We start from the raw sequence: 576,716 nt of genomic DNA on the forward strand, positions 1-576,716 counted from the left end.
TCTCTCACAGTTGAAGTGTACCTATGATAAAAATTACAGACCTCTACATGCTTTGTAAGTAGGAAAACCTGCAAAATCGGCAGTGTATCAAATACTTGTTCTCCCCACTGTATAATATAATTGTTTGGGTGGATTCAATGGCAATGTTATTCTGTGGTGGCTAGCTAAGTAATGAATTACAAATTTGAAACAAACTTTGTAAAACGTTTTGGGAGTCTCCTAAAGTTGAATTGTGTCCATGTCCCACTGCACTTATTCTATGTTTTCCCCCGAAACCTCTGTAAAAAACAACTTCAAATTTGCAACAACTCCTAGGGAGGCTGTACATGTTTTGTTTTCCATCTTGAATTCATATATCCATTTCACTTTATCTACTTAGGAATTTGCTACTGTCGAATGTTGAACCAGATTAAATGTGCTTTCTGTTTTTGGCCAAAGTCCCGCGAGGTCGGTCCCAATTACCACGAGAACCCACAGGATCACATTTAAAACATGAAGTAAAGACATGCCAAACAGGAAATAAGAGTGCAAACGTGTTATGGAAATATGGAATAAATGCAGTGGAACATGGATACAACTCCATAGGACAATCCCAAGCTATGAAAACGTTTGACAAAGTGTTTTTTAATAGTGAAATATCCTGTCGAATATGCTTCAATTCGGTTAAAAGTAGGACCGCTAAACATTTGCATTTGTAAAGACTGAGCAGACATTGACTCAAGTTGTTCTAAATAGGTTGTATCTTATGTGGCAGTATACTATATATAACACTGCATTTATCTATTGTATGATGTTTTCCACACTTGGCATTCACCAGCAAAGTATCCTGTATGTGGCCCTCCATACTTGGAACTCAAATCAATTCAGATGGAAACAAATGCATCCTGTCTCTGCCGAGTACCACAGTCTGCCAACAGCAATGGGGTGCAATCGCTCCAAACCCCCAAGTAATTTAATGGAAAAGGTTAAAGTCCTACTACAGTCTCCTTTTCAACTAATGCATCACCTGATTTACTTAACAAAAGGCACGTCTCAATAGCTGGTCCAGGTATCCTCATGACATGGCACAAGTGTGTGTGTGTGTGGGGAGGCTTTCCTCTTTGAATCTCTATTGCTCCTATATTTTTCCTCAAGCAAGGTGGGAGGCAAATGACATCACAAATCCCCATTAGAATTCCTTAAAGTTTGCAGTTGTGTCTATAAAACACTATTTTGCTCAAAACATATTTTTCGACCCTTTAGTATGTGTACTTTATTATATTTATTTTTGGGATATTGCTTTTCAACAGTAAAATTCAACAACCGCTGGATGACGTCTTGAAGTCTGCATTTTGTGGAATGTTCTCCTATAGCCTGGAGTCTCTCTAATATAAGTACATGCAGCTAATGTTGAATGACTGTGTATTATCATTGAAATATTAGAGGGATGGGTTTCTCCAGCCTGCTGACAAGTACTATAAGTAAATTAACAATTAAAGTGTTAGCCATAAATACACACTCAGTTGATTTAAATTAATTACAATTCCACGTTTCCTTTTACTGTCAGTGCCTTGGCTCAGTTGACTGTGGCTTCCGCCTAACCTTAAAACGTTATTTGTTTGATCTCTGCGCTCGTCATTGTGCCATCTGATGCAATGCATTGTGTTGACCTAACTGTGATCTCCTTCAAGTCCACCAATAGCAGTTATTTGCTCTAGCTCGTTACACAACACATAACCTGGCACTTCAAATGTACTGTTGTTTTGCGTTTTTTTTGGTTTTAATATACCAATTACACTCCCTCAGAGCCAGGAGTTACCTGACAATTTGTGAAAAAATCTCCCTTCAAAATATTAACTTTTGGCGGCAACAGTCATAACTTCTCAAAAGATGAAAGCACCGCAGGTGGGGAAGTTGTATTTATTAAAAAAGTGCAACAAAGTCATCAAAGTCAGAGGTCCCAAATTAATATGCTGCGATTAGACAGGGGAGAAGAGACCATTAAAAAACGGCAAGAGCAAATAGAAAATGTGCCTCATAAGCAGGACCTTGATACAAATTATGTTGCGGAGCTTAGCAATTTATAGAGTGCTCAGCCTCCATTCTAGCTCTCCCGCACCAGTGGAGGTGGTCAGTAAATCTGTCCCTGCACTCATTCAGAAATAAAGAAAGAAAGGAGGAGTGAAAAGAGCCTTTAATGCACACTGTTTAATTAAGGGCTTCTGGGAATTATAATCAACGCTAAAATAGACGCCACAGTGATGAAGCATAAATCCATGACCAACGCCGTAGACGGGCCCCAATCTAATGCAATATTGCTGCTCACAGAGGTAAACAACTTCTCCCTGCTATGGAAAGGAGGATCTGTGTGTGTGTGTGTGTGTGTGCGTGTGTGTGTGTGTGTGTGCGTGTGTGTTTGGGATGGGTAAAACCCGTTTCGCACAGCAAATGACTCCAAAACACTTTTTAGTTACCCAAAACATGTTGACAGGATTGGTTGGACAACTCTTCCAGTACGGGAGACAGCTAAGGATAGCTAAGGGAATTTGCTTATTCATTAAATAGAGATGCAGTAGCAGGAGATGGGTAAGAAATACAAAGTGACAGGTATCAGAATTAGTTGGCATTCACACTGAGTCCTTAGGAGACTTACAGTAGATTAGCCTGCTTGACTGTGTGGCTGCTGTCAGATGTACTGGGGGTTAGAGAGAGGGAAAGGGAACTGACACGGGAATCTGAGAAGCTGAAAGCATCAGGATTTTGCTGATCGAGCGGCAACTTCTATAAAAATGAATGTGCAACAGGATGGGCTTGAGTAAGCGTTCCATTCCTTTGCCAGTAAAACCCTTCTATATGGACGAAATAAAGCCAATTAGTACATTTGACCCAGCAAGCCATTCACATACGGGATTCCGTGTTTCCACTAAACAGAGTACTTAATGATATTGAGTGGAATCGAAATCAAACATCAGAGCTGGAAAAGCCTTTGCATTAATGGAGTTTGTTGAGTTGCATTATAAAGTGGTTGTACTTCCTGTTTCTGTTTGAGTTGTTTTGCCAATCTTCAGCCATTTTTATTCAAATAGTACACTGCGTGTATGTTAGATTTGCACCAAAGCACTCTCACATGATAAAATGCATCAAACTCCCCCTGTGCAATCTCATTATAGATTCACACAGAATATTTACAATTCAGATGTCAGCCTTGATAAGTGATGATGAATTTGACTCTCAGAATGGTATCCATAACAACTTCATCATACAGTCCCCACCTGAGATGTTTAATCTCTTCTCTCATCAAATTGCTGTACTCACACAACATATTAATAGGTTCACCCGCATAAATACGGACCAAAATAATTTGAATGAGGAAGTAGATATTAATACATATGAGCAGTCATACCTGCTTTTACTTTTCATTTACTGTCCAAAACAACACCCATGCTTAACACTAGAGTACCCACAGCTGTGTCACGATTGTTGAGAGACGGGTCAGACCAAGGTGCAGCGTGAAAAGCGTACATGTTTATTAACTAAATAAACATACAACGAAGCAACGTAACGTGAAGTCCTCCGGCTATACACATAAAATCCTAAACGGAACAAGATCCCACAACTAAGGAAGGCAACATGGCTACCTAAGTATGATCCCCAATCAGAGACAACGAGCGACAGCTGTCTCTGATTGGGAATAACACTCGGCCAAACATAGAAATACAACCCATATCTGCAACATAGAAATAGACTAACATAGATCTCAAATAGACATTCACACCCTGACTCAACAAACAAGAGTTCCATAGGTCAGGGCGTGACAGTACCCCCCCCCCCCCCCCCCCCCGACCTAACAGGGGAGGGTCCGGGTGGGCTTTCAGCCTCGGAGGCGGATCCTGCTCCGGGCGTACCAACCTCTCCCTCTTTGCCTCCCCGTTGCGCCCTTGGTCTGGTCTGGACCTCGGCGTGATGCTACCGCTCTCCTTCCTCCCACGATGCACCAAGCCCTGTATGGACCCTGGTGTGGGAGGCCCCGACCCTGGAGAGGGGCTGACTTCTGGGTCTGAAGTGGAGCCGCTGACCGGAGCTGAACTGGACCCCGGTGGAGCGGACTGCTCTGGCTCCGGAGTGGAACCGCTGACCGGAGCTGGACTAGAAACCGGTGGAGCGGACTACTCTGGCTCCGGAATGGAGCCGCTGACCGGAGATGGACTGTGCACCGGTGGAGCGGACTGCTCTGGCTCCGGAGTGGAGCCGCTGACCGGAGATGGACTGGGCACCGGTGGAGCGGACTGCTCTGACTCCGGAGTGGATCCGCTGACCGGAGCTGGACTAGGCACCGGTGGAGCGGACTGCTCTCGCTCCGGAGTGGATCCGCTGACCGGAGCTGGACTGGGCATCGGTGGAGCGGACTGCTCTGACTCCGGAGTGGAGCAGCTGACCGGTGCTGGACTAGGCACCGGTGAAACGCGCACGGGCCGTGCCGGACTGGGAACACGCACCACTAGCTTGGTGCGAGGAGCAGGCACGGGCCCGGACCGGACTGGGACACGCACCACTGGTCTGGTGCGGGGAACAGGTACGGGTCGTACTGGACTAGATACACGCACCACTGGCGACACAGTGCGTATCTCCGCATACCTAGGTTCCTCAATGAACACATGCTCCCTTTGTTGCCTGACCAGCTCCTCTCTCCGTGCCTCCACTACTTCCTTCTCCCTTTGAGCCTCCTGTAGCGCCTCCCTCTGAATGGATAACTCCTGCTCCCTCTGAACTAACAGCCGCCGTAACGTGGTGGCCTCCTCTCTCAGACTCTCGATCCGCAGGTCTTGGAGGACCTCTAAAATAGCGGCCTCCTCCTCTATAGTCAGCCCTTTCACGGCCTCCTGCTGCCTCGTCGTCCACCCCGTGTGCCCCCCCCAAAAAAAAATGTATTGGGGCTGCTTCTCGGGCTTCCTCTTCGGCCGGCACCGTTGATGTCGCCGTTGATCCTCTCCTACCCGGGCTTCCTCCTTCATTGCCTTACCATAACGGACGGCCTCCTCCTCTATGATTTTCCCCCAACCGAGGAGGACAACTACCAACGTAGCCTCCCGCTGTGTCCAGGGTGTTTGCTCCTCCTGGGCACGCTGCTTGGTCCGTGTATGGTGGGATCTTCTGTCACAATTGTTGAGAGACGGGTCAGACCAAGGTGCAGCGTGAAAAGTGTACATGTTTATTAACTAAATAAACATACAAGAAACAACATAACGTGAAGTCCTCCGGCTATACACATACAAGCCTAAACGGAACAAGATCCCACAACTAAGGTAGGCAACATGGCTACCTAAGTATGATCCCCAATCAGAGACAACGAGCGACAGCTGTCTCTGATTGGGAATCACACCCGGCCAAACATAGAAATACAACCCAGATCTGCAACATAGAAATAGACTAACATAGATCTCAAATAGACATTCACACTCTGACTCAACAAACAAGAGTTCCATAGGTCAGGGCGTGACAAGCTGTTAGCCTTAAGCCTGGTATGAGATAACATAAATATGAATGACATTTGTGTGTTTATCTCAACAATAAAGAATCACATATCCACTGCAATCAAAGTTCTACCCATTATTCCCTCTTGTTCAATTATGAAGGATGCGTGTGATTGAATGCAATAGCATTGGTGATATGTGCAGGTACAGTATGTCTTGTCCAAACAACATTATATCAAGCAGAACAATCGGTATCATTACATTTACATTTACGTCATTTAGCAGACGCTCTTATCCAGAGCCAATAGCCAGTGGGATAACCACTTTACAATATGTTTTATTTTGTATTTAATTTTTTTTGGGGGGTGGGGTGGGGTAAGGGGGGTAGAATGATTACTTTATCCTATCCCAGGTATTCCTTAAAGATGTGGGGTTTCAAATGTCTCCGGAAGGTGGTGAGTGACTCCGCTGTCCTGGCGTCATGAGGGAGCTTGTTCCACCATTGGGGTGCCAGAGCAGCGAAGATTCAAACGTAATGTAATGACAAAGCTTCACATTATTAGCATGATGTCAGAGCATTATTTGTGTGGTACATAGTGTTACTGCATGTAATCCCTGTAGGAACAATGTAGGAAAGATCAATGAAATAATAAACATTGAATTGAGATAATCATCATAGCAGGCTATTGGTAAATATAAACAGATTTATTATTTTATATTAATAATGAGACAACTGACAAAATGATTAAAATCAAATGATATTTCACAGTCAATGTAGGAAAGATCAATGAAATAATAAACATTGAATTGAGATAATCGTCATAGCAGGCTATTGGTAAATATATATACTGATTTATTATTTTATATTAATAATGAGACAACTGACAAAATGATTAAAATCAAATGATATTTCACAGTCAATCTCAGGTAATCAGGAAGATCATTTGTTCATATAAATCATATAGCTCAACCCTATCAAAATAAAGCCTTTAAGCAATTAAATCTTTGAACCCATTTCAAAGTGAGTCGATATAATCTTGTTCTGGAGTATGCTCATCAAATTTGGTGTTGTTATTTGATTCTATTGATTCTGTATTCAAATCAATCAATTGTGATGTTTTTCTATTACTTTGCCTCTGTGTACAATTTGTTTCCCCTCCATAAGTAATTATGGTTATTTATGAAACATTTATTGAATGTTGCATGCAGTTATGCAATCAAATATGTATATCAACCCACATATGAATGTGTAATGTATGTTTATGAACTGACTAATTTGTCGAGGGATACTGTACGTATTCACACCCCGAGTCAATACATATTAGAATCACCTTTGGCAGCGATTACAGCTGTGAGTCTATCTGAGGAAGTCTCTAAGAGCGTTACACACATGTAATGTACAATATCTGTGAATTATTATTTTTAAAATTCTTCAAGCTCTGTCAAGTTGGTTGTTGATCATTGCTAGACAGCCATTTTCAATTCTTGCCATAGATTTCCAAGTCGACTTAAGTCAAAACTGTAACTACGCCACTCAGGAACATTCAAGGTCATCAACTCCAGTGCATATTTGGCCTTGTGTTTTAGGTTATTGTCCTGCTGAAAGGTGAATTTGTCTCCCACTGTCTGTTAGAAAGCAGACTGAACCAAGATTTCCTCTAGGATTTCGACCGTGCTTAGCTATATTCCATTTATTTGTATCCTAATAAACTCCATAGTCCTTGCCAATGTCAAGCATACACATAACATGATGCAGTCACCACCATGCTTGAAAATATGAAGAGCGATACTCAGTGATATATTGTGTTGGATTTGCCCCAAACATAAAGCTTTCTATTCAGGACATAAAGTTAATTTCTTTGCCACATTTTTTTGCAGTTTTACTTTAGTGCCTTACAGGTGTCACGCTCTGGTTCCGGGACTTGGTATTTTAGCCAGAGTGTGTTAAGTATTGTTGTGTTTGGGTTGGTTGGGTGGTTATTGGTTGTTTCTGTGTTTGGTTGAGTGACTCCCAATCAGTGGTAACGAGTGTCAGCTGTCGGCTTGTTATCTCTGATTGGGAGCCATATTTAAACTGTCATTGTTCACCTTGGGGTTGTGGGTTTTTGTTCATTGTTCAGTAGTTGTCACTGAGGACTTCACGATCGTGGTTTGTTTTGTATTCTCGTGTTGAATTATTAAAGTCAAGATGTTCACTCCCAACGCTGCGCTTTGGTCATACTTCTTAGGCGATCGTGACAGAAAAACCCACCACAACGAGACCAAGCAGCGTGTCCAGGAGCCAACGCCAGAAGCAACTCTAGCGGATATCCACTTCGACTGGGTCAAGCCGCGTGAGGAGGAGAGAGGTTGGACTTGGGAGCAGAGGATGGAGAGTCTGGAGAGTCTGGCGAGGAAGATAGATGCCTGGTCCACGGGGAGGAGAGACCCCCAGAAAATGTTTAGTGGGGGGCTCACGACGTCGGGGCAGAAGGTGTACGGCCCGGAGGAGTGCAAGAGGTTGGCAGATATGGCCGCCAGTTTAAGGGGGCCACTGGTTACGAAGGGGAAGGAAAGTGTGGAGGCATGGCGAGAGGTACTGGGGTGTGTTACCAGTCCGGTCCGGCCCGTTCCTGATCCCCGTGTAGGGCCAGGGGTGTGTGTCCCCAGTGCGGTTCTGTCTGTTCCTGTTCCTCGCATTGAACCTACGGTGCGCGTCGCCAGCCCAGCCCGGCCTGTCCCTGCTCAACGCACCAAGCCTACGGGGTGCGTCGCCAGCCCAGCCCGGCCTGTTCCTGCGCCCCGCACCAAGTCTGTGGTGCATTTCGCCAGCCCAGCCCAGCCTGTCCCTGCTCTACGCACCAAGCCTACGGGGTGCGTCGCCAGCCCAGCCCGGCCTGTTCCTGCGCCCCGCACCAAGTCTGTGGTGCGTTTCGCCAGCCCAGCCCGGCCTGTCCCTGCTCTACGCACCAAGCCTAGGGGGTGCGTCGCCAGCCCAGCCCGGCCTGTCTCTGCTCTACGCACCAAGACTACGGTGTGCGTCGCCGGCCCAACCCGGACTGTTCCTGCCACTCGCACCAGGCTAAGGGGGCGAGTCGTCAACCTGGTTCAGCCTATTCCTGCTACTCGCACCAAGCCAGGGAGGCGAGTCGTCAACCTGAGGAGGTCCGTTCCGGCTCCACGCACCAAGCCGAGGGTGCGTATCGTCGGCCAGGTCCGGTCCGTTCCTGTCTCACGCGCCAAGCTAGGGGTGCGCGTCATCAGTTTGGATCCAGCCAGCTGGGTTGGATTGGACCGGGGCCATTACGGGGGGAGTTATGTAGGGTGGTGGTCAAGCCCGGAGCCGGAGCCGCCTCCGAGGAGCAACACCCACCCAGCCCTCCCCTATTTGGGTTTTTGAGGCGCGGTCGCAGTCCGCGCCTTTAGGGGGGGGTACTGTCACGCTCTGGTTCCGGGACTTGGTATTTTAGCCAGAGTGTGTTAAGTATTGTTGTGTTTGGGTTGGTTGGGTGGTTATTGGTTGTTTCTGTGTTTGGTTGAGTGACTCCCAATCAGTGGTAACGAGTGTCAGCTGTCGGCTCGTTATCTCTGATTGGGAGCCATATTTAAACTGTCATTGTTCACCTTGGGGTTGTGGGTTTTTGTTCATTGTTCAGTAGTTGTCACTGAGGACTTCACGATCGTGGTTTGTTTTGTATTCTCGTGTTGAATTATTAAAGTCAAGATGTTCACTCCCAACGCTGCGCTTTGGTCATACTTCTTAGGCGATCGTGACAACAGGATGCATATTTTGGAATATATTTATTCTGTACTTGCTTCCTTCTTTTCACTCGGTCATTTAGGTTAGTATTGTGGAGTAACTATAATGTTGTTCATCCATCCTCAGTTTCCACTATGACAGCCATTAAACTCTAACTGTTTTGACCTCATGGTGAATCCCTGAGCAGTTTCCTTCCCCTCCGGTAACTGAGTTAGGAAGGACGCCTGTTTCTTTGTAGTGACTGGGTGTATTGATACACCATCCAAAGTGTAATTAATAACATCACCATGTTCAAAATAATATTAAATGTTTTTTTTTTTACCCATCTACGAATAGGTGTCAGGCATTGGAAAACCTCCCAGGTCTTTGTGGTTGAATCTTTGTTTGAAATCCACTGCTCGACTGAGGCACTTTACAGATAATTGTATGTGTGGGGTACAGAGATGAAGTAGTCATTCAAAAATCATGTTAAAACTATTATTGCACACAGAGTCCATGAAACTTATTATGTGACTTGTTAAGCACAATTTTAATCCTGAACTTATTTAGGCTTGCCATAACAAATGGGTTGAATGCTTATTTACTCAAGACATTTCAGCTTTCATTTTGAAGTAATTTCTGAACATTTCTAAAAACATATTTCCACTTGTACATTACGGGGTATTGTGTATAGGCCAGTGACACAAAATCTCAATTGAGTAAATTTTAAATGTAGGGTGCAACACATCAGAATGTGGAAAAAGTAAACAGGGTGAATGCTTATCAAGATGACATTGAATGATCCTGAGTGGCCTAGTCACAGTTTTGACTTAAATTGACTTGGCTGTCTAACAATGATCAACAACCAACTTTAACAGAGCTTGAAGAATATTGAAAATAATAATGTAAAATGTTGTACAATTCAGGTGTGCAAAGGTCTTAGAGATATATCCAGAAAGACTCACGGCTGTAATCACTGCCAAAGGTGATACTATCATTTATTGACTCAGGAGTATGAATACCACGTTTTCACTTTGTCATTATGGGGCATTGTGTGTAGATTTGTGTAAAATATATTTAATGCAGTTTTCATTCAGGCTGTAACATTCAGAATATTTCAAGGGGTATGAATACTTTCTGATGATATACACTGAGTGTACAAAACATTAAGAACACCTGCTCTTTCCATGACATAGACTGAATACAGGTGAAAACCAGGATCCCTTATTGTTGTCACTTGTTAAAATCACTTCAATCAGTGTAGATGAAGTGGAAGAGCTAGGTTAAAGAAGGATTTTAAGCCTTGAGAGAATTGAGACTTGGATTTGTGTGTGCCATTCAGAGGGTGAATGGGCAAGACAAATTATTTAACTGCCTTTGAACTGCGTATAGTAGTAGGTGCCTGGCATCCCACTTTGTGTAAAGAACTGCAAGCGCAGCTGGGGTTTTCAGGCTCAAAAGTTTCCAGAGTGTATCAAGAATGGTCCACACAGTACATATACAGGTAAAAGTCAGTAAATTAGAATATTTTGAAAAACTTGATTTATTTCAGTAATTGCATTCAAAAGGTGTAACTTGTACATTATATTTATTCATTGCACACAGACTGATGCATTCAAATGTTTATTTCATTTAATTTTGATGATTTGAAGTGGCAACAAATGAAAATCCAAAATTCCGTGTGTCACAAAATTAGAATATTACTTAAGGCTAATACAAAAAAGGGATTTTTTAGAAATGTTGGCCAACTGAAAAGTATGAAAATGAAAAATATGAGCATGTACAATACTCAATACTTGGTTGGAGCTCCTTTTGCCTCAATTACTGCATTAATGCGGCGTGGCATGGAGTCGATGAGTTTCTGGCACTGCTCAGGTGTTATGAGAGCCCAGGTTGCTCTGATAGTGGCCTTCAACTCTTCTGCGTTGTTGGGTCTGGCATTCTGCATCTTCCTTTTCACAATACCCCACAGATTTTCTATGGGGCTAAGGTCAGGGGAGTTGGCTGGCCAATTTAGAACAGAAATACCATGGTCCGTAAACCAGGCACGGGTAGATTTTGCGCTGTGTGCAGGCGCCAAGTCCTGTTGGAACCTGAAATCTCCATCTCCATAGAGCAGGTCAGCAGCAGGAAGCATGAAGTGCTCTAAAACTTGCTGGTAGACGGCTGCGTTGACCCTTGATCTCAGGAAACAGAGTGGACCGACACCAGCAGATGACATGGCACCCCAAACCATCACTGATGGTGGAAACTTTACACTAGACTTCAGGCAACGTGGATCCTGTGCCTCTCCTGTCTTCCTCCAGACTCTGGGACCTCGATTTCCAAAGGAAATGCAAAATTTGCTTTCGTCAGAAAACATGACTTTAGACCACTCAGCAGCAGTCCAGCTCTTTTTTTCCTTAGCCCAGGTGAGACGCTTTTCGCGCTGTTTCTTGGTCAACAGTGGCTTGACACGAGGTATGCGGCAGTTGAAACCCATGTCTTTCAAGCGTCTCTTGGTGGTGGATCTTGAAGCCCTGACTCCAGCAGCTGTCCACTCCTTGTGAATCTCCCCCACATTTTTGAATGGGTTTTTTTTCACAATCTTGACTAGGGCGCGGTGATCCCTATGGCTTGTACACTTTTTCTGACCACAGTTTTTCCTTCCCTTTGCCTCTCTATTAATGTGTTTGGACACAGAGCTCTGAGAACAGCCAGCCTCTTCTGCAATAACCTTTTGTGTCTTTCCCTCCTTGTGCAATGTGTCGATGGTCGCCTTTTGGACAGCTGTCAAATCTGAAGTCTTCCCCATGTTTGTGTAGGCTTCAGAACTGGACTGAGAGACCATTTAAAGCCCTTTGCAGGTGTTTTGAGTTAATCAGCTGATTATTTTGTGGCACCAGGTGTCTTCAAAATGTAACCCTTACACAATATTCTAATTTTGTGACACACGGAATTTTGGATTTTCATTTGTTGCCACTTCAAATCATCAAAATTAAATGAAATAAACATTTGAATGCATCAGTCTGTGTGCAATGAATAAATATAATGTACAAGTTACACCTTTTGAATGCAATTACTGAAATAAATCAAGTTTTTCAAAATATTCTAATTTACTGACTTTTACCTGTATATATATATTTACATTTTAGTAGACGCTCTTATCCAGAGCGACTTACATTTAGTGCATACATATTTATTTTTTTTCATACTGGCCCCCTGTGGGAATCGAACCCACAACCCTGGCATTGCAAATGCCATGCTCTACCAACTGAGCTACATCCCTGCCGGCCATTCCCTCCCTTACCTGGATGACACTGGGCCAATTGTGCGCCGCCCCATGGGTCTCCCAGTCGCGGCCGGCTACGACAGAGCCTGGATTCGAACCAGGATCTCTAGTGTCACAGATAGCACTGCGATGCAGTGCCTTAGACCACTGCGCCACTCGGGAGACTTATTTATATATATAGTGCATTCAGAACGAATTCAGACCCCTTGACATTTTTGACATTTTGTTACGTTACAGCCTTATTCTAAAATGGATTAAATAAAAAAATGTCCTCATCAATCTACACACAATAACCCATAATGCGAAAACAGGTTTTTATAATAAAAAAAAATAAAAAAAAACGAAAATAGCTTAATTACATAAGTATTCAGACTCTTTGCAATGAGATTCGGAATTGAGCTCAGGTGCATCCTGCTTCCATTGATCATCCTTGAGATGTTTCTACAACTTGATTGGAGTCCACCTGTGGAAAATTAAATTGATTGGACCTGATTTGGAAAGGTACACACCTGTCTATATAAGGTCCCACAGTTGACAGTGCATGTCAGAGCAAAAACCAAGCCATGAGGTCGAAGAAATTGTCCGGAGAGCTCCGAGACAGGATTATGGCGAGGCACAGATCTGGGGAAGGCTACCAAAAAATATCTGCAGCATTGAAGGTCCCCAAGAACACAGTGGCCTCCATCATTCTTAAATGGAAGAAGTTTGGAAACACCAAGACCCTTCCTAGAGCTGGCTGCCCGGCAAAACTGAGCAATTGGGGGAACCCAATGGTCACTCTGACAAAGCTCCAGAGTTCCTCTGTGGAGATGGGAGAAACTTCCAGAAGGACAACCATCTCTGCAGCACTCCACCAATCAGGCCTTTATTGTAGTGGCCAGACGGAAGCCACTCTTTAGTAAAAGGCATCTAAAGGACTCTCAGGCCATGAGAAACAAGATTCTCTGGTCTGATGAAACCAAGATTGAACTCTTTGGCCTGAATGCCAAGTGTCACGTCTGGAGGGAACCTGGCACAATCCCTCTGGTGAAGCATGGTGGTGGTAGCATCATGCTGTGGGGATGTTTTTCAACGGCATGGACTGGGAGACTAGTTAGGATCAAAGGAAAGATGAACGGAGCAAAGTACAGGGAGATCCTTGATGAAAACCTAATCAGATCGCTCAGGACCTCAGACTGGGGCAAAGGTTCACCTTCCAACAGGACAACAACCCTAAGCACACAGCCAAGACAACGCAGGAGTGGCTTCGGGACAAGTCTCTGAATGTCCTTGAGTGTCCCAGCAAGAGCCTGGAATTGAACCCGATCGAGATGGAGAGACCTGAAAATAGCTGTGCAGCGATACTCCACATCCAACCTGACAGAGCTTGAGCGGATCTGCAGAGAAGATTGGCAGAAACTCCCCAAATACAGGAATGCCAAGCTTGTAGCGTCATACCCAAGAAGACTCGAGGCTGTAATCCTTGCTAAAGGTGCTTCAACAAAGTAGTGAGTAAAGGGTCTGAATACTTTTTTATTTTAAATAAATTAGCAAAAAATGTCTAAAAACCTGTTGTTGCTTTGCCATTATGGGGTATTGTGTGTAGATTGATGAGGGGGTAAAACAATTTAATCCATCTTAGAATAAGGCCGTAACATAACAAAATCTGGAAAAAGTCAAGGGGTCTGAATACTTTCAGAATGAACTGTATTTATATATTTAGTACAAGTCAAAAGTTTGGACACACCTACTCATTCAAGGGTTTTTATTTATTTTTACTATTTTCTACATTGTACAATAATGGTGAAGACATCAAAACTATGATATAACACAAATGGAATCATGTAGTAACCAACAAAGGGTTAAACAATTCCACATATATTTTATATTTAAGATTATTCAAATAGCCACCCTTTGCCTTGATGACAGCTTTGCAAACTCTTGGCATTCTCTCAACCAGCTTCATGAGGTAGTCACCTGGAATGCATTTCAATTTACATTGACATTTACATTTCGTCATTTAGCAGACGCTCTTATCCATAGCGACTTACAAATTGGTGCAATCACCTTATGATAGCCATTGGGACAACCACTTTACAATTATTATTATTATTATTATTATTATTATTATTATTATAATTTTATTATTTTATTTTATTTTTTATTTTTTGGGGGTGGGGTAAGGGGGGGTAGAAGGGTTACTTTATTCTATCCCAGGTATTCCTTAAAGAGGTGGGGTTTCAAGTGTCTCCGGAAGGTGATGAGTGACTCCGCTGTCCTGGCGTCATGAGGGAGCTTGTTCCACCATTGGGGTGCCAGAGCAGCGAACAGTTTTGACTGGGCTGAGCGGGAACTGTGCTTCCGCAGAGGTAGGGGGGCCAGCAGGCCAGAGGTGGATGAACGCAATGCCCTCGTTTGGGTGTAGGGACTGATCAGAGCCTGAAGGTACGGAGGTGCCGTTCCCCTCACAGCTCCGTAGGCAAGCACCATGGTCTTGTAGCAGATGCAAGCTTCAACTGGAAGCCAGTGGAGTGTGCGGAGGAGCGGGGTGACGTGAGAGAACTTGGGAAGGTTGAACACCAGATGGGCTGCAGCGTTCTGGATGAGTTGTAGGGGTTTAATGGCACAGGCAGGGAGCCCAGCCAACAGCGATTTGCAGTAATCCAGACGGGAGATGACAAGTGCCTGGATTAGGACCTGTGCCGCTTCCTGTGTATGGCAGGGTCGTACTCTGCGAATGCTGTAGAGCATGAACCTACAGGATTGGGTCACCGCCTTGATGTTAGCGGAGAACGACAGTGTCACGCCCTGGCTCTGGGGACTCTTATATGTTGAGCCAGGGTGTGTAGGGTCTATGTTTTGTGTTCTATGTTCAGTTTCTAGTTCATGTGTTTTCTAGGTTGGCCGGGGTGATTCTCAATCAGAGGCAATGAGAATCAGCTGTTGCTTGTTGTCTCTGATTGGGAACCATACTTAGGCAGCCTGTTGTGCACTTGTGTTTTGTGGGATCTTGTTCCGTGTTGTTCCGTGTTGTTAACCGAGGACTTCACGTTTCGTTTTATTGTTTTGTATTTTGTATCGTGTTGCCAGTACACTATTAAAAAGTTGTACGCATATCACGCTGCGCCTTGGTCCACTCATTTTGACGATCGTGACAGACAGGGTGTTGTCCAGGGTCACGCCAAGGCTCTTTGCACTCTGGGAGGAGGACACAACAGAGTTGTCAACCGTGATGGCGAGATCATGGAACGGGCAGTCCTTCCCCGGGAGGAAGAGCAGCTCCATCTTGCCGAGGTTCAGCTTGAGGTGTTGATCCGTCATCCACACTGATATGTCTGCCAGACATGCAGAGATGCGTTTCACCACCTGGTTATCAGAAGGGGGAAAGGAGAAGATTAATTGTGTGTCGTCTGCGTAGCAATGATAGGAGACGCCATGTGAGGATATGACAGAGCCAAGTGACTTGGTGTATAGCGAGAATAGGAGAGGGCCCTGAACTGAGCCCTGGGGGACACCAGTGGTGAGAGCATGTGGTGCGGAGACAGATTCTCGCCACGCCACTTGGTAGAAGCGACCTGTCAGGTAGGACACAATCCAAGAGTGAGCCGCGCCGGAGATTCCCAACTCGGAGAGGGTGGAGAGGAGGATCTGATGGTTCACAGTATCAAAGGCAGCAGATAGGTCTAGAAGGACGAGAGCAGAGGAGAGAGAGTTAGCTTTAGCAGTGCGGAGAGCCTCCATGACACAGAGAAGAGCAGTCTCAGTTGAATGACCAGTCTTGAAACCTGACTGGTTTGGATAAAGAAGGTCATTCTGAGAGAGATAGCAAGAGAGTTGGCTAATGATGGCACGCTCAAGAGTTTTGGAGAGAAAAGAAAGAAGGGATACTGGTCTGTAGTTGTTGACATTGGAGGGATCGAGTGTAGGTTTTTTGAGAAGGGGTGCAACTCTCGCTCTCTTGAAGACGGAAGGGACATAGTCAGCGGTCAAGGATGAGTTGATGAGCGAGGTGAAGTAAGGGAGAAGGTCTCCGGAAATGGTCTGGAGAAGAGAGGAGGGGATAGGGTCAAGCGGGCAGGTTGTTGGGCGGCCGGCCGTCACAAGTCGCAAGATTTCATCTGGAGATAGAGGGGAGAAAGAAGTCAAAGCATAGGGTAGGGCAGTGTGAGCAGGACCAGTGGTGTCATTTGACATAACAAATGAGGATCGGATGTCATCAACCTTCTTTTCAAAATGGTTGACGAAGTCATCCACTGAGAGGGAGTAGGGGGGAGGTGGAGAAGGATTCAGCAGGGAGGAGAAGGTGGCAAAGAGCTTCCTAGGGTTAGAGGCAGATGCTTGGTATTTAGAGTGGTAGAAAGTGGCTTTAGCAGCAGAAACAGAGGAAGAAAATGTAGAGAGGAGGGAGTGAAAAGATGCCAGGTCCGCAGGGAGTCTAGTTTTCCTCCATTTACGCTCGGCTGCCCGGAGCCCTGTTCTGTGAGCTCGCAATGAGTCGTCAAGCCACGGAGCAGGAGGGGAGGACCGAGCCGGCCTGGAGGATAAGGAACATAGAGAGTAAAAGGATGCAGAAAGGGAGGAGAGGAGGGTTGAGGGGGCAGAATCAGGAGATTGGAGGGAGAAGATTTGAGCAGAGGGAAGAGATGATAGGATGGAAGAGGAGAGTGTAGCGGGAGAGAGAGAGTGAAGGTTGCAACGGCGCATTACCATCTGAGTAGGGGCATAGTGAGTAGTGTTGGAGGAGAGAGAGAGAGAAAAGGATACAAAGTAGTGGTCGGAGACTTGGAGGGGAGTTGCAGTGAGATTAGTAGATGAACAGCATCGAGGAGGATTAACAGTTGTGCCTTTCTAAAAGTTAATTTGTGGAATTTCTTTCCTTCTTAATGCGTTTGAGCCAATCAGTTGTGTTGTGACAAGGTAGGTGGGGTATAAAGAAGATAGACCTATTTGGTAAAAGACCAAGTCCATATTATGGCAAGAACAGCTCAAATAAGCAAATATAAATGACAGTCCATCATTACTTTAAGACATGAAGGTCAGTCAATACGGAACACGTTTCTTCAAGTGCAGTTTCAAAAACCATCAAGCGTTATGATGAAACTGGCTCTCATGAGGACTGCCACTGGAATGTAAGACCCAGTTTTACCTCTGCTGCAAAGGATAGGTTCATTTGAGTTACCAGCCTCCGAAATTGCAGCCCAAATAAATGCTTCACAGAGTTCAAGTAACAGACACTTCTCAACATCAACTGTACAGAGGGGACTGTATGAATCAGGCCTTCATGGTCGAATTGCTGCAAAGAAACTACTACTAAAGAACACCAATAAGAAGAAGAAACCTGCTTGGGCCAAGAAACACGAGCAATGGACATTAGACCGGTGGACATTTGTCCTTTGGTCTGTATTGCAAATTGGAGATGTTTGGTTCCAACCGCCGTGGCTTTGTGAGACGTGGTGTGGGTGAACAGATGATATCCACATGTGTATTTCCCACTGTAAAGCATGGAGGAGGAGGTGTTGAAAATTTATGCACTCACTAACTGTAAGTCGCTCTGGATAAGAGCGTCTGCTAAATAACTAAAATGTAATGTAAAATGTGTTATGGTGTGGGTGTGCTTTGCTGGTGACACTGTACAGTGGGGAAAACAAGTATTTAGTCAGCCACAAATTATGCAAGTTCTCCCACTTAAAAAGATGAGAGAGGCCTGTCATTTTCATCATAGGTACACGTCAACTATGACAGACAAATTGAGAAAAAAAAATCCAGAAAATCACATTGTTGGATTTTTAATGAATTTATGTGCAAATTATGGTGGAAAATAAGTATTTGGTCAATAACAAAAGTTACTTAATACTTTGTTATATACCCTTTGTTGGCAATGACACAGGTCAAACGTTTTCTGTAAGTCTTCACAAGGTTTTCACACACTGTTGCTGGTATTTTGGCCCATTCCTCCATGCAGATCTCCTCTAGAGCAGTGATGTTTTGGGGCTGTCGCTGGGTAACACGGACTTTCAACTCCCTCCAAAGATTTTCTATGGGGTTGAGATCTGGAGACTGGCTAGGCCACTCCAGGACCTTGAAATGCTTCTTACGAAGCCACTCCTTTGTTGCCCGGGCGGTGTGTTTGGGATCATTGTCATGCTGAAAGACCCAGCCACATTTCATCTTCAATGCCCTTGCTGATGGAAGGAGGTTTTCACTCAAAATCTCACGATACATGGCCCCATTCATTCTTTCCTTTACACGGATCAGTCGTCCTGGTCCCTTTGCAGAGAAACAGCCCCAAAGCATGAAGTTTCCACCCCCATGCTTCACAGTAGGTATGGTGTTCTTTGGATGCAACTCAGCATTCTTTGTCCTCCAAACACGACAAGTTGAGTTTTTACCAAAAAGTTATATTTTGGTTTCATCTGACCATATGACATTCTCCCAATCCTCTTCTGGATCATCCAAATGCACTCTAGCAAACTTCAGATGGGCCTGGACATGTACTGGCTTAAGCAGGGGGACACGTCTGGCACTGCAGGATTTAAGTCCCCGGCGGCGTAGTGTGTTACTGATGGTAGGCTTTGTTACTTTGGTCCCAGCTCTCTGCAGGTCATTCACTAGGTCCCCCCGTGTGGTTCTGGGATTTTTGCTCACCGTTCTTGTGATCAGTTTGACCCCACGGGGTGTGATCTTGCATGGAGCCCCAGATCGAGGGAGATTATCAGTGGTCTTGTATGTCTTCCATTTCATAATAATTGCTCCCACAGTTGATTTATTCAAACCAAGCTGCTTACCTGTTGCAGATTCAGTCTTCCCAGCCTGGTGCAGGTCTACAATTTTGTTTCTGGTTCCTTTGACAGCTCTTTGGTCTTGGCCATAGTGGAGTTTGGAGTGTGACTGTTTGAGGTTGTGGACAGGTGTCTTTTATACTGATAACAAGTTCAAACAGGTGCCATTAATACAGGTAACGAGTGGAGGACAGGGGAGCCTCTTAAAGAAGAAGTTACAGGTCTGTGAGAGCCAGAAATCTTGCTTGTTTGTAGGTGACCAAATACTTATTTTCCACCATAATTTGCAAATAAATTCATAAAAAATCCTACAATGTGATTTTCTGGATTCTTTTTTCTCAATTTGTCTGTCATAGTTGACGTGTACCTATGATGAAAATTACAGGCCTCTCTCATCTTTTTAAGTGGGAGAACTTGCACAATTGGTGGCTGACTAAATACTTTTTTTCCCCACTGTATGTGATTCATTTAGAATTCAAGGCACACTTAACCAGCAAGGCTACAAAGCATTCTACTGCGATACGCCATCCCATCTAGTTTGGGCTTAGTGGGACTATCATTTGTTTTTCAACAGGACAATGACCCAACACACCTCCAGGCTGTGTAAGGGCTATTTGACCAAGAAGGAGAGTGATGGAGTGCTGCATCAGATGACATGGCATCCACAATCCCCCTACCTCAACCCAATTGAGATGGTTTGGGATGAGTCGGGCCGCAGAGTGAAGGAAAAGCAGCCAATAAGTGCTCAGCATATGTGGGAACTCCTTGTTGGAAAAGCATTCCAGGTGAAGCTGGTTGAGAGAATGCCAAGAGTGTGCAAAGCTGTCGTCACGGCAAAGGGTGGCTATTTGAAGAATCTCAAATATAACATATATTTTCATTTGTTTAACACTTTTTTGTTTACTACATGATTCCATATGTGTTATTTCATCGGTTTGATGTCTTCACTTTTGTTCTACAATATAGAAAATAGTAAAATTAAAGAAAAACCCTTGAATGAGTAGGTGTGTCCAAACTTTTGACTGCGATGTATATATATGCTGTATATTTGCAATGTCCCATAGAGACAATTTACCTCAAAGACACACTGGCTAAGTCTGTGCATTTAATCTTCAAAATGCTCAAATTGGCATTTATGAAGATTTTCTTTACAGCTTCAATCAGAATATTAAAGATATTCTCATTGCAACACGAGCCTGTCTCTAGAGAATTGTAGCCCACTTGTTTTATATAGGCTCATATATTATGTTTAATCATATTTCCTACCATCCAGTTAAGCCAATATCACCACAGATTGACTATGCACAGACATGTGTGAATGTAAATTGTAATTGACACTTCTATAAAAAAGGATAATGGTTGACGTACACTACTGAAAGAAAAGGTAATTGCATGACAGCCCAATTCCAAAAGCAGCCATTCTCCATCTGCCTAAGAATTGTGTACATGTTCAGACCAATTATTGTCTACCCTATTTTGATTGCACACCATTAGCATTGACTCTAGCTTCCTCAGCCAATTCCATTGGATACTGATCCTATAACTTTCCAGCACTCCCCTTCACCATAGTCACACTTATACAGTAAATAGCATGACAGAAAATAGCAACCTTCATTCACAGCAATCTTAAACATACCTGTCTTATTTGCTCTAAAGAACAACTCAAGCCCAAGTCTGTCCTCCGTTCCTCTTTTCAAATGTAGCCTTCCAGTAATACTCGTCCTTCCAGCTCACCATGTGGTGTTGTTTATCTATTACCACTGACATTGGAGGACCATTTTCATGACTTCTTCTCCACCTGACAGGAAGCAGCATCATGCTGCCAACTGAATCTGATTTACATGATTAGAAATATTCTGATGGGTCTCAGATGCTCTATTTTTTGATAAATCAGGTAACTCTTTTCAAATCTGTGTTCAAGTCAGCAAAATCAATCCCCCATCACCAGGGGTTTTTGTGTTCTGGAGTCAGGAGGGATAATTTACTGTACGTAATGTAATGGAGCAGACGCTTTTATCCAAAGTGACTTACAACAGTGTGTACATCCATTTTTATATTGGTGACACCAGTGGGAATTGAACCAACTGAACCACACAGGGCTAAGCAGTGTGCCAGACACCCACAATGTACTTTCACATACGTATAAATCATCATTAATAATTGCTTGAATGGCATCTGTATGGTACACATGCACATGATATGTAAAGAACAGACATTGCCAACACACTGAGCACCTGGGTTGCCTTCAGGAGCAGATAGACATGTCTAGTATAGAGCTGACATGATTCCCTTTTCTCCATGACCAAAAAATCATATCTGTTTTACATTGTATATTTCTATCTGAGTGTTTTGTTACGTGATCCAGGGCAGCTTGCCAGGAAGTGCCTCCAGCCTCTACTCAACAACTTCATAGCCAATTGTGCCTCCCTTGTCCGGCCAACTTCCAAAAGCCATGATCTTGCTTCATCGCAGGGCATTCCCCAGAAGACAGCAGCCTGCTCTCATATCTATCTACAGATGCGGTCAAATATATTGGCACCCTTACAATGGAGTTCAATGGAGCAGAATGTTCAGTTTTTTCTTTTCAAAACTGGTTGAATGGCTATTTTTACCATGTAGGCAACATACCAAGGTGAGATAAATGACACAGTAAACGAAAATCATTGCCTCCAACTAAATTAATTAGAATTTTGAATAATTTAGTCCAGGCCATGTTTGACTTTCAAGTGGTCCTGGGCAGTTGGAAATCAAATAACACCAAAAGTTTGTTAAATGTCAAGTTAGTTTAGAATAAATAGTGAATCATGCAAGGGTGCCAATATATTTGACTGCATCTTTACATACCTTTAGCTGTGACATATGTAAGTAGTTGAACCCCTTAGGAAACCAGGCATGGAAACCTTCAACCAAGGAACTGATAGTAAATAAGTATTGCATAATGCATTCAAGAGTTATCACCTGGGCCAATACTGAATGTACCCTAGCAAATGTGTCTTGTTTGTCAGCTCTCAATTTAAAATCAATCAATTAATGAATCGCTCAAATTGCAAGATGAACTCTATCACACCTGCAACAAAAGCTGTGAATGGTTCATGGCAGCTAAATGCTGGAATGTCAGTAAACCAAGCGAACAGTCCCCCTATCTGTCCTTCAGTCCCCCTCTCTGTCCTTTCCCTGTACATGTAACACTGAAAAGTGTTAATTACATTTTTCTTTTAATTATTGTGTTCAGTGGCGACCCACCTGTTTTGAGCCCCACCTGTTTAGCTAAAAAAAAACATAATTTCTGTTTTGCATGTTATTTTGGCATTACTGCGTGTCACAAACAACGTCAATGTTTGGGGGGGGGGGGGGGGGGGGGGTTAATAAAACATGGTCTCTTTTTTGCTTTCTTGAGTAAGGCATCTCCAATATGCAGGTGTTTCATCCTAGCTCAGTGCTTTCTGTGGTGGAGGGGCAGCCAGCGGAAAATACGGAGCGTAGGGGTTGGTAATGTTCTCTAGTTGACTCAGTGTTCTGTCACTCATGGGGACACTACGTCACCGCAAAATCTACAGGGAGAGCTAGAAAGTTCAAGCCCCCTTTGGTGCTGCCATAGATTTACATTAAAAGTGCCCATCCAAGAAGGCTCAAGGTCATTGGCCACAGATAAAATGACATAAAATCACGTAATATCTACCGTAGTCGGGAACTCAGGTCTCTTTCTAGAGTTCCGACCTGAAGATAACTGACGTCATAATTCGACCTTGATTTTTTCAGAGTTCCCAGTTGTCTTGAAAGCACCATAAATCCAGAAAATGTCAGACTTTGATGACAAAGTTTCATGTGAAAATTTGCCCACAAGAATGACCGCCACGCCACCTTCCTGTTCAAGTGAGCACAGCACAACGGTGAGTCCAAAAATGTCTTCTATGCTTCTGCATAAATTATGTAATATGCCAGGGAGATATGTATACTGTAGCTATGAAAGTAATACTAATTGCATGTTGTGTAGTAAGCTATTAGTAGCCCATGTGCCTCACCCTAATAATTTGGTCCATTTTCCCTGACTTGGTGGTGCACATGTAGCCTATAGACTGTTTTAAAGAAATGCCATCATCAAATATTGTAAGAGCTTTCATTGTCTGCTTATATGCCCCTTTTATTTATCCTACGGTTATGACTTGGTGTACAGGGAGAATACTGTCAGAATGGCCCATGTTCTGAATTCTGTCTCTGTACATTTCAAAAGTGCTGAACAAATAGTTATATTGACTATGTCCGTCTTAGCTCGCTCATTAATGTCTTAATCGAAATTACGGATTGCCTCTTATCCGCTCATCGTTTCCTTATGCCATAGTTTGTACATATCAATTGTCAGTAGAAACCACATTTGTTGAAACAAGTCAGCCATATCAGCTATGTTTTAAAAAAAGGCAGTAAATGAGGCTGAATGAACTGTTTCGCTGCCAGACAACGCTCTGCTGATAGCCAGGTGTAGCGGTGGTAAGGATTCACTCCATGGAGCTGAAAAGAAAGCTCTGCTGTTGGGACATCTTTCTGTACGTCCTAACAGTTGTGGAATTGAAAGAAGTGCATTTTTCACCCTGCAATGATTTTTTTTTTACTTTTATTTCCTGACTGTGTCCCAGGACCTTGCCTCATGCCATCTTACCGTCATGTCACGTCAATAAACTGGTTAGTCTGCTTCTGATTGTGGCTCACAACGTGCAGTGAGAGGTGTTTCTGTAAGGGGCAAGGGTCTAGTCTAGGATCAGCTTGGATTGTGTAGCTGTACTATAATACATTATTTAAATCGACATATATAGATTATTTGTCTGAGGAATGAGGAAAAGCAATAAGGATGAGGTTAAATCAGTAATTGATGAACACAACAGACCCTTACATGGAACATTCAGTTATATTTCCCATGTAAGGATGTGTTGTGTTTATCAAAGATGACTGCTTTAACCTCATCCTCAGTACTAGGATTTTCCTCATTCCTCATACAAACAATCAGTTATAAAAACCGGTGTGGGTGAGTGCCAGAACATGTTAAAAAATAAATGGTTATACTTGTTATGCTAAAATGTTTGCCTAATGAACATAACCCCAACCACGTTCTCAGTCTCAATTGCTACCGCATATAGAAAGAACCGGCTGGTAGACGAGATTATCCTGGTGGTGGACCATGGTTTGTCTGCCATCTCCCAGTTCTGTCAGTAAACCAAGCAGACAGACACCCTTCTGTCCTTCAGTCCCCCTCTTGGTCTGAGGCTTAAAACCAGTGTTGCCCACGGCCCAATAAATATTTTTCTCTTGGTGTAATGGTTAAGACGAGAGAGCATAATCACTGGAAACAAATCCAACAAGGTACACAATGGTGAGGAATCCAAATACAGGCAGGATTGGCCTACACGTACCTGTATATAATTTTATGTTGGCCAGAAGTCATGGTCATTATCAGGTGATGACGTGTCACTTATTGACAATGTTGGGACCAACACACTGACCGTTAGCCCACAGTAAGGTTGTTGTGAGTTACTCTCCCATTGTCTGCTACTGTCTGCTTCTCGGCATGGGTCTCAGTGGGGCCATACTTGCAAACATTAGAAAAAGTTTAAGTTTAAGCATCAGTCAATTGTCGACGTAGTTGCACGTGATCAAAGGCTATATGTTAGCTGTCCCATCGTACAACATGGTACATTCAGCCCTATGCTAACATCAACAGGTGGCCATGATGGTTTCCTGTAACAAATTCTGCATCAGCCTATCAAAGGTCTTAAACTTTTTCTCCACAAACCAAATAGGTCAACTTGGCCACCAGAGGGATATATTTAAACCACAAAATTCAAGGTTTACTTTTGTTCCCCATCACTTGGTCTGTCTCAAATGTAGAGTGCCAATATTGCATGGTCATCACATACATGACTAGGCTAATTACTAACGTTACTAATTCACAAGGCTTGTTTTTGCATATGTGACTAAATCTCACGTTTTTGCTTATCTGTTTCACATACAGTGCTTTGCAAAAGTATTCAGATCCCTTGGAATTCTTCATATCATACTGTGTTGAAAAGTGGGATTAAAATGTATTTAATTGTAATTTTTTGTCAACAATCTAGACAAAATACTCTGTAATGTGAAAGTGGAAGAAAATGTTGAAATATTTGTATAACTTAATATATATACAGTTGAAGTCGGAGGTTTATATACACCTTAGCCAAATACATTTAAACTCAGTTTTTCACAATTCCTGACATTTAATCATAGTAAAATGTCCTGTCTTAGGTCAGTTAGGATCACCACTTTATTTTAAGAATGTGAAATGTCAGAATAATAGTAGAGAGAATGATTTATTTCAGCTTTTATTTCTTTCATCACATTCCCAGTGGGTCAGAAGTTTACATACACTCAATTAGTATTTGGTAGCATTGCCTTTAAATTGTTTAACTTGGATCAAACGTTTTGGGTAGCCTTCCACAAGCTTCCCACAATATGTTGGGTGAATATTGGCCCATTCCTCCTGACAGAGCTGGTGTAACTGAGTCAGACTTTTAGGCCTCCTTGCTCGCACACGCATTTTCAGTTCTGCCCACACATTTTCTATAGGATTGAGGTCAGGGCTTTGGGATGGCCACTCCAATACCTTGACTTTGTTGTCCTTAAGCCATTTTGCCACAACTTTGGAAGTATGCTTGGGGTCATTGTCCATTTGGAAGACTCATTTGCGACCAAGCTTTAACTTCCTGACTGATGTCTTGAGATGTTGCTTCAATATATACACATCGTTTTCCTTCCTCATGATGCCATGTATTTTGTGAAGTGCACCAGTCCCTCCTGCAGCAAAGCACCCCCACAGCATGATGCTGCCAACCCCTTGATTCACGGTTGGGATGATGTTCTTCGGCTTGCAAGCCTTCCCCTTTTTCCTCCAAACATAACAATGGTCATTATGGCCAAACAGTTCTATTTTTGTTTCATCGGACCAGAGCACATTTCTCCAAAAAGTACGATCTTTGTCTCCATGTGCAGTTGCAAACCGTAGTCTGGCTTTTTTATGCCGGTTTTGGAGCAGTGGCTTCTTCCTTGCTGAGCGGCCTTTCAGGTTATGTCGTTATCGGACTCGTTTTATTGTGAATATAAATACTTTTGAACCTGTTTCCTCCAGCATCTTCACAAGGTCCTTTGCTATTGTTCTGGGATTGATTTGCACTTTTCGCACCAAAGTACGTTAATCTCTAGGAGACAGAACACATCTCCTTCAAGAGCGGTTTGACAGGCACATGGTCCATTGGTGTTTATATTTGCGTACTATTATTTGTACAGATGAACGTGGTACCTTCAGGCATTTGGAAATTGTTCCCAAGGATGAACCAGACTTGTGGAGGTCTACAACTTTTTTTCTGAGGTCTTGGCTAATTTCTTTAGATTTTACCATGATGTCAAGCAAAGAGGCACTGAGTTTGAAGGTAGGCCTTGAAATAAATCCACAGGTACACCTCCAATTGACTCAAATGATGTCAATTAGCCTATCAGAAGCTTCTGAAGCCATGACATCATTTTCTGGAACTTTCCAAGCTGTTTAAAGGCACAGTCAATTTAGTGTATGCAAACTTCTGACCCACTGGAATTGTGATACAGTGAATTATAAGTGAAATAATCTGTCTGTAAACAATTGTTGGAAAAAGTACTTGTGTCATGCACAAAGTAGATGTCCTAACCGACTTGCCAAACTATTGTGCGTTAACAAGACATTTGTGGAGTGGTTGAAAAACGAGTTTTAATGACTCCAACCTAAGTGTATGTAAACTTCCGACTTCAACTGTAACTAAAATATAGTCGTTTCATAAGTATTCAGATCCCTGAGTCAATACATGTTAAAAACACCTTTTGCATCGATTACAAATGGTGTTCTTCTTTGGTAAGTCTATAAGAGCTTTGTGCACTTGAATTGTGCAATATTTGCTAATTATTCTTTTAAACATTCTTTATTACTCTGTCCAGATGTTGGGGATCATGGCTAGATATCAATTTTTAAGTCTTACCATAGATTTTCAAGCAGATTTAAGTCATAATTGTTACTTGTCCACTCAGGAACATTCACAGTGTTATTGTTAATCAAATACAGTGTAGATTTGGCCTTTTGGTGTAGGTCATTGTCCTGCTAAAAGGTGAATTCCTCTCCCAGTCTCTGGTGTAAAGCAGACTGAAGCAGGTTTTCCTCTAGGATTTTGCCTGTGCTTAGCTAGATCCCGTTTCATTTTACCCTGAAAAACTCCCCATTATTTCCTGATGTCAAGCATACCCATACCACGATGCAGCCACCACCATGGTTGAAAATAAAGAGGCAGTTACTCAGTGATGTGTTGTGTTGGATTTGCCCCGAACATAAGGCTTTGCATTCAGGCCAAAAAGTGCATAACTTCGCTGTTATATATATTTCTTTCAGTATTACTTTAGTGCCTTGTTGCATACAGGATGCATGTTTTGGAATATGTTTATTCTGTTTTTTTTGTATTCTTAATTTTCACTCTGTCATTTAGGTCATTATTGTGGAGTCACTACAATGTTGTTGATCCATCCTCAACCACTGAACTCTGTAGCTGTTTTAAAATCACCAATGGCCTCATGGTATCTGTACTCTTCCTGGGGTCCAAACACATTAAGGCACTTACATCACACATAAAACAAAATATAAAACAGTGCATCATATACAATTATTACACCACTACATATCTACATTACAAAATGTATAATACCACCATACAACAATATTACAATGTACGCGTGTGTATGCTTGTGCTAGCATGTGTCTTTACCTGTGTGATAACATCCCTGAGAAGTTTCATTCCTGTCCTGCAGCTCAGTTCAGAAGGACAACTGTATATTTGATGTGTCTAGCTGGTTTAATACATAATCCACAGCATAATAATTAACTTGACCATGCTTAAAGGGATATTCAATGTATGATTTGTTATTGTTAACAATCTACCAATCAATGCCCTTCTTTATGAGGTTTTCAAAAAGATCCCTGGTCTTTGAGGTTGAATCTGTGACTGGAATTCAATACTTGATCGAGGGACCTTACGTATGTTGTATGTATGGTGGACATAACATTTTACATTTTTTTTTTTTGTCATTTAGCAGACGCTCTTATCCAGAGCGACTTACAGTTAGTGAATACATTTTTTTTTTATACTGGCCCCCCGTGGGAATCGAACCCACAACCCTGGCGTTGCAAACGCCATGCTCGATCAACTGAGCTACATCCCTGCCGGCCATTCCCTCCCCTACCCTGGACGAATTGTGCGCCGCCCATGAGTCTCCCGGTCGCGGCCGGCTGCGACAGAGCCTGGATTCGAACCAGGATCTCTAGTGGCACAGTTAGCACTGCGATGCAGTGCCTTAGACCACTGCGCCACTCAGGAGTACATAAGAAGAGTTAGTCATTCAAAATTCATGTCAACCCCTATTATTTCGTCCATGTAACTTATTATGTGATTTATTAAGCCAAATTATACTCCTGAACTAATTTAGGCTTGTCAAAACAATGGGGCTGACTACTTATGCAACATATTTTAATTATACATGTTTTATTTATCTTAAAAAGATATATAGCTTTTCTAACACTTTGACATTACAGAGTATTTTGTGTAGGTTGTTCACAAAAAAATTACAATTAAATCCATTTTAATCTCACTTTGTAACACAATAAAATGTGAAGAAATCCAAGAAGGTCTAAATACTTTTGCAAAGCATGTGCTCTTATGGAGAAAATATAAAGTCTATACTGCATTTCTTTTTAAAAGTTGAAGAGCCTTAAGGACTGTCATGTACCATAATCATCATTGCTTTCCTGGTGGCACACACTGCTAAAGCAGTTGACTCGAAAATTACAGTGCCCGTTAACTGTGGGATCGCGTCCCCTTCGCTTCAAGCATTTCTGTTAAAGAAAACACTGTTCACTGCTGGTCCACGCATATGTGACGAAGTGGATTCTTATAGTAATGCATATTAAGCGTTGTGTAGGCCTACACGTCTATGTAATATAGCCTATACTATAGCAGTGATTATTATTTATGGACAGTGCCAGTAGCACTAGCGTACCCCCCGCAGCCCCCGCAAGGTGAGGATGGTCCACAGGCTTTGGGAGCCCCCAACCCCCCCAAAAATACAACTTTATCATTATAATTTTTTGGTTTGGGGCCCAAATAAAACTAGGAATTGGAATATTAGAATGGACATGAACCTTGCTATGATGGGATGAAAGTCAGCTATTTTGGTCAGGGAGTTGGTCAACCATGGTTTGCCAGTGCTGTAATATGATATTGTGTAAAATAATGAATTTGAAGAATTTATCTGTACTCCATGTTTGTTAGCTAGCTAGCCAGCCAGTTTTCGAGGAATTATTCCATTAATTGTTCAAATGAAATGCCAATATGCCAACACCCCATTCAAACAATGCAGTCAATTTATGATTACATGACAATATTTTAGGTTGACAATAAATCTATTACACAATTTATGATATATCAAATGCTTTTGTTTTAATTTCCAGAATACATCAAATCAGGATTATGTCTCTACTGCCATTCATTCAAATTAGACTGGTTTGGATTTCTCCTTGACCAATATGGCTGCCATTTTCACCCCATTCTGGAACTTTGAGGATTTTGACACTCCCTAGTCTTTGCCGATGACAAGCATACCCATAACAGATGCAGCTACCACCATGCTTGAAAATATGAAGAGTGGTACTCAGTGATGTGTTTTGTTGGATTTTGCCCCAAATATAACGCTTTGTATTCAGGACATAAAGTTTATTTCTTTGCCAAATTTTTTGCAGTTTTACTTTAGTGCCTTATTGCAAACAGGATGCATGTTTTGGAATAATTGTTTTCCTTACAGGCTTCCTTCTTTTAACTCTGTCATTTAGGTTAGTATTGTGGAGTAAGTACAATGTTGTTGATCCATCCTCAGTTTTCTCCTATCACAGCCAATAAACTCTGTTATTGTTTTAAAGTCTCCATTGGCCTCATGGTAAAATCCTGAAGCGGTTTCCTTCCTCTCTGGCAATTGAGTTAGGAAGGACGCCTGTATCTTTGTAGTGTCTGTGTGTATTGATACACCATCCAAAGTGTAATTCATATCATCACCATGCTCAAAGGGATATTCAATGTCTGCCTTTTGTATTTACCCATCTACCAATAGGTGCCCTTCTTTGCGAGACATTGGAAAACCTCCCTGTTCTTTGTGGTTGAATCTGTGTTTGAAATTCACTGCTCGACTGAGGGACCTTACAGATGACTGTATGTGTGGGGTACAGAGACGAGGGAGTCATTCCAAAATTATGTTAAACAGTATTAGTGCACACAGAGGGAGTCCATGCAACTTATTCTGTGACTTGTTAAGCACATTTTTACTCCTGAATTTATTTAGGCTTACAAAGGGATTCAATACTTATTGACTCAAGACATTTCAGCTTTTAATTATTTATTTATTTATTAAAAATGTCAAAAAATACGATTCTACTTTGACATTATGGGTATTTGTGTGTCAGGCTGTAACACAACAAAATATGGAAAAAGTAAAGGGGTGTGAATAATTTCTGAAGGCACTGTATGTAGCCTTTGATCACATTCAACTATTTCAACGATTTGAATTGACTGAACCTTAAACTGTTTGTGTTCTAAATTGGCTGACGCTTAATCCTTTTCTAACGTTCGCAAGTATGGCCCCTGTATGTGTATGTAGGTGAAGGGTCTATTTATGGTTATGTTTGGTTCTGATGATAAGTGATGATTGTCAACAACTTTCCATGTAAATGTAACATTGAAAATTATTATTTATGTTTTTTATTATTGTAATTATCTATTTCATGTTGCATTTGTGGTAATGGAAACCCAAAAGTACATTTTTCAAATTTTTGGGAATTTCAATGGCTGGACCTTGCCACCTGCCAGGATGCCATGCCTTCGAGTTTGCTTTGGAATCCTGACAATTTGTCTCATCATCTTCTGTAGAAGTGGAAAACATCAATCATTCACCACACAGGCTTCTTAAATAAATATTTCCATTAAGTCATGTCATTAAAACTTGGTAGTCTGCTTCTGAGTGTGGCTCATAACGCGTTGTGAGAGAAGCTTCTGTAGGGAGCTGTCACGTGTACTCCCTCTCCGGCCTCTAGGTCACCAGGCTGTTCTTTATTACGCACACCTGTCACCATCGTTACGTGGACCAGCGCCTCATCAGACTCACCTGGACTCCATCACCTCCCTGATTACCCACCCTATATCTGTCACTCCCCTTGGTTCTTTCATCAGGTGGTATTGACGCTGTTTCGGTTTCATGTCCGTGCATTGTTCGTGTTTCTTGTTTTGTGTTCCGTTTATTTTTAAATATTCACTCCCTGTACATGCTTCCCAACTCCCAGCGTACACGTTACAGGAGCAAGGGTCTGGTCTAGGATCAGCTTGGATGGTGTAGCTTTCTGACACTGTACTTTTTTTTGTAAAAGGTGTCAAATGTCATTGTTAGACTAGATAAGGTCTTGCCAACATTTTTGAGCAATTATCCTTCTTTCCTGTCCATTTCCATGACTCGACATCATCATGACAGGAGGGTTAATTAGTTAAGTAAGCCACTCCAACATGGCGGTTCAAACTTAGCCTCCAAACCTCGCTCCTTTCTTCTGATCGCTTTAGGGGTTAATAGGCCTTTAAATTGTCTCATCATTTTAAAGACTTAACTCATCACCCTTCACAACACTAATGCCTGCAACCAAATAATAGATGACCTCGCTTATCCTCGGAATAATGAGCAGACATCTGCCGCCACCACCGCGTGTCTTATTCCATTCCTATCTCCATCAAAGTTTTTAACTTTTTGTGCACTGACTTGACTTAGTGCGTTCGTCTTATCCAGGATTCCAATTTGAAAACTTTTGGCCTCTTTTTTTCATATACATACAGAAGGAGGAAATTATTTGTCCAAGTGAATGTCATCTAATTTAGTTCTGCCTAAACCTGCGCTCTGATATGATCTCATTAGCTGGTCAAATATTGTTTGCCGGCTACCCTTTTTAAGATCTCATCTACAGAGCGCAAACGTTTTCTTTTTTCCCCGCCTGGCATTTTATTACATTGATGGCGTCTGACTAATGCAACGCACCATTGGCCCTACGCCAAATGCCAATTTATAACACGAAAGCTTGCCCAGCCCATGCATACCAAGTAATGTAAATGTGTTGTGTTGGCCTTTGTGCATGTTGACCCCCCCCCCCTTCTCTCTCTCTCTCTCTCTCTCTCTCTCTCTCTCTCTCTCTCTCTCTCTCTCTCTCTCTCTCTCTCTCTCTCTCTCTCTCTCTCTCTCTCTCTCTCTCTCTCTCTCTCTCTCTCTCTCTCTTTCATTCATTCCCCTTCTCTCTCCATACAGACATCGTTATAAGAGCTGTAAACATAGAGCTCAAAGAATTGATCAAGAGGAGGGGAATATAGAAGTGACTGATTCACACAAACACAAAACATTAGCTGGATATATAAGGAGTGATCAAGATATTGTACAGGGAACGGGGGGGGGGGGGGGTAGAAGGATTACTTTATCCTATCCCAGGTATTCGTTAAGGAGGTGGGGTTTCAAGTGTCTCCGGAAGGTGGTGAGTGACTCCGCTGTCCTGGCGTCGTGAGGGAGCTTGTTCCACCATTGGGGTGCCAGAGAAGCGAACAGTTTTGACTGGGCTGAGCGGGAACTGTGCTTCCGCAGAGGTAGCGGCGCTAGCAGGCCAGAGGTGGATGAACATAGTGCCCTCGTTTGGGTGTAGGGACTGATCAGAGCCTGAAGGTACGGAGGTGCCGTTCCCCTCACAGCTTCGTAGGCAAGCACCATGGTCTTGTAGCAGATGCAAGCTTCAACTGGAGCCAGTGGAGTGTGCAGAGGAGCGGGGTGACGTGAGAGAACTTGGGAAGGTTGAACACCAGACGGGCTGCGGCGTTCTGGATGAGTTGTAGGGGTTTAATGGCACAGGCAGGGAGCCCAGCCAACAGCGAGTTGCAGTAATCCAGACGGGAGATGACAAGTGCCTGGATTAGGACCTGTGCCGCTTCCTGTGTAAGGCAGGGTCATACTCTGCAAATGTTGTAGAGCATGAACCCAAAGGATCGGGTCACCGCCTTGATGTTAGTGGAGAACGACAGGGTGTTGTCCAGGGTCAACGCAGTTGTCAACCGTGATGGCGAGATAATCTTCGTAAATGACATCATAGGTAGGACTGGTGGAGTTATGTTGCACATGCAGCTAACAAAAACATATGGAAATGTCTGCTCTACGCAAAATTGCAACCAAATAATTGCAGCATTACCGCAAAAATGGAAGAGGAAAGTGGAAGGTGGAAAAAGTAAGGAACTTTTCTGTCGGCCCTGCATTAAAGAACATAATTGGTTAAAGAAAATGGTGATAAATAAAAAAGTATGCCAGTTTCATTTAAGGACCAAATGATTGACAGCTGTCCCATATAGATTGCAAAATAGTTGGGAAGAGATTTTTGACGTACTGATTCCATGGCATAGTGTTTATGATCTCATACGCAAAATGACGCCCGATTCAAAACGTATACAAAATTCTTGCTACCAACATAATGTTATTTATATTGGGGACACAATCTTCCCAGCTCTGCATATTTTGCTGCGAAGACACAGAATCATTAGATCATTTGTTTTGGTACTGTCCATTTGTAGCTTGTTTTTGGTAACAGGTCCAGGAATGGCTGAAGGATTGCAATATTTACCTGGAGATATATATTTATAAATAAATAACAGAAAAGTGGTGGGGTCATATGTATTCACCCCCTTTGCTATGAAGCCCCTAAATAAGATCTGGTGCAACCAATTACCTTCAGAAGTCACATAATTAGTTAAATAAAGTCCACCTGTGTGCAATCTAAGTGTCACATGATCTGTCAAACCCAACACCTCTCATCACCCCGAGAACACCATTCCCACAGTGAAGCATGGTGGTGGCAGCATCATGCTGTGGGGATGTTTTTCATCGGCAGGGACTGGGAAACTGGTCAGAATTGAAGGAATGATGGATGGAGCTAAATACAGGGATATTCTTGAGGGAAACCTTTCAGTCTTCCAGAGATTTGAGACTGGGATGGAGGTTCACCTTCCAGCAGGACAATGACCCTAAACATACTGCTAAAGCAATACTCGAGTGGTTTAAGGGGAAACATTTAAATGTCTTGGAAAGGACTAGTTAAAGCCCAGACCTAAATCCAATTGATAATCTGTGGTATGACTTAAAGATTGCTGTACACCAGCGGAACAAATCCAACTTGAAGGAGCTGAATTAGTTTTGCCTTGAAGAATGGGCAAAAATCCCAGTGGCTAGATGTGCCAAGCTTATAGAGACATGCCCCAAGAGACTTGCAGCTGTAATTGGTAGCTCTACAAAGTATTGACTTTGGGGGGGTTTGCACGCTCAAGTTTACAGTTTTTTTGTCTTATTTCTTGTTGTTTCAAAATAAAAAATATTTGGCATCTTCAAAGTTATAGGCATGTTGTGTAAATCAAATGATACAAACCCCCCCCAAAAAAATGTTTAATGCCAGGTTGTATGGTAACAAAATAGAAAAATGCAAAGGTAGTGAAGCAAGCCACTGTAGGTTATAGGTTGAGAGCTTTTGTGAAAGATCACAGTTAGAAAGATATGGCATGTAGAAGCAAACCGGATGGAGGAAGGTAGAGGAAGTTCAGGAGTAAAAACAAACAAAATATTTTTTTTTTTTCAAAATAGAAGTTTTGCACGCTCAAGTTTACAGTTTTTTTTTGTCTTATTTCTTGTTGTTTCAAAATAAAAAATATTTGGCATCTTCAAAGTTATATGAAAAAACATATAGGTGATTGGAAGTGATGCAGACAATTACATTTACATTTTAGTCATTTAGCAGACGCTCTTATCCAGAGCAACTTACAGTTAGTGCATGCATACATTTTTCTAATTATTATTTTTTCCATACTGGCCCCCTGTGGGAATCAAACCCACAACCCTGGCGTTGCAAACGCCATGCTCTACCAACTGAGCTACATCCCTGCCGGCCATTCCCTCCCCTACCCTGGGCCAATTGTGCGCCGCCCCATGGGTCTCCCGGTCGCGGCCGGCTACGACAGAGCCTGGATTTGAACCAGGATCTCTAGTGGCACAGCTAGTACTGCGATGCAGTGCCTTAGACCACTGCGCCACTCGGGAGCAGTGATGGAAGTTATAATCTATCTGCAATATTGAAGCTGATCTACCCCCCTCCCCCCAAAAAAGAGTGTTATTATTATTATTATTTTACAAAAATACACGTTTCTTAATGAGAGACATTGATTGAAGACAAAATCATGTATTTATTATCTTACTAATGCCCCTTCATGTTAGTCTGTTTACTTGGTAATGTATGTTGAACTCAAGGGAAAACAACTCAAACTAATGCCAGTACTAGTCTTTTCATTTCTAGATATCATATAAAATCCTTCTTTGATATATATAACCATAATAATGTTTCATGCTTCAAATCCCTTCTTTGAGCATCAGTGACTTTAGAAAGACCATGACCTTCCATTCAAAGCCATATCTAATGAGGTATCCAATCACCATCATTACACCCAATGAACCAAGTTTTTCTTTTGCCCGTGAGAAAAAAGTTATCACAAGTTCTTGAAATGTCACCCATGAGAATATGCCTCTTTAATGGTAATGCGGCTTAATGAACGCCAAGCACCTATTTTTACATTGTCTATTTTCACTCCCTGTGAAAATGTCAATGCTCTCCACTCACAATGTGCCCGCTTGGCGTTCAAACTGCCTCATTCAAACAGATGCATTTAAATATCAGTCTATTAGTTAAATGGATCATCCACAAATGCAGCTGTCACTAAATAACAGGCATCTGGACTCAATGCTTCAGTGGGTGCCAGCGATATCTCGGAGTCATCCAAAATAGTGGTAATGAAACCACGTTTATTCTTCAGCTCAAAACTTAAAAATTGCTTTTGGCATGAAGCCACCTACCATAGAATATGGCTTTTATGATGGGAGAAATGTGCAGGCTAGCAGATATGCTCTAATTTACATCCATAATTGTAATGACATTCAATAGCTTCTTATGGTAGGAGTCATATAGCAGTGGTTTACTCCATACTAAGGCACTGTACTGTATACAGTTGTCATTGATATACCCTATATGTAGTATACATAATATAATCAGTAGTGTATCCTAAAATGTTATCAAGCATTAGTAAGTACTAGAATATTAGCTAAACCTCATTCTCCCTGCCAACATCCGTAGCAGATGTAAAGGTCTTCCATGCCTGCCTGATCAACATTTTTAAAAATACCCAATGATAATGAAAGGTAAATTCCCTCCGCGAGCCTATAGCATTAGCAGGCATATTCACGGTCGTCCAAAAATAACGAAGGACCCCGGAGGTCAACAACAGGGTCCTTAATCAAGAGTCTGCGTAATTATTGGCCGCCGTTTCCCACACGCTGGGCGGAGTGGATGAGCTATCCCCCGCCGGTCACTCCACCGACAGAGCCAGAGAGGGGGAGAGAGGGCCCAGCTAGCTAAAGGTTAGCCAGTTAAAAATAGCCACAATAGAGGGAGTGGTGTTGGTTGAGAGGCCTGGCCTGGTAGGTAATGTTATTAAGTCAAGGAGCGCGCTGCGGCGGAATGCTATGTCCTCAGTGTCGTCGAGAGTTGAGAGCTCTCCTGCTATCGCTGTCACCTTTGGCTCCCCGTCCGCCGCAGAGTTACCTCTCGACGCTCCCGAGTAGGCATAATTGGCTGTTTCAATGCCAGGGAAATGTATCTAAGTAGGCAAGGAGGAAATACATGAATAAAGCTGCATGTTATTCCATCTGTAGGTTTGAGGGGTTGGTTTACTGGTTTACTATATGCTGTCCTGGCTTTCTTAAAGGGAGACATTTGTTAAAGGTAAATAAATGCAGGCTTTGGCTTTTTGAGAAATGGCCAGAACAACATCACCCAAATCCATAGGGACTAAAATTCAAAATTAACACCTGGTGTAGTCTGCATAGGCCATTTTAAGATTACATTGTTGCCAGTTATGAACTTTTCTACATATTAACCAACTGTTAGTGAGGATAGCATCCATCCCAAGAGTGATCTACTCCCACATTACCAATTAAGTAATCACAACTGTCTTTTATGTTCCATACTACATTTTAGTCATTTAGCAGATGCTCTTATCCAGAGAGACTTACAGTTAGTGAGTGCGTACATTTTACTTTTCATACTGGCCCCCCGTGGGAATCGAACCCACAACCCTGGCGTTGCAAACACCATGCTCTACCAACTGAGCTACACGGGACTATACAGTACTATACAGTAATGTGGAGGTATTGTATTACAGGGATACAGGGATATCAAACCCTATCCCCTATAGTTACTAGGATGCATCAGATCGAACTCTCACTTACTGATCTCCCATCATCCTAAAAGTGCAATCATATATGGGCTTGTTACGTTAGAACATAAATAATCTAATTAGAGTCAGAGGGGTTCACCGGGGCGTGTGACCCCTGATTACGCAGCCTCTACCCGTCAGGAATGTTTACAACGTCACTTCGTCAATGTGTCCCTCGCCATCCAACCGCCATGAATGCAGGAAGTCAAGGTAACCCCACAGTGTAATGAGACCCCTATTAAGAAGCTAGGGGAGGGTAATTCAATCCCCATTCACAACGGCTCCACTAGCTCCACTAGCTCCACTCCACTCCATAACACACAATTCATAATTTCATCTCCATTTGGCCCGCATCAGGTCCGTTTCAATGTCAGTGAACATCAGTGAACGTCAAACGAACGGACAGGCTCTGGGATGCTGCATGTATTGCAGTCACACTTGTGGTTGTGATGGGTGTCGGGCTTAACTGCATGAATAACATTTAGACCGTGCTGTAATTGTTCGACAGTTAGGTGGGCGGTGTATTGTAGCATTAATGGTGGAGCCACTGCAGCAGGCCCCTGTCTTTTAGCATGCATCCCTCAATTTGGTCATCGCTAGCATTATGAATGGGACGATGCCATACCCGAAGTGCCGTTTGAAAATGGAGCCATCCATGTTCACTGGCATGGATATTCCATCTCATTTTGTCCCACTACTGTCTCGGTGGTGGTTTGTGCACATTCACTGCATGGGTGTATGCACCTGGCCATTGTGGCTGAATGGGACGGCGGAGGATCGGGTGGTTGGGCTGAAAATCGGCTACTCACAACAACCATCACCCTGTGTGGAGAATAGAGAACTGCGAATAGACAGAGTACATGCTTATACAGTACCAGGTAGAGCGAGAGGATTTAGACCTAAAAGAAAAAGGGAATCAGAGCTATGGTGTGGTGACAAATGATTTGTGACAGTTGACACGGTTCTGGGATAGTCTATTAGCATGTAATTACAGTGTAATTAAGTGTACCCACGTTGGTGGGGAACCTACTGTCAGTGGCTAGCCAGCGGTCTTCACGAGACACAATAGGCTCTTTAGATCAGCATTGGGTTTAACATCACAGTCTACACAGCAGCAGATAATTGGAATTATGCTAGCTAGGCTAGCTGTCCCTGTTTTTCTGCTTTCCTTGCAACCCCTTGATTGTGCACATAAACTAACCCGAAACCATCAAGGCACATAAAAAGGCACACACTCATGCATGTAAGCACACACACATTTAGTCACGCACATTTGCATGCACGGAAGCACACATGCATGCACACACACACACACGGACACACACACATACACACACATACACACACATACGAACACAGTCATCAGGTTTGGTATAATAGCAGATCATGCGGTTAATTAACTTTTAAATCACTTCAGCAACCCCCTCAGATACTCAATTTAGTTGTCAATATGATTTCTAAATATCCTTTACAACAATGGAAAGAATAGATTTTTTCTCATTTAAATCATAAAACAAGAGACATTTGATTAAAATGTTAAGTGAGATGTTTTTTTCCTTCCAAGATTGTATAGTGGACTAACCCACTCACATCCAAACATACATTATACAGGTCCTAATGAGTTGTTAATATAAAGTGTAATGTAATTTTTGGTTATGGATGGTAAAGATATCTTCCGTTCTGCATCGTTTTTGTTCCTGTCTCATTAAATCTAACCAGCAGCCTATTCAATCAATGCTACTGGGTAATTAGCCAGTAACAAGTCATTGATGGCACAATCATGGAACCCACACCAATGCAGAAAGATAGATTCACTTCAAGTCTACCACCACAGTCAAAGATAGACATAGTATGCACACAAAGACACTCAGGGACACATACATCCTTTTACCTAGTCCTAGATCAGCAAAGAAACAGATTTCCACCCATTTTGACATAGAGACAAACACATGAACTGAAACACTGCCTCATACCATCTTCAGCCAATAGACTCTCATCTCACACACTCATCTCAAAGAAATTCTTGAGAAATGGAGTGGGTGGGTCCTCAATTACCATTGGAGGACATGGGTAGTGGAGAAGCCTATAGGGCCCCTCTTAGAAGATAGAATGAATGCCCTTGGAGAGGTCTGGGTAACTGGGCCCTCTTCCCACAGAGTAACTCCCATCACTGTTATAGCTCTCTCCCACCTCTATACCCTATCACTCAATTGACCTTCGGCTCGCTGTACCGTACCTTGCCTACTCCTATGTATTTATTCACTACACGGTACTGTGAGAGCAAGCTGTCGCACCAGTCACTAGTTCACTAGATCTTGTGTGTACTGTATGTGCAATACCAGCGTTACATTGCTAAATTGTGTCAAATTAAGGGAAATGCATCATCTGCTAGCATCTTTTCCCTTAACATACTAGACCAGAACTTCCTCCATGTGTGTTACGGCATCATTGTGATATGTACTATATGTTCTACACATAATTTAACAGAGGATGCTACATGTAACATTGCCCACTTACAATGTTCCAATTTAATCAATTTTGTTTACGAATGCATTTACAGTGTTGTAATGTGGATGTAAAAAATATTTCACTAATTGGTCTTTTAACCAATCACATAAGCTCTGAAAAACATCTGATGTGATTGGTCAAAAGACCAATTAGATAAAATCAGATCAGAATTGAACTGTCTGTGTAAACGCATCCTTTCTCAAACATACATTTATTTACCCGATGTTAATAGCAATGGGGGGCCATTACATTGCATCCTACTATTCCTAATGGACTTTCCATTTGCACAGACATGATGACGCAGGAGAACTAAAACACAGTGTCCTTCTTCTATATACTGTATATATATTTTTTTTTCTTTATTTCTTTCCCTTCTCTCTCTCCTCTCTCTCTCTCTCTCTCTCTCTCTCTCTCTCTCTCTCTCTCTCTCTCTCTCTCTCTCTCTCTCTCTCTCTCTCTCTATTTCCTTCTAGAATGTTCTCATCTTTCTTTACACTGTGAGTGATCACACCCCATGGCATTGTGGGTGAAAAATGCATCCAACAGGAAGAAGGAAAGGGGTCTTAAAGGGGAGGCGGGCTGCGTGGAGTCAGTTGGTGGAGGGATCGATGCATCTTTTAATTATCAGCCTTGGATAAAGCAGACTATTGGTTTGATGTCCATCGCTGCTGCTGGGCTGAGGCTAGATCTGTTACATTCTTCCTGCCATGTTAAACAGTGCACAGCATACAGTGCCTTCGGAAAGTATTCAGACCCATTTAGTTTTTCCACATTTTGTTACGTTACAATCTTATTCTAAAATTGATTAAAAATAAAAAATAAAATCCTCAGCAATCTACACACAATACCCCATAATGACAAAGCGAAAACAGGTTTTTAGAAATGTTTGCACATCTACTAAAACGTAAAAAACTGAAATATTCAGACCCTTTGCTATGAGACTCGAAATTGAGCTCAGGTGCATCCTGTTTCCATTGATCATCCTTGAGATGTTTCGACAACTTGATTGGAGTCCACCAGTGGTAAATTCAATTGATTGGACATGATTTGGAAAGCTACACACCTGTCTATATAAGGTCCCACAGTTGACAGTGCATGTCAGAGCAAAAACCAAGCCATGAGGTCGACAGGATTGTGTCGAGGCACAGATCTGGGGAAGGGTTCCAAAAAATGTCTGCAGCATTGAAGGTCCCCAAGAACACAGTGGCCTCCATCATTCTTAAATGGAAGAAGTTTGGAACCACCAAGGTCTCTTCCTAGAGCTGGCGTGTCTGGAAATCCTTTTGAGCTATGGGGGAGAAGGGCCTTGGTCAGGGAGGTGACCAAGAACCCGATGGTCACTCTGACAGAGCTCCAGAGTTCCTCTATAGAGATGGAAGAACATTCCAGAAAGACAACCATCTCTGCAGCACTCCACCAATCAGGCCTTTATGGTAGAGTGGCCAGACAGAAGCCACTACTCAGTAAAAGGTAAACGACAGCCCGTTTTAAGTTTGCCAAAAGGCACCTAAAGACTCTCAGACCATGAGAAACAAGATTATCTGGTCTGATGAAACCAAGATGTAACTCTTTGGCCTGAATGCCAAGCGTCACATCTGGAGGAAACCTGGCACCATCCCTACAGTGAAGCAGGGTGATGGCAGCATCATGCTGTGGGGATGTTTTTCAGTGGCATGGACCGGGAGACTAGCCAGGATCGAGGCAAAGATTAACAGAGCAAAGTACAGAGAGATCCTTGATGAAAACCTGCTCCAGAGCGCTCAGGACCTCAGACTGGGACGAAGGTTTACCTTCCAACAGGACAACAACCCTAAGCACAAAGCCAAGACAACTCAGGAGTGGCTTTGGGGCAAGTCTCTGAATATCCTTGTGTGGCCCAGCCAGAGTCCGGACTTGAACCCAATCGAACATCTCTGGAAGGACCTGAAAATAGCTGTGCAGCAACACTCCCAATCCAACCTGACAGAGCTTGAGAGGATCTGCAGAGAAGAATGGGAGAAACTCCCCAAATACACGTGTGCCAAGCTTATAGTGTCATACCCAATTAAACTCGAGGCTGTAATCGCTGCCAAATGTGCTTCAACAAAGTACTGAGTAAAGGGTCTCAATACATAAGTAAATGTGATATTTCCAGTTTTCATTTTTAATAAATTAGCAAACATTCTGAAAACCTGCTTTTTGCTTTGTCATTATGGGATATTGTTTGTAAATTGATGAGGAAAAAAATTAATTCAATCAATTTCAGAATAAGGCTGTAACCTAGCAAAATGTGGAAAAAGTCAAGGGATCTGCATACTTTCCGAAGTTACTGTATTAGGGCATTAAAGTTTCTACGGATTTAGTTATTATTCACATGTACTGCATAAAGATCTTATCAGTTTTATTCAAAATGGTGCCATTACATTTTTTATTTATTTATCCTCAATATAAATAATGTATAGTCTTAATGGAATTCAAAACACCTGGTAATCATATTATATCCTAATGAAATAAACAGAAATAGAGGCCATTTTGAGGCCTATCGGGACAAAATCAAAAAATCTAATCAAATCACATTTTATTTGTCATGTGCGCCGAACACAACAGGTGTAGACGTTACCGTGAAGTGCTTACTTACAAGCTGTTAACCAACAATGTAGTTTTAGGAAAATAGAGTTAAGAAAATATTTACTATATAAACTAAAGTAAAAAAAATAATAAAATAACAATGTTTCACAATAAAATAATAATGATGAGGCTATAATAATAATAATAATAATATGCCATTTAGCAGACGCTTTTATCCAAAGCGACTTACAGTCATGCGTGCATACATTTATTTGTGTATGGGTGGTCCCGGGGATCGAACCCACAACCTTGGCGTTACAAGCGCTGTGCTCTACCAGCTGAGCTACAGAGGACCCCTGCTATATACAGGGGGTACCGGTACTGAGTCAATGTGTGAGGGTACAGGTTAGTCGAGGTAATTTGTACATGTAGGTAGGGATAAAGTGACTATCCATAGATAATAAGCAGCAGGTAGCAGCAGTGTAAAAACAAGGGGGGGGGGGGGGGGGTCAATGCAAATAGTCCGGGTGACCATTTGATTAATTGTTCAGCAGTCTTATTGCTTGGGGGTAGAAGCAGTTAAGGGGCCTTTTGGACCTAGACTTGGCACTCCGGTACCGCTTGCCATGCGGTAGCAGAGAGGACTGTCAGTGACTTGGGTGACTGGAGTCTTTGAAAACATTTTTGACCTTCCTCAGTGTTGTTTTTGGGCCTTCCTCTGTGTTGTTCAATATTTGGGACATGACATTACTTCTGAGGGTTGCGCCCTCTCTAAAGATAGGCTTGAGGCGATAAAGTCCCTGCCTAAACCTGTTACTAAGCAGCACATGATGTCGCTGTTGGGAGTGGCTGGCTACTCTCGCTCATGGTTGAAAGACTATGAGGAGACAGTACAGCCTCTGTAGGATTGTATTTATGGCAGAAAGATGGAAATGTCTGAAGTGGTGGAATGGATACCTAAGGCTGAATTAGCCTTGATTAAGTTAAAGCAGGCTCTAATGTCGACCACCTGTTTGGGTTTGCCTGACCACTCCGAACCATTCCATCTTGTTGTCTCTGAGAATCATGGGTTTATGTCTGCTGTGTTGACACAGTACCACAGAGTTGGCTATAGTCCTGTGGGGACTACTCTAAGCGTTTAGACACTGTTATCCGAGGCATGGTTTCCTGCCTTTGCTCTGTTGCTGCGGCAACTGAGGCGGTTTTGGCATGTTCTGATATTGTAGCAATGACTGAGCTGACCATGTGGTTCATGCCATTATTACACAGGTATAAACTGCCCATTTTACACCTGCCAAATTGCTGGATTATCAGAACATTCTGTTGATAATGTTTCACATTACCCTGAAAAGATGAACTGTGCTTAACCCATCTACTCTTCTCCCTACAACTGATGCCAGTGAAGAACATGACTGTGAATTGACTGTTGAGATTGACTGTGGCCCTAGGCTTGAGCTAAAAGTCGTTCCTCTTTTGAATTCAGACTTTGAGATTTTTGTTGAAGGCTCTGCCCAGCGAAACGACAATGGTGAACCTATGCTGTTGTCACCGCTTTTCAAACTGTGGAAAGTAATAGACTGCCCCCTCACTTGTCTACTCAGGCTGCAGAGTTATTTGGTTTAACCAGAGCATGTATTTTGGCTAAAGATTGCTCTGTTAATATCTACACTGATGGTAAATATGCATTTGGTGTTGTGCATGATTTTGGCACGTTGTGGAAGAATAGAGGATTTTTAACTTCGTTTGGAAACACTATTGCTCACAGTGATCTTGTCTCCACTTTGCTGACGGCCGTTCAGCTCCCCTCATCTATTGCAGTGGTTAAGTGCCAAGCACACACTTCTGCAAAGGACAGTGTTTCTCAAGAGAACTCTAAAGCTGATTGTGTGGCCAAGCTGGCTGCTTCCGCTTCTGTTTCCCCCCTTCTACAGATGGCAGCAGTTCCTGTTCCCACTAACCCCTTCTCTCCTAATGATGTTGTTGTTTTGCAGGCAGCAGCTGATGCGACTGAGAAAAGGCAGTGGGCTGAACACTGTCACAAGGACACCTCAGGTGTATGGCTTGATTTTTTATTATTATTTTTTTATTGTCATTTTTAGCAGACGCTCTTATCCAGAGCGACTTACAGTTAGTGAGTGCATACATTATTTTTTATTTAATTTTTCATACTGGCCCCCCGTGGGAATCGACCCCACAACCCTGGCGTTGCAAACGCCATGCTCTACCAACTGAGCTACATCCCTGCTGGCCACGTCCCATCCCAGGCCAGAGGGCCCCTTTGAGCACTTAATGATGGAATTAATTGAGTTGACCGTTGTGAGGAGAACAAGTATTGTTTGGGGATTATTTACATATTTTCTAAATGGATTGAAGCTTTTCCTTGCAGGAGAGCTACAGTAGCAGCTGTGGCAAAGGCTCTTCTGAGAGAGATCATACCAACGTGGGGTCTGCCGTCAAAAGTCTCCTCCGACAATGGTGGACATTTTGTGAATGAGATTGTTCAGTCCCTGTCTGAGGCTTTACAGATTCATTTGAGAACCCATTGTGCCTGTCATCCTCATTCTGGGGGTGCGGTAGAACGGGAAAACCAAACCCTAAAAACGAAATTGATTAAGCTGATTGGTGAAACAAGCCTGACATGGGTGAAGGTGCTTCCATTGGCACTGATGAGCATGAGAGGCAGATCCCACACAGTGACTGGTCTCTCTCCCCATGAGGTGCTGACAGGGTGACCCATGAGAATGAGTAACATGCAATTTCCTCTACAGACTACAGAAGGAAGAGCTGAAAGGATCCTCGTTGGAGAGGCCAAGATCAGGTTTTGCTGACCACCCCGGCTGCGGTAAAGGCAGCTGAGAGGGACACCTGGATTCATGTCTTGCACTGCAGATGAGTTCCTGCCCCTGAGGAGGATGGCGGGAGTCCCATCCCTTAGGCTGTGTGGCCTGCCTGTCTGGATCTGCACAACTGTGTTGATTGGAACAGTTGGTTGCCCTCCAGTGGGTGACTGTTCATGTGAAGATGAATGTCTCGAGCCAAAGGGACCACCGCAGACCCGGACTAGTGATCCAGAAGGAGAAGTCAGTCAAAGAAAAAGAGAAGTAAAAGGTCAAGATGAGGGAGGGAATCTGTTCCTATCTCGGGCTGAAATGGTGGCATCTCCCGAGTGGCGCAGTGGTCTAAGGCACTGTATCGCAGTGCTAGCTGTGCCACTAGAGATCCTGGTTCAAATCCAGGCTCTGTCGTAGCCGGCTGCGACCGGGAGACCCATGGGGCGGCACACAATTGGCCCAGCGTCGTCCAGGGTAGGGGAGGGAATGGCCGGCAGGGATGTAGCTCAGTTGGTAGAGCATGGCGTTTGCAACGCCAGGGTTGTGGGTTTGATTCCCACGGGGGGCCAGTATGAAAAATAAATCAATTATGTATGCACTCACTAACTGTAAGTCGCTCTGGATAAGAGCGTCTGCTAAAAGACTAAAATGTAAATGTGGCAAATGTTACTGCAAATAAGACTTCTTGTTGGGTATGTGGGTTGGGTCCTGTGGGAGTAGGTAAGGGTCTCCCATATGTAGGTTTTCCCTTGGGGTGAACTTAACAATTTCACTGTCCCCAATACTGTCATTGGCTACTTCCCACCAAGGAATCCCAACCCTATGACTTATTTTGCAATGTACAATGTGTCACTGGTGTAGAGAGGAGTAGGCAGGAGGCAGTCGCAGGTTTAGAACTACTGAATTTATTTAAGCACCATAGATCAAAGCGGGATGAAACCCAAACGCTGTTGTGCTCAAAATATATCTTCATGAACAACAAGTACTCATGAAATAGTAGGAGAGATTCCACTCAGGAAAACAAGTAACATTTACAATGACCCTCAAAGACAAATGGCAGAGGGAGTATAGAGATAGAGTGGGCATTGGAACCAGGTGTGTGTAAGGTGGGCCACCAGTACTTGGCGGAGAGACAGTCGATTGTACAGGCTCTACCCGGGTGCCCCGACACAGGTGCTGTGTTTGCCCAGGCGAGGAGACGGTCCCGCACATCAGAGGGCACGTAGATATGACCCTCGGGACAGTGGGCAGGTGAGGGCTCCTGTCGCAGGGCTCAACGGATGTCCGTGTCCACATTCCACACAACAGGAGCCACAAAGCGGGACAGGGGAATAATGGGTGTCACCAAGGCCACCTTTAGGTCCCGGTATTCCTCTAGGATAGGGATGTGGGTGGCCTGGTCCGGACTTTCTATGGAGGTGGCACAGATTGACACAGAGAGACACCTCCCCTGACACTCCTGCGACCAACCAAACAACCTCCTCTCTGTCCACGATATACTGGGGTTATGCAACAGTAGCTAGGGGAAACCTAAAACTACGGGGTGTGCAGGAGAGTCTAAGATGAGGAAAGTGATGCGTTCATGGTGGTTGTGATTAACTGTGAGGGAAATGGGAATCATGGTCTGACGCACCAGTCCTGTTCCTAGGGGATGGTTGTCTAGGGCATGGACTGGGGTATGGGATTGTAAAGGGACTAGAGGAATGCGTAATGATAAGGCCACTGACCGGTCTAGGAAATTGCCTGCAGCTCCTGAGTCCACTAGGGCAGGACTCAGTGGAGGACCAGGATAGTCAGGGAAGGTGACAGGGAGGAGGATGAGCTGGGTGGACTGAGCGGAGCAAGGCACATCCACACCTACCTGGGAAGGTGCAGGACTGCTCCTCGACCTCCTGTCGCTTCCACGTCTGGTTTTCCTTCTGGGACAGGTGTTCCGGGGTGGTCCGACTCCCCGCTGTAGGAGCAGGGACCAATTTGATGACAGTGTTAACATTCCGCAGGGGGAAGGTGCGCCGTGACCACCTTCGTGGGCTCAGTCTCGCTGGAGGTTCCTGGGAGAGACCCGAACCCCTTGAATGGGCGACGACGGGCATGCAGGAGATTATCCAGGCGAGTGGCCATGGTGATGAGCTGGTCCAGCGTGAGGTCCTCATCGCGACAGACCAGCTCGGTCTGGACGTCCGCCTGTAGCCCGCTGCGGAAAACCGTCAACAGGGCCTGGTCATTCCAGCCAGTGGACGCAGCCACCGTCCGGAAATCCAGAGCGTACTCAGACGCTGTCCTGGACCCCTGGCGCAGACACAGGAGACTCTCAACTCCCTCTCAGCCCTCTGTTGGGTGGTCGAAAAAAGGAACGGAAGAGTTGGGTGAAGCGCTCATAGGACTGTACTTCTAGACCGTCCTCTCCCAGACGGCATGCGCCTCCTCCAGAGGCTGTCCTGTCAGCACTGAAATCACCAAGGCCACCTTGTCCCTCTCGGAGGCCATCCCGGCATGACGTGCAAGGGGGAGGTCAGACTGTAGGACAAAGCCCCTACAGTGAGCTGGGGTGCCGTCAATCCACTCTGGGAGGGGCAGGTGTACGTTGTTGATTGGACCGGGTGATGTAGAAGGTGGTGGGGTGGCTGGAACGACCTAGGAAGGTGGAGGTGTAGCCTGCAGTTGGCGTATGGTCCGGATCATCTCGTCCATGGCACTCCCGAGCTTCTCTCCTACAGCGGATAGGTCGGGATGTCCTGCTGCCTCCTGTTTTCTTGGGTCGGTCTTTCTGTCACTGGTGTAGAGAGGAGTAGGCAGTCACAGGTTTAGAACTACTGAATTTCTTTAAGCACCATAGATCAAAGCAGGACGAAACCCAAACGCTGTTGTGCTCAAAATATATCTTCATAACATAACATTCACAATGACCGACAAAGACAAACGGCAGAGGGAGTAAATATACAGTGATAGATTGAGGATTGGAACCAGGTGTGTGTAATGATGACGAGTCAAGTCCGGGGTTGATGAGTGAAGGGCGTTTGCCAGCAGCAGGTTCGGCAGCAGCTAGAGGGCTGGCGACGCCAAACGCCTGAGCTGGACAGGAGAGGGAGCAAAAGCGAAGGCTGGTGTGACACAATGCTTCTGTTAGCCTTGCATATCCTAGGCCAGACAATGGCAGTGTCCCACCCATCCCTATAGTAGGATCCCTGGTAGCTCCCTGGTATATTAGAGGAAATGGGAGTAATTATTTGGGTGAAAATGATTGTAACTGTACTTTGTTGGTTAATGGCAGCAATAACTGCTCTCTTATAGTATATGATTATGTTACAGGAGCACCAGGAAATGTGACTTATACAATTTCTGTCTACAATAAGTCTATCGCACTGAAAGGAGTCCCAAATGGTACCTATTGGTTGAGTGGCAGATTTGCTTATTATAGTTTACCACCTAATTGGGGAGGGATGTGTACTGTTGGGTTTGTGGTGCCAGCCATGAGAGTCCTTGGAAACACTGAAACGGAATTGAAGGTTCTGTTCAGGGACTATCATCAGCCGACCCCTTGTTTTAATAAGCAATCCCTTGCAGATGTCACTCAGGTGCAGATCTTCTTCTCCCGATTCGCTGGGGTTTTGCTGCCCCAATATGGAGTTGCATGTGCCTTAGATCCAACTCGAGATTTGGCTATTAAAGTTGAGAAAATGGGAAATGCTACTAGAGATGCCTTGGTTTCTCTGAATGAGGGAGAGAAAGCACTCCGCAAGGTGGCCCTGCAAAACAGGGAGGCAATTTACCACTTATTGGCTGGTCAAGGGGGTACTTGTGCACTCATTGGCGACTAATGCTGCACTTTTGTCCCAGATGTGTCATCAAATGTGACTGATCTTGCTAACTACATTGCCACTGTTGCAAAGTCTCATTCCAGGGAATCAGAGTGGGTGTTTACTGGTTGGCTGAAAGGCCTCTTTGGAGCTTGGGGCTCCCAGATAGCTCAGTGGGTGATAGCTGGAATCTTTTGTTTAATGTATTTGATAATAATAATAATAATAATAATAATAATAATAATAATAATAATAATAATAATAATAATAATAATATGCCATTTAGCAGACGCTTTTATCCAAAGCAACTTACAGTCATGCGTGCATACATTTTTTGTGTATGGGTGGTCCCGGGGATCGAACTATCATGTTCAATGCTACTAAAGAAGGTGATACTGATAACTTGCTGTCTCTCCAGGAACTCCCCTTTCCCCCTATAATGGATGATAATATGCAATAATTCTTTTTTAAGTTAGGATCAAATACGAAGATGGATTTTTGTCTATTCTTATCCCTATTGTATGTAAGAATCAAGATCGCTCTAGATAACATGTAAACATGCCTAACCAGATCTGCTACAGCGAGTAAAATGGTCAGAGTAAGTTGTTCTCTCATTTGTGTCTGGAAGTTGCTAGCTAGCAAGCTAGCCAACTTTAGCCAGTTAGCTTGGCTGCTTGGTTGGGACAAGCATGCATTGGCAGGCAAGCTGCAGAAGGACGAGGATGCTACAATTCCCCATAGTTTATTAGTGCAATTTTGACGGCCAACTAGCTGAAAATGTTTGAGAGGGTTTATCTGATGTTCTTTTGTTAGGTTTTAGCTCATCTTGCTCTGGCTATCATTAGTTGTTGATCTTGTTGTTGTTGATGTGCATAACTGAGGGAGAGAGAGCCTACCTTTTCATGGTTGTTTGATCAATAGGACTGTAAAGTTCCCAAATGTAACAGGACTCTCTTTGTGTTTACATATTTGCAGAAATCCATTCAGGTGTATTTTGTGGCTTTTGGCGAATGCATTCTAGCGATCTAAAGTTGCACTGTTGCAACTGCCTGTAAAAACACAGTCCAGTTCAAAGTGAATGATGGCAGGCCCGTGTGGCAAATGGCTTGTTTTGTACTGTAGCTCTGATTGACTATAGCGCACCGGTCTGTGTAGACTCCCATCCTGAACAAGACGTATGTTTTTATTTGGTTTTATTTACTGCAGTGTCTATTAGTTGCCCGAAAGCATGGCCACTTTCCCACTCTATGTTGCTATAGAATTTTTAAAAATGCCTTAGTGCACATAATGCCGGGGCGGCAGGTAGCTTAGTGGTTAAGAGCGTTGTGCCAGTAAGGAAAGTTTGCTGGTTCTAATCCCAGAGCCGACTAGGTGAAAAATCTGTCGATGTGCCCTTGAGCAAGGCATTTAACCCTAATTGCTCCTGTAAGTCGCTCTGGATAAGAGCATCTGCTAAATGACTTATTTATTTATTCCCAAACATTCTAAGAATTTATGACAATGTGAAAATGACCATATCTAAGTGGTCGCTTGTCAGAAAATGCTTTAAAAAAGTGTAATTCTTACTGGGGGTGTATATGAACAGATTTGTATAAGATGTCATGTTGCTAAAATGCGGTCAGTTCCACTTTAAATGCAACAATGTTTCACACACATACACTACCAGTCAAAAGTTTGGACACACCTACTCATTCAAGCGTTTTTCTTTATTTTTACTATTTTCTACACTGTAGAATAATAGTGAACACATTAAAACTATGAAATAACACATATGGAATCATGTAGTAACCCAAAAAGTATTAAACATATCAAAATATATTTTTTTATGTGAGTTTCTTCAAATAGCTTTGCACACTCTTGGCATTCTCTCAACAAGCTTCACCTGGAATGCTTTTCTAACAGTCTTGAAGAAGTTCCCACATATGCTTAGCACTTGTTGGCTGCTTTTCCTTCACTCTGCCATCCGACTCGTCCCAAACCATCTCAATTGGGTTGAGTTCGGGGAATTGTGGAGACCAGGTCATCTGATGCAGCACTCCATTCATAATAAATATAATATAATATGCCATTTAGCAGACGCTTTTATCCAAAGTGACTTACAGTCATGCGTGCATACATTTGTGTATGGGTGGTCCCGGGGATCAAACCCACTACCTTGGCGTTACAAGTGCCGTGCTCTACCAGCTGAGCTACAGAGGACCACACATTCCTCTCCTTCTTGGTAAAATAGCCCTTACACAGCCTGGATGTGTGTTGGGTCATTGTCCTGTTGAAAAACAAATGATAGTCCCTCTAAGCCCGAACCAGATGGGATGGCATATCGCTGCAGAATGCTGTGTTAGCCATGCTGGTCAAGTGTACCTTGAATTTTAAGTAAATCACAGACAGTGTCACCAGTAAAACACCCCCACACCATAACACCTCCTCCTTCATGCTTTACGGTTGGAATTAAACATGCAGAGATAACCTGTTCATCCACACCACTTCTCACAAAGACACGGCAGTTGGAAACAAAAATCTCAAATTTGGAATCCAGACCAAAGGACACATTTCCACCAGTCTAATGTCCATTGTTCGTGGTTATTGGACCAAGCAGGTCTCTTCTTATTATTGGTATCCGTTAGTATTGGTTTCTTTGCACCAATTCGACCATGAAGGCCTGATTCACACAGTCCCCTCTGAACAGTTGATGTTGAGATGTGTCTGTTACTTGAACTCTGTGAAGCATTTATTTGGCCTGCAATTTCTGAGGCTGGTAACTCTAATGAACTTATCCTCTGCAGCAGAGGTAACTGTGGGTCTTACATTCCTGTGGTGGTCCTCATGAGAGCCAGTTTCATCAAAGAGCTTGATGGTTTTTGCGACTGCACTTGAAGAAACTTTCAAAGTTCTTGAAATGTTCCATATTGACTGACCTTCATGTGTTAAAATAATGATGGACTGTCGTTTCTCTTTGCTTATTTGAGCTGTTCTTGCCATAATATGGACTTGGTCTTTTACCAAATACGTCTATCTTCTGTATACCCCCCTACCTTGTCACAACACAACTGATTGGCTCAAACGCACTAAGAAGGAAAGAAATTCCACAAATTAACATTTTAAAAAGGCACACCTGTTAATTGAAATGCATTCCAGGTGACTACCTCATGAAGCTGGTTGAGAGAATGCCAAGAGTGTGCAAAGCTGTCATCAAGGCAAAGGGTGGCTATTTGTAGAATCCCAAATTTAAAATATATTTTGATTTATTAAACATTTATTTGGTTACTACCTGATTCCATATGTGTTATTTCATAGTTTTGATGTCTTCACTATTATTCTACAATGTAGAAAATAGTAAAAAGAAAGAAAAAACATTGAATGAGTATGTGTGTCCAAACTTTTGACTGGTATTGTAAGTTATTTTCAAAGAGATTGCTAACAACAGCAATTGCGCTGTAAAAAACACAGTTCCACTCACCAGATAATGATCATTTGAAACTTAACTTCTTGATGAAAGTTATTCTTGAAAAGCGAGAAGCTAACAAATTAGCAAAAACATCTTCTTTGATAAAACCTGCTGCAGCCGCTGCAAACTAGCCAACAACAAAAGCTAGCTAGCTGGACCGTGGGAAAACCACAGCTCGCTATTGCGCAGTGACCTGTTGTCCTTCAAGAAGTAAGAAGTTTCCATATACGTTTTTGTAAAAACGGTCCCACTCATTAAGTCAAAATGTGATTGGTTGATTCCACTGTCACTCAAAAATTTTGCCCTAATACAGTTGAATGGCAGATGCCTTTATCTAGCTTCTGATGACCTAGTCAATGGCTGATTTAGCTATATAGATTTACTGTATCTCCCCAGAGATCTGCAAAGAAAAATCCTGATTGGATATTCTTTTTCCTATTCAGTGTTTACCCTTTCCTTTCCAACAAAAACTGACAAGATTAAATCAGAACATCATTGAAAATAAGAATATAAGTATCATTATTATAATATTATTATAATCACTATTTTATAACTCCTTAGCAATTCTCTTAAGGTGTAGATGGCCCATTGTTACCCACTGTGTTTGGGTTAGTAATAATTTGTATAGTAGCTCGATTTTCCCTCAACATTCATTTTCTCACTATTTTGAATGTCTAAAGAATCTATACAATGCATTTTTGCAAATGTATTAAAAGTAAAAAACATACCCGTTGCTAGGAGACTCGAAATTGAGCTCAGGAGCTCAACTTGAGCAATCGGTGGAGAAGGGCCTTGGTGAGGGAGATGACCAAGAACCCGACGGTCACTCTGACAGAGCTCCAGAGTTCCTCTGTTGTGATGGGAGAACCTTCCAGAAGGACAACCATCTCTGCAGCACTCCACCAATCAGGCCTTTATGGTAGAGTGACCAGACAGAAGCCACTCCTCAGTAAAAGGCACATGACAGCCTGCTTGGAGTATGCCAAAAGACACCCAAAGGACAAGATTATCTGTTCTGATGAAACCAAGATTGATCTCTTTGGCCTGAATGCCTTGCGTCACGTCTCGAGGAAACCTGGCACCATCCCTACGATGAAGCATGGTGGTGGCAGCATCAGGCTGTAGGGATGTTTTTCAGTGGCATGGACTGGAAGACTTGTCAGGATCGAGGCAAAGATAAACGGAGCAAAGTACAGAGAAATCCTTGATGAAAACCTGATCCAGAGCGCTCAGGACCTCAGACTGGGGTGAAGTTCACCTTCCAACAGGACAACACAGCCAATACAACACAGGAGTGGCTTCGGGACAAGTGTCTGAATATCCTTGAGTGGCCCAGCCAGAGCCCCGACTTGAACCCAATCGAACATCTCTGGAGAGACCTGAAAATAGCTGTGCAGCGACGCTCCACATCCAACCTGACAAAGCTTGAGAGGATCTGCAGAGAAGAATGGGAAAATCTCCCCAAATACAGGTTTGCCAAGCTTGTAGCGTCATTCTCAAGAAGACTCGAGGGTGTAATCGCTGAGTAAAGGAGCTGAATGCTTATATAAATGTGATATTGTTTTTTTTTTACATATACATTTGCTAAGTGTTCTAAAATATACGGTGCAGTTTTTGCTATGTTGTTATTGGGTATTGTGTGTAGATTGATGAGTATTATTATTATTTTTAATCAATTTTTGAATAAAGCCGTAACGTTACAAAATGTGGAATAAGTCAAGGGGTCTGAATACTCCAAATGCACTGTATGTTGTTCTGATATATGAACACGTAAATACTGAATATTTTGAACTCATAATATGGTGGTCATTTGACAGAATTACAATCATGGTCTTGAATTGAACTCGTATTTGTCTGATGTCTGTTTTATATTTATTTTTTAATTTTATATTTTAGGGGGTGGATCAGCTTTAATATTACAGATAGATTGTAACTTCCATCAGTGTAATTGTCTGCATCACTTCCAATCCCCCATGTTATAATTCCTTTTTTTTCTCTCATATATATATATATATATATACAGTGGGAGAACAAGTATTTGATACACTGCCGATTTTGCAGGTTGTCCTACTTACAAAGCATGTAGAGGTCTGTAATTTTGATCATAGGTACACTTCGACTGTGAGAGACAGAATCTAAAACAAAAAAAATAAAAAATCACATTGTATGATTTTTAAGTAATTAATTTGCATTTTATTGCATGACATAAGTATTTGATACATCAGAAAAGCAGAACTTAATGTTTGGTACAGAAACCTTTGTTTGCAATTACAGAGATCATACGTTTCCTGTAGGTCTTGACCAGGTTTGCACACACTGCAGCAGGGATTTTGGCCCACTCCTCCATGCAGACCTTCTCCAGATCCTTCAGGTTTCGGGGCTGTCGCTGGGCAATACGGACTTTCAGCTCCCTCCATAGATTTTCTATTGGGTTCAGGTCTGGAGACTGGCTAGGCCACTCCAGGACCTTGAGATGCTTCTTACGGAGCCACTCCTTAGTTGCCCTGGCTGTGTGTTTCAGGTCGTTGTCATGCTGGAAGACCCAGCCACGACCCATCTTCAATGCTCTTACTGAGGGAAGGAGGTTGTTGGCCAATATCTTGCGATACATGGCCCCATCCATCCTCCCTTCAATACGGTGCAGTCATCCTGTCCCCTTTGCAGAAACGCATCCCCAAAGAATGATGTTTCCACCTCCATGCTTCACGGTTGGGATGGTGTTCTTGGGGTTGTACTCATCCTTCTTCTTCCTCCAAACACGGCGAGTGGAGTTTAGACCAAAAAGCTCTATTTTTGTCTCATCAGACCACATAACCTTCTCCCATTCCTCCTCTGGGTCATCCAGATGGTCATTGGCAAACTTCAGACAGGCCTGGACATGCGCTGGCTTGAGCAGGGGGACCTTGCGTGCGCTGCAAGATTTTAATCCATGACGGCGTAGTGTGTTACTAATGGTTTTCTTTGAGACTGTGTTCCCAGTTCTCTTCAGGTCATTGACCAGGTCCTGCCGTGTAGTTCTGGGCTGATCCCTCACCTTCCTCATGATCATTGATGCCCCACGAGGTGAGATCATGCATGGAGCCCCAGACCGAAGGTGATTGACCGTCATCTTGAACTTCTTCCATTTTCTAATAATTGCGCCAACAGTTGTTGCCTTCTCACCAAGCTGCTTGCCTATTGTCCTGTAGCCCATCCCAGCCTTGTGCAGGTCTACAATTTTATCCCTGATGTCCTTACACAGCTCTCTGATCTTGGCCATTGTGGAGAGGTTGGAGTCTGTTTGATTGAGTGTGTGGACAGGTGTCTTTTATACAAGTAACAAGTTCAAACAGGTGCAGTTAATACAGGTAATGAGTGGAGAACAGGAGGGCTTCTTAAAGAAAAACTAACAGGTCTGTGAGAGCCGGAATTCTTACTGGTTGGTAGGTGATCAAATAATTATGTCATGCAATAAAATGCTAATTAATTACTTAAAAATCATACAATGTGATTTTCTGGATTTTTGTTTTAGATTCCGTCTCCCACAGTTGAAGTGTACCTATAATAAAAATTACAGACCTCTACATGCTTTGTAAGTAGGAAAACCTGCAAAATCGGCAGTGTATCAAATACTTGTTCTCCCCACTGTATATATATATATATATATATATATATACATATACACATACAGTGGGGAAAAAAAGTATTTAGTCAGCCATCAATTGTGCAAGTTCTTCCAATTAAAAAGATGAGAGAGGCCTGTAATTTTCATCATAGGTACACGTCAACTCTGACAGACAAATTGAGAATTTTTTTCTCCAGAAAATCACATTGTATGATTTTTAATGAATTTTTTTGCAAATTATGGTGGAAAATAAGTATTTGGTCACCTACAAACAAGCAAGATATCTGGCTCTCACAGACCTGTAACTTCTTCTTTAAGAGGGTCCTCTGTCCTCCACTCGTTACCTGTATTAATGGCACCTGTTTGAAGTTGTTATCAGTATAAAAGACACCTGTCCACAACCTCAAACAGTCACACTCCAAACTCCACTATTTCCAAGACAAAAGAGCTGTCAAAGGACACCAGAAACAAAATTGTAGACCTGCACCAGGCTGGGAAGACTGAATCTGCAATAGGTAAGCAGCTTGGTTTGAAGAAATCAACTGTGGGAGCAATTATTAGGAAATGGAAGACATACAAGACCACTGATAATCTCCCTCGATCTGGGGCTCCACGCAAGATCTCACCCTGTGGGGTCAAAAATACCAGAACAACACGGGGGGACCTAGTGAATGACCTGCAGAGAGCTGGGACCAAAGTAACAAAGCCTACCATCAGTAACACACTACGCCGCCAGGGACTCAAATCCTGCAGTGCAGATGTGTCCCCCTGCTTAAGCCAGTATATGTCCAGGTCCGTCTGAAGTTTACTAGAGTGCATTTGGATGATCCAGAAGAGGATTGGGAGAATGTCATATGGTCAGATGAAACCAAAATATTACTTTTTGGTAAAAACTCAACTCGGCGTGTTTGGAGGACAAATAATGCTGAGTTGCATCCAAAGAACACCATACCTACTGTGAAGCATGGGGGTGGAAACATCATGCTTTGGGGCTGTTTTTCTGCAAAGGGACCAGGACGACTGATCTGTGTAAAGGAAAGAATGAATTGGAACATGTATCGTGAGATTTTGAGTGAAAACCTCCTTCCATCGGCAAGGGTATTGAAGATGAAACGTGGCTGGGTCTTTCAGCATGACAATGATCCCAAACACACCGCCCGGGCAACGAAGGAGTGGCTTCGTAAGAAGCATTTCAAGGTCCTGGAGTGGCCTAGCCAGTCTCCAGATCTCAACCCCATAGAAAATCTTTGGAGGGAGTTGAAAGTCCGTGTTGCCCAGCGACAGCCCCAACACATCACTGCTCTAGAGGAGATCTGCATGGAGGAATGGGCCAAAATACCAGCAACAGTGTGTGAAAACCTTGTGAAGACTTACAGAAAACGTTTGACCTGTGTCATTGCCAACAAAGGGTATATAACAAAGTATTGAGAAACTTTTGTTATTGACCAAATACTTAATTTCCACCATAATTTGCAAATAAATTCATAAAAACTCCTACTATGTGATTTTCTGGATTTTTTCCCCTCATTTTGTCTGTCATAGTTGACATGTACCTATGATGAAAATTACAGGCCTCTCTCATCTTTTTAAGTGGGAGAACTTGCACAATCGGTGGCTGACTAAATACCTTTTTTCCCCCACTGTATCTAGATCCTCTATGAGGCTGCGGAGGGATTCAAGTTGTGGATTTAAAAGAAAACATGAATCATCAGCGTACAATGACACCTTTGTTTTTAAGCCCTGGATTTCTAATCCCTTGGATCTGGTTTTAATAGCTAACACCTTGATGGCAATAATAAATAGATATGCCGATAGTGGACAACGTTGTTTCACTCCTCTTGACAGTTTAAAACTTTCTGAGAAATAGCCATTATTTACTATTTTACACCTAGGGTTACTATACATGATTTATACCCAATTTATAAGAGATTATCCAAAATTGAAATACTCCAGGCATTTATATATAAACCCCAGTCGTACTTTATCAAATGACTTTTCAAGTCTGCTATGAATTTTAGGCCTGGCTTCGCAGATTTTTCATAGTGTTCTATTGTTTCCAGTACTTGCCTTATTTTATCTACAATGTATCGCTCATGTAAAAAACGTGTCTAATTAGAATGAATAATGTCCGACAATACTTTTTTAATTCTATGCGCTATGCATTTTGCTAGAATTTTTGCATCACAACACTGAAGTGTAAGAGGCCGCCAATTTTTTTAATGGATTGGATCTTTATATTTTCCACTTGTATCCTGTTTCAGTAATAATGAAATCAGGCCTTCTTCTTGAGTGTCTGATAATCTACTATTTACATAGTAGTGGTAAAAACATGCTAATAACGGTCCTCTGAGTATATGAAAAATGGTTTGGTATACCTCAACTGGTATGCCATCCAACCTGGAGTTTTCCCGGACTTAAAGTCTTTAATTGCATCCAGAAGTTCCTCCTCTGTAATTTTACCTTCATATGAGTCTTTCTGTATGGCTGTTAATTTTACATTATCAATAGAAAAAAATCTCTACAATTTGCTCAGTTAGAGGAGATGGAGGCGACTGAAACGAAAATATATGCTTAAAGTACTTTGTTTTCTTCCTTCAAAATATAATTTGGTGAATCATGGGTGACTCCATCATTCGTAACCAGTTTCAATAAATTATTTTTGGTAGCATTCCTATGTTGAAGATTAAAAAAGAATTAATGCAGTTTTCCCCATATTCCATCTAGTTTGCTTTATTTTTATAATATATTACACTTGATCTTTCTTGAATATATTTCTCAATTTCTATTTGTTTTTCCTCTAATTTATTCTGAGCCTCTATGTTACAGTTTTTATTGCTATCTATCTGTTCTGTTAGACCTTCTATTTCCTTTGTTAGTGTGGACTCGTTTGAAGTAAATTGCTTTTGTTTTCGACATGAGTACTGAATTGCATGGCCTCTAAAGGCACATTTAACGGTGTCCCATGCAATAAGGGGATTTGCTGTACCTATGTTATGTCGGAAAAAATCAGTTATAAATTCCTCTGTCCTAGTTAAAAACAAGTTATCATCCAATAAGCTTTGATTAAATTTCCAATATCCTCGTCCTCGTGGAAATTCAGTAAGAGTAATGTATATGCTAATTATATGATGGTCCGAGCGCATTCTGTCCCCTATCAATACTTTTTAAACTTTTGGTGCCAACGAGAATTACATAAGAAAGTAGTCAAGACGACTAGCTTGATTGAGTCTCCGCCATGTATATCTCACTAGATCAGGATATTTAAGCCTCCATATATCTACTAGTTCTAATGTATCTATGACATTCACGATTTCCTTAACAGCATGAGGGTGATTGTTTGTAGTGTGATTTCCTTTACGGTCCATTGAGCTATTTAAAACGGTATTATAAACTCCCACCATAATAATAGTCTTGAATTGCTTGCAAGGTCGATAATTTATTATATATATATCTTCAAAGAAGTGTGGATCATCATTATTTGGTCCGTAAAGGTTAATGAGACATATTTGTTTATGGTACAATAACATATTTAAAATAATCCATCTACCTTGCGTATTTGTTTGGACAATTTGCACATTCAGATTGAAATGACTGTTAATTAATATCATCACCCCTTATGAGTTTCTTAGCCCATGAGAGAAGTATATTTCACCCCCCCCCCCCCCCCCCCCCCCCCCCCACCCCCCATTCCTTTTTCCACGCAACTTCATCTAGAATTGTTGAATGGGTTTCCTGTAAACAATAGATATTATATTCCTTCTCTTTGAGCCATGTAAATATTGTTCTTCTCTGATTTCGGTCTTGACTCAGTCTCAGACCCTTTGTCCCCCTCCCGGTCTCGGCCTTGACTCGAGCTGGCACCCCTCCAGTCTTGGTCTTGACTCGGACTCGATTTGCTCCGGTCTTGGTCTTGAATCGGTTTCACTTTAGGTGGTCTCGAACACAACACTGCGAATCAGGCCCCTGAGGACTGGAGTTGCCCATCCCTGAATTGATGGTAACTCTAATACATACACATGTGCACATATGTACACACACCCTCACAGAGGCACATGTTAGAGAGAGTTGTATCATCTTAATTAAGCAGTGGCTGAGGGTTGAAAGAATGGATCTGACGATTAGCAGCCATTGGTTCAGAATTTGATGAGTCTCACCCCCAAATTAATCCCCCATGTAATTGAGAGAACCAGATGGCACCCACATAATCAGTCTGTGTGTGTATGTTTATGTGTGTGCGCGTGTGTGTGTTGTAATCAAGCTAATGATGATCCTAGTCTAATAGTCCTCAAGGGGAAACAATACAATTCAGTGAGAAATATCCTGTATAATCTGGTATTTTCGGTTGGTTCTTAGTGTTTGGTATAGATCATGGGCTGCCATTTTAGATTCAGATCAGTATAAGGGCATTTAACAACATCCAGGGCTCTAAAGTGGAATTTAGTTTTGGGAGCACCAGTGTGCTCTAAAAAATAACAAAAATCACCCAGATAATAATTGTTGTAATAACTACGCTTCGTTCTACCATTGTTTACGAGTGACATAGAGAAAACATAAAAAACAACTATTTTTTTTGTTTTTATCCCAAACTTTTCAAACACATAGCCTATTACCGGCACAAAGTTTTCTTTCTTCCTACGGCAGATTGGAGGGGCCGCATTTTACATTCATAAACCATGTCGTGGGGCGTTCTAAAACTACTCGCTGGCCATTTGTTCAGTCATGTTACCTCATCAGCTAGCTATCTACACTGAACAAAAATATAAACGTAACGTAAAGTTTTGGTCCAATGTTTCATGAGCTGAAATAAAAGATCCCAACATTTTCCATATGCACAAAAAGCTTATTTCTCTCAAATTTTGAGCACAAATGTATTTACATCCCTGTTAATGAGCATTTCTCCTTTCCAAGATATTCCATCCACCTGACAGGTGTGGCATATCAATAAGCTGATTAAACAGATTTATCATTACACAGGTACACCTTGTGCTGGGGACTATAAAAGGCCACTCTAAAATGTGCAGTTTTGTCACACAACACAATGCCACAGATTTCTCAGGTTTTGAGGGAGCATGCAAATTGGCATGCTGACTGCAGATATGTCCACCAGAGCTGCTGCCAATTAATGTAATGTTAATTTCTCTACCCTAAGCCGCCTCCAACATCATTTTAGAGAATTTGGCAGTACGTCCAACCGGCCTCACAACCGCAGAACATGTGTAACCACGCCAGCCCAGGACCTGAGACCAGCCTCCCCGACAGCTGATGAAACTGTGGGTTTGCACAATGGAAGAAGTTCTGCACAAACTGTCAGAAAACATCTCAGGGAAGCTCATCTGCGTGCTCGTCATCCTCGCCAGGGTCTTAGCCTGACTGCAGTTTGGCGTCATAACCAAATTAAATGGGCAAATGCTCACCTTCGATTGCCACTGGCACACTGGAGAAGTGTGCTCTTCATGGATTCATCCCGGTTTCAACTATACCGAGCAGATGGAAGACAGCATGTGTGTACGGCGTTGTATGGGCGAGCGGTTTGCTGATGTCAATGTTGTGAAAAGAGTACCCCGTGGTGGCAGTGGGGTTATGGTATGGGCAGGCATAAGCTTTGGACAACGAACACATTTGCATTTTATCGATGGCAATTTGAATGCACAGCGATACCGTGACGAGATCCTGAGGCCCATTGTCGTGCCATTAATCCGCCGCCATCACCTCATGTTAAATAAATTACAATGATATATTTTACTTTATAAGGACTGAATGCTAAGTAAAGGCTACCAAGCTTGCTAGGACAGAACAGATCCAGTTGCAACTTCAATTAGCACTGAGTTGTGAAGTGAGAGGTTTCTAAGCCCTTGAGCCCAACAATGGCAGGAGAGTTTCACAGCCTCCCCCACCAAAATGCAGAGGCCTTTGAAGCCCCCTCCCTCTGTGCAGAGGTCATTATAATACAGTACCCCCTGGATTAATCTCTATTTTGAACTGATATGCAGCCAAGACACTTCAATTGTAAATTACCTCATTAAGCAACAATATTGTTGCTTTGATCACATCAGAAGATATCCTCCTCGCAATCTCCAAAATACAACAGCCACAGGACAACTTTGTTTGGACGTCGTAAAGGACCATTCGCTGAAACTGAAGAGATATAGGTAGCTAACAACCTCCTTTTCCTTGTGGAAAAAAAACGGTGGACAGAGACTTGCTAGCTACGCTAGCTAGCTAGCTGGGATTTTCTACAAGGAATCTGCCTCACGAAAAAAGCTTCACCCAAGTGGGTGTGACACCTACTCTTGTTGCCTGCTGCACTGCTGCTTGGATTCCACCTGGCGATCTGTTCACCATCTGCCCTGGCCTGTCTCTCCCTGTCTGGTACAGGTACTCCCGTCACACTCCACCCTCTCTCCCGAGCTTTCGCTCGCCTCCAGCACACAGGCACGGGCGAGTGACTCTTTGAACTTACAATGGCTAGCTGTTATATATTTTTTTGTGCTTTATGCTATTTGCCTCATGACTCCTGCATGCTTTGTTGACTATGAACTTGCTTGTTCACCTGACTTTGGGACAGACTATGTTTGTTCCCATACTTGGGACTCTCTATTGGTTACACGGACTCTTGGCCTCCCATCCTATTCTAACCACCTCTCGCCGACTTTGTATTCATGTTACCTGATGAAATTGCTGTACAATATAATCTTGTTGACATCTGATGCACATTCAAATGTCATAAAAAATCAACACTGCAGAGCTCTCCCTGTCCTCTGCCGTGCCCTGATTGTATTACTGCTGATGATATCTGGAAATGTGCATGTACACCCTGGCCCATCTACTGTTGCTAGCCCCAATTCTGACTTGTGCTCTGATATCTGCTTTACTGATTTCTGCTCTCGTAAAAGCCTGGGTTTTCTGCACATTAACACTAGAAGCTTATTACCTAAAATGTATCAATTGAAAGTGTGGGTTCACAGTTCCAATCCAGATGTGTTGGTCATTACTGAGAAGTGGTAAAGAAAGAGTGTTTTGAACACTGATGTTAACATTTCTGGCTATAACCTTTTTCGGCAAGACAGATCTTCCAAAGGTGGTGGAGTGGCAATCTTTACCAAGGAACACCTTCAGTGCTCGGTTGTCTCCTCCTAGTCTGTCCCCAAACAATTTGATTTGCTGGTTTTACGCATTAAGCTTTCAAATAGCTTTGTTGACTGTTGCTGGGTGTTATCGTCCACCATCAGCACCGGCCTGTACCCTACCTGCCCTAAGCTTTCTCTTGGCCCCTTACACAAAGTCTGAATTTGTCCTGCTAGGTGACCTAAACTGGGACATGCTTAAACCACTTGACCAAGTCCTAAAGCAATGGGACTCCCTATATCATTCTCAGATTATTACCAATCCCACAAGGTATGACTCCAAGCACACAGAAAAGGCTACTCTCCTTGATGTTATCCTCACAAATAATCCTGATAGGTATCAGTCTTTTCTGTTAATTACCTTAATGATCACTGTTTTACAGCCTGTGTTCGTTTATGGCTGCTCAGTGAAACGACCTGTCCTGATTTGTCATAAACGCTTGCTAAAAAACTTGAATGAGCAAGCATTGCTTCATGACCTGGCCTCTGTAAATTTTTATTTTACAGAGGCCCCTCTGACGAAGACGGTTGGACCTTCTTTTTTGACATTTTCAGTGGTATTGTTAACAGACACACCCACATAAAGAAAATGAGAATTATAAACAGGTTCAGCCCCTGGTTCGACCGTGATTGTCATGCCCTGACTCAGGGGACTCTTATATGTTGAGTCAGGGTGTGTGTATTCTTTGTTTGTGCATATTCTATGTGGGTTTTCTAGGATGTGTAGCTCTATGTTGGCCGGTGTGGTTCCCAATCAGAGGCAGCTGTCGCTCGTTGTCTCTGATTGGGGATCATACTTAGGCAGCCTATTGCCACTAGTGGGTTGTGGGATCTTGTTCCGTATAAGGTATGTTGTTTGTGTCTACTGTGGACTTCACGTTTCGTTTCGTTTATTGTTTTGTCGAGTGTTTATTACATTTAAATAAACATGTATGCATATCACGCTGCGCCTTGGTCCGTCCTGTCTATGAACGAACGTGACAGAAGATCCCACCAGACCTGGACCAAGCAGTGTGCCGAGGAGGAGCAGAGAGGATGGACTTGGCAGGAGATAAGAGAGGATCTGGCAAGAAAGATGGAGGCCCTGAAGGGGATCAGGGTGGAGAGGCAACCCCAATAACATTTTTTGTGGGGGCACACGGTGTGTACGACGAGGCAGCAGGAGGCCGCGATAGGGCGGATCTGCTGGTTAGGAGAGGAGGTCACCAGATTACGGGGGCTATTGGTTCAGAGGGAGCAGAAGGAAGGTGTAGAGGCACGGCGAGAGGAGCTGGTTAGGCAGCAGAAGGAGCGGGGGTTAATCAAGGAACCCAGTCCTGCTCCTCGCACCAAGCAAGTGGTGCGTGTCGCCAGTCCGGTCCGGCCCGTTCCTGCTCCCCGCACCAAGCCAGTTGTGCGCGTCGCCAGCCCGGCCTGTTCCTGCTCCTTGCACCAAGCCAGTGGTGCGCGTCGCCAGCCCGGCCCGGCCTGTTACTGCTTCTCGTACCAAGCCAGTGGTGCGCGTCGCCAGCCCGGTCCGGCCTGTTCCTGCTCCTCGCACCAAGCCAGTGGTGCGCGTCGCCAGCCCGGCCCGGCCTGTGCCTGCTCCTCGCACCAGACGAGTGGTGCGTTTGTCCAGTCCGGCATGGCCCGTGCCCGTTCCACCGGTGCCTGTCAGCTGCTCCACTCCGGAGCCAGAGCAGTCCGCTCCACCGGTGCCTGATCCAGCTCCGGTCAGCTGCGCCACTACGGAGCCAGAGCAGTCCGCTCCACCGGGGTCCAGTCCAGCTCCGGTCAGCGGCTCCACTCCGGAGCCAGAGCAGTCCGCTCCAACGGTGCCTGATCCAGCTCCGGTCAGCGGCTCCAGTCCAGACCATGACGTCAGCCCCTCTCCAGGTTCGGGGTCTCCCACACCAGGGTCCAGACAGGGCCTGGCGTATCGTGGGAGGAAGGAGAGGGGAAGTAGCGCGCCGAGGTCCAGACCAGACAAGGGGCGCAACAGGGAGGCGAAGAGTGTGAGGTCGTCACGACCCGAGCCGGATCCGCCTCCGAGGTGGAATGCCCACCCGGCCCCTACCCTGTTATGTTTATGTTGTGTGGTCAGAGTCCACACCTTTGGGGAGGGGGGGGGGGGGGGGGGGGGTACTGTCACGCCCTGACTCAGGGGACTCTTATATGTTGAGTCAGGGTGTGTGTATTCTTTGTTTGTGCATATTCTATGTGGGTTTTCTAGGATGTGTAGTTCTATGTTGGCTGGTATGGTTCCCAATCAGAGGCAGCTGTCGCTCGTTGTCTCTGATTGGGAATCATACTTAGGCAGCCTATTGCACTAGTGGGTTGTGGGATCTTGTTCCGTATAAGGTATGTTGTTTATGTCTACCGTGGACTTCACGTTTTGTTTCGTTTTGTCGAGTGTTTATTAAGTTTAAATAAAGATGTATGCATATCACGCTGCGCCTTGGTCCGTCCCGTCTATGAACGAACGTGACAGTGATCTGGCAGAGTTACTCCACCTCAAGAATTCTGTTTGGCGAAAGGCTCGGCACACGTATACTCAGGCTGACTGGCTCTCGTTCAGCAACTGAGAAATAAGTGCACTCACGCTATCAAGAAGGCCAAAGTTAGTTACTTTAAGGAGCAGTTCTCTCTCTGTGGGTCTAACCCCAAGAAGTTCTGGAAAACGGTTAAAGACCTGGAGAATAAACCCTCCTCCTCACTGCTGCCCATGTCCCTTAATGTTGATGATGTGGGTTGTTAATGACAAGGAGCACATGGCTGAGCTCTTTAATCACCACTTCATTAAGTCAGGATTCCTATTTGCCTCTTTGCCCATCCAACATTTCCTCATCTCCCCCCTTCTAATGCGACTAGCCCTGATGCTCCTCCCTCTTTTTCCCCTGCCCTGCAACAAAGTTTCTCTCTGCAGGCAGTCACCGAGTCTGAGGTGCTAAAGGAGCTCCTTAAACTTCACCCCCAAAAAACATCTGGGTCAGATGGTTTAGACCCTTTCTTCTTTAAGGTTGCAGCCCCTTTCATCGCCAAGCCTATCTCTGAACTTTTTAACCTGTCTCTCCTCTCTGGGGATGTTCTCATTGATTGGAAGGCAGCCTCGGTGCGTCCTTTATTTAACCTCTTAAGGCCCAAGCTGTTTTTTTACATGCATTTTTTATTTCTCTTTGCTATTTGGGCTTATTGGAACCTAATTAGAATAAAAACTAAGTATCATCTTTTGATATGATGTACTTTTAGAGAAAAATGATGTCCACATATGTGGATTCATGGTCCGAATTGCATTAGGCTAACATTTTCAACACAACTAATTTAAGTATGTATGTATGTATTTAGTGATTTAATTGTTATTTATTTCATTGGGACCATGTACAGCTTTTTAGCTGCATCAGAGCTAGATTTTTTCCCATTTTACGTGTGTGCATGTTTACAAGCATATTAGCTGTTTCGAGGAGCCTCAGTCCATAAGTACACTTACGTGTACTTCATGTTTAGCGACCTACAAAGTTGCTAGTTTTACACTTTTTTTTTCAAATTTGCATGTCATGACAAATATACAAGGCTTTTATAAATATCTAAATCAGAATAAGCCATGAAATATGACAGAACTTCTACACAATTGTGGACATAAGAGCTAAAAAGTGCTGTCCACGTATGTGACCACTAAGCCCTAGGAGGTTAAAGGGGGAGATCAAGCTGTTTCTAACTGTTGTAGGCAAAATTATGTTTTGCCCTGTTTATCAAAAGTGTTGGAAAAACTTGTCAATAATCAACTGACTGGCTTTCTTGATGTCTATAGTATTCTCTCTGGTATGCAATCTGATTTCCACTCAGGTTATGGATGTGTCATTGCAACCTTAAAGGTCCTAAATGATGTCACCATTGCCCTTGATTCTATGCAATGTTGTGCTGCTAATTTTATTGACTTGGCTGAAGCTTTTGATACAGTAGACCATTCCATTCTTGTGGGCCGGCTAAGGAGTATTGGTGTCTCTGAGGGGTCTTTGGCCTGGTTTGCTAACTACCTCTCTCAAAGAGTAAAGTGTATAAAGTCAAAACATCTGCTGTCTCAGCTACAGCCTGTCACCAAGGGAGTACCCTAAAGCTCGATCCTAGGCTCCATGCTCTTCTCAATTTACAACATAGCTCAGGCAGTAGGAAGCTCTCTCTCCATTTATATGCAGATGATACAGTCTTATACTCAGCTGGCCCCTCCCCGGATTTTGTGTTAAACGCTCTACAACAAAGCTTTCTTAGTGTCCAACAAGCTTTCTCTGCCCTTAACCTTGTTCTGATCACCTCCAAAACAAAGGTCATGTAGTTTGGTAAGAACACCTCTCCCCACCGGTGTGATTACTACCTCTGAGGGTTTAGAGCTTGGGGTAGTCACCTCATACAAGTATTTGGGAGTATGGCTAGATGGTACACTGTCCTTTTCTCAGCATACAGTGGGGAAAAAAGTATTTAGTCAGCCACCAATTGTGCAAGTTCTCCCACTTAAAAAGATGAGAGAGGCCTGTAATTTTCATCATAGGTACACGTCAACTATGACAGACAAAATGAGAAAAAAAATTCCAGAAAATCACATTGTAGGATTTTTTATGAATTTATTTGCAAATTATGGTGGAAAATAAGTATTTGGTCAATAACAAAAGTTTCTCAATACTTTGTTATATACCCTTTGTTGGCAATGACACAGGTCAAACGTTTTCTGTAAGTCTTCACAAGGTTTTCACACACTGTTGCTGGTATTTTGGCCCATTCCTCCATGCAGATCTCCTCTAGAGCAGTGATGTTTTGGGGCTGTCGCTGGGCAACACAGACTTTCAACTCCCTCCAAAGATTTTCTATGGGGTTGAGATCTGGAGACTGGCTAGGCCACTCCAGGACCTTGAAATGCTTCTTACGAAGCCACTCCTTCGTTGCCCGGGCGGTGTGTTTGGGATCATTGTCATGCTAAAAGACCCAGCCACGTTTCATCTTCAATGACCTTGCTGATGGAAGGAGGTTTTCACTCAAAACTTCAGACGGGCCTGGACGGGCTGATTGAAGGAGGTTTTCACTCCAAACTTCAGACGGGCTTGGACATGTACTGGCTTAAGCAGGGGGACACGTCTGCCACTGCAGGATTTGAGTCCCTGGCGGTGTAGTGTGTTACTGATGGTAGGCTTTGTTACTTTGGTCCCAGCTCTCTGCAGGTCATTCACTAGATCCCCCTGTGTGGTTCTGGGATTTTTGCTCACCGTTCTTGTGATCATTTTGACCCCACGGGGTGAGATCTTGCGTGGAGCCCCAGATCGTGGGAGATTATCAGTGGTCTTGTATGTCTTCCATTTCCTAATAATTGCTCCCACAGTTGATTTCGTCAAACCAAGCTGCTTACCTATTGCATATTCAGTCTTCCCAGCCTGGTGCAGGTCTACAATTTTGTTTCTGGCGTCCTTTGACAGCTCTTTGGTCTTGGCCATAGTGGAGTTTGGAGTGTGACTGTTTGAGGATGTCGACAGGTGTCTTTTATACTGATAACAAGTTCAAACAGGTGCCATTAATACAGGTAACGAGTGGAGGACAGAGGAGCCTCTTAAAGAAGAAGTTACAGGTCTGTGAGAGCCAGAAATCTTGCTTGTTTGTAGGTGACCAAATACTTATTTTCCACCATAATTTGCAAATAAATTCATTAAAAATCCTACAATGTGATTTTCTGGATTTTTTTTCTCTCAATTTTTCTGTCATAGTTGACAAGTACCTATGATGGAAATGACATGCCTCTCTCATCTTTTTAAGTGGGAGAACTTGCACAATTGGTGGCTGACTAAATACTTTTTTTCCCCACTGTACAACATCTGTTCTGCCAGTCACATTCTGTTAAAGGTCCCCAAAGCACACACATCCCTGGGTCTCTCCTCTATTCAGATCGCTGCAGCTAGCGACTGGAACGAGCTGCAAAAAACACTCAAACTGGAAAGTTTTATCTCCATCTCTTCATTCAAAGACTCAATCATGGACACTCTTATTGACAGTGGTGGCTACTTTGCATGATGTATTGTTGTCTCTACCTTCTTGCCCTTTGTGCCGTTGTCTGTGCCCAATAATGTTTGTACCATTTTTTGTGATGCTACCATGTTGTGCTGTTGTCATGTGGTGTTGCTACCATGCTGTGTTATCATGTGTTGCTGCCATGCTATGTTGTTGTCTTAGGTCTCTCTTTATGTAGTGTTGTGGTGTCTCTCTTTTCATTATGGGTGTTTTGTCCTATATTTTTTATCCCCCGTACCCGCAGGAGGCCTTTTGCCTTTTGGTAGGCCGTCATTGTAAATAAGAATTTGTTCTCAACTGACTTGCCTAGTTAAATAAAGGTTAAATAAATAAATAAGATGTTTCAGCATGATAATGCATGGCCCCATGTCGCAAGGATCTGTACACATCTGTTCCTGGAAGCTGAACATTTCCCAGTTCTTCCATGGCCTGCATACTCACCAGACATGTCACCCATTGAGCATGTTTGGGATGTTCTGGATCGACGTGTACAACAGCGTGTTCCGGTTCCCGCCAATATCCAGCAACTTCACACAGCCATTAAAGAGGAGTGGGACAACATTCCAGAAGCCACAATCAGCAGCCTGATCTAGAAGGAGATGCGTTGAGCTGCATGTGGCAAATGGTGGTCACACCAGATACTGACTGGTTTTCTTATCCACGCCCTTAGCTTTTTTTTAAGGTATCTGTGACCAGACAAACAGATGCTTATCTACATTCCCAGTCATGTGAAATCCATAGATTAGGGCCTAATGAATGTATTTCCATTAACTGATTTCCTTATATAAACTGAAACTCACAAAAATCTTTGAAATTGTTGCATGCTGCATTTCTATTTTTGTTCAGTGTAATGACCTGCTAACTTTACTAGTATCTGAACATTTGGGGGCAAAGAAAGAAAGGAAAAGGTCTTCTTCTTCAGGAGATCAATGATCATAGCAATTCAAGGGCTTGTAAGTAAGCATTTCACGGTAAGGTAAACCTGTTGTATTCGGCGCATGTGACAAATAACATTTAAATTGATTTGATTTGATTTGCATATTGCCACTCACAAACTTGATGTTCTTAAAGAGACCGTTTACAATTTTCAATGTAATGTAGTTCATTCAGTAAGCATAACATAACTTTGTTTCCTATTCTACGGGCATAGTGGGAATGAATACAAATGTATCATCATCAATAGTGTCTTGTTTCTTCTCTGCTTTCGTACACTACTTTTTTTTTTCCTTTGCCCTAAAGTTTTGCTTTATCATAATTTGTTAACATTACACAATCAATTAATGTTTTATCGCGGAATGGAAAATATAATGGTTTCTTGTAGGATTGACTTATCTCGGCGGAACTTGATATGCACCAGATTCAATCTTGTAGTGTACAACTGACAAAATATAGTTTTAACAACGTTTGGTGGGAAAGGGTGCGGCGCAGTTTTACCAGTTCCGGCCGCCCCCAAACCGGAAAGGCGTCACAAACCGAGAGTCAATCTAATGATAAATTACACCATCTTTGTTGGAGGCATCCATGGTAGACTTTGGTAAGCAAATGTAATTATATTGTCATCCATTCAAATGCAGGGGAGTAATGTGTGTAAATGTTCAAATACTTTTATTTTAGAAAAAATGTTATGCAGACATTGATTATCGATGTGTAACTACTTGTCTTTCGTTGCGTTGTAATGTGTAGCTAGCTAGCTAATCTGCTAGCGCTAGTCCTGTGAGACTTGCTAGATTTTGCCATTCGTTAAAACTCAATAGAAACGTCCTTTTACAGTTGTTTTAGTACACTATTGAAGACCACATGTATCATTGTGTACACTCATTGAACTGTCTGTAATGTGTATCTAGTTCATTTAATTAATGTTGGTCTGTGTATTGATACAAGTGTATGTAGCCTGCATTTGCGAACGTGCATATCAACGCATGTGGCTCATTTTAGAGAGGGGAGGGCATGAGAAACACGAGGTTAGCTAGGTAGCAAAGAGCAGCTGGTTATACAGTATACTACCTAGTAGGAATGTTGTGCACATGTCAAAGTGTAATTGTTACTGCTGTAGCATATCTTGTGTTCGGTAGCAAGCTAACGTCATTTCTGAATATGATAGCTAATAATACCAAGCCCAGCCAGTCAGCATGCTCTGTTTTCCAGATACATGTAGCTAGCTAGGCACAAGATAAAGCTGTTTTATGCATTGTGACGATTTTGACAAGAAATAATTTCACATAGCAGTTGCCTGTTACCTAGGGATAGTGTGCAATTGAAATCAAATCAGAACAATTGGAGTTGGCTGAACTGACCCTTTATAGCAGGGTTCTTCAATTCCGGTCCTGGAGGGCCGAAACACTCACCTGGTGTCCCAGGTCTGAATTAGCCCCTGATTAGAAGGAGAGGATGAAAAACAGAGGTGTTTCGGCCCTCCAGGACCAGAATTGAAGAACCCTGCTTTATAGCCTGTTAACATTTTTATTTTTTTATCTCAAACGTACAAGATGGGAAACGTCGGCTCCAGTTCAGCTCAGAATCTTGGAGAATCCGTATCATGCTGTGACGAATACTGAGGATACAAAGAGGCAGGACGAAGACGCAGGAATCAACAATGTAAAGGTTTACTTAATATTGAGCAAGAGAACAACAAAGAGCGAGTACACGCCAAGACACTAACACTTTCACTCAACACAACCCTGAACAGTCCAGGGCTATATAGGGGTGGTGATAAGATGATGAGGTGCAGGTGTGCTGGAGGTGATTAGGGTGCGTTGGTTTTCCATTCCGGTGTTGCCGAGGTGGTGCGCTCAGACCAGTAGCTCAGTAGACCGGCAAATCGGAGCGCCGGAGGGGAGCAACGGGAGGAGACGTGACACATGCACATAAACTCCTGCTTATAAGAGTAGTGAACGAGGGAGTTCTGGGCATATTCTGCCCAGGGAAGAAACCTTGCCCACTCACCCTGCCGGTCCTGACAGTGGCAACGAAGAAACCTCCCCAGCTCCTGGTTCATGCACTCCACCTGCCCATTCGACTGAGGCCTATACCCGGAAGTGAGGCTAGCCGTGGCCCAGGCTTGACGAGAGTTCATCCATTTCGCTGCCCGTATGTGCTCAAAATTCCGGTGGTCAGAGAGAATCCAGAAAGGATGAACTGCGCCCTCCAGCCAGTGTCTCCATTTCTCCAGAGCGAGGACCACCGCCAACAGCTCCCTGTCTCCAACTCCATAGTTCCTCTCTGCGGGGGTAAGCTTTTTCGATAAAAAGGCACAGGGATACATTTTCTCTGGCTTAACTTGCCGCTGGGAGAGGACCCCACCCACGCCCTCCTCAGATAAGTCCACCTCCAGGATGAAAGGACGAGCTGAATCTTGGTGTTTTAGAAGGGCCGCTGCGGTGAACCTCTCCTTCAGCCTCTTGAAGACAGCGTCAGCCTCAGGGTTCCAGGCCAGCTTCTGAGGCCCCCCCTTAAGGAGAGAGGTGAGCAGGGCGGCTATTGAGCCGAAGGACATGATGAAACGTCGGTAGAAATGTGCGAAGCCCAGGATGCTCTTTAGGCCCTTTATGGTGGTGGGGACTGGCATTGACCTGACGGCGTCCATCTTCGCTCTTTCCATGAACACCCCCTGAGGACTGATCCTGTATCCCAGGAAGGAGATGGCCTGTTGGTGGAATTCGCATTTCTCCCCCTTTACCAACAGGCTGTGTTCCCGGAGGCGGAGTAGGACCGCTCTGACGTCCCTGACATGCTCCTCAAACGTAGCCGAGTAGATCAGGATATCGTCGATGTTCACCACCTTTCTTCTCAGCATGTCTCGGAACACGTCATTGACGAAGGACTGGAACATGGAAGGTGTGTTGGCGAGGCCATAGGCACGCAGTATTCATAGTGGCCTGAGGTAGTGCTGAATGCCGTCTTCCACTCGTCTCCTTCCCGGATTCAGATCAGGTTGTAGGCACTCCTCAGGTCCAACTTGGTAAAGTACCGGGCCCCTCGCAGCTGCTCCATGGCCGACGGAACCAGAGGGAGGGGGTACTGGTACTTGGTGGTGACTGTGTTCAGCTCCCAGTAGTCAATGCACGGCCTCAGTCCTCCATCTTTTTTGGCCACGAAGAAGAAGCTAGTGGAGGCAGGAGAGGTAGAGCGTCTGATGAACCCCTGTTTCAGGATCTCCACCACATACTTCTCCATGGCCTGAGTCTCTGCTATGGAGAGGAAGGAATTGCGACTCTTCGGGGGGTGTTGTCCCTCCAGCAGGTCAATGGTGCAGTCCCAGGGCCTGTGAGGAGGGAGACACTTAGCCTTGGCGGCAGAGAAGACGTCGGAGAGATGGTTTAAGGTCCAGTGAGGTGACGTATAGCGGAGAAGGCAGTGGCACGGTGGACAACCCTTATTCAGAGACCAGCTCCCTATCTATAAGATTCCCCGCTGATCCGGAATCTATAATTGCTGTGGAAAGTGAAGAGAAAGAAGAACCATTCACCGTTAGGGAACTAAAAACAATGGTTTGTTGACATGTGATGACGGAACACTCACGGAGCGGCGACGGGAGTCATACCACCTAGATAGGGAGATGCCAGGAGATCTGTGGTCCGTGATGGTGTAGGGGGTGCTGCCCATCTCAATGGGTGATGACTCGGAGGCAGGGCAGCTTCCATAGCTCCGATGGGGTGTGCGTCGAGGCTCCGGGAGGTGTTGGGAACGACGTCGGTCTCTCAACATGTGGTCAAGACGAATGGACGTGGCGATGAGGGTATCAAGGTCCATCTCGTCCATGACGGAACTCGTACATGCGAGTTCCGTCATGATGTCCTCCCGTAAGCCTCTCCTGAAGGCTGTGCGCAGAGCACGCTCATCCCAGCCGGAAGACGCCTCCACCGTGCGAAAGCTCAGGGCGTACTCGAATGCGGCCCCCTCTCCCTGTTGTAGCCGGAGGAGATGCTCACCCCCGTCCTTTCCCTCCGTGGGATGATCGAACACCGCCCTGAACCGAGCGAGGAAGTTGGAGAAGGGAAGTGCCGCGGCCTCAACTCCTTCCCAGACTGCCGTGGCCCAATCCAGCGCCTTTCCATTCAGTAGCGAAATCACCAGCGCTATCCTGGCTTGGTCCAATGGAAATGCCCCACGCTGACGCGCCAGATACAGTAAAACCTGTAGCAGGAAGCCTTTACATTTATTTGTTTTCCCGTCATAGTGCTCCGGCAGGGCAAGGGGTCCCTCAGATGTTGGTGATAGCACTGGAGGAGGTGGACTGAGTGCACTCGCCGCACCCTGAGGTGGAACCGGATCGATGGTCAGTTTATGCAGCGTTTGGAGCACTTCCTGCATGGCGGCGTTCAGCTAGGCAATCTGCTGCTGGTGCTGGTTGAGGCGCTGGGAAACTCCAGGACAACAAAGAGCGAGTACACGACAAGAAGCTGACAATCACACACAACACAACACTGAACAGTCCAGGACTATATAGGGGTGGTGATGAGATGATGAGGTGCAGGTGCGCTGGAAGCGATTAGGGTGCATTGGGTTTCCATTCCGGTGTTGCCGAGGTGGTGCACTCAGGCCGGTGGCTCAGTAGACCGGCGAATCAGAGCGCCGGAGGGGAGCAACGGGAGGAGAAATGACACATGCACATAAACGCCTGCTTATAAGAGGTTAGTGTGACATTTACATGACACAAATGTGGTCACACATATACGCACATATACACACACACACACGGTAGTAAGTGGTACTTGGTGTTGGGTTGTTTGCAGCACTTTTGGTTCAGGATTTGAAAAGATGAATGCTTGAATGATTTTGCCACTAAAATGACGGCTCCAGTTAAGCTTAGAATCCACTTTGGAGAAAATTACTGGCAGCTATTGACTCTTCAATCTGGAATACCTGTATCTGTGAATGAACTCTCAAATTAGATAAAGAAGCAGTTGATACTGAAAGGCAACTTTAGGCTTCAATTCATAGACAGTGAGTTTGGAAATTAGTTGATGAACTTGACCTCAACAGCAGATATCCAGGACAAAGGTACTATCAAAGTGATCTCTTTGCCTGATTCGCCCGCCCCTTGTAATACCAGTATACCCTGCTGTCTGCTGGATGACTCCTCATCCCTTTCATCTGGTGACACTGATGATACGACTGTACTGTCTTCCTCCGAGTCCACGTCATCAATATCTTCTGCATGGCCAGATGTCTTTCGTTTACCCTGTTTCTCCTATGATGCAGAGATACAGGTTGACCGGGGCTAATGAGACACTTCCTTGTGGGCGGAATATTTTACTTTTTTAAGGAATTACATTTTCAGTTATCAATTTTCAGCCAATGCAGCGGAGCATTGACTGACTGTTTATTTTGGACAGAAGTTTTGGACACGGTTTGTATCATGTATTTATCAAAGCACTGTTATGTTCAGAACAGATTTTTTATAATTAAGAGAGCTTGGCTTCTCCACCCTTAACTCAGAAGTGTGCACTTGTTCACTCCCCCTGTATCTAGACACCTTTGTTGTACCATTGTTGTACCATTTAATTCATTTTCAATCCATGCGTGTATGTATGCCTGTGTGTGAGAGATTGTGAAATGAATTTGCTTTCAAAATACAAACCTCATTTTGCTAAAGAAATGTATATATTCCTAAGTTCCCAGACACCATACTTACAGAAACCGGCCAAAAGCATTAGGCTAATGGAAACAAAAGCAATTTAATAATTATTTACGTAAACAGATTGAGTTGGATGAACATAAGTCAAATAGCTAGAACTTACATAATTTATTCATTTTGGAGGTATTTGAGTCAGTTGTGTTTGATAAATATGAATACATTTAGTCAATCTGACATAATAATTTTGAATTCTTATACTGCTTGAATAACACAAGTAAATTAAGTAAATCTGTAATAATCATTTCATGTTTAAAAAATTACCTGTTTCAATTAGGTGTAACTTCTTTCCAAATTTGAATTAAGTTAAACTAAATACAACATTTGTTGAGTGTATTAACCATGTGCGGAATGTCATTCACCTATTTACCTTATAGCCGATAAGCACGGCACAATAATACACATTCCTCACGCTTGCTGTTTAACCTATGGGCTCAGTCTTGCAATTATCACAATATTTTGCGTCCAATGGGCTTAAATCTTGGGATGTAGTTATATGTCAACGTATTCTCATTCTCTCACTTACTGATTTTCAGCAACCATTTTCGACAACCATCCACCTCCCCACCACCACCAGTTATAATAACCTTAAGGATTGTCATTGGAACTCCGTTCCCCCAGCAGGGGGGTTTCGATGCCAGCAGCCCCGCATAGGGCTACCTGCCATCACAAATTCTGGCTCCGAGGATCTTCCTTCGGAGACGAGGCCATTCCCCATACTATTTAATAAAATATCATATTGCATTCCGTCATTGTTGTTCATTCAGTTAAGCCTGTACTCAATTGAAATTCATCTCAGTAGGAAAACCAATGTATATAGAAACCTAATATTCCAGGGCACAACATGTGATTCAAAAGTACCTAGAATACATATAGGCCTAATATAGATTATATATCAATTGATTTAAAAATGGTGGTGCTCCTACATGTACATTTTATGTTGTGCTCCTAACTTTTATAACTTGGAAGCACCAGCGCTACCAATTTTAGAGCCCTGAGAACATCAGCGATAGAAAATCATTCCTGGATGGGGTAAAGTTGCTATATTCTGACACACACACACAAACACACACACACACACACACACACCCTGTCTCTACTGTCTCTACTCTCTGGAAAGTACAAGCGGTTATTTCAGTGGAGAGGAATAAGCTCATGCTAAGACCTCTTGGTTGTGTGGCGAACTGGCGAAGAGGGTAATCATGCTGTCACCTTCCTGGTATGTAGCTAAAAGACAGGTTTTAACCGTGGAGAGATGCAGCTGAAAGCGCTATGGGTCAGGTCAGACTGTGTGCTTCTAAGGAGAGAGAGAGAGAGAGAGAGAGAGAGAGAGAGAGAGAGAGAGAGAGAGAGAGAGAGAAAGAAAGGGGGAGGGGAAAGACATTTTAGTGATCCAATTGACATTTTAGTCATTTAGCAGACGCTCTTATCCAGAGCGACTTACAATTAGTGAGTGCATACATTTTTCATACTGGCCCCCCGTGGGAAAAAGACAGAGAGCGGGATCAGCACAAAAACAAACATTAATCTCCTCTCCTATGCACCAACCAATCCTTAAGTGCAATCTTTTAATGGAAAACCATTTTCAGGATTATACCCCCTATTGACGGCTTAAGGGGAAAACATACTGTTATTCCCCCATTAAAATGGCTCTCATATCCAACTGTGGTGTTGTTGATGAGACAGTGACCTCCATAGACAATGTACGCACACACGCACACACGCACACACAGACATGCACACGCACTCACACACACACACACACGCACGCACACACACAGAGAAATACTTCTGCTGAGCCCAGCTCAGTCTCCGGGTGACAGAGCAAAAGGACAGATCGATCCCCTGCATCCGGGGAGAGTGGTAGACAAACAGGGACTACAAAACGCTAGCGGTCCCTGTACCGTACTCTGAAGGCATTACGTGCGGCTGGGTAGACGGTGTGGAGGACAGGGACACCGGGGACCTCGCTTCCACCGGTGTGAAACTATGTGTGTGTGTGTGTGTGTGTGTGTGCGTGTGTGTGTGTGTGTTTGTTTGCGAATCGGTTTGTGTGCACTCTGACACCACATTGCTCCAGCATCTGCTCTTTCCTGCTGCTGTTTTTGCTGTTGCTACTGTTCTGTACTGAATAGGCACTAGACAATCTCCCTCGATCTCTCTCTGACTCTACCTGCACATAGGACTAGGCATGACCTAGAAACCTAGACTTAGTACCATGTTAAAAACCTATATTCTTTGGCATGATCTTTATTGAAAGCACTATAATTTGTTGATTAATGTAACCCCACATCATAGGGTCATAGAGTATATGCACCAGCATAAGTTATCCAAGACAGACTATAGTAAATAAATGTAGTGACAACATGAAGTTCAGTAGGTTTATTGTTGCTCTCCCTCTCTCTCTTCTTTTTATTCTGTTGTTATTCGCTGAGGGGTAAAGACAATAACGCAAATGAAGATGAAATATACATACAGTATATTTACATCACACAAGTAGTGAATTTAATTCAGCGAGATGAGATTTGCATGTCAAAGCTCTGATTACAATGTGTGCTATTCCCTATATGATATACTGCAATTATTTGTTTGTATGGATAAGGGTAACACTTTAGTTTACAGTATAGAAATAAGAGGGTAAGGTTCGGAAAGTACCAGGAAACAACAGTGAAATAAGACGGCAACAACCAGGTAAGAACATGGTTATTCCCCATAAATAGTTTGTTTGTAGCTGCTAAGTCCTGATATAAAGAGTAATGAATTGTCCTGGTTATGTAGGAACAACTATTCGTTTTTGAAGAACTGTCAATAATAGAGGTTATACTTATTAAGAATGTATTTGGACCTTTCACTTATGCTGTATGTGGGCCATCCTAAAAAACGACCTTTTGGCTGGTAGCTGGGTAATTGCCTCTCGTTTCCGTTTTGTTTCCGATTACTTTCCTGTCGTTACCCAGTTTTTCAACACTATAGTCCTCTGTAGCTCAATTGGTAGAGCATGGCGCTTGTAACGCCAGGGTAGTGGGTTCGATCCCCGGGACCACCCATACGTAAAAATGTATGTACACATGACTGTAAGTTGCTTTGGATAAAAGCGTCTGCTAAATGGCATATTATTATTATTATTATTATTATTATTATTATTATTATTATTATTATTAAATATGATGTACCTTTTACTTCATGTGTAGTTTCGCCATATTTTTGGTGTACCTAGACACTGTATTCTAAAGCAATGCTCTGTTCCACCCTTAACATTCCTTACTACTCACTGGGCAAAAAGGGTCTATATCAGGGGATATCTTTACATGACACGTATTCTAGAGCAGTGGTTACCAAACTTTTCTGAGTCAAGATCACTTCTCAGTCAAAATGCAAGCCGAGATCTACCGCTCAGATTTGTTTTTAACAGGATTTAAAAAACGTAAGCCTATGCAACATTAACCAATTAAAAACAGTACTGTAGCAATGAGGTTTGTGCAGTAGGCTATAGGCCCAATACATTATCCCTGCATTGGCTATGCTTTAATTGCCCTGCCAATGTTGTTCTTCTCAGACCATTTTGAAATTATATTTCAAAATTGTAGGTATATGATCACACTGGTAATAGATAATTTGTTGTTTTTATATTTGTATTTATCATGGATCCCAATTAGTTGCTGCCAAGGCAAAATTAAGGCAGTTATACAATTTACAATACATTTATTACAGAATTCACAACACACTAAGTGTGTGCCCTCAGGCCCATACTCCACTACCCCATATCTACAACACAAAATCTATATGTACGTGTGTGTATAGTGCGTATGTTATCATGTGTGTGTATGCATGTGTCTGTGCCTATGTTTGTGTTGCTTCATAGTCCCTGCTGTTCCATAAGGTGTATTTTTATCTGTTTTTTAAATCTGATTCTACTGCTTGCATCAGTTACCTGATGGGGAATAGAGTTCCATAAAGTCATGGCTCTATGTAGTACTGTGCGCCTCCCATGATCTGTTATGGACATCGGGACTGTGAAGAGACCTCTGGTGGCATGTCTTGTGGGGTGTGCATGGGTGTCTGGGCTGTGTGCTAGTCATTTAAACAGACAGCTCGGTGCTTTCAACATGTCAATACCGCTCACAAATACAAGTAGTGATTGTTTTATTACTTGTGAGGGTGAGTGAGTATAATAATTAGCTATTTTTTCTACTGGACTGATAGACTGCATCTGATGGTCAGTCTGAGTGGAGGGAGGGAGCAGCAGTGATGTTGCCTCTCACACCCGACTCACCGTCCCTCCTCTCTCCCTCCTTCCACTGAGAAAAGGGGACACAGTCTTCCAGCTGATATTACTCAATATAAAATAAAAAAACACGAGCCGCAAATAATAACAACTCTAGCTTATCGAAACACTTTCATTCAAACGCATTCATTGCAGCTGCAGTGCTGGTTGGTTGTAGCGTGAGTGGAAGTAGTAAACGCGCATTTTATGGCTTATAAAACTGTTGAACAAAGTGTTGACAGTGCTGAATAACAACTTAAACATGAACTTACTCATAAAAAAGCAGCTCTTTGCTGTATTTGTTGAGTATCTAGTCATGGTTTTAAAAGTTGTGAAATCTCACATTATCAACTTTGCTGTGTGTTCAAGGCTTCTTTTTACTGTCTATGGCATGAGGAAACTGTGCAGACACAGTGATCTGAGCCATCTGATTGGCCAGCGGTAGGCCTATAGGTGCACTTTAATTGCTCTCTGTGCCTGCTGGGTATGTGGAGTTCTACCTTCAGACACATGAAATGGATCAAAATGGGAACACTTTGCCTGCCCGGCGCTAGGGCTGCTGAATCAAGTGCACCTACAGCCAACAGCGCAAAATGAATAAATAAAATAGGAATGCAAGGCTTTATTGTTGTTGTTTTTCTACAAAAATGTTTGGTGATCGACTAGGAATGGCTTGGAAATCGGTTGGTGAACACTGTTCTAGAGAATACAGACCATTTCAAATGCATATTTAGAGTTTTGTGGATATGCACCATATCCTGACAACTTCTGAATCCAGATGTGTCTTTTAGACATATATGATATTGGGATTACTCAGAATATCACACATGGACATTTCCTATGGCCGGCTATGGACTCATTTGATATTCTGAGATATGTGACATCCTATTTTCTCTCTTCATGTTGACAAATACTGACTGTATACATAGCATATCTAGGGGGTTTTCAGCACATTCAAGATTAAATCTACACTACATGACCAAAAGTATGTGGAGACCTGCTCGTCGAACATCTCATTCCAAAATCATGGACATTAATATGGAATTGGTCCCCCCTTTGCTGCTATAACTGTTCCAATTCATCCCAAAGGTGTTCGATGGGATTGAGGTCAGGGCTCTGTGCAGGCCAGTCAAGTTTTTCCACACCGATCTTGACAAACCATTTCTGTATGGACCTCGCTTTGTGCAAGGGTGCATTGTCATGCTAAAACAGGAAAGGGCCTTCCCAAAACTGTTTCCATAAAGTTGGAAGCACAGAATCATCTAGAATGTCAATGTACGCTCTAGTGTTAAGATTTCCCTTCATTGGAACTAAGGGGCCTAGCCCGAACCATGAAAAACAACCCCAGATCATTATTCTTCCTCCACCAAACATTACAGTTGGCACTACGCATTCGGGCAGGTAGCGTTCTCCTGGCATCCGCCAAACCCAGATTCGTCCATCGGACTGCCAGATGGTGAAGCGTGATTCATCAATCCAGTGAACGCATTTCCACTGCTCCAGAGTCCAATGGTGGCAAGCTTTACACCACTCCAGCCTCACGCTTGCGCATGGTGATTTTAGGCTTGTGTGTGGCTGCTCGGCCATGGAAACCCATTCCATGAAGCTCCTAACGAACAGTTATTGTGCTGACGTTGCTTCCAGGGGCAGTTTAGAAATCGGTAGTGAGTGTTGCAACCGAGGACAGACGATTTTACGCGCTACGCGCTTCAGCACTCGCCGGCCCCGTTCTCTGAGCTTGTGTGGCCTACCACTTCATGGCTGAGCCTTTGTTGCTCATAGACATTTCCACTTCACAATAACAGGACTTACAGTTGACCGGGGCAGCTCTAGCAGACATCTAAGTGAGCGAGAACAGCTCACTGAACATTACTCGCCCTAGCAGAGCTGGTTAGGTTGTTATGTTATCCAGAGCGTTGGTGACTGCAACTGTGCTGTCAGATTGTCCGTTCGTAAATTCAGAGCGTTTCGCGTTCAGAGCGCACACTGGACGTACGCCAATGAGTAGGGTTGATCCGAACGTTCTGACCTCACAACGACAGTCAATAACCCAAGATAACTGGCTAACATTGGCTAGCTACCTCCAGACACATAATGAGAGAACACCCCACTCTGACCATTTTACTCACCCTAGCAGAGTTGGTTAGGCCGTTTTCATGTTATCCAGAGCTTTGGTGTCTGTAACTGTGCTGCTGGAAAAAAATTAATTATGCTTTTTTGCCGAACATTACTGACACCGGCCATATTCAACGGGTGTTCAGTGTTCATAAATTCATCAGTTATTCTGCGCTCTGGCATACTAAGACGAGAGTCTTTTGTTACAACATGTAGCTAAATAGCTAGCTAGGTAAACAATTAATCCCACCGCATGATGTAACATTAGTTAGTGAGCCAGCCAGCTAACGTTAGCTAGCTAGCTCACAGTACACTTTAACTTGAAATGAAACCACTTTCTGTCAAAATTAGAAATGTGTAATACAGTGAGGGAAAAAAGTATTTGATCCCCTGCTGATTTTGTACGTTTGCCCACTGACAAAGACATGATCAGTCTATAATTTTAATGGTAGGTTTATTTGAACAGTGAGAGACAGAACAACAACAACAAAATGTAGAAAAATGCATGTCAAAATTGTTATATAATGATTTGCATTTTAATGAGGGAAATAAGTAATTGACCCCTCTGCAAACCATGACTTAGTACTTGGTGGCAAAACCCTTGTTGGCAATCACAGAGGTCAGATGTTTCTTGTAGTTGGCCACCAGGTTTGCACACATCTCAGGAGGGATTTTGTCCCACTTCTCATTGCAGATCTTCTCCAAGTCATAAAGGTTTTGAGGCTGACGTTTGGCAACTCAAACCTTCAGCTCCCTCCACAAATGTTCTATGGCTAGGCCACTCCAGGACCTTAATGTGCTTCTTTTTGTGCCACTCCTTTGTTGCCTTGGCCGTATGTTTTGGGTCATTGTCATGCTGGAATACCCATCCACGACCAATTTTCAATGCCCTGGATGAGGGAAGGAGGTTCTCACCCAAGATTTGACGGTGCCTGGCCCCGTCCATCGTCCCTTTGATGCGGTGAAGTTGTCCTGTCCCCTTAACAGAAAAACACCCCCAAAGCATACTGTTTCCACCTCCATGTTTGACGGTGGGGATGGGGTTCTTGGGGTCATAGGCAGCATTCCTCCTCGACAGGATTACCTAGGCATACTGACCAGCTCAAATAGACAGAAGCGTGCTATATAGCAGACCAATGAAAACTCATCTTTCGGCATGTACAGCCCACTCATTACCTTAGCCAATCATTGCTAGAGGGAAGGTTGCTGTCTTTTTCTCTGACTAAACCAAATAGGCTCGTAATTTAACAAATGTATTTGAATTTACAGATGGAATACAAGTTTATTATTAACGCACATAAAAGTTCACATGTTCGATAAGGAATTTCTGCCAAAAAACACATTTTGATTTAAAAAAAAAGTTTATGTTCAAACGGCTCTCCTGTTAAGTAGTGACCCGCGACATACACCTAGTTCCCTGAAACTGGTCACATATGTTGACAAATACTAACAGTAGGCCTACATAGTATATTTTCTCAGTACATACAATGTATATGCTTCTGGCTGAGGTCCATATCAGGAACTTGATTTATGATGCTTATTTGAGTTTTGAGGACATTCTCAATAATTTGACAAATATGAAATCAATATCATTTGTGCGCACTAACCGCAAGCTATAAGCACTGTAACTGGTAGCCTAGCAACAAGAATCACATCTTTTGAGCTGCGGAGTTCCAACTGTCATTTTTGAATTTGGGCGCCACAAATTAGTTTGGAAACGGTGTGGTTGAACTGACAACTGGAGAAACAAAGACGTGAGAAGCTGTTCAGAAAATATCTCAAAGAAAATAACACTAATGTGAGTAGCTAATTTGATATGTTTTATTTATCTTAGTAACTAGAATCAAGAATGTTAGCTAGCTAATTTGGCCAGTAGCTAGTAGGGCTAGCTATCGAGGCTTGATAGGGGGTAAAAGCTAACTGGTAGCCTAGCAAACAAATCAGGGGAAAACATTTTTACACCATATCAAACCTCAAGGTGACAGCTAACGTTTTAAAACATTTAGGCGTATTTTATATTACTGGATAATATAAGCTAACTAGCTAGCTTACTAACTAGCAACTTGGATAGCTAGCTAGTTCCAGTAAGTTTTCTCGTCATGAATGAAGCAGGTAGGGTAGCTACCTTGTGTTATGGTTATGTGAAATGACAATATTTTCTTGCAATAATGACACAATCTTGATTCATGATTTATGCTTTGACAGTTAGGAGTGAATCACAGACCAACACTCTAATGCTACCACCACGTTGTGTCTGGACTGCAAGGGACTGCCGCTGATCCAATCTGCACCCATCGCAACGTCTATAATAACAAACAGGGCAGGCGGGGTATTGCGGGTGTGTATATTTAATTTTCTGTTAAATAAATAAAATGAATGTTTCGCAAAGATCGGCCTACGTTTACATTTTTCCAGAAAACATGTGTTGTGATTGGAGCGATGGATTTGCTATGCTGCATTTTTCAACCTCTTCAGGATCGGGCTCTTTTTTTCAATTTTCGCCTAAAATGACATACCCAAATCTAACTGCCTGTAGCTCAGGACCTGAAGCAAGGATATGCATATTCTTGATACCATTTGATACCACACATTAGATATGGTAAAAGATAATACAAACAAAAAACATGCATATTATTTGTTTTAATCATCTTTGAAATGCAAGAGAAAGGCCACAATATAATATTGCAGTTTATGCGCAATTTAGATTTTGGCCACTAGATAGAAGCAGTGTCTGTGCAAAGTTTCAGATTGATCCAGTGAAGCATTGCAATACTGGACTATTTTCTTTCAAGTCTGCCCAAATGTGCTGAATTGGTCAATTGATACATTTTCAAGTACATAACTATAGAGAACATACACAAATGATATGGTTATACAAAATGTAAGTTTACACACTCCCAGGAATGTCATATGATGGATCAATAGCTTATACACTAACTTTCACACATCTAGATGGCCGTGCGGGGTGGGTGTGGAGCCAGAGACAGCAGGGGTTCAAACTGTAGAATCCAGTTCCTACTTTTGAATATAAAAATGGATTTTATCAAATAAAATTATTCTACATTTTATTTATGGGACCCTTAGGATGACAAATCAGAGCAATGTAAGTACATTATTTACCTTCAGAGGTGAACGTTTCAAACCAGTTGCCGTGATACGTTTTTTGATGTTGTGCACTCTCCTCAAACAATAGCATGGTATTTTTTCACTGTAATAGCTCTGTAAATTGGACAGTGCAGTTAGATTAACAAGAATTTAAGCTTTCTGCTCATATAAGACATGTCTATGTCCTGGAAAGTTTGCTGTCACTTACAACAGTCATGCTAATTACATTAGCGTAAGTTAGCTCAACCGTCCCGTATACGGGACACCAAACCAGGTTAAACAGAAATAGCAACGATGTGCTTTGGAAATAGCAACTTGGATTAAATATGACGATGATCGCCTTTCCGTGCCTTGTATAGCCTACTACTGAATATGGTATGCTCAGATATATCACCTTCATGTGAAGAAGCACAATGATTTTCGACGCCAGAATTTTGATTTGGATTTCATGTAACTTTTTTCAAAAACTTTACAAAAATAAAAACGGAAAAGTTGTGCGTGCATATGTATTCACCCCCTTTGCAATGAAGCCCCTGAATAAGATCTGGTGCAACCAATCAGAAGTCACATAATTAGCTAAATAAAGTCCACCTGTGTGCAATCTAAGTGTCACATGATCTGTCACATGATCTCAGTATACAGTGGGGAGAACAAGTATTTGATACACTGCCGATTTTGCAGGTTTTCCTACTTACAAAGCATGTAGAGGTCTGTAATTTTTATCATAGGTACACTTCAACTGTGACAGGAGGGCTTCTTAAAGAAAAACTAACAGGTCTGTGAGAGCCAGAATTCTTACTGGTTGGTAGGTGATCAAATACTTATGTCATGCAATAAAATGCAAATGAATTACTTAAAAATCATACAATGTGGACAACCCTTATTCAGAGACCAGCTCCCTATCTATAAGGTCCTCTGTAGCTCAGCTGGTAGAGCACGGCGCTTGTAACGCCAAGGTAGTGGGTTCAATCCCCGGGACCACCCATACACAAAAATGTATGCACGCATGACTGTAAGTCGCTTTGGATAAAAGCGTCTGCTAAATGGCATATTATTATTTATTATTATTATTATTTTCTGGATTTTTGTTTTAGATTATGTCTCTCACAGTTGAAGTGTACCTATGATAGAAATTACAGACCTCTACATGCTTTGTAAGTAGGAAAACCTGCAAAATCGGCAGTGTATCAAATACTTGTTCTCCCCACTGTATATTCACCTGTTCTGAAAGGCCCCAGAGTCTGCAACACCAATAAGCAAGGGGCTCCACCAAGAAAGCGGCACCCTGAAGACCAAGGAGCTCTCCAAATAGGTCAGAGACAAAGTTGTGGAGAAGTACAAATAAGGGTTGGGTTGAATAAAAATATCTGAAACTTTGAACATCCCACGGAGCACCATTAAATCCATTAATTAAAAATGGAAAGAATATGGCACCACAACAAACCTGCCAAAAGAGGGCTGCCCACCAAAACCCACGTACCAGGCAAGGAGGGCATTAATCAGAGAGGCAACAAAGAGACCAAAGATAACCCTGAAGGAGCTGCAAAGCTCCACAGCGGAGATTGGAGTATATGTCCATAGGAACACTTTAAGCCATACACTCCACAGAGCTGGGCTTTACGGAAGAGTGGCCAGAAAAAGCCATTGCTTCAAGAATAAAATAAGCAAACGCATTTGGTTTTCGCAAAAAGGTATGTGGGAGACTCCCTAAACATATGGAAGAAGGTACTCTGGTCAGATGAGACTAAAATTGAGCTTTTTGGCCATCAAAGATAACGCTATGTCTGGCGCAAACCCAACACCTCTCATCACCCCGAGAACACCATCCCCTTATTGAAGCATGGTGGTGGCAGCATCATGGTGTGGGGATGTTTCTCATCGGCAGGGACTGGGAAACTTGTCAGAATTGAAGGAATGATGGATGGTGCTAAATACAGGGAAATTCTTGAGGGAAACCTCAGTCTTCCAGAGATTTGAGACTGGGACGGAGGTTCACCTTCCAGCAGGACAATGACCCTAAGCATACTGCTAAAGCAACACTCGAGTGGATTAAGGGGAAACATTTAAATGTATTGGAATGGCCTAGTCAAAATCCAGACCTCAATCCAATTGAAAATCTGTGTTATGACTTAAAGATTGCTGTACACTAACGGAACCCATCCTACTTGAAGGAGTTGGAGCAGTTTTGCCTTGAAGAATGGGCAAAAATCCCAGTGGCTAGATGTGCCAAGCTTATAGCGACATTGCTGCAAAAGGTGGCTCTACCAAGTATTGACTTTGGGGGGGGTGAATAGTTATGCACGCTCAAGTTTTCTGTTTTTTTGTCTTATTTCTTGTTTGTTTCACCCCCAAAAATTATTTAGCATCTTCAAAGTGGTAGGCATGTTGTGTAAATCAAATGATACAAACCCCCAAAAAATCAATTTTAATTCCAGGTTGTAAGGCAACAAAATAAGAAAAATTCCAAGGGGGTGAATACTTTCGCAAGCCACTGTAAATGATCAGCTAATGACTACAGATATGACACTTTTCAGAAAGATTGTGGAGTCGTTCATGCGTGAGTATCAAGGCTTAGATATGTCAGCATGTTGACAAACACTTTCCGGAATAAGAATATTCTACAAATACAGTATGTACAGTTGAAGTCGGAAGTTTACATACACTTAGGTTGGAGTCATTAAAACTTGTTTTTCAACCACTCCACAAATTTCTTGTTAACAAACTATAATTTTGGTTAGTCAGTTAGAACATCTACTTTGTGCATGACACAATTAATTTTTCCAACAATTGTTTACAGACAATTATTTCACTTATAATTCACTGTATCACAATTCCAATCGGTCAGAAGTTTACATACACTAAGTTGACTGTGCATTTAAACAGCTTGGACAATTCCAGAAAATGATGTCATGGCTTTAGAAACTTCTGATAGGCTAATTGACATAATTTGAGTCAATTGGAGGTGTATGCTGTGGATGTATTTCAAGGCCTACCTTAAAACTCAGTGCCTCTTTGCTTGACATCATGAGAAAATCAAACGAAATCAGCCAAGACCTCAGAAAAAACTTGTAGACCTCCACAAGTCTGGTTCATCCTTGGGAGCAATTTCCAAATCAAATCAAATCAAATCAAATCAAATTTTATTGGTCACATGCGCCGAATACAACAGGTGCAGACATTACAGTGAAATGCTTACTTACAGCCCTTAACCAACAGTGCATTTATTTTAAACAAAAAAGTAAGAATAAAACAACAACAAAAAAGTGTTGAGAAAAAAAGAGCAGAAGTAAAATAAAGTGACAGTAGGGAGGCTATATATACAATAAAATAAAGTGACAGTAGGGAGGCTATATATACAGGGGGGTACCGTTGCAGAGTCAATGTGCGGGGGCACCGGCTAGTTGAGGTAGTTGAGGTAATATGTACATGTGGGTAGAGTTAAAGTGACTATGCATAAATACTTAACAGAGTAGCAGCAGCGTAAAAAGGATGGGGTGGGGGGGCAGTGCAAATAGTCCGGGTAGCCATGATTAGCTGTTCAGGAGTCTTATGGCTTGGGGGTAGAAGCTGTTGAGAAGTCTTTTGGACCTAGACTTGGCACTCCGGTACCGCTTGCCGTGCGGTAGCAGAGAGAACAGTCTATGACTAGGGTGACTGGAGTCTTTGACAATTTTGAGGGCCTTCCTCTGACACCGCCTGGTATAGAGGTCCTGGATGGCAGGGAGCTTTGCCCCAGTGATGTACTGGGCCGTACGCACTACCCTCTGTAGTGCCTTGCGGTCAGAGGCCAAGCAGTTGCCATACCAGGCGGTGATGCAACCAGTCAGGATGCTCTCGATGGTGCAGCTGTAGAACTTTTTGAGGATCTGAGGACCCATGCCAAATCTTTTTAGTCTCCTGAGGGGGAATAGGCTTTGTCGTGCCCTCTTCACGACTGTCTTGGTGTGTTTGGACCATGATAGTTCGTTGGTGATGTGGACACCAAGGAACTTGAAGCTCTCAACCTGTTCCACTACAGCCCCGTCGATGAGAATGGGGGCGTGCTCAGTCCTCTTTTTTTTCCTGTAGTCCACAATCATCTCCTTTGTCTTGGTCACGTTGAGGGAGAGGTTGTTGTCCTGGCACCACACGGCCAGATCTCTGACCTCCTCCCTATAGGCTGTCTCATCGTTGTCGGTGATCAGGCCTACCACTGTTGTGTCGTCGGCAAACTTAATGATGGTGTTGGAGTCGTGCCTGGCCATGCAGTCATGGGTGAACAGAGAGTACAGGAGGGGACTGAGCACGCACCCCTGAGGGGCCCCCGTGTTGAGGATCAGTGTGGCAGATGTGTTGTTACCTACCCTTACCACCTGGGGGAGGCCCGTCAGGAAGTCCAGGATCCAGTTGCAGAGGGAGGTGTTTAGTCCCAGGATCCTTAGCTTAGTGATGAGCTTTGAGGGCACTATGGTGTTGAATGCTGAGCTGTAGTCAATGAATAGCATTCTCACGTAGGTGTTCCTCTTGTCCAGGTGGGAAAGGGCAGTGTGGAGTGCGATAGAGATTGCATCATCTGTGGATCTGTTGGGGCGGTATGCAAATTGGAGTGGGTCTAGGGTTTCTGGGATTATGCTGTTGATGTGAGCCATGACCAGTCTTTCAATCAAAGACCTGAAGGTACCACGTTCATCTGAACAAACAATAGTACGCAAGTATAAACACCATGGGACCACGCAGCCGTCATACCACTCAGGAAGGAGACGCGTTCTGTCTCCTAGAGATTAACATACGTTGGTGCGAAAAGTGCAAATCAATCCCAGAACAATAGCAAAGGACCTTGTGAAGATGCTGGAGGAAACGGGTACAAAAGTATCTATATCCACAGTAAAACGAGTCCTATATCGACATAACCTGAAAGGCCACTCAGCAAGGAAGAAGCCACTGCTCCAAAACCACCACAAAAAGTCAGACTACGGTTCACAACACTTGAATGAAAGGATTGTATATATTTATTTTGCTTCTTGTAGCATGAAATCAATCATCAGTCGTCATAGCCAGAAAATAACATAGCTAACGTTAGCTAGATTGAAGATAGGTAACTATTTACAGACTGCATTTCAACATCGTCATAGAAGGATGGTATCTAGCTAGCTGATGATGGCTTCAGTTGACAGCTACTGTACTGGATGGTCCCATTCCAGCCGAAGCAATCCACACAATGATATCCACATTGGTTTGCATCAATACTATGAGGCCTAGACATGAGGCCTGTGCATTATCCGTCAATTTTTAAAGTACCGTCAAGTACAAAAGTATTATTTTTTTAACGTGAGTATGAATTATCTGCGGTGGCAGGTGCAGTGAATACCGCAGAGTTCGAGCCTCACCCCAATGATTACAAAGATTATTCTGGCCCAGTGGGAGTGAGATTTTTGGAGGGAATTGATCCTTGCAATTCTGTCGGATCCATATGTGGTTTCAGGTTGGGTGGAGAAGAGGTTGGGGACTGTTGAATTGGTTTAAGTAACTCAAAATGGACTTGTGATGATTTTTTGTGTCATTTATGGTCATGTTGCAACAGTTTGTAGGTGGAGATTCCTAGATGTGAGACGTGTGCAGGAGGGCATGAGACAAAGGAATGTGTAGTATCGGTGGAAAAAGCTGTGTGTGTTAACTGTAGGGATGACCATATTGCTGGAGATCAGAAGTGTCCGGTGAGAGAAAGGCAGGTCGAGGGAGTACAGAAGGTGTAAAATGTTGAGGCAGTAATACCATAGAAGAAGAAGTGATTACATCATGACAAGGCGCCTTGATGCACAGGATGTCAATACTGCCAGATCTTGGAAGAGACATTTCTAGAATAATAAATAATAACTTTGTGAAATGTGAGTATTATGTTTATTTATTCAACAAGTTATGTTAAAGGGGCAGTGCAGTTAAAAACATAAGGACCTGGTGGAGACTCAATGTACTGTAAGGCCCCTGGTGGCATTCAACTCTGGTCCTGGAGAGCCACAGCTCTACTTCTGTCTGTTGTCTCTGAGTAATTACTGTTTGTTGTAATGTGACATACATTCAGATGAAGATGAAGACTTGATGACATTAAATGAGTGATGGTGTTGTGCTCTGAATCTGCAGTGGGCTCTGCCTGGCTCCCTCTGCTCAGAGATGGAAGAGTCATCATGAACAAACAGTTGATGCCCGTTGCTGCCAACCTGCCACCCGGATACCTCAACATCTAGGAGGGCATCATCAAGGTAATGGTAGGAGTGGGAAGGGACGAGAAGGGAAGGGAATATAATATAATTCAGAGTGATTAACATTTAAATGTAATCCATGTAACCCACTGCCTCTGGCCAGTAATGGGTCTCTACTCAGTCTCAATAAAGAATTAGATTATTTTTCTCAGCATTCTGGTCCAGACATTAAATGGGTGGATGGGAGGAAGGAGTTGTTCAAATTGTCAACTCACCTGGTCTCTACTGTCTACACACAGGTCTGTACTACTAATCAAGTCACCAAGGCCATGTCTAGACTTGACAGTTAATGCAGTTTTTGTATTCTGATCATTGAGTTCTGAACAAGGAATTTTGAACACATCATGCGTCTTCACCTACATTTAAATATGTCTACTGTGTCCACATTGTGTCCGGATTCCTTCTTCCCACGCTATATTCAAATGCCAGTAATCATTCTGCAAACGGTAGCATAGGCAACATATTATAAAAACACAACAACAATATTTTAAAGAGGTCGTTAGCTAGGAGTAATACTGGCTGTTCCTCCTGTTCCTCTGTTTCCAGAGTGATGGTTCAAATTGTAGCTCAGTGTCATGAGGAGGGACTGGAACATCACCTCAGGTCCTATGTGAAGGTACAGTACAATCTTTAAAATAAACTAACCTTACACCTTTAGACATATACTAGAGCTGGGTGATATGGACCAAAATCCATATTATTGCCTGAATTGATGCCATAACGATAAATTGAACAATACATTTATACAATTAATGTGCAACACAGTTTTTGTAATGATCCATTAAACTACTCCTACTAGTTTGATGGTTGTAGCCATCAATTGTTCCATTAAAATATATGTTTTTTACAACCAAATCTCTATTTTTGATGTAACCGGCATGGTATAGAAGGGTCCAGCACCTTTTGTGGGATTTCAAATGTTTTTGAAAATGTACCATAAACAGTAAATCACTTCCTCAACCTCGTTGTGTAGTATCAGGGCCCAAGAAAAAAACAGGAACAAAGGCTTCAAAAACACCCAAATACGTCCTTTTAATATAGTGATGCAGGTCTATTACCTGGTTGTTGCCGTCTTATTTCACTGTTGTTTCCTTGTACTTTCCGGACGTTACCCTCTTACTTCAGCACTGTAAACTAAGGTGCTGCCAGGATAAATCAAAAACTTCAAAAATGAAATCTGGCTAATGAAGAAAAATTGGAAGAAATATGAAATGCATATTCATAACCATGGTAGCAATTGAAAGTGAACAATTGACAATTATTAGACCAAAGTTGAGGACACAGTTCACCTGACACAAGACTGAATCCAAATAATACACAGTTGATTTTTTGCTTTTTACATTTACTGTAATTTTTGCCACAATAGTTGATAAAGATACATTCAGTAACATGATAAGAATATTCCTGGAAAATGTGGGGTAGGTGCAACATAAGACACAAATGACAAGGGTTTGACTTCAGAGAAACATTACTTAATTTTGGTGCGCATAGAAAGGATTTATGAGTGCATTTAGATGTGTGTTCTGCTGCAAATGTAATTCACGATAGACAAACATAGGCTCATTCTGTTCAGAACAACCCAGGGTATGACGCCATTTCGTCTTGTAATTTTACATCAAACATAGTGATTGATCATAAACATTGACACCGTGACATGAGTTTTATGATATGGAAATGTGAAGTGAAGGTATATATTACAGTGCCTTCGGAAAGTATTCTGACCCCTTGACTTTTTCCACATTTAGAGACGTTACAGCCTTATTCTAAAATGGAATAAATAAAACAAATTCCTCAGGTTTTTAGACATTTTTGCAAATTTATTAAAATAAAAAAACAGAAATACCTTATTTATATAAGTATTCAGACCCTTTGCTATGAGTCTCGAAATTGAGCTCAGGTGCATCCTGTTTCCATTGATCATCCTTGAGATGTTTCTACAACCTGATTGGAGTTCACCTTTGTCCAATTTAATTGTTTGGACATGATTTGGAAAGGCACACACCTGTCTATATTAGGTCCCACAGTTGACAGTGCATGTCAGAGCAAAAACCAAGCCATGAGGGCAAAGGAATTGTCCGTAGAGTTCCGAGACATGATTGTGTTGAGGCAGAGATCTGCGGAAGGGTACCAAAAAATGTCTGCAGCATTGAAAGTCCCCCAGAACACAGTGGCCTCCATCATACTTAAATTGAAGAAGTTTATAACCCCCAAGACTCTTCCTAGAGCTGGCCGCAAACTGAGCAATCGGGGGAGAAGGGCCTTGGTCAGGGAGGTGACCAAGAACCTGATGGTCACTCTGACAGAGCTCTAGAGTTCCTCTGTGGAGATGGGAGAAACTTCCAGAAGGACAACCATCTCTGCAGCACTCCACCAATCAGGCCTTTATGGTAGAGTGGACAGACGGAAGCCACTCCTCAGTAAAAGGCACATGACAGCCCGCTTGGAGTTTGCCAAAAGTCACCTAAAGACTCTCAGACCATGAGAAACAAGATTCTCTGAGATTGAACTCTTTGGCCTGAATGCCAATCGCCACGTCTGGAGGAAACCTGGCACCATCCCTACGGTGAAGCATTGTGGTGGCAGCATCACGCTATGGGGATGTTTTTCAGTGGGAGACTAGTCAGGATCGAGGCAAAGATGAACTGAGCAAAGTACAGAGAGATCCTTGATGGAAACCTGCTCCAGAGCACTCAGGACCTCAGACTGGGGCGAAGTTTACCTTCCAACAGGACAACGACACTAAGCAGACAGACAAGACAGTGCAGGAGTGGCTTCGGGACAAGTCTCTGAATGTCCTTGAGTTGCCCAGCCAGAGCACGGACTTGAACCCGATCGAACATCACAGGAGAGACCTGAAAATAGCTGTACAGCAACTGTCCCCATCCAACCTGACAGAGCTTGAGAGGATCTGCGGAGAAGAATGGGAGAAAGTACCCAAATACAGTTTTGCCAAGCTTGTAGCATCATAGCCACGAAGACTTGATGCTGTAATCGCTGCCAAAGGTGCTTCAACAAAGTACTGCGTAAAGGGTCTGATTACTGTTTTTGCTTTCTCATTATGGGGTATTGTGTGTAGATTGATGAGAGGAAAAAAACAATTTAATCAATTTTAGAATAAGGCTGTAACATAACAAAATGTGGAAAAAGAAATGGTGTCTGAATACTTTCCGAAGGCACTATATAATCCTCAATGTCTCATCTTTCAAAATATATTGATTGCTTTTAATTTACAGCATTTTCTTCACCAAGACAACTAACATTTAGCAAAAGATGCCCAATTAGCGTAGGGATGGGGGCTACTTCTTGTTGCGTGCGGTGCTCAAGTTACTTTTACATTACATTTGAGTCATTTAGCAGACACTCTTATCCAGAGCGACATACAGTTAGTGAGGGCATACATTATTTTTTTATTTTTCATACTGGCCCCCCCGTGGGAAGTTCAGAACAGCTGTCAGTCAAAATCCATAAAGCATTGTGAAGCGCAGAGCCTGAGATCTGACGAAAAAGTATGAACATACAGTGGGGAAAAAAAGTATTTAGTCAGCCACCAATTGTGCAAGTTCTCCCACTTAAAAAGATAAGAGAGGCCTGTAATTTTCATCATAGGTACACGTCAACTATGACAGACAAAATGAGAAAAAAAATCCTGAAAATCACATTGTAGGATTTTTAATGAATTTATTTGCAAATTATGGTGGAAAATAAGTATTTGGTCAATAACAAAAGTTTCTCAATACTTTGTTATATACCCTTTGTTGGCAATGACACAGGTCAAACATTTTCTGTAAGTCTTCACAAGGTTTTCACACACTGTTGCTGGTATTTTGGCCCATTCCTCCATGCAGATCTCCTCTAGAGCAGTGATGTTTTGGGGCTGTCGCTGGGCAACATGGACTTTCAACTCCCTCCAAAGATTTTCTATGGGGTTGAGATCTGGAGACTGGCTAGGCCACTCCAGGACCTTGAAATGCTTCTTATGAAGCCACTCCTTCGTTGCCCGGGCGGTGTGTTTGGGATCATTGTCATGCTGAAAGACCCAGCCACGTTTCATCTTCAATGCCCTTGCTGATGGAAGGAGGTTTTCACTCAAAATCTCACGATACATGGCCCCATTCATTCTTTCCTTTACACGGATCAGTCGTCCTGGTCCCTTTGCAGAAAAACAGCCCCGAAGCATGATGTTTCCACCCCCATGCTTCACAGTAGGTATGGTGTTCTTTGGATGCAACTCAGCATTCTTTGTCCTCCAAACACGACGAGTTGAGTTTTTACCAAAAAGTTATATTTTGGTTTCATCTGACCATATAACATTCTCCCAATCCTCTTCTGGATCATCCAAATGCACTCTAGCAAACTTCAGACGGGCCTGGACATGTACTGGCTTAAGCAGGGGGACACGTCTGGCACTGCAGGATTTGAGTCCCTGGCGGCGTAGTGTGTTACTGATGGTAGGCTTTGTTACTTTGGTCCCAGCTCTCTGCAGGTCATTCACTAGGTCCCCCCGTGTGGTTCTGGGATTTTTGCTCACCGTTCTTGTGATCATTTTAACCCCACGGGGTGAGATCTTGCGTGGAGCCCCAGATCGAGGGAGATTATCAGTGTCTTCCATTTCCTAATAATTGCTCCCACAGTTGATTTCTTCAAACCAAGCTGCTTACCTATTGCAGATTCAGTCTTCCCAGCCTGGTGCAGGTCTACAATTTTGTTTCTGGTGTCCTTTGACAGCTCTTTGGTCTTGGCCATAGTGGAGTTTGGAGTGTGACTGTTTGAGGTTGTGGACAGTTGTCTTTTATACTGATAACAAGTTCAAACAGGTGCCATTAATACAGGTAACAGTGGAGGACAGAGGAGCCTCTTAAAGAAGAAGTTACAGGTCTGTGAGAGCCAGAAATCTTGCTTGTTTGTAGGTGACCAAATACTTATTTTTCACCATAATTTGCAAATAAATTCATTAAAAATCCTACAATGTGATTTTCTGGAATTTTTTTCTCTCAATTTGTCTGTCATATTTGACGTGTACCTATGATGAAAATTACAGGCCTCTCTCATCTTTTTAAGTGGGAGAACTTGCACAATTGGTGGCTGACTAAATACTTTTTTTCCCCACTGTATATGCACTCAATACTGTAAATCGCTCAGGATTTTTATTTGTTATTTATTTTTATTTAACCTTTATTTAACTCTGGATAAGAGCGTCTGCTAAATGACTAAAATATCAATGTAAAATAAGATGTAATTCATAGCATGTTACTGTACAGACACTGTGTTCCAATTTATGTGCTAATCAGTGCCCGAAACTGCCATTTTCAACCCGTATGCGAGTTTAAAGGGTTAATTGCCCGATTATTTTAATAACAAATGGGTTATATGCATTTGAGAAATGATGTTCAGCCGCTTTTTCTTTTAAATAAAAGTACAATTCTAAAGCACAGTTCTTTAGGTGTTCTGTTCGTTCTTCATTTACAGCGACGAACATTACGCTTGATGCAGACACTTAAATCAAGTGTGATGCAGTGAACTCTCCCAAAAACGCAGGGCACATCCAAAAACATCAAGTTTTGGATGAGTTTTTCTGCTTACCAGCACAAAACACAATCCAAATCTAAGACTCTGCAATATGCAATAGCTTCTAAATTACATCCAGTAATACCAAAAAACATCTACCTAGTCCCCGAAAGTGTGTGCACAGCACTAAATATTTGGATTTTCTGTCTTTTTTTCTTAATCTTTCTTTTTTTTTTGCACAGATGTGTTTTTTGGCAGCGGTCCCCTCATTGCATCTACTTTTACCTCACTGCTGAAGGATTAACCAGGACTACTGAGAATAATTAACAGCCCAGAAACTCAATCTGACATTACCCCATCTGCCTAAATAGATAGATACATAAATCTATGACCTACATTTCATTAATAACTCACCATCTCAATGAGGAAACTTTCTCTCCTCCTGTACGGAGTTTGCTGCTTTCCTGTCTCGTATCATCTCTCCGTCGATACACTCTGAGTGTGTAGGTGGAAACTTCAATGGGGTGCATCGAGTACGTGTGTTATTTCCCCTCCTCAAATGTGGGCCGAGATCCGAGATGAAATGCTAAAGTACTGACAGAAGGCCTCATTTGACTAAGAATCTGCTTCTTCTTTTCCCTTCTCCATCGATCAGCGTCGTATGGTGCTGCGCGAAAATTCAACCGCCGCATCGCAAATTATTCGATACAGCCTGCCAAAGATGGTGGATCCAGTGGAGTCAGAGAGAAGGGGATGAACCACAAAGGATTCTATTAATCCTTAGTTGTTTTTAAGTTTATTTTCAAACATCTCATGTGGAATCCATGGAAGAAGAAAAAACTACTCAGAGTGTACTTCAAAGCAACAGTTTTAACTGTTTAAACTGTTTTATACGAGGTTGGGGGATTGGGTATTGCAAGTATGCTAGGCTCGCTGTAGGTCACAGGTGGCCAGTGGCACCTTAATTGGGGAGGACAGGCTCATAGTAATGGCTGGAACGGAATTAATGGAATGGTATCGAACACAGAGCATAAATGCATAAAGAATAAACATGCATAATGATGATACACACACACACTGAGTAAATGTAAGGTTGGCACCATTCTGGGGTCTAATCTGTTACTAGATGTCTATATCAAGTGGTCTGGTAAACATTGATATTCATCATCACAAACTGTTTCTCCACAGATGCATGCTACACTCCACAGCTGACTGGCAGACTTTACATCAATAAATAATGATCACAATTAGATAATATTCATTAGATTCAGTGTCCACACTAGGCACACATTTTGAAATGCATCATTTATACCACATCGTTATGTGAGTGTGTCTGTGTATAAATTGAAGGTGTTGAGGGCATGGGAACTTGCATGTAGAAGAGGAAAAACAGACAAAATATAGAGGGTGAGAGAGCGAGGGAAAGTTGTAGGAAAGGAAGAGGAGAAATTGCCATTAGTAATACAGTCAATGATTAATATCAGCGGAGAGAGAACGCTGGTTCAGTCTGCCATGAATGGCACCCTGGCTGGCACTCACTAGTCGTCTGGGAGCGGAGAGAGGGGAGCAGGGAGAGTGAAGTTGCCCCACAGGCCCGATTACTCATCACAGCACTACATTAGAACTGTGTCTGTTAGCGCTGATAAATAATGAACACGCTTGGCACCACTCACCATAGCTAGCCTAGCACATAAATGGATTCATATAAGCTTTCTACTACCCTACCCCTCCTTTTTTACTCCCTCCCTTTCTTTGTGTCAATTTACCTATTTCTATTTCCTCACTGGCATTCGATCAAGAGTAAAGTAAATACATGAAGCACTTTGAAGTAATGGATGATTAGGTAATGACTGACGTTAACGAAAAATATATACATGCTGTCACGAACGTTGAAGAACGGGTCAGACCAAGGTGTAGCGTGGTATGCGAACATGTTTATTTAAACTGGATAAACACTCGACCAAAACAACAAAAGGCAACGTAACGTGACACAAACTATGGCTAAGACACATACAAGCCAAACAAGAGTACGAACAAGATCCCACAACCCAGACAGGAAAACTGGCTGCCTAAGTATGATCCCCAATCAGAGACAACGAGCGACAGCTGCCTCTGATTGGGAATCATACCCGGCCAAACATAGACGTATAACAACTAGACTCTAAACATAGATATACAACAACATAGAACTAAACATGCACACCCTGACCAAACTAACTAGAGTTCTATAGGTCAGGGCGTGACACATGCGGGCAGATTGGAGATGATATAGCATGTCTGTTCTGCGAAATATATTCCCAAATAAATGTATTCTCAAATATTTTATTTTCTCTGTTATGCTGTGTGCATTGAACTGACATGAATGATTGTTGTTGACACTCCGATGTTCAGATGAAGGGAATTAAATAGTATATAATGTGCTCCACCTCAGCGCTCAACTCAAGCAGGGGTGTGTATCCTACTGTAGCTGCTGGCAAAGTAATTCAAAACCTATACTTTATCTTTCAGGATGTAACTATCAAGTGGTACTTTTTTTGCCATGAAATGTTGTTATTAAAACAAAATTATAAAACCCCATAGTAGAACAATTGTAGACCTCCACAAGTCTGGTTCATCCTTGGGAGCAATTTCCAAACGCCTGAAGGTACCACGTTCATCTGTACAAACAATAGTTCGCAAGTTTAAACGCCATGGGACCACGCAGCCGTCATACCGCTCAGGAAGGAGACGCGTTCTGTCTCCTAGAGATGAACGTACGTTGGTGCGAAAAGTGCAAATAAATCCCAAAACATCAGCAAAGGACCTTGTGAAGATGCTGGAGGAAACAGGTACAAAAGTATTTATATCCACAGTAAAACGAGTCCTATATCGACATAACCTGAAAGGTAGCTCAGCAAGGAAGAAGCCACTGCTCCAAAACCGCCATAAAAAAGCCAGACTACGGTTTGCAACTGCACATGGGGACAAAGATCGTACTTTTTGAAGAAATGTCCTATGGTCTGATGAAAGAAAAATATAACTGTTTGGCCATAATGACCATCGTTATGTTTGGAGGAAAAAGGGGAATACTTGCAAGCCGAAGAACACCATCCCAACCGTGAAGCACGGGGGTGGCAGTATTATGCTGTGGGGGTGCTTTGCTGCAGGAGGGACTGGTGCACTTCACAAAATAGATGGCATCATGAGGAAGGAGAATTATGTGGATATATTGAAGTAACATCTCAAGACATCAGTCAGGAAGTTAAAGCTTGGTCGCAAATGGGTCTTCCAAATGGACAATGACCCCAAGCACACTTCCAAAGTTGTGGCAAAATGGCTTAAGGGCAACAAAGTCAAGTTATTGGAGTGGCCATCACAAAGCCCTGACCTCAATCCTATAGAAAATGTGTGGACAGAACTGAAAAAGCGTGTGCGAGCAAGGAGGCCTACAAACCTGACTCAGTTACACCAGCTCTGTCAGGAGGAATGGGCCAAAATTCACCCAATTTATTGTGGGAAGCTTGTGGAACGCCTCCCGAAACGTTTGACCCAAGTTAAACAATTTAAAGGCAATGCTACCAAATACTAATTGAGTGTATGTAAACGTCTGACCCACTGGGAATGTGATGAAAGAAATAAAAGCTGAAATAAATCATTCTCTCTACTAGTATTCTGACATTTCACATTCTTAAAATAAAGTGGTGATCCTAACTGACCTAAGACAGGGAATTTTTACTAGGATTAACTGTCAGGAAACTGAGTTTAAATGCATTTGGCTAAGGTGTATGTAAACTTCCGACTTCAACTGTCTTTACCTAGTAGACTTGTTGTTGTGTGGTTTTTGCAAGATAAATATCTGGAGGCGCATTCAAGTTGCGAGAGCTATACCCGTTGGGCACAGATGTCAATTCAAAGTCTATTCCACGTTGGTTCAACGTAATTTAATTTACATTATGTGGTAACAACGTTGATTCAACCAGTGTGTGCCCAGTGGGTAGTGAGGGAAACATTTATTCTTAATGCAATCACAGGAAAACACTTTTGAAAGCAGTTTTGTCCTTGTTAAGAAAGAGGGGGATCCCAGTTTTCCAAATATGGTTAAGGTGCAGCTGCACAACAGAGCTCTTAAAGGGGCAATGATGTCTTAAAAGGGCAATGACATACTTTGTAATGGAAAACAAAAAAACTAAATTTATAGTGAATGACAGTTGATAGCTATTTATATATTGATAATAAATAATAATAATTAATAATAATAACAATCATGATGTTGTGTCCTATGGGGTGAATGCAGATGGACAAACCCCATGCTTCAGCCTATGTATTTATAGCCACTATGATGCATCAGTTCGGCTACAGGTGAAATGTATATTGATAATGTCAATCTGATAATACAGACCATGCATAGGATGTATGCATGGTCCAATATGTTAAAGTAACTGCCCAGTGTTTACAGATTTCTATGAAATATGACCTATACTTACTTACAACATGAGTGAAATATTTTTTTTAATTAAGTACAGTATGTTAAAAAGCAGAGAGGAAATTCACAAATTGTACAGCACAACGGCAGAGTCATGTCTGAAGTGTAAAACTAATAATGACTCAATAATCCATGCTTTCTGGGAATGCTATAAAGTCCGGAAGTTGTGGGCGCAGCAAGAAAGTTGTCTGTCAAAAGTATTACAATGTAAACGTACTTTTAATCCGTCTGTCTGCATATTTCAAGACATGGCATATGTGTGTGTAGTCAGGTACCTAATGGGCTGGACGATTATCTTCTCATCACTCATCTTGAAAAAACTAAAAACTTGGAAATCAATCAATCCGCCATTACTAACACAATGGAAAAATCAGATTATTTATTATTGACATTTTGAAATAGCATGTTATTGTGCTCATTTCTGGAGGTGGAAATTATATTTTAGATGGTGTCAGCGTAATTTTATTTTCAATCCTTTTGGAGTACAATAACCTTTTAAAAAGTCACCAGAACTGAGCTTCTCAGTACTACTACATAAAAAGTATCCCGGAGACCCAGTAAGCAACAGGACAGGAATTGGTCAAATTCGCAATTTAATAAATGTACAAAAATGATAATCTTTCCCTAAAAGCAGGATGTTCATGGCATTCTTACATGAAAGGGGAGGTAAACCTGGCCCCATACAATCGATTTGAGATTGACTGAAGTTTAATTAATCAGATTTTTTGTTGCTTTAAACCATGAACCAAAGAGGCAACATATTTATATAGGAAAGCTTCAGTCAGCCATTCCTCACTCATTATGGTGTGACAGTTGGTAGTGCGCACAGGATCCTTTCCAAACTAAAAAGACAGAGATATTTTTCACATGGACTGTTTACATGCAAATGGATGGTGAGTGATTGTTGCTCACAGACAACAGGGGCAGCTCAGTTGAGCGATGCCATGGTAACTACTGTTTGTAAATTCTTTGTAACACACTGTAATATGGATTTTGCTGAAGCTAAATATTGGACTTTAATGCCAATTGACCCAATACAATTTTTTTTTCCAAGCCTTAGGAAGCAGATTTTCATTCTTATTATGTAACCATATGAGTAGACAAGGCTAGGGTTACTTTCAGAGACTTTGTGAACTTTTCAGCACTCTTTGAGACATTGCTGACAGCACCCTTTTCAGCAAAAGTACCACAAGTGACACCATTTTGAGATGAGAGAAGGGGAGTGAGAGAGAGGGAGAGCGGGGAAAAAAGGAAAGAGGATAATGTTTCATGAAACCTTTTTTTTTTGTTTCATCTTGTGAAAACGCTGACTTCAGCATGGATTAGGAGGTGTGATGGTTCTTTATTATTTTGTTTTTCCACTCTGAAGAGGATAAGAGAAGAGGAGCGTGGCATATTCTGTCAAGGTCAGAGGGACGTCTTGGTATAATGATATTCCCTTGTAATTGTACCTGTGTGTTTAATCCTGCAGTCAGCAGGAATAGAACATGGCTGCTGTATGCCTAGGTGTGTGTGTGTGTGTGTGTGTGGCTGCTGTATGCCTAGGTGTGTGTGTTTTCTGTCTCTGTGCCTGTGGGTGTGCGCACGTCTGTGTGTCTGTCTATCTGTCTGTGTGTGTGTTTTTGTCCAGTATCAGTTTAAGAAAGTACAGGCCTACTCATCTCCATCCCTCAACTGAAACCTTCCTCCCCTCAAACGAGAGGCCGCTAAACTTCCTTGAAAAACTCCCCTGTCAATGTGAACATAAAGTGAGACTAAGGAGCTCCAAGCGAACAGAAATCCCTTTAAGTGAAAGATACCGACAGTTGTATCATAGCCGTGATAACTTTCACCGGGTTCACTGTGTGCCTGGCTGCAGGAGCTGCTTGCCTCTGTAATTAATCTCTGGAGGATTGGCTGGAGACATTTTTTAAGCTGAATGAGTTTTGTGTGGTATTCCTTTCCCATAGCGTCTGGCAACCTAGTGCTAATGATGCTAGTGCGGATCAAAGTGGGCCAATACACACACACACACACACACACACACTGCCATGAATGCATTTGAGGAGTGTGTGTGTGTGTGTGTTTGAGTGTGTATTGGAATGTGCACATGCCAGAGAAAGAGACAGAAAGAGTGATAGGGAAAGAGCTGACAATGATCTATCTAGATATTATATTTACATGCTTGTGTAAGCAAGATGCCAAATACGGCATAAAAATCGTTTGACACTCTATAGTAGATAAAACCATACAGGTAGCTTGATACAGGTTTCCGGTAGTGCAAAAATATTGCTCGGGGAATAAGTTGCTTTTACAGTACTTCTACTAAAGTGTACTCTTAGCTCTTCTGCTGACGCACACTTTGGTTAAAGGTCTCTGCACCGCCTGAACGAAGCCTGCCTCTTTTGCCAGCAGTTTCTGCTTTCCTTAATGTCAACTCACTTTTGTGCACTCAGCAGCAGACTGTTCATCGGTGGAAAAGGTTAAGATGTTGTGTTGAGTGTGTTGGGCAGGATGCCTTGTTCCTCCATGCTTCCTCTATGCAAGGCCCAAGGGACGGGCCCCCCAGCCTGAAACTAGCTGACAAGGCCACTTTGCCAGTAGTTCATTACAAATGTGAAACAATTAATTTGATATTTAAGCACATACTACACTACACATGGCCGTGACCACTTGTCTCCTCCTTCGGTCTGCAGTGGGCTAGCGGAATGACTTTGTGTGTCTTTGTATATGTAACGTGTTGGTTTTAAATGTTGGGGAGCTTTCAGCCCTCATGTCAGTTTATTCCCTAAGGTAGTGCTCTGAAGTAGCTCATTCAGTCTAACAACGTATGCATCTGGTGAAGCTTAGCCAGTTTTCTTGGTACCTTTGGTACCCTGTGCACTGCAGTGCTTCAATTTAATCACACTGCTTACAGGTGGTAAATGTGCACTGGGATGTACTGTAATGTATTACTTATTGCAAATAAATAGGCTGCAATATGGCCTAATATGGCTTTTGTAGCTCAATTATGCAGCTATGCATTTGACATTACAACGTTATGGAGCAACTGATAGATTTGTACTGTAATGTATTGACATGGAATCATTTTACTTGGAGAATCTTGACTTTAAATTCTAGAGGACATTTTACAATATGTCTCTCATGAGTCAACTCCCAGTGGGTATGCTGAAATAATAGCCCTGTCTGTCTTTTCCTTTCATTTCTGCACTTCTCGGGGAAGATCTTAAAGACAAAGCATAAATACTTAATGCTAACAACACAAAAGAGAGCAGGATTTTCTAATATGGAAGCACAAGAGGAGATTTATAAAAGAGGGGAAGCACAATGGCCCTGTGTGCAACAAACAAACAAATATATAACAGCAAATTTGTTCAAATTTACCAAAGGGAAAGAGATATGAATCATTTATATTGCCTTCAATTAGATTTTAACAGAAGACAATCCCCCAAGCTCCTCACATCTCTCGGTGTAGATGCACTTTGCAGCTCAAAGTAGAGGCAAAACATTAACACTTTCATCAGTGTTACAACCTTCAAAAGGAACAGTGGAAGTAGAGATCTCTCCGAATCACAAATGATTCAATTCAAACATGTGTAGGGCTGAAAAAACAAAGAAAGAACCAAAGGTTTTAGGACATACACATACTCTACTTATAGGTATTCTAAGACCAGGGTATCTATGTGTTATGATAACAATATCAGACAATAGGAGACAATTGCAATATATATACTGTGTATATATACACTACCAGCCAAAAGGTTTAGAACACCTACTCATTCAAGGGTTTGTCTTTATTTTTACTATTTTCTACATTGTAGAATAATAGTGAAGACTTCAAACGTATGAAATAAAACATGTGGAATCATGTAGTAACCAAAAAAGTGTTAAACAAATCAAAATATATTTCATATTTGAGATTTTTCAAATAGCCACCCTTTGCCTTGATGACAGCTTTGCACATTCTTGGCATTCTCTCAACCATCTTCATGAGGTAGTCACCTGGAATGCATTTCAATTAACAGGTGTGCCTTCATAAAAGTTAATTTGTGGGATTTCTTTCCTTCTTAATGTGTTTGAGACAATCAGTTGTGTTGTGACAAGGTGAGGGGGGGTATACAGATATATAGCCCTATTTGGTGAAAGACCAAGTCCAAATTATGGCAAGAACAGTTTCTTCAAGTGCAGTCGCAAAAACCATCAAGGGCTATGAGTTAGAGTTACCAGCCTCAGAAATTGCAGCCCAAATAAATGCTTCACAGAGTTCAAGTAACAGACACATCTCAACATCAACTGTTCAGAGGAGACTGTGTGAATCAGGCCTTCACGGTCGAATTGCTGCAAAGAAACCACAACTAAAGGACACCAACAAGAAGAAGAGACTTGCATGGGCCAAGAAACACAAGCAATGGACAATAGACCGGTGGAAATGTGTCCTTTGGTCTGGAGTCCAAATTGGAGATTTTTGGTTCCAGACGCCGTTTCTTTGTGAGACGCGGTGTGGGTGAACGAATGATCTCCGCATGTGTATTTCCCACCATAAACCATGGAGGAGGAGGTGTTATGGTGTGGGGGTGCTTTGCTTGTGACACTATCTGTGATTTATTTAGAATTTTAGAAACGCTTAACCATTATGGCTACCACAACATTCTGTAGCAATATGCCATCCCATCTGGTTTGGGCTTAGTGGAACTAACATTTGTTTTTCAACAGGACAATGACCCAACACACCTCCAGGCTGTGTAAGGGCTATTTGACCAAGAAGGAGAGTGATGGAGTGCTGCATCAGATGACCTGGCCTCCACAATCCCCTAACCTCAAACAAATTGAGATGGTTTGGGATGAGTTGGATGGCAGAGTGAAGGAAAAGCAGCCAACAAGTGCTTAGCATATGTGGGAACTCCTACAAGACTGTTGGAAAAGCATTCCAGGTGAAGCTGATTGAGATAATGCCAAGAGTGTGCAAAACTGTAATCAAGGCAAAGGGTGGCTATTTGACAAATCTTAAATATAAAATATATTTTGATTTGTTTAACACTTTTTTGGTTACTACATGATTCCATATGTGTCATTTCATAGTTTTGATGTCTTCACTATTATTCTATTATGTAAAAAATTGCCCTTGAATGAGTAGGTGTGTCCAAACTTATGACTGGTAGTGTATCTAAATAAGGTATTTCAGTTTTTTTTTTTTTTTATAAATGTGACTTGTTTCAGGAAACTTGCTGTATGTCACAAGTCACTACTTCACATGAGTGCCATTTGAACGTAAACTGTTTTTAAAAAACTAAATGTGTTTTTTGGCAGAAATGCCTTCTGGAACATGTGAACTTTCATATGCCTTAATAACAAACTTGTGTGCCGTCTGTAAGTATGAATAAAATGGTTAAATTACGAGCCTAGTTGCTTTAGCCACGGAAAAATACAGCAACGTTCCCGCTAGCCACAATTGGCTGAGATAATCAGTGGGCTGGACATGCCGAGAGATGAGTTCAGATTGGTCTGCCATGTAGCACGCTTCTGTCTATAATATGAGCTTGTCAGTACAGTGAGGGAAAAAAGTATTTGATCCCCTACTGATTTTGTACGTTTGCCCACTGACAAAGACATGATCAGTCTATAATTTTAATTGTAGGTTTATTTGAACAGTGAGAGACAGAATAACAAAAAAAAAATCCAGAAAAACGCACATCAAAAATGTTATGAATTGATTTGCATTTAGCAGGTAGCTTACTGGGTAAGAGCGTTGTGCCAGTAACCGAAAGGTTGCTGGTTCTAATCCCCGAGCCGACTAGGTGAAAAATCTGACGATGTGCCCTTAAGCAAGGCACTTAACCCTAATTGCTCATGTAAGTCGCTCTGGATAAGAGCGTCTGCTAAATGACAAAAAAATATATGTATTTGACCCCTCTGCAAAACATGACTTAGCACTTGGTGGCAAAACCCTTGTTGGCAATCACAGAGGTCCGACGTTTCTTGTAGTTGGCCACCAAGTTTGCACACATCTCAGGAGAGATTTTGTTCCACTCCTCTTTGCAGATCTTCTCCAAGTCATTAAGGTTTTGAGGCTGACATTTGGCAACTCGAACCTTCAGCTCCCTCCACAGATTTTCTATGGGATTAAGGTCAGGAGACTGGCTAGGCCACTCCAGGACCTTAATGTGCTTCTTCTTGAGCCACTTCTTTGTTGCCTTTGCCGTGTGTTTTGGGTCATTGTTATGCTGGAATACCCGTCCACGACCCATTTTCAATGCCCTGGCTGAGGGAAGGAGGTTCTCACCCAAGATTTGACGGTACATGGCCCCGTCCATCGTCTCTTTGTTTGCGGTGAAGTTGTCCTGTCCCCTTAGCAGAAAAACACCCCCAAAGCATAATGTTTCCACCTCCATGTTTGATGGTGGGGATGGTGTTCTTGGGGTCATAGGCAGCATTCCTCCTCCTCCAAACAAGGCGAGTTGAGTTGATGCCAAAGAGCTCGATTTTGGTCTCATCTGACCACCACACTTTCACCCAGTTCTCCTCTGAATCATTCAGATGTTCATTGGCAAACTTCAGACGGGCCTGTATATGTGCTTTCTTGAGCAGGGGGACCTTGCGGGCACTGCAGGATTTCAGTCCTTCACAGCGTAGTGTGTTACCAATTGTTTTCTTGGTGACTATGGTCCCAGCTGCCTTGAGATCATTGACAAGATCCTCCCGTGTAGTTCTGGGCTGATTCCTCACCGTTCTCATGATCTTTGAAACTCCACGAGGTGAGATCTTGCATGGAGCCCCAGGCCGAGGGACATTGACAGTTATTTTGTGTTTCTTCCATTTGCGAATAATCGCACCAACTGTTGTCACCTTCTCACCAAGCTGCTTGGCGATGGTCTTGTAGCCCATTCCAGCCTTGTGTATGTCTACAATCCTGTCCCTGACATCCTTGGAGAGCTCTTTGGTCTTGGCCATGGTGGAGAGTTTGGAATCTGATTGATTGATTGCATCTGTGGACAGGTGTCTTTTATATAGGTAACAAGCTGAGATTAGGAGCACTCCCTTTAAGAGTGTGCCCCTAATGTCAGCTCGTTACCTGCATAAAAGACACCTGGGAGCCAGATATCTTTCTGATTGAGAGGGGGTCAAATACGTATTTCCCTCATTAAAATGCAAATCAATTCATACATTTTTTTTACATGCATTTTTCTGGAATTTTGTTGTTGTTATTATGTCTCTCACTGTTCAAATAAACCTACCATTAAAATTATAGACTGATCATTTCTTTGTCAGTGGGCAAACGTTCAAAATCAGCAGGGGATCAAATACTTTTTTCCCTCACTGAATGTGTAGGTAATCCTTTCTAACGCAGCTTTTTTGAACGATATCATGTAGTAGAACTACATACTTGTTGCTCTCCACTTTCTGGAAGACTGAGTTTTGAAATCAGTGGAATTAGAGTATGATAGCTAAGGATATAGAGAAAATTCTGGCATTTGATTGCAAATATGCAGACGGAGTCGAAAAGAGAACACACTGAAAGAAGGCTGTTGTATAAAACACATGTTTCCAGATTACATCTTCAAACTAAGGGCAACCATGGCATCCGTGTCAGAGAGTGAGAAGCATCCTTCCATGTATAACGGTAAGAGAGTCTAGCTAGCTAAATTTTCAGATATTACACGTTTCTAATTTTGTCAGAAAGTTGTTTTCATTTCAACTCTCTCTCCTCTGCTCTTGTCCTTTTAGACCTGTCTGCTGTCTTTGATAGTGTGAACCATCAGATCCTCCTCTCCACCCTCTCCGAGCTGGGCATCTCCGGCGCGGCTCACTCTTAGATTGCGTCCTACCTGACCGGTCGCTCCTACCAAGTGGCGTGGCGAGAAGTTGTCTCCGCACCACGTGCTCTCACCACTGGTGTCCCCCAGGGCTCAGTTCTAGGCCCTCTCCTATTCTCGCTATACACCAAGTCACTTGGCTCTGTCATATCCTCACATGGCCTCTCCTATCATTGCTACGCAGACGACACACAACTGATCTTCTCCTTTCCCCCTTCTGATAACCACGTGGCGAATCGCATCTCTGCATGTCTGGCAGACATATCAGTATGGATGACGGATCACCACCTCAAGCTGAACCTTGGCAAGACGGAGCTGCTCTTCCTCCCGGGGAAGGACTGCCCGTTCCATGATCTCGCCATCACGGTTGACAACTCCGTTGTGTCCTCCTCCCAGAGTGCGAAGAGCCTTGGGGTGACCTTGGACAACACCCTGTCGTTCTCCGCTAACATCAAGGTGGTGACCCGATCCTGTAGGTTCATGCTCTACAACATTCGGAGAGTACGACCCTGCCTTACACAGGAAGCGGCACAGGTCCTAATCCAGGCACTTGTCATCTCCCGTCTGGATTACTGCAACTCGCTATTGGCTGGGCTCCCTGCCTGTGCCATTAAACCCCTACAACTCATCCAGAATGCCGCAGCCCGTCTGGTGTTCAACCTTTCTAAGTTCTCTCACGTCACCCCGCTCCTCCGCACACTCCACTGGCTTCCAGTTGAAGCTCGCATCTGCTACAAGACCAAGGTGCTTGCCTACGGAGCTGTGAGGGGAACGGCACCTCCGTACCTTCAGGCTCGGATCAGTCCCTACACCCAAACGAGGGCATTGCATTCATCCACCTTTGGCCTGCTGCCTCCCGTACCTCTGCGGAAGCACAGTTCATGCTCAGCCCAGTCAAAACTGTTCGCTGCTCTGGCACCCCAATGGTGGAACAAGCTCCCTCACGACGCCAGGACAGCGGAGTCACTCACCACCTTCCGGAGACATTTGAAACCCCACCTCTTTAAGGAATACCTGGGATAGGATAAAGTAATCCTTCTACCCCCCCCCCCCCCCAAAAAAAAAAACAAACAAAAAAAACATTGTAAAGTGGTTATCCCACTGGCTATAAGGTGAATGCACCAATTTGTAAGTCGCTCTGGATAAGAGCATCTGCTAAATGACATAAATGTAAATGTAAATGTAATATACCATTTTCTAGCTCTGAGTCTCTACTTTTATCCAATGTAAAAAACACAATTTAAAATGTTGCTACATAAGTCCGAATTGAGCCGGTCGGTCACAAATATTTAATACATTTTAGAATAAGGCTGTAACGTAACAAAATGTCGAAAAAGTCAAGTGGTCTGAATACTTACCCGAATGCACTGTATATATACATATATAAATACTAACAATATAATAGTAGGATCTTTAGGTCAATGGTTTTGAACTGGTGTGCTGCGGTAAAGGAAGTCATTACCAGTAAATAAATTAGCAGGGACATTTTAGGTGTGCCACAGAATTGTGTGTCCCATAAAGGTGTGCCACAGTTTAAAAAAGTTTGGGAACCACTGCTCTAGATGCTTGAAAGAGCAATTTATAACCCTACAATTACCGTATATCTTCTAGTGACAAGCTCCTCTCTGCTAGAAAATAGTATATAGTATAGTGAAGGAGATGCCAAAGGATCCTCCTCATTTCAAGTGTTGATATCTTACCATGCATGTCACAAAGCACTAAGGAATTCAACCTTGGACATTGTGAATATGAGCTCCAGATATGCCCTTGGAGATATGGCCTTGTATAGCCCACATCCTCCATAGCAAAAATAGTCTGCGTCGACACAACAATATCTAGCAGGAAAACAGACAAGGCTACCCTGAGGTGTCCTGCAAGGTGAGTGTTGACTACCTCAGGCAATGGACACAGGAAAAAGACTAGACAATCATCCTGCAACTTTAAATCAATTGTATGTTTTCTCTCCATTTACGAGAGGGATTTTTGCACAGCTACACCTTGAGTTACATTTAATCCCTTCTTTAACAAGATCGGCTTATCCGCTGTGCCGTGGAAATGTGCAAACCTGTATTCCCCAGTCATTTAATAGCCCTAGGAATGCTCAGAACCCCAGACTCCCGCAAAAGGCAGGAAGAGGAGGATCAAAATGAGTGGGCTGCTGGGGGTATAGCAGGGTGGTCGGTGAGAAAACTCTGTTCATATGTCTCTTTTATCTCCTGGCCCCTGAGAGCAATTTGCCTGGCTGTATGGGCTGATGCATCATGTGGGGTGGTAGTGATCAGAAAATCCCCCAGAAGCCCCCTGGAGTAAGGGACGCGAGCTGTCTAAGGACGAAGCGCCTCGCAGCAGGACAACCAGCAGCGGCCATTTTCTTCTCCCGCTTGTGCCGACAAGGTGGGCTCCCCCATTGCCTCCCTATCGCCTACACCCCTGCTTTAGATCCATAGATTCATCCGACTGCAAGGTTAAAACCACAGCAGGGGTATCTGGTTTCTTAAGTTAAGCAAGCTCCATAAAGCAAAGATGTGGGTGGCGGACTTATTTGTGTTGTTTTTCCTAGTTGTCTTTATAATGGATTGCGAATTGGCTGAGTCAATTGCAATTTAACAGACACCGTTGGGCTGTGGCCTCTGTTTATTATTAATGATTGGTATGCTAGCCCTAAGACATGCTAGCTTGTTTATTATTAATGATTGGTATGCTAGCCCTATGACATGCTAGCTCTATGGGATCAGTATCTATTACAGGCCCAGCATGGAAGGGGATGGCATACTGTGAGAACAAAGTCAGGAAATCAAATACCTAACAGACAGGCCTAGGGGTGTGGAGTTACATCACTGTAGAGACAACTCAACTGAGTGCTGTCAAATAAACACAATGCAATTTAACTTGAGTTCCATTGTAAAATATGTTTTTAAAGAATAGATGTAACCCAGCTAGCACATTGGTTCCTTGGAAGTTGTTGGAACGTATGTTCTTGGTTTCACATTGGTTGTGGGAACGAAGCCATTTCCTGACTGGTAAGCTGAACATTTTTTAAACGTTCTAAGAACAGAAGTGAAAATGTTGCCTCTTCTGCGAACGTAAAATGTTTAGGTTACAGGGAGGTTCTGAAAACGTTTTACTCTGGTTCCTTTAAAGTTTTCCTGGGAGGTTTTATTAATGCTCTGAGAACGGAAATAGGTTATTTTGAGGTTTTTGAATAACTTCCTTAAAACTTTCACTGAATGTTTCAATAAAACGTTTAATAACAATGCTAGTTTATTGTGGATTAACATTTGTGAACTGCAAGCAAAGATAGGACACATGGACATTTATTTCCTTAGGCATTAATCATGCAAACACATGGGGTATGCTGAAGTACTGACATTCCCACAGAAGAAGTTCCTTAAATGTGCTGAGAATGTTCCAAAGCCAAGAAACTATCCTGCACCATTCCCAGAAAGTTGTGGGATGGTTTTGTGAAAAATAACCATAGGAAAACCATGCTCTCACCAACCTCTAAGAAACATATGGTTCACAGAACGTTATGTGCTAGCTTGGAACAGTTATAACTACAACTGTCACAATAATGTTTTTAGTGAGAGTCAAGTCGAGGGTATTGTCTATGCACATTATGTGGCAGCCGGTTGGCGGATGGCAGACATGGAGACCGAGGAGGGATCTTGAACTTGACAGAACCGAAACCCACAGTCTCTGCCCAACAGAATGTGTTTGTGCAAAGTTGTAGAAAACGTCATTTGTTTTCCCAAACTGTGACAACGTCAACATTTATGAAGGGGGGAGGTGGGTGGGTGGGTGGTCCATCTGGCTCTATGGCATGTCCTTGTCGAGGAGGGGGGTCGGGGGACGCAGCTTGGACATGCTCAAGTAGCGAGGCGACAGATGCCAAAAAAGAAAAAGAAAAAAAGAAAGACGAAACAAAAGAAGGAGTATGTGCGTCGGCAGGCAGGGGCTACAGCTGGCACCCAAGGGTGGCATATCCTTGACACCCGCATGCCTTCCCCTGATGAGAGAGAGAATGAAAGAAGTTGTGTGTTTGTGAAGTCTATGTGTGTATGTGTTCACATGTTTGTGTGTGTGTTAGTGTGTGTGTGCATATTAATGTATGGATGTATGAGTGTGTGCACGCACGTCCGTTTTTGAGGTTGGTAGAAGTTTCTGCTGCCTCAGCTCCTCGAGTGTGTGCGTGTGTGTGTGTGTGTCGCTTAGGGGCCCCAGCCCTGGCCCCAGATAGACCAGCCAAGCTGTGTCCACTCAGCACTTCCCCTGCCCACCGGTAAATTAGCCCGACAGAGCAATATGCCACACCGCTCACCCCTCTCTTTTGCACGCTATTGTTCATGCCCTTGAGAGAAGTGTGTATGTGTGTGTCTTTGTGTCTGTGTACTGCTATTGTTAGTTGGGAAGATTTCATTAGCCTTGCTGCAAGAGACAGAAAAAAAATATTTTATTTCATTGTGTACAGTATGTCTTACCTTAGCCATGAACGTACAGTGAGCTCCAAAAGTATTGGGACAGTGACACATATTTTGTTGTTTTGCATGTGGATGCTACCATGATTTCGGATAATCCTGAATGAATCGTGAATAATGATGAGTGAGAAAGTTACAGATGCATAAATATCATACCTCCCAAAATTAGTAACCTCCCCTATTATTGTAATGGTGCATCTGTAACTTTCTCACTAATCATTATTCATGATTCATTCAGGACAATCCGTAATCATGGTAGCATCCACATCACAAGCAGCCAGTGATACCTTCATTGGGGAGGACGGGCTCATAGTAATGGCTGGACCGGAATTTGTGGAATGGTATCGAACACATCAAACACATGGTTTCCATGTGTTTAATACCATTCCATTCACTCCATTCCAGACATTGTTATGAGCTGTCGTCCCTTCAGCAGCCTCCTATGATCCACATTAATGTAGAAGTGTTTAGAAACATATTATATTCTTATTTAAAATATAAGTGACTCTAAAATGACACAATACAATGCAGTGCCTTGCAAAAGTATCCAGCCCCCTTGGCGTTTTTCCTATTTTGTTGCATTACAACCTGTAATTTAAATTTATTTTTATTTGGATTTCATGTAATGGACATACACAAAATAGTCCAAATTGGTGAAGTGGAATGAAAAAAAGAACTTGTTAAATTTTTTTTCTAAAGAATAAATGATGGAAAAATGGTTCGTGCATATGTATTCACCCCCTTTGCCATGAAGCACCTAAATAAGATCTGGTGCAACCAATTACCTCCAGAAGTCACAAAATTAGTTAAATAAAGTCCACCTGTGTGCAATCTAAGTGTCACATGATCTGTCACATGATCTCAGTATATAAACACCTGTTCTGAAAGGCCCCAGAGTCTGCAACACCAATAAGCAAGGGGCACCACCAAGCAAGCGTCACCACGAAGACCAAGGAGCTCTCCAAACAGGTCAGGGACAAAGTTGTGGAGAAGTACAGATCAGGGTTGGGTTATAAAAAAATATCAGAAACTTTGAACATCCCACGGAGCACCATTAAATCCATTATTAAAAAATTGAAAGAATATGGCACCACAACAAACCTGCAAATAGACGGCCTCCCACCAAAACTCACGGACCAGGCAAGGAGGGCATTAATCAGAGAGGCAACAAAGAGACCAAAGATAACCCTGAAGGAGCTGCAAAGCTCCACAGTGGACATTGGAGTATCTGTCCATAGGACGACTTTAAACTGTACACGCCACAGAGCAGGGCTTTACAGAAGAGTGGCCAGAAAAAAGCCATTGTTTAAAGAAAAAAATAAGCAAACACGTTTGGTGTTCCCCAAAAGGCATGTGGGAGACTCCCTAAACATATGGAAGAAGGTACTCTGGTCAGATGAGACTAAAATTGAGCTTTTTGGCCATCAAGGAAAACACTATGTCTGGTGCAAACCCAACACCTTTCATCACCCCCAGAACACATTTAAAATTCTTGCAATGGCCTAGTCAAAGCCCAGACCTCATTGCAATTGAGAATCTGTGGTATGACTTAAAGATTGCTGTACACCAGCGGAACCCATCCAACTTGAAGGAGCTGGAGCAGTTTTGCCTTGAAGAATGGGCAAAAATCCCAGTGGCTAGATGTGCCAAGCTTATAGAGACATACCCCAAGAGACTTGCAGCTGTAAATGCTGCAAATGTTGGCTCTACCAAGTATTGACTTTGGGGGGGTGAATAGTTATGCACGCTCATATTTTCTGTTTTTTGTCTTATTTCTTGTTTGTTTACCCCAAAAAATATTTTGCATCTTCAAAGTGGTAGGCATGTTGTGTAAATCAAATCATACAAAAAAACAAAAAAATATATATTTTAATTCCAGGTTGTAAGGCAACAAAATAGGAAAAATGCAAGGGGTGTGAATACTTTCGCAAGCCACTGTGTATGCCATTAATTTCTATTGGGCACAAAATAATCTGAAACACAACCAAAACAAACAGGAAATGCATCTGACAAGTTTATGGAGTCACAAGGTTGATGTAATCATTGCGTGCTAGGAATATGGGAAAAATACTAAACTTTTGACTACTTGAATACATATTTAAGTGAATTGTTCCAAATATTTTTGGTCCCCTAAAATGGGGGGACTATGTAAAAAAGTGCTGTCCCAATTATCACTTTATGTACGTATCAATGCTTTGTTGCTGATCTATTCTATAGGGAGTTAAAATGTGAGTATCTAATACGGTGAGTGTGAATCATAAACCGATATGTAGACCTTGTAGGGAGGTTACAATGTTGACATATCAACTGCAGATGTTCACAGGGTCCTAGAGTGAGAATACATTACTGTATGCAAAGTGTAGGTCATGCAAAGTGTTATTTGTGGAAAAATTTTGAAATAATGTGGATATTTGGGCTGACCTTCCCAGTGGGCTGTGGTGGGCTCCAGTACGGTGGCCCCCTGGGCCCAGTGGATGGTGGGTTAAATGAGGCCACAAAAGAGCTCCAGTGTGAAGCCTCTATGCCCACAACCACACCTCCGGTCTAGGCCACGGATGATGGGCCAGGTGGAGTTGAGTAGAACATGGATGTTGTGATCTATGATGGACCCCCGTTGTGCATCAGATCAGTGGAGCGGTTGTAGACAGTTGGAGCCCCAGCCCCAAGCTCAGGCAGACAGGAACACAGGTGACAATCTCCCCCTGTTCTGATCAACCCTGTCTGGGTTCCGTCAACCACAGCTGGGCCTGTTTGTCCAAATATCCAGAGCCGATGACGCAGTGTTAGCACAACAGGATATGCATGTTTTTATTAACAGTTTTCCGTAGATGTAGCATGGCACCTCCATTGGTTTGCCAATAATCAATATCGCTTGAACATTGATAGAGTTAAAGTGCACTTACAGTAATATATCCCTATCTGTATGTATTGCATATGATAAAGAGCATATAGTAAGGGCATCCTGGTGCATTGTCCTCTTACCAACTCCAATCCTATAAAGGAAGGATATACAAGCCAGTGTCTCTCAGAGTTATGGATGTTCAACTGATACATGCTTTCATGCATGACCAAACAGCCTCCAACAGGATCTGTATGCAGTCTCACCCTGCGGTGGAGTCCACGTGCCTGCTTCTCAGCTTACGACCCCACACATCAAAAGGAAACACATCCACCTTCTGAAAACTGCTGAGCACCTGTAGGTTGTGCTATTGATACTTACCTCCAGATCAATCGCTCCAGCCGTCCATTTACATTTACGTCATTTAGCAGACGCTCTTATCCAGAGCGACTTATAAATTGGTGCATTCACCTTATAGCCAGTGGGATAACCACTTTACAATGTTTTTATTTTTTTATTTTTTTGGTGGGGTAAGGGGGGGGGGGGTAGAAGGATTACTTTATCCTATCCCAGGTATTCCTTAAAGAGGTGGGGTTTCAAATGTCTCCGGAAGGTGGTGAGTGACTCCGCTGTCCTGGCATCGTGAGGGAGCTTGTTCCACCATTTTGGTGCCAGAGCAGCGAACAGTTTTCACTGGGCTGAGCGGGAACTGTGCTTCCGCAGAGGTAGGGGAGCCAGCAGGCCAGACAGAAGGTACGGAGGTGCCGTTCCCCTCACAGCTCCGTAGGCAAGCACCATGGTCTTGTAGCAGATGCGAGCTTCAACTGGAAGCCAGTGGAGTGTGCGGAGGAGCGTGGTGACGTGAGAGAACTTGGGAAGGTTGAACACCAGAAGGGCTGCGGCATTCTGGATGAGTTGTAGGGGCTTAATGGCACAGGCAGGGAGCCCAGCCAACAGCGAGTTGCAGTAATCCAGACGGGAGATGACAAGTGCCTGGATTAGGACCTGTGCCGCTTCCTGTGTAAGGCAGGGTCGTACTCTCCGAATGTTGTAGAGCATGAACCTACAGGATCGGGTCACTGCCTTGATGTTAGCGGAGAACGACAGGGTGTTGTCCAGGGTCACGCCAAGGCTCTTCGCACTCTGGGAGGAGGACACTCTCTAGGTTTCTTCCTAGGTTTTGGCCTTTCTAGGGAGTTTTTCCTAGCCACCGTGCTTCTACACCTGCATTACTAGCTGTTTGGGGTTTTAGGCTGGGTTTCTGTACAGCACTTCGAGATATTAGCTGATGTACGAAGGGCTATATAAAATAAAATTGATTGATTGATTGATTGACACAACGGAGTTGTCAACCGTGATGGCGAGATCATGGAATGGGCAGTCCTTCCCCGGGAGGAAGAGCAGCTCCATCTTGCCAAGGTTAAGCTTGAGGTGGTGATCCGTCATCCATACTGATATGTCTGCCAGACATGCAGAGATGTGATTCGCCACCTGGTTATCAGAAGGGGGAAAGGAGAAGATTAGTTGTGTGTCGTCTGCGTAGCAATGATAGGAGAGGCCATGTGAGGATATGACAGAGCCAAGTGACTTGGTCCAACCTCTACCTTGAATCGGACTAAAAAGCCACAAGTGTTACATGGTAATTTCCAATTGAGCTCTGTGTGGTTCAGATTTGCGGGGATAATATTTTCTGCATGTTGAGATCGGAAAGGGCACCCAATATTTATTGCAAGCGCAAGAGAAGACTACTGCTGCCCTGGGTTTGGGCCGAGATATAATTTAACTTTCGCCGCAACCTTCACGTTAGCCCAGCCTTGGTGGCGGAGCGGAGGCCAGGCCGCCTTCCTAAGCTCAAATCGTAATTTCATTAACTCTAGGAACACATGGTTAAGGAATAAATATATGAGAATATTGGAATCCAAAGGGCATTCATAGGAACTTGTAAGCAGCGTGGGAGAACATGTACTGTAGGCTGCCGGCTGATTTGTTCTGGGGGAAATGTAATTTTACATTTTTATGCAGAGGGAAGTACTGTACGGCACTCTCTCACTGCGGCATTTAGACTCGATATGATAAAGAAGCGATGCGAGGCAGGTATACAAGATGGCGTATTGAATACACAGCGGTACAAATCACCTCAAGATAAAAACATAATATTCAATATCAGTAAGTTAGACTAAATATTAACATTTCATATATTTGAGGGTAATAACATTCAATCTGGATAATAACACAAAACAAATTATAAGGCTAGAGAAATGTATTGACAAATATTACAACAACACGCAAAACCCAAACATGACGGAAGATAAACGAGGAGAATTAATCTCCAAGAGAAAACATGACTCCTCGACTGATACAGATGATTTATGCTTTTCACCACTGGGACTGGTAAGTGTGGAAAGCGACCTGTTGAAGTCAATAAATGACAAACTGGGCATACTAGAGTTGTTCAGTAATGATGTAAAAGAGTTGAAGGCGAGTCTTGAAATGAGTGACGGAAAAGCTGCGATAATGGAGAGCGATACAAAAAACTAAAAGGGGCAGTCACTAGGATGGAAACGGACGTTAAGGAACTTAAAAAGGAGAACAACTTTTTGAGAGAAGCCTTACTAGACATACAAACTAGATCTATGAGAGAAAATCTAGTACTTACGGGTATTCAGGAAAAAGAGGGAGAGTTTACAGAAAAAAATGTGAAGGACTTCTTCTTACAGCGCTTCAAATTCCACTCGAGGCTGTCAACAAAATCCAACTCGAACGTGTACACCGTTTCGGACAAAGAGGACAGAGATATGAGCGTCCAATCGTTCCCAAATTTGCTTTTTTTAAGGATAAAGTAATGGTTAAAAGCCTAGGTAAAATACTTTCTGGCACGAAAATAGGCATGAATGATCAGTTCTCAAGGGAGATTGCAGAACGGCGCAAAATTCTGTACCCAATCTTCAAGGAAAATAGATTAAAAGGGAAGCGTGTTGCTCTTGTTGTCGATAAACTGTATATTGACAACCAAATGTTCCGCGACACAAAGACTACTCCATGGCTATTCTGAAAGTTTTAATAGAGGAGTCGAATAATGGAACATCCAATACTAGCCATGGTAGGGATTGTAATAATAAAACACATCTATAGTATTCATAGTATTTTATAAAGGGATAAGACGGTATTACAAGAAAAGATAACAAGCAAAATAATACATCTTCAAATACAACGAAATTAGAACACAAGTACTCAATCAACATAGTGGAGATAAAAACATAGCAAACAGAAGACATAGAAGGCACAGTATGTGGGTATGTGTGGATGAATTGTGATGGAAGGTGTGGTGTGAGTTTTTGTGTTTGAATAAGTGTGGCGTTTAGTGAGTGAGAAAGGAAATGGTTGCATATCCCAGAACCAACGTGTGTCTGTGAGCAGGGGTTGTGAGAGAGAGCTTTCAAATTTGTGCAGATGAGGGATATACATTTTAAAATATAGTATACATCTAATATATTTTTTTTATTGTCCTATCATGATGGAACGATCCCCAACCCTATATCCTACAGACCCACCTGAGCGACCCATACACCAAAGAGAAGTCCCCATCTGTTTTATGGACCTGCTGTGAGTTGCCTATGTGCAGCCAAAACAGAAAAATAAATGCGGTCAGAGACCTACTTGAGCAGCACCACCCCCTCAAGATTCTGAGCCTGCCTGGCAGGGTTGGTCCTACAAAGCCAGAGCCCCCTGATGGGAGAGCATAATATACAAGGAAATTCTCAAAGCTTCTAATGAGAACCTTGACGACCTTGTACCTAGCCGGTGGGGGATTTCGGTGGAGGACCCCCACCCAGGTAGTGGCAGTGCTGGCAACACTGGCTGCAGTAACTCATGGGGAGGGGGTCACACTCGGATAATCAGAGAGGGGGCTAATCATTGTGGCCCAGGTGGCACAAAATAATCAAAGGTCTGACTGCACGGAGATGCTTGGGAAAAATGGTTATAACGGGGGACCAGAGTGTTTGTGTCTCCATCACCTAGGACTTGACATAGATTAAATAGATTAATCAAATCTCACATCTTGCATGCTTTCTCAAACAGCTGTAACTGTATATGCATTCGTATATGCATTCGTAAATCAGGTCCTTTCTTGAGTTGGGCTCTGGAATGTAACAACCGTTGAGCATCTGATTTTATGGTTGATTGTGGAGGAAAGAGGTTGAGTGTGTTAGAGTATGTACGTGTGTGTTTATAATTGCTGCAAGGGAGTAAGGATGTTAGGGAGAATATAGGATGAACCACAATAATTGTTTGCTAAAATAATAATTGCTTGTCAAAAATGTAATACAATGCCAATCCGGGTTATAGGTTAAAATCATACGCATGAACTGCCGAGATTATTATGCATTTTAATTGATAATGACGGAAAATAAGATATTTGTATAGATATTTATTTTTAAATAGCTATATACAGTGCGGGAAAAAAGTATTTGATCCCCTGCTGATTTTGTACGTTTGCCCACTGACAAAGAAATGATCAGTCTATAATTTTAATGGTATGTTTGAACAGTGAGAGACAGAATAACAACAACAAAATCCAGATAAACGCATGTCAAAAATGTTATAAATTGATTTGTATTTTAATGAGGAAAATAAGTATTTGACCCCCTCTCAATCAGAAAGATTTCTGGCTCCCAGGTTTCTTTTATACAGGTAACGAGATGAGATTAGGAGCACACTCTTAAAGGGAGTGCTCCTAATCTCAGCTTGTTACCTCTATAAAATACACTTGTCCACAGAAGCAATCAATCAATCACATTCCAAACTCTCCACCATGGCCAAGACCAAAGAGCTCTCCAAAGATGTCAGGGACAAGATTGTAGACCTACACAAGGCAGGAATGGGCTACAAGACCATCGCCAAGCAGCTTGGTGAGAAGGTGACAACAGTTGGTGCGATTATTCGCAAATGGAAGAAACATAAAATAACTGTCAATCTCCCTTGGCCTGGGGCTCCATGCAAGATCTCACCTCGTGGAGTTGCAATGATCATGAGAACGGTGAGGAATCAGCCCAGAACTACACGGGAGCATCTTGGCAATGATCGCAAGGCAGCTGGGACCATAGTCACCAAGAAAACAATTGGTAACACACTACGCCGTGAAGGACTGAAATCCTGCAGCGCCCACAAGGTCCCCCTGCTCAAGAAAGCACATATACAGGCCCATCTGAAGTTTGCCAATGAACATCTGAATGATTCAGAGGAGAATTGGGTGAAAGTGTTGTGGTCAGATGAGACCGAAATCGAGCTCTTTGGCATCAACTCAACTCGCCGTGTTTGGAGGAGGAGGAATGCTGCCTATGATCCCAAGAACACCATCCCCACCGTCAAACATGGAGGTGGAAACATTATGCTTTGGGGGTGTTTTTCTGCTGAGGGGACAGGACAACTTCACCGCATCAAAGGGACGATGGACGGCGCCATGTACCGTCAAATCTTGGGTGAGAACCTCCTTCCCTCAGCCAGGGCATTGAAAATGGGTCGTGGATAGGTATTCCAGCATGACAATGACCCAAAACACACGGCCAAGGCAACAAAGGAGCTCAAGAAGAAGCACATTAAGGTCCTGGAGTGGCCTAGCCAGTCTCCAGACCTTAATCCCATAGAAAATCAGTGGAGGGAGCTGAAGGTTCAAGTTGCCAAACGTCAGCCTCGAAACCTTAATGACTTGGAGAAGATCTGCAAAGAGGAGTGGGACAAAATCCCTCTGAGATGTGTGCAAATCTGGTGGCCAACTACAAGAAACGTCTGACCTCTGTGATTGCCAACAAGTGTTTTGCCACCATGTAGTAAGTCATGTTTTGCAGAGGGGTCAAATACTTATTTACCTCAACAAAATGCAAATCAATTTATAACATTTTTGACATGTGTTTGTCTGGATTTTGTTGTTGTTATTCTTTCTCTCACTGTTCAAATAAACCTACCATTAAAATTATAGACTGATTATGTCTTTGTCAGTGGGCAAAAGTACAAAATCAGCAGGGGATTATATACTTTTTTCCCTCACTGTATATACTGTATATTGAGGTGAGAGCATTGGAAATGAATTTGGCGGTTGACCTGCTTCTGTTTTGTGGGTCTCACTGTGTGCTGTTTTGGATGGATGGGTCCTGGCCTCTCGGGTCTCTAGGGAGCCGGAGGGACAGGGGTGGTATGCCAATCACTGGGATGACGGCCCAACTTGGGATAGGGAGGGGCTTTAGCGGGGGAATTAGTGGAGAACAATTGGACGGTTTGAAATGCAAATATCATGGTACAGCTATTTGGACTCTCAATCACTGGTATTTTTTATTGGTACATTTACAAACATATATAATTATAAATAGATTTGAAACGTGTAGTTCATTATGGTACAGTGGGGGAAAAAAGTATTTAGTCAGCCACCAATTGTGCAAGTTCTCTCACTTAAAAAGATGAGAGAGGCCTGTAATTTTCATCATAGGTACACGTCAACTATGACAGACAAAATGAGATTTTTTTTTCTCCAGAAAATCACATTGTAGGATTTTTTATGAATTTATTTGCTAATTATGGTGGAAAATAAGTATTTGGTCAATAACAAAAGTTTCTCAATACTTTGTTATATACCCTTTGTTGGCAATGATACAGGTCAAACGTTTTCTGTAAGTCTTCACAAGGTTTTCACACACTGTTGCTGGTATTTTGGCCCATTCCTCCATGCAGATCTCTTCTAGAGCAGTGATATTTTGGGGCTGTCGCTGGGCAACACGGACTTTCAACTCCCTCCAAAGATTTTCTATGGGGTTGAGATCTGGAGACTGGCTAGGCCACTCCAGGACCTTGAAATGCTTCTTACGAAGCCACTCCTTTGTTGCCCGGGTGGTGTGTTTGGGATCATTGTCATGCTGAAAGACCCAGCCAAGTTTCATCTTCAATGCCCTTGCTGATGGAAGGAGGTTTTCACTCAAAATCTCACGATACATGGCCCCATTCATTCTTTCCTTTACACGGATCAGTCGTCCTGGTCCCTTTGCAGAAAAACAGCCCCAAAGCATGATGTTTCCACCCCCATGCTTCACAGTAGGTATGGTGTTCTTTGGATGCAACTCAGCATTCTTTGTCCTCCAAACACGACGAGTTTAGTTTTTACCCAAAAGTACTATTTTGGTTTCATCTGACCATATGACATTCTCCCAATCCTCTTCTGGATCATCCAAATGCACTCTAGCAAACTTCAGACGGGCCTGGACATGTACTGGCTTAAGCAGGGGGACACGTCTGGCACTGCAGGATTTGAGTCCCTGGGGGCGTAGTGTGTTACTGATGGTAGGCATTGTTACTTTAGTTCCAGCTCTCTGCAGGTCATTCACTAGGTCCCCCCGTGTGATTCTGGGATTTTTGCTCACCGTTCTTGTGATCATTTTGACCCCACGGGGTGAGAACTTGCGTGGAGCCCCAGATCGAGGAAGATTATCAGTGGTCTTGTATGTCTTCCATTTCCTAATTATTGCTCCCACAGTTGATTTATTCAAACCAAGCTGCTTACCTATTGCAGATTCAGTCTTCCCAGCCTGGTACAGGTCTACAATTTTGTTTCTGGTGTCCTTTGACAGCTCTTTGGTCTTGGCCATGGTGGAGTTTGGAGTGTGACTGTTTGAGGTTGTGGACAGGTGTCTTTTATACTGATAACAAGTTCAAACAGGTGCCATTAATACAGGTAATGAGTGGAGGACAGAGGAGCCTCTTAAAGAAGAAGTTACAGGTCTGTGAGAGCCAGAAATCTTGCTTGTTTGTAGGTGACCAAATATTTATTTTCCACCATATTTTGCAAATAAATTCATAAAAAATCCTACAATGTGATTTTCTGGATTTTTTTTCCTCAATTCATCTGTCATAGTTGACGTGTACCTATGATGAAAATTACAGGCCTTTCTCATCTTTTTAATTGGGAGAACATGCACAATTGGTGGCTGACTAAATACTTTTTCCCCCACTTTTCATGGTGAAATAAGTATAGCCAGTTATTATTGTAATGGCTTAGCAGATAATAACAAAAGAAGAACAATATTTACATGGCTCAAAGAGAAGGAATATAATATCTATTGTTTACAGGAAACTCATTCAACAATTCTAGATGAAGTTGCGTGGAAAAAGGAATGGAGGGGTGAAATATACTTCTCCCATAGGCAAAGAAACTCAAAAGGGGTGATGATATTAATTAACAGTAATTTCGATCCGAATGTGCAAATTGTCCAAACAGATACGCAAGGTATATTAATTGTTTTAAATATGTTATTGGACCATAAACAGATATGGCTCATTAACCTTTACGGACCAAATAATGATGATCCACACTTCTTTGACAATATATATAATAAATTATCAACCATGCAAGCAATTCAAGACTCTATTATTATGATGGGAGATTATAATATCGTTTTAAATAGCTCAATGGACCGTAAAGGAAATCACACTACCAACAATCACCCTCATGCTCTTAAAGAAATCATGAATGTCATGGATACATTAGAACTAGTAAATATATGGAGGCTTAAATATCCTGATCTAGTGAGATATACATGGCGGAGACTCAATCAAGCTAGTCATCTTGACTTTTTTCTTATGTCATTCTCGTTGGCGCCAACATTTTAAAAAGTGTTGATAGGGGATATAATGTGGTCGGACCATCATATAATTGGCATATACATTACCTTTACTGAATTTCCACGTGGGCGAGGATATTGGAAATGTAATCAAAGCCTATTGGATGATAACTTGTTTTTAACTAGGACAGAGGATTTAGAACATATTTTTTCTGACATCACATAGGTACAGCAAATCCCCTTATTGTATGGGACACCTATAAATGTGCCTTTAGAGGCCATGCAATTCAGTACTCATCTCGAAAACTGTCACGGATTCAGCCGAGGCTGCTCCTCCTCCTTGCTCGGGCAGACTTCGGCGTTTATTTAACCAGGTAAGCCAGTTGAGAACAGGTTCTCATTTACAACTGCGACCTGGCCAAGATAAAGCAAAGCAGTGCAATAAAAACAACACAGAGTTACATATGGGGTAAAAAAGATAAAGTCAAAAATACAACAGAAAATATATATACAGTGTGTGCAAATGTAGCAAGTTATGGAGGTAAGGCAATAAATAGGCTATAGTGCAGAATAATTACAATAGTATTAACACTGGAATGCTAGATGTGCAAGAGATTATGTGCAAATAGAGATACTGGGGTGCAAAAGAGCAAAATAAATAACAATATAGGGATGAGGTAGTTGGGTGGGCTAATTTCAGATGGGCTGTGTACAGGTGCAGTGATCGGTAAGGTGCTCTGACAACTGATGCTTAAAGTTATTGAGGGAGATAAGAGTCTCCAGCTTCAGAGATTTTTGCAATTCGTTCCAGTCATTGGCAGCAGAGAACTGGAAGGAATGGCGGCCAAAGGAGGTGTTGGCTTTGGGAATGACCAGTGAGATATACCTTCTGGAGCGCAGACTACGGGTGGGTGCTGCTATGGTGACCAATGAGCTAAGATAAGGCGGGGATTTGCCTAGCAGTGATTTATAGATGGCCTGGAGCCAGTGGGTTTGACGACGAACATGTAGTGAGGACCAGCCAACAAGAGCGTACAGGTCACAGTGGTGGGTAGTGTATGGGGCTTTGGAGACAAAACGGATGGCACTGTGATAGACTACATCCAATTTGCTGAGTAGAGTGTTGGAGGCTATTTTGTAAATGACATCACCGAAGTCAAGGATCGGTAGGATAGTCAGTTTTACGAGGGCATGTTTGGCAGCATGAGTGAAGGAGGCTTTGTTGCGAAATAGGAAGCCAATTCTAGATTTAACTTTGGATTGGAGATTCTTTATGTGAGTCTGGAAGTTGAGTTTACAGTCTAACCAGACACCTAGGTATTTGTAGTTGTCCACATACTCTAGGTCAGACCCGTCGAGAGTGGTGATTCTAGTCGGGTGGGCGGGTGCCAGCAGCGTTCGATTGAAAAGCATGCATTTAGTTTTACTAGTGTTTAAGAGCAGTTGGAGGCTACTGAAGGATTGTTGTATGGCATTGAAGCTCGTTTGGAGGTTTGTTAACACAGTGTCCAATGAAGGGCCAGATGTATACAAAATGGTGTCGTCTGCGTAGAGGTGGATCTGAGAGTCACCAGCAGCAAGAGCGACATCATTGATATACACGCTGCTACCGATCTATGTTCCTCCAACTACACAACCACCCACACTGCTGTCCACCCCTTCGTCACCTGGGTCCAGTGGGATTCGGCTCTCGCTCCTGAGGGCATACGATGGTACAGCTGCCAGGTGCCAGGGTTTTCTGCTCCAGGTAGAGCTCTACCTGGCTACCATCCACCCGGCTCCCTCGGGATACGAGAGCGTGTCCGCCCTCATCTCCTGTCTGTCGGGGAGAGCGCTCGAGTGAGCCAACGCCGAGTGGGGAGGAATAGACGTAGCGTCAGTACGCTATGAGGATTTGACCCGCCGCATTCGAGCAGTATTCGATCATCCACCAGAGGGGAGAGCGGCGGGGGAATGTTGATTCCAACTCAGACAGGGGATGAGGAGCGCAGAGGACTTTGCACTGGACTTCAGGACTCTGGCTGCCAGTGCAGGATGGAATGAGAGGGCCCTGATCGACCACTACCGATGCAGCCTACGGGAGGATGTTCGTCGGGAACTGGCCTGCAGGGACACCACCCTTACCCTGGACCAACTGGTGGATATGTCGATAAGGCTGGATAACCTGTTGGCAACCCGCGGACGTCCGGATCAGGGGCTGTCCATTCCATCCCCCAGCACCTCCGACCCTACCCCTATGGAGCTCGGAGGTGCTGCGCTTAGGGAGACCGGAAGAAGGGCCATCTCCTGCACCAACTGTGGCCGCAGAGGACACACTGCTGGTCGGTGCTGGGGAGGGTCTTTCGGGAGTCGAAGCAGTAGGCAGAGCACTGGTGGCCGTCTCAGGTGAGTAGGCACCCGACTCACCCAGAGCTCCCTGTTACGCATATGTGTATTGATATTTCCAGAGTTTTCCCCTCATTCCCAGCATAAGGCGCTCGTAGATTCAGGCGCAGCTGGGAACTTTATTGATCGTCAGTTTTCCTGTAGTTTAGGGATTCCTATTGTTCCTGTTGATGTGCCCTTCCCTGTACATGCCTTAGATAGTCGCCTTTTAGGGTCAGGCCTGATTAGGTCACAGCTCCACTCTGGATAAAGACGCAGGAGGGTCATGAGGAGAAAATTAGTCTCTATCTGATTGATTCTCCTGCGTTTCCAGTGGTGTTGGGGCTTCCCTGGTTAACTTCTCATGACCCCATGATTTCATGGCAACAGAGGGCTCTCAAGGGATAGTCTAGTCAGTGCTTGGGGAGGTGTGTAGGTGTTTCCATAGGGGCAACTACGGTGGAAAGTCCAAACCAGATCTCCACCATGCACATTCCCCCCGAATATGCCGATTTAGCTCTCGCCTTCTGTAAATAGAAGGCAACTCAATTACCACCCCATCGATAGGGGGATTGTGCGATAAATCTCCAGGTAGGCGCTGCACTTCCCCGGAGTCACGTGTATCCCCTGTCACAGGAAGAGACGGCGGCTATGGAAACATATGTCTCCGGATCTCTGGGGCAGGGATACATTCGGCCATCCACTTCACCTGTCTCCTCAAGTTTCTTTTTTGTGAAGAAGAAGGATGGAGGTTTACGCCCGTGCATTGACTACCGGGGTCTCAATCAGATCACTGTCAAGTACAGTTATCCACAACCGCTCATTGCTAGTATGACGGAGTCATTGCACGGGGCGCGCATCTTCACAAAATTGGATCTCAGGAGTGCGTACAACCTGGTGCGTATCTGGGAGGGAGATTAGTGGAAGACTGCATTTAGTACCACATCTGGGCACTATGAGTACCTCCTCATGCCGTACGGGTTGATGAACGCTCCATCAGTCTTCCAATCCTTTGTAGATTAGATTTTCAGGGACCTGCACGGACAGGGTGTAGTGGTGTATATAGATGATATTCTCATATACTCCGCTACACGAGCCGAGCATGTGTCCCTGGTGCGCAAGGTGCTTGGTCGACTGTTGGAACATGACCTGTACGTTAAGGCGGAGAAATGTCTGTTCTTTCAAAAGTCTGTCTCCTTCCTAGGGCACCGCCTGTCCGCGTCAGGGGTGTAGATGGAGATTGACCGCATTTCGGCCGTGCGTAATTGGCAGACTCCAACTACGGTTAAGGAGGTGCAGCGATTCTTAGGGTTTGCCAACTTTTACCGGAGGTTTAGCCGGGGCTTTGGTCAGGTAGCGGCTCCCATTACCTCCTTGCTGAAGGGGGGACCGGTGCGACTGCAGTGGTCAGCCGAGGGGGACAGGGCGTTTGGTCACCTGAAGGACCTGTTTACCTCGGCTCCAGTGCTGGCTCATCCGGATCCCTCCTTAGCATTCACAGTAGAGGTGGACACATCCGAGGCTGGGATAGGAGCTGTACTGTCTCAGAGCTCGGATACACCACCAAAACTCTGCCGCTGTGCTTTCTTTTCGAAGAAGCTCATCCCGGCAGAGCGCAACTATGATGTGGGGGTCCGGGAGCTGTTAGCTGTGGTTAAAGCTCTGAAAGTGTGGAGGCATTGTCTTGAGGGGGCTAAACACCCTTTTCTCATTTTGACTGACCACCGCAATCTGGAGTACATCCGGGCGGCGAGGAGATTGAACCCTCGTACTCCTGAGTGGCGCAGTGGTCTAAGGCACTGCATCGCAGTGCTAACTGTGCCACTAGAGATCCTGGTTTGAATCCAGGCTCTGTCGCAGCCGGCCGCGACCGGGAGACTCATGGGCGGCGCACAATTGGCCCAGCGTCGTCCAGGGTAGGGGAGGGAATGGCCGGCAGGGATGTAGCTCAGTTGATAGAGTATGGCGTTTGCAACGCCAGGGTTGTGGGTTCGATTCCCACGGGGGGCCAGTATAAAAAAAAATATGTATGCACTAACTGTAAGTCGCTCTGGATAAGAGCGTCTGCTAAATGACTTAAATGTAAATGTAACTTGCCAGGCAAGGTGGGCCATGTTTTTCACTCGTTTTTGTGTTCACCCTTTCTTACAGACCAGGTTCCCAGAACGCTAAGACAGACGCCATGTCCCGACTGTATGACACAGAGGAGATGTCCATTAAGCTCACTTCCATACTTCTGGCGTCGTGTCTTGTGGCACGGTGGTGTGGGAGGTTGACGCGGACATCGAGCGGGCGTTACGTACAGAGCCCACTCCCCACCAATGTCCAGAGAGTCGTATGTACGTGCCGTTAGAGGTCCGCGATCGATTGATCTATTGGCCTCATACGTCACCCTCCTCTGGTCATCCTGGCATCAGTTGGACAGTGCACTGTCTTAGTGGGAAATACTGGTGGCCCACTTTAGCCAAGGACGTGAGGGTTTATGTTTCCTCCTGCTCGGTGTGCGCTCAGTGTAAGGCACTTAGACACCTGCCCAGAGGGAAATTACAACCCCTACCCGTTCCACAACAGCTGTGGTCCCACCTATCGGTGGATTTTGTTACGGAACTTCCCCCGTCACAAGGGAACACCACGTTCCTGGTCGTTGTGGATCGGTTTTCAAAGTCCTGCCGTCTCATTCCTATGCCCAATCTCCCTACGGCCCTACAGACTGTGGAGGCCCTATTTACACACGTCTTCCGGCACTACGGGGTACCTGAGGATATTGTATCTGATCGGCGTCCCCAGTTCACCTCAAGGGTCTGGAAGGCATTCATGGAATGTCTGGGGATCTCGGTCAGCCTGACCTCAGGTTTTCACCCCTAGAGTAATGGGCAGGTGGAGAGAGTGAACCAGGATGTGGGTAGGTTTCTGCGGTCCTATTGCCAGGACCGGCCAGGGGAGTGGTCGGGTTTTATCCCCTGGGCAGAGATGGCCAAAAACTCCCTCCGCCACTCCTCCACTAACCTTTCTCTATTTCAGTGTGTGTTAGGTTATCAGCCATGTCCTGGCACCTAGGCATCAGAGACAGATCGAGGCACCTGCGGTGGAGGAGTGGTTTCGGCGCTCGGATGAGATCAGGAACGCTGCCCATGTACGCCTGCAACGGGCCATCAGGCAACAGAAGGCGAGTGCCGACCGCCTCCGCAGTGAGGCTCCAGTGTATGCACCGGGGGATTGGGCCTGGCTCTCGACCCGAAACCTGCCCCTTTGCCTGCCCTGCCGGAAGCTGGGTCGGTGGTTTGTGGGGCCATTTAAAGTCCTGAGGAGATTGAACGAGGTTTGTTATAGGTTACAGCTTCCTCCTGAGTATCGTATTAACCCCTCGTTCAATGTGTCTCTCCTCAGGCCGGTGGTAGCTGGTCCACTCCAGGAGTCTGAGGTACGGGAGGTTCCTCCGCCCCTACTGGACATCGTGGGGGCACCGGCGTACTCGGTCCATTCCATCCTGGATTCGAGGCGTCGGGTGGGGGGCCTGTAGTATCTCGTGGAGTGGGAGGGGTACGGTCCGGAGGAACGGTGCTGGGTCCCTAGGAGGGACATCCTCGATCCCTCCATGTTGAGGGATTTCCACCGTCGTCATCCGACTCCCCCTGCGCCGCGTCCTCCTGGCCGTCCCCGAGTCCGTTGTCGGCGTCAAGGGGTGGGGGTACTGTCACGGATTCAGCCGAGGCTGCTCCTCCTCCTTTCTCGGGCAGGCTTCGGCGTTCGTCGTTGCCGGAGTACTAGCTGCTACCGATCTATGTTTCTGTGTTCTACTTGTTTTGTCTTTATTATTCACACCTGGTTCCCATTATGTATTGATTTCTTCCCTATGTAACCCTCTGGCTCCCACTGTGTTTTGTGCGTGTTTGTTCATGTTTGGTTGTCGTCTGGTGAGCGGGTTTGTTCCTCCCTGCGTGGAGGTTATGTTATTTACGTTACCTACGAGTAAAGTACGTTTTTCGATTAGCTCTGTGTCCTGCGCCTGACTTCGTCCTACCGCATCACACTGACCACCTGACAAAAAACAAAGTAATTTAGGTCAAAAGAGTCCATACTAACAAAGGAAATAGATGGACTAACATAACAAATAGATAGCAATAAAAACTTTAACATAGAGGCTCAGAATAAATTAGAGGAAAAACAAATAGAAATGGAGAAACTTATTCATGAAAGATCAAGTGTAATATATTATAAAAATAAAGCAAACTGGATGGAATATGGGGAACAATGCACCAAATTATTTTTTTTATCTTCAACATAGGAATTCTACCAAAAATAATTTACTGAAACTGGTTACAAATGACGGAGTCACCCATGATTCCTCAAATTATATTTTGAAGGAGGAAACAAAGTACTTTAAGCATATGTTTTCGTTTGTCGCCTCCATTGTAGAGATTTTTTTTTTCTATTTATAATGTAAAATTAACAGCCATACAGAAAGACTCACGTAAAGGTGAAATTACAGAGGAGGAACTTCTGGATGCAATTAAATACTTTAAGTCCGGGAAAACTCCAGGGTTGGATGGCATACCAGTCGAGGTATACCAAACCTTTTTTGATACACTCAGAGGACCGTTATTAGCATGTTTTAACCACTCCTATGTAAATGGTAGATTATCAGACACTCAAGAAGAAGGTCTGATTTCATTATTACTGAAACAGGATACAAGTGGAAAATATAAATGGATCCAGTCCATTAAAAAAATTGGAGGCCCCTTACACTTCAGTGTTGTGATGCAAAAATTCTAGCAAAATGTATAGCGCATAGAATTAAAAATGTATTGTCGGACATTATTCATTCTAATCAAACAGGTTTTTTACATGGAAAATATATTGGAGATAATATAAGGAAATACTGGAAACAATAGAACACTATGAAAAATCTGGGAAAGCAGGCCTGCTATTCATAGCAGACTTCGAAAAGGCATTTGATGAAGTACGACTGGGGTTTATATATAAATGCCTGGAGCATTTCAATTTTGGAGAATCTCTTATAAAATGGGTTAAAATCATGTATAGTAACCCTAGATGTAAAATAGTTAATAATGGCTATTTCTCAGAAAGTTTTAAACTGTCAAGAGGAGTGAAACAAGGTTGTCCATATCGGCATATCTATTTATTATGGCCATCGAGATGTTACATTTACATTTACGTCATTTACCAGACGCTCTTATCCAGAGCGACTTACAAATAGGTGCATTCCAGTGGTATAACCACTTTACAATGTTTTTTTGTTGTTGTTTTTTTTGGGGGTGGGGGGGTGGGGTAAGGGGTGGTTAGAAGGATTACTTTATCCTATCCCAGGTATTCCTTAAAGAGGTGGGGTTTCAAATGTCTCCGGAAGGTGGTGAGTGAATCCGCTGTCCTGGCATCGTGAGGGAGCTTGTTCCACCATTGGGGTGCCAGAGCAGCGAACAGTTTTGACTGGGCTGAGCGGGAACTGTGCTTCCGCAGAGGTAGGGGAGCCAGCAGGTCAGAGGTGGATGAACGCAATGCCCTCGTTTGGGTGTAGGGACTGATCAGATCCTGAAGGTACGGAGGTGCCGTTCCCCTCACAGCTCCGTAGGCAAGCACCATGGTCTTGTAGCAGATGCGAGCTTCAACTGGAAGCCAGTGGAGTGTGCGGAGGAGCGGGGTGACGTGAGAGAACTTGGGAAGGTTGAACACCAGACGGGCTGCGGCATTCTGGATGAGTTGTAGGGGTTTAATGGCGCAGGCAGGGAGCCCAGTCAACAGCGAGTTGCAGTAATCCAGACGGGAGATGACAAGTGCCTGGATTAGGTCCTGTGCCGCTTCCTGTGTAAGGCAGGGTCGTACTCTCCGAATGTTGTAGAGCATGAACCGTGGTCCTCTGTAGCTCAGCTGGTAGAGCACGGCGCTTGTAACGCCAAGGTAGTGGGTTCGATCCCCGGGACCACCCATACACAAAAAAAAATGTATGCACGCATGATTGTAAGTCGCTTTGGATAAAAGCGTCTGCTAAATGGCATATTATTATTATTTATGAACCTACAGGATCGGGTCACCGCCTTGATGTTAGCGGAGAACGACAGGGTGTTGTCCAGGGTCACGCCAAGGCTCTTCGCACTCTGGGAGGAGGACACAACGGAGTTGTCAACCGTGATGGCGAGATCATTGAACGGGCAGTCCTTCCCCGGGAGGAAGAGCAGCTCCGTCTTGCCAAGGTTAAGCTTGAGGTGGTGATCCATCATCCATACTGATATGTCTACCAGACATGCAGAGATGCGATTCGCCACCTGGTTATCAGAAGGGGGAAAGGAGAAGATTAGTTGTGTGTCGTCTGCGTAGCAATGATAGGAGAGGCCATGTGAGGATATGACAGAGCCAAGTGACTTGGTGTATAGCGAGAATAGGAGAGGGCCTAGAACTGAGCCCTGGGGGACACCAGTGGTGAGAGCATGTGGTGCAGAGACAGCTTCTCGCCACGCCACTTGGTAGGAGCGACCGGTCAGGGAGGACGCAATCCAAGAGTGAGCCACGCCGGAGATGCCCAGCTCGGAGAGGGTGGAGAGGAGGATCTGATGGTTCACAGTATCAAAGGCAGCAGACAGGTCTAGAAGGACAAGAGCAGAGGAGAGAGAGTTAGCTTTAGCAGTGCGGAGAGCCTCCGTGACACAGAGAAGAGCAGTCTCAGTTGAATGACCAGTCTTGAAACCTGACATATTTGGATCAAGAAGGTCATTCTGAGAGAGATAGCAAGAGAGTTGGCTAAAGACGGCACGCTCAATAGTTTTGGAGAGAAAAGAAAGAAGAGATACTGGTCTGTAGCTGTTGACATCAGAGGGATCGAGTGTTGGTTTTTTGAGAAGGGGTGCAACTCTCGCTCTCTTGAAGACGGAAGGGACATAGCCAGCGGTCAAGGATGAGTTGATCAGCGAGGTGAGGTAAGGGAGAAGGTCACCAAAGATGGTCTGGAGAAGAGAGGATGGGATAGGGTGAAGCGGGCAGGATGTTGGATGGCCGGCCGTCACAAGTCGCAAGATTTTATCTGGAGAGAGAGGGGAGAAAGAAGTCAAAGCATAGGGTAGTGCAGTGTGAGCAGGACCAGCAGTGTCATTTGACTTAACAAACGAGGATCGGATGTCATCAACCTTCTTTTCAAAATGGTTGACGAAGTCATCCACAGAGAGGGAGGAGGGGGGAAGGGGGAGGAGGATTCAGCAGGGAGGAGAAGGTGGCAAAGAGCTTCCTAGGGTTAGAGGCAGATGCTTGGAATTGAGAGTGGTAGAAAGTGGCCTTAGCAGCAGAAACAGATGAAGAAAATGTACAGAGGAGGGAGTGAAAAGATGCCAGGTCCGCAGGGAGTCTAGTTTTCCTCCATTTTCGCTCGGCTGCCCGGAGCCCTGTTCTGTGAGCTCGCAATGAGTCATCAAGCCACGGAGCTGGAGGGGAGGACCGAGCCGGCCGGGAGGATAGGGGACATAGAGAGTCAAAGGATGCAGAAAGAGAGGAGAGGAGGGTTGAGGAGGAAGAATCAGGGTCAAGATGAGGTCAAGCGTATTGCCTGCCTTGTGAGTAGGGGGGGACGGTGAGAGGGTGAGGTCAAAAGAGGAGAGGAGTGGAAAGAAGGAGGCAGAGAGAAATGAGTCAAAGGTAGACGTAGGGAGGTTGAAGTCCCCCAGAACTGTGAGGGGTGAGCCATCCTCAGGAAAGGAACTTATCAAGGCTTCAAGCTCATTGATGAACTCTCCAATGGAACCTGGAGGGCGATAAATGACAAGGATATTAAGCTTAAATGGGCTAGTGACTGTGACAGCATGGAATTCAAATGAGGACAGACAGATGGGTCAGGGAAAAAATAGAGAATGTCCACTTGGGAGAGGATTCCTGTGCCACCACACCGCTGACCAGATGCTCTCGGGGTATGCGAGAACACATGGTCAGACGAGGAGAGAGCAGTAGGCGTAGCAGTTTTTTCAGTGGTAATCCATGTTTCCGTCAGCGCCAAGAAGTCGAGGGACTGGAGGGTAGCATAGGCTGAGATGAACTCTGCCTTGTTGTCAGCAGAACGGCAGTTCCAGAGGCTGCCTGAGACCTGGAACTCCACGTGGGTGGTGCGTGCAGGGACCACCACGTTAGAGAGGCAGCAGCCACGCGGTGTGAGGCGTTTGCATAGCCTGTGCGGAGAGGAGAGAACAGGGATAGACAGAGGCATAGTTGACCCGGCTGCAGAAAATGGCTACAATAATGCAAAGGAGATCGGAATGAAATGAACTAAACATCTGGGAAAGGAGAGAGCGGGGCCTCCCTCACCACAACACCCAAGTATAACTCTCCCAACTTCCACCTCAGAAACTATAATTGTTGTAAACTACAGCGGTTCAATGTTTTCTATGAATAGACTAACTTAGCTAGCTAACTTGGTACAGTATTCTTCCGTGAAAATCGTCCAGGGCACCTAGTCATAAGACGCCACAGCCAGCTAGCATGCCGGACTCCAACAACACGGTTTAGCACCAATACTCGGCCACAACAAACCACCAGTGTGTCAACACGCCAAGCAGATCATTCGTGTCCGTGTCTAACGTTGTGGGTTATTCCCGACAGCTTGAGCGAGTCCGTCGTCAACTCATTCAGCCAGTTAGTTAGCTAGAATAGTTAGCATACTAGCTAGCCATTACTTTCAGACAAAGAAGAAACCCATCCTTTCACGGCACGAACACACAGAGAGAGCCAAGCTAACGTTAACTAATCACCCATGTCCCGAATTCTTGAACGACTCTGGCTACCAATATGTAAAAACAGAACACAAATGTAGGTTATGACTTACCCCTAGCAGCTACTGTTAGCTAGCCAAGTGCAAATCTAGCCACTGAATTGACTCAGCCAGTTCGCGTCTGTTCGCTAGGTCGTTCCAGCTATTGTTTACTAGTAGCTATCCAGGTAGCAACAAGCTAGCTAAATTTCAAGCACAGTAGCCACTTACTACCTAATGTTAACGGTTCAGACAATGAGGTTAGAAAACAGCTGAATGGTAGGCATTATTGTATGTAATTATTGTAGGCAGCCAGATGGCGTAATTACAGGCACTCTCAGGCGTGAAACAACTATACCGTTGCTAATAGTTGCCAGTAGCTACCCGCCAGCTAGTCCAGGTAGTGGGTTAGCTAGCTAGCTTCGTGCTTCACCGGGCTCAGCCGAATACAATATTAACCTACAATAATTACATACAACAACCCACGATAACTACCTACAATACCTAACTACAATCTAAATACATAGTTTAAGCTTTACTCGACAAAGCCCAAACTATGCATAACTAAGTATAAAGCCAAGCTTACCCGACAACCTCCTCCTGCAACCTCTGGGAAAGGAGAGAGCGGGGCCTCCCTCACCACAACACCCAAATATAGAGTGTTAGCTATTAAAATCAGATCCAACAATAATATCAAGGGATTAGAAATGCAGGGCTTAAAAACAAAGGTGTCATTGTACACTGATGATTCATGTTTTCTTTTAAATCCACAACTTGAATCCCTCCACAGCCTCATAGAGGATCTAGACACATTTTCTACTTTATCTAGATTACAACCAAATTATGAAAAATGTACTATATTACGTATTGGATCACTAAAAAATACAATTTTTACATGACCATGTAGTTAACCAATAAAATGGTCTGATGGTGATGTGGATATACTCGGAATACATATCCCAAATGAAATAAATGATCTCACTCCAATACATTTTTATAGAAAGGTAAATACCTGTCAATTTGTGGAAATATCACCCTGATTAACTCTTTAGTATTATCCTAGTTTACCTACGCCTAGCAAACAGTTTTTTAAATTATATGAGAAAAAAATATTCCATTTTATTTGGAACGGCAAATCACACAAAATTATAAGGGCCTATTTATATAATGAATATGAATTCGGAGGACAGAAATTATTAAATATTAAAGCATTAGACATATCATTAAAAACTTCAGTCATACAAAAGTTATACTAAAATCCAAACTGGTTCTCTAGCGAATTAGTAAGATTGTCTCACCCAATGTTCAAGAATGGCCTTTTTCCCTTTATTCAGATTACAACCTCTCACTTTCAGTTATTTGAAAAGGAAATAATCTCCCAAATATCACTATTTCTAAAACAAGCCATAGAAAGTTGGTTGCAATTTCAATTTAATCCTCCAGAAATGACAGAACAAATAATGCAACAAATATTGTGGTTAAACTCAAATGTAAAAACTGATAAAAAACCTTTTTTTTTGACAAAATATTTATAAAAGGTATAATCTTCATAAATGATATCATAGGTAGGACTGGTGGAGTTATGTCGCATATGCAGCTAACAAAAACACATGGAAATGTCTGCTCTACCCAAAATTACAACCAAATAATTGCAGCATTACCGCAAAAATGGAAGAGGAAAGTGGAGTGGGGAAAAAGTAAGAAACCTGTCTGTCGGCCTTTCATTAAAGAACATAATTTGTTAAAGAAACTGTGATAAATAAAAAAGTATACTAGTTTCATTTAAGGACCAAATGATTGACAGCCGTCCCATATAGATTGCAAAATAGTTGGGAAGAGATTTTTGACGTTCCGATCCCATGGCATAGTGTTTATGAACTGATACGCAAAACAACTCCGGATTCAAAGCTTAGAATTTTTCAATTAAAATTATTATATAAAATTCTTGCTACCAATAGAATGTTATTTATATGGGGGATACAATCTTCCCAGCTCTGCAGATTTTGCTGCGAAGAGACAGAATCATTAGATAATTTGTTTTGGTATTGTCCATTTGTAGCTTGTTTTTGGACACAGGTCCAGGAATGGCTAAAGGATTGCAATATTTACCTGGAGCTAACCCTGCACATAGCATTACTGGGTGATCTGAAAAGTCATAGTCAATCAATCAATAATATAATACTACTTTTAGCAAAAATGTTTCTTTTCAATTTACAACCTGTAGAAACAATGAGAATAGAAAAGTTCAGATCTTTTGTAAAACATCACAGTACAGTTGAAAAATATGTGGCAAATAGAAATCCAAGATGGATGATGTTAAGATATAGATGGGTGGTGTTGAATGGAGTTGAAGCATGGGACTAATAACAACTAACAACAACTAATAACAACAAGATAACTAATAATGTAAGCATACTGTGTCCATAATATGTATATAGGTTATAGATTGAGAGCTTTTGTGAAAGAGCACAGTTAGAAAGATATGGCATATAGAAGCAAACCGGATGGACATCATGAAAATGATCGGAGAGGTTGAGGGTAGAGGAAGTTCAGGAGTAAAAACAAACAAAATATAATTACTGTAAAATTGACTGTGTCCATATAGTATGTAAAAGCTGGAAGTAGAGGCCTAAGCATTGTTGTTCACTAGTTTACTCCAATTAGGGATGGGGTGGTGGGGTTGGAAAGTAAGAAAGGGAAATATATATAAAAAAAGGATATGTATATGTATGTGTATATATGTATGTATGCAGTGGCGGCTCCTGAAAAAATTCTCAGGAGGGGCAATTTTTCTGATGATTTAGGTGACCTACACACATTTTTTAAAAGATATGTCCAGCAACAACATGAAGACAGGGGCAGCATATAAGTCAATACCAGAAGCATTTATTGACTGATCTCAAAAGTGTTGGCTTACAAAAGCAAAATAAGTTATCACAGTAAAAATAATCAAGGGTGTTCTTTCACATTCCTCAACACTGCATAAACAATATGTATGGCTTTGTAAAAATGAACAACCATATTCTGGCCAATTGTATAGATTTGTAAATATGAACAACCATATTCTGGCCAATTGTATAGATTTGTAAAAATGAACATGAACAGATTTTTTTATTTTTTTATTCCTCTTTTTAGTCAGCTTTAGAATGTGTTCATACACTTATGAGCACCACTGTACAGTACACATAGTATATAAAATAAGATAGATTACACCACTGGCCATATATAATGACAATAATGTAATTTCAAACACAAATGCAGTCTCCTTTCATGCATACATTTTCAAATAAAGCTCTGCTTTGAGAAAGATCGAATGATATTGTTTAATCTTTATCTTACCTTATGGCCTGCACACTGCTTGCGAAGCTGTCGAGGGCACGTTTGATAAAGACAGCATCGATGTCCTTATTCTGTAGCTTCTGGTACGGTGGGCTGGTCAAATGAACCCAATGAACCCGTCCGGATGGCTTCAAAACATTCTATGAGGTCGTCTCGATTCTCGTAGACAGTGTTCACGACTCTGCTGTTGCTAACCTCATCGTTGTGGCGGCGGACAGCTAGCCTGTATCCCTCATCCAGTTGAGTGGCAATATTCACTCTCACCAAAGCAGACAATCTCAAACAGCTATCAATGTGGGTCTTTGACAGCTCATTTTTCTTAATCTTTTCTGAAAGATGGTGCATGTCGGTTACACCAGTCGCTGTCCAAGCGTTGCTGTCTGCCGTTCATGGTTACGTTACGTTACGTATGACGAAAGCGCGTAAGTGCAAGCCCTCAGACACCCATAGAGAATGTATTGAAAGCTCAGAAATTTGAAAAAAAAATATTTTACATTAGAGGCTATGAGAGACTTCTGGGCGATTTTCAACCTGACTGAAATCGCCCCAAAACGGGCGGGGACATTTGAAGCACGACTTTAGCCTGATTGGACATTTAGTGGCTGGCAGATCAGACGTGAACACTGAACTACTGTTGCCATGATATAATTGATTAGAAAAAAAATCCCTTCCTTTTCCCGTTTGGCAGTGCGTCGCCCATATCGCCCTATTGAACACACCGCCCATGTATGTATGTATGTACGTGTATGTGTATATATATGTATATGTATATGTATGTGTATATATGTTTATATATATGTATGTGTATATATATATTTGCGAAAAATAAAAATAAACATATGGGCGATTGGAAGTGATGCAGACAATTACATTGATGGAAGTTACAATCTATTTGCAGTATTAAAGCTGATCTACCCCCCCCAACAAAAAAGGTGGGGGAAAAAAACAATTTTTATTTAAAAAAATAAGCGATGCGATGTGTTTGGGCTAGAGCCCTTAGCCCTGTTTGCCCTAGATATTATTTCCTGGTTCTCCTTATTCCCTTCACATGTGCCTGTCTGTCTTCTGCTCAGTCTTCACCTTCCCTTTTAGTTAGGTTGGATACTGTTGTTCAATTCCTTATGCATGCTGGAAAGCACCTGGCCAATTTAATACCATTTATCTGGGCCTTTAGAATATCAAATGCCTTCTGTCAGAGGTCGTTTGCATATTCTCTTGTCTTGCCTAGGGTGTGTTCTCCATTGATATATGGATGAATACCGAAGGTGCGCGTTGAATGCTAAAGAAAAGAAGGCCAAGGAAGAGCGACTTGAGAATTATGAACTTGGCTCAATGGTGGGTTTTGTCTCCTGGAAGAAACCACTTTTGAAGTTTTATATTTCAGTCATTTAGCCAGTTAATAAAGAATGAGAGGGCTACACATGCAGAGGTGTGGTCGCTATGCTGTTATGACTTGGATTATTTCCGCTGTCGCTTTCTAAATTGACAGGGATAAGGCACTAACTGGATGAGGCACAATTGGCCCAGCGTCGTCCGGGTTTGGCTGGTATAGGCCATCATTGTAAATAAATATTTGTTCTTAACTGACTTGCCTAGTTAAATAAAGGTTAAATTAAGATACAAATAAAATAAAAAAAATCAAAATTAAAATCTCATTTGTTAAGGCTTGTGAGTTAATCTAAGTGCCTTTTATGATTACCATTAAATGTAAAAACTCTCAACGGTGTAGGGGGACAATTAGTTTGCCTCTAACAGAGCCAAATTAGCTAACAATTCTTATCATATTATGATTAGAGCCTGATTTCTGTTTGAATGGGGCCATGTTGAGAAATAAACCATGGATTTCCGCTAGATTGATTGCTGGGAGATGTGTTTTGAGAGGGGGAAACATTTCTGGCATTCTGCCAATCGGATGGGCCTCCATTCTCTACTTTCACAGCCCCTGTTTTTTTATTGCTCCTTTCCTTCTTTCCGAGAGTGGCCATTTTGCACCGTAATCCTGTCACTGCACCGGCACTGTTTGAGTTTGATATTTAAAATTATGCTTGGCATGGGACTTTATGAGGTTTGAAGCGTCCCCGCAAAGCACCCCTTCAGATTAATTGGAGGGGGAATGTGGATGAAGGGAAGGGGGATTTCCTATGGTGAATGCTGAAGAAAATACACAACAAACAAAGCAGAGTGGAGTGGAGGTGAAGCATGGCGGTGGAACGGCTCTCAGGCGGCCCGTCGGGTCCACAGCTGTTCCTGGTGAGATAGCGGCCCCCGATCTCCCGCAATGACATCAGCCCATCACTATTAACTCCTATATAATGGACTAGACTGACACGTATCACTGGGCACTCACTCACACAGTGTTGTTTTGAACCCAATAACATTTTGTCTCTGGTTTATCTCAAGTGGTTTGGGGAGTTGTAGAAATATTCAAGATCTTATGAGGAGGACCAGGAGTTACTGTTTGTCTGGCTATGTGACCTGATCAAGAAAAACATGAGCGCTACAGAATAGTCGGTCAAACTTGGCCTTCATTAGTTAGGGTTAGGTTTCAAATCAAATTTTAAGATAAATTGTGGAAATGGGCAGGGTTTAGTAACAATTATGACTTTTTGACTGTGTTAAGTAGTGACGATGACAAATACTTTACTCAGTAAGGTCACTCCTATAGAATTTCATGGTCACTCCCACTAAGGCCAACTTTGAATGGTTGATATCCCGGACTTATACAGTGGGGAGAACAAGTATTTGATGCACTGCCGATATTGCAGGTTTTCCTACTTACAAAGCATGTAGAGGTCTGTAATATGTATCATAGGTACACTTCAACTGTGAGAGACGGAATCTAAAACAAAAATCCAGAAAATCACATTGTATGATTTTAAAGTAATTAATTTGCATTGTATTGCATGACATAAGTATTTGATACATCAGAAAAGCAGAACTTAATATTTGGTACAAAAACCTTTGTTTGCAATTACAGAGATCATACGTTTCCTGTAGGTCTTGACCAGGTTTGCACACACTGCAGCAGGGATTTTGGCCCACTCCTCCATACAGACCTTCTCCAGATCCTTCAGGTTTCAGGGCTGTCGCTGGGCAATATGGACTTTCAGCTCACTCCAAAGATGTTCTATTGGGTTCAGGTCTGGAGACTGGCTAGGCCACTCCAGGACCTTGAGATGCTTCTTACGGAGCCACTCCTTAGTTGCCCTGGCTGTGTGTTTCGGGTCGTTGTCATGCTGGAAGACCCAGCCACGACCCATCTTCAATGCTCTTACTGAGGGAAGGAGGTTGTTGGCCAAGATCTCGCGATACATGGCCCCATCCATCCTCCCCTCAATACGGTGCAGTCGTCCTGTCCCCTTTGCAGAAAAGCATCCCCAAAGAATGATGTTTCCACCTCCATGCTTCACGGTTGGGATGGTGTTCTTGGGGTTGTACTCATCCTTCTTCTTCCTCCAAACACAGCAAGTGGAGTTTAGACCAAAAAGCTCTATTTTTGTCTCATCAGACCACATGACCTTCTCCCATTCCTCCTCTGGATCATCCAGATGGTCATTAGCAAACTTCAGACGGGCCTTGACATGCGCTGGCTTGAGCAGGGGGACCTTGCGTGCGCTGCAGGATTTTAATCCATGACGGCGTAGTGTGTTACTAATGGTTTTCTTTGAGACTGTGGTCCCAGCTCTCTTCAGGTCATTGACCAGGTCCTGCCGTGTAGTTCTGGGCTGATCCCTCACCTTCCTCATGATCATTGATGCCCCAGGAGGTGAGATCGTGCATGGAGCCCCAGACCGAGGGTGATTGACCGTCATCTTGAACTTCTTCCATTTTCTAATAATTGCGCCGACAGTTGTTGCCTTCTCACCAAGCTGCTTGCCTATTGTCCTGTAGCCCATCCCAGCCTTGTGCAGGTCTACAATTTTATCCCTGGTGTCCTTTCACAGCTCTCTGGTCTTGGCCATTGTGGAGAGGTTGGAGTCTGTTTGATTGAGTGTGTGGACAGGTGTCTTTTATACAGGTAACGAGTTCAAACAGGTGCAGTTAATACAGGTAATGAGTGGAGAACAGGAGGGCTTCTTAAAGAAAAACTAACAGGTCTGTGTGAGCCGGAATTCTTACTGGTTGGTAGGTGATCAAATACTTATGTCATGCAATAAAATGCAAATTAATTACTTAAAAATCATACAATGTGATTTTCTGGATTTTTATTTTAGATTATGTCTCTCACAGTTGAAGTGTAGCTATGATAGAAATTACAGACCTCTACATGCTTTGTAAGTAGGAAAACCTGCTAAATCGGCAGTGTATCAAATACTTGTACTCCCCACTGTATATGTGCTGTGTGTGCAATAGCCTGGGGACGACATTACACCAAGAAACATTTACCTTGATGAAAGCCCCCAACCTAAAGAAATTGTCTTTCTTCTGGAACCAAGTTACATGTTCCTCAGTACACAAACACGCACACATCAAAAAACGAGCCATACCGTGCGGTGCTGGGCCCAATCAGGTCTTTGACACATTCACCCACTCCCCCGCTGAAAGATCCGCCACAAAATGTTGGCACCATTGTAACAGGTTGTAATGAAGCCCTGGTCTCCAGCATGGGAACAGAAGAGGAGTACCTGCTGCGGTGGCCTCAGGTTGGACTACTCCAAATCATCTTGGTTCTGACACACACACACACACAACACAAATACACACTTTGCAGGTCCATCAACCCATTTAAATACCTCTCACACCCTACAGTAACCTGTTGATCATGAGAGAACCTTCATAAATCAGCAGAACGTTAATAACCTATTTATTGACACTTTCTGTAGTGTCCTGTAATACTTAGTTTGAAGTGAGACACGTTCAGTCATTCATAACACATCCATAAAGACTCTGTATCGCATGACGCTGTACTTACCATAAAGTCAGACCCATTTGGTCATTTATAACACATACATAAAGGCTTCGTCTAGCCCACATCTGGCCTGATTCCGGCACGGCAGATCTAAAACTGCTGGCCTGGGTCTGGCAGCCGGATCCGGCCCGAGTCCGAAATGAATGACGGTACAGACTAGGCCCGAGTCATTCGTTCCAGATCTGGCAACCTGAACTGAGACAAAGCTGCCATTTTAGGGCCAGATTCGGCCCAGCAATGGCCCAAATCCACTAAATGTTTTTTTAAAATATTAAATGTAGGTAGTAATATTACATTAAATGTACGTAGTACTATTAAAGCTATCAACCGAACTATGAACAACATAAACATTTAAAAAAATACATGACGTTTTCTCATTTTAAAACTATTTACATAGATTCATTTGACTTTGTGTGGGTGTCATCCCTCAAGAGTAGCATGGATGTATCCAAATAAATGTCACTAGAAAACGGCTTAAACAAACGTGACTGTTTTAGCCATAACAACCAGTGGAAGGATGAAATATCAAAATTAAAATCTCATGGAAAACATGTAATTTGTACCAGCAAATGTGTTCTTGTTTTCTTTGGCAACCATGCGGGATAAACGCCTCCGCTCTGTACAGTATCTGGAACTAATAAACTCGGGCAGTACCAAGTCGTCCATTATTTCCAGATAACGTACAAAGTGTCCGTGTTTATCCCTTACATGTATGCATGTGTGTATGTAAATGTATCTATGTCTCTCTGGGTCTATCCGCCCTTTCCTTGCTGTCTTCGGTCCTCTCCTTTCTGCCTCCGCCTCTGTCTGGTGCAAACTGCAGCCACCTTATGACGAACTTCTCCGTCTCTTTATCTGTAGTCTTGAATGTGAAAGTGTTTCTCCTGACAGCACCTTTGAATAACAGAACAAAATAGCTAAATAAGTAGTTACAACTATTAGTCAGATTTTAAAACCACACAAAAATCCTAGGAATCACAATCCAGACCTCAAATGGGAAGCACATCAACACAACACAATAACCACAGAGGTTTTCAATTTCAACAATAAGTCAAACAGATCTAATGATATAAATGTGTGCCTGTTGTAGCGCCACCGTATGGTCAATCTGAATATGCTTGCATATGTTGTGTCTTGACAGGGTTTGGAACATGGGTACCAAGTTTGGTTACAATACAAATATCTGTGTCTGATTTATATGCATTTATGTGCCAGACCATGCTCACATGAATGTTTATTGATCAGTTTTTTGCCATACTTGTCTGGAAAATATTGCGTTGAAAGACCTTGGTCCATAGATGTCATACATCAAGTTTCATCCAGATCGGCCCTGTGGTTCCGGAGGAGATGTAATTTAAGTGTTTTTCAAAAATTATAAATGGCGGAAAGTCCATCATGGCAGAACTTGTGGGTCCTTGAGCCAAATGTGTTCCTTGTGAGAAGAGGGAACTATGCAAAGAATTTCAGGACTCTAGGTCAGGGATGGGGAACTGGTGGCCCGCGGGCCGCAAAGGCCTCGGATCAATTTCACTCTGAAAATAGATTGTTTCTGTGATCTATTGTCAGGCTATGTCATAATAGTATTCTAATTCCTAATTCTATGGTCAGGCCACTGTCTGTCTCTTACACCATTCTTGTGTTCCCTTCCCAGTATTCATGGGTACAGCTCTCAGATGATAAACATATGTTCTGTGCTATTCAGGATCCTTGGACGTCCCTACCCCATTGAAGTTTACATTTAAAATGGTTAAGGTTAGGTAAGGGATTTGGTTATGTGTAAGGGTAAAGGTTAAGGTTAGGGTTATGGTTTAGGGACGTCCCAGATATCCCAGATATCACTGACCATAAACATATAGGAGCTTTGGATGCAAGGACAGGCCATTTATTACATAAAAAGTATAGTTTTAACCATGTTTTGAGGCTATACAATGTGTGTTTTCAGTTAAACAGGCCTATGTTTGGTTCTGATGGGGAACTACAGTTAAACTAAGCTCAACAAGCATTTTCTTCAAGAATCAATGAAAGTCTACACACCCTTGAACAGCTTTCACATTTGAGAGTGACTCCTTTACTGTCCAGCCACACCAGCTCAGGCTCAGGGTGCCTACCTTCAGATTCACATTTTGAGTATTTGGCGCACGGTGGTGGAAGGTGGAGATAGTCCATCAGAGAGGCTGAGGGTGGAGAGACAGAGTCTGCTGGTAGGGAGACAACCAAGAAGACGTATTGTCGAGCACGTCGCTTTACATGGGGTAGAGGAATGGGATCAGCTGGAAACACTAATCATTCAACCTATAGAATGTTGTTTTACATTATACTTATAGTTATTATTTGTGGAAAGTTAAAATGTATTGTAAACCAGAATGGATGGACTGTAATTGTTGTTCAACAAATAATACGTTGTTATGAGTGATAACTGTTGTGTCACACATACATTTTTGGCTGTGAACAGTCTGAGTTATTGGCTCATGGTGGTGGAAGGTGGAGACAGTCTGTCAGAGAGGCATAGGGTGGGAAGACAGAGTCTGCTGGCAGGAAGACAAAACAAGAAGACGTATTGTCGAGCACGTCGCTTTACATGGGGTTCAAGTGAGGAATGGGATCAGCTGGAAACACTAATCATTCAACCTATAGAATGTTTTCTTTTTACATTATACTGTACATAGTTTATTTTCTTTTTTTTATAGATTTGCTCTTCAATTAAAGAAGACAGCCACAAATAGTTTCACAAAACAATTTATTGTTTTGTCGTCGACCACTAGCTAGATCCACATCATTCAGGTAGCTAACGTTACACAGAACCACCTCGACCATATAAAAAAAAATATATATATATATATATATATATATATATATATATATATATATATATATATATTGTATGTGTTACTGTAATTCAGCGTTTAGCTGCCATAGAACAGATTAAACAAAATAAACCATTATCATCATTGAATCTTGGAGCGCTCTTTGCCATCTCCGCTTGAGACCAGTTGGTGTCGCGCAAGTCCTTTGTGACTCACTGGACATAGCTAGTGAGCTAGCTAGCGTAACTGCTGTGACTGTTAGCTAGCTAGCTATGTTAACCGGGTGCTTTCTTGCCTAATCTTAGCTAGACTACTGATGTTTTACGAACAGAAACACTAGCTAGCTCAATTAGCTACCAGACAGCTCGAGCAGCAGAGGCCACCGCTGCTGGATCATGTGTATTTGGTTCCTTTAGAGGTAATGCTAGCTCCCTATTAAGGATACTTCAGCAAGCATTGATGTTGGCAATTGACGATAAATGTATGCTGCTATTTGCTATGTTGAAAAACAGACAGGAAATAGTAGCCGATTATTGACTTGGTGATGTGAGATCTCAATGTTGAAATAAACATTGTCGATGTTCAGGTAAAGCAAAAATGTGGCACGCAACCTTGGGTTATGACAAAGAAACACTAATATGACAAAGTTACACAGTTGGTGATACAATTCATAACTAACCCGGGTATAGATACGCTGTTTTGTTTTCTTCTGTCTTCTCAGAATGCGCAGGCAGCCCAGCTACTGTAAAAAGTTCCATGCAGGAAAATGTTCGATGTCTCACAAATATGAGGCGTGCAAAAATAATAAATGTGACACTAAGCAGACAGTATGCACGCATCCGTTTTCCGTTCATGGCCCCAGGAATCGAACCCCCAATCGTGACGTTTCGAGCACCATTTCCTTTGACTGTGATGGTCGTTATTTATTTTGCTATTTTAATCAAATCAAATCAAATGTTATTTGTCAAATACGCCGAACCCAACACCTTGAAATGCTTACTTACAAACCCTTAACCAACAATTCTTAGGAAAGAATACCAAAAAAATATATATATAATAATTTGAAAAAACATAAAAAATTTAATAAAAATAAAGTAACAAATAATTATAGAGCAGTAGTACAATAACAATAGCGAGGCTATATACAGGGGGTACCGGTACCGAGTCAATGTGCGGGGGCATCGGTTAGTCGAGGTAATTGAGGTAATAGGTACATGTAGGTAGATAATAAACAGAGAGTAGCAGCAGCGTGAAAGAGGTGGAGGGGGGGGGGGGGGGGGGGTATCCATTTGATTAGCTGTTCAGGAGTCTTATGGCTTGGGGGTAGAAGCGGTTTAGAAGCCTCTTGGACCTAGACTTAGCTCTCCGGTACCGCTTGCCGTGCGGTAGCAGAGAGAACAGTCTATGACTAGGGTGGCTGGAGTCTTTCACAATTTTTAGGGCCCTCTTCTGACAGCGCCTGGTATAGAGGTCCTGGATGGCAGGAAGCTTGGCCCCAGTGATGTACTGGGCCATACGCACTACCCTCTGTAGTGCCTTGCGGTCGGAGGCCGATAAATTGCCATACCAGGCAGTGATGCAACCAGTCAGGATGCTCTCGGTGGTGCAGCTGTAGAACCTTTTGAGGATCTGAGGACCCATGCAATATATTTTCAGTCTCCTTAGGCTTTGTCGTGCCCTCTTCACGACAGTCTTGGTGTGCTTGGACCCTGTTAGTTTGTTGGTGATGTGGACACCAAGGAATTTGAAGCTCTCAACCTGCTCCACTCCAGCCCAGTCGATGAGAATGAGGGCGTGCTCGTTCCTCTTCTTTTTCCTGTAGTCCACAATCATCTCCTTTGTCTTGATCACGTTGAGGGAAAGGTTGTTGTCCTGGCACCACATGTTGGTGATCAGGCCTACCACTGTTGTGTCATCGGCAAACTTAAGGATGGTGTTGGAGTCGTGTCTGGCCATGCAGTCATAAGTGAACAGGGAGTACAGGAGGGGACTGAGCACACACCCCTGAGGGGCCCCCATGTTGAGGATCAGCGTGGCGGATGTGTTGTTACCTACCCTTACCACCTGGGGGCAGCCCGTCAGGAAGTCCAGGATCCATTTGTAGAGGGAGGTGTTTAGTCCCAGGGTCCTTAGCTTAGTGATGAGCTTTGATTGCACTATGGTGTTGAACGCTGACCTGAAGTCAATTAATAGCATTCTCACATAGGTGTTCCTTTTTTTCCAGGTGTGAAAGGGCAGTGTGGAGCGCAATAGAGATTGCATCATCTGTGGATCTGTTGGGAAGGTATGCACATTGGAGTGGGTCTAGGGTTTCTTGGATAATGGTGTTGATGTGAGCCATGACCAGCCTTTCAAAACACTTCATGGCTACAGACGTGAGTGCTACGGGTCGGTAGTCATTTAGGCAGGTTATCTTAGTGTTCTTGGTCACAGGGACTATGGTTGTCTGCTTGAAACATGTTGGTATTACAGACTCAGACAGGGAGAGGTTGAAAATGTTAGTGAAGACACTTGCCAGTTGGTCAGCGCATGCTCGGAGTACACGTCCTGGTAATCCGTCTGGCCCTTAGGCCTTGTGAATGTTGACCTGTTTAAAGGTCTTACTCACATCGGCTACGGAGAGTGTGATCACAAAGTCGTCCGGAACAGATGATGCTCTCATGCATGTTTCAGTGTTACTTGCATAGTAGTAATTTAGCTCGTCTGGTAGGCTCGTGTCACTGGGCAGCTCGCGGCTGTGCTTCCGTTTGTAGTCTATAATAGTTTGCAAGCCCTGCCACATCCGACGAGACTCAAAGCCGGTGTAGTACGATTCGATCTTAGTCCTGTATTGACATTTTGCCTGTTTGATGGTTCGTCAGAGGGCATAGCGGGATTTCTTATAAGCTTCCGGGTTAGAGTCCTGCTCCTTGAAAGCGGCAGCTCTACCCTTTAGCTCAGTGAGGATGTTGCCTGTAATCCATGGCTTCTGGTTGGGGTATGTACGTGCAGTCACTGTGGGGATGACGTCATCGATGCACTTATTGATGAAGCCAGTGACTGATGTGGTGTACTCCTCAATTCCATCGGATGAATCCCGGAACATATCCAGTCTGTGCTATCAAAACAGTCCTGTAGCTTAGCATCTGCTTCATCTGACCACTTTTTTATTGACCGAGTCACTGGTGCTTCCTGCTTTTTCCTGTAAGCAGGAATCAGGAGGATATAATTATGGTTAGATTTGCTAAATGGAGGGCGAGGGAGTGATTCGTATGCATCTCTGTGTGTGGAGTAAAGGTGGTCTAGAGTTGTTTTCCCTCTGGCTGTACATTTATCATGCTGGTAGAAATGAGGTAAAACGGATTTAAGTTTCCCTGCATTAAAGTCCCCGGCCACTAGGAGTGCCGCCTCTGGATGAGCGTTTTCCTGTTTGCTTATTATGAGATACTCTACCTCAGGCGAGCAAAACCTTTAGACTTCCTTAGATATCGTGCACCAGCTGTTGTTTACGAATATACATAGACCGCCACCCCTTGTTTTACCGGAGGCTGCTGTTCTATCCTGCCAATACAGTGTATAACCCGCCAGCTGTATGTTATTCATTTCGTCGTTCAGCCACGACCTGGTGAAACATAAGATACAGTATTACAGTTTTTAATGTCCCGTTGGTAGGATATACATGCTTCTAGTTCGTCCACTTTATTATCAAGCGATTGTACGTTGGCCAATAGTATCGAAGGCAGGTTAGCCACTCGTCGCCGACTCCTTTCCAGGCACCCCGATCTCCTTCCGCGATATCTCCTTTTCTTTCTACTGTGAATGATGGGGATGAGAGCCCTGTCGGGTGTCTGGAGCAAATCCCTCTTCTCCGACTCGTTAAAGAAAAATTATTTGTCCAGTTCAAGGTGAGTAATCGCTGTTCTGATGCCCAGAAGCTATTTTCGGTCATAATAGACAGTAGTAGCAACAAAATAGCACGGTTGGTTAAGAGTCCATAAAACGGCAGCCATCCCCGCTGGCGCCATTCCAATCTACCCCTCCGGTGCCATTCCAAAAGGGTATAGACTACATTTGTAACAGTTTAATAGGCTATTACAATAATTCAACATACATGGTTGTAGGCTGCATTACTCCTTCAGCGTAGGTAGCAGATGATCAAATTGAAGATTTAGGCCTATGCGTTCTGCCAGGCTGCGCTCTGCGGTGGCCGGGCACGCTCCACTATTGATATCATTAGGCCTACGTTTTTAGAAAATAAAATGATTCTGTGTTACAGGAGGGGGTCGCACTTCCGGAGCGACCCACTAGGTGTCATCCTCCGACAACCTTAGGCACCTCCTCACTCACAGTCGGGACTAATCATCATCCTATTGGTGTCACCTGTGTCTATCGGTTCACCTGTGTATTTATGCCCTCACTTCCCTGTGTTCCCTTGCTCAGTTTTCTCTGCTAGTTTCTCTATGTCCAACAGTACTACTCAGTGTCTGATAAGATATCTATGTACAGGTACCTGAGAAGTGTTCTCCCTGTTTTGTTATTTATTTCAGTCTTAGGTAGTATTTCATATTTTGGCTGTCAGACGGTTTTTGGAGACTTATTTGCTCCGCCTTTCTTTTATCGTGATAAGTCCATTATTTTGTATTTTGGCTTCGAGACCACCAGTAAATATCCTTGTTTCACCATCTCTGCCTACTGCCTACTGTTATCCTGCACCGCACCTGGGTCACACCTCACCCCAACCCTTACGTCTCCTATCTCGCCTGCGACATCGCGGGTACCCCGCCTACCACCTCCGGAGAAGTGTGATGGACGTCCAGAGGGCTGCAGGGAATTCCTCACCCAGTGTTCCCTGATATTCAGCCTACAATCCTCCTCCTTCCCGACGGAGCAGGGCCATGTGGCCTACATCATTGTGGACTCTCTGGAGTGTCCCCTCATCCTCGGGCACCCCTGGCTGGTCGCCCACAAACCCCGGATAGACTGGTCCATGGGGCGGCTCATCCTGGAGGGAGGCTCCGCCCCCGTCCTGTTCCGGTCCCCACCGACCACCCATCAGCCCAAACCACCATCCCAGACCACCTACCAGTCCTCACCCCCAGGTCCCGCACTCCGAACCGCCTACCGCCCTAGCGGCGGTTGCCACTGGGAGGATGGCGGCTATAGACTCCGTCACCGGCCCAGACCTGGCAGGCGTTCCCTGGGAGTATTGGGATCTGGGGAACATGTTTTAGTAAGAGGCATGCCTAGGGCCTACCTCCTCACAGGCCTTACGACTGTGCTATCGATCTCCTGCCGGGTGCCATGCCCACATGAGGGCGATTGTTTTCCTTGTCCCGGCCAGAGACACTGGCCATGAGGGAGTATATCGACGAGGGTCACATCCATCCCTCTACCTCACCTGCGGGCGAAGGCTTCTTCTTCGTGGGGAAAAAGGATGGTGGGCAGCATTGATTACCGGGCGCTCAACGATATCACGGTTAAGAACCGCTACCCACTCCCCCTGATGACGACGGCATTCGAGTCGTTGCAGGGAGCCCGGGTCTTCACCAAGCGTGACTTCCGTAATGCCTACAACCTGGTGAGGATTCGGGAGGGGGACGAGTGGAAGACGGCTTTTAACACACCTTTGTGGGCATTACGAGTACCAAGTCATGCCGTTCGTTCAAGCCAACACGCCTGTGGTGTTCCAGGCGTTGGTCAATGACGTGCTCCAGGACCTCCTCAACTACAGCTCAAATGTTTTTTTGTGTTTCATGCTGATATAAAGCCAATTTTATACAACCATTTGGATCTCTACAGTTTACAAGATCCAGAAAATTGCATTTGGACACTGATATGGTGTATTTTGTCAGGATGTATCAGAGTTTACAGATATGCCTAACATAGAAAAATAGGCTATATATAACCTATCACACTGAGATGTGCTGTCTGTCGTGGATCTTGTATCCCAAGTCGTCCTATAAGTAACGTGGCCACCAGCATGTGCCTAAAAATTGCTAATGACATTATATTAAGCCAGGATTGTCCGAAGGACTGAAATTAATAGAATTAGTGAGAGTGGGCTACCAGATTTTTATTTTTATTTACAGCATAGATTCTCTAGGGTCCTTCTCCATCTACAGTGAGGGAAAAAAGTATTTGATCCCCTGCTGATTTTGTACGTTTGCCCACTGACAAAGAAATTATCAGTCTATCATTTTAATGGTAGGTTTATTTGAACAGTGAGAGACAGAATAACAACAACAAAATCCAGAAAAATGCAAGTAAAACAATTTATAAATTGATTTGCATTTTAATCAGAAAGATTTCTGGCTCCCAGGTGTCTTTTATACAGGTAAAGAGCTGAGATTAGGAGCACAATCTTAAAGAGAGTGCTCCTAATCTAAGTTTGTTACCTGTATAAAAGACACCTGTCCACAGAAGCAATCAATCAATTTGATTCCTAACTCTCCACCATGGCCAAGACCAAAGAGCTCTCCAAGGATGTCAGGGACACGATTGTAGACCTACAACAGGCTGGAATGGGCTACAAGACCATAGCCAAGCAGCTTGATGAGAAGGTGACAACAGTTGGTGTGATTATTCGCAAATGGAAGAAACACAAAATAACTGTCAATCTCCCTCGGCCTGGGGCTCCATGCAAGATCTCACCTCATGGAGTTGCAATGATCATGAGAACGGTGAGGAATCAGCCCAGAACTACACGGGAGGATCTTGTCAATGATCTCAAGGCAGCTGGGACCATAGTCACCAAGAAAACAATTGGTAACACACAACGCCGTGAAGCACTGAAATCCTGCAGCGCCCGCAAGGTCCCCCTGCTCAAGAAAGCACATATACAGGCCCGTCTGAAATTTGCCAATGAACATCTGAATGATTGAGAGTAGAACTGGGTGAAAGTGTTGTGGTCAGATGAGACCAAAATCGAGCTCTTTGGCATCAACTCAACTCGCCGTGTTTGGAGGAGGAGGAATGCTGCCTATGACCCCAAAAACACCATCCCCACCGTCAAACATGGAGGTGGAAATATTATGCTTTGGGGGTGTTTTTCTGCTAAAGGGACAGGACAACTTCACCGCATCAAAGGGACGATGGACCGTCAATGGAACGCCATGTACCGTCAAATCTTGTGTGAGAACCTCTTTCCCTCAGCCAGGGCATTGAAAATGGGTCGTGGATGGGTATTCCAGCATGACAATGACCCAAAACACACGGCCAAGGCAACAAAGGAGTGGCTCAAGAAGAAGCACATTAAGGTCCTGGAGTGGCCTAGCCAGTCTCCAGACCTTAATCCCGTAGATAATCTGTGGAGTGAGCTGAAAGTTCGAGTTGCCAAATGTCAGCCTCGAAACCTTATGACATGGAGAAGATCTGCAAAGAGGAGTGGGACAAAATCCCTCCTGAGATGTGTGCTAACCTGGTGGCCAAATACAAGAAACGTCTGACCTCTGTGATTGCCAACAAGGGTTTTGCCACCAAGTACTAAGTCATGTTTTTCAGAGGGGTCAAATACTTATTTCCCTATTTAAAATGCAAATCAATTTACAACATTTTCGACATCCGTTTTTCTGGATTTTCTTGTTGTTATTCTGTCTCTCACTGTTCAAATAAACCTACCATTAAAATTATAGACTGATCATGTCTTTGTCAGTGGGCAAACGTACAAAATCAGCAGGGGAGCAAATACTTTTTTCCCTCACTGTATTGGCTTAGAGCAAAAACTATTCTGGGTGCTGCAGTAAAGGTATTGTCGGGAATACTCACTAGGTTCTGTTCTGATAGCTGTACAAAGTAGGATATTGCCCTATGTTGTCATCTAGTGGTGAATTTGGGTACTGTAACTTTTAATTTGCTAACTTTCGGTTCAGAGGTATTTCCTGTCAGAACAATCCGAGCAACAACAACAGACAGACAAGCCCTACTTTTCCATCTTACTAGGCCTTGGTTAAAGATAAGCCTGTAAGTACTTTCGAGTTATTAGAACATGCTCATGTTAATTCAAATTGTGTTTGTAGAATATTTTCGTTGTTTACATGTTTATTCTAGTTTTCTATGTTCCGATGATGCTAAGCTAATTGCACTAACTATCGCCCATTCACTTAACATTGTGTGTTAGCATGCTAGCTATCGTTTCCTGACGGAATTTAGCTTCTTTGGTTTTTGGATGTATCTAGCTATTTTAAGTGTTCAGATATCTCTTGTGACAGAGCTAAAGTATAGTTATTAAGCTATATGGACACTTACATTTTGTGAATGTATATAATTACTTTTTCTCATACATTTTCTCCTTTCTGTATCTATTACAGTTTTACAAACAACATATATTCTACTAAAGACTGTTAACGGTACCAATGCCTCATGATTCTTTATTGGAAGAGTGTAAGCTGCCTGCCAAGCTTTGTAGCTTACACATTGTGAGGGCATAACAGTGTCTGTATAATGTATATATGGTGTCATTTCATGGAGTAGACCAATGCGCAGCGTTAGTTGCAAACATATTTATTTATTTAATGAATGCACGAACAAAACAACAAAACAAAAACGTGACGTCCTCGGTATAACACAACCGACACGGCAACAAACCAAAACGGAACAAGATCCCACAAACACGAATGGAAAACAGACTGTTTAAATATGGTTCCCAATCAGAGACAACCAGCCACAGCTGACACTCGTTGCCTCTGATTGAGAACCACACTGGCCAACATAGAAATAGAACACATAGACCTACAACACAGAACTAGAATACATAGAATCTACACACCCTGGCTCAACATATAGAGTCCCCAGAGCCAGGGTGTGACAGTACCCCCCCCCCCCAAAGGCGCGGACTGCGACCGCGCCTGAACAAAACCCAAACAGTACACTTGGTGCGAGAAGCAGGAAAAGGCCGGGCCGGGCTGGCGACGCGCACCGTACACTTGGTGCGAGGGGCAGGAACAGGCCGGACCGTACTGGGAACACACACCACTGGCCTTAAACGGGGATCAGGAACGGGCCGGACCGGACTGGCAATACACCTCAGTACCTCTCGCCGCGCCTCTACATCTTCCTTCCCTCTTCTCACCAATGGCTCCCGTAACCTGGTGGGGGAAAAAAATGTAAAGTAGGCAAGGGCGAAGTTGATGTCATGTCCAATATTGACAATGCACCCAAGACAGAAAGAGGTTGGGCCATCCTAGAAATGTTTTTGTGAAATATAATATATCAAATTTAGCGGACACTTTTATCCAAAGCGACTTACAGTCATGCGTGAATACATTTTTACGTATGGGTGGTCCCGGGAATCGAACCCAATATCCTGGCGTTGCAATGCTCTACCAAGATGCATGACAAGATTATTAATGCTTTGTGAAGCCTCAATTTATTATGATTTATAAGGCTTTTATTAAGCGGTGCTTTTGCCACCCTTTATAAAGCACAGGTTTATGCCATATTTCACATAGTGGGTTATGTCACATTTGACATTGGTGGTTATGTCACACGGTCATGCCACATTTATGAACACTTTATAAAGCATGCCATGTGCTTATAGATGACTTGGGCTTTTGAAATATCAGAAATATTTAAATGTGGCTTAATCACTTAATAAACTGCTTCAGCAGTTTCTCAACTGCTTGGTGACTACTGTTTGTTGTTGTTATGATGGCATGATAATATTTGAGAAATATATTTGAGGGGTTTGATGGTAGCAATTATAATGTGAGCGGCGAGCGGTTGTTCTGGTCGGGAAGCGGCAACAGACGCTCCAGTCTGCACCGTGGCATATATTTTATTTTTAATCATGTAAAGCCAGAGTCTAACGACCAAAATAAAATGCTGCATCACCCGTGATGATAATGGTGCTCATGATTAAGAGAGCAAAGCACCACTAAACCGTGAAAGATTCTTGCTGACGGAAACCCCATTTTACACCCATATGGCAGTCTGTTGAACCCAATAACTCAGAGTCCTAAGCATGGCAGAGGGAAGCTGTAGCTGTAGAGGAAATCCAAGATCAGTAAACAGAGCTTTAAAAATTACTTACGCTGTACACAGGGAACTAAGAGGATATTATACACACACAAAACATCACTCATAGGAGTACCATGTGAGTATGTAGTCAGAATCAAACCAGTAAACCTTTTCACGCTAATTCAATAATGTTACCTAAGTCATTTCTCTAATGGTCTCAAAACTATGGAAACAAAAGCACAGAAACAGTCTTAAAATCTAGCCTAATGGTGATAATGATTTGTTCATTTTCATTCTGTAGCAATGTGTTGCTAAAAGTGCAGGCAAACAGTGGCAGATGGCCACGGCCTCCACGTTGGCCTGTTGAGGGACTGACAGAGTGACCTTGCCAGAGCAAATATCAGTCAGCCCCCTTCCCACATCCCACATGACCAATTAAGATGGTTTCACCTGTTGGGGACCATGACGACGGGTGTACCTGTTACCAAACTAAACTGTAGTATTTTTACTGTATTATCTGAATTACAATGAGGGAATTCAACCAATAATGTGTTGTGTGTATATATACAGTAGGACAAATATATTAGGTGCATAAGAGGATTAGTTAACTTTACCGACTTTACCGGTATGCTAGCATTGATGTTTAGTGGTAACTTGTACAAGGCGTGATCATCACCAAGCACAGGCCTTTGATTCCTTGCTTTGCAGCCCACCTCTAAATTTGTCAATTACACCTCCGTTATCCCCATATTTGTCGGTGTCTTTGCTTCCCCATGCTATGCCAATTTCTTCCGCTGCTCTATTGGGAATCCCATCTTCAAAAGTAGGAGTGTGACGGCATGTTTATTGGGTTTAGAACCTGGCCAGAGATAACAACATATTACCCCTTGCTGCCATGTTGCCCAGATGCTGAATAGGGAATCGGAGTCATTTAATTGGCTGGAGAGGGGGTTAGGAAGGAGGAGATTGCACATTATGGTGTGAAATCACACAGTGCAAGTGTAATGTTATTGACCACGTGGTCTCCATGTGATAATTGTATCCTCACACCGCCTCCCCCGTTTTCAAGTATTCATTATTACGATTTGGGGGAACATATTTGTTTTGGAGGAAGCATTAGATGGGGCTCTCTTCTAATACAGTTTCCTTTGACATTCGTCCTTGTGTCCAAAAAGCATCCACTTCTCTGTAATACAGTATGTGATGGTCATTGAGAGCTTGTCACTGGTCCCTCACCTTGTGTTTGAGTGGGATATCTGCCACCACTGTCACAGCTCCACCTGGCCTGTGCATCTGCTGTCAACTGTCTGTCACCCCCTTTTTAGGCCAGACAGCAGTTACTCTGCCCTATAGGAAACTGACAACAATATTATAGTGAGTGAGTGAATACATTATTATTATTATTAATTTTTTTCATACTGGCCCCCCATGGGAATCTAACCCACAACCCTGGCGTTGCAAACATCATGCTCTACCAACTGAGCTACATCCCTGCCGGCCATTCCCTCCCCTACCCTGGACGACGCTGTGCACCGCCCCATGGGTCTCCCGGTCGCGGCCGGCTACGACAGCGCCTGGATTCGAAACAGGATCTCTAGTGACACAGCTAGCACTGCGATGCAGTGCCTTAGACCACTGCGCCACTCGGCGCCCATGTACTAATTGTTGTTTTTGTTGTTGTTCTTCTTCTTCAGCAGACTTCTCCTCTAATTAACTCTATCCCTCCTGGGTGGGTTGACGGTGGATGGATGGGGTCAGTGTTAGGTTTGTCACTCTACCAGCCTAACCCAGGGATGGGTCTGTGATGGTAGTGCCATACCGGAGCCTCCGAGAATTCCCTGGACGGGGTCGGCCCGGACTGACCCCACCCACCACACGTTTTCATTTGCGGAGGCTTTCCAGACAGACAAACCATGGGCAGAATGGGGTTCATATTTACATTTTAGTCATTTAGCAGACGCTCTTATCCAGCAGACCCTTTGCTATGAGACTCGAAATTGAGCTCAGGTTTCCATTGATCATCCTTGATATGTTTCTACAACTTGATTGGAGTCCACCTGTGGTAAATTCAATTGATTGTATATGATTTGGAAAGGCACACACCTGTCTATATAAGGTCCCACAGTTCACAGTGCATGTCAGAGCAATAATCAAGTCATGAGGACGAAGGAAGTGTCCGTAGAGCTCAGAGACAGGATTGAGTCAGGGCACAGATCTGGGGAAGGGTACAAGAAACATTCTGCAGCATTGAAGGTCCCCAAGAACACAGTGGCCTCCATTATTGTTAATTGGAAGAAGTTTGAAACCACCTTCCTAGAGCTGGCCGCCAGACCAAACTGAGCAATCTGGGGAAAAGGGCCTTGGTCAGGGAACCCGATGGTCACTCTGACAGAGCTCCAGAGTTCCTCTGTGGAGTTGTGAGAACCTTCCAGAAGGACAACCATCTCTGCAGCATTCCGCCATTCAGGCCTTTATGGTAGAGTGGCCAGACAGAAGCCACTCCACAGTAAAAGGCACATGACAGCCCGCTTGGAGTTTGCCAAAAGGCACCTAAAGACTCTCAGACCGTGAGAAACATGATTCTCTGGTCTGATGAAACCAAGATTGAACTCTTTGGCCTTTATGCCAAACGTCACATCTGGAGGAAACCTGGCATCATCCCTACGGTGAAGCATGGTGGTGGCAGCATCATGCTGTGGGGATGTTTTTCAGCGGCAGGGACTGGGATACTAGTCAGGATCGAGGAAAAGATAAACAGAGCAAAGTACAGAGAGATCCTTGATGAAAACCTGCTCAAGAGTGCTCAGGACCTCAGACTGGGGCGAAGATTCACCTTCTGACCGTATAATGACCCTAAGCACACAGCCAAGACAACGCAGGAGTGGCTTCGGGACAAGTCTCTGAATGTCCTTGAGTGGCCCAGTCGAACATCTCTGGAGAGACCTGACAGAGCTTGAGAGGATCTGCAGAGAGGAATGGGAGAAACTCCCCAAGTATTTTATATTTTTTTACATTTGAGTCATTTAGCAGACGCTCTTATCCAGAGCGACTTACAGTTAGTGAGTGCATACATTATTTTTTCATACTGGCCCCCCGTGGGAATCGAACCCACAACCCTGGCGTTGCAAACGCCATGCCCTACCAGCTGAGCTACATCCCTGCCGGCCATTCCCTCCCCTAACCTGGACGACGCTGGGCCAATTGTGCGCCACCCCATGGGTCTCCCGGTCGCGGCCAGCTACGACAGAGCCAAATACAGGTATGCCAAGCTTGTAGCATCATACCCAAGAAGACTCGAGGCTGTAATCGCCACCAAATGTGCTTCAACAAAGTACTGAGTAAAGGGTCTGAATACTTTTGTAAATGTGATATTTCAGTCATTTTAAAAACCTGTTTTTGCTCTGTCATTATGGGGTATTGTGTATATTGATGAGGAGAAAAACAATTTAATCAATTTTAGAATAAGGCTGTAAGGTAAGAAAATCTGGAAAAAGTAAAGGGGTCTGAATACTTTCCAAATGCGCTGTAGTTCTGTCTCCAAGAACACATGGATCAAATCCCAAAAACAATTATGATTGCAATATAACATCATTATATAGCATGCATTTGGTTTATTTTTATCCCAGTTTGATTTTTCATCAGTCTTGATTCTCACTTAAGCCGCCTATAGTGAAATAAAAAGCAATTGATTAATTGTCTTTCTTTTAATAATCAAGTTCAATTTCATATCTGTCCCCGGGGAGAGGTATTATAGCCAAGTGTGTTTTTGTTTCATTAAATTTTTTCTCTCTATTCCCCTCTCTCTATTCACTCGGTTCATATTTATTTAACTTGAAGACCTTTTAATGGATTTGATATGAAGATGAGAATTTATGCTTGAATGGAAGGGTTGAAAAGTCGTACTGCCAATTCTAATTAGGGAAAATTCTACTACAGAGAAGGACAGAGAGATAGGGTAAACACACAAGTGTTTGGACAATGAAGCTAAAAGCTTTAATTTAGCTCTATACTCCATCATTTTTGGATTTGAGATCAAATATTTTATTTGAGGCGACAGTACAGAATGCCACCTTTTATTTGAGGGTATTTTCATCACAGGAGGCTGCTGAGGGGAGGACTGCTCATAATAATGTCCGGAACAGAGCGAATGGAATGGCATCAAACACATGCAAACCATGTGTTTGATGCATTTGAAAAAAATTATTGCCAACTAAAAAAAAAAAAAAAAAACGTTTAAACTTATTTTAGAAGAAATTGGGAATTTTCTTAAGATGCACTATGCAGAAATTGCTCCACCATTTCCTGTTTGCAAAAATTCTATAAGTGTCAGTTCATCTGACCAAACAAGCAAGTATAAAAACAAAACTTAAGAACTGGAAGCATAGAAATAGCGCATATAGAACAGATCTACCACTTCTTAGACTTGCTTTCAATGAGAATGACAAATTTTTTACAAAGATTTCTATTTCGGGTCGCTCCAAAAGTTACATATTGCAGCTTTAAGAGAAGTGCAAGGGTGCCAATATATTTGGCCACAACTATATTGCTACATGTAAACAGACACATTATGCACAGGCATAAATACCGTCAAATGAGATGCATCTTAGTCAGTGTGTGTGTGTCTGTGTGTCTTCAGCATGTCTTCATAAAAAAAAAAGGATTCCACTTTGATAGTGCATAATGCTGACAAGAGCGGAGCTGTGGTGTTGTTAAACCGTGATGACTATGTGTATGAGATCCGGGGACAATTGAACAACACCAATTTCTATCAGAAATTGTCATGTGACCCCACACCACTGTTCAAAGATGAGATTCACTGCAAGCTAAAGTCTCTTGTGGAAAGTGGAGACATCATGCAAAAAGAATATGAGGTCATGAAAGTAGACTATCCAATCAGGAGCGTCATTCATGCCTTACCAAAAATCCACAAACGACTGGATAAGCCACCAGGGAGACCTATTGTGGCCTCCATTGGCTCATTGACTGAAAATATTTCTGCTTTTGTAGATTTATTTATAAAACCCAGTGTGGTGTCACGCCCTGCATATGTACGCGATTCTATGGACATGATTAACACCCTTAAGACAATGCACAATATCAATGGGGAGACGTTTGTGGCTTGCTTTGATGTTGAATCCCCCATCAGGGAGGCCTAGAAGCCATGGCACACAACCTCAGTCAACAACCCATTAACACACTCCCTAGCACTAACTGTATTGTTGAACTTTTTGAAATTGTTCTGACTAAGAACTTTTTCATGTTTGAAAATGACATGTTCATTCAACAGAAGGGAACTGCTATGGCTAGTAAAATGGCACTGAATTATGCCAATCTGTATGTGTTAATTTTTTTTAAGAATGTGATTTTCAGCCCTAATAATCCATTCTTGCGCCATATTAGACTCTGGAAATGGTTCAGGGCACAGTAGAGGAAGTTAATCGATTTCACTCCTTCATCAATACAAGCAGTGAACATTTGAAACTCACCCTCACCTTTGATGACCATGAAATATGTTTTCTTGACATTTTGATTAAGAGGGATGGGGGTGGTTTTAGTACAGATCTATACAGGAAGCCGACGGACAGGAAATCCCTGTTACGCGGAAACAGCTTCCACCCTACACCCCTAAAAAAGAGCCTCCCCATTAGCCAATACAGTCGCATACGCAGGATTTGTAGTACACAGAGTGACTATGACAAACAAGCCGACCATCTGGATGAGTGTTTCCGACAGCGGGGTTACCCAGAGGAATGGCTGCATGACGCAAGGGAACGTTTTAAAAATATGACCCAGGATGACAGCATCACGCCCAAACCTCCCCGCCCTCCAGACCAGTGCTTCCTTCAGTACTCCCCACTTGGTAAACAGTTCGACCACATCATTAAAAACACTGGTACATCTTGAGCACTGATCCACAACTAGGTAGTCTTCAGACGCGCCCCCAACATCAGTCAAATGGTGGTGAGGTCTGATCTTCCACTAGTGCCACGCAGTACCTTTCTAGACAATGTTCCGGACGGTAACTATAGATGTGGCAGATGTACAGTTGAAGTCGGAAGTTTACATACACTTAGGTTGGAGTCATTAAAACTCGTTTTTCAACCACTCCACAAATTTCTTGTTAACAAACTATCGTTTTGGCAAGTCGGTTAGGACATCTACTTTGTGCATGACACAAGTAATTTTTCCAACAATTGTTTACAGACAGATTATTTCACTTATAATTCACTGTATCACAATTCCAGTGGGTCAGAAGTTTAGATACATTAAGTTGACTGTGCCTTTAAACAGCTTGGAAAATTCCATAAAATTATGTCATGGCTTTAGAAGCTTCTGATAGGCTAATTGACATAATTTTAGTCAATAGGAGGTGTACTTGTGGATGTATTTCAAGGCCTACCTTCAAACTCAGTGCCTCTTTGCTTGACATCATGGGAAAATCTAAACAAATCAGCCAAGACCTCAGAAAAAAAATTGTAGACCTCCACAAGTCTGGTTCATCCTTGGGAGCAATTTCCACACGCCTGAAGATACCACGTTCATCTGTAAAAACAATAGTACGCAAGTATAAACACCATGGGACCACACAGCCGTCATACCGCTCAGTAAGGAGACGCGTTCTGTCTCCTAGAGATGAACGTACTTTGGTGCTACAAGTGCAAATCAATCCCAGAACAACAGCAAAGGACCTTGTGAAGATGCTGGAGGAAACAGGTACAAAAATATCTATATCCACAGTAAAACGAGTCCTATATCGACATAACCTGAAAGGCCGCTCAGCAAGGAAGAAGCCACTACTCCAAAACCACCATAAAAAAGCCAGACTACGGTTTGCAAATGCACATGGGGACAAAGATCATACTTTTTGGAGAAATGTCCTCTGGTCTGATGAAACAAAAATAGAACTGTTTGGCCATAATGACCATCGTTATGTTTGGTAAAAAAAAGGGGGTTGCTTGCAAGCCAAAGAACACCATCCCAACCGTGAAGCACGGGGGTGGCAGCATCATGCTGTGGGGGTGCTTTGCTGCAGGAGGAACTGGTGCACTTCACAAAATAGATGGCATCATGAGAAAGGAAAATTATGTGGATATATTGAAGCAACATCTCAAGACATCAGTCAGGAAGTTAAAGCTAGGTCGCAAATGGGTCTTCCAAATGGACAATGACCCCAAGCATACTTCCAAAGTTGTGGCAAAATGGCTTAAGGACAACAAAGTCAAGGTATTGGAGTGGCCATCACAAAGCCCTGACCTTAATCCTATAGAAAATGTGTGGGCAGAACAGAAAAAGCGTGTGCGAGCAAGGACGCCTACCAACCTGACTCCGTTACACCAGCTCTGTCAGGAGGAATGGGCCAAAATTCACCCAACTTATTGTGGGAAGCTTCTGGAAGGCTACCCGAAACGTTTGACCGAAGTTAAACGGTTTAAAGCAATGCTACCCAATACTAATTGAGTGTATGTAAACTTCTGACCCACTAGGAATGTGATGAAAGAAATAAAAGCTGACATTTCTGTCATGTTCGTTTAAAGAAGGGTCGGACCAAGGCGCAGCATGATATGCGTACATGTTTATTTAACGAAAAACACTCGACAAAACAACAAAGGAAACGAAACGTGAAGTCCAAAGGTACAACACAACAAACCTTACACGGAACAAGAACCCACAACTAGACAGTGCCAAAAGGCTGCCTAAGTATGATTCCCAATCAGAGACAACGAGCGACAGCTGCCTCTGATTGGGAACCACACCGGCCAACATAGAAATACAAATCTAGAACAAAGGTGCGGACTCCGGCCGCACAAACCTAACTGAATAGGGGAGGGTACGGGTGGGCTTCCAATCTCGGTGGCGGCTCCGGCGTGGAGCAACCGACCGGATCTGGATCAGGCACCGGTGGAGCGGACTGCTCTGGCTCCAGAGTGGAGCCGCTGACCGGAGCTGGATCAGGCACCGGTGGAGCGGACTGCTCTGGCTCCAGAGTGGAGCCGCTGACCAGTGCCGGACCAGGCACCGGTGGAACGTGCACGGGCCGTGCCGGACTGGCGACGCGCACCACCGGCTTGGTGCGAGGAGCAGGAACAGGCCGGGCTGGACTGGGAACACGCACCACTGGCTTTGTGCGAGGAGCAGGACCGGGCCGGACTGGCGACGCGCACCACAGGCTTGTTGCGTGGAGCAGGAACAGGCCGGGCCGGACTGGGACCACGCACCACTGGCTTGGTGCGAGGAGCAGGAACAGGCCAGGCCGGACTGGGAACACGCACCACTGGCTTTGTGTGGGGAGCAGGTATGGGGCGTACCGGACTGGGAACCGGCGCTGGAGGTCTATGACTGTCTCCGTCCTTTACACTCCGCGCCCCGTCCTCCTCCAGTGACGACTCCTCCTTGAGCCCCCACGAGTGCAGTGGTCGGGGCTCCTCTCTGTCGCTCCCCGACCACCCTTTTAGCCCCCCCAAAATATTTTCTTGGGGCTGTCTCTCCTTCTCCACCCTGATCCCTTTCATGGCCTCCATCTGCCTTGCCAGATCCTCTCTTATCTCCCGCCAAGTCCATACTCTCTGCTTCTCCACCTGTGTCCAGGGTGTCTGCTGCTCCTGGGCACGCTGCTTGGTCCTCGTTTGTTGGGTTCTTCTGTCACATTCATTTAAAGAAGGGTCGGACCAAGGCGCAGCGTGATATGCGTACATGTTTATTTAACGAAAAACACTCGACAAAACAACAAAGGAAACGAAACGTGAAGTCCAAAGGTACAACACAACAAACCTTACACGGAACAAGAACCCACAACTAGACAGTGCCAAAAGGCTGCCTAAGTATGATTCCCAATCAGAGACAACGAGCGACAGCTGCCTCTGATTTGGAACCACACAGGCCAACATAGAAATACAAATCTAGAATATTCACACCCTGACCAAATTAGCTAGTTATGTAGGCCAGGGCATGACAATTTCACATTCTTAAAATAAAGTGGTGATCCTAACTGACCTAAGACAGGGAATCTTTACCAGGATTAAAGGTCAGGAATTGTGAAAAACTGAGTTTAAATGTATTTGGCTAACGTGTATGTAAACTTCCGACTTCAACTGTACCCAGTGTAAATACACAATCAAATGTACAATGTTCAATCACCCTATTACGGGAAATGCCATTAAGATTAAGGGCATCATTACATGTTCCACAAATAATGTGATATACCTGATCAAGTGTATTTGGGGTCTATGCTATGTAGGAAAAACTAAATGAGCTCTGAAAACATGGATAGCAGAACACAGGAGTAATATCAGGACCCTTGACCAGAGAAACCCTGTGGATGCGCATTTCATGGAGGCTCGTCACAACATTAGCTCTTTGAGGTACATTGGCATTGAACATGTTAAGACTCACAGGAGGGGCGGAGATACTGATCATCTATTATTGAGAAGAGAATTGGATTGGATTCACTGTTTGTGTACCATGTCTCCTAGAGGTAAAATCAAATCAAATCAAATTGTATTTGCTACATGCCCAGAATACAACAGGTGTAGACCTTACAGTGAAATACTTACTTACAAGCCCTTAACCAAAAATGCAGTTTTAAGAAAAAAAAGTGTTAAGTAAAAAATGTATATGTAAAAAATATATACAGGGGGTACCGGTACAGAGTCAATGTGTGGGGGCACCGGTTAGTCTGAACCAAGAGTTTGATATCAGACCAATTCTTACATGAATATGTCACTTTACTTTGATTTGTCTTGTCTTCCAGGTTACCCACTTGGTCATTTTGTAAATATATATTATTTTCTGGAACCAATACATGTACCCATGCCATTGTTATTAAATTATTAGAGATACACAAATGTTTTTTGCACCCACCATGTGTCATGTCCGCAATGGTCATGTGAGGTGATATTTGTATATTTTGGGATGTGAGCACTCAGTTTGTCTTCGGATCGAAACGTTGTCAATAAAGCGGTGAATTAGGAGCTTATACTAGTATTCTTTATTAGCCCAGCACCTAAGTCTTTTAAGGATGTGCGTATGACCACAAATTTCCTTCAGCCTAAATCCTCCCACAGTTAGTTTGAATATTAGAAAACCTTATTAGTGTGAGAAACTAAGGTACTGAGGTTTAAGGACACAAACGTATCTTCATGCCTCTCTTGAATTGCAAACACATTTAATTGTAACCACTAGGGAATACTGATCGTCACAATAAAGTCCATTGTTTCCCCTAACCAAATTTGCCAGCAATACGATCTCCTATCGCTGTATAAAACACGTTTAATTAAGTCGTATTCGCTTTTTCCAGACAGACCCCAGAACCAAATTACCTTTACAACCACATTTCTCCAGCTTATTGTGTCTCTCTGTCTTGTGTAGTGTCTTTCTTTAGAGCAGAATTTAGCTTTACTGAACAACAACAGTGTTGTGTGTTTGTGTGTGTGCACGCGCGTATGCATCTGTGTGTGTTTGCCTATATGTGTGTGAGAGAGAGAGTAAGCAAGAGAGAGCACACACCTCTTCTCAATACATTTTAACGATGAGCGTATCACTTCGGTTCTGTGTCGCTGCGATTGTGTCTTCCTCTTCTTCCTCCACGCCTCCCCCAAACCACTCTCCAGTGTTATTAAATTATATTTTAGTGAGATTTACTCTTCCCATAATGAGCGCCTGCCTTCCGGCAGCTCGGGAGAGATGGGGGAAGCACGCTTGACACAACACCCCTGCCTCCACTGCTCATTACTGGCAGACAAAAAAAAAGCATTCCCTCAGGCCATACTATTGTGTCCAGTGCCTGTAGATTGACATTGTAGGGGACCTGCCTCTACAGCATGGCTCTACTGCCACATTACAGCCGCCTGCCCAGCGCTCATTACATATCTCTCCACAGAGGACTTCTCATACTAACTATGTGGAGAGAGGGGAAGCGACCAAGAAGATTAAATAGATAGATCGAAACACATTTCATTATATTGACATTAGAGAGCAGCCTCAGTGATGAGCACTATAAAACTGGTCATGAACTGTATATACAGTGCATTCGGAAAGTATTCAGACACCTTGACTTTTTCCACATTTTGCTACGTTACAGCCTTATTCTAAAATGAATTAAACAGTTTTTTCCCCTTCATCAATCTACACACAATACCCCATAATGACAAAGCAAAAACCATTTCAGAAATGTCACATTATTCAGGCCCTTTACTCAGTCCTGTGTTGAAGCACCTTTGGCAAAGATTACAGCATCAAGTCTTCTTGGGTATGACGCTACAAACTTGGCACACCTGTATTTTGGGAGTTTCTCCCATTCTTCTCTGCAAATCCACTCAAGCTCTGTCAGGTTGGATTGGGAGCGTTGTGGCATAGCTATATCCAGGTCTCTCCAGTGATGTTCGATCGGGTTCAAGTCCGGGCTCTGGCTGGGCCACTCAAGGAGATTCAGAGACTTGTCCCGAAGCCACAGCGTTTTCTTGGCTGTGTGCTTATGGTTGTTGTCCTGTTGAAAGGTGAACCTTCGTGCCAGTCTGAAGTCCTGAGCGTTCTGGAGCAAGTTTTCATCAAGGATCTCTCTGTGTTTGCTCTGTTCATCTTTCCCTCGATCCTGACTAGTCTCCCAGTCCCTGCTGCTGAAAAACATCCCCACAGCATGATGCTGCCACCACCATGCTTCACCGTATGGATGATGCCATGTTTCCTCCAGATGTGACACTTGGCATTCAGGCCAAAGAGTTCAATCTTGGTTTCATCAAACCAGATAATCTTGTTTCTCATGGTCTGAGAGTCTTTTGGTGCCTTTTGGCAAACTCCAAGCGGGCTGTCATGTGCCTTTTACTGAGGAGTGGCTTCCGTCTGGCCACTTTACCATAAAGGCCTGATTGGTGGAGTGCTGCAGAGATGGTTGTCCTTCTGGAAGGTTCTTCCATCTCCACAGAGGAACTCTGGAGCTCTGTCAGAGTGACCATCAGGTTCTTTATCACCTCCCTGACCAAGGCCCTTCTCCTCCAATTGCTCAGTTTGGCCGGGCGGCCAGCTCTAGGAAGAGTCTTAGTGGTTCCAAACTTCTTCCATTTAAGAATATTTGAGGCCATTGTGTTCTTTGTGACCTTCAATGCTGCAGAAATGTTTTGGTACCCTTCCCCAGATTTGTGCCTCGACACAATCCTGTCTCGGAGCTCTACGGACAATTCCTTCAACCTCATGGCTTGGTTTTTGCTCTGACATGCACTGTCAACTGTGGGACCTTATATAGACAGGTGTGTGCCTTTCCAAATCATGTATAATCAATTGAATTTACCACAGGTGGACTCCAATCATGTTGTAGAAACATCTCAAGGATGATCAATGGAAACAGGATGTACCTGAGCTCAATTTCGAGTCTCATAGCAGAGGGTCTGAATACTTTTGTAAATAATATATTTAAATTTTTTATTTTCATACATTTGCAAAGATTTCTAAAAACCTGTTTTCGCTTTGTAATTATGGGGTATGTAGATTGGTAAGGAATTTTTTTTATCTATTCCATTTTAGAATAAGACTGTAACGTAACAAAATGTGGAAAAAGTCAAGGGGTCTGCACACTTTCTGAATGCACTGTATGCAGTAAGTTCCCTTTTGGTTGGAAATATGTATGGCTAAGGTGTCGTTAGGGGTGCTGCTGTTAGATTACCAATCTACAGGTGTCAGCGTGTCATTTGACAGGTATTATTGCACTATGCTACTAGACGTGTTGCAGGTTATGTGTAGCCTCACAGAGTGCAGCTGCAGTGAGGGAACACTTAACAGCGTGATTTAACTTTGGTATAGGATGTTTTTGTTTCTCATTGTCTTAGATTTATTTTGCCATTGTTTACTACTACAACTACCTTTTGAGCAGCTTTACGGGGAGGAAACGAGGGATTGTCCTGTCTCTCTCCATCACTGTACTCATTCTCCTCCTCTAACTCTTCCATCTCTCGTGTAACATCGGGCGGCGCACAATTGGCCCAGCGTCGTCCAGGGTAGGGGAGGGAATGGCCGGCAGGGATGTCGCTCAGTTGGTAGAGCATGGCGTTTGCAACGCCAGGGTTGTGGGTTCGATTCCCACGGTGGGGCAGTATGAAAAAATAAATACAAAATGTTGTATGCACTCACTAACTGTAAGTCGCTCTGGATAAGAGCGTCTGCTAAATGACTTAAATGTAAATGTAACACTAACACAGTCCAATCCATCCACTGACTGATCCATCCACAAAAGACATGCTGGGAATTACTATGACGTCCAAGGAACTGCCAATTCCACAGACATTCTTATTTTCCAGATAGATAGTTGTGTATTTCCCCAAAAACATTCATTTCCAGTGGGCTGGGAGAAAACATCTGTCATAGTAGCCCCAGGGCTTATTCTCTGCCTGAGTGTTTGGTGTCAAAGATCTAAACAGACACAAATCTCAAAGCACAGCCGCTGCAATTGTTGAAGGGGAAGACTGAAGCACTCTATGTCACTCTTTCTTTTTACTCTGACATGCACAGACACACACACACACATACACACACACACACACACACACACACACACACACACACAAACACACACACACACACACATTTACAATATATACAAAGTCCATCTCTCTTTTTCTTCCTCTCCCTCCTTCATTCCCTTCTCAGACAAAGAAGCCCTCTAATAAAAATACCCCTCAATGCCTGATCCATTAAAACACTTTATTCTACCTCTAATCTCCCCCCAAAAAGAGAGAGAGACAGAGAAAGAGAGGGAAAAACAAAGAGAGCGATAGTGACAAATTTGAGTGTCAAAAAAGAGAGAGGGGTAGGGCTTTGTGCCACAGAATCACCCATCAATATCCTCTTATAGGGATTGGAATAGGGGCTGCAGGGATTCCCCTCTCCATTGGGTAGATCCATATAAATCAGCTACCAGCTCTGTGAGCCGTAGAGCATAATCTCAAGAGTCCTATGAACACCAAATGTCTCCTCTGAAGATTTAAAGAGATCAAGGGCAAAAAATATCTAATTGGTCAACAGACTCAGCACTCAATTAAGTTGTTTTGTACAACTGAACGGAGTCGGTAGGTTGTTGTGATGGAATAGAGGAGTTAACTAGGTCTCCATTAGATTTGGGCTCAATTAGTCCCTCTCTTACTTTTCTGGAATCAGCTCTGGAAGACGACAGTGCTAAAACCAATAAAGCATACAACAAATATTAGTATGGACATGCTGTACTTCCTGGCTAGTGCAGGGCTAAAGATTGCACATCATTGTGACATTTAGCCACTGGTTGGTGGGAGGTATGTGAAAACAACTGGTGCCTTCTTTGTTCCACACTATGTACATACAGTGCCTTTGGAAAGTATTTAGACCCCTTGACTTTTTCCACATTTGGTTACGTTACAGCCTTATTCTAAAATGGATTAAACAAATGTTTTTCCTCAGCGAACTACACACATAATGAAAAAGCAAAAACAGGTTTTTAGATTTTTTTGACCCTTTGCATTGAGACTCAAGGGTCGAGCTCAGGTGCATCCTGTTTCGATTGATCATCCTTGAGATGTTTCTACAACTTGACAATGCATGTCAGAGCAAAAACTGAGCAATTGGGGGAGAAGGGCCTTGGTCAGGGAGGTGACAAAGAACCCGATGGTCACTCTAGATTTCCTCTGTGGAGATGGGAGAACCTTCCAGAAAGACAACTATCTCTGCAGCACTCCACCAATCAGGCCTTAATGGTAGAGTGGCCAGACGGAAGCCACACCTCTGTAAAAGGCACCAAAAGACTAGTTTGATGAAACCAAGATTGAACTTTGGCCTGAATGCCAAGTGTCACGTCTGGAGGAAACCTAGCACCATCCCTACGGTGAAGCATGGTGGTGGCAGCATCATGCTGTGGGGATGTTATCAGCGGCAGGGACTGGGAGACTAGTCAGGATAGAGGCAAAGATGAACGGAGCAAAATACAGAGAGATCCTTGATGAAAACCTGCTCCAGAGCGCTCAGGACCTCAGACTGGGGCAAAGGTTCACCTTCCCATAGGACAATGACCCTAAGCACACAGCCAAGACAATGCAGGAGTGGCTTCGGGACAAGCCAGAGCACGGACTTTAACTCGATCAAACATCTCTGGAGAGACCTAAAAATAGCTGTGCAGCAATGCTCCCCATCCAACCTGACACAGCTTAAGAGGATCTGCAGAGAAGAATGGGAGAAACTCCCCAAATACAGGTGTGCCAAGCTTGTAGCGTCATACCCAAGAAGAATCGATGCTGTAATCACTGCCAAAGCTGCTGCAACAAAGTACTGAGTAAAGGGTCTGAATACTTATGTAAATGTAATATTTCCGTTTTTTATTTTTTATAAATTAGCAAACATAAAAAAATAAATAAAAAAATTGCTCGTCATTATGGGGTATTGTGTGTAGATTAATGAGGGGGGAAAAAATTATTTAATCAATTTTAGAATAAGGCTGTAACGTAATAAAATGTGGAAAAAGTCAAAGGGGTCTGAATACTTCCGAAGGCACTGTATTTCCTATAATAGACACCAACAACCCATGTCTGTAGACAGGACATTCATTAAAATATAAAGCAAACAAGTCGTTAGGATAGAGTTGGAAGATACATTTTGAACATGCACACACGCGCACAAATTAATTTACATCTTTCACGAGTATCATGGAGAATTGGGACATCATTCAAAGCCTTTATAAAACAATACAGTTCTCATTAATTACTAGTCTTGATAGTTCCTTCCATTTTCCTTTCTAAGAAACAGAACACCTTGAGGCATGTCATTCGTCAGAAGCTTGGCAGAAACTAATTTATATTCCTACTACCCCATAAGCTGGAAATGGCCTCACTAAACATAATTATCAATGTACCTTGTGATCAGAATTAACCTACTGTTGTAGTATAACACATGACAAACCATACGACCTGATGTCATCAATGCGCCAACATAGTTTATCCTCCCATGAAGACGCTAAATGAAAGCCACAATCATGAGTCTGTGTTTCAGCTCAATGGAAGCCCCATCTCTTAGTATAAAGCTGAGGGATGAGGCTGGGGAAATGTAACCACTCACAAATTAAAGATTGTCTCTTTGAAGTCAGACGTGAGGCTTCTGAGAGGTATACGGAGGGTGTTTGAAGGGAAACACGTCTTTCAGGCGTCTCATAGTGCAACTTTACCTACTCTCCTGTGGACCGTAGCGGTCTCTAATTATCAGAGGTTAATTATGACTTAATAGACTCCTGTGGTGGAGTAGAGGGCATCCTGAGAAACACTATATATACAAAAGTATGTGGACACCCCTTCAAATTAGTGGATTCGGCTATTTCAGCCACACCGTTGCTGACAGGTGTATAAAACCGAGCACACAGCCATGCAATTTCCATAGACAAACATTGGCAGTAGAATGACCTTACTGAAGAGCTCTGTGACTTTCAACGTGGCACCGTGATAGGATGCCACCTTTCCAACAAGTCAGTTCGTCAAATTGCTGCCTGCTAGAGCTGCCCCGGTCAACTGTAAGTGCTGTTATTGTGAAGTGGAAACGTCTAGGAGCAACAACTGCTCAGCCGTGAAGTGGTAGGTCACACAAGCTCACAGAACGGGACCATGTAGTGCGAAAGCGCGTAACGCGGTAAAGATCGTCTGTCTTTGGTTGCAACACTCACTACCGAGTTCCAAACTGCCTCTGGAAGCAATGTCAGCACAATAACTAATCGTTGGGAGCATCATGAAATGGGTTTTCATGGTCGAGCAGCTGCACCCAAGCCTAAGATCACCATGCGCAATGCCAAGCGTTGGCTGGAGTGGTGCAAAGCTCGCCGCCATTGGACTCTGGAGCAGTGGAAACGCGTTCTTTGGAGTGATGAATCACGCTTCACCTTCTGGCATTCCGACGGACGAATCTAGGTTTGGCGGATGCCAGGAGAACGCTACCTGCTCCAATGCATTGTGCCAACTGTGAAGTTTGGTAAAGGAATAATGGTCTGGGACAGTTTTTCATGATTCGGGCTAGGACCCTTAGTTCCAGTGAAGTGAAATCTTAACGCTACAGCATACAATGACATTCGAGATTATTCTGTGCTTCCAACTTTGTGGCAAAAGTTTGGGGAAGGCCCTTTCCTGTTTCAGCATGACAATGCCCCCGTGCACAAAGAGAGGTCCATACAGAAATGGTTTGTTGAGATCGGTGTGGAAGAACTTGACTGGCTGCACAGTGCCCTGACCTCAGCCCCATTGAACACCTTTGGAATGAAATGGAACGCTGACTGCGAGCCTGGCCTAATCGCCCAACATCAGTGCCCGACCTCACTCTTGTGGCTGAATGGAAGCAAGTCCCCGCAGCAATGTTCCAACATCTAGTGGAAAGCCTTCCCAGAAGAGTGGAGGCTGTTATAGCACCAAAGAGGGGACCACCTCCATATTAATGCCCATAATTTTGGAATGAGATGGTCGACGAGCAGGTGTCCACATACCTTTGTTCATATAGTGTATCTTGTTGTGATGGCTGCCGCGCCTCGCCTGTCCCTATGTCTTTTGTTTTCACCAGAGCTTCTCTTCTTTATGACCTACCTTTAAATCACAGCATCCCATAAATAATATATTTATGAGAGTTATTATACCTTGTCTTTTTCATTGGGGGATGCCTTGATCTTAGGCAGGTTAAATGTATATCATATAAAGTATGTACAGTATCTCACAAAAGTGAGTACACCCCTCACATTGTTGTTCACATTTGAGTATATCTTTTCATGTGACAACACAGAAGAAATGACACTTTGCTACAATGTAAAGCAGTGAGTGTACAGCTTGTATAACAGTGTATATTTGCTGTCCCCTCAAAATAACTCAACACACAGCCATTAATGTCTAAACCGCTGGCAACAAAAGTGAGTACACCCCTAAGTGAAAATGTCCAAATTGGGCCCAATTAGCCATTTTACCTCCCCGGTGTCATGTGACTCATTAGTGTTACAAGGTCTCAGGTGTGAATGGGGAGCAGGTGTGTTAAATTAGGTGTCATCGCTCTCACACTCCCTCATACTGGTCACTGGAAGTTCAACATGGCACCTCATGGCAAAGAACTCTGAGGATCTGAAAAAAAGAATTGTTGCTCTACATAAAGATGCCCTGGGTTATAAGAAGATTGCCAAGACCCTGAAACTGAGCTGCAGCACAGTGGCCAAGACCATACAGTGGTTTAACAGGACAGGTTCCACTCAGAACAGGCCTCGCCATGGTCGACCAAAGAAGTTGAGTGCACGTGCTCAGCGTCATATCCAGAGGTTGTCTTTGGGAAATAGACGTATGAGTGCTGCCAGCATTGCTGCAGAGGTTGAAGGGGTGGGGGGTCAGCCTGTCAGTGCTCAGACCATAAGCCGCACACTGCATCAAATTGGTCTGCATGGCTGTCGTCCCAGAAGGAAGCCTCTTCTAAAGATGCCCGCAAAAGGTTTGCTGAAGACAAGCAGACTAAGAACATGGATTACTGGAACAATGTCCTGTGGTTTGATGAGACCAAGATAAACGTATTTGGTTCAGATGGTGTCAACCAGGTGAGGAGTACAAAGACAAGTGTGTCTTGCCTACAGTCAAGCATGGTGGTGGGAGTGTCATGGTCTGGGGCTGCATGAGTGCTGCCGGCACTGGGGAGCTACATTTCATTGAGGGAACCATGAATGCCAACATGTACTGTGACATACTGAAGCAGAGCATGATCCCCTCCCTTCGGAGACTGGGCCGCAGGGCAGTATTCCAACATGATAACGACCCCAAACACACCTCCAAGACGACCACTGCCTTGCTAAAGAAGCTGAGGGTAAAGGTGATGGACTGGCCAAGCATGTCTCCAGACCTAAACCCTATTGAGCATCTGTGGGGCATCCTCAAACGGAAGGTGGAGGAGTGCAAGGTCTCTAACATCCACCAGCTCCGTGATGTCGTCATGGAGGAGTGGAAGAGGACTCCAGTGGCAACCTGTGAAGCTCTGGTGAACTCCATGCCCAAGAGTGTTAAGGCAGTGCTGGAAAATGATGGTGGCCACACAAAATATTGACACTTTGGGCCCAATTTGGACATTTTCATTTAGGGGTGTACTTACTTTTGTTGCCAGTGGTTTAGACATTAATGGCTGTGTGTTGAGATATTTTGAGGGGACAGCAAATTTACACTGTTATACAAGTTGTACACTCACAACTTTACATTGTAGCATGTGTCAAAGTGTCATTTCTTCAGTGTTGTCACATGAAAAGATATACTCAAATATTTACAAAAATGTGAGGGGTGTACTCACTTTTGTGAGATACTGTATAAAGCTTGTTATTTAATCATAGATAAGGCCATCTGAAGGTGCACTGCTCCAATTACCTTCATATAGGCCAAATGTCTGTAAAAACAACAGTTACAGGGGAATGTTCATCAAGCAATGATTGTCAATATACTGTATTTATAAGTGCATTATTCCATCCCTTTGTGACCAAGAGAAAGTGGTCTTGTTTAGATTCTATGAAATTATTTTGTATTTTTCATGTTTAGAGCTCTAAATCGGTCTGAGAACATCACAGCGAGATCAGACACACATCAACAGGCACGCACTTCTCTGTCCTTGGAGGAAACATAAACCACCTGGAGCTGTGACTCTGCAGCCAAAGAAAATTTTTCCTTTGCCTGGATACGTCAGAAAACGTGACGTGGCACTCCCTTTACAAATTAGGTGTCCGATTTCACAGGCTGCATCAACGGAGAATCAGCGGGACAACCAGCGCTTTCACGGAGTGTACAGCAATTGATGTTGCGATGTTCACAGAGCGCTCTGTACACAACAATGTTGATCAGAACCGGTCTAGAACTGCTCAAATTTACATATTAGTTTTTTAATGGATCACGTTCAAATGGCGACATAGATCTGCTGTATGAAGGTCACTGCCTGTTAATATCAAGCAAAATTCTTAGTATTGCAAACAAAAAGAATGACATTGAAAACAAAACAGGAAGCCCTGAAGCCCATAAGAAAAAAGAAAAGTAGACTCTTGGAATGATCTCCTTTGAATGACTTAGTAGCCATTCATTCAATGATTATATCCATTGATATGATTATCCATTGACAGTTACTTGATAGCCTAAAGCAGGGCAACTTTTGAATGCAAGAGCATGTAAGTGGGCGAGTGTGGAGAGAGGAGCAGAGCGTAATTCAAGCAGATTTTAAAATTGATCAAGCTTCAATTTCGCACAGGTACTGCTCAGCCACAACCTCTGGGCATGCTCTGCCTAGCATTTTTGTTTCCTTTTTCACTATTATTTTAATTAGGCCTATTTGGTTGTAATTATTATTTAACTATTATTTTCATAAATGAAAGGGAATAAATAATCTCAAATTGCAGCAGTCAAATGATTTGTGCAAGAAGCAAGCACCAACAAGCTTCATATGTGTATTGAGCGTGGGAAATGCCCTCTACAAATAAAATATTACACATTTTTACTAAGTGGTTCAAACAAGAAACAAAGTAATTCAAACACGATGCTAAGTCGTTCAAACAAGATCATTACAAGAGTCAACGTTATTTTATTTGCCTTGGCCTTCAGGGCTTCCGAAGATAGCAAAACAAAATATTGCTAATAAATAATTTTGAAATGCGAGAACAAATTAATTGTAATTGGTGACAAAAAAATTGTTTTCAGTGAAATGTTTTGTTGTTGTGATAACGCAATTAAATAAAATGCCTCCCTCTTTCCTGAAATGTTCCATGTCTTTGGTTATGTTATGTTATGTTACCCTGGCCTTTGCTTTCGCTGCCTTTTTCCAGTTGTAAGTTTTGGCACATTCATTCAAAATAACTAAAAATAAAATATGTATGCACTCATTTAGCGGCTGCTAAATGACTAAAATGTAATAACTCTCAAACTTTGCACAGTGACCTGACTGTACAAATGTACCAAAGTAGGTAGGCAGACAGTAACTAGCTACAGCCATGTCTATCAAATATGCTTAGGAAAATGTTACAAAACGAGGTGTGGCGCATAACATGTTAGCAGGTGCCAGGCTAACTAGCTAGCCAACTCCAGTCATGTGCTAACTTTTACAGGTAAACCTAGCTTTAGGTGGCTGGTTGTAATGTTGTAGTTTGCTGTTTAGTAGCCATGTCTACGACTAAAAAGAGAAGATGTTTTACAATCTAGATACAATAGATCTCCGATTGTAAAACCTCTTCTACTTTTAGTCAAAAATATGGCTAGCTGTAGTTTCTAGCTACCTACCTACCTAGCTACCTAAGTTAGCAAACAGAAGAAACAAAATATTTCATCCCACTGTAACACAGTAGTATGTTAGCCAGCAATACAAAATCTGGGTTTCAGTAGATTAACTAAAGTTAGCTAGGTATCATCCGTCCTCTTGGTGCTGGCATCAGCTGTAGTTGAGCATCTAGCTAAATCAAACTCTTTGTTTCAAAACCTCCTCCTATACTCCGGTTGAAACATGTATGGTTGAATCTCACCATGTAGTAATAATACAAAGAAAAAAAATAGATCCATTGTTGAATTCATGTTGATGAGAGGAATAACTTGAAGCGATTGCAGTCTGGTCAGTTCTTTCAGTTGTTAGTGTCCACCTCCCTTTCAAAAAAGCCTGCATTTGGGGAGGGAAGGGGCCAGAGCACTAAGCACCGCCCCATACAAGTTGTAGTCTTTCAGAGACTGGAAACAATGTGCCAGCTTGTGTATTTAGCAATGAATCCGCCGATAGGAACATCGCTGAAAGACCTCCAATGGCTCTATTGAACAAGGATAATATCTACACGCACAAAAACATATAGTGCGATCAGTATAACATAGAGCCTTTGTGAAATGCCATTACAAGCATACCCAAAACATGATGCAGCCACATGATGCAGAAAATATGGAGAGTGGTAACCAAAAGTTAAATGCTTTGCAGAATTACTTTAGTGCCTTATTGCAAACGTAAGTAAGCATTTCAATGTTAGTCTACACCTGTTATCTACGAAGCATGTGACAAATAAAATGTGATTTGATAAGTTATCTCCATATCGCCTGTAGGCTACACCACTGCTGTTGTCCTTACCTCCAAGCGTTTATGCAGCATTCGCGCAATTGGAAGACATAGCTTGGACTGTAGCCTAGAAAAGCCTATTCCTGCTCTTTTCCCATTATCCCCCAAATGGATTTGGAGTGTCATCATAGTGGTCTCTGACTTCAAATCAATGCTGATTTGAATGTCATGAAGAAAAGAAAGGTGTCAAATAAATTTTTCGCGAACATCTTTCAAAAGTATCTGTAATCTGATTACTATATTTTTGCTGGTAACGGATTATAGTTACAGTTTTTTTGTAATCTGTTACTCCTCAACCCTGCTTGTTGAACCCATTTTGTTCATTTAAAAGTTCCTTCACCTGTGATAGAGAAACACTGTCCTCTCCATTACTCCCACCTTTGGCTTTGGATGCCATGGTAGCAACATAGGCTAACTCTGGTACTCCACGCAGTTCCAGACAGGGTAGGTTGCAGGGCAGATTTAAACAGCAACAAACATCAGGGATTTAGACAGCCACAAGCCCGGGACAATCCACGGTCCCAGCCACTTGCGCTAAGCGCGTCACGGGCTGTGTTCAAGCTGTCAAGGAAACCTTGCTAGCTTGATAGCTAGTTAGCAGCTAGGCTAGCTGCTACACCAAGCAGCTCTTTACACTTTTGGTTGGCAGGATCCCTGGACAGATATAGTGGTCCCAGTAGCTGAGGCTAAACGCGTCGCGGGATCCAAATTCAAAAGGTAGCAAGTAACCAAATGTTTTCAATTGAACACTTTTTCAGAGACTTTCAAAACAATAAACCGAACTCTCCCTCAGTGATATGTTTTACCGATGAAGGCCTATATTTACATTTTAGTCATTTAGCAGACACTCTTATCCAGAGCGACTTACAGTTAGTGCATACATTATTTTATATTTGTCATACTGGCCCCCCATAGGAATTGAACCCACAACCCTGGCGTTGCAAACACCATGCTCTACCAACTGAGCTACATCCCTGCCGGCCATTCCCTTCCCTACCCTGGACCAATTGTGCGCCGCCCCATGGGTCTCCTAGTCGCGGCCGGCTATGACAGAGCCTGGATTCGAACCAGGATCTCTAGTGGCACAGCTAGCACCGCGATGCAGTGCCTTAGACCACTGCGCCACTCGGGAGTCCGTGTGTAATAGTGTATAGCCTATATGCTATACATTATTACCATACAGTCTTAGGAGCGACCAGCACAATCACAAGATCAGCAGTAATAATGTGATCTCATGAAATCACACACCCACACATCACACACAAACACTCTCACACACACACACACACACACACACACACACACACACACACACACACACACACACACACACACCCTTGGTCATTGCAATAAGATGGCCAGACAATTGGATAAACTGCAGTGGTGTGTGATGCGTGAGCTGGTGGATCCGAGCAGACTGCTGGGCGTTGTGCTGGGCATGAATTCAAAACGTTGTGATCTGTGATGAGAGGCGGCATGGGGGAGGATGTGTGCCAGAGGTTTGTGAATGTACTGTATGTGTGTGTGATTGTGTTAGTGTTTGAGTGTGCAAACTAGTACATGTGTGTTTGGAGAAGTGTTTGTTTAAAGATGTGGGTGGGAGGATGAGTGTGAGTGTGTGTGTGTGTGTGTGTGTGTGTGTGTGTGTGTCTATGTGTGTGTACAGTACACTCTTAGAAAAAACGGTTCCAAAAAGGGTTCTTCGGCAGTCCCCATATGATAACCCTTTTTGGTTACAGGTAGAACCCTTTTGCGTTCCATGTAGAACTCTCTGTAGAAAGGGTTCTACATGTAACCGAAAAGGGTTCTACCTGCAACCAAAAAGGGTTCTTCAATGGGTTCTCCTATGGGGACAGCCAAAATACCCTTTAAGGTTCTAGATACCTTTTTTGTAAGACTGTGTGTGTATGTGGTCGCTGTGAGTTTCACTTACTTGGGTGGGGCCTCTTTATCACGCTAACTAGCCACTCTTGGCAGCCAGACGGGGTGAAAATGACCACTGTGCCCGGTCCTGTAGAGTTCTGCGGATCCTTGCCTGGGAAGCAAATGGCTGGACCGTGGGCACATGGCTGCTACATCCAGGGCCATATTGAGCGGGGGCTGCCTGCCACATGGAGGGGAGTGGGGGGTGTTAGGAAGTACTGGAGGTCATGGATCCGGTCATCCCTGTCACAAAACAGTCTCCCTGGACATTAGGATGGATACACACACGGTCAAACATTTACACACAAACACACGTTGGACACACACATGGTCGGATACATTTCTGATACACACACAGTCAGACACACACATAGTCGGACACACACACATACACTTGGTTTGACATAATACGCTTATGATCCCTCTCTGAGGGTCGGTTGTACTTGACTGTGTGCCACGTTACACAAAGTATGGCCCGGCCTGGTAAACAAACATTAAATGAGCCCAGAGGGCAGAATATTCTAAGGTAAATAACCTTAAGTGCTTCTATTAAATACCCAACCGTTAAAATGTATGATATGTAAACAATACAGGTCACTTTTCATACAGCATCTGGTAAGAAATAATGTTAACGATACTACGAGAGAAAAGCCTGATTCTGTTGAGGGGCTAGATGACCAGATGAGGGGCTTGATCTAAAGTAAAGTTAGATCTTTCATCATTTTGGGGCAAGACACATATGATTAAAAACGCTTAGAATCACATTTCTGCAGGTTGATGTTGGAGACTTCATTAAACAGTTTAATTATAATAGAATGATCACTGTTGGAATGGCTGCCTTGCGAGATTGATCCACTCTGAATGATGACAGCCTGTTCATTTTCTGAAAATTGATTTAGCTGTGGATGCAGTACTAATTAAGCTATCCATCATGCCTCGGCCAATACCTCATACCAGTCCCTGGAAAAATTATATTTATAGAAAAATCTAATATCTCCATATACTTGCCTTCATATCTGAGTATGGGAGTGTGAGAGAAACTTAGAATATGAGGAATTATGAACTCTTGGAACATAAGGGTATGTTTTACAATAAAACAGTAATGGTTGTGTTTTGGTTATCTGTTAGTTCTGCACATGTTAGAGTGTGTATGCATGTTTACAGAACCATACTTTACGTGTGTTCATGTGTGTGAGCGCTTACTTGCTTACAAGTGGCGTGCATGTGCCACGTGTGTGCTACATATTTACAATTTAAACCCCTGTTTCCTTAAACCGCAGTTGGCAACAAGCTACTACCCTCATTATAACTGTGGGAAGATAAGTGGTAATGACTGGATGGACCAAAAGTATTAGAAGGAGGGAAGGGGCATGGGGGTAAGTGGTGTGTCATGGAAATTCACCACTAAGGACTCAAACCCAAAGTAAATGAAGCAATATTTATTATCACGGCCTGAGAGTTTCACAAACTCCTGAAAAGCCTGATGAAACTCTGAAAAGGGGCGTTCCCTTTTCAGTCCCTTTATACTGCTACACAAACAACTCATATAAGCATGGTTGGTTTCTGCATGAGACTGATACCACACCAGGCTTCTTACCTTGAAACTGAGATATTCCTTATAGTTCCCAGAGCAATGTTCTGGGCATATTGCCAAATTGCTTGTCAGTGATAGTGTGGATTCCTCCTTCGTACAATCAATCAGTCACTCGCATGAACCGAACCAAGTTGGTTATTAGTAAAGCAGCATTGTGCTAAACATACGTTCACACACACAAGAACATTTCCATCACAAGTGTATGGAGAATAGGTTTATTAAAGCCATTAATTTAATTTATCTCAGAGAATGGCCCCTCTGATAGTTGTCCTGCACAGTACAGACACTTAACGGCAGGCACCACACCCTCATAGGATATGTTTCCCTTTAAAAATATCATAATTAACTTGTTGAATGTAAACACACATGAATACTTTTTTTTATAAAAAAATTTCTGCAATATTTTATTCAAATATACCAATGACAAAAATGAGTTGGCGTGTTGGACGAATCTGACTTTCGGGAAATGGAAATTAAAGACAAGTACACTGAATTTAGACTACCAAATGCCAAAGGCCTACTTAGACCCAATCACCATATGTTCAAAGTAAGATTCTAAATATAGTACACTTTTTTACACTCTCTATGAAATAGGTCTTTAAATTATGTGTAATTGAAATAGGTCTTTAAATTAGGTGTAATTGAATGTAGTGAGCTTTGAAATTATTGATGTATGTCCATTTTAAAGTGGTTAAAATGCATTAATATTTTAAATTAGTATGAAAATATAGTATGATAAACTAAAACATATATCCATTTTCATCAAGTTATCATTTTTATGTTTACTTTTTGAAAATTCTAATATTAATAGACCAATAAACCAACAAATCTCACAATAGAATAATCGAATGTGTCAGCCAGACAGCCACTCACAAAGTAGACTACAGATTGCTGTCCATGGTGCTGAAATTGCAGCATACCTATGCCGCTGCACGCCTATCGAATCGATCATAGGCTCTCTGTGGTGCCAGGGCATAGCTTTGCTTTAGCTATGGATACATGTTTATTAGTAGGCCTATTTGGTTGTCATTTTCTAAGGTTAAGCCTAACATTTCATGAAGCTATACACGGTGTCGCAATGCTGCCATTTTTAGACTGCTGGCTGGTGGCAATAATGTAATAACTTTTTCAGTAATTAAAGTTGGAAATGCAAACATTGCATATTGTCAAATTAATTTTCAGCATTGTTCACACTGTCTTAAGCCTTAGCCCCCACCCATCTCTTTAAGGATTCACATGTGAGGCCATGTACTAAACAGAGTGAGTAAGGTAGTCAGTGGAGGCTGCTGAGGGGAGGACGGCTCATAATTTTACATTTTAGTCATTTAGCAGACGCTCTTATCCAGAGCGACTTACAGTTAGTGAATACATATTTTTCATACTTGCCCCCCGTGGGAATCGAACCCACAACCCTGGCGTTGCAAACGCCATGCTCTATCAACTGAGCTACATCCCTGCCGGCCATTCCCTCCCCTACCCTGGACGACGCTGGGCCAATTGTGCGCCGCCCATGAGTCTCCCGGTCGCGGCCGGCTGCGACAGAGCCTGGATTCGAACCAGGATCTCTAGTGGCACAGTTAGCACTGCGATGCAGTGCCTTAGACCACTGCGCCAATCAGGAGTAGTTATAGATGTATAATAATGGAAAACATGCGTTTGGTATATTTGATACCATTCCACTGATTCCGCTACAGCCATTTCCACGAGCCCGACCTCCCCAATTAAGGTGCCACCAACCTCCTGTGAAGGTTGTATAGTAAACAACCAAAGATTTCAAGACTAAAAGTGGTGAAAGTAGTAGCCTACAATAAGGGAAAACTCCAGGTAAAAATACACTTTGTCTAGTCCTTGGCCTATATCCTAATTTGACTTTGGTGCAGGTCATGTTGTTCTTCACATTACCGTCTCTGGTAAACAAACACTATATCAAATAAAATCACAGTTTATTTGTCACATGCACAGGATACAGAAGGTGTAAATGGTGCAGTGAAATGGTTGCTTGCGTAGTAGGAATATCAAAAATAGAAAGTATCCAGACAAAAATATTTTATAAATATTTTATAATTATTAGATGCTTACCCAGACACTAGGGGTGTGCCGAGTTGTCGGACAAAACGAGTATGGTAATGAATATGAGCAATTTTCTGGATACGATAATGATCCAAGTATTTTTTCATGTCGGCATACCCCTACCAGACAAACTTGTTTAAATTAATGGGACATGTGAAGGAAATGCTACAACTACCCCCCAGCCACATCTAGCTAAGTGAATGGGTCACTATTGTCTAGACATGGACACGTTCATGAAATACAATAGATGGCCATAATCACCCCCAGATACATCTGGCTAACCTGATGGGTCATGTAATCATCTGGCAAAGTGGAGTCTTTTGTTTAGACATGTAGCTAGCTAGCTAAACAATTAACCATAATCCCAACCCATACTACTAGCAATACGAGCTGATTGTCATAGCTAGCCACCATGCATGAAATGTTAGATTCAATGTTAGGTAGCTAGCTAACATTAGGCTATAACTAGCAATGCAAATGGTTTTCTGAGATACGATTAATATTACAACACAGATCATACACATGATGTTAGCTAGTGAGCCAGCAAGCTAACATTCACTAGCTAGCTAACAGTACGCTTTAACTTGCAATAAAAACGACTTTCTGACAAAATTAGGAATGTATAATATCTGAACATGTAGCTAGACTCTTACCCATAGATATGGATGAACGCTTCACAGCAGACAGGAACCCCTTTGCTTTAACTCTGTTTTGTTTGTACAGCTTGTTTGGCCCGCGTTGTGTTAAGTCACTCCAGTTCACACTGACAGTGTTCAGAAAGTAGTCCATCACAACTTTTTCCCACTGATCTTTTGTCGATAGCGCCCCCTAAATTCAGGGCAGAAATTATGTTGAGAGCAGTTGCAACACTTTTGCAGTTCTCCATGACTAATGTTATATCTTTCAAAAAAGCTGTGGTAGCAGGGATTATCTATACATATTGAGCAGCTCACGTTATAGACAGAAGCGTGCCACATGGCATATCCAGCCCATCCATTATCTCAGCCAATCATGGCTAGATGGAAGGTTCCTGTCTTTTTCCATGGCTAAACCAACTAGGCTTGTAATTTAACTATTTATTCGTATTTACAGATGGCATACTAGTTTGTTATTAAGGCTCATGAAATGTCACATGTTCCAGAAGGCATTTCTGTCCAAAAACGCATTTTGATTAAAAAAGTTTAAAATGTTAAAATGCCTCTCCTGTGAAGTAGTGACGTGCGACATATGCCTAGCTTCCTGAAATGGGTTACAAATATACACTGGAGTTGCTTACCAACATGACACTGAATTTCTGAGTGGCCTAGTTACAGTTTTGACTTAAATCGTCTTGAAAATCTATGGCAAGACTTGCAAATGGCTGTCTAGCAATGATCAACAACCAACTTGACAGAGCTTGAAGAATTTTAAAAATAATAATGGGTATGTATAATCCAGGTATGCAATGCTCTTAGACTTAACCAAAAACACTCACAGTTGTAATCACTACCAAAGGTGATTCTAACATGTATTGATGCATGGGGTTTGAATACCTATATAATCAAGCTGTATTAGTGTTTCATTTTTCATAAATTGTGTAAATATCGTAGAATATTTTCTTCCACTTTGATGTTACAGAGTATTGTGTGTGAATCATTGACAAAACATTACAATAAAATTCATTTTAATCCCACTGTAACATAACAAAATGTGTAAAAAGTCAAGGGGTGTGACTACTTTCTGAAGGTACTGTATATTTTACAGTAGTTGGCACACCTGTATGATTTCTTATATATATGAATAAAAAGGTATTCACCGTGGACTTGCATTGATTTCAGACCTTTGAGCCATAAGCACCAAGTGTTGTCCTGATGGAGAAATGTTGCATGTTGTTTGTTTAAATTACCATAGTTGTTAGTAAAAATGTGAATAACCTGGGGATAGGGGTATGGACACATGTTGTTTGTCTGGGAGACTCTTAGAGGGAAGAGATGGCATAAGTTTTGGAGTGAAAACAGTAAATCCAATCCAACCAGAGGCCCTGGATAATATGCTATCTCATCACACAGACAGACAGCAATACTGAAGTAGGTTTACATAGCGCTTGAAGTATATTTTTTCAAAAAAAGTTATATAAAATAAAAATATTAAAACCAGCGGAGCTTACTTCTCTGCTCTGGAGAGACTGCAGGTAGTTGGTCAGAAGGCTTTGGAGGTCCTTGGAATATAATTTTTGTAGCACCTGTAGAGAGATGGATAGAGGTACTGCATGCAATTGCAAGTGAGTAAACATTTACATTCTTATTCATAAAGGACTATAAGGGTGCCTTTCTATCAGACAAATGGATGCATAAAAGACACAAGACCTCAATGGCTTTCAAAAGGAGGAGTGTGTTGGGGGAGTGGCTTGTGTTATGCTGTCGGTCAGAAAAGTTGCAAAGACTATCCTTCAACCAATTAAAACGTAGAATGACGTTTTTCCCAACCAAACAGTTGTTGGAAATGCGTTTCATGCATTTGGTTGGTCAACTCGCGTACAGTACCATAGTCATGCTCATTTGTCCATTTTCATGTGTTTTACCTGCTGGTTGCGCAAACTAGTATATTCAGTGCATTCGGAAAGTATTCAGACCCCTTGACTTTTTCCACATTTTGTTACGTTACAGCCTTATTCTAAAATTAATTAAATTGCTTTTTTTTCCCCCTCATCAATCTAAACACAATACCCCATAATGACAAAGCAAAAACAGGTTTTTAGGAAGAATTGCAAATGTCTAAAAAATAAAAAATTGAAATATCTAATTTACATAAGTATTCAGACCCTTTACTCAGTACTTTGTTGAAGCACCTTTGGCAGCGATTACAGCCTCAAGTCTTCTTGGGTACGACGCTACAAGCATGGCACACCTATTTTTGGGGAGTTTCTCCCAATCTTCTCTGCAGATCCTCTCAAGCTCTGTCAGGTTTGATGGGGAGCATCGCTGCACAGCTATTTTCAGGTCTCTCCAGAGATGTTCGATTGGGTTCAAGTCCGGGCTCTGGCTGGAACACTCAAGGACATTCAAAGACTTGTCCGAAGCCACTCCTGCATTGTCTTGGCTGTGTGCTTAGGGTCGTTATCCTGTTGGAAGGTGAACCTTCACCCCAGTCTGAGGGCCTGAGCGCTCTGGAGCAGGTTTTCATCAAGGATCTCTCTGTACTTTGCTCTGTTCATCTTTCCCTAGATCCTGACTAGTCTCCCAGTCCCTGCCGTTGAAAAACGTCCCCACAGCATGATGCCGCCCTCACCATGCTTCACCGATGGTGCCAGGTGTCCTCCAGACGTGAATCTTGGTATTCAGGCCAAATAGTTCAATCTTGGTTTCATCAGACCAGAGAATCTTGTTTCTCATGATCTGAGAGTCTTTAGGTGCCTTTTGACAAACTCCAAGCAGGCTGTCATTTGCCTTTTATTGAGGAGTGGCTTCCGTCTGGCAACTCTACCATAAAGGCCTGATTGGTGGAGTGCTGCAGAGATGGTTGTCCTTCTGGAAGGTTCTCCCATCTCCACAGAGGAACTCTGGAGCTCTGTCAGAGTGACCATCTGGTTCTTGGTTACCTCCCTGACCAATGCGCTTCTCCACCGATTGCTCATTTTGGCCGGGCGGCCAGCTCTAGTAAGAGTCTTGGTGGTTCCAAACTTCTTCCATTTAAGAATGATGGAAGCCACTGTGTTCTTGGGGACCTTCAATGCTGTAGAATTTTTTTGGTACCCTTCCCCAGATCTGTGCCTCGACACAATCCTGTCTCGGAGGTCTATGGACAATTCCTTTGACCTCATGGCTTGGTTGTTGGTCTAACATGCACTGTCAACTGTGGGACCTTATATAGACAGGTGTGTGCTTTCCAAATCATGTCCAATCAACTGAATTTACCACAGGTGGACTCCAGTCAAGTTGTAGAAACATCTCAAGGATGATCAATGGAAACAGGATGCACCTGTGCTCAATTTCGAGTCTCATAGCAAAGGGTCTGAATACTTATGTAAATATGGTATTTATGTTTTTATTTTTAATACATTTGCAAAAATTTATAAAAACTTGTTTTCGCATTGTCATTATAGGGTATTGTGTGTAGATTGATGAGGATTTTGTATTTATGTAAGCTCTACGGGATCGGTGTCCCGGATACGGGACGGTTGAGCTAACGTGCGCTAATGTGATTAGCATGACTGTTGTAAGTAACAGCAAACTTTCCAGCACATAGACATGTCTTATATTGGCAGAAAGCTTAAATTCTTGTTAATCTAACTGCACTGTCCAATTTACAGTAGCTGTTTCAATGAACAAATACCATGCTATTGTTTGAGAAGAGTGCACAACAACAAAAAACTTATCACGTCAACTGGTTTGATACATTCACCTCTGAAGGTAAATAATGTACTTACATTCAGTAATCTTCAAATCAAATCAAATCAAATTCAAACAGTTGTAGACCTTACAGTGAAATGCTTACTTACAAGCCCTTAAACAAAAATGCAGTTTTAAGAAAGAATACCAAAGAAAATCACAACAAAAATACTATGTAAATAATATGAAATAAAAGTTACAAATAATAAAAGAGCAGCAGTAAAAATAACAATAGCGAGGCTAAATACTTGGGTGGCAATGCAAATAGTCTTGGCATTTGATTAGATGTTCAGGAGTCTTATGGCTTGGGGGTAGAGGCTGTTTAGAATCCTCTTGGACCTAGACTTGCTGCTCCAGTACCGCTTGCCGTTGCATCTCATGCATGTTTCAGTGTTACTTGCCTCGAAGCGAGCATAGAAGTAATTTAGCTCGTCTGGTAGGCTCGTGTCACTGGGCAGCTCGCGGCTGTGCTTCCCTTTGTAGTCTGTAATAGTTTGCAAGCCCTGCCACATCAACGAATGTCGGAGCCAGTGTAGTACGATTCAATCTTAGTCCTGCATTGCTGCTTTGCCTGTTTGATGGTTCGTCGGAGGGCATAGCGGGATTTCTTATAAGCTTCCGTGTTAGAGTCCCGCTCCTTGAAAGCGGCAGCTCTATCCTTTAGCTCAGTGCAGATGTTGCCTGTAATCCATGGCTTCTGGTTGCGGTATGTACCTACAGCCACAGTGGGGACGACGTCATTGATGCACTTATTGATGAAGCCAGTGACTGATGTGGTGTACTCCTCAATGCCATCGGAAGAATCCCGGAACATATTCCAGTCTGTGCTAGCAAAACAGTCCTGTAGCTTAGCATCTGCTTCATCTGACCTCTTATAAATTGACCGAGTCACTGGTGCTTCCTGCTTTAGTTTTAGCTTGTAAGCAGGAATCAGGAGGATAGAATTATGGTTAGATTTGCCAAATGGAGGGCGAGGGAGAGCTTTGTACGGGTCTCTGTTTGTGGTGTAAAGGTGGTCTAGAGTTTTTTTCTCTCTGGTTGCAAATGTAACATGCTGGTAGAAATGAGGTAAAACAGATTTAAGTTTCCCTGCATTAAAGTCCCCGGCCAATAGGAGCGCCGCCTCTGGATGAGTGTTTTCCTGTTTGCTTATGGCCGTATACAGTTAATTGAGGGCGGTCTTAGGGCCAGCATCGGTTTGTGGTGGTAAATAGACAGCTACGAAGAATATAGATGAAAACTCTCTTGGTAGATAGTGTGGTCTACAGCTTATCATGGGATACACTACCTCAGGTGAACAAAACCTCGAGACTTACTTAGATATTATGCACCAGCTGTTGTTTACAAATATACATAGACCGCCACCCCTTGTCTTACCAGAGTCTGCTGTTCTATCCTGCTGATAAAGTGTATAACCCGCCAGCTGTATGTTATTCATGTCTTCGTTCAGCCACGACTCGGTGAAACATAAGATATTACAGTTTTGAATGTCCCGTTGGATATTCGTGCCTGTAGTTTTTCCACTTCATTATCTTGCTCTGATTTGCCATCCCAAGGGTCCCAGAGATGAAATGTAGAAAAGTTTTGTTTGATAAAATCCTTTTTTATATTCAAATGTAGGAACTAGGTTCTACAGTTTGAAACCCTGCTGTCTCTGGCTCCACACCCACCCTGCCCGGCCATCTAGATGTGTGAAAGTTAGTGTATAATCTAATAATCCATCATGTATGACATTCCTGGGAGTGTGTAAACTCACATTTTGTTTTACCATATCATTTTTGTATCTTCTCTATAGTTATGTACTTGAAAATGAATCAATTGACCAATTCGGAACATTTGGGCATACTTTGATACAAAATATTTTAATGCTTCAAAGGATCAATCTGAAACGTTGCACACATACTGCTTCCATCTAGTGGCCAAAATCTAAATTGCGCCTAAACTGCAATATTATATATTGTGGCCTTTCTCTTGCATTTCAAAGATGATGAAAAAATATAATAATTGAAAACACATGTTTTTTTTGTTTGGATGATCTTTTACCAGATCTAATGTGTAATATTCTCCTACATTAATTTCACATTTCCACAAACTTCCAAGTGTTTCCTTTCAAATGATATCAAGAATATGCATATCCTTGCTTCAGGTCCTGAGCTACAGGCAGTTTGATTTTGGTATGTCATTTTAAGCGAAAATTGAAAAAAGGGTCCGGTACTTAAGATGTTAATCAATTTTAGACTAAGGCTGTAACTAAACAAAATGTCAAAAAAGTAAAGGGGTCTGAATACTTTCCGAAGGCACTGAATATATATTTTTTTATGAAGTTGGATACTATTGGAACAGTACTAGAAAACAATTAAACTTTCAAGTTGTTTTGACTGTTGAGTTTATTGAATTCCCATCCTTCACATTGTGTTTGTACTCTGGTCTAATGAGATCCCGATGCCCAAGGGCAGTGAAGGGGACATTGCCCTGCATTGGGTGCAGTCTTTTGGATGGGAAGTTAAACAGGTGTCCTGACTTTCTTTGGTCATTAAAATTCCCATAGCACTTAGCGGAAGAGTAGGGGTGTTAACCCTGGTGTCATGGCTATTCCCAACCTGGCCCCATTCCCTCATGACCACCTATTCATCCCCCTCGTTCCTAATTGGAATATATCACTCATCACCTCTCTAGCTCATGTGTGGTGAGCGTTCTGGCACAAAATGGTTGCCGTGCATCACCCAGGTGCGTGCTACACATTGGTGGTGGATGAGGTGAGTTTCCCCCTACTATGTGAAGCACTTTGAGTGCATCAGTTCGTATAAAAATTGGTAATTGATCTAAACCAGACACGCCTGCAATTACTGGGAGAAAATAGGATGGCTCATTGGATGTATTCTGAAATGTATTTTTCTAATCAGATGAAGCTTCAAAATGGAAGAACAATGTGTTATTTTCCTCAGGAAAGTACAGTGAGGGAAAAAAGTATTTGATCCCCTGCTGATTTTGTATGTTTGCCCACTGACAAAGAAATGATCAGTCTATAATTTTAATGGTAGTTTTATTTGAACTGTGAGAGACAGAATAACAACAAAAGAATCCAGAAAAACGCATGTCAAAAATGTTATGAATTGATTTGCATTTTAATGAGGGAAATAAGTATTTGACCCCTCTGAAAAACATTACTTAGTACTTGGTGGCAAAACCCTTGTTGGCAATCACAGAGGTCAGACGTTTCTTGTAGTTGGCCACCAGGTTTGCACACATCTCTGGAGGGATTTTGTTCCACTCCTCTTAGCAGATCTTCTCCAAGTCATTAAGGTTTCGAGGCTGACGTTTGGCAACTCGAACCTTCAGCTCCCTCCACAGATTTTCTATGGGATTAAGGTCTGGAGACTGGCTAAGCCACTCCAGGACCTTAATGTGCTTCTTCTTGAGCCACTGCTTTGTTGCCTTGGCTGTGTGTTTTGGGTCATTGTCATGCTGGAATACCCATCCACAACCCATGTTCAATGCCCTGGCTGAGGGAAGGAGGTTCTCACCCAATATTTGATGGTACATGGCCCCGTCCATCGTCCCTTTGATGCGGTGAAGTTGTCCTGTCCCCTTAGCAGAAAAACACCCCAAAGCATAATGTTTCCACCTCCATGTTTGACGGTGGGGATGGTGTTCTTGGGGTCATAGGCAGCATTCCTCCTCCTCCAAACACGGCGAGTTGAGTTGATGCCAAAGAGCTCCATTTTGGTCTCATCTGACCACAACACTTTCAACCAGTTCTCCTCTGAATCATTCAGATGTTCATAGGCAAACTTCAGACGGGCATGTATATGTGCTTTCTTGAGCAGGGGGACCTTGCAGGCGCTGCAGGATTTCAGCCCTTCACAGCGTAGTGTGTTACCAATTGTTTTCTTCGTGACTATGGTCCCAGCTGCCTTGAGATCATTGACAATATCCTCCCGTATAGTTCTGGGCTGATTCCTTACCGTTCTCATGATCATTGCAACTCCACGAGGTGAGATCTTGCATGGAGCCCCAGGCTGAGGGAGATTGACAGTTATTTTGTGTTTCTTCCATTTGCGAATAATCGCACCAACTGTTGTCACCTTCTCACGAAGCTGCTTGGCGATGGTCTTGTAGCCCATTCCAGCCTTTTGTAGGTCTACAATCTTGTCCCTGACATCCTTGGAGAGCTCTTTGGTCTTGGCCATGGTGGAGAGTTTGGAATCTGATTGATTGATTGCTTCTGTGGACAGGTGTCTTTTATACAGGTAACAAAATGAGATTAGGAGCACTCCCTTTAAGAGTGTGCTCCTAATCTCATCTCGTTACCTGTATAAAATACACCTGGGAGCCAGAAATCTTTCTGATTGAGAGGGGGTCAAATACTTATTTCCCTCATTAAAATGCAAATCAATTTATAACATTTTTGACATGCGTTTTTCTGGATTCTTTTGTTGTTATTCTGTATCTCACTGTTCAAATAAACCTTCCATTAAAAATTATAGACTGATCATTTCTTTGTCAGTGGGCAAACGTACAAAATCAGCGGGGGATCAAATACTTTTTTCCCTCACTGTAGATAAGAATCCGGCAACGGATTGGGTCTATCTCTCCCCTGAGAGAAAATATGTGCACAACTAAATACATATAAATAATAAATCAGTTTGCCCTGCAGGGCAAAACACGGCACACTTTATCTACAGTAGAAGCACACGCTATTGTTTATTTTAATTAGTGGCGTCATTAGCACAGTGAACATGTTGATGGGAGGATTCTAAACAGATACACATTTTCAGCAAATCATATAAAATGGCAAGGGTGTAATATCTAATTAATTAATCTAGTATCCAATTGTTACCAGATATACCCTCAGGCTAAATACATTAGTGGCAGAAACGGTGCGCAGTGTCTTGAATGGTGTTGGTTAATACATTTTTTGTATGAATGATATGTATGATTAGTATCTTGCTTTCAAATGATATATGTGAGCTACAGTGCCTTCTGAAAGTATTAATACCCCTTGACTTATTCCACATTTTGTTGTGTTACAGCTTGAATTCAAAATGGATTAAATACATTTTTGTTCTTACCCATTTACACACAATACCCCATAATGATAAAGTGAAGACATGATTTTAGAAATGTTTGCAAATGGATTGAAAATTCAATACAGAAACATCACATTTACATGAGTATTCACACCCCTGAGTTGATACTTTGGAGAAGTACCTTTGGCAGCGTTTCACGGATTCTGCCGAGGCTGCTCCTCCTCCTTGCTCGGGCAGGCTTCGGCGTTCATCGTCCCCGGAGTACTAGCTGCTGCCGTTCGATGTTATCGGTGTTTGTTTAGTTTTGTCTGTATTGTTTACACCTGTTCGTCATTATGTTAATTGTTCCCCTTATAATTACCCCTGTCTCTCATCTGTACTTTGTGTGTGATTGTTTTCCCCTTCACGGTTGTCTATTTTGTGAGTGGGTTATTTCCTCCCTGCGTGGAGTTATTTTCTGTGTCATTTTGGATCCTTTTCGTATTAAAAGTACGTATCCGAGAGTTCTGTGTCCTGCGCCTGACTTCGTTTACCGCATCTCACAGACAGTCGTGACAGAATCACACACCTTACCATGGAGTCAGCAGGAGCGACAGCACCGACTGGATCACTCGAGGAGCGCGTCCTACAACAGGCAGCGATGCTCCAAAATCTTGGTGCCGCTATGGATAACGTTATGAACACTTTGGGACGATGGGAGAGAGGAGGTTTGCCCACACCTCCTCCAACGATACCACCACCATCAGCTACTCCTATCGTCTCACATCCGGAGTCCAGTGGGATTCGGCTCTCGCTCCCGAGGGCTTATGATGGCACTGCAGCCGGGTGTCAGGATTTCCTGCTCCAGGTGGAACTTTACCTGGCAACCATTCACCCGGCACCCTCGGGATACGAGAGCGTGTCCGCCCTCATCTCCTGTCTGTCCGGCACTGGAGTGGGCCAACGCCGAGTGGGGAGGGATAGACGCCGCTACTGTGAACTATGCAGAGTTCACCCGCGGTTTCAGGGCAGTGGTCGATCATCCCCCGGAGGGGAAGGCGGTGGGTGAGCGTCTATTCCACCTCAGACATGGGAGGAGGAGCGCGCAGGAATTCGCACTGGACTTCCGGACTCTGGCTGCCAATTCGGGATGGAATGAGAGGGCCCTCATCGACCACTACAGATGCAGCCTGAGGGAGGACGTTCGTCGAGAGCTGGCCTGCAGGGACACCAACCTAAGCTTCGATCAGCTGGTGGACATGTCGATTCGCTTGGATACCCTGTTGGCTACCCGCGGACGTCCAGCGCTGGGGCCGTCCATTCCATCCCCCAGCACCTCCGAGCCGAGCCCTATGGAGCTTGGGGGTGCTGGAAGTAGGGAGGCCAGGAAGGAGGCTGTCCCCTGCACCAACTGTGGCTGCCGAGGACACACGGTGGTTCGGTGCTGGGGAGGGTCTCCTCGGATTCGAGGCAGCAGGCAGCGCACTGATGAGTCATTCCCGGTGAGTAAGGTCCCAACTCACCCAGAGCTCTCTGCTGTTCATATGTGTATCCAAGTGATGTTTCCAGAAGTTTCTTCTTACTCCCAGCATAAGGCGCTAGTCGATTCAGGCGCAGCTGGGAATTTTATCGATCGCCATTTCTCATATAAGTTAGGGATCCCTATATTACCAGTCGATATACCCTTCCCTATCCATGCCCTAGATAGCCTGCCTTTGGGGTCGGGATTGATTAGGGAGGTCACAGCGCCACTGAAGATGAAAACGCAGAAGGGTCATGAGGAGACTATACAGTTGTATTTAATTGACTCTCCTGCGTTTCCAGTGGTGTTGGGACTTCCCTGGTTAATATCTCATGACCCCAACATTTCATGGCAGCAGAGGGCTCTCAAGGGATGGTCTGATCAGTGTGTGGGGCGGTGTGTAGGTGTTTCCGTAGGGGCAACGACGGCGGAGAGTCCGAACCAAATGCCCACAATGCACATTCCTCCTGAGTATGCCGATTTGGCAAGAGCCTTCTGTAAGAAGAAGTCGACTCGATTACCACCTCATCGACAGGGGGATTGTGCGATAGACCTCCAGGTTGGCACGGCGCTCCCTCGCAGCCATGTGTATCCTCTGTCTCAGGAGGAGACGGCTGCTATGGAGACATACATCGCCGAATCCTTGAGACAGGGATACATACGGCCTTCCACTTCTCCTGCGTCCTCAAGTTTCTTTTTTGTGAAGAAGAAGGATGGGGGTTTACGCCCGTGTATTGATTACAATGGTCTCAATCAGATCACTATTAAATACAGCTATCCTTTCCCTCTGGTTGCTAGTATGACGGAGTCATTACACGGGGCGGGCTTCTTCACAAAATTGGATCTCAGGAGCGCTTACAACCTGGTGCGCATTCGGGAGGGAGATGAGTGGAAAACAGCTTTCAGTACCACCTCGGGTCACTATGAGTACCTCGTCATGCAATATGGTCTAATGAATGCTCCTTCAGTCTTCCAATCATTTGTAGACGAGATTTTCCGGGATTTGCATGGACAGGGGGTAGTGGTATATATTGATGACATTCTGATATACTCCGCTACACGTACCGTGCATGTGTCCCTGGTACGTCGGGTGCTGGGTAGACTGTTGGAGCATGATCTGTATGTGAAGGCAGAGAAATGTCTGCAGAGAGTCCATCTCCTTCCTGGGACACCGGTTGTCTGTGTTAGGGTTGAAGATGGAGATTGACCGCGTTTCAGCCGTGCGTAATTGGCAGACTCCAAGTACAGTAAAGGAGGTGCAGCGGTTTTTGGGTTTTGTCAATTACTACCGGAGGTTTATCCGGGGTTTTGGACAGGTAGCGGCTCCCATTACCTCCCTGCTAAAGGGGGGCCCGGTGCGTTTGCAGTGGTCAGCTGAGGCGGACAGGGCGTTTAGTCATTTGAAGGACCTGTTCACCTCAGCTCCGGTGCTGGCACATCCGGATCCCTCTTTGGCGTTCCAAGTCGAGGTGGAGGCGTCCGAGGCGGGGATCGGTTCTCTACTGTCTCAGCGCTCGGGCACGCCTCCAAAACTCTGCCCCTGTGCTTTCTATTCTAAGAAGCTCAGTCCGGCGGAGCGCAATTATGACGTGGGGGACAGGGAGCTGCTAGCTGTGGTCCAGGCCCTGAAGGTGTGGAGACATTTGCTTGAGGGGGCTAACCACCCTTTTCTCATTCTGACTGACCATCGTAACCTGGAATACATCCGGGCAGCGAAGAGACTGAACCCTCGTCAGGCTAGGTGGGCCATGTTTCTGGCCCGGTTTGTCTTTAAGATCACGTATATCCCGGGTCACAGAACGTTAAGGTAGACGCCCTGTCCTGACGATATGACACAGAGGAGAGGTCCATTGAGCCCACTCCCATACTACCGGAGTCTTGTCTCGTGGCACCGGTGGTGTGGGAGGTCGACACGGAAATTGAGCGGGCGTTATGTACTGACCCTTCTCCCCCAGAGTGTCCAGAGGGACGGAGGTACGTGCCGCTCGAGGTCCGTGATCGACTGATATATTGGGCTCACACGTCACCCTCCTCTGGTCATCCTGGTATTGGTCAGATGGTGCACTGTCTTAGCGGGAAGTACTGGTGGCCCACCTTAGCTAAGGACGTGAGAGTTTACGTTTCTTCCTGCTCGGTGTGCGCCCAGTGTAAGGTGCCTAGACACCTGCCCAGGGGGAAGTTACAACCTCTCCCCGTTCCACAACGGCCGTGGTCTCACCTGTCGGTGGATTTTGTCACAGACCTTCCCCCCTCCCAGGGGAACACCACGATCTTGGTCGTTGTGGATTGGTTTTCTAAGGCCTGCCGTCTCATCCCTATGCCAGGTCTTCCTACAGCCCTACAAACGGCTGAAGCCCTGTTTACTCACGTTTTCCGCACTACGGGGTGCCTGAGGATATAGTGTCTGATCGGGGTCCCCAGTTCACCTCTAGAGTGTGGAGGACGTTCATGGAACGTTTGGGGGTCTCGATCAGCCTTACCTTGGGTTTTCACCCTGAGGTAATGGGCAGGTGGAGAGAGTAAACCAAGATGTGGGTAGGTTTCTGAGGTCCTACTGCCAGGACCGGCAGGAGGAGTGGTCGGGGTATATTCCCTGGGCAGAGATAGCCCAAAACTCACTCTGCCACTCCTCCACTAATCTCACTCCTTTCCAGTGTGTGTTGGGGTATCAGCCGGTTCTGGCACCCTGGCATCAGAGCCAGATCGAGGCTCCTGCGGTGGAAGAATGGTTTCGGACCTCGGAGGAGACATGGAACGCTGCGCACGTCCATCTGCAGCGGGCCATCAGACGGCAAAAGGCGAGCGCCGATCGCCACCGCAGTGAGGGTCCGGTTTATACACCGGGAGATCGGGTCTGGCTCTCGACCAGAAACATGCCCCTTCACCTGCCCTGCCGGAAGCTGGGCCGGCGGTTTGTGGGGCCATTTAAAGTCCTGAGGAGATTGAACGAGGTATGTTATAGGTTACAGCTGCCTGTTAATTATCGCATTAACCCCTCGTTCCATGTGTCTCTCCTCAGGCCGGTGGTAGCTGGTCCACTCCAGGAGAATGAGGTACGAGAGGCCCCTCCACCCCCACTAGACATCGAAGGGGCTCCGGCGTACTCAGTCCGTTCCATCGTGGATTCGAGGCGTCGGATGGGGGGTCTGCAGTATCTCGTGGAGTGGGAGGGGTACGGTCCGGAGGAACGGTGCTGGGTCCCTAGGAGGGACATCCTAGATCCCTCCCTTTTGACAGAGTTCCACCGGAGTCACCCAACTCGCCCTGCTCCGCGTCCTCCTGGCCGTTCCTGAGGCCGGGGTCGGCGCACGGCTGGAGCCGCGCGTCAAGGGGGGGGGGGTACTGTCACGGATTCTGCCGAGGTTGCTCCTCCTCCTTGCTCGGGCAGGCTTCGGCGTTCGTCGTCCCCGGAGTACTAGCTGCTGCCGTTCGATGTTATCGGTGTTTGTTTTTGTTTTGTCTGTACTGTTTACACCTGTTCGTCATTATGTTAATTGTTCCCCTTATAATTACCCCTGTCTCTCATCTGTACTTTGTGTGCGATTGTTTTCCCCTTCACGGTTGTCTATTTTGTGAGCGGGTTATTTCCTCCCTGCGTGGAGTTATTTTCTGTGTCCTTTTGGATCCTTTTCGTATTAAAAGTACGTATCCGAGAGTTCTGTGTCCTGCGCCTGACTTCGTTTACCGCATCTCACAGACAGTCGTGACACAGCGATTACAGCTGCGAGTCTTTCTGGGTACAATGGATGCCAGTGAAACAAAGTGGTCAAATATCTGGAAATGTCCATTCTGTCAACTAGGCTGGATTATGGGTTCCCGTTGAACTCGTCATCTTTATTTTCGAATATGCTGGACATAAAACAATGTAGAGGTAAGATGCATATCGATTTTGAGACATGACGTAGTATTTTCATATTTTGGTATACGGTTTTCATATTAATTCGAAATTACTGTTCTCTTTCTAAGATTTCTCACAAACATCTGTGAAATGTCAACGTATCACTGAGGGTATACCAAGCTTTTTATTTTCAAATCCTTTTCCATTTAATTCAGTTTGTGTCATGCTAATACCCTCAGAAACAACTTTGAAGGCGACGACCACAAAATGTGAAATCATCAAAAGTTTTTACGAGAAACCTGCACCGTTATGTCAACAGAGCTTGAGCGTATTATCGGATGAATTAGTTTATACGATCCGACTTTTCGGATATAATCCTAATGGTATGTTAGAGAAAGTCCACACTGAACGATTCAAAACATGAATAATAATATTTGTCTTGGTATAATGTATTTTATAACATGAGGAAGTGACATTTCTGGGCAGAGTGGGTGAACAACCTACACTATTTTATGCACAATGCACTTTTTACTGACAAATATGAGAGACATACACAAAAACTATGACCTACACACATATCCTCCATCGAAGGTAAGCTATATCTCACAGTATATGGATAAGGTTAAATTAATTTGCATTCAGGGTTTTTGATATAAAACTTAGTGTATCGTACACCAGTAGGCTTCTGATTTGAACTTTCCATTTCGAACAGCTTGGGACTAGTTCTGTGGAGCTGACAGCTTAGTTACCCATGTTGGGGTCACACCCTCCTGCTGCAGATGTAATTGCTAATTGCATGATTTCACACTCATATCTTGTTTTTCCTATTTGCTATGCTTCATTTAAACTCACAATGGATCCCAGGCTTTATTTTAAAATGAGCTCTTTGGATTCTTTGGGTGTGTATTGGGTCAGTCAAATCAATTGACATCTCTAGCGGTTGTGGCATAACATGTGGAATGTTTTGTTACTGTTTTTATACTGTACATAAAACATTTGGTATCAGTTTGCATTTAGTCCATTACTCCAGTCCATTGTTCCAAGTATAAGGAGCTTACATTTTGAATGAACAAGCTTCATTACGGAAGGGGCGCCTATGCTGCTTTTCAGCCCTATGGCTCTTTTTCAGCACCATGGACAGCTCCACTCAACAGACCCCACTTGGATTGAAGGAGGGCAAAGGAGACCAAGAGCTGTACTGTTTTTCCTTTCCATTTGTATTACACACACACAGAATAGAATAGTCTCTGTTGTCATAACTGAGGAGCCGACAGAGGCTTGAACCTACTCCCTCACCCTTACATTTCTAATCTCCCCTGAGGTCCTGATACACTAATGGATAGCAGGCAGTTAAAAAACTTGTAAAGCTGCCTTAAAGGTTTGCACTGATGCCACACACACACAAACACACACAACACACACACACACACACACACACACACACACACACACACACACACACACACACACACACACACACACACACACACACACACACACACACACACACACACACACACACACACACACCCTGAGGCTATTTCTTCCATACCACCTCTCCAGCATATTCTAGTGCTCTTGAGTGTCTGTGTCTGCATTTACACAGGCAGCCCAATTCTGATATTTGTTCCACTAATCACATCAGATCTTTTCACATCAGATATTTTTCAGAGCTGATCTGATTGGTCAAAAGACCATTAGTGAAAAAAACATCTGAATTGGGCTGCCTGTGTAAATGCAGCCTTAGAGTATTTGTGTGATGCTGCATTACAATCAAATGCATTACAATCATGCTATTTTTCTAATTGTACGACCATGAATGAAGCCTCAAATAGCAGCCGCTCTTTGTAGGCCCAGACATAAATTGATAAAGGATTTTTTTAAAAGCATTCCTATAGACAATATTACTGTGGAATTGGAATCCTGGTCGATCCATTTATCAGAGCAACAGCTTTTATGGAGGCTTTCTTTTCATGGTATTCTATGTCATCATATCATTGACATGTATAGTCTCAGCAGGAGCTCAGACATTTCTATTAAACCTTAATTTGTAATCAGCTTTTTCTACCGTCCATTGAACAAGCCCCAACCAACAGACAAACAGGCCCAGAAAGACCAAAACGTCCATGGATGTGGAACATTGAGTCAGAGTATCTGTGGCTGAAAATGTCATCCATAGCTCAGGAGTGAATGTGGATGGATGGTGTAGTCTTCCTAATGGGAAGAAGATATTTTCACAGATCTCTCTAGAATGTATTTGTCAGCTCCTTAAATGTTGCCTATCCTCCGCTGCCACAACTTCATCATCGGACAGTTGACGTATCATATGGGAAGTCATCTCATGGTAGCTCGGTTACCAGACGTGTTTGGCATATGACAAGGAGTGGCAAGAAATGGAATGATAGCACAAACAGGTCTGGTACCAAGGCTAATGTCATGGCAGTTCTGGTTGGAACATGTGTATGTTATAGATGTATCTTCTTTTAGTGGCCATCACGTATGTTACGGCAAACAAGTGCTCTAGGCATCCCATTTAACTTTCATCTAACTTTGTATCAAATGTATTGATTTATACATTTTACAACAGTGTCAGAGTTCTCTATAATCTGGGAGTATGTTACTGTAATCAGAAGACTGACTAATTTCTGTTATCACAGAAACAAAACTATTTTATCCACAACTGTTTGACAAAGGAGCAGGAGGGGTAATAAGGTAATTACACACGTCATGACATCTAATAAGAAAAAGTAGTAAAACTAATTTAATGAACATGGTCTCTATCTTTTGTCTCCATCCACCTAGCCAAAAGTGTAGTAAACGCAGTGCAGCAAATTACCTTTTTTTTTTTTCAATAACAAGTTAAGCAACGAAGGGCACTTTAGATTGATATTAATGCATTCTGTAGAACATGCAATTTCAATTACCAAAGATAATCCAAAAAATAATGAAATGAAAGGAATTGATTCTCGTTTTTAGATCCAAATAGGTGCTTATAAACTTCCCTTTGTGTGTAATCAAAAGAAAACCTTTTGCATGGCATCTGTGAGAAGCTACTGTTGAATTCTACATTTGTTGTACTTCTATTATCAACACTAATAATCAACCAATTGAAAAATGTATCCTTAGCCGCAACAAAACATGATATTCAATTCCCGTTCTAAGCTTGAATTGAATGAACGTCTTCAAACATAGGCTCGGAACACAACACAACACTGTACCTGGGCATGACACGACACACACAGACCCAGTGACTCACAACTCGGTGGAGTGGAGATAAAACATTTAAGGGACTGTAAGCAGATTTGTGTGTATGGCTTGACTTAAAGGCAGATCATTGGGAGCCTCCCTGTATACAGGCTTTAGAGAAACCAAACCGTTAAATGTGAAAATACATTTATTAACTCAATCTGATTAGTTCAGGTTTAGCTCTTTGCTCAAATTAAGTTTGCTGCTGGATTTCACAGGATATTAGCAGACAGAGGGAAGGAAGGAAGAAAGGGGCGCCATCAGAATCACTGGCATGTCATAGAAAACCATTTTGTTATACTGTCATGTCATCCCCTTTGGAATTATTTTCTTCTTAAAAAACAGAAATCTCATCCATTGTGCTGCTGAAAAGGAACATTCATAAATCTGACGCTGATAAAAGTTGTGTGTTCTAATCTTCGACGATTCCCCCTCCTCCACTTGAGCGCTAAAATTATTTTTAGACGCAGATAATGTTTCTTTGTATTCCCTCTATTCATAAGTAACCCTTTGTGATGATCCTAGGTAAAGATTTACTGAAATATGAAATATGCAGGCTATTTCAGAACATTAGAGCAAGATGCAGCTTCCTTTAAATGTGTCTGTGACTTATCGAAATGTAAGTGAATTTAAATCCTGTTGTCACTTACTGTATAGGTGCAATATATGATCAATACCTTTCCATTGTTTATCTTTTTCCTTCATAATTTTCTACCCAATACAATCATTCCGATGTGAACCCATAGTGTTGAAGCATTTGTTAACCTTCATCTGAACTTGATGTCCTTGAGATTTAAAACCTTACAATTATTTCAATATAAGTAATTGTACAGAGTGCTCTACTGCAGTATAGACCATCCATATGGAGTAGTCTTATGATATGCAGTACTATATATAAAAAAACACAATACTCCGGACCCAATTCGAGCTGCCCTTCAAAGCCCCATTCTCGTACCGATTTCATACGTCTTCAGTTCCAGGAATGTACATTGAGAACATCCTCCTAATAGGGAACCATGGCAACCTGACTGGTAAAGGTGTGTTTGTACCCAGAAAATAGCAGCCAGTCACATATACTATAGGGACCGAGATGGTGGTGGTGGCAGTGGTCATCAAAAAGTCGTGGCACACAGAGTCAGGACCTATGCTATTATTCACCATTACCTCCCACTCCTGGACCTATTTGGATGGTGTCTATATCTGAGGGGTTCATTATAGTGGAGAGCACTTGAATGGCTCCTGTGAAAGATAAAGGTACATTTTGGTGGGTTGATTAAGACTTTTAACGTTCCCTAATGTCCAACACGGCTTGAGCTGTGCAGGAAAAATAAGTGACCTGGCAATAATCCAATGGTGTGTGTTTAATCATTTAAATTCAGTGAGGTGTCAAGACAGGTGTTTCTGTTGGCAAGCCAAGAAGCAGGCCAATTTGGCCAAGGAAAACCACGAAACAGAACAAGAGCATGCTTGGATTAATCAAAAATCTTCTTTTATCAGAAACAATAAGAATTGAATTCCCCACTAAGAGCTTGGCGTTATATAGAAATAATTATTCAGGCAAATAGTCTTGCCGATCTATGGGAAATAATTGGCTGCACAGATTTCCTTGGCTGCTGGAACAGAGCAAGTGGCAGTGGAGTTGCTTGGCGCACTTATAGCATTAGCAGGGGACCGGCAATGTGCAGGCCTGGTGACAGGGAGACATAATTATGAACGGAAGAGACATTAGAGCCAAGAAGCCAATTTGTAAATGTCTGTGAGTTTGTGTGTGTGTGTTTATGTGTGTGTGTGTGTGAGTGTTTGTTTGTGAGTGTGGGAGTGTGTAACTGTAAATGTGTGTTGTTGTGTTTATTAGTGACAGCTATTTGTGATGGTCCTATATTGATGCACATCCTGTGTTGACTCATCTCTCTTCACCTCTCTCCATAACCTAGAGTATCTGGAGCCAACACAAACCACACACATACACTGCTTACATAGAAGGATGCATAGGTAGATGGGCAGGAAGTATACTGTACCAAAGCTGGAACTGTCATTAGCATATTTTACAAAGTTAACAACCTCCTTGATGGACAATGCAATATAATCTTATGGCTGCCGTAGTGAAAATATACCATAAAAGTTTGTTTTGTACAATAAGTTGTTTTAACATATTTACCACCACATGAATATCTGTGTTATAAACTGCTTTTGCTCTGTGGAGTGACTGGACATCTGTTCATGTTGGCACGGGTCACCTAGCCACTTCCTCTCAAACACACCCCATGACTTCTTCTTGAAAGGGTCCAGCTAGCATTGTTTGCAGTGCCAGGGGCCTCTCTATCTCTGGGTGTTTTCCTGGGGCCCTCTGACGCCTCCACTGCCTTAGGCTCTGTCTGCCAGACACTGGAAGTATCTCGTTGTCTGGCAGCCCTCCCGACAGAGCGGTCCCCGACCTCAACTCAGTCACAGGGTCTCCGCAGTGTCCACTTACTCTTGCCATCACCAGTGCTAGGGGTTTTCATATTTTGACAAGCCTTCGCCAAGGCATGGTCCCCAAACCTGCTCGTTGCGGGGTGCAGGACGAAACTTTAATACCACCACCCCAGATACTGGGGTTTCAACTGTCAGTGAAATAAATGTTTTTGGAGGAATTAAAAGTATGAAGGGGACACATAGTGGTCCGTGTGGGAGAAACTAAGGGGCTGATTCCTATGCATGCATCAATATTTGGTATTCAGACTCACCTTATTCAGTCTCGTAATGCGTTGTGCAGGTGTGGTTACCTTGCGCTGTCAGAATATATTTAATTCAACAGCTGAAAACCCTCCCACTTGCTGGCCAACAGCTTTCCTCGCAGTTGTCATTCAATAGGGTTTTCAATAAATGTATCTTAAGCCCTCCCTTTAAATACGGTGTACCTTTTAATTTGAATTTTGTCAACAGACTCAATAGAATACATCAGGATAACTCGTTCAGAATCTATGGATCAATGAAAGAATGCCATCTATGCATCTTGGTCTCCGTTTCAGCACCAACTGGTAGATCTAAAAATACTCTGATCTTGTAGGATTATATGGGCAAAATGTAGGGTTAGGAAAGTATGTATGAATCATTTAAAAAAAACAGGTTTGGGAGCCTTTATGCACAAAATATATTGATAGATAAAAAATGCAGTTGTTTGATTCATCCTGAAAGTTGTCAATCTCAAGTTTAATCCATGAAATATTGGAAGGTGGAAAAAAGTGTACAATAGGGGAACTGGAACTGTATGACAACGGTCCAGACCTCGTGAACCATGCTCCAGATTTAACATGCTACGTGTGGTCTGAGTTCCATAATGATTCAAATAAGCTAGATGTCCCAAATTATTGCACAACGTTAGCCTAATATGATCCCCTAATACTAGCGACCCTCCGGAACAACTTACACGGACGTAACAGAGGAGAAAAAAAAGTTGAAGAAAACGAACACTAAAGTGACAGTTATAAATGTATGTGGGTATTACTGATGATGGCTCCGGATAGTGGCTAACATTTAACATGATACAAATTGTAAAATAAAATGAAGAAAAAGCCCGGGCATTGGCTATATTTAAAACATTCTAAAACACATACATGAACTCGCAGGTTCAGCCCTACAGAAGCCTATAGCTTGGGTGTCAAAATATCCTCCATGCAAATTATGAGGGCACACAATAAAAATGTGGAATTAAGTGCACAGATATTTACAGCCTATATCGCTGTGGAAAAGGGGCCGCAAAACATGTAACGTTGATATGATTTTCAGTTTGCTTCCATATCAAATCAAATCAAATGTTATTGGTCGCATACACATATTTAGCAGATGTTATTAAGGGTGTAGCGAAATGCTTGTGTTCCTAGCTTCAACAGTGCAGTAATATCTAACTATACACAACAATACATACAAATCGAAAAGTAAAATAATCAAATTAAGAAATGTATAAATATTCGGACAAGCAATGTCGGAGTCCGGTGTATGTGTAAGGGTTTTTCTTTATTTTTACTATTTTCTACATTGTAGAATAATAGTGAAGACATCAAAACTATGAAATAACACATATGGAATCATGTATTAACCAAAAAAGTGTTAAAAAAATCAAAATATATGATATATTTGAGATTCTTCAAACAGCCACCCTTTGCCTTGATGACAGCTTTGCACACTCTTGGCATTCTCTCAAACAGCTTCACGAGGAATGCTTTTCCAACAGTCTTGAAGGAGTTCCCACATATGCTGAGCACTTGTTGGCTACTTTTCCGTCACTCTGCAGTCCAACTCATCCCAAACCATCTCAAATCGGTTGAGGTCGGGTGATTGTAGAGGCCAGGTAATCTGATGCAATACTCCATCACTCTCCTGGGTGAAATAGCCCTTACACAGCCTTGAGGTGTGTTTTGGTTCATTGTCAGGTTGAAAAACAAATGATAGTCCCACTAAGCACAAACCAGATGGGATGGCGTATCACTGCAATTTCCAAACACCTGGAGGTACCACGTTCATCTGTACAAACAATGGTACGCAAGTATAAACACCATGGGACCACGCAGCCATCATACCGCTCAGGAAGGAGAAGCATTCTGTCTCCTAGATATGCGAAAAGTGCAAATCAATCCCAGAACAACAGCATATGACCTTGTGAAGATGCTGGAGGAAACAGGTGCAAAAGTATCTACATCCATATTAAAACAAGTCCTATATAGACATAACCTGAAATGCCGCTCAGCAAGGAAAAAGCCACTGCTCCAAAACCGCCATAAAAAAGCCAGATTACGGTTTGCAACTGCACATGGGGACAAAGATCGTACTTTTTGGAGAAATGTCCTCTGGTCTGATGAAACAGAAATAGAACTGTTTGGCCATAATGACCATCGTTATGTTTGGAGGAAAAAGGGCGGGCTTGCAAGCCAAAGATCACCATCCCAACCGTGAAGCACGGGGGTGGCAGCATCATGCTGTGGGGGTGCTTTGCTGCAGGAGGGACTTGTGCACTTCACAAAATAGATGGCATCATGAGGAAGGAAAATGAAGTGGATATATTGAAGCAACATCTCAAGACTTCAGTCAGGAAGTTAAAGTTTGGTCGCAAATGGGTCTTCCAAATGGACAATGACCCCAAGCATACTTCCAAAGTCGTGGCAAAATGGCTTAAGGACAACAAAGTCAAGGTTTTGGAGTGGCCATCACAAAGCCCTGACCTCAATCCTATAGACAATTTGTGGGCAGAACTGAAAAGTGTGTGGAATAAAGGAGGCTTACAAACCTGACTCAGTTACACCAGCTCTGTCAGGACGAATGGGCCAAAATTCACCCAACTTACTGTGGGAAGCTTGTGAAAGGCTACCCGAAATGTTTGACCCAAGATAAACAATTTAAAGGCAATGCTACCAAATACTAATTGAGTGTATGTAAACTTCTGACCCACTGGCAATGTGATGAAAGAAATAAAAGCTGAAATAAATCATTCTCTCTACTATTATTCTGACATTTCACATTCTTAAAATAAAGTGGTTATCCTAACTGACATAAAACAGGGAATTTTTACTAGGATTAAATGTGAGGAATTGTGAAAAACTGAGTTAAAATGTATTTGGCTAAGGTATATGTAAACTTCCGTCTTCAACTGTAGGTATTCTTCTTGTCCAGATGGAATAGGGTAGTGTGCCATGCGATGGCAATTGCATCATCCGTGGATCTATTGGGGCGGTATGCAAATTAAGTGGGTCTAGGGTGTCGGGTAAGGTGGAGGTGATATAATCCTTAACTAGCCTCTCAAAGCACTTCATGATGACAGAAGTGAGTGCTATGGGGCAATAGTCATTTAGTTCAGTTACCTTCACTTTGTTGGGTACAGGAACAATGGTGGAGATCTTGAAGCAAGTGGGGACAGCAGAGTGGGATAGGGTGAAATTGAATATGTCCGTAAACACTCAAGCCAGTGGGTCTGCACATGCTCTGACGACACAGCTAGGGATGCCGTCTATCATGGATCCTTTCGAGGGTTAACACACTTAAATGTCATACTCACGTCGGCCACGGAGAATGAGAGCTCACAGTCCTCGGGAGCGGCCTGCATCGGTGGCACTGTGTTATCCTTAAAGCGGGCAAAGAAGGTGTTTAGCTGGTCAGGGATCAAGATGTCGGTGTCCGCAACGTGGCTGGTTTTCCATTTGTAATCCGTGATTGTCTGGCGTCCCTGCCACACACATCTTGTGTCTAAGCTGTTGAATTGTGACTCCACTTTGTCTCTCTACTGACATTTTGCCTGTTTGATTGCCTTGCGGAGGATGTAACTGGACTGTTTGTATTCGACCATATTTCCAGCATGGATTCCGATTGGTCAGACCAGCGTTAAATAGACCTCAGCATGGGTACTTCCTGTTTGAGTTTCTGCCTATAGGAATGGAGGAGCAGAAAGGAGTTGTAATCTGATTTGCCAAAGGGAGGGCGGGGAGGGCCTTATAGCCATCCCGGAAGGGAGAGTAACAATGGTCAAGAATATTTGAAGCGTGAGTGCTATAGGCAATGTGTTAATAGAACTTCGGTAGCGTTTTCCTCAGATTTGCTTTGTTAAAGTCCCTAGCTACAATAAATGCGGCGTGAGAATATGCGGTTTCCAGTTTGCACAAAGTCCAGGGTAGTTCCTTGAGAGCCGTCGCGGTATCGGCTTGAGGGGGAATATACACGGCTGTGATGATGAACGTAGAAAATTCTATCAGGAGGTAATGCAGTCTGCATTTGATTGTGAGGTATTCTAGGTTGGGTGAACCAAAATGACTTGAGTTCCTGTATGTTACCACAATCACACCATGAGTAGTTAGTCATGAAACATACACCTCTGCGTTTCTTCTTCCCGGAGAGTCCTTTATTCCTATCTGTGCAATGTACTGAGAACCCAGCTGGCTGTATGGACGGAGTATGTTACAGTCCCTGATGTCTCTCTGGAAGGAGATCCTCACCCTGAGCTCGTCTACTTTATTGTCCAGGGACTGAACATTAGTGAGTAATATACTCGGAAGCGGTGGATGGTGTGCATGCCTCCTGAGTCGGACTAAAAGTCAATTCCGAATACCTCTTTTCCAGTAGCCTCTGGGATGTTCAATTGCCTTGGAGTGGTACGAAGAAAGGATCTAATTCAGGAAAGTAATATTTCTGGTCGAAATGCTGGTGAGTTACCGCCACTCTGATATCCAAAAGTTATTTCCGGCTATATGTAATAACGCAAAAAAATATTATACTGTAAAGTTGCTTAGGATCTAGAAACAGAGCGGCCATGTCTATCGGTGCCATCTTGATGTCATATGGCTGGTTTCACATTAGTTTCCACGGATCATAAGGAAAAATTATCTAAAACAACTGCTATGTGTATTTATAATCCTCTTCTCCAAATGTGTTACTGATTTACCTAGCTCTTATCAATATCTCTTATCCATTTATAAATTACAGTGCATGGAGAATGCTGTTTCTATCTGAAAAAATTAAGTAGATGCTTTTTCCATTTGGAACCGGTAGGTTAGCTAGACCTTATTCATGGTTTCCTCACGCGTAAAGGTGGTGGAATTATTAGGGAATTAAGTCAAGGTCAGAATATGGCATATCTGTAGACACACCTTCATTTATTCGATCTCCACCTAAACGAATAGCAGGTTAATAGCATGCTCTTCTCATGATTACGTTTAAGGTCAGAATATGCATAGAAAGAAAAGTGCACAAAATGGGAATTACGTTCCATCTACGCGTGCTTAAATCGGGTCGGAATCGGGGCCTAAGTGAATATAAATCCTTGTTGAATTATTAAATAACACTGGCTTCCCAGAATCTTGAAGTTTTGTATACAACTTTGTTGTGGCTTGAAAATAACACATTAATAGCCGGTTTTCATCTAGTATTGGAGAAAATATGGCAGATTTATGGTAAGTCAGAGTAGAAAGAAATGAATATGTATGTGCATATTTATCCATTAAATTATTACTTGCTAGAGCATCAATTAATCATTTCCATAATTAATTCTGTGCATATTCTCTTTTTATTGAATTTAAACAAAGCCATTTACAAGGATTAACTTGTGGTGAATGAGACTTTGGTTCCCTTCCCAATACTCTCCAGCACAGGCTCCTGTTCTGTCAAGTGGAATTAGTTCCCAAGTGTGTTGCGAGCTTCTCGAAAGAGAAATTATGAAACACAAGGGTGCACTACACACTACACAGTTTTTTTCACATTATTTTCCCCCACCATGTCGATTTATAATCAGTTTTCAAAACAATTTAATTATTCTATACTGTAACAAAATGGTTGTTTCTTGTCTTGGGGTTTGTGTGCGTGTGTGCATGCGTGAGGCAGTCTTTATTGTTGGCCAATTATTACCCATTTAACATCATCGATTGCGTGGTGCGACAAACAGAAATACACCATCATTCCTCCTCTTTGATACCATCCTTTATATGTAAGAGAGGATTAATTGTAGCCATGAGTACTGCCTCCTCTCTGAACTTGCCTACACATCTATAGGGCATGGTATGAAGAAAAAGGAAAGAAAGAAGGGAAGAAAGAAGGAAAGAAGACAAAGGAGAGTAAGGGCATGGAATGGGAAAGAAATGAAGAACGGAAGAAAGAGGGAAGGAGAGAAGACATAAAAGAGTGTAAGGAAACCTTGATAGCTGATTAACCAAAGAGGGAAAGTCAACAAAGGAGCTAGTGCTACAGTTTCTGTGGGAGGTAAAGATTATAGCTTTGTGGTTCTACGTAGGAAGACAACTGCATGGTCTCCAAAAAACAAGACTGATTCTACACCCACACTGCCAACGTCATCTTATCTACGACACTACTGTTTCTCACTTATTGTAGCCTACATATACAGACCAGAAAGATTACATTTGAAAAAGAAAAACACATCATCTAGGCTAGAAGAAGACAGTTCTGGGAATCACTATCTCAATCAAATGTATTTATAAAGCCCTTTTTACTGTACATCAGTAGGTCTCAAAGTGCTTATACAGTGGGGAAAAAAAGTATTTAGTCAGCCACCAATTGTGCAAGTTCTCCCACTTAAAAAGATGAGAGAGGCCTGTAATTTTCATCATAGGTACACGTCAACTATGACAGACAAATTGAGAAGAGAAAATCCAGAAAATCACATTGTAGGATTTTTAATGAATTTATTTGCAAATTATGGTGGAAAATAAGTATTTGGTCACCTACAAACAAGCAAGATTTCTGGCTCTCACAGACCTGTAACTTCTTCTTTAAGAGGCTCCTCTGTCCTCCACTCGTTACCTGAATTAATGGCACCTGTTTGAACTTGTTATCAGTATAAAAGACACCTGTCCACAACCTCAAACTCCACTATGGCCAAGACCAAAAAGCTGTCAAAGGACACCAGAAACAAAATTGTAGACCTGCACCAGGCTGGGAAGACTGAATCTGCAATAGGTAAGCAGCTTGGTTTGAAGAAATCAACTGTGGGAGCAATTATTAGGAAATGGAAGACATACAAGACCACTGATAATCTCCCTCGATCTGGGGCTCCACGCAAGATCTCACCCCATGGGGTCAAAATGATCACAAGAACGGTGAGCAAAAATCCCAGAACCACACGGGGGGACCTAGTGAATGACCTGCAGAGAGCTGGGACCAAAGTAACAAAGCCTACCATCAGTAACACACTACGCCGCCAGGGACTTAAATCCTGCAGTGCCAGACGTGTCCCCCTGCTTAAGCCAGTACATGTCCAGGCCCGTCTGAAGTTTGCTAGAGTGCATTTGGATGATCCAGAAGAGGATTGGGAGAATGTCATATGGTCAGATGAACCCACAATATAACTTTTTGGTAAAAACTAAACTCGTCGTGTTTGGAGGACAAAGAATGCTGAGTTGCATCCAAAGAACACCATACCTACTGTGAAGCATGGGGGTGGAAACATCATGCTTTGGGGCTGTTTTTCTGCAAAGGGACCAGGACGACTGATCCGTGTAAAGGAAAGAATGAATGGCGCCATGTATCGTGAGATTTTGAGTGAAAACCTCCTTCCATCAGCAAGGGCATTGAAGATGAAACGTGGCTGGGTCTTTCAGCATGACAATGATCCCAAACACACCCCCCGGGCAACGAAGGAGTGGCTTCGTAAGAAGCATTTCAAGGTCCTGGAGTGGCCTAGCCAGTCTCCAGATCTCAACCCCATAGAAAATCTTTGGAGGGAGTTGAAAGTCCGTGTTGCCCAGCGACAGCCCCAAAACATCACTGCTCTAGAGGAGATCTGCATGGAGGAATGGGCCAAAATACCAGCAACAGTGTGTGAAAACCTTGTGAAGACTTACAGAAAATGTTTGACCTGTGTCATTGCCAACAAAAGGGTATATAACAAAGTATTTAGAAACTTTTGTTATTGACCAAATACTTATTTTCCACCATAATTTGCAAATAAATTCATAAAAAATCCTACAATGTGATTTTCTGGAATTTTTTTTCTCATTTTGTCTGTCATAGTTGACGTGTACCTATGATGAAAATTACAGGCCTCTCATCTTTTTAAGTGGGAGAACTTGCACAATTGGTGGCTGACTAAATACTTTTTTCCCCCACTGTACAGAAACCCTAAAACCCCAGAGAGCAAGCAGTGCAGATGTAGAAGCACGGAGCCTAGTAAAAACTTAGGAAGGCAGGAACTTAGGAAGAAATCTAGAGAGGAACCAGGCTCTGAAGGGTGACCAGTCCTCTTCTGGCTGTACCGGTGGAGATTATAAGAGTATATGGCCATTAAGGCTAGATAGTTCTTCAAGATGTTCAAACGTTCATAGATGACCACCAGGGTCAAAAAATAATCACAGTGGTTATAGAGAGTGCAACAGGTCAGCACCTCAGGAGTAAATGTCAGTTGGCTTTTCATAGCCGAGCATTTAGAGGTCAAGACAGCAGGTGTGGTAGAAAGAGAGAGAGAGAGAGCGAGAGAGAGGGTTCTTTTATTGGGACAGACGAAAAAACCTTTTGGAACCGTTTTTTCTAAGAGTGTATGGTAGTAGGTGACAGGAACTGCAATGCTGCTGGGTTTTTCACAATAAACAGTTTCCTGTGTATATCAAGAATGGCCCACCATTCAAAAACAAACAAAATATAATTATTGTAAAATTGACTGTGTCCATAAAATGTATATCGTATGTATAAGCTGGAAGTAGAGGCCTAAGCATTGTTGTTCACTAGTTTACTCCAATTAGGGAAGGGGTGGTGGGGTTGGGAAGTAATTAAGGGAAATCTTTTTTTTTTAAAGGATATGTATGTATATGTATGTATGTGTATGTATGTATATGTATATATACACTACCGGTCAAAAGTTTTAGAACACCTACTCATTCAAGGGTTTTTCTTTATTTTCACTGTTCTCTACATTGTAGAATAATAGTGAAGACATCAAAATTATGAAATAACACATATAGAATATTAGTAACCCATAAAAGTTTTAAACAAATCAAAATATATGTTATATTTCAGATTATTCAAATAGCCACCCTTTGCATTTGATGACAGCGTTGCACACTCTTGGCATTCTCTCACCAGCTTCACCCGGAAAACGTTATGTCTGGCGCAAACCCAACACCTCTCATCACCCCAACAACACCATACCCACAGTGAAGAATGGTGGTGGCAGCATCATGCTGTGGGGATGTTTTTCATCGGCAGGGACTGGGAAACTAGTCAGAATTGAAGGAATGATGGATTTTCTTGAGGGAAACCGGTTTCAGTCTTCCAGAGTTTTGAGACTGCGACGGAGGTTCACCTTCTAGCAGGACAATGACCCTAAGCATACTGCTAAAGCAACATTCAAGTGGTTTAAGGGGAAACATTTCAATATCTTGGAATGGCCTTGTCAAAGCCCAGACCTCAATCCAGTTGAGAATCTGTGGAATGACTTAAAGATTGCTGTACACCAGCGGAACCCATCCAACTTGAAGGAGCTGGAGCAGTTTTGCCTTGAAGAATGGGCAAAAATCCCAGTGGCTAGATGTGCCAAGCTTATAGAGACATACCCCAAGAGACTTGCAGCTGTAATTGCTGCAAAAGGTGGCTCTACAAAGTATTGACATTAGGGGGGAGTGAATAGTTATGCACGCTCAAGTTTTCTGTTTTTTTTTGTCTTATTTCTTGTTTGTTTCACACAATAAAAAAGATGTTGCATCTTCAAAGTGTTAGGCATGTTGTGTAAATCAAATCATACAACCCCCCCCCCCCCAAAAAAAAAAAAAAAAATCAATTTTAATTCCAGGTTGTAAGGCAACAAAATAGGAAAAATGCCAAGGGGGTGAATACTTTCGCAAGCCACTGTAAATCACAGACATTTTCACCAGCAAAGCACCCCCACACCATAACATATTATCCTCCATGCTTTACGGTGGGAACTACACATGCGGAGATCATCCGTTCACCCACACCGCGTCTCACAATGACATAGTCGTTGGAACCAAAAATCTCAAATTTGGACATCAGACCAAAGGAAAAATGTCCACTGGTATAATGTTCATTGCTCGTGTTTCTTGGCCCAAGCAGCTCTCTTCTTCTTATTGGTGTCCTTTAGTAGTGGTTTCTGTGCAGCAATTCAACCATGAATGCCTGATTCAATCAGTCTCCACTGAACAGTTGTTGTTGAGATGTGTCTGTTACTTGAACTCTGTGAAGCATGTATTTGGGCTGCAATCTGAGGTGCAGTTAACTCTAATGAACTTATCCTCTGTAGCAAAGGTAGCTCTGGGTCTTCCTTTCCTGCGGCAGTCCTCATGAGAGCCAGTTTCATCATAGCGTTTGATGGTTTTTGCGACTGCACTTGAAGAAACGTTCAAAGTTCTTGAAATTTTCCAGATTGACTGACCTTCATGTCTTAAAGTAATGATGGACTGTCATTTCTGTTTGCTTATTTGAGCTGTTCTTGCCATAATATGGACCTGGTCTTTTACCAAATAGGGCTATCTTATGTATACCACCCCTACCTTGTCACAACACAACTGATTACATTCCACAAATTAACTTTTAACAAGCCACACCTGATAATTGAAATTCATTCCTTGTGACTACCTCATGAAGCTGGTTGAGAGAATGCCAAGAGTGTGCAAAGCTGTCATGAAGGCAAAGGGTGGCTACTTTGAAGAATCTCAAATATAAAATATATTTTGATGTGTTTAACACTTGTTTTGGTTACTACATGATTCCATATGTGTTATTTCATAGTTTTGACGTCTTCACTATTATTCTACAATGTAGAAAATATTATGACTTAGTACTTGGTGGCAAAACCCTTGTTGGCAATCACAGAGGTCAGACGTTTCTTGTAGTTGGCCACCAGGTTTGCACACATCTCAGGAGGGATTTTGTCCCACTTCTCTTTGCAGATCTTCTCCAAGTCATTAAGATTTCGAGGTTGACGTTTGGCAACTCGAAACCTTCAGCTCCCTCCACAGATTTTCTATGGGATTAAGGTCTGGAGACTGGCTAGGCCACTCCAGGACCTTAATGTGCTTCTTCTTGAGCCACTCCTTTGTTGCCTTGGCCGTGTGTTTTGGGTCATTTTCATGCTGGAATACCCATCCATGACCCATTTTCAATACCCTGGCTGAGGGAAGGAGGTTCTCACCCAAGATTTGACAGTACATGGCCCCGTCCATCGTCCCTTTGATGCGGTGAAGTTGTCCTGTCCCCTTTGCAGAAAAACACCCCCAAAGCATAATGTTTCCACCTCCATGTTTGACGGTGAGGATGGTTTTCTTGGGGTCATAGGCAGTATTCCTCCTCCTCCAAACACGGCGAGTTGAGTTGATGCCAAAGAGCTCCAGTCCTTCACAGCGTAGTGTGTTACCAATTGTTTTCTTGGTGACTATGCTCCTAATCTCAGCTCGTTACCTGTATAAAAGACACCTGGGAGCCAGAAATCTTTCTGATTGAGAGGGGGTCAAATACTTATTTCCCTCATTAAAATGCAAATCAATTTATAACATTTTTGACATGAGTTTTTCGGGATTTTGTTGTTGTTATTATGTCTCTCACTGTTCAAATAAACCTACCATTAAAATTATAGACTGATCATTTCTTTGTCAGTGGGCAAACGTACAAAATCAGCAGGGGATCAAATAAAACATTTTCCCTCACTGTATGTGTGGTTCGTTTACAGAAAGTGGGATTTCTCAATAGGCTATGTCATATAAGTTTAGGTTATTATTGGTCAAACAATGTATTGACTAAATTAGCTCTGGACACAGTATGCATATACAGTATGTGACAGTCAAGGGTATGTTACAAATAATGTATCTGCCTCGGAATAGCTTAAATCTTTGAATAATGATTGTTTACCTTACACAAGCCTTATTTGCAGTTATCTTTCCTGTTGTGTATTTGCTACAGTTTGATAATTCATGCCTTACTTGTTACTCACACCTTCATGCCTAACTAATCCAGACTGATATGGTTCACAGCACCTGGTAAAAGGGAAAAGGAACATCTGCCAAGAACATTGAATTAGCCAGTTTGACCAGGAATTATTATGTACGTTCATATGCACACACACACGCACACATGAACACATGCAGACATGTGCAAACATACACACACACACCAGTGTTTGGCTCAATTCAAATTGAAGGCAGTAAATTCAGAAAGTTATTTGAATTTAAAATCCCAACATGTAAAAACTTTTAACATAAATAGCTTCGACTTTTCAGTTAATTGAGAAGTCATTCAATAATTGAATTGGAATTTCAGCTTACTTCCGGAATTCACTGCTTTCAATTCTAATTGAACCCAACCCTGAAGTGTCTGTCCTGTATCTGAGAGTTATAAGAAAGCTCAGGAAAATATTTGTATTTATTTTGACCCATATTTAATCTCTACGGGATTGGTGTCCTGTATACGGGATGGTTGAGCTAACGTTCGCTAATGTGATTAGCATGACTGTTGTAAGTACAGCAAACTTTCCAGGACACAGACATGTCTTATATGGGCAGAAAGCTTACATTCTTGTTAAACTAACTGCACTGTCCAATTTACAGTAGCTATTACAGTAAAGACATACCATGCTATTGTTTGAGGAGAGTGCACATCAACAAAAAACTTATCACGGAAACTGGTTTGATACATTCACCTATAAAGGTAAATAATGTACTTACATTCAGTAATCTTGCTCTGATTTGTCATCCTAAGGGTTCCAGAGATAAAATGTAGCATATTTTTGTTTGATAAAATCCATTTTCATATTCAAATGTAGGAACTGGGTTCCACAGTTGGAACCCCTGCTGTCTCTTGCTCCACACCAACCCCGCCCGGCCATCTAGATGTGTGAAAGTTAGTGTATAAGCTAATGATCCATCATGTATGACATTCCTGGGAGTGTGTAAACTTACATTTTGTATTACCATATCATTTTTGTATATCATCATGTATAGTTATGTACTTGAAAATGTATCAATTGACCAATTCTGCACATTTGGGCAGGCTTGATACAAAATAGTCCAGTATTGCAATGCTTCACTGAATCAATCTGAAACTTTGCACACACACTGCTGCCATCTACTGGCCAAAATCTATATTGCGCATAAACTGCAATATTATATTGTGGCCTTTCTCTTGCAGTTCAAAGATGATGGAAGAACAACAAAACATTGAAAATGCATGTTTTTTTGTTTGTATTATCTGTTACCAGATCTAATGTGTTATATTCTCCTACATTACTTACACATTTCCACAAACTTCAAAGTGTTTCATTTCAAATGGTATCAAGAATATGCATATCCTTGCTTCAGGTCCTGAGCTAATGGCAGTTAGATTTGGTTATGTCATTTTAGGCGAAAATTGAAAAAAAAGGGTCCGATCCTTAAGATGTTAAAAGCTTTTTTTGGCACCAAAGTACAGATGTAGGATCTAAAATTGAGCCAGTTTGCTACAGCAGGAAAATAATCCTGCAGCAACAGGAAATGTCAATTATTATGTGGATTACAAATTGGAAATTACAGTACAAACTTCAGAAGCCATTTTAAAGATCAAATACACTACACATATTTACGGCATTGCAGGAAATTATCCTGCAACAGGGTGATCAAATTAAGATCTGACATCTGTACTTCCATACTTCCATAAAAAAAATTAACTGGTACCGGGTAACCTTCAGACGAGTCTTGTCGGTTTTGCTCTACGACGCCCACGTGTTCGTGAGAGCCCAAACCATTTGGAAGCTACAGACGTTTTAGTGAGAAGACAGATTTTCAGGATGTCTTCTGGTCTGACAAACACCTCTGTAGCTCTGCCACCTTCCATCTCAGATGCGGAAGGCCGACATCTGAGGATGTGGTGGATTGAGACGCAGCCATGCAAAAAAACGGATATCTCTAGCTTAAACAGATTTTTATTGGGATGTTTTTATTATGCTAATTATATTTACGCGAAGGTGCGGACATTGACTCTAGGGGGATAATTTAAACCCGAGCGGAAACATTGTTGTCTGGGCCTCTGTCCAACTCCTCCATTAGGCTTTTGGCCCAGGTCAACAGTAATTAAACAAGTCTAAAGCCCATGTCTGAAGTGCACTCCACAGCCTGGCCACCTCCACATTCGCTTCTATTATTGTTTTATTATATTATTTATATTTCCCTCTCTAGCCTTGGTTATACCTTGCATTAACAAGTGGTTGTCATCATCCGATCAAGATGATCCGATCATTATCTGATCAAGATTTGTTGCGTCTACACATGGTAATGAAATGTGTCTCTTATCTGCCCACTGCAACCACATTGTGACCAGATTCCCTGGTTCCTCCATGTATGCAAATTAATCCAACTTGCCTTGAACCTCCCCTCATGAAACAAGCTGTATAAATCGACAGAAAACAGCACACTTTTATAGTCAATAGTTCAGTAACACAGTCTGTTTCACTCATTGAGGGTTGATAGACTGATATACTAGCATTACAGAAATTAAACTGAATTACAAATGTATTGGGGATGCATGGGACGGACTATGATGGAGTCACAGCAGAAGAGCGCAGTGCATGACAAGTGTATGGAAAGGTATAATGTGTAGGCCTAATTTTACACCTGTACCTTTTAAAACGTTGCCCATAGACAAACCACTGTATTATAATACCACAGTAGCCTATTATTTTCAGATCTGATATAGCAACCGAATTAGACAATTATTCACATTACAAACATGTTTATAAAGCGCTCAGCAACTCAATATCTCCATCCTCCACAGCGCTGTCCAGAATGAATGGGTGGTGGGATGGTCACCCAATATCGTGTCCAGCTCTGAATAAAATGGGCATTGGGTTCTCCCGTTCCCACTGCTGCTATTACAGTCCTTCGCCTTTCTGAATGATGTTTTCAAATATTTGATTTTGTGCTGGCATTGGATGTGGGAATGGGAGAACCCTTTTTCTCTCATTCGGAATGATATCTCTTCATAAATATCTTTATTTCTATATGCGTTATCTACCCAGTTAGCACATTTGGTTCCTTGGAAGTTGTGGGAATGTATGTTTTTGTTTTCACTTGGATGTGGGAACAAAGTCATATGTTTATTTACTGATGAAACTGAACATTTTTTTTATTTGTTCTGAGAACAGAAGTGAACATTTCGGCTGTTTTGGAAACGTTTATTTTTAGGTTGCAGGGAGGTTCTGAGAACGTTTTACTCTAGTTCCTTGAAAGTTTTAATGGGAGATTTTAGTAACACTCTGAGAACAGAAATTATAGATTATCTGGAGGGTTTTGAAAAATGTCACTGAATGTTTCAAAAATACTTTTAATTACGCTGCAAGTTTATTTTGGATGAACTGTTTTGAACTCCAAGCACAGATAGGAAACATGGAAAATAATTTCATTATACATTAATCATGAAAAAACGTTTTTTTTATTTTTTATTGTGACAAAGCATCAGTGAGATTCAAACCTGTGATCTTCTGTTCCCTATCTATGGAATAAGTACTCTGCTCAACCACCATGTTTTTTTTAACGCATACAAAGCTGCTAGCTATAGTCTATTCAAACTCATTAAGAACAGGTTAATCCACTCATTAAGAACAGGTGTGGCTAATTAGTGGTGTGGCCAACTCACCTGAGCACACATAACAAGATAGAAGAGAGACATCCCACTCGTGGGCCACTTCCTCATTTCTTTCTGTTTCAAAGGAAGTCAATGAGCTAAGTAGACCAGATACAGCTGCAATCAAATTGGTATCTATGAGAGAGCCACCCCCTTAAGTAGACCGAAACTGACCATGTTTTTAAGGTGAGTGGAGTTGTGGGCCAGTGGAGTGATGGTGTTGACCGGTATGAGATGCAGAAGTTTCCCCTCCGAGCTGTACTGGCAGCGTATGTACCAGCAGAAGGCTGCACAGTACGTTGCACAGTGTATACCAGAGGGTTGACGGCTGAGGAGAGGTATCCACCCATACAAACACATTCAGCAGCTCCCCCATCACCCCCGGGTCATAGTTCACAGGGTCGCACACCACCGACAGTACGTTGGTTATGAAGAAGGGACACCACATGACCACGATCAGGAAGAAGGCCACGCCCAGGACCTTGGATGCCTTCTGTTTGTTGCTGATTGACTGCACAGTGCAATGCCTGTACTGAAGGTCCACCCCCGCCGACCCCTCTTCCTACCCCTCCTGTGTCGCGGACACCTGAAGAATAACTTCTCTGAGAGAGAGGCCTGGGGGAAGAAGCCCAGCATCAGGGTGGCGGTCCAATTGGGCAGGGGAACCAGCTGGTCAAGGCAGAGGGTAGCTTCAGTCTGCAGGGCGCTGATGGTGAGGATGTAGGTGACCACCACGATGGTGAGGTGGACGAAGAAGGCCACAAAGGAGCCCAGCACAACAAAACTGCTGTCTGTCAGCAGACAGCTTCCACCTTTGCACACCTTGGTGTGGTCCCGCAGGCCTAGGATGGGGATTAGCGTGGAGATACCTACAGATCAAATCAAATCAAGCTTTATTTATACAGCACATTTCAGATATGGAATGCAACGCAATGTGCTTCACAGGAAAAAAACTAATAAAAAACAATGAAAATAAAAGCTGAAATATTTACTACACAACAAACATACGATAAAAAAACTAAAGAAGGACACAAACTGAACAACTAAAAAGCACCTTAAGGAAAAGCAAAGCAAAAAATATGTGTTTTAAGATCTCTTTTAAATATATCCACAGTTTCCAGAGGCTGGGGGCATAATAACTAAAGGCTGCCTCTCCATGCCTCTTGGTCCTAGGCTTTGGGATAGTTAAAAAGCCAGAGCCAGAGGACCTGAGGGACCTACTGGGTACATAACTTAAAAGTATGTCCGACATTTGTTAGGGTGCACAATCATGGATTGATTAAACCTCTTAAGGATCTGACCCTTTTTTTCAATTTTCGCCCGAAATGACATACCCAAATCTAACTGGCTGTAGCTCAGGACCTGAAGCAAGGATATGCATATTCTTGATACCATTTGAAAGGAAACACTTTGAAGATTGTGCAAATGTAAAATTAATGTAGGAGAATATAACCCATTAGATCTGGTAAAAGATAATACAAACAAGTAAAAATGTGTTTTCTATATATTTTTTGTTGCCTCATCTTTGAACTGCAAGAGAAAGGCCATATATTAAGATAAGATTCTAGGTGTAATTTAGATGTTGTCCAAATGATAGCAGCAGTGTGTGTGCAAAGTTTCAGACTGATTCTTTGAAAATTGAGAAGACAGCACAATATTTTCCATCGAGAATCCAAGGTGTCCCTTACGAGTTTGCCCAAATGTACCCAAGTGGCCGAATTGGTCAATCGATACATTTTCAAGTACATAACTATAGAGAACATACAAAAATGCTATGGTAATACATAATTTAAGTTTAAACACTCCCAGGAATGTAATTAATGATGGATCATTAGCTTTTCTACATAAGACACTAACCTTCACACATCTAGATGGCCGGGCGGGGAGGGTGTGGAGGTAGAGACAGACTGGAGGGGTCAGACTGGAGGATCCAGGTCCTAAGTTTGAATAGGTGGAGGATGGAGGAGTCTACCACTATTGAGGATAAAAAATGTTTTATCTGTTAGAACTCAGATTTACTATTAGGGGGTGGAGCACTGCATCAATACATCAAATGCACAATACATATCTATAAACATACAGTGGGGAAAAAAGTATTTAGTCAGCCACCAATTGTGCAAGTTCTCCCACTTAAAAAGATGAGAGAGGCCTGTAATTTTCATCATAGGTACACGTCAACTATGACAGACAAATAGAGAATTTTTTTCTCCAGAAAATCACATTGAAGGATTTTTTATGAATTTATTTGCAAATTATGGTGGAAAATAAGTATTTGGTCACCTACAAACAAGCAAGATTTCTGGCTCTCACAGACCTGTAACTTCTTCTTTAAGAGGCTCCTCTGTCCTCCACTCGTTACCTGTATTAATGGCACCTGTTTGAACTTGTTGTCAGTATAAAAGACACCTGTCCACAACCTCAAACAGTCACACTCCAAACTCTACTATGGCCAAGACCAAAGAGCTGTCAAAGGACACCAGAAACAAAATTGTAGACCTGCACCAGGCTGGGAAGACTGAATCTGCAATAGGTATGCAGCTTGGTTTGAAGAAATCAACTGTGGGAGCAATTATTAGGAAATGGAAGACATACAAGACCACTGATAATCTCCCTCGATCTGGGGCTCCACGCAAGATCTCACCCCGTGGGGTCAAAATGATCATAAGAACGGTGAGCAAAAATCCCAGAACCACACGGAGGGACCTAGTGAATGACCTGCAGAGAGCTGGGACCAAAGTAACAAAGCCTACCATCAGTAACACACTACGCTGCCAAGGACTCAAATCCTGCAGTGCCAGACGTGTCCCCCTGCTTAAGCCAGTACATGTCCAGGCCCGTCTGAAGTTTGCTAGAGTGCATTTGGATGATCCAGAAGAGGATTGGGAGAATGTCATATGGTCAGATGAAACCAAAATAGAACTTTTTGGTAAAAACTCAACTCGTCGTGTTTGGAGGACAAAGAATGCTGAGTTGCATCCAAAGAACACCATACCTACTGTGAAGCATGGGGGTGGAAACATCATGCTTTGGGGCTGTTTTTCTGCAAAGGGACCAGAACGACTGATCCGTGTAAAGGAAAGAATGAATGGGGCCATGTATCATGAGATTTTGAGTGAAAACCTCCTTCCATCAGCAAGGGCATTGAAGATGAAACGTGGCTGGGTCTTTCAGCATGACAATGATCCCAAACACACCGCCCGGGCAACGAAGGAGTGGCTTTGTAAGAAGCATTTCAAGGTCCTGGAGTGGCCTAGCCAGTCTCCAGATCTCAACCCCATAGAAAATCTTTGGAGGGAGTTGAAAGTCCGTGTTGCCCAGCGACAGCCCCAAAACATCACTGCTCTAGAGGAGATCTGCATGGATGAATGGGCCAAAATACCAGCAACAGTGTGTGAAAACCTTGTGAAGACTTTTGAACATTTGACCTGTGTCATTGCCAACAAAGGGTATATAACAAAGTATTGAGAAACTTTTGTTATTGACCAAATACTTATTTTCCACCATAATTTGCAAATAAATTCATTAAAAATCCTACAATGTGATTTTCTGGAATTTTTTTCTCATTTTGTCTGTCATAGTTGACGTGTACCTATGATGAAAATTACAGGCCTCTCTCATCTTTTTAAGTGGGAGAACTTGCACAATTGGTGGCTGACTAAATCCTTTTTTACCCACTGTATATCGATAACAGTCACTTATTAATCATTACCTCATATCAGCCTCATTCTGAACATCGCATAATCCTTGAATCCGCAAGAACCCTAACCTTACTTATGAGTCAGCAATACACAAATTCGCTTATAATTATTATGTTACTGATGGTAGGCTTTGTTACTTTGGTCCCAGCTCTCTGCAGGTCATTCACTAGGTCCCTCCGTGTGGTTCTGGGATTTTTGCTCACCGTTCTTGTGATCATTTTGACCCCACGGGGTGAGATCTTGCGTGGAGCCCCAGATCGAGGGACATTATCAGTGGTCTTGTATGTCTTCTATTTCCTAATAATTGCTCCCACAGTTGATTTCTTCAAACCAAGCTGCATACCTATTGCAGATTCAGTCTTCCCAGCCTGGTGCAGGTCTACAATTTTGTTTCTGGTGTCCTTTGACAGCTCTTTGGTCTTGGCCATAGTAGAGTTTGGAGTGTGACTGTTTGAGGTTGTGGACAGGTGTCTTTTATACTGACAACAAGTTCAAACAGGTGCCATTAATACAGGTAACGAGTGGAGGACAGAGGAGCCTCTTAAAGAAGAAGTTACAGGTCTGTGAGAGCCAGAAATCTTGCTTGTTTGTAGGTGACCAAATACTTATTTTCCACCATAATTTGCAAATAAATTCATAAAAAATCCTTCAATGTGACTTTCTGGAAAAAAAATTCTCTATTTGTCTGTCATAGTTGACGTGTACCTATGATGAAAATTACAGGCCTCTCTCGTATTTTTAAGTGGGAGAACTTGCACAATTGGTGGCTGACTAAATACTTTTTTTCCCCACTGTATTATATAAAGTATGGGGAACAAACACTATAATTAAGCTTATATAACTTGTATCAGGTAGCTTAGTGGTTAAGAGCGTTGTACCAGTAACTGAAAGGTTGCTGGTTCTAATCCCCAAGCCGACTAGGTGAAAAATCTGTCGATGTGCCCTTGAGCAAGGCACTTAACCGTAATTGCTCCTGTAAGTCGCTCTGGATAAGAGCGTCTGCTAAATGACCAATTTATTATTATTTATATAACCATAGCCGAATGGTTTCAGACTGAGCATTTCTCAAAGGAAAATACTTCTGACATTGAACAGAGCATAGGGTTAGGGTATTTAATTAATTTCAAACTCTCCTATGCCACTATTCCCAACATCTTATACCCCAAAGGTTATAAATAAACCCTGTGGAGCAATAGGCAATAAACTCAAACCACAGCATATCACCACCATAACATACACACAGGCTATACAAATACATTGCATGCCTCAGGTCTATATATTATAGAACAGTACCAGTCAAAAGTTTGGACACACCTACTCATTCAAGGGTTTTTCTTTATTTTTACTATTTTCTACATTGTAGAATAATTGTGAAGACATCTAAACTATAAAATAACAAATATGGAATCATCTAGTAACCAAAGAAGTGTTAAACAAATCAAAATAAATGTTAAATTTGAGATTCTTCAAATAGCCACCCTTTGCCTTGATGACAGCTTTGCACAGTCTTGGCATTCTCTCAACCAGCTTCACCTGGAATGCTTTTCCAACAGTCTTGAAGGAGTTCCCACATATGCTGAGCACTTGTTGGCTGCTTTTCCTTCACTCTGCCATCCGACTCATCCCAAACCATCTCATTTGGGTTGAAGTTGGGGGATTGTGGAGGCCAGGTCATCTGATGCAGCACTCCATCACTCTCCTTCTCGGTAAAGTAGCCCTTACACAGCCTGGTGGTGTGTTGGGTCATTGTCCTGTTAAAAAACAAATGATAGTCCCACTAAGCGCAAACTAGATGGGAGGGCGTATCGCTGCAGAATACTGTGTTAGCCATGCTGGTTAAGTGTGCCTTGAATTCTAAATAAATCACAGAAAGTGTCACCAGCAAAGTATCCCCACACCATAACACCTCCATGCTTAATGGTAGGAACTACACATGCAGAGATCATCCGTTCACCCACACCGCGTCTCACAAAGTCTCCAATTTGGACTCATCAGACTAAAGGACAGATTTCCACCGGTGTAATGTCCATTGCTCGTGTTTCTTGGCCCAAGCAGGTCTCTTCTTATTATTGGTGTTCTTTAGTATTGGTTTCTTTGCAGCAATTCGACCATTCCCTCTGAACTGTTGATGTTGAGATGTGTCTGTGACTTGAACTCTTTGAAGCATTTATTTGGGCTGCAATTTCTGAGGCTGGTAACTCTAATGAACTTATCCTTTGCAACAGAGGTAACTCTGGGTATTCCATTCCTGTGGCGGTCCTCGTGAGAGCCAGTTTCATCATAGCTATTGATGGTTTTTGCGACTGCACTTGAAGAAACTTTCAAAGTTCTTGAAATATTCCGTATTGACTGATCTTCATGTCTTAAAGTAATGATGGACTGTCATTTCTCTTTGCTTATTTGAGCTGTTCTTGCCATTATATGGACTTGGCTTTTACCAAATAGGGCTATTTTCTGTATACCCACTCTACCATGTCACAACACAACTGATTGGCTCAAACGCATTAAGAGGGAAAGAAACTCCATAAATTAAGTTTTAAGAAGGCACACCTGTTAATTGAAATGCATTCAAGGTGACTACCTCATGAAGCTAGTTGAGAGAATGCCAAGAATGTGCAAAGCTGTCATCAAGGCAAAGGGTGGCTATTTGAAGAATATCAAGTATACAATTTATTTTGATTTTTTTAACACTTCTTTGGTTACTACAAGATTCCATATGTGTTATTTCATAGTTTTGATGTCTTCATTATTATTCTACAATGTAGAAAATAGTAAAAATAAAGAAAAAAGCCTTGAATGAGTAGGTGTGTCCAAACTTTTGACTGGTCTCTTTGGGTATGTCTCTATAAGCTTGGCACATCTAGCCACTGGGACTTTTGCCCATTCTTCAAGGCAAAACTGCTCCAGCTCCTTCAAGTTGGATGGGTTCCGCTGGTGTACAGCAATCTTTAAGTTATACCACAGATTCTCAATTAGATTGAGGTCTGGGATTTGGCTTGGCCATTCCAAGACATTTAAATGTTTCCCCTTAAACCATTTGAGTGTTGCTTTAGCAGTATGTTTAGTGTCATTGTCTTGCTGGAAGTTGAACCTCCGTCCCAGTCTCAAATCTCTGGAAGACTGAAACAGGTTTCCCTCAAGAATTTCCCTGTACATAGCGCCATCGATCATTCCTTCAATTCTGACCAGTTTCCCAGTCCCTGCTGATTAAAAACATCCCCACAGCTTGATGCTGCCACCATCATGCTTCACTGTTGGGATGGTTTTCTAGGTGTGATGAGAGGTGTTGGGTTTGTGCCAGACATAGTGTTTTCCTTGATGGCCAAAAAGCTCAATTTTAGTCTCATCTGACCAGAGTACCTTCCTCCATATGTGTGGGGAGTCTCCCACATGGCTTTTGGCGAACACCAAACGTGTTTGCTTATTTTTTTATTTTAGCAATGGTTTTTTTCTGGCCACTCTTCCGTAAAGCCCAGCTCTGTGGAGTGTACGGCTTAAAGTGGTTCTATGGACTATGGAGCTTTGCAGCTCCTTCAGGGTTATCGTTGGTCTCTTTGTTGCCACTGATTAATGCCCTTCTTGCAAGGTCAATGCTTTTTGGTCGGTGGCCCTCTCTTGGCAGGTTTGTTGTGGTGCCATATTCTTACCATTTTGTAATAATGGATTTAATGGTGCTCCGTGGGATGTTCAAAGTTTCTGATATTTTTTTATAATCCAACGCTGATCTGTACTTATCCACAACTTTGTCCCTGACCTGTTTGGAGAGCTCCTTGGTCTTCATGGTGCCGCTTGCTTGGTGGTGTCCCTTGCTTAGTGGTGTTGCAGACTCTGGGGCATTTCAGAACAGGTGTATATATACTGAGATCATGTGACAGATCATGTGACACTTAGATTGCACACAGGTGGACTTGATTTAATGAATTATGTGACTTCTGAATGTAATTGGTTGCACCAGATCTTATTTAGGGGCTTCATAGCAATACATATGCACACACCACTTTTCCGTTATTTATTTTCTGGAATTTTTTGAAAGAAGTTTTCTTTTCTTTTTTTCACTTCACTAATTTGGACTATATTCTTATTTCGTATGTCCATTACATGAAATTCAAATAAAATCCATTTAAATTACAGGTTGTAATGATGCAAAATAGGAACAACGCCAAGGGGCATGAATAAGGCGCTGTATGTTTCTAATTTTGTCAGAAAGTTGTTTTCATTGCAAGTTAAATCGTGCTGTTAACTAGCTAGCTAACGTTAGCTAGCTGGCTCGCTAGCTAACATTACGTGTGTGATCTTTGTAGTAATATCTTAGAAATCCATTTACATTGCTAGTTATTGCCTAATGTTAGCCAGCTAGTATGGATGATTTTGAATATATATATATATATATATATATATATATACCTTAAAGGCTTATGGATTGAGAACCAGTTGAAGGTTTAAAACAGAGCAGAGACATTTCTTTAGTGAAAACACTGTGCTTTTGATAACTCCCAGCAGCTGGTCTGGGTATGTCAATGACATGTGATGGAGATACAACTCCTCGTGGTGGCTGTGTGGAGATTGGAGTAACAATGGAACTAGTGTTATCATTTGTTTGTGCTTATGACCTGACACATAGCCACATGCACATAATCTCAAGGGTCCTGGGAGGATGCTTTTTGGGATTGGCTTAAATGTATGTTGTTGAGAATGGGTTATGGCCATTACATGTTTAAACCATGTTTAAGTATTAATTTAAATGTTTGATAATGTGTTATGAAAGTTTAAGTGTAAAACAGAATTAACATGATTGATACTTTGTACTCCAGATGCATGTCTGGATAGTGAATATAGTCAATACAGAATGTGATTGATCTTTAACGTACGTACAGTGGGCAGAACAAGTATTTGATACACTGACAATTTTGCAGGTTTTCCTACTTACAAAGCATGTAGAGGTTTGTAATTTTTATCATAGGTACACTTCAACTGTGAGAGACGGAATCTAAAACAAAAATCCAGAAAATCACATTGTATGATTTTTAAGTAATTAATTTGCATTTTATTGCATGACATAAGTATTTGATCACCTACCAACCAGTAAGAATTCCGGCTCTCACAGACCTGTTAGTTTTTCTTTAAGAAGCCCTCCTGTTCTCCACTCATTACCTGTATTAACTGCACCTGTTTGAACTCGTTACCTGTATAAAAGACACCTGTCCACACACTCAATCAAACAGACTCCAACCTCTCCACAATGGCCAAAACCAGAGAGCTGTGTAAGGGCATCAGGGATACAATTGTAGAACTGCACAAGGCTGGGATGGGCTACAGGACAATAGACAAGCAGCTTGGTGAGAAGGCAACAACTGTTGGCGCAATTATTCGAAAATTTAAGAAGTTCAAGATGACGGTCAATCACTCTTGGTCTGGGGCTCCATGCAAGATCTCACCTCGTAGGGCATCAATGATCATGAGGAAGGTGAGGGATCAGCCCAGAACTACACGGCAGGACCTGGTCAATGACCTGAAGAGAGCTGGGACCACAGTCTCAAAGAAAACCATTAGTAACACACTACGCCGTCATGGATTAAAATCCTGCAGCGCACGCAAGGTCCCCCTGCTCAAGCCAGCGCATGTCCAGGCCCGTCTGAAGTTTGCCAATGACCATCTGGATGATCCAGAGGAGGAATGGGAGAAGGTCATGTGGTCTGATGAGACAAAAATAGAGCTTTTTGGTCTAAACTCCACTCGCTGTGTTTGGAGGAAGAAGAAGGATGAGTACAACCCCAAGAACACCATCCCAACCGTGAAGCATGGAGGTGGAAACATCATTCTTTGGGGATGCTTTTCTGCAAAGGGGACAGGATGACTGCACCGTATTGAGGGGAGGATGGATGGGGCCATGTATCGCGAGATCTTGGCCAACAACCTCCTTCCCTCAGTAAGAGCATTGAATATGGGTCGTGGCTGGGTCTTCCAGCATGACAACGACCCGAAACACACAGCCAGGGCAACTAATGAGTGGCTCCATAAGAAGCATCTCAAGGTCCTGGAGTGTCCTAGCCAGTCTCCAGACCTGAACCCAATAGAAAATATTTGGAGGGAGCTGAAAGTCCGTATTATTATTTTATATTCCGTCTCTCACACTTGAAGTGTACCTATGATAAAAATTACAGACCTCTATATGCTTTGTAAGTAGGAAAACCTGCAAAATCGGCAGTGTATCAAATACTTGTTCTCCCCACTGTATGTACATAATTTTTAGAGTCACGCCACTAATAAGATACAGAGGCCCCATTTAGAGATGCACAAGTACCCCTCATGAGAAAAACAACATGTGGCACTGAAAGAAGTTAATAATTTGCCTTAAGGGGGTAACTATATATTCTATGTAAGCATGACTATGCATTTGTGTCTCTATAAAAGGAGAGCTCTGGGTCAGGGCAAGCAGTTTGTTCCATAGAGCATGCTCGGCTTTGTAACACAATAATAAAGTCTAATTTTTGGATTCACAAGCTCCAGTTTCTTGAGAGATATTTTTGAGTTGACTACTTTTGAGTCAAATATTTCTACGACATAAATGGCGAGTGTTGCCAGGAGTTGGAAACAGGGACCAGAGACGGTGGACATCTGCGGCTGTGAAACGGCTTAGACGGACCATACAAACAAAGCGGCCGCTTTTAAAAAAGGTAAGCCAAGTTCTTACTTATATAGTATAAAGTTTGTGTGGTTCAATCCGGGGCCCGGCATCAGCTTCAGAATACCAAGTAGGTCTCTCCAAATTTAAGAACCAGAAAATTAGAGACTGGGAGCTTTTGGATTTAAGAATACATGTCGATGTCACTCTGTTGTTCGTCTGAACCGTCTGTTCAATTCATTTGATTCATTTGATTCATTTGATTCATTTGATTCATTTGATTCATTTGATTCATTTGATTCATCCTGCTGATCGCTTTGTCTGGGTTGCTTTGGCATGGGCGGCTGTCCATCTGTTTGAACGATCAGAGAATAAATAGGTAAAAATACCTACAGATACCGCTCTAAACGTGTCGAGGAAGTGTATCGTTTAGAGGTCTGCTTAGGTAGGCAGAAATCCTGTGCAATACCGCTTTTTTCTGTGTCGATGAAGTGTATCAGAAAAAATGGCTGAATTTACAGGTCGCTTAGGAAAGCGTAAGATAGAAGTCCAGTAAGGGTGTGTCGAGGAAGTGAATCACCTAGAGGGCTATATAGGTAGATGGAAATCCTGTATAAAATCATATTTCTTGTGTCGGGGAAGTGAATCAGAAAAGGTCGATCAGGTAAAAAGATAGGTCATCCAGAGTAGGTGACATAAATTGGAGTTAACACCGGTCATCCTGAGTAGGTGAACGGGTTAAACAGCCACTAAGGCTTCAAAATATAGAGAAAGTGTTAGATAGAGTAGGTCTGATCATCTCATGTGGATGAGTGGTTTGCTTGGGCTAGTCATTCAACTGTCTGATTCATTTGGGCACAAGTGGCTGCTCATCTGTGTGAGTGAGAATAATAAGACATCCTGCAAGTAATAGCCTTTTCTGTAAGGAAAGGAACTATATTTGGGGTCATTTGAAGCTTCTGCCTGGTGGAGAAAGGGCATGCCCAATCTCGCATTAGGAAAGAGAAGAATTAATGGTATGTGGATATACATTTACCAACTGAATGGAAAATTCACATTACTAGGAGGGTTATGAGAAATGCTGTTGGAGGAACAGGTCACGTGTACCGGTGTGATCATATGACGTCTATGCATTGTATTTTGGTCAATCTTTCAGGGTGTGTTTCTGACATTATATTTGGAAACTTTAGAGGTGATGTAGGATTGTGATAAATTGACTACAGTTAAATAATAACTGGAATAGGGTTAACATTCCAAATTTGGGCCCTTTGATAGAACAAAATATTCCTGTAGGTTATACAGATAGTAATTAAGCGCGTTTGAGAACAACATTGTATGAATAGGGCGGCAGGTAGCTAAGTGGGTAAGAGCGTTGTGCCAGTAACCGAAAGGTCGCTGGTTCTAATCCCCGAGCCGACTAGGTGAAAAATCTGTCGATGTGCCCTTAAGCAAGGCACTTAACCCTAAATGCTCGTGTAAGTCGCTCTGGATAAGAGCGTCTGCTAAATGACTAAAATAAAATAACAAATTTGAGTGGTATAATGGTGAAAATGAGTCGCACTCTGTAGTTTGAATGATGAGATATAGAGGTGTGTATGATAATGATATATAAGTTTGAATAATAAGCTTTTCATGTAAATTATATCTTGGAGTTTCGTACAACAATGCCTGTCATAGAATTTTGTAAAATCAGTGAATAGTGACCAGCCTATACGATTCTGGGAGGATTCTATGACTGAGGGGAAGGATTTGGGTAATTTGTTGTTCGTTCCGCTGAGACTAGATTGTGATTAACTGATTTGTGGCAATAAAGAATCGTTAGAAACATGAATGGTTTGGTAGATGTGAATATATTAGAATATAATGAATTTTATGTGAGTGTAATTTATTACGAGGGATTGGATAAAATAATAGGTGCTGACTTGCACACCAAAAACGTAGACGTACGTGAGGGGTGGGAGAAAGTACATAGATCATTTGACAGAAATAAGAGTAGGCATTATGATACCTATCTATCATTTTGAAGCAGAGGTGAGATAGTAAAGGAATGTTAGTATAATAGGTTGAAAGAACATAATCCATTTGATTGAATTCGTTAGATCTGTTTCCAAATTAATGAATGTAGATTTTACTTGTTGACTGCTAAAGCTTCTAGCTTGTGAAATCTTAGTCCTGTAAAGCTATTTTCTGATCAAGTATGGTATGTGCCAGATACTAAAACTACTGACCATTATCATTGGAATAAAGGAGGATTTACTTGTCATTTCAATAAAGCATAGATTCTACATCGCTGATTAGAATCTAGGTTTTCTAAGTATAGTTCAACTATGGTTGTGGGTTGTTTAGATTGACGGAACAGTCAGGATAAGACTGGACGATTTAGCAGCCTGCGTCTTTTCAGACTGAAGGACTCACTTATTCAACGGGAAAGAAGGAGGAGTGACTATAGTCTAATCAGAAAGGACAGTTACATACATTTGAATAGCGGACTGGCAATTGCGATAGAGTTATGGCCATAATTTGAATTGTTTAGGTAGACTGGAATGAAAGTAACGTATTTTAATAAAATGAATATAAATATACTATTAGTTATTGTTGGGTTGTGAATAGACTTGACTAATGCCATGGTTTAGTTCTCAGGTAAAAGAGAGTCGTACTTGCTTGACTGTATCGAGCTGAAAGAGATATTTGAAGCAAGTCTGAATAGTTGGATGGAAAACATTTATTTGACAAATTCTAATTGTTTTTACTTTATTCTATAGTTTGCGTGACACCATTGATGTATGCAAATAGTTAATGAATTCTAAAACGATAATTTGTTTTCGCTACGTGGACCAGTGGAGTGTAGGTAGTTTTAACTATTATGCTGATGGGATAGTACCGACTTAATGCAGGTTCTAGATTTGTTCAACAAACAAGTTTGTATTTTAAACTAAATTAATGCAATAGGCTACAATTACAACATTATCAGAAAAAGGCACAATCTAATGCGAAACAGTTATTACATATGTCATTAATCCAGTAATGATACAAAGCTAGAAGGATAACAAGAGGGAGAGTGAACCAAAAAAGGCTGGCTTAATTACATCACCACCAAGAAGACCAGGGGTCTGTGAGGAGGAGGTTGTCGGGTGAGGTTGTGTCTCTCTCTGGGGGGAGGTAAGCTTGGCTTTATACATAGTTTGGGCTTTGTCGAGTAAAGCTTAAACTATGTATTTAGATTTTTGTTAGGTATTGTCGGTAGTTATCGTGGGTTGTTGTATGTAATTATTGTAGGTTAGTATTGTATTCGGCTGAGCCCGGTGAAGCACGAAGCAAGCTAGCTAACCCACTACCTGGACTAGCTAGCGGGTAGCTACTGGCAACTATTAGCAATGGTGGATAGCTGTTTCACGCCTGAGAGTGCCTGTAATTACGCCAGATGGCTGCCTACAATAATTACATACAATAATGCCTACCATTCAGCTGTTTTCTAACCTCATTGGGGTTAACGTTAGGTAGTAAGTGGCTACTGTGCTTGAAATTTAGCTAGCTTGTTGCTACCTGGATAGCTACCAGTAAACAATAGCTGGAACGACCTAGCGAACAGACGCAAACTGGCTGAGTCAATTCAGTGGCTAGCTTTGCATTTGGCTAGCTAACAGTAGCTGCTAGGGGTAAGTTATAACCTACAATTGTGTTTTGTTTTTACATATTGGTAGCCAGAGTCGTTCAAGGGAATTCGGGACATGGGTGACTAGTTAACGTTAGCTTGGCTCTCTCTGTGTGTTCGTGCCGTGAAAGGAGGGGTTTCTTCTTTGTCTGAAAGCAATGGCTAGCTAGTATGCTAACTATTCAAGGTAACTAACTGGCTGAATAAGTTGACGACGGACTTGCTCAAGCTGTCGGGACTAATCCACAACGTTAGACACGGACACGAATGATCTGCTTGGCGTGTTGACACACTGGTGGTTTGTTGTGGCCGAGTATTGGTGCTAAACCGTGTTGTTGGAGTCCGGCATGCTAGCTGGCTGTGGCGTCTTATGACTAGGTGCCCTGGACGATTTTCACGGAAGAATAATGTACCAAGTTAGCTAGCTGAATAAACTAAGTTAGTCTATTCCTAGAAAACATTGAACCGCTGTAGTTTACAACAATTATAGTTTCTGAGGTGGAAGTTGGGAGAGTTATATTTGGGTGTTGTGGTGAGGGAGGCCCCGCTCTCTCCTTTCCCAGATGTTTAGTTCATTTCATTCCGATCTCCTTTGCATGATTGTAGCCATTTTCTGTAGCCTGTCAACTATGCCTCTGTCTATCCCTGTTCTCTCCTCTCCGCACAGGCTATACAAACGCCTCACACCGCGTGGCTGCTGCCTCTCTAACCTGGTGGTCCCTGCACGCACCACCCACGTGGAGTTCCTGGTGTCAGGTAGCCTCTCTGGAACTGCCGTTCTGCTGCCAACAAGGCAGAGTTAATCTCAGCCTATGCTACCCTCCAGTCCCTCAACTTCTTGGCGCTGACGGAAACATGGATTACCACTGAAAACACTGCTACTCTTACTGCTCTCTCCTCCTCGTCTGACCATGTGTTCTCGCGGACCCCGAGAGCATCTGGCAAGCGGGGTGGTGGCACAGGAATCCTCATCTCTCCCAAGTGGACATTCTCTATTTTTCCCCTGACCCATCTGTCTATCTCCTCATTTGAATTCCATGCTGTCACAGTCACTAGCCCATTTAAGCTTAACATCCTTGTCATTTATCGCCCTCCAGGTTCCCTTGGAGAGTTCATCAATGAGCTTGACACCTTGATAAGTTCCTTTCCTGAGGATGGCTCACCCCATCACAGTTTTGGGGGACTTCAACCTCCCTACGTCTACCTTTGACTCATTTCTCTCTGCCTCCTTCTTTCCACTCCTCTCCTCTTTTGGCCTCACCCTCTCACCGTCCTCCCCTACTCACAAGGCAGGCAATACGCTTGACCTCATCTTTACTAGATGCTGTTCTTCTACTAATCTCACTGTAACTCCCCTCCATGTCTCCGACCACTACTTTGTATCCTTTTCTCTCTCGCTCTCCTCCAACACTACTCACTCTGCCCCTACTCAGATGGTAATGCGCCGTCGCAACCTTCGCTTTCTCTCTCCCGCTACTCTCTCCTCTTCCATCCTATCATCTCTTCCCTCTGCTCATTCCTTCTCCCTCCAATCTCCCGATTCTGCCTCCTCAATCCTCCTCTCCTCCCTTTCTGCATCCTTTGACTCTCCATGTCCCCTATCCTCCCGGCCGGCTCGTTCCTCCCCTCCAGCTCCGTGGCTTGATGACTCATTGCGAGCTCACAGAACAGGGCTCCGGGCAGCCGAGCAGAAATAGAGGAAAACTAGACTCCCTGCGGACCTGGAATCTTTTCACTCCCTCCTCTTTACATTTTCTTCATCTGTTTCTGCTGATAAAGCCACTTTCTACCACTCTAAATTCCAAGCATCTGCCTCTAACCCTAGGAAGCTCTTTGCCACCTTCTCCTCCCTGCTGAATCCTCCTCCCCCCCCCCCCCCTCCCTCTCTGTGGATGACTTCGTTAACCATTTTGAAAAGGTGGCAGGTAGCTTAGTGGTTAAGAGCGTTGTGCCAGTAACCGAAAGTTCGCTGTTTCTAATCCCCAAGTCGACTAGGTGAAAAATCTGTCGATGTGCCCTTGAGCAACGCACTTAACCCTAATTGCTCCTGTAAGTCGCTCTGGATAAGAGTGTCTGCTAAATGACTAAAATGTAAAATGTAAATGTAAAAGAAGGTTGACGACATCCGATCCTCGTTTGTTAAGTCAAATGACACTGCTGGTCCTGCTCACACTGCCCTACCCTATGCTTTGACTTCTTTCTCCCCTCTCTCTCCAGATAAAATCTTGCGACTTGTGACGGCCAGCCGCCCAACGACCAGCCCGCTTGACCCTACCCCCTCCTCTCTTCTCCAGACCATCTCCGGTGACCTTCTCCCTTACCTCACCTCGCTCATCAACTCATCCTTGACCGCTGGCTATGTCCCTTCCGTCTTCAAGAAAGCGAGAGTTGCACCCCTTCTCAAAAAACCAACACTCGATCCCTCTGATGTCAACAACTACAGACCAGTATCCCTTCTTTCTTTTCTCTCCAAAACTATTGAGCGTGCTGTCTTTAGCCAATTCTCTTGCTATCTCTATCAGAATTACCTTCTTGATCCAAACCAGTCAGGTTTCAAGACTGGTCATTCAACTGAGATTGCTCTTCTCTGGTCACGGAGGCTCTCCGCACTGCTAAAGCTAACTCTCTCTCCTCTGCTCTTGTCCTTCTAGACCTGTCTGCTGCCTTTGATACTGTGAACCATCAGATCCTCCTCTCCACCCTCTCCAAGCTGGGCATCGCGGCTCACTCTTGGATTGCGTCCTACCTGACCGGTCACTCCTACCAAGTGGCGTGGCGAGAAGCTGTCTCCGCACCACGTGCTCTCACCACTGGTGTCCCCCAGGGCTCAGTTCTAGGCCCTCTCCTATTCTCGCTATACACCAAGTCACTTTGCTCTGTCATATCCTCACATGGCCTCTCCTATCATTGCTACGCAGAAGACACACAACTAATCTTCTCCTTTCCCCCTTCTGATAACCAGGTGGCGAATCGCATCTCTGCATGTCTGGCAGACATATCAGTGTGGATGATGGATCACCACCTCAAGCTCAACCTCGGCAAGACGGAGCTGCTCTTCCTCCCGGGGAAGGACTGCCCGTTCCATGATCTCGCCATCACGGTTGACAACTCCGTTGTGTCCTCCTCCCAGAGTGCGAAGAGCCTTGGCGTGACCCTGGACAACACCCTGTCATTCTCCGCTAACATCAAGGCGGTGACCCGATCCTGTAGGTTCATGCTCTACAACATTCGGAGAGTACGACCCTGCCTTACACAGGAAGTGGCACAGGTCCTAATTCAGGCACTTGTCATCTCCCGTCTGGATTACTGCAACTCGCTGATGGCTGGGCTCCCTGCCTGTGCCATTAAACCCCTACAACTCATCCAGAATGCCGCAGCCCGTCTGGTGTTCAAACTTCCGAAGTTCTCTCACGTCACCCCGCTCCTCCGCACACTCCACTGGCTTCCAGTTGAAGCTCGCATCTGCTACAAGACCATGGTGCTTGCCTACGGAGCTGTGAAGGGAACGGCACTTTCAATGACCTCTGCAATCTGTCCTGGCTTTATAGTGTGACCTGATCACCCCCACTGTAAATCCTAGAGGCATGTTGAATTGGGGATTTAGATATAATAAGGATAATTGTGAAGAAGTTTATAATTTGGAAAGAATCCTATATATTAGTCCAAACAGGACAAGGATGAAGTGAGAGAGTTAGTCCTGAAGGAGAGGTATTCCTTGAATAGTGTTATGGGATACAGTTAAGTAAAGATATGCTCAAAGGTTGTCATTTTAAGTTTAGTTATTATTTTTGGTTTGATAGGCAGTATTGTTGTTGTTTTGTTTTTTGAACACATGAATCACGATGTGATGCATGTGTCCAAGGGGGGAAGTTGGGCTTACAGAGGTTTTAATGTTTTATAATGGTTTTGTGGGGAAATATGCAAGGTGTATTAAGGATATGAGCAGTAGTAATAATGTGTTATGGGTTAGGTTAAATCTTTTTTTGCTTTTGTGATAGGAGGCGGTCTGTCTATGAAATGAGTGTACTACAACAAGCTGGAAGAGAGTGCGCTTCATAATCTCAAGGTTTCTCTTGACGGATGAGAGGACATAAGTAGCATACTGTGTCTCACCTAACCTAACAATGTTCTTAAGATTTTATTTTCATGGGTGAAGATAACTCTGCCCAACTGAGTAGGAGAATCTGAGTATTTTCTGCGCCCTGGAGACTGTGATGGCAAAGGACTACAGAAGAAAGAGCTGGAAAGACCCTATGTGGAAGGGCCCATACCAGGTGTTGTTGGCTACCTCAATGATGGTAAAAGCGGGAGAGACCGATACTTAGATCCATGTTTCCCACTATAGGAGTGTTCCAACCCCAGGAGAGGAAGACGGCCCGCCATTGGGTAGCATTGTTGTCTTTTGTGTTTGTCTGTGTTTGTGTGTCTTTGCAGCAGTAACTCCGAGCTTCCCTATGGGTAGGCTGGTAGAAGGACACTTCGCAGACCGATGTCGATAGATTGAGAGGGACTCTGGCTGATCCGGAGACCCTAGTGACGGAAGAAGATTAACAGCTAAAGTGACCATACATCGGCGTCCAGGTTACACCAATGGCGGTACAGATAGAGGGGAGCGTGACCTGGTATCATCTAAACCATTGTACCAGAGTGAGGGAACCGATGACTGAGAGATGAGAGAGCTGAGGATGCTGGTGAGAATCAGATGGGTCAGGATGGCAATTACTGATGAGCTACATGTTCTTGCTGATTCCCTTGGCGGAGGGGCAGATCTTCGAGACCTTCGAGACTTTCGAGACCTTCAAGACCTCCTAGATCTTCGAGATATTCCAGACATTCAAGATGCACCAGATATCCCCATCATTGATCTCTCTGCACTTGACTAGTTCCCTGAGAATAAGGGGAAAGGGGTATTGATAATAGTAAAGAGCAGAAGAACAAGACATAGAAGGGATATAGACAGGATTAAAATGTATATTCTTGCACAGGCAGGAACCATAACTAAAATGAAGGAAGGGATCACTATTAAAATACAAGGGTTAAATTATTATTGGTGTGGGAGGAACCAGCACAAAGAGTATGGGGAAGTCACATGGGGTTGTGTGACCTTAAGATAATGAAAGAAAGAGACAGGTGAATCATAGACATGAGGAGAACAGCCCAAGACTTAGATAAACAATTTGATGTAGTACTTAGTGTTAGATTTCCATGGGAAGTGTTGTTGGAGTAGTTATTCCTTGGGAAAGTGCACTAAACCCTGTACATGTTAGAGCCATACCAAATACAGAAGAAAGGGAATGGAAGGAGCCGTTAAACAATGATTGGTATAGATGAGTACAATATATTACATTACAATTAAATAAAGAAAATAGTCTAATATGCACCACATCTCCGTTTTAAATAATTAACAGTAGTTCAACATTTTCACAGTTAGTAGGACTGTGCTATGATTCAACCACAACTTTTGCCATATCAGGAACTCGGAAAGACCATATTGGCCAGCAGAATGTTTGTAATATTTAGAAAATCATAAATATAAACAATTTTATAATCAACCAGGATGGGTAGAGAAGGGTAAGCAATTAGTGGTTAGAATAGGAACAAGGAAAAGCAAAGCGCCAGAGTAATGTCAAATAGACTATGAGCAAATATATAGGAGTGGTACAATAAAACAATTGGGTTATAGAATTTGGAAGAATACAAGGGAGAATGTGACATATGTGGCATTTATACAGATAGCCTTTGGAATACAGGGACCCTTTAAGGAAAAATGTATCAGGCAGCAGGATCAAGTATTAGAAATTGGTATTAAGAATGATTGGTGAAACATAATAACTTGTCATATAGTCAATGCTTATAGGGATGTTTTGGATTGGAAATGAACTCAACTAAATTGTTATGATTTGTCCTTTCTCGAGGTTGCAAGGGATGGTGTCTTGATGCCTAGCAGAGATCATTCGGTCCAGAATGGTGTGAACCTCAATAAAAATAAAAATAAACCTCTACCCGGCTGAAGAGGAGCAACAAAGGTGTTGAAGATGTTTCTGTCCAGCATCACCTCTACCAGGAGACCTGAATCAGAACCAGCATCCAATCGAAGCAATCAACTGCCTTTTCTTTTCTCTTATGCCTTTTTTCAGGAGTCCATTTGGAGTGGGCATGGATAGAGATTTATTCAAATATAACATCTCTGATGGTGCTGGTATACTGGTTGGCAAATGGACAAAACAGAATGGGGGTAGAGGTGAGGTGGTACAGGTGTGACATTGGAATTGGGACATTGCCATGGGCAATCCAAGATGAACTATGAAGCTATCTGAAGAACATAATGAAGACGCCAGAAGATTGAGTGCCGGTAGAGGAAGAGTGTTAGTTAAGGTAGTATGTTGATTAAGGAGGTATTATACACTGCTAAATTTATAGTAATTTAGACTAGGGATGCATTAAGATACTGATCTGTTGTAATTTTCGTTATGAGGAAGTTAATGCTAGAATTATGATAAAATAAATATACATTCTGCCAGTGTCAATATGTGCCAAGGTGAGAGATTTAACTTTGAATGATGGAACCAAAGTGAATAACTAAGAATTGTCATTCTAAATTTGTTTTGGGTAATTAATTTGATAATTATTATGAATTATAAGGTAACTGATTGATTTAAATAAGTTATTAATATGTTAATAACTAATGATGTTAACATTGCAATTAATGGATTAGATATTGATATTGATTCTTTTGATTGTTATAATACTTGTGATATGGGTAAAAAAGGTTATGTAAGCTAACGATGTTGACACTATTCTTAACATGTCCTAGATATTATGGTTAAAACAAAGTTGCATTTATTTCTTATATATTTTGATATGTTAGGATACTACCACGTATATTGGAAATGCTACAACAAAACAAAAGGGGAGCAATGGTTACAAAGCTCAAGAGAAAAACTTGGAGGTTAATTTAGAGAAAAACCTTTTGGATTTTTATCCAGTACCACACTGGGCTCCTTGTCCTCACCAGGATGGGTCAGACAATGAGGAAGATACATTGGTCTGAATATATATTCTTATAAAAATGTAACCAAAGATGGCAAGGCTAAGAATAAGTATATGCACATGCTTACACTCATTTTATGTTAACTTTTGTTTTATTGGTTGGGACTTAGAAAGTCCCAAAAGGGGGAATATATGGATGATTTTCTAATACATATGTTGTAGAATGAAACACCTATATACCTTAAATGCTTATGGATTGAGAACCAGTTGAAGGGTTAAAACATAGCAGAGACATTTCTTTAGCGCAAACGCTGTGCTTTTGATAACTCCCTGCAGCTGGTCTGGGTATGTCATTGACATGTGATGGAGATACAACTCCTCGTGGTGGCTGTGTGGAGATTGGAGTAACAATGGAACTAGTGTTATCATTTGTTTGTGCTTATGACCTGACACATAGCCACATGCACATAATCTCAAGGGTCCTGGGAGGATGCTTTTTGGGATTGGCTTAAATGTATGTGGTTGAGAATGGGTTATGGCCATGACATGTTTAATCCATGTTTAAGTATTAATTGAAATGTTTGATAATGTGTTATGAAAGTTTAAGGGTAAAACAGAATGAACATGATTGATACTTTCTACTCCAGATGCATGTCTGGATAGTGAATATAGTCAATACAGAGAGTGATTGTTCTTAAACGTACGTATGTACATAATTTTTGAGTCATGCCACTAATAAGATACAGAGGCCCCATTTAGAGAAGCACAAGTAGCCCTCGTGAGTAAAACAACATGTGGCACTGAAAGAAGTTAAGAATTTGCCTTAAGGGGGTAACTGTATATTCTATGTAAGCATGACTATGCATTTGTGTCTGTATAAAAGGAGAGCTCTGGGTCAGGGCAAGCAGTTTGTTCCATGGAGCAAGCTCGGCTTTGTTACACAATAATGAAGTCAAATTGTTGGATTCAAAAGCTCCAGTTTCTTGAGAAATATTTTTGAGTTGACTACTTTTGAGTCAAATAGTTTTACGACACTAGCTAACATTGAAACTAGTTGGTTAGCTGAAATTTGTCTTCCAGCATCAGTAGAGCACACGCCTGACTTTCCTCCACCAGTCACACAAGGAAAATGGTCTAATGCCTCCCATCAAAAAGAGAGCCAGACTAAGCAAGCACTGGTTACACCTGAAGCGTGAGGACTTGCAGCTAGTTGTGAACTTCATCAACAACTATGCAGAGAATAATGCAATAGTATTACCAGGACGCCACACAAGACACAAACACTTTGGTAGAAATCTGCTGCCATTACATGTGACAAAAGCAGCGGTGTTCTGTGGATGTACTGAAATTCCAACAGAAGAATATGGTTACTTAAAACTACCTAGAGTCTATGTATTTCGGAATTTTATTTTGCTATTTTATTAGGATCCCAATTAGCTGTTGCAAAAGCAGCAGATACTCTTCCTGGGGTCCACACAAAACATGAAACATTACATAATACATAACATTAATAGACAAGAACAGCTCAAGGACATAACTACAGTTGAAGTCAGATGTTTACATACACCTTAGCCAAATACATTTCAACTCAGTTTTTCAAAATTCCTGACATTTAATCCTATTAACATTCCCCTATCATCGGCCATATAGGATCACCACTTCATTTTAAGAATGTGAAATGTCAGAAAAATAGTAGAGATAATGATTTATTTCAGTTTTTATTTATTTCATCACATTCCCAGAGGATCAGAAGTTTACATACACTCAATTAGTATTTGGTAGCATTGCCTTTAAATTATTTAACTTGGGTCTAATGTTTTGGGTAGCCTTCCACAAGCTTCCCACAATAAGTTGAGTGAATCTTGGCCCATTCCTCCTGACAGAGCTGGTGTAACTGAGTCAGGATTGTAGGCCTCCTTGCTCGCACACGCTTTTTCAGTTCTGCCCACAAATTGTCTATAGGATTGAGGTCAGGGCTTTGTGATGGCCACTCCAATACCTTGGCTTTGTTGTCCTTAAGCCATTTTGCCACAACTTTGGAAGTATGCTTGGGGTCATTGTCCATTTGGAAGACCCATTTGCGACCAAGCTTTAACTTCCTGACTGATGTCTTGAGATGTTGCTTCAATATATCCACATAATTTTCCTTCCTCATGATGCCATCTATTTTGTGAAGTGCACCAGTCCCTCCTGCAGCAAAGCACCCCCACAGCATGAGGCTGCCACCCCCGTGCTTCACGGTTGGGATGGTGTTCTTCGGCTTGCAAGTCCCCCCTTTTTCCTCCAAACATAACGATGGTCATTATGGCCAAACAGTTACATTTTTGTTTCTTCAGACCATGTGCAGTTGCAAACCGTAGTCTGGCTTTTTTATGGCGGTTTTGGAGTAGTGGCTTCTTCCTTGCTGAGCGGCCTTTCAGGTTATGTCGATATAGGACTCGTTTAACTTTGGATATAGATACATTTGTACCTGTTTCCTCCAGCATCTTCACAAGGTCCTTTGCTGTTGTTCTGGGATTGACTTGCACTTTTCGCACCAAAGTACGTTCATCTCTAGCAGACTGAAGGCGTCTCCTTCCTGAGCGGTATGACGGCTGCGTGGTCCCATGGTGTTTATGCTTGTGTACTATTGTTTGTACAGATAAACGTGGTACCTTCAGGTGTTTGGAAATTGCTCCCAAGGATGAACCAGACTTGTGTAGGTCTATAATTATTTTTCTGAGGTCTTGGCTGATTTCTTTTGATTTTCCCATGATGTCTAGCAAAGATGGACCGAGTTTGAAGGTAGGCCTTGAAATACATCCACAGGTACACCTCCAATTGACTCAAATTATGTCAATTAGCCTATCAGAAGCTTCTAAAGCCATGACATCATTTTCTGGAATTTTCCAAGCTGTTTAAAGGCACAGTCAACTTAGTGTATGTAAACTTCTGACCCACTGGAATTGTAATACAGTGAATTATAAGTGAAAAAATCTGTCTGTAAACAATTGTTGGAAAAATTACTTGTGTCATGCACAAAGTAGATGTCCTAACCGACTTGCCAAAACTATAGTTTGTTAACAAGACATTTGTGGAGTGGTTGAAAAATGAGTTTTAATGACTCCAACCTAAGTGAATGTAAAGTTTCGACTTCAACTGTACATATATTTTTTTTAAAGGCAAACATAGCCTAGATATCAATACATACACAAAAACTATTTAGGTCAAATAGGGGAGAGGCTTTGTGCCATGAGGTGTTGCTTTATTTGTTTTTTGAAACCAGGTTTGCTGTTTATTAGAGCAATATGAGATGGAACAGAGTTCCATGCAATAATGGCTCTAAATAATACTGTACGCATTCTTGAATTTGTTCTGGATTTGGAGACTGTGAAAAGACCCCTGGTGGCATGTCTGGTGGGGTACGTTTGTGTGTCAGAGCTGTGTGTAAGTTGACTATGCAAACTTTTTGGGATTTTCAACACATTCATGTTTCTTATAAAAAGAGGAAGTGATGTCCGAGCCCCCGCAGAAATGTAATTAAAATTATTTAAAAATCCCCATAAAAATCTGTCTATTTAAGATAGAGATATCTTCATGTTTTTGATTATTTTTCATTCCATGTATGAATATGTTATTTAATGCATTTCTATGGGCTAATAGTAGTAATGCCAAATGTAATGTTTCATCAAATAAAACATTTATCTTAAAAAATGATACTAAAATTCAAAATCAAATAGCTAAATGATCTCACAGGAGAATGTTGTTTCTTAATTATCTGAAAAATTCTTAAAGCTGAGCGTATAATGCATTTGAAAGTTAAAAAAACAAAAAACATGCAGACATGTCTTTTTGAACATGTGAACTTTCATGTGCCTTATTAGTAACTTGTATGTAATCTGTAAATATATATAACATGTGAAATTCATAAGCTGTTTAGCAACAGAGAAAATACAGTATCTTGCATAGCCATGATTGGTTGAGATAATGAGGGGGCTGGGACATTCACAAGAAGAGAGTCAATTCTGTCACTCACGGCTTCTTTGTCAAATGGAACGTCCTGCTCCCCTGCTACCACAGCTATTTTGAAATATCCATTGAATTTGCTCATATTTTCATCATAGAGATGAGAACCTCCTTCCCTCAGCCAGGGCATTGAAAATGGGTCGTGGATGGGTATTCCAGCATGACAATGACCCAAAACACACAGCCAAGGCAACAAAGGAGTGGCTCAAGAAGAAGCACATTAAGGTCCTGTAGTGGCCTAGCTAGTCTCCAGAACTTAATCCCATAGAAAATCTGTGGAGGGAGCTGAAGGTTTGAGTTGCCAAACGTCAGCCTTGAATCCTTAATGACTTGGAAAATATCTGCAAAGAGGAGTGGGACAAAATCCCTCCTGAGATGTGTGCAAACCTGGTGGCCAACTACAAGAAACGTCTGACCTCTGTGATTGCCAACAAGGGTTTTGCCACCAAGTACTAAGTCATGTTTTGCAGAGGGGTCAAATACTTATTTCCCTCATTAAAATGCAAATCAATTTATAACATTTTTGACATGGGTTTTTCTGGATTTTTTGGTTGTTATTCTGTCTCTCACTGTTCAAATAAACTTACGATTAAAATTATAGACTGATCATTTCTTTGTCAGTGGGCAAACGTACAAAATCAGCAGGGGATCAAATACTTTTTTCCCTCACTGTAAGTTTGCCATAACAAAGGGATTTGAATATCTATTGACTCATGACATTTCAGCTATTCATTATTAATTAATTTGTAACCATTTCAAAAAAACATAATTCCACTTTGACATTATGGGGTATTGTGTGTAAGCAGTGGACAAAATGTATAACATTTTAATTCGTTTTAAATTCAGGCTGTAACACTTCTTTTTAAGTCAAGTGGTGTGAATACTTTCTGAAAGCACTCTAAGTTGGCTAGCTAGCCATGATGAAATGATAGCTAAATAGCTAGATAGCTATCTACATTGGATTATAGATTTCGAGGTTATTTAGAATGAATACCATTTACAGTGCATTCGGAAAGTATTCAGACCCCTTGACTTTCTACACATTTTGTTACGTTACAGCCTTATTATAAAATGAATGAAATTATTTTTTCCCCTCACCAATCAACACAGAAAACCCCACAATGACAAAGCAACAACAGGTTTTTAGACATTTTTGCTAATTTATTACAAATTAAAAACTGAAATATTTACATAAGTATTCAGACCCTTCACTCAGTACTTTGTTGAAGCACCTTCGGCAATGATTATAGCCTCAAGTCTTCTTGGCTATGATGCTACACGTTTGGCACACTTGTATTTGGGGAGTTTCTCCCATTCTTTTCTCCAGATCCACCACCATGCTTCACTGTAGGGATGGTGCCAGGTTTCCTCCAGACTTGATACTTGGCATTCAGGCCAAAGAGTTCAATCTTGGTTTCATCAGACCAGAAAATATTTTCTCATGGTCTGAGAGTCCTTTAGGTGCCCTTTAGCAAACTCCAAGTGGGCTGTCATGTGCCTTTTACTGAGGAGTGTCTTCCGCCTGGCCACTCTACCATAAAGGCCTGATTGGTGGAGTGCTGCAGAGATGGTTGTCCTTCTGGAAGGTTCTCCCATCTCCACAGAGGAACTCTGGAGCTCTGTCAGATTGACCATCGGGTTCGTGGTCACCTCCCTGACCAAGGCCCTTCTACCCCGATTGCTCAGTTTGGCAAGGTGGCCAGTTCTAGGAAGAGTCTAGGTGGTTCCAAACTTATTCCATTTAAGAATGATGGAGGCCACTGTGTTCTTGGGGACCTACAATGCTGTAGAATGTTTTTGGTACCCTTCCCCAGATCTGTACCTCGACACAATCCTGTCTCTGCGCTCTACAGACAATTCCTTTGACCTCATGGCTTGGTTTTTGCTCTGACAAAACTGTGGACCTAATATAGACAGGTGTGTGCCTTTCCAAATCATGTCCCATCAATTAAACTTACCACAGGTGGACTCCAATCAAGTTGTGGAAACATCTCAAGGATGATCAATGGAAACAGGAGGCAACTGAGCTCAATTTTGTGTCTTATGACAAAGGGTCTGAATACATATGTAAATAAGGTATTTATGTTTTTTTATTTTTAATACATTTGCAAAAACAATTAAAACAACTGTTTTTGCTTTGTCATTATGGGGTATTGTGTGTAGATTGATGTTGACATTTTTTTTTTTAAATTCATTTTATAATAAGGCTGTAACGTAACAAAATGTTGAAAAAGGGAAGGGGTCTGAATTCTTTCCGAATGCACTGTACATCTAGCCAGCTGGTAATTAAATGTTTGCTAAATCTAGTAGTTATCTTGTAGTGTCTACAATGCCATTGTTTGGTTGGAAGCAGGTTGAGTGTGTGCAGGGCATTGTAGTACAGCTGTAGCAGTCAACAGGCAACACAAGCTATAAGAGATTAATTAATTCATGTTTTAACCTTTTTTTCAGCATAAACCTGCTCTCCGCCACCAGTACAAGGAGATGAACGATGGTGAACAAGCAGCACTTCAGGTATTTTGTCTTTGTATTTTATAAGCTTATTGCTTGAACTTGGGAGTCAATTAATGTAATTACTGGTATGCAAGGTTTTAATGTCTATCTTGTGTCTACTTTCCTCCTTTACAGCTTAAATTGTCTGGAGTCTTGTGTTATTGTGGCCAAGGAACTTTCACTCAGATGGAACCAGGTCTCAGCTGCTTTGCAACATTGGCGTCCTTCCTCCCTGAGATGTGCAAGCATCCACTGAACTGGACACAAACCAGAAAACTTTTGCAATGAAAAGGCCATGGACATTTCATGTCCTGCTCCAAAGGCCAGGACAAAAATATGCTCTCAGGCTAGATATGGATCATAACATAACCTGTACGAAAGTCACTCAAAGGATCTCATTATATAGGCCTTGTCACGCCCTGGCTCTGGGGACACATTTTACATTTACATTTTAGTCATTTAGCAGACGCTCTTAACCAGAGCGACTTACAGGAGCAATTAGGGTTAAGTGCCTTGCTCAAGGGCACATTAACGTCATTTAGCAGACGCTCTTAGCCAGAGCGACTCACAAATTGGTGCGTTCACCCTATAGCCAGTGGGATAACCACTTTACAATTTGGGGGGGGGGGGGGGGGGTTAGAAGGAATACTTTATCCTATCCCAGGTATTCCTTAAAGAGGTGGGGTTTCAAATGTCTCCGGAAGGTGGTGAGTGACTCCGCTGTCCTGGCGTCGTGAGGGAGCTTGTTCCACCATTGGGGTGCCAGAGCAGCGAACAGTTTTGACTGGGCTGAGCGGGAGCTATGCTTCCGCAGAGGAAGGGGAGCCAGCAGGCCAGAGGTGGATGAACGCAATGTCCTCGTTTGGGTGTAGGGACTGATCAGAGCCTGAAGGTACAGAGGTGCCGTTCCCCTCACTGCTCCATAGGCAAGCACCATGGTCTTGTAGCGGATGCGAGCTTCAACTGGAAGCCAGTGGAGTGTGCGGAGGAGGGGGGTGACGTGAGAGAACTTGGGAAGGTTGAAGGTTGACATGTTGAGCCAGGGTGTGTAATTCTATGTATTCTATTGCTATGTTGGGAGTTCTAGTTTGTATTTCTATGTTGGCCTGAGTGACTCCCAATCAGAGGCAACGAGTGTCAGCTGGTTGTCTCTGATTGGGAGCCATATTTAAACTGTCTGTCTTTCCCTTTGTGTTTGTGGTTTCTTGTTCTTATTTGGTTTGTGTTCAACCGTAGACATCACGTTATCGTCTGTTGTTTTGATCGTGTGATCATTCGCTAAATAAATATATTCACCTTCAACGCTGCGCATTGGTCCTCCTCCTTAGACGATCGTGACAGGCCTAGGTCTAGATAGTGTTTTACCTTCATGCGTTTGTATGTTTAAAGTTTTTCCTAATTGTAGGCTACTACCTTTACAGTAGAAAATGAAGTTCATCAAGTATTTTAATCTTGAAATATTCTCTTAGTTTTTTAAGGACTACCTCACCGCATTAGCACACGGCCACATTCATGTGTTCACATGAGAATCATTTAAGAGATGTGTGTGTCTAAAGCTTCAGACGGTGTGAATGATGCTAAACTGGCGTAAACAAAGAGCAGCACTCTAGCTGTTCAATGTGAAAAGTTAACTTTATACAACAATAGGCAATTTAAAGGGATATTTCACAATACTTCTACTTCATATTCATCATCTCCAGCACCACCCCAATGTCAACATATGTGAAAATGGCGCGTTTCTAGTAAAAAATATAGAGGAAGGAAAGTGTTTCCAAGAACATCATCAACCAGTTAGTAGGCAATTAGATGCACACTGATGATGTCATTGGAAACACTTATCTTCCTCTTCCATCTTTTTTACTACAAAACATAGAAACGCGCCATTTTCACATATGTTGATGTTGATATTTATTATACAACAATAGACAATGTAATACAGTTAATGGTTTGCCTAATGGGGGAACATGGTGAGATAATGTTCAGAAAATCCATTTTCGCAATTTGGTGAAATAATTCCTTTTCTAAATATATATTTCCCAAGGATTTATGTAGAGAAAGTGTGAAAATCGCATCAAAATGTTTGAATTCCTTTTTCTCCTAAATGGGATTATTAATGTATCAACTTTTGAAGCAGCATTACTTCCCCATGTTTTGTTCCCAAGTATTCCCGTGCATAATAGAGAGACACGTGATCGTATACAAATGTAAGCAAGGTTTGAAATTCTTGTTTTAGTCAAATCTTTACTAACGACATCCCATTGGTTTTGAGTAAAGCCAGTGTGTCTATGTATGTAAATTACTCAACACTATACATGTCAGCTACCACAGTGACTGAAATTACAGCAACACTTAACAAAGAGCTGCAGTTAGTTTCAGAATGGGTGGCAAGGAATAAGTTAGTCCAAAAATTTCTAAGACTAAAAGCATTGTATTTGGGAAAAATCATTCACTAAACCCTAAACCTCAACTAAATTGTGTAATGAATAATGTGGAAATTGAGCAGGTTGAGGAGACTAAACTGATTGGAGTAACCCTGGATTGTAAACTGTCATGGTCAAAACAAATTGATACAACAGTAGCTAGGATGGGGAGAAGTCTGTCTATAATAAAGTGCTACTCTGCATTCTTAACAGCACTATCAACAAGGCAGGTCCTACAGGCCATAGTTTTGTCACACCTGGACTACTGTTCAGTCATGTGGTCAGGTGCCACAAAGAGGGACATAGGAAAATTGCAATTGGCTCAGAACAGGGCAGCACGGCAGGCTCTTGAATGTACACAGAGAGCTAACATTAAAAATATGCTACTTGTATTTGTGGAGGTATTGACATGTTGAATGCACCAAGCTGTCTGTTTGAAATACTGGCACACAGCTCGGACACCCATGCATACCCCACAAGACATGCCATCAGAGGTCTCTTCACAGTCCCCAAATCCAGAACAGACTATTGGAGGCGCACAGTACTACATAGAGCCATGACTACATGGAACTCTGTTCCACATTAAGTAACTCATGTCAGCAGTAAAATTTGATTTAAAAAACAGATAAAGATACACCTTATGGAACAGCGGGGACTGTGAAGCAACACAAACATAGACATATGCATACAAACACATGATAATATACGTACTATACACACATGGATTTTGTGTTATAGATATGTGGTAGTAGAGTAGAGGCCTGAGGGCACACAATTAATATGTTGTGAAATCTGTTATGAATGTAATGTAATGTTTTTAAAATGTATAATTGCCTTAATTTTGCTGGACCCCAGGAAGAGTAGCTGCTGCCTTGGCAGCAGCTAATGGGGATCCATAATAAATACAAATACAAATACAAATATCTGTTTGAAGTTCTTGCAGTCAATTTGTGGTCTGAAAATTATTTGTAAGTATGAACTGGGTGGTTCGAGACCTGAATGCTGATTGGCTGACAGCCATGGTAAATCAGACCGTATACCACCGGTATGACAAAACATGTATTTTTTACTGCTCTGATTACGTTGGTAACCAGTTTATAATAGCAATAAGACACCTCAGGGGTTTGTGGTATATGGGCAATATACGACGGCTAAGGGCTGTATCCAGGCACTCCGTTTTGCGTTGTGCCTTAGAACAGCCCTTAGCCGTGGTATATACCACACCCCCTCGGGCCTTATTGCTTAATTATGTTCTGGCCCCCCGACCATCCGTTCAAGACAAAAACGGCCCGCGGCTGAATCTTGTTGATGATCCCTGAACTACAGTCTATGATATTCAGTACAATTTTAAAGTCTGTACTTTTATCCAATTTAAAAAACACCATTTCAAATTTTTGAAAATAACACCGAAAAGAGATGGGGAGTCACATTACTTTACATAGAACCATGAGGAAACCTGTAGGAAACATTATGCTGAAATACTGAAATTCCCACAGAAGAACATTGTTTCTTAACATTCTCTGAACTATTTGAGAACATTCCCAATGTCAGTTGGAGAACCTAGGGGAGAACGTTCCTAAAACATTACCAAACATTTATTAAATGTAACCATGATTGAACTTTTAGGAAAAGTTCTGTTAAAGTAATGAAATACCAAGAAAATAAAATGTTTTTGTCAAGTTCCTTAAATGTGCTGAGAAAGTTCCAAAGCCAAGGAACTATCCCCAGAAAGTTGTGGGAAGGTTGTATGCAAAACAACAATAGGACAATCACGCTCTCACCAACCTCTAAGAAACATATGGTTCTCAGAACGTTATGTGCTAGCTGGGTAATTTCGATTGGACTGTGGCATCCAACCACAGTGCCATTAGGCACTTGGTTTCTAATGAAGACCATGATCATAATTCTGGAGGAATTGTAGAGGTATCGTTGTCCATAATTACTACCTCAACTGGCCGGTGTGATTTAAAGAATACCTGGGATAGGATGAAGTAATCCTTCTACCCCCCCCTTACCCCAACCCAAACCCCAACCCAAAAACTAAAAAACTAAAAAAAAACATTGTAAAGTGGTGATCCCACTGGCTATAAGGTGAATGCACCTATTTGTAAGTCGCTCTGGATAAGAGCGTCTGCTAAATGACGTAAATATAAATGTAAATTTATTTTTAGAGGGAAGGACAACCGTAACGTTGGCCAAATGTATACACTTTCATTGTCAGGATTCGTTTACACTTCAAGGATAGCTGTACAAGATCCGTCTATGGTGGTGAGGAACATCTAATCACAACGCTTCTGTTTTCCCTCTCTTTGCCTGAAAAAAAGTGCACCTCTACTTGTTTCTACTCTCTTTCAAGGTGAATTACACAACATTCCTTCTCAAGTTTTTATGAGCAGAGACGTTAGAATAAGAATGTGGGGACATAGTAAGGTGTTGACATTAATGCGTTTGGAGGACGACACCTTAAAATAGCAGCATCAACAAGGTCAGGTACATCTGATAGTGGGAAGAGAGGCACAAATATTTCCACTTGGCCAGGAAATAAGAAATTAAACAGGGAGGAGGGAGGGGGAGGGGAGGAGAGGAGGATGGGAGTGAGGTAGGAGGGGATGAGGGGTGAGGATGAGTGTCTGCTGTTGTCTGTTTGATTCTGGGCTCTGTCTTCCTGTATGCTGGGAAAGAAGAGCTGAGAGAAAGAAAGGGGAGTGGAAGATATAGATGGGTGGATGGAGAAAGAGACATCTAAGAGAGAGCAAAACGAGACACAGAAAAGGAGGGAGACAGACACAGAAGGAGCAGAGAGAGAGAGAGAGAGAGAGAGAGCAGGAAAGGTATCTCCCGCAGAAGCTTTCCCACTTCCTACGTTGCCTCCTCCATCCCTCCCATTCCTCTCTCCCCTCCTCCTCTAAGCCACATGACTATTGGTTAGCAGGGCATCCTCAGTGGAGAGGGCCGTAGAGCGGGGATAGTGCTGAGGCTGCGGCCAGCCATGATTACAGAGCTCCACTCAGGCCTACTAATCAATCTCTACACTCCAACCATTTCCTCTGGCAGAGTCTCCCTTTGATCACACTGAAAATGGGATCACACAGGTGAAGGGATAATGAAGATTCTACTCCCCTAATTGTAACCAAGGTGGTGGTAATATGTGTGTGTGTGTGTAAGTGAGAGTGAGCTTGGATCTTTATTTGTGAGTATGTATGAGAGGAATTGCACGAGAGAGAAGAGATACAGACAGAGAAAAAGAGAAACTGACAGTGTGTTTATGTGTGTTTGAGTGCACATGCATGTCCGTCTATATGCACGTGTGTGTGATGTAAGGGATCCTAAGTGGCCAGGGATAATGTGATCCACGTGACAGATAGATAGAGAGCACCATCACCAGATTCTTTCTAATTGAAAAAACGGTCCTATTGATTATCAATGGAAGAGCCCTGATTGAAACTACAGGGAAGACAGCTCTGAGAAATTCTCAATGTCTCCATTAACCAAATGATGATTGTGGAGGAAATTAGGATTGTCCCGTATGGCTGTGTTTACACAGTTAGCCCAATTAAGATTTTTTTTCTTCATTAATTGGCATTTTGACCAATCAAATCAGCTCTAGAAAATATCTGATGTGAAAATATCTGATTTGATTGGTCAAAAGACCAATTAGTGGAAAACAGATCAGAACTATAATTTCTGTTCTCGGAGCGTTAATAAAACCTCCCAGGAAAAGTTTCAAGGAACTAGTAAAAAACGATCTCAGAACATCCCTGCAACCTAAAAATAAACGTTTCCAAAACAGCCGAAATGTTCACTTCTGTTCTCAGAACATTTAATTTTTTTTCATTTTTCTCAGTAAATAAACATATGACTTTGTTTCCACAACAATGTGAATCCAAAAACATACAGTTGAAGTCGGAAGTTTACATACACTTAGGTTGGAGTCATTAAAACTCGTTTTATTTAACTTATAATTCACTGTATCACAATTCCAGTGAGTCAGAAGTGTACATACACTAAGTTGACTGTGCCTTTAAACAGCTTGGAAAACTCCAGAAAATGATGTAGACCTCCACAAGTCTGGTTCATCCTTGGGAACAATTTCCAAACACCTGAAGGTACCACGTTCATCTGTACAAACAATAGTACACAAGCATAAACACCATGGGACCACGCAGCCGTCATACCGCTCAGGAAGGAGACGTGTTCTGTCTCCTAGAGATGACCGTACTTTGGTACGAAAAGTGCAAATCAATACCAGAACAACAGCAAAGGACCTTGTGAAGATGCTGGAGGAAACAGGTACAAAAGTATCTATATCCACAGTAAAATGAGTCCAATATCGACATAACCTAAAGGCCGCTCAGCAAGGAAGAAGCCACTGCTCCAAAAACGCCATAAAAAAGCCAGACTACAGTTTGCAACTGCACATGGGGACTAAGATCGTACTTTTTGGAGAAATGCCCTCTTGTCTGATGAAACAAAAATAGAACTGTTTGGCCATAATGACCATTGTTATGTTTGGTTGAAAAAGGGGGTTGCTTGCAAGCCGAAGAACACCATCCAACCATGAAGCACGGGGGAGGCAGCATCATGCTGTGTGGGTGCTTTGCTGCAGGAGGGACTGGTGCACTTCACAAAATAGACGTTATCATGAGGAAGGAAAATGTTGTGTATATTGAAGCAACATCTCAAGACATCAATCAGGAAGTTAAAGCTTGGTCGCAAATGGGTCTTCCAAATGGACAATGACCCCAAGCATGCTTCCAAAGTTGTGGCAAAATGGCTTAAGGACAACAAAGTCAAGGTATTGGAGTGGCCATCACAAAGCCCTGACCTCAATCCTATAGAACATTTGTGGGCAGAACTGAAGAAGTGTGTGCGAGCAAGAAGGCTTACAAACCTGACTCACTTACACCAGCTCTGTCAGGAGGAATGGGCCAAAATTCACCCAACTTATTGTGGGAAGCTTGTGGAAGGCTACCTGAAACGTTTGACCCAAGTTAAACAATTTAAAGGCAATGCTACCAAATACTAATTGAGTGTATGTAAACTTCTGACCCACTGGGAATGTGATGAAATATATAAAAGCTGAAATAAATCATTCTCTCTACTATTATTCTGACATTTCACATTCTTAAAATAAAGTGGTGATCTTAACTGAGCTAAGACAGGGCATTTTTACTAGGATTAAATGTCAGGAATTGTGAAAAACAGAGTTTAAATGTATTTGGCTTCGGTGTATGTAAACTTCCGACTTCAACTGTATTAACTGTCTGGTACTCTTATTGTTTCTATTAGTTATAAATGTATTCCTTAATGAAATTGCCCAATGCAATGGTTTTATTATGATCCAATGGAATTTATTTGAATGACATTGACAGAATAACAAGAGAGATTTAGTGCTGAAGAAGAAATAAAGACAGTTAGCAGCTAATAACAGATCTTCTCTTTGACCCTAGCTGTGCCTATCATCCCCATCCAGCGGGCAGTAAACAGACACACCATTACAGCCAACGAGGGGTTAATAGCACTGTGAAACCATAACTGAGAGGACATAGTCCGTCTTGAGCCAGTGCCTCACACCCCATCTCTTCCTCAGTGTCCCTCTGTGCTGCAGTAGTAGTCAGTTGTCAGCCAGAACCCATCTAATGCAATTAGATGGAAAATGTGTAACGGGAGCATGTGGCGGTTGGCGGTGGCGTTCCCCAATGGCTAAGAGGTGCTATCTAGCTTCTCTCCCTGGCCCCAGATGGAGTTCACTATGCATGTTCACTTTAATGAAGGCATTGGTTCTGGTACAAAATACAACACCCACAAGGCATTGGGGTAAAAGTGCCAAAATAGAACTGCCAAGGACTCCCACACCATGTAGGGATTGAGCTTCTTTCATTATTCTATGGTTGTTAACCTCAAATTATGGCTAACACCTCTCATTTAGGTTTAATTCAGTGTGGAATCATTCTGTTGTGATGCAGGGGATATGGTGAGGGTGTTTACATTTGGCAGTTTCCTAATAGTGTGTTAGTGGTGTGATGACATTTGATGCATCTGTAGCCTTCGCTGACCCACATGGAGCCAGCATGGCTGCAGGGAAGTATCCAGCAGGGCTAAGCATGAGGGCACTTATCACTGACAAACATGCACCACACACACACACACACACACACACACACACACACACACACACACACACACACAGTCAACAGTAGAGAGAGCCAGAGAGCAGCCTCACCAGATTCAACACTTGATAAAAAATAGAAATATCATTAACACCATTACTGTAAATGCATACTTTCTTTGCCATTTTAATGTGAACATATACCACAATACCATTTGTGACCAGACAGCAGTTTTTGGTCTTATCTTCCAAAATTCAAAACTGCATTTTTTACATTGGATAAAAGTACAGACTCAGAGCTTCAAAATGTTACATCATACACTGTAGATGGATGAAATATTGGGAAGTAATGCTGCTTTAAAAGTTGACAAACTTATATACCCATTTAGGAGAAAGGGGCATTCTAACATTTTGCTGTGATTTTCACACTTGCTTTACATAAATTCTTGGGAAACATATATTTAGAAAATGAATAGTTTCACCAAATTGCCAAAATAGATTATCGGAACATTATCTCACCAAGTTCCCCCTTTAGGCAAACCATTAACAGTATTAAATAGCCTATTGTTGTATAATAAAGATAAAAGCAAATCACAATTTCTGGCGTCCGTCTTCCATTTACACACAGGTGTTCGGAGACACAGAGAGCTAATTAGCACAGGTACACCTCTGTCTTCCGTCTGTTTTCCGTAAACAAGTGATGTAGCATGGTAATATGGCCACGTGGAAACCCTAACAATATAAATTTGTGTACTAATTGAACTATTTTTTTTATTATTATTACTTCTCGCTAATATGAAAGATACGTTCCTTATGTTTACAAAACCGTCCTGCAAGCGATGTGTTTGAATGTTAAGAACGAGTGTTGGGGCTCTTAACAAAACTCAGTTGACCAGAAGATACTATTGTCAATAGGCGCTAAAGGTAGCTAGTTAGTGTCTATGAATGGGTAAGCAACTGTCCAGCTAGCTAGACTCTTAACTGTGTGGGAATTATGATTAACCGCAGACTGAAACACTTTCAAAATAATCCTTCCCACTCACCTTCAACCAGACTGCTTTTGCTGAGTTCTTTCCACAGAGCTGTGTCGATTTCAGGGCAATGTTGTTATTGAAAGCTGTAGCTACACTTTGCATGTCGTCCATGCTGAAAATATTTGTAAATCCAATGATCTTTCTCTCTTTCTCGTGAACTCTCTTTCTGGTGAATGTCCCTGCCCCCTCATTATCTCAACCAATCATGTCTAGGCAAGATTTTCTCTTTGGCTAAACAGCTTATTGATTTTACATTTTATTTATACCGTATTTACAGATCACATATGAGTTTGTTATTAAGGCACATGAAAGTCAAAATGTTATTTATCACATGCGCCGAATACAACGGGTGTAGACTTTACAGTGAAATGCTTGCTTATGAGCCCTTCCCAACGAAGCAGAGTAAAAATAGTAATACAAGAGGAATAAAATACACAAGAATGAAGCTAAATACAGGACGTACCAGTACCAGATCAATATTCAGGGATACGAGGTATTTGAGGTAGATATGTACATGAAGGCAGGCTACAATAATGAGTCTTTAGAAATGATCGCCTAAAGTCGGCAGGACGTTGTGTCATGGTCCCCTGAAGGTTTTTGTCTAGTTCCTGGTTTGTCCAGGGGATGTCACCTGATGTTCGCAAAGAAACATTACATCACACCTTGTTACTGTTGCCAAATGGCCAATGGTGACTTTAAAACAGTTACAGAGTTTAATGGCTGTGATAGGAGAAAACTGAGGATGGATCAATAACATTGTCATTACGTCACAATACTAACCTAATTGACAGAGTGAAAAGAAGGAAGCAAGTACAGAATAATAATATTACAAAATATGCATCCTGTTTGCAACAAGGCACTAAAGTAATACTGCAAAACATGTGGCAAAGCAATTAACTTTTTGTCCTGAATATAAAGTGTTGTGTTTGGGGCAAATCCAATACAACACATTACTGAGTACAACTCTCCATATTTTCAAGCATAGTGGTGGCTGCATCATGTTATGGGTATGCTTGTAATCGTTAAGGACTGAGGAGTTTTTCAGGATAAAAAAGTAACGGAATAGACCTAAGCTCAGGCAAAATCCTAGAGGAAAACCTGGGAAATTTCTTCACCTTTCAGCAGGTAGCTGAACATGACCCGATCGTAATGCCTGTGGTAAATTTGGGTTGACTTTGGATATCCCTGTGGAGCTAGTTAGGGACCATCAGTAAATTACACAACGTACACAAAACAATATGTTAAAATTCCAATAGCTCCAAATTCCAATCATTTAAAAACCTCAAACCAACTATAAATTGCAGAAATTCATATACAAATATTGAAAGCATTTAATGAGAAAACTATAAATATTGTCTCATTTCAGAAAGCCAAATCAGAAAGTGCAGTTGCCCTTTAAAACTAACTAATTATATATTGAACCTCTACTTTGTTACCTTTCAGATGAGCCAAGGAGGAGGACAGATGAGAACAGCAGCAGCCAGGAGCAAATGGTAGGGAAGAGGATGATTTAGGTGACCCAGACACAGGCCCAAAACAAGTTAAGCTACACCAGTATCCCCTTGACCGCTTTGGATTGCAAAACTTAAGAGACACAACAGACACAGAGACAGTAACAGAAAAGTAGATGATGGAAAGAGACACAAAACAATACACAGAAACAGCAACAGAAAAGTAGGATATGATCGCGAGAGACACACCAGACAAAGCACAAAGACAGCAACAGAAAAATAGGTGATGGAGAGAGACACCAGACAAGAAACAGAGGCAGCAACAGAAGAATAGAATATGATGGAGAGAGACACCAGAATAACAGAATAGGCCATAACAGAAATGGATAGACAAAGGAGACAGTAACAATCAAGAACCTGGACAGCAACAGACAAGACACAGACTCCAACAGACAAGAAACAGAGAAAGTGACAGAAGAGGACAGATGGAGAGAGAACAGAGGTGTGTTGAGCACACAGTAGACTGTATCAGTTCAAGCTGCTCTATAGATTTTAATTGGTTTTGTTTATTTGCACAAATTATAAGGTGTGTGTGTGTGTGTGTGTGTGTGTGTGTGTGTGTGAGAGAGAGAGAGGGTGAGGGTGTTTGGGTACTGTGGGATTATTTAATCAGTTTGGCTCATTGGACAGGTCAGAGTCTATGTTTGAAGTTGTTGAGTGCTTGTTGGCAATACACTGTAAATATATTTGTTCCAGATTAGAGGGTAGTGAACCAAATTCATGAATTTAACATTTGGGCAGGGGGAGAATGCCCCCGGAATCCCTTACTGGCTTTGGGCAAAGCCCCCAATGTCTTCAAATCCTAGAAACGCCCCTAAAGTGAGCTAGATTTTCTTTGTGTTCTGCCATATGTCGATGACATACAGTTGAAGTCGGAAGTTTACATACACCTTAGCCAAATACATTTCAACTCAGTTTTTCACAATTCCTCACATTTAATCCTAGTAAAAATGTCCTGTTTTAGGTCAGCTAGGATCACAACTTTATTTTAAGAATGTGAAATGTCAGAATAATAGTAGAGAGAATGATTTTTTCAGATTTTATTTCTTTCATCACATTCCCAGTGGGTCAGAAGTTTACATACACTCAATTAGTATTTGGTAGCATTGCCTTTAAATTGTTTAACTTGGGTCAAACGTTTCGGGTAGCCTTCCACAAGCTTCCCACAATAAGTTGGGTGAATTTTGGCCCATTCCTCCTTGCTTGCACACACTTTTTCAGTTCTGCCCACAAATGTTCTATATGATTGAGGTCAGGGCTTTGTGATGGCCACTCCAATACCTTGACTTTGTTGTACTTAAGCCATTTTGACACAACTTTGGAAGTATGCTTGGGGTCATTATCCATTTGGAAGACCCATTTGCGACCAAGCTTTAACTTCCTGACTGATGTCTTGAGATGTTGCTTCAATATATCCACATAAGTTTCCTTCCTCATGATGCCATCTATTTTGTGAAGTGCACCAGTCCCTCCTGCAGCAAAGCACCCCCACAGCATGATGCTGCCACCCCTGTGCTTCACGGTTGTGATGTTGTTCTTCGGCTTGCAAGCCAATCCCTTTTTCCTACAAACATAACGATGGTCATTATGGCCAAACAGTTCTATTTATGTTTCATCAGACCAGAGGACATTTCTCCAAAAAGTACGATCTTTGTCCCTATGTGCAGTTGCAAACCGTATCTGGCTTTTTTATGGCGGTTTTGGAGCAGTGGCTTTTTCCTTGCTGAGCGGCCTTTCAGGTTATGTCGATATAGGACTCGTTTTACTGTGGATATAGATACTTTTGTACCTATTTCCTCCAGCATCTTCACAAGGTCCTTTGCTGTTGTTCTGGGATTGATTTGCACTTTTCGCACCAAAGTACGTTCATCTCTAGGAGACAGAACGCATCTTCTTCCTGAGCGGTATGACGGCTGCGTGGTCCCATGGTGTTTATAGTTGAGTACTATTGTTTGTACAGATGAACGTGGTACCTTCAGGCGTTTGGTAATTTGCCTCCAAGGATGAGCCAGACTTGTGGAGGTCTAAAAAATGTTCTCTGAGATGGCTGACTTTTTTTTTTTTTTTCCATGATGTCAAGCAAAGAGGCACGGAGTTTGAAGGTAGGCCTTGGAATACATCCACAGGTACACCTCCAATTTACTCAAATTATGTCAATTAGCCTATCAGAAGCTTCTAAAGCCATGACATCAGTTTCTGGAATTTTCCAAGCTGTTTAAAGGCACAGTCAATTTAGTGTATGTAAACTTCTGACCCACTGGAATTGTGATACAGTGAATTATAAGTGAAATAATCTGTCTGTAAACAAAAAAAAAATAACTTGTGTCATGCACAAAGTAGATGTCCTAACCGACTTGCTAAAAATATAATTTGTTAACAATAAATGTGTGGAGTGGTTGAAAAACGAGTTTTAATGACTCCAGCCTTAGTGTATGTAAACCTCCGACTTTTTTTGTAAATGTTTGAGGACAGGGTTTTTTTCTTTTTGGATTCCATTAGAATGATAATTGAAGAGAAAGAGACAGGGCAACAACTCTTACAATTCAAACTATTGAATCCTGCAAGATACTGTTCTTATTTGCTGAAAAATATGCTTAAAAACAGACGTCTATATCAGGCCGGTAATACTAGTAAAGGCCCAGTGAACTACCTTTTTTATTCTGCAGGTTTAAACTAATTTCCTGCAATTCTAAACATTTTGTCATGGGGTACAGAGAAAATTGTGCAGTTTAATACAGTAATTATTATTTAACATGTCCTCACGTGGGATTGGAATTCACAACCTTTTGGTTTACGTTATTCCGATCTTCCTGCTACGCCACTGTCTCTTTATCAATGACTGATTTCATCTGTAGGCCTATTCCTACACTTTGCACTTCAAAGTAAATCTTAGCTCTGTTAAAAATACACTGAAGAAAAACTATTATATTTAACGTAGTGATTCAGGAGTAACATTAAAACAGAATAATATGCCCCACCAACATTAGACAACTATACTGAAAATCTAAACTCAAATTACTGAAATAAGTAAATGAAATCAATGAGAGAATAGTCAGATAACTAAAATAGCAGAGCAGATATGTATTATAAGTGATGCATGTGTAGGGGATTTCTGAAATAATTGAAAAGGGTAATATTCAAAAAAATTGTTTCAAGGGTCATAAACATTTCCTTGGTACCATCACACAACTTCCTAAGGACTAGTAAAATGAATGTCCTGAGAACGTCCTAAAAAGGTCTTGACATGGTCCTGAGATGGTCCTCAGTGACATGCTGGTAACTTACAGGGAACTACACAAATGTCCCCCATAGAACATTGCCTTGAGACTATCACGCTACGTTTTAAGGACTAGTAAAATTAAATTCCTGAGAACGTCCTAAAAATGTCCTGACATGGTCCTCAGTGACATCCTGGGAACATACTCATGACGTCCCCTGTTTGCTGTGTAGGCATCAGGATAGATATTAATACAAGTTAAATAAAGAACAGAGTAGCAGCAGCATAAGATGAGTGTAAAATGTGTATGTGTGTTAATGTATGTATGTATTGTATATGTGTGTGTACAGTGGCTTGCGAAAGTATTCACCCCCCTTGCCATTTTTCCTATTTTGTTGCCTTACAACCTGGTATTAAAATTGACTTTGGGGGGATTTGTATCATTTGATTTACACAACATGCCTACAACCTTGAAGATGAAAAAACATTTTTATTGTGAAACAAACAAGAAATAACAGAAAACTTGAGCGTGCATAACTAAAAGTCAATACCCCCCCCCCCCCCCCAAAGTCAATACTTTGTAGAGCCCCCTTTTGCAGCAATTACAGCTTGGGGTATGTCTCTATAAGCTTGGCACAACTACACCAAACGTTTTTGCATATTTATTTCTTTAAGCAATGGCTTTTTTTCTGGCCACTCTTCCGTAAAGCCCAGCTCTGTGGAGTGTGTGGCTTAATGTGGTCCAATGGACAGATAATCCAATCTCCGCTGTGGAGCTTTGCAGCTCCTTCAGGGTTATCTTTGGTGTCTTTGTGTCCTCTCTGATTAATGCCCTCCTTGCCTGGTCTGTGAGTTTTGGTGGGCGGCCCTCTCTTGGCAGGTTTGTTGTGGTGCCATATTCTTTCAATTTTTTAATAATGGATTTAATGGTGCTCCGTGGGATGTTCAAAGTTTCGGATATTTTTTTGTAACCCAACCCTGATCTGTACTTCTGCACAACTTTGTCTCTGACCTGTTTGGAGATGTCCTTGGTCTTCATGGTGCCGCTTGCTTGGTGGTGCCCCTTGCTTAGTGGTGTTGTAGACTCTGGGGCCTTTCAGAACAGGTGTATATATACTGAGATCATGTGACAGATCATGTGACACTTAGATTGCACACAGGTGGACTTTATTTAACTAATTATGTGACTTCTGAAGGTAATTGGTTGCACCAGATCTTATTTAGGGGCTTCATAGCAAATGGGGTGAATACATATGCACGCACCACTTTTCCGTTATTAATTTTTTAGAATTGTTGAAACAAGTTATTTTTTCATTCCACTTCACTAACTTGGACTATTTTGTGTATGTCCATTACATGAAATCGAAATAAAAATCCATTTAAATTACAGGTTGTAATGCAACACAATAGGAAAAACGCCAAGGGGGATGAATACTTTTGCAAGGCACTGTACGTGTGTTTGTGTTGTCTGTATGTATGTGTTGTGTGTGTGTGTGTGTATGTGTATGTGTGTATGTGTGTGGGTTTTGTGTGAGAGTGTCAGTGTAGTGTGTATATAGCGTGTATATATATAGTCTTGTGAGTGTGCATAGAGTCAGTGCAAGATAGGGTCAATGCAAATAGTCTGGGTAATCACTTAATTAACTATTTAGCAGTCATATGGCTATTTAGCATGTTTATGGCTTGGAGGTAGAAGCTGTCTCGGAGCCTGTTGGTCCGAGAGCTCATGCTCCTGTACTGTTTGCCGGACGGTAGCAGTGTGAACAGTCTGTGGGTGGAGTCGTTGGTAATTTTTCAGGCCTTCCTCCGACACTGATTGATATAGAGGTCTTGGATGGCAGGGAGCTCAGCCCCTGTGATGTACTGGTCTATCCGCACCATCCTCTGTAGCTCTTTGCGATCGAGGGCTGTGCATTTTCCATACCAAGCGGTGATGCAGCCAGTAAAGATGCTCTCGATGGTGCAGCTGTAGAACTATTTGATGCCAAATCATTTCAGCCTCCTGGGGGGGAAGAGGTGCTGTCATGCCCTCTTCACAACTGTGTATGTGGACCATGTTAAGTCCTTATTGATGTGGACACCGAGGAATTTGAAGCTCTTGACCCGCTCCACTACAGCCCAGTCGATGTGAATGGGGGAGTGCTTTCCACTCTTTGCCCTGTAGTCCGCGATCAGCTCCTTGGTCTTACAGATGTTGAGGCAGAGGCTGTTGTCCTGGCAACACACTGTTAAGTCTCTGACCTCGAACCTGTAGGCTGTCTCATCGCCGCCTACCAGCTTCGTGTCATCAGCAAACTTGGCCACACAGTCAAGGGTAAAGAAGGAGTACAGGAGGGAGCTAAGCACACACCCATGAGGGGCCACCTTGATGAGGGTAATGTTTAAGAAGGCTTTCTTGCAAAAAAACACATTTTGATGAAAAAAATGCCTTTCCTGTGAAGGAGAGCCGTCCGTCTTACACCCAGCTTTCCGAATTGAGACAAATTTCAGACTATAAAATGTATCTTTCTCAGACACACAACCTTAGATAAGTACAGATACAGTATGTGCCACTGTGTGACAGCCCTGTTGATGGCACCGGTGAAGAAACGTGGGCAATGTGTGCGGGTGTGTGATGGCGGTAAAAGTACACTACCAGTCAAAAATTTGGAGTCACATACTGATTCAAGGGTTTTTCTTTATTTGTACTATTTTTTACATTTTAGAATAATAGTGAAGACATCAAAAATATGAAATAACACATATGAAATCATGTAGTAACCAGAAAAGTGTTAAACAAATCAAAATACATTTTATATTTGACATTCTTCAAATAGCCACCCTTTGCCTTGATGACAACTTTGCACAATCTTGGCATTCTCTCAACCAGCTTCATGAGGTAGTCACCTGGAATGCGTTTCAATAAACAGTTGTGCCTTGTTAAAAGTTAATTTGTGGAATTTCTTTCCTTCTTAATGCATTTGAGCCAATCAGTTGTGTTTTGACAAGGTACCTATTTGGTAATTCACCAAGTCCATATTATGGCAAGAACAGCTCAAATAAGCAAAGAGAAACGACAGTCCATCATTATTTTAAGACATGAAGGACAGTCAATATGGAACAAAAGCTATGATGAAACTGGCTCTCATGAGGACCGCCACAGGAAAGGAAGACCAAGAGTTACCTCTACTGCAGAGGATAAGTTCATTAGAGTTACCAGCCTCAGAAATTGCTGCCCAAATAAATGCTTCACCGAGTTCAAGTAACAGACACATCTCAACATTAACTGTTCAGAGGGGACTGTGTGAATCAGGCCTTCATGGTCGAATTGCTGCAAATAAACCACTACTAAAGGACACCAATAAGAAGAAGAGACCTGCTTGGGCCAAGAAACACGAGCAACAGACATTAGACTGGTGGAAATTTGTCCAAATTGGAGATTTTTGGTTCCAACCGCCGTGTCTTTGTGAGACGCGGTGTTGGTGAACGGATGATCTCTGCATGTGTATTTCCCACCGTAAAGCATGGAAGAGGAGGTGTTATGGTGTGGGGGTGCTTTGCTCGTGACACTGTCTGTGATTTATTTAGAATTCAAGGCACACTTAACCAGCATGGCTACCACAGCATTCTGCAGTGATACGCCATCCCATCTGGTTTGGGCTTAGTGGGACTATCATTTGTTTTTCAACAGGACAATAACCCAACACACCTCCAGGCTGTGTAAGGGCTATTTTACCAAGAAGGAGAGTGATGGAGTGCTGCATCAAATGACCTGGCCTCCACAATCCCCCGATGTCAACCCAATTGAGACGGTTTGGGATGAGTCGGACGGCAGAGTGAAGGAAAAGCAGCCACAATTTCTCTGCATATGTGGGAACTCCTTCAAGACTGTTGGAAAAGCATTCCAGATGAAGCTAGTTGAGAGAATGTCAAGAGTGTGCAAAACTGTCATCAAGGCAAAGGGTGGCTATTTGAAGAATCTCAAAAATAAAATACATTTCCATTTTTTTAACACATGATACCATACGTGTTATTTCATAGTTTTGATGTCTTCAATGTTATTCTACAATGTAGAAAATAGTATAAATACAGAAAAACCCTTGAATGAGTAGGTGTTCTAAGACTTTTGAGTGGTACTGTAAGTGTAGCCATCAGAGAGAGAGAGAGAGAGAAAGAGAAAGAGAGAGTGAGATGAAGTGTGGGAGAGTAGGTGGGGATGATGCCTGAGTGAATTGACAACTCGTGCTGGCATTTCCACTCTGATCCAGACCATTCCAGCCCATCCAGGACCATTAGGGAGGGTACAGGATAGGAGTCATGTCCAACCCAGTATCAGGATGTATAAGCAAACGTCTATCCACTGGCCATTATCTGTATTCCGAATTGTCATAGCTAGACTTGTATTGAGTCATTAGACTATGCAGTTCAGATGTGGTTGGTTCATCTATTCTATTTTAATTACTTGCTCATCCTGCCAATTTGGGGGCTCGGAGAGAGAAGGGCTTGTCTCAGAGTTAACAAACTGCATTTCATTTAAATTATCTGTTCCACTCAGTCTATCAGAGTGCTTCATCTCAAGGCTCCAAACAACAGAATAAGATTGGATATCAAGGACTTTTCACCGGTCAAAGGAATAGTGCAACCAGACATTAAATATTGACACAAACTCAATATTGACTTTTAATTCATATGTACTTTTCAATTGAATCTATGTAAGTCACCTGAGGTCAACGAGTAAGGTTATTGGACTGTTGTTGTATTTGAGCAAATGTATTGTATACAGTTTATAGACACATTATGCTTAGTAAAAGTCACATATATTCGTCATACAAAGTCTCTATACATTTAAACAATATCAGATTAGCAGCATCAGTGGACAGCACCAGCGATGCTAATCATAATCAGTGTGGCTAGTGAGACTGTTCAGTTCGGCCTAGTGCCAAATGTGTTTGGAGATGTTCAGTACAAAACAAGATTAACAAGTTCAGAGCTGACATAAGCACATACAGTATGCAGCGAAAATCAAGTCCAATCTGAAAAAATTCAAGCCGTGTTTCCCACCGAGAAAAGTTCAAAGGTAATTTCACAGTGTAACACAAAACAGTCTGTGATTTCTCGACAGAATCCACATTTATTTCCTGACAAAAACATGTTTTTGCATGTATTACATTTACACCACAAGGGAAATAACGTAATAACACTAGTTGCAACCTTCACTGTAACCCCTGTGCTGCCCAAAAAATGGTTAAATGTACTCATAGTACGGTACAGACCTGGGGAGTGAGAGAAGTGATAGGAGCAGACAGTGCAGCCCTTTAAGTGCATGTGCTGCCAGATGGTGCTCACAGAAGCGTGATCATTTGGCATTTGTTCGCTAAAGTGCTCTGGGGGGGATGGAGAGAGCGATGGGAGGGAGGAAGGGAGCAGGGTAAGGGAGGGAGGGAGAGAAAGCCCATGAGCATGTCTCTCCTCGATGGCCATGCTGCTCCCTCTCTCTCTCTCTATCTCTCCCTCTCGCTCTTTCACTCCATGTCTGTCCTTGACAGAGAGCTGAGGCCCATTGGAGATCAGAGCCTCCCTCTGATGTCCCAGCGTACCTCTTTGCTTCTGTACTGTACACAGGGCCTGCCACCAGTCACCTCCATGGGATTACCTGTAGTTTGCTAATGGTCCTGTTTGATGCTCATGTGCTTAACAGATGCCCATATCAAAGATATCTTGTCGCCAGGTTATCGCTGAGGTGATGCCAGGAACCTAATGGCACAAAGTCACCACCTGTGATTTAAACTGTCCACCCTTTGATGTCTATGTGTGTGTGTGTGTGTGTGTGTGTGTGTGTGTGTGTGTGTGTGTGTGTGTGTGTGTGTGTGTGTGTGCTGCCAATTAATTACATCCATGTCACAGAGTATAGGCCTGTTAGTGATGAAGATCCATGCTAGGCCATCTGTCATTATATGGGTCTGCACTTCTCTATGTGAGCAATTCCATAGTAAGGTCAACATGAGCATGAAAAAATGTAATAGCTTATTTCCTTCCATATGTGCCTTGAATCTATGTATTTTGAAGTAAAGACTACATTTGGCATTTATATTCGCCAAATTGAATGCTATTGTTACTACAAAGTAGGCTACAAAGTCTTAAAAATAAGTATTTTCAGTTAACCAGATTTCATAGCTTTTGGCAATGGCGCACATAACTTGTTTTGGTACTCACATCTGTCCCCCTGTGTTTCTGACCAAGTCGGAAGGTTAATGAAACAATATCAAACAAATGTTGGTCCATTGAGTGCTAGTATAGAATTCTACAGTCTAGTGAAGATAGAACACTGATTTGGACAGGCAGTGTCACATCTGTAATGTTTATGAGGAAAGGTTGATATTGTGGATGCGTTTCTAGATTGTATGCAACATTTCTGTGCAAAACTAACTTTCATCAAGGGCTTAGGTGATGTACAGTATAATTTGTTTCCTTTCTCTCTTTGTCAGTACTCATTCTAAGTGTAATGGATATGACCATTACGGACGCTTCATAACATGATCAATGACTCACTAGTCAGCATCGCTGCATAACGCGATCATGATCAAATGTTCATGCCCTTCCTATTGCTTCTGTTACGTTAGCAGAGAAGCTAGTGGGCAATACTTATCGGTGTGTGTGTGTGTGATCTATTTTGGGTGTGCTCAAGTTCTCATATGAACTGCAATCGTGCGTTGTTCTGCTAACTGGAGCATTGCATGTGATCACATGGCATAATAAAGGTCTTACATTCATAAACTTAATTAAGGTCTTTAAAATCCATAAGAAACTGTCACCGGTCATTCTGAGTTTGTTTACTTCCTTAAGTACGGGTACCCCCCAGTGATAATATTGGTCTGTATCTGTGTTGTCTGTAGCTGTCAAGCCTGAGGTGATTTACGATCTTACAAGAAATGTCTACGAAAGTGCAAACCCTGTGCCACTTTTTTTTATTTTACCATTTCACGTAACGAAAATGAAGATGTTTAACCCTTCATAGGAAAGACATCAACATAATAACATGTCAATATATAGTAGAGATGATAAGGGATGAGTGAGGAATGAGTCCAGCTAGCTCAAATAAACAAGGGAATGAAATGTGTGTATCAATCCCTGAGTCTAGGGTTAGAGGTATACACTGAATCTACAAAACATTAAGAACACCTGCTCTTTCCATGACATACACTGACCAGGTGAATGCAACTTAATTAGGAAGGTGTTCCTAATGTTTCGTATGCTCAGTGGATATACAGGCAGTTTGTGGGACTGGTAACAGATAGCCTGACTCTGATGCTGTTGGAATGCAGTATTTGAGGAGAAACGACCACACAGGATTTGTGTACATCTTGCCAGCGAAGGACGACAAGGCTTGGCTGCAGGTCAAGTTGTCCAACAGGGGGAGGAGGTATCATTTCATAGAGACTGTGCTGGCAGATTAAAGGGTGTGAGATTAATACAAAGCATGAGTTTATAAAAAAAAAAATGTTGAATTGAGTTTGAGTTTTGTATGTTTATTCTGTTACTCAGTAGGTGATCGATAATAACATTTAAACATTTTAATAAAACATCTGCCATTAATGATCTAGAATGAAATTATTAAAATGTTGTACATTTGAAATGGAGTGCAGTGTCATTTGCTGTCTGTCTTTTGGGACCATGTCACATCCATAACGCAGAATGTCACATCCATAATAACATTTTCCTCTAGTGTCATTATGAAAGTGCGAATATTTCTATAATTGTTGAGGTATGCAGCGCTCTAATTCGCAATGAACATACAGTTTTTAAAATAAAGAATTGTGAATGCATTTCTTTGCACATTTGTGCATTTATGGTTGGTTAAGATGGGACCCACAAGTGCACTTTGATAGCAATATCTATTCAAGATACTGGTGATTTCTTGGTTCTTTGAGGTACACTGCATTTTCAGATGACAACAAAAGTATTATGATGAAGTTTGGTGAATAAATCTTTAATATATAAACACTTATTTTGCACAGGAATGTCACATCCATAACAATAAATGTTCCTTTCCAAATTAAATGTGACCATTTTTATATTTTCATCATAGTTGTTTTTGTGTATACCCAAGCCTTACTTTCAAAGTGGCTATTCATATTTTACCCTAAGACTTTAAGATTCACTGACTTTTGCTGATGTTTTGATGTTTAGTTACATCAAAGTGGTGTTACATAACGCTGGAATCGTAGATATATAGTGCTTCCCATATACATGTGTAGGATCTTAATTTGACCAGCTTCTCACAGCAGGAAAATTATCTTGCACCAACAGGAAATGTGAAGTATTGTGTGGATTATAATTAATGGACATTTGTGTAGGGTTGATAAATTTTTAGTTAGGGCAAATCAAGGCTAACATTTTTAAAGCTGCAATATGTGACCAACCACCTGGATTCGGTCCTATGTAGCAACATTTGAAATTGTGATTTTTACATTGGATAAAAGTAGAGACTCAGAGCTAGAAAATGGTATATCATACACTACAGTTGAGGGACAATGGGAAAGTAATCCTGCATTGAAAGTTAATAAACTTGTAACCCCACTTTTGACAAAATGGCCCTTGAATGTTTTAGTACACCTACTGGAAAGCTCTTCTTTGTCTACACCCATTCAGCATTGTTCACATCCTTTTAAGCCTTAGCCCCACCCATCTCTTTAAGGAATCACCTGAGGCCATGTGCTAAACAACCAAAAATGTCAAGACTAAAGGCTGGTTTATACTACGTCTATCGACATGTCTGTAGACAGTTGTCGCAGTGACATCTAGAACATTCTATTGTCGTCTGACATCAAACTTGTCGGTGTCGTTATGAAAAAGTATAAACACAAAAAATGACAGGCTGCATGACATCAGCAGCCTGGTGGTCCAAAATAGCATAACTGGTGTATTTTAACACCAACAAACCCATCCGTTTAAAAATGAATTTAGGATATGGCAATCTAGCAAACCAGGCAACTAAAAGCAACTTTCTAAACAATGTTTTGGTTCGTTTCTAGCTTGTTAGCTAGCTAGCCAATGTTAAGTTCAAATAAAGACCATATCATAGCTGACAACGTCTTAACTTTAACAAAATTGTATTTATTATTACAGGAAACTAAACTCACAACAAGATCATTATTTACAAGATAATGGCGAGCTAATTACAGAAAATAGCTTACGGTTGTGAGTGTGACAAAATAAAAGCAGGGCATTCTACCAGAGAATTTTAGAACTTGGATACTGTCTCATTGGTCTAACGTTATATCCTAATTTGACTTTGGTGCAGGCCATGTTGTTCTTCGCATTACCTTCTCTGGTAAACACACACTATATAAAATAAAATATACGTTTATTTGTCACATGCACAGGACACAGAAGGTGTAAACGGTATAGTGAAATGGTTACTTGCATAGTGGAGTCTTTTGTTTAGACATGTAGCTAGCTAGCTAAACAATTAACCATAATCCCAACTAATAACGTTACTACCATGCATGAATCTGCAGGCAACTAAATGTAGGTTCAATGTTAGTTAGCTAGCTAACATTAGGCTATAACTAGCAATGCAAATCGCTTTCTGAGATACAAATAATATTACTACACATATCATACACGATGTTAGCTAGCGAGCCAGCCTGCTAATGTTAGCTAGCTAGCTAACAGTACGCTTTAACTTGAAATGAAAGGTTTGCTGTGTGCCTTCACTCTGTCTTCCTCCTCCCTAGCCCTGCTGTTTCAACATAGCACCAAGAACTTGTCTGTCTCCCTGCCTGTCTGCCTGTCTCCCGCTTTTCTCGCACTCTTTACCCTTTGTAGTGTGTGAAACCTCAACATGTCTTGCGGGAACCTGCACAATGTTATTAAAATATTTTTTGGGGATTATAATGTATTTTGGTTTACAAAAATTATTTTTTAAATATTTTTTTATGAATAGCGCTTTTATTGATAAATGTGATCTAGCAGAGGTAAATGGCAAATATTAACCATGTATGCTGTCTATATTGGTTGTAATTGATATAAGTCAACATCTAAGTATTAAGTACTAAGTATTTTTAAATAAATTGTGATGCTGTATTGTTTTAAAAACCCAATAATTGTGTGGGTCCATCAGACCCACAAACATTGGGTGAACAACAAAAACATGAACACCACAAAAGGGTTAAAAAAAAGCAGCGTTAGAAAGGATTACCTACACATACTGGGTAGCTCATGTTATAGACAAAAGCATGCTACATGGCAGACCAATCCGAACTCATCTCTCTGCATGTCCAGCCCATCCATTATCTCAGCCAATCATGGCTAGCGGGGAGGTTCCTGTCTTTTTCCGTGGCTAAACCAACTAGGCTCGTAATTTAACAATTGTGTATGTATTTACAGATGGCATACAAGTTTGTTATTAAGGCACATGAAAGTTTACATATTCCAGAAGGCATTTCTCCCCCCAAAAAACGCATTTTGATAAAAAATAAATGTTTACAGTACATTCAAATGCCTCTCCTGTGAAGTAGTGACTTGCGACATACGCCTAGTTTCCTGAAACGAGTCACATATGTAACTTTTTGGGCGACCCAACCAAATTCACACAGAAATGAGAGTTATAGATATGTCATTCTCATTGAAAGCAAGTCTAAGCTGTAGATCTGTTCTATGTGCCCTATTTCTATGCTTCCCCTTCTGAAGTTTTGTTTTTGCGTGTTTTACTTTCGGTTTTGTACACCAGCTTCAAACAGCTGAAAATACAATGATGCTCTATACAATACTTGCTTGTTTTGTCACATAAAGTGAAATTAGGCGAACTATTAAAATTTTAGCAACCAGGAAATGGCGGTGCAATATCTGCATAGTGCATCTTTAAGTGGAAATTACAAACTTTGGAAGCCTTTTTAAACCTTTAATACACTACACATTTGCATGTCCTGCTGTACAGGACATTTCCTGCAACAACAGGGTGATTAAAAACGATCCTACAACTGTATGTCCATTATGTTTTTGGGTGAAACAAGTGTCTTTGAGAATTTATGGGTGTGCAAGTACAAATATGCATGTTTATATGAAATAGTGTAGAACTACAGTAGCACTGGTCTGTATGTGATTTTGACAAGTTTAGATGTAATAGAAGTGCATACGTTAGTTGTGAACACTATTTGATAATTCACAGCATCTGTGAATGTTTGAGCACAGTAAGTGACTGAGAATTAATCATATGTATTCAAATGACATTTTATGTAAATCGTGTCACATCAAGCTCTCTTAAATCTCATGAAGAAATCCTATAGGTCAGAAATCTGTTTCTATCCTGACCAATCTTACACCTCTTGATAAAATTCAATAACAGATGTAGAATTAATGCTGCGGGCAATCTCATCGATGTGGAATGAGACTAACAGACGGTTGCTAACTCATGGAAGGATTATTGAACGATGGAGATTCAAGCAGAGCAAAAAATTGTTGTACTCAAATTCATTATAGAAACCTCAGCGCTGATCAAAAACACCACTTTCTTATCTTCTTCCTGTCTGCTGGGATTCAAAGGCTGCAAGGTTAAAGGGGTCTACTAAGCTAACATACGGAACTGTGTTAAGATGGTCATACCATGGACAATTTAACTTTTTCATTTAGAATTGTAGGACCCGTTCAAGTATAAAAATATATACAGTATATAAACAATTTATTTGATAAAATATTGAATTTGGCCTTTATTGCTATAGTCCATAGAAACATATTGAATAACACATTCATGAATGGCAAAAAATACAGTCAAACAATAAATCATAAGGAATAAGGTTTTGAAGTGTCTGTCCTATTTCTAAGAGATATAAGAAAGCTCAGGAAATATTGTAGTTTTTTGGGACGCTTATTTTTGTTGGCACAACATTACCACCATACCTCACTTCATTTGTATAGATTACCTTCAGACGAGTCCCGAGTTTGTAGCCCAAACAGTTCGAACGCTACAGACAGAAGTTGGCACATCAGTGTAACCGACTTCAGATGAGTCCCGTGGGAGAACACCATCGTGTTCGTGAGAGTCTCATCTTTCCATAGAGTGGTCATATTAGTTTGTACACAGAAAAAAATGTGCTATCTACAACCTAAAAGGGTTATTTGGCTGTCCCCCTAGGAGAACCCTTTATAGAACCCTTTTTGGTTCCAGGTAGTACCCTTTTGGTTCCAAGTAGAACCCTTCCCACAGAGGTTTCTACATGGAACCCAAAATAGTTCTACCTGGAACCAAAAAGAGTTATCCTATGGGGACAGCTGAATAACCCCTTTTTCTAAGAGTTTAGGCCAAACTGTTCAGACACTACAGACGTTTTCATGAGAAGACCGATTTTTGGGATGTCTAATGGTCTGACAAACACCGCTGTAGCTAGGCCAGCTTCAACCGCAGATGCTCTATCTTAAACTGACAGATTTTGTGTGACACTCTGGCTCCGGGACGTTTGTATTTGAGCCAGGGTGTATTTTGTTTTGTTGGGTTTTGGTTTGGTTATGTTGGGTGTCTAGGTTGTTGATTTCTATGTTGGGTCTATGACTCCCAATCGGAGGTAACGAGTGTCAGCTGTCGGCTCGTTATCTCTGATTGGGAGCCATATGTATACTGTGTGTTTTCACCTTGGGGTTGTGGGTTTTTGTTCCAAGTTCAGTCTTTGTCACTGTTGGACTTCACTATCGTCTTTTGTTTTGTATTTACGTGCTTTACTCGTTAAAGTCATTATGTTCACTCAACGCGCTGCGCCTTGGTCCGCTTCTTTAGACGATCGTGACAGAAAAACCCACCATAAAAGGACCAAGCAGCGTGTCAAGCGGCAACAGGATTTATGGACGCCTATCAAGGATTCATGGACTTGGGAGGAGATTCTGGATGGAAAGGGTCCTTGGGCACAACCGGGAGAGTATCGCCGCCCTCGTGAAGAGCTGGAGGCAGCTAAAGCCGAGAGGAGGTGGTATGAGGAGGCAGCACGGAGTCGAGGCTGGAAGCCCGTGGGTACTACCCAAAAATTTCTTGGGGGGGGGCTAAAAGGGAGTGTGGCGAAGTCAGGTAGGAGACCTGCGCCTACTCCCTGGACTGACCGTGGAGAGCGAGAGTACGGGCAGACACCGTGTTACGCAGTAGAGCGCATGGTGTCTCCTGTACGCAGGCATAGCCCGGTTCGGTACATTCCAGCTCCACGTACGGGCCGGGCTAGATTGAGCATTGAGCCGGATGTCATGAAGCCGGCCCAACGCATCAGGCCACCAGTGCGTCTCCTCGGGCCGGCTTACATGGCACCAGCCTTACGCATGGTGTCCCCGGTTCGCCTACATAGCCCGGTGCGGGTTATTCCTCCTTCCCGTACTGGTCGGGCGACGGGGAGTATACAACCAGGTAAGGTTGGGCAGGCTCAGTGCTCAAGGGAGCCAGTACGCCTGCACGGTCCGGTATTTCCGGCGCCACCTCCCCGCTCCAGCCCAGTACCACCAGTGCCTACACCACGCACCAAGCCTCCTGTGTGTCCCCAGAGTCCTGTGCGCCCTGTTGCTGCTCCCCGCACTAGTCCTGAGATGCGTGTCCTCAGCCCGGCACCACCAGTTCCGGCACCACGCTTCAGGCCTACGGTGCGCCTCAGACGGCCAGAGTCTGCCGTCTGCCCAACGGGGCCTGAACTGCCCGTCTGCCCAAAGGCGCTTAAGCCGCCCGTCTGCCATGAGCCGTCAGAGCCGTCCGCCAGATCGGAGCCGCTAGAGCCTTCTGCCAGACAGGATCAGCCAGAGCCTTCCGCCAGACAGGATCAGCCAGAGCCTTCCGCCAGACAGGATCAGCCAGAGCCTTCTGCCAGACAGGATCAGCCAGAGCCTTCCGCCAGACAGGATCAGCCAGAGCCTTCTGCCAGACAGGATCAGCCAGAGCCTTCTGCCAGACAGGATCAGCCAGAGCCTTCCGCCAGACAGGATCAGCCAGAGCCTTCCGCCAGCCATGAGCAGCCAGATCCGTCAGCCGGCCATGAGCAGCCAGATCCGTCAGCCTGCCATGAGCAGCCAGATCCTTCAGCCAGCCATGAGCAGCCAGATCCGTCGGCCAGCCATGAGCAGCCAGATCCGTCGGCCAGCCATGAGCAGCCAGATCCGTCAGCCAGCCATGAGCAGCCAGATCCGTCAGCCAGCCATGAGCAGCCAGATCCTTCAGCCAGCCATGAGCCGTCCAGCCAGGATCCGCCAGAGCCGTCCAGCCAGGATCCGCCAGAGCCAGCCAGCCAGGATCCGCCATTGAGTCCGGTGCTGCCCCTTATCCTGGTGCTGCCCCTTAGTCCGGTACTGCCCCTTAGTCCGGTGCTGCCCCTTAGTCCGGTGCTGCCCTTTAGTCCGGTGCCGCCCCTTAATCCAGTGGGGTTTAGTTGGGGGGTGGTCATGTGGAGGAGGCTACGGAGGCGGGTAGTGACTAAGGTGGGGTGGGGACCACGACCAGGGCCAGAACCGCCACCGTGGACAGACGCCCACCCAGACCCTCCCCTAGACTGTATGCTGGTGCGCCCGGAGTTCGCACCTTTAGGGGGGGGTACTGTGACACTCTGGCTCCGGGACGTTTGTATTTGAGCCAGGGTGTATTTTGTTTTGTTGGGTTTTGGTTTGGTTATGTTGGGTGTCTAGGTTGTTGATTTCTATGTTGGGTCTATGACTCCCAATCGGAGGTAACGAGTGTCAGCTGTCGGCTCGTTATCTCTGATTGGGAGCCATATTTAGACTGTGTGTTTTCACCTTGGGGTTGTGGGTTTTTGTTCCAAGTTCAGTCTTTGTCACTGTTGGACTTCACTATCGTCTTTTGTTTTGTATTTACGTGCTTTACTCGTTAAAGTCATTATGTTCACTCAACGCGCTGCGTATTGGTCTGCTCCCTTTCAAGACGGTCGTGACATTTTGATGGTGATTTTGGTATTATATTACTTAGATTGACGCAAGGGTTCGTCAATAGACTCTTATCTAAACAGAAAAACTTTTGAGAATATTCTTAATAATCTCTGTCTCAGTTTAATTTCCACACCATCTTGTTTGTCTGCTATTAATTTCCATGAGTCAAATCAACCCTTATCGTTATTGTTAACTGACAAATTCATCTTTCTAAATAACTATTTGAAATACTCTGCTAAATGAACTCATGATGTTTCCATGTGACTATGTGTGTGTAATTACAAAAACTAAACTCAGAAATGTACATAGGGGGTTGGGAATTAACATTTAGCTTAATTTCTTGAGCTGTGGTCTTTTGGACATATTGGTTCACAGGTGAAATTCATTCAAATTGGCTGCAGGTCACATACACAGTTAGGGATGGCTCAGTAGTTCGGTTAATTTGAGTAGAATTGAAACAACATAACTTATATATCTGTCTATGATTCTCGTACATTTCAGTTTTACTTTTCCTATCATCTTCTTGATACACTACATGACCAAAATTATGTGGACTCCTGCTCGTCGAACATCTCATTCCAAAATCATGGGCATTAATATGGAGTTGGTCTCCCCTTTGCTGCTATAAACAGCCTCCACTCTTCTGGGAAGGCTTTCCACTAGATCTTGGAATATTGCTGCGGGGACTTGCTTCCATTCAGCCCCAAGAACATTAGTGAGGTCGGGCACTTATGTTGGGCGATTAGGCCTGGCTCGCAGTCAGCGTTCCAATTCATCCCAAAGGTGATCGATGGGGTTGACGTCAGGGCTCTGTGCAGGCCAGTCAATTTCTTCCACTTTGTGCATTTGGGCATTGTATGTTAAAACAGGAAAGGGCCTTCCCCAAACTGTTGCCACAAAGTTAGAAGAACAGAATAATCTAGAATGTCATTGCATGCTGTAGTGTAAAGATTTCCCTTCACTGGAACTAATGGGCCTAGCCCGGACCATGAAAAACAGCCCCAGACCATTATCTATCCTCCACCAAACTTTACAGTTGGCACTATGCATTTGGGCAGGTAGCGTCCTACTGGCATCCGCTAAACCCAGATTAATGTTCGCAACTAACATACAGTTGAAGTCGGAAGTTTATATACACTTAGGTTGGAGTCATTAAAACTTGTTTTCAACCACTCCACAAATGTCTTGTTAACAAACTATAGTTTTGGCAAATCGGTTAGGACATCTACTTTGTGCATGACACAAGTGATTTTTCCAACAATTGTTTACAGACAGATTATTTCACTTATAATTCACTGTATCACAAATCCAGTGGGGTCAGAAGTTTACATTCAGTAAGTTGACTGTGCCTTTAAACAGCTTGGGAAATTCCAGAAAATGATGTCATGGCTTTAGAAGCTTCTGATAGGCAAATTGACATCATTTGAGTCAATTGGAGGTGTACCTGTGGATGTATTTCAAGGCCTACCTTCAAACTCAGTGCCTCTTTGCTTGACATCATGGGACAATCAAAAGAAATCAGCCAAGGAGCCACTGGGAGCAGTTTCCAAACACCTGAAGGTACCACGTTCATCTGTACAAACAATAGTACACAAGCATAAACACCATGGGACCACGCAGCCGTCATACCGCTCAGGAAGGAGACGCACTACTTTGGTGCGAAAAGTGCAAATCAATCGCAGAACAACAGCAAAGGACCTTGTGAAGATGCTGGAGGAAACAGGTACAAAAGTATCTATTTCCACAGTATAACAAGTCCTATATCGACATAACCTGAAAGGCCGCTCAGCAAGGAAAAAGCCACTGCTCCAAAACTGCCATAAAAAAGCCAGACTACGGTTTGCAACTGCACATGGGGACAAAGATCATACCTTTTGGAGAATTGTCCTCTGGTCTGATGAAAAAAAAATAGAACTGTTTGGCCATAATGACCATTGATATGTTTGGAGGAAAAAGGGGGTTGCTTGCAAGCTGAAGAACACCATCCCAACCGTGAAGCACGGGGGTGGCAGCATCATGCTGTGGGGGTGCTTTGCTGCAGGAGGGACTGGTGCAATTCACAAAATAGATGGCATCATTAGGAAAGAAAATGATGTGGATATATTGAAGCAACATCTCAAGACATCAGTCAGGATGTTAAAGCTTAGTCGCAAATGGGTCTTCCAAATGGACAACGACCCCAAGCATCCTTCCAAAGTTGTGGAAAAATGGCTTAAGGACAACAAAGTCAAGGTATTGGAGGGCCATCACAAAGCCCTGACCTCAATCCTATAGTAAATTTGTTGGCTGAACTGAAAAAGCGTGTGCGAGCAAGGAGGCCTACAAACCTGACTCAGTTACACCAGCTCTGTCAGGAGGAATGGTGTCACGCCCTGGCTCTGGGGACACTTGTATGTTGAGCCAGGGTGTGCATTTCATTTGTTTATCTAGTATGTGTATTTCTATGTTGGCCTGAGTGGCTCCCAATCAGAGGCAACGAGTGTCAGCTGTCGTTGGTTGTCTCTGATTGGGAGCCATATTTAAACTGTCTGTTTCCCATTTGTGTTTGCGTGATCTTGTTTCAAGTCTGTTTATGTTAGACCGTGAACTGTCACGTATCGTTTGTTGTTTTGATCGTGTCTCTAATTAAAGAGTATGTTTGCCTGCAACGCTGCGCCTTGGTCCTCTATATATGACGATCGTGACAGAAGATCCCACCTCGACTGGATCAAGCAGCGTGACGAGGAGAGAGGATGGACTTGGGAGGAGATGAGTGCGAGTCTGGCAAGAGGGATGGAGGCCTTGGCCACGGGTAGGAGTGAAGCCCATACATTTTTTAGGGGGGGGCTAACGCCGTGGACGACGGGGCAGCAGGAGGCCGCCAGGTTACGGGAGTCACTGGTCACCAGGGGGAGGGAGGATGTAGAGGCACGGCGAGAGGTACTGGCGTGTGTTGCCAGTCCGGTCCGGCCTGTTCCTGATCCCCACGTAGGGCCAGTGGTGTGTGTTCCCAGTACGGTCCGGCCTGTTCCTGCCACTCACACCAAGTCAGTGGTGCGCTTCGTCAGCCCGGCACGGCCCGTTCCTGCTCCCCGCACCAAGTCAGTGGTGCGCTTCGTCAGCCCGGTCCGGCCCGCTCCTGCTCCCCGCACCAAGTCAGTGGTGCGTTTCGTCAGCCCGGCGCGGCCCGTTCCTGCTCCCCGCACCAAGTCAGTGGTGCGTTTCGTCAGCCCAGCTCGGCCCGTTCCTGCTCCCTGCACCAAGTCAGTGGTGCGCTTCGTCAGCCCGGCACGGCCCGTCCCTGCTCCCCGCACCAAGTCAGTGGTGCGCTTCGTCAGCCCGGTCCGGCCCGCTCCTGCTCCCCGCACCAAGTCAGTGGTGCTTTTCGTCAGCCCGGCGCGGCCCGCTCCTGCTCCCCACACCAAACCAGTGGTGTGCGTCGTCAGTCCGGCATGGCCCGTGCCTGTTCCACCGGTGGCTGGTCCGGCACCGGTCAGATGCTTCACGCCGGAGCTAGAGCAATCCGCTCCACCAGTGTGCAGTCCAGCTCCGGCCAGCGGGGCCAGACCGGACCAGGGGTACTTTGGGGGGTTGGAGAGGGAGCGGGGATCAGGCCCGGAGCCGGATCCGCCGCCTAAGCGGAGTGCCCACCCGGTCCCTCCCCTGTGGTGTTTGGTGGGCGCGGTCGGAGTCCGCGCCTTTAGGGGGGGGTACTGTCACGCCCTGGCTCTGGGGACACTTGTATGTTGAGCCAGGGTGTGCATTTCATTTGTTTATTTAGTATGTGTATTTCTATGTTGGCCTGAGTGGCTCCCAATCAGAGGCAACGAGTGTCAGCTGTCGTTGGTTGTCTCTGATTGGGAGCCATATTTAAACTGTCTGTTTCCCATTTGTGTTTGTGGGATCTTGTTTCAAGTCTGTTTATGTTAGACCGTGAACTGTCATGTATCGTTTGTTGTTTTGATCGTGTCTCTAATTAAAGAGTATGTTTGCCTGCAACGCTGCGCCTTGGTCCTCTATATATGACGATCGTGACAAATGGGCCATAATTCACCCAACTTATTGTGGGACGCTTGTGGAAGGCTACCAGAAACGTTTGACCCAAGTTAAACAATTTAAAGGTAATGCTACCATTTACATTAACATTTAAGTCATTTAGCAGATGCTCTTATCCAGAGCGACTTACAAATTGGTGCATTAAACTTAGGATAGCCAGTGGGACAACCACTCCCTTTTTTTTTCCTTTTTTTTATGGGGGGGTGGAGTAGGGGGGTTGGGTGTATGTAAGCTTTTGACCCACTGGGAATGTGATGAAAGAAATAAAAGCTGAACTAAATAAATCAGAGCACAGAGCCCTGGTTAGAATGTTGGGTAATTAGCCGAAGGGTCGCTGGTTTCAAATACAGGAGCCGACAAGGTGACAAATCTGACGATGTGCCCTCGATGTACCCTTGAGCAGAGGCCGACCCAAAACAACGCCGGAGGAGAGGTACTCGGAGCAGCCTTCTAGTCCGACTTAGGAGGCTTGCAGACCACCCACCGCTTTTGAGTATATTACTCGCTAATGTTCAGTCGCTGGATAATAAAGTTGACGAGCTCAGGGCGAGGGTTTCTTTCCAGAGAGATATCAGGGTTGTAACATACTCTTTTTCATGGAAACATGGCTCTCTTGGGATATACTGTCCGACTCGGTCCAGCCAGCAGGGTTCTCAGTTCATTCTGCAGACAGGAATAAATATCTCTCCAGGAAGCGGAGGTGTATATTTTATGATTAACGACTCATGGTGTAATTGTGGTAACATACAGGAACTCAAGTCCTAGAATACCTCACAATCAAATGCCGACCGTATTATCTCCCAAGATAATTTTCTTTGGTTATAGCCACGGCCGTGTATATCAACCCCTCAAGCCGATGCAACAACGGCCCTCAAAGAACTTCACTGGACTTTATGCAAACTGGAAACCACATATCCTGAGGCTGCATTTATTGTAGCTGGGGATTTTAACAAAGCAAATTTGAGGAAAAGGTCGCCGAAGTTCTATCAACACATCGACTGTAGTAATCGCGCTGCTAAAACACTCGACCACTGCTACTCCAATTTTGCTCCTCCCTTCATATAGGCGAAAATCAAACAGGAAGGACACGTGCTAAGGACTATTCAACGCTGGTCGCAATTCAACGGGTCAGACAAGAGACGTATGTGACAGGGTCTACAGACATTCATGGACTACAAAAGGAAAACAAGCCACGTCGTGGACACTGATGTCCTGCTTCCAGACAAGCTAAACACCTTCTCAGCCTGCTTTGAGGATAATACAGTGCCGTGGGCTCTCCTTCTCCGTGGCCAACGTGAAAAAGACATTTAAGCATGTTAACCCTCGCAAGGCTGCCGGCCCAGATGGCATTCCTAGCTGCATCCTCAGAGCATGCGCAGACCAGCTGGTTGGTGTGTTTGCGGACATAATCAGTCTCTCCCTATCCCAGTCATGCTTCAAGATGGCCACCATTGTCCCTGTACCCAAGAAAGCAAAGGTAACTGAACTAAATGACTATCGCCATGTAGCACTCACTTCCGTCATCATGAAATGCTTTGAGAGACTAGTCAAGGATCATATCACCTCTACCTTACCTGCCACCCTAGACCCACTTCAATTTGCTTACCGCCCCAATAGATCCACAGACGATGCAATCGCCATCACACTGCACACTGCCCTATCCCATCTGGACAAGAGGAATAACTAAGTAAGAATGCTTTTCATTGACAATAGATCAGCATTCAACACCATAGTACCGTCCAAGGTCACCATTAAGCTCGAGGCCCTGGGTCTGAACCCCACCCTGTGCAACTGGGTCCTGGACTTCCTGACGGGCCGCCCACCAGGTGGTGTAGGTAGGAAACAACACCTCCACTTCGCTGATCCTCAACACTGGGGCCCCACAAGGGTGCGTGATCAGCCCCCTCCTGTACTCCCTGTTCACCCATGACTGTGTGGCCAAGCAAGCCTCCAACTCAATCATCAAGTTTTCAGACGAAACAACAGTAGTAGGCTTGATTACCAACAATGATGAGACAGCCTACTGGGACTCTGGGAGAGTGGTGCCAGGAAAATAACCTTTTACTGAACGTCAACAAAACAAAGGAGATGTTAGTGGACTTCAGGAAATAGCAGAGGGACCACCCACTTTTGTACCTGTTTCCTACAACATCTTCACAAGGTCCTTGAGAGACGCAGAGTAGGTGAACGGATGATCTCCGCATGTGTGGTTCCCACCGTGAAGCATGGAGGAGGAGGTGTGATGGTGTGGGGGTGCTTTGCTGGTGACACTGTCTGTGATTTATTTAGATTTCAAGGCACACTTAACCAGCATGGCTACCACAGCATTCTGCAGCGATACTTAATCCCATCTGATTTGCACTTAGTGGGACTATCATTTGTTTTTCAACAGGACAATGACCCAACACACCTCCAGGCTGTGTAAGGGCTATTTGACCAAGAAGGAGAGTGTTGGAGCGCTGCATCAGATGACCTTGCCTCCACAACCACCCAAATGTGATGGTTTGGGATGAGTTGGACGGCAGAGTGAAGGAAAAGCAGCCAACAAGTGCTCAGCATATGTGGGAACTCCTTCAAGACTGTTGGAAAAGCATTTCAGGCTGGTTGAGAGAATGCCAAGAGTGTGAAAAGCTGTCATCAAGGCAAAGGGTGGCTATTTGAAGAATTGAAGAATCTTCAATTTGTTTAAAACTTATTTGGTTACTACATGATTCCATTTGTGTTATTTCATCGTTTTGATATCTTCACTAATATTCTACAGTGTAGAAAATAGTAAAAATAATGAAAAACCCTTGAATGAGTAGCTGTGTCCAAACTTTTAACAGGTACTGTATGTGACAATCAAATATATGTTTTATTATTGTTGTGTATTCCATGAAAAGTAGTTATTCTAGGTCAAATCTAAATTAGTATTTATTTGAATCCAGGTTTCCCATGAGACATAATATTAAGTTATACATATCCTCAGAGGGTGGAGGGGGACCTGTATCAATGATTCTGATCAGATAGACAGATCACCTGCAGAGATGGAGCACCTAATGTGCTTGCTTATTGTTATAAATAGTGATAACTAGGTATTACCATGTAGAACAGGGTTCTTCAATTCCGGTCCTGGAGGTCCGAAACAACTCTGTTTTTCGTCCTCTCCTTCTAATCAGGGGCTAATTCAGACCTGGGACACCAGGTGAGTGCAATTAACTACCAGGTAGAAATAAAAAACAGAAGTGTTTCGGCCCTCCAGGACCGGAATTGAAGAACCCTGATGTAGAACATCTAAATTACCTTACACATATGCTTAGTGAAGTCAAAAAAGCTCATACAACATTTACATTTTAGTCATTTAGCAGACACTCTTATCCAGAGCGACTTACAGTTAGTGAATACATATATTTTTATACTGGCCCCCCGTGGGAATCAAACCCACAACCCTGGCATTGCAAACGCCATGCTCTATCAACGCTACATCCCTGCCGGCCATTCCCTCCCCTACCCTGGACCAATTGTGCGCCGCCCATGAGTCTCCCGGTCGCGGCCAGCTGCGACAGAGCCTGGATTCGAACCAGGATCTCTAGTGGCACAGTTAGCACTGCGATGCAGTGCCTTAGACCACTGCGCCACTCAGGAGTTTACAAGTCTGTCATTGGTATGAATACTTGGTAGAACTGTAATGCAGAAACTAGCAATCTTCTGAATGTACACATACAGTAGTGCGCTATTGGTGTGTATTCTCAGAAAAGTATTTATTCTACAGGAAATGTTATATAAATAACAGAATTCCTATAAAATCCAAGATTCTATATGTGGAACTTGTTATGGTATTTGGTTTACTATTACATTTGGTTTAGTACTTACTATTCATTAGAATCCACATTAGCTGCTGCCTGGAGTCCAAACAGGATTCAAACAATTACATCACAAAAAAAAAAAACTGCCCACAACAAAAATAAAACAATAAATTATTACTCTATTATTACAAATTTGCGATATAACATTTACAATACTACAATATGACAATGTGTTTGTGTGTAGAGTATGTGTGTATGCGTGTGTGTGTTTGTGTCATGAACCCTGCATCCTGAGTCGGTTCCTGCCTGTGTTGTCATTTTCTGCTCGGAATCTCCAGTTTCCTGAGGGTTCTGGAACGCTCCCTGCCTGGTTGCCGGGCGACGTTGCTAGGCGGGAGCTCTCCTGATTAACCGCACCTGCATCCCATCAGCGATCTGCACACCTGGTCCTGATCATCACCCTTTTTAAGCTCTGACCTGACATCCATTCCCTGCCGGATCGTTAGCCATGAACAGTATGTTTATAAGTGTATCAGCCTTAGAGCTTCTAGCGTTCGTTTTGTTGTTTTGCACCTTGTTGGCTTGCTGTGTACTTACCTCCGTTTTGTTCTATCTGCAGTCACTCACCCGGAACCTTCACCCAACCCCTGCCTGGTGGTCGGCGGCTGCCGAGCCATTATTGGACCTGCCACTGCACCCCCACCAACTCATCTCCGCCGCCCGCTCTGTTCCCTGGATTATTCAGCATCGCTTTTGAATCTGTTAAATAAACACTCACCTTCGTTTTAACTCACCTTGTCCTGGTCTGCTTCTGGGTTCTGGCTTTGTAACCCGTGACAGAACGATCCGGACAGTAATGAACCCAGCGGACCTGGACTCTGTTCGCCATGCCATTACCTATCAGGAGAAGATGTTGGGACAACATAGCACGGCACTACAGGAGATAGCGTTGTCAGTTCGGAACCTTTCCAGTCTGAGGAAGATCCAGGCCCAGCTCAGTTTGCCGGTGGAGAATCCACTACCGGTTTCACCCATCTCGCCTGCCGCTTCTGGAGCTGTGTCCTTCCGTGAGCCCAAGGTTCCGACGCCAGATAAATATGAGGGGGAGCTGGGAAGATGCCGTTCTTTCCTTATGCAGTGTGGCTTAGTGTTCGATCTACAGCCCAACTCTTATGCCACAGACAAGGCTAGGGTAGCCTTTGTTATTGAGTTGCTGCGTGGTCGAGCGCTGGAGTGGGCTTCAGCCGTTTGGGAACGACAGGACACCTGCATGGCTTCATACCAGGAGTTCACGGCCGAGATGAGGAAGCTATTCGACCATTCCGTCCGAGGTATGGACGCAGCTAGGCGCCTGTTTTCGCTTCGCCAAGGAAGTCGCAGCGTTGCCGACTTCGTGATCGAGTTCAGGACGTTGGCTGTGGAGAGTGGGTGGAATGAGGAGTCTCTGCAAGCGGCCTTTTACCAGGGCCTGTCGGAGCAGCTCAAGGATGAGTTGATCTCCTATCCGGAGCCTAGTGACCTGGACAGCTTGGTAGCCTTGTCTATTCGGGTGGATAACCGAGTTCGAGAGCGAAGGAGGGAGAAGCAATGGGGCCCGTCCAATCGATCAGCTTCTCAGTTCCCAGTCGGGTCGGGGGGTGGACCAGAATACGTCGATCATTGTCCACCACACATGATTAGTGGAGAGGTCCTGCCTCCCGATTCTGAACCCATGCAAGTGGGGCGGCATGGGTTAACCAAGGAGGAGCGCCAACATAGACGTAAGACCAATTGCTGCCTCTACTGTGGTAGTTCGGGACATTACATTTCCACTTGTTCCCGGCGGTCGTCAAACTGCTCGGCTCGCTAAAGTTGGGAGGACTTTTAGCGAGCCAGTTTCAACCTCTCAATACCTCTGTCAGACCCCGTTTCCCGGCTACCCTCATGAACAGGAATCAGAGCTTAGCGATTAACGCTTTTGTCGATTCAGGTGCCGATGGAAGCTTTATTGATGCCGAAGTGGTGGAACAGCTGGGGCTTTCCAAGGAGCAATTACCGGAAGCCATTGAAGCTACCACTCTGAACGGCAGTAGTCTGGCACGTATCACGATGAGGACTGAACCGGTTAAGATGCTGTTGTCAGGGAATCATTCTGAGGTGATCTCATTCTTCATTCTGCCTTCTTCCCATGTTCCTCTGGTCCTTGGATACCCCTGGCTGAAAGAACACAATCCCACGTTCGATTGGGTGACTGGCAAGGTAACTAGTTGGAGCCTTGATTGTCATGCTAACTGTCTCAAGACTGCCTGTTCCCATTCGGTTCCCAGTCCGGTGATTGAGGCTAAACCCCCAGATTTGTCCCTGGTTCCCGAGACATATCACGATTTGGGGGAAGTGTTTAGTAAGCAGAGGGCTCTGTCACTCCCTCCCCACCGACCATATGATTGTGCCATCAACCTGTTCCCTGGAGCTGTCTATCCCAAGGGACGGTTATACAGTATCTCCCGACCTGAACGTGAGGCTTTGGAGACCTACATCAAGGAGTCCCTAGCTGCTGGTCTCATTCGTCCCTCGTCATCACCCCTAGGGGCAGGATTCTTCTTTGTGGGTAAGAAGGATGGCTCTCTTCGACCGTGTATTGATTATCGGGGGTTGAATGATATCACGGTTAAGAACAAGTATCCCCTGCCCTTGATGAGCTCTGCCTTCGACTCCTTACAGGGTGCTACTGTGTTCACCAAGCTAGACCTACGCAATGCGTATCACCTGGTCCGGATCAGAGAGGGGGACGAGTGGTTGACGGGTTTCAATACACCGATGGGTCACTTCGAGTATCAGGTGATGTCGTTTGGACTGACCAATGCTCCAGCTGTATTCCAGAGTATGGTGAATGACGCCCTGAGAGATATGATCGGTCTCTTTGTGTTTGTTTACCTGGATGACATTCTGATCTTCTCGAAGGAACCTTCCAACCACGTCCAGCATGTCAGGCAGGTTCTGCAGCGATTGTTGGAGAATCGCCTGTTAGTGAAGGCCGAGAGTGCGAATTTCACGCCCACACTACATCCTTCCTTGGGTACATCATCTCCAGGGGAGAGATTAGGATGGACCAGGAGAAGGTTAGGGCGGTTCTGGAATGGGCCCAGCCCGGTACGAGATTGCAGCTCCAGAGGTTTCTGGGGTTTGCGAATTTCTACCACAGATTCATCCGGGATTACAGCCGTGTGGCCGCTCCGTTAACTGCCCTGACTTCCAGTACCAGGACCTTCAATTGGAATCCGGAGGCGGATCGAGCGTTCCTGGATTTGAAGAGGCGATTTACCAACGCACCGATTCTCTCTCAACCTGACACGGCCCGTCAGTTCGTCGTTGAAGTGGATGCGTCTGATGTGGGGGTTGGCGCCATCCTGTCCCAGCGATGCTCCACTGACGGTAAACTCCATCCCTGCGCCTACTACTCTCGTCGTCTTTCGTCTGCGGAGAGGAACTACGATGTGGGTAACCGGGAGCTTCTCGCGGTGAAGCTTGCCTTGGAGGAGTGGCGCCACTGGTTGGAGGGGGCGGAGCAACCGTTTATTGTCTGGACTGACCACAATAATCTTGCTTACGTGCAATCGGCTAGACGTCTCAACTCCCGTCAGGCCAGGTGGTCTTTGTTTTTCGGACGCTTAGATTTTTCCCTGACGTTCCGACCTGGATCTAAGAACGGCAAGGTGGACGCCTTGTCCCGGATGTTCTCCAAGACGGAGGAGAGTGGGGCCAAGACCGAGACGATTCTTCCCCGGAACTGTGTCGTGGGAGCAGTTATGTGGAAGATTGAGGAGGAGGTTATGGCGGCCCTTCGGACGCAGCCCGGTCTCGGTAACGGTCCACCCGGTCGGTTGTTTGTGCCTGAGTCGGTTCGTTCTGCTGTCCTCCAATGGTCCCACGCCAGCAAGATGGCTTGTCACCCTGGCGTGGCTCGGACGATGGTGTTACTTCGCAGACGATTTTGGTGGCCTGCCATGGGAGAGGATACTCGGAGGTTTGTTGCTGCCTGTCCAGTGTGTGCGCAGAATAAGAGTGCCAATCGGCCCAGCTCTGGACTACTTCACCCCCTCCCTATTCCCCGGCGACCATGGTCGCATCTGGCCCTGGACTTTGTCACTGGGTTGCCATCTTCTGAGGGGAACACGGTCGTTCTGACTATCGTGGACAGATTCAGCAAGTTCGCCCACTTTGTGCCCATTTCCAAGCTTCCCTCTGCCTCTGAGACGTCCGAGATCCTGGTTAGGGAGGTTTTCAGGGTCCACGGGTTGCCCAGTAACATCGTTTCCGACCGTGGTCCTCAGTTTACCTCTGCTGTCTGGAAGTCCTTCTGTTTGGCCATTGGAGCTACAGTCAGTCTCACATCTGGTTTTCACCCCCAATCTAATGGTCAGGCGGAGAGAGCCAACCAGAAGATGGAATCCACGCTACGCTGCCTTGTCTCCTCCAACCCCACCTCCTGGGTCTCTCAGTTGCCTTGGGTTGAGTATGCCCACAATACTCTCCCTACATCTGCCACTGGGATGTCTCCCTTCCAGTGCCTGTATGGCTACCAACCTCCCTTGTTTCCTTCTCAGGAGAAGGACCTCTCAGTGCCCTCTGTTCAGGCCCACATTCGTCGTTGCCACCGGACCTGGCATCGGGCCAGAAAGGCCCTCCTTAGAGTTTCTGACCGGTATCAGCTCCAGGCGAATCGTCGCCAGATTCCCGCTCCCACCTATACCATCGGAGATAGGGTCTGGTTGGCCACACGGGATCTTCCTCTACGGACTGAGTCTAGGAAACTGTCACCGAAGTTCATTGGTCCGTTTGTGGTGGAGAAGGTGATCAATCCTGTTGCAGTTCGACTCAAGTTACCGAGAACGCTCAGAGTCCATCCCACCTTTCATGTCTCCTGCCTCAAGCCTGTTCTCCTCAGTCCTCTGTTGCCCCCTCCGCCTCCTCCTCCTCCCCCTCGGATGATCGGCGGTGGTCCTGCCTACACGGTGCGACGCATTATGGATTCCAGACGGCGGGGCCGGGGTTTCCAGTATCTCGTGGACTGGGAGGGGTATGGTCCTGAAGAGAGGAGTTGGATTCCTCGGCGACAGACCCTTGATGCTGACCTCCTTCGTGACTTCTACCGCCTCCATCCTGGCGCTCCGGGTAGTCCGCCCGGTGGCGTTCGTCGGAGGGGGGGTACTGTCATGAACCCTGCATCCTGAGTCGGTTCCTGCCTGTGTTGTCATTTTCTGCTCGGAATCTCCAGTTTCCTGAGGGTTCTGGAACGCTCCCTGCCTGGTTGCCGGGCGACGTTGCTAGGCGGGAGCTCTCCTGATTAACCACACCTGCATCCCATCAGCGATCTGCCCACCTGGTCCTGATCATCACCCTTTTTAAGCTCTGACCTGACATCCATTCCCTGCCGGATCGTTAGCCATGAACAGTATGTTTATCAGTGTATCAGCCTTAGAGCTTCTAGCGTTCGTTTTGTTGTTTTGCACCTTGTTGGCTTGCTGTGTACTTACCTCCGTTTTGTTCTATCTGCAGTCACTCACCCGGAACCTTCACCCAACCCCTGCCTGGTGGTCGGCGGCTGCCGAGACATTATTGGACCTGCCACTGCACCCCCACCAACTCATCTCCGCCGCCCGCTCTGTTCCCTGGATTATTCAGCATCGCTTTTGAATCTGTTAAATAAACACTCACCTTCGTTTCAACTCACCTTGTCCTGGTCTGCTTCTGGGTTCTGGCTTTGTAACCCGTGACAGTTTGTGTGTGTGTGTGTGTCTCTTCACAGTCCGCGTTGTGCCATGAGGAGATTTTAATGCTCGCTTGAGTTACTTGATGTGGAAGAGAGGTCCGTACAATCATGGGACTATGTAGTACTGTGCATTTCCCAGACTCTGTTCTGGACTGTGAAGAGACCCCTGATGGTGTGTCACGTGGGGTATGTATAGTTTCTGAGCTGTGTGTTAGCTGTTTGAAAAGACAGTTCGGTGCTTTCAACACGTAAACACCTCTCACAAATAAAGTCGTGATGCAGTCAATCTCTCCTCTACGTTGATCCAGGAGAGATTGACATGCATGTTATTGATATTAGCTCTCTGAGTACATTTAACGGCCAGCCATGCTGCTCTGTTCTGGGCCATCTGTAATTTGCTTATGTCCTTCTTGGTGGCACTTGACCATATAACTGTGTAGTAGTCCAGGTGTGATAAAACTAGGGCCTGTAGGACTTGTTTTGTTGATTGTGATGTCAAGAAAGAAGAGCAGCGCTTTATCATGGACAGACCACTCCCTATCATACAGTGAGGGGAAAAAAGTATTTGATCCCCTGCTGATTTTGTACGTTTGCCCACTGACGTTTGCCCACTGGTAGGTTTATTTCAACAGTGAGAGACAGAATTACAACAACGCATGTTATTAATGTTATAAATTGATTTGCATTTTAATGAGGGAAATAAGTATTTGACCCCCTCTCAATCAGAAAGATTTCTGGCTCCCAGGTGTCTTTTATACAGGTAACGAGCTGAGATTAGGAGCACACTCTTAAAGGGAGTGCTCCTAATCTCAGCTTGTTACCTGTACAAAAGACACCTGTCCACAGAAGCAATCAATCAATCAGATTCCAAACTCTCCACCATGGCCAAGACCAAAGAGCTCTCCAAGGATGTCAGGGACAAGATTGTAGACCTACACAAGGCTGGAATGGGCTACAAAACCATCGCCAAGCAGCTTGGTGAGAAGGTGACAACAGTTGGTGCGATTATTTGCAAATGGAATAAACACAAAATAACTGTCAATCTCCCTCGGACTGGGGCTCCATGCAAGATCTCACCTCGTGGAGTTGCAATGATCATGAGAACTGTGAGGAATCAGCCCAGAACTACACGGGAGGATCTTGTCAATGATCTCAAGGCAGCTGGGACCATAGTCACCAAGAAAACAATTGCTAACACACTAAGCCGTGAAGGACTGAAATCCTGCAGTGCCCGCAAGGTCCCCCTGCTCAAAAAAGCACATATACAGCCCCGTCTGAAGTTTGCCAATGAACATCTGAATGATTCAGTGGAGAACTGGGTGAAAGTGTTGTGGTCAGATGTGACCAAAATTTAGGTCTTTGGCATCAACTCAACTCGCCATGTTTGTAGGAGTAGGAATGCTGCCTATGACCCCAAGAACACCATCCCCACCGTCAAACATGGAGGTGAAAACATTATGCTTTGGGGGTGTTTTTCTGCTAAGGGGACAGGACAACTTCACCGCATCAAAGGGACGATGGACGGGGCATTGTACCGTCAAATCTTGGGTGAGAACCTCCTTCCCTCAGCCAGGGCATTGAAAATGGGTCATGGATAGGTATTCCAGCATGACAATGACCCAAAACACACGGCCAAAGCAACAAAGGAGTGGCTCAAGAAGAAGCACATTAAGGTCCTGGAGTGGCCTAGCCAGTCTCCAGACCTTAATCCCATAGAAAATCTGTGGAGGTAGCTGAAGGTTTGAGTTGCCAAACGTCAGGCTCGAAACCTTAATGACTTGGAGAAGATCTGCAAAGAGGAGTGGGACAAAATCCCTCCTGAGATGTGTGCAAACCTGGTGGCCAACTTCAAGAAATGTCTGTCCTCTGTGATTGCCAACAATGGTTTTGCCACCAAGTACTAAGTCATGTTTTGCAGAGGGGTCAAATACTTATTTCCCTCATTAAAATGCAAATCAATTAATAACATTTCTGACATGCGTTTTTCTGGATTTTGTTGTTGTTACTCTGTCTCTCACTGTTCAAATAAACTACCATTAAAATGATAGACTGATCATGTCTTTGTCAGTGGGCAAACGTACAAAATCAGCAGGGGATCAAATACTTTTTTCCCTCACTGTAGCTACCATTACATCAATATGTTTTGACCATGTTTGTTTACAATCTAGGGTTACACAAAGTAGTTTAGTCTCCTCAACTTGCTCAATTGCCACATTATTCATTACAATATTAAGATGAGGTTAAGGGTTTAGCAAATGATTTGTCCCAAATACAATGCTTTTAGTTTTTGATATATTTAGTATTATCTTATTACTAGCCACCCATTCTAAAACTGACTGCAGCTCTATGCTAAGTGTTGCAGTGATTTTACTTGCTGTGGTAGCTGATGTGTAAAATGTTGAGTTATCAGCGTACATAGACACACAGGCTTTACTTTCTATAGTACAAATATAAAAAAGTAAGGGGCCAAGTGAGCTACCTTGAGGTATGCCAAACTCTTCCTGGTTTACGTTAGAGAGGATTCCATTAAAGAACAACATCTGTGTTCTGTTAGATAGGTAACTCTCGATCCACAATATGGCAGAGGATGTAAAGCCATAACACACATTTTTTTAGCAGCAGACTCTGATCGATAATGTCAAAAACTATACTGAAGTCTAACAAAACAATTTCTTTCAGCAAATCATCAGTAATTTGTGACCAACCGACTCGATTCTGTCTTATGTAGCACAATTTGAAATTGTGTTTTTTACATTGGATAAAAGTAGATACTCAGAGCTAAAAATATATATATCATACACTACAGTTGAGGAACAATGGGAAAGTAATTATTTCTTGAAAGTTGATAAACTTGTAACCTACCTTTTGAGAAAATGGCCCTTGAATGTTTTGGTACCTACTTGAGAGCTCTTCTTTGTCATCGTTTGTCAGCATCGTTCACACCCTTTTAAGCTTTAGCCCCACCCATCTTTTTAAGGATTCACATGTGAGGCTACGTAGTAAACAACCAAATATTTCAAGACTAAAGGCTGGTTTATACTACGGGTGTGTTTGTAAATTTAGACAAAGAAGCATTGTCATGACTTGCCCTCATGGGTTGAGGATCAAAGATGCCGGCTAGGCAAAGGTTTGAACACCACCTTTTCTGGGGGCCAGTTTTATGACATGCAGAATTGGGAGAAGGAATTTCCCTGTGGAACAAAGGAAGTCTTCCCGCCAAGACTCCAACATCCAAAAGTGGATAATGAAACAATATTCCTACTTCAAAGAATGTGGGAAATGGTTGGTGGGGACATAAAGAACAATCATGTCAAATGTGTTACTATGTTGTGATGTCATTAAAGACGATGGAACAACATAACTGTATCTCTGGGGGTGTACACTTCCCAGTTATGAGGTTTGCATCTAATTGTTGTATAAAACGAATGATTAAGTATAATAATACTTTTGTGAAGATAACAATGTGATTTTAGCATTCTAGATGTGATGATTGTTTTCCATATTGATTTGTTCTCAGTCAGTGGCCACGCCCAGATGAGCACAAACATGATGAAACGCCCAAATGTTCTACTCAAGTATAAAACCCCTCGTGACGAAATTCACCTGAGACCAAGCAGATTACGGTATAAACCGGATGTTGCAAATGGTTGAATTTCTACCAGACCAGGACGCGTCAAGCTGAAGCTACACGGCTTAACATGGTTAGAGCAGGAAGCCCCACAGCAGAAAATGGTTGACACGCTACAGACCAGCAGACGTGAAGCGTGAGCTAAACGTTACAAAATGGTTAAACTCTACAGACCAGCCGACATGCAGCGCGAGCTGAATATGGCAAAATGGTTTAAAACTACAACTCCATTACCAAAGGAAAAGACCAGCAGACGTGAAGCGTGAGCTAAACAATACAAAATGGTTAGATCATGCAGAAATTCTGAAACTCTCAACCTCTACACGAGGTGAAGAAGAAGACAACGTGCTAGACCTTATCATCTCAGTCTGCAGCTGGCATGTATAGTCGTCTAGAGAACTTTCACTAAAGACACGAGTTGGGAAGGACAATCCCTCTCAGACAACTGTTGGTATATCTGAAGTATCTATCTAACAGATCAACTCTACGAACTACATGGTACGCTGAAGTATCCATTCTAACCACCACTACGACCAGAAACTCAACCAAGGACAAACCAGAGTCCTACATCATCAACTCAACTATCGAAGACAGCTACACGTAAATACATGTTGCATTTCTAATCCAAATGAGCTGTTATTAGGGTGCATAAGTATTATGATTACTGTGAGCGTAGTCTCCAAAGTAACAACGATAGTTTGAATCTCTGTCTCTCCCTTCCATTCTGACCCTCCTTCTACCCAAGCATTCATGCTATTGTTCGTCCAGTCAACTAGGGACCTGTTCTCATTGTACTAAGTTAGCAATCAATAACCTATGTGTGTGTGTGTGTGTTTGTATTCTGTGTTATTAGTTAGTGAGTTAGTAAATAAATAAATAATTAAGCCGATTTGTGTATTGCTGATTCATCAATAAGGTTAGGGTTCTTGGAGGTTCAAGGATTATGCGACTTTCAGAATGAGACTGATAAGAGGTAAGTATTTGATAAGTGACTTATCGATATAGAACATATACATATTCTAAGAGTTTATTTTGGGAGATTGTAACTCGTTAAACAACTTCTACCGTGGTGCCCCAAATTCCTAATGAGTTAATTTTTACATGATTAATTTAATCGAGTGACAATTAAACATAGTTAGTTGATTCGATAAATAACAGTCATACATTAAAGTAAGTCACGTCATGACAGCATCGTTCACACCCTTTTAAGCTTTAGCCCCAACCATCTCTTTAAGGATTCACATGTGAGGCTATGTACTAAACAACCAAATATTTCAAGACTAAAGCTGGTTTATGCTATGGGTGTGTTCGTAAATTTTATCTGGAGTGCCAGAGTGTGCTCTGGGCATTCGTAAACTCAGAGCGTTGTCAGATTGTCCGTTCGTAAATTCAGAGCGTTTCGCTCTCGGAGCGCACACTGGATGCTCCGGACGAAAAGTAGGGTTGATTCGAGCGTTCTGACTTAACAACAGCAGTAAAGCTCCCAAGCTGACTGGCTAACGTTAGCTAGCTTGCTAGCTACTTCCAGACACAAAAGGAACAGCTCACTCTGAACCTTTTAATATCCCTAGCAGAGCTGGTTAGGCTGTTATTATGTTATCCAGAGTGTTGGTGACTACAACTGTGCTGCTGGCAACAATTTCACTACGTTATTTTTGCCAATGTTTACTGACACCGGCCATATTCAATGGGTGTTGAGCGTTCATAAATGTGTCAGTTATTCTGCGCTTTGGCACACTCAGACGAGAGTGCTCTGAAATCAGAGTAGATAGCCAGAGTTAATTTTCCAGCCACGTCTATCGACAGTTGTAGTAGTGACATCAGAAACATTCTATTGAAATAGATATTTGCATAGTGGAGTCTTTTGTTTAGACATGTAGCTAGCTAGCTAAACAATGAACCATCATCCCAACTGTTACTACCCTGCATGAATCTGCAGGTAGCTAACCAACCAGGTTCAATGTTAGCTAGCTAACATTAAGCTATAACAAGCAATGCAAATGGCTCTGAGATAAGAATATTATTACTGTACAGATTATACACGTAGTGTTAGCTAGCTAGACAGACAGCTAACATTCGCAGGCTAGCTAACAGTACACTTTAACTTGAAATGATGTCATGGTTGCCCATAGTTTGAAGATGTAATCCGGAGCCTTCTGTGTGTTCTCTTTTCGACCTGATTAAAAAATAACAGAGAAAAAGTGTTATGTTACCCAATATGGCCTTATAAATCAGAGTATACCTGTGTTTAAGCCTCAAGGTCAATGACGACCAGCCAACGGCGCTGCAAAGATCACAATTATGTGTTAGATGTTTTTGCTTGGTAATGAACCTGAGGATATAATGAATCAAGTGCCCTCAGGATAATGGTTGAAGCCTGCATATATATAACATCACTCAAATCTAAAGCCTCCGAAGAAAAACAAGCCTTATGTGTTAATAAAAACCTTATCAAGTTCTCCGCATGAACAGTGTAGCTCAGCTTGCCATCCACCCTCACTCCCAAATATTAGTACACTTTGACTTGTTCTATAGTAAGTCCATCCAATGTAGTAATTACATGATTAGTAACATGCCTGGCATTTGAAAATACCATGCATTTTGTTTTACCTGTGATGAGGTGATTCTGAAGGAATCAGGCGCAGGAGGGTAAATCACAGCATAACAGGATCTATTCTGAACCACAGAATTACGCAGTAATGCGTGAAAACAATCCAGTGCGCAAAACAGGCGCACTGGAAAATACAAGGCACACAGGAAATATTCCCGGCAATACAAAATACACGGAGCTCCTCCGAGCTTCTCTCTTCTCCACAATAAACAATCACATACAAAGACAAGGGGGCAGAGGGAACACTTATACAGGTACTGATGAGGGGATATGAACCAGGTGTGTGTAATAAACAAGACAAAACAAATGGAATAATGAGATGAGGAGCGGCAGTGGCTAGAAGGCCTGTGATGACGAACGCTAAAGCCTGCCAAAACAAGGAGAGGAGGCAGCCTCAGAGGAAGTCGTGACAGTACCCCCACCTTGACGCGCAGCTCCAGCAGCGCGCCGACACCGGCCTCGGGGACGACCAGGAGGATGCGGAGCAGGGTGAGCCGGATGGCGACGGTAGAAATCCTGCAACTGGGAGGGATCGAGGATATCCCTCACCCAGTGGCGGCTCCTGAAAAAATTCTCAGGGGGGGCAATTTTTCTGATGATTTAGGTGACCTACACACATTTTAAAAAAGATATGTCCAGCAACAACATGAAGACAGGGGCAGCATATAAGTCAATACCAGAAGCATTTATTGACTGATCTCAAAAGTGTTGGCTTACCAGGGTTGGTGGAGCCCTCAGTTTCATCTTTGCCTCGCAAAGCTAACTCAAACACTCCGCAAAACTTCACACACTGGATTAGCCGGCTGAGGATGTGGCGGTTCTTGCTAATGTCGTAGTAAATATATTTGTTATAGTGAATATGGAATATGATATGTTGAGTAAAATGTTGTGCTAAGATCTATTTAGGTCAGGAGCTGGTTATAAGTTATGTTCCTATCCAATAACAATGGACAAAAGGGTCCTATCTTGTCAGCCTTGTCAGCAGGTGGCCAAGGACAACACCCACGCCATAGGCCTCTCAGTTCTTCCAACTCACGAGTTCTTGCTCTGAGGACACACACACACACACACACACAAACACACACACACACACACATCATCACTGTTAACACACACACACACACACACACACACACACACACACACACACATCATCACTGTTAAACACACACACACACACACACACACACAAAAATCCCCTCTCTTAGGCTGAACATTTGAAGACAGAGAACCCGACTCAGAGCCAATGCAACAGTGACAGTAGCCTGGAGGGGACCTCGCCCAACTCATCAGGACCAATCAGAAGATCAGAACTACTAGATTTAACCTACTTCATTTATTGCATAAAATGTCTGCACACAATGTTTCGGGGCTCTCTTCAGATAATAATAATAATAATAATAATATGCCATTTAGCAGACGCTTTTATCCAAAGCGACTTACAGTCATGCGTGCATACATTTTTGTGTATGGGTGGTCCCGGGGATCGAACCCACTACCTTGGCGTTACAAGCACCGTGCTCTACCAGCTGAGCTACAGAAAGTGGATACTCATGGATGCGCATCGCAATTGTAAAATGTCAACACAATTGGAGACACCACGTCATTTTTGGAGACATGTTATTGACAGTAAACTATTGTAGATGCGACTGCTAACTAAATAAAACATTTTAGCTGGCTAGCTAATCATCTTAGCTAAATGTGGGGCAAACAATTCAGTTATTTACCGTTAATTTGAGGGATTGGGGTGAAAGAAATCGAGTTACATAGTGATACTTTACGATATACTGTATTGACAATATCGCAATATTTTAGCACTAGTTGGCTGTACCTGCACCAAAACACCATTATTGTTCCTTCATAGCTTGTTCTCAATCTTTTCACATTGGGAGCCAATTTGTTTTCAGCACTTTTATTTCCATGACTGATCAAAACTCGTTCTCATGGCTTTCTGATCCCTCTGCAACAGACATATGGTGCGCAATAAAATCACAGTATCGAATCGCAATACGTATAGAATCATGAGACTCGCAATGCATATATCTTATCGTGAGGTTCCTGGCAATTCCCAGCCCAAGTTCATTTGCCACAACAAATCTCTTCGCTAGCAAACGCGATGTCTTCTCCAAAACGGCAATGTGTCTCCAGCAATGTTTACTTTTTTGACGTTCTATGGCATCTCCACTTTCCAAGCATATATGACCACATGTAATATTTTGGTAAGTGATGCAAATAGTGAACTATGTAGGGCCAGGATGTAAAATATATGTAGCTGCAGCAATGGGTCCGTGCACGCGATTCCAGATATCTTTACCTCTGAATAAACTGCCTTTATTATACCATATCCACCCTGTCCAAAGTCTCTACTTGGTCTCAGTTCTCCAGTAAACGTGTGATTATCAACACTAACCTCATCGTTGTGGCGGCGGACAGCTAGCCTGTATCCCTCATCCAGTTGAGTGGCAATGTTATTTTTTCGTTCGTACCAATTTTTGGAAAATCCTCGGGTGTAGGACTTTCCGCCTTTAGTAGAAACCTGTTGAATTATTAAATTTGGTCTGGGAGGTCCTAATTGTTTCGTTGCCAATTTATCTTCATTTGTTCGCCGACAAAAAGGAACTTCTTTCAAAGACACAATCGAGTTGCACTGAAGCCTAGCCATTTTGACAGTAATAGTGAATTGATTGACGCTGCTACCCGCTATTTTCTTAGTTACGTTCATGGTTACGTTACGTATGACGAAAGTGCAAGCCCTCAGACACCCATAGAGATTGTATTGAAAGCTCTGAAATTTGAAAAAAATAGATTTTACATGGGAGTCTATGACAGACTTCTGGGCGATTTTCAACCTGACTGAAATCGCCCCAAAAGGGGGGGGAGCCATTTGAAGCACGACTTTAGCCTGATTGGACATTTAGTGGCAGTGTGGCACTGTGGCAGATCAGACGTCTAGATTACAACACTGATAACTACTGTTGCCGTGATATAATTGATTAGAAAAAAAATCCCTTCCTTTTCCCGTTTGGCAGTGCGTTGCCCATATCGCCCTATTGAACACACCGCCCCTGCCCTCACCGGGACCCAGTACCGCTCCTCCGGACCGTACCCTTCCCACTCCACAAGGTACTGAAGGCCCCCCACCCGACGCCTCAAATCCAGGATGGAACGGACGGAGTACGCCGGGGCTCCCTCGATGTCCAGAGGGGACAGAGGGACCTCCCGCACCTCAGACTCCTGGAGCGGACCAACCACCACCTGCCTGAGGAGAGACACATGGAACAAGGGGTTAATGCGGTAATCTGGAGGGAGTAGTAACCTATAAGTAACCTCGTTTATTCTCCTCAGGACTTTGAACGGCCCCACAAACCTGGGTGACCAGAGGAGGGGGATGTGTGTGCCCAATAGATCAGACGGTCACGGACAAGAGAAGGCACGTACTGCTGCCCAGATGGACACTGAGGTGGAGATGGCTCTGTGCGTAACGCCCGCTCTATGTCCGTATCCATCGGCCATACTATTGGCACCACAATGCAGGAGGCCGGGAGTATGGGGGTGTTGTCTATGGGCCTCTCCTCTGTCGTACAGCCATGACAGTGCGTCTGTCTTCACGTTCTTCATACCCGGGATGTAAGATAGGGTAAATTCAAACCGGGTGAAGAATAGGGCTCACCTGGCCTTTGCGAGGGTTCAGCCTCCTCGCTGCCCGGATGTACGGTGGTCTGTCCAGATGAGGAAAGGGTGTATCGCCCCCTCGAGCCAGTGCCTCCACACGATCAGGGCTCGGACAACAGCCAACAGCTCCCGATCACCAACGTCGTAGTTTTGCTCAGCCGGGCTAAGCTTCTTGGAGAAGAAGGCACGGGGCGGAGCTTGAGTGGCTTGCCCGAGCATTGAGATAGGACAGCGCCTATCCCTATCTCATACACATCCACCTCCACCACGAACAGTAGAGATGGATCGGGATTGGCCAGTACCGGGGCTGACGTGAACAGAACCCTCAGGTTACTGAAGGCCGGGACGACCCACCCTTCAACAGTGATGTGATGGGAGCTGCGACCTTGCCAAAGCCCCGGATAAACCTCTGATAATAGTTGGCAAAGCCAATAAAGCGCTGCACATCCTTAACCGTGGTTAGAGTCGGCCAATTACGCATGGCTGAAATGCGATCTCCCTCCATCTCCAAACCTGAGGTGGTAAAGTGGTATCCGAGGAAGGAGATGGACTGTTGGAAAAACAGACACTTTTCTGCCTTGGCATAAAGGTCATTTTCCAACAGTTGGGCCAGCACTTTGCGAACCAGGGAAACACGCTCAGCGCGCATAGCGGAATACACCAGAATTTCATCGATGTAGACCATTACACTGCGACCAAGCATGTCCCGAAACATCTCATTCACAAAGGACTGGAAGACGGATGGAGCATTCATCAAACCGTAAGGCATCACCAGGCATTCATAATGCCCTGTGGTTGTGCTGAATGCTGTCTTCCACTTGTCCCCCTCTCGGACACGCACCAGGTTGTACGCACTCCGGAGATCTAATTTTGTGAAGAAGCGTGCCCCATGCATTGACTCAATCACAAATGGAATGAGGGGTAGAGGATAACTATAACGTATTGTCCCCTTGTTCAATGCTCGGTAATCAATGCAAGGGCGCAGACCTCCGTCTTTCTTCTTCACATAAAATAAACTTGAGGAGGCAGGCGAAGTGGAGGGACGTATGAACCCCTGGCACAGAGACTCGGAGACGTGTCTCCATAGCCTCCGTTTCAGCCTGTGACAGGGGATACACATGACTCCTGGGAGGCACAGCGTCTACCTGGAGGTTTATCGTGCAATCCCCCGCCTGATGAGGTGGTAATTTGGTCGCCTGCATTTTGGAAACGCGTACGCCAAATCGAGGTATTCGGGGGAATGCGCACTGTGGAGGTAGTGTCTGGACTTTCCACAGTGGTTGAACCAACGGAAACACCTAGACACCTACCCTGACACTCTCACCCCGTGAGACCCCTCTGCGGCCATGAAAAAGTGGGGCTGTGCAGTGCTAACCAGGGAAGCTCTAACACAATAGGGAAATCAGGAGACTCAATAATAAAAAAAAGTGACTTGCTTTCGATGAGTCTCGAGTGTAACCATAGTGACTGGTGCTGTAACTTCCCTAACGAACCCGGACCATAATGGTTGACTGTCAAGTGCTCTGATGGGGAGTGGAATGGATAGGGGATCAAATGTAATGCCTGGACTATGTGCAAATGACCTGTCCATAAAGTTCCCAGCTGCACCTGAATCGACTAGCGCCTTACACTGGGGAACTATCGTGTAATCAGGAAATGTGTAGGGTACAGTGCGCAGGAGAAGGCTCTGAACGAGTGTGGGTGTTCGATACCTGGGGTGATTCAAGAGTGCCCTGCCTGCCGCCTCCAGACCCAAAAGAATGCAGACGACAGTGTGCAGCAGAATGTCCTCCCATGCCACAAGTGTGACACTTGTGCTATCGTCCTCCGCTCGTGATCTGGGTTGGGGGGGGGGGGGGGGTGGAATGGGCAGGACCCTTCCAGGACGTCCACCAGTTGATCGAAAGACAACATGGTGTCCCGGCATGCTAGCTCCCTTCGGACGTCCTCTCGTAGATGTCACCGGAAGTGGTCAATGAGGGCCCGCCCGTTCCACCCGGACCCAGCCGCTACTGTACGAAACTCCAGGGCGAAGTCCTGCGCGGTCCTCGTCCTCTGTCTCAGGTGGACCAGCCGCTCACCCGCCTCTCTACCTTCGGGCGGGTGATCGAAGACGGCCCGAAAGAGGCGAGCGAACTCCCCATAGTTGTCCAAAGCGGCTCCTCCACTCCAGACCGCGTTGCTCTTTGGGCATTTTCAAAAGCTAAAGATAAACTACTACCACTTGAATAAAGAACAGTATCATCTGCATAAAAATGAACATCCACTGTTTCAATATGATCCCCAATGTTGTTGATATACAAAATGAACAACAGTGGGCCCAAAATAGAACCTTTGCGGAACACCTGAGCACAGTTCTATACAACCATCCGCCATTACACATTGTGTATGATTTGATAGGTAATTTATAAACCAATCTAGAGCATGACCAGTAATTCCACAACATTTTAACCTTTTCACCAACACAGCATGGTCCACGGTGTCAAAAGCCTTTGACAAATTAATAAAGACAGACACACAATGTAACTTCTTCTCAAGAGCACAGTGAATGTAATTTAAAACCTTAAATGTTGCTGAAACAGTGCTGTGGCCAGACTTAAAACCTGATTTTATTCCATTTAAGATGTTGTTTTCTTGGAGGTAGGCCTTCAGCTGCCTACTAACTAAGGACTCCAGTACCTTAGACAGTACAGACAGTTTTGATATGGGTCTATAGTTGTCAAGTAGCGAAGGATCTCCACCTTCGCAGCACAAAAGCAGATTTCTACAACTTTGAGATTTCCTTAACGTCAAGCGTGAGGTTAAAAAAACATGTTAAGGGGGGAGCAATGATATCTGCAGCTAGGTGTAGGAGGTGGGGGTCTAGATCATCAGGGCCAGGGAATTTCTTTCGAACAATTTCTTTCAGGGCTATACGCACTTCTGAAACAGAGAAGGTTGATAAGGAGAACCTGGCGAAGGAGTGCACAGGGGTGTCAGGTAAATTCTCAGGGGGCTCATTTAGACCTTTAACCTTTTCAAATAAACTGCCTGCATCTAGAAAAAGCTGATTTAAGGCTTTCAGAATAGAGGTTCTCTCAGTTACAATCTGTGTGTCTACCAACATATGTTTGGGAAGCTGTGCATCTTTTTTGCACTCAAAACTTTTCCCTACTTGCCAAAATGTGCATACATCCTGGAATGCGTTGTGGAAGTAAGAAAATTATAATTCAACATCAGGGATGAATTATATTCTATTCCATTCAATGATAAATACATCATGTAAAAAACCTTGAATATCAAACTGCATCTAGTTTATTTTCGTAATAACATGTGGAGATCGCTTAGGAATTTTACCATCTCTCACACAGGCAATAGCACAGTGATCACTTATGATATTTGCAAAAATACCAGAAGCATTAAAAAGATGAGGAGTATTAGTTAAGATCAAATCAATCAAAGAGGATTTCAGAGGATACTTTATATTCAACCTTGTTACACTGTTGACAATCTGGGTGAGATTATAGGTTTTGCATAGAATTTTGAATTAATCAGAGCTAGATGTTAACCAATCCTGATCCAGATCACCCATCAGGAAGTGGAGGCTATGCTGAGGATGGGAGTCATCGAAGAGTCCCACAGCGCATGGTGCAGCTCCATTGTGTTGGTGCCCAAACCGGACGGTAGCCTGCGCTTCTGTAGTCCTCCGACCCCACCAACTTTACGCAGCGGCCTATTTGGATGATATCATCATCCACAGCCAAGGTTGGGAAGAGCACCTGCCGTGCCTCCAGGCGGTGCTGGATGCACTCAGGCAAGCCAGGTTGACAGCGAACCCCAAGAAATACAAGCTAGGGTTCGAGGAGGTGGGGTACCGCCTGGAGGCGGAAGGTCCACACGGTACGTGACTGGCCCGTTCCACGCATCAAGACACAGGTCAAGTCCTTCCTGGGACTGGCAGTATACTACAGCCGGTGTTTCCCCAAATTTGCGGCTATAGCCTCCCCCTTTACCCATCTAACCAGGGCCCGCCTCCCAAAAACAGCTAAATGGACGGGCGAGACTGAAGCGGCGTTCAGGCACCTGAAGGAAGCGCTGTGCTCCCCTCCGATTCTCTCAGGCCAGGACTAATTGGGGCTGATTGAGGTTGTTGAGTAATCATGGGGCTGATTGCTCACCATTATTTTATCCAACGTACTTTACTCGCATAAAAAAGTTGGATGGAAACCTGGTTATTGACCATACTACCATTTCTTTGGGAGGTGATATGCTTTCCATGTACTCTGTTGCTAATTATGACAGGAAGGACTGGAGCACTAACAGACCAGGCCATCAGGCTCTAAAAGTAAAGTGACTTTGAGGATTTGGGCATGCTTTTTGAAGCATCCTGTCATGGTAGCGATGCTAATGCTGCCTGTGGGCTAAGTATATAAAGAAAACTAAGTCATTTTTTTGGTCATTGTCTCTCGGGTCATTTCACGTCAAAATGTACAAGAAAGAGGATTTCGACACCAACCATCTCAGATTGTTCTGAAATTGTTTCTGTAGTCAGTAACATATACGATTAGACTTCCTGAAACATTATTTTGGTGAAATATAATTCTATGAGAAATTAAGCTAATAGATTGCACCCAAATTGGCCATTTGTATTTATCCGATTTGGACCAAATTTCTTGTTACCAATGAGTAAGACATGAGGAATCCAAAACAATGGTCAAAAGCCACACACGGACCCCCCACACCAATCCCACCCCAACAACCAGTATACAGAACCAGTTCTTTAGGTCTGACAAGTAGTATGACGCTGCGGTTTGGAGTATTGCTCCTTTATACTATGTAATGTATTCCCTGTGAATCTGGTGATGTTTTTTCCCCCCTGTTCAGAGAAGTTAGTCATTGAAATCACTATTTTATCCATCTTATTTTTAAATTTAATATATTACAACATTTCCTTTGTAACTTTGGGTAGAAAACCAACAGCTTTTGATCATGATTAAAATAAATTGTGTGGCCAGCTTTTGATCATGATTAAAATAAATTGTGTGGCCATCCTAACAATTCAAGCCAATCCTCCATAAAGCAAATAAGTTTGTCCTTCTCTTATGCTTAAAAGTACCAAACACACACTGTATAGTGTTTGCAAGGTATTGGGTTGGGTTGGTATAATTGTAAATGTCACTAATCACACTACATATAGAGCTGTTTTCTAATAATTTTATTGAAAAACAGAAGACTGCCATGCAATGGTTTATAATTGCATCATTTTATTAGGGTTGTCATAACTTTTTGGCCCCTATCCCATTTCTCTAAGTGTTGGGCTCATAGGAAACATCTTCATATGAGAATTGCACCATATGCATAGGGATAACCCTCTCAGAGAGCTGCCACTTGTTGGACTATTAAAGGAGAGTTGGGTTGAAGCACTAGGTTGCCAAGAGAAGGACAAACTAAATTGCTTTCACACAGGACTGGCTTGTATTGTGAGGATGACTACACAATTAATTTTCCTCATGAGCAGAATTGATTGGTTTTCTACCCAAAGTTGCAAAGGAAATGTTGAGAGACCAGCATCATGGATAAATGGGTGTGACAGTATAGCAGCAACAGTCGCATCTACTGGGAAAAACCTTGTACTTATTTATGGTAAATAATGCAAGCGACTTCAATGACTAATTTCTCTGAACAAGGGGGAAAAAACATCACTAGATTCACAGGGAATACATTACATAGTATGAAGAAGCAATACGCCAAACCCCGTATTTATAATACTTTTCAGACATAGATAAGTATTGCTGTGTACTGGTTGATGGAGTGGGATTGTCGTGGGGTGTTGGGGGTCCATGGGTGGCTTTTGACCATTTTATTGGATTCCTCATGTCTTACTCATTGGTAGAAAGAAGTTTGGTCCAAATCGGATGTTGGGTACTATATTTACCAAATATTATCTGTATCCTGTAAATTAAAATGGGCAATTTGGGTGCAATCAATTGCTTAATTTCTCTGAGATCAAATTACATTTCTACAAAATAATGTTTAATGAATGCCAATCTTACCTGTTTGTCATGGGCCTCTCACTCCACCGGGTTACCACCTTAATTTTCTTCCACTCTGCTCACCACTCTCTCTACTCAGCCTAACTAGCTCCACCTGTCCCTGCTCTGCTCTGCTCTAATTACTCTGCCAGCTGCGCTGCATTACCCACTACCTCTCCCAGTATTTAAGGCCCTGTCTTTCAGCTCTCCGGTGTCAGATCGTCTGCAAAGCTCACACCCGGAACCTGTTTGCTCGCGCTTCTGGCTCACCCTGGTTTTGTGACCCCGGACCTGCCTGTTTTTTGGATACTCTTCTGCCTCAGGAGATCCAGACCTGCTTCCGCCATTACGACTCCTGACTACTCTTCAATCCCGGTAACTCTGACCAGCCTTCTGCCTTGCTACTACGTATTTTGGATTTCCCTTGAACTGTACTGCTGCCTGGTTTCATTCCGCCCTGTTGTGTCTGTGTCTCCCCCCCCCAGGACTTCTGGACCACCCACCACCGGCTTCATAGGACGCATCGCTGCCACTGGGGGGGGCACAGACCCAGCGCATTGGACGGGATCCCTGTTACCCCTGGAGCCTTCATTCACTCCCTACTTCCCTTTTCCCCTTAAGTTTAATAAACTTTCTGGTGTGACGCAATTGTGGTCCTCTGGTCGTCTGTCTGAACCGTGACAGTACGATCTGACCATTATGGACTCAGCGCACACTTTCCCCGACATGGAAACCGATGAGCATGAGCAGCAGTTCCAGCAGCAGCAACAACAACTCGCCATGATCATTCAACTCCTCACCAACCTTACCCCAGCCAGTCTGCCCACCAGCCCAGCCCCCGAGTTACCTGCCCCGGTCATTGCAGCCGCTGCTCCGGAACCCAAGATTGGAAACCCCGAGCGGTTCAACGGCGATTCAACCCAGGTCCGGCCATTCCTGACTAGCTGCCGACTTCAGTTCTCCTTGCAGCCAAGGACCTTCGCCACGGAGGGGGCTAAAGTTGGGTATGCCATCACTCACCTGACGGGCCGAGCTCGACTCTGGGGAACAGCAGAGTTCGAACGTCAAACCCCCGCATGTGCAACCTTCGACCTGTTTGCTGAGGAGATGCTGAAGGTGTTTGACCTGGATTCACCCACTGCAGAGGCGTCTCGTGAACTGTTCAGTATTCGACAAGGCAGACGTACAGTCGCAGACCATTCCATCGACTTCCGAACCCTGGCTAGACGAAGTTCTTGGAACACACCATCGTTGGTGGACGCGTTCTTCCATAGTTTGGCTGACTATATCAAGGACGAGTTGGTCTCCCATGAACTGCCTTCCACTCTTGATGAAGCCATCGCACTGACGGTCAGGATCGACAGAAGGATACAGACCCGTCGTCGTGAGAGGGGGCGCCAAGGTCCACCTACTACCGGCATTCGGAGAGATCCGACTGGGCTCCTGTCATCTACTGCCACTCACCCAGGTCAGCTTGATCAGTCTGAGCCTATGGAGATTGGGCGAGCCTCCCTCACTCCTGCAGAGCGCCAGCGCCGCTTCACCTCAAACCTCTGCCTCTATTGTGGAGGTGATGGACATCGTGTGGTAACCTGCCCTTTAAAGGGCCGAAGCTCACCGGGCATAGGGGGAGTCCGGTTGAGTTCAATGACCATCCAGTCCTCCGACCGCAAACCCCTGCTGCAAGTTCACCTCCGCCTCTCTGACTCAACTCACACCCTGGCTGCTCTGGTGGATTCTGGCGCCGAAGCCAACATAATGGACATCAAGCTGGCACGCCAACTGGGACTGGAGAACCTCCGTTTGACACCTCCTATTCCTGCCCGGGCACTGGACGGACACTTACTCGGATCGGTCACTCATGTCACGGCCCCGGTCTCGATGGGTCTGTCCGGAAACCATCAAGAAACTATCCAGTTTCACCTGCTCCCCTCTCCAGGCCAACCCCTCATCCTGGGTTACCCATGGCTCCGCCGGCACAACCCTCAGCTCGACTGGGTGACCGGGGTGATCAGGGAGTGGGGAGAGGACTGCCACCGAACCTGCCTGCTTGCTGCCGCACTACCCCCTCGGCCAGTACCTACTAACTCCGCTCCTGACCTCTCCAATGTCCCAGAATGCTACCATGGTCTCAGAGAGGTGTTTAACAAAGCAAGAGCCACATCTCTGCCCCCTCACCGACCGTACGACTGTGCCATCGACCTCCTCCCTGGAACAGCTCCTCCAAAGGGTCGTCTTTATTCGTTGTCTGCTCCTGAAAGAAAGTCCATGGAGGACTACATCAATGGCTCTCTGTCCGCAGGATTAATCCGTTCATCTTCATCTCCTGCTGGTGCTGGCTTCTTCTTTGTGGGGAAGAAGGACGGATCTCTTCGCCCCTGCATCGACTACAGGGGACTCAACGACATCACAGTGAAGAACCGTTACCCTCTGCCTCTGCTCACCTCTGCTTTTGAGTTGCTCCAGGGAGCCACTGTTTTTACCAAGTTGGATCTCAGAAACGCTTACCACCTAGTGCGGATCCGGGAGGGAGATGAATGGAAAACCGCATTCAATACACCAACAGGCCACTACGAGTATCTGGTTATGCCTTTTGGCCTCACCAATGCTCCTGCTGTGTTCCAGGCTCTAGTGAATGATGTACTGCGGGACATGTTAAACAAGTTTGTCTTCGTTTACCTGGATGACATCTTAATCTACTCCAGAAACCTGTCTGAACACACCCGCCATGTCCAGCAAGTCCTTCATCGTCTTCTGGAGAATTCCCTCTACGCCAAGGCAGAGAAATGTGAGTTTCACGTCAAGACAGTGGCCTTCCTGGGGTACATAGTGGCAGAGGGAAGTATCCAAATGGATCCTGCCAAAGTATCAGCAGTCACTTCATGGCCAGTTCCGGAGAACAGAAAGAAGCTGCAACAGTTTCTGGGGTTTGCTAACTTCTATAGGAAGTTTATCCGGAACTACAGTACCGTTGCTGCCCCTCTCACTGCTCTAACCAGCACCAAGCAACCCTTCACCTGGACCCCAGCAGCCGACAAAGCCTTCAGTACCCTCAAGGTGAGGTTCACCTCCGCTCCCATCCTCCAGATGCCTGATGTGGACCGGCAATTCATTGTGGAGGTGGACGCCTCGGATGTGGGAGTTGGTGCTGTGATTTCTCAGTGGGCTGCGGAGGATAGGAAGCTCCATCCCTGTGCCTTTTTCTCACGTCGGTTGTCCCCCTCTGAGTGCAATTACGACATAGGGAACCGTGAGCTGCTGGCTGTGAAGCTTGCCTTGGAGGAGTGGCGTCACTGGCTGGAGGGGTCCACCATTCCATTTCTCGTTTGGACCGATCATAAGAACTTGGAGTACATCCGCACGGCCAAACGGTTGAACTCCAGGCAGTCCCGCTGGGCCCTGTTCTTCACCAGGTTTAATTTCACTCTGTCATACCGGCCTGGATCACGCAACACCAAGCCAGACGCCCTCTCCCGTCAATTCCAGAAGGATGACACCCCCTCCAAGGACCCTGTGTCGATTCTGCCAAGTCCCTGCATCGTTGCAGCTCTGACCTGGGCTGTTGAGGAACAGGTGCTGGAGGCTCTCCGTAACCAGCCAGGTCCCAGCACTTGCCCAGCTGACCGCCTTTTTGTCCCCGAAGACCTGAGGTCCCAGGTCGTTCAGTGGGGACATGACTCCCGCCTAGCTTGTCACCCTGGCTCCACCCGCACTTACAACCTGCTCGCCCAGAGGTTCTGGTGGCCCTCTCTGAGGAAGGATGTACGGGAATTCGTCCAAGCCTGCCCCATCTGCAACCAACACAAGTCGTCCTGCCAGCCCCCAGCCGGATTGCTGCAGCCCCTGCCTGTGCCCAGACGTCCCTGGTCTCACATCGCCCTTGACTTTGTCACGGGGCTGCCCCCTTCAAGTGGCATGACCGTCATTCTCACCATCGTTGACCGTTTCAGCAAGATGGCACACTTCATTCCCCTCCCCAAGCTCCCAACCGCCAAGGAGACCGCCCAGGTGGTCCTGGAACACGTCTTCCGGATCCACGGACTGCCAAAGGATGTAGTTTCTGACCGTGGTCCACAATTCTCCTCCGCTTTTTGGAAGGAGTTCTGTCACCTGCTGGGAGCCACAGTCAGTCTGACTTCCGGATTCCATCCCCAATCCAATGGGCAGTCAGAGCGGGCTAATCAGGAGCTCGAGAAGGCACTGCGATGCATGACTTCACGCAACCCCCACTCCTGGTCGCAGCAATTGACATGGGTGGAGTACGCACACAATTCTCTGACCTGCTCTGCCATCGGTATGTCCCCTTTCCAATGTGTTTATGGATACCAGCCTCCTCTATTTGCCAGCCAGGAAGAGGAGGTTACTTGCCCATCTGCACTTGCTTTTGCCCGTCGATGTCGCCGCACCTGGTCACAAGCCCGAGCCACACTCCTCAGATCCGTTGCCAGCTACACTACCGGGGCCAACCGTCGGAGAATTCCTGCTCCCACCTACCATGTTGGTCAAAGGGTGTGGTTGTCATCGAAGAACCTGCCACTCAGGGTGGAGTCGCAGAAGCTGGCACCTCGGTTCATTGGCCCATTCCCTATCATAAGAGTGATTAGCCCAACTGCTGTCCGGCTCCAACTGCCTAATTCCCTGAGGGTGCACCCCACTTTCCATGTGTCTAAGATTAAGCCCATCCATGAGAGTCCGCTGGTCCCTGCTGCGCCTGGTCCTCCTCCTCCACGGCTCGTCGATGGTGGTCTGGTTTACACCGTCCGCCGCCTGCTTCGGTCCAGACGGAGGGGTAGGGGTCTCCAGTACCTCATTGACTGGGAGGGTTATGGACCTGAGGAGAGGACCTGGGTGCCAGCTAGTCGGATTGTGGATAGGACTCTCATCACCGCTTTCCACCAACGGCATCCTGATCAACCTGCAATCCGTAGGGGCCGCCCCAGAGGGGTCCCTAACCGTCCGGCCCGCTCGGCTTCCTGTCCTGTGCCTGATCCTGTCTCGGGACCTGTCCCATCTCCCGACCACGGCCCTCCGGCTTCCTCCGAGGATGAGGACGTTCACTCGGACCGTTCGGAGGAGTTCTAGCCCTCCTCCGGCTCCCCTCCTCCCGCCCGGCGTGGTGTTGCTCTTGGGACTTCTGGGGCCGTCCCTTGGGGGGGGGGTTCTGTCATGGGCCTCTCACTCCACCGGGTTACCACCTTAATTTTCTTCCACTCTGCTCACCACTCTCTCTACTCAGCCTAACTAGCTCCACCTGTCCCTGCTCTGCTCTGCTCTAATTACTCTGCCAGCTGCGCTGCATTACCCACTACCTCTCCCAGTATTTAAGGCCCTGTCTTTCAGCTCTCCGGTGTCAGATCGTCTGCAAAGCTCACACCCGGAACCTGTTTGCTCGCGCTTCTGGCTCACCCTGGTTTTGTGACCCCGGACCTGCCTGTTTTTTGGATACTCTTCTGCCTCAGGAGATCCAGACCTGCTTCCGCCATTACGACTCCTGACTACTCTTCAATCCCGGTAACTCTGACCAGCCTTCTGCCTTGCTACTACGTATTTTGGATTTCCCTTGAACTGTACTGCTGCCTGGTTTCATTCCGCCCTGTTGTGTCTGTGTCTCCCCCCCCCAGGACTTCTGGACCACCCACCACCGGCTTCATAGGACGCATCGCTGCCACTGGGGGGGGCACAGACCCAGCGCATTGGACGGGATCCCTGTTACCCCTGGAGCCTTCATTCACTCCCTACTTCCCTTTTCCCCTTAAGTTTAATAAACTTTCTGGTGTGACGCAATTGTGGTCCTCTGGTCGTCTGTCTGAACCGTGACACTGTTTCTAACTACATAAACAATTTCAGAACAATCTGAGATCATGGGTGTTATGGCTTGCTGAAATGACATTGTACGACTCTCGCAGGATCAATGGATGAATCCTTTTTGCAATACAAGTAACAAACTATGAACCGGCTGAAGATGAATATCAGAAGCATTGAAGATATGTTGTAAAGCACCACTTCTACAGGCAGCTGGTGTACAACAGACAATCGAAGCTATCAAAGGATTTTCTCATGTTTTTATCTTGAAGGAGTGGGAAAGGAGTCCACCATTGAGTGAGAATGAAGAAAGATATGTTCAAATGCAACATTTCTAATGTTGTGGGCATAATGGTTGGCAAATGGACAAGACAATGAGGTTGTGGAGTTGGTGGTGACTCGGATGAGATATTGTAGTTGTGACATCGTTATGAGCAAGTCATTTTGAAATGTGAAGACATCTGAAGAACATAATGAAGAGACGGCAGAAGATTTAAGTGCCGGGAGAAATAAAGGGGTTGCTTAGATGTGTTGATAATAAAATTGGGTTTATCTAAATTTGCTAATTTGGGTAGTAGGTATATACACTGCTAAATTAATAGTATTAAGAATGCATTGAGATAATGATCTGTATTTATTATCAGGATGAGGAAAGTCATAATTGAATTATGGATGTTTATAATGTATGTTAATACAGTGGGGGAAAAAAGTATTTAGTCAGCCACCAATTGTGCAAGTTCTCCCACTTAAAAAGATGAGAGAGGCATGTAATTGTCATCATAGGTACACGTCAACTATGACAGACAAAATGAGAAAATAAATTCCAGAAAATCACATTGTAGGATTTTTAATGAATTTATTTGCAAATTATGGTGGAAAATAAGTATTTGGTCAATAACAAAAGTTTCTCAATACTTTGTTATATACCCTTTGTTGGCAATGACACAGGTCAAACGTTTTCTGTAAGTCTTCACAAGGTTTTCACACACTGTTGCTGGTATTTTGGCCCATTCCTCCATGCAGATCTCCTCTAGAGCAGTGATATTTTGGGGCTGTCGCTGGGCAACACAGACTTTCAACTCCCTCCAAAGATTTTCTATGGGGTTGAGATCTGGAGACTGGCTAGGCCACTCCAGGACCTTGAAATGCTTCTTACGAAGCCACTCCTTTGTTGCCCGGGCGGTGTGTTTGGGATCATTGTCATGCTGAAAGACCCAGCCACGTTTCATCTTCAATGCCCTTGCTGATGGAAGGAGGTTTTCACTCAAAATCTCACGATACATGGCCCCATTCATTCTTTCCTTTACACGGATCAGTCGTCCTGGTCCCTTTGCAGAAAAACAGCCCCAAAGCATTATTTTTCCACCCCCATGTTTCACAGTAGGTATGGTGTTCTTTGGATGCAACTCAGCATTCTTTGTCCTCCAAACACCACGAGTTGAGTTTTTACCAAAAAGTTATATGTTGGTTTCATCTGACCATATGACATTCTCCCAATCCTCTTCTGGATCATCCAAATGCACTCTAGCAAACTTCAGACGGGCCTGGACATGTACTGGCTTAAGCAGGGGGACACGTCTGGCACTGCATGATTTGAGTCCCTGGCGGCGTAGTGTGGTATTGATGATACTGAGTGTGTTACTTTGGTCCCAGCTCTCTGCAGGTCATTCACTAGGTCCCCCCGTGTGGTTCTGGGATTTTTGCTCACCTTTCTTGTGATCATTTTGACCCCACGGGGTGAGATCTTGCGTGGAGCCCCAGATCGAGGGAGATTATCAGTGGTCTTGTATGTCTTCTATTTCCTAATAACTGCTCCCACAGTTGATTTCTTCAAACAAGCTGCATAACTATTGCAGATTCAGTCTTCCCAGCCTGGTGCAGGTCTACAATTTTGTTTCTGGTGTCCTTTGACAGCTCTTTGGTCTTGGCCATAGTGGAGTTTGGAGTGTGACTGTTTGAGGTTGTGGACAGGTGTCTTTTATACTGATAACAAGTTCAAACAGGTGCCATTAATACAGGTAACGAGTGGAGGACAGAGGAGCCTCTTAAAGAAGAAGTTACTGGTCTGTGAGAGCCAGAAATCTTGCTTGTTTGTAGGTGGCCAAATACTTATTTTCCACCATAATTTGCAAATAAATTCATTACAAATCCTACAATGTGATTTTCTGAATTTCTTTTCTTCTCAATTTCTCAGGCCTCTCTAATTTTTTTAAGTGGGAGACTTGCACAATTGGTGGCTGACTTATTACTTTTTTCCCCACTGTATCATGCTATTCCAGTTTAGAGTGCATTGATAATGTTGATTGAGGAATGGGGAATGTTAAGATGGAGATGTGTAAAGTGGATTTTAAGGTTTACAGGATTGAAGATGTGTCGATCAGATAGCGCCCCAAGTGACTAGAGAAAAGCTTGAGGTTCCTCTGATGGAACATGGATGAAGAAGACTGAAGTTATTTTTATTTTTGATATATTTATTTGAATATACAGTGAGGGAAATAAGTATTTGATCCCCTGCTGATTTTGTACGTTTGCCCACTGGCAAAGACATGATCAGTCTATCATTTTAATAGAAGGTTTATTTGAACAGTGAGAGACAGAATAACAACAACAAAAAATCCAGAAAAACGCATGTCAAAAATGTTATAATTTGATTTGCATTTTATTGAGGGAAATAAGTATTTGACCCCTCTGCAAAACATGACTTAGTACTTGGTGGCAAAACCCTTGTTGGCAATCACAAAGGTCAGACGTTTCTTGTAGTTGGCCACCAGGTTTGCACACATCTCAGGAGGGATTTTGTTCCACTCCTCTTTGCAGATCTTCTCCAAGTCATTAAGGTTTCGAAGCTGACGTTTGGCACTCGAACCTTCAGCTCCCTCCACAGATCTTCTAGGGGACGCTTTCGGTCTCCTATAGATGAACGTACTTTGATGCAAAAACCTTGTGAAGATGCTGGAGGAAACAGGTACAAAAGTATCTATATCCACAGTAAAACGAGTCCTATAATCAACATAACCTGAAAGGTCGCTCAGCAAGGAAGAAACCACTGCTCCAAAACCGCCATAAAAAAGCCAGACTATGGTTTGCAACTGCACATGGGGAAAAATATCATACTTTTTGGAGAAATGTCCTTTGATTTGATGAAAAAAAAATAGAACTGTTTGGCCATAATGACCATAGTTATGTTTGGAGGAAAAAGGGGGTTGCTTGCAAGCCGAAGAACACCATCCCAACCGTGAAGCACGGGGGTGGCAGCATCATGCTGTGGGGGTGCTTTGCTGCAGGATGGACTGGTGCACTTCACAAAATAGATGGCATCATGAGGAAGGAAAATGATGTGGATATATTGAAGCAACAACAGTCAGGAAGTTAAAGCTTAGTCGCAAATGGGTCTTCCAAATGGACAATAACCCCAAGCATACTTCCAAAGTTGTGGAAAAATGGCTTAAGGACAACAAAGTCAAGGTATTGGAGTGGCCATCACAAAGCCCTGACCTCAATCCTATCGAACATTTGTGGGCAGAACTGAAAAAGTGTGTGCGAGCAAGGAGGCCTACAAACCAGACTCAATTACACCAGCTCTGTCAGTAGGATTGGGCCAAAATTCACCCAACTTATTGTGGGAAGCTTGTGGAAGGCTACCCAAAACGTTTGACCCAAGTTAAACAATTTAAAGGCAATGCTACCAAATACTAATTGGGTGGATGTTAACTTCTGGCCCACTGCGAATGTGATAAAAGAAATAAAAGCTGAAATAAATCATTCTCTCTAATATTATTCGGACATTTCACATTCTTAAAATAAAGTGGTGATCTTAACTGACCGAAGACAGGTGTCACGCCCTGGCTCTGGGGACTCTTATATGTTGAGCCAGGGTGTTAGTTTCTATGTGTAGTGTCTATGTTTTGTTTTCTATGTGTTATTTTCTAGATCGTGTATTTCTGTGTTGGCCGGGGTGGTTCCCAATCGGAGGCAGCTGTGTCTTGTTGTCTCTGATTGGGTACCATACTTAGGCAGCCTGTTGTGCACTTGTCATTTGTGGGATCTTGTTCCGTGTAGGTTTGTGTTTATGACCGAGGACTTCACGTTTCGTTTTGTTGTTTTGTTATTGTTATAGTACTCAATATAAGATGTACGCATTTCACGCTGCAACTTGGTCCACTCATTACGACGATCGTGACAGAAGATCCCACCATAACAGGACCAAGCAGCGTGTCCAGGAGCAGACAGCCTGGACTTGGGAGGAGATCTTGGACGGGCAGGGATCCTGGACTTTGGAGGAAATCCAGGCCGGAATGGATTGCCGTCCGTGGGAGGAGACGTCGGACACGCAAGAGGCAACCCCAATACATTTTTTGGGGGGGGGCACACGGCATGGACGACGGGGCTGCTGGAGGCAGCTACAGGGCGAGTTTGTGGATTAGGAGAGGAGGCCACCGGGTTTGGGAGGTTGGCGGAGCCTAGAGGTAGAGCAGAGCCAACTCCCCGTACTCAGGCTAGACAGCGTGAGACTGGGCAGGTTCCGAGGTATGCAGAGCTGCGTACTGTGCCGCGAGTGGTCCGGCACAGTCCTGTACGTCCTGTGCTAGCACCACGCACGTGTCGTGCTATGGTGGGCATGCAGCCAGGACGGAGTGTGCCGGCTCAACACTCGTGGCCTCCAGTACCCCTCTTCGGTCCCGGATATCCTGCGTCAGTGCCACGTGCTGTAGTGCCAGTACGAGTACACAGCCCTGTACGTCCTGTGCTGATGCCTCACACAGAGTGTGTAAAAATAGGCATTCAGCCAGGACGGGTTGTGTCAGCTCTTCGCTCCAGACCTCCAGTCCGTCTCCACAGCCCGGTCCGGCCTGTTCCTGTTCCCCGCACCAAGCCTGTGGTGCACGTCGCCAGCCCGGCCCGGCCTGTTCCTGCTCCCCGCACCAAGCCTGTGGTGCGCGTCGCCAGCCCGGTCCGGCCTGTTCCTGCTCCCCGCACCAAGCCAGTGGTGCGCGTCGTCAGTCCGGTCCGGCCCGTTCCTGCTCCCCGCACCAAGCCAGCGGTGCGTGTCGCCAGCCCGGTCCGGCCCGTTCCTGCTCCCCGCACCAAGCCAGTAGTGCGCGTCGTCAGCCCGGTCTGGCCCGTTCCTGCTCCCTGCACCAAGACAGTGGTGCGCGTCGTCAGCCCGGTCCGCCCCTTTCCTGCTCCCCGCACCAAGCCTGTGGTGCGCGTCGTCAGTCCGGCACAGCCCGTGCCTGTTTCACCGGTGCCTGGTCAGGTACCGGTCAGCTGCTCCACACCGGAGCCTAAGCAATCCGCTCCACCGATGTCCAGTCCAGCTCCAGCCAGCGGGGCCAGACCAGAGCAGGGGCGCTACGGGGGGTTAGTTAGAGGGTGGTGGTCACGCCGGAATGCCCACCCGGCCCCTCCCCTGTTGGGTTTAGTTGGCGCGGTCGCAGTCCGTGCCTTTGGGGGGGGGGGGGGTAATGTCATGCCCTGGCCCTGGGGACTCTTATATGTTGAGCCAGGGTGTTAGTTTCTATGTGTAGTGTCTATGTTTTGTTTTCTATGTGTTATTTTCTAGATTGTGTATTTCTGTGTTGGCCGGGGTGGTTCCCAATCGGAGGCAGCTGTGTCTTGTTGTCTCTGATTGGGAACCATACTTAGGCAGCCTGTTGTGCACTTGTCATTTGTGGGATCTTGTTCCGTGTAGGTTTGTGTTCATGACCGAGGACTTCACGTTTCGTTTTGTTATTGTTATAGTACTCAATAAAAGATATACGCATTTCACGCTGCGCCTTGGTCCACTCATTACGACGATCATGACAACAGGGAATATTTACTAGGATCTCCTGAGTGGCGCAGTGTTCGAATCCAGGCTCTGTCGCAGCCGGCCGCGACCGGGAGACTCATGGGCGGCGCACAATTGGCCCAGCGTCGTCCAGGGTAGGGGAGGGAATGGCCGGCAGGGATGTAGCTCAGTTGATAGAGCATGGCGTTTGCAACGCCAGGGTTGTGGGTTTGATTCCCACGGGGGGCCAGTATAAAAAATAAAAAACAATTATTCACTAACTGTAAGTCGCTCTGGATAAGAGCGTCTGCTAAATGACTAAAATGTAAATGTAAATGTAATTAAATGTGAGGAATTGTGAAAAACTGAGTTTAATGTAGTTGGCTAAGGTGTATGTAAACTTCCGACTTCAACTGTACTGTGCCTTGAGAAAGTATTCACACACCTTGACCTTTTCAACATTTTGTTTATGTTACAGCCTGAAATTAGAATGCCTTAAATTCAGATTTTGTGTCACTGCCCTAAACACAATACCCAATAATGTCATAGTGGAATTATGTTTTTAGACATTTTTACAAATTAATAAAAAATGAAAAGCAGAAATGTCTTTAGTCAATAAGTATTCAACCCCTTTGTTATGGCAAGCCTAAATAAGCTCAGGAGTAAAAATGTTCTTAACAAGTCACATAATAAGTTGCATGGACTCAATGTGCAATAATAGTGTTTAACATAATTGTTTTTAATGACCTCATCTCTGTACTCCACAGTCGCTCTGGATAAGAGTGTCTGCTAAATGACTAAAAATGTAAAATGTAAATACAATTATCTGTAAGGTCCCACAGTTGAGCACAAAGACCAGGGAGGTTTTCCAATGCCTCGCAAAGGTGGTCACCTATTGGTAGATGGTTAAAAATAAAGAAAAGCAGACATTGAATATCCCTTTGTGTGTGGTGAAGTTATTAATTACACTTTTAATTGTGTATCAATACACCCAGTCACTACAAAGATGAAGGCGTCCTTCCTAACTCAGTTGCCGGAGAGGAAGGAAACCGCTCAGGTACTTCACCCTGAGGCCAATGGTGACTTTAAAACAGTTACAGAGTTTAATGGCTGTGACAGGAGAAAACTGAGGATGGATCAACAACATTGTAGTTACTACACAATACTAAACTAATTGACAGAATGAAAAGAAGGAAGCCTGTACAGAATACACATATTCCAAAGCATTCATCCTTTTTGCAAAAAGGCGCTAAAGCATTACTACATTAACTTTTGGTCCTGAATACAGTGTTGAGTTTCGGGCCAATCCAATACAACACATTACAGAGTACCAATCTCCATATTATTTAAGCATAGTGGTGACTGCATCATGTTATGGGTATGCTTGTAATCATTAAGGAGTGGGGAGTTTTTCAGGATAAAAAAGAAACAGAATGGAATTAAGCACAGGCAAACACCTAGAGGAAAACCTGGTTCAGTCTGCTTTCCACCAAACAATGGGAGATGAATTCACCTTTCAGAAAGACAATCACCTAATACACAAGGTCAAATCTACACTGGAGTTGCTTACCAAGAAGACATGAATGTTCCTGAGTGGCTTAGTTACAGTTTTGACTTACATCTGCTTGAAAATGTATAGCAAGAACAGAGCAATCGGGGGAGAAGGGCCTTGGTCAGGGAGGTGACCAAGAAACCGATGGTCACTCTGACAGAGCTCTAGAGTTCCTCTGTGGAGATGGGAGAACCATCCAGAAGGGCAACCATCTCTGCAGCACTCCAACAATTAGGCATTTATGGTAGTGTGGCCAAACTCCCCAAATACAGGTGTGCTATGCTTGTAGTGTCATACCTAAGAGGACTCAATGCTTTAATCGCTGCCACAGGTGCTTCATCAAAGTACTGAGTAAAGCGTCTGAAAACGTATGTAAATGTGCTATTTCCGTTTTGTTATATTTTTAGAAATAGCAAAACATTTTTAAAAAACACTTTTTGCTTGATCATTATAGGGTAATGTGTGTAGATTGATGAGGGGAAAAAACAATGTAATACATTTTAGAATAAGGCTGTAACCTAACAAAATGTGGAAAAAGTCAAGGCGTCTGAATACTTTCCGAATGCACTGTATTAGTGTTATATATACACTACCAGTCAGAGGTTTGGACACACCTACTCATTCAAGGGTTGTTCTTTATTTTTACTATTTTCTTTATTGCAGAATAATAGTGAAGACATCAAAACTATGAAATAACACATATGGAATCAAGCAGTAACCAAAAAAGTGTTACACAAATAAAAATATATTTTATATTTGAGATTCTTCAAATAGCCACCCTTTGCCTTTATGGCAGCTTTGCAAATTCATGGCATTCTCTCAACCAGCTTCATGAGGTAGTCACCTGGAATGCATTTCAATTAACAGGTGTGCCTTCTTAAAAGTTAATTTGTGGAATTGCTTTTCTTCTTAATGCGTTTGAGCCAATCAGTTGTGTTGTGACAAGGTAGAGTGGGTATACAGAAGAAAGCCCTATTTGGTAAAGACCAAGTACATATTATGGCAAGGACAGCTCAAATAAGCAAAAATAAATGACAGTCCATCATTACTTTAAGACATGAAAGTCAGTCAATGCAGAACATTTCAAGAACTTTGAAAGTTTCTTCATGTGCAGCTGCAAAAACCATCAAGCGCTATGATGAAACTGGCTCTCATGAGGATCGCCACAGGAATGGAAGACCCAGAGTTACTTCTGCTGCAGAGGATAAGTTCATTAGAGTTACCAGCCCAAATAAATGCTTCACAGAGTTCAAGTCACAGACACATCTCAACATCAACTGTCCAGAGGGGACTGTGTGAATCAGGCCTTCATGGTCGAATTGCAGAAAAGAAACCACTACTAAAGGACACCAATAATAAGAAGAGACCTGCTTTGGCCAAGAAACACGAGCAATGGACATTAGACCGGTGGAGATTTGTTCTTTGGTATGGAGTCCAAATTTGAGATTTTTGTTTCCAACCGCCGTGTCTTTGTGAGACGGAGAGTAGGTGAACGGATGATCTCTGCATGTGTGGTTCCCACCGTGAAGCATGGAGGAGGAGGTGTGATGGTGTGGGGGTGTTTTGCTGGTGCCACTGTCAGTGATCTATTTAGAATTGAAGGCACACTTAACCAGCATGGCTAACACAGCATTCTGCAGCAATACACCATCCCATCTGGTTTGCGCTTAGTGGAACTATCATTTGTTTTTCAATAGGACAATGACCCAAAACACACCTCCAGGCTGTGTAAGGGCTATTTGACCAAGAAGTAGAGTGATGGAGTGCTGCATCAGATGACCTGGCCTCCACAATCACCTGACCTCAACCGAATTGAGATGGTTTGGGATGAGTTGGACCGCAGAGTGAAGGAAAAGCAGCCAACATGTACTCAGCATATGTGGGAACTCCTTCAAGCATTCCAAGTGACTATCTCATGAAGCTGGTTGACAGAATGCCAAGAGTGTGCAAAGCTGTCATCAAGGCAAAGGGTTGCTACTTTGAACAACCTAAAATCTATAATATAAAGTATTTTGATTTGTTCAACAATTTTTTGGTTACTACTTGATTCCATATGTGTTATTTCATAGTTTTGATGTCTTCACTATTATTCTACAATAGTACAAATAAAGAAAAACCCTTGAATGAGTATGTGTGTCCAAAAGTTTGACTGGTACTATATGTAAAAACAATAATTGAGTTAATGCAAACATGGTCTATTTTTTGCTTTCTTGAGGAAGGCAGCTCCAAAATGCAGGTGTTTCAGCCTAGCTCAGTGCTTTCTGTGGTGGTGGGGCAGCCAGCGGAAAATACGGAGTGTAGGGGTTGGTAATGTTCTCTAGTCACGCTGTGATTGGCTCAGTGTTCTGTCACTCATGGGGACACTACCTCACTTCAAAGTCTACGCCCCTTGGGTGCTGCCATAGAGTTACAATTGAACTGCCCATCCAAGAATGCTCAAGGTTATTGGCCACAGATAAAATGATGTCAAATCACGTTATATTTACCGTAGCTTAGATTGGACTGATCACGTCAACATCAAACTTTCAAAATCTTAGCTAGTAAGCTAGACAAGCAGACATCATCAAGAATCTAGTCAACAATCTACTGGTAAATCCTTTTCAATCCTTGTCATATGAAGAGAAATGATATGTGCTCATCGGCCATTGGACAGAAACATTATGCAACAAGTTGGAAATCGCAAATTCAACAATGAGTGGTATGGAAGTGTCGTGGAAATTCAACACATGGACACTGAAAGTCAATCTTAAATTAATAATAGTTTATTAACAGCAAGCTGGAGAGGTCAGAGTCAAACTTAGATGCATAAAGTACCGGTCTGAAGTGAGCTCCACCGGGCCAGACCCGTTAGTTATCTTATATACTGCTTACACAGACAAGTTATATTTGCATGATTTAGCTTATTCATCATTCATAATTAATTCATGCTTGGTTCGTGCATGTGACCGACCAATACGTCACAAGGCTTCTTCTTTCCAAGCTGAGACCTTGAAACTGAGATATCCCTTTCGTTCTCAAAACAAGGTTCTGGGCGTACTGCCAAATTGCAGATACTGATAGTGAGGATTCCTCCCAAGCACGTTCAGTCAGTCACTTGCAAGAACACAGAAATTGATTATTAGAAAAGTACAAACATAGAAGACAGAAATGGGTTAAAAGCACAAACATAAAATGTTCCATCACAGAAGGAATCAGTGGCTAACTGCAAGTGCTGCAAAGCAATCACTAGCCTGCTATTCAGTGGAGTGGGTTTTTGGTCCAAGTCTGGGTTTAAGGGTCCCTTTTCCAAGCTTAAAAGGATAAACATTCAACCCCGTGGGCCAGAATAGTTTGATTACATTGGCCATGCTGTCAATCCAGCATGACTTCGGCCGCGTTCAAAACAACTGTCAACTCAGAACTGGGAAATCTCACACTTCAGTGAGTTCAAGACAACTGGGGACTCGTGAAAAAAATCACTAGAAGCAGCAGACAAGGTGATCCAATTTCTCCTTTGCTATTTTATTATCCATGGAACCCCTGGCCCATGCAATTTGTCAACTGAAGGAAATAACACCAATTTCCCTCAAATCTACTGATCACCTCATCTCTTATACAGAGACGATATTTTACTATACCTAGACAATGTATCTCAATCTCTCCAAATGCATTAAAGATCATAGATAAATTCAGTTTCATCTCAAGTTATAAAAGTAATCTAACCAAATCAGCCCTACTGTCTTTCAAGACCCCGATAGAGGACTCCATCTCTACTCAAGCAATCCCAATAATTTCCCATTTTAAATATTTGGGAGTAGATTTATTTCCTTCCTTAGATAAAACCATTGCCAGAAACGTTAACAGAATGCTCAAATCAATTCAATCCGACATCAGTAGATGGAATAACATTCCAGTTGCTTTAACCAGCAGAATATCTATTGTCAAAATGAACATATTGCAACGGCTGAATTTCTGTAGTTCAATGCTTTATCCCTTCTGGCTATTGGGATAAAATTCATATTTCGGTTTTAAAATGTATATGACAAGGTAAGTGATCCTGGATAAAATCTACAAACTTATAAATAGGGAAAGACGTAGGAGGACTATTCATACCAAACTTAAAATAGTTTGTCCAGGCACTAGCATTCCACACCTTACTAAATTGGTTTAGACTTGATTCTTCCACCACCTGGCTGAGTATAGAGATATTGGCCTGGAAAGTATTCATATCCCTTGATTTATTCCACATTTTGTTGTGTTACAGCCTGAATTCAAAATGTATTAATTGTCTCACCCATATACACACAATACCCCATAATGGCAAAGTGAGAAGATGTTTTTAGATATTTTTTGCAGAGCACTTTTGGCAGCAGTTACAGCAGTGAGTCTTTCTGGGTATGTCTCTAAGAGCTTTCCTCACTTGGATTGCGCAACATTTGCCCATTATTCTATTGAAAATTCTTCAAGCTCTGTCAAATTGGTTGTTGGTCATTGCTAGACAACCATTTTCAGGAACTGCCATAAATATTCATGTAGATTTAAGTCAAAATTGTAACTCGGTCATTCAGGAACATTCACTGTCTTCTTGGAAAGAAACTCCAGTGTAGATTTGGCCTTGTGTTTTAGGTTATTGTCCTGCTGAAAGGTGAATTTGTCTTCCAGTGTCTGTTGGAAAGCAGACTGAACGAGATTTTCCTCTAGGATTCTGTCTGCTTATAGCTGTATTCCATTTATTTTTATCCCTAAAAAAATCCCTAGTCCTTGGCGATGATAAGCATACCCATAACATGATGCAGCCACCACCATGCTTGAAAATATGAAGATTGGTACTCAGTGATGTGTTGGATTTGCCCCAAACATACAGTCGTGGTCAAAAGTTTTGAGAATGACACAAATATTGGTCTTCACAAAGTTTGCTGCTTCAGTGTTATGAGATATTTTTGTCAGATGTTACTATGGTATACCAAAGTATAATTACAAGCATTCCATAAGCAAAGGTTTTTATTGACAATTACATTAAGTTTATGCAAAGAGTCAATATTTGCAGTGTTGATCGTTCTTTTTCAAGATCTCTGCAATCCACCCTGGCATGCTGTCAATTAACTTCTGGGCCACATCCTGACTGATGGCAGCCCATTCTTGCATAATCAATGCTTGAAGTTTGTCAGAATATGTGGGTTTTTGTTTGTCCACCTGCCTCTTGAGGATTGACCACAAGTTCTCAATGGGATTAAGGTCTGGGGAGTTTCCTGGCCATGGACCCAAAATGTTGATGTTTTGTTCCCCGAGCCACTTAGTTATCACTTTTGCCTTATGGCAAGGTGCTCCATCATGCTGGAAAAGGCATTGGTCATCACCAAACTGTTCTTGGATGGTTGGGAGAAGTTGCTCTCGGAGGATGTGTTGGTACCATTCTTTATTCATGGCTGTGTTCTTAGGCAAAATTGTGAGTGAGCCCACTCCCTGGGCTGAGAAGCAACCCCACACATGAATGGTCTCAGGATGCTTTACTGTTGGCATGACACAGGACTGGTAGTAGCGCTCACCTTGTCTTCTCCGGATAAGGTGTTTTCCGAATGCCCCAAACAATCGGAAAGGGGATTCATCAGAGAAAATGACTTTACCCCAGTCCTCAGCAGTCCAATCCCTGTACCTTTTCCAGAATATCAGTCTGTCCTTGATGTTTTTCCTGGAGAGAAGTGGCTTCTTTGCTGCCCTTCTTGACACCAGCCATCATCCAAAATTCTTCGCCTCACTGTGCGTGCAGATGCACTCGCACCTGCCTGCTGCCATTCCTGAGCAAGCTCTGCACTCGTGGTGCCCCGATCCCGCAGCTGAATCAACTTTAGGAGACGGTTCTGGCGCTTGCTGGACTTTCTTGGGCACCCTGACGTCTTCTTCACAACAATTGAACCTCTCTCCTTGAAGTTCTTGATGATCCGATAAATGGTTGATTTAGGTGCAATCTTACTAGCAGCGATGTCCTTGCCTGTGAAGCCCTTTTGTGCAAAGCAATGATGATGGCACGTGTTTCCTTGCAGGTAACCATGGTTAACAGAGGAAGAACAATGATTTCAAGCACCATCCTCCTTTTAAAGCTTCCAGTCTGTTATTCTAACTCAATCAGCATGACAGAGTGGTCTCCAGCCTTGTCTTCGTCAACACTCTCACCTGTGTTAACGAAAGAATCACTGACATGATGGCAGCTGGTCCTTTTGTGGCAGGGCTGAAATGCAGTGGACATGTTTTTTGGGGATTAAGTTCATTTTCATGGCAAAGAGGGACTTTGAAATTAATTGCAATTCATCTGATCACTCGCCATGACATTCTGGAGTATATGCAAATTGCCATCATCAAAACTGAGGCAGCAGACTTTGTGAAAATTAGTATTTGTGTCATTCTCAAAACTTTTGACCACGACTGTACACTACCGTTCAAAAGTTTGGGGTCACTTAGAAATGTCCTTGCTTTCAAAAGAAAAGCAATTTTTTTGTCCAATAAAATAACATTAAATTAATCAGAAATACAGTGTAGACATTGATAATGTTGTAAATGGCTATTGTAGCTGGAAATGGCTGGTTTTTAATGGAATATCTACACAGGGGTACAGAGGCCCATTATCAGAAACCATCAGTCCTGTGTTCCAATGGCACGTTGTGTTTGCTAATCCAAGTTTATCATTTTAAAAGGCTAATTGATCATTAGAAAACCCTTTTGCAATTATGTTAGTACAGCTGAAAACTGTTGTGTTGATTAAGGATGCAATAAAACTGGCCTTCTTGAGGCTAGTTGAGTATCTGGAGCATCAACAATTGTGGGTTCGATTACAGGCTCAAAATGGCCAGAAACTGAAGATCTCTGTCACGATCGTCGTAGGGAATAGACCAAGGCGCAGCGTGATGAACGAACATGTTAAACTTTATTATCTTTAGTGATAATAGACAACAATAAACAAAACAAGAAACGACTCGTGAAGTCCACGGTAACAATGACCAACACGGAACAAAAACCCACAAACACAAAGGGAAAACAGACAGTTTAAATATGGCTCCCAATCAGAGACAACCAACGACAGCTGACACTCGTTGCCTCTGATTGGGAGTCACTCTAGCCAACATAGAAATAAACACAACAGAATGAACACACCCTGGCTCAACATATAGAGTCCCAGAGCCAGGGTGTGACAGTACCCCCCCCCTTAAAGGCGTGGACTGCGACCGCGCCTCAACTTGAAATAAACAGGGGAGGGCTGGGTGGGCATACCTCCTCGGCGGCGGTTCTGGCTCCGGCCTTGCCACCCACCCTCCAATAAACCCCCCATAGCGCCCCTGGTCCAGTCTGGCGCCGCTGAATGGAGCTGAACTGGACTTAGCAGGAGCGGTTAGCTTCAGCTCCATAGTGGAGCAGTTGACCGGTACCTTACCAGGCACCGGTGACCCAGGCACGGGTTGTGCTGGACTGACGACGCGCACCACTGGCTTGGTGCGTGGAGGAGGAACGGGCCTTACCAGGCTGACGACGTGCACCCCTGGCCTGGTGCGTGGAGGAGGAACGGGCCTTACCAGGCTGACGACTCGCACCCCTAGCTTGGTGCGTGGAGGAGGAACGGGCCTTACCAGGCTGACGACGCGCACCCCTGGCCTGGTGCGTGGAGGAGGAACGGGCCTTACCAGGCTGACGTCTCGCACCCCTGGCTTGGTGCGTGGAGGAGGAACAGGCCTTACCAGGCTGACGTCTCGCACCCCTGGCTTAGTGCGAGTGGCAGGAACAGGCCGGGCCGGGCTGGCGACGCGCACCGTAGACTTGGTGCGAGTGGCAGGAACAGGCCGGGCCGGGCTGGCGACGCGCACCGTATACTTGGTGCGAGTGGCAGGAACAGGCCGGGCCGGGCTGGCGACGCGCACCGTATACTTGGTGCGAGTGGCAGGAACAGGCCGGGCCGGGCTGGCGATGCGCACCGTAGACTTGGTGCGTGGAGCAGGGACAGGCCGGACTGGGCTGGCGACGCACCCCGCAGGCTTGGTGCGTGGAGCAGGGACAGGCCGAACTGGGCTGTGGAGACGAATAGGAGACCTGGAGTGAAGAGCGGCCACAACCCGTCCTGGCTGAATGTCTACCCTCACACACTCTGTGTGAGGCATCCGCACAGGACGTATAGGGCGGTGTACCCGTAACCTGGTGGCCTTCTGAATCTGCCCCTTTTCTGCCTCCGTCAGCCCCGTCGTCCATGCCGTGTGCCCCCCCCCCTAAAAAATTTCTGGGGTTGCCTCTCGCCTGTCCGACGTTGACACTGCTGACGCCGCTGCTCCTCTTTCGCCAGGGCCTCTCCCGGCGCTTCCTCCCATGTCCAGTCCAAGTTCTGCCCTGGGACACGCTGCTTGGTCCTTACTTGGTGGGTTCTTCTGTCACGATCGTCGTAGGGAATAGACCAAGGCGCAGCGTGATGAACGAACATGTAAAACTTTATTATCTTTAGTGATAATAGACAACAAGAAACAAAACAAGAAACGACTCGTGAAGTCCACGGTAACAATGACCAACACGGAAAAAAAAAACACAAACACAAAGGGAAAACAGACAGTTTAAATATGGCTCCCAATCAGAGACAACCAACGACAGCTGACACTCGTTGCCTCTGATTGGGAGTCACTCTAGCCAACATAGAAATAAACACAACAGAATGAACACACCCTGGCTCAGCATATAGAGTCCCAGAGCCATGGTGTGACAATCTCATACAACGCTGTGTACTACTCCCTTCACAGAACAGAGCAAACTGGCTCTAACCAGAATAGAAAAAGGAGTGGGTGGCCCCGGTGCACAAATGAGGAAGAGGACAAATACATTAGAGTGTCTAGTTTGAGAAACAGACACCTAACAGGTCCTCAACTGGCAGCTTCATTGAATAGTACCCACAAAACACCGGTCTCAATGTCAACAGTGAAGAGGCAACTCCTGGATGCTGACCTTCTAGGCAGAGTTGCAAAGAAAAAGCAATATCTCAGACTGGCCAATAAAAATAAAATATTGAGATGGGCAGTCTTTTATATGGCTTTGAGGACCTGTGAGGCATTTGTTTCTCAAACTAGACACTCTAATGTATTTGTTCTTTGTTTCTGGCCATTTTGAGCCTGTAATCGAACCCACAATTGCTGGTGCTCCAGATACTCAACTAGTCTCAAGAAGGCCAGTTTTATTGCTTCTTTAATCAGCACAACAGTTTTCAGCTGTGCTAACATTATTGCAAAAGGGTTTTCTAATGATCAATTAGCCTTTTTAAATGATAAACTTGGATTAGCAAACACAACGTGCCATTGGAACACAGGACTGATGGTTGCTGATAATGGGTCTCTGTACGCCTATGTAGATATTCCAATAAAAATCATCTGTTTCTAGCTACAATAGCCATTTACAACATTAACAATGTCTACACTGTATTTCTGATCAATTTTATGTTATTTTAATGGACAAAAAAAATGATTTTCTTTCGAAAACAAGGGCATTTCTAAGTGACCCCAAACTTTTGAACGGTAGTGTAACTCTTTGTATTCAGGACAAAAATGTACATTCTTTGTCACATTTTTTGCAGTATTTTGTACAGGCTTCCTTCTTTTCACTCAGTGATTTAGGTTAGTATTGTGGAGTAACTACAACGTTTTAGATCCATCCTCAGTTTGCTCATATCACAACCATTAAACTCTGTAACTGTTTTAAAGTCACCATTGGGCTCATGGTGCAATCCCTGAGCAGTTTCCTTCCTGTCTGGCAACTAAGTTAGGAAGGACCCCTGTATCTTTGTAGTGACTGGGTGTATTGATACACCATCCAAAGCCTAATTAATAACTTCTCCATGCTCAAAGGGAAATTCAGCATCTGCTTTTTTTGTCATTTTTTAAATTTATTTTTACACATCTACCAATTGGTGCCCTTCTTTGCGAGGCATTGAAAAAACTCCCTGGTCTTTGTGCTTTAATCTCTGCTTGAAATTCACTACTCGATTGAGGGACCTTATAGATAATTGTGTATGTGTGGGGTACAGAGATGGGGTAGTCATTCAAAAATATAACTTGCGATTTGTTAAGCAAATTTTTACTCCTGAAATTATTTAGGCATGCCATAACAAAGGGGTTGAATACTAATTGACTCAAGAAATTTCAGCTTTTAATATTCTATTCATTCCAACTAAATTCTACAAACTAAATTCCACGTTGACATTATGGGGTATTGTGTGTATGGCAGTGTCACAAAATCTAAATCTACTACATTTTAAATTCAGGCTGTAATATAACAATATGTGGAAAAAGTAAAGGGTTGTTAATAATTTCTGAATGCACTGTAGATCTTCTGCTCAGATTTTATCAGACTTGGGCCCTGACAGTGAATCTCAGTAAGACAAAAATAATGGTACTCCATAAATTGTCCAGTAGCCAGGACAACTAATACAAATTATATCTAGACACTTTTGCCCTGGACCACACAAATAAGTATACCTACCTCTGCCTAAACATCCACAGCACAGGTAACTTCCAAAAAGCTGTGAATGATCTAACAGACAAGGAAAGAAGGGCCTTCTATGCCATCAAAAGGAACATAAAACTCAACATCCGAATTAGGAGCTGGCAAAAAATACTTCTGTCAGTTATAGAGTCCATTACCCTCTATGGTTGTGAGGTCTGGGTTCCACTCACCAACCAATAATTCCTAAAATGGGACAAACACTCAATTGGGACTCTGCATAGGGAATTCTGCAAAAATATATGTTGTGTAAAACGCAAAACCTTGAACAATTTATGCAGAGCAGAATTAAGACTATAGTTATCAAAATACAGAAAAGAGCTGTTAAATTCTACAAACACCTAAAAGGAAGCGATGGCCACACATTCCACCACAAAAAGCCCACACCCACAGAGAAATGAATCTAGAGAAGAATCCCCTCAGCCTGGTAGTTCTGGGGCTCTGTTCACAAACCCAAACAGACCCACAGAGCCCCGGGACAGCGACACAATTAGACACAACCAAATTATGAGAAAGCAAAAAGTGCAACTGAGCTGCATTTCCTAACCTCCTGCCAAATGTATGACCACATTAGAGACGCATATTTCCCACAGATCACACAGACCCAGAAAGTATTTGAAAACAAATCAACATTAATAAACTCCCATATCTGTTAGGCGAAATACCACAGTGTGCAATCACAGCAGCAAGATTTATGGCCTATTGCCACGATAAAAGGGCAACCAGTGGAGCACAAACAATATTGTAAATACCACCAATATTTATCTGTTTATCTTCCCCTACTATTCATACTACAACTATTTGCACATTGCTAAAACACTGTACATAGCTGATAATATAACACTTGACATGTCTTTATCATTTTGAAACCTTTGTGAGTGCAATGTTTACTGTTCATTTCTAATAGTTTTTTGTTGATGTTGTTTTGTGTCTTCTCACTTGTTTATTTCACTTGCTTTGGCAATGTCAACACGTTTCCCATGCCATTAAAGCCCCACTGAATTGAATAAAATTCAGAGAGAAATAAAACTCAGGGTAACCAGCAATAATTACAGATGATCTATTACATACTGTGAACCTATCACAGATGTCTACCACTATGTAAAACAATATCTTAATAATTCCCTGGAAATTGGATGTCATTGTCTTTCAGGACTGTTGAAACATTGTATACATTGAGAGAGGTAGTAGAGAGAGGGAGATAGAGAGTAATATTACACTGTTTACATAATTGATACATCACTCTCACACACACATAGACATGACTTCATTGTTTGATCATAGTTGGTCATAGCTCAATAGATAAAGAACATTAATTTAAAAGAACTGAATACATAGCAATCTTAAATAATATAATACTGAATATTCAACTCACTTTTAAAATGCTCCTTGGGGAATAAATGATTCAAGGATTCACTTTAGATGTTCTCTTCATTTTTGGTCTTAAGGGAGAAGTGTGACTCAGAGTTGTGTGACTCTGGGTCTAAAATGCTGCTCTTATTAAAAGGGGGTAAAATGTAACAATAGTTATTTTGTAGAGAGAGGGATGAAAAGGTATAATGGTTCAAATGTATATGATTAATACACATGCCCTGTATGTGAGCTTTTGTCAGAATGGATGTCAGGTCCCAGCTTAGGCCTTACATCTGTTAGGTTTATATGCCAAAATGTATTGTCATTAATACTGTTGCACACAACACCATCCTGTAGCCCCCCAAAGCAGGCATCCTCTTAGCAATTAGACAGCCAAAGAAACCCGCAACCATGTACACAGGATCGTAAATGAACAATATTTTAATTGATGGAATCTCTGGCTGCACTTGATGGAAAATACAAAACTCCAAAATGATTTATGTTGTTGACGCCGCTAAATCATCCTTGAAAAATAAAACATTACTTTAGCCTCAGTACAGATAGGCCTATACACTGATGAAATGTGTGGATTCGATATTGATCACGGCTACAGCAATCACTTATGCACCGTTCTAGAAGAGTCTGACTGGTGTGTGCATACGTACCCTCATGGCCAATTTCACTATCTGTTGATGATGTTTACTTGAGTATCAATTCTTTCAAAATGACATAAAACAACAATTGAAAAATAATTAAATCCCTTAATTTCTTGGGATGCTAGGAGAAAATAGCTTTTGTATTGATAAGTTACAGGTTCTACCAATCAATGTATCATGTAATTGATATGCACACACAACTTATGAGATACAGTGCCTTCAGAAAGTATTCACACCACTTGATACACATTTTGGTGTGATTAAATGGATTTAATTGTCATTTTTTGTCAACGATCTACACAAAATACTCTAATGTCAAAGTGGACGAAAAATAAAACACAATATATCTTGATTAGATAAGTATTCAACCCACTGAGTCAATAAATGTTATAATCACCTTTGGCAGCGATTACATCTGTGAGTCTTTCTGTGTAAGACTTTAAGAGCTTTCCACACCTGGATTGTGAAACATTTGCCCATTATTATTTTCAAAATTCTTCAAGCTCTGTCAAATTTGTTGATCATTGCTAGACAACCATTTTCATGTCTTGCCATAGATTTTCAAGCACATTTAAGTCTAAACTGTAACTCGGCTACTCAGAAACATTCACTGTCTTCCTGTTAAGAATCTCCAGTATAGATTTGGAATTGTGTTTTATGTTATTTTCCTGCTGAAAGGTGAATTAATCTCCCAGTGTCTGGTAGAAAGCAGACTGAAACAGGTTTTCCTCCAGGATTTTGCCTGTACTTAGCTCCTTTCCGTTTCTTTTTTATCCTGAAAAACGTCCCACTCCTTAACAATTACAAACATACCCATAACATGATGCAGCCACCACTACTACTATGACTGTAAGTCGCTTTGGATAAAAGCGTCTGCTAAATGGCATATTATTATTATTATTATTATTACTACGCTTGAAAATATGGAGAGTGGTACTCGGTAATGTGTTGCATTGGATTTGCCCCAAACATAACACTTTTTATTCAGGACAATTTTTGTCAGATTTTTTGCAGTATTACTTTAGTGCCTTGTTGCAAACAGGATGCATGTTTTGTAATCTTTCTTTCTGCACAGGCTTCCTTCTTTTCACTCTGTCATTTAGGTGGAGTAACTACAATGTTGTTGATCCATCCTCCATTTTTTTTCTATCACAGCTGTTAAAATGGTGACTTTAAAACAGTTACAGAGTTTAATAGCTGTGATAGAAAAAATGGAGGACGGATCAATAATGCTGAAATCCCTGAGCGGTATCCTTGCTCTCCGGTAACTGAGTTAGGAAGGACACTTGTATCTTTGTAGTGACTCGGTGTATTGATACACCATCCAAAGTGTAGTTAATAACTTCACCATGCTCAAAGGGACATTAAATGTCTGCTTTTTTATTTTTATCAGTCTACCAGTAGGTGCCCTTCTTTGCGAGGCATTGGAAAACCTCCCTGGTCTTTGTGGTTGAATCTGTGATTGAAATTCACTGCTCAATTGAGGGACCTTACAGATAATTTTATGTGTGGGGTACAGAGATGAGATAGTCAATCAAATATCATTTTAAACACCATTATTGCACACAGAGTGATCTTTATCATAACTCCACTTTGACATTATGGGGTATTGTGTGTAGGCCAATGACCAAAAAAAAATCTAAATGTAATCAATTTTAAATTCATGCTGTCACACAACAAAATGTGGAAAAAGTCAAGGGGTGTGAATCAGTGGTGGTCGGGTGCCGTTTAAGATGAGGGAGGACGAGTTTTACTTTTCATGAGCATGGCCTTATTTCTATGACAGCATATTGGATGACTGTCATTCATATTCCATTTAGCCAGTTCAATGTAACAGCGATAGGTTTAGGCTACTACATGATTCTCAAATTTTCCCTATACCCTACATGAGGTTGCTACAACCTAGCCTATGAATGAAAGTTTACAACATACGTGCACACAGGGTGATTTTTTTTTTGAGGTGACAGACAGTGACACATTCAATACCGCCGTGCACACTCTTGCCTGCATCTAGCTCATCTAGTGTTTAATCATTAGTCCAACAATTGCAAACAAGAGTTTTTATTGGACAAATGTTTCTCCCGTTTTACCTCCGCTTAAGAAACGTTTTTCACCAGAATCGGCAGAATTAATACACCCCTGATCACGCATAAACACGGTTCACTTTCATAGCAGCCACGTTGTATTCCTTCTCGCATCTTTTCCCTTCGCTTGTTGACTTGAATGCACAACACCTCAGCTGTATGTGACCAGGCGAAAAAAAACTTTCCAAGCCAAACCATATCATAACCGCTACACACAGACTACATCGTTGTCACCATATTAGCTTAAGTAATGTCCACATCAACATAGCTAATAGAACTAGCACGTTAGTAAACCCGCTACAGTCATGCAGTAACTTTACAGTATACATTCAGTAAGCAGTACAGTGGTGGGCCCCGGTGGCAATAAATTAGTAAAATCAAAGCTTACCTTGACTTGGAAGAGTTCCAGTGTTATGTTGGATAGTCATAGCCAGCTAGCTAACATGGCATTCCTGTGTTTGAGCAGGTTGTTTGATTAGGCTAAGCTAGCTAGCTGAATATGCTAGCTAAGGAAGTGAAACTGAAAGTTACAAGAAAAATGACACTCTCTCTCTCTCTTTTGCTTCTCCTTCATTTAGGTAGAAATTAATTTGTTAAAAACATTTCAGCTATTGTCTTTATTGTCTTTTTGGTTTTTATTGAGTATGCAAAGCTGCCATCAAGGCAAAAGGTGGCTATTTGAAGAATCTCAAATATAAAATATATTTTGATTTGTTTAACGCTTTTTTGGTTACTACATGATTTCATATGTGTTATTTCATAGTTTTGATGTCTTCACTATTATTCTACGTTGTAAAAATTTAAAAATATATAGAAAAACCCTTGAATGAGTAGGTCCGTCCAAACGTTTGACTGGTAGTGTACTTCCAGATACAAATGAGAGAACAGCTCACTCTGACCATTTTACTCACCTTAACAGAGCTTGTTAGGGTGTTTTTACGTTATCCAGAGCGTTGGTAACTGCAACTGTGCTGCTGACAACAATTGAATTATGTTTTTTTTGCCAACGTTTACTGACACCAGCCATATTAAATGGGTGTTAAGCGTACGTAAATTTGTCAGTTATTCTGCGCTCTGGCACACTCAGATGAGAGTGCTCTGAAATCGGAGTAGATAGCCAGAGTGAATTTACCAGCTATGTCTATCGACAGTTGTCGCAGTGACATAAACATTCTATTGAAATAGTTAGTGCATAGTGGAGTCTTTTGCTTAGAAATGTAGCTAGCTAGCTAAACAATGAACCATAATCCCAACTCATAATGTTACTACCCTGCATGAATCTGCAGGTAGCTAACCAACCAGGTTCAATGTTAGCTACAGTGCCTTGCAAAAGTATTCATCCCCCTTGGCTTTTTTCCTATTTTGTTCCATTACAACATGTAATTTAAATTGATTTTTATTTGGATTTCATGTACTGGACATAAACAAAATAGTCCAAATTGGTGAAGTGGAATGAAAAAATAACTTGTTTCAAAAAATTCTAAAGAATAAATAATGGAAAAGTGGTGTGTGCATATGTATTCACCCCCTTTGCTATGAAGACCCTAAATAAGATCTGGTGCAACCAATTACCTTCAGAAGTCACATAATTAGTTAAATAAAGTCCACCTGTGTGCAATCTAAGTGTTACATGATCTGTCACTTGATCTCAGTACATATACACTTGTTCTGAAAGGCCCCAGAGTCTGCAACACCACTAAGCAAGGGGCACCACCAAGCAAGCGGCACCATGAAGACCAAGGAGCTCTCCAAAGAGGTCAGGGACAAAGTTGTGGAGAAATACAGATCAGGGTTGGGTTATAAAGAAATATCAGAACATTTGAACATCGCAAGGAGCACCATTAAATCCATTATTAAAAAACTTAAAGAATATGGCACCACAACAAACATGCAAAGAGAGGGCCTCCCACCAAAACTCACGGACCAGGCAAGGAGGGCATTAATCAGAGAGGCAACAAAGAGACCAAAGATAACCCTGAAGGAGATGCAAAGCTCCACAGCAGAGATTGGAGTATCTGTCCATAGGACCACTTTAAGCCGTACACTCCACAGAGCTGGGCTTTATGGAAGAGTGGCCAAATAAACAAACACGTTTGGTGTTCGTCAAAAGGCATGTGGGAGACTCCCCAAACATATGGAAGAAGGTACTCTGGTCAGATGAGACTAAAAGGGATCTTTTTGGGCTCCTGAGTGGCGCAGTGGTCTAAGGCACTGCATCGCAGTGCTAACTGTGCCACTAGAGATTCTGGTTCGAATCCAGGCTCTGTCGCAGCCGGCCGCGACCGGGAGACTCATGGGCGGCGCACAATTGGCCCAGCGTTGTCCAGGGTAGGGGAGGGAATGGCCGGCAGGGATGTAGCTCAGTTGATAGAGCATGGCGTTTGCAACGCCAGGGTTGTGGGTTCGATTCCCACGGGGGGCCAGTATAAAAAAAAAAAATATGTATTCACTAACTGTAAGTCGCTCTGGATAAGAGCGTCTGCTAAATGACTAAAATGTAAATGTAATCAAGGAAAACACTATGTCTGGCGCAAACCCAACACCTCTCATCACCCAGAGAACACCATCCCCAGAGTGAAGAATGGTGGTGGCAGCATCATGCTGTGGGGATGTTTTTCATCGGCAGGGACTGGGAAACTGGTCAGAATTGAAGGAATGATGGATGGCGCTAAATACAGGGAAATTCTTGAGGGAAACCTGTTTCAATTGGACCTCAATCCAATTGATTGCTGTGCACCAGCGGAACCCATCCAACTTGAAGGAGCTGAAGCAGTTTTGCCTTGAAGAATGGGCAAAAATCGCAGTGGCTAGATGTGCCAAGCTTATAGAGACATACCTCAAGAGACTTGCAGCTGTAATTGCTGCAAAAGGTGGCTCTAAAAAGTATTGACTTTGGGGGGGGTGAATAGTTATGCATGTTTTTTTGTCTTATTTCTTGTTTGTTTCCGACTTGTCTGCCTCTACAATCTGTGCAAAAATGTATAATTTTACAAATGTGATCTCTCCTGTGCCAGTAGCTAGCCCAAGAATGAACGTGAAACTAATAATTCAACATGGAAACCGTAAACACTCAGAATTCCATTCATTCATTAGTCCTTAAGAGTCTATTGATGCACCCGTCCGTCAATCTAAGTAACATAAAAAAAAAAATACCATCAAAATGTGTCAGTTTAAGCTAGAAATATCGTTTTTTTTTTTGGTGCATGGGCTGCGTCTCAATCCACCGTATCCACCTATAGGCGGCTACAAGCTCCACTCCGTTGATCCATATGCTTGCGTGCACGTGGGTGGAGTCATTTTTTTGGGGGCAGCGGACTCTTTTCTTTGCGTTCCACCCAGAGAGGAAGTCCTCTTTGTGTAGTGTATGTCCACTAGGGGGCTTGGGGAGCTAGAGTAGAGTACCAAGCAAGAGGGGCCGATGCACTCTTTTTGACTCTAGCTAGTGACGATTTTTGAACTTCCGATCCAGTGTTGTGCCTGTTTACAAATACTAGATAGCTAGCTAGCTATATGTTAGCCTAGTCTGATTTATGACACAACTTTTTAGCCACAGAAGCATAAGCAAATGGAAGTATGGAGGGAGTTTTGTGCCAACAAAAATAAGGGGTTAAATGTTTCCAAAAAAACAAAAATGTTTCCTGAGCATTCTTATATATCCTAGATATAGGACAGAGACTTCAAAGCCTTATTCCTTATGATTTTTTTTGGTGCAATTTATGAATGTCTTATTCAATGTGTTTGTATGTGCGCAGTGTGGCCTATGTAGGCCTATTGGAAATGTATTAGATCATAATTTATTGAAGATCTTGTCTCTTATCATCATTGAATCTCTGCTTGCTAGCTACATGCCAATGATTTGTTTAGCATAGTAATGTCGAATGAATATAATTATTAGAATGACTGGGTCAAAACATGAGAAAATAACTAACGACCAGCTTGCTTGGCTAGCAACTTCAGAATGCAAAAATTAATTTACTTGTTATAATTAATGTTTTTAATGAAAAAAGGTCACTAACATTTTTTATAAATATGTTGGCAACCGTTTTATTGCGGCTTCGCCTCGGGCCTAAGAACAGCCCTTAGTCGGGAGTTATCACACGATAAACCCCAGGTTCTCAGGTGTTATTGCTTAACCCCTTAAGTTCGATGTCTGCGCCTCCGCGGAAATCTAATTAGCATAATAAAAACATCCCCATACAAATCTGTCAGTTTAAGCTGGAGATATCTGTTTTGTTTTATTGGATGCATCCCAATCCACCACATTCGCCTATGTCACACTTCCGTGTCTGCGGTGAAAGGTGACAAAGCTAGAGCGATGTTTGTCAGACCATGAGACATCACGAAACTTGGTCTTCTCACAAAATGGTCTGTAGTGTCTGAACGGTTTGGCATCTCACGAACACAATGGTGTTCTCCATTTGGCAGTAGAATGGCCTTACTGAAGAACTCAGTGACCTTCAACGTGGCACCTTCATAGGATGCCACCTTTCCAACAAGTCAGTTTGTCAAATTTCTGTCCTGCTAGAGCTACTGTGGTCAACTGTAGGTGCTGTTATTCTGAAGTGGATACGTCTAGGAGCAACAAAGGCTCAGCTGCGAAGTAGAAGGCCACACAAGGACACAGAACAGGACCGCTGAGTGCTGAAGAACGTAGTGCGTCAAAATTGTCTGTCCTCGGTTGCCAAACTCACTACCGAGTTCCAAACTGCCTCTTGAATCAACGTAAGGAGCTTCATGAAATGGTTTTCGTTGGCCGAGCAGCTGCACACAAGCCTAAGATCACCATGCGCAATGCCAAGAGTGGGCTGAAGTGGTGTAAAGCTTGCCGCCATTAGACTCTGGAGCAGTGGAAACACGTTCTCTGGAGTGATGAATCATGCTTCACTATCTGGTAGTCCGACGGACTAATCTAGGTTTGGAGGATGCCAGAAGAATGCTACCTGCCCCAATGCATAGTACCAACTGTAAGGTTTGGTGGAGGAGGAATAATGGTCTGGTGCTGTTTTTCATGGTTAGGGCTAGACCTCTTAGTTCCAGTGAAGGGAAATCTTAACGCTACAGCACACAATGACATTCTAGATGATTCTGTGCTTCCAACTACAGTGAGGGAAAAAGTATTTGATCCCCTGCTGATTTTGTATGTTTGCCCACTGACAAAGACATGATCAGTCTATAATTTTAATGGTAGGTTTATTTGAACAGCGAGAGACAGAATAACAACAACAAAAAATCCAGAAAACGCATTTCAAAAATGTTATAAATTGATTTTGCATTTTAAGGTGGGAAATAAGTATTTGATCCCTCTGAAAAACATGAATTAGTACTTGGTGGCAAAACCCTTGTTGGTAATCACAGAGGTCAGACGTTTCTTGTAGTTGGCCACCAGCTTTGCACACATCTCAGGAGGGATTTTGTCCCACTCCTCTTTGCAGATCTTCTCCAAGTCATTAAGGTTTCGAGGCTGACGTTTGGCAACTCGAACCTTCAGCTCCCTCCACAGATTTTCTATGGGATTAAGGTCTGGAGACTGGCTAGGCCATTCCAGGACCTTAATGAGCTTCTTCTTGAGCCACTCCTTTGTTGCCTTGGCCGTGTGTTTTGGGTCATTGTCATGCTGGAATACCCATCCGCGACCCATTTTCAATGCCCTGGCTGGAGGGGAAGGAGGTTCTCACCCAAGATTTGACGGTACATGGCCCCGTCCATCGTCCCTTTGATGCGGTGAAGTTGTCCTGTCCCCTTAGCAGAAAAACACCCCCAAGCATAATGTTTCCACCTCCATGTTTGACAGTGGGGATGGTGTTCTTGGGGTCATAGGCAGCATTCCTCCTCCTCCAAACACGGCGAGTTTAGTTGATGCCAAAGAGCTCGATTTTGGTCTCATGTGACCACAACACTTTCACCCAGTTCTCCTCTGAATCATTCAGATGTTCATTGGCAAACTTCAGACGGCCCTGTATATGTGTTTTCTTGAGCAGGGGGACTTTGCGGGCGCTGCAGGATTTCAGTCGTTCACAGCATAGTGTGTTACCAATTGTTTTCTTGGTGACTATGGTCCCAGCTGCCTTGAGATCATTGACAAGATCCTCCCGTGTAGTTCTGGGCTGATTCCTCACCGTTCTCATGATTTTTGCAACTCCACGAGGTGAGATCTTGCATGGAGCCCCAGGCTGAGGGAGAGTGACAGTTATTTTGTGTTTCTTCCATTTGCGAATAATCGCACCAACTGTTGTCACCTTCTCACCAAGCTGCTTGGCGATGGTCTTGTAGCCCATTCCAGCCTTGTGTAGGTCTACAATCTTGTCCCTGACATCCTTGGAGAGCTCTTTGGTCTTGGCCCATGGTGGAGAGTTTGGAATCTGATTGATTGATTGCTTCTGTGGACAGGTGTCTTATATACAGGTAACAAACTGAGATTAGGAGCACTCCCTTTGAGAGTGTGCTCCTAATCTCAGCTCGTTACCTGTATAAAAGACACCTGGGGAGCCAGAAATGTTTTGCAGCATTGAAGGTCCCAAAGAACACAGTGGCCTCTATCATTCTTAAATGAAAGAAGTTTGTAACCACCAAGACTCTTCCTAGAGCTGGCCCCCCGGCCAAACTGAGCAATCAACGGAGAAGGGCCTTGGTCAGGGAGGTGACAAAGAACCCGATGGTCACTCTGACAGAGCTCCAGAGTTCCCTTGTGGAAATGGGAGAACCTTCCAGAAGGACATCGATCTCTGCAGCACTTCACCAATCAGGCATTTATGGTAGAGTGGCCAGACTGAAGCCACTCCTCAGTAAAAGGCACCTGACAGCCTGTTTTGGAGTTTGCCAAAAGGCATCTAAAGGACACTCCGACCATGAGAAACAAGATTCTCTGGTCTGATGAAACCAAGATTGAACTATTTGGCCTGAATGCCAAGCATCACACCTGGAGGAAACCTGGCACCATCCCTACGGTGAAGCATGGTAGTGTCAGCATCATACTGTGGGGATGTTTTTCAGCGGCAGGGACTGGAAGACTAGTCAGTGTTGAGGGAAAAATGAACAGGGCAAAGTACAGAGAGATCCTTAATGAAAACCTGCTCCAGAGCGCTCAAGACCTCAGACTGGGGCAAAGGTTCACCTTCCAACAGGACAACAACCCTAAGCACACAGCCAAGACAATGCAGGAGTGGCTTAGGGACAAGTATCTGAATGTCCTTGAGTGGCCCAACCAGAGTCCAGACTTGAACCCAATCGACCATCTCTGGAGAGACTTAAAAATAGCTGTGCAGCTATACTCCCCATCCAACCTGACAGAGTTTGAGAGGCTCTGCAGAGAAGAGTGGGAGAAACTCCCCAAATACAGTTGGCCAAGCTTGTAGTGTCATACCCAAGAAGACTCAAGGCTGTAATCGCTGCCAAAGGTGCTTCAACAAAATACTGAGTAAAGGGTCTGAATGCTTATGTAAATGTGGTATTTCCGTTTTTAAATTTAAATTAGCCAACATTTCTAAAAACTAGTTTTTTCTTTGCCATTTTTGGGTATTGTGTGTATATTGATGAGAAATCAATTTTAGAATAAGGCTGTAACATAACAAAATGTGTAAAAAGTCAAGAGGTCTGAATACTTTCTGAATGCATTGTATGTTCCTTGAAGTAATCTAACCATGTATGCATAGTTCACATGCCTCAGTGCACTAATACATGTTCCTGAGATAATTATGGATCAATTATGAGATCTCAGTGGTCAAATCGTGCTTGTTTCATTCGGTAGCGGTGCATTGGTAAAATCCCTGGGGAAGCCAGAAAAAAAGTCATATTACAGCCTACTGGATGTGTTGTGATAATTGCGTTTTTTGCTCTATAACCTGTTTGTTCATATGCCTTGCGACTGTGATATATAGGCCTAAGGCCGTGACAATAAGAAGACACAGTGGCAGAATAAATTCAACCACACCTTTGTTTCATCACAAAACCGGAGAGCAACCTCTGACCGGTGTAGTCCACAAAGCATATTGCATGCAACAAACAGTTACATTACCTACAGCATGGTCAAACAAGTTAATGTTTCTGACATGTTCAGACTACTAAACAACTATTGATTTAGAACCACAGAGAGTTACCGTAAGTCGCAAAGAAAAAAGGAGCTTCCTCCACTATTCTAGCATCATTACAACTACAACATTTCAACATCATCAAATCACCTATGCTTAGTCTAATACAATGATAACAAAAAGATACCAAAAATAATTTAGTCCAATCAAAGTAAGCTAAATATGATGTGGCTGTCCATGGTTCTGATTTCTGCGTGTGTGTGTGTGTGTGTTTGTACGTGTGTGTGTATGCATTTGTGCAAGTAGAAAAACATGTTGACTCACCCTACTTGTAAAGAAACGCCAATGCCATCCTCCTTTCTTTCATGTTGATGAAACGGTCTATGACTCTGTCATACAGTACATGCTTTATTTTTGTTGTCATCGGCTGCCTGGCAAAAATCTTTGCTCACTAGCCTAACTCTCTTTCATGGGCAACGTTAGCTGGTTAACATTAGCCTTCTACATCTATCTACATATTGAACTTCCATCTTCTCAGGCCAGGGGCACAATGTATGAATTTATGGTTGGATAAGTATTGCCATCATAATCATTGGCCAGTACGGAAAATCCCTAATTTAGGAAAGGACCAATTTTAGCTAGCTAGCTAGGCACCGGAGGACAACAACACAACGATATGCAACAATTAAAGTTATTTCTGTCAGTGATGTGATTGGAGTGAAGCCAAATCCGAACTGGCTTCCCTTGACACTTTTTTTTGGTGTGCCAGGACCATTCACAGTTGAGCTTATTCAATTTAGCTTATCACTGATTTGCTATTATTTTATACTTTTTCTATCTTGGGAGGCTAAATGCTCGCTGGCTTCTCTTGCATTTAATGTTATGGGTGTTAACAATGTCATACTATTTTTGACCAGACAGCATCAGATAGATGGTCTACACATTCAGAGACAGAGGGGCACGTTTTAGCTCACTCTGATGTTTTCTCCCGTGAGATACACTCAGCCTCTTGCGAATTGAAGGAAAATTATGAAACACAGTGAGACGAAAGATACATTATTTTATATGTTTTTTGTTTTTGTTTTTTGGTAAATGTTTTGGGGAAGCCTGGCTTCCCTTGGCTCCATGAATAAACACCACTGTTTTCATCTATAGGTTGAGAAGGGAATAACATAGAACATAATGTAGTTTTAAGCTCCATAAAGCATCAGACCCTGGCCGTGACCTCACTCAGGGAGAGAGGGTTATGCAAAAAACACATTTCTAATTCACACATGCGTATTAATACACACTTGTACATGTGTGAAATAGAACACCTAAGTATTATTATTATTATTATTATTATTATTATTATTATTATTATTATTATTATATATATAATTAATTAAATAAACTCTCTTCTACATGTGTTTAATCAACATTTCATTCCTACTTCAGTTTAGTGAAATCTGCTGTGTTTATGCACACACAGGAATATGGCATCTACTGTAATTAACTCTGAGCATGTGTTTGTTGATTATGGAAATTACCTACTACTTGTTTTCCCTGGATTTAGTAAAATCCCCCCCTTGGCACACTTGGCACAAGGGTGCAAGACAACAATATGAATCAACAACAACAACAACAACAACAATGTATACTTGATCCCGGAGACAGGTGATGAGGGCTAACCTGCTAAACATACTCTGGAGGGTCTGTGTCTACCTCGGGGAGACCATGAGATCACCTTCCAAAACACAACGCCAGTGTAAGGGGATCTAGCCGACATCCTTCCTCGCCACAGTGGAACCAACCACTTCATTAAGCTCTAAATCATCTACAGGCTGCTTCATTTGCATCCTGTATAGATAAAGTGGGTCTTAAATGAATAAATACTTGTAGGGAAGGACCTCACACCGAGGCACGTATGAGCCATGTACATAAAGTACTTTGCATAGACACTGAGGGCACTATTTTAACAAACCTAACTCAATGGTAAATCTTAGCACTGGCTGTAGCGTTATAGGTTTGGGGGTGTGTCAGAAATATTTGTTATATTTTCGCAACCGTAATTAAGGTCCCGAATGCTTCACAAACATCCCGCCCATCAGTCTACAGAAGAAAGGAGAAAGAGAGAGAGCCCTGATATTGCACCTGAGGCTATGTCTAGAGAACTGGGAGGAGTCATCACTCTGTCTATACACACTAACCTACAGTATTCTATACAACCTTATGTGACTGTCTAATGGAAGTTGACGCACAAATATAATCTACTGTAACACCACTGAATATGGTGAGAGAAAACAAACTCCACTGCAATAGAACCTGGCAACCACCCACTACCATTACACCTTTCCATTCTCACCAAAGCATTCTGTCTATGGCGCATCCCTTCCCTGGGCCAATAACAGCTGCCTTCTAAACGTTGCTGCGAGAAGTCGTTTTGAGTAGGGGGGTGCTGACTGAAGAAAAAAAAATTAGGGGGAAAAAAATCACCTTTATAATAAAGCATTGCATGCACCTTTGCAGACTAACATACAATTCCTAATGTGATGAGTAGCCTAAGCATAGGACAAGATTAGATAACAGTGTCACTGCAGCCTAAGTTAATATAACTCATGGCTATTAGCAAAAATGACTGTTGTGAACAGTGCACACATTTCTTTGTACTGCATAATTACAACAGGTGTGTGTTGAGTGAGACAATGAGAGGGGTGTTGTAACTAAATTAGTAAATACAAGATTGTCCCTAAAAAAACGGAGCAAAAAAATTAAATGGTTTCAGGGCCATGGACAGCTATGACAGCCATCGCAGAGAAAAGTGATGATCTCGATCTAGCACCGGCCCTGTGTTGCTTGCTAGTGGGCCAGTTCACCTATGTGTTTGACATGGGCCGGAGCATGCCTGCTAGCCGAGGGTGAGAGGGTACCATGTTCCTTATTTTATATTCTTCCCATTCCTTTTCGGCAAGTTTTGAATTGTAAACAAATAGAAAGGAGAGGAGAGGAGAGAAGAGGGAGCGAGAGAGGGGGAGAGGACAGAGAGGAGGGAGAGAGAGAGAGATCTGACTCAACTCAAACTTGTCTATCTTACAGCAGAGCGTGTGTCCGGCTGCAAACCCCCACAACTGAATAGATAAGAGCATAAATCATGAGTGCACTGCTTACAAAACAGAGCTGAGAGCTCTCCATGCAAAATTGGGCGGGTGCCACCCAACTAAATCCAGAAAAGTGGACTCACTAATCACCAGAACCTCCCACCAATGCACACAATCACTAGAAAGAATTGCTCCACAAACCACATCACAACACAACAACTGCGTTCAAGAACAGACAAATAACAGTTGACTAATTTCAGTAGCCAACACTATACTTTCCACAAGCTATTGCGCATGGCGCACAAGAGTAGCCATCACATTAACATTGCAATAATATAACATTTTGTAACAGAGCAAAAAACTATTAATACATCCCCAAAATGTATTGAATAAAGAATATTAACTGCATGGCGGCAGCTTATTAAACCATTGGTCTTACCTCGCGCGGCAGGGCCCGGCGCGCCTGCAGTCATAAAACAACAAAAGTGGCCTAGAGCTCAGGGGTGATGTGATGAAGTCCAATCTGTCCAGAATTCCACAGTGAATGTCCATAAGGGTCAGGTATGTCAGCCTAGTCTGGCCCTAGTCTGGCTCATTGTGCTGCGAAATCCACGTCTTTTGTGAAGGTTGGAGAACGTCCTCTCCGAGGACGCGACAGAGATCGGAAGAGAGAAGCACAGTTTCATTAGGGTTTGTTTTTATCTGAAGAGACCTCTCGTTTGTTGGTGAAGTTGGGCCAGAGTTGAAGCAACCTGGAGCAGGAGGCGGCCTGTGTCTAGCTGCATGGGGAGGTGAAGGGAGTCAAGGAACTGTGTATCCAGTTGAGTTGTGCTTCCTTTTGCTGCATCAATGATTGTTTTCTCTCGTCTTGCTGATGTGTCTATGTGTGTCATTCATTTAATTACATTACATTGAATAAACTTTGGCTGTCATCTCCTCCATGACGCGGTCATCTTTCAGTGCCCTGACCCGTTCCCTCAGCACATTGGCACATTCGAGGGCACTGAGTGTACTCACATTGGTGCTCTGTAGGGTCCTGGCCACTGCTTCACAAAACAGTTTGCAGAAGTAGGTTCTTCATTTGAGCACCTGTTTGTGTGGAGAGGAGAGTGCTGTACACGGAGCAGATGCTCAAGATGGCTTTTGTGCTCACACACCACCTGGTTGGACACCGGTCTAGGATGTTGGTCACTACTTCTTCCACTCCAAAAAGAGACTTGTACAACTGTTTGCGCTTGTGTGATTTCCTTATGACGACTACCACGCCCTGCACAAAGTTCAGTGTTCACCTCGTGTGTAACTTCTTGCAAAAAACAGATCCAGTTAATGGTTGCTACAGTGCACATAAATTGACCCTGGACTTACCTCTTTTAGTCGAGCCTGCAGACCTGAGAAACGGCCTGACATGTTGCTTGCTCCTTCAAAGCAATATCCGTGTATCCGTTCCATGGGAATACTAAAACGCAAAAAGATGTCCATCACACACAAGAACAGAGTTTCATTGTAAACCCCCCAAAACTCAGTGTGACTCCAGGTTCTGGTCGATGTACTGGAGACTGCATTATAATTGTTCCATGGTGCTCAGTGGTACCATCAGCAGGTAGGCCATAGAAAGGACACTGATCTCCCTCTGTACGGCGTGAGCCAGGTGTTGAATAATCTTACTTTGCATTGTGTCCGACATTCAGTTGTCTCTCCTGAGAACCCATTCCTTTGGTAGATTGTAAGTGCGTTCTATCATCAACTCGTAAAGCACACTGTCATGAGTTGTGTATCCTCTGAAAGGGACTCCCTTGCGGCTGAGAAATCGAATCGATCGAAACAATAGCTCCAGGACATTCCTGGCAGTGCCCTGTTCTGTAGCAGCCAAATCTGAAAACAAGGCACTGATTGGGGTGCTACCTAGAGTAGCAAATGTTTATATGGACTCATGTTCCCTAAACTTCTCGGTTGCTTTGCGCCAGGTTGAACCCCCCTGAACCCCCCTGAAATGGCTGATCGGCTAACGCCGGAATGTTCTCTGTGGGTGCAGTAGGCCTAGCATGCTCCTCCGCCTGGGGCCAGGCAAACGTGGAGCTGTTGCAGCTTTGGAGTTAGCATCTTGCTCCTTGGTGGCTATGGTTTTGGCGCCAGTCACAGCGGTAGGGCCCAGGCATGAGGTAACTGGTGGTGGACTGCTGTGCTAGATGCAGCAGGCCCAGGGTTTTCATCCATTGGGGCTGCTGTGATGGCAGGTTTTATTGGTAACAGGATTGAAGGAATCCGAAATAATTGTGATTTTGATTGACATTGATCTTGTAAATGCTAACTGTTAACCTCGCGGTAGTGATTTGTTGTAGCCAGGTTTTTATGTTTAATATTTTACCCCAAAACCATTATTGTTTATATCAATAATGCAATGTTTTCGTTTTATGCCTCTTCTTCAGGGAGTGCTGCCGTTTTGCCGTTTCACCACAGGGGATGAGTAATGAGTCATTTTCCATCACAGAGCAGGGTAATGCCATCATCAGCACAGAGTCAATATAATTCTCCATTTTGGTGTGGCAGATGTGGAATGTACTTCACCTGCTAAAAATCTAAATTAAGTTTGGGGCTCTCCCTGTGTTGGTAATTAGAGGATGTGGTAGTTAGTCTTCCAGCTCCAGAGGGTACGCCTGCTCACTGCTCCAATCGCCAACATATAAGGTGTAAACAACCACACACACAGATGCGACACACATATAAATACAGTTCACACAAACGCACACAGACACACACGCACACGCACGCACACACACACACACACACACACACACACACACACACACACACACACACACACTCACACACACACACACACACACACACACACAAACACATAGTAACTTAGATACATTGTTATATATTATTGCCAAATCCCAGAAGTAAAGTTCCCATGGGCCTGCAAACTTATGTGGTGTAAAGTAAATGGTGGGACAGTATTAACACGGGAGAGAACAGACAGAGGGAGAAAGACAGATTGAAAGGGAGGGTGTGTGTTTGTGTGTGTGTATTTCTTCGGCGCAGTGATGAGCAGAGAGAAGGAGGTACGGAACATGTGGAAGAGAAAGTAGAAAGCCATAGCACATACTATGTGATGCACACTGTATTCCCATGATCTTTAGATTTAAATAATAATAAAACTAATCCAATAAAGCTCATTCATCTGCATGCATAATAAAACTACTCCATGACATTATTCCAGAAAGGGAGCAATATTTGAGGAATAAAAAAATATATCTGTACACTGAACAAAAATGTAAACGCAACATGTAAAGTTCATGAGCTGAAATACATTTTCCATACCCACAAAAAGCGTATTTCTCTTAAATGTTGTGCACAAATTTGTTTACATCCCTGTTAGTGAGCATCAATCCTTTGCCAAGATAATCCATCCGCATGACTAGTGTGGCATATCAAGAAGCTGATTAAACAGCATGATCATTACACAGGTGCACCTTGTGCTGGGGACAATGAAAGGCCACTCTAAAATGTGCAGTTTTGTCGCACAACACAATGCCACAGATGTCTCAAGAGGGAGCATGCAATTGGCATGCTAACTGCAGAAATGTTCACCAGAGCTGTTGCCAAAGAATTGAATGTTCATTGAACGTCGTTTTAGAGAATTTGGCAGTACGTCCAACCGGCCTCACAACCGCAGACCACGTGTTAGCATCGTGTAGGCGAGCGTTTTGCTGATGTCAACATTGTGAACATAGTGCCCCATGGCTGCGGTAGGGTTATGGTATGGGCAGGCATAAACTATAGACAACGAACACAATTACATTTTATCGATGGCAATTTCAATGTGCAGAGATACCCTGACGAGATCCTGAAGAACATTGTCATGCCTTTCATCCGCCGCCATCACCTCATGTTTCAGCATGATAATGCACGGTCCCATGTCGCAAGGATCTGTACAGAATTCCTGGAAGCTGAAAATATCCCAATTCTTCCATGGCCTGCATACTCACCAGACATGACACCCATTAAGCATGTTTGGAATGCTCTGGATCGACATGTACGACATCGTGTTCCAGTTCCCGCCAATATCCAGTAACTTTGCACAACAATTGAAGAGTGTGACAACATTCTACAGGCCACAATCAACAGCCTGATCAACACTATGCGATGGAAATGTGTCACGCTGCATGAGGCAAATGGTGGTCACACCAGACGCTGACTGTTTTTCTGATCCACGCCTCTAACTTATTTTTAAGGTATCTGTGACCAACAGATGCATATCTGTATTCACAGTGATGTGAAATCCATAGATTAGGGCCTAATTAATTAATTTCAATTGACTGATTTCCTTATATGAACTGTAACTCAGTCAAATCTTTGAAATTGTTGCATGTTGAGTTTATATTTATATATTTTTTGCCTTCTGGTACTTTGAAATCCTGTTCATTTGTATTTTCTAAATGAACCTTTGAACAACACTTTTTTCAGACCTTCAAAAAAAGTCCTCGCTGTTTAAAGCCATCAGATAAAAAGAACAGTGTACCCAGAACCGACAGAAGCATAATCCCTTAATTAATGTCTAACAAAGTCGATGATTATGATTTCATTAAAGATGCATTTGAGGTGGTCAGATGCAAACGAACAAATACCAGCCACGGCCGCAGCCTCCATTCTCTATTCTGTTTTCCATGGTGTGTGTAGATATGTTAACTAAACATGGCCTCTTGTTGCAGATGGGAGCGTTTTGAGGGTCGCATTCAGAACTCTCACTTCATCACTTTGGGCCTACTTTAATCATTTGTTTTTTTGCGAGCATAGGGAGAAGTGAATGCACATCATCATGGAGTAAATAGACCTGTCACATACTGTACGTTAACACACAGCCCTATCTGTGTACTTCACATCTCACTTCTGAGTCCGTAGCGTTCTATTACACACATTTCAACCTCGCATGACTGTCGGGAAGGCTTGATTCCGATGTTTAAGTTCTGTAAAGGTAAGTGATTGTTCTCATCATAGTGGAATGAACTTCTGCATTGGAGTACAGTACATCATAACATTGTATGCAGATGAGAATGGCACAAACCATAATATAGACTTCTGAAACTGCTATAAAAGTGTTTTGAATATTTGGTTAAGAAAAAAGCTACGGTATGTAAATATGCATCCATACATTTAAATGAGAAAGCAAATGGCACCGGGAAACAAAGCGTTGGGAGGAACAGAAGATAGTGTGTGTGTGTGTGTACGTGTGTTTCCCTCTTCTCCTCTTCTCCTCCTGCACCCTTCCTCCCTCCCCTGAATCCAGTATTCAAATTCCAACATTATTGTGGATATTTCATCCCAAATGTCCACACAGTCGCAGAGATTACAATCAAAGAGATGCCATGTTCAATTTGGGATGTGATTTTTTCCAATCTCCACCCCGCCATTTCCCTCTCATTTATTAATGTATGTCACTGTGATAAAAGCCATTCACCTTAGTTTCCTGATGCAGGAAAGGACCGTTTTTTTTAACGACTCCTTCAATAAGACGGGCTTCCCTAATGGGCTTCCCTAATCAGAAACATGCCACATAGAAAATATGGAGGGATAGAAAAGGTAGGAATGAAAGAGTGCAAATTTCAATCAAATTGTTAATATGGGGAGGGAGTTTATTGAATAGAGCATTATGGGGTCAGGGATTCTATGTGAGAGAGAGAGAGTAATGGAGAGAGGGTCGATCAGACAAGAGTGTGAATACAGTGCATTCGGGAAGTATTCAGGCCCCTTGACTTTCTCCAGATTTTGTTACGTTACAGCCTTATTCTAAAATGGATTACATCTGTTTTTTTCCCCTCATCAATCTACACACACTACCCCATAATGACAAAGCAAAAACAGATTTTTAGATTTTCTTTGCACATTTATAAAAAAAATTAAACTGATATGACATTTACATAAGTATTCACACTCTTTACTCAGTACTTTGTTGAAGCACCTTTGGCAGCAATCACAGCTTAGAGTATTCTTGGATATGCTGCTACAAGATTGGTACACCTGGATTTGTGGAGTATCTCCCAATCTTCTCTGCAGATCCGTCGCTGCACAGCTATTTTCAGGTCTCTCCAGAGATGTTCGATCAGGTTCAAGTCCGGGCTCTGGCTGGGCCACTCAAGGACATTCAGACACTTGTCCCGAAGCCACTCCTGTGTTGTCTTGGCTGTATGATTAGGGTCGTTGTGATGTTGGATGGTGAACCTTCGCCCAGGTCTGAGGTCCTGAGCGCTCTGGAGCAGGTTTTCATCAAGGAGCTCTATGTACTTTGATCCGTTCATCTTTCCTTTGATTCTGACTAGTCTCCCAGTCCCTGCCGCTGAAAAACATCCCCAGACCATGATGCTGCCACCACCATGCTTCACCATAGAGATGGTGCAAGGTTTCCTCCAGACGTGACGCCTGGCATTCAGGCCAGAGTTCAATCTTGGTTTCATCAGACCAGAGAATCTTATTTCTCACATCTAGCCACTGGGATTTTTGCCCATTCTTCAAGGCAAAACTGCTCCAGCTCCTTCAAGTTGGATGGGTTCCGCTTGTGTACAGCAATATTTAAGTCATACCACAGATTCTCTATTGGATTGAGGTCTGGGCTTTGATCAGGCCATTCCAAGACATTTAAATGTTTGCCCTTAAACCACTCAAGTGTTGCTTTAGCAGTATGCTTAGGGTCATTGTCCTGCTGGAAGGTGAACCTCCGTCCCAGTCTCAAATCGCTGGAAGACTGAAACAGGTTTCCCTCAAGAATTTCCCTGTATTTAGCGCCATCCATCATTCCTTCAATTCTGACCAGTTTCCCAGTCCCTGCCAATGAAAAACATCCCCACAGCATGATGCTGCCACCACCATGCTTCACTGTGGGGATGGTGTTCTCGGTACCCTACTAGCTTGAACCAGAAAATGACTGCTCCAGGTGAGCGTAAATGGATGCATGTCAGAACCAGAAATAAGGAGAATTCTTGGCGGGCCTGCCTTCTTCCCCCACGTCCGGACTTACGACTTTCAAATCACTTTGAGCCCCTGTACCAGCTGTCTTCTGCCGGGGGCTTGGGTGTTCCCTCCATGGCTGTGGATGCCCCTCCAGCTACCTCTCCTTGTCCTAGTCAATCAACTACCTGAGCACAGCCTAGACCACCGCGGCCCCCCTCCGCTGGGCCGTGCTCTCTGGATCAGAGCTAGAACCAGAGTAATACTGTTAGCACTGAGGTGGTGTGCCCTAGTAGGAAGTCTACTGTGTGCAGCTCATCCTGCGCTAATAAAAATAACTCTAGCATTTCTACCTCTGCTAAGCTTCACAGTAAAGCAAGAAAAACAATCAAGCATCCCAGAAAAGTGTTAAAAATAGCCCACGTTAACATATGTAGCTAAAGAAACAAGGTTCATGAAATCAATAATTTGCTAGTAAACAAATGTCATTCATATTCTGACAATCTCTGAAACTCACTTAGATAATACCTTTGATGATACAGTGGTAGCAATACATGGTTATAAAATCTACAGAAAAGTCAGAAATGCTAAAGGTGGAGGTGTGGCTGTTTATATTCAGAACCACATTCCTGTAAAGCTTAGAGATGATCTCATGTTAAATACTGTTGAAGTAATATGGCTACAGGTTCATCTGCCTCACCTAAAGCCCATTATGGTGGGAAGCTACTGTAGATCACCAAGTGCTAACAGTCAGTATCTGGATAACGTGTGAAATGTATGTGATATCAATAGAGAGGTATACTTTCTGGGTGATTTATATATTAACTGTCTTTCATCAAAATCAAATCAAATCAAATGTATTGGTCACATACAAATGGTTAGCAGATGTTATTGCGAGTGTAGCGAAATGCTTATGCTTCTAGTTCCGACAGTGCAGCAATATCTAGCAAGTAATATCTAACAGTTCCACAACAAAAACCTAATACACACAAATCTAAGTAAAGGAATGGAATAAGAATGTATAAATATATGGATGAGCAATGTCATTATCAGAGTGGCATGGGCTAAGATGCAATAGACAGTATAGAATACGTATATACTGTACATATGAGATGGGTAATGCAAGATATGTAAACATTATTAAAGTGGCACAAGTGCCTGCAACCTGGTTCAGGTTATCAATCAACCTACCAGGGTAGTTACAAACAATACAGGAATGAAATTATCAACATGTATTGATCATATCTTTACTAACACTGCAGAAATTTGTTTGAAAGCAGTATCCAAATCCAATGGATGTAGTGATCACAATATAGTAGCCATATCTGGGAAAACCAAAGTTCCAAAGGCTGGGCCTAATATTGTGTATAAGATGTCATACAATACGTGTTGTAGTGATTCCTATGTTGTTGATGTGTAGAATATTTGTTGGACCGTGGTGTGTAATGACAAGCAACCAGACGCTGCATTTGACACATTTATGAAATTACTTATCCTAGTTACTAATAAGCATGCACACATTGAGAAAATGATTGTAAAAACTGTTAAATCCCCGTGGATTGATGAGGAATTGAAAAATATTATAATAATAATAATAATATGCCATTTCGCAGACGCTTTTATCCAAAGCGACTTACAGTCATGCGTGCATACATTTTTTTTGTGTATGGTTGAGAGGGATGAGGCATAAAAGATGGTAAATAGGTCTGGCTGTACAACCTATTGGCATACTTACTGCAAATTGAGAAATCATGTGACTAAACTGAATAAAATGAAGAAGAAACTACACTATGAAACAAAGCTAAATTACATAAAGAATGATAGCAAAAAGCTTTGGAGCACCTTAAATGACATTTTGGGCAAAAAGGCAAACTCCGCTCCAGCATTCATTGAATCAAATGGTAATTTCATCACAAAACCCACTGATATTGCCAACTACTTTAATTATTTTTTCATTGGCAAGTTTAGCAAACTTAGGCATGACATGCAAGCAACAAACAATAACACTACACATCAAAGTACAGTACCAGTCAAAGGTTTGGACACACCTACTCATTCAAGGGTTTTTCTTTACTTTTACTATTTTCTACATTGTAGAATAATAGTGAAGACATCAAAACTATGAAATAACACATATGGAATCATGCAGTAACCAAAAAAGTGTTAAACAAATCAAAATACATTTTATATTTGAGATTCTTCAAATAGCCACCCTTTGCCTTGATGACACTCTGGGCATTCTCTCAACCAGCTTCACCTGGAATGCTTTTCCAACAGTCTTGAATGAGTTCCTACATATGCTGAGGACTTGTTGGCTGCTTTTCCTTCATTCTGCCGTCCGACTCATCCCAAACCATCTCAATTGGGTTGAGGTCAGGGTATTGTGGAGGCCAGGTCATCTGATGCAGCAATACATCACTCTCCTTCTTGGTAAAATAGCCCTTACACAGCCTGGCGGTGTGTTGGGTCATTGACTTGTTGAAAAACAAATGATAGTCCCACTAAGCCCAAACCAGATGGGATGGCATATCGCTGCAGAATGCTGTGGTAGCCATGCTGGTTAAGTTTGTCTTGAATTCCACATAATCACAGAAAGTGTCACCAGCAAAGCACTCCTACACCATAACACCTCCTCCTCCATGCTTTACGGTGGGAACTACACATGCGGAGATCATCAGTTCACCCACACCGCGTCTCACAAAGACACAGCGGTTGGAACCACAAATCTCAAATTTGGACTTCAGACCAAAGGACACATTTCCACCAGTCTAATGTCCATTGCTCGTGTTTCAAGCAGGTCTCTTCTTCTTATTGGTGTCCTTTAGTAGTGGTTTCTTTGCAGCAATTTGACCATGAAGGCCTGACTCAAACAGTCCCCTCTGAACAGTTGATGTTGAGATGTGTCTGTTACTTGAACTCTGTGAAGCATTTATTTGGGCTGCAATTTCTGAGGCTGGTAACTCTAATGAACGTATCCATTCCTGTGGCGGTCCTCATGAGAGCCAGTTTCATCATAGAGCTTAATGGTTTTTGCGACTGCACTTAAAGAATCTGAAACACAACCAAAACAAACTGCAAATGCACCAAACAAGTTTGTAGAGTCACAAGCTTGATGAAGTCATTGTGTGCTAGGAACATGGGACCAAATACTACACTTTTGAGCTGTGAACGGCCCTGTGCTTGCACACACACACATGCATGCACACAAACTCACGCACGCACATGTACATGCACACATATGTATACACACGTACGCACATACACACTGAAAATCATTAGTGACCATATGAACTTAAGTAACCCACATGTGGAAACCAATTAGGACCCTGTCACCAGAATGTGTCCTCCCAACATCTGGTTCAATTGATAAACAGGAAATAATGTAACAACTGTCATTACTGAATACAGAATGCAGAATAATGTGTTTGTAAGAAAATTATAAGGACCATTATATGGATAGGTGTTGTTATACTGCATGTGTTACGTGCTGGAGACCTAATTGGATATGATAGGGAAGCAAAAGCCTCACAAGAATAGGAATGAATTTAATCAGTCAAAATTGAACTATTCAGGTTATTGTTTACAGATCAACATAGACAAAATTGTCAGTTCTAACTATAAAACTCGGTAACACTTTATTTGGTAACATTTCAAATATCTACTAACGCTAACCCTTAACCCTTATCCTAACCCAAAAACGTAACCCTAACCTTAACCCTTACCCTAACCCTTAGGGCTCTATTCAATATGTAAAACTGAAGCGAAACAGATTCTGCGATAGACATATAAAGGTAATTTCTGATTGAGCCGACATATGCAGTGTTTACCGTGAATGCAGTCTCAGCTGAAGTGGGAACATTGTCTAAATTTCAATCACGCTGTAAAACTGAACTTCCGTGATGTGGATTAAATAGCGCCCTTAATCTAAACCTAAACCTAACCCTAACCTTAGCAAGCAGTTATTTTTCAACAGATAGTTTGTTGATAGTGTTCTATAGATGGACTATCCAGACTTTCCAAAGTAAGTGTGACCTAAAACTCTTATATAAAGTGAGAGAAAATATGTCTGAAAGCTGAACCTACAGTAGTTCTTTAAAACTACTAAGCATTCAGGCCATCTAAGGTAAGCTAAGCAACTTTTCACCTGTGGTACAACAATGCTATTACTCTGGGCTAAATTGCAATAGTATTTTCCAGTCACAACTTAGACTTTACATTTATGTAGCAAGCTAGCTGTGACCAATGTTTAGCCATTTATCTGAAAAAGACAAAGAAAAATGCATATAAAACTAAATATTGTTTGAGAAAAGCAACGCTATGCCAGGCCACTGAAGCATAGCGGAGCTGAGATATCAGTTATACCTATGCCTAATTTATTGTTTGTTTATCTCACTTTTGTCCAGTGAGCACAAAAGCCTAATTGGAAATGCAATCCTAATTGATGAAAAAGGCCCCAGACCCAGACCAAGATGAAACCACAAGGTTTATCGCCAGGCCTTGAAAACAAGTCGCTTTTCAAAAACATGTATTATTTTCACAAACTTAAATTTAAGAGAGTGTATGGAGGTTTATTGGCCAAAACAAAACCACATTTAGCACCTGATAGGGAACCATGTCTAAATGAAAACAGTTACTGAAGCATCTAATAGGTTTCAGACGTTTTAACTAGTCATCAGAAAGAGTCTCTTGGAGTCTCTTTTGATTCTCTTTGAGGGTGGCAGGAAGCCTAGCGTTTAGAGCATTGGGCCATTAACCGAAAGGTCACCGGTTCATTAACTGTACCTGAGCCGACAAGGTGAAAAATCTGTAGATGTGCCCATGAGCCCTTGGTAGGCTCAGTGTCACCCTGGATCACACACACACAGGGCGAGTAAGGAGCAAAACCGCCCCCTTCCCCCCCACACACACACACACACACTCCACCCTACGAAGCCGCGAAGCCTCCGACCTCAGAGTGATACAAGACAGCGGGTTCGCCAGTGATTTATTTTCATTATTGTTTTCCTTCTTCCATCCAGTATATAAATAAATAACCCAAGCAAAATAATGTTAACGCAAGTTGACATGGCTGTTCATTCCAGCCACTGTTGGTAGAGACTTCTTATTTCACCACAGCATGCTAATGAGAGGGAAAATTATATATTTTTTGTGGACAGGGTTTCTCTGTGGCCGTCTTTGGAATCATTTCAGGGTGGTGTGATGGATTCTCAGGCTTCTCCCGAGGCCTTCATTCTCCACCGCAGTAGTTGAACATCTTGACACCTCCGTTGCCCCAGTCACTCGTATTTATCCATTAACCCATAATTTCCACCATCGCCATCCTATGAGTAACTCACGGAAGATAAAAATGATGACATCCCGCTTGACCTAATTACAAGTTTATTTTGTATTTTGTGTTTCCTTCTAATTTAAACAAGCTGGTTCTCATACATATAATTCCTATGAAACATATTGTTATTTAATTGCAGTTATCTGGAGGGCATACAGTGGTTGTAAGCTAAAGATGGATGTTGCAAGGCTGTGGAAGAGGCGTAATGTTTGAAATGAAGAGATTGTTTCCTGATTTACTGCTTATGTGTCATCAGTCTTACTAATGTGTAGCTACTCAGACACACACACACACACACACACACACACGCACACCCCAACACCACCCCCACACCCACATTCCAACACTAACACGTCTGTGGTCTCCTCCTCTCCTCTCTGCCACCCTCTATCTTTTGTGGGCTTGCCTGCCCTGCATGGAGAGGATGTGTCACCGTGCTGTCAGTGGGTAGAGTTGTGTCATTTGACCATTTGACCCTTTGACCCGGGGTTCCCCCTCCCATCCCCTCAGACCGCCTCGTCTCAGCAGCACACTAATCTGTCAACGCAGTCTCCTCTTGCCCCTTTGCAGGCGCTGAACCTTCCCCACCAAAACTATCACCCCGCCTGTCAGGAACAAAACATATCCTGGAGGATGGAAGGCCTAAATAGAGACACACAAGGGAGAGGGAGGTGTAAAGGGTGGCGAGATGAAGAGAGAGAGACAGAAAGAGATCAAATCAGACATTGTTTAGTGACTCGAATGTGTGTCACCAAATCCTTTATCCACAGTAACTGAATATAGTCAATATGATAGAATGTGAAAATAAATGAAAGTAGTTTCATTTTCAAGTGTGTCATTATTTTATTTTCATTCTATTGGAAAATAACAATGGGTAGATTAACAACATGGTTGCTAATATTAAGCTCTTGACAGGATGGAAATCACAATGCAATCATTCTTTCTGAAGAACATCTATGTACCTTTAGGCCCCAAGCTCATAATAAAGTATGTATTGTTCTGGAATCATGTATCATTTACTTATTTTGATGTCTCATGTTGATCTATGCAAAAATACAAAGATCCTAGATAGCACATTTGGTCCCTTGAAAGTTGTGGGAACACATGTTTTTGGTTTCACAATGGTTGTGGGAATGAAGCCATACGTTTGCTGACTAGTGAAATTTTGCCTGTTCTGGGAATCTTTATTTTTAGGTTGCAGGGAGGTTCTGAGAATGTTTTACTCTAGTTCCTTGAAAGTTTCCCTGGGAGGTTTTATTATCCAATTATAGATTATTTGGAGGTTTTTGAATAATTTCCTTAACTTTCACTGAATTTTTCAATAAGACTTTTGATAACACTGTTAGCTTATTTTGAGTTAACTTTTTCTTAAACTCCAAGCACAGATACAAATTCATTAATCATGCAAACACATTTCTTTGTAATTATGACATGGCATCAGTGAGATTCAAACTCTATCCATGGAATTAGTCCAATGCGTCACCAGGATGGAGCTAGCATTCCCTTTTTATTTGTTTTACCATACTGTACAAAGCTGTTCCAGAGCCGCCGGAAAACGTGTGACGAGACAGCATTTGCCAAGTACTTTCAAGCCGGTGTGGCGCTGCCACACCATTTTCAAAGCAGTAGCACCAAACACGTTTACATATTAATTAGTTCACAACAGAGAAAAACGTTTTGCAACAGAAAAGAAAGCCACCGTTTCTTATTGGACAAGTTGACATAGTACCATCCGAAATTTCAGCCCATTTGCCTCTGTTTTCTCTAGTGAATACAACCCTAATAAATCCACTGCTGATGATTATTCACAAATGTTTGTGGCACAAATTTCACTGTCTAATTAAAAGTTAAAAACCTACAAATTCCGCCACAGAGCAGTCTACACAGACAATATGAACACATTTGTCCAACCATAACAGATGGATAGCTAATGAAGAAAGAAAGAAAGAAAGAAAGAAAGAAAGAAAGAAAGAAAGAAAGAAAGAAAGAAAGAAAGAAAGAAAGAAAGAAAGAAAGAAAGAAAGAAAGAAAGAAAGAAAGAAAGAAAGAAAGAAAGAAAGAAAGAATATGGATTCAAGCACCTACTGATATGAACAGGTAATGCAGGTTTGATTAGAATAGAGTGCAATAGAATGAGTGACATTCAATGAATTCATGAAAAGGTGGTTATTATTTAATGAACATTTTGAAAGTAGTTAATTTAATGATTGGATATATGGATTTTACAGGCAAGAAGTTCCTACAGTGAGTGCCAGGGAACCAACTTCTGGTGGGCTAGATGGAGACCAGGACAACAACAAGGTTTGAAATTATTTATACTTTAATTTGACTTTTGACACTTCAGTATATTTTAGCAATTACATTTACTTTTGATACTTAAGTATAGTCATGGTCAAAAGTTTTGAGAATGACACAAATATTGGTCTTCACAAAGTTTGCTGCTTCAGTGTTATGAGATATTTTTGTCAGATGTTACTATGGTATACTGAAGTATAATTACAAGCATTCCATAAGTGTCAAAGGCTTTTATTGACAATTACATTAAGTTTATGCAAAGAGTCAATATTTGCAGTGTTGACCGTTCTTTTTCAAGATCTCTGCAATCCACCCTGGCATGCTGTCAATTAACTTCTGGGCCACATCCTGACTGATGGCAGCCCATTCTTGCATAATCAATGCTTGAAGTTTGTCAGAATTTGTGGGTTTTTGTTTGTCCACCCGTCTCTTGAGGATCGCCCACAATTTCTCAATGGGATTAAGATCTGGGGAGTTTCCTGGCCATAGACCCAAAATGTCTAAGTTGTGTTGCCCGAGCCGCTTAGTTATCACTTTTGCCTTATGACAAGGTGCTCCATCATGCTGGAAAAGGCATTGGTCGTCACCAAACTGTTCTTGGATGGTTGGGAGAAGTTGCTCTCGGAGGATGTGTTGGTACCATTCTTTATTCATGGCTGTGTTCTTAGGCAAAATTGTGAGTGAGCCCACTCCCTTGGCTGAGAAGCAACCCCACACATGAATGGTCTCAGGATGCTTTACTGTTGGCATGACACAGGACTGATGGTAGCGCTCACCTTGTCTTGACAAGGTGTTTTCCGGATGCCCCAAACAATCGGAAAGGGGATTCATCAGATAAAATGACTTTACCCCTGTCCTCAGCAGTCCAATCCCTGTACCTTTTGCAGAAAATCAGTCTGTCCTTGATGTTTTTCCTGGAGAGAAGTGGCTTCTTTGCTGCCCTTCTTGACACCAGGCCATCCTCCAAAAGTCTTCGCCTCATTGTGCGTGCAGATGCACTCGCACCTGCCTGCTGCCATTCCTGAGCAAGCTCTGCACTGGTGATGCCCCGATCCCGCAGCTGAATCAACTTTATGAGACGGTCCTGGCGCTTGCTGGACTTTCTTGGGCGCCCTGACGCCTTCTTCACAACAATTGAACCTCTCTCCTTGAAGTTCTTGATGATGCGATAAATGGTTGATTTAGGTGCAATCTTACTAGCAGCAATGTCCTTGCCTGTGAAGCCCTTTTTGTGCAAAGCAATGATAACGGCACGTGTTTCCTTGCAGGTAACCATGGTTAACAGAGGAACAACAATGATTTCAAGCATCACCCTCCTTTTAAAGCTTCCAGTCTGTTATTCTAACTCAATCAGCATGACATAGTGATCTCCAGCCTTGTCCTCGTCAACACTCACCTGTGTTAACGAGAGAATCATTGACATGATGCCAGCTGGTCCTTTTGTGGCAGGGCTGAAATGCAGTGGAAATGTTTTTGGGGGATTAAGTTCATTTTCATGGCAAAGAGGGACTTTGAAATAAATTGCAATTCATCTGATCACACTTCATGACATTCTGGAGAATATGCAAATTGCCATCATCAAAACTGAGGCAGCAGACTTTGTGAATATTAATATTTGTGTAATTCTCAAAACCTTTGACCATGACTGTATATTTAAAACCAAATGATTTTAGACGTAACTCAAGTAGTATTTTACTGGGTGACTTTCACTTTTACTTTAATCATTTTTTATTAAGGTATCTTTACTTTTACTCAAGTATGACAACTGGGTACTTTTCCACCACTACATATGGAATAGTTTTGAGATGGTCATACCATGGATCATTTATTTGAATTTTAAGACCCCTTAAAGGATTTAAAAAAATGATAAAATATTGAGTTTGGCCTTTGCTATTATAGTCCATATATACACATTGAATAACAAATTCATAAATGGCAAAAAAGACAGTCAAAAATGTATAATAAGGAAGAAGGGTCTGTACTATATCTAGGAACTACAGTGGCTTGCGAAAGTATTCACCCCCCTTGGCATTTTTCCTATTTTGTTGCCTTACAACCTGGAATTAAAATGGATTTTTGGGGGGTTGTATCATTTGATTTACACAACACCCCCCCCCCCCCCCCCCCCTCAAAGTCAATACTTTGTAGAGCCACCTTTTGCAGCAATTACAGCTGCAAGTCTCTTGGGGTATGTCTCTATAAGCTTGACACATCTAGCCACTGGGATTTTTACCCATTCTTCAAGGCAAAACTGCTCCAGCTCCTTCAAGTTGGATGGGTTCCACTGGTGTACAGCAATCTTTAAATCATACCACAGATTCTCAATTGGATTTAAGTCTTTAGAAGTATGCTTAGGGTCATTGTCCTGCTGGAAGGTGAACCTCCGTCCCAGTCTCAAATCGCTGGAAGACTGAAACAGGTTTCCCTCAAGAATGTCCCTGTATTTAGCGCCATCCATCATTCCTTCTATTCTGACCAGTTTCCCAGTCCCTGCCGATGAAAAACATCCCCAAAGCGTGACGCTGCCACCACCATGCTTCACTGTGGGGATGATGTTCTCGAGGTGATGAGAGTCCCGTGTAGGTCAGTTGATAGAGCATGGCTTTTGCAACGCCAGGGTTGTGGGTTCGTTTCCCACAGGGGACCAGTATGAAGAAAAAAATATGCACTAACTGTAAGTCACTCTGGACAAGAGCGTCTGCTAGATGACTAAAATGTACGATGTGTTTTCCTTGATGGCCAAAAAGCTCAATTTTAGTCTCATCTGACCAGAGCACCTTCTTCCATATGTTTGGGGAGTCTCCCACATGCCTTTTGGCGAACACCAAACGTGTTTGCTTATTTTTTTCTTTAAGCAATGACTTTTCTCTGGCCACTCTTCCGGAAAGCCCAGCTCTGTCGAGTGTACGGCTTAAAGTGGTCCTATGGACAGATACTCCAATCTCTGCTGTGGAGCTTTGCAGCTCCTTCAGGGTTAAATTTGGTCTCTTTGTTACCTCTCTGATTAATGCCCTCCTTGCCTGGTCCGTGAGTTTTGGTGGGCGGCCCTCTCTTGGCAGGTTTGTTGTGGTGCCATATTCTTTCAATTTTTTAATAATGAATTTAATGGTGCTCCGTGGGATGTTCAGAAAAGGTGTATATATACTGTGATCATGTATCAGATCATGTGACACTTAGATTGCACACAGGTGGACTTTACTTAACTAATTATGTGACTTCTGAAGGTAATTGGTTGCACCAGATCTTATTTAGGGGCTTCATAGCAAAGGGGGTGAATACATATGCATGCACCACTTTTCCGTAAGTTAATTTTTAGAATTTCATGAAACAAGTTATTTTTTCATTTCACTTCACCAATTTGGACTATTTTGTGTATGTCCATTACATGAAATCCATATAAAAATCAATTTAAATTAAAGGTTGTATTGCAAAAATATAGGAACAACGCGAAGGGGGATGAATACTTTTGCAAGGCACTGTATAAGAAAGCTCATGAAATGTTTTCGTTTTTTTGGACATATTTAAGAGGATTGCCTGCTGCAGTTGTTCGAGAGATATCCATTTTGCAGCTGAACATGGAACATACGCAGACATGCCCTTTCTGTGAACATTCCTATAAATGAAACAGCGAGTTTACTTGAATCAGGTTGGTTACCTTTGACCTGGTCAACGGTCAAAACAGTTTAGAGTTTTGACCCAATTCACCTTCATAAACTAGCTTGAACCACCCAGTTTATAATACGCAATATACACTGGGTGGTGTGAGCCCTCAATGCTGATTGGCTGTAAGCCATGGTATATCAGACCGTATACCTTTGTTATGACAAAACATTTATTTTTACTGTCTCTAATTATGTTGGTAACCAATTTATAATAGCAATAAGGCACCTCGGGGTTTGTGATATATGGCCAATATACCACGGCTAAGGGCTGTGTCCTAGCACTCCGCGTTGCATCGTGCTTAAGAACAGCCCTTAGCCATGGTATATTGGCCATAAACCACACCCCCTCGGGCCTTATTGCTTAAATGAACTTATATGAGCTACGACCTAAGTTTTTATGAGGTAGCTAGCTAGCTAACAAGCTAGTTAACTACGCAAACGTTAGCTGTAATGTTAGCTAGCCTGCATTGCTAGCTAATGTTAGCTAGCCTGTCTCGCTAATAAATGTTATCTAGCCTACCTCACTTTATCAAAAGATAGCTACCTACATAACCAGCAAAAACGTTATCTAACATCATTAACTTAGTTATACCAGAGATGTCTTATATTCCAGTATCTCTGGTTATACTCACCTCTACTGGTCGTTGCACACCGGAGCCCCATTCAATGTGCGGATTTGATTATGCTGAGCCACGGGGCACCGGTCTATGGCCTGTGATGTGAACAGAAAACAGCGGTGAGGGAGGACCGCCCTTCTCAAATCTAACAGTAATCTGCACCGCTTGGTCATGTTGTCAACAAGGCAGCATGGTGCATCGTCCAGAAACATACAACATATTTTCAATAAAATATGTGTTTGAATTTTCTAACTAGTTTTCATTGGGAAGGCAGATAAAGTGATTTTATCAAAGGCAATCACTTTTGCATGTGAAAACACAGCATCTTACTCAGTACAACACGTGCTAATTACGTCACTTTTGTTTTGAGCCGACTTCGCTGTGGGCTTTGAACGGAGGCACCTGGCTCACGCCTGGGAGGCAGCCCGGTTCCAAAACGAATGCAAGCAAAACACCCGGGCCAGATTAATCGAATCCCCTCAATGAAGGGAAGCGAAGTGGGGGGAGGGGCGATTTGCACGTGGAGCATGGCGAAAGAGGGCATGATTTGTTTACATAATTGTCATCCAAGCCCAACCTACGTTTACTTGTTGTGACGCACTGAGGTTCCAACTCCGTTTTAGATGAGACCGACTTTATGACCCAAATGATCCTATTTACATGTTGTAGTCAATTTTGACAATATAATAAATGTTTCTGACTCATATCGACGCCACACAGGCCATTTTCAAATGAATTAGTTACGTTTTGGGGGCATTCACTCTTCTATTATAGTGGTTTGGAATTCCCATTGTTAGAATATATCCTGCCCTTGATATGCTAGACAACACACACATGGCCAGTACATTCATAAAAAGTGCCATCGTTTACGTCGTTACCTACAAATGCACTACTACTAATACTTCTACAGATCCACTGTCTCATTTGCCCAGCCATGTAATTTATGAACTTGATCTCGACTGTAAAATGCATCAAGACATTATCTCCAACAATTCGATCTCTACTGTTTCCCATAATAATGTACACGTCGTGAGTTGGGATGAGACAGACAGGCAGCTTTTCTCAGCCAGTCGAAATCATGAATCAGCATAATTCTTATGGATATATAAAAATACATTTCAATAGAAAACAGGTAAAACTAAATGAAATTAAGCTAGTTTGCTGTCTTTCCAGCTTCAGTCTAAAGTGACTGTGTTAGCTGTGTAGTTGGCTAGCTAGCAATGGTGGAAGAGCATACATAACATTTACATTTTAGTCATTTAGCAGAAGCTCTTATTCAGAGTGACTTACATGAGCAATTAGGTTTAAGTGCCTTGCTTAAGGGCACATCGACAGATTTTTCACCTAGTCGGCTCGGGGATTAGAACCAGCGACCTTTCAGTTACTGGCACAACGCTCTTACCCACTAAGCTACCTGCCGCCCCAACCATTTTTGTTTGCCATAGCAACCTGCAAAGTTCTGGAACTATCAACCAGCGCTTGGGTAGTTTTGCTTTACATGGTAGTCAATACGAATAGGACTAACGGCCAGAGAACGCCTAAAATTGCACTTGACAACCAGTGTTAGTGAATGTAGCATAAGATTTTGTTGGGAAATGTATGGTTTGGTAAAGAATCATGCTTTTTAATGCTGGTAACATGTTGTACAAAAGCAATAACATTTTTATCATGGCTGTGACATGGTCATAGCCACGTCACATCCATGATAAAGCCTCGCCTCGTGGTCACAGCCTCGCCTCACAGCCATGATAAAAATGTCTTGTGGTTTTTATGGAAATATTTCTTCATGTTCTGAGAAAGGAATGTATGTTTTTAAATAACATTCTTAGAACGTTCTCTGAGCGTTACTAAAGTTTTTATGGAAGGTTTTCTTAATGTTCTCAGAACATTTTGAGAACATTAAAGGAAACGTTATGCTGAAGTAATGACATTCCCACAGAAGAACATTGTTTCTTAACTTTCTCTGAACTATTTGAGAATATTCCCAATGTCAAACCAGAAAATGAACGTTCCTTGAACATTAACAAAATGTTAATTAAATGTGTAGAAAAATTTGAAATTGTGTTTTTTACATTGGATAAAAGCAGAGACACAGAGCTACAAAATGGTATATCATACACTGCATTTGAGGAACAATGGGAAAGTAATTCTGCTTTGAAAGTTGATAAACTTGTAACCCCACTTTTGAGAAAATGGCCCTTGAATGTTTTGGTACAGCTCCTGGAGAACTCTTCTATGTCTACAGCCATTCAGCATTGTTCACATCCTCTTAAGCCAGCCCCACCCATCTCTTTAAGGATTCACATGTGAGGTCATGTGCTAAACAGTGAGTAGTGTAGTAAAGATTAAGACTAAAAGTGGTAAAAATAGTAGTCTACAATAAGGAAAAATTCCAGGTAAACAGAAAGTGTCCAGATAAAAATATTTTATAAATATCAGATGATGCTTACCCAGACACACTTTTCTAAATTGATGGGTCATGTGAAAGAAATGCTATAACCCCCAGCCACAGCTTGCTAAGTGGATGGGTCTCTACAGAAGGTGTAAACGGTACAGCGAAAGGGTTACTTTCATAGTAGCAATATCAAAAATAGATAGTGTCAATATAAAGAAAAAAAGTGTCAATGCCATTAGTGAAAGAACAAAATAGTATACAGTATGTACAAAACAATATCAATAACTATATCAGTGATACTGAAGTACGGAGTCAGGTGTTGTTGCCAGCCATAGCTTTCCACCAGCACCGTACCATCCTCCAGTCCAACCAGCTGTGGGATGTTGACCCCTGTCACAGTGCTGTCCTTCACAACACCAGCAATCTCAGACAAAGTGTTCACTCTGGTCTTTCTGAAGCGCTGCTTGATGAGGCCGAAGCACAAGTCGGTGGCAAACTTGGTGTGGCCTGTGATCAGGAAGTGAAGGTCCAGACTGTGGTGGAGCTTTTGCATGGTCCGCCAGGACCAATACCAGAGCACAAACTTGTTCTTGTTTTGGCCAATGCAGTTATCACAATTTAGGTCCACACGTGTTTCCCCAACTCTGTAGTTGGTGAAGAAATGGTGCATGTAGTTGATGACAAGCCACACTTGCGAGGAGTTAAAAAGTAGATGGGACCTGTCTGCATAGGGTCAGAAGGATAGTGCACCTGCAAACAACAAAATAACATTAAGATACATTTCAATTAATTGTCTCTCCCATGTCAGTCTGTCTTTACACAGCTCAGTGCCTGCTTCCCATATACAGTTGAAGTCGGAAGTTAACATACATTTAGGTTGTAGTCATTAAAACTTGTTTTTCAACCACTCCACAAATGTCTTGTTAACAAACTATAATAATGTGCCATTTAGCAGACACTTTTATCCAACGCAACTTACAGTCATGTGTGCATACATTTTTACGTATGAGTGGTCCCGGGGATCGAACCCACTACCCTGGCGTTACAAGCGCCATGCTCTACCAATTGAGCTACACAGGTCTATAGTTTTGGCAAGTCGGTTAGGACATCTACTTTGTGCATGACACAAGTCATTTTTCCAACAATTGTTTACAGACAGATTACTTCACTTATAATTCACTGTATCACAATTCCAGTGGGTCAGAAGTTTACATACACTAAGTTGACTGTCCCTTTAAACAGCTTGGAAAATTCCAGGAAATTATGTCATGGCTTTAGAAGCTTCTGATAGGCTAATTGACATATTTTGAGTCAATTGGATGTGTACCTGTGGTATTTCAAGGCCTACCTTCAAACTCAGTGCATCTTTGCTTGACATCATGGGAAAATCATAAGAAATCAGCCAAGACCTCAGAAAACAAATTGTAGACCTCCACAAGTCTGGTTTATCCATGGGAGCAATTTCCAAACACCTGAAGGTACCACGTTCATCTGTATAAACAATAGTACGCACCTCTAAACACCATGGGACCACGCAGCCTTCATACCGCTCAGGAAAGAGACGCGTTCTGTCTCCTAGAGATGAACGTACTTTGGTGCGAAAAGTGCAAATCAATCCCAGAACAACAGCAAAGGACCTTGTGAAGATGCTGGAGGAAACAGGTACAAAATTATCTATATCCACAGTAAAACAAGTCTTATATCGATATAACCTGAAAGGCCACTCAGCAAGGAAGAAGCCAATGCTCCAAAACCGCTATAAAAAAAACAGACTACGGTTTGCAACTGCACATGGGGACAAAGATCATACTTTTTGGAGAAATGTCCTCTGGTCTGATGAAACAAAAATAGAACTGTTTGGCCATAATGACCATCGTTATGTTTGGAGGAAAAAGTGGGCTTCTTGCAAGCTGAAGAACACCATCCCAACCGTGAAGCACGGGGGTGGCAGCATCATGCTGTGGGGGTGCTTTGATGCAGGAGGGACTGGTGCACTTCATAAAATAGATGGCATCATGAGGAAGGAAAATTATGTGGATATATTGAAGCAACATCTCAAGATATCAGTCAGGAAGATAAAGCTTGGTCGCAAATGGGTCTTCCAAATGGACAATGACCCCAAGCATACTTCCAAAGTCGTGGCAAAATGGATTAAGGACAACAAAGTCAAGGTATTGGAGTGGCCATCACAAAGCCCTGACCTCAATCCTATAGACAATCTGTGGGCAGAAATGAAAAAGCATGTGCGAGCAAGGAGGCCTACAAACCTGACTCAGTTACACCAGCTCTGTCAGGAGGAACAGGCCAAAAGGTATTGTGGGAAGCTTGTGGAAGGCTACCCGAAACATTTGACCCAAGTTAAACAATTTAATGCTACAAAATACTAATTGAGTGAATGTAACCTTCTGACCCACTGGGAATGTGATGAAAGAAATAAAAGCTGAAATAAATAATTATCTTTACTATTATTCTGACATTTCACATTCTTAAAATAAAGTGGTAATCCTAACTGACCTAAAACAGGGAAGTTTTACTAGGATTATATGTCAGGAATTGTGAAAAACTGAGTTTAAATGTATTTGGCTAAGGTGTATGTAAACTTCCGACTTCAACTTTATATGTACAGTGGGAAGAACAAGTATTTGATACACTGCCAATTTTGCAGGTTTTCCTACTTACAAAGCATGTAGGGGTCTGTAATTTATTTATCATAGGTACACTTCAACTGTGAGAGACGGAATCTAAAACAAAAATCCAGAAAATCACATTGTATGATTTTTAAGTAATTAATTTGCATTTTATTGCATGACATAAGTATTTGATCACCTACCAACCAGTAAGAATTCCGTCTCTCACAGACCTGTTAGTTTTTCTTTAAGAAGCCCTCCTGTTCTCCACTCATTACCTGTATTAACTGCACCTGTTTGAACTCGTTACCTGAATAAAAGACACCTGTCCACACACTCAATCAAACAGACTCCAACCTCTCCACAATGGCCAAGACCAGAGAGCTGTGTAAGGACATCAGGGATAAAATTGTAGACCTGCACAAGGCTGGGATGGGCTACAGGACAATAGGCAAGCAGCTTGGTGAGAAGGCAACAACTGTTGGCGCAATTATTAGAAAATGGAAGAAGTTCAAGATGACGGTCAATCACCCTCGGTCTGGGGCTCCATGCAAGATCTCACCTCGTGGGGCATCAATGATCATGAGGAAGGTGAGGGATCAGCCCAGAACTACACGGCAGGACCTGGTCAATGACCTGAAGAGAGCTGGGACCACAGTCTCAAAGAAAACCATTAGTAACACACTACGCCGTCATGGATTAAAATCCTGCAGCGCACTCAAGGTCCCCCTCCTCAAGCCAGCGCATGTCCAGGCCCAATTGAAGTTTGCCAATGACCATCTGGATGATCCAGAGGAGGAATGGGAGAAGGTCATGTGGTCTGATGAGACAAAAGTATAGCTTTTTGGTCTAAACTCCACTCGCCGTGTTTGGAGGAAGAAGAAGGATGAGTACAACCCCAAGAACACCATCCCAACCGTGAAGCATGGAGGTGGATTAAGTAGACATCTTTTTATGGGTTTTGGATTATGAAACAATAGGTTTATATTTTAATAACATCAATGCAACAGTTTGCGATGATTAAATTACTAATTATAGGTTTATAGTGGAAGGTGTAGTTAAATTAATGAAACATGTTATTATATAGTGTCTTATAAGTGGGAGTTTTTTTTCCAGGATTGATGGAAGTCTCCTATAATATTATGTTAGGGGTAATGTAGGACACAACGTATCAAACAATTTTTAAATTGATGCTGGGGATAAGATATCTAGTCTTACTAAAGAGGTGTACGTGATTGTATTGGATAATGTATGACATTTTACATTTAGAGGGAAGTTAGGAACAATAAAAGGGGGTAACTGATATTTCCTAGGTTGTTGATACTGTAAACGATAATGGATTAGTTGATATGGGATCACAAGGAGCAGATGTGGGGGTTCAATAGTCATGGTGAGATTTAAAGAGGAGATGATCTGAAGAGTAATCAATTCAACAGAATCATTGTAAACTCAGAGGAATTTTGAGTGGTTTTAATTTTGTGAAAGGTTTTATATAGCATTTTTTATGGAGTAGTTCTGAGGAGTGAGATTGATACGAATGATTGTTGATGAGATAGGACTGTGGGTGTATGTATCATGTTTTGTGTGTAATTACTATCTTTGGATTGTTGATTATATGTTAACAACATGTATACTTTCTATTCCAGGAGAAAGGAGATTTCTTTATCTCATTGGAATATTGCCCAGGGCTAGGGTGGAACTAGTTAGTAAAATTAAGTAGTCTTATTTTTAGGTTGTAATAGGGAGCTACCAAATTAAATAATGCCTGGCCATGTTTGTTTTATTTGTTTTCCAAATGGGTTTTTCAAATAAACACACAACACACCTAGTATGATGTTATAAAGGCTTGTTATTTTGAGAGTTAGGAGTTTCATTTTTCAAAGTTTTTATTTTTGACTGAGTTTTGGGTATACATGATTTCTTATGAGAGTACATGTCATGAGGATTTTATGTACACTTGGGGTACATAACATTTAGTAGATGTTTTGAATGTTGGTAATGATTAGAATCCTATCAATTCGTTGAATGATTTCAATGACCTCTGAACTCTGTTCTGACTTGCTGGTGTGATCTGATCATCCACACTAGTAATCCGAGAAACATGGTCCCCCTGCTCAAGCCAGCGCATGTCCAGGCCCGTTTGAAGTTTGCCAATGACCATCTGGATGATCCAGAGGAGGAATGGGAGAAGGTCATGTGGTCTGATGAGACAAAAATATAGCTAAACTCCACTCGCCGTTTTTGGAGGAAGAAGTAGGATGAGTACAACACCAAGAACACCATCCCAACCGTAAAGCATAGAGGTGGAAACATCATTCTTTGGGGATGCTTTTCTGCAAAGGGGACAGGACGACTGCACCGTATTGAGGGGAGGATGGATGGGGCCATGTATCGCGAGATCTTGGCCAACAAACTCCTTCCTTCAGTAAGAGCATTGAAGATGGGTCGTGGCTGGGTCTTCCAGCATGACAACGACCCGAAACACACAGCCAGGGCAACTAAGGAGTGGCTCCGTAAAAAGCATCTCAAGGTCCTGGAGTGGCCTAGCCAGTCTCCAGACCTGAACCCAATAGAAAATCTTTGGAGGTAGCTGAAAGTCCATATTGCCCAGCGACAGCCCCAAAACCTGAAGGATCTGGAGAAGGTCTGTATGGAGGAGTGGGCCAAAATCCCTGCTGCAGTGTGTGCAAACCTGGTCAAGACCTACAGGAAACACATGATCTCTGTAATTGCAAACAAAGTTTTCTATACCAAATATTAAGTTCTGCTTTTCTGATGTATCAAATACAGTGGGGGGAAAAAGTATTTAGTCAGCCAACAATTGTGCAAGTTCTCCCACTTAAAAAGATGAGAGAGGCCTGTAATTTTCATCATAGGTACACGTCAACTATGACAGACAAATTGAGAAAAACAAATCCAGAAAATCACATTTTATTTTATGAATTTATTTGCAAATTATGGTGGAAAATAAGTATTTGGTCACCTACAAACAAGCAAGATTTCTGATCCGTGTAAAGGAAAGAATGAATGGGGCCATGTATCGTGAGATTTTGAGTGAAAACCTCCTTTCATCAGCAAGGGCATTGAAGATGAAACGTGGCTGGGTCTTTTATGTATGACAATGACCCCAAACACACCGCCCGGGCAACGAAGGAGTGGCTTCGTAAGAAGCATTTCAAGGTCCTGGAGTGGCCTAGCCAGTCTCCAGATCTCAACCCCATAGAAAATCTTTGGAGGGAGTTGAAAGTCCGTGTTGCCCAGCGACAGCCCCAAAACATCACTGCTCTAGAGGAGATCTGCATGGAGGAATGGGCCAAAATACCAGCAACAGTGTGTGAAAACCTTGTGAAGACTTACAGAAAACGTTTGACCTGTGTCATTGCCAACAAAGGGTATATAACAAAGTATTGAGTAACTTTTGTTATTGACCCAATACTTATTTTCCACCATAATTTGCAAATAAATTCATTAAAAATCCTACAATGTGATTTTCTTGATTTTTTTCCCTCATTTTCTCTGTCATAGTTGACCTATGATGAAAATTACAGGCCTCTCTCATCTTTTTAAGTTGGAGAACTTGCACAATTGGTGGCTGACTAAATACTTTTTTCCCCCACTGTACTTATGTCATGCAATAAAATGCAGATTAATTACTTAAAAATCATACAATGTGATTTTCTGGATTTTTATTTTAGATTACGTCTCTCACAGTTGAAGTGTACCTATGATAAGAATTACAGACCTCTATATGCTTTGTAAGTAGGAAAACCTGCAAAATCGGCAGTGTATCAAATACTTGTTCTCCCCACTGTACAGTGGGGAAAAAAAGTATTTAGTCAGCCACCAATTGTGCAAGTTCTCTCACTTAAAAAGATGAGAGAGGCCTGTAATTTTCATCATATGTACAAGTCAACCATGACAGACAAGTTGAGAGAAAAAAAATCCAGAAAATCACATTGTAGGATTCTTTATGAATTTATTTGCAAATTATGGTGGAAAATAAGTATTTGGTCACCTTCAAACAAGCAAGATTTCTGGCTCTCACAGACCTATAACTTCTTCTTTAAGAGGCTCCTCTGTCCTCCACTCGTTACCTGTATTAATGGCACCTGTTTGAACTTGTTATCAGTATAAAAGACACCTGTCCACAACCTCAAACAGTCACACTCCAAACTCCACTATGGCCAAAACCAAAGAGCTGTCAAAGGACACCAGAAACAGAATTGTAGACCTGCAACAGGCTGGGAAGACTGAATCTGCAATAGGTAAGCAGCTTGGTTTGAAGAAATCAACTGTGGGAGCAATTATTAGGAAATGGAAGACATACAAGACCACTGATAATCTCCCTAGATCTGGGGCTCCACGCAAGATCTCACCCCGTGGGGTCAAAATGATCACAAGAACGGTTAGCAAAAATCCCAGAACCACACGGGGGGACCTAGTGAATGACCTGCAGAGAGCTGGGACCAAAGTAACAAAGCCTACCATCAGTAACACACTACGCCGCCAGGGACTCAAATCCTGCAGTGCCAGACGTGTCCCCCTGCTTAAGCCAGTACATGTCCAGGCATGTCTGAAGTTTGCTAGAGTGCATTTGGATGATCCAGAAGAGAACTAAAACCAAAATAGAACTTTTTGGTAAAAACTCAACTCGTCGTGTTTGGAGGACAAAGAATGCTGAGTTGCATCCAAAGAACACCATACCTACTGTGAAGCATGGGGGTGGAAACATCATGCTTTGGGGCTGTTTTTCTGCAAAGGGACCAGGACGTCTGATCCGTGTAAAGGAAAGAATGAATGGGGCCATGTATCGTGAAATTTTGAGTGAAAACCTCCTTCCATCAGCAAGGGCATTGAAGATGAAACGTGGCTGGGTCTTTCAGCATGACAATGATCCCAAACACACCGCCCGGGCAACGAAGGAGTGGCTTCGTAAGAAGCATTTCAAGGTCCTGGAGTGGCCTAGCCAGTCTCCAGATCTCAACCCCATAGAAAATCTTTGGAGGGAGTTGAAAGTCTGTGTTGCCCAGCGACAGTCCCAAAACATCACTGCTCTAGAGGAGATCTGCATGGAGGAATGGGCCAAAATACCAGCAACAGTGTGTAAAAACTTTGTGAAGACTTACAGAAAACGTTTGACCTGTGTCATTGCCAACAAAGGGTATTTAACAAAGTATTGAGAAACTTTTGTTATTGACCAAATACTTATTTTCCACCATAATTTGCAAATAAATTCATTAAAAATCCTACAATGTGATTTTCTCGATTTTTTTTCCTCATTTTGTCTGTCATAGTTGACGTGTACCTATGATGAAAATTACATGCCTCTCTCATCTTTTAAGTGGGAGAACTTGCACAACTGGTGGCTGACTAAATACTTTTTTCCCCACTGTATATATATACACAGTGAGAGAAAAAAAGTATTTGACATCCTGCTGATTGTGTACGTTGGCCCACTGACAAAGAAATGATCAGTCTATAATTTTAATGGTAGGTTTATTTGAACAGTGAGAGACAGAATAACAAAAAAAAAATCCAGAAAAACGCATGTAAAAAATGTTATAAATTGATTTGCATTTTTATGAGGGAAATAAGTATTTGGCCCCCTCTCAATCAGAAAGATTTCTGGCTCCCAGGTGTCTTATACAGGTAACGAGCTGAGATTAGGAGCACACTCTTAAATGGAGTGCTCCTAATCTCAGTTTGTTCCCTGTATAAAAGTCACCAGTCCACAGAACCAATCAATCAATCAGATTCGAAACTCTCCACCATGGCCGAGACCAAAGAGCTCTCCAAGGATGTCAGGGACAAGATTGTAGACCTACACAAGGCTGGAATGGGCTACAAAACCATCGCCAAGCAACTCGGTGAGAAAGTGACAACAATTGGTGCGATTATTCGCAAATGGAAGATACACAAAAGAACTGTCAATCTCTCTCGGCCTGGGGCTCCATGCAAGATCTCACCCCGTGGAGTTGCAATGATCATGAGAACGGTGAGGAAGCAGCCCAGAACTACACAGGAGGATCTTGTAAATGATCTCAAGGCAGCTGGGACCATAGTCACCAAGAAAACAATTGGTAACACACATTCTCCCAATCCTCTTCTGGATCATCCAAATGCACTCTAGCAAACTTCTGACGGGCCTGGACATGTACTGGCTTAAGCAGGGGGACACGTCTGGCACTGCAGGATTTGAGTCCCTGGCGGCGTAGTGTGTTACTGATGGTAGGCTTTGTTACTTTGGTCGCAGCTCTCTGCAGGTCATTCACTAGGTCCCCCCGTGTGGTTCTGGGATTTTTGCTCACCGTTCTTGTGATCATTTTGACCCAATGGGGTGAGATCTTGCGTGGTCTATCTATCTATCTATCTATCTATCTATCTATCTATCTATCTATCTATCTATCTATCTATCTATCTATCTATCTATCTATCTATCTATCTATCTATCTATCTATCTATCTATCTATCTATCTATGTCCTTAATCAGTATAAAGGAGGAAATGTTGCTTACTAGTTGAGCAAAATCAAAGCTGTAATTCATCATGATGTCTTTGCTTGCTGGTTCAGTAGGGCACCCCAGAGATAACTGCAGGTCTTGACAGGTGGTCTTGCAGTCAGCAACCATCTTCTGGTAGACATACCGCTCATTCTGAACAAGCAGGAGATGCTGCTCTTGCTTCTTCAGCTTGGCTGACGTAACAGCTTCGGGCAGATTGGCAGATCTGAAGACCTGATAATTGTTCCTCTGGCAATGCCAGAACTGGTCTGTCCTGGGCTTAGTGCTTGAGATGTGGAAAAGCAATTTTCTACACAGATTCCTGAAGGAAGGCAGCCCGACTACACATACCTCTGGAAAATACAGAAATAATATGAGATCAATAAAAGTAGTGCCAATCATGTTGGAGGTAAATTAAATAATCAAAAAGTGTTGTTTAAGCTTTCCATACAAAGTGTTGTTATTGATTACTTGTAGAGACGCCACACCGCTGCTTTTGTCACATGAGATGGCAGCAGCTTTCCACCAAAGTGTTTGTGTCCTGGGTGGTGTCCTGGTACATCATAGTTGTTGATTAAGTTCACAACTCGCTGCAAGTCCTCATGATTCAGTTGTAACCTGTGCTTGCTTGGGCCAGCTCTCTTTTTGATGGGAGGCATTAGACCCTTCTCCTTGTATGACTGGTGGAGGAGAGTCAGGCGTGTTCTACTGTTGCTGAAAGACAAATTCCAGATACAAATATTTTTGCATTATTATACAGTAGATAGCCGTAATCACCGTCAGACACACCTGGCTAACTTGATGGGTCATGTAATCATCTGGCGAAGTGGAGTCTTTTGTTTAGATATGTAGCTAGCTAGCTAGCTAAACAATGAACCATAATCCCAATCCATAGAGCACTAGCAATACAAACCGATTGTCATAGCTAGCTAAAGTTAACCAAATAGGTTCAATGTTAGCTAGTTAGCTAGCTAACATTAGGCTATAACTAGCAGTGCAACTAACTTTCTGAGATAATATTACTACACAGGTCATACACGTAATGTTAGCTAGCAAGCCAGCCATCTAACGTCAGCTAGCTAGCTAACAGTATGCTTTAACTTGCAATGAAATAAATTTTCTGACAAAATTAGAAACGTATAATATCTGAAACTATAGCTAGACTCTTACCCGAATACATGGATGAACGCTTCACGGCAGACTGCAACCCCTTTCATTAAATAAGACGTCCTGTGTCATTTCCATTTTGTTTGTACAGCTTGCTTGGCCCGTTGTGTCAAGTCACTCTGGTTCAAACTGACTGTGTGCAATGCCATAATAATCATCAGATCTTTCTTCCTCTCTGTCACGGATGCCATGGTTGCCCTTAGTTTGAAGATGTAATCCGGAGACAGGTGTTTTATACAACAGCCTTCTGTGTTCTCTTTTCGACTCCCTCTGCATTTGTAATCAAATGCCAGAATTGTATTCATCTCCTTATCATACTCTGCTTCTACCAGACATTCCACTGATTTCAAAACTCGGTCAACTTGTTCCGTGACAACAACACTGTTGATCACCATTTCTTCCCCATCATTGTCATCAGAAGACTCTACAATGTCTTCTTCAATAAAAATGCTTTTACCTAAATCAGGGATTTCCTCATTGTCTGATTCATTTTCAGAGTCAGAGAGTCAGCATGGTACGATTGTCCTCCTGAAAGTAGTCCATCACAACTTTTTCCCACTGACCTTTGTCGATAGCGCCTGATAAATTCAGGGCAGCACTGTTATTGAGAGCAGTTGCAACACATTTGCAGTTCTCCATGGCTAACGTTATATATTTTGAAAAAACTGCTGTAGAAAGGATTATCTACACATAATGAGCAGCTCATTTTGTAGACTGACGATGATACACGGCAGACCAATCCGAAACTCATCTCTCGGCATGTCCAGCTCATTCATTTTCTCAGCCAATCATGGCTAGCGGGAAGGTTCATGTCTTTTTCTGTGACTAAAAAATGTATGTTCAAATGCCTCTCCTGTGAAGTCGTGACTTGCGACATACGCCTATTTTCCTGAAACGAGTCACTTAATGTCATCATTTTTGAAGTTTTAGGAAACATTCTTTTAAAGTGTTTTTGTTAAGTTCCTTAAATGTGCTGAGAATGTTCCAAAGCCAAGCAACTATCCTGCACCATTCCCAGAATGTTGTGGGAAGGTTGTTTGCAAAAAATAACCATAGGACAACCACACTCTCAACAAGCTCTGAGAAACATATGGTTCTCAGAACGTTATGTGCTAGCTGGAATATGATCAGTGGAGATACCCCAAGGGGTAAATATAGGAACAATCTTAATTTACAGTACTGTAGGTGCACGCACTGCCACACAGTATCAGAGAATTCACAAGGAAACACAATTGTTTTAACAAGAGAAGGGATGGGAAGGAACACAAAACACCTAGAGACATACATCCACGTCCTCAGCTGCTCCTCTACACATCTGTGTCATAGCTCAGCACTTTTAGAATAAACTTATTTTTCACGCAAGTACATTTTCATCACGTGCTGTTTCTGTTTTCACAGTCATCGTCATCCTCCTCATCGTCATCATCATTATTTTCATAATCACTGTCCTCATTGTCATAATCATAATAATCATCATCATCCTCCTCCTCATAATCATTATTGTTGTTATCATCATCATCATCATCATCATCATCGTCATCACATTTTCATCAAGAGAGAGAAAACAGCATGATAAACTAAACTCTGAATCTTTGTTTGCTAAAGTGCGAAGGCCCACCTGAACTCTGAATCTGTTTGTTTACTGTTGCGAATGCTCTCAACTGGAACCAGACAATAATAACAAAGTGAAATGCATCAATGTTTTGATCAGTGTTTAGACTAATGTTATTCATTCTGAGTGAATTATTGCAGAAATGGAACATCTCATAATCAGAAATTGGCTGATTTGAATAACAAGGTGAATCCATAAACCATCCAATCTTCCACATAAAAAAAATAACTTTATTTGAGCATTTTGTCAGGCAATTAAAGGCCTATATTTAGTATTCCCTCTCCGGAGAATACTACATAAGTGAAACTGCTTACTAAAACATGACGGGAAGTGAAGGAACAATAAAAATAGATTTGTCTTGTAAAATGTACCCCTTATTCCAGCGATGTCAAACCTGTCGCCTTCACTTTCCCTCCTCTCCCTCTAATAGGCAAGGAAATGTTAACTATATTACAAAAAAAATGGAAACAGTCGCCTTTTTTATGTAAATAATGATCAACTGTCTCTTCAAATTAGTCAAGGAGTGATCTAGATTCATGTAAATATTCCTAATCCCAGGGACAAGCCAATGTGGGCTAATAGCATTCAGGATTAGACGATAAGAAGTCCAAGAAAAAAATCCCAGTTGATCTCAAATGCAAGATATGCTCATGCGAACATCATCATTGGGCTCTGAGTCACAGTAAATTGCCATGTGTTTCTTCATGCAAGTAAGCATTGCACACAAAGTAATTGGGTCCATTGATCTTCTCTGCACGTTCTTCGACAGTTCCTTGTCATACTTATACTTAAAGGTCCAATGCAGCCGTTTTTAACTCAATATCAAATAATTTCTGGGTCACAATTAAGTACCTTACTGTGATTGTTTTCAATTAAAATGGTCAAATATAAACATCACTTTATAAATAGCAAGGTATAGAGAAAGACACCGAGAAATACATGCCCACAAAAATAACTGCATCATTTTGGGTGAATAACAATGGCTGCGTTTACACAGGCAGCCCAATTCTAGTTTTGTTCCACTAATTATTATTTTGACCAATCACATCAGATCTTTTCACATCAGATCTTTTTCAGAGCTGATCTGATTGGTCAAAAGACTGGTTAGTGAAAAAAATATCAAAATTTGGCTGCCTGTGTAGTCACAGCCAGAGAGCCTTCTAGGTGCGAATAGCCCCACTTTAGCATGAATGCATCATCCCAGTGGTGGGCGTGTGAATGTGAAACACAATGCCTAACAGGATCGATAGCAGTCCCACCTCATCACCAGACTACATGATTGGGATTTTCAGCTCCAGACAGCGTGCACCAATCACTGCCTCTCTTATTAACTGATTCGGGCCATGTTGCCGTGCATTCCAATGAGTTTATTTGTTCCTGGATGAGCCTCAAAGCAAACTTTGAAAACAGGCACAGATGTGGACTACCAATGGCCACTGTAAATGAGACCACCCATCGTCTGTCAAACATCAAACATTTGTAGATCTCTCACTTTGTTGAATATGGACTACAAAGGGGGAGTTCAGGTATGATGGTGATTTGGTGCCTTTATCTTTTTTTGTTTTGTCTCTGCCCACCCATTATTCTCAATCCACCTCTCTCTCTCTCTCTCTCTCTCTCTCTCTCTCTCTCTCTCTCTCTCTCTCTCTCTCTCTCGCTCTCATTCCACTCTCTACATCTTTCTTTCAGTAAAGCTTTTCCAGGAACGCTGTCAATTTATGATCATTTTTTAGATCTGCTCTGCATTGCATAACCCCTTCCCATCTCCCCAGTGGCGGCTCCTGAAAAAATTCTCAGGGGGGGCAATTTTTCTGATGATTTAGGTGACCTACACACATTTTAAAAAAGATATGTCCAGCAACAACATGAAGACAGGGGCAGCATATAAGTCAATGCCAGAAGCATTTATTGACTGATCTCAAAAGTGTTGGCTTACAAAAGCAAAATAAGTTATCACAGTAAAAATAATCAAGGGTGTTCTTTCACATTCCTCAACACTGCATAAACAATATGCATTTCCATAAACAAATGAAATATCAGCTGAAAATACAGCATCTTGGTATTTGTTCAGATTGCAGGATCAACAAGAGCTTTTACCACATTTTTTGCCTCATGGTTGAATTGGAAATATGTGCACCTGAGCATAATTCACAACAAGCAAGCAGGAGCTTTTGATAGAGGCTACTGAAAACATTGATGCAAGTTATTGGTAATAAGACATTTTTATAGACTTCCATATTCTGCCCTCTTGTATAGATTTGTGAAAATGAACAGTGATAGACATTTTGCCTGAAAACAGAATTTGAAAATAATTTCTAGAAAATGTAAACACAGCTATCTGTATGGCTTTGTAAAAATGAACAACCATATTCTGGCCAATTGTATAGATTTGTAAATATGAACAACCATATTCTGGCCAATTGTATAGATTTGTAAAAATGAACATGAACAGATTATTATTTTTTTTAAACTTTTTTTTAAATGAAAAATAACTATTTTAAACAACATCAACTGTGAACTGATTTGGGCGTGTGTGTGTTAAAGAGACAGACAGGGAGGGACAAAGAGAGAGAGAGGCTACATTACTTGTACTGAAACTGGTTATGTTACGTATGACGAAAGCGCGTAAGTGCAAGCCCTCAGAAACCCATAGAGATTGTATTGAAAGCTCTGATATTTGAAAAAAAAAGATTTTACATGACAGGCTATGAGAGACTTCTGGGCGATTTTCAACCTGACTGAAATCACCCCAAAAGGGGCAGGGCCATTTGAAGCACGACTTTAGCCTGATTGGACATTTAGTGGCAGATCAGACATCTAGATTAGAACACTGATAACTACTGTTGCCGTGATATAATTGATTAGAAAAAAAATCCCTTCCTTTTCCCGTTTGGCAGTGCGTCGCCCATATCGCCCTAATGAACACACCGCCCCTGCATCTCCCTCCTCAGAAGTCGGGGGACCCTTCTCCATTATTTCCTAATCTGATCTCCCGCGATGCACTCCTGGTGCTCATCTCTTGCTAAACCCCACTTCTGTTAATCCACTATTTCATCTGGCGTTGGGTTCAGTTATGATATTAATCAATCGTTGCACAGCTTTACACACACGCACGCACACAAACACACACGCACACACACACACACAGTCCCTACGAGCCGTCTGTTCCTTAATCATCAAGTAAGCTAAGCAATAGGGCCTACTGAATTAGAAGTGTAGCATCAACCTTGACTTTTAATCGTCAACCACGTCTTGTGAGACTGTATGTGTGGCGCTGTATTTCTACAGTGAGGGAAAAAAGTATTTGATCCCCTGCTGATTTTGTACGTTTGCCCACTGACAAAGACATGATCAGTCTATAATTTTAATGGTAGGTTTATTTGAACAGTGAGAGACAGAATAACAACAAAGAAATCCAGAAAAACGCATGTAAAAAATGTTATAAATTCATTTGCATTTTAATGAGGGAAATAAGTATTTGACCCCCTCTCAATCAGAAAGATTTCTGGCTCCCAGATGTCTTTTATACAGGTAACAAACTGAGATTAGGAGCACACTCCTGAAGGGAGTGCTCCTAATCTCAGTTTGTTACCTGTATAAAAGACACCTGTCCACAGAAGCAATCAATCAGATTCCAAACTCTCCACCATGGCCAAGACCAAAGAGCTCTCCAAGGATGTCAGGGTCAAGATTGTGGACCTACACAAGGCTGGAATGGGCTACAAGACCATCGCCAAGCAGCTTGGTGAGAAGGTGACAACAGTTGGTGCGATTATTCGCAAATGGAAGAAACACAAAAGAACTGTCAATCTCCCTCGGCCTGGGGCTCCATGCAAGATCTCACCTCATGGAGTTGCAATGATCATGAGAACGGTGAGGAATCAGTCCAGAACTACACGGGAGGATCTTGTCAATGATCTCAAGGCAGCTGGGACCATAGTCACCAAGAAAACATTTGGTAATACACTACGCCGTGAAGGACTGAAATCCTGCAGCGCCCGCAAGGTCCCCCTGCTTAAGAAAGCACATATACAGGGCCGTCTGAAGTTTGCCAATGAACATCTGAATGATTCAGAGGAGAACTGGGTGAAAGTGTTGTGGTCAGATGAGACCAAAATGGAGCTCTTTGGCATCAACTCAACTCGCCGTGTTTGGAGGAGGAGGAATGATGCCTATGACCCCAAGAACACCATCCCCACCGTCAAACATGGAGGTGGAAACATTATGCTTTGGGGGTGTTTTTCTGCTAAGGGGACAGGACAACTTCACCACATCAAAGGGACGATGGACGGCGCCATGTACCATCAAATCTTGAGTGAGAACCTCCTTCCCTCAGCCAGGTTATTGAAAATGGGTCGTGGATGGGTATTCCAGCATGACAATGACCCAAAACACACGGCCAAGGCAACAAAGGAGTGGCTCAAGAAGAAGCACATTAAGGTCCTGGAGTGGCCTAGCCAGTCTCCAGACCTTAATCCCATAGAAAATCTGTGGAGGGAGCTGAAGGTTCGAGTTGCCAAATGTCAGGTTCGAAACCTTAATGACTTGGAGAAGATCTGCAAAGAGGAGTGGGACAAAATACCTCCTGAGATGTGTGTAAACCTGGTGGCCAACTACAAGAAACGTCTGACCTCTGTGATTGCCAACAAGGGTTTTGCCACCAAGTACTAAATCATGTTTTGCAGAAGGGTCAAATACTTATTTCCCTCATTAAAATACAAATCAATTAATACATTTTTTGACATGCGTTTTTCTGGATTTTTTTGTTGTTATTCTGTCTCTCACTGTTCAAATAAACCTACCATTAATATTATAGACTGATCATGTCTTTGTCAGTGGGCAAACGTACAAAATCAGCAGGGGATCAAATACTTTTTTCCCTCACTGTACATGGATCGGAATAAGGCAGAAACCGCACAATCTCTGTCAGAAGATAGGGACTGTCAGTGCTGTTGAGGATAACACTGTCAGTGTAATCTCAATTTGTATCACACCTACAGTGGGGAGAACAAGTATTTGATACACTGCCGATTTTGCAGGTTTTCCTACTTACAAAGCATGTAGAGGTCTGTAATTTTTATGACATAAGTATTTGATACATCAGAAAAGCAGAACTTAATATTTGGTACAGAAACCTTTGTTTGCAATTACAGAGATCATACGTTTCCTGTAGGTCTTGACCAGGTTTGCACACACTGCAGCAGGGATTTTGGCCCACTCCTCCATACAGACCTTCTCCAGATCCTACAGGTTTCGGGGCTGTCGCTGGGCAATACGGACTTTCAGCTCCCTCCAAAGATTTTCTATTGGGTTCAGGTCTGGAGACTGGCTAGGCCACTCCAGGACCTTGAGATGCTTCTTACGGAGCCACTCCTTAGTTGCCCTGGCTGTGTGTTTCGGGTCGTTGTCATGCTGGAAGACCCAGCCACGACCCATCTTCAATGCTCTTACTGAGGGAAGGAGGTTGTTGGCCAAGATCTCGCGATACATGGCCCCTTCCATCCTCCCCTCAATACGGTGCAGTCGTCCTGTCCCCTTTGCAGAAAAGCATCCCCAAATAATGATTTTTCCACCTCCATGCTTCACGGTTGGGATGGTGTTCTTGGGGTTGTACTCATCCTTCTTCTTCCTCCAAACACGGCAAGTGGAGTTTAGACCAAAAAGCTATATTTTTGTCTCATCAGACCACATGACCTTCTCCCATTCCTCCTCTGGATCATCCAGATGGTCATTGGCAAACTTCAGACGGGCCTGGACATGCGCTGGCTTGAGCAGGGGGACCTTGCGTGCGCTGCAGGATTTTAATCCATGACGACGTAGTGTGTTACTAATGGTTTTCTTTGAGACTGGGGTCCCAGCTCTCTTCAGGTCATTGATCAGGTCCTGCCGTGTAGTTCTGGGCTGATCCCTCACCTTCCTCATGATCATTGATGCCCCACGAGGTGAGATCTTGCATGGAGCCCCAGACCGAGGGTGATTGACCGTCATCTTGAACTTCTTCCATTTTCTAATAATTGCGCCAACAGTTGTTGCCTTCTCACCAAGCTGCTTGCCTATTGTCCTGTAGCCCATCCCAGCCTTGTGCAGGTCTACAATTTTAACCCTGATGTCCTTACACAGCACTCTGGTCTTGGCCATTGTGGAGAGGTTGGAGTCTGTTTGATTGAGTGTGTGGACAGGTGTCTTTTATACAGGTAACAAGTTCAAACAGGTGCAGTTAATACAGGTAATGAGTGGAGAACAGGAGGGCTTCTTAAAGAAAAACTAACAGGTTTGTGAGAGCCGGAATTTTTACTGGTTGGTAGGTTATCAAATACTTATGTCATGCAATAAAATGCAAATTAATTACTTAAAAATCATACAATGTGATTTTCTGGATTTTTGTTTTAGATTCCGTCTCTCACAGTTGAAGTGTACCTATGATAAAAATTACAGACCTCTACATGCTTTGTAAGTAGGAAAACCTGCAAAATCGGCAGTGTATCAAATACTTGTTCTCCCCACTGTATATATATATATTATACTAAATGCCAGTATACTGTATGCTATTCTAAACACAATCAAAGCACCTATTGTACCCCCAAGAGTGCAGCAGCCACTCTGAAAGCAACGCTTAGTTCCAGTACAAAACACAGCTGTGTTAGAGTTTTGAGGCTTTAGCCCAAACACGGCTAGAAAAGCTTGTCCTGTCATGTTTAATCATACCATTTCTAACCGGGGAAAGGCTATCAAGGGGGAGCACTGTGAGGGTAAGAGAACCATACACCCCCCCCTCCTTCCCATGCCGCTACACTGCTCTGCCTCCACAACCTTCACACGGCATGAGCGTCATCCAGACGCTGGGTAGAATTGAAAGGTTTGTCCTGGAGACACGGGCGAGAAGGAAGGCAGTTTCTATCAGATATGAGCAATGAGGTGAAGGGGTGATGGGGATTTGAGGAGAGGGCTGAGTTGGCTTATCGTACTGGTAGTCACCAAGAGGTTAGTCTAGCATAGCCTCCGAAAGAAAAATGGGAGGGACATCATTGAAAGGTGAACTGCTGTTGATTGTGTTTGGGACTGAGTTAGTTGCTCTGGTTTATTTTCCACCCACTCACTGACTGTCAATGTTACCAAACTGGGGATCAAAAAAGTTAAAATTGCTTTGAAACACCAACCTCAGAACCCAGCCATGCACACAGCACAAGCACACAGCCGCACAAAAACCTCAGAGCCCCAAAAACAGAGATCTGTGTTCAAAGGATGCTAATTCCACTGGACGTGGTGCAGATAGCAAGCTTCCATGGCCTATTCCCCATGCTTCACCCTGGCAGTAGCCATGTTTCCCATGTTTCCGTCCAGGTTCCAAATGAAGAGCACAATGCATTGAGAAAAGCAGAGAGCCGCCTCCATCTATCTCCTATCCGGATTTTAGGCATGACACACAGATTTACGAGTTTGGCTCCCACGGCGGACACAGCCACAGGCTTAGGCGATAAAAGATTAATTGAAACAAAATGGTGTCACAATCAGTTGGAGCCCAGGATGGACCAGGAGGGAGATACAGGATTATATGGGGATATAGGAGAGTGTACCCGTATGAGCCCTGCTGCTGATTGACCGACCCGCCTCTTCAGCCAATGCCAACTTGGAATGACGTTCAAAGACTTGGCTTGATTCCCTAAGCTTCATTTTATTTATTTTTACAGACAACTGTGGCTTGGATTCAGGCTAAGCTCTTTAAAGTAATCTATACTCACAGGGACTGCATTTTTCGAGAGTTAATCTTGAAAATAAATAAAAGGTCTGAGTAAAAAAAAGTACAACAATCTTTGCCCTCAGCATGCATGTGTATCGATTGTAATCATGGTGATACATACAAATTAAAACCCCCTTTTACTCCATAGGGCTGTAAACTGAATCAAGGGGGATGATGGTCGCTGCTCCGTGGTGGTCGGGGGACTTCCATGGACTATTAAATAGCATTCCTACTCAGTATGCATTCCCACCATGCCAATACTCTGATGTCTTTGAGAAATAGCATCAATATCGTGACTTAACATCTCCTCTGCCTGCTGTAACCCCAGGGACACAACCAGGCGGAAGGAGATATAAAATAAAGTACTAATTAGGATATTTATATCTAACGGTGCACACCAATCCATTCCTTGAGGTATCTGATCCCACCGAGTGAAGCTACATTACTATGTACTATTCTCTCTATGTATACCAGATTTTTACTCCAGTGGATTATTTTTACTCCTCTTGAGGATGCAACTACACAACTTAAACTCCGGTTCCCCAGTATGAATGAAAAACGCAAACCATTTTTTTTGTTCAAGCCCTCAAGAACTGTTGTCTGCTAAATATGATAATCTGTTTGCATCTGCCAATTTATTGGCTGTCCAGTATCCAGAGCAGCTTTCCGAAGAGCTTCCTATGAAGTTAATCTCTTTCCATAATGTGTTGAGGCCAGCAATTAAGGAGAATGAGAGTCTCAAATAAAGATGTTGCAGAACTGCTGTATTTGAAGTGCTCCTCGCTTCTGCCCAGTTTCCCTGATGTTTCTACTGCAATCAAGCTGTTTTTACCATCCCTGTAACTGTCGCTTCTGTGGAGAGATCGTTTTCTAAACTAAAACTCATGAAGAACTACATAAGAAGCATTAGGCTCTCGGTCTGACATGAGCTTTCTAGCACCTGAGTAAGCTCCACTCATTGCACTGGCACCATCTTAGCCTTGATCACAGCATTTTGTTCGGCGATACCCCCTATATACTTTTAATTAGTTAAATTTTTTCAGTTACATTCCTGAAGCCAAGAAACAAACACTTAGCTTCCTAGTACATATGGAAATAAAAAATGTTGATGAATGAATTACTTTTTGGAGGGTTACTATCAAAATGATGTATTACATAAAAAAATTGATACACTTGAAATCGGAAGTTTACATACATCTTAGTCAAATACATTTAAACTCAGTCTTTCACAATTCCTGACATTTAATCCTAATTCCCTGTTTTAGGTCAGTTAGGATCACCACTTTATTTTAAGAATGTGAAATGTCAGAAAATAGTAGAGAGAATGATTTATTACAGCTTTTATTTCTTTCATCACATTCCCAGCGGGTCAGAAGTTTACATAAACTCAATTAGTATTTGGTAGCATTGCCTTTAAATTGTTTAACTTGGGTCAAACGTTCCGGGTAGCCTTCCACAAGCTTCCCACAATAAGTTGGGGGAATTTTGGCCCATTCCTCCTGACAGAGCTGGTGTAACTGAGTCAGGTTTGTAGGCCTCCTTGCTCACACACACTTTTTCAGTTCTGCCCACAAATGTTCTATAGGATTGAGGTCAGGGCTTTGTGATGGCCACTCCAATACCTTGACTTGGTTGTCCTTAAGCCATTTTGCCACAACTTTGGAAGTATGCTTGGTGTCATTGTCCATTTGGAAGACCCATTTGCGACCAAGCTTTTATTTCCTGACTGATGTCTTGAGATGTTGCTTCAATATATCCACATAATTTTCCTTCCTCATGATGCCATCTATTTTGTGAAGTGCACCAGTCCCTCCTGCAGCAAAGCACTCCCACAGCATGATGCTGCCACCCCCGTGCTTCACGGTTGGGATGGTGTTCTTCGGCTTGCAAGCAACCCCTTTTTCCTCCAAACATAATGATGGTCATTATGGCCAAACAGTTCTATTTTTGTTTCATCAGACCAGAGGACATTTCTCCAAAAAGTACGATCTTTGTCCCCATGTGCAGTTGCAAACCGTAGTCTGGCTTTTTTATGGTGGTTTTGGAGCAGTGGCTTCTTCCTTGCTGAGCGGCCTTTCAGGTTATGTCGATATAGGACTCGTTTTATTGTGCATATAGATACTTTTGTACCGGTTTCCTCCAGCATCTTCACAAGGTCCTTTGCTGTTGTTCTGGGATTGATTTGCACTTTTCGCACCAAAGTACATTCATCTCTAGGAGACAGAACGCGTCTCCTTCCTGAGCGGTATGATGGCTGCGTGGTCCCATGGTGTTTATACATGCGTACTATTGTTTGTACAGATGAACGTGGTACCTTCAGGCATTTGGAAATTGCTCCCAAGGATGATCCAGACTTGTGGAGGTCAAACAATTTTTTTCTGAGGTCTTGGCTGATTTCTTTAGATTTTCCCATGATGTCAAGCAAAGAGGCACTGAGTTTGAAGGCAGGCCTTGAAATACATACACAGGTACACTTCCAATTGACTCAAATGATGTCAATTAGCCTATCAGAAACTTCTAAAGCCATGACATCATTTTCCAAGCTGTTTAAAGGCACAGTCAACTTAGTGTTTGTAAACTTCTGACCCACTGGAATTGTGATACAGTGAATTATATGTGAAATAATCTGTCTGTAAACAATTTTTGGAAAAATTACTTGTGTCATGCACAAAGTAGATGTCCTAAACGACTTGCCAAAACTATAGTTTGTTAACAAGACATTTGTGGAGTGGTTGAAAAACGAGTTTTAATGACTCCAACCTAAGTGTACGTAAACTTCCAACTTCAACTGTACATTGATGACAGCCGCATGGGCCCCCAGAGCGGGGGCTTGCGGGGGTGTCCGGTACGCCAGTGGTGGGGCCTTGTATGAGGTAAGGTAAGCGGAAAAGGCAAGGAGGGATTTTGGGAGGAGGTATTATGGGGTTCCTCATGTTCCTCGGGTCAGCAGGACAAGTCGTAATGAAGGGGTTCTGTACGGTCAGGGCTACAGAGTGAGACCAGAGACCAGACAGTACTGAACATTAATTAGCCAACACCCTAGACGTAGAGAACAGAGTTTTGTGGCACCCTGATTTCAACTGGCCAAGGTAAAAGGAGATCAACAAAAGCAAAGTATTTCTTTATCTAAGGGCTCGATTCAATCGATATCGCCGAAGTTCATCTCTATAGCACGATTTAAATGATTTAAAGGTAATTTCCGATTGAGCCGACATATGCATCTTTTACTGTGAATGCAGTCTGTGCTAATGTGGGAACATTGCCTTTAAATTTCTATCACGTTGTAGCGCAGATCTTCAGTGCTACAGATTGAATCGAGCTCTAAATGCATTCAATGTTTAAGCCTTCACTCAATGTCACAAAGCTGGTATCTTCAAAAAACTTTCCATTCAGCTGAAAAGTTCTAAGCATAACTTCAGCTGTCAGACTGGGTATTTCATAGTTATAACACTAAATTAAGTTCCTAATCCTCCCAATCCAAACACATCCCCATCCACCCAGTGTGATTTCCAAGGGAATCTATTGATTTCCTGTGAATGAAAGTTTATTCCAGATCCATTATTATGTGCCGCATTGATCCTCCATGAGATGGTCATCCCTAGCTACCATTTTATCATTATCTCCCACAACTGCAATCAGTCCTTATCAATTTAAAAGATACCACAAACATCCAATCAAGAGATTGCTCACTGTTTGATATAGGCCGCTGAATTGATGAGATGTGATGCGACTTCATCATGTTCAAATACACCTTTATCTAAAGACTTTGTTGATCACAAACTTTCAGAAGTATTCGATTTGTATCGTGAACTCCCCGAATAAATTAGCACCTCAGTTGTCACAGGAACATTATGAATAGACGTGGAAAAATGTGTCATGCACATCTCTCTCTCTCTCTGTTTGATACAGGGATGGCAGGTGAGAAAGACTTGTAGCAGATGGAAAATGCAGATTCATAGTGCACCTGAATGCATCGCTGGCTGATTGTAACAGCAGTTGATTGTGATGATGATCCATCCAGGTGAATGGGAAACAGTGTCCACTGTCTCCAGGAATAGAAATACATGTCATCTTCTCATCTCTCCATCTACTGCCTATGTTGATACAGTGGCTTGCGAAAGTATTCACCCCCCTTGGCATTTTTCCTATTTTGTTGGCTTACAACCTGGAATTAACATCGATTTTGGGGGGGTTGTATCATTTCATTTACACAACATGCCTACCAGTTTGAAGATGCAAACAATTTTGTTATTGTGAAACAAACAAGACAAAACAACAGAATTCTTGAGCGTGCATAACTATTCACCCCCCCCCCCCCCCTGAACTGCAGCCACTATATGTAATTTAGCAGACACTTTTATCTTGAGCGATTTATGGTCATGCTGCATGCATTTTATGTACTGGTGGTCCCTGGAAGCAAATGCTCTACCAATTGAGCTACAGAGAACTATAACGGCTCTGTGTGAGTTCAGAATCACCCTGATCCTAACCCACATCGCTCCACCACCTCGGGCAAGATGTATTCAGCTCCAACGGTTCAACTCATTGACTTTTGAATACACCAGCCGTGTATATGATTTCTTTAATTTCGGTCCCTTTTCACCATTTATTTCTACTAGAGGAAGAGGATCTGTGAAAGAGAGAAGCAATAGGATCCATTTCCAATTTTAATTAACTGTCTTTGTAACACTAACAGACACATTCAGACCAGCATTATCCCTTCAAAGCTTTAATTAACAAGCCACTCAGTTTCAAAACATCAAAAGGTTGGGTGAAAGGGAGAAAGTTTGTCATTGTGACTCCCTGTCTGTGATAGAGAAAGAGTGTGTGCGTGAACAGTGTGTACTTCCATGTGTCTGTTAGTGTGTGTCCACACTGAGGTGTTCCATTCCTCACACTCTCACATATAATTGCCCTGCGTGTTGCCGGTCTGAAATGGAGAGGAATGAACATACATTAGTGGATTATACCCTAATCTCAATGTAGCACATCAAATTTATGCCAGCGGAACACATTCAGCTGAGGGAAGCGGTGTGCACAAGCACTGATCTGTCTGTCTGTCTTTCTTTTTTCTTCCCATCCTCTCTGAAATGCTGCAGTTATGATGATGAGGGAAAGAAGAGAGGAAATGGACCAGAGGGATGCTGGTGTCTTACTTTACATTTCCTGAACACTCTGGAGAATGAGGCCATCCAACGTTGACCGCACCAACTCCATAAAGCATTTCTTGCAATTGTCTTTCAGCAATGTTTTACCTTTATGTACAGTGCCTTGCAAAGGTATTCATCCGCCTTGGCGTTTTTCCTATTTTGTTGCATTACAACCTGTCATTTAAATTGATTTTTATTTGGATTTCACGTAATGGACATACACAAAATAGTCCAAATTGGTGAAGTGAAATGAAATGAAAAAAATAACTTGTTTCAAAAAATTCTAAAAAATAAATTACGGAAAAGTGGTGCATGCATACGTATTCACCCCCTTTGCTATGAAGCCCCTAAATAAGATCTGGTGCAACCAATTACCTTCAGAAGTCACATAATTAGTTAAATAAAGTCCACCTGTGTGCAATCTAAGTGTCACATGATCTGTCACATGATCTCAGTATATATACACCTGTTCTGAAAGGCCCCAGAGTCTGCAACACCACTAAGCAAGGGGCACCACCAAGCAAGCGGCACCATGAAGACCAAGGAGCTCTCCAAACAGGTCAGGGACAAAGTTGTGGATAAGTACAGATCAGGGTTGGGTTATAAAAAAATATCCAAATCTTTGAACATCCCATGGAGCACCATTAAATCAATTATTAAAAAATGAAAAGACTATGGCACCACAACAAACCTGCCAACAGAGGGCCGCCCACCAAAACTAAATTACCAGGCAAGGAGGGCATTAATCAGAGAGGCGAAAAATAGACCAAAGATAACCCAGAAGGAGCTGCAAAGCTCCACAGCGGAGATTGGCGTATCTGTCTATAGAACACCATCCCCACACTGAAGCATGGTGGTGGCAGCATCATGCTGTGGGGATGTTTTTCCATCGGCAGGGACTGGGAAACTGGTCAGAATTGAAGGAATGATGGATGGCGCTAAATACAGGGAAATTATTGAGGGAAACCTGTTTCAGTCTTCCAGAGATTTGAGACTGGGACGGAGGTTCACCTTCAAGCAGGACAAGGACCCTAAGCATACTGCTAAAGCAACACTTGAGTGGTTTAAGGGGAAACATCTAAATGTCTTGGAATTGCCTAGTCAAAGCCCAGACCTCAATCCAATTGAGAATCTGTGGAATGATTTAAAGATTGCTGTACACCAGCGGAACCCATCCAACTTGAAGGAGCTGGAGCAGTTTTTCCTTGAGGAATGCCCTCTCAAGTTTTCAGTTTTTTTGTCTTATTTCTTGTTTGTTTCACAATCAAAAAATATTTTGCATCTTCAAAGTGGGAGGCATGTTGTGTAAATCAAATGATACAAACCCCCCCAAAATAAATTTTGATTTCAGGTTGTAAGGCAACAAAATAGGGAAAATGCCAATGGGGATGAATACTTTCGCAAGCCACTGTAGGCTGCTTGTATGCTGTAATCGCTTATGTTAAGTAATGTTAGACATAAAAATGCAAGTGACTTTGCTTATTAGCCTACCTTCCACAAAATTGAGACTGCATGACTTTCCAAGGCCAGCAATGCAAGCGCATCCAGCCGTCTCTACTGAGCTGTTGTTGGATACATGTACCCAAGCAGAGTGGTAAGAGCTGCTTGATTGGCTGGGCTGAACAGCCTTCAAAAATACCAATCCTTTTCCATCCTCCTAGTGAAGAAGAACTCGGCCCACCTTACCACTGTGGAGGTACTGATAGGCCTCTGTACTCTTGTAATTTTTCATAGTGGAACCATCCACTCCCAAGGAAAGCACGAAGTAATAAAAAATGTTACCAATTTCAGACCATTTTATCATGTCATCCACCCAATCATTAATCATGGACGGATGGGGTACGGTGATACCATCCGACCTCCGAAGAGCCATTTGTGTGTGTTCCACATGTTTTGTTTATGTTTATTTGTTAAGATGTGTTAATGATGCACGTTTTTTAATTATTAGCTAGCCACCGCTCTGAGGTAATTCGCTAGCGTTGACGGAAGTTGTGAAATGGAAACACAAACACAATCGCGTTCAAATGGATCTGGGTCAAGTGGGCAGGGCTACATAAGGCAAATAGGTTTGACATTTGTGAAAATGAACCATGCGTCAACATCACAATGTTGCACAACCACAATAGTTTGCCTTAAGGTATTAGTCAGACTAAAATGGATCACATTATAATACAGTATATTAACCATCATTTTCTCATCTCACTTTAATGTTAATGTAGTAAGAGATGCTTTTTCACCATTTTCAATTACTATTCATGTTTAGCCCTACTAATCAGGTGCGCTGCAACTGTCCTTGTCATGTTTATTGTCATCTATCCTCATGTCATGATAGAATAAATGTCTTTATTCTCTTCACAAACGGCAAACTCATTACGCTTATCATATTTCCATGGCTTGACATAAGGTAATTGATCTCCATAATCATAAATATATATATATTTTTTTTTAACCACTAACCTGTCGATAAAAGCTTATGTGAGAAGCTGATTCATCAAATCAATTGATTAAGGCATATTTCTAATGATGTCATATATCATTTTCAAACATTCAGTCACTTGATGATATTTTGCTAACATTATAAAAGCCCTGCATTAATAAAGACCAAAATTGGCCAAAGAAAATTGTGATAAATAAAAAAATTATACCAGTTTCATTTAAGGACCAACAACTTTACAGTTGCGCCATACAGGTTGCAAAATAGTTGGGAGGAGATTTTCGATTTACTGATTCCATGGGACATGGTTTATGAATTGATACAAAAAACGACGCCAGATTCAAAACGTAAGAGTTTTTTAATTTAAATGATTTTTGAATCTGGTATCTGGGTTCACACACTTGTACACACACAGACATGCACACATAGATTTGCAAGCATGCACATATGCGTACGCACACAAGCATGTGCACGCATACACACACACACAGCATACTTTATTGTGTTATACAATGTCCCATTTTGTGTGTCTGTAGTCAGACAACCTTGATACCTGCATCAGAGATGTAAAACCTACCAACATTTCCTTTACAAATCTCTTTCTCTCAAAGCACATACAATTACAACTTATTTTCTCCCCCCTTTGCAACCACATCCTCTATATCCACAGACATCAATTAGGCCTATTATTTTAGAAACGCGTCTCCGCAGTTTTAGTACGGTCTGTTCTGTTCTCAGAATCAATGACACCTGCTCAAGCTCCCATAAATTCAGCTGAACGGTCCATAGAGAGAGCCAAGGCACTAAGTCAGCCTACTGTTGATGTGCTGCAAGGCAAGAGCGGAGCATAAAGCCAGATGCCTGCCTGCCTGGGTTATTTCCCTCTAACACTACAGATCTGGAGGAAATTAGATGTTTACTGTAAATGGGCCTCTTAACAGAGCCGCAGCTTTTCAATATTGATTCATTGAGTCTGGTTTGTAAACACCCTCAACCTGCGTCAGCCTTTTGTGCTCATAACAGGTCCACCTTCAAGATGCATGAATCACTGAATGGGTGAATAAAGAGAGAGCTTGAAAAACAATGAAATAAAACTAAAATTTCTTGTTAGTGATGCATTTGTGTTAGAATATTGCTCCACTTTCATAACATAGAACAAGTCTATAACCTTCAACATAACCATGGATTGTGCAATATGTTACCCGTAGAACATAACTGTATTCTCAATATTGCCGAAGCCACCCAGATACAACCTATTTGCTCTCATATCTGACTCATAACCTGACATATAACCTCTATTGTCAGAGTTCCATCTCTTTTCTTGGACTCTGACTGTCAGGAAGCAGACTTTCATACATAACAACAAAGCTATGAGTTCACACTTTGAGTCAACTTTTGCTGCATCTGTTTCAAAAGGTGGAAAGTGGAGAGTGTGACATGAGCGAGTTCATCGGTTCATGACCTGTTATTGGCATGTGTTGACTGCTGTACAAGCTTAGAAAAAGGGTTCCAAAAGGGTTATTTGGTTGTCCCCATAGGAGAACCCTTTTTGGTTCCAGATAAAAACCTTGAGATGGTTTTGGATGAGTCGGACTGCAGAGTGAAGGAAAATCAGCCAACAAGTGCTCAGCATATGTGGGAACTCCTTCAAGACTGTTGAAAAACCATTACAGGTGAAGCTGGTTGAGAGAATGCCAAGAGTGTGCAAAGCTGTCATCAAGCCAAAGGGTGGCTATTTGAAGAATCTCAAATATAAAATATATTTTTGATTTGTTTAACACTTTTTTGGTTACTACATGATTCCGTATGTGTTATTTCATACTTTTGATGTCTTCACTATTTTTCTACAATGTAGAAAATAGTAAAAATAAAGAAAAACCCTTGAATGAGTAAGTGTTCTAAAACTTTTGACCGGTAGTGTATATATACATTTTTAAGTCTTTCTGAGTACAAAAGAACAGCAATAAGCCCTATAAGCAAATGGAACATTGCCAACCATTATGAAGTACAATCAGGGAATGTAGGTAATCCCATAGACAATTTCAGATTAAAGTGGAGGGAATAAGTATGGCACTAGGTTGCAGTAGTCTTTGATCACCTTGCCAAGAGTGGCCAAGGGTAAAATTTGAGGCATAATATATGGTCTCTTGGAAAAAATGTACATACTGTATGCAAACATAATGTGTAAACAAACATTTCAACATAATATAATAATATAATAATAATATGACATTTAGCAGACACTTTTATCCAAAGCGACTTACAGTCATGTGTGCATACATTTTTACGTATGGGTGGTCTCATTCAATATGCAGTAAACCTGTGACTACAATCCTTATGCAAACTTCAACATTAGTCTAAATGATGAGATGATGGTTTGAACCATATACATTAGATGGTTGTAACCATTTTCCATTTCATTCATAAGAATTTCACTCAGGCAATAGTCAAAACTACTTGTTCCTTAGGTAGCTTACACCAAAATACAGTATAACCTACTCATGTTGTGCTGCATGCACAGATTAGCATTACTATTATCAGCAAGTCTTAGCCAGGAAACCATTCAACATCCAAGAGAAAGCAAAGGATCCTTGCATGTCTGGTCCTTTCGCACGCGGTCACACTCAAAGTAATTAATAGGCACCGACAACTCAATATTGCAACCTCAGGAAGAGATGGGGCTCTATTGAAACCTGAAAGAACAGAACCATTGATTTCTTATTGGGCACCAAGACAGATCGCACAGAACTTGTACCATGAGATGGGTTTCCATAGCTACGCTATTGTATTTTTCAGTTCCTTCGCCAAAAACAAGTTTTAATTGCATGATTAGCCTTTTAAATATCTATCATTATGGTAAAATGAAGCAATATACTAGCTATTGGCATAGTGGAGGGAAATGTCAGTCATTATTCCCAAGCATGGGGTGGTGTTGGCAGGCAACCAATTTGCTTGACACATATGTGTGTCAAAGTGAATTACTTGACGCTTGTGTTTATGTTCTCTGAACACATTTGTGGGTGTCAGAGTTGTGTGATTATGTCTTTGTGTTTGTGTAACATGGTCGTATGTGTGAAAGTGTGTTTGTGGAAGTGTGTTTTACATGTGTATGTGGGTGTCATCCTGTGCATGCATATTTAAATGAGATTATCCCATTCAACCCCATCATTCTAAAACTGTGCCTCTTTCCAGTTCTCCATGCTGAGGACAGACCCACACAAATCAGGAATATAAGACCAGTCCCTATAGCAGTTGATTTTCAGCATATTCTCCACACAGCTCAACCAATGTCTCATTTTCTAACTACATTTAGCTCACATGAAGCCACATCCCCGTTGGAACATAATTTACATGTTTTTTGTGGATTAGCACTATCTAAAAAGAGCCATTGATACATAGATACAGCAGCCAGACACCATACTGTAAATATGCCATAATGGGCTTCCAGCATACAGACATGTACTGCAGTGCAAGTCTGGATTGGCTTGAATCATCTTGCCTCTCTAGTGCTTCCCTCCTTTCCTCCTCTCTCCATTGTGTTGGGCTTCTATGTCTGGATGTCAAGACTGCTCAAGTTCCCAGTGTGCATCTACTGTATACTGTGCATCTCCCCTGCCTGCCTCACCACTGCCTTCCTTCCTCCTTTTGTTGTTTCGTGCTCTTGTCTCTCCTCTCTACCTCTGATTTTCTGCCTGTTGAATATGCAGGTCAGAGCGACACACTGGCGTAATCGTGGCTCACTCCGCGCATTGTCCGGCCTACACACCTTGGTGGAACGGCAGCGGAGAGAATGGGATAAATCAGGCTTCAACAGAGTAAATCGGGTCAGTTGCCATAAAACGAAAAGTGCACAGATAAGTGAAGTGTCATTTGAGGCAATGATGGAATGTTTCTAGGCTGAGTTAACACATAACAGTCTAAGCCCTGTCTGTGATGAAAAAAATATGTGGCCTTACTGCTATTAGCCCATATAAATGCATTGAATAACAGACTCACTACATGGAACAACAGATAGTCCAACCCAAAAAATCTAAAGGAAGTTTGTTCTGAAGTGTCTGTCCTATATCTGAGAGATATAAGTATAATCCGGAAACATTTGTTATAATATATATACAGTGGGGAAAAAAGTATTTAGTCAGCCACCAATTGTGCAAGTTCTCCCACTTAAAAAGATGAGAGAGGCCTGTAATTTTCATCATAGGTACACGTCAACTATGACAGACAAAATGAGGAGAAAAAATCCAGAAAATCACATTGTAGGATTTTTAATGAATTTATTGGCATATGATGGTGGAAAATAAGTATTTGGTCAATAACAAAAGTTTCTCAATACTTTGTTATATATCCTTTGTTGGCAATGACACAGGTCAAACGTTTTCTGTAAGTCTTCACAAGGTTTACACACACTGTTGCTGGTATTTTGGCCCATTCCTCCATGCAGATCTCCTCTAGAGCAGTGATGTTTTGGGGCTGTCGCTGGGCAACACAGACTTTCAACTCCCTCCAAAGATTTTCTATGGGGTTGAGATCTGGAGACTGGCTAGGCCACTCCAGGACCTTGAAATGCTTCTTACGAAGCCACTCCTTCGTTGCCCGGGCGATGTGTTTGGGATCATTGTCATGCTGAAAGACCCAGCCACGTTTCATCTTCAATGCCCTTGCTGATGGAAGGAGGGTTTCACTCAAAATCTCACGATACATGGCCCCATTCATTCTTTCCTTTACACGGATCAGTCGTCCTGGTCCCTTTGCAGAAAAACAGCCCCAAAGCATGATGTTTCCAACCCCATGCTTCACAGTAGGTATGGTGTTCTTTGGATGCAACTCAGCATTCTTTGTCCTCCAAACATGACGAGTTGAGTTTTTACCAAAAAGTTATATTTTGGTTTCATCTGACCATATGACATTCTCCTGATCCTCTTCTGGATCATCCAAATGCACTTCAGACGGGCCTGGACATGTACTGGCTTAAGCAGGGGGACACGTCTGGCACTGCAGGATTTGAGTCCCTGGCGGCGTAGTGTGTTACTGATGGTAGGCTTTGTTACATTGGTCCCAGCTCTCTGCAGGTCATTCACTATGTCCCCCCGTGTGGTTCTGGGATTTTTGCTCACCGTTCTTGTGATCACTTTGACCCCACGGGGTGAGATCTTGCGTGGAGCCCCAGATCGAGGGAGATTATCAGTGGTCTTGTATGTCTTCCATTTCCTAATAATTTCTCCCACAGTTGATTTCTTCAAACCAAGCTGCTTACCTATTGCAGATTCAGTCTTCCCAGCCTGGTGCAGGTCTACAATTTTGTTTCTGGTGTCCTTTGACAGCTCTTTGGTCTTGGCCATAGTGGAGTTTGGAGTGTGACTGTTTGAGGTTGTGGACAGGTGTCTTTTATACTGATAACAAGTTCAAACAGGTGCCATTAATACAGGTAACGAGTGGAGGACAGAGGAGCCTCTTAAAGAAGAAGTTACAGGTCTGTGAGAGCCAGAAATCTTGCTTATTTGTAGGTGACCAAATACTTATTTTCCACCATAATTTGCAAATCAATTCATAAAAAATCATACAATGTGATTTTCTGGAGAAAAAAAATCTCAATTTGTCTGTCATAGTTGACGTGTACCTATGATGAAAATTACAGGCCTCTCTCATCTTTTTAAGTGGGAGAACTTGCACAATTGGTGGCTGACTAAATACTTTTCCCCCCCCACTGTATATGGTAGTCCTCAGCTAGCTACTGTATCTATCTACCTAGTCAGACTAGTAAGCTAATTAGCTACCTATTTTATTTTACAGACATTTGCGATATACTGTAGACAAGCAGTGGCAAATGTGCTCCAAACTAAAGACAAATAAATTGGTATGAGCATTGGGATGAAGCCTAATCGCCGGCTGCGACCGGGAGACTCATGGGCGGCGCACAATTGGCCCAGCGTCGTCCAGGGTAGGGGAGGGAATGGCCGGCAGGGATGTGGCTCAGTTGATAGAGCATGGCGTTTGCAACGCCAGGGTTGTGGGTTCGATTCCCACGGGGGGCCAGTATAAAAAAAATATGTATTCACTAACTGTAAGTCGCTCTGGATAAGAGCGTCTGCTAAATGACTAAAATGTAAATGTAAAATGTAATCATAGACGATGCATTCAATCATTACAAATTCCTAACAGTGTTGTTCACGTGTTTTTTATGTAATATTCCAGTTTTGAAGAGCGGTGCAGTGTGCAGAAGAACTAGATGATGGGGTACAGGCAAGACTGCAGAAAGAATTGGAGAGGTAGACTTTGAGGGCTGCTAAGAAAACTTCAAAGACTGCTAAATACTTCAAACCAAAGACTCCTACACTTTACAACACACGACTGCTTCCATTTCACCACTGCACTATTCTATTTATTTACTACCAAGTATGTTTGCACAACAGTTGTACACTTTCTACAGCTACACTGTACTTTATTTTTCACATGCCATGGTTATATATTTTGAAGTAGTTTTCATAGTGATTTCTTCCATGGTCTAGGTGATCACAGTTCAGTACTTCATCAGAATGTTTTCCTTACATTGCTTTTGTTAGTCAGGTTACAGAGACTACCTTGTATTCTTGTTTATCTCCCTAATAAATCTTTATTTAACCTCATCTGTCACGGTTTCGGCCGAGGCTGCTCCTCCTCCTTGTTCGGGCAGGCTTCGGCGGTCGTCGTCCCCGGAGTACTAGCTGCCACCGTTGTATGTTTCGATGTTTGTTTGGTTTTGTCTGATTGGTTACACCTGTTTCTCTTTTGTGCTTATTATGTGTCCTATAAGTTCTTGTCGTTTGAGTCTTGTGTTGTGTGTAATTGTTTCTCCAGTCAGCAAGGGCTATTAGTATTTTCTCTACTGTTATTGTTTTGAGAGAGTGTCCGCACTGTGTGCGCATTTGTTTTGCATTTTGTGCTTTACGCAGTGTGTGTAAAGTTCGCTTGCCTCCGGCTTGGATTTAGCCGTGTGTTTTGTTTACGTGTCTTTATTAAAGACTGTTGGACGAAACCTCTGTAGTCCTGCGCTTGATTCCACACCACATCCACGCTTGCACCTGACAGAATTACACACCATTCTACATGGAATCAGCAGGAGCAGCCTCTCCCGCCGAGGTAATCGAGGAGCGCCTCCGCGGACAGGAGGACAGGATCAACCGGATCGGGACCGCTCTAGATGGAGTAATGAATACCCTACATAGATGGGAGACCAGCGGGGTACCCACGCCTCCACCTACCTCACCACCACCATCGGTCAGTCCGCCCGTCCAAGCTCCGGAACCCAGTGGGATTCGGCTCTCGCTCACGAGGGCGTATGATGGCACCGCTGCCGGGTGTCAGGGTTTCCTCTTGCAAGTCGAACTCTACCTAGCCACCGTACACCCGGCGCCCTCGGGACACGAGAGCGTTTCCGCCCTCATCTCCTGTCTCACCGGCAAGGCGTTGGAGTGGGCCAACGCCGAATGGAGGAGGATAGACGCCGCAACGATCACATATGCAGAGTTCTCCCGCCGCTTCAGGGCTGTGTTCGACCATCCACCTGAGGGGAAAGTGGCGGGGGAGCGTCTATTCTACCTCCGGCAGGGGATGAGGAGCGCCCAGGAGTTTGCACTGGAGTTCCGGACTCTAGCGGCAGATGCAGGGTGGAATGAGCGGGCCCTCATAGACCACTTCCGCTGCAGCCTCCGGGAGGACGTCCGTAGAGAGTTGGCTTGCAGGGACACCACTCTCACGTTCGACCAGTTGGTTGACATGGCCATTTGTCTAGACACCCTGCTGGCCACCCGCGGACGTCCTGGGTGGGGGTCGTCCATTCCACCCTCCAGCACCTCCGAGCCGAGTCCTATGGAGCTCGGGGGTGCTGGCGCTAGAGAACGGAGGAGAAGGTGTCCGAGGGAGGCCGTCCCCTGCACCAACTGTGGCCGTGGAGGACACACTGCGGCTAGGTGTTGGGGAGGGTCTCCAGGGGGACGAGACGGCAGGCCACGCACTGGGGAGTCCTTCCAGGTGAGTAGGCGCCCCACTTACCCAGAGCTCTCTGTCGTGCAACAAACCAAACCTGTTTGTTTTTCACAGGTTGCACCTCGTTCCCAGCATAAGGCGCTAGTAGATTCAGGCGCAGCTGGGAATTTTGTAGATCGGAAATTTTGTATAGAGTTAGGGATTCCTCTCCTTCCTGTTAAAAATCCCTTCCCTGTACATGCCCTAGATAGCCGTCCGTTGGGATCGGGGTTGATTAGGGAGGTCACAGCGCCACTTAGGATGGGGACGCAGGGGGGTCATGAGGAGACGATTCAGCTATATCTGATCGACTCTCCTGCGTATCCGGTGGTGCTGGGGCTTCCCTGGTTGATTACTCATGATCCCACTATTTCGTGGCGAGAGAGGGCTCTTAAGGAGTGGTCTGCCCAGTGTGTGGGGCGATGTCTGGGTGTTTCCGTGGGGGCGACCTCGGTGGAGAGTCCAAACCAAGTGCCCGCAATGCACGTTCCCCCCGAGTATGAGGATTTAGCACTCGTGTTTAGCAAGGCGAGGGCGGCGCGATTGCCACCTCATAGACAGGGGGATTGAGCGATAGACCTCCAGGCAGGAGCTGCGCTCCCGCGGAGCCATGTGTATCCTTTGTCTCAAGAGGAGAAGAGGGCGATGGAGACATACATAGCCGAGTCTCTGAGACAGGGATACATACGGCCCTCCACTTCCCCTGCGTCCTCTAGCTTCTTTTTTGTGAAGAAAAAGGATGGAGGTTTGCGCCCGTGTATTGATTACCGCGGTCTCAATCAGATTACTGTGAAATACAGTTATCCACTCCCTCTGATTGCGACTATGACGGAGTCATTACACGGGGCACGGTTCTTCACAAAATTGGACCTCAGGAGCGCCTACAACTTGGTGCGCATTAGGGAGGGCGATGAATGGAAGACAGCATGTAGTACCACCTCGGGTCATTACGAGTATCTCGTCATGCCATACGGGTTAATGAATGCTCCGTCAGTCTTCCAATCCTTTGTGGATGAGTTTTTCCGGGACATGCAGGGGCAAGGAGTGGTCGTGTACATAGACGATATTCTGGTGTACACTTCTACCTGAGCCGAGCATGTAGCCCTGGTGCGCCGAGTGTTGAGGAGGCTGTTGGAGCACGACCTGTATGTCAAGGCAGAGAAATGTCTGTTCTTCCAGGAGTCTGTCTCCTTTTTGGGTTATCAGTTGTCCGCTTCAGGGGTGAAGATGGAGGTTGACCGTGTGTCAGACCATGTTTCTAGCCCCGTGTTTAAGATCACGTACATCCCTGGGTCCCAGAACGGAAAGGCAGACGCCCTGTCTCGGCGGTATGACACAGAGGAGAGGTCCGTTGAGCCCACTCCCATACTACCAAAGTTTTGTCTGGTGGCACCGGTGGTGTGGGAGGTCGATGCTGAAATCGAGCGGGCGTTACGTACCGACCCTAGCCCTCCACAGTGTCCTGTGGGTCGGACGTACGTTCCGTTTATTGGGCTCATTTATTGGGCTCACACGTCACCCTCCTCTGGGCATCCAGGTATTGGCCGGACAGTGCATTGCCTTAGCACGAAGTACTGGTGGCCAATGTTAGCCAGGGATGCGAGGGTTTATGTCTCCTCCTGCTCGGTGTGTGCCCAGTGTAAGGCGCCCAGACACTTGCCCAGGGGAAAGTTACAACCCCTGCCCGTTCCACAACGACCATGGTCTCACCTCTCGGTGGACTTTGTTACAGACCTTCCCCCCTCCCAGGGGAATACCACCATTCTGGTCATTGTGGATCGGTTCTCGAAGGCCTGTCGCCTCCTTCCCATGCCGGGTCTCCCTACTGCCCTACAGACCGCTGAGGCACTATTCACCCACGTCTTCCGGCATTACGGGGTGCCCGAGGATATAGTGTCTGATCGAGGTCCCCAGTTTACCTCCCGAGTCTGGAGAGCGTTTATGGAGTGTTTGGGGGTCTCGGTGAGCCTTACCTCGGGGTACCATCCGGAGAGCAATGGGCAGGTCGAACGTGTCAACCAGGATGTGGGTAGGTTTCTGAGGTCATATTGCCAGGGCCGGCCGGAGGAGTGGGCGAGGTATGTCCCCTGGGCAGAGATGGCACAGAATTCTCTCCGCCACTCCTCTACCAACCTAACCCCTTTCCAGTGTGTGTTAGGTTACCAGCCGGCTCTGGCACCATGGCATCAGAGCCAGATCGAGGCCCCTGCGGTGGATGAGTGGGTGCGGCGCTCGGAGGAGACGTGGGACGCTGCACACGTCCATCTGCAGCGGGCCATCCGTCGACACAAGGCGAGCGCCGATCCCCAACGCAGTGAGGGGCCGGTGTACGCACCTGGAGATCGAGTCTGGCTCTCGACCAGAAACCTACCCCTCCGCCTGCCCTGCCGGAAGCTGGGTCAGCGGTTTGTGGGGCCTTTTAAAGTCCTGAGGAGGTTGAACGAGGTGTGTTACAGGTTACAACTGCCTATTGATTATCATGTTAACCCCTCGTTCCATGTGTCTCTTCTCAGGCCGGTGGTAGCTGGTCCACTCCAGGACTGTGAGATAGGAGAGACTCCTCCGCCCCCACTGGACATCGAGGGGGCTCCGGCGTACACAGTTCGGTCCATCTTGGATTCGAGACGTCGGATGGGGGGTCTCCAATATCTCATGGAGTGGGAGGGGTACGGCCCGGAGGAACGGTGCTGGGTGCCAAGGAGGGACATTTTAGACCTGTCTCTTCTGACTGAGTTCCACCGTGGTCACCCCACGCGCCGGGGGCCGGGGTCAGCGCACGGCTGGAGCCGCGCGTCAAGGGGGGTGGGGTACTGTCACGGTTTCGGCAGAGGCTGCTCCTCCTCCTTGTTCGGGCAGGCTTCGGCGGTCGTCGTCCCCGGAGTACTAGCTGCCACCGCTGTATGTTTCGATGTTTGTTTGGTTTTGTCTGATTGGTTACACCTGTTTCTGTTTTGTGCTTATTATGTGTCCTATAAGTTCTCGTCGTTTGAGTCTTGTGTTGTGTGTAATTGTTTCTCCAGTCAGCAAGGGCTATTAGTATTTTCTCTCCAGTTATTGTTTTGAGAGAGTGTCCGCACTGTGTGCGCATTTGTTTTGTATTTTGTGCTTTACGCAGTGTGCGTAAAGTTCGCTTGCCTCCGGCTTGGATTTAGCTGTGTGTTTTGTTTACGTGTCTTTACTAAAGACTGTTGGACGAAACCTCTGTTGTCCTGCGCTTGATTCCACACCACATCCACGCTCGCACCTGACATCATCTGTGTAATCCGACCGACTTGTTTTGTACTGTATTTACAACAGGGTAGTCAATACGTCTTCCTGCATATCTATCCTCTTGTAGGAAACCTTCATCTAATTCATCTAAATTAATTCCAAAAATACAACAAGTATGCATAAATGCTAGATAAAGTATGCACAAATATTGTTTCTCAAAAGTTTGTTTTTGCCCACAAAAACTTTTATTTATATATGATTTATATGTTTGGTTGTAGACCCCCTCTTTCAACAATAGGGAGTACGCTGTAGGTTTTTACAATTTCGATGAGCCACCAAGTCTGACAACAATAGGGAAAGCTCAGGTCTTTCCCGCTCAAAGGTTTGCTAACTGTATCCTGCGTTGCGTGGCGAAGTGTCCTCAAAGTTGTAGCAGCTCAACCGTTGTTGGTGGCACTTCAGGGAGATTTCGTAATGTAGACTTCTTATGTAGCTGAAATATATAATAACATTTGGTGAGTATTTTGTCCATAGAATGGCATCACTATCAGTGCAGAACTGTAGTGTTGAGATCTGTCGAAAATATAACCGCGATAACATGTATTTTATTGTAATTAGTTCTAATAATGTAAATGTTCTCATTTTACATCATACAAATATTTTTCACAACAGAGAGGACGACTAAGACTTACCTCTTGTTGCCCTTCGCAGCTGAACGAGGCTGGACGATGGTTATGACGGTTGTAGTTCAAGCGCTGCCAGGTTTCCAGCCTCATAGCCAGGAGGAGAGAAAGCAAAACACTTCCTGCTGTACATAAGTATGTGGATCTGGAATGTCTCCAGCTCAGACGAAGACCTACATATAGATAGACAACAAATCAAACATGCTCCATCAATCCCAATCCTAATCTGGAATACAATTTTACCATTTGACGACTATGACAGAATTACATTTGATTACCATCAGTCTTAGATTTTCGGGGTAAATATACTGAACTAAAATATAAACGCAACATGCAACAATTTCAAAGATTTTAAACACGACATGTAAGGGGTTGGTCCCATGTTTCATGAGCTGATATTAAAGATCCCAGGAATGTTCCATACGCACAAAAAACATATTTCTCTCAAATGTTGTGCACAAATTTGTTTATATCCCTGTTAGTGACCATTTCTCCTTTGCCAAGATAATCCATCAACCTGAAAGGTGTGGCATATCAAGAAGCAGATTAAACAGCATGATCATTACACAGGGGCACCTTGTGTTGGGGACAATAAATGGCCACTCTAAAATGTGCTGTTTTGTCACACAACACCTGTCACAGTTTCGGCCGAGGCGGCCCCTCCTCCTTGTTCGGGCAGGTTTCGCCGGTCGTCGTCTCCGGAGTTCTAGCTGCCACCGCTCGATGTTTCGTGTTTGTTTGGTTTTGTCTGTTAGTCACACCTGTTTTGTGTTAGGTCTCATTTAGCACCCTATTTAGTTTCCTTGTTGTTAGGTTTGTGTTGTGTGTGATTGTTCGTGTCGTGGTTGCGCTACCTGTTACGGTACGCTATTTTCCGTAGTTTCCTCCTTATTGTTAGGAGAGATTTACGCACCTTTGTGTGCGCTTGCATTACGCCTGTGTGCGTCTTTTTGCCTCCGGGCGGTTGTGGATTATTTTGTGCTAAGTAAAGTCTTGTTGGACTTACCCTCTGCTGCCTGCGCCTGATTCCACACCACACCTATACACAGCACCGTGACAACACCATGCCACAGATGTATCAAGTTTTGAGGGATCGTGCAATTGGCATGCTGACTGCAGGAATGTCCACCAGAGCTGTTGCCAGAGAATTGAATGTTCATTTCTCTGCCATAAGCTGCCTCCAACGCTGTTTTAGAGAATTTGGCAGTACGTCCAACCGGCCTCACAACCACAGACCATGTGTATGGCTTCGTGTGGGTGAGCGGTTTGCTGATGTCAACGTTGTGAACAGAGTGCCCAATGGTGGCGGTGGGGTTTTGGTATGGGCAGGCCTAAGCTACGGACAATGAACACAATTGCATTTTATCAATTGATAATTTGAATGCACAAAAATACCGTGATGAGATCCTGAGTCCCATTGTGAGGCCCATTTTTTTGAAGGTATCTGTATTCCCAGTCATGTGAAATCCATAGATTAGGGCCTAATTTCCTCATATGAACTGTAACTCAGTAAAATCTTTGAAATTGTTGCATGTTGCTTACCAATCTGATTCTGCTCCAATATTCAACAACGGTGGGGCTTAGAAACACATGACACTTGGTAGGCGTTGATGTCGAATGATCCCTTTCACAACAAAAAAAGAAGCAATATTTTCTAACCAGAGCTTTGTCGTCGTATAATGATCATGGCTATTCCATGCCAGTACAGTAGCGTGAAGTGAATTAGCTAGTTAGCTAGTTAGTAAGGATGTGCATCTATCCCTTTCAAGACCATTAAATACATATCTAGATACATTGGCTCCGATATGATCCAGGAATGATACGTTCATGTTTTAAACGATTCGAAGCGATTCCGTTTGATTCGAGGATGAATCGATGCGATTTGGTTCGATGCAATACGATGCACTAACATTTGTTGCATAAACACATTCATTTTCCATTCGAAGTTTAAATCTGCTGCTGATTGAGTTAATGAGCTGGGCCTCATGAGCTGGGCCTCTGAGCTGGATCTGTCTGAGCTTACTTCTGTGTGGGTGCCTGTGTGTAAATTATGTCTATGGTGTGTGTGTGTCTGTGTCTGTGTGTGTGTGTGTGTGTGTGTGTAAATTATGTATACGGTGTGTGTGTGTCTGTGTCTGTCTGTCTGTCTGTCTGTGTGTGTGTGTGTGTGTGTGTGTAAGTGATGTACACTACCAGGAGTGTGCAAATCTGTCATCAAGGCAAAGGGTGGCTATTCGAAGAATCTCAAATAGAAAATATATTTTGATTTGTTTAACACTTTTTTGGTTACACACTCTTACAATGTAAACATTTTTACAAATAAAGAAAAACCCTTGAATGAGTAGGTGTGGCCAAACTTTTGAATGGTACTGTATGTCTATGGTGTATACTATGTAGCCGAGGCACCTGATCTGAGCCATAAGGGAGACTAGGCATCTAACACCCCACTAACACTATCAGATTAGTATATGGTTTTTGTCCCCCCACTTTCATGTTGAAATCACACACTAAATAACTTGTCATTTTTGCAGATTAAGTGTTTGAGCTAGTAATGTATCAATATTTATAGTTTACAAATGAGCTATGACATAGCCAATGAATATACAGTCAGTGGCCATTTTATTAGGTACGCATCTAGTACACATCTTGTACCGTTTGGACCTCCCTTTGCCTCCAGAACAGCCTGAATTCTTCGGAGCATGGTTTTTACAAGGTGTCGGAAACATTCAAACGTTGCTCAATTGGTATCAAGGGACCTAACGCTAACGTGTACCAGGAAAACATTCCCCACACCATTACACCACCGCCTCCAGCCTGTACCGTTAACACCAAGCAGGATGGGTCCATGGACTTATGCTGCTTACACCAAATCCTGACTCTGTCACCAGCATGATGCAACAAGAACCGGGATTCGTCGGACCAGACAATGTTTTTCCACTCCTCAATTGTCCAGTGTTGGTGACCACGTGCACACTGGAGCCACCTCTTCTTGTTTTTAGCTGACAGGAGTGGAACCCGGTGTGGTCGTCTGCTGCAATAGTCCATCCGTGTTAAGGACCGACGAACGGTGCATTCCGAGATGTCGTTCTGCACATCACTGTTGTACTGCACCATTACAGTGAGGGAAAAAAGTATTTGATCCCCTGCTGATTTTGTACGTTTGCCCACTGACAAAGACATGATCAGTCTATAATTTTAATGGTAGGTTTATTTGAACAGTGAGAGACAGAATAACAATAAAAAAATCCAGAAAAACGCATGTCAAAAATCTTATAAATTGATTTGCATTTTAATGAGGGAAATAATTATTTGACCCCTCTGCAAAACATGATTTAGTACTTGGTGGAAAAACCCTTGTTGGCAATCACAGAGGTCAGACGTTTCTTGTAATTGGCCACTAGGTTTGCACACATCTCAGGAGGGATTTTGTTCCACTCCTCTTTGCAGATCTTCTCCAAGTCATTAAGGTTTCGAGGCTGACGTTTGGCGACTCGAACCTTCAGCTCACTACACAGATTTTCTATGGGATTAAGGTCTGGAGACTGGCTAGGTCACTCCAGGACCTTAATGTGCTTCTTCTTGAGCCACTACTTTGTTGCCTTGGCCGTGTGTTTTGGGTCATTGTCATGCTGGAATACCCATCCACGACCCATTTTCAATGCCCTGGCTGAGGGAAGGAGGTTCTCACCCAAGATTTGAAGGTACATGGCCCCGTCCATCGTCCCTTTGATGCAGTGAAGTTGTCCTGTCCCCTTAGCAGAAAAACACCCCCAAAGCATAATGTTTCCACCTCCATGTTTGACGGTGGGAATGGTGTTCTTGGGTTCATAGGCAGCATTCCTCCTCCTCCAAACATGGCGAGTTGAGTTGATGCCAAAGAGCTCGATTTTGGTCTCATCTGACCACAACACTTTCACCCAGTTCTCCTCTGAATCATTCAGATGTTCATTGGCAAACTTCAGACGGCCCTGTATATGTGCTTTCTTGAGCAGGGGGACCTTGCGGGCGCTGCAGGATTTCAGTCCTTCATGGCGTAGTGTGTTACCAATTGTTTTCTTGGTGACTATGGTCCCAGCTGCCTTGAGATCATTGACAAGATCCTCCCGTGTAGCTCTGGGCTGATTCCTCACCGTTCTCATGATCATTGCAACTCCACGAGGTGAGATCTTGCATGGAGCCCCAGGCCGAGGGAGATTGACAGTCTTTTGTGTTTCTTCCATTTGCGAATAATCACACCAACTGTTGTCACCTTCTCACCAAGCTGCTTGGCGATGGTCTTGTAGCCCATTCCAGCCTTGTATAGGTCTACAATCTTGTCCCTGACATCCTTGGAGAGCTCTTTGGTCTTGGCCATGGTGGAGAGTTTGGAATCTGATTGATTGATTGCTTCTGTGGACAGGTGTCTTTTATACACGACGCCAGGACAGCGGAGTCACTCACCACCTTCCGGAGACATTTGAAACCCCACCTCTTTAAGGAATACCTGGGATAGGATAAAGTATTCCTTCTAACCCCCCCCCGCCCCCCCCCAAATTGTAAAGTGGTTATCCCACTGGCTATAGGGTGAACGCACCAATTTGTGAGTCGCTCTGGCTAAGAGCGTCTGCTAAATGACGTTAATGTGCCCTTGAGCAAGGCACTTAACCCTAATTGCTCCTGTAAGTCGCTCTGGTTAAGAGCGTCTGCTAAATGACTAAAATGTAAATGTAAATGTATACAGGTAACAAACTGAGATTAGGAGCACTCCCTTTAAGAGTGTGCTCCTAATCTCAGCTCATTACCTGTATAAAAGACACCTGGGAGCCAGAAATCTTTCTGATTGAGAGGGGGTCAAATACTTATTTCCCTCATTAAAATGCAAATCAATTTATAAAATGTTTTACATGCGATTTTCTGAATTTTGTTGTTGTTATTCTGTCTCTCACTGTTCAAATAAACCTACCATTAAATTTATAGACTGATCATTTCTTTGTCAGTGGGCAACCGTACAAAATCAGCAGGGGATCAAATACTTTTTTCCCTCACTGTATTTGCCTGTTTGTGGCCCGCCTGTTAGCATGCACAATTCTTGCCATTCTCCTTCGACCTCTCCCATCAAGCTGTTTTCGCCCACAGGACTGCCACTGACTGGATGTTTTTTGTTTGTTCCACCATTCTTGGTAAACCCTAGACACTGTCATGCGTGAAAAGCCCAGGATGCCGGCCGAAACTGGAACCGGCACGCCTGGCACCGACGATCATACCACGCTCAAAGTCTCTTAGGTCACTCGTTTTGCCCATTCTAAGGTTCATCGAACAGTAACTGAATGCCTCGATGCCAGTCTGCCTGCTTTATATAGCAAGCCACATGACTCACTGTCTGTAGGAGCTAACCATTTTCGTGAACGGGGTGGTGTACCAGTGTATAGCACAAACTGTTTGACTGTTTGGATGTTTTTGTAGAGTTTTTTTTTTCTCCTCCCGCTTTGGCCATGCAGTGCTTCTCGCAAAAGTCCTTTCTCGTTATGAAATTATCAACTTTACTCTGTATATCTAAAAATGATCATATACACAGACTGTTTAAAGCAAAACTACCAACACTATTGCTGATGGTGAACCTGAACAATAAAAATAAAATCTATTGTAAGCCCCCTTCAGCAGTTATAGCCAGATGAGAGCTGTGTCTCTGGTAGCTTACTTATATTCTGGTAAAACACAATTTTCAACAGCACATAGATAACAATAACCTAGCAAATTACATATGTTGTCACTCAACTAATAAAGCCTAATATCACACAAGCCATTTTAGCATTTGAATGCTGAAGGTGCCATGCAGATGTGCAAGATCAGGAACAGGCTGCCTACCTTGAGTTGGTCAGCTCGTGAAGCTGGGCACAGTGCACTGTTTTACTAGGCTACTGATATTCCCCAGGGTTCTTCGGCATGCAAAATGACTTGTAGATCAATGACTGTCAATACAGTTACATGCTTAGTTTGACACTGAAGGAGAGTTGTCAAAAAATATGAGGTATTTACGGAAGGTAGAAAGAAAGTAATATGAGCAACAACAACAACAAAAAATTGTCACACCCTGATCGGTTTCACCTTTCTTTTTGCTTGTCTCCACCCCTCTCCAGTTGTCGCCCATCTTCCCCATTATCCCCTGTGCATTTTATACCTGTGTTCTCTGTTTGTCTTTTGTTTATCTCCGTGGAATGTTCAAAGTTTCAAATATTTTTTTATAACCCAACCCTGATCTGTACTTCTCCACAACTTTGTCCCTGACCTGTTTGGAAAGCTCCTTGGTCTTCATGTTGCTGCTTGCTTGGTGGTGCCCGCTGCTTAGTGGTGTTGCAGACTCTGGGGCCTTTCAGAACAGGTGTATATATACTGAGATCATGTGACAGATCATGTGACACTTAGATTGCACACAGGTGCACTTTATTTAACTAATTATGTGACTTTTGAAGGTAATTGGTTGCACCAGATCTTATTTAGGGGCTTCATAGCAAAGGGGGTGAATACATATGCACGCACCACTTTTCCGTTATTTATTTTGTATAATTTTTTGAAACAAGTTATTTTTTAATTTCACTTCACCAATTTGGACTATTTTGTGTATGTCCATTACATGATATCCAAATAAAAATCCATTTAAATTACAGGTTGTAATCCAACAAAATAGGAAAAATGCTAAGAGGGATGAATACTTTTGCAAGGCACTGTACACAGATTTAGCAGATGTTATTGCGGGTGTTGCGAAATGCTTGTATGACCACTAGCAAATTATTAGAGCTGTTGAACATAGAACACAATTAAAAGTTACATAATGCTGCTTTAATAACAGATTGATGAGTAATTCTGAAGATATTGCCAGTATTATTTAAATAAATCCATTCCATCTCTAAAATATACACAGAACAGAACTTTGTGTTTACACAACATAATCCCACAGACAATCGCCTTTGGGGGTAGAGCACAAATAACCCAAAAGTAAACAAAACTCTTAGCAATTATCTCAAATGAACACGATATGTTCCATGTCCTGCACCCTGGCCAGTCATATAATACCAGCGAATTACCATATTTTTCCAGCATCTTAAAAGCGATGCTGCGTTAATTATCATCGGAAGGGGAGATGACACCCAATTAGGGTGGTTTTTAATTATAACTTTTTTTTCAAACGGGCAAGACGGCAGGCCGCCTGTTTCATATTCACCTCACATGACCCCCAGCTAGACAGAGGGGCACGTTATTTTTGAAGGAATCTCCCAATTTCCCATGTGTCCCTGTTGGATGTGCTTTAACTAAGCCAGAACATGCCGGGAAAACAAAGTGATGCTAATGATGAAGACAGGATAAAAAATATCCACATACTCAGTCTTTGATAAAGGTCCCAGTTCTGAACCCAGAACCCAGAGATTTTCTCAGACAAACACGCCATCAAGGCTAGAAACCAGGCCCAAAAATCTCTGAATAGCTAGCACATTCTGAAAGAACCCTTAAATTCATTACATTTCTTCAAGCCATATTTGCCAGTCAAAATAGTGTATCCCAAAATTCTTACCTTTCATTCAATTCCCTCTCATTGTAGTGGCCTAGGGAGTGTATTAGAGCTCCTTTACAGACTGGAATCAGATTACTGTCACGGGCCATTGTGTGAACGGGAGCGGTGTCAGTGGGCGTACGTCAGGGCTGCCTTGACACCCCCCATTTCATTCAAGGCTGATGGGTCCGTAGAGACAGAGACAGAGAGAGACAGAGAGAGAGAGAGAGAGAGAGAGAGAGAGAGAGAGACAGAGAGAGAGAGAGAGATACATGTATTCAGCTACCTGACAGTCTGAACTCTGTGGAAACCACAGAAGAAGAAAACATGGCCCACTAGCAGATACAGTGTGGAGGATTTGAAGAGGAGATCTCCAATGCAGGAAACAGGCAAAAGCAATCCTGGCTTGTGATCTCAGAAAGGACTGGTAATTGACTGAAATGATGCATTAAGATATGTACGGAACCTGGAACAAATTGCATTCTGTTAAATTGTGAAGCATAAACACTCTGAACTAGTAAATAGTGAACCAGTCTGTGCTTCCTGATCAGACTGATAATTAACTCATTTGAATTCATTTCCGGCCCGGTAATTAGGACCTAATCGGAAATGATGGATCATTTGGGCCCAACCTGCATTAAACATTCATTATTACAAGCCCAACACATGGTCCGAACAGCACTTTCCATATCAAACACTGCCATTTAGAAAAAGGGAACGTGCTAATGAGGCCGGCGTACACAACAAATACAGGAGAGTGTCTCCCTCACATAGACACACATGCTTAAATACATGCAGGAAAAAACACATGCAAAGACAAACACTTTGTATGTTACATTATACACAAAAATGCACATCACAGTAAAAGCTGTCAAGACACAATGTGTTTACAAAGCTACAAACCTTTAAACACATACAAACATGCTGTATATGTACAAACATACCTTCAAGGATGAATACAAATCAAATCAAATGGTATTTGTCAAATGCACCTAATACAACAGGTGTAGACCTTACAGTGAAATGTTTACTTACAAGCCATTAACCAACAATGCATTTCAAGAAAGAGTTAAGAAAATATTTACCAAATAAACTAAAGCAAAAAATTATAAAAAGTAACACAATAAAATAACAATAACGAGGCTATATACAGGGGGTACCGGTACCAAGTCAATGTGCGGGGGTACAGGTTAGTTGGGGTAATTTGTACATCTAGGTAGGGGTAAAGTGACTATACATAGTAAGTCGCTCTGGATAAGAGCGTCTGCTAAATGACTAAAATGTAAATGTTAAATGATAATAAACAGTGGGTAGCAGCAGTGTAAAAACAAATGGAGGGGGGGAGGGTGTCAATGTAAATAGTCCAGGTGGCCATTTGATTAATTGTTCAACAGTCTTATGGCTTGGGGGAAGAAGCTGTTAAGGAGCCTTTTGGTCGTAGACTTGTCGCTCCGGTATCACTTGCCATGTGGTAGCAGAGAGAACAGTCTATGACTTGGGTGACTGGAGTCTTTGACAATTTTTTTAGCTTTCCTCTGACACGCCTAGTATATAGGTCCTGGATGGCAGGAAGCTTGGCCCCACTGATGTACTGGGCCGTACACACTACCCTCTGTAGCGCTTTACGGTAAGATGCCGAGCAATTGCCATACCAGGCAGTGATGCAACCAGTCAGGATGCTCTTGATGGTGCAGCTGTAGAACATTTTGAGGAACTGGGGACTCATGCCAAATCTTTTCAGTCTCCTGAGGGTGAAAAGGTGTTGTCGTGCCCTCTTCAGAATTGTCTTGGTCTGTTTGGACCGTGATAGTTTGTTGGTGATGTGGATACCAAGGAACTTGAAACTCTCGACTCGCTCCACTACAGCCCCAAGGATGTTAATGGGGGCCTGTTCGGCCCGCCTTTTCCTGTAGTCCACGATCAGCTCCTTTGTCTTGCTCACATTGAGGGAGAGGTTGTTGTCCTGGCACCACACTGCTAGGTTTCTGTCTAATCGTTGTCGGTGATCAGGCCTATCACTGTTGCGTTGTCAGCAAACTTAATGATGGTGTTGGAGTCGTGTTTGGCCTACCACTGGTGAACAGGGAGTACAGGAGGGGACAAGCATGCACCCCTTAGGGGCCCCAGTGTTGAGGATCAGCATGGCAGACTTCCTGACGGGGTGGCCCGTCAGGAAGTCCAGGATCCAGTTGCAGAGGGAGGTGTTTAGTCCCAGGGTCCTTAGCTTAGTGATGAGCTTTGTGGGCACTATGGTGTTGAACGCTAAGCTGTAGTCAATGAACAACATTCTCACATAGGTGTTATTTTTGTCCAGGTGGGAAAGGGCAGTGTGGAGTGCGATTGAGATTGCATCATCTGTGGATCTGTTGGGGCGGTATGCGAATTGGAGGGGTTCTAGGGTATCCGGGATGATGTGAGCCATGATCAGCCTTTCAAAGCACTTCATGGCTACGGGACGGTAGTCATTTAGGCAGGTTACCTTCACTTTCTTGGCACATGGACTATGGTGGTCTGCTTGAAACAAGTAGGTATTACAGACTCGGTCAGGGAGAGGTTGTAAATGTCAGTGAAGACACTTGCCAGTTGGTCCACGCGTGCTTTGAGTACACGTCCTGGTAATCCATCTGGCCCTGCGTCTTTGTGAATGTTGACCTGTTTAAAGGTCTTGCTCACATTGGCTACCAGAACGTTATCGCACAGTCGTCCAGCACAGCTGGTGCACTCATGCATGCTTCAGTGTTGCTTGCCTCGAAGCGAGCGTAAAAGGCATTTAGCTTGTCTGGTAGGCTCGTGTCACTGGGCAGCTCGCGGCTGGGTTTCCCTTTGCAGTCTGTAATAGTTTTCAAGCCCTGCCACATCCCACGAGCATCAGAGCCGTTGTGGTAGGATTCAATCTTAATCCTGTATTGACTCTTTGCCTGTGATGGTTTGTCTGAGGGCATGGCAGGATTTCTTATAAGTGTCCAGATTAGTGTCCCGCTCTTTGAAAGCGGCAGCTCTAGCCTTTATCTCGATGCGGATGTTGCCTGTAATCCATGGCTTCTGGTTGGAATATGTACGTACGGTCACTGTGGGGACGATGTCGTCGATGCACTTATTGATGAAGCCGATGACTGAGGTGGTATACTCCTCAATGCCATTGGATGAATCCCGGAACAAATTCCAGTCTGTGCTAGCAAATCAGTCCTGTAGCGTAGCATCTGCGTCATCTGACCATCTGAATACAGACAGAAAAGCTAAGCATAAACTTGACCAAACACACAAGGACATGTGAACACGCCAAACTATGAGAGAAAAACTGTGAAACACAAACATGACTCCCATCTTTAAAAGAATAAGCACATAAAGACAGTCGAGATGTGAGTCTCTGCTTTGCTCTGGCAAACAACTTATGGTTAAAAAAAATGTAAATGCCATATTCATCCACATTTTATTATTAGAACAAACATTACGATAATTTATTACCATAATTTCCAGCCATCTACAACATCTAAACTGAAGGCAGCTTGGCTTAGCTTTCCCCACATGCCCCTGACACTGGATTCTCCACGACCACCTAAATGGCTCTGGCCTGCATTGGCAGCAGAGGGATTAGCCTAGCAACCACTTCCTCCATTTTGGTGATTTTATTTTCAGTTGCAATGCTAATTACCCCAGCCAACACGGGGTCAGGGAGGGGCCCGTTCCCGAAGGGAAGATCTGACTGGCCCACATCTGGACAATATTTTACCTCTGGCAATGATTTGCGTCAAGCGAGCTGGGCTTTAATTCTGCTTAATCAAAGCCATGCACCCCTTTCAAGTCAACACAAGGTAAACAGTATTGTAGTAGTCACCCATCTTTTATCCAACATTTCTGGCAATAGCGAGGAGAATGCTTCAGCGGCAGACTAATTCCGACATATTAAGTTATGTTTTTGGTTATTACATTTCCTTATAAATTATACTCTCATAAGCACATATTGAGAGTGCTGTAGGCCTACAATATCATAATGTAGTGAATAGCGGGGCAAGGTATCGAATCCGAGGATAACGAGGATCGTTACACTGCCCTCTCCGAACAGGAAGGCACGTCCCCGTGCTTCGACTAACCTCAGCCCCCTCACACGTCCGGGTGTTCCGATGGCCTCGCAGCTGTCATTCCGCTTCCGACACCAATGTAGCAAATGGCGGGGGAAGGATGCGAACCCGGGTCGCTGGTGTGAAAGGCAAACATTCTACGCATAGCGCCAATAGGGTTATCCCACTTGGTGGGAATTGTAACGTAACTTACACTCAGTGGCCAGTTTACCATTTCACAAAACTGGTTCGCTCCTACAGACAGTAGGTCACGGGCCGTGGCTTTCTATATAAAGCAGGCAGACAGGCATCTAGGCATTCAGTTACTGTTCGATTGAATGTTAGAATGGGCAAAACTAGTGACCTAAGTGACTTTGAGCGTGATATAATCGTCGGTGCCAGGCGCACTGGTTCCAGTTTCTCAGAAACTGACAGCATTCTGGGCTTTTCACGCACTACAGGATTTTACAGAGAATGGTGCGACAAACAAAAATCCAGTCAGCAGCAGTCCTGTGGGTGTAAACAGCTCGTTGTTGAGAGGTTGAAGGAAAATGGCAAGAATCGTGCAAGCTAACAGGCGGGCCACAAACAGGCAAATAATGTGCAGTACAACAGTGGTGTGCAGAACGGCATCTAGGAAGACACAGCTCGTCGGTCCTTGTCACGGATGGGCTATTGCAGCAGACGACCACACCGGGTTCCACTCCTATCAGCTAAAAACAAGATCACCAACACTGGATAATTGAGGAGTGGAAAACCATTGCCTAGTGAGACAAATCCTGGTTCCTATTGCGTCATGCTGATGGCAGAGTCAGGATTTGGTATAAGGAGCATGAGTCTATGGCCCCATCCTGCCTGGTGTCAACGGTCCAGGTTGGTGGTGGTGGTATAATGGAGTGGGGAATGTTTTCCTGGCACACGTTAGGTCCCTTGATACCAATTGAGCAAAGTGTCCATGCCCTGAAGAATTCAGGCTGTTCTGGAGGCAAAGGGGGGTCCGACCTGGTACTAATAAACTGGCCAATGAGTGTATATAGCAGGGATCGCTACAATAACATAACAAATACTGACAATAATACTGTTTTCTCAGGACTGATGAAGACCATTTACAGTGTGGAGAGGTGACACATACTGTAAGAGAATAACTATGAACCATGTAGACCCAAGGATAACAAAGATGATCAACCTCAATGTTACAGCCACAAACAATGCTACATGACAACCCACTGGGTCTCCTGAGCTAGATGAACTAGACCAGCCATGCATCCCTTTCAGTTACTGTACATATGGAAATGTGACAGGATGACAACCACTGGGTAGGATGACAGCCACTGGGTAAACACTTCCAACTATACCAACTGTAGATTTACATGTCAGAAACGATATACCTGGTAAAGGGGGCATGTACCGTAGGCAAGTGGGCTAGAACATTGTGGAAATACTGTAAGGGGACTTGAGGCATGAATAAGGGCATGGACAATGAATGATTTATCTGAAGCCAGCAAAGATGCCTGCTCTGTAAATCTCAATGGTGCTGCCCTTCCTTCTGTAGGTTATTTGAAAGATAAAGCATTGGTATACAACACAGTACTTGGGTGTCTAGAATGCATATAAACACTAGCAAATGCGGCTTTTCAGGGGCTAAAACAGAAGAGATAGAGATGTACTGCATAGTGGCACTGTTTGTGATGGAAGAAAGCCTTCAGAAAGTATTCACACCCCTTGACTTTTTTTCACATTTTGTTGTGTTACAGCCTGCATTTAAAATGGAATCAATTTAGATTGTTTTTGTCATTGGCCTAAACACAACACCCCAAAATGTCAAAGTGGAATTATGTTTTCAAAATGTTTACTAATTAATTCATTAAAAGCTGAAATGTCTTGAGTCAATAAGTATTCAACCGTTTTGTTATGGCAAGCCTAATTAAGTTCAGGAGCAAAAATGTGCTTAACAAGTTACATAATAGGTTGCATGTTCTCACTCTGTGTGCAATAATAGTCTTTAACATGATTTATGAATGACTGCCTCATCTCTGTACCCCACACATATAATTATCTGTAAGGTCCCTCAGTCGAGCAGTGAATTTCAAACACAGATTCAACCACAAAGACCAGGGAGGTTTTCCAATGCCTCGCAAAGAAGGGGACCTATTGGTAGATGGTTAAAAAATATATATCCCTTGGTGAGGTTATTAATTACACTATGGATGGTATATCATATACCCATTCACTACAAAGATGCATGAGTCCTTCCTAACTCAGTTGCCGGAGAGGAAGGAAATCACTCAGGGATTTCACTATGAGGCCAATGGCGACTTTAAAACAGTTACAGAGTTTAATGGCTGTGATAGGAGAAAACTGAGGATGGATCAACAACATTGTAGTTACTCCACAATACTAACCTAATTGACAGAGGGAAAGGAAGGAAGCCTGTAAAGAAAAACAATATTCCAAAACGTGCATCCTTTTCGCAAAAAATCACTAAAGTAATACTGCAAAAAATGTGGCTAAGCAATTAACTTTTTGTCCTGAATACAGTGTTATGTTTGGGGCATATCCAATACAACACATTACTGAGTACCACTCTCCATGTTTTCAAGCATAGTGGTGGCTGCATCACGTTATTTGTATGCTTTAACCTGGGGAGTTTTTCAGGATAAAAAATAAACGGAATGGAGATAAGTACAGGCAAAATCTGGTTCAGTTTGCTTTCCACCAGACACTGGGAATGAATTCACTTTTCAGCAGGACAATAACCTAAAACACAAGGCCACATTTAAAGTGGGGAAAAAAAGTATTTAGTCAGCCACTAATTGTGCAAGTTCTCCCACTTAAAAAGATGAGAGAGGCCTGTAATTTTCATCATAGGTACACGTCAACTATGACAGACAAAATGAGATTTTTTTTCTCCAGAAAATCATATTGTAGGATTTTTAATGAATTTATTTGCAAATTATGGTGGAAAATAAGTATTTAGTCAATAACAAAAAAGTTTCTCAATACTTTGTTATATACCCTTTGTTGGCAATGACACAGGTCAAACGTTTTCTGTAAGTCTTCACAAGGTTTTCACACACTGTTGCTGGTATTTTGGCCCATTCCTCCATGCAGATCTCCTCTAGAGCAGTGATGTTTTGGGGCTGTCGCTGGGCAACACGGACTTTCAACTCCCTCCAAAGATTTTCTATGGGGTTGAGATCTGGAGACTGGCTAGGCCACTCCAGGACCTTGAAATGCTTCTTACTCCTTCGTTGCCCGGGCGGTGTGTTTGGGATCATTGTCATGCTGAAAGACCCAGCCACGTTTCATCTTCAATGCCCTTGCTGATGGAAGGAGGTTTTCACTCAAAATCTCACGATACATGGCCCCATTCATTCTTTCCTTTACACGGATCAGTCGTCCTGGTCCCTTTGCAGAAAAACAGCCCCAAAACATGATGTTTCCACCCCCATGCTTCACAGTAGGTATGGTGTTCTTTGGATGCAACTCAGCATTCTTTGTCCTCCAAACATGACGAGTTGAGATTTTACCAAAAAGTTATATTTTGGTTTCATCTGACCATATGACATTCTCCCAATCCTCTTCTGGATCATCCAAATGCACTCTAGCAAACTTCAGACATGCCTGGACATGTACTGGCTTAAGCAGGGGGACACGTCTGGCACTGCAGGATTTGAGTCCCTGGCGGCGTAGTGTGTTACTGATGGTAGGCTTTGTTACTTTGGTCCCAGCTCTCTGCAGGTCATTCACTAGGTCCCCCCGTGTGGTTCTGGGATTTTTGCTCACCGTTCTTGTGATCATTTTGACCCCACGGGGTGAGATCTTGCGTGGAGCCCCAGATCGAGGGAGATTATCAGTGGTCTTGTATGTCTTCCATTTCCTAATAATTGCTCCCACAGTTGATTTCTTCAAACCAAGCTGCTTACCTATTGCAGATTCAGTCTTCCCAGCAAGGTGCAGGTCTACAATTTTGTTTCTGGTGTCCTTTGACAGCTCTTTGGTCTTGGCCATAGTGGAGTTTGGAGTGTGACTGTTTGAGGTTGTGGACAGGTGTCTTTTATACTGATAACAAGTTCAAACAGGTGCCAGTAATACAGGTAACGAGTGGAGGACAGAGGAGCCTCTTAAAGAATAAGTTACAGGTCTGTGAGAGCCAGAAATATTGCTTGTTTGTAGGTGACCAAATACTTATTTTCCACCATAATTTGCAAATAAATATATTAAAAATTCTACAATGTGATTTTCTGGATTTTTTTTCTCAATTTGTCTGTCATAGTTCACATGTACCTATGATGAAAATTACAGGCCTCTCTCATCTTTTTAAGTGGGAGAACTTGCACAATTGGTGGCTGACTAAATACTTTTTTTCCCCACTGGAGTTGCTTACCAGGAAGACAGTGAATGTTCCTGAGTGGCTGAGTTACAGTTTTGACTTAAATCTACTCGAAAGTCTTATGGCAAGACCTGAAAATGGTTGTCTAGCAATGATCAACAACCAATTTGACAGAGCTTGAAGAATTGTGGGCAAATGTTGCACAATCCAGGTGTGGAAAGCTCTTAGAGACTTACCCAGAAAGACTCAGTGTAATCGCTGCCAAAGGTGCTTCTGCAAAGTATTGACTCAGAGGTGTGAATACTTTTGTAAATGAGATATTACTGTTTCATTTTCAATATATTTGCAAAAATGTCTAAAAAGATGTTTGCACTTAGCCATTATGGGGTATTGTGTGTAGATGGGTGAGAAAATATATTAATTTAATCCATTTTGAATTCAGGCTGTAACACAACAACATTTGGAATAAGTCAAGGGGTATGAATACTTTCTGAAGGTACTGTACATGTTGAGGATGCACCGCACATTTGCACACGTAGCACATTTGATGTGACTTATTCACATAAATAAATACAGCATGTCATGCAAGAAGACAGATGACGAGAATAAACAATGGCACTTCAAACAGCACGTATCCAAACCCATATGGGTAAATCCATTTGAATTCAAACACTTTTTGACTGTATCCCTTTTGATTTAAAACAAAACTTTCCATACATGTTCGCTACATCATCTGAGGTTTTTGTGTTGTGCCTGCCATTGGTTGAGACACAACATGCTATTGAATACAGGGTGGGTGTCATTTCAATCATTAAAATATAATTCAAAGAATGAACCTATTCGTTCAGACGACAGCAATTTAGCTGGCACACCATTGAAATTGAATTGAAATTTTTATTTCTAATTACTACCAGAAAGATGGCCGCAGGTCCACCCACCGTCGAATGTCAACTTAAATGGTCATGTCTATTCTATCATTGATATTGCTATGATTTCAATAGGTTTCCTATGGAGGATTGACAGTATAATTTGAAACAACAGATATTCCCATTCAAGTCAACATGATCTAATGTGTGGACCTCTTTGTGGTACAATTTTAAAGTTGAAATGTCAATTTTATTCCCATTTTAGTACATTTATAAGCCAAAACATGACACCCATCCTGTGTTCAAGAGCATGTTGTGTCTCAACCGATGGCGGGCACACTACAAAAACCTCAGATAATGTAAAATAGGGTCTGGGCTACAACATGTGAATATTAAAAAAATCTCAGTTTATGTGTTTTTTAGATAATTGACATTAAAAGGTAAAACAATATATATAATATTCAAGAAATTATATGTGTGTGTCAGCGTGTGCTGTAGGTGGGTGTGGTGCAGGAATCAGGCGCAGGACGCAGAAACTTAGTCCAAAAGACTTTAGTGAACACTCACTCATAACACGAGCCAAAAGCCCGGAGGCGAGAAAATACGCACACAGGCGTAAAACAAAATGCGCCCTAACATGTGCGAGAACCCTCCCCAACAGAGGAGGAAAACAACGAAGCACAGATAACCAACAGTAGCGCACAAAACACGACAGCAAGTACAATCACACACAACACCTGACAAACACAACGAGAACTTATAGGACACTAATGAACGCTAAACGAAAACAGGTGTACAACATCAAGACAAAACCAAACGAACATCGAAACATACAACGGTGGCAGCTAGTACTCCGGAGACGACGACCGCCGAAGCCTGCCCGAGCAAGGAAGAGAGGCAGCCTCTGCCGAAACCGTGACAGTGTGGAAGGTTTCCTTCAAATCAAAAGGGGTGCTGTAAAAAAGTGATCGAATTCAAATGGATTTACCCATATACATAAACATAGAGACATCATAAAGCCTGTCTGCCTGTGTGTGTCATGTGTGTGCACGCGCGCATGTGTGTGCTTCTGTGTGTGCATACGTACAAGTCTGTGTGTACATGCGTACGCATGCCTGTGTCTGTGAGAGGGAGTCCTCTCAGTAAAGGAAATAGTATTTTCTCATTGATTCTCAGAAACGTCCCCATGGTCCTCCGGCTTTCACTGTGGCCATCGGCTGGCCAGAAACACAGAGAGTTTCAATCTGTCAAGATGTCATCACCAGAGAGAGGGGATGGAACTGAATGGAGCAGACCAACCGACCCAACAGTCAATGCTGCCACAGACACATAGTGAGTCCCCATCCACTGGAGAGGCCCCCACTGCCCTCTAGCTCCTCGGAGACTCAGAACATTGTTAACTTGTCTGTTCAAGAGTTTGGTCCACTTCCACAATACTAGTGCAATGATGACCTCTCAGCCTCACACTGTAAGTCACAATGGGTCCTGGAGACTGGATGTATGTGAACTATCAAATTGGATTAGGACTGCACTTTGTTGGAGGCTTATTTATAATGTACAAAGACGATTAAGTTTGAGCGGTGGATTGTGTGGATAGACAGTCAGCTGAGTGTTTAGGTGCAGATAAGAATGAATGCAAATACACACCAAGAGTGACAGATTAACCTTGGGCAAGGTTGAGCATAGTGGTGCAGCAAACAGGCGGAGAGTACTATACTGGATGCCTGCAGTGAGAGCGCTACACACACACACACACACACAATGCACACATATGCACACACACACACACTACAAAGGCTATAACACATTTACATGGTCATGTTGTGCAAGCTACATTTGCCATTGTTATAATGTAAATGAGATTTAGAGGTGAACGTCTGTTGTGTGTCTATGCATTACCCAGCTAATGCTACTGCCTCATAGGCCAATATTACTGTTAAGGCCCAACATTATGCTCTGTCCCATAATTCACCCACATACTTTAGTATGGACATTCATGTTTAAATGTGAAACATACTGTATGTAAGTAATGTTTGCTCCAACCCTGTACTGGTTTCCTATTAGGCATTAATGGCCTTTTGCTGAGCATAGTAAAAATGAGGAGTGCTACCCCCGCACTTCTCGCTCTGCGGGAAAGTAGCATCCAGGAACAGGTAAGAATAGTGCCTGAGCAGAGCCATATACATCAGGTGCGGTTCCTCTACACAAATGGAAAATGGGGTGGCTGTGAATACCCAAAAAAATGGGGCCCGTTTTTTCAGGCTGAGTTGAATCCCTGTTTTTGCATTTTCATTCTATCACACCATGTCAGTAATTCTCAGAGCGTGCGCAAACCAGCTGCTTCACTGGCATTTTTAATCTCTCCTTGTTCCAGTCTGTAATCCTAACATGTATCAAGATGATCAACATTGTCCCTGTTCCCAAGAGCTCCAAGGTAACCTGCCTTAATTACTATTGCCCTGTAGCACTCACATCTGTAATTATGAAGCGCTTTAAAGGCTGGTCATGACACACATCAACACCATCACAACAGACATCCTGGACCCAGTACCATTTGCATAACGCCATAACAGATCCACAGATGACACAATCTCAATTGCACTTCACACTGCCCTCTCCCACCTGGACAAGAGGGGAAAAACCATGTGAGAATGCTGCATAGACTACAGCTCAGAGTTCAACACCATAGTCCCCTCCAAACTCATCACCAAGCTCTGAACCCCGGGACTGAACACCTCCCCCTGCAACTGGATCCTGTCATCAAGGCAAAGGGTGGCTATTTGAAGAATCTCAAAAATATAATATATTTTGATTTGTTTAACACTTCTGTGGTTACCACATGATTCCATGTGTGTTATTTCATAGTTTTGATGTCTTCACTATTATTCTACAATGTAGAAAATAGTCAAAATAAAGAAAAACCCTTGAATGAGTAGGTGTGTCCAAACGTTTGACTGGTTTTGTATACAAGAGTGTGTGTGTGTGTGTGTGTGTGTGTGTGTGTGTTTGCGTGTGTGCGTGTGTTTGTGTGAGAGATGTATAAGTCCTTCACTCGATTGATCCATGACCGTGTTGGTGACAGAAGGTGAGATCTCACAAGGCCTTGGGAACAGCGGGTTAACATTGTGAGTGTGTCAGTCAGAGCTGTGTACTCCGAGACCTGCAGGGAGATGGAGATGGTTGGAACAAATCCACACATGATTTATTTATTATTTCCAAGAATATAAATCGGTAATGTTCCTTTCTGCCTCGGCTGCCCTGATTTTATCATAAAGTGATGAATGGTGGGAATGACATACAGTACTGTACAAATATGACATACACAGGTAACCATGGTTTCTGGTTAGATTGTAATTACATACTAGTATTTTATAGAAATATACTGTAAAGATGATAAAGATATTTCCACAAAGAGTGGAAATAGGGCTAATGAGGGCTAACTGCGTTCAAGGGGGGGGGGGGGGGAGTACTCTACTCTGAATTAGTTAATACTTAACGCAATTGTATACTTTATCTTCTCAAACAAGGGAATTTGCTAAAAAAGCCATGGAATGCACAGAACTCTAAGCTAGCGCTATTCTCTCTGCAAGCCTGGCATATAAACCCTTGGAAGCAATTTGGGAGAAATGGGGGCGGCGAACATTCCTAACAACGTTCTCCCCCTATTTGGCTCTAAAGGATAACTCTAAGAAATGATCATTACGTTTTCCACACTTCTCTCATCTGGCGGGCGAGATTTCATCCACTGTTAGAGACGAGAGGCTTTAATGCTAGTTAATGAAAAAAATTACCAGAGTGGAGCTAGAATGCTGAAGGTTAACAGATGGGGAAACGGCACACACTCACACAAACAAACACACACACACACACACACACACACACACACACAGAGCCACTTATCAGCGTCTGGTCCAAGAACAACAGCCTTGACAGAGATGAGAACTCCAGTTCACTGACTGACACCAGATCAGATGCTGTTTGATAAAAGGATCTGGAGTGATTAAAGATAAGAGGGAGCGGAGCGTCTGGAAATGTGATGTTGATGAGTAAACAGAGATACTGTTACTTATTATCGTTAATGTTCGTAAACAAATTGTGGAGAGCCTGGGTGTACATTTTAATGGGTATTATTTCCCCAATGCTGGGGTGTTTTGAGCAAAATGTAAATGTCCAATCAATGGCTCTGAATTTGTGATAATGTTGTGGTGGAGTGGGCATTGCCAGAGTGAATACAAAAATGTCCTACTGTGATGTGTGATTATTGTCCACAATGTCTTATATAACAATAACACAGTGGCAGTTCAGGACTATTAATAATAATAAGCCTAGAGCACAAGCCAACTGACAGCCCTTCAATGGCATTTGGTGAGGGTTAACAGTAACTACCAAGAGAAGGGATATTGTTTTAACATTCCCTCACCAGTCTCACTGATATATTCACCCTGTGTGGTTGATGTACAACTCCCCTGACAACGTTGGCATTTGCCTATGGCGGGCCTAAAAAGCCTCTAGACAGAAGGACTTCCCTGGATTTGGGTCACCTGAAACTAACTCTTCTATGGCACTATAGGACCTTTTTTGTGTTTGATTAATCTTTTCACCACTAAAGATTTCTAAATCACACGGAAGTACTCTAAAGATGTATGTTGGTTTTGTGCAACACAGTGAAAACAGTCAAATGAAAGGGCTTGCAAATAGCTATAGAACATTTTCATAAGACAGAATCACAAGAATATAACATTTTACTGAGGAACAGAAACTGTGTTTGAAACTGGGGAAAGTCCACTCCCAAAGCACCAATTAATGACTTAAGATAATAACAAGAGCACACAGTATGTGCCAGCAGCATACCACCCTGCATCCCACTGCTGGCTTGCCACTGAAGCTAAGCAGGGTTGGTCCCTGGATGGAAGTGGTGTTGGCGGGTCTAAAAATCCCAGTGCAGTGATTGGGGACATTACCCTGTGTAGGGTGCCATCTTTTGGATAGGAAGTTAAACGAGTGTCCTGACTCTGTGGTCACTAAAAGATCCCAGAGTAGAGGTGTTAACCCTGGTGTCCTGGCTAAACACCCAATTTGTCCCTAATACTATCATGGTCCCCTAATCATCCTCAGCATCCAATTGACTCATTCTTGTCCCCTGTAACTATTCTCCAGGTCATTGCTGTAAATGAGAACGTGTTCTCAGTCAACTTACCTGGTAAAATAAGAGTTAAATAAAACATGTACAAAGTATGTGTAGCCACTCAGAGGTCTCCAGGTGGAGTTGGACATTATGCTGTGGATTTCACACCCTTCTTTGTCTAGGAACTCCAGTTAAAAGTCCCCCTCTGTCCCTCTGAACTGCCCCAGAGGACCACTTAATGAGATGCAACAGAGGAACATCGTTTTGGATTGAAACTCAGGCTTCGGGTTTTTATTGGGCGTTGAGGTGACTTTGTTCTCTCTGATAAGTACATTGATCTTTACATTCAGTTGCTCCACTTTAGAGTCTGTGAGCGTGTGAATGTGTGCGAACATACCCACATTACGTGTGTATGTGTGCAATTGCGTAGGTGTGTATAATCGCCTGGCTCAAAGTGCGAGAGCTACAGAGACAGTAGAGAGCCAGAGAATATTCCTCTCTACCTCTCTACCGCTCCAAAGTTCCCCTCAGCTGTGAGAGAAAGGTTACGGCTGGCGAGGGTGTGTATTGAAATTCAGGACCACTTCACCTAGCCCTGGAGTGGCTGTCTGGAGATTAATGAGCTATTTGGGTAGAGTTCAGCTATTTCACATGCACCAAGTCCATATTAGTGATATAATTAATTTGACAACACTAGGATGTTGTCAGCACGCCGTGGCACGCTGCACACAGCGTGTGGCTATGATAAGCATTCTGTAATTAAACAGGCAAAAAAAGAGGGGCCACCTTTTGACATTCAAAAAGCTTCGGGAGAAAAACAAGCATTCGCAACAAGTGTTGCCGTGGCCGCGCAAATGGCTGCCAACCTCGCTTCAGCGTCCCGCTGGGAGGGACGATGGCGTTTGATAGGGTGACGGTGGAGGGAAACTTTATTAAAGTTGAGTGAGCATATGCTAATTTGGCCCCTGCATGAAGCACAGACCTGTGAGAGTGCTACTCTATTTATTTTTACTACTTGATTTTAAAACCAATGCATTAATACTATAGAATAGTTTATTTTTTGGAGAAAATCCAAAGAGCTGTTTCAAACGGCTGATGGATCTCTTAATGGTAGCGGAGGTGAAATTGGCTGACCATGTTTACAGGTAAACAAGTTAAAACTGCCAGGTCAAACGCCCCTGCTAAAGCAGTCTTCCATTTAAATAGGTACAGCACATTCGGAAAGTATTTAGACCCCTTCCCTTTTTCGACATTTTGTTACGTTATAGCCTTATTCTAAAATGGATTTTTTTTTTTATCCTCATCAATCTACACACAATAACCCATAATGACAAAATAAAAACTGGTTTTTAGAAATGTTAGCAAATTTATTGGGGAATAGAAATGCCTTATTTATATAAGTATTCAGATACTTTACTATGAGACTCGAAATTGAGCTCAGATGCATCCTGTTTCCATTGATCATCCTTGAGATGTTTCTACAACTTGATTGGAGTCCACCTGTGGTAAATGTAATTGATTGGATATGATTTGGAAAGGCACACACCTGTCTATTTAAGGACCCACAGCTGACAGTGCATGTCCGAGCAAAAACCATGCCATGAGGTCGAAGGAATTGTCCATAGAGCTCCAAGACAGGATTGTGTCAAGGCACAGATCTGGGGAAGGGTACCAAAACATTTCTGAAGCATTGAAGATCCCCAAGAACACAGTGGCCTCCATCTTTCTTATATGGAAGAAGTTTTGAACCACCAAGACACTTCCTAGAGCTGGCCTCCTGGCCAAACTGAGCAATCGGGGGAAGAGGGCCTTGGTCAGGGAGGTGACCAAGAACCCGATGGTCACTCTGACAGAGCTCAAGAGTTCCTCTGTGGAGATGGGAGAACCTTCCAGAAGGACAACCATCTCTGCAGCACTCCACCAATCTGGCCTTTACGGTAGACTGGCCAGACGGAAGCCACTCCTCAGCACATGACAGCCCGCTTGGAGTTTGCCAAAAGTTACCTAAATTACTCTCAGACCATGAGAAACAAGATTCTCTGGTCTGATGAAACCAAGATTGAACTCTTTGGACTGAATACCAAGCATCACATCTGGAGGAAACCTGGCACCATCCCTACGGTGAAGCATGGGGGTGGCAGCATCATGCTGTTGGGATGAATTTCAGCGGCAGGGACTGGGAGACTAGTCAGGATCGAGGGAAAGATGAAAAGAGCAAAATACAGAGAGATCCTTGATGAAAACCTGCTAAAGAGCACTCAGGACCTCAGACTGGGGCGAAGGTTCACCTTCCAACAGGACAACGACCCTAAGCACACAGCTAAGACAATGCAGGAGTGGCTTCGGGACAAGTCTCTGAATGTCCTTGAGTGGCCCAGCCAAGGCCTGGACTTGAACCTGATCGAACATCTCTGGAGAGACCTGAAAATAGCTGTGTAGCGACGCTCCCCATCCAACCTGACAGAGCTTGAGAGGATCTGCAGAGAAGAATTTGAGAAACTCCCCCAATACAGATGTGCCAAGCTTGTAGCGTCATATCCAAAAAGACTCAAGGCTGTAATCTCTGCCAAAGGTGCTTCAACAAAGTACTGAGAAAAGGGTCTGAACACATTTTCTATATTTTTTATAAATCTGCAAACATTTCTAGAAACATGTTTTTGCTTTGTCATTATTTGGGTATTGTGTGTATTTAAAAAAAATCCATTTTAGAATAAGGCTGTACAGCAACAAAATGTGGAAAAAGTAAAGGGGTCTGAATAATTTCTGAATGCGCTGTATATGTCCTTATGGCTATTAAAGTGCCATTATGTCTAAATATAAATATTTATTTTCCTTCACATTTTAACAATACTATATGGAATGCTTATATACTGAACAAAAATATAAATGCAACATGTAAAGTGTTGGTCCTAACTTTCATGAGCAGAAATAAAATATCCCAGAAATGTTCCATGAGCACAAAAAGCTTATTTCTCTCAATGTGTCCGCACATTTGTTTATATCCCTGTTAGTGAGCATTTCTCCTTTGCCAAGATAACCCATCCACCTGACAGGTGTGGCATATCAAGAAGCTGATTAAACAGCATGATCATTACACAGGTGCACCTTGTGCTGGGGACAATAAAAGGCCACTCTAAAATGTGCAGTTTTGTCACACAACACAATGCCACAGATGTCTCAAGCTGCCCAGTCATGTGAAATCGTATAGATTAGGGCCTAATACATGTATTTAAATTGACTGATTTCCTTGTATGAACTGTAACTCAGTAAAATCTTTGAAATTGTTGCATTTTGCGTTAATATTTTTGTTCAATAACAACACACAAATAATCTACATGCACACATGCATAAACACACACACGCACACATGCAATTGTATCCAGTAGGGTATATCATGAAACTCTCCATAGAATATCTCATTATCTTAGCATTTTACAGCAGCTATTTTACAGCTACTCTCCTCCTTTCTCTCCCTGACCACACCTGTGGCCACTTGCTCTTTCCCCACACATACATACTGAATATTATTTTGAGCCATACTAAAGGCCCACACCACTATGGGTGATGCCTCATGAAACTACTGTATAACAACATTTTCACTACATTTTATCCATAGAAGAAGGATTCTTGACATATATTTGACATTTGTATTTGAAATTATAATTGAGAAATAATTTAATGAAGTTGGAACATTTGTGACATTTTGGCCTTACCCAAGCCTTCCTTAAGACACCATGTTTCAACTGTATGTGCGACAAAGCAAAAATTGGTGTTATGTGAAGCTTTACTGCTTGCTCTGAGTTATGAGTAGTATTTTGATTTCAATAACAATTTTCTTACATTCATTTATAAATATGGAAAAATATAAACATGAATATGGAAAATATAAAAACATGTATTTGGCAAATTTAGTTATTTATTGTTGAACATAATATACTCTATGAACCAGTGGATGCTGGTGACTTGAAAAATTTAGGAGGATGGGAGACCCATGGCCAAGACTAATTATTTTAATCTAAAGCATTTAATAAATACATTTATAGTATAATATTATTGGGAATGGGAATGAGAGGGCTACTTACACAGTGATGGAAAGGGATCACAGCTGTGATTGAATGAGGGTGTGAGGCATGAGTTGAGGTGTTCAGAGGCTTGACCAGTGCAGGACAGGATTTGACCAGGAAGACAAAAAACAATAACACAACATACTACACAGTTAGACAAAAGAGCTAATAATGAGTTAGTCCAAGCAAGGAGTAAAATCATTGATGTGTAATAATGTGATTGTGTTTGTGTATGTGATTGACTCTACATACAGTAATAATACAAAATTGATAGGGGTACTCACAGTGCTTGGAGGGGAAACATTCAATGTGCTAGTGGATGAGCAGGCACATGAGACGTGGCTTCAGTTCATGTCAGGAGAAAGTTGACAATGGTAGTTGAGTGGAGTAGTCATCACCTCTTAATCAGGGAACAGGAGGGGACTTAGCTGTAAATACAAATACCAGATACATTCCATTACAGCTGCGCCATCGTAGGTTTGGACAACAAGTTTCTCTATGAAGTTAAACTCAGAAATCTCAAAATTCATCAAGTCAAACACAGACTGCGCATCTCGCCCACTTGACACATTAAAGTAGCCCAAGAAACATTCCTGAATAAAGCCCTGATCATCCACATAACTGACGATAACTGACAACTGCGGTGGGGCAATTTTCACCCCCTGGGGCCTGGAGTTTTTCATTATATGTTAACCTAACTAGGAAAACTCTGGACCCTGTAAGGTATGATAGTGATTCATCAGTTGGTCCTCTGTAGCTCAATTGGTAGAGCATGGCGCTTGTAATGCCAGGGTAGTGGGTTCGATCCCCGGGAACACCCATACGTAAAAATGTTTGCGCACATGACTGTAAGTCACTTTGGATAAAAGCATCTGCTAAATGGCTTATTATTATTATCAGTTGTAAAAAGGTTGTATTTGGGCTATGACGGGACCAGTTTTTCGTAATCAGGTCACATGGTTTAAAAAAACTCCTGTCCCTGGGGGGGATGAAAACCCTGTCAAACTGCAGCTACCTTATATTTGTTCATATAAATTACATTTAGACTAGATTAGGAGGGGGATTTCCTCTACCCAGACACATAGTCAACAACTGATAGACAATAGAACTCACAGGGCTGAGGTTGCTTTATGCATGTTTGCATCATGTAGGCCTATGCAACTGTAGGCCTTATAAAAATTTTTACTCACATCTGTCATCACTATTATGTTGATTGCTTAATTCCAGTTAATAATTTGGGATTAAAAACATATAGGCAGCCTAGCCAGCCCAATGTTGAATATAAACTAAATTTGATCACATTCACATTTTCTCCTGACACACAAATGGACTATAAATACATAATGTTACCAATTAGTTTACCCTGACCAGATGGACAGGGCGCATATGCTCTCATCAGTAGCCTACAGTTGATCAGACTGAAAAATTGTCTCGTTTTCATCCCATACAGCATGTCAGATGTCTAATGTTTAGGTGTAGCCTAGGCTGCTGCAACATTTATGTCATGAGTTTTTGCTTGTGTCTGTCCGGAGCGATTGTGTTATCATCTTTGCTAAATAAAAACCGGATAAAATTGGAAAGCCTACTTGAGCACGTGAAAAAATGCGCTGCGTCAACGTCTCTCTTTAATCGAACTTGTAATGGATGATGCGATGGAAGCTATCAAATCATTCGGAATTGTTTCGACATCCCAGAAAAGACAGTCGAAAGTTCGATATGTTCAGCAAGTAAAGCATCGTAACGTGAAATTAACTCTGCAAGCTCCTTGTAGTTGCCCTTTTTTGGCGGTACTTTCCCTCTCGTCGTGTCCTCTAAAAGCAAATTATTGCATGGCCAAAAATGCAGTGGTGTTGATAAGCCGCTTGAAAATATCCCTGTTTCTTTTTACTTTCTCGTTGTGTTGCGCAGTTTGAATACGCAGACCTTTGTCATAATCGATGCAGCTTTTTCCCAGAAGCTTGAATCTGATGTGGGCATTTATATGCTCCCTGCTTTTGTTTTGCCGTTTAGCTGAACGATCGATGTTCTTTAGGTCACCGTGCCCACCCTTCGACCAAGACTCAGACTTGACAAAAAGCAGGCAATGCCAGCAATACAGGCGGCTTGATGAAAGGCTCCCTGTTAACCAGCAATACTTTTGAAACCAGTTGGTATTGAACACCCTCACCTTTTCATCCTTCTTCATGAAACTGATCTCAGGCAGAGGTCGACCCTCACTTTTAATTTGCACCTTTTCCGTGTACCCCAGAGAATGAAAGGGGTTCTTCAACAAAAAACCACAACATTTTCGGCAGCGTTAGCCATTCTACCATTCTGGCGGAGAAAATTGCACACTCGAGCTGGTAGCTAGCTTGCTACTGAAGTTAGCAAGGCACATTTAAGTAATTGCACTAACTGGACACGAAAAGAAAGTTCTAAAACCAAGAAAACAATTTATAATATACCTCCTCCTTCTCCTGTAATTTGAAAAAATTAATTTGAATTTAATAATATCCAAAAAATGCTCAACTATCATTCTTCACTCTTAATCTCTATCCAACAATGTCATCAACACATAGAACCTCCATAATGCTCTGTGGCTCAATTCCAATACAAAGCACCAGGTTCATTCTCTGATCCTAATTCTGTGATTGGATGGACAACATGTCAGGTCATCCTGCAAAAGCTTTGATATGTTGGAGGACTTCCTCTGGAAGTGGTCATAATTACCATGTATGTCTATGGAAGGGGGTGAGGCCTACGAGCATCCTAGGTTTTGTATTGAAGTCAGTGTAGCCAGAGGAGGACGGAAGCTAGCTGTCTTCCTGCTACACCATGGTGCTACCCAAGACGGTGCTTCATTACAAAACACTGTATTTTAATCAATTATTTGGTGACATGAATATATTTAGTATAGTTTTATCTAAATAGGATAACTTTTTTTATGTTTCACCATTTTTATTTGTATGAAATTTCACTGAGGAGGATGGCCATCCCCTTCCTCCTCTGAGGAGCCTCCACTGCTATGGACCTATCAAAGTTCTAGAGTGGGACCTCTGCTAGTTTTACAGTTATGATCCAGTTATTTGTAAGCATTACCAAAAGTGAATGTAAAAATGGATTCAAATCGGTTACGCTCTGCTGGTGATTTTCAGGATGTGCAATGATACAAGTAAAAGGAGTGCTGTGATTGCCTACTATGCCAATTTCTCTGTATAAAATGGGCCATAACTTTAAGTCTTAGATATGCCCGTAGAATATATTATGTTCAACAATTTAGTGGAAAATTAGACAAATCAAAAATTGTATATTTTCAATATTAATGTTTAGATGTTTCATATTACAGAGCAAGCTGTAAAGCTTCATGACACCAACTTTCCTTTTTAGCTGATACAGATCAAACATTACAGAGTCTTAAAGGTGCATTCTCAATCTTGAAAGTGGTTATCACGACCCAAAAGTGGTCCCAGCTTTTTGTGTATTAAATCATCCAATTGTGTACTATGTCATCCAATTCATGCAATATGTTACGAATTTGGTTCCCAGAGTGCATCTTTAAAAGAGGCCTGGGTAGGCCAAAATGTTCCAACTTTATTAAATTATATCTCAATTATGCTTTAAAATACAAATGTCAAATATATGTCAACAATCCTTCCTCCAAAGGACCCTTCTATGGATAATAGTTTCAGGAGGAATCACCCCTATATGTCATGCTGCTATATCTATTACACGTCTGCCCATGCTATCACACATGTATGAAGGTTAATGTTCAATCGCTCAGACCCAACCGACTCTATCACTACACAATAAATAAATAAAAGTTGTTGGGGAGTTGGGGAACCCTGTATTACGCCAGTTGGGGAACCCTGTATTATGCCGAGGAGTAATGGGGTGGGGGTGGTGGGGGGGTTCATATTTTTGTAAGCACTGTGATTAAATATAGCATGCAGCACAGCACTGCAGCTTTTCAGTTGTGTGTGTCTGGGCTGACATGGGGAGATAGATAACTTAAAGCTGAGATCCGCAATAGGCAAACAGTGCCACTGGATGCCCTAGGCGCATTTGTTATTGTTTTTGTTTTTAGAAAATGAGCATTCGGCATCATGGTAAAAAAAACTACATTGTTGTACATTCTCTGCTGTTCTATCACGTGTGCAATGATGTCAGAGGGAAAAAAACAGAGTTTGTTGTTTGAAGTAAGGTCTTTGTTGTTGTTGTAATAGCATTATAGATAGAAAGTAACATATACAGTGGGGGGGAAAAGTATTTGATCCCCTGCTGATTTTGTACGTTTGCCCACTGACAAAGAAATGATCAGTCTATAATTTTAATGGTAGGTTTATTTGAACAGTGAGAGACAGAATAACAACAACAAAATCCAGAAAAACGCATGTCAAAAACGTTATAAATTGATTTGCATTTTAATGAGGGAAATAAGTATTTGACCCCTCTGCAAAACATGACTTAGTACTTGGTGGCAAAACCCTTGTTGGCAATCACAGAGGTCAGACGTTTCTTGTAGTTGGCCACCAGGTTTGCACATATCTCAGGAGGGATTTTGTCCCACTCCTCTTTGCAGATCTTCTCCAAGTCATTAAGGTTTCGAGGTTGATGTTTGAGCTCGATTTTGGTCTCATCTGACCACAACACTTTCACCCAGTTCTCCTCTGAATCATTCAGATGTTCATTGGCTATCTTCAGACGGGCCTGTATTTGTGCTTTCTTGAGCAGGGGAACCTTGCGGGCGCTGCAGGATTTCAGTCCTTCACGGCGTAGTGTGTTACCAATTGTTTTCTTGGTGACTATGGTCCCAGCTGCCTTGAGATCATTGACAAGATCCTCCCGTGTAGTTCTGGGCTGATACCTCACCGTTCTCATGATCATTGCAACTCCACGAGGTGAGATCTTGCATGGAGCCCCAGGCCGAGGGAATTTGACAGGTCTTTTGTGTTTCTTCCATTAGCGAATAATCGCACCAACTGTTGTCACCTTCTCACCAAGCTGCTTGGCGATGGTCTTGTAGCCCATTCGAGCCTTGTGTAGGTCTACAATCTTGTCCCTGACATCCTTGGAGAGCTCTTTGGTGTTGGCCATGGTGGAGAGTTTGGAATCTAATTGATTGATTGCTTCTGTGGACAGGTGTCTTTTATACAGGTAACAAACTGAGATTAGGAGCACTCCATTTAAGAGTGTGCTCCTAATCTCAGCTCGTTACCTGTATAAAAGACACCTGGGAGCCAGAAATCTTTCTGATTGAGAGGGGGTCAAATACTTATTTCCCTCATTAAAATGCAAATCAATTTATAACATTTTTGACATGCGTTTTTCTGGATTTTTTTGTTGTTATTCTGTCTCTCACTGTTCAAATAAATCTACCATTAAAATGATAGACTGATCATTTCTTTGTCAGTGGGCAAACGTACAAAATCAGCAGGGGATCAAATACTTTTTCCCTCACTGTATATAAAACATGAAAACGTCTATTTGCCTCCTTTCTCCTGGACGGAACATGCCACCTGCACTCCATCGCATCCATGGTGACCTGGAGAGCCAGCCAGGGGCCCTCAAACACCACTGACAGTGAGTTTTATCTAAGGTGGGCTTTCCGTCACCCCAGCCTCCCAATATACCCTTGGCTGGACAGTGTGTAGTATCCTAGGCGTCTGATAAACCTCCCTCTCCACTGCAAGGTGACCCTCACATGTCATATGTCATCTCTAAGCTGTACGCCGCCAGCTTTTAACACGCCACCACTGTCCATCTCCGGCTATCGCGACAACCGCCACGGCTCTCCATAGGGAATAGACTGGCATCGCATTACAAAGAAAACATAATACTTCACCAACACATTCTCCTCCTCCTCTCTTCTACCATCTCCTCTCTTACCATCAGTTCCCACTCTCTTTTTCCCCTCTCTCCTTAAAATGTGCCTCCCCCTTTGAGATTAGTGGTGGGTAAAAATAAAACATTGTTTTTTCAGCACAGTGACATCTAATCAGTTTGAAAAGGTGTAATTTCACTGAACGATGCTAGCTACATTGGTGGGCCACAGGCTTACTGCGGCAGACACACATACTCTGTGGTAGGGGTCAAAGGCATGAATGAACTTTAGTTTTTAAAAATCTGTTTAATACCTTTCCCTAGTCACAAGAACAAGGCTGTTTGTCCTTTCCTGACAGGTATAATGTGTCATTATATTATAATATGCTAATAAAATGAGGGACGCAGCAGTCTCATATCGGCATAAACCAACACTGTGCATAAGGAGAGTTAGCAAACGTTAAATTGAATTTGTGTACTTGACACTTTGACTCTGTGCTCCGTTCTCTCCCCTGTCCCTCTCCATTAAGATTCATCTTTCAATTTAGCGGCAACCCAGAATTAGGTTGTCAAAACACAATCTTGTCTCCCAGATCTGTCACTCCCCCCATGACAAGGGCCCACTGCACCACACCGCAGAGATAGATGGAAGACTATCTCTCCGACATGGGGATGGAATGATGAGTGGAGGGGGGAGAGGGAGGGAGGGATGGATAGAGGGAGGCACACTGGAGATATAGTTATGTAGTGAATCAGATCTTCATTTTCAGCCCTTTGACGTGTCGCTATGGCGCCTGCTGTGTTTGCGTAAAGACAGGCCCCCATACCGCACGAGGCCCCACAGAGTTCACTGTCGGGCATCCAGATATGTGCCTGATGAATAGAGCTGGCGTGCTGAGAGCAGAGGGAAAGGGCAGTGTCACATAGATTGGTCACAAGGCGTTATCTAGTGTGTCAGGGGTAATGACAGGGGGAGAGGAGAGTTTAGAATGCATTATCCCCCTCAGGATGCATACATATCTCACCTACAAGAGAAAGCTACTGTAAACTGCTGTGAAATAGACAGCACGTTTTACACTTGAAAGGTCAATCCTATTTCTTGGGAAATAATATAATTTGTCTCTATTACATTTTGAGAGCAGAATACAAGGCTTGCCAAGTGGAATCAGAATGTAAGAAGATGACTGCAATGTATTAAAAAGCACATTTATAGTACAGTGCCTTGCAAAAGTATTCATCCCCTTTGCGTTTTTCCTATTTTGTTGCATTACAACCTGTAATTTAGATGGATTTTATTTGGATTTCATGTAATGGACATACACAAAATAGTCCAAATTGGTGAAGTGAAATGAAAAAAATAACTTGTTTCTAAAAATTCCAAAAAATAAATAACGGAAAAGTGGTGTGTGCATACAGTGGGGAGAACAAGTATTTGATACACTGCCGATTTTGCAGGTTTCCCTACTTACAAAGCATGTAGAGGTCTGTAATTTTTATCATAGGTACACTTCAACTGTGAGAGACAGAATCTAAATATTCAGAAAATCACATTGTATGATTTTTAACTAAATTATTTGCATTTTATTGCATGACATAAGTATTTGATCACATTCCAACCAGTAAGAATTCCGGCTCTCACAGACCTGTTAGTTTTTCTTTAAGAAGCCCTCCTGTTCTCCACTCATTACCTGTATTAACTGCACCTGTTTGAACTTGTTACCTGTATAAAATACACCTGTCCACACACTCAATCAAACAGACTCCAACCTCTCCACAATGGCCAAGACCAGAGAGCTGTGTAAGGACATCAGGGATAAAATTGTAGACCTGCACAAGGCTGGGATGGGCTACAGGACAATAGGCAAGCAGCTTGGTGAGAAGGCAACAACTGTTGGCGCAATTATAAGAAAATGGAAGAAGTTCAAGATGACGGTCAATCACCTTCGGTCTGGGGCTCCATGCAAGATCTCACCTCGTGGGGCATCAATGATCATGAGGAAGGTGAGGGATCAGCCCAGAACTACACGGCAGGGCCTGGTCAATGACCTGAAGAGAGCTGGGACCACATTCTCAAAGAAAACCATTAGTAACACACTATGCCGGCATGGATTAAAATCCTGTAGCGCGCGCAAGGTCCCCCTGCTCAAGCCAGCACATGTCCAGGCCCGTCTGAAGTTTGCCAATGACCATCTGGATGATCCAGAGGAGGAATGGTAGAAGGTCATGTGATCTGATGAGACAAAAATTGAGCTTTTTGGTCTAAACTCCACTCGCCGTGTTTGGAGGAAGAAGAAGGATGAGTACAACCCCATAACACCATCCCAACCGTGAAGCATGGAGGTGGAAACATCATTCTTTGGGGATGCTTTTCTGCAAAGGGGACAGGACGACTGCACCGTATTGAGGGGAGGATGAATGGGCCATGTATCGCGAGATCTTGGCCAACAACCTCCTTCCCTCAGTAAGAGCATTGAAGATGGGTCATGGCTGGGTCTTCCAGCATGACAACGACCCGAAACACACAGCCAGGGCAACTAAGGAGTGGCTCCGTAAGAAGCATCTCAAGGTCCTGGAGTGGCCTAGCCAGTCTCCAGACCTGAACCCAATAGAAAATCTTTGGAGGGAGCTAAAAGTCCGTATTGCCCAGCGACAGCCCTTAAACCTGAAGGATCTGGAGAAGGTCTGTATGGAGGAGTGGGCCAAAATCCCTGCTGCAGTGTGTGCAAACCTGGTCAAGACCTACAGGAAACGTATGATCTCTGTAATTGCAAACAAAGGTTTCTGTACCAAATATTAAGTTCTGCTTTTCTGATGTATCAATACTTATGTCATGCAATAAAATGCAAATTAATTACTTAAAAATCATACAATGTGATTTTCTTGATTTTTGTTTTAGATTCCATCTCTCACAGTTGAAGTGTACCTATGATACAAATTACAGACCTCTACATACTTTGTAAGTAGGAAAACCTGCAAAATCGGCAGTGTATCAAATACTTTTTCTCCCCACTGTATGTGCCCTCTGTTCCCCATTGTCCTTGTCGATTATTGTCCCATGTCCGTTGGTCTCGTGAGTATCGTGTATTATGCTCTTGTTATTACGGGTCTCGTCTTGTGTATTGTTTAGAGGTTACACCTCGCTCTTTTGTTTGGGTTACATCCCTGTGTTTTATATATACGTGTTTGTTTTGGGCTTCGTCCCCGTCGTTTTCATGATGTACATTGGGTTGGGTGAAAAAAATGAAAATAATATGTATGCCTGTCTTCTAATCATTATACAACTTGACAGTAAAACTGTTGATTTTAAAAGACAACGGCCAAAGTAAATATTTAATCAAAATGTTACGCAAATGTAAAGCTCACATTAAAATAAAATGATCTCTTTATTCTCTGTGTCATTTTCAGGATTGGATCATATTCTACATTAACGCCTTTATATACAGTGCCTTACAAAAGTATTCAGCCCCCTTGACGTTTTTCCTATTTTGTTGCATTACAACCTGTAATTTAAATTGATTTTTATTTGGATTTCATGTAATGGACATACACAAAATAGTCCAAACTGGTGAAGTGAAATGAAAAAAATTACTTGTTTCAAAAAATTATGAAAAATAAATAATGGAAAAGTTGTGCGTGCATATGTATTCACCCCCTTTGCTATGAAGCCCCTAAATAAGATCTGGTGCAACCAATTCCCTTCAGAAGTCACATAATTAGTTCAATAAAGTCCACCTGTGTGCAATCTAAGTGTCACATGATCTCAGTAAATATACACCTTTTCTGAAAGGCCCCAGAGTCTGCAACACCACTAAGCAAGGAGCACCACCAAGCAAGCGGACCATGAAAACCAAGGAGCTCTCCAAACAGGTCAGGGACAAAGTTGTGGAGAAGTACAGATCAGGGTTGGGTTATAAAAAAATATCAGAAACTTTGAACATCCCATGGAGCACCATTAAAAAATTTAAAGAATATGGCACCACAACAAACCTGCCAAGAGAGGGCCGCCCACCAAAACTCACGGACCAGGCAAGGAGGGCATTAATCAGAGGGGCAACAAAGACACCAAAGATAACCCTGAAGGAGCTGCAAAGCTCCACAGTGGAGATTGGAGTATCTGTCCATAGGACGACTTTAAGTCGTACACTCCACAGAGTTTGGCTTTACGGAAGAGAGACCAGAAAAATAGCCATTGCTTAAAGAAAGAAATAAGCAAACACGTTGAGGGAAATCCGTTTCAGTCTTCCAGAGATTTGAGACTGGGACGGAGGTTCAACTTCCAGCAGGACAATGACCTTAAGCATACTGCTAAAGCAACACTTGCGTGGTTTAAGGGGAAACATTTAAATGTCTTGGAATGGCCTGAATAGTTATGCACGCTTAAGTTCCAATTTTTTTGTCTTATTTCTTGTTTGTTTCACCCCAAAAAATATTTTGTATTTTCAAAGTGATAGGTATGTTGTGTAAATCAAATGATACAAACCCCCAAAAATTAATTTTAATTCCAGGTTGTAAGGCAACATAGTAGGAAAAATGCCAAGAGGGGTGAATACTTTCGCAAGCCACTGTATAATTGAATAATTAACTACCATCACCTTTTTGAATAATAGATAAATAATTGGTTTGTGAATTTCATCATTTGAAAGTATATGCATTTCTGTGAATGTCTTCTAAATGTTCGATTGAAATGTTGTTATTTTTCCATGAAATTTTGCAACTGATTTTGTGTCTTTCACTTTCATTGCATAGCATAGTATAAGATGAATAAAATGACACTATAAGTTCTACATGCAGTGTCAGATTATAAGGACACTATGATTGTAATTGTAATTAGTCCCCTGTAGCTCAGTTGATAGAGCATGGCGCTTGCAACTCCAGGGTTGTGGGTTCGTTTCTGTCACACCCTGGCTCTGGGACTCATTATGTTGAGCCAGGGTGTGTGCATTCTATGTGTTCATTTTCTATGTTGGGTTGTATTTCTTTGTTTGAGGGAGTGACTCCCAATCAGAGGTAACGAGTGTCAGCTGTTGGCTCGTTGTCTCTGATTGGGAGCCATATTTAAACTGTGTGTCTTCACCTTGTGTTTGTGGGTTTTTGTTCCGTATCAGTCTTTGTCACTGTGGACTTCACGTATCGTCATTGTTTGTTGTTTTGGTGTGCAGTACTTTAATATAATAAAGTAATGTTCGCTCAACGCGCTGCGCTTTGGTCTCCCTCATTGGACGATCGTGACAGAAAAACCCACCATACCAGGACCAAGCAGCGTGTCCAGGAGCCAAGGGTCTGGACATGGGAGGAGATTTTGGACGGTAAAGGGTCTTGGACTTGGGAGGAGATCCTGGATGGGATGGATCGCCGGCCATGGAGTAAAACAGTGGAGAGGCGACTGAGAGAGGAGCAACGGCGTCAGCAGGGCCATCGTCGGAAGGACGAGAGGCAACCCCAAAAAGTTTTTTGGGGGGGGCACATGGCTTGGGCGGCTGGGCAGCAGGAGGCTGCCACAGGGAGATGTGGAGAGAAGGCTACCGGATTACGGGAGCCATTGGCGAGTAGAGGGAGGGAAGTAGTTGAGACACGGCGTGAGAGACTGAGGTGTGTTGCCAGTCCGGTCCGGCCCATTCCTGATCCCCGGTTAGGGCCAGTGGTGTGTGTTCCCAGTATGGACCGGCCTGTTCCTACTCCACGTACAAAGCCTACGGTGTCCGTCGCCAGCCCAGCCCGGCCTGTTCCTGCTCCACGCACAAAGCCTACGGTGTGCGTCGCCAGCCCTGCCCGGCCGGTTCCTGCTCCTCGCACCAAACATACGGTGCGCGTCGCCAGCCCGGTCCGGCCTGTTCCTGCCACCCGCACTAAGTTTACGGTGCGCGTCGCCAGCCCGACCCGGCCTGTTCCTGCCACCCGCACTAAGTTTACGGTGTGCGTCGCCAGCCCAGCCCGGCCTGTTCCTGCTCCACGCACAAAACCTACGGTGTGCGTCGCCAGCCCAGCCCGGCCTGTTCCTGCTCAACGCACAAAGCCTACGGTGTGCGTCGCCAGTCCAGCCCGGCCTGTTCCTGCTCCACGCACAAAACCTACGGTATGCGTCGCCAGCCCAGCCCGGCCTGTTCCTGCTCAACGCACAAAGCCTACGGTGTGCGTCGCCAGTCCAGCCCGGCCTGTTCCTGCTCCACGCACAAAACCTACGGTATGCGTCGCCAGCCCAGCCCGGCCTGTTCCTGCTCAACGCACAAAGCCTACGGTGTGCGTCGCCAGCCCAGCCCGGCCTGTTCCTGCTCCACGCACAAAACCTACGGTGTGCGTCGCCAGCCCAGCCCGGCCTGTTCCTGCTCAACGCACAAAGCCTACGGTGTGCGTCGACAGCCCTGTCTGGCCCAGTCCTGCTCCCCGCACCAAGTCTACGGTGTGCGTCGACAGCCCTGCCCGACCTGTTCCTGCTCCACGCACCAAGTCTACGGTGTGCGTCGACAGCCCAGTCCGGCCCGTTCCTGCTCCCCGCACCAAGTCTACGGTGTGCGTCGACAGCCCTGCCCGACCTGTTCCTGCTCCACGCACCAAGTCTACGGTGTGCGTCGACAGCCCTGTCCGGCCCAGTCCTGCTCCCCGCACCAAGTCTACGGTGTGCGTCGACAGCCCTGCCCGACCTGTTCCTGCTCCACGCACCAAGTCTACGGTGTGCGTCGACAGCCCAGTCCGGCCCGTTCCTGCTCCCCGCACCAAGTTGGTGGTGCGTTTCGTCAGCCCTGTCCGGCCCAATCCTGCTCCCCGCACCAAGTCTGTGGTGCGTTTCGTCAGCCCTGTCCGGCCCGTTCCTGCTCCCCGCGCCAAGTCTGTGGTGCGTGTCGTCAGCCCTGTCCGGCCCGTTCCTGCTCCCCGCACCAAGTCTGTGGTGCGTTTCGTCAGCCCTGTCCGGTCCGGTCCCGCTCTCCGCACCAAGTCAGGGGTGCGCTTCATCAGCCCGGTCCGGCCCATTCCTGCTCCCCGCGCCAAGGCAGTGGTGCGCGTCGTCAGCCTGGTAAGGCCCGTTCGTCCTCCACGCACCAAGCCAGGGGCGCGTGTCGTCAGTCTGGCTCCGGCCGGCGGGGCTAGACAGGACCAGGGGTACTTTGGGGGGTTGGAGAGGAGGTGGGGATCAAGGCCGGAGCCAGAACCGCCACCGAGGAGGTATGCCCGCCCAGCCCTCCCCTGTTTTGGTTAGTTGAGGCGCGGTCGCAGTCCGCGCCTTTAGGGGGGGGGTACTGTCACACCCTGGCTCTGGGACTCATTATGTTGAGCCAGGGTGTGTGCATTCTATGTGTTAATTTTCTATGTTGGGTTGTATTTCTTTGTTTGAGGGAGTGACTCCCAATCAGAGGTAACGAGTGTCAGCTGTTGGCTCGTTGTCTCTGATTGGGAGCCATATTTAAACTGTGTGTCTTCACCTTGTGTTTGTGGGTTTTTGTTCCGTATCAGTCTTTGTCACTGTGGACTTCACGTATCGTCATTGTTTGTTGTTTTGGTGTGCAGTACTTTAATATAATAAAGTCATGTTCGCTCAACGCGCTGCGCTTTGGTCTCCCTCATTGGACGATCGTGACAGTTTCCCACGGGGGGCCAGTATGAAAATATATGCACTCACTAACTGTAAGTCGCTCTGGAATAGAGCATATGCTGAATGACTAAAATGTAAATGTAATTCAAAATGACCAGAAACCAACTTGACATAATTTTAATGATAATGCAATATTAAGAGGGTCCAAACAGGGGTGGAAGCATGTTCTCAAATGTTGTGAACTATGTGGAAATGATCATTGTCATCCAACCTCTGAATCCTAATACAAATAGTAATATACAGTGGGGAAAAAAGTATTTAGTCAGCCACCAATTGTGCATGTTCTCCCACTTAAAAAGATTAGAGAGGCCTGTAATTTTCATCATAGGTACACGTCAACTATGACAGACAAATTGAGAAAAAAAAATCCAGAACATCACATTGTAGGATTTTTAATGAATTTATTTGCAAATTATGGTGGAAAATAAGTATTTGGTCACCTACAAACAAGCAAGATTTCTGGCTCTCACAGACCTGTAACTTCTTCTTTAAGAGGCTCCTCTGTCCTCCACTCGTTACCTGTATTAATGGCACCTGTTTGAACTTGTTATCAGTATAAAAGACACCTGTCCACAACCTCAAACAGTCACACTCCAAACTCCACTATGGCCAAGACCAAAGAGCTGTCAAAGGACACCAGAAACGAAATTGTAGACCTGCACCAGGCTGGGAAGACTGAATCTGCAATAGGTAAGCAGCTTGGTTTTAAGAAACCAACTGTGGGAGCAATTATTAGGAAATGGAAGACATAAAAGACCACTGATAATCTCCCTCGATCTGGGGCTCCACGCAAGATCTCACCCCGTGGGGTCAAAATGATCACAAGAACGGTGAGCAAAAATCCCAGAACCACACGGGGGGACCTAGTGAATGACCTGCAGAGAGCTGGGACCAAAGTAACAAAGCCTACCATCAGTAACACACTACGCCGCCAGGGAATCAAATCCTGCAGTGCCAGACGTGTCCCCCTGCTTAAGCCAGTACATGTCCAGGCCCGTCTGAAGTTTGCTAGAGTGCATTTGGATGATCCAGAAGAGGATTGGGAGAATGTCATATGGTCAGATGAAACCAAAATAGAAATTTTTGGTAAAAACTCAACTCGTCGTGTTTGGAGGACAAAGAATGCTGAGTTGCATCCAAAGAACACCATACCTACTGTGAAGCATGGGGGTGGAAACATCATGCTTTGGGGCTGTTTTTCTGCAAAGGGACCAGGACGACTGATCCGTGTAAAGGAAAGAATGAATGGGGCCATGTATCGTGAGATTTTGAGTGAAAACATCCTTCCATCAGCAAGGGCATTGAAGATGAAACGTGGCTGGGTCTTTCAGCATGACAATGATCCCAAACACACCGCCCGGGCAACGAAGGAGTGGCTTCGTAAGAAGCATTTCAAGGTCCTGGAGTGGCCTAGCCAGTCTCCAGATCTCAACCCCATAGAAAATCTTTGGAGGGAGTTGAAAGTCCGTGTTGCCCAGCGACAGCCCCAAAACATCACTGCTCTAGAGGAGATCTGCATGGAGGAATGGGCCAAAATACCAGCAACAGTGTGGGAAAACCTTGTGAAGATTTACAGAAAACGTTTGACCTGTGTCATTGCCAACAAAGGGTATATAACAAAGTATTGAGAAACTTTTGTTATTGACCAAATACTTATTTTCCACCATAATTTGCAAATAAATTCATTAAAAATCCTACAATGTGATTTTTTGGAGAAAAAAATTCCTCATTTTGTCTGTCATAGTTGACGTGTACCTATGATGAAAATTACAGGCCTCTCTCATCTTTTTAAGTGGGAGAACTTGCACAATTGGTGGCTGACTAAATACTTTTTTCCCCACTGTATAACCATGAAATAAAATAGGTTTTCAGCCTCCAATTCTTCCTCAGATCTCTTCGCTCTCTCTACCCCTGCAAAGTCCCATCTTGGACCTTCTAGAATTGTGTTCCTCATTCCATTCTACAGTCATCTTCCACTGGGCACAGATGTCAGGTCAAAGTCTGGTTTTGATTTACATTTGGATGAGTTGTCAACTAACGCGAATTTAACCAAAAATGTCACATCATTGGATTTAGGTTAAAAGTTGCCCTTTACGTTGATGACTTCTAGCAAATCCAATTAGTTTTCCACATTGATTTATCGTCATCACATAGATGTTTGGAGTTGAAATGACGTCGAAACAACGTTGATTCAACCAGTTTTTGTCCAGCAGGAATTTGATAAGGCATCTCTGCCTCCTTTGACTGTCTGTCACTGGGTCTGTGACTATTGGCGGAGGCTCTGATGGGAGCATTAACCTTGTCATGCATTTGAACACCAAGGCCCTCCATCAACCTCCAGGAGCACTTAGCCAGGGCAGGGGAGACCCGTCTCATCCCACGCAATGACGGGTGAGATCATTAGGGTGATGCACGATGGCCCATTCCTCATCTACCCAGCTGGGGTATTGTTAGATATCAATAAAAAAATAAACGTTTGAATAAACAAAACTGAAGCTTCATGTTTATATGCTTTATAATGAATCCAGAACTGAATTTGTGTAAAGTTGAAGACCCAGAGATGAAAGAAAGGAGGGGAGAGAAAATGTTGTGCAGACAGATGCCCATGGTCTGATATCCTAATGATATCATTGGAGTGCCAAACACTTCTAATTAATAAATTGTAAATGAATGTTACCATATTAACCGGCAAAGAAATATCTAAAAGGCTTACAGCAGGTACTGTAGGGTAGTGTAAGTGCCTTTAATTTCAAGATATCAACTTGTTCAACTGAAACTCAGTATCTCTGGGATTTATATCATCAAACTTATTTTTATCCCACTGCTACAAATAAAATGGCTGACTGTCAGTTTCAATTTGAGTGTCTCCAATGAACTTTCTCCTTCAGTTACAGTACAGTGGAGCCTATGGCTCTGCAATATACTGTACATCTCCAACCCAATATGAATCTCTTCACTAATAGAGAAAGGGTTCTCTTAAATTCTATAGAAATACATTTGTGATATGAACTCATCTATATTGTGTTGGCAGTTAATCACACAGGTATGAAGAGAGGTAGAGGGAGAGAGAGAGAGCAAGAACAAGAGAGATAGACAAGTAACCTACACTGAGTGTACAAAACATTAAGAACACCTTAATAATGAGTTGCCCTCTGGGTGGTGGACCATTCTTGATACACACAGGAAACTGTAGAGCATGAAAAACCCAGAGCTTGACACAAACCGGTGCGCCTGGCACCTACAGTGCCTTGCAAAAGTATTCATCCCCCTTGGCGTTTTTCCTATTTTCTTGCATTACAACCTGTAATTTAAATTGATTTTTATTTGGATTTCATGTAATGGACATACACAAAAGAGTTGAAATTGGTGAAGTGAAATGAAAAAAAAATAACTAGTTTAAAAAAATTCAAAAAAATTAATAACGGAAAACTGGTGCGTGCATATGTATTCACCCCCATTGCTATGAAGTCCCTAAATAAGATATGGTGCAACCAATTACATTCAGAAGTCACATAATTAGTTCAATAAAGTCCATCTGTGTGCAATCTAAGTGTCACATGATCACAGTATAAATACACCTGTTCTGAAAGGCCCCAGTCTGCAACACCACTAAGCAAGGGGCACCACCAAGCAAGCGGCACCATGAAGACCAAGGAGCTCTCCAAACAGGTCAGGGACAAAGTTGTGGAGAAGTATAGATCAGGGTTGGGTTATAAAAAAATATCAGAAACTTTGAACATCCCACGGAGCACCATTAAATCCATTATTAAAAAATGGAAAGAATATGGCACCACAACAAACCTGCCAAGAGAGGGCCGCCCACCAAAGCTCACGGACCAGGCAAGGAGGGTATTAATCAGAAAGGCAACAAAGAGACCAAAGATAACCCTGAAGGAGCTGCAAAGTGTCCATAGGACCACTTTAAGCCGTACACTCCACAGAGCTGGGCCTTATGGAAGAGTGGCAGAAAAAAGCCATTGCTTAAAAAATAAGCAAACACGTTTGGTGTTCACCAAAAGCCATGTGGGAGACTCCCCAAACATATGGAAGAAGGTACTCTGGTCAGATGAGACTAAAATTGAGCTTTTTGGCCATCATGGAAAACGCTATGTCTGGCGCAAACCCAACACCTCTCATCACCCCGAGAACACCATCCCCACAGTGAAGCATGGTGGTGGCAGCATCATGCTGTGGGGATATTTTTCATCGGCAGGGACTGTAAACTGGTCAGAATTGAAGGAATGATGGATGGCGCTAAATGCAGGGAAATTCTTGAGGGAAACCTGTTTCAGTCTTCCAGAGATTTGAGACTGGGACGGAGGTTCACCTTCCAGCAGGACAATGAGCCTAAGCATACCGCTAAAGCAACACTCTAGTGGTTTAAGGGGAAACATTTAAATGTCTTGGAATGGCCTAGTCAAAGCCCAGACGTCAATCCAATTGAGAATCTGTGGTATGACTTAAAGGTTGCTGTACACAAGCGGAACCCATCCAACTTGAAGGAGCTGGAGCAGTTTTGCCTTGAAGAATTGACAAAAATCCCAGTGGCTAGATGTGCCAAGCTTATAGAGACATACCCCAAGAGACTTGCAGCTGTAATTGCTGCAAAAGGTGGCTCTACAAAGTATTGACTTTGAGGCGGGTGAATAGTTATGCACGCTCAAGTTTTCTTTTTTATTGTTTTATTTCTTGTTTGTTTCACAATTAAACATAATTTGCACCTTCAAAGTGGTAGGCATGTTGTGTAAATCAAATGATACAAACCTCCAATAAATCAACTTTAATTCCAGGTTGTAAGGCAAAAAAAAAAGGAAAAATGCAAGCCACTGTACTACCATACCCATTTCAAAAGCACTTAAATGTTTTGTCTTCCCAATTCACCCTCTGCATGACACATATACACAATCCATGTCTCAATTGTCTCAAGGCTTAAAAAACCTTCTTTAATTAACCTGTCTCCTACCCTTCATCTACAGTCGTGGTCAAAAGTTTTGAGAATGACACAAATACTAATTTTCACAAAGTCTGCTGCCTCAGTTTTGATGATGGCAATTTGCATATACTCCAGAATGTCATGAAGAGTGATCAGATGAATTGCAATTAATTGCAAAGTCCATCTTTGCCTTGAAAATGAACTTTATCCCCAAAAAACATTTCTACTGCATTTCAGCACTGCCACAAAAGGACCAGCTGCCATCATGTCCGTGATTCTCTCGTTAACACAGGTGAGAGTGTTGACGAGGTGAAGACTTTTGGAGGATGGCCTGGTGTCAAGAAGGGCAGCAAAGAAGCCACTTCTCTCCAGGAAAAACATCAAGGACAGACTGATATTCTGCAAAAGGTACAGGGATTGGACGGCTGAGGACTGGGGTAAAGTCATTTTCTCTGATGAATCCCCTTTCCGATTGTTTGGGTCATCTGGAAAACACCTTGTCTGGAGAAGAAAACGTGAGCGCTACCATCAGTCCTGTGTCATGCCAACAGTAAAGCATCCTGAGACCATTCATATGTGGGGTTGCTTCTCAGCCAAGGGAGTGGGCTCACTCACAATTTTGCCTAAGAACACAGCCATGAATAAAGAATGGTACCAACACATCCTCCGAGAGCAACTTCTCCCAACCATCCAAGAACAGTTTGGTGATGACCAATGCCTTTTCCAGCATGATGGAGCACCTTGCCATAAGGCAAAAGTGATAACTAAGTGGCTTGGGGAACAAAACATAGAAATGTTGGGTCCATGGCCAGGAAACTCCCCAGACCTTAATCCCATTGAGAACTTGTGATCGATCCTCAAGAGGCGGGTGGACAAACAAAATCCCACACATTTTGACAACCTCCAAGCATTGATTATGCAAGAATGGGCTGCCATCAGTCAGGATGTGGCCCAGAAGTTAATTGACAGCATGCCAGGGCGGATTGCAGAGGTCTTGAAAAAGAAGGGTCAACACTGCAAATATTGACTCTTTGCATAAACTTAATGTAATTGTCAATAAAAGCCTTTGACACTTATGGAATGCTTGTAATTATACTTCAGTATACCATAGTAACATCTGACAAAAATATCTCATAACACTGAAGCAGCGAACTTTGTGAAGACCAATATTTGTGTCATGACCACGACTTTACGCTGATTGAAGTGGATTTAACAAGTGATATCAATAAGGGATCATAGCTTATACCTGGATTCACCTGGTCAGTCTATGTAATGGAAAGAGCACACTCCCTTGCCTCTGTGAGGAAAATTAGGAACCTTGTTATCTTGTGCAAAAAATGCAGCTTTCAGCAGAATTCTTCCACTCATATCACACACGCTGGTATTGCTTATATGCTAGAAATGACTTGTATACACACCAGAACCCACACATACACAGTGCTGCATGATAGAATAATAATTATTAGCTTTTAACAACCCTTTCTAACTACAGAGCATCTGGTGATTGAATTCCACCCACATTGGAGTTAATTGCATTTATTCCGTAATGCCACAAATACTGTATGTGATTAAAATGCAAACATCATGCTCAGCACTGTAACATCATCTATAAACACACAGCAACACATAGCATTGGACTCGAGCGCCTTATGTGAGAGCTTGCGCACCTCACCCTTAAAAACAGCTTGTTAATACAATGCTCCACCTACCCTTGTGCTCCTAGAGCACCTCTCCACTTCACTTTCACATGCAGCAAACCCTTACAGATGTTGTTCACATGATTAAAATAAGAAAGTCTTGTCAGGGAAGGAAAGAGCCCTCGGCATAGAATAACTCATCATCTGTGCTAATGAAATGAGACGGTGTGTATCGATCGTATGTAGAGAGAGAGCGAGGGAGGTAGGGAGGAGAGAGTACAGTATGCAGAGAGAGAGCAAGAGAAAAAGATGGAGGAGGAGGAGGAGGAGGAAGAGGAGGAGGAGGAGGAGGAGGAGGAGAGAGTACAATACAGTATGCAGACATGTACAGAGTGCAGAGAAAGACAAGGAGAGAGAGACAGAGAGAGAGAGAGAGAGTGAGAGAGAAATCTGAGCCCTGCACTCTTCAATATTTACATCCACAAATTGGCCACTATTCTAGAGAAATCCTCAGCCCCTGGTGTTAGCCTCCACAACTCAGAGGTTAAATGCCTGCTCTTCGCAGATGACCTATGCCTGCTGTCACCCACAGCACATGGCCTACAGTACTGCTAGAGCAGTACTGCCAGACCTGGGCCCTGGCAGTAAACCCCAAAAATACTAAAATAATGATTTTCCAGAGAAGATCCAGATCTCTGGGAATTAGACCAAAGTTCTCAATTGGTACAAAATATATAGAGTACCGCACATACTACAATTACTTAGGTTTAAAAATAAGCTCAATTGGACACGTGAATGAACTGAGAGAAAAAGCACGCAGGGCATTCTACGGCAATTAAAAACAAATTCAAATTGAAATACCCATTAAAATTTGGCTAAAACTAATCGATTGTGTCATTGAACCAATTGCACTTTATGGCAGCGAGGTGTGGGGTCCACTTGCAAAACAAGATTTCACAAAATGGGACAAACACCCCATTGAAACCCTGCATGTGGAGTTCTGTAAGATTCTCCTACATGTCCAGAAGAAAACTACGAACAATACATGCAGGGCAGAATGAGGCCAATATCCACTAATTATAAAAACTCAAAAAATAGCAATTAAGTTTTGGAAACATCTAAAATACAGTGACCCCCTCTCATATCATTACCAAACACTGCAATGCCAAGAGCTGAGCAAAGAAAATAGTCCCCTCATCCAGCTGGTCCTGGGGTTGAGTTCACAAACCTGTTCTACTAACACACTCAAACCTCAGGACCAGAACATCCAATCAATCAGAGTAAACCAAATTACAACACAGTCAAAACAAAACTACATTGCTTATTGGGAAACACAAGCACACGCACAAAGTAAAATGCTGTGCTGTCTGGCCCTAAATCGACAGTACACCGTTGCTAACTATTTGACCATGGTTACTGATCAAAACCATAGAAAAATCTTGACAAAGTACAGGCTCAGTGAGCACAGCCTTGCCATTGAGAAAGGTAGACACAGGAAAACCTGGCTCCCTGTAGAGAAAAGGATTGTAACCACTGCACCACAGCAGAACCTGAGACAGAGTTGCATTCCCTGACAAAATGTCAAAAATATAAAACAATTAGAGAGTGTCATTTCCCCAAATTTGAAGAGAAGGAGATAGAAGGAGAGAGAGAGGGGGGGAGAGAGAGAGAATGAGAGAGAAGGAGAGAAGGAGAGAGTAGGAGAGAGAAGGAGAGAGAGAGAGTAGAAGTCTTAATAATGTAGTTTGTTGAAGCAGGTTGGTTGGCTGTTATCCATTTGCTCAGGCAGGTTGGGAGGATGAAAATGCTGATGATGCGATGTGCTGACCCATATACACTACCTGCTCCCAGCAAGCAATGCACCAGCTGGGTCTCTCTCGCTCTCTCTCCCTCTCTTTCTCTCTCTCTCTCTCTCCCTCTCTCTCTCTACCTCGCTCTCTTTCCCACTCTCTCTCTTTCTCCACCTTCATACTTCAATGCGAGTTGGCCAGAGTTCCATTCCACCTAGCTCTGAATAAAACAAATGAATGATTATCCAACTGCCAAGAGATTAGCTGATGATACAGTTTTCGCTAGATTTGACAAAGAATTTACCACTGATAAAAACAGCACCACTTTTGATCAGGACACCGGATAACACCGACCAACATGTTGTCAACGGTACTTGCATGCTGGTTAACTACAAATAAACCCAATGACCAATTTCTCTCTCACTGCTTCATGAGACAGCTAGATCAAAAAACATAATAAAACACTAGTAGTGTCTTTCATGTCCTATAACTACAGTACAACCCACCTCCCATAGGTAATATGGAACCATCCTGTCTTCCACTCACACTCACCATCATCCAATGATGTGCAGCTATTGATACGTAGATTGCCACCATACCTATGGTGTCAAAATGCATGAGGGTCCATGGTGGGTCCTGTTAGTGCCTGATGAAAACCCAAGAGGACTGGCACCTTGTGCTGCCAGTGATAGCGGTGGGGCTGGTGACAAAACTCGCTAGACAGATCAAACGCTCGGCACAGCCATGCACAGCTCGTCTGCTCCCTAGGTATCATTAGCCGAGATCAAAGGAGAGCGTCTTTTAGCTAACGAAATGCTGCAGACTTGCTGCGATGACACCAGTCTAGTAATAATGTGAGCATGTGCAAACGGATGGGCTGCAAAGACATGCATTATAATATTATTGATTAAATATTACACACACAATGGTGAAATGGAACATTCAACCATGTTGTGTATTCAGATAATAAACATGATAATGGAGCTGTAGAAGCCTACCAGACACAACAATGAGGCCTATTGTATGTGGAGAAAATGCACCAAATCTGTATCAAAACCACTTGTGCATTCTGAAACAATACAAATGATTAGAAGTGGTTATGTGGCCACAGCAATTTTCTAACTCAAACTCTGTCTTTGTAGCTCTGTAGGAGTTTGTTTTTAGTAGAGGAAAATAAGGGCTAAGCGTGTAATTACAAAGACACACTTATTTTCTGCATGACAGGATCCTCGCAATAATTGCATCTGTTTCCAGAAAAGTAGGGAGAATGCGAATCAGGTAATGCAAAAAAAGAGGGAGCGCTGCTTTGGCATCAAACATTCATAGCTATAATGTGATATAATTATTGAAAAACGTGAAAAGTAGGTAATTGGAGATATGTATGGTAGGTGGTGTATCCAGCCCTTATGTTTCCTCCATGCAGACATGATTTAAGGTCCTAAGTGCAATCCTAACAAATTAATTAAGAGATCCCAGTTTACACTTATTATTCCGATATCGACCTGCACAATCTCAAATTTGCATTCTCTCTTTTTTTTCTCATACCGGCAATTGATGGGTGCTACTCTCTTGAGTTTTAAAACTGGCAATTGACATTGATTAATGGAGATGTCAGTAGAACTACCAATAGAAATGCCAAGTAGAGGAGAGGGGGAAATACAGAGAAGGGTGAAGGACAAAAAAAACATAGAGACAACAGACAAAGGTGATGAGACAAAAAATAATAATCAGACAAAACATTATAGAAAGACAATTTTAAAAAAAAATAGAGAAAAAGGAGGGGAATTCACTCAAAAAGAGGACAAAAAGACTGAGTCTTTTTTTATCCAAGTCTGTAAGAAAGAAGAAGAAAGAGAAAGGCTAGCCTTCAGGTTTGCAGACACCCAAACAGACAGCCCTTCATCCCTTAACCCCCTAGCCAAAAGTAGAGCAGTGAGGTGAGAGGATAAACAGAGGGAGGCAAAGCAGAGGGGGGGGGGGGGGGGGGGGGGTAGGTCAGCCTGAGAAGTGCTGAAGCTTGGAGTTTTGGCTCAGAGAGAGAGAGAGAGAGAGAGAGAGAGAGAGAGAGAGAGTGTGTCTGGGTTTCTTTGGGGAGAAAACAGGCACGAGCGCTAATCTTCTAAAACAGGGAAAGGCATGAGTCAGCCGGATTAGGCAAGTGGAAATATATGAACCTGAAACAATGTGCCTCTGCCTCTACATTCCAGCCTCAGACTCAGTGCTCAAAAAGTACAGCTCAGAGGTACGAAGCAGAAGGCCTTAACAAAAACACCAAAGTCTACAGGAGGACTGGACTGTGTTGCTAAGCTTACACTCTGCCTAATTTACATTAAACTCATCTTCTAATACTGAGGTCAGGTGTTTGAATGCAACTTCAAACTCTTTGTCCCTAAGCGCTAAGTTAGAAGCTATTAACAGACAATTAACATACAGTGGGGAAAAAAGTATTTAGTCAGCCACCAATTGTGCAAGTTTTCCCACTTAAAAAGATGAGAGAGGCCTGTAATTTTCATCATAGGTATACGTCAACTATGACAGACAAATTTAGATTGTTTTTCCTCCAGAAAATCACATTGTAGGATTTTTTATGAATGTATTTGCAAATTATGGTGGAAAATAAGTATTTGGTCACCTACAAACAAGCAAGATTTCTGGCTCTCACAGACCTGTAACTTCTTCTTTAAGAGGCTCCTCTGTCCTCCACTCGTTACCTGTATTAATGGCACCTGTTTGAACTTGTTATCAGTATAAAAGACACCTGTCCACAACCTCAAACAGTCACACTCCAAACTCCACTATGGCCAAGACCAAAGAGCTGTCAAAGGACACCAGAAACAAAATTGTAGACCTGCACCAGGCTGGGAAGACTGAATCTGCAATAGGTAAGCAGCTTGGTTTGAAGAAATCAACTGTGGGAGCAATTATTAGGAAATGGAAGACATACAAGACCACTGATAATCTCCCTCGATCTGGGGCTCCATGCAAGATCTCACCCCGTGGGGTCAAAATGATCACAAGAACGGTGAGCAAATATCCCAGAACCACACGGGGGGACCTAAAGAATGACCTGCAGAGAGCTGGGACCAAAGTAACAAAGCCTACCATCAGTAACACACTACGCCGCCAGGGACTCAAATCCTGCAGTGCCAGACGTGTCCCCCTGCTTAAGCCAGTACATGTCCAGGCCCGTCTGAAGTTTGCTAGAGTGCATTTGGATGATACAGAAGAGAATTGGGAGAATGTCATATGGTCAGATGAAACCAAAATATAACTTTTTGGTAAAAACTAAACTCGTCGTGTTTGGAGGACAAAGAATGCTGAGTTGCATCCAAAGAACACCATACCTACTGTGAAGCATGGGGGTGGAAACATCATGCTTTGCGGCTGTTTTTCTGCAAAGGGACCAGGACGACTGATCCGTGTAAAGTAAAGAATGAATGGGGCCATGTATCGTGAGATTTTGAGTGAAAACCTCCTTCCATCAGCAAGGGCATTGAAGATGAAACGTGGCTGGGTCTTTCAGCATGACAATGATCCCAAACACACCGCCCGGGCAACGAAGGAGTGGCTTCGTAAGAAGCATTTCAAGGTCCTGGAGTGGCCTAGCCAGTCTCCAGATCTCAACCCCATAGAAAATCTTTGAAGGGAGTTGAAAGTCTTTGTTGCCCAGTGACAGCTCCAAAACATCACTGCTCTAGAGGAGATCTGCATGGAGGAATGGGCCAAAATACCAACAACAGTGTATGAAAACCTTCTGAAACTCACAGAAAACGTTTGACCTGTGTCATTGCCAACAAAGGGTATATAACAAAGTATTGAGAAACTTTTGTTATTGACCAAATACTTATTTTCCACCATAATTTGCAAATAAATTCATAAAAAATGTGATTTTCAGGATTTTTTTCTCTCAATTTGTCTGTCATAGTTGACGTGTACCTATGATGAAAAGTACAGGCCTCTCTCATCTTTTTAAGTGGGAGAACTTGCACAATTGGTGGCTGACTAAATACTTTTTTTTCCCCACTGTAGCAATATCTAGCACACAACTCAAACATAGCTGAGACAACCACGGCGAACATTACTGTCTTTGGACAATAAAGATAGAATTGAATTGAAGTCGAGGCTGCAGGCTCCCAGTGCTCTCTCCCCGGCTGTCAGAATGTTTTTCCTGCACAGTCTTTGTCCACCATCTTCCCTTCCACCTGACTAGTCTCACCTGCTTCCTGTTTTGAAAATCACAAGCCAGCACCGCCTCATGCATATGTTAATTTGCCACGAAAAGGCAGCTTATTAATATAATGTTGCACTCTCTACCAACTAGTGAGTAAGTAACAAGCACCTCGCCAGGTTAAGGTACAGTACGTCAGGTTCGCTATGAACGTAGCACAGGGGAGAGGAGGACGCACAGCCGAACAGGCCGGTCTGTTCCCCTTAAGGGGGGCATTCCGTCCTGGCTATGTACCTGCAACTCAGCTCCCAGAGGGCTCCATGGTTTCATACACACACAGCAGAAATCAAACCCAGAAAAACAGCGAGATAAACTCACAAACAATAACTTTCCAAGAGCTCGAAGCAAAGCTGCATGACAATAGATTGGGAGATTGGGATTTGTGTTGTGTTGTGTGTCTCTCCAATATGTCATCCACTTGGTAACGTCCTTTTATTATTTGATTATCATTCCCCCTTTCCTCATTCCAGCTCTCCTACACCCAATCCCTCCTAGACTTAATTAGTGGGTATATCTCTCACATGACAGCGCCATTCGTGTCTCTTCCACGTTTCTCATGCTGCAACGCTTGCTGCTTGGACGACGTCAACCAGTTTGTATTTATTTTCTTCTGTGTGTGATTAGATTTTTTGTTGAGCAAAACGATTCAGCGAAGGTGCTAGGCTGTGTACAGACCACCTCACCCACTCAACGACTGCAGTTTGTACAATACATCGAATGATGTCGAGTTTCCCTGTATTTGGGTGGGAAACTGTGAAGCGAGCTGTAGCCTATTGCCTGTTTGCGTTTATGAGTATTTTATTAAAGAATGAGAAACAATGTTGTGTCTGTTTGCTGCTTTTCGTTAAATCATGTTTAGCTATTCTTTAGGCTATGAACTAAAATAAATTTGTTCATGGGCAGTTATGAAAATAAACAGTTCATGCAAGTGTTGTTACTCCAATTAGGGATTGGGTGGTAGGGTTGTCATGGCTTTAGAAGTTTCTGATAGGCTAATTGACATCATTTGAGTCAATTGGAAGTGTACCTGTGGATGTATTTCAAGGCCTACCTTCAAACTCAGTGCCTCTTTGCTTGACATCATGGGAAAATCAAAAGAAATCAGCCAAGAAAATTGTAGACCTCCACAAGTCTGGTTCATCCTTGGGAGCAATTTCCAAACACCTGAAGGTACCACGTTCATCTGTACAAACAATAGTACGCAAGTATAAACACCATGGGACCACGCAGCCATCATACCGCTCAGGAAGGAGACGTGTTCTGTCTCCTAGATATGAACGTACTTTGGTGCGAAAAGTGCAAATCAATCCCAGAACAACAGCAAAGGACCTTGTGAAGATGCTGGAGGAAACCGGTACAAAAGTATCTATATCCACAGTAAAACTAGTCCTATATCGACATAACCTGAAAGGCCGCTCAGCAAGGAAGAAGCCACTGCTCCAAAACCGCCATAAAAAAGTCAGACTACGGTTTGCAACTGCACATGGGGACAAAGATCGTACTATTTGGATAAATGTCCTCTGTTCTGATTAAACGAAAATAGAACTGTTTGGCCATAATGACCATCAATATGTTTGGAAGAAAAAGGGGTTTGCTTGCAAGCCGAAGAACACCATCCCAACCGTGAAGCACGGGAGTGGCAGCATCATGCTGTGGAATTGCTTTTGCTGCAGGAGGGACAGGCGCACTTCACAAAATAGATGGCATCATGAGGAAGGAAAATGATGTGGATATGTTGAAGCAACATCTCAAGACATCAGTCAGGAAATAAAAGCTTGGTCGCAAATGGGTCTTCCAAATGGAAAATGACCCCAAACATACTTCCAAAGTTGTGGTAAAATGGCTTAAGGACAACAAAGTCAATGTATTGGAGTGGCCAACACAAAGCCCTGACATCAATCCTATAGAACATTTGTGGGCAGAACTGAAAAAGCGTGTGTGAGCAAGGAGGCCTACAAACCTGACTCAGTTACACCAGCTCTGTCAGGAGGAATGGGCCAAAATTCACCCAACTTACTGTGGGAAGATTGTGGAAGGCTACCCGAAACGTTTGACCCAAGTTAAACAACTGAAAGTCAATGCTACCAAATACTAACTGAGTGTATGTAAACTTCTGACCCTCTGGGAATGTGATGAAAGAAATAAAAGCTGAAATAAACAATTCTCTCTACTATTATTCTGACATTTCACATTCTTAAAATAAAGTGGTGATCCTAACTGACCTAAGGCAGGGAATTTTTACTAGGATTAAATATCAGGAATTGTGAAAAACTGAGTTTAAATGTATTTGGCTAAGATGTATGTAAACTTCAGATTTCAACTGTACAGTGAGGGAAAAAGGTATTTGATCACCTGCTGATTTTGTACGTTTTCCCACTGACAAAGAAATGATCAGTCTCTAATTTTCATGGTAGGTTTATTTGTACAGTGACAGACAGAATAACAACAAAAAAATCCAGAAAAAAAAATGTTATGAATTGATTTGCATTTTAATGAGGGAAATAAGTATTTGACCCCTCTACAAAACATGACTTCGTACTTGGTGGCAAAACCCTTGTTGGCAATCACAGAGGTCAGACGTTTCTTGTAATTGGCCACCAGGTTTGCACACATCTCAGGAGGGATTTTGTCCCACTCCTCTTTGCAGATCTTCTCCAATTCATTAAGGTTTCGAGGCTGACGTTTGGCAACTCGAACCTTCAGCTCCCTCCACAGATTTTCTATGGGATTAAGGTCTGGAGACTGGCTAGGCCACTCCAGGACCTTAATGTGCTTTTTCTTGAGCACTCTTTATTGCCTTGGCCGTGTGTTTTGGGTCATTGTCATGCTGGAATACCAATCCACGACCCATTTTCAATGCCTTGGTAAAGGGAAGGAGGTTCTCACCCAAGATTTGACGGTACATGGCCCCGTCCATCGTCCCTTTGATGCGGTGAAGTTGTCCTGTCCCCTTAGCAGAAAAACACCCCCAAAGCATAATGTTTCCACCTCCATGTTTGACGGTGGGGAAGGTGTTCTTGGGGTCATAGGCAGCATTCCTCCTCCTCCAAACATGGCGAGTTGAGATGATGCCAAAGAGCTCCATTTTTGTCTCATCTGACCACAACACTTTCACCCAGTTCTCCTCTGAATCATTCAGATGTTCTTTGGCAATCTTCAGACGGGCATGTACAGTGGGGGAAAAAATTATTTAGTCAGCCACCAATTGTGCAAGTTCTCCCACTTAAAAAGATGAGAGAGGCCTGTAATTTTCATCATAGGTACACGTCAACTATGACAGACAAAATTATATATTTTTTCCCAGAACATCACATTGTAGGATTTTTTATGAATTTATTTGGAAATTATGGTGGAAAATAAGTATTTGGTCAATAACAAAAGTTTCTCAATACTTTGTTATATACCCTTTGTTGGCAATGACACAGGTCAAACGTTTTCTGTAAGTCTTCACAAGGTTTTAACACACTGTTGCCGGTATTTTGGCCCATTCCTCCATGCAGATCTCCTCTAGAGCAGTGATGTTTTGGGGCTGTCGCTGGGCAACACAGACTTTCAACTCCCTCCAAAGATTTCCTATGGGGTTGAGATCTGGAGACTGGCTAGGCCACTCCAGGACCTTGAAATGCTTCTTAGGAAGCCACTCCTTCGTTGCCCGGGCGGTGTGTTTGGGATCATTGTCATGCTGAAAGACCCAACCACATTTCATCTTCAATGCCCTTGCTGATGGAAGGAGGTTTTCACTCAAAATCTCACGATACATGGCCCCATTCATTCTTTCCTTTAAACGGATCAGTCGTCCTGGTCCCTTTGCAGAAAAACAGCCCCAAAGCATGATGTTTCCACCCCCATGCTTCACAGTAGGCATGGTGTTCTTTGGATGCAACTCAGCATTCTTTGTCTTCCAAACATGACGAGTTGAGTTTTTACCAAAAAGTTATATTTTGGTTTCATCTGACCATATGACATTCTCCCAATCCTCTTCTGGATCATCCAAATGCACTCTAGCAAACTTCAGATGGGCCTGGACATGTACTGGCTTAAGCAGGGGGACACGTCTGGCACTGCAGGATTTGAGTCCCTGGCGGCGTAGTGTGTTCCTGATGGTAGGCTTTGTTACTTTGGTGTCAGCTATCTGCAGGTCATTCACTAGGTCCCCCCGTGTGGTTCTGGGATTTTTGCTCACCGTTCTTGTGATCATTTTGACCCCACGGGGTGAGATCTTGCGTGGAGCCCCAGATCGAGGGAGATTATCAGTGGTCTTGTATATCTTCAATTTCCTAATAATTGCTCCCACAGTTGATTTCTTCAAACCAAGCTGCTTACATATTGCAGATTCAGTCTTCCCAGCCTGGTGCAGGTCTACAATTTTGTTTCTGGTGTCCTTTGACAGCTCTTTGGTCTTGGCCATAGTGGAGTTTGGAGTGAGACTGTTTGAGGTTGTGGACAGGTGTCTTTTATACTGATAACAAGTTCAAACAGGTGCCATTAATACAGGTAACGAGTGGAGGACAGAGGAGCCTCTTAAAGAAGAAGTTAGAGGTCTTTGAGAGCCAGAAATCTTGCTTGTTTGTAGGTGACCAAATACTTATTTTCCACCATTGTTTGCAAATAAATTCATTAAAAATCCTACAATGTGATTTTCAGGATTTTTTTCTCTCAATTTGTCTGTCATAGTTGACGTGTACCTATGATGAAAATTACAGGCCTCTCTCATCTTTTTAAGTGGGAGAACTTGCACAATTGGTGGCTGACTAAATACTGTTGTGGGCACTGCAGGATTTCAGTCCTTCACGGCGTGGTGTGTTACCGATTGTTTTCTTAATGACTATGGTCCCATCTGCCTTGAGATCATTGACAAGATCCTGCCGTGTAGTTCTGGGCTGATTCCTCACCGTTCTCATGATTATTGCAACTCCACAAAGTGAAATCTTGCATGGAGCCCCAGGCCGAGGAAGATTGACAGTTTTTTTGTGTTTCTTCCATTTGCGAGTAATCCACCAACTGTTGTCACCTTCTCACCATGCTGCTTGGCGATGGTCTTGTAGCCCATTCCAGCCTTGTGTAGGTCTACAATCTTGTCCCTGACGTCCTTGGAGAGCTCTTTGGTCTTGGCCATGGTGGAGAGTTTGTAATCTGATTGATTGATTGCTTCTGTGGACAGGTGTCTTTTATACAGGTAACAAACTGAGATTAGGAGCACTCCCTTTAAGAGTGTACTCCTAATCTCAGCTCGTTACCTGTATAAAAGACACCTGGGAGCCAGAAATCTTTCTGATTGAGAGGGGGTCAAATACTTATTTCCCTCATTGAAATGCAAATCAATTTATAACATTTTTGACATGCGTTTTTCTGGATTCTTTTGTTGTTATTCTGTCTCTCACTGTTCAAATAAACCTACCATATATTATTATTAAAATTATAGACTGATCATTTCTTTGTCAGTGGGCAAACGGACAGAATCAGCAGGGGATCAAATACTTTTTTCCCTCGCTGTAACTTAATAGCTTGCGTCTTTGAAAACACGTGCGCCAAATCGAGGTATTCGGGGGGAATGAGCACGGTGGAGGTACTGTCTGGACTTTCCACCATGGTTGCACCAACAGAAACTCCGAGACACCTACCCTGATACTCTTGCGAACACCCCGTGAGAACCCTCTGCGGCCATGAGAATGTGGGGTTGTGGAGTGGGGATACCTAATACCACAGGGAAAGCAGGGGACTCAATAATAAAAAAAAGTGATCTGCCACAATGAGTCTCCTGGGTAATCATGGTGATTGGTGCAGTAACTTCCTGAACAAACCCGGACCCTAATGGTCGACTATCAAGTGCTCTGATGGGAGTGGAATGGATAGGGGAACCAATGAAATACCTAGACGGCGTGAGAATGACCTGTCCATAAAGTTCCCATCTGCGCCTGAATCGACTAGCGCCTTACACTGGGGAACTACCATGTGATCTGGAAAGTAGATGGGTAGGGTACAGTGTGCAGCAGAGGGCTCTGAACGAGTGTGGGTGTTCGATACCTAGGGTGATGCGAGAGTGCCCTTCCTGCCGCCTCCAGACCCAAAAGAGTGTTTACGACTCTGTGTGGTGTAGTGTCGCTGTCGTCCTCCGCTCTCTCGGATGGCTGCTCCACCCAGCTCCATCAGCTCGGGATCCGAGTCGGCCGGGGTGGGAATGAGCAGATCCCTTACAGGCCGTCCTTTGACTGCCAGCAGGTTGTCCAAATGGATGGCCATGTCCACCAGTTGCGTGAAAGACAACATGGTGTCCCGGCAAGCTAGCTCCCGTCGGACGTCCTCCCACAGATGGCACTGGAAATGGTCGATAAGGGCCCGCTCGTTCCACCCGGATCCCTCTGCCAGAGTCCGAAACTCCAAAGCAAAGTCCTGCGCGGTCCTCGTCCCCTGCCTCAGGTGGACCAGCCGCTCGCCCGCTTCTCGACCCTCGGGTGGGTGATCGAAGACCGCCTGAAAGAGGCGAGCGAACTCCCCGTAGTTCTCCAACGCGGCTCCTCCTTCGTTCCACACCGCGTTGGACCACCTTAGGGCTTTCCCCGAGAAGTAGGAGACAAGGGCGGACACCTTCTCCCGCTCCAATGGGGCCGGCCTGATGCTGGAGAAATAGAGCTCCAGTTGGAGGAGGAATCCTTGGCAGAGTGCCGCCGTCCCGTTTCACTCCCGTGGTCGGGATATCTGGATCCCTCCGGGTGCTGGGTTGTGGTTGGCTGGATCCGGTTGGCCAGCTGGTCTCGACAGATCGGGTCCTCTCCTCTTCAGGCGTTGGACGACCTGATCCATTGCTTGCCACAAGCTGGCCAGCATCGTGGAATGCTCTTGGACCCATGCCACGACTCCAGGCATGTGCTCCTCTCCCGCTGACTCCAACGTGCGGGTAGGTGATTCTGTGAGAATGTGATTTGAAGGAGTCAGGTGCAGGAGGGTAAATCACCGAATACAGAGTTTATTGCGTAGGACACAGTTACGCTGGATAGCGTCAATAATATACAGGCACACGGGGAACATTATCCCCGGAAATACATGGTACGGGTAGCTCAACCGAGCTACACTCAACTCACAAATAACAATCACCCACAAGGACGAGGGTGGCAGAGGGAACACTTATATATGTACTAATGAGGGGATATGAACCAGGTGTGTGTAATTGACAAGACAAGACAAATGGAATGATGAGATATGGAGCGGCAGTGGCTAGTAGGCTGGTGATGACAAATGCCGAAGCCTGCCTGAACAAGGAGGGGAGGCAGCTTCGGAGGAAGTCGTGACAATCTCCTCTAACTGAAGCTAATTGTATGGATATTTTTTCTATTGAAAGTGTAAAATTAACAGCCATATGTGATGGCGAAATTACAGAGGAGGAACTTATGGATGCAATTAAGTACTTTAAGTCCGGGAAAACTCCAGGGTTGGATGGCATACCAGTTGAGGTACACCAAACCTTTTTTGATATGCTCAGATGACCGTTATTAGCATGTTTTAACCACTCCTATGTTAATGGTAGATGATCAGACACCCTAGAAGACGGTCTGATTCCATTATTACTGAAACAGAATACAAGTGGGAAATATAAAGATCAAGTCCATTTAAAAAATTGGAGGCCCCTTACACTGTTTAGTTTACCAATAAAATGGTCTGATGGTGATGTGGATATACTCGGAATACATATCCCAAAATAATAAATGATTTCACTCCAATAAATTTGAATAGAAAGTTAGCAAAAATAGATAAGATCTTGCTACCATGGAAAGGTAAATACCTGTATATTTGTTGAAAAATCACCCTGATTAACTCTTTAGTATTATCCCAGTTGACCTATTTGCTTATGGTCTTGCCTACGCCTAGCGAACAGTTTTTTTAATTATATGAGAAAAAAATTATCAATTTTATTTGGAAAGGCAAGCCAAACAAGATTGAATGGGCCTATATATATAATGAATATGAATTCGGAGGACAGAAATGATTACATTTTAAAGCATTAAACCTATCACTAAAGGCTTTGGTCATACAAAAGTTATACTTAAATCCGAACTGGTCCTCTAGCAAATTAGTAACATTGTCTCACCCCATGTTCAAGAATGGCCTTCTCCCCTTTATTCAGATTACAAACTTTAACTTTTAAGTTATTTGAAAAGGAAATAATCTCCCAAATATCACTATTTCTAAAACAAGCCATAGAAAGTTGGTTGCAATTTCAATTTAATCCTCCAGAAATGACAGAACAAATATTGTGGTTAAATTCAAATATACTAATTGATAAGAAACTATAATTCTTTGAAAAAATGTTTAAAAAATGTATAATCTTTGTAAATGATATCATATGTAGAACTGGTGGAGTTATGTCGCACATGCAGCTAACAAAAACATATGGAAATGTCTGCTCTACCCAAAATCACAACCAAATAATTGCAGCATTACCACATAAATGGAAGAGAAAGTGGAAGTGGGAAGAAGTAAGGAACTTGTCTGTCGGCCCTGCATTAAAGACCATAATTAGTTAAAGAAAATTGTGATAAATAAAAAAGTATACCTGTTTCATTTAAGGACCAAAGGATTGACAGCTGTCCCATATAGATGCATATGGAAAATAGTTGGGAAGAGATTTTTGACGAACCGATTCCATGGCAAATTGTTTATGAACTGATACGCAAAACGATGCCGGATTCAAAACTTTAAATTTAAATTGATATACAAAATTCTTGCAACCAATAGAATGTCATTTATGTGGGGGATACAATCTTCCCCGCTCTGCAGACTAAGCTGCTAAGAGTCCATTTGTAGCTTGTTTTTGGTCACAGGTCCAGGAATGGCTGAAGAATTGCAATATTTACCTGGAGCTAACCCTGCATATAGCACTACTGGGTGATCTGAAAAGTCATAGTCAATCGATCAATAATATTATAATAATTTTATCAAAAATGTTTATTTTCAATTTACAATCTGTAGAAACAATGAGAATAGAAGGGTTCAGAACTATTGTGAAACATCACAGTACAGTTGAGAAATGTATGGCAAGTAGAAATTCAATATGGATGGTGTTAAGAGATAGATGGGAGGGGTTGAATGGAACTGAATGTTGGGACTAATAACAACAACATAACTAATGTAAAACATACTGTGTCCATAATAAGTATATAGGTTGAGAACATTTGTGAAAAATAGCACAGTTTGGGGGATATGGCATGTAGAGGCAAACCGGATGGACATCATGAAAATGATCGGAGAGGTTGAGGGTAGAGGAAGTTCAGGAGTAAAACCAAAAAAATAGAACTATTGTAAAATTGACTGTGTCCATGAAATGTATATAGTATGTATAAGCTGGAAGTAGAGGCCTAAGCGTTGTTGTTCACTAGTTTACTCCAATTAGGGGAGGGGTGGTAGGGTTAGAGAATGTTAAAGGAAAATATATTTTTAAATATGTATATACAGTAAGGGAAAAAGGTATTTGATCCCCTGCTAATTTTGTACGTTTGCCCACTGACAAATAAATGATCAGTCTATAATTTTAATGGTAGTTTTATTTGAACAGTGAGAGACAGAATAACAAAAAAAAATCCAGAAAAACGCATGTCAAAAATTTTATAAATTGATTTGCATTTTAATTAGGGAAATAAGTATTTGACCCCTCTCATTCAGAAAGATTTCTGGCTCCCAGGTGTCGTTTATACAGGTAACGAGCTGAGATTAGGAGCACACTCTTAGGGACAAGATTGTAGACCTACACAAGGTTGGAATGGGCTACAAGACCATCGCCAAGCAGCTTGGTGAGAAGGTGACAACAGTTGTTGCGATTCGCAAATGGAAGAAACACAAAAGAACTGTCAATCTCCATCGGCCTGGGGCTCCATGCAAGATCTCACCTCGTGGAGGAATCAGCCCAGAACTACACGGGAGGATCTTGTCAATGATCTCAAGGCAGCTGGGACCATAGTCACCAAGAAAACAATTGGTAACACACTACGCCGTGAAGGACTGAAATCCTGCAGCGCCCGCAAGGTCCCCCTGCTCAAGAAAGCACATATACAGGCCCGTCTGAAGTTTGCCAATGAACATCTGAATGATTCAGAGGAGAACTGGGTGAAAGTGTTGTGGTCAGATGAGACCAAAATGGAGCTCTTTGGCATCAACTCAACTCGCCGTGTTTGGAGGAGGAGGAATGCTGCCTATGACCCCAAGAACACCATCCCCACCGTCAAACATGGAGGTGGAAACATTATGCTTTGGGGGTGTTTTTCTGCTAAGGGGACAAAACAACTTCACCGCATCAAAGGGACGATGGACGGGGCCATGTACCGTCAAATCTTGGGTGAGAACCTCCTTCCCTCTACCAGGGCATTGAAAATGGGTCGTGGATGGGTATTCCAGCATGACAATGACCCAAAACACACGGCCAAGGCAACAAAGGAGTGGCTCAAGAAGAGGCACATTAAGGTCCTGGAGTGGCCTAGCCAGTCTCCAGACCTTAATCCCATAGAAAATTTGTGGAGGGAGCTGAAGATTCGAGTTGCCAAACGTCAGGCTCGAAATCTTAATGACTTGGAGAAGATCTGCAAAGAGGAGTGGGACAAAATCCCTCCTGAGATGTGTGCAAACCTGGTGGCCAACTACAAGAAACGTCTGACCTCTGTGATTGCCAACAAGGGTTTTGCCACCAAGTACTAAGTCATGTTTTGCAGAGTGGTCAAATACTTATTTCCCTCATTAAAATGAAAATCAATTTTGACATGCGTTTTTCTGGATTTTTTTGTTGTTATTCTGTCTCTGTTCAAATAAACCTACCATTTAAATTATAGACAGATCATGTCTTTGTCAGTGGGCAAACGTACACAATCAGCAGGGGATCAAATACTTTTTTCCCATACTGTAAAGAGCAGCTCATGTTATAAACAGAATGGAATACTGCTGGGGATGGCGTATTGAACACACAGCGGTGCGAATCACCTCAAGAGAAAAACGTAATATTCAATATCAATAAGTTAGACTAAATATTAGTACTTCATACACTCGTGGGTAATAACATTGAATCTGGATAATAACACAAAACAAATAATAAGGCTAGAGAAATGTATAGACAAATATTACGACAACAAGCAGCACTCAACCATGAATGTTAAACATGGAGAGTCAATCTCCAAGAGAAAACGCAACTCCTCGACGGATACAGATTTATGCTTTTCACCACTGAGACTGGTAAGTGTGGAAAGCGATCTGTTGAAATCGATAAATGAGTTGAAGGCGAGCCTTGAAATGAGTGACGAAAAAGCTGCGATAATGGAGAAAGATATGTAAATCAGGTCCTCTCTTGATTTGGGCTCTGGGATGTAACAACTGTTGAGCATCTGAGTTTATGGTTGATTGTGGAGGAAAGGGGTTGAGTCTGTGTGTGTGTGTGTGTGTGTGTGTGTGTGTGCGTGTTTGTGTGTGTGTGTATCCCACATCTGTTGCAAGGGGGTAAGGATGTTAGGGAGAATATTGGAAGAACCACAATAATTGCTTGCTAAAATAATAATTGCCTGATAAAAATGTAATGTAATGCAATGGCAATCCGGGTTATAGGTAACAATCATTGACATGAACTGTTGACATTATTATGCATATTAATGGTAAATGATGGAAATTAAGATATGCAAGATATTTGAATAGATACTTATTTTTAATAGCTACTGTATATACAGTGGGGAGAACAAGTATTTGATACACTGCCGATTTTGCAGGTTTTCCTACTTACAAAGCATGTAGAGGTCTGTAATTTTTATCATAGGTACACTTCAAGTGTGAGAAACGGAATCTAAAACAAAAATCCAGAAAATCACATTGTATGATTTTTAAGTAATTAATTTGCATTTTGTTGCATGACATAAGTATTTGATACATCAGAAAAGCAGAACTTAATATTTGGTACAGAAACCTTTGTTTGCAATTACAGAGATCATAGGTTTCCTGTAGGTCTTGACCAGGTTTGCACACACTGCAGCAGGGATTTTGGCCCACTCCTCCATACAGACCTTCTCCAGATCCTTCAGGTTTTGGGGCTGTCGCTGTGCAATACGGACTTTCAGCTCCCTCCAAATATGTTCTATTGGGTTCAGGTCTGGAGACTGGCTAGGCCACTCCAGGACCTTGAGATGCTTCTTACGGAGCCACTCCTTAGTTGCCCTGGCTGTGTATGTCAGGTCGTTGTCATGCTGGAAGACCGAGCCACGACCCATCTTCAATGCTCTTACTGAGGGAAGGAGGTTGTTGGCCAAGATCTCGTGATACATGGCCCCATCCAACCTCCCCTCAATACGGTGCAGTCGTCCTGTCCCCTTTGCAGAAAAGCATCCCCAAAAAATTAGGTTTCCACCTCCATACTTCACGGTTGGGATGGTGTTCTTGGGGTTGTACTCATCCTTCTTCTTCCTCCAAACACGGTGAGTGGAGTTTAGACCAAAAAGCTATATTTTTGTCTCATCAGACCACATGACCTTCTCCAATTCCTCCTCTGGATCATCCAGATGGTCATTGGCAAACTTCAGACGGGCCTGGACATGCGCTGGCTTGAGCAGGGGGACCTTGCGTGCGCTGCATGATTTTAATCCATGACGGCGTAGTGTGTTACTGATGGTTTTCTTTGAGACTGTGGTCCCAGCTGTGGTCCCAGCAATAAAATGCAAATTAATTACTTAAAAATCATACAATGTGATTTTCTGGAGTTTTGTTTTAAATTCCGTCTCTCACAGTTGAAGTGTACCTATGATAAAAATGACAAACCTCTACATGCTTTGTAAGTAGGAAAACCTGCAAAATCGGCAGTGTATCAAATACTTGTTCTCCCCACTGTATAAAGCAAATGGAGGTGAGAGCATTGGAAATGCTTTTGGCGGTTGACCTGCATCTGTTTTCTGGGTGGCACTGTGTGCTGTTTTCAAAGGAAGAGTCCTGGCCTCTCGGGGGTCCTAGGGATCCGGGGGTACGGGGGTGGTCTGCCGATCACTGGGATGACAACCCAACTTGGGATTGAGAGGGGCTTTAGCGGGGGGGGATAGTGGAGAACAATTGGATGGTTACTTAGTTGCAATGCAAATATCATGGTACAGCTATATGGACACTCAATCACTATGGTACTTTTTAATGGTAAATCTACAAACATATGTTATGAAAAATATATTTGAAACTTGTATCTCATTATGGTAAATGGTGAAATAAGTATAGCCAGTTATAATTGTAATGGCTTAGCAGATAATTGTAGTGGGTGATTTAGGATGGAGTCAGGCGCAGGAGAGTAAATCACGGAATAAATGGTTTATTCGATAAACAGCGGTACGCAGCAATGCGTAATACACACCAGTGCGGTAAAACGGCGCACTGGGGAAAACAAAGCACACGGGTGAATATCCCGGCGATACACAATATAATCTAGCTCCACCGAGCTATAATATCCTCTACAATAAACAATCACACACAAAGACAAGGGGGCAGAGGGAACACTTATACAGGTACTGATGAAGGGATATGAACCAGGTGTGTGTAATAAACAAGACAAAACAAATGGAATGATGAGATGAGGAGCAGCAGTGGCTAGAAGGCCAGTGATGATGAACGCCGAAGCCTGCCTGAACAATGAGAGGAGGCAGCTTCGGAGGAAGTCATGACAATAATAAGAAAACAAGAACAATATTTACCTGGCTGAAAGAGAAGGAATATAATATCTATTGTTTACAGGAAACTCATTCAACAATTCTAGATGAAGTTGTGTGGAACAAGGACTGGAGGGGCGAAATATACTTTTCCCATTGGCAAAGAAACTCAAAAGGGGTGATGCTATTAATTAACAGTAATTTTGATCAGAATATGCAAGTTGTCCAAACAGATCCGCAAGGTAGATGGGTGATTTAAAATATGTTATTGGACAATAAACATATATGGCTCATTAACCTTTACGGACCAAATAATGATGATCCAAGCTTCTTTGAATTTACATATAATAAATTATCAACCCTGCAAGCAATACAAGACTATGTTATTATGGTAGGAGATTATAATTCTGTTTTAAATAGCTCAATGGACAGTAAAGGAAATCACACTACAAACTATCACCCTCATGCTCTTATGGAAATCATGAATGTCATGGATACATTAGAATTAGTGGATATATGGAGGCTTAAATATCCTGACCTAGTGAGATATACATGGCGGAGACTCAATCAAGCTAGTCGTCTTGACTTCTTTTTTATGTCATTCTAGTTGGCACCAAAAGTTTAAAAAGTGTTGATAGGGGACAGAATGTGGTCGGACCATCATATAATTGGCATATACATTACTCTCACTGAATTTCCACGTGGGCGAGGATATTGGAAATGTAATCAGAGCCTATTGGATGATAACTTGTTTTTAACTAGGACAGAGGAATTTATAAATGAATTGTTCCATCATAACATAGGTACAGCAAATCCTCTTATTGTATGGGACACTTTTAAATGTGCCTTTAGAGGCCATGCACGTCAGTACTCATCTCGAAAACAAAAGCAATTTAGGTCAAAAGAGTCCATACTAACAAAGGAAATAAAAGGTCTAACAGAACAGATAGATAGCAATAAAAACTGTAACATAGAGGCTCAGAATAAATTACAGAAAAAAACAAAAGAAACGGAGGAACATATTCAAGAAAGATCAAGTGAAATATATTATAAAAACAAAGCAAACTGGATGGAATATGGGGAAAAATTCACCAAATTATTTTTAATCTTCAACATAGAAATGCTCCCAAAAATAATTTACTGAAACTGGTTACAAATGATGCAGTCACCCAATGTTCACCAAATTTTGAAGGATGAAGCAAAGTACTTTAAGCATATGTTTTCATTTCAGTTGCCTCCATCTCCTCTAACTGAAGCTAATTGTATGGATTTATTGCTATTGATAACGTAAAATTAACAGCTATACAGAAAGAATCATGTGAAAGTGAAATTACAGAGGAGGAACTTCTGGAAGCAATTAAAGATTTTAAGTCCGGGAAAACTCCAGGGCATACCAGTTGAAGTACACCAAACCTTTTTTGATATACTCAGAGGACCGTTATTAGCATGTTTTAACCACTCCTATGTAAACGGTAGATTATCAGACACTTAAGAAGAAGGTCTGATTTCATTATTACTGAAACAGGATACAAGTGGGAAATATAAAGATCCAGTCCATTTTAAAAACCTCAGTGTTGTGATGCAAAAATTCTAGCAAAATGTATAACGCATAGAATTAAAAAGGTATTGTCAGACAATATTCATTCTAATCAGACAGGTTTTTTACATGGACGATACGTTGGAGATAATATAAGGCGAGTACTTGAAACAATAGAACACTATGGAAAATCTGGGAAACCAGGCCTGCTATTCATAGCTGACTTTGAAAAGGCTTTTGATAAAGTACGACTGGAGTTTATATATAAATGCCTGGAGCATTTACATTTGGGAGAATCTCTTTAAAAAATTGGTTAAATTCATGCATATTAACCCTAGGTGTAAAATAGTAAATAATGGCTATTTCTCAGAAAGTTTTAAACTATCAAGAGTAGTAAAACAAGGTTGTCCACTATCGGCATATCTATTTATTATGGCCATTGAAATGTTAGCTATTAAAATCAGATCCAACAATAATATCAAGGGATTAGAAATCCAGGGATAAAAAACAAAGGTGTCATTGTACGCTGATGATTCATGTTTTCTTTTAAATCCACAACTTGAATCCCTCCACAGCCTCATAGAGGATCTAGATTCATGTTCTAATCTCTCTGGATTACAACCAAATTATGATAAATGTACTATATTACGTATTAGATAAATAAAAAATAAAAAAATTCATTACTGTTTAGTTACCAAAATAATGGTCTGATGTTGATATACTCGGAATACATATCCCAAAGAATAAATTATCTCACTCCAAGAATTGTTAATCGAAAGTTAGCAAAAATAGATAAGATCTTGCTACCATGGAAATGTAAATACCTGTATATTTGTGGAAAAATCACCCTGAATAAGTCTTTAGTATTATCCCAGTTTACCTATTTGCTTATGGTCTTGCCTACGCCTAGCGAACAGTTTTTAAAATTATATGAGAAAATAATAATCCATTTTATTTGGAAAGGCAAGCCAGACAAAATTAAACGGGCCTATTTATATAATAAATATGAATTCAGAGGACAGAAATGATTAAATATTAAAGCATTAGACCTATCACTAAAAGCTTCGGTCATACAAAGTTATACTTAAATCTGAACTGGTTCTCAAGCAAATTAGTAACATTGTCTCACCCCATGTTCAAGAATGGCCTTCTCCCCTTTATTCAGATTACAAACTTTAACTTTTAAGTTATTTGAAAAGGAAATAATCTCCCAAATATCACTATTTCTAAAACAAGCCATAGAAAGTTGGTTGCAATTTCAATTTAATCCTCCAGAAACGACAGAACAAATAATGCAACAAATATTGTGGTTAAACTCAAATATACTAATTGATAAGAAACCATAATTTTTTGAAGAAATGTTTGAAAAATGTATAATCTTTGTAAATGATATCATAGGTAGAACTGGTGGAGTTATGTCGCACATGCAGCTAACAAAGGATTGAAAGCTGTCCCATATAGATTGCAAAATAGTTGGGAAGAGATTTGACAAACCGATTCCATGGCAAATTGATAATTGATCAACTGATACGCAAAACGACGCCGAATTCAAAACTTAGAATTTTTCAATTTAAATTATTATACAACATTCTTGCAACCAATATAATGTCATTTATATGAGGGATACAATCTTCCCAGCTCTGCAGACTTTCCTGCGAAGAGACCGAATCATTAGATCATTTGTTTTGGTACTGTCGATTTGTATTTTGTTTTTGGTCACAGGTCCAGGAATGGCTGAAGAATTGCAATATTTACCTGGAGCTAACCCTGCAGATAGCACTACTGGGTGATCTGAAAAGTCATAGTCAATCGATCAATAATGTAAAAATTATTTTAGCAAAAATGTTTATTTTTAATTTACAATCTGTAGAAACAATGAGAATAGAAGGGTTCAGAACTTTCACAGTGCAGTTGAAAAATGTATAGCAAGTAAAAATCCAATATGGATGGTGTTAAGAGATAGATGGGAGGGGTTGAATGGAACTGAATGTTGGGACTAATAACAACTAATAACAACAACAAAAAACTAATGTAAAACATACTGTGTCCATAATAAGTATATAGGTTGAGAACTTTTGTGAGAAAGAGCACAGTTTGGGGGAAATGGCATGTAGAGGCAAACCGGATGGACATCATGAAAATGATCGGAGAGGTTGAGGGTAGAGGAAGTTCAGGAGTAAAAATAAACAAAATAGAATTATTGTAAAATTGACTGTGACCATAAAATATATATAGTATGTATTTGCTGGAAGTAGAGGCCTAAGCATTGTTGTTCACTAGTTTACTCCAATTAGTGGAGGGGTGGTGGGGTTGGAAAGTAATAAAGGAAAATACATTTTAAAAAAGGATATGTATATATGTATTCATATGTATGTACATATGTATGTGTTACGAACCCCGTGGCTTTAAACGTCTAGGGGGATGGACATGAGACCCGTAACATAATTCATGCAAATTAGGATGATGGCATGGAACAGTGAGAACGAAAAACTACACGACAACCATAAACTACCGTCAAACATAAAATGTTTATTTGTGAACACATGGTAAAGGTTTGGGAAAAAGGGCTGAGCAGGACCCAAGAAATTAAACAATAGTGTAAAACACACCTAAACTGATCTTGCCTGCCTCAAGAACCGCTAAGCTACTGCTACTCATACAAAAATACAGTGGGTGGTCCGCTCAGGTCTAACTAGTGTTTATAGACAGTTCTTTCTACGGGTAATGTATGCCCAAGGGCAGCTTGCTTAACTTCCCCTTTTCCCAGAAACACACAAATTTACCAAACAGAGTAACCAGCAAATTAGTGAGTACTCTAAACATAGGATATCCCAGTATCCATTACTCACATACAGAAATTAGTCTAACAAAATTACCAAACAGAGTAACCAGCAACTTAGTGAGTACACAATACACAGGACACAACAGTATCCATACTCACATACGGAAATAGTCTCTCTCTAACAACAAACACAACTGACTGGTTTTTATACAATGGGCTGTGTGATTGAAAAACCAGCAACAGGTGGTGCAATGCAGAGGAATGTTCACTGATTGGTCCACCTTAGCAATCAGCAGACATCTCAACGACCACCAATCAGGAACATACAGGACACCTGTGATTAGGGTAGAAGGAGAGGAAAAACACACAGGACACAGGATACCTGTATCCGTAACAGTATGTATGTGTGTGTATGTATCTGTATATGTATATGTATATATATATATATATATATATATATATATATACACTGCTCAAAAAAATAAAGGGAACATTAAAATAACACATCCTAGATCTGAATGAATGAAATAATCGTATTAAATACTTTTTTCTTTACATAGTTGAATGTGCTGACAACAAAATCACACAAAAATTATCAATGGAAATCAAATGTATCAACCCATGGAGGTCTGGATTGGAGTCACACTCATAATTAAAGTGGAAAACCACACTACAGGCTCATCCAACTTTTATGTAATGTCCTTAAAACAAGTCAAAATGAGGCTCAGTAGTGTGTGTGGCCTCCACGTGCCTGTATGACCTCCCTACAACGCCTGGGCATGCTCCTGATGAGGTGGCGGATGGTCTCCTGAGGGATCTCCTCCCAGACCTGGACTAAAGCATCCACCAACTCCTGGACAGTCTGTGGTGCAACGTGGCGTTGGTGGATGGAGCAAGACATGATGACCCAGATGTGCTCAATTGGATTCAGATCTGTGGAACGGGCGGGGCAGTCCATAGCATCAATGCCTTCCTCTTGCAGGAACTGCTGACACACTCCAGCCACATGAGGTCTAGCATTGTCTTGCATTAGGAGGAACCCAGGGCCAACCACACCAGCATATGGTCTCACAAGGGGTCTGAGGATCTCATCTCGGTACCTAATGGCAGTCAGGCTACCTTTGGCGAGCACATGGAGGGCTGTGCGTCCCCCCAAAGAAATGCCACCCCACACCATGACTGACCCACCGCCAAACCGGTCATGCTGGAGGATGTTGCAGGCAGCAGAACGTTCTCCACAGCGTCTCCAGACTCTGTCACGTCTGTCACGTGCTCAGTGTGAACCTGCTTTCAGCTGTGACGAGCACAGGGCGCCAGTGGCGAATTTGCCAATCTTGGTGTTCTCTGGCAAATGCCAAACGTCCTGCACGGTGTTGGGCTGTAAGCACAACCCCCACCTGTGGACATCGGGCCCTCATACCACCCTCATGGAGTCTGTTTCTGACCGTTTGAGCAGACACATGCACATTTGTGGCCTGCTGGAGGTCATTTTGCAGGGCTCTGGCAGTGCTCCTCCTGCTCCTCCTTGCACAAAGGCGGAGGTAGCAGTCCTGCTGCTGGGTTGTTGCCCTCCTACGGCCTCCTCCACGTCTCCTGATGTACTGGCCTGTCTCCTGGTAGCGCCTCCATGCTCTGGACACTACGCTGACAGACACAGCAAACCTTCTTCCCACAGCTTGAATTGATGTGCCATCCTGGATAAGCTGCACTACCTGAGCCACTTGTGTGGGTTGTAGACTCCGTCTCATGCTACCACTAGAGTGAAAGCACCGCCAGCATTCAAAAGTGACCAAAACATCAGCCAGGAAGCAAAGGAACTGAGAAGTGATCTGTGGTCACCAACTGCAAAACCAGTCCTTTATTGGGGGTGTCTTGCTAATTGCCTATAATTTCCACCTGTTGTCTATTCCATTTGCACAACAGCATGTGAAATGTATTGTCAATCAGTGTTGCTTCCTAAGTGGACAGTTTGATTTCACAGAAGTGTGATTGACTTGGAGTTACATTGTGTTGTTTAAGTGTTCCCTTTATTTTTTTGAGCAGTGTATATATATATATATATATATATATATATATATATATATATATATATATATATTGTGAGAAAAAAACATGGGGATTGGAAGTGATGCAGACAATTACATTGATGGAAGTTACAATCTATTTGCAATATTAAAGCTGATCTAACCACAAAAAAATAATAATAAATAAAAGACAATGTGGTTACACTTGTCTTCAATTCAGAATAATCTCTAAGAGAAAAAAACTTTTATTAAGTATGAACAAATTCACTGTCCTTTTAACCAAATTCAAGCATAGCCTGAATTAACATTTCTTTGCACTTTGCTAGTAAAAACAATATACAGGGACAAAACACCCAGATTCTAATCTAATCAACTCTAGGCACCCCTGTGTTGCTCCTCTTTTAACTATCCACCGTCCGATGAACAAAACAACACAGTTTCCCTCTAACAATAAACCCATAGCACTTACAGTACAATAAAACATATACAAATTCGTAGGTCTTTATGAACTCTTGAAACAATCCAAATATGACAATTTAATTCACACAGTAATATTAATTTAGTCGATTTTACGTTTTCATCTGTCTTCCCACCTTCAATGATATTCATGCTCCCAGGGTTCTGTGGGCACATCCCTCCCCAGAGAAAGCCACAGATAACCCCTGTGATGGTCAGTCATCCAAACAATGTCATAAATCGTGATTGAGTCATCACGCTAGGCCTCAGCACCTGCAAGTCGCCAGTCATGAGAATCACCTCTCATTCTTCCACTACAGTGACATATCACATTTTCTTGCCTATCCAGACAAATAATCAATTTGCTCTTCCTCTGAGTGACGGAGCCCAGCCCGGGAGATGGCATTTGAAAGGTGACATTATAGCGAATATAACGGTTGTGGTTTCATCTCACTGTGATATTCTCAGCCGGATGTAGAGCTCTCAACATGCTAATAATTACAAAATAACTTAATAGAATTGAAAGAAGACAACTTTCTCTTGGTCATGAAATCACTGTGTGCTTAAAGCTGAAGCATTTGAATGGTGTCTCTGTGCCGCTCAGAGGACGTTTAGGAGAAAATTATACAGTATGTCGTCAGTTATATGAAATAGTGTCAATATTGTACTGTCACTAAGTATGATCATATTTATTTTACATTGATAAGAAAGATGAAATCTTATAGCAAGTCATTTATAATTTGAGTGTTACTATATTTAGAAAGCATTTCAGTCATTTCAAGGCCACTTTCGTTGAATAGGGAAATATATTATATAGTTATGATATTTCATATTTTCATAATATTTGTCAAAAGTGAATACATCTCAACAATTTATATAAAAAAAGAAAACCAGCAAGGCGAGTTCAAGACCCTTCTAAAACAATGCAACATTACCAGTTACTTTTTATGGCCAACTCATGAAAAATTATTACGTTTGTGTATGTCTATTTTGGCTGAAATCTACATTTTGCCCTACTATTCAAGAGTTGAACTCTCATATCCTCTGCCCCGCTAGACCTAGAGACTTGAAACTTTGAATGTAGGCATCTTTCCTCATGCTGAATAAATTTGCCTCAAGGACCAACATGGTCCGTCAGGATAGATTTTCCTCCATCTTGGACATTTTGGAAAACCTTTGAAAAACGTATTCTCATGAACCATAGGTCTAAAAAACAAGTAACCAAAGAGAAAGAGCTACAAAGGTCCACATTGGAGATTAGAGTATCTGTCCATAGGACCACTTTAAGCCGTACACTACACAGAGCTGGGCTTTACGGAAGAGTGGCCAGGAAAAAGCCATTGCTTAAAAAAAAAAAAAAGCAAACAGGTGAGGATGTTTTTCATCGGCAGGGACTGGGAAAATGGTCAGAATTGAAGGAATGATGGATGCCGGTAAATAAAGGGAAATTCTTGAGAGAAATCGGTTTCAGTCTTCCAGAGATTTGAGACTGGGACGAAGGTTCACCTTCCAGCAGGACAATGACCCTAAGCCTACTGATAAAGCAACACTTGAGTGGTTTAAGGGGAAACATTTAAATGTCTTGGAATGGCTTAGTCAAAGCCCAGACCTCAATCCAATTGAGAATCTGTGGTATGACTTAAATATTGCTGTACACCAGCGGAACCCATCCAACTTGAAGGAGCTGGAGCAGTTTTGCCTTGAAGAATGGGGGGTGAATAGTTATGGACGCTCAATTTCAGTTTTTTTGTTTTATTTCTTGTTTGTTTCACAAGAAAAAATATTTTGCGTCTTCAAAGTGGTAGGCATGTTGTGTAAATCAAATGATACAACCCCCCCAAAAATCAATTTTAATTCCAGGTTGTAAGGCAACAAAATAGGAACAATGCCAAGGGGGGGGGGGGGGGGGGGGGGTACTTTCGCAAGCCACTGCAAATCAGGAATTTAAATCCTCTTCTAAATCCACTTCACAATGGCCTATCAACTTGAAACTATTTTGGGTCATCAAAGACATTACCATGATGAGCAATGTTAAGATTGGCATTGATATCTTAGAAAAATAAGGACACTATGAACAATTACCTTTTTTTATATTTCTTAGCAAAAATAAATCATTAGACATACATTTTTGGGAGATGTAGGGTTATCATATATACGGTCGCAAAATGTCCTTTCCGGAGAAAAAGTCATTAATATTTTTTAATATCCATTGGGTGATTTGTTGAGTTTTCATTGTTGCGTGACATCACTCTGAGCCCTTACCAAAACACCTAACATGGCGCACAGTTTCTCTCGCCATCTGAAACTAGTAGTTACCACCAACTGCAATGACAGTTAAGTTAAAATTAAAAGATTAATCTACTGTAACAATCCCGTGCCCCTAAAACATTGTCACAGAGGAGGTCTTGCTAGCTAGCTACAGTATTTGAGTCATCTCTGCTGTTTTCTTATAAAACAGAATTAGCTAGCTAGCAAACATGTTAGCTAGACTGCTTCTAGACTCAGGATCTCATTGGCGCTTCTAGAGCCTTGTGTAGACACGTGTGCACATTTGTTGATATTCCTTGCTAGTTAATTAGTTATTTGCATATTTGAACCTCAATAAACAGGGTTCGTATGGTCATGAAAAGTCGAGAAGAGAGAGAGACATTGCAGCAGCCAGTCCGGCTAGTTATTTTGGTAGTTAACCTCTACGGGATCGGTGTCCCGTATACAGGACGGTTGAGCTAACGTGCACTAATGTGATTAGCATGACTGTTGTAAGTAACAGCAAACTTTCCAGGACGTAGACATGTCTTATATGGGCAGAAATCTTAAATTATTGTTAATCTAACTGAACTGTCCAATTTACAGTAGTTATTATAGTGAACAAATACCATGCTATTGTTTGAGTAGAGTGCACAACAACAAAAAACTTTATTTTTACTATTTTTTTTTACATTGTAGAATAATAGTGAATACATCAAAGCTATGAAATAACACATATGGAATCATGTAGTAACCTAAAAAGTGTTAAACAAATCAAAATATATTTTATATTTGAGATTCTTCAAATAGCCACCCTTTGCCTTGATGACAGCTTTGCACACTCTTGGCATTCTCTCAACCAGCTTCACCTGGAAAGCATTTCGAACTGTCTTGAAGGAGTTCCAGCATATGCTGAGCACTTGTTTTCTGCTTTTCCTTCACTCTGCCGTCCGACTCATCCCAAACAATCTCAATTGGGTTGAGGTCGGGGGATTGTGGAGGGCAGGTCATCTGATGCAGCACTCAATTACTCTCCTTCTTGGTAAAATAGAACTTAAACAGCCTGGATGATTGTTGGGTCATTGTCATGTTGAAAAACAAATGATAGTCCCACTAAGCCCAAACTAGATGGGATGGTGAATTGCTGCAGAATGCTGTGGTAGCCATGCTGGTTAAGTGTGCCTTGAATTCTAAATAAATCACAGACAGTGTCACCAGCAAAGCACCCCCACACCATAACACCTCCTCCATGCTTTATGGTGGGAAATACACATATGGAGATCATCCGTTCACCCACAGGTTGGAACCAAAAAAAATCTCCAATTTGGACTCCAGACCAAAGGACAAATTTCTACCGGTATAATGTCCATTGCTCGTGTTTCTTGGCCCAAGCAAGTCTCTTCTTATTATTGGTGTCCTTTAGTATTGGTTTATTTCAAGCAATTTGACCATGAAGGCCTGATTCACACCAGTCTCCTCTGAACAATTTATGTTGAGATGTGTCTGTTACTTCAACTCTGTGAAGCATTTATTTGGGCTGCAATTTCTGAGGCTGGTAACTCTAATGAACTTATCCTCTGCAGCAGAGGTAACTCTGGGTGTTCCATTCCTGTGGTGGTCCTCAAGAGAGCCAGTTTCATCATAGCGCTTGATGGTTTTTGCGACTGCACTTGAAGAAATGTTCAAAGTTCTTGAAATTTTCTGTATTGACTGTCCTTCATGTCTTAAAGTAATGATGGACTGTCATTTCTCTTTGCTTATCTGAGCTGTTCTTGCCATAATATGGACTTGGTCTTTTACCAAATAGGGCTATCTTCTGTATACCACCCCTACCTTGTCACAACACAACTGATTGGCTCAAACGCATTAAGAAGGAAAGAAATTACACAAATTAACTTTTAAGAAGGCACACCTGTTAATTGAAATGCATTCCAGGTGACTACCTCATGAAGCTGGTTGAGAGAATGCCAAGAGTGTGCAAAGCTGTCATCAAGGCAAAGGGTGGCTATTTGAAGAATCTCAAATATAAAATGTATTTTGATTTGTTCAACACTTTATTGGTCACTAAATTATTCCATGTGTTATTTCATAGTTTTGATGTATTCACTATAATTCTACAATGTAGAAAATAGTAAAAATAAAGCAAAACCCTTGAATGAGTAGGTGTGTCCAAACTTTTGACTGGTACTGTACATTTTAACTTTCAAATGGTACCACAAAGATGGTTAGAGGTCCACACATTAGAGAATATTGACTTGAATGGGAATATCTGTTGTTTTAAATTATACTGTAAATCCTCCTTAGGAAAACTTTTGAAATCATAGAAATATAGAAAAATAGAATACACATGACATCCGACGGTGGGTGGACCAGTGGCCATCTGTTTGGTAGTAATTAAACGTTTCAATTAAATGTACATTTCAATGGTGTACCAGCTAAATTGCAGTGGTCTGAAGGGAAAGGTCCATTGAAATGACAATGACACCCACCCTGTACTCAAGAACATGTTATGTCTCAACCGATGGCGGGCACAACACAAACCTCAGATGATGTAAAATAGGGTCTAAGCTACAACATCTGTGAATATATATAGTTCACACGTTTTAAGATAATTTACATTAAAGGTAAAAAAATCTCATACTTTTTATTTAAATACATATTTTTCAAGAAATTAGAAAATAATTTGACAAACCTGTTTGTAAGCTTTCGAATTATATCAAACTGAACCGTTTATCTTTTCCAGTGATGAAGACATGGATGTCTCATGGAATGGTGGGGTATGCAAAATCAACTTTGAGCACCTTTATCTCCAGAGTGTTGTAGATTAAATTTCATATGTACACATTATGTACAGTGTATGTCCTTAAATGTGGCGTGAATATAAAGTCACTGCAACCTTAGACGGCTTAGATGGATTGGAAAGATGGCGCCGGAGGAGATGGCTGCCGTTTTACAGCCCTCTAACCAATTGTGCTATTATGTGTGTTTTTTCGTATTATTTGTAATTTATTCTGTACATAATGTTTCTGCCACTGTCTCTTATGACCAAAAATAGCTTCTGAATATCAGTACAGCGATTACTCACCTCGTACTGGACTAAGATTTTTTCTTCAACGAGTCGGACGCAAAGGATATTCTACAGACACCTGACTAGGCCCAAATCCCTGTCATTCGCATGAGAAAGAGACAGAGATATCGTGGACGTAGGTCGGGATGCCTTGTAAGGATTAGAAGGCGAGCGAGTAATCTGCCTCTTCCATCAATCCTATTAGCCAACGTACAATCATTTGAAAACAAAATGGACGACCTAAGATCAAGGATATCCTACCAACGGGACAATAAAAACTTATGTTAAAATATCTTATGTTCCACCGAGTCGCGGCTGAACGACGACATGGATAACATACAGCTGGCAGGATATAGGCTACATCGGCAGGATAGAATGGCTGACTCCGGTAAGACAAGGGGTGGCAGTCTGTGTATATTTGTAAACAACAGCTGAAGCATAAAATCTAATACTACGGAAGTCTCGAGGTTTTGCTTGCCTGAGGTAGAGTATCTCATGATAACCTGTAGACCACACTATTTACCAAGAGAGTTTTCATCTATATTTTTTTGTAGCTGTCTATTTACCACCACAAACCGATGCTGGCACTAAGGTTGCACTCAATGAGCTGTATAAGGCCATAAGCAAACAGGAAAATGCTCATCCAGTGCTCCTAGTGGCCGGGGACTTTAATGGAGGGAACTTAAATCCGTTCAACCGAAATTCTACCAGCATGTTACATGTGCAACCAGAGGAAAAAGAACTCAAGACCACCTTTACTCCACATACAGAGACGCGTACAAAGCTCTCCCTCGCCCTCCATTTAGCAAATCTGACCATAATTCTATCCTCCTGATTCCTGCTTACAAGCAAAAACTAAAGCAGGAAGCACCAGTGACTCGGTTAATAAGGACGTGGTCAGATGACGCAGATGCTAAGCTACAGGACTGTTTTGCTAGCACAGACTGGAATATGTTCTGGGATTCTTCCGATGGCATTGAGGAGTACACCACATCAGTCACTGGCTTCATCAATAAGTGCATTGATGACGTCGTCCCCACAGTGACCGTATGTACATACTCCAACCAGAAGCCATGGATTACAGGCAACATCTGCACTGAGCTAAAGGGTAAAGCTGCCACTTTCAAGGAGCGGGACTCTAACCCGGACGCTTATAAGAAATCCCACTATGACCTCCGACGAACCATCAAACAGGCAAAGAGTCAATACAAGACTAAGATTGAATCATACTACACCGGCTCCGACGCTCGTCGGATGTGTCAGGGCTCGCAAACTATTCCAGACTACATAGTGAAGCACAGCCGCGAGATCCCAGTTGACACAAGCCTACCAGACGAGCTAAATCACTTCTATGCTCGCTTCTAGGCAAGCAACACTGAAGCATGCATGAGAGCATCAGCTTTTCCAGATGACTATGTGATCATGTTCTCTATAACCGATGTGAGTAAGACTTTTAAGCAGGTCAACATTCACAAGGCCGCAGGGCCAGACGGATTACCATGACGTGTACTCTGAGCATACGCTGACCAACTGGCAAGTGTCTTCACTGACATTTTCAACATGTCCCTGACTGAGTTTGTAATACCAACATGTTTCAAGCAGACCACCATAGTCCCTGTGCCCAAGAACACTAAGATAACCTGCCTAAATGACTACTGACCCGAAGCACTCACGTCTGTAGCCATGAAGTGCATTGAAAGGCTGGTAATGGCTCACATCAACACCCTTATATCAGAAACCCTATACCCACTCCAATTTGCATACCGCCCCAACAAATCCACAGATGATGCAATCTCTATTGCACTCCACAATGCCCTTTCCCACCTGGACAAAATAAACACCTATGTGAGAATACTGTTAATTGACTACAGCTCAGCATTCAATACCATAGTGCCAACAAAGCTCATCACTAAGCTAAGGACCCTGGGACTAAACACCACCCTCTGCAACTGGATACTGGACTTCCTGACGGGCCGCCCCCAGGTGGTAAGGGTAGGTAACAACACATCTGCCACGCTGATCCTCAACAAGGGGGCCCCTCAGGGGTGCGTGGTCAGTCCCCTCCTGTACTCCCTGTTCACCCATGACTGCATGGCCATGCACGACTCCAACACTATCATTAAGTTTGCCGACGACACAACAGTGGTAGGCCTGATCACCGACAATGATGAGACAGCCTATAGGGAGGAGGTCAGAGACCTGGCCGTGTGGTGCCAGGATAACAACCTCTCCCTCATCATGATCAAGACAAAGGAGATGATTTTGGACTACAGGAAAAAAAAAGAGGACTGAGCACACTCCCATTCTCATCGACGGGCTGTAGTGGAACAGGTTGAGAGCTTCAAGTTCCTTGGTGTCCACATCACCAACAAACTATCACGGTCCAAACACACAAAGACAGTCGTGAAGAGGTCACGACAAAGCCTATTCCCCCTCAGGAGACTGAAAAGATTTGGCATTGGTCCTCAGATCCTGTAAAAGTTATACAGCTGCACCATCGAGATCATCCTGACTGGTTGCATCACCACCTTGTATGGCAACTGCTCGGCCTCCGACCGCAAGTCACTACAGAGAGTAGTGCATACGGCCCGCCCAGTACATCACTGGGGCTAAGCTTCCTGCCATCCAGGACCTCTATACCAGGCGGTGTCAGAGGAAGGCCCTAAAAATTGTCAAAGACATAAGACTCCTGAACTGCTAATCATGGCTTCCCGGAATATTCCCGGAATATTTGTATTAATACAGACTAGTTGGTGGCAGTCTAGATCTCATTGGCACCATAGTACGCTACAGCAATAACTGTTGATAAAGTGGACTTTGTCTCATGCAAATGAATGTTAGATTTACATTTAAATTATGCAGACAAACAATGTGAAATATCGTGATTTGTATATCTGTATAATCACATATTGTTTACCTATTATATTGTCTGAACGTAGTGAAAAGTGGATATTTTATTCTGTAAAATGAGAAACCGGAAGACCTGCCGCTTGCACAGTCAGCGTATTACAGCTGTGAGACTGTATTAAAGTGTTTTGGAATGCTAATGTAGAGTGTACCAACTGAGATTTAAATCGACATGGTAATGCTTTCACTAATTGCACAAAGGAAGATAGTTCTTACATGATAGAGTGCTTGCTTTGTTATCCAACTGGGGACCACTAAAATGTTTTGCCCACGAGGTGGGGGGGGGGGGGGGGGCACACAACAACATTTTGCTTAGGGCCCCCAAAAGGCTAGGGCCGGCCCTGGGGTCAAAGGTTGTTAACAGCCAACAATCCAATTTCACAGCGACTGCTTCTGACAGACACCGTGTGATCCGATGGGGACCCCTCCCACCCCTCCCACCGATTGTTCCGCATATCCTTAGAAACCGCTCTGAACTTAATCAAAGCTTAATTAGCCCAGTACTTTGGTTAGGGCAAGGCCCTGAACCCCTTCTCCTGCGAAGTGCTTTCGACTGGACACATCCCAGCGAATCACGTACGGAACAGAGAGACCTACTGGGCAAAAACTGGTTGAATCAGCGTTGTTTCCAGGTAATTTCAACAACAAAAAAATAAATTTGATGACGTTGAATCAACGTGGAAAACTGATTGGATTTGAAAAAAGTAATCAAGGGAATTTCTTATTTTTTTCACCCAACTTTTAACCTAAATCCAATGGCATGGTAAAATTATTTGTTGATTTCACGTTGAATTCACGTCAGTTTACAATGTCTAGTTTTAAAACAAAACTAGACGTTGAACTGACGTCTTTGCCCAGTTGGGATGCTAGAGCAGGGATGGTGGATACATACTGAATGACCTAACAAGACCCCTTTCTGTGCATGGGTTTGAGGTTGTGTATGTGCTTGTGCATGTGCACGTGTGTGTGTGTGTGTTTATGTGCAAGTGTTTGTATCCGTATGTTTTATATTTGCATGTGCTTTAGTGTTGTGAGGGTCTACTTCTGGGCACCAGAGAGGATAGTTTGTCCTCGGATATCCTCGGCATCCACTCACTTCAACCTTCAGCCAACTTTGAATCCACCTGCATCCCCTCTACCCCTTCCCTCTCCCCATGGTCTGGGAAGGTCTGCACTGCAGTATCCAGGTGCTTGGCAGACATTCGGGCAGGAACGTTGTGGTATTTGTCTTGAATACCGTATGTTAATGGGTCACTCTCCCAGAAATTTCAACAGGCCTATGCCAACTTAATGTTACTTTCACAGAGGGCACACACCTTGCATTTTCAGCATTTTATCAAAGTCAATATGAAGTCATTTTTATAAGTGAGCACAGTGCCTTCAGAAAGTATTCACACCCCTTGACTTTTTCCACATTTTATTGTGTTATAGCCTGAATTTAAAATTCATTAAATTAAGTTGTTTTGTCACTGGCCTACACACACATACCCATTAAGGTCAAAGTGGAATTGTGTTTTTAGAAGTTTTTACAAAATAATGAAAAATGTTAAGCTGAAATGTCTTAAGTCAATAAGTATTCAACCCCTTTGTTATGGCAAGTCTAAATACGTTCAGGAGTAAATATTTGCTTAACAAGTCACATAATAAGTTGCATGGACTCACTTCGTGTGCAATAATATTATTTAACATGATTTTTGAATGACTACCTCATCTCTGTAGTCCACAAATACAATGATCTGTAAGGTCCCTCAGTCGAGCAGTGAATTTCAAACACAGATTAACCACAGAGACGAGGGAGGTTTTCCAATGCCTCCAAAGAAGGGCACCTATTGGTAGATAAAATAAAATTTAAAAAGCAGACATTGAATATACCCAAAAAGACTCACAGCTGTAATCTCTGCCAAAGGTGCTTCTGTAAAAATATTGACTCAGGGGTGTGGATAATTATGTAAATGAGATATTTCTGTATTTCATTTTCAATCAATTTGCAGAAATGTCTTAAATCATGTTTTCACTTTGTCATTATGGGGTATTGTGTGTAGATTCTGTCTTCATATGATTCAGAATGGAAAGAGAAAGTGGATAGGGAGCACTTACAGTGGGGAAAAAAAGTATTTAGTCAGCCACCAATTGTGCAAGTTCTCCCACTTAAAAAGATGAGAGAGGCCTGTAATTTTCATCATAGGTACACGTCAACTATGACAGACAAAATGAGAAAAAAAATCCAGAAAATCACATTGTAGGATTTTTAATGAATTTATTTGCAAATGATGGTGGAAAATAAGTATTTGGTCACCTACAAACAAGCAAGATTTCTGGCTCTCACAGACCTGTAACTTCTTCTTTAAGAGGCTCCTCTGTCCTCCACTCGTTACCTGTATTAATTGCACCTGTTTGAACTTGTTATCGGTATAAAAGACACCTGTCCACAACCTCAAATAGTCACACTCCAAACTCCACTATGGCCAAGACCAAAGAGCTGTCAAAGGACACCAGAAACAAAATTGTAGACCTACACCAGGCTGAGAAGACTGAATCTCCAATCGGTAAACTGCTTGGTTTGAAGAAATCAACTGTGGGAGCAATTATTAGGAAATGGAAGACATACAAGACCACTGATAATCTCCCTCAATCTGGGGCTCCACGCAAGATCTCACCCTGTGGGGTCAAAATGATCACAAGAACGGTGAGCAAAAATCCCAGAACCACACGGGGGGACCTAGTGAATGACCTGCAGAGAGCTGGGACCAAAGTAACAAAGCCTACCATCAGTAACACACTACGCCGCCAGGGACTCAAAACCTGCAGTGCCAGACGTGTCCCCCTGCTTAAGCCAGTACATGTCCAGGCCCGTCTGAAGTTAGCTAGAGTGCATTTGGATGATCCAGAAGAGGATTGGGAGAATGTCATATGGTCAGATGAAACCAAAATATAACTTTTTGGTAAAAACTCAACTCGTCGTGTTTGGAGGACAAAGAATGCTGAGTTGCATCCAAAGAACACCATACCTACTGTGAAGCATGGGGGTGGAAACATCATGCTTTGGGGCTGTTTTTCTGCAAAGGGACCAGGACGACTGATCCGTGTAAAGGACAGAATGAATGGGGCCATGTACCGTGAGATTTTGAGTGAAAACCTCCTTCCATCAGCAAGGGCATTGAAGATGAAACGTGGCTGGGTTTTTCAGCATGACAATGATCCCAAACACACCGCCCGGGCAACGAAGGAGTGGCTTCGTAAGAAGCATTTCAAGGTCCTGGAGTGGCCTAGCCAGTCTCCAGATCTCAACCCCATAGAAAATATTTGGAGGGAGTTGAAAGTCCGTGTTGCCCAGCGACAGCCCCAAAACATCACTGCTCTAGAGGAGATCTGTATGGAGGAATGGGCCAAAATACCAGCAACAGTGTGTGAAAACCTTGTGAAGACTTACAGAAAACGTTTGACCTGTGTCATTGCCAACAAAGGGTATATAACAAAGTATTGAGAAACTTTTGTTATTGACCAAATACTTATTTTCCACCATAATTTGCAAATAAATTCATTAAAAATCCTACAATGTGATTTTCTGGAGAAAAAAAATTCTCATTTAGTCTGTCAGAGGGAGAGACTATTCCCTGTGGGAAGACTTGTCCGTTTCTCCACTGCTCATTTTGGGTGTGCTTAACAGACGTAGTCTTTCTTCCCTCGAAGGCTATGTCAGCCTTCACACAGTACAAGGGAGCAAAAAATTGAATTTCAACAGGCACCTCCAAAGGTACCTCATACTATGAGGGTTGAGAACTAATCGAATAGTCTGCCACTTCTCAATACCAGACAGCACCGTATCTAAGAGACTGGACTGAATAACAAACAAGAAAAAAGGAACAAATGCTCATGTGCAATATTGACCAGTTGACATAAATTTGATATATGGATATGTGTTTGGAAGTGCCAAAAAGTAATAAAAAACAATTATGGTCTTGGCCTTTTGACCCGACAGGAGAAAATCCATGCCAAGCCAATCTCGTTGTGGGTGTTATGATCCAGCGAATCGAATGGCATGTGAAATGAAATCAATGGAGTTACTTAACTCTGGAGCAGTATCAATCCGGTGGGATTGGAGTGCCAGTGGATTTGTGCGGGAGTTCACTCCCACCTAAGAAGATTTAGGGCAATAGTGCTAAGCCATTTTGTTGATTTCTTAATTATTATAATGCTCCCTGTAAACAGCTGCTACCAATACATCCCCCACCTCTGTCATGATATGTAATATTTCACCTATTTGCTATTTGATCATATCTTCTTCCATCACCCAATGGATCACTTGGGGTAGTGTCTTTCAGCAAAGTGCTGCAATGGCAAACTAGCCCTTTCAATGACGACTTATCGGCTCACAGAATATTGACTATGAAATGGAACAGACACTCCAACCAACCAGGTGGCATGTCTCTGAGGAATGTATTGTTTGACCGTGTCAGTGGTGCGTCTCTGCAGACATGGCACTCAGCCCTTCAACAACAGAGAACTCATATTGTGCTGAAAACAGCACAGAGGCCAGTCTCCATTCCTCCCATTGATTTGAAGTTCAGGGTTTTGATCTTGACAGGCTCCCTCTGACATGCCGTGCATTGGTAAGTGTGTTTGTCAGTCTGCGTGTTCTAGAGAACGACAGAGAAAGAGGAGAAAGAGGGAGAGAGATTGTTTAATGTGTACACAATAGGGAAAGAGGTAGCGGGGGGGTTGGGTAAGTGATGTGTGTGTGTGTGTGTGTGTGTGTGTGTGTGTGTGTGTGTGTGTGTGTGTGTGTGTTAGTCGGGGTGGGGGAGTGGAAGGGTGGCGGGTGGCAGGTTGCTGAAGTTACAGTCATTTTCGCTGACAGGGTCGGCAAACTTATCATTCCTAAGAAAACAAAGCCAGATTGCTGAATTATCAATTCACGGTAGAAGGAAGGGAAGGGGACGGACGGTGGTGATGAATTGTGCAGTCAAGGCAGAGACAACTGAAACTGGCCACGTTCAGCAGAGGAAGGAGGGAAAAGGAGGTCATAAAATTAATGTTTTTTTAAACCCTCCTCGTGCTCACTCAATCAAACAGTCTTCATCTCAAGCCTGGATTTGCTTCTTGAAGGCATTGATGTACAGTAAATTGTTTTATCATGATTACACATTTTTCAAGTTTCAAGTTTTATTGTCACATGCACAAGTACAGTGAAATGCCTTTCTTGCAAACTCTAAACCCAACAATGTATTACTAGAAAAAAAAATGAGAATAAGAAATTTGAAATACACAATAAAATAAGTAAGTAAGCATACTAAACTCAGCAAAAAAAGAAATGTCCCAATTTCATCCAAATAACACAGATCTTCATTGTAAAGGGTTTATACACTGTTTCCCATGCTTGTTCAATGAACCATAAACAACTAATGAACATGCACCTGTGGAATAGTCGTTAAGACACTAACAGCTTACAGAAGGTAGGCAGTTAAGGTCACAGTTATGAAAACTCAGGACACTAAAGAGGCCTTTCTACTGACTCTGAAAAACACCAAAAGAAAGATGCCCAGGGTCCCTGCTCATCTGCGTGAACGTGCCTTAGGCATGCTGCAAGGAGGCATGAGGACTGCAGATGTGGCCAGGGCAATAAATTGCAATGTCCGTAATATGAGATGCCTAAGACAGCGCTACAGGGAGACAGGACGGACAGCTGATCATCCTCGCAGTGGCAGACCACGTGTAAGAACACCTCAACAGGATCGGTACATCCGAACATCACACCTGCGGGACAGGTACACGATGGCAACAACAACTGCCCGAGTTACACCAGAAACGCACAATCCCTCCATCAGTGCTCAGACTGTCCGCAATAGGCTGAGAGAGGCTGGACTGAGGGCTTGTAGGCCTGTTGTAAAGGCAGGTCCTCACCAGACATTACCGCAACAACGTCACCTATGGGCACAGAGACTGAAATAAAAGGTCAATAAAGATACAAGGTAAACTCAGATAGTCTGTGTAGCTATTTTGTTAGCTATTTATCAGTCGTATTGTTTGGGGATAGAAGCTGTTCAAGAGCCTGTTGGTGTCAGACTTGATGCACCGGTACCTCTTGCCTTGCGGTAGCTGAGAAAATATTCTATGGCTTGGGTGGTTGGGGTCTTTGACGATTTTGGAGTTTTTACAAGGTCAACATACAGTACTGTGGGCCTACCGTATCCTACATACATGTTGTTACTTTATTCATGTCATGCAGAATTGGACACGTCACACAATAGAGGCCCCACCTACTCACCAATTTGACAGATGATTCCGGAACTAATCAAATAAATTGGTGGATGATTCAATCTACACATATGCTGAGCTAATCTCGGTGGCGCACATCTGCAACCATCCTTTTTCTGTAAAATCACATTACAGAGAATCCCGTTAGGTTGAGTCTATGCGTACAGTCGGTCTCCCAGTAAACAAGTGTTCAAAGATAGCCTTCACAAATGCCCCAATTGGAAATGCTGATCATTTTAGCATCCACAATGTAATTATCAGAATGGGATTTCTCTCTTTACTGTTTGTTAATCTAGTGATGCCTTTTTTTAGTTTCCTGGAACAGTCTCCCAGGGCTTTCAAGGAAGTCATTTTTTCACCATTACTAGGATTCTCTATCATCTGCATTAATCTGATTGATCCACATTGTACTATAATCCCTTGTGTGTATTGTCAGTTTATGAGTTGTGTACAGTGTGTATCTACAATATCCACCTGTACACACAGTTGTGTGAGAATGTGCAAGTATTTCTAAGAGCATTTGTGTGATTCAGCTTCTCCTGCACGCAAACAAACACACACTTAGACACATTTGCATTTGAGCTAATCCCAGTGGTGTAATCAATGCGGAAATACCCCAGCATCAGCAGTATGACGGAATGCAGCATCCCTGTAGCATACGAGAGCCCTGAGCGAGACAACACACAAGGAATTGGAACCTTTTAAAAAAAAGTGGGGAGGGTCAATGCGCTCTATGGATGAGTCTGAAGACTCCAATTCAAAGACTCTTCCTTCTTTTCCCCTTTTTTCCCCTTTCCCTTTGCTTTTCTCAGCCCCAGCAGGGATAGGGAGAGGCTGCTGCCTAGGTTATGTGAAATGTATTTGTATTCTTGAATTCTAATGCTATGTCCTTGGGAGCTAACTTTGTTGTGATGCATGGGAACTTCAAAATAATCCCCCCCACCGTCAGAGCCCTGGTGATCCCGGAGGGACCTGAGGCATGTAGATACACGACACACACGCACACACACATGCATGTGCAAACACACACTTGCACGCACACACGCATACACACACAAAGACAGACAAACACACAAGGAATAAATATACACACACATTCACACACTTTTCACCACACTTATTTTCATAAGTTTTCCAAAAGCACTAACCTCCCAGGGGGAGGAACTATCTCTAGGAGAGGAACCAAATGGAGGTAGGAGTCTAGTGGGACAGAGAGTGCTAGGAACTACATAGCACTTGCAGTTCACTGCCACTCTACTTGGAGACACTTTCCTCACACAGCTGTCACAACTGCTTGATTTGCCTGACAGGTGGGCAGCAAGTCACGTCTGAGAGGTGACAGAGAGGGTGGTATGTGAGAGACGGGAAGGGCTGCTTTATGTTGACTTTATTCATGGTGAACATGTTTGTGAACAGCTGGTAGAGTGTGTAGGATTGCCATAGGTTCTTATAATCTTTAGCTTTGGTAGTGATGTTATATGTGTTTGTCTGGGTCTGATGGAAATGGAAACATACAGTGCTACAGTGCCTTTAGAAATTATTCACACCCCTTGACTTTTTCCACATTTTGTTGTGTTACAGTCGGAATTTAAAAATTATTACATTTAGATTATTTTGTCACTGGCCTACACACAATAACCCATAACGTCAAAGTGGAATTACATTTTTAGAAATGTTTGAAATGTATTACAAATTAAAAGCTGAAATGTATTGAGTCGATAACTATTCAAACCCTTTGTTATGGCAAGCCAAAATAGGTTCTGGAGTAAAAATGTGCTTAATAAGTCACATAATAAGATATTATTGTAAGATATTACTGCACTGTTGGAGCTAGGAACACAAGGATTTCACTACACCTGCAATAACATCTGCTAAATATGTGTATGTGACCAATAAAATGTGATTTGAATCAAGGTGGTGGGTCACATATTTGTGCCTCCACTATGTTATTTTTGACTGTTTGCAATAAAAATTGTGACTATGAGAAATTACACTTTATTGGCAATCTAAATCATCTTTCAGCTTTTTCCTTTCATCAAGTAATTTCTTCCTTACTGAATTTAGGAATAGTCTTTTGAAACACTTTAAGTGAAAAAGAGATTAAAATACTGAACTGTCTCCCACAGAATCTTAAATATACAAAAATATGATGTTTCATGGTGTGTGTGTGCATATCTATTCTGTATGAGAATGTGGATATGTGATTGGCCTTTTTAATTGAGGATTTGAAATATGATGGCATACTGTATTATATCTATTTGAAAGATTAGTGACAGTAGAGTTGTGATGTATGGTGTGTGTATTCTCTCTTGCATACAGCACGTTCACGTTTTGGTGTGTGTGTGTGCGTGCTTCTGTTTCTTCTGTGTTCATAGCAGGCCTTATAATCAGACCAGAATATGCAGTCACCTTGCGTCTTCATTAAAGGTTGGTGCCTCTTAAAGTGCTTAAAGGACAACTGTTTTGTTCTCAGACGGGTGAAAATAACACAGGACAAAGTTGTATCAGTCACGGCCAGAACTCCATACGTCTCTATCTTCTTCAGATTAGGCTTCTTTGTGAGGTCCTGTAGGTGAAATGCCTTCAAATATAATAAAGAGATTAAGATCACATGCCTATTTCAAAATCCCTGTCAGGAAAGGAAAGCTTTACGAAACAAACAAAACAGTCCAACTTTGTAGACATTCACTTTCTCTCCTTTCACACTACTTTGGCTTAGATTTAAAGTCTGACATTTCCATATTTCAATCTGTTGATTTGTTAAGGATTATTTTTCCTCTGGTCAGGTATATTAAAGTCTGTGAAAGGAAAACAAACCACATCAGAGATCCTGATAAAAGTATCCATGTTGAAAAAGCAGCATACACCAGTTCCAAAGCTCCAGCACTTTTCCGCCAGTGGTTTCACAAATGCAAAACACCTTCCCCTTGCAATGGAACAAGACAAAGTGAAATTAACAAATAAACAACACAATAAAGTCAAATGAATAATAGTATTTTTCTGGAAGATTGGCGTTGGCAGTTTATTTGTCAGCAGGCTGTTTCAATCAGAGCTTTACTCTGCGTCCAAGCTGTCACTGAGTGTCATCCATTGTCCCCAGATCGCACCATTTGGAGGGCCATTGAGATCCCAGGTGTCACTTAAAATCTCAAAAATTACAGTGTCACACTGCCAATGCGCTCATTCCTCATGGCACAATGGTGATGATTAAAAAACCACCAGCATTCAGCCATAACAAGTATGATTCCCATAAATGGACTCTAATCAAATGGTCTCCTTCACAAACCCAATTATTAATAAAATAATAAACCAACCAACAGAGAGAATAGTATCCATGCAAAGCTGTGGAATTTATAGAAGTCAGAAGCTTGTGAAAAGAGGCCAAACAAAGGAATGTGAATGTTCTGTTGGTGAGTAATACGTATTGTTGGTCAATTTTTTTTTGATATGTTCCTGTAATTTCTCTTTCCTTTTCTCTGTCTGCCCCTTTTCTTTGTTGCTCAATTTCGCTTTCTCCTCCTTTCTGTCAGGATACGTTTACCTTCCCTCTCTCTTCTCTCTATACCTCCTTCACTCCCCACTCTACTCTCTACTTCACTATTTGCTTTCATCCTTGAGGTTAACAGGACGCCAAAGTGTCTTGTTGTCATTGAACAGCCTTGTCCTACTAGAAGACTAGAAGAGGATATCATCCTCACCAAAGTTACTTATTAGGCCTGATAGATTTAGTTGTCCCCCATTTTCACATCGAGCCATGCAGCGATACAGAGCCACAACCCACACATTAATAAACCAATACCAGTCACATTAGCATAGGCTGACAGGGAAAGGGACACTGGTTATTGGGAACCGGTCATATTGATTACATGCATGCCACTGCATCCCCGATGCATCTTGGTTGTAATCAGGATGACCACATTTAATGTTGGTATTACGTTTGTGAATGGTGATGCAAACTGTGTGCAGTAATGACATTTTGTTTTCCATTTTCAATTATATCAGGCTCTGACCACTCCAGCAGAGAATGAAAACAAGGGCAGAGTCGTCCCTCCTACAGTGAAAACAGCCCCATACTGAGAGGAACGCTTGGAGGCATGAAGCAAACAAACAAAACTGACAAACAAAACAGTGAATTGGATCAGTCGTCTCACAGAATGCCTGACATGGGCTCACCAGGGGACATAGGCAGACTGGTTGAGTGGTTTGGTCGGAAACTGCTTTTTAATTTGCTGAAACTGTGAGAGAGTGGTGTGATTTGACATGTTTTTCCTTGCTGACCTCTTGATATCAGTTGGGATATCAGAAATTATATGCATTAGCAACCCGACGGTTCTCATTTTATAATCATGAACATTTTCAGCTTTTTACAAACACATCAATGTGGTCCTCAACAGCCAAATGATTGCTAAGTACAGTGCATTCGGAAAGTATTCAGACCCCTTGACTTTTTCCACATTTTGTTACGTTACAGCCTTATAATAAAAAAATCGTTTTTTTTCACTCATCAATCTACACACAATACCCTATAATGACAAAGCAAAAACAGGTTTGTAGAAATTTTTGCTAAATTATTTAAAAAAAAACACTGAAATATTACATTTACATATGTATTCAGACCCTTTACTCAGAACTTTGAAGCACCTTTGGCAGCTATTACATCCTTGAGTCTTCTTCGGTATGACACTACAATCTTGGCACACCTGTATTTGGCTAGTTTCTCCCATTCTTCTCTGCAGATCCTCTCAAGCTCTGTCAGGTTGGATGGGGAGTGTCGCTGCACAGCTACTTTCAGGTCTCTCCAGATAGGTTCGATCGGGTTCAAGTCCGGGCTCTGGCTGGGCCACTCAAGGACATTCAGAGACTTGTCCCGAAGCGTTGTCTTGGCTGTGTGCTTAGGGTCATTGTCCTGTTTGAAGGTGAACCTTTGCCCCAGTCTGAGGTCCTGAGCGCTCTGGAGCAGGTTTTCATCAAGGATCTCTCTGTACTTTGCTCCGTTCATCATTCCCTCTATCTTGACTAGTGTCCCAGTCCCTGCCGCTGAAAAACATCCCCACAGCATGATGCTGCCACCACCGTGCTTTACCGTAGGGATGGTGCAAGGTTCCTCCAGACATGACGCTTGGCATTCAGGCCAAAGTGTTCAATCTTGGTTTCATCAGACCAGATAATCTTGTTCCTCATGACTCTCAGTCTTTAGGTGCCTTTTGGCAAACATTAAGCGGGCTGTCATGTGCCTTTTCCTGAGGAGGGGCTTCAGTCTGGCCACTCTACCATAAAGGCCTGATTGGTGGAGTGCTGCAGAAATGGTTGTCCTTCTGGAAGGTTCTCCCATCTCCACAGAGGAACTCTGGAGCTCTGTCAGAGTGACCATAGGGTCCTTGGTCACCTCCCTGACCAAGGCCATTCTCCCCCGATTGCTCAGTTTGACCGGACGACCAGCTCTAGGAAGAGTCTTGGTGGTTCCAAACTTCTTTCATTTAAGAATGATGGAGGCCAATTGAGTCACGTGACAAGATGGCGCATTGAACACACAGCGGTGCACATCACCTCAAGATAAAAATGTAATATTCAATATCAGTAAGTTAGACTAAATATTAGCACTTCATAAACTCGTGGGTAATAACATTCAATCTGGATAATAACACAAAATAAATAATAAGCCTAGAGAAATGTATCGACAAATATTACAACAACAAGCAACACTCAAACATGACGGAGGATAAACGAGGAGAATCAATCTCCAAGAGAAAACGCGACTCCTCGATGATGATTTATGCTTTTCACCACAGGGACTGGTAAGTGTGGAAAGCGATCTGTTGAAGCCGATAAATTACAAACTGGGCATACTAGAGTTGGTCAGTAAGGATGTAAAGGAGTTGAAGGTGAGTCTTGAAATGAGTGACGGAAAAGCTGCAATAATGGAGAAAGATACAAAAAAGCTAAAAGGGACAGTCACTAAGATAGAAACTGACATTAAGGAACTTAAAAAAGGAGAACAACTTTCTGAGAGAAGCCTTACTAGACATATGGACTAGATCGATGAGAGAAAATCTAGTACTTACGGGTATCCACGAAAAAGAAGGAGAGGTTACCGAAAAAATGGTGAAGGACTTCTTACAGCGCTTCAAATCCCACTCGATGCTGTCGATAAAATCCAACTCGAACGTGTACATCGTTTCGGACAAAGAGGACAGAGAAATGAGCGTACAATCGTTGCCAAATTTGCTTTCTTTAAGGAGGGATTATCAGTTCCCGAGGGAGATTCCAGAATGGCGCAACATTCTGTACCCAATCTTCAAGGAAAATAGATTAAAAGGGAAGCGTGTTGCTCTCGTAGTCGATAAACTGTATATTGACAACCAAATGTTCCGCGACACAAAGACTACTCCATGGCTATTCTGAAAGTTCTAATAGAGGAGTCGAATATTGGAACACCCAATACTAGCCATGGTAGGGATTGTAATAATAAAACACATTTATAGTATTTTATGAAGGGAGAAGACGGTATTACAGAAAGGATAACAAGTGAAATAATACATCTTCAAATATAACTAATTAGAACACAAATACTCAATCAACATAGTGGAGATAAAAACATAGCAAACAGAAGACATAGAAGGCACAGTATGTGGGTATGTGTAGATGTATTGTGATAGAAGGTGTGGTGTGCGTTTTTGTGTTTGGAAAAGTGTGGCGTTAGGTGGGTGAGAAAGGAAATGGTTGCATATCCCAGAACCAACGTGTGTCTGTGAGCAGAGGTTGTGAGAGAGAACTTTCAATTTTGTGCAGATGAGGGATATACATTTTAAAATAAAGTATATATCTAATTTATTTTTTTATTGTCCTATCATGATGGAATGGTCACCAACCCTATATCCTAGACACCCACCTGAGCGACCCATACACCAAAGAGAAGTCCCCATCTGTTTTATGGACCTGCTGTAAGTTGCCTATATGCAGCCAAAACAGAAAAATAAATGCGGTCAGAGACCTACTAGAGCAGCACCGCCCCCTCAAGATTCTGAGCCTGCCTGGCAGGGTTGGTCCTACAAAGCCAGAGCCCCCTGATGGGAGAGCATAATATAAAAGGAAATTCTCAAAGCTGCTAATGAGAACCTTGACGACCTTGTACCTAGCCGGTGGGGATTCCGGTGGGGTACCCCTACCCAGGTAGTGGCTGTGCTGGCAACACTGGCTGCAGTAACCCATGGGGAGGGGGTCACACTCGGACAATCAGAGAGGAGGCATATAATTGTGGCCCTGGTGGCACAAAATAATCAAAGGTCTGACTGCACGGAGATGCTTGGGAAAAATGGTTACAACGGGGGACCAGAGTGTTTGTGTCTCAGGGTAAGAGGGTGGATCTAATCTCCATCACCTAGGACTTGACATAGGTTAATCAAATCTCACATTTTTGTAAATTTTTGCTCAAGCTTGCATGCTTTCTCAAACAGCTGTAACTGTGTATGCATTCGTAAATCAGGTCCTTTCTTGAGTTGGGCTCTGGGATGTAACAACCGTTATGCATCTGAGCTTATGATTGATTGTGGAGGAAAGGGGTTGAGTGTGTTTGAGTATGTGCCGTTGTGTGTGTGTGTGTGTGTGTGTGTGTGTGTGTGTGTATCCCACATCTGTTACAAGGGGGTAAGGATGTTAGAGAGAATACAGTGGGGAAAAAAAGTATTTAGTCAGCCACCAATTGTGCAAGTTCTCCCACTTAAAAAGATGAGAGAGGCCTGTAATTTTCATCATAGGTACACGTCAACTATGAAAGACAAAATGAGGGGAAAAAATCCAGAAAATCACATTGTAGGATTTTTTATGAATTTATTTGCAAATTATGGTGGAAAATAAGTATTTGGTCAATAACAGAAGTTTCTCAATACTTTGTTAGTTACCCTTTGTTGGCAATGACACAGGTCAAACATTTTCTGTAAGTCTTCAAAAGGTTTTCACACACTGTTGTTGGTATTTTGGCCCATTCCTCCATGCTGATCTCCTCTAGAGCAGTGATGTTTTGGGGCTGTCGCTGGGCAACACAGACTTTCAACTCCCTCCAAAGATTTTCTATGGGGTTGAGATCTGGAGACTGGCTAGGCCACTCCAGGACCTTGAAATGCTTCTTACGAAGCCACTCCTTCGTTGCCCGGGCGGTGTGTTTGGGATCATTGTCATGCTGAAAGACCCAGCCACGTTTCATCTTCAATGCCCTTGCGGATGGAAGGAGGTTTTCACTCAAAATCTCACGATACATGGCCCCATTCATTCTTTCCTTTACACGGATCAGTCGTCCTGGTCCCTTTGCAGAAAAACAGCCCCAAAGCATGATGTTTCCAACCCCATGCTTCACAGTAGGTATTGTGTTCTTTGGATGCAACTCAGCATTCTTTGTCCTCCAAACACGACGAGTTGAGTTTTTACCAAAAAGTTCTATTTTGGTTTCATCTGACCATATGACATTCTCCCAATCCTCTTCTGGATCATCCAAATGCACTCTAGCAAACTTCAGATGGGCCTGGACATGTACTGGCTTAAGCAGGGGGACACGTCTGGCACTGCAGGATTTGAGTCCCTGGCGGCGTAGTGTGTTACTGATGGTAGCTTTGTTACTTTGGTCCCAGCTCTCTGCAGGTCATTCACTAGGTCCCCCCGTGTGGTTCTGGGATTTTTGCTTACCATTCTTGTGTTCATTTTGACCACACAGGGTGAGATCTTGCGTGGAGCCCCAGATCGAGGGAGATTATCAGTGGTCTTGTATGTCTTCCATTTCCTAATAATTGCTCCCACAGTTGATTTCTTCAAACCAAGCTGCTTACCTATTGCAGATTCAGTCTTCCCAGCCTGGTGCAGGTCTACAATTTTGTTTCTGGTGTCCTTTGACAGCTCTTTGGTCTTGGCCATAGTGGAGTTTGGAGTGTGACTGTTTGAGGTTGTGGACAGGTGTCTTTTATACTGATAACAAGTTCAAACAGGTGCCATCAATACAGGTAACGAGTGGAGGACAGAGGAGCCTCTGAAAGAAGAAGTTACAGGTCTGTGAGAGCCAGAAATCTTGCTTGTTTGTAGGTGACCAAATACTTATTTTCCACCATAATTTGCAAATAAATTCATAAAAAATCCTACAATGTGATTTTCTGGAAAAAAAATGCTCAATTTGTCTGTCATAGTTGACGTGTACCTATGATGAAAATTACAGGCCTCTCTTATCTTTTTGAGTGGGAGAACTTGCACAATTGGTGGCTGACTAAATACTTTTTCCCCCCACTGTAATAAGTTGCATGGACTCACTCTGTGTGCAATAAAATTATTTAACATGATTTTTGAATGACTACCTCATCTCTGTACCCCACACATACAATTATCTGTAAGGTCCCTCAGTCGAGCAGTGAATTTCAAACACAGATTCAACCACATGACCAGGGAGGTTTTTCAATACCTCACAAAGAAGGGCACCTATTTGTAGATGGGTAAAATAAAAAAAAGCATTTTGAGCATGGTGAAGTTAATAATTACACTTTGGATGGCATAGCAATACACCAGTCACTACAAAGATACAGGCGTCCTAACTCAGTTGCCGGAGTGGAAGGAAACCTCTCAGGGATTTCTCCATGACGCCAATGTTGAGTGTAAAACAGTTACAGAGTTTAATGGCTGTGATAGGAGAAAACTGAGGATGGATTAACAACATTGTAGTTAGTCCACAATAAAAACCTAATTGACAGAGTGAAAAGAACAAAGTCTGTACATAACACAGATATTTCAAAACATGCATCCAAGTAATGCTGCAAGAATTGTGGCAAAGCAACTCACTTCTTATCCTGAAGACAAAGTGTTATGTTTACGGCAATTCCAACACAACACATTACTGAGTACTACTCTCCATATTTTCAAGCATAGTGGTGGCTGCATAATGTTATGGGTATGCTTGTAATTGTTATGTACTAGAGAGTTTTTCAGGATACAAAAGAAACGGAATGGAAAACCTGGTTCAGTCTGCTTTCCACCAGACACTGGGAGATTAATTCACCTTTCAGCAGGACAATAACCTAAAATACAAGGCTGAATCTACACTGGAGTTGCTTACCAAGAAGACAGTGAATGTTTCTGAGCGGCCGAGTTATAGTTTGACTTAAGTTTACTTGAACATCTACGGCAATGGTTGTCTAGCAATGATCAACAACCAATTTGACAGGGCTTGAATATTTTTTTAAATAATAATGGGCAAATGTTGCACAATCCAGGTGTGGAAAGCTCTTAGAGACTTACCCAGAAAGACTCACAGCTGTAATCGCTGTCAAAGGTGCTTCTACAATGTATTGAAATTAGATATTAAATTAGATATTTCTGTATTTATTTTTCAAGATATTTGCAAAAATTTCTAAAAACATGTTTTCATTTTGTCATTATGGGGTATTGTGTGTAGATGGGTGAGAAAAAAATTATATTTAATCCATTTTGAATTCAGGCTGTAACAAAACAAAACCAAGAGGTATAAATACTTCCTGAAGGAACTGTACACCATGATGAAGCCTTGAACTTCCCTTGCTCAATAAGTACTGGGAACAGGTGAAATTCTACTGGCGTGACACAGACCAAGATGCTAGTACTATGTTAGAGAATCAATACTGTAATTTTACTGTGTTTGTTATTGTATTTCCTCTTTAATTTCCACCGTCTAGACCATCCATACTCAACTGGCTGACCGCGGACCAGATCCGGACCCAGAACAGGGTCAATACTGTCCGCACGTCTCCCCCCGGTATCATATAAACACACATAAGACATGGAAGAATGCATCGAATTGCAGGAAATTAGCTTTAAAACAGCAAAGAAAATCTCTGCCTCATGCAAAATGTGTAGAATGGCAGGAAATTAGCTTTAAAACTGCACATTTTCTCTCCACCAACAAGAGGGGTGTGAACAGTTTGGGGTCGCATGGGTTGCGAGGTGGTGGTTTGTTACTACGCAGATAAATAACATTATTCATCCGGACCTTTGCCACCTAGGACATTTGTGTGACTGGACCTTCTCAAATAGTACTTGAGTACCCCTGGTCTAGACCATCTCTTTCTCACCCCCCCCCCCCCCCCCCACACACATACACACACACACAATATGAAAACAGGTGCAATCACACACGTGTCCCTGTCCTGACACACACACAAATAACCATTATCGCCCCCAAATTCGTTCTAATCATGTGTGTCTGCTAGTTTTGTTCATTTCGCCTAATAAAGCTGAATCTGACAGCCACCTGTTGACATGCTTGAAAATGTATATATTTCTGGGAGCATACAGTCGTTGCAGATCTATGTGCCTCCAATTGCCTTTCAAACCACATACAATCAAAATGTCAATCAATAGAGAGGAAAAAGTATTGTGGATGAAATAACTGTATATTATATGTCCAAAAATAGCTCTGCAAGTCAAAAACAATCTACCAACGGTGTGAAAAGGAGACACAGTATGTAAATTGCTCTGAATGTGGTCTGCTTGCCACAGTCAGTATGCAAGACCTTACACGCAATTAGCTGTTGAGAGCATCTTGAAGTGGGGGGCAGCAGATGGCTGGAGGATTCTGGGTAAATATGCAAACCTTTCATTTGTCTGCAATGTCCCCTTCTGGCAGATACATCAGCAACTAGTGCAAACATCCTTTTCATGCGAGAAAGAAATTGCTACAAATTGGATGTTGGCGAAGAACATAGGATCAAGAAGCATCCAAAGTGTTGATCTGTGATCTTTTGAGAGCCAGGCAAAATCAAATGTTAGTCTGCCTTTATTAGAGACACCCACAGTGTCCTGGACTGTTATCCAGTGTCGATTCCAGTATGCAAAATTCTGACCATGGTTTAATAACTGTGCCTTACATTTTCATTATCAAAAACCCTATGTATTACTTTTATAAGGCCAGAATTAAGTACCAGTTTAGGACCCACAACCAATGTATCCATATGAAAACATGGACTTTTTTGTGTATTTTCCATTGCAATAGGTCTCATATTCAGCATACATCAGCTAATATGTATCTATTTCAACCTCATTGAAGGGAAAAGAGCATTATGTTGACACACCCCGCTTACACTAATGAGATCTCACACAGAGAGGTGAATCATGAAAACAATTATTCCATTAAGGCATTTGCATTTTCCTGATTATGATCACAGTATAACGCAATTACCGTAATAAGACTGGAACGGCGTATCCTTATTAGGTGTCTAAAACAAAAGAGAAAGGCACCGAGCAGTGGGAGTGACATCTGGTTGACTTTAAAAGTTCATGAAAGCAGTATTGTATGGCTTTATTCTAGTGCTTGAGTTAACCACTGCCGACTACGCTGGGTTCTGTGCGTTAGCTCAATGTAGTTCCGGCCTGTTTGTTAGAAATACCCTGGCTGATTTCTGGTCCCAGCGTGTCCCTGGATACACGTATGTACGTGCACACGCACACGTACAGAACACAGCCATTAGATATAGACATGAGTTGTACTGCATGATGTTTTTCAGTGCAGATTTTCATGATGAATCTGAAACTAATTTCCAACATTATATTGTCCAGAGACCACTCCAAACGAGTGGCGCTCCCCTTTACATAATGCACTTAAATCCTCGAATCAAATGTGTTATTCAAAATGCATACGGAATGAAAATGTCATGCCCATTGCTCAAAATAATGGCAGGTTGGTAGTAAATTGCATGTGAGCGAGACGAGAGCCTCTTAAGCAGCTCATTCCATAATTCAAAATGTATTATAATTGGCACAACCATAAAATATATGTTTCCCAGTAAATACTGATGGGCATCCGATAATTCAATTCACTCTATAGGCGGATTTTATACTACGCAGCATCAGTAGCTAATTTCCTTAGGGAAATTAATGTACCCTGCTCTTACCGGGGAGGTGGTGTAGAATGAATGCCTACCACTGTCTCAAGCGTAAATATTGACTGTGGGAGAATAAGATGGCCATATGTTAGGCCTTTACATGTGACAGCTAAATTTTGTCCATTGCAGAGGCATGCTGCACGTCTGGCATTTATAAGACCCCCAAGTTATTTATTGCATAAGCGAAATGTCCGGAATGATATGCTACAGGAGAGGACTGGGAAGAAAGTGTTGGGGGTTGGCGCTTACCCCCAAGTGTATTCTGTATTCCTACTGTAACATGCATGAGCTCTTGAATGCAACCTCATGGCCTGTTTGCACAGGTGTTCCTTGTTGTTAATGAAAGGTCCAATGCAGCCATTTTTATCTCAATATTAAATCATTTCTGGGTAACAATTAAGTAACTTACTGTGATTGTTTTCAATCAAAATGGTCAAAAAGAAACAAAAATAGCTTCATAGCAAGAGCAATTTCTCAAGCAAGAATTTTGCTAGGACTGTCTGGGAGTGGTCTGAGTGGGGAGGGGAAAACTGAAAACGAGCTGTTATTGGCAGAGATGTTTGGAACGGTCTTTCTTATTAACTAATTTACTGCCTGGTGAAGTCACCACAGGCCAAAACTCCATCCCACCAAAACAAGCATACATTTCAGGCTGTCTTTTCAAACAGCTCTCACACTAAAGGGCATTATAATTTTCACAATTTCACAGTATTATTCCAACCTCATAGTGTGGAACTATACATAAAACATTGGAAAATCACATTTTTGACTGCACTAGACATTTAAGGGCGTGGCCTCAGTTAGGGCTGTTGGGTTGACCATATTACCGCCACACCGGCTGTCACAAGTCATGAAGGAAGTCAAATTCCCCATGTAATTAGGCTTCTCCAAGCTCTGTTGCAGCTGCTGGTCATTAGTAGCCTACCAAACTTGATAATTGCCTGGTACTCAGCACACTATTGTCCCTCTAATCAGTCTGAAGTCAATGGAAATGTATTCGAAAATCTAATCAAACAATTAATGAGAGCCCATGAGCTGATGTTTCTATAGGCTATGCAATTGCGTGAGTAAACAGATTGAATGCCGCTAATAAAAGAGGAGGATACCATCAGCTTTCTATAGGCTAGGCCTACTATATTTATTTCTCAACTTTCCTAATATTAAGTACATTGATTATATTTACAACAGGAGTATAGCCTACCTGGCTGGCAAGAAAATAAACCACTGGGAAAAGCGTCCTCCATGCGCTATTTAAGTGCATAGATTACATGTAAAAAAAAATCCCGCTGCCCGTTTCCATACAGGTGCATGATAATGGTCAATTTTAAATCAAAACAAATTTCACAAATATATTATTTAGTATACTGTATGTGAAGACAGGATTAAATCAAGAATAGTCTGATGGGTGACAATATTAGCCTATCACTTGTGAATTATACAGCTCTGGAAAAAATTAAGAGACCACTGCACATTTTTCTTAAATCAGCATCTCTACATGTATGACAGCCATTCCATTCCAGTGTAAGTTGAAGTCCAACACAGGCACACCTCATTCTACTGAATTAAGTACTGATTAGGTGATCACCTGAACCAAATCTTATTTAACGAGGAAAAGTATAAAAATCACTGCTGTGGTCATCACTATCCTCTTGCAATAGGACCAGTTGGATGGGAAAAACTGTGCCAATAGTAACTCAAAAGTAATATTAATCAAAAAATAACAATTGACCATGCAAAAAGAGTTGAAAAGGAACGTTTTGAGTGAGGAAAAGGAGGGTTCAATTCTGGCTTTACTGGCAGAGGGATACAGTGAGCGTCAGGTTGCTTCCATCCTTAAAATTTCAAAGACGGCGGTTCATAAGAACAAGGTCAAGCAGCAGATGCCAACTCATTCGAATGTCACTCAACAACCATAGGATGACATCAAGTGACCTACAAAAATAATGGCAAAGTGCAGCTGGGGTGAAGTGCATGGCGAGGACGGTTCGAAACAGGCTCCTAGGGGCAGGGCTGAAGTCATGCAAAGCTAGAAAAAAGCCCTTCATCAATGAGAAGCAAAGAAGAGCCAGGCTGAGGTTTGCAAAAGACCATAAGGATTGGACCGTAGAGGACTGGAGTAAGGTCATCTTCTCTGATGAGTCCAATTTTCAGCTTTGCCCAACACCTGGTCGTCTAATGGTTAGACAGAGACCTGGAGAGGCCTACAAGCCACAATGTCTCGCACCCACTGTGAAATTTGGTGGAGGATCGGTGATGATATGGGGGTGGTTCAGCAAGGCTGGAATCGGGCAGATTTGTCTTTGTGAACGACGCATGAATCAAGCCACGTACAAGGTTGTCCTGGAAGAAAACGTGCATCCTTTTGCTCTGACATTGTTCCCCAACATTGAGGATTGGTTTTTCCAGCAGGACAATGCGCCATGCCACACAGCCAGGTCAATCAAGGTGTGGATGGAGGACCACCAGATCAAGACCCTGTCATGGCCAGCCCAATCTCCAGACCTGAACCCCATTGACAACTTCTGGAATGTGATCAAGAGGAAGATGGATGGTCACAAGCCATCAAACAAAGCCGAGCTGCTTGAATTTTTGCACCAGGAGTGGCATAAAGTCACCCAACATCAATGTGAAAGACTGGTGGAGAGCATGCCAAGACGCATGAAAGCTGTGATTGAAAATCAGGGTTATTCCACCAAATATTGATTTCTGAACTCTTCCTAAGTTAAAAAATTAGTATTGTGTTGTTTAAAAATGAACATGAACTTATTTTCTTTGCATTATTCGAGGTATGACAACACTACATCTTTTTTGTTATTTTCACCAGTTGTCATTTTCTCCAAATAAATGCTCTAAATGACATTATTTTTATTTGGAATTTGGGAGAAATGTTGTCAGTAGTTTATAGAATAAAACAAACATGTTAATTTCACCCAAACACACACCTATAAATAGTAAAACCAGAGAAATTTATATTTTTGCAGTGGTCTCTTAATTTTTTCCAGAGCTGTATATTCTCACTTGTGAATGATGCCCAAAATAGGAAACAATGCCTTTTTTTTGCTACATAGTCGCACACCTCATGTAGCCTAGCCTATAGGCCTATATATTTTAATAAGGTTTGTATCACAACTAAAGTGGCCAAATAACTTCTTAAAATTAAGCATGTTCATCCGATTTACAAGGGGTGTAGAGCCTAACTGCCATTAATAAGCAGCGCGTGAGTTTCACATTTCGGGAAGATAATTTTGACCATAAAAATGCACCTTTATAATAAAAGCATTACATGCATAATTGCATTTGCGGTCACTAATGGAACACTCACGCTTATAGCCTACTACCATGTGCGCATTGCTGCACTTATAATGTGAAGACATATCCTAGTAGTTTAACAACATTTTAAGCTAAACCTGCTGATCTGTTGTGTCGGCCACATTGCGTAAAACAGTTTTTTTTATGCTAGTGGTTGTATTAATTTGGGATATATTATATCCCACAACTGTCCCAGAAAATGTTTGGAATATTTATTTCTCGCACAGAATACAATAGGTCAACTTTTGTACTATGGGGATAGTAGATTGACATAGGCTAGTGCTTTTGCTGTTCGTTAGGCCTACTCGTCTTGTTGGCTGACGAAAAGTAAATGTGGACAGTTCTTCCAACATCTTCAATATGCACCTCGGAATTGGATAAGGATGCGCGCAGTTGCGTCCCAGATGTGTCTGTCTTAACTTGTAGACTGTGAGAAATACCCGATCACCTGACGGAGAGCCGTGCGAGTGAGAGACTTTTCGGATTGCGCAGCACACTCAGGGAGAAGGGCATAACGCAGCACTCCAGGCCGCAAAAGGCATGGATTATTTTAGGGTGCATTACAGCCACAAAGGGGGTGCCAACGTGAAATTCGAGGCATTATCAAGTGCTTGTCAAATTGTGAATGAGAGACGATTGGAGTGTGTACAACCTCCACAAAAAAAAAAGCAGAGCTCATGCTTTTCAAGCGACTTTTTTCAAATCATCATTAGAGTCTCATCATGCAGCCTTACAACGTTTAAAAAATCTAAACATATAGCCCAACGTTTGTAGATCAACTAAAGTTACATGAATAACTCTAAATTAAGCATATAGGAGTACCTATTTATTTGTTAACTTCTCAACACAGAATAGCCGCATGTGCGCACTCCCGCAAATCATTTGGATAAATTGTATTTTTCATACTATAAACTAATATAAAGTAATGCTACGGAATTCTAAGCAAATCTTGTCTGCTAAATGAACTAGTGTAGCCCACAGCCATTTGGCATAGCCACATCAGGACCTAAAATAAATAACTCAGAGTATGCTATTATTTTCTTCTGAAATAGACCACATTTTCTTCATATCATGCTTCTTTAGACCGGTCTAAAATAAATAATGGATTTATTGTGAAGGTTTAGGCTATATTACATGGATTTATTAGACTTTTTTAAATGGCTTGTAGGCTATGTGTGGAAGCCAGGAGCTAAATGTGTTTATGGTAATTAACGGTCAATTACCGTGAGACAAACAGTTATTTGCTTGACAATCACCTTGACAGTCACTGGCTGACGAAATGTCGTGACCACAGCCCTAGCCTCAGGTTTAAAGGTTTGGCCATCAGTTCAGTCAGGGTATTCCCTTGCTTTGTGTTGGTTGGCATGCACTGGGAGGAAAAGAGTGATGATGTAGTGATTATGGGTAGCATAAGTAAGTAAGGAATTGTAAGAGTAGTTTTTCAACCTTTTCAGGCTGGAGTTCCAAATATCGGTTGCCTCCAGTCAGTTTTTTTATTTTTATTTGAGTAATGTCAGTATGCACTCAATGTTCCAAAATGTGATTGTAATGCAACAGGACAGTTAACCTGTGCTGCCCTCAAACCAAGACAAAATGCCTGCTTATTATCTATAGCCTGTTTCAACTTGTCAATTTCAAATTATTTTCTAAAAACTGTTTCAATTGAGGTGTGTTCCGCCTCATTAATTCACATAGAAGTAGCCCATTTCACTGTTGCGGACAATTTATCTTTGAGGCTTTACTGAGCCGGACAAACTTCTCTCTTCGAGAGCACAAGCACTTCCCCAGTGCTTCCCCAGATCAAGTATGCAGACATTTGCACAGTCTTGCATGAACTTTTCCCCCTGGCACATTTTCTGGCTGTCCCTCACATTGCCTTCATTGTTTTCCTTACAAATAATATGGACGTGTGCGGAACGATATACAGAAAATAAGGCATTTACTTTGATAGGAACTATCCCCTATCAAAGTAAATGCCTTATTTTCTGTATATCGTGTTGTCGTTTCTACTGTAGCAGACCATATGTATGGAGCATAATATATTTACTGTTTTATTCACATTTTCAAGTACTGGTGACCTAACATGCATTATGAATCTTGCATAGATTGTAATGGACACATATGATATTGGATGTACTGATTATGAATAGCTAATGCTAAGCTATTTTCATCTGTGTGGCGCAATGTTTGTTGACATCATACAATGCATTCTGGGTGTCACGTAAATGTCTGTCAGGCCAAAGATGTTATAACAAAATGAGGAGAATGGATAGTTCACTGAACTTTTGAGTAAACTTCTGGAAGTGAATGTTGGTAATAATAATAATAATAATAATAATAATATGCCATTTAGCAGACGCTTTTATCCAAAGCGACTTACAGTCATGCGTGCATACATTTTTGTGTATGGGTGGTCCCGGGGATCGAACCCACTATCTTGGCGTTACAAGCGCCGTGCTCTACCAGCTGAGCTACAGAGGGCCACCCCCTTCAACATGCATACTGCAAACAGAACTAATCTTGTCTCCTCTTATCCTTGGTTGACAGGAGAAAACAAACATGGCGGCGCGCACAAACTACCCATCGTCAGCTTACTTTCGATTTTTTGAAAGTGTGTTACTCCATTACTTCGATCAATGGTGAGCTGACCCGTGATGTGACAAATTGTAAATAGTCATTGCTATTAGCTAATTCATATTATGGTTTCTGTCAGCAGAGAGTTAGCTAAATATGACCACTTGTGTTATATCAATCTTTCCTCAGTTAGCACGAGGACTAATGTAGTCTACATTTTCTTGTTTAGATGATTGTGTTATGCTGTCGCTACTTCTGTGAATGTCTGAACATTGCATCCAAAAATAAATTGGTCACATTCAGGACATAACGTTGTAAGGACTGTGTTTGTGCAAAATGGTTCTGTGAAAAAACAGTGGCCAGCTCAAACGCTGACTGTTACGTCAATCGTAACTGGATGTTCGAAATGAGCGTTCTAATCACACCGGTTTGAGCGAACGCTGCAGGGAATACTGTTGAATGATCACAACCGTGTGTTGGTACGTGTCAAAGGTTTAATGTAATTCCCCAAGTCCACCAATATCTGTTCTCCTCCCTGGGCACGCCTTCCTGTAAGTGTTGCAACACTGTCTTCGTTTGATTGAAGTGGATTTATTGTGTCAGCAACCCTCTAAATGTAATCATTGTCTTGTTGCACAACATTTGAGCTCTTATTGAAAAACCTATTATCGATTTGTAACGCCTTATCTTTGCCTTTTATTCCCATGCTCCATCCCTGATGTATAAAAACCTGTTTTACCGTAGCATTGTTTAGTTGTATTTAGTTATTTATCAGAGGACCTCGGCTCTTTAAACCAGGTGATGTATATCGGCTACAAACCTTCAGTGCTTCACTGTTCAAACAATGGCGGTGTGGCACTTGCAGTAATGACATTGTTTATATGAGTGGTGTTTTCAAAGGTGTGTAGGGAATTGTGGTTGGCATTCTGGACCAACACTGGTTAATTGTGTATGGTATTTAATTAGTTCTTACTTGCTCTTTCTCTCACTGCCTCTCCCTTTCCTTCTATCTCCCCCTCTTACACTCAGACAGACTGCATTTGTATCGGCTGGGAATGACAATGAAAGGTGCACATTGTTATATTAGCAAAACACTGCTTCAATGATATTATGTAAAGGGTTACATTTAAACATTTTCAAAATACTTAGTTTACAATATCTACATAAATTCAGCAATTGCATTCAAATATTACTCTGTAGGCTACTGACCTATTCAAAGCTTCCTCTGCCTATAGTTATAGAACACAACCTGCAGGAGGTTTGTTGTGAATGAGTGGGAGGAAATGGAAAAGTTCTGAACGATGAGTGTTTCTTGGTGGCAAGGACACACCCAAGAAACACCACACCAAACCACACCCCCAAGCCAACTCATATTTGGCTTCTGTCATGGCCGCCAGCATTTCTTGAGGAGCAAGCCAAAAAACAATGCCAAATCAGTGGGTGTAGTTCACCTTTAACAGAAAATCCCCTTCCAGTGTAAAAAACATGGAAATTAAAAACAAACTGCTTTAAGTAAGAAGTAGGCATTGGTCTGTAGCTGAAAAATAAATAATTCACATGAGCACCACAATGCTTACTCCACCCATGCTCCACCAAGGTTTTTCAGCACACTGCTTTGATCTAGTACAGTAGCCAGGTTGGTTTATTGTACTTAAAACAATGTATATGCAGGTTGCTTATGATTCAAACAGCTTAATTCATACTCTTAGAGGAGGTGCTCCCACAATGTGATTTGTACCGCATAAAAGTTAAAGTATTGGATTCTTCACACCACACTAATCCCGTTCCAGTATATTTTCAAGCTTTAAAAACAACAACATTATATGATAACAAGCTTTGCTTATATACTTAGAGTTCAATGTTTCACCAATTAAGGCATATTGAGTCTGGCTCTCGAGGAACCCTGTGTCTCGCGCTCCAGATGAGATACAGTGCCTTGCAAAAGTATTCATCCCCCTTGGCATTTTTCCTATTTTGTTGCATTAAAACCTGTCATTTAAATGGATTTTTATTTGGATTTCATGTAATGGACATACACAAAATTGTCCAAATTGGTGAAGTGAATGAACTTGTTTCAAAAAATTCCAAAAAATTAATAACGCAAAAGTGGTGCGTGCATATGTATTCACCCCCTTTGCTATGAAGCCCCTAAATAAGATCTGGTGCAACCAATTACCTTCAAAAGTCACATACAGTGGGGAAAAAAAGGATTTAGTCAGCCACCAATTGTGCAAGTTCTCCCACTTAAAAAGATGAGAGAGGCCTGTAATTTTCATAATAGGTACACGTCAACTATGACAGACAAATTGAGAAAAAAAAATCCAGAAAATCACATTGTAGGATTTGTAATGAATTTATATGCAAATTATGGTGGAAAATAAGTATTTGGTCACCTACAAACAAATAAGATTTCTGGCTCTCACAGACCTGTAACTTCTTCTTTAAGAGGCTCCTCTGTCCTCCACTCGTTACCTGTATTAATGGCACCTGTTTTAACTTGTTATCAGTATAAAAGACACCTGTCCACAACCTCAAACGGTCACACTCCAAACTCCACTATGGCCAAGACCAAAGAGCTGTCAAAGGACACCAGAAACAAAATTGTAGACCTGCACCAGGCTGGGAAGACTGAATCTGCAATAGGTAAGCAGCTTGGTTTGAAGAAATCAACTGTGGGAGCAATTATTAGGAAATGGAAGACATACAAGACCACTGATAATCTCCCTCGATCTGGGGCTCCACGCAAGATCTCACTCCGTGTGGTCAAAATGATCACAAGAACGGTAAGCAAAAATCCCAGAACCACACGGGGGGACCTAGTGAATGACCTGCAGAGAGCTGGGACCAAAGTAACAAAGCCTACCATCAGTAACACACTACGCCGCCAGGGACTCAAATCCTGTAGTGTCAGACGTGTCCCCCTGCTTAAGCCAGTACATGTCCAGGCCCGTCTGAAGTTTGCTAGAGTGCATTTGGATGATCCAGAAGAGGATTGGGAGAATGTCATATGGTCAGATGAAACCAAAATATAACTTTTTGGTAAAAACTCAACTCGTCGTGTTTGGAGGACAAAGAATGCTGAGTTGCATCCAAAGAACACCATACCTACTGTGAAGCATGGGGATGGAAACATCATGCTTTGGGGCTGTTTTTCTGCAAAGGGACCAGGACGACTGATCCGTGTAAAGGAAAGAATGAATGGGGCCATGTATCGTGAGATTTTGAGTGAAAACCTCCTTCCATCAGCAAGGGCATTGAAGATGAAACGTGGCTGGGTCTTTCAGCATGACAATGATCCCAAACACACCGCCCGGGCAACAAAGGAGTGGCTTCGTAAGAAGCATTTCAAGGTCATGGAGTGGCCTAGCCAGTCTCCAGATCTCAACCCCATAGAAAATCTTTGGAGGGAGTTGAAAGTCCGTGTTGCCCAGCGACAGCCCCAAAACATCACTGCTCTAGAGGGGATCTGCATGGAGGAATGGGCCAAAATACCGGCAACAGTGTGTGAAAACCTTGTGAAGACTTACAGAAAACGTTTGACCTGTGTCATTGCCAACAAAGGGTATATAACAAAGTAATGAGAAACTTATGTTATTGACCAAATACTTATTTATATAATAATTTGCAAATAAATTCATAAAAAATCCTACAATGTGATTTTCTGGATTTTTTTTTCTCATTTTGTCTGTCATAGTTGACGTGTACCTATGATGAAAATTACAGGCCTCTCTCATCTTTTTAAGTGGGAGAACTTGCACAATTGGTGGCTGACTAAATACTTTCTTCCCCACTGTAATTAGTTAAATAAAGTCCACCTGTGTGCAATCTAAGTGTCACATGATCTGTCACATGATCTCAGTCTATATACACCTGTTCTGAAAGGCCCCAGAGTCTGCAACACAACTAAGCAAGGAGCACCACCAAGCAAGTGGCAAAATGAAGACCAACGAGCTCTCCAAACAGGTCAGGGACAAAGTTGTGGAGAAGTACAGATCAGGGTTGGGTTATAAAAAAATATAAGAAACTTTGAACATCCCACGGAGCACCATTAAATCCATTATTAAAAAATGGAAAGAATATGGCACCACAACAAACCTACCAAGAGAGGGAAGCAAACCAAAACTCACCGACCAGGCAAGGAGGGCATTAATCAGAGAGGCAACAAAGAGACAAAAGATAACCCTGAAGGAGCTGCAAAGCTCCACAGTGGAGATTGGAGTATCTGTCCATAGGTCACTTTAAGCTGTACACTCCACAGAGCTGGGCTTTATGGAAGAGTGGCCAGAAAAAAGCCATTTCTTAAAGAAAAAAATAAGCAAACACGTTTGGTGTTCTCCAAAAGCCATGTGGGAGACTCCCCAAACCTCTTGAAGAAGGTATTCTGGTCAGATTAAAATTAATTTGAGCTTTTTGGCCATCAAGGAAAACGCTGTCTGGCGCAAACCCAACACCTCTCATCACCCCGAGAACACCATCCTCTGCTGTGGGGATGTTTTTCATTGGCAGGGACTGGGAAACTGGTCAGAATTGAAAGAATGATGGATTGCGCTAAATACAGGAAAATTCTTGAGGGAAACCTGTTTCATTCTTCCAGAGATTTGAGAATGGGACGGAGGTTCACCTTCCAGCAGGACATTGACCCTAAGCATGCTGCCAAAGCAACACTCGATTGGTTTAAGGGGAAACATTTAAATGTCTTGGAATGGCTTAGTCAAAGCCCGGACCTCAATCCAATTGAGAATATGTGGCATTCTGCCTAGAAGGTCAGCATCCCGGAGTCACCTCTTCACTGTTTACGTTGATACTGGTGTTTTGCAGGTACAATTTAATGAAGCTGCCAGTTGAGGACCTGTGAGGAGTCTGTTTCTCAAACTAGACACTAATGATTTTGTCCTCTTGCTCAGTTGTGTACCGGGGCCTCCCACTCCTCTTTCTATTCTGGTTAGAGCCAGTTTGTGCTGTTCTGTGAAGGGAATAGTACACAGCATTGTACGAGATCGTCAGTTTTTTTGGCAATTTCTTGCATGTAATAGCCTTCATTTCTCAGAACAAGAATAGACTGACGAGTTTCAGAAGAAAGTTATTTGTTTCTGGCCACTTTGTTCCTGTAATCGAACCCACAATTGCTGATGCTCCAGATACTCAACTAGTCTCAAGAAGGCCAGTTTTCAGCTGTGCTAACATAATTGCAAAAGGGTTTTCTAATGATCAATTAGCCTTTTAAAATGATAAAGTTGGATTAGCAAACACAACGTGCCATTGGAACACAGGACTGATGGTTGCTGATAATGGGCCTATGTACACACGTAGATATTCCATTAAAAATCAGGCAATTCCAGCTACAATAGCCATTTAAAACATTAACAATGTCTACACTGTATTTCTGATCAATTTGATGTTATTTTAATGGACAAAAAAAATGCTTTTCTTTCGAAAACAAGGACATTTCTAAGTGACCCCAAACCTTTGAACGGTAGTGAGTACCAGTCAAAAGTTTAGACACACCTACTCATTCAAGCGTTTTTCTTTATTTGTACTATTTTCGACAAAACTATGAAATAACACATATGGAATCATGTAGTAACCAAAAAAATGTTTAACAAATCAAAATACATTTTATCTTTGAAATTCTTCAAATAGCCACCCTTTAACTTGATGACAACTTTGCACACTCTTGGCATTCTCTCAACCAGCTTCATGAGGTAGTCACCTGGAATGCATTTCAATTAACAGGTGTGCCTTGTTAAAAGTTAATTTGTGGAATTTCTTTCCTTCTTACTTCGTTTGAACCATTCAGTTGTATTGTGACAAGGTAGGGGTGGTATACAGAAGATAGCCCTATTTGGTAAAATACCAAGTCCATATTATGGCAAGAACAGCTCAAATAAGCAAAGAGAAATGACAGTCCTTCATTACTATTCAAAACATGAAGGTCAGTCAATCCGGAAATTTCAAGAACTTTGAAAGTTTCTTCAAGTGCAGTCGCAAAAACCATCATGATGAAACTGGCTCTCATGAGTACCGCCACAGGAAAGGAAGACCCAGAGTTACCTCTGCTGCAGAGGATAAGTTCATTAGAGTTACCAGCCACAGAAATTGCAGCCCAAATAAATGCTTCACAGAGTTTAAGTAACAGACACATCGCAACATCAATTGTTCAGAGGAGACTGCGTGAATCAGGCCTTCGTAGTCGAATTGCTGCAAAGAAATCACTACTAAAGGACACCAATAATAAGAAGAGTCTTGCTTGGGCCAAGAAACACGAGCAATGGACATTAGACCGGTGGAAATCTGTCCTTTGGTCTGATGAGTCCAAATTTGAGATTTTTGGTTGTAAGCGCCATTTCTTTGTGAGACGCAGAGTAGCTGAACGGATGATCTCCACATGTGTGGTTCCCACCGTGAAGCATGTAGGAGGAGGTGTGATGGTGTGGGGGTCCTTTGCTGTTGACACTGTTGGTGATTTATTTAGAATTCAAGGTGTGCTCAACCAGCATGTCTACCACAGCTTTCTGCAGCGATACGCCATCCCATCTGGTTTGGGCTTAGTGGGACTATCATTTGTTTTTTAACAGGACAATGACCCAACACACCTCCAGGCTGTGTAAGGGCTATTTGACCAAGAAGAAGAGAGATTGAGTGCTGCATCAGATTACCTGTCCTCCACAGTCAACCGACCTCAACCCAATTGAGATGGTTTGGGATGTGTTGGACCACAGAGTGAAGGAAAAGCAGCCAACAAGTTCTCAGCATGCCTGGGAACTCCTTCAAGACTGTTGTAAAATCATTCCAGGTGAAGCTGGTTGAGAGAATGCCAGGAGCATGCAAAGCTGTCATCAAAGCAAAGGGTGGCTACACTGCTCAAAAAAATATAGGGAACACTAAAATAACACATCCTAGATCTGAATGAATGAAATAATCTTATTAAATACTTTTTTCTTTACATAGTTGAATGTGCTGACAACAAAATCACACAAAAATTATCAATGGAAATCAAATGTATCAACCCATGGAGGTCTGGATTTGGAGTCACACTCATAATTAAAGTGGAAAACCACACTACAGGCTCATAACAACTTTGATGTAATGTCCTTAAAACAAGTCAAAATGAGGCTCAGTAGTGTGTGTGGCCTCCACGTGCCTGTATGACCTCCCTAAAACGCCTGGGCATGCTCCTGATGAGTTGGCGGATGGTCTCCTGAGGGATCTCCTCCCAGACCGGGACTAAAGCATCCGCCAACTCCTGGACAGTCTGTGGTGCAACGTGGCGTTGGTGGATGGAGCGAGACATGATGTCCCAGATGTGCTCAATTGGATTCAGGTCTGGGGAACGGGCGGGCCAGTCCATAGCATCAATGCCTTCCTCTTGCAGGAACTGCTGACACACTCCAGCCACATGAGGTCTAGCATTGTCTTGCATTAGGAGGAACCCAGGGCCAACCGCACCAGCATATGGTCTCACAAGGGGTCTGAGGATCTCATCTCGGTACCCAATGGCAGACAGGCTACCTCTGGCGAGCACATGCAGGGCTGTGCGGCCCCCCAAAGAAATGCCACCCCACACCATGACTGACCCACCGCCAAACCAGTCATGCTGGAGGATGTTGCAGGCAGCAGAATGTTCTCCACAGCGTCTCCAGACTCTGTCACGTCTGTCACATGTGCTCAGTGTGAACCTGCTTTCATCTGTTCATCTTTGAAGAGCACAGGGCGCCAGTGGCGAATTTGCCAATCTTGGTGTTCTCTGGCAAATGCCAAACGTCCTGCACGGTGTTGGGCTGTAAGCACATCCCCCACCTGTGGACGTCGGGTCCTCATACCACCCTCATGGAGTCTGTTTCTGACCGTTTGAGCAGACACATGCACATTTCTGGCCTGCTGGAGGTCATTTTGCAGGGTTCTGGCAGTGCTCCTCCTGCTCCTCCTTGCACAAAGGCGGAGGTAGCGGTCCTGCTGCTGTGTTGTTGCCCTCCTACGACCTCCTCCACGTCTCCTGATGTACTGGCCTGTCTCCTGGTAGCGCCTCCATGCTCTGGACACTTCGCTGACAGACACAGCAAACCTTCTTGCCACAGCTCGCATTGATGTGCCATCCTGGATGAGCTGCACTACCTGAGCCACTTGTGTGGGTTGTAGACTCCGTCTCATGCTACCACTAGAGTGAAAGCACCGCCAGCATTCAAAAGTGACCAAAACATCAGCCAGGAAGCATAGGAACTGAGAAGTGGTCTGTGGTCACCACCTGCAGAACCACTCCTTTATTGGGGGTGTCTTGCTAATTGCCTATAATTTCCACCTGTTGTCTATTCCATTTGCACAACAGCATGTGAAATGTATTGTCAATCAGTGTTGCTTCCTAAGTGGATTGACTTGGAGTTACATTGTGTTGTTTAAGTGTTCCCTTTATTTTTTTGAGCAGTGTATATATATATATATATTCTTTTTTGTAACACTTTTTTGGTTACTACTTGATTTCAAATGTGTTATTTCATAGTTTGGATGTCTTCACTATTATTCTACAATGTAGAAAAATAGTAAAAATAAAGAAAAACCCTTAATTGAGTAGGTGTCCAAACTTTTGACTGGTTCTGTACATACGGTGTGCTACAGTAGAAATTACAACACAATATACAGAGAATAAAGCACTTACTTTGGTTGGAATGCACACATATCCAAAGTTATTATTTGTAAGGAAAACAAAAATGAAGGCAATGCGAGAGCCAGCCAGAAAATGGGCCAGGGGAAAAGTTAATGCTCGACTCCGGAAATGTTTGCATACTTGATCTGCGGAAACACTGGGAAAGTGATTGTGCTCTCATCGAAGAGAGAAGTTTGTCCGGCTCAGTAAAGCCTCAAACATAAATTGTCTGCAACAGAAAAATGAGCTACTTCTTATGTGAATATTTGTAACTCACAATTGAAAAGGTTAATATAATGCCACGTTCACGTGCTAGTTGGGAAATCAGAAATTTCAACAAGTCGACTAGCATGTGAACGTGGCATAAGCATTGCTGTCTGCCTGTCCGACCTCAGAAACAATGTTTTACTTTTCAATTTCAATCTCTGTAGTACAATACATAGAGTTAACGGTGTCCAGAAGAAACCACACAACCTTTTCTGAGCCAGTCAAAATCACACATCGTCATTGTTATGGACATATCCAAGTTAATGCCAATAGAAAAAAGCTCAAACAAATGAAAATGCAGCTAGTGTACTGTCATTCCAGGTTCAATGTTTGACATGACTGAGTTAGCTGAATTTGGCTAGCTAGCTAGTAAGAACGTTATTTACATTTTAGTCATTTAGCAGACGCTCTTATCCAGAGTGACTTACAGTTAGTGCATACATTTTTTTTTTTCATACTGGTCCCCCATGGGAAACAAACCCACAACCCTGGCGTTGCAAAGGCCATGTTCTACCAACTGAGCTACACGGGACTATCCAACCTGCATAGCAACCATGTGTCAACCAAAGTGAGTACACCCCTAAGTGAAAATGTCCACATTGGGCCCAAAATGTCAATATTTTGTGTGGCCACCATCATTTTCCAGCACTGCCTTAACCCTCTTGGGCATGGAGTTCACCAGAGCTTCCTCTTCCACTCCTCCATGACGACATCACGGAGCTGGTGGATGTTAGAGACCTTGCACTCCTCCACCTTCCATTTGAGGATGCCCCACAGATGCTAAATAGGGTTTAGGTCTGGAGACATGCTTGGCCAGTCCATCACCTTTACCCTCAGCTTCTTTAGCAAGGCAATGGTCGTCTTGAAGGTGTGTTTGGGGTCGTTATCATGTTGGAATACTGCCCTGCGGCCCAGTCTCCGAAGGGAGGGGATCATGCTCTGCTTCAGTATGTCACAGTACATGTTGGCATTCATGGTTCCCTCAATGAACTGTAGCTCCCCAGTGCCGGCAGCACTCATGCAGCCCCAGAACATGACACTCCAACCACCATGCTTGACTGTAGGCAAGACACACTTGTCTTTGTACTCCTCACCTGGTTGCCGCCACACACGCTTGACACCATCTGAACCAAATAAGTTTATCTTGGTCTCATCAGACCACAGGACATGGTTCCAGTAATCCATGTTCTTAGTCTGCTTGATCTCAGCAAACTATTTGCGGGCTTTCTTGTGCATCATCTTTAGAAGAGGCTTCCTTCTGGGACGACAGCCATGCATACCAATTTGATGCAGTGTGCGGCATATGGTCTGAGCACTGACAGGCTGACCCCCCGCCCCTTCAACCTCTGCAGCAATGCTGGCAACACTCATACATCTATTTCCCAAAGACAACCTCTGGATATGACGCAGAGCACGTGCATTCAACTTCTTTGGTCGACCATCAGATTTTCTATGGGATTAAGGTGTGGAGACTGGCTAGGCCACTCCAGGACCTTAATGTGCTTCTTCTTGAGGCACTCCTTTGTGGCCTTGGCCGTGTGTTTTGGGTCATTGTCATGCTGGAATACCCATTCACGACCCATTTTCAATGCCCTGGCTGAGGGAAGGAGGTTCTCACCCAAGATTTGACGGTACATGGCGCCGTCCATTGTCCCTTTAATGCGGTGAAGTTGTCCTGTCCCCTTAGCAGAAAAACACCCCCAAAGCATAATGGTTCCACCTCCATGTTTGACGGTGGGGATGGTGTTCTTGGGGTCATAGGCAGCATTCCTCCTCCTCCAAACACGGCAAGTTGAGTTGATGCCAAAGAGCTAGATTTTGGTCTCATCTGACCAGAACACTTTCACCCAGTTCTCCTCTGAATCATTCAGATGTTCATTGGCAAACTTCAGACGGGCCTGTATATGTGCTTTCTTGAGCAGGGGGACCTTGCGGGCGCTGCAAGATTTCAGTTCTTTACGGCGTAGTGTGTTACCAATTGGTTTCTTGGTGACTATGGTCTCAGCTGCCTTGAGATCATTGACAAGATCCTCCTGTGTAGTTCTGGGCTGATTCGTCACCATTGTCATGATCATTGCAACTCCACGAGGTGAGATCTTGCATGGCGCCCCAGGCCGAGGGAGATTGACAGTTATTTTGTGTTTCTTCCATTTACAAATAATCACACCAACTGTTGTCACCTTCTCACCAAGCTGCTTGGCGATGGCCTTGTAGCTCATTCCAGCCTTGTGTAGGTCTACAATCTTGTCCCTGACATCCTTGGAGAGCTCTTTGGTCTTGGCCATGGTGGAGAGTTTAGAATCTGATTGATTGATTGCTTCTGTGGACAGGTGTCTTTTATACAGGTAACAAGCTGAGATTAGGAGCACTCCCTTTAAGAGTGTACTCCTAATCTCAGCTCATTACCTGTATAAAAGACACCTGGGAGCCAGAAATCTTTCTGATTGAGAGGGAATCAAATACTTATTTCCCTCATTAATTTATTTTTAATTTTATTTCACCGTTATTTAACCAGGTAAGCCAGTTGAGAACAAGTTCTCATCTACAACTGCGACCTGGCCAAGATAAAGCAAAGCAGTGCGATAAAAACAACAACAGAGAGTTACATATGGGGTAATACAAAACATAAAGTAAAAAATACCACAGAAACTATATATACAGTGTGTGCAAATGTAGCAGGTTATGGAGGTAAAGCAATAAATAGGCCGTAGTGCAAAATAATTACAATTAGTATAAACACTGGAATGATAGATGTGCAAGAGATGATGTGCAAATAGAGATACTTGGGTGCAAATGAGCAAAATAAATTGCAATATGGGGATGAGGTAGTTGAGTTGGCTAATTTCAGAAGGGCTGTGTACAGGCGCAGTGATCGGTAAGGTGCTCTGACAACTGATGCTTAAAGTTAGTGGGGGAGATAAGAGTCTCCAGCTTCAGAGATTTTTGCAGTTCGTTCCAGTCATTGGCAGCAGAGAACTGGAAGGAATGGCGGCCAAAGGAGGTGTTGGCTTTGGGGATGACCAGTGAGATATACCTGCTGGAGCACATACTACGGGTGGGTGTTGCTATGGGACCAATGAGCTAAGATAAGGAGGGGATTTGCCTAGCAGTGATTTATAGATGGCCTGGAGCCAGTGGGTTTGGCGACCAATATGTAGTGAGGACCAGCCAAGAAGAGCGTACAGGTCTCAGTGGTGGATAGTATATGGGGCTTTGGAGACAAAACGGATGGCACTGTGATAGACTACATCCAATTTGCTGAGTAGAGTGTTGGAGGCTATTTTGTAAATGACATCGCCGAAGTCAAGGATCGGGAGGATGGTCAGTTTTACGAGGGCATGTTTGGCAGCATGAGTGAAGGAGGCTTTGTTGCAAAATAGGAAGCAGATTCTAGATTTAACTTTGGATTGGAGATGCATAATGTGATTCTGGAAGGAAAGTTTACAGTCTAACCAGACACCTAGGTATTTGTAGTTGTCCACATACTCTAGGTCAGACCCGTCGAGAGTAGAGATTCTAGTCGGGTGGGCGGGTGCCAGCAGCGTTCGGTTGAAGAGCATGCATTTAGTTTTACTAGTGTTTAAGAGCAGTTACGGAAGGAGTGTTGTATGGCATTGAAGCTCGTTTGGAGGTTTGATAACACAGTGTCCAATGAAGGGCCAGATGCATACAAAATGATGTCGTCCGCGTAGAGGTGGATCTGAGAGTCACCAGCAGCAAGAGCGACATCATTGATATACACAGAGAAAAGAGTCGGCCCAAGAATTGAACCCTGTGGCACCCCCATAGAGACTGCCATAGGTCCAGACAACAGGCCCTCCGATTTGACACATTAAACTCTATCTGAGAAGTTGTTGGTGAACCAGGCGAGGCAGTCATTTGAGAAACCAAGGCTATTTAGTCTGCCAATAAGAATGCGGTGGTTGACAGAGTCGAAAACCTTGGCCAGGTCGATGAAGATGGCTGCACAGTACTGTCTATTATCGATCGCGGTTATAATATTGTTTAGGACCTTGAGCGTGGCTGAGGTGCACCCATGACCAGCTTGGAAACCGGATTGCATAGCGGAGAAGGTACGGTGGGATTCAAAATGGTCGGTGATCTGTTTGTTAACTTGGCTTTCAAAAACTTTTGAAAGGCAGGGCAGGATGGATATAGGTCTGTAACAGTTTGGATCTAGAGTGTCACCCCCTTTGAAGAGGGGGTTGACCACGGCAGCGTTCCAATCTCTGGGGATCGCAGACATTACGAAAGAGAGGTTGAACAGGCTATTAATAGGGGTTGCGACAATTCCGGCTGCTATTTTTAGAAAGAAAGGTTCCAGATTGTCTAGCCCAGATTATTTGTAGGGGTCCAGATTTGGCAGCTCTTTCAGGACATCAACTGTCTGATTTTGTGTAAAGGAGAAGCGGGGGGGGGGGGGGGGGGGGGGGGGCATGGGCAAGTTGCAGCGGAGGGTGCAGAGCTGGTGGCCGGGGTAGTGGTAGCCAGGTGGAAAGCATGGCCAGCCGTAGCAAAATGCTTGTTGAAATTCTCGATTATTGTAGATTTATCGGTGGTGATATTGTTTCCTAGCCTCAGTGCAGTGGGCAGCTGGGAGGAGGTGCTCTTATTCTCCATGGACTTTACAGTGTCCCAAAACTTTTTGGAGTTAGTGCTACAGGATGCAAATTTCTGTTTGAAAAAGCTAGCCTTTGCTTTCCTAACTGCTTGTGTATATTGGTTCCTAACTTGCCTGAAAAGTTGCATATCGCAGGGGCTATACAATGCTAATGCAGTACACCACAGGATGTTTTTGTGCTGGTCAAGGGCAGTCAAGTCTGAGGAGAACCAGGGGCTATATCTGTTCATAGTTCTGAATTTTTAGAATGGGGCATGCTTATTTAAGATTGAGAGGAAAACACTTTTAAAGAACAACCAGGCATCCTCTACTGACGGAATGAGAAGGATATCTATCCAGGATACCTGGGCCAGGTCAATTAGGAAGGCCTGATCGCTAATGTGTTTTAAGGAGCGTTTGACACTGATGAGGGGTGGATGTTTGACCGCGGACCCGTTACGGACACAGGCAATAAGGCAGTGATCGCTGAAATCCTGGTTGAAGACAGCGGAGGTGTATTTAGAGGGTAAATTAGTCAGGATGATATCTATGAGGGTGCCCATGTTTACGGATTTAGGGTTGTACCTGGTAGGGACCTTGATAATTTGTGTGAGTTTGAGGGCATCTAGTTTGGATTGTAGGATGGCGGGGTGTTAAGCATATCCCAGTTTAGGTCACCAAGCAGTACGAACTCTGAGGATAGATGGAGGGCAGTCAATTCACATATGGTGTCCAGGGCACAACTGGGGGCTGAGGGGGGTCTGTAGCAAGCGGCAACAGTGAGAGACTTATTTCTGGAAAGGTGGATTTTTAGAAGTAGGAGCTCAAACTGTTTTGGCAAAGACCTGGATAGTATGATAGAGCTCTGCAGGCTATCTCTACAGTAGATTGCAACTCCACCCCCTTTGGCAGTTCTATCTAGATGGAAAATGTTGTAGTTGATGATGGACATTTCAGAATTTTTTGGTGGCCATCCTAAGCCAGGATTCAGACACTGCTAGAACGTCAGGGTTGGCGGAGTGTGCTAACGCAATGAATAACTCAAACTTAGGAAGGAGGCTTCTGATGTTAATGTGCAGAAAACCAAGGCTTTTACGGTTACAGAAGTCAACAAACGATAGCTCCTGGGGAGTAGGAGTGATACTGGGGGCTACAGGGCCTGGGTTAGCCTCTACATCACCAGAGGAACAGAGCAGGACTAGAATAAGGATAAGGCTAAAGGCTTTAAGAACTGGTCTTCTATTGCGTTGGGTACAGAGAATAAAGGAGGCAGATTTCCGGGCGTTGTAGAATAGATTCAGGGCATTTTGTAGAGACAAGGATATGGAAGGATATGAGTACAGTGGAGGTAAACCTAAGCGTTGGGTAACAATGAAAGAGATAGCATCACTGGAGGCACCGATTGAGCCGGTCTCGGCGTGTATGGGGGGTGGAACAAAGGAGCAATTTGAGGCAGTTTGAGAATGACTTGGGGTTCTATATTGAAATTGTATAATAAGAACTAACTGGAACAGCAATAGGCAAGGCATATTTACATGGGAGAGAGGCATAAAGCAATCACAGGTGTTATTAGAGAGAGCTAAGACAACAACTGGTAATGGCGATGAAAGTTTGGGCTGAGGCTAAACAGATAAACAGGACAGGGTACCGTGTAAAGGAACATTCCAGCAGGCATCAGCTGTGCAGCTGAGTGATCATAAGTTCCAGTGAACAGCGATATGTGAGTACGAGAGCAGTTCGAATTGGTGCTACAGCATAGCGAGCAGGAAGCACGGCTGTTGTTAGCGTGTGCTAGCGGGCCGGGGCTAGCAGATGGATCTTCGTGGTCATCGCAACGGGAAGCCTGTTGAAACCACAGACGATTACGTCGACAGACCAGTCGTGATGGATCGGCGGGGCTCCGTGTCGACTCTAGGAGGTCCCGTCCGGTTGACAGAGAGGTATATAGCCGGGAGATGTGCCTGACTCAAGGCTAGTTAAAGGCTGATTAGCCAACAACAACTTCCATTTCGTTGCAGCTATCTAGTTGTGATGATCCGGTGTTAATGGTCCAGTGATTTAGTGAGTCCGGTCGATAACGTGGTAACGATAAGTTCGGTCGATAACGTGCTGTGCAGACAGTGCAGACTGGCTGATAATAGTTCAGGCTAGAGCTGGCTGGTAGGTAGTGCTGGCCGCGGACAATGGTGAAAAACCACTAACGGTGGCTAATAGCAGGTAGCTAGTTAGCTGGCTACTCCCGTCCGGTAGACAAAGAGGTAGATAGCCGGGATATGGGCCTGGATTGAGGCTATCTCAAGGCTAACTGGTGCTTGCTTCGGGGGCAGTGGTGATTAGCCTACAGCAACATCCATTCGGTTGCGGCTAGCTAGTTGCGATCCGGTGTTAGGGTCCAGTGATTCAGTTATTCCGTCAGAAAATCAGATGTTCTGGGTGAAAACCGGTAACGGTGGCTAGTTAGCTGGCTAGCTAGTTTCAACTGGAGATTCTAGATAAAGGTGAGTAAATAATAGAATCCGTTCCACATTGAGTGATGCGGGTTGCAGGAAGTATATTTAGTAGAAGGAGGGCACACACTTTCTAGTAGGCTTAAATTGAAGATATGACAAATAAGAGTGGCAATATCGTCCGCTATTATCCTCAGTAATTTTCTATTCCAAGTTGTCAGACCCCAGTGACTTGTCATTGTTGATAGACAACAATACTTTTTTTCACCTATTCCACAATTACTTTACGGAATTCAAAATTACAATGCTTGTCTTTCATAATTTGGTCAGATATACTTCGATGTGTAGTGTCAGCGTTTGTTGCTGGAATGGAATGCTTAAGTTTGCTAATCTTGCCAATGAAAAAATCATTAAAGTAGTTGGCAATATTAGTGGGTTTTGTGATGAATGAGCCATCTGATTCAACGAATGATGGAACGGACTTTGCCTTTTTGCCCAAAATTTCATTTAAGGTGATCCAAAGCTTTTTACTATCATTCTTTGTCATTTATCTATGTTTCATAGTGTAGTTTCTTCTTCTTTTTATTCAGTTTAGTCACATGATTTCTCAATTTGCAGTACGTTTGCCAATTGGTTCTACAGCCAGACCTATTTGCCATCTCTTTTGCCTCATCCCACTCAACCATACCATTTTTTAATTCCTCATCAATCCACAGGGATTTAACCGTTTTTACAGTAATTTTCTTAATGGGTGCATGCTTATTTGTAACTGGGATAAGCAATTTCGTAAATGTGTCAAGTGCAGCGTCTGGTTCTTCGTCATTACACACCACGGACCAACAAATATTATTCACATCAACAACATAGGAATCACTACAAAACTTTTGTATGCGTCTTATACACAATATTAGGCCCAGCCTTTGGAACTTTGATTTCCTAGATATGGCTACTATATTGTGATCACTACATCCAATGGATTTGGATACTGCTTTCAACCTAATTTCTGCAGTGTTAGTAAAGATATGATCAATAGATGTTGATGATTTCATACTTGTACTGTTTGTAACTACCCTGGTAGGTTGATTGATAACCTGAACCAGGTTGCAGGCACTCGTTATAGTTTGAAGCTTTCTCTTGAATGGGCAGTTTGATGAAAGCCAGTCATTTTTTAAAATATACCTCTCTATTGATATCACATACAGTGGGGAGAACAAGTATTTGATACACTGCTGATTTTGCAGGTTTTCCTACTTACAAAGCATGTAGAGGTCTGTAATTTTTATCATAGGTACACTTCAACTGTGAGAGAATCTAAAACAAAAATCCAGAAAATCACATTGTATGATTTTTAAGTAATTAATTGTTGTATTTTATTGCATGACATAAGTATTTGATACATCAGAAAAGCAGAACTTAATATTTGGTACATAAACCTTTGTTTGCAATTACAGAGATCATACATTTCCTGTAGGTCTTGACCAGGTTTGCACACACTGCAGCAGGGATTTTGGCCCACTCCTCCATACAGACCTTCTCCAGATCCTTCAGGTTTCGGGGCTGTCACTGGGCAATACGGACTTTCAGCTCCCTCCAAAGATTTTCTATTGGGTTCAGGTCTGGAGACTGGCTAGGCCACTCCAGGACCTTGACATGCATCTTACGGAGCCACTCCTTCGTTGCCCTGGCTGTGTGTTTCGGGTCGTTGTCATGCTGGAAGACCCAGCCACGTCCCATCTTCAATGCTCTTACTGAGGGAAGGAGGTTGTTGGCCTAGATCTCGCGATACATGGCCCCATTCATACTCCCCTCAATACTGTGCAGTTGTCCTGTCCCCTTTGCAGAAAAGCAAAGAATGATGTTTCCACCTCCATGCTTCACGGTTGGGATGGTGTTCTTGGGGTTGTACTCATCCTTCTTCTTCCTCCATACTCGGCGAGTGGAGCTTAGACCAAAAAGCTCTATTTTTGTCTCATCAGACCACATTACTTTTCCCATTCCTCCTCTGGATCATCTAGATGTTCATTGGCAAACTTCAGATGGGCCTGGACATGCGCTGGCTTGAGCAGGGGGACCTTGCATGCTCTGCAGGATTTTAATCCTTGACGGCGTAGTGTGTTACTAATGCTTTTCTTTGAGACTGTGGTCCCAGCTCTCTTCAGCTCATTGACCAGGTCCTGCCGTGTAGTTCTGGGCTGATCCCTCACCTTCCTCATGATCATTGATGCCCCACGATGGTGAGATCTTGCATGGAACCCCAGACTGAGGGTGATTGACCGTCATCTTGAACTTCTTCCATTTTCTAATAATTGCGCAAACAGTTGTTGCCTTCTCACCAAGCTGCTTGCCTATTGTCCTGTAGCCCATCCCAGCCTTGTGCAGGTCTACCATTTTATCCCTGATGTCCTTACACAGCTCTCTGGTCTTGGCCATTGTGGAGAGGTTGGAGTCTGTTTGATTGAGTGTGTGGACAGGTGTCTTTTATACAGGTAACAAGTTCAAACAGGTGCAGTTAATACAGGTAATAAGTGGAGAACAGGAGGGCTTCTTAAAGAAAAACTAACAGGTCTGTGAGAGACGGATTTCTTACTGGTTGGTAGGTGATCAAATACTTATGTCATGCAATAAAATGCAAATTAATTACTTAAAAATCATACAATGTGATTTTCTGGATATTTTAGATTCCATCTCTCACAGTTGAAGTGTACCTATGATAAAAATTACAGACCTCTACATTCTTTGTAAGTAGGAAAACCTGTAAAATCGGCAGTGTATCAAATACTTGTTCTCCCCACAGTATGTTAACGTGGGCTATTTTTAACACTTTTCTGGGATGCTTGATTGTTTTTCAAGCTTACTGGGAAGTTTAGCAGAGGTAGCCATGCTGAGGTTATTTCTATTAGTGCAGGGAGAGCTACACGCAGTGGACTTCCTACTAGGGCACATCACCTCAGTGCTAACAGCATTACTCTGGCTCATAGGCATATGATTACTGCATACAATAGCTGTAGGATCAGTAGAGGCATTCAGGTTAATGAGAGGGACATAAATTAGGTTACTTACATTGTGTCTTCCAACGCCCCTAGGATAATGTACATTTGCGACACAATGGTAGGGATTACATTTGCTGGACTTGGCTCATTGATAAGTCATTGTCTCAACACAGCCTTATAATGCTGTGAAAGGATCCAGGAACCCAAATGATTTGGGTGGATCCCATCCTCCTTATAATTTGAGCTTTTTCTCCAGAAGGTATCAAAATTGTCAACAAATGTTAAACCCACAGAGCTGCAATAGTCTCGTAGCCAGTTATGGAGGGCTAAAAGTCTGCTGAACCGTTCAATGCCACAATGTAGGGAGGGCAGAGGGCCAGATATTATGGGACATTCATTGGTGTCAAGTAGAGACCCAATCAGTTATTTAAAATCCATCATCAGCTGTTCTGAGCTGCCCTTGATAATGTCATTTGACCCCACATGAAACATGACAGTATCAGCACCCGGTGACTGACTCACAGCCTCGGGAAGCAACCTGGTGATATCCTGAACTTTTGCCCCAGGAAAACACAAAGTCTTTGCCCCAGGTACAGATATATGCGCGGTGGTCCAGGCTGTGCCCAGGCAGTTGATTGACTAGTACAGGGAGAGGAGCTGGAGGATCATCCACAGCCATGAAGGGAACACCCAAGCCCCAGGCAGAAGACCACTGGTACAGGGGCTCGAAGTGATTTGAAAGTCTTAAGTTCTGACACGGAGGAAGAAGGCAGGCGCGCCGAAAACAATTCATCTCTTTCTTTCTGGTTCTGACACGCATCCATTTACGTTTACCTGGGGTTGAACAATGAGCAGTCATTTTCTGGTTCAAGCTAGTAGAGGGGTGCAGTGGCGTACATTTATCATAGTCCAGGAAGGTCCCTTTATGATCCTCTTGGATGTTTTCATAGGAAGCATTTAAAGATGCCGAAAGTCTCATAGAATCCTTATTCAGTACAAGGCGCTTGGTCACATATTATTTTTCTTCATGAAGAGTAATAATCCTTTATTTAGCTGCATCAAGTTCAATACCTTTTCAGAAATTAAGGTATCCATCGAACCTTTCCCCGTGACAACAACAAACATGTCGCAGATTATACATTTAATAGCACGCGAGTCCCCAGCAGATTAAAATGAGTTTTCACTGCTGCACGCCAACAGGCCAAAGGAACAAACATTTCCCGGCTCTACCGGGGACTTAGATGCTTCATCCATGGCTGTGGACGTTGTTGTCTGTCTCTTGTTGAATGTGAAGAGCGAGAGAAAAGCGCAGGGGGGCGGGTGATGCCTGGGTCGGTTGTCAGTGGCAGGTCGCCGGCTGTTCCTTGCTATGCACCGGCCCGGCTGCGTGTTAGTTTCAATGTAGCCTCTCAGAGCTGTGTCGGGCGTGTCCCCGGTGTTGTAGTAGCAGTTTTGCACAGATCCACAAGTAAGTAAAGCCCGGTACTGCTTTGGCCAATTATCTTCTCCCATTAAAGTGTGTGGGAGGTTGATTTAATGCATGAGGCCAAAGTCTTGAGCTGGTAAGAAATACACCAGAATATAATACATACATGCACTTCAACCTTTTTCAAGTGCTTAAGCATAAAAAGCTCTGGTTGCTGATTTAACAGCCACATAAAGATTCACAGATATCCACAGACTCTACATTTGTAATTGTGTCCAGTACATCAACTAATCATCCAGCCATCTTTCCAGATATGTTATGCTATGCCAATGTTCAGCAAGGTGGCTTCAAAATGCCTTAGGATGTTATGTTTTCTCTATTTAAGGCTCCCACCATGTACCAGCCACCCTACTGCTGACATGGAGCACCTGTCTTGGGGCTTCCTCTCCCCATAGCAGGACACACCTGCCTGCCTGCAGCCCAGGTGTTCACAGCCTCCTATCTCCCTCCCTGGAGTATCTGTAGATGGGGAAGAAGAAAATACAATACTTACATAACTGATAAATCCTATTTAAAGCCACAGCAATATCTACTGATGTTCGATAATATTTATTAATTGATTATGGAATAGTGCCTTATGATCTTAGTACAATACAAATATAGTGGTTAGATTTCACCAGCCCGAGTGAAGAAAAAGAGATAGGAAGGGCATCGTAACCCAAATGCCATTTTGATTGTAGTTTTTCCCATTTACTACCGAAGGCAGGATAATTATTATTATCAAAGGCAGGGTATATGCTTTGATTTTGTAGTCAACGATGCCAAAATTATAACAATGTAGAAATTATGACCAGAATAGTATAGAGGTTTCGATGTCTTCTTATGCATTTGTTTTCAAATGTCAAGAAACTATCCAAAACAAAATACAGGGAATGCTTGAAGGCCTTACACATGGATGTACCCTGTATGTCATTTACGCTTCACTGAGCGATTCCTCAAAGAGCTGCATGCTCTCCGAGTTCGCATTTGCTATTGGATGTGTGTGTGTGTGTGTGTGTGTGTGTGTGTGTGTGTGTGTGTGTGTGTGTGTGTGTATGCAGTGCTCCTGTCACCGGTGACTCCAGCTGCGTAGAAGGACACCCCTTTCACAGGCGGGGAGCAGAATCTGCGGGACCAGGAGAAAGCAGTTAATGGAAGCCACACGGCTGTTAGCAAAGAAAGACAAGCTCCTGGACTGTGAAGGAGACCTTCACACATGCACACACATATAGAAGTGGTTGTAACTGTCACAAATTGTAAACAAATCATGAAAAGAACAAACAGAGATATCCATGTACTAACATGTGGAGAAGGAACCTGAACTCTCTTTGTTCTCTACACTGTTACATGTCACTGGGATTTCTGGTACAATGATCGAGCAAAGATACATCTATGACAACTGCTTTCTGGCCGTCATTGTTAATAAGGACCTGTTATTAACTGACTTGCCTAATTAAATATGACCAGCAGGTTCAAATAATAATCACAGTTGTTGTAGAGAGTGCAACAGTTCTGTACCTTAAGAGTAAATGTCAGTTATCCATTAGACAGAGAGAGATAATAATGGATCAGGGAGCATTATTTATTTATTGGGCTTGCCTGTTTTGCATGTTATTTTGGCATTAATATGTGTCACATATCAGTTTGCAAACAATAAAAATAAATAAACAATCATTGAGTTAATAAAGTTGCGTACAAACATGGCCTCTTTTTTGTTTTCTTGAGTAAGGCAGCTCCAAAATGCAGGTGTTTCAGCCTAGCTCAGTGCTTTCTGTGGTGGTGGGGCAAGCCAGCAGAAAATAGGAGCGTTGCGCCGTGATTGGCTCAGTGTTCTGTCACTCATGGGGACACTACGCCACCGCCAAGTCTGAGTCCTTAGTAAGGGTAGACATCGAAAATTCAAGCCCTTTGGGTCCTGCCATAGAGTTACATTAGAAGTGCCCTTCCAAGAAGGCTCAAGGTCATTGACCACAGATAAAATGACAACAAATCACGTTATAGTAGCTTTGATTGGACTGATCATGTCAACATCTTACTTTCAAAATCTTAGCTAGCAGTCATCATCATGAATCAAGTTGACAATCTACTGGCAAATCCTTTTTAATCCTTGTAATATGAAGAGAAATAATGAAGAGAAATTATAGATAAAACGTATCGGTGCTCATCGGTCATTGGACATAAACATTACACAACAAGTTGGAAATCGCAAATTCAACAATGAGTGGTTTGGAAGGAATCGGTGACAGTGGCTAACTGCAAGCATTGCAACTGGGAAGTCGGGAATAAACGAGCTCAGACTGGGAAAATACATTTTGAACCGTCATCCAACTCAGAATTGTAAACCAGCCTCTTTCTCTTTCTTTGATGACAAAGAAAGAGAGGACCACCGCGCCACCTTCCTGTTCAAGTGAGCACATCACATCAAGGTGAGTCCAAAAATGTCTTATATTCTGCTGCATAAATTATGTATTATGCCAGGGAGATATGTATACTGTAGCTAAGAAAGTAATACAAAGTGTATGTTGTGTAGAAAGCTGTTAGTAGCCCATGTGCCTCACCCTAATCATTTGGTCTATTTTCACCTCTTAATTTCGCCTACAGTTCTGACTCGGTGGTGCACATGTAGCCTATAACCTGTTTTTGAGAAATGCAATCATCTAATATTGTAAAAGCTTTCATTGTCTGCTTATATGCCCACTTTATTTATCCTACGGTTCTGACTTGATGTACAGGGAGAACACTGTAAGAACGGCCCATGTTCTGAATTCTGTCGCTGTACATTTCAAAAGTGCTGAATAAATAGTTACAGTGGGGAGAACAAGTATTTGATACACTGCCGATTTTGCAGGTTTTCCTACTTACAAAGCATGTAGAGGTCTGTAATTTTTATCATAGGTACACTTCAACTGTGAGAGACGAAATCTAAAACAAAAATCCAGAAAATCACATTGTATGATTTTTAAGTAATTCATTTGCATTTTATTACATGACATAAGTATTTGATACATCAGAAAAGCATAACTTAATATTTGGTACATAAACCTTTCTTTGCAATTACATATTTATTTTTATTTTTTTTATTTCACCTTTATTTAACCAGGTAAACCAGTTGAGAAGAGGTTCTCATTTACAACTGTGACCTGGCCAAGATAAAGCAAAGCAGTGCAATAAAAACAACACAGAGTTACATATGGGGCAAAAAAAAACATAAAGTCAAAAATATAGATCATACATTTCCAGTAGGTCTTGACCAGGTTTGCACACACTGCAGCAGGGATTTTGGCCCACTCCTCCATACAGACCTTCTCCAGATCCTTCAGGTTTCGGGGCTGTCGCTAGGCAATACGGACTTTCAGCTCCCTCCAAATATTTTCTATTGGGTTCAGGTCTGGAGACTGGCTAGGCCACTCCATGACCTTGAGATGTATCTTACGGAGCCACTCCTTAGTTGCCCTGGCTGTGTGTTTCGGGTCGTTGTCATGCTGGAAGACCCAGCCACGACCCATCTTTAATGCTCTTACTGAGGGAAGGAGGTTGTTGGCCAAGATCTCGCGATACATGGCCCATCCATCCTCCCCTCAATACGGTGCAGTCGTCCTGTCCCCTTTGCAGAAAAGCATCCGCAAAGAATGATGTTTCCACCGCCATGCTTCATGGTTGGGATGGTGTTCTTGGGGTTGTACTCATCCTTCTTCTTCCTCCAAACACGGCGAGTGGAGTTTAGACCAAATAACTATATTTTTGTCTCATCAGACCACATGACCTTCTCCCATTCCTCCTCTGAATCAACCAGATGGTCATTGGCAAACTTCAGACTGGCCTGGACATGCGCTGGCTTGAGCAGGGGGACCTTGCGTGCGCTGCAGGATTTTAATCCATGACGGCGTAGTGTGTTACTAATGGTTTTCTTTGAGACTGTTGTCCCAGCTCTCTTCAGGTCATTGACCAGGTCCTGCCGTGTAGTTCTGGGCTGATCCCTCACCTTCCTCATGATCATTGATGCCCCACGAGGTGAGCTCTTGCATGGAGCCCCAGACCGAGGGTGATTGACCATCATCTTGAACTTCTTCCATTTTCTAATAATTGCGCCAACAGTTGTTGACTTCTCACCAAGCTGCTTGCCTATTGTCCTGTAGCCCATCCCAGCCTTGTGCAGGTCTACCATTTTATCCCTGATGTCCTTACACAGCTCTCTGGTATTGGCCATTGTGGAGAGGTTGGAGTCTGTTTGATTGAGTGTGTGGACAGGTGTCTTTTATACAGGTAACAAGTTCAAACAGGTGCAGTTAATACAGGTAATATGTGGAGAACAGGAGGGCTTCTTAAAGAAAAACTAACAGGTCTGTGAGAGCCGGAATTCTTACTGGTTGGTAGGTGATCAAATACATATGTCATGCAATAAAATGCAAATTAATTAATTAAGTTTACCTATTTTTATCATAGGTACACAGTTGAAGTGTACCTATGATAAAAATTACAGACCTCTACATGCTTTGTAAGTAGGAAAACCTGCAAAATCGTCAGTGTATCAAATACTTGTTCTCCCCACTGTATATTGACTACGTCCGTCCTGGCTCACTCATTAATGTCTTAATCTAAATTACGGATTGCCTCTTATCCGATTGTTGTCCCCTTATGCAATAGTTTGTACATCTCAATTGTCAGTATAAACCAAATTTGTTTAAGCAAGTCAGCCATATCAGCTATGTTTTTCTTAAAGGCAGTAAATGAGGCTGAATTAACTGTTTCGCTGCCAGACAAGGCTCCGCTGATAGCCAGGTGTAGCATTGGTAAGTTGTTGGGACTGCTGTTGGGACTCTGCTTTTGGGACAGCTTTATGTAGGCCCTAACAGTTTGTGTGCACCATTTGTCACCGTTATAGTGCAATTAATGTATCGTTTAGTGTTGTGTTGTGTAGTGTCTTTGCTGGCATGCATCCTACATTTTATTTTTTTGCCCCACCAAGATTTACATGCTAAAATCGCCACTGCTCATGATCTATTTCCCTGAGTGCATATGACAGACAGTTGGTTCTTGGTGGTCTGAGCACACCCTCTGGAGCCGCTGCTCATGTCCAGATCGTGGAATCTATTCAACACACTGCTAAGCAATAGAGTACAGGTTGGCTAAGCCTAACTACAGGAATGCATGTTAATGTGTCATCAAGGAGCCACAAAGATGAAGTAAACAAATGTAATAGCTGAATTCATGTTATGTTTGCTATTTCATGCAGCCACAGAATAGAAAGAAGCTAAACAAATGATTTTGTATTAGAATTTTGCATTGTTTCAAGTTGAGATATATAATTCACAAAAAGTAATGAGACTGGATGGTAAGTATACCTCCAGGACAATATGGTAAAGTTGTGCTCATGTATAGGCCCTCAAAAAATTTAAAAAATAAGACCAAGGATATCCAAAATACGTCAGATTAAAGGGTAAATCTCAAGCCCAATTTCAGCTTTTGCCCAACCCTTAAAAAAATATATTATATATATGTATATATTCAGGTGAGAAGTTGCTCATAAATATTAATTTTGGTGGTGGGTGAGTTGTACCTGAACTAAACACTTTCTCACTAAATCATACTTACTAGAAGTCCACTGGCACTCTCCGATAAGAAAATGATGTGCATTGTAGGCAACTATGACTCTGGACAGTTAGCTCACAGTGGTAAAGCACCGAGTTCCTGACATTGCCACTGAATCCCCCATGGGTTGTAAAAAAAAAAATCTTTGAAATGTTGACACATTTTTTGCGGTATTGTGTTGGGATGAAAGGGGCTCAATTCAATCCAACCCACATTGCAGTATTTACACATTAGCTCCTTTTCCAATGGTCAAATGAACTCACAGATTGGTCTTGGGTATGGTATAAAAACCTACAACTACTACCATGGCGACCCCTCTCACAGGTATGCTTTCACTTTTCAGAATTATAACTGTGGGCATCGGAAGAATATTGTAAATAAAGGTATCTTCCCCATGTGGGATTAAAACTCACAACCATTGAACTATGAACCAACTGTCTTAGCGGACTGAGCCACCAATCATTTATAGCAGTTGCGAAAAAATACAACGACTTGACATGACCACCATTGTCATCTATGTCTTGTTACGATGGATGTAGCTATGAATATAAACATACAGTGTCTTCAGAAAGTATTCATACCCCTTGATTTATTCCACATTTTGTTGTGTTACAGCCTGAATTAAAACATTATTTATAATAATAATATGCCATTTAGCAGACGCTTTTATCCAAAGCGACTTACAGTCATGCGTGCATACATTTTTGTGTATGGGTGGTCCCGGGGATCGAACCCACTACCTTGGTGTTACAAGCGCCGTGCTCTACCAGCTGAGCTACAGAGGACGGAGGTTGTTATCTACACACAATACCCCATAATGACAATGTTTTTTAGAAATCTTAGCAAATTAATTGAAAATCTAATTTACATCCAGTACCAGTCAAAAGTTTGAACACCTACTTATTCAAGGATTTGTCTTCATAGTAGTAACCAAAAAAGTGTTAAACAAATCAAAATATATTTTATATTTCAGATTCTTCAAAGTAGCCACCCTTTGCCTTGATGACAGCTTTGCACACTATTGGCATTCTATCAACCAGCTTCATGAGGTAGTCACCTGGAATGCATTTGAATTAACAGGTTTGCCTTGTTAAACGTTAATTTGTGGAATTTCTTTCCTTCTTAATGCGTTTCAGCCAATCAGTTGTGTTGTGACAAGGTAGAGGTGGTATACAGAAGATAGCCCTATTTGATAAAAGACCAAGTCCATATTATGACTCTCATGAGGACCGCCACAGGAAAAGTAGACCCAGAGTTAACTCTGCTGCAGAGGATAAGTTCACTAGAGTTACCAGCCTCAGAAATTGCAGCCCAAATAAATGCTTCACAGAGTTCAAGTAACAGACACATCTCAACATCAACTGTTCAGAGGAGAATACGTGAATCAGGCCATGGTCGAATTGCTGCAAAGAAACCACTACTAAAGGACACCAATAATAAGAAGAGACTTGCTTGGGCCAAGAAACACGAGCAATGGACATTAGACCGGTGAAAATGTGTCCTTTGTTCTGATGAGTCCAAATTAGAGATTTTTGTTTCCTACTGTCATGTCTTTGTGAGAAACAGAGTAGGTGAACGGATGATCTCCGCATGTGTGGTTCCCACCGTGAAGCATGGAGGAGGTTTGATGGTGTGGGAGTGCTTTGCTGGTGACACTGTCAGTGATGTATTTAGAATTCAAGGCACACTTAACCAGCATGGCTACGACAGCATTCTGCAGCGATACACCATCCCATCTGGTTTGGGCTTAGTGGGACTATCATTTGTTTTTCAACAGGACAATTACCCAACACACCTCCAGGCTGTGTAAGGGCTATTTGACCAAGAAGGAGAGTGATGGAGTGCTGCATCAGATGACCTGGCTTCCACAATCACCCGACCTCAACCCAATTTAAATGGTTGGGGATGAGTTGGAACGCAGTGAAGGAAAAGCAGCCAACAAGTTCTTAGCATATGTGGGAACTCCTTCAATACTTTTGGAAAAGCATTCCAGGTGAAGGTGGTTGAGAGAATGCCAAGAGTGTGCAAAGCTGTCATCAAGGCAAAGGGTGGCTACTTTGAACAATCTCAAATATAAAATATATTTTGATTTGTTTAACACTTTTTTGGTTACTACATGATTCCATATGTGTTATTTTATAGTTTTGATATATTACCTATTATTTTACAATGTAGAAAATGTAAACATAAAGAAAAACCATTGAATGAGTAGGTGTGTCCAAACCTTTGACTGGTACAGTAAGTATTCACACCCCTGAGTCAGAAGCACCTTTGGCAGCGATTACAGCTATGGGTCTTTCTGCGTACGTCTCGAAAAGCTTTCCATGCCTGGATTGTGCAACATTTGCCAATTATTATTTAAAAAATTATTTAAGCTCTGATTAATTGGTTGTTGCTAGACAACCATTTTCAGGTCTTGCAATAGATTTACAAGTAGATTTAAGTAAAAACTGTAACTTGGCCACTCAGCAACATTCACTGTGTTCTTGGTAAGCAACTTCAGAGTAGATTTGTCCTTGTGTTTTATGTTATTGACCTGCTTATAGGTGAATTGATCTCCCAGTGTCTGGTGGAAAGCAGACTGAACCAGGTTTTCCTCTAGGATATTGCCTGTGCTTAGCTCCATGCCATTAATTTTTTTATCTTGACAAATGATTACAAGTATACCCATAACATGATGCAGCCACCACTATGCATGAAAATATGGAAACTGGTACTCAGTAATGTATTGAATTGGATTTGGACCAAACATAACACTTTTGTATTCATGACAAAAACTTAATTGCATTTTTTGCAGTATTACTATAGTGAGTGCATTGTTGCAAACAGGATGCATGTTTTGGAATATTTTTATTCTGTACAGGGTTCCATCTTTTCACTGTCAATTAGGTTAGTATTGTGGAGTTACTACTATATTGTTAATCCATCCTCAGTTTTCTCCTATCACAGCCATTAAACTATGTAACTGTTTTAAAGTCACTATTTGCCTCATAGTGAAATCCCTGGGTGGATACTTTCCTCTCTGGCAACTGAGTTAGGAAGGACACCTGTATCTTTGTAGTGACTGAGTGTATTGATACACCATTCAAAGTGTAATTAATGACTTCACCATGCTCAAAGGGATATTTAATGTCTGCTTTTATGGGGGGTTTTACCCATCTACCAATAGTTGACGTTATTTGCGAGGCATTGGAATCCCTCCCTGGTTTTTGTTGTTAATTCTGTGTGTGTAATTCACTGCTCAACTGAGGGACATTTTACATTTCCATTTTAGTGGATGCGCTTATCCAGATATATTTACAGGAGCAATTACTGTTAAGTGCCTTGCTCAGGGGCACATCAACAGATTTTCACGTAGTCGGCTCAGGTATTTAAACCAGCGACCTTTCGGTTATTGGCCGCTAGGCTACCTGTCACCCCACAGACAATTTTATGTGATAATTGTATGTGTGGGGTACAGAAATTAGGTAGTCATGTCAAACAATATTATTGCACACAGAGTGAGTCCATGCAACGTATTATGTGACTTGTTAAGATAATTTTTACTCCTGAACTTATTTAGGCTTGCCATAACAAAGGGGTTGAATAATTATGTGGAATTTTGCCCTCAGAACAGCCTCAATTCGTTGAGGCATGGACTCTACAAGGCGTCGAAAGCAATCCACAGGGATGCTGGCCCATGTTGACTCCAATGCTTCCCACAGTCTTGTCAAGTTGGCTGGATGTCCTTTGGGTGGTGGACCATTCTTGATACACACGGGAAACTGTTGAGCATGAAAAACCCAGCAGCGTTGCAGTTCTTGACACCAATCGATGCGCCTGGCACCTACTACCATACCCCATTCAAAGACACTTAGATCTTTTGTCTTGACCGTTCACTGTCTGAATGGTTCACGTACACAATCCATGTCTCAATTGTCTCAAGGCTTAAAAATCCTTCTTTAACGTGTCTCCTCCCCTTCATGTACACTGAAGTGGATTTAACAAGTGACATCAAGAAGGGATCATAGCTTTCACCTGCATTCACCTGGTCAGTCTATGTCATGTTCTTAATGTTTGGTATACTCAGTATATATTGGCACACTCCACTTACCAAGACCATTGCCAAATAAGGTGCCCGTCACCTGCTTTAATAGTAAGCCATGAGATGGTACCACCCAGCACACCTGGAAGGGAGTGTATTTCATACCGAACCCCTCCCTTGAGATGACGTAGAGGCATTTCAATATGTAGAGTTGAAGCACTAAGTGCAAAAAGAACTAGATTTACTACTAAAAGACCAAAACATATCCCTTTTATAACAAACTGTCAAATTGAAGACCAGAATTGCCGTGTTTCACTATAACTAAAGCCAAAACCTCTGGTTTTTGAGAAAACATAATTTTTTAATGAAAATGTCTTCTTAATCTGGGTGGGGGCGGGGGGGGGTCTACTTAGCTAACAGATGGAATTGTTTTAAGATGGTCGTACCCTAGATCATTTAGCTATTTGATTTGGAATTTTAGGACCTGTGTATGTATAAAAAAAATATGGATTGAATTTGGCCTTTACTACTATAGCCAATAGAAAAACACATTCATAAATGGCAAAAAAAGACAGTCAAAAAATAAATAATAAGGAATAAGGTTTTGAAGTGGCTGTCCTATATCTAGGAGATATAAGAAAGCTCAGGAAAAAAAATTGACACATAAAGTGCATTCGGAAAGTATTCAGACCCCTTAACTTTTTCCACAATTTGTTACGTTACAGTCTTATTCTAAAAGTGATTAAATTGCTTTTTTACCTCATCAATCTACACACAATGCTCCATAATGACAAAGCAAAACCAGGTTTTTTGACATTTGTGCAAATTTATAAAATACAAAAATTGAAATATCACATTTACATAAGTATTCAGACCCTTTACTCAGTACTTTGTTGAAGCACCTTTGGCAACGATTACAGCCTCGAGTCTTCTTAGGTATGACACTACAAGCTTGGCACACCTGTATTTGGGGAGTTTCTCCCATTCTTCTCTGCAGATCCTCTCAAGCTCTGTCAGGTTGGATGGGGAGTGTCGCTGCACAGCTATTTTCAGGTCTCTCCAGAAATGTTAGATCGGGTTCAAGTCCGGGCTCTGGCTGGGCCACTCAAGGACATTCAGAGAGTTGCCCCAAAGCCACTCCTGCGTTGTCTTGGCTGTGTGCTTAGGGTCGTTGTCCTGTTGGAAGGTGAACCTTAGCCCCAGTCTGAGGTCCTGAGCGCTCTGGAGCAGGTTTTCATCAAGGATCTCTCTGTACTTTGCTCCGTTCATCTATCCCTCGATCCTCGATCCTGTCTAGTGTCCCATATCTTTTTAAAATATATTTTCCTTTATTATTTTCCACTATTCCTTCCACCCCTCCCCTAATTGGAGTAAACTAATGAACAGCAACACTTAGGCTTCTACTTCCAGCTTATACATTCTATATACATTTTACGGACACAATCTATTTTACAATAGTTATATTTTGTTTGTTTTTAGTCCTGTCCTTCCTCTACCCTCAACCTCTCCCATCCAGTTTGATTTATATTTGCCATATATTTTTAACTGTGTTATTTCACAAAAGTTCTTAACCTATATACATTTTACTGACACAGTATATTTTACATTAGTTATCTAGTTGTTATTAGTCCCACCCTTCAGATCAATTCAACCCCTCCCATCTATCTCTTAACACCATCCATATTGTATTTATATTTGCAATACATTTTTCAACTGTGCTGTGATGTTTCACAAAAGTTCTGAACCTTTCTATTCTCATAGTTTCTACAGATTGTAAATTAAAGATAAACATTTTTCTAAAAGTATTATTATATTATTGATCGATTGACTATGGCTTTTCAAATCACCCAGTAGTGCTATCTGCATATTTAGGTCCAGGTAAATGTTGCAATTCTTCAGCCATTCCTGGACCTGTGACTAAAAACAAGCTACATATGGACAGTACCAAAATACATGATCTAATGACTCTGTCTCTTTGCAGCAAAATCTGTGGAGCTGGGAAGGTTGTATCCCCCATATATATAACATTCTATTGGTTGCAAGAATTTTGTATAATAATTTAAATTGAACAATTCAAATTTTTGAATCCGGCATCGTTTTGCGTATCAGTTCATAAACGATGTGCCATGGAATCGACACATTGAAAATCTCTTCCCAACTAACACAATAGTGTTTGTGAGAGTCTTCTCTTTCCATATCAGTTAGTAGGCTAAACCGTTCGGTTTGGCCTAGAGAAGACCTGGTCTGACAAACAGTTCTGTAGCTCTGCCACTCTCCACCGCATATGTGGAAGGCCAACATAGGTGGATGCGGTGGATTGAGACGCAGCCAATGCAAAAAAACCCGGATATCTTTGTCTTAAACTGACAGATTCTGATTGGGATTTGTTTATTATGGTAATTAGATTAAAGCACGGGTGCGTCAATCGACTCTTAAGGATTAACTGTTTTTAACGAAGCCAATAACGTAAACAATTTATCTCAGTGATTGACAGTATACAGGTATTATTTCATGTTGACTAACCAATCACTGTGAAATTAGATTAAATATAGTCATGATCAGTTTCATATTTTTTATTCACTTAAATTTAGTAGATTGGCTTGATAGTGACATTGACATTGGTTGGCTAGCAAGCAAAACTTGACATTTAAATTTTAGTCATTTAGCAGACGCTCTTATCCAGAGCGACTTACAGTTAGCGACTGCATACATTTTCATACTGGCCCCCCGTGGGAAACGAACCCACAACCCTTGCGTTGCAAGTGCCATGCTCTACCAACTGAGCTACAGGGGACTTGACGTTACACATCGTTAACTTTTGGGAAAACTGGTCCAGCCACTTGGTAGCTATCTATCATTAGTTCAAATAAAGCAAAATTATGTAATATGAAAGTGCAATGGTAAACCAGGGGTTGGTGTCAAAATTATTTTTGACCGTTTCGTTCTGAACAGAACCACTATTTTCCACTGTTCCGACCAGCAGAAAAGTAACGGTCTATATTGTTCCTTTAATAACCCTTTCACGCGAACGATCACATATTTGTGATCATTGTTGAGTAGTCCCTGCAGCGTTCCATCGCAAAGATAGTTGAAGTCGGAAGTTACATACACCTTAGCCAAATACATTTAAACTTAGTTTTTCACAATTCCTGACATTTAATCCTAGTAAAAATTCCCTGTCTTAGGTCAGTTAGGATCACCACTTTATTTTAAGAATAATAGTAGAGATAATTATTTATTTCAGCTTTTATTTCTTTCATCACATTCCCAGTGGGTCAGAAGTTTACATACACTCAGTTAGTATTTGGTAGCATTGCCTTTAAATGGTTTAACTTGGGTCAAACGTTTCGGGTAGCCTTCCACAAGCTTCCCACAATAAGTTGGGTGAATTTTGGCCCAATCCTCCTGATAGAGCTGGTGTAACTGAGTCAGGTTTGTAGGCCTCCTTGCTCGCACACGCTTATTCAGTTCTGCACCACATATTTTCTATAGGATTGAGGTCAGGGCTTTGTCATGGCCACTCCAATACCTTGACTTTGTTGTACTTAAGCCAATTTGCCACAACTTTGGAAGTATGCTTGGGGTCATTGTTCCCAAGAATGAACCAGACTTGTGGAGGTCTACAATTTCTTTTCTGAGGTCTTGACTGATTTCTTTTGATTTTCCCATGATGTCAAGTAAGTTTGAAGGTAGGCCTTGAAATACATCCACAGGTACACCTCCAATTGACTGAAATGATGTTGATTAGCCTATCATAAGCTTCTAAAGCCATGACATAATTTTCTGGAATTTTCCAAGCTGTTTAAAGGCACAGTCAACTTAGTGTATGTAAACTTCTGACCCACTGGAATTGTGATACAGTGAATTATAACTGAAATAATCCGTCTGCAAACAATTGTTGGAACGATTACTTCTGTCATGCACAAAGTAGATGTGCTAACCGACTTGCCAAAACTATAGTTTGTTAACAAGAAATTTGTGGAGTGGTTGAAAAACGAGTTTTAATAACTCCAAACTAAGTGTATGTAAACTTCCGACTTCAACTGTATGTGATTGGACCAGTAGCAACAGAATGTATGATGCAACAAATGGGTCTAAACAGCAATGTTGTCTGAAAGCATCTAAACAATGTTTTGTACTGATGGGAAATAAAGGTCTTCACAACTTTATTCCTCAATTTCAACCTTTTATTGTAAAATATAAATGCAAACTTCAACATCCAAACATCACACGGAACACATCCACAGCTACACTCATTCCATAAACCATTCTAAATAACAGGTTGTGCTGAAAAAAATCTAAACATAAGTTAGCGACCTAACAACTAGAATTGTTTACAATGTACCACATCTCCGGTGAGCACAAGGGAGTAATATAATATTGTTTAGAAAAGAAATGCTTGTCAGCTAAGCTAACAGCAGCTAAATTCTTTCGGATGGTAGCCATGTTTGTTTATCTTTGACAAGCGAAAACTCCCTAACCCAGAATGCCACTCATTATAAGACTCAAATAAACAAAGTCAAAGTCAAAGATGGCTGCGTGCATTGCCTGAAAAATATGAACTTCGATGTACTGTTATAGTGTATACAAGAACCGGAGCACATGACTTGACTGGTATCGTGGGGGGATATGATGCAGGAAATATTACTATGATGGGGGATTTATACGCTAAATCAAAATAAAACCCCTGGAAAGGGGGGTCTGAGCTGGGAACCCTGAAGTACCAAAGTTACAATCTAATGCCGCATTCAAAACTCTCCTGAGTGGCGCAGTGGTCTAATGCACTGCATCGCAGTGCTAACTGTGCCACTAGAGATCCTGGTTCAAATCTAGGCTCTGTCGCAGCCGGCCGCGACCGGGAGACTCATGGGCGGCGCACAATTGGCCCAGCGTAGCTCAGTTGATAGGCAGGGATGTAGCTCAGTTGATAGAGCATGGCGTTTGCAACGCCAGGGTTGTGGGTTTGATTCCCACGGGGGGCCAGTATAAAAAAATATGTATTCACTAACTGTAAGTCACTCTGGATAAGAGCGTCTGCTAAATGACTAAAATGTAATGTAAAACAACTGGGAACTGGGAAATCTCCGACTTCAGTGGGTTCAAGACATCTGGGAACTCTGAAATAAACAAGCTCCCACTGGGAAAAATACTTTTGAACATTCATCCAACTCGGAATTCCAACTCGGGAACTCGGGCCTCTTTCTAGACCTCTGACTTTCCGACCAAAAGATCACTGACGTCATGATTTGACCTCGTAATTTTCAGAATTCCCAGTTGTCTTGAAAGCACTATCCCTTCGCCTCGTTTTTTATAAGATCTTTGGTCTGACAGACGCTTACGTGACAACCAGAATGCATTGTATGATGTCAACAAACATGGCGCCACACAAAGCTGGCAAATAGCTTAGCATTAGCTCATCATAATCAGTACAACCTTCAAAAAAGTAGTTTACACATATCATATGTGTCCATTACAATTTATGCAAGTGTCGGAATGCATGATTTGTCACCAGTACTTGAAAATATGTGAATAAAACTGTAAATACATTATGATCCATACGTATGAAAAATGTATGCACTCACTAACTGTAAATCGCTCTGGATAAGAGCGTCTGCTAAATGACTAAAATGTAAATGTAAAATGTATACATACATTATGCTACAGTAGAGATGACAACACAATATATAGAAAATAAGGCACTTTGATAGGAATGCACACATGTCCAGAGTTATTATTTGTAAGGAAAACAACAATGAAGGCAATGCGGGCGCCAACCAGAAAATGTGCCAGGGGGAAAACGTTTGTGCAAGGCCTGTTATGACTAGAGATGCGCAATGTCTTCATACTTGATCTGGGGAAACACTGGGGAAGTGCTTTGGCTCTCATCAAACATAAATTGTCCGCAACAGTGAAATGGGCTACTTCTTATATGAATTAATGAGGAGGCTGAACACATCTCAATTAAAACTGTTGTTAGAAAATCAAACTTGTTAGAAACTAATTTAGCCTTTAGATAGTTAGCAGGCAGTATGCCTTGGTTTGAGGGCAGCGTGGGTTAACTGTCCTGTTGCATAACGATCACATTTTGGAACAGTGAGTGCATTCTGACATCACGCACATAAAAAAACTCACACTGGGGGCGACCGTTAGAGATATTTGGAAGTTTAGTTGTTGACTTGTGTGATGGACAGACAAGTGTAGCCTAACTTATGACGCAAGATACGACATACATTTTGCAGGTGAGGAGAGAGCGAGAGAGTTTTGAGGAGGAGGCTTGAAGCGCTGGGCATCTTGTTATGACATGCACTATCTGAATTAGGTCCACAGAACTATACCTAGGAGGTGAGGCTTCTAACTAGCTAACTAACAAGCTTGAGCTAGCTAGACAACAAGCTTGTGTGTGAAGAGCGGCACCACCTTTTTTGTCAGTTAATAAATCCAATGTGAAACGTGATAATTAGGCCTATTGTATCCTTCAACTAGCATTGAAAAAGTGAATCCATTCTTATGTGGCTAATAAAAAATCTCTCTCCCTATCTTCTGAGTCAAGCTTGTAACATCAGTACAGTAGCCTATGCTTCGGAAGGGGAGGGGCACGTAGCCTTAACACTCACACGCACAGACAAAGATTTTCAGTTTGCAGGCAGACACAAATAAGCATCTGAGTGACAGAGTGATGGATTTGCAAAGGCTCTTTGTTGCGTTTTGTTGTGGGACTAGAAAAAAATGCCTGGAATGTAAAATAATGTTATTAACCGGTTCCCATGCTTTTAAAATAACGGTTCTGTTCCGGAACAGTATGGATCACTTTCGTTCCAGGTTCCGTCTATGTAGAACACGTTCTTTTCCAGTTTTCTGTTCTGTTCCCTGAACCGGTTCCAGACCCTGTTGAAAACTATAAAGTATAACCCCTAAGGTCGATGTCCGTTCCCCCGCGGAAATCTAATTAGCATAAAAAAAGTTTAAGCTAGAGATGTGGTTTTTTGCATTGGATGCGTCTCAATCCACTGCATCCACCTACAGTATGTCACACTTCCGCATCTGCGGTGAAAGGTGACAGCTAGAGCGGTGTTTGTCAGACCATGAGACATCCCGAAAATCGGTCTTCTCACAAAGTGGTCTGTAGCGTCCGAATGGTTTGGCCTACAAACTATTATGGAAAGATGAGACTCTCACGAACACGATGGTGTTCTCCGTTTTGCTCTACGACCCTTAAAAGCAACTTGGGACTCGTCTGAAATCGGTAAAACCGATCTGCCAACTTCTGTCTGTAGCGTCTGAACAGTTTGTATATATCGAGACTGTTTGGTGCCAAAAATCAGCTTTAATATTGCAGATAGATTGTGGGTTCTATCAATGTAATTGTTTGCATCATTTCCAATCCCCCATATATGTATTGTTTAAGTATTTTTCCTTCTTTCATCCAAACAGTCTTTGCACGTTGAAACCCACACCCACAGTGACTTATAGCACCACCCACCGGGTGAAATGTTGGGAAAAGAGTGTGTCCCTTGTGTCAACTTGAGCTAGCTAACTAGCTATCAAACTTCAGCTAGCTAGAAAGCTAAAGCTAAGACAACATGCAGCAATTCAACGTTGGCTAGCAATAAAGATAGTTTATAAACAAGTCAAGATACCTACCCAGCAACTGCTGAACATATTCTTTCACTTCCCAGCTGCCTCAAGAACATATTTAGTAAAAAAGTCTGAGCTTCAGGTGTCTCACTCAACAGCATGAGGTTGGTGCCTGAAATCTACAGTAGGCAAAAGCTATTACTGTAAAGAAATACATTATGTAAGAGTAATTTGTACAGGTTTCCAATTACAGTTAATAACGGTATTGTTTAGCACTGTACCCATAATGCAGTCCAATCTACAGCATGAATGCTGTAAAACACATTTACTGTGTTTTAAATCAAATCAAATCAAATTGTATTTGCCACATGCGCCGGATACAACAGGTGTAGACCTTACAGTAAAATGCTTACTTACAAGCCCTTAATCAACAATGCAGTTTTTTAAAGAAAAAGTAAAATAAAGAAAAGTGTTAAGTAAAAAAATAAAAGCAAATAACTAAAGAGCAGCAGTAAAATAAAATAACAGTAGGGAGGCTATATACAGGGGGGTACCGGTACAGAGTCAATGTGCGGGGGCACCGGCTAGTCGAGGTCATTGAGGTAATATGTACATGTGGGTAGAGTTAAAGTGACTATGCATAAATAATAAACAGAGTAGCAGAAAAGAGGGGGATGGGGTGGCAGTGCAAATAACAATTTTGTCATTTAGCAGACGCTATTATCCAGAGCGACTTACAGGAGCAATTAGGGCTACGTGCCTTGCTCAAGGGCACACCGACAGATTTTTCACCTAGTCGGCTCAGGGATTAGAACCAGCGACCTTTCGGTTACTGGCACAACACTCTTAACCACTAACCATGCTCTTAACCACTAAGCTACCTGCCGCTACTTAACCACTAAGCTACAGCCATGATTAGTTGTTCAGGAGTCTTATAGCTTGGGGGTAGAAGCTGTTGAGAAGCATTTTTTACCTAGACATGGCGCTCCGGTACCGCTTGCCGTGCAGTAGCAGAGAGAACAGTCTATGACTAGGGTGGCTGGATTCTTTGACAATTGTTAGGGCCTTCCTCTGACACCGCCTGGTATAGAGGTCCTGAATGGCAGGAAGCTTGGCCCCAGTGATGTACTGGGCCGTACACACTACCCTCGGAGGCCGAGCAGTTGCCATACCAGGTGGTGATGCAACCAGTCAGGATGCTCTCGATGGTGCAGCTGTAGAGCTTTTTGAGGATCTGAGGACCCATGCCAAATAATTGCAGTCTCCTGAGGGGGAATAGGCTTTATCGTGCCCTCTTCACGACTGTCTTGGTGTGTTTGGACCATGATAGTTTGTTGGTGATGTGGACACCAAGGAACTTGAAGCTCTCAACCTGTTCCACTACAGCCCCGTAAATGAGAATGGGGGCGTGCTCAGTACTCTTTTTTTTTCCTGTAGTCAACAATCATCTCCTTTGTCTTGATCACGTTGAGGGAGAGGTTGTTATCCTGGCACCACACAGCCAGGTCTCTGACCTCCTCCCCATAGGCTGTCTCATCGTTGTCGGTGATCAGGCCTACCACTGTTGTGTCGTCAGCAAACTTAATGATGGTGTTGGAGTCGTGCCTGGCCATGCAGTCATGGGTGAACAGGGAGTACAGGAGGGGACTGAGCACGGACACCTGAGGGGCCCCCGTGTTGAGGATCAGCGTGGCAGATGTGTTGTAACCTACCCTTTTACTGTGAAAATAACAGAAAAGTCTTACTGAGAGAGAGAGAGAGAGAGAGAGAGAGAGAGAGAGAGAGAGAGAGAGAGAGAGAGAGAGAGAGAGAGAGAGAGAGAGAGAGAGAGAGAGAGAGAGAGAGAGAGAGAGAGAGAGAGAGAGAGAGAGAGAGAGAATTGTAGGAGTGACAGAGAAAGACTTAGCCTATGGTCTGGAACATGCCTAAACACCCACAATGTATCAGGTACTGTATCAGTATATATTAAGCAACTATACAATCAACAGTACCTGTAACGCAGAAGTGTTATAAAGGTGAAGTGGGAATCGGCTGTGTGTGTGTGTGTAGGGGAGTTTAACTGCACTCCAAAGCTATCTCTTCTGAGACCATTCTCCCTCTCTCACACTCTCTCTCCCTCTCTCAAATTCTCTCTCCCCATTTCTTTCCCCATATCTCAATTTTCCCCCATTCCATTGCAAAACTACAGATTGTAGCCCTCACCAGCCAAAAGTATTGCTTGCAACTGCGACATAAGTTGCAGAAAATTGGAGGGTTATTGGGAGTAGGAGATGGTGGCTTTCCACGTAATTTCACCTGGCCAGGGGCCAAGGACATGCAGGCAGGCAGAGACCGTCGGGCACTTAGCTTTTACACGCTTTGCTGCGGGTGGCACCCTGGATATGGCTGTGAACATTCACATTTAGTTTGTATCTCTATGTGACGGCTGAAATCGCTCCAAACTCATATACACAAAGATACTAAAACTCTTTATCTCATTCTCTCCCTCTCTCATTATCTTCTTCACTCTGTCTCTCCCTCTCTCTCTTTCTCTCTCTTATTCTCTCGCTATCCCTCGCTATAGTTCTCAAACATTAAGCTGAACATTAAAAAGAGGTGCAATCTACATATGAAATGTAATCTGTACATTGGGCTTTCAGAGATCATTTGTTTGGACGAATAATTCTACTGGTCCGCATTTGGGTCACTTGAAAAGCAGTTGATGTCTTCATTTAGCATTTACAATCTGTGTGTGTGAGTGTGTGGTTGGCTTTATTGAAAGCGGATTCATTACATAAAGGAAACACTGCTGTTATATTAAAAACCTTTAGAGTGGAGCGAATATTTTCTCATTAGTGAATAAAATCACCACTTCAGAACAACATTTAAAACATTGTATTGCCAGAAACGGAACATACACCATTAATTGAACTATATCAGGCTAACGGAAGGGGTTTAAATGGCCACAAACGATATGTAAATCAACTGAGGCTAGATAACCATTGTCGGAGTACCCAGTCACTAGTATATCATCGCCGCAGTGCCCACACTGAGTAATAGCCCCATGTTTAGTGTGGTGTTTACAGTTTCCACTCCCAGGCTTGCAGTAGTGGAAAAAAATTCCCTGCAGTCCCACCATTGTGGCTCATGGAGCAGAGGCACATGTACTTGGCTCCGCTTTCCCAGGCCTCAATTAAAGTGTTTAAATCAGCCGCCGAGCTGCATTCAGGCTGGGCTGCAGCCAAGTTAGTCTGGGGGAGAGAGGGATGAAGGCAGGGGATGGAGGAAGGGAGAGAGAGGAGGAGGAGAGGGGGAGGCAGACAGAGAGAGCATCCAGCGGCCAGCTACAGACTCAAATAATAGCTAGGTAGACAACAGTATAAGAAAAATACTCTAGTTGTTATTGGGCAATTTTCACCATAATTGACTGTATGGTTTTGAATGATTTTCTGGAAAAGTTTATCTTGCAGAAGACCACAAGTATAATGGCTAGATGGTTTATGTGGGAATATATACCATATATAGGGGAGAGTGGGGTAAGATGAGCCCAAAGGTGGCACCACAGGTTCAAAAGTGGTGAGTCAAAATTTGTACGTGTCTTTTCTGGGGCCTGGAGTTTTTGCTGATCTCATGACCTGGTCAGGTAAAACTCTACTGGCCCGGACATGGTGTAGTTTTAAAATGGATTGTGGTCATGCATGGCCTTCTCTCTGTATGCAGCTCTCTGTTTTGTTTAACACTTTTTTGTTTACTACATGATTCCATATGTGTTATTTAATAGTTTTGATGTCTTCACTATTATTGTACAATGTAGAAAATAGTAAAAATAAATAAACAAACCCTGGAATGAGTAGGTGTGTCAACTTTTTTACTGACTTTGTTTACATTTATGAATGTGTTATTCAATGTGTTTCTATGGGCTATAGTAGTAAAGGCCAAATTAAATAGTTTATCAAAAAAATGTTTTATTCAAAATGTAATTTCAAAATGATCCATGTTATGACCATCTTAAAATCACTTCCCCTAAAATAAATAAGCTCAGCAAGTACATTGATGGGCACTTCTTTTTGCTCAGGACAGCTCACATGTGCTGTGTGAACGTAGTTAACGGCTTAGACTTTTAGAGGTTTAACAAGTGACAACAATAAGCGATCATAACTTTCACCTGGATTCAACTGGTCAGTCTATGTCATGGAAGGAGCATGTGTTCCTAATGTTTTGTACACTCAGTGTATAGTATTCTTTCTAACAAAGTTATCTACACTAAACAAAAACATAAACGCAACATTTAAAGTGTTGTCCCATGTTTCGTGAGCTGAAATAACAGATCCCTGAAATTTACCATTTACACAAAAAGCTTATTTCTCAAAAAATAATGTCACAAATTGGTTTACATCCCTGTAAGTGAGCATTTCTCCTTTGCCAAGATAATCCATCCACCTGACAGGTGTGGCATATCAAGAAGCTGATTAAACAGCATGATCATTACAAAGGTGCACCTTGTGCTTGGGACAATAAAAGGCTGATCTAAAATGTGCAGTTTTGTCACACAGATGTCTTAAGTTTTGAGGGAGTGTGCAATTGGCATGCTGACTGCAGGAATGTCCACCAGAGCTTTTGTCAGAGAATTGAACGTTAACTTCTCTACCATAAGCCGCCTTCAATGTCGTTTTGGAGAATTTGGAAGTATGTCCGACCGGCCTCACAACCACAGACCACGTGTAACCATGCCAGCCCAGGACCTCCACATCCGGCTTCTTCACCTGCGGGATGGTCTGAGACCAGCCAACCGGAATGCTAATGAAACTGTGGGTTTGCACAACCAAAACATTTCTGCACAAACTGTCTCAGGAATCTCATCTGAGTGCTCGTCGTCCTCACCAGGTCTTGACCTGACTGCAGCTCGGCGTCGTAGCTGACTTCAGTGGGAAAATGCTCACCTCGATGGTCACTGGCATGCTGGAGAAGTGTGCTCTTCACGGATGAATCCCGGTTTCAACTGCACCGGGCAGATGGCAAGTGTGTATGACGTCGTGTGGGCGAGCGGTTTGCTGATGTCAACGTTGTGAACAGAGTGCTCCATGGTGGTGGTGGGGTTATGGTATGGGCAGGCATTAGCTACGTACAATAAACACAATTGCATTTTATTGATGGCATTTGAATGCACAGAGATACCGTGACGAGATCCTGAGGCCCATTGTCGTGCCATTCATCCGCCGGCATCACCTCATGTTTCAGCATGATAATGCACAGCCCCATGTCGCAAGGTTATGTACACAATTCCTGGAAGCTGAAAATGTCCCAGTTCTTCCATGGCCTGCATACTCACCAGACATGTCACCTATTGAGCATGTTTGGGATGCTCTGGATCGACGTGTAAGACAACGTGTTCCAGTTCCCGCCAATATCCAGCAACTTTGCAAACCCATTGAAGAGGAATGGGACAACATTCCACAGGCCGCAATCAATAGCCTTATCAACTCCATGTGAAGGAGATGTGTCACGCTGTATGAGGCAAATGGTGGTCACACTAGATACCGACTGGTTTTCTGATCCACAAACCTACCTTTTTTTTTAGGTATCTGTGACCAACAGATGCATATCTGTATTCTCAGTCATGTGAAATTCATAGATTAGAGCCTAATACATGTATTTCAATTGACTGATTTCGTTATATGAACTCAGTAAAACCTTTGAAATAGTTGCATGTTGCATTCATATTTATGTTAGTGTACATATATTTCAGAATGTTGTGTATCTCTGGAAATATTCAGTATTCATGTAAACAGTACAGTTTTGAAAACATAGCTTGTCCAAAAAAAGTGGTCTCTTTGCACAACTTACGGGGTATGGGGTAAGTTGAAGTTGGGGACAGGGTAAATTAAGCCGCCTACACATTTCTGTACTCAATGAAATATTACCACTACCTATTTAAAACAATGTCTATCTTTATCTCCCAAACACAATTCAACAAAATCACAATTGCTTTAAAAAATATATAATTGTAAGCATATTTTTAAAAAGTCTTAATAAACACTTCGTACTTTTTTTTAACACTTTTTACGTAGGCCCTGTTGTTAACTCATATCCCAGCGATAATTATTTGCATTGTGTCTGGGAAGAAACTGCTTCAATTTGCTCAACTTGCCATTGACTCAACCATTGACTCAACTTTCACCATGGCCATTTGCTCAACTTACCCCAAGGCAAACATATATTAGCCCACACAGCTACAAGGATGCACTTTCATGCTAGGTTTAGGACCTCATATTGAAGCTGATAGAGACCCCAAATTATGTATAGAACAATCTTAAAATGATCAACTTTAGTTTAGATACAAGCATCATGAAACTTCTAACACAATAAATTCATTTGACTTGGTGAAAATCTGTTTTTTGGACCTAACTTGCTTACCTCTTTTTCCACTTGTTTTTTTCCTTCACATACTCCATGAAATGATAACCTCTTCCTAAATATTTGGTAAAATTATACATTTTGTGTATGGTTTCCTAGAAACACGGATGGCTCAACTTACCCCTTTTGGCTAAACTTACCCCACTCTCCCTTACAGTACATCATGAACCTCACCTCAACCTATGATCTTAGCTTGTAGTAACTTCAACCTTTTATTCCTAACCAGGGGAAATTAATCGATCACAAGATACAGCACAAAAAGAAAGGACTAAATATTCCACCTCCATTCCTCCCTCCCTCCCTCCCCTTTGGTCTCTCTTCACTGTGCACAGAATTACCATGCTCCAGAAGAATGTACAAATTTGCATCACCTTAGGCCCCTGGTGAGTTGCATTTGTACAGGCCCCATGGGCGAGTGAACAAAAGAACAGCAGAAGAGATGGAGAGAGGTGTTGGCGAGGCGTACGTGTTTCATGTGCACCTGCAGAGTTTGATGGATGACGAGGATAATGACTGATGATATCTGGGAGGCCCAGGGGAGAACACCTGAGTGGTTATATATCTCTCACACACACACACACACACACACACACACACACACACACACACACACACACACACACACACACACACACATACACACACACACACACACACAACAAACACACACACACGTGAAGGCACACACATGCACGGACACACACACAGGCATGCACAGACACACAAGCACACACACACACAGAAACACACATCTCTACCACAAAGATTCAACACACAGGGATAGAAGAGTGTGGACGATTAGATGTACCCGATCACCACCACAGACCTTAATGACATTATCTAGGGTTGAAGGGAATTAAAACTGTGAACGATTTGTATTAATTCAGTACTGTGACAAACACACACACACACACACACCAAAGTCCTCTAGTCAAGACCATGAAAGATCATATTTGTTGAACGTCCTGAGAACATGCTTATATTATTTATAAAAATGTCCTGACATGGTTCTCTGTGACGTCCTGAAAACAAGACAAAGGTCTCCCAGAGAATGTTCTCTAGGGACCATGTATTTTGTTTTAAGGTTAGTGTTTAGCTAAAATGTTTAGCTAAAATGGAGTAAAAATAATTAAGCAATGATAATATGATTACAATTGACATGACCACTTAGTATTGACTTTTCAATATGACCCCACCTGCTTGTGTCTTGTATTCTGATTGTTTTGTACTAATAAGGAGTCTACTCTAGCTAGCTACATCGTCTTAAATGCATGAACCTCACAAGATGCCCTAATGCAAGGGCTTACCAAGAAAAAGTTATAAAATGACTAATACTTTGTTTCAACATGACATTACATATGGTTTGTTGATGATAATGCTAGCTAATTCGGTGGTTGGCAGGATTTTCGCCTCAGCAATATATAATTTGGTACAATAACATCACACAAACATGTATTTCTCAGGGATCTGGTGGAGTCTTATTCCAAGGGAACCTGAAGTTGTACAAGTTGTGGTTGTGTAAAACTCAACACTGAGAGGTAGGAAATGCTATGCACATTTTTTATATGGTTTGTGATTCAACAATGATATGGTTGGTAATCAACAAAATACACTGAACAAATTAATATAAACGCAACATGCAACAATTTCAAAGATTTAACTGAGTTACAGTTTATATAAGGAAATCAGTCAATTTCAATACATTTATTAGGCCCTAATCTATTTTTAAAGCAATTGTGATTTTGTTGAATTGTGTTTGGGAGATAAAGATAGACATTGTTTTAAATAGGTAGTGGTAATATTTCATTGAGTACAGAAATGTGTAGGCGGCTTAATTTACCCTGTCCCCAACTTCAACTTACCCCATACCCCGTAAGTTGTGCAAAGAGACCACTTTTTTTGGACAAGCTATGTTTTCAAAACTGTACTGTTTACATGAATACTGAATATTTCCAGAGATACACAACATTCTGAAATATATGTACACTAACATAAATATGAATGCAACATGCAACTATTTCAAAGGTTTTACTGAGTTCATATAACGAAATCAGTCAATTGAAATACATGTATTAGGCTCTAATCTATGCATTTCACATGACTGAGAATACAGATATGCATCTGTTGGTCACAGATACCTTAAAAAAAGGTAGGGGCGTGGATCAGAAAACCAGTCAGTATCTGGTGTGACCACCATTTGCCTCATGCAGCGCAACACATCTCCTTCGCCTTAGAGTTGATAAGGCTGTTGATTGTGGCCTGTGGAATGTTGTCCTACTCCTCTACAGAGCATCCCAAACATGCTCAATAGGTGACATGTCTGGTGAGTATGCAGGCCATTGAAGAACTGGGACATTTTCAGCTTCCAGGAATTGTGTAAAGATCCTTGCGACATAGGGCCGTGCATTATCCATGGAGCCGTGCATTATCATGCTAAAACATGAGGTGATGCCAGCGGATGAATGGCAGAACAATAGGCCTCAGGATCTCGTCATGGTATGTCTGTGCATTCAAATAAAATGCAATTGTGTTCATAGTCCGTAGCTTATGCCTGCCCATACCATAACCCCACCGCTACCATGGGGCGTTCTGTTCACAATGTTGACATCAGCAAAACGCTCGTCCACACAACGCCATATACGCTGTCTGCCATCTGCCAGGTACACCTGGATTCATCCGTGATAAGCACACTTCTCCAGCATGCCAGTGGCCATCGAAGGTGAGCATTTGCCCACTGAAGTCGGTTATGAAGCCGAACTGCAGTCATGTCAAGACCCAGGTGAGGACAAGGAGCACACAGATCCCTGAGACAGTTTCTGACAGTTTGTGCAGATATTATTTGGTTGTGCAAACCCACAGTTTCATCAGCTGTCCAGGTGGCTGGTCTCAGATGATCCCGCAGGTGAAGAAGCCGGATGTGGAGGTTCTGGGCTGGCATGGTTACACGTGGTCTGTGGTTGTGAGGCCGGTCGGACGTACTGCCAAATTCTCTAAAACAATGTTGGAGGCGGCTTATGTAGAGAAATTAACATTAAATTATCTGGCAAAAGCTCTCCTGCAGTCAGCATGCCAATTGCATGTTCCCTCAAAACTTGAGACATCAATGGCATTGTGTTGTGTGACAAAACTGCACATTTTATAGTGGCCTTTTATTGTCCCAGCACAAGCTGCACCTGTGTAATGATCATGCTGTTTTATCAGCTTCTTGATTTACCACACCTGTCAGGTAGATGGATTATCTTGGCAAAGGAGAAATGCTTACTAAGATGGATGTAAACACATTTCTGCACAAAATTTGACATTAATAATTGTTTTGTGCGAATGGAAAATGTCTGGGATATTTTATTTCAGCTTATGAAACATGGGACAGAGACTTTACATGTTCCATTTATATTTTGTTCAGTGTAGTTTGCTATGTTTTCCTGTTCAGCACATACAGTACAGCATTGATTCCTAGTGTGAACTACCTACCAGAACGGCTGAATTAATTTTCCACATGGACAGGCTATGGGCAATCATCTCAATAACTTAATTTAGATGACATATTGGTTGACTATGGCAATCAATTAATAGGATGGTACATTAGCATGGCACGTGTTTCGTTGTTGCTGTCAAAAGCAATAAGTGCTCCGGAAACACCAAAGTGAGGGCTTGGTAGCCAGGATACCCCTATTCCATCAATATTATATTATCAAATATGTGGTCAGTTTTTATCATGAAGCAAGTAGTCCAAGTCATCTATGGTTCTGTTACTCTGGCAGTGTTGATGCTGATGCGGAGAGAAAACAATCACATCCCTCAAATGACTTATTAGCTTCAAATACCTTTCAAAACCAAGTTTTCATATTATTGTTTCTAACTCAATGTAATTGTATATACATTTCTCAATTGTCATCAGAAAAGGGAAATCAATTGCAATATAGTACTGAGAAATGAGTGTAATGTCTGCCATTCTGGGAACAAATGTTTCCTACCAAGCCATTGCCTTTGATGTTCCTTGAGCGCTTATTGCTTGGGACATGAGGGATGAGTCCATGTCTATGGGGACTGTTGGCTCTTTGTGCGGGAACATGATTCAAATTGTTACTGCTATGTTGAAGGTAAGCACTTTATGTAACTGTATACACCCACTGTCACAACAGTAAGTCAGTGTCACAATAGTGTAATTTACATAGGATGTGGTGTGCTGTAACCAGTGTAACATGTGCCATGCTAATGAGCCATCATATTATTGATTGCCCATTGTCATTGTCATGCAGATAAAGCTATTGTTTAGATAATTGCCCATAGCCTGTCATTGTAGAATACTCATTCAGTCGTTCTGGTGGGGTAGTTCACAGTAAGAATCCATGCTGTACTGTAGGTGCTGGTAGATCAACTGCCAACCATATAATTATTCAATCACAAAGCATAACAAAACAAATCCTATAGCATTTCTCACCTCTCTTTCAGTGTTAAGTTTTACACAACCACAACCTCAGGTTCCCTAAAAAAAACTGGTTAGCTTGTTTGGCTTTCTGTTCCTTCTGTTTAACACTGTCGTGGCTGATGCGTTCTGGTTGGAGTTTCCCTTCCAGCACTGGGACCGTCGTACGGATGTGACGTCCAGTCATGAGTTGTGCTGGGCTTGCTCCTGTTGCGTTGATGGGTGTGGCTTGGTAGCATATCAGAGCCATGTGTGGGTCTGGTTGTTTAAGAATTCGCTTAGATGTCTGTACAGCTCTCTCCGCAGCTCTGTTTGCCTGCGGGAAATGGGGACTGAAGGTGGTATGAGCGAAACCATACTTCCTTTTGAACTCCTTGAACTCAGCACAGACAAACTAAGTAGCATTGTCGCTAACGAGCTCGGTAGGTATCCCCCATCTTACAAACATACCTTTGAGGTGGGCGATGACCTGTTGGCTAGTGTAGTGGGCAGGTGAGCTATTTCTATGTCCCTAGAATAGTAGTCCACCACTATGAGGTATTTCTTGCTCTCTAGCTCACACGAGCTTCTGCCACGGACCCTTAGGTAAAGGTGTAGTGACAAGGGGTTCTCTCTTTTGAGTTGGTTTTGTTCTCTGTACAGAACCTGCATGACATCACTTTTCTTGCGATGTGGGCGCTGATGCCTTGCCACCACACCGACAGCTTGGCTCTTTCTCTGCACTTTGTTAGCCCCATGTGACCTTCATGTATCTGTTGTTGCATGCTGGACAATGTCATCATGGCTGCGGTTACAACTTGAGCAATTTCCCTGTTTTGATTGACTGTTTCTTTGCTTAAACTGTTTGTTTTGGCCACCTGCAGTCTGCTTAGAATTGTTGTTGTAACGCTATGGTTTGCATCTCACCGTCATTTCAGCTCCCGCATGCATGTCCGCGTGCTGCTTCTTTATCTGCTCTGACCAGTGTGCGATTTGTATCACCTTCTCCAGTGTCAAGTCTGGCTCAAGCTGTAGCTTTTGTGAAACATCACTGTCCCATATTTATTTGTCCTTTGTAGTTCCAAACTCGCAGTGTTTAGCTAGCTCATACCGATTCCTCAAAAAAGATTCCACTGTCTTTCTCCCTTTTTGAATCCGTTTATGGAAGCATGCTCGTTCGTGAATCACATTGCGCTGTTGCACAAAATGTTCATTCCGTTTTTCAATCACCACATCATAGTGGAAGTCATCATTAAAGTAATCAAAGGAGAATGCATTGTAGACAATCTCTTCATCTTTCCCCATTGCATAAAGTAGTGCATTCACCTGCACCACGCCTTCTCCTTATCCAGTTTCGATGCCACTCGAAAACGGGAAAAACGTTGTCTACAGATCGGCCATGCCGACGGCTGCGATAAATCGAACGGCTCCGGTGGGTTGCATTTCGACATTTTCCTCACTAATCTTCGCCTTGTGTGTTCTTTAATTCTGACACCATGTCATGATGGAGACCAGGCAGTGAGCTATCCGGTTTAGTTATGTTTATTAACTCTTAAATCGGGCAATTAACATGCAGTCCACAGAGCTACTATCTGCTAGTCCTCACTGCTAGGTTAGTCATATTAGCGTAGTCCGCTAGGTCAGTCAGATCCGGTTATGACGATGACACGCATAACCAATCAATTACGGAGATATCTATCAGACATCACTACAATCCAAAGATTGGTTGTTTTTTCAACCAAAGATAAGAGATTACAAGATGAGTTGGGTCTGTCTGTTTACAGTATGCATGTTGAAGGGGGTGTGTTGTCTACCATCATTCACTTCCATCATTCACTTCCGGAAGTTTACTCAAAAGACGAGTGAACCATCCCATTCACCTCATTTGTTATGACATCTTTGGTACGACAGACTTTTATGTGACAACCAGAATGCATTGTATGATGTCATCAAACATGCCGTCACACATAGCTGGCAATTAGCATAACATTATTTTACACACATCACATCATTACAATCTATGCAAGAATCTAAATGCATTGTCACCAGTACTTGAAAACGTGAACAAAACAGTAAATACATTATGCTCCATACATAGTGTGCTACAGTAGAAACAACACGATATGCAGAAACTATAATGATGGCCATGTCCCAATCGACAAGGATGCTGCCTTTCGAGGCAGGTAGGCAGCAGGCAGTTGCCTTTGGATTGGGACACAGCCAATAAAATAATAAGGCACTTACTTTGATAGGAATGCGCACATGTCCAAATGTATTATTAGTAAGGAAAACAACAATGAAGGCAATGCGCCAGCCAGGTGGGAAAAAGTTAGTGCAAGTTCTGTTCTGACTGGAGAAGCACAAATGTCTGCATACTTGATCTGGGGAAACATTGGGTAAGTGCTTGGGCTCTCGTCGAAGAGAGAAGTTTGTCCGGCTCGGTAATGCCTCAAACGTGAATTGTCCGCAACAGAGAAATGGGCTACTTCTATGTGAATTAAAGAAGAGGCGGAACACACAGGCAAAATTCCCAATCTGGCCCTTATACCATCATGGCCACTTAATCATCCCCATTTTCCAATTGGCTCATTCCTTTCAATTGAATTGATTCATTAGCATCCCCATTAGCCAACGCCAATGGCAACAGCTAGTCTTACTTGGGTCCGACATGTAACGAAAAATACATTACAGACAAAATACTTTGCAATTTACATACATTTAAAAAACAGGAACATGTAGTGTGTGTGTGTGCATCTATCAGTTACAAATACAGATCAGTACATATGCACAACAAGGAGAGGCATTGTGCCATGAGGTGTTGCGCTATTCGTTTTTAAAAAACAGGTTTGTTGTTCACTTGCGCTATATACAGTAAGAGGAGTTCCATTTACTCATGGCTCTGTATAATACTGTACGTTTCCATGAATTTGTTATAGACTTGGGGACTGTGAAAAGAGCCCTAGTGGCATGTCTGGTGGGGTAAGTGTGTGTGTCAGAGCTGTGTGTAAGTTTACTATGCAAACAATTTGGAATTTCCAACAGATTAATGTTTCTAATAAAAAACAATAAGTGACACAGTCAATCTTTCCTCAACTCTTAGCCAAGAGAAACTGGCATGCATAGTACTAATATTAGCCCTCTGATTAAAATGAAGAGCAAGACGTGCTGCTCTGTTCTGGGCCAGCTTCCGCTTAACTAGGTCTTTCTTTGCAGCACTTGACCATATGACTATGAGATAAGATAAAACTGGAGCCTCCAGGACTTGCTTTGTGGAGTGTGGTGTCAAATAAGCAGAGCATCTCTTTATTACTCCCCATCTTTACAACCATTGAATCTATATGTTTTGACCATAACAGTTAACAATCTAAGGTAATACCAAGTAATTTATTCTCCTCAACTTGTTCAAGAGTATTCATTACCAGATAAAGCTGAGGTCTAGAACTTAGGGAAGGATTTGTACTTAGTTTTAGAGATGTTCAGGACCAGTTTATTACTGTCCACCAGTGGAGGCTCCTCAGAGGAGGAAGGGGAGAACCATCCTACTCAGTGAATTTCATAAAAATTAAAATGATAAAACATTTAAAAGGTTATAATTTTTAGATAAAACTATACTAAATACAGTACCAGTCAAAAGTTTGAACACACCTACTCATTCAAGGGTTTGTCTTAATTTTTACTATTTTCTACATTTTAGAATAATAGTGAAGACATCAAAACTATGAAATAACACATATGGAATCATGAAGTAACCAAAAAAGTGGTAAACAAATCAAAAATATATTTTAAATTTTAGATTCTTCAAATAGCCACCCTTTGCCAAGAATTCTAAATGAATCACAGACAGTGTCACCAGCAAAGCACCCCCACACCATAACACCTCCTTCATGCTTTACGGTGGGAACTACACATGCGGACATCATCATTCTCACAAAGACACAGCGGTTGAAACCAAAAATCTCCAATTTGGACTCCAGACCAAAGGACACATTTCCACCAGTCTAATGTATATTGCTCATGTTTCTTGGCCCAAGCAGGTCTCTTCTTCTTATTGGTGTCCTTTAGTAGTCGTTTCTTTGCAGCAATTCGCCCATGAAGGCCTGAATCACACAGTCCCCTCTGAATAGTTGATGTTTACATTTTACATTTACATTTTAGTCATTTAGCAGACGCTCTTATCCAGAGCGACTTACAGTTAGTGAATACATATATATATTTTTTTTTTATACTGGCCCCCCGTGGGAATCGAACCCACAACCCTGGCGTTGCAAACGCCATGCTCTATCAACTGAGCTACATCCCTGCCGGCCATTCCCTCCCCTACCCTGGACGACGCTGGGCCAATTGTGCGCCGCCCATGAGTCTCCCGGTCGCGATGTTGAGATATGTCTGTTACTTGAACTCTGTGAAGCATTTATTTCTGAGGCTGGTAACTCTAATTAACTCATCCTCTGCAGCAGAGGTAACTCTGGGTCTTCCATTCCTGTGGCGGTCCTCATGAGACCCAGTTTCATCATAGCGCTTGATGGTTTTTGCGACTGCACTTGAAGAAATGTTCAAAGTTCTTGAAATGTTCCGTATTGACTGACCTTCATGTCTTAAAGTAATGATGGACTGTCGTTTCTCTTTGCTTATTTGAACTGTTCTTGCCATTCTTGGTCTTTTACCAAATAGGGCTATCTTCTGTATACCCCCACTACCTTGTCATAACACAACTGATTGGCTCAAACACATTAAGAAGGAAAGAAATTACAGAAATTTACTTATTTAGATTTAGATATTGACTGTTAGCACTTGGTGGCCTATAGCAACACCCCAAAAGAAAAGGCTTTAGATGTGCTAGGTGAACCTGCAACCACAACACTTCAATAACACTTGGCATAAGATCTTCTCTATGTATTACAGGGATATGGCTCTGAATATATACAGCAACACCTCCCCCATAAGCATTCCTGTCTATTCTATAGATATTATATCCTTGTAATGCTTCTGCTGTATCATCAAATGAATTACCTAAGTGAGTCTCAGAAATGGCTAATATATCAATGTTATCTGATATTAGCAAGCTATTTATTTCATTAACTTTTTTCCTTTTAAAATTATTTTTCTCCCCAATTTCGTGATATCCAATTGCGATCCAATTACGATCTTGTCTCATCGCTGCAACTCCCCAACGGGTTCGGGAGAGGCGAAGGTCGAGTCATGCGTCCTCCTAAACATGACCCACCAAAGCGCGCTCCTTAACACCCGGAAGCCAGCTGCACCAATGTTTTGGAGGAAACACAGTTCAACTGACAACTGAAGTCAGCCTGCATGCGCCCGGCCCGCCACAAGGAGTCGCTAGAGCGCGATGAGCCAAGTATAGCCTTCCCGGCCAAACCATCCCCTTATCCGGACGACGCTGGGCCAATTGTACACCACCCTATGGGACTCCCGGTCACGGCCGGTTGTGACACAGCCTGGGAACGAACACGGGTCTGTAGTGACGCCTCAAGCACTGCTTTAGGCTGCTGTGCCACTCAGGAGGCCCATTAACTTTATTTCTAAAGCTACTCATTTTAAAATTAGCTATTTTCAGCCCTTTCCTGGGTAGCTTATCAGAGATGGACATAATATGTAAAAGAGAAAACAAATACATTAATCAGTTGGTGTGTGTAAGTGTGTGTGTGCTCTGTGGGGTTGAAGCTACGAACCCATGGGCTTTGCTATGGGAGGGAGGGTGGACAATGAGCCTGTCATAGCGGATGTAAGCAATGTCCCCATGCACTCTGGCAGTTTTCATGGCTGGGATAAGTTCTTTCCTCTTCTGGCTCACAGCTTCAGGATAGTCTTCATTGAGGAAGAAGTACATTCCTCTCAAGTTCATGCTTACATAGCATGCATAGTCATGCTTATATAACGCACATAGTTACTCCTCTTTATGTAAATGATTTACGTCTTTCAGTGCCACACCACCATTAGCTTCCAAAGTCCAAGTGCCACGCACCATTTACTTCCAAAGTCAAAGTGTTGTTTCTCTAGGTAGGGCCTTTGCCTCTTATCTCATTATATTGGTGGCGTGACTAGGACACTTTGGCAAAAAAATAATATGCATACATACATTAGGAACAATTACATAGTGTGTTGATTATAGTCACTATCCAGGCATGCATCTGGGTTACAAAGTGTAAATCATGTTTATTCTGTTTTGCCCTTATCATTTCATAACATATGTACTAGAAAATTATCCATATATTCCCCCCTTTGGGACTTAGTAAGTCCCAACCAATCAAACAAAAGTTAATATAAGATGAGTGTAAGCATGTGCATATACTTATTCCTAGCCTTGCCATTTGTGATTTTGTTTTATGAGACTATATTCAGATCAATGTATCTTCTTCATTATCTGACCCATCACGATGAGGTCGAGGAGCCCAGTCAGGTATCGGGTTTAGGTCCAGGAAGTTTCCTTAAGGGCTAACCCCCAGTTGTTGCTGTCAAGTTTTGTAGTCATGACAGACAGGGAGAACACCATACAGACATTCAGGATTCCCAAACGGGCAGTCCAGTTGTCCTCCTTTAATATTGCAGGGCTTTCCATATTCGTTAACATACTGTCCTGGAGCTACCAGGGCGGGGTATATTTATTTGGGTGAATTGTTAACAATTGTCTGTACAGTCATTTGTTTTACTGTGGTTTGGATCAAGAGGGATTTCAGCAAAGGCAGTATAAAGCAAAAGACCACTTACCATTACCACCAGTGCTATGCCTATCATGATTGCCATTTTTGCAAACGTTGCTCCCCACTTTCCCAGGGTTAAGTCCATCCAATCCCAGGTGTGAGCATCATGCCCAGCATTGTTCTTAACTTCTTTCTGTAGTCCTTTAAGCTTCAGTGAATGAGCCATCCAGAGCAGTATTATTGGGAATGAAGGTGCAACACTCATCCCCAAACATAACACAAACCCCACCTTTATTAAAAGCCAGTTTAGAGCCTGCCTATTCTGCCAGGTCACCCTACTTGTTGCCTGTACTTGCTCTCCCAGAGCTGTTAGCGCAGAGTCTGTGTAATTAATAAACCTCTATTGATTATAGTAAATATAATTGATCCATTATAGGTTTTTATTGGGTGATATCCAGACTAATATTGATTCAAATCCTGCTTTAACTTTGTCTCTTGCTTTATATTCCTGTGGAATTCCTCTAGGCTGACCTATTGAGCCTAAATACACATTGGGGTCATGTTCATGTGCTCTTTTTACCCTTCCTAAGTTTGCAATTCTTTCTTCGGTTTTCTGTGCAAAAATATATCCCGTTATTATTACTATTTCATGGGCTACCTTAATCCTAGCAAATGTTCCCGACCACCCCTTAGGTAATGTTGCTCTAACTTTTCCTTGACCACACATCCAGAAAGTGTCAGATATTGTCTGATCCTGACTTTCAAATGTGCTTGTCCAATTATCAGCTTGGTATAATTTGTAATTTTTCCCTGAGCGTGTCACTATTATTTCTCCCTTTGTTACGTTCAGGGTACGGCTGCATTTAGGAAAGTTGCCTACTGATATGTTTTCATTATTCCAGTAGCATTCATGCTCGCGTATAATTTTAGTTCCTACCTCAGGAAGTGAGTGTGCTGCTACCTTATTGCTTATTCTAACATCTATTATTTTACACTCAGGAACTATAGTGAAATTACTATTCATTATTGCTAGTTTTTCTTTACTTCCTAGGTACATCATACATTCCACGGGGCATAAATTCCTAGGTTGTTGAGTTGTATTCCCTGATTTATTATTGTGATTGCTTTGTGCTAAGCATTCTTTCCATCCCTGTTTTACATGGACTACCATCAAATCGGTTTGGTCTGCTTTAGAGTAGGTCCAACAATCTGATCTAGTATGGTTTTTAGCTGTATACGGCATCCATTTATACCAATCATTTTTATTAGCTTTTCCCCATAGTCCCTTCAATTTTGTCGGTGCTTCCATTGTTTCCGGTACTGCTGTGGGGGCTGAGCTAGGTTGTTTATTTTTCAGATTCCTCCAATTAGTCAAAAACTCCCAGACATTTTGAAAGAACCCAGTCGGTTCTGTTGTTTCAAATTCTGTCATTGCTGGTTTAGTTGTTACGACAATTGACGGTCCTTGGGTGATTGCCATGGTTGCGTTAGTTGTCCCTGTTTCTCTTTCTTGTCTAGGTTGACGTGTGGGAATAGGAGTAAAGTCAATCATTGTTAAATTGTTCCCTTCTGACCATTCAGTACTGACTATTTCCAAAACATATTTGGCATCTTTCTCTTGTGTCAATTTCTCTAACGTAATTACCCAACTGGTGTTTCACTTGTCAATTTCTATTTTGCTACCATATTCATCCCAGATGGCTTCTCCCATTGTTTGATGATTGGCCCACCAACAGAGTGATCGTTCTGGCAGAGGTTTGTTCCTCTGTATTGAAAATGATCTTTGAATTTCTGTACCTGTTATTTCTTGGGCTGGAATAAAAATAATAGTTCGGGCCGTTTCCAATGGTACCTGCTTTTTTATTCTGCTTTTCATTCTAGCTTCAGGGGCTAGTTCCTTAGGTATTGGTGGGATCATAAGATGTTTGGCTTGTTTTATATCCATTATTTTTGCTTGTTCATTTACTACAGGTTTTCCACTTCCATGTATTTTATACTTAATTTCCACACAATTATTTTTTCGGCATTTAATCCTAAACAGTGCATTTCCCTCTATCTGACATCTACCTAGTCTGGGCCAGCCTGTGTGCAATATTTGATCCCTGTTCACAATATATATTCTTCCTGGTTTGGTAAGGCTATCTCTAGAGTATTGTATAGTTGTGGGCAGACTCACTACCATCTTTCCTAGGTTGCTATTAGTGTTAGAGCCACTCCACAGCTTTTCAGTTGTTCTGTTCCCCAATTTCTGTTAGGGGGATCATGTGAGGGCAAAGAAGTCAATGGTGGGGAAGTCAATTTCTTCGATGGTAGGGAGGTCACTTTCCCCTCTATCTCCTGTTGTTCCTCCATTGCCTGGGTCATTGTCTGTGCTTGGGGCACCTGCCATAACAGGCATCCCATTATCAGTATTCCCCACGTCATCAGACTCTCCGGATTTTCAGGAGGGAGCGCCTGCTGGCCTTTGATGTTTGTGCTAAGGCTCGTACTTGCTTCTTCTTCTTCTTGGACCCTGCCTGGTGCCTCAATATCCTCAGCTTCCTCATGGCACGCCGGTGGCAGGCCGGTTCCTTTTGGGACCCTGGTGCAGTGGTTCAGATGGTACCACGTCGTACTTCCTTCCATTTGTATTGCCGTGGGTGTTGCTCGAATCACCGTGTATGGTCCTTCTCTCCTGGGCTTATTCCAATTTCTGCGGAACACTCGGATGTAGACTTGGTCTCCTGGTGTCACCGGTCCTGGCTCCTCTGGTCTGGGTTCCGGTTCTCGCCTTTTTTCCTGGAGATAAATAACTGTATGTATAGCAGTTAGTTGTCTTCCATATGCTTTAAGTCCATCTCTAATTGTTCCAATGAGGGTCCTTTGTAGGGCCCTCTCAGAACTGGCACTGGCATGGGTCGACCCGTAAGCATTTCATGAAGGGTTAGGTGCGTATTTCGATAGCTCACTAAAGCAAGTGGCAGGGCATCCACCCAGATGAGCTTTGCACTGGTACAGATTTTATTCAATTTAGCCTTGAGGATTCCATTTATTCTCTCAACCATCCCTTGCGACTGTGGGTGATATACACATCCCAGTCTTTGCTTAATCTTTAACTGCTGTAGTACTTGCTTCACCGTTTTCGGAATAATTGCTGATCCATTGTCTCTGGTTAGAAATTTGATTACTGTCCCTGATCCTAGATCGACTGATGATACCGCCTCTACCCATCTGCTAAATCTATCTATTATCACTAGCATGTCTCTTTTGCCATTCACCTTTTTATCATATCCACATAATCCATGACTAGGTGTCGAAATGGTCCTTTTGGGACTGGTATGTGACCTATAGGTGTGGTTATCTATTTTCATACATTGTTTTGTGCACACACCTCACATTTTGTTAATACCTCATCTACCGTTGCCTGTAGGTATGGTGACCGGTATCCTTGTTTTTACATTTTCCTTATCACTTCCCCCCTTGCGCAATGGTCAAAACCATGCGCTTCAGTTATCAATAGACTGAGCAACACAGTGGGTGCAACTATGGTTCCTTCATGATACCTCCATAGGCCTGTTGCATCTTTGGTGGCTTCTCTTTTTTGCCACATTGTTTGTTCATAAGGTCCTGCTCTTTCCTGCATCCTAATTATGTCATATGTTTGTGGTATAGATTCAATAATGACCATTGGTGCCGTTAACACCGAGATGGTGCATTTAGATGCTTTTTTGGCAGCTTCATTATCATTATTTCCTTTAATCATTTCCTTTCTTGTGCGCCAGACATTTTATTATCGCCAGTTTTTTGGGGTACATTAATGCCGTCATTAATTTTACAATCTGCTTGTGGTGATGTATGGGTGTACCATCACTTTTCCAAAATGTTTGTTGTTTCCAGACTGCCCCAAATACAGTGAGGGAAAAAAGTATTTGATCAACTGCTGAATTTGTACGTTTGCCCACTGACAAAGAAATTGTCAATAATTTTAATGGTAGGTTTATTTGAACAGTGAGAGACAGAATACCAACAACAAAATCCAGAAAAACGCATGTCAAAAATGTTATAAATTGATTTGCATTTTAATGAGGGAAATAAGTATTTGACCCCCTCTCAATCTAAAATGTTTCTGGCTCCCAGGTCTTTTATACAGGTAACGAGCTGAGATTAGGAGAACACTCTTAAAGTGAGTGCTCCTGATCTCAGCTTGTTACCTGTATAAAAGACACCTGTCCACAGAAGCAATCAATCAATCAGATTCCAAACTCTCCACCCATGGCCAAGACCAAAGAGCTCTCCAAGGATGTCAGGGACAAGATTGTAGACCTACACAAGGCTGGAATGGGCTACAAGACCATCGCCAAGCAGCTTGGTGAGAAGGTGACAACAGTTGGTACAAGTATTCGCAAATGGAAGAAACACAAAATAACTGTCAATCTCCCTCGGCCTGGGGCTCCCTGCAAGATCTCACCTCGTGGAGTTGCAATGATCATGAGAACGGTGAGGAATCAGCCCAGAACTACATGGGAGGATCTTTACAATGATCTCAAGCAGCTGGGACCATAGTAACCAAGAAAACAATTGGCAACACACTACGCCGTGAAGGACTGAAATCCTGCAGTGCCCGCAAGGTCCCCCTGCTCAAGAAAGCACATATACAGGCCCGTCTGAAGTTTGCCAATGAACATCTGAATTATTCAGAGGAGAACTGGGTGAAAGTGTTGTAGTCAGATGAGACCAAAATCGAGCTCTTTGGCATCAACTCAACTCGCCGTGTTTGGAGGAGGAGGAATGCTGCCTATGACCCCAAGAACACCATCCCCACCGTCAAACATGGAGGTGGAAACATTATGCTTTGGGGGTGTTTTTCTGCTAAGGGGACAGGACAACTTCATCGCATCAAAGGGACGATGGACGGGGCCATGTACCGTCAAATCTTGGGTGAGAACCTCCTTCCCACAGCCAGGGCATTGAAAATGTGTAGTAGATGGGTATTCCAGCATGACAATGACCCAAAACACACGGCCAAGGCAACAAAGGAGTGGCTCTAGAAGAGGCACATTAAGGTCCTGGAGGGGCCTAGCCAGTCTCCAGACCTTAATCCCATAGAAAATCTGTGGAGGTAGCTGAAGGTTTGCGTTGCCAAACGTCAGCCTCGAAACCTTAATGACTTGGAGAAGATCTGCAAAGAGAAGTGGGACAAAATCCCTCCTGAGATGTGTGTAAACCTGGTGGCCAACTACAAGAAACGTCTGACCTCTGTGATTGCCAACAAGGGTTTTGCCACCAAGTACTAAGTCATGTTTTGCAGAGGGGTCAAATACTTATTTCCCTCATTAATATGCAAATTAATTTACAATATTTTTGACATGCGTTTTTCTGGATTTTTTTTTTTTTTTGCTGTCTCTCACTGTTCAAATAAACCTACCATTAAAATTATAGACTGATCATGTCTTTGTCAGTGGGCAAACGTACAAAATCAGCAGGGGATCAAATACTTTTTTCCCTCACTGTAGTTGGCATACCCCATGTGCATATGACGAATCAGTGTAGATGTTAACTGTCTTTCCTTTTCCTAGAGTGCAGACCGCGCGCGGTAAGTGCTTTTAGTTTGGCTAACTGAGCTGAGCATGGCTGTGGACAGTATTCTGCTATCACTTCTTTAAACTCCTTTCCTTGTTTTTGTACTACTGCATAACCTGCATGATTTCCCATATGATCTTTATAACAGGACCCATCCACAAAATATTATTCTCTTCCCCCATGTTAAGCAATGGGGTTGGCTCTAGGTCTGGTCTAAGTCTGGTAAATGTCAAGGAGTCTCCTACACAGTCATGTACTTGTCCCTCAAATTCTAAAGGAATTCTCTCAGCTGGATTCACCGTACTGCACCGTTTAATGGAAATGTCTGGATAGTTCAGTATGGTCATATATTCTAAGGTTCTATCATTGGTCAGGACAAATTTTCCTTTTTCAATTAACTCCACTATTTTATGGTGTGTGTGTATTGTTACTGGATATCCCATACTAATGGTGGATGCTTCATCATATGCATATTGTAGCGCAGCTAAACCTTGATAACAGGGTGGGTAGCCCTGGGTGACAGAGTCCAATTTAGTACTATAATACGCAATGGGCTGTTTACGTCTTCGACAGCATGCTTCTTGCATAAGTACTGCCACCACATCACATCACATCTATTTGCCACATACAGCAGGAATGGTTTTGTATAATCTGGGGCTGCCAGAGCCGGAGTGGACTGCATCTCTTTTTTCATTGTTTCAAATGAAATTAGGGCATCACTGTTCCATTCAAGACTCGCTCTAAGGTCTAGCTGTCCTGCTTCCTTCATAATTTCTTGCAGGGGAGCTCTTTTAACCGCATACTCCTGCATCCAGTCTGAGCTAAATCCAGTCATTCCTAAGAATGTCATCATCTGGGCCATTGTTTGAGGAAGCAGCACTTTGCTAATCCCTTCTAGTTGTCCTGGTGATATTGCCTTTATTCCATGTGCTATTGTTCATCCTAGGTATTCAATTTGGGATTGGCAGTACTGGAGTTTTGTTTTTGACACCTTGTGTCCTCCTTCTGCCAATCGCTTTAAGACCTTCATAGAATCAGCATGGCATTGTTCCAAGGAGGAGGCACAGATCAACAGATCATCTACATCAGGGGTGTCAAACTCATTCCATGGAGGGCCTAGTGTCTGCAGGTTTTTGGTTTTTCCTTTCAATTAAGCCCTAGACAACCAGGTGTGGGGAGTTCCTTACTAATTAGTGACCTTAATTCATCAATCAAGGACAAGGGAGGAGTGAAAACCCGCAGCCACTAGGCCCTCCGTGGAATGAGTTTGACACATGTGATCTACATACTGAATCATGTTCCTTCAAGTATTAGATCTTCCAGGTCTGCTCTTAGCACCTGATTAAACACATGAGGCGGGTGCTTAAACCCCTGTGGCATGCGGGTATATGTGTGTTGTTTTCCTTTGTACGTAAATGGAAACAAATGTCTGCATTCTTCTGCCAGGAGCACACTAAAAATGCTCCAGATAGATAAATTACTGTAAAGTACTTGGCTTCCGGGGGAACATTGGTCAGCAGCGTGTTAGGATTTGGAACTTCAGCAGGCCAGTCCTGTACTATGTCATTTACAGCCCTTAAATCATGGACTAGCCTCCACTTCTTCCCATCTGCTTTAAGAACTGGCAACAGAGGTGTGTTGCAACAACTTTGTGTTTCTATCAGCACTCCTGCTTTTATTAGTCTCTCGATTGTCATGTTAAAGCCCTCTTCTGCCTCAGGTTTCATATTGTATTGAGCCTTTCAAGGGGGCTTAGCATCTGGTTTTATCTTGACACATACAGGACTTGCTGATTTTACCAATCCAACATCTGTATCATGTTGTGACCATACCCCATCCGGTATGTTTCTCTCCATTTCCTGTTTTTGCTGGTTTTCTGGTTCTGCTGCTTCCCCTAGCTGTATTTGTTGTTTGGCTGTAACTTCTACCTCCCTTGGGTCTCCAGTCATTGCTGTGGTAGTCAATATTTTAATGAAGCTATATTTTGAGTGATAAATCAATGGGTTGTCTGTTTTGTCCCATTTACTTGTTTTTGCTCGTTTCATCATGGGGCCCAGATCTTTAGCCTCCATTCCCTTATTTACTAGTAAAGTAATGTGTGGGGCAGCACCGGAAACATTACACCATTTTGCCACAAAGTCTGAGCTGTTCCTGTCTGTTACTTCCATTGCCGCTTCCTGTTTTCCTATAATTATGTACTGGGACATGATTGGTACTGATTTCCCGTTAGCGTTTAATAACCACAGCTGTTCCAAAAGATTATCACGATAGCGATCATATTGTATTGTGCAATGATATTCTGATTTTGCTCTATCTGCTTCTGGTATCTGAGCCTGGATAAACCTACCCCATGTCTTGACTGTCTTATCCACTTCTGTCTCAATGCCCCCTAACCAATATACATTTGCTGTGCCCTTTGTCATTACCATTTGCAAGTTTAACCCTGCTTTATCTATAATCACCCCTTCAGAGGAACACCAAATTTGTATGCTCATTTTGCATAGAGCATCTCTTCCTAATAAGTTGACAGGGGTGTGTTCTGATACTAGTATAGGGAGGGTTGCGGATTTGTCGTCAGCTGTCAAGCGAACTGGAGCTGTCATTGGAATTAGCTGTGTTTGTCCCGAGAATCCTACAGTTTTGGCGTATTTGCCAGACATGGGGAGGTGAAAGGCATAATTTGGACTTACACAAGTGTAAGTGGCTCCAGTATCTATCATCATGGGTGTGCCTCTATTTTCTATTTGAACCTGCAGCATAGGTTCCTGATCAGCTCGCATATTTAGCACTGGAAACTGACCCTCCCCTGTAAGACTCTATGGGCACCTCTAGTACCCCTGATTGGGCCCTGCCCATGGGTTCACAGGACCTTGTTATTATTTTTGATTTTGTTGCCAGCCACCAGTTTGTTTCCAGTTTTTTCGGATTCTGTTCCCCTGTTGTTGCCAGTGGTTTGTAGAGCAGTTTTGCCTGGTATGTCCCGGCTGTTGGCATCCCCAGCAGATACTGGTGGCCCTTGTGGGCCCCGGTTTCCTCCTCTCTGATTGTTTTGCAGAGGTTTTTGTTGTCTATTGTTATTATTCCATTGCTGGGGTTGTTGTGCATACACATTCACTACTGGTGGTGTGGGTTGCACTTGGGCCTGTGGCACAGGAAGCAGTTGTGGCCCTCCGGAGGAGACTGCAGCCACCATTGCTGTCTCAGGCACAGGTGCTGTTACTGGAGCCTGGATTTTCTTCTTCCCTTTGTTTGTCAGGTCTTCCAGCTGGAGTTGAGTCAACTTTCTTTGAATGTCTCTCCCCTGTTCCATGAGTCTTTGTTCATCCTTCCTGTGTTTTTCTACTGCATGTATCACAAGATCACAGAATTCTTTGTGTGATTTTGAGGTTAGTCCTACCACATCAGCCAGCCTGCCTTTCACCGGCTGGGGCATGGCATCTATCACTGAGTTTCGGAACAGAGTTGTCATCAGTGGAACCCCCTCTGGGTCTTGTTCTGTTTCCAAGTCTCCATCGTTTCAGCTGTCCTTGTAGATAGGCAGCTGGATTCTCTGTTTCCCCAATTCTTGCCGGGTATTCCAGTCTCAGTGCTCGCCGGACTTCAGGGCGGTGTGAGTCAAAGTCTGTCCCGTCTCCTTGCGTGTCTCCCACTTCCCTCCTCAGGTTACTGTTCCCCAGTATATTCTCCATCTTTGCCACTTCTACCACCTTTGCCAATCCTTTCTCAACATGTTTCTGGCTTCCCATATGTTTTTCAGTAGTCCTTCTCCCTCTATTTTAAACATATTCAGTACCTCTTTTTCTCAATCTCTTTTGACCTTTCTCTTCTTTCCCCTGTCTTTTGTTTTATAGTTTTTT

General features: G+C 42.9%; 1 pseudogene across 1 annotated transcript; it reads right to left on the minus strand.

Moving 5' to 3' along the window:
- Positions 1-221,302: 221,302 nt before the first annotated feature.
- LOC311113009 (5-hydroxytryptamine receptor 2A-like) lies at positions 221,303-222,201 on the minus strand (annotated as a pseudogene). The gene is made up of 2 exons: positions 221,630-222,201; positions 221,303-221,343 (listed from the first exon to the last, which is right to left on the minus strand). The product of its transcript is annotated as a 5-hydroxytryptamine receptor 2A-like (transcript).
- Between the last annotated feature and the right edge of the window lie 354,515 nt (positions 222,202-576,716).

This window comes from Coregonus lavaretus (genome assembly GCF_964263955.1).
Source record: "Coregonus lavaretus genome assembly, chromosome: 39".
NCBI lineage: Eukaryota > Metazoa > Chordata > Actinopteri > Salmoniformes > Salmonidae > Coregonus > Coregonus lavaretus.